The sequence below is a fragment of the Prunus mume genome, linkage group LG2, assembly GCF_029339155.1.
Source record: "Prunus mume cultivar Tortuosa linkage group LG2, ASM2933915v1, whole genome shotgun sequence".
NCBI classification, from domain to species: Eukaryota; Viridiplantae; Streptophyta; class Magnoliopsida; order Rosales; family Rosaceae; genus Prunus; species Prunus mume.
Window position 1 is genome coordinate 28,657,859 of NC_142699.1, and position 502,205 is coordinate 29,160,063.

The window sequence follows — 502,205 nt, forward strand, 5'->3', positions numbered from 1 at the left end:
AGTCTCGGACTCTTTCGAGCATAAACAAAACAACTGCCTCAGCCATGCTATGCTCTCCTTCTTAACCTCTAGATTCAATTTTCAGATTGAACAATGAAATCTTCTCTGCACTCTTTCATCTATGTATGAATTCCATCCAAACTCCTAGGTGCCATCAGTCCAACTTGTTTACACTATAATCTACCGAGCATATCCAGCCTCAAAAAGACTAGTACCAAGGCAAACACGCCTTCTTCCATGCCGAAGGAACACACTCTTCCAAGGTGCCAGACACCTGCCGAAGCTATCAAACTGCCAAACCTAATATCCAAGACATGTGTCATCACCGCAACGACTTGCACAAAGTCCCACATCGGAATTCTACACAAACCTCCTACTTTCACTTCCCTATAAATAGATAACAGTACCCTAATAAAAAAGGTAACTACTTTCTGACCTTTTGTTGTTACTCTACTAAAGTTACTGGTCTTAGCTGACTTAAGCATCGAGAGCCTTCACCGGCACTACACCGGTGTCCGAAGCTTAACGATTGCTTCTCCTACTTTGTCTTCTGCAGGCTCAACCCTTACATGAAGGTCCTCACCTTCTCCACTGCTGAAGACAAACCCCTTTTTCTCTAAGTTGACCCTCTCCGAAAAAGAGCATCAACAGTTTGGCGCCGTCTGTGGGAATCGATACTTGAATCCCATTTTTCTCTACCAGCCCAGCTGGCTCCTTTTCCTATCCGGCCTCGTTGCCTCTTCTTCACTCCACATTCTGCTATGCCGACCGAGGATAGCCATGATACTCAGCACCATACCCCTCGCGAGGGTACCTCTCGAAGGAAACCTTCAAGATGCTAATCTCAGCAGAGTGGAGAGCCTCTCCGTCGCTGTCACCAAGATAAAAAGTACAACGATTCAGTAGCTATTCCTTTTCTTAAAAAAAAAAAAGAAAAAAAAGTCAAATTTCAAGTTTCAACCCAACAATAACTTAGCTTTGTCGTTTCCTAACCACCTCAAGTATTGTACGTTTAATGACTAAGTCAGTTGTCTCCAATAATTTCCCCGAAGAATGCAACTTATCATCCAACAATTAATGGAAGCTTAACTTCTTTGTTAAATAATTATTTCATCCTAACACAGCTGTGACATGGCCTGTCGCTTATTCTATGTAGAATGAATACTTAGATTTAACCTATCGCTTATTCTTATAAAAAATAAAATAAAAAGTGTAAACAGGTACAAAATAATAATAAAAACCCAGATATAAAAATTGTCTATGTTTAGAATATTAAAAAAAAAAGTCTTTTTCCATCTTCTAACTAACATATATGAAAATTCCTCTCCAATATTCAAACAGAAAGTTTCTAGTCTATATTGGTGTTTGCTCTTTTTGGCAATTGAATATTCAACTATGGAAACAAAGAGATTTTTGGAGACTAGAAGCAATAAATAGCCAACATCTTATTTATTTATTTTTAACATTGGCAGGAAAGAAACCCCAGGCCGGGGGAAGGGGAGGGCCACAACCACTGTGGTAATCCCGCATTAACAAAGCCAACATCTTATTGCCGTCATGGGCAGAGCTACTCCTAGGGCTATCTTAGGCTGTAGCCCAGGGAGATTTTGGGGATAAAAAAATCAAACATATATATATATATATATAGTCCCCTTCTATTGAAGAATTCCTCAAAGATGTAGATGCAAGAATTATATATAGTCCCCTTTTATTTGAGGGACTCCCTTTAGGGTCCCCTAAGAATTTTTTTTCAACGATTCAAACCATCCATCTGTGAAGTTTATATTCATAGAAAATCCTTGCAAAAAATAAGACAAATCGGAAACCGTTTCGACATCCAATTGTGTCCTACAAAATCAATGAACACGGTGCTTCAAGAAAGTACTAAAATTTCAATAACTCAATTGAGTGGTCAAATAATATCGGATGCAAGTGATTTTTGTAGGGATGATCTTTGAATGACTATCTAAAAAATAAACCGTTTGAATTAGTGAAATACAATACGGAGTGGACTCTACACAACGGTGTCCCTCAAATAAGCTTATTTGAGGGATCCCTCAATGGAAGTGTGTGTGTGTGTGTGTGTGTGTGTGTGTGTGTGTGTTTATATATATATATATACTTGTTTTATATATGATCCAATATGTACTAACCTATTAAAGTCCAAAAAAATCAAAGTTTCTACGAATTTAGTTGAAGAGCATCATAAGCATACGCATTAAAATAGGTACACTTTCAATTATGTTGTTGAAAATATTTTCATTTTGATAATATGAGTTTTTTGGTTGTATTTAATATGTATTTGTTTTAAGTTAAAGCTTATTGGAAATTAACATTAAGCTTTGCACTCAAGGTCCTAAGTTTGATTTCCCCCTCATCCAATATCGCTTATATAAGAATGAAAAACCTGAAAATTAGTCAATTGAACTATGAACTAGTTTGTCTTTTTTAACAAAAAAATAATAGCAATAGTCTAAACTACAAGGGGGATGGAGGTTTTACACACACACACACACACACACACAAAAACCTATGATATCTCTCCTTCTTGGTTGGAACATGATCAGGATTAATTATTGGTGATGATACAAGTAGGAGAGCGAGTTACTTCGACTCCCAAAAAATACTTCAAAGCCCCCAAGTCCTTCATCTCAAACTCTGAGGCTAAGCACTTCTGTAATTTATCTATTTCAACAATATCATCACCAGACACTACCATATCATTTGTATAGATTATCAGCAAAGTAATCTTACCATCTCGAAAATTCTTGTGAAAATACATGACCTCTATATGACAGTTCCCATTACAGTAAGTGAAATGCATGTTTTCTTTTTGCTTAGGGGTTGGTCGGGGAGAAGAAAAACTAGCAGCAGGGGCTTTGGAAATCATGACAGCAGAGGATTAAGTCTTTCCATCCTTCTTGGGCATCGTCTCCCGGCGTGGGCCTCTTCATGAACAAAAGCAAACGACTCCTCTAATTTTGGCAATGAACTCAACCTCAACAAATCTCCTTTAATTTTATCAAACTCATCATCTAGTGTTTGTGCCTAATAAATCACGGTCATAAACTGACTGAAGGGACTTCCTCTCAGCCCTAGCACCTACTCATGAATTGAAACGGCCACGTTTCGTTAGGCATTTCGCCTTCCTAAAAACAAAAGAAAAGCTGCAAAGGCAGAATCCTCTCGGCCTCGCAACCGCGGTATTATAGGCCTAAGCCGATGGCCGTAAAAGACACGGCCGAAGATACTATGGTCAAATTGCCACATGGCCTCAGGGTCTCACGCCCTATTTAATGAAGTAATACCTCTGACTATCGCAGCAAACCCACTAATCGCAAGAAGCATTGAATGCACAAGGGAAGAGGGGAAGTGACTGAAGTCGGGATTTGGTACGATCAGGCGGTGGCCGAGATTTACCAGGATTTATGGGGGTCACACCACCATGCTTCACGATCCTAAATGCCGATTTGACTACCCACTTGCCCCGATTAGGCTCCACCAAGCAGATCTTTTCAGCCTCAATTGTCCCTCCAGGACTTCCCCTATAAATACTAAGCTCAAGACTACATTGAAGGGGTTCAAACACCAAACCAAAATTCTCCCACGGAGTAAATTATATTTTCCTGTAATGCACTTTCAATACCTTTATTTGCTTTCCTAGGAGTAGTGGTAGATTGTAAGGAAAATCCATTCATCAATATATCATACGACCCTTGATTTTTAAGACGCCGAAGCACCATCTCTGTTATCATCTCATTCACGCCATATATCATACGATCGTCGCTCTCTGAGCAACGCGCCGGAGCACCGCCTAAAACCCGCCACCAACACCACTACTAAACGGCCTTGTAGCTCAGGCCGTGAACCTGACGGCCGAGATCAGTTTCTCTCTCGGCCACAATCGTTTGATTAGGAGTCAAACTCAAAACAGGCGCATCATTTAACCATCTTCTACCCAAATCCCATCACCATCTCGACGCATGGTAGACCATGCTGGCTCGCCCGCGCACAACCGCACCGCATCCAAAAGAAGGACGTCATGTGTTAACGTACATCCCCTCGGCCCGGAGCACCAAGTCGTGAGATTGGCGCAGCCAACATCTAGACCAGTAAGAAAATCATAAATACGGTCTTTTTGTATCACGGCATGTCAAATCTTCACATCATCAAGGCACTTTGTGTTGATTGGAGGACGACGGTCTAGTTCCAACCAAATGCTCTTGAGCTCAGCAAAGTAAGATGCAATATCGTGACCTCCTTGAGTAATACGGGTTTGTTTACACTGTAATTCATAAATCTGCGACTCATCAGTTGCGTCATAATACATATGGGCTGTACTCTCCCAGACATCTTTAACTGTTGGTAGATCTAAAAACAAATATACTAAATCAGGTTCCATGGTTTTTATCAACCATCTTTTAAACAATGGAGTCCTTAATACACCATGAATCAAAGCCACTTCCCTGTCAGATAACCTCTTTTTCCCTGGCTTGACACATGAAGCAACATCATCTTCGACCAAGTACTATAGTTCTTTCCATTCAACCGTATAGTAAATGAGGCAGCGAAAGTATTATTGAGAACTGTAATGATTGGTTGCGTCAAGGCCAGATTTTTTAGGGTTTCAAGCAGCTGCGGTGGGGTTGTCTAGGTAACTTCGAAAGCCATGCAGGAGAGAGAACAAGTTTGGATGGATTGGTGTTGTAGGAATCTTTTGCCGCACTAGGTTTGTGACGACAAAGGCTTAGCCGTTGTTTTGCAACAACTAAGGTTTTTTTTTTTTTTTTTTTTAAGAGACCGGGGTTAACCGGCTCTAATACCAACTCAAACTAAATGCATGATTGAATAATTGTAATTGATATTATATTTCTCCAAGAGAAAGATATATAAACAAGTACAAGTTGACTTTTCTTACAAGAAAAAGTAATTAGCTAATTATAAGGAATTCTAACTAGGTAATGATTCTAATTGGGTAACATGAATTACCTCAAAAAATTAAGAATCACTAGATCCCTGAATTATGGCTCATGCCAACGTAAACCTCTAGATTGATGAGTGAAATCTTCTCCTTCGTTTATGTATGAATTCCAACCAATCAAGTCAATTTCAAGTGACATGTCAGCTTTGTCGTTTTATGACCACCTCAATTACTTGTTCAATGCAATAATTGCATATAAGTCAGTCGTCCCCAATAATTTTACCGAAGAAGACAAGAGAGCTATGCGAATGCAATGCATGTTGTATTTAGAATTATAAAGAAAATGTGTTATTCCATCTTCTAATAGAGCTGAAAATTCCTCCAGTGTGCAAAAGAAAAGTTTCTATTCTATGGTGATCCTTGTTTCTGGCCCCTGATCTGAATAATTCTTTAACTGAAAAGATTATATTCTAGGGTGATCCTTGTTCTCACGAAATTTAATTAAATCAATTTTTATAAAAGCTCTCTCAAAAACCCCAACCTTGATTCCAAAGCATATCTCCAAATTAGTAAAACACAAGCAAAGATCTCTATTTCCTTCCATCTCTCTCACTTTGTCTTTCCCACATTTATTTTCTTCTCTCTCTCTCTCTTAGAGCCCTTCCACCGGTTGCCCCCAGCCAGGTAGGACTCGGGCCACCACAGCAAAACTAGCTTGAGCTCGAGCTCAAGGCGGTGACGCCGTGCCTAGGTTAATTTTTTTTTTTATTGTTGGTGCGTGCTAACGTGAAAAAAACTGAATTTACATGTGCCGATGTCACCTTGACGCCCACCAACAGAATAATGGCGAAGCTAGGATTTCGTGTGCGTGTGGATCTCTTACAAATTATAAAGAATTAAAAGTTTGAACTCGCAATACATACGAAAAATAGTATATATATATACACATGTAAAGAATTATATTGCTTATTGATTGCAATCATAATTGTCCTCGACAAAGGGATAGACAAATACATTTTAAGCAAGAAAAATTGTAAATAATAGACAAAGAGTAGCGATTATTTTTAAAGTTTTTTCCCCCATTAAACCCGATAGAAAGAAAAAATCAAAATTTCACAAAAGAAAAAAAAAATTTAGGTCCCTTCATGCATTCATATTATATATGAAAAAATGTTTTATGTAAAAATATTGACTAAGTATGAAAAATGGTTTTTCAAAATAATCATTTTCTCAAGATAATTTTTGGCGGCTTTTACTCCTTACACATCAAATAAGAAAACTTGATTGTATGAGATTTTAGTATAAAGTATATATTGACTTAATGAGCCGTCAATTTTAGCATAAATCATATTTTGCATTAAAACTGATTTTTCATATTTTGATTATGTGAGAATTTGATTTTCTGGTATTTTTATTTGAATCGAAATAAGGGGTACTTCCTTATGTACATTGTAAACTTAAATAAATGGAGCAATATAAAAAGTAAATGGCAGTAAAAGGACAAAGACATTTACTTAAATGCTGAAAATTGAAAGAAGATAATCTGTACACCTGGAGTGCACCACCACCAACTGAGCAAAATGGCAATTTAAAGCACCTCATTGTGCCTTAATAGATCCGCCACAACACATGTAGGTACATATTAAAATGAAAAGTATTTGAAATAATATACATATAAAAATATATAACAGTATATTACTTTTAAAATATAAAAAAACTTGAGTGGGGACTAAAATTAATCTCAGTGTGGCTCCGCCCTTGACAGTAGCACACCACATATGGCGCATTATCGTCGCCCCGATCGTCTTAAAGAACTATCATAGAATTTGAACGTAAGGCTGCTAGCTATAAGCAGGAGATGACAAGGAGATGACAACTCACTAGGTGATACTCTTAAACTTGCATTTAGTTTTGCATGCAGGAGGTGATAAGAGAGATAGATATCAAACAAGAAAGTATTATTACAAAAGGCAAATATATTTACATGCTACGGACAAAGATAATTATTATTAAATATATATAATCAATTAAAATACATAACTAAATATATAGTAAAATATTTAATTCCCCTAATATATTTTTAAAAATATAGGGCTTCACACTTCCATCATTATATTAAAATTTTTAGAGTCATTATACAAATGTTCATTATCACCAAACAATTGTATATACTTCCAATCCCATGTGGATCGAGCTTTTGCTTTTGTACACCTCGACCATATAAATGTATTGGTTTTTATTTAACAATTATTACCCTTGTCAGTGTCTTTTCTTGGAGGGTTCTCTCGCATAAATTTTGAGTATATTTCATTTAAAAAAAAAATAAAACAATTTGACAACGTACTTTGCACGTTATAGAACTTTTTACTTTTTATTTTATTTTATTAAGGAGGGGGGCAAAGCCCCAAGCAACAGACTGCACGAACTGGTCTAAACACGTTGTAGAACTTAAAGATATCACAACATGCATGTTTGCCCAGCGAAATAAGGACCGCCTATAATATTGCGTTCCAGCTGTAAGTGGATAAGGATAATCTTTGTCCTCTAGGGTTTCGTCTAGTCTAGGTTCTTACCCAGTATACACTCCTTAGCCTAGGGTCTTACCCGGCATACGCGCATTCTTTGTAAGTGGACATAAACCATTTGTATTGATGCTTTGTAAGTCTATATAAATCATTGAACTGATTCATTGTCAAGCAAGGCACTTGCACATTTTTCGAGAACATTTCGTTCTCCGACAGTCTCTCTTTCCCTCTTACATCTAATCTTACATTACTGAAACTTTTCCATTTCCAGCAATCTTTTTTTCTTGTCGAATTTTGATCTCATAAAAGAAAACCATGAACGTTGATCATGGTCATCGACCTCAGCAGTGGTCGCATGGTCTTTTTAGCTGTGTAGGACATAAATCTACATGTAAGATATAAATTCACTGTCTATTATAGTTACATGACAAGTTAAATTTATACCAAGTAACATTTTTTAGCACTTCTTTTATAAATATATATCTACTCAACCCACCCATTTGGTGAAATTGATCTTGTGATGTAGGTTTCATCACATGGTGTTTCCCATGCATCACCTTTGGCCAAATCGCAGAAATTGTCGACGAAGGACAACATTGTAAGTGTCACAAGACCAAAAAGATTTCCAAAATCTACAAACATGGCGAATTTATTATTTTTCCCTTAAAGTAGTTGTATATATAACTAGTCTCTCACATTTAGTTCTCTAATAATAATCACGTGATCATTTAGTGTAAGAGAATGGTTGCGATGCATAGACTATTGTATATAGAAAAGTTAACTTCTCCTTGCACCGAGTATGCCTGACTTTAATTATTAAGATGATTAGGTCAATGGTGTGTTACTAATGGTTGGATTTTGTAATTTTAGCTTGCCTTTACCATGGCATAGTGTACGGGTTCTTGATGACGATTTCGTGCCAGTGGGTCTACTCATGCATGTATAGAAAGAAATTGCGCAAAAAATTTGGTCTGCTGGAGAAGCCTTGCACTGATTGTGGTGTTCATTTCTGCTGTGAACCGTTTGCCCTCTGCCAAGAACATGCTGAGCTCAAATCTAGAGGCTTCGACCCCTCCAAAGGTTTTAAACTAATCCTACACCACACATATATGTCGTCATCGTATAGTTATGACCTTAAATTTAACATTATTTACATCATTCGGCGGTACTTCAATTTATATTTTGTATTTGTTTTTATGATGTAGGTTGGAATGGGTCACCAACTGCTGCTCCACAGGTGCCTCCTTCCATGACCAAATGATCGCCAATATACTTGGCAGACAATTATGTCGTGTTTGTCTTCTCTATGTCTTTTTTGTTTTTGTTTGATGGAATTTGCTTTGTGTTGTATGAATATATATTGATGTTGATAAAGTGCGTGAATAAGCGAGGATGTTCCAGATCCAACGTATTGTAATGAATGTGCCGTTGTTTGTTTTGTGTTCGCATACATTTCACATCAACTGGATTAAGGAGTAAAAAAGTATTATTATTGTTCACCCGTTTTAGATTTGTTTCCGTGATTGTAGGGTAAAGTTCTCATTGTCTTGAAAACCATTGACTGGTCAACAAGTGAACTTTCTTTTGTGTGCGAGCGTGCCACTGCTAGCAATGAAAATCCTAGAAGATTTCTTAAAAATAAATAAAATGCGCCCCAAGTTACTGATTTCTAAACAAGCGATTGTTAATTTGGGTGAGGAATATCTCCTAAGTATGTTCTTTTCTTGCCTCAAACTGGTGAAGACTTCACAATTTTTCACAGTACAAAACTGATAGTTTTGGCCAGAATAAATGATAAAAAGTGATTTTCAGACAGAATCGCTTTTACAAAACTCAAAAGGAAAGACCAACTCTAAAAAGACGAAAAGAGCGCTGGACTTCAATTTCTGCCTGGATAGATGCTTCTGATTCGGGGTGGATTGGGTATGTCTGTGCTAGATTGAACTATCAACACCTTCAACTATCAAGTTCCAACTATAAATCGATATCAATGTTCGAGTGTGGCAGGCCTTTAATCTATTTCAAGCCTTGGAAGGCTTTTTGAACGGGCAGAATTGGGACCTCTTCACCTAGAAGGGGCGTAGTGGCTGGATTTGATGATTACTGAAAAATGGAAGTTATCTGCTGGCAGAGAAGAACCATCAACAATCAGTTCTTTATGGTGATCACCTCTCTGCTTTTTGAAAGAAAACCTAATCCCTTTTTGACCTTTAACTCCTTTTTGTAAGTGTTCAATCGACCATGATGGTTAATTCGATTTTCCAAATGAACAACTCCCTGCACCGTACTTATCTCTTTAGAAAATATAGTCTGCTTATCCCTTGGAAATCATGCATGTCATGATGCAAAATTTATATAGAAATGGACTTTGATCTTTTTTTGACTGAAAAGGCTGGAGACTTTTGCCTGTCTAAGACCTGCCTTCATTAACTCCCTATCAATCCAGTTGAAATTGCTGACTTTTCAAAGTCAGGTAGTCACATGGGTTTGCTTCTATCTTGGGTTTTTCTCTTTTCATTTGATCATGCTAAGCCCAAGTTGAGTTTTGGAATTGTGGGCTGATTTCTTTTCTCTGTTTTTCCAAAGCCCAAGTTTATTCTCGTGGGTTGACAGGTCCTCGGCTAGGTTTTCCCAATTTTGGGCTCTTGATTCCAATTTAAACAAAAAAAGGTCCAAACTAATTGGATTTTGATATTGCTTCGTCTTTCTGGGCCTCCAGGTTGGGCTTGGTGTGTAGAATTTTGGCCCAAACAATTATAACTTGTTAACATGATCAACTACAAAGAAAATCCTATAGCTTATGGAATTGTTGTCCACATGGCAAGGGAAAGATTTGACATACTAGTATCTTTGTATCCTCCTAAAAAACTTCACTTATAAGGAGCAGAGTTGTTAGGTTTGGCAGATTCTCTAGTATTCCCATTTGGTAGTCTCAAAACGACGACAACTTGATCTCCTCTGGATACGATTAGCGTGCTGCCTATGGATTTCAAAATTTACTCCAGATTTTCCAAGGGAAGTGACAATCTTATCTACAGTTTTAGGAGATTGGTTAATCCAGCAACATCATTCAAATCACAATACTCACTTGAAAGAAAATCAAAGGTCTGTAAATGGCGAAGAGTAGATCGCTTCAAGTTACTGCTTGCAAGTAGATTGCAAGACTTTGAATTTGCCCCACTGGTGTTGCCTTGGCTACCATAGAAGAAGTAACAGGATTAGTTGCCTTATTTTCCTGCAAAGAATAGCCAATCTGGAGAAAGCTTTCCTCTTATGCCTTTAACGAACACAAGTCTCTTATAAGGTCATGGATCTGACACGTTTTAATTGTCCCAGTTGAACCGCTTCTTCCCACTTGAAACGCACACCTTTCCACCAACTCAGTTAAGCAATTGTGCGCTATATTCTCCATTGTTTCCCCTAGACTATGTCTTTGTTGTCTCAATGAGATATAGATGTTTTATTATGCACATGAATAAATTCAAAGTTCCACATCAAACTTCAAATATTCAACATCTATATCTAGTTATTATCCAATGAGATGACAACACGTGCATAATAAAATATAAATAAATAAATATACAAGTAGATGGTTTGGTTTGATTTAGGCCGAATTGCAAAAGCTATATACCAAACCGAACTATTTACGGTCCGAGATCAGGCCTTCCAAATATTGCTATCTTCTCTAATAGTGCCAAACTCTCATTCTCATTTAGTGGCTGGAGTTTGTGGAGGAAACAATTTCTATTTGGGGGTAAAGCGACTGCTTCATAGCGTGTTGTACGTAATATTGTGCCCTCTGTTTTCTCATTTGGAAATGCAACATTCAAAAAATTCTATGTCTCGATACTCCAAATGTCATCAAGTATCATCAAACATCTCATTTCTTGCATGACACAAAAAAGCTTCTTTGCTATTTCATCATATGTCATTTCCTTAATATCTTGTCTTTGTTCCTTGGTAGCAGAAATGAGTTTAATGAAAATTCCTTCCCAAACATTTCTTATTTCACACCGTTGAGATACACACACCCAAGAAAAACTATGAAAATGTTGCCTAACAAGTTTATGATGATAAACCTGTCTTGCAAGGGTGGTCTTCCCTAAACCATCCATCCCCAAAATAGATACCACTCAATGACGATTTTCATCTTTTACTAAATGCATAACCAATTCTTCAAGGTTGTACTCTAATCCAACAACATCACGTTCAATAACATGAGAATAAGTTCGCCTCAGTAGTTGTTGCCTCTCATGCAATTGTAAGAAAGATTCACCTTCAATCTCTGTTGGTACCCTTGCAATATTATAACTTTGCAAACTTAATCTCAAATTAGAAATTTTGGCAATAATGTTCTCAATTTTTAACCCAATCTTTAGAACATCAACCCCTTCCTTGAAGATGCAGGCAAATCTTCTGAGAATACTCTTGATGCCCCTTTTCTTCTTGGAAGCCACTTTCAAGCCATAGGTTTCAATAACATCTTCCAAATCATAACCAACATCTCTAGTTTTGGCAACCCAAACTTGTACTGTTGCATCTTGTCCTTGTCTTGCATCTGCATCTTTGAGGAAGCCCTGCATCAATTGTAGCTCAGTTTGTGCAACCTCAACTTGGTGGCTCACTCCAGACAAGAACTTGGCTTCCTGAGTGGCGAAGTCTCAGACCTTTTCGAGCACAAAAGAAACAACTGCCTCAACCATGCTATGTGTGGAAGCAAAATATCTCACCCTAGGACAAATAATTAGGCAAATCAATTTGGGATTATTTGACCTAATTGGGAATTACCTAACTTAATTGGGAGTTACTCGAATTAATTAGGAGGTCACATAATTCAAATTGGATGCATTTGAGCATCACCTTAATTAGGGATTTGGTTAAATCCCTAATCCTTAAAGACACCAACCTCGCCGAGGCTCCCTATAAATACTTGGCTACGCACAAGGATTGAGATTCGTTTGAATTCCTACTGAAATTCCACATAAGTTATCCTTCACAAACCCTTCTCCGCCATTTTCTTTCTCTCTCTCTCTCACACAAGGCTCCGACCTCCACACTTGGCTCCGGCCACCCGGTTTCCTTGAAACACCTTACCTAACTTAGGCATCGGAGAACCTTTGGCCAATACTCCCCGGGTGTGGTCCTTTTACTTCAATCTGTTTTGCAGGAAGAAAGAGAAACGGAGAAGACGAAGGAATCTTAGGCGAATATTCTAGTGGGACGAAAATTGCTCCCACAAATTGGTGCTTTCATTAAGCGCAAGAAATAATACTCAAAACGTGCTCCAAATCCATTTTCAACACATTTTTTCAAACAACCATGGTTGATACAAGACATACGAAGAGTCACACCACCACGGCGGGCCCGTCTCAGGGTTTCGTGGTGGAAACCTCAACGTAACCTCATGAAATCGTGGCTGCCAACGCCTTGCAGTCGTCTCCTAGTGCCTTGCAACCACCTTCAGCTACTGGAATTGAAGAACAACCGCCACATGACCCCGTGACCTCCATATCCTTGCAGCCGCAAGCGCAGATTGCCGAAGCTGCTCTGCCGCACCATCATACCATCGAAGCATAGCAGCAGGTGTACCACTCGATTGCGAATTGTTGCATAGCCCCACAGCTACTTTGACTCCTCTACAATTACGCTTGACATATGCATCTGTGTACGCGTCCAATGGAGCCCTAGCTCATATTCCGTTGGGCCCGATGCACACCACTTTACTTGACCCACGCAGTCAAGTGGACCTTAACTCACGAGTTGATCAACTCACTCAGAAAGTCAACGATCCAAAACAACCTGATTGGCCAGCTACTCGGGCAGATCAACTTGAATCAAGGCCCTAACCTTAGACCCCGTGACAAGGAGAGGAGGATGCACGAGCAAGCCGACGAGCAGTTTGAGAGGTCCTAGGCTGGTCAGACGGGAGAAAACGGGCAGGGAAGAGGATGATATGCAAACATCTGCAATATGTACTCTGAGCCGTTCGGGGCTAGGTAGAAGGACCAATGTGCTCGAGAGGCTAGGCCCACACCCAATGTCCACACCTGCTTTGGCCCCCAAGGAGCCTCAAGTTCGTGAGCGATCGCGTGACAAGCGAAACAATCAACGCCCACCAGCCCGCTTGAGGACCAACACGCTGCATCAAGCTGTAGAGGGATCCTCCCAAGCTCAACCTTCTCATTTGCCCCTGCAGGCAGATCAACCAAGGGGATCGACCCTTGGGAGCTGAGGAAGAAGTTAGCCAGCAGCGATTGAGGCACCGGAGAGGTCAACCCGAGCAACCTTCTTCGTAGGCAGAAGATGTCGATCAACGCTTACCAGCCCGCTCGAGGACCAACACGTGACGGCAAGCTTTAGAGGAATCCTCACAAGTCCAATCTCTTAATCTGCCCCACGGGCAAGGCACCCAAGGGGATCGACCTTTGGGAACCGAGGAAGAAGTTAGCCAGTCACGCTCGAGGCCCTGAAGACGTCAACTTGAGACTCCAGCCTTACGGGTAGAAGATGTTGAGAATCTAGTAAATGACCGACTCCAAAGTCTCCAACTTCAAGGAAGCACAGAGGAGGCCATGCGCAAGGAAATTGATCGAATCTACTGTTCGCCATTTACCGACAAGGTGGAATGAGCTCTGTTGCCGAAGCGATTCACAACACCATCCATCACTCCATTCAAGGAGGACTCTGACCCTGAGAGCTAAGGCACTTCAAGAGCGCCATGATCCTGTACAAGGCAGATGACGCCCTGATGTGCAAAGTGTTTGCAATGACTCTGCGATGAGCAGCTTAAGACTGGTTCCACACTCTTCCTCACATTGGTTTATTTGCACTTCCTTTTCCTCATTTATTTGTTTTTTTCACTTCCTTGCCCTCTCTTTTTTTTCTTTTCACTTCTTTTCCCTTACTACTCTTTCTTTGCGCTTCCTCTCCCTTGCTGCTCTTTATTTTCCCTTACTCTCCCTCACTTATTTTCCTTTGCGCTTCATCTACCTCACTTGGTTTTCTTTGCACTTCACCCCCTTCAATCCCCTAATCTTCCTTTTCCTTTCCCTCATTTCTATTACTTGGCCCTTCATCCCATTGAATGTCATCCACTTCCTCACATCCCTTAAATAGATGTGAGATGGCACCTAAACAGTAAAGCTAGGTCCCTCCTTACTTCCTGCTTATACTGAGGACCTAAACAGTGGTCCAAAAGTTTTTCCATCCGAATGACCTTTAACTCAAGGACGTCCTTTTCTCGCTTTACTCGAAACAACTCGGACCTCAATAAGCTTACCACCTTGTTCAACTCATCAAGGTTAGCAGATGAAGAAGGAATTGACTCTACCGAGACAACAGTAGGGAGATCCTGTGGCCAACTCCAATATGGTTGTCTCATTTCCTCTTCACTCGGACGTAGTGCTTGTAACTGAACTGACTATTTCAGAATACAGACAAGATTCATATTTAATCATTCTACTTAATAATTTCATTGAATCTTATAAACAGTTTCAAGGGCTGCAAACCAAACCTCTTTGTTGTGGAAAAAATAATTGTTCAACTTTCTCATCTCGGGAACAGACGTAGTAGTTCTCCATTGCAAAATACGCGGGACAGCTATTGGATGAACAACCTTGCAGTAATTAAGGTCCGTCATTCTAAGAATTAATTCATATACCCAAATCTACAGAATTCACAGGACAAAAGTCATTATTTAAGTTTTAAAGTCCACAAAGCATAATTGACATGAATATTATTACCATGTACTTGGAAAGCATACATGAAACCTTTAAAACTCCAGCCACCCTTTTGCACTTCACCATGCTTATCCTTCTTGCCCTTCTCATTTCTCCGGCTTGTTCCTGTTACCTTACTTTTCCCCTTCCCTCTTCCCTCTTCATTTTCAGAGGTTTTCATATACTTTGTTGGTGCAGAAAATAGACTGTCTTAGGTTTTGTCAAAGGACACCGAACCCCACGGATACTTGTTGAATGCATCCAAGTCCTCTACAAAGGTCAGGTAATTTAGATTGATGTTCAAATACTTGTCCCTTCCCAAAACCACTAATTCAACAAAGTAAACAAGAGCTAGCTTGTAGATGTCATCTTCCTTTGTGCACCTCAGAAATGCTTCTTCTAAAACATTACATGTAATTCCTTTGTCTATAAAATATCTTTTCTGAAGTCTAATTTCATCAATTTCTCCACTGGAAACTTTAGGCACTTCCCCAAAATGAAGCCCTATGATCAAACAAAAATCCTGACGAGTGAACTGAGCAACGTCACACCCTATTAAGAAACTCCGTCCATCTTCACACTCTGCCCTGCTACTCTACGCAACACAACCCCATGCACAATCTGCCCGCTAAACTGAATCTTATATATATTCAGAAGATGGCCAAAGCATGATGTCTTGAATTGTTCTAATTGTTCGGCAGTCAACTTCGCTCGAATTGCAGCTAGGGATGAATTTGCATGTGAGCAGTTGTTCACCCGTGATTTAATATGCCTCGACTTTGGCCATACCAACTCCACGTTGGATCCCATTTCCTGAAATACAAAATGAAATAACGTGAACACATATACTACCACGTATTTGCACAATCATATTGGTATTTACACAACTAGTCAACCATGCACATTACAAATTTTACAAAGTTCATGCGCATAGGGATTACTGATCACAGGCTTTAACATCATCAAAGCAATATGACAAATTTTGTGCGAATACCTATTAATGCAATAATTTTGTGAATTACAAGCAATAACATGTGTTTTATTTATGGATCCAAACTCCAATCAATAGTTGATGCATGAGTGAGTATGAGTGCAATTTATGCAAGTTTTGCACTTCACACACATGACAATTATTGTCATCTCGTACACAACACAAAATAAATAAATAAATAAGAAATATGGTGGAAGGAAGCAAAGCAAAGCATCTGCTCTGCTATCTGTTTGCTAAGCCATTGCCACATCCTTATTTCTTTCTAGCTTTTTCTTCAATCAGCCACAATCGTTATAGATCAATCTTTATTTCAAATGCTTTGCACTTTTATTCATGAGTTTATTATTATCTGTTCTCATTTTTCACAGGCAAATTTAGTAACAAAGGAAATAATATTTATTTCAAAAAATATATAAATTCTAGCGCTAGAGAGGTAATCGGCACTGCTTCAAATGTATAAGGTTTTGAGGGCCTTCTCCAATTCAAAACCATTATCTTATTCCTATCATTATTGACATGTTATTGGCATGTTATTAACATGTTATTGACTTGATTCTCATTCGATTTTTAACATATACCCAAGCAAAAATTAATATGCAAGTGAAACACAAAGAAGAGATGCCAAATCCAACAACATTGATGGTGCAAATTGGGGAAAACCATTACTCTAACCCCCAATTCAACACCATTATCTTATTCCTATCATTATTGACATGTTATTGACTTGATTTTCATTCAATTTTTAACATATACTCAAGCAAAAATTAACATACAAGTGAAGCACAAAGAAGAGATGCCAAATCCAACAACATTGATGATACAAATTAGAGAAAACCGTTACACTAACCCTAAACAAAAATTCCATAAATTACTCACCAAATGTTGGTTATTGAACAATCGCAAGGTGTCTGTGCGGGGTCTTTGTGCGGCTTTGCTCCACAAATGGAACCTATCACTTCCAACGAATATGGCTTCTCTCCTTCCCCTTCCACTGCTTCGCCCTTTCACTGTTTTGGAATCCAAGCCTTTGCCCCTTCCACTCAAAATAAATATTTTTTCACGGTTTAGAGAACGGAGCTGCGTTCAACTGTTGCCTTCAACCGTTTCTCAGAGCTTAACGGTTTCTCAGAGCCATGGGTTTTAGAGTGATGAGTTTTTTCTATTCAAACTTCGAACTTGCCTCTTTTTCTTTTTCTTTTTCTTTTTAGGACCAACTTCAATGCTGGATATTAAATTCGGGTTTGGGTTCCTCACTTACCCGATTGCACAACTTTACCTCAATTCTTCCTAGCCCTTGGATTGATCTGATGGCTATAAAGTGAACCTCTTATAACTTACCCCTTATAACTTTCCACTCATTATAGTCTGAGCGCAGGGGGATAGGTCATAGGCCACCCAATTTAGAATGTCTAGCCCATAAATACATATCGGTTGAGTCATCCTAGGGTTTTGGATGCTTACCGTGTTGCCTTGATTAAAGGGAGAAGTTAACCATGCTGCCTTGATTTTTGTAAATTATGAGTGATTATAGGTGATTTGATTTTGTATCTTCCTATATATATACAGAGAGCTTTCATTAAGGGATCCCTCAAATAAGCTTATTTGAGGGACAACCCTTGTAGGCCCCACTCCGGATTGTATTTCACTAATCCAAACCGTCTATTTTGTAGATACTCATTCAAAGATCATCTCTACAAAAAATCACTTGAATCCGATATCATTTGACCACTCAATTGAGTTATTGAAATTTTAATACTTTCTTGAAGTACCGTGTTCATTGATTTTGTAAAATACAATTGGATGTCGAAACAATTTCTGATTTGTCTAATTTTTTGTAAGGATGATCTATGAATGAATACCTAAAAAATGGATTGTTTGGATCATTGGGAAAAAAATTGTAGAGTACCCTAATGGGCGTCCTTCAAATAAAATTATTTGAGGGATCCCTCAATAGAAGGGGACTGTATATATATGTCTTAACCCTATATTTATTTAAGACCTATAAGTTCTCATGAGCGAATATCCCTATTGTGAAACAAAGTCATAATTTTTATTTTTATTTTGTTATTGTGAAAATATGAATGCTAAAGCTATCAGCCCCAGCAGACCAATTGGTCCGCCGATCCTTTTGGCTGTAGAGAATCGTACATGTTAGATATGGGAGTGGATCCGCTGTCCTCATTTTTCATGTCCCTTCATGTCTTCTTTCTAATTTTTCAACAAGTGTCCACCTACTACCCATGTGGATCTAGCTTTTGCTTTTGTACATCTCGACCAAACAACCCTACCATATTTATTGGTTTTTATTTAACAATTATTTCCATGAAATTTGAACGAGTGGTTCAAGGCGTAGCATTGGAACTGCAATGTAGACTTTTGTTTACCGAGGATACTCATGGAAGAAAAAGTACAATGTCAATGGCACAACCCAGTCTTAGGAACCAAATGGCGAAGCCATGAAAAGAACTAGTTGTAAATTATATGCGTCGAATCATATAGATATGTGTCAATTCAAACTCTGCCTCAATACGCGTGACCAATAATGTAATCTGTTTACACCATAATCAACCGAGTATATCCAGCATCAAAGCAACTAACACCAAGAGTATCAACACCATGACACGTGTCACCACTGCAACGACTTGTGCAAAGTCCCACATCGGAAATCTACACAAACCTCCCACTTTCACCTCCCTATAAATAGAGAATAGTATCCATGTGAAAAGGGGACTTCCTCTCTCCACTTAGAAGAGGATCCGAGTCTCATAGCTAGACCCTAGGGCCGTGGACTCTCTTCTAGATCCCTAGTCTGGGCATCTCACTTGTCATCTTTATATTCGGGTCCAACCCCATGTACAAATGTAATCATACACTATTATAATGAGAACATACTTCTCCGTGGACGTAGCCCATTCATTAAGGGTGAACCATGTATATCTTGTCTTCTTCACATTTATCGCTTGCCCAAGTCTTTACACACATGCTTAAGGTCCTCACTTTCATTCATCATCCATCACGCCTCATCACTAAGTTGGACTCAATCTTGGCCAAACCATTTTGAGCATTAACAGTTTGGTGCCGTCTGTGGGAATTGATACAAAAGGCTTATGTCATTCTCCCCTTCCTCAGTGCCCTTCGACACCCATACAATCATCATCATATAGCTTGTGCGATGCCTTCGGCACCCCGTCATCATTTAGCGCGAGCAATGCCTTTAGCACCTAGCCATCAATCGGCGAGAGCGATGCCTTTAGCACCCCGCCATCATTCGGCACCCAGCCATCAACCGGCGCAAGAGATGCCTTCGGCACCCTCGTGCCTAGTCACATTGCCTTGCGACACGCAAGCTTTGTGTTTCCTTCGACACCCTCATGCCTAGCCACATTGCCTTACGACATGCGAGCTTTGTGTTGCCTCCGGCACCCTCGTGCCCAATCACATTGTCTTGCGACACGCAAGCTTTGTGTTTCTTTCGGCACCTCCGTGCCTAACCACATCGCTCTGCGACACGCAAGCTTTGTGTTGCCTTCGACACCTTCGTGCCCAGCCACATTGCCTTGCGACATGCAAGCTTTGTGTTGCCTTCGACACCTTCATGCCTAAGCACATCGCCTTGCAAACATGCAAGCTTTGTGTCGCCTTTGGCACCCCCGTGCCTAGCCACATCTTGTGTTGCCTTCGACACCCTCGTGCCCAACCACTTCACCCTGCGACATGCAACTTTTTGCCGTCGGCAACGCACAAAGGCTGAAAATCCCACAACCTTTTTTCCAAAGTCAATTGCCTGCGCCCAAGGCCCAGCAGCTTCACCACTACCAATACGGAAAAGCCCAGCCCGTGCGCACAAGGCTCAACAAAATCATGGCTCCAAGTCCTTCTAACCTGAGGTCTAGCTCCAAGACCACTCGAGCTACAACACCAAGTTGCTAACTCGTGAAGCCCAGCTCCAAAACAGGCTTGACTCCAGGCTTCTTGAGACTCAACAAGCCTTAGAGGCTCGAAGAAAATCACCATATATTCTACAAGGAAGGTCCCGTGAAAAAGCAAAATAGGGGACTCACTAACTTCTCTAAAAAATTGCCTAAGTACGCCGAACTCCAAGAAGCCCAAGAATGGGGGACTTATGCCCAGGCTCGTGCCAAACCCCATACTCAAGGCCAAGGATCCCAGCTCCAAGCCACGAGCACAACTCCAAATTCGAAGTCCAGCTTCAATTCACACACAAAAAGGACCAATCCCAAGGATTTCAAATCTGCCTTCACAGCTCAGGCTTCACACCAGCCCAGGGGTTCGCAAATTTCTAGGCCTGCAAATTTCTGCTTGCCAGGACCCAGCTCGAAAGGCCCACGAAACTTCAAAGAGATAAGTGAACCATACCACATCTCTTTTGAATATATTTTATTTGGAATGTTGCATGTCAAGTTTCATTAAAATATTAGTATCGAATATTAGTATATACCATGTGTGGTAGATGACGTTGGGCAACATTGTACGTGCACCACCATGCACTACAGCACAAAGCAAGGAATATGCCAAGGACCCGCGGCTGCTGTTCAGCAATTTCTTTCTCTCAAACTCATGGGACTTGTTCCACTCTCTGTTAAAGCCACAAATACTGATATGGCACCAAGTGCATCACCCTTGTACCAAAGCTTCTCAAACAAACTTGACAAACCAACACTACTTTGCATGGCTTGCATGGCCAAGGAAGCCCACATGCCAATCCAAGGGGCAACCCATATGGTCCATTTCCATGAGTTTGTGGCTTAGGTGTTGTTCAACACCTGTCAATTGCTATTCAACAATTCAATAGAATATCCATACTGAAGCCACCATAAACTCTTTTATTTGAATACAAAATACAAGGACCAGATTGGCACCCAATGCTTTGAGCTCATCTCTAATAATCTAGCTTCAGCCAATGGCTTTCAGAAGCCATATCCACCTCCAAAATACTACCCAGTACCATTTGGCAGCCCCAAAATTGAAGAATTATCTCATGCTTGAAGCCAGATACCACTCTCACCAATCTGTCATATAGTTGGGAAATTTCTCAAGGCACCCAAGGATACCGAATGGCAGCCGTAGAGAACTCCACATGCTTCGCACCACGGCTGGTTGACTGTGTTCGGCAGCAGCCACACTTTGCCTTCTTTGGAAGCTTCAGATTAGCAACTCCCAGCTCCAAATAACACCTGCCAGAGGTACATACAACAAGGACAAAAATCATCAATTCAAATTTCCGAAGCTGGCCTTGCCGAACGGCAAGGCCCATAAAATATTTTTGGGCTCTCAAGGGTACGGCACCCTACCAGCACGTTATTGCAGAAGCCTTGCCAAATTGGCCCAGCTTCAATGGCCTGGCTCCAAGACACCTGCCGAAGGACTAGCACTTTTCTCCCAAAGCTGCAAATGCCCAAGTCTCGTGCCTAGCTCCAACAGCCCGGCTCCTTGGATGGCAAAATTTATCTAGACACCCTTGCCGAACGGCAAGGGTCGTGCAGCAAATTCAAGAGTCCCACAAAAGCCAGAACCAGCTTCAACAAACCACCATGCCGAACACACTGAACCTGCAGAAGGTTTCGGACCACCGCTGCGAAGGCCCCTCTCCTCCTTGCGACAGTCACAACCCCAGCCCTGCTACCCAGACCACCCGACTCAAGTGGCCCCAACAGGTCCAAAACTCACAAGGTACTTGATCTCACCGAAGGAAACTGATGTAGAACAGCCCGTAGGTTTAGAGTAAACACTTGAGCATTAGAACAAAGAAGAAATAAGGGATCGAAGAGAAGAATTAGAGATCGAAGAGACGAAGGGAAGGGGAAGGAATCAGAGAGTTCAAAGTAAGGAAATTTATCATTAATCAAGTCTGCCTTAAAAGATTACAAACAACTCTATTTATAGAGGCAAAACCCTTTTTAGTCTAGGAAAAGGGAAAGTAAACTTCAAGAAATAGGAAAGCAAATTAACTAATAAGAGATCCTTTAACAAGAAGGAATCTTTAAGAATTAGGAAAACAAATTAACTAATAAGAGATCCTTTAACAAGAAGGAATCTTAAGAATTAGGAAAACTAAAAATAGGAAAACTAATCCAAGTAGAATTAGGAAAACTAATAATATGCATTCTGCATCATTCTCCCTCACCAAAAAGAACTCGACACCGGCGAGTATACCAAGATGAAGGATGACGACGATGTTTGTAAGTATGGATGATGGGAGGACGGGAGGCAGCCAAATCGAGATCATGAAGAGCATCTGATAACTGTGCAGAAGAGTGGAATCCAAGCGAAATTCAGCTTCAGAATCCAAGTATCCTCGAGTAGCAGGCCTTCCAACCCAATGAACCAGAAAACAGGTAGAATCTCCAGGAGACGAGGCCACAACTTCATGATCTAAGACGTCCTCAATCTGATCTGTAGGGGTAGAACTAGGAGAAGGACTACGCGGCACCGGAGGAGGAATGAAACCGGTAATATTATTTACGGTGCGGCCATCAACACACCTTTGCCAGGAACCATCCTTTTTAGGGGTAAGGAGAACTAGAACAACACAAGGGTTTTAACTATGACGAATAAAGCAATTATCCAGCAACACCTGAATTTTTAGATTCAATTCCGCTCGCATGGACAGATTCAGACGATAATAGGGAAGATTAGGAATTTGCGAACCAGGAATAAGGTCAATGGCATGCTGAATCTCTCTCGCCGGAGGTAGTGCATCCGTAAGTCATCAGGTATGATATTAGAGAATTTAGGGAGGAACTGATGTATGGGTTCAGCAAGTGGTGTGGGGTTGCTGTCAGATTTCGGTTTAAGCAATAGAGCAAAGGACACACCAGTGTCTTGCAGTTCGTGTGCAAAGTTTACAGATGATAAACTACTCAATCGATGCTCCGAAGCCTTCTCTTTAAGTAATAGAGTTGGTTGAACATCCTTAGTTGGTTTGATGGCCGGATTGGAAGGCGTTAGCGTTATGTTCTTTCCCTCATGTTGAAAAGTATATGTGTTCTCTCTGCCACAACTTTTCACACAGCAGTCGTAAAGCCATGGTCGGCCTAGTAGCACATGTGCTACACTCATGGGTAGGATATCACAATAAAGTCGCTTGTGACAGGGACCCAATTGAAGAGGAACAAGACATCTTTCAGTTGCAGGTAACATGGTGTTATCTACCCAGCCAACATGAAAAGGATGGGGATGTGGCTCGGCCTGAAGGTGAAGGCGGTCGACAGCAGCTTTAGAGATAACATTTAGTGTACTTCCCCCATCAATAACTAGTTGGCATCTATTAGTACCGCAAGGGACATAGGTTTGAAAAATACTTGTGCGTTTCCATGAATCAGGAGGTGGAGGCGTAGATGCTGAATAAATACAACGTATGACACTCACTTGGTGAAATGCCTCCTCACAGCAATTATCAAGTTCTGGATCATAAATAGGTTCCAGGGGCTCCACATACACGTCCACACAAGAGTCCTCATTGAGGGAGCCAATGGTTAAAGTTCGGTGCGGACAACGGGAGGCAATGTGACCCTTAGCATGGCAGCGATAGCATTCGATGTGAGCAGCCGAGGATGGGGCTGGTCCTTTTTCTGTTGTGGGTATCGTAGGAGCAAGTGGACCGGCAACGCCATATGTGGAGCTAGGAGTACTACGATTTGGAGTAGGAGCGGAAGAGAGCCCGGAATACCCGGTATATCTACGTTGTGGGCCCAAAAAAGTTTCAGCTTCCAGTGCATGGCAATATGCATCTTCCAAAATATGTGGACGGAATCGACGGACTTCACGCTTGATATCGTCACGAAGACCATGGATAAAGCGAGACATAGTGATGTCGGGTTCTTCACGAATCCCTGCACGTATCTTGTGTTCAATAAAACGAGCGTGGAATTCAGTAACAGTCAAACTTCCTTGTGAAAGGGTCCATAATTGATCATACAATTGATGGCGATAAAAGGTGGGAAGATATTGTTCGCGAAGCTTTAATTTCATCTCGTCCCATAGAGTCACAGGCGGCTGTCCAAATTGATATAGTTGCTCCTCCACCGAATTCCAATATTGTCTAGCGGCTCCCTGTAGTGTGATCTTACCAATGCGAAGTTTATGAGCATCCGTCAAGTTGTACCAGGCGAAATAATCTTCCATGGCTTGAACCCAATCAAGAAACATCGTAGGATCCCCACGACCATCAAAAGTAGGAGCGGTCAGCTTGATGTGGCGGATGACATTGTTGTCAAAACGGTGAGGGGGATGAGTGCCTTGATCATGTGGAACTGTAGAAGGGCCCGTTGTGTGTTGGCTATAATAGGGCGGTGGAAGGGACCCAAAAGAAAAGGGGGCCTCCAATTGAGTCTTGGGCTCATCAAGCGAGGGCCCAGTGGAGCTATGCGGCATGCCGTATGGCACGGCCTTGAGTTTGTGATCAACCGGTGGATTGGGCAAAAGGCCACTTGTTGGTTGTGGCGTAGATGAACTCGAGAGCACCACGGAGGTAGAAGGTTCAGCATGTCCAGCCCGAAAGTGATTGATAAGCAACTGAACGGAGTCTTGGAGTTTGGTGATGGCAAGGTCCGTCTGCGCACGATGTGTGTGAGCCTGTACCAATTTGTCTTTGAGGTCAGCACGATGTGTGTGAGCCTGTACTAACTCGTCTTTGAAGTCAACGCTGAGTTTGGAGAGTTGGGTTTTCATGCCAGCGATATCGTCAGAAACTTTGTCTCGGAACGCATGAAACTGTTCAGCAAGGTTGGCCACGGTTTGGGGTGCCATGGTAGAGAGCAAACGCAAACAAAAGTGAGGGAAGGCTCTGATTACCAATTGATGTAGAACAGCCCGTAGGTTTAGAGTAAACACTTGAGCATTAGAACAAAGAAGAAATAAGGGATCGAAGAGAAGAATTAGAGATCGAAGAGACAAAGGGAAGGGGAAGGAATCAGAGAGTTCAAAGTAAGGAAATTTATCATTAATCAAGTCTGCCTTAAAAGATTACAAACAACTCTATTTATAGAGGCAAAACCCTTTTTAGTCTAGGAAAAGGGAAAGTAAACTTCAAGAAATAGGAAAGCAAATTAACTAATAAGAGATCCTTTAACAAGAAGGAATCTTTAAGAATTAGGAAAACAAATTAACTAATAAGAGATCCTTTAACAAGAAGGAATCTTAAGAATTAGGAAAACTAAAAATAGGAAAACTAATCCAAGTAGAATTAGGAAAACTGATAATATGCATTCTGCAGGAGGTGATATCAAACAAGTATTATTGTAAAAGTATAGCAAATAAATTTATATGCTACGGACAAAGGTAATTATAATTAAAAATATATAATAAATTAAAACATATAACTAAATATATAGTAAAATATTTAATTTCCTTAAATATTAATATATTTTTTAAAATGCAGGGCTTCACACTTCTGTCATTATAATTAAGTTTTTGGAGTCATATCACCAAACAATTGTATACTTCCAATCCCATGTGGATCGAGCTTTTGCTTTTGTACACCTCGACCATATAAATGTATTGCTTTTGTACTTAGAATCCCATGATGAAATTTGAACTCGTAGAAGAAAAAGTAGCAATGTCCGTGGCACAATCCAATCCACTCGCATAAAAAGTAACAATGTCCTTGTCAGTGTCTTTTCTTAGAGGGTTCTTCCGCATAAATTTTGGATATATTTTCTTTTTTAAAAAATGAAATAATTTGACAACATGTTTTACACGTTGTAGAACTTAAAGATATCAAAACATTCATATTTGCGTTGCGAAATTTTCTCTAAATTTCATCTTGACAACGCGCATTAAAAGAACGTTAGTTCACTACAACGTGCACTTGATGTATGTTGCCAAAAGTATACTTCAACAAGTGCAGCAGACGGCGCGTTGTTAGTGGCATGTTGTCAAAAACAATTTTTCTTGTAGTGCAGGTCTTTTCTTAGAGGGTAGCTGCTGGGTTAACATCATTAACAATAACATGGCGCCTGCTCTACCAACAGAAGAAGCATATGCATATAATAGTGCGTTCTAGCTGTAAGTGGATAAGGCCCACCTTTGTCCTCCAGGGTCTTGTCTGGTACTAGTCTAGGGTCTTACACAGTATATACTGATTCTTTGTAAGTGGATATAACATGTGTTGAATCTTTGTAAGTCTATATAAACCATTGTATTGATTCTTTGTCAAGCAAGGCACTTGTACATTTTTCGAAAACATTTCATTCTCCGACAGTCTTTCTCTCTCTCTTACATCTCCCTTTACACTACTGAAGCTTTTCCATTCCAAGCAATCTTTTTTTTCTGGTCGAATTCTAATCTCATAATAGAAAACCATGAACGTTGATTATGGTGATCGCCCTCAGCAGTGGTCACGTGGTCTTTGTAACTGTGGAGAAGATATTTGTACATGTAAGATATAAATTCTCTCTCCGGCCAAAATTCACTTTGTCTATTATAGTTACCTTACCTGACAAGTTAAATTTATACCAATTAGTGAAATTGATCTTGTGGTGTAGGTTGCATCACATGGTGTTTTCCATGCATCACCTTCGGCCGAAACGCAGAAATTGTCGACGAAGGACAAAATTGTAAGTGTCGCAAGATCAAAAAGATTTCCCAAATCTATAAACATGACAAATTTATTATTTTTCCCTTAAAGTGGTTGTATATATAACTAGTCTCTCACATTTAGTTCTGTAATAATAATCACGTGATCACTTAGTGTAAGAGAACGGTTGCGATACATAGACTGTTGTATATGGAAAAGTTAATTTCTCCTCGCACCGATTGCACCTGACTTTAATTATTAAGATGATTAGGTCAATGGTGTGTTACTAACAGTTGGATTTTGTAATTTTAGCTTGCCTTTCCCATTGCATAGTGCACTGGTTGTTGTGGACGATTCACTGCCAGTGGATCTACTCATGCATGTATAGACAGAGATTGCGCAAAAAATTTGGTGTGCCGGAGGAGCCTTGTGGTGATTGTTGTGTTCATTTCTTCTGTGGACCGTGTGCCCTCTGCCAAGAACATGCTGAGCTCAAATCTAGAGGCTTCGACCCCTCCAAAGGTTTTAAACTAATCCTACACACATATATGTCGTCATTGTATAGTAATATGCTATGACCTTAAATTTATCATTAAATACATCATTCCGCGGTACTTTAATTTTTATTTTGTATTTGTTTTTGTGATGTAGGTTGGATTGGGGCACCAACTGCTGCTCCACAGGTGCCTCCTTCCATGACCAAATGATCGCCAATATACTTGGCAGACAATTAATGTCGTGTTTGTCTTCTCCATGTCTTTTCTGTTTTTGTTTGATGGAATTTGCTTTGTGTTGTATGAATGTATATTGATGTTGATATAGTGCGTGTATAAGCGAGGATGTTCCAGATCCAACGTATTGTAATGAATGTGCCGTTGTTTGTTTTGTGTTCTGATACATTTCACATCAACTGGATTAGGGAGTTAAAAAGTATTAGTATAACATGATCATCAACTACAAAGAAAATCCTATAGCTTATGGAATTGTTTTTCACATGACAAGGGAAAGAGTTGACATTTCAAAGATATTAGGTGTATGTTAACAAGCCTCCAAGAAGGACATCCAATGATCAAAAGTAATACCTTCAATATTGTTTCAAAATCCCAAGCAGTTGGCTTTTAAATTAAGCCTCTCACTCGTAACTCACGCACCTATGAGCTCTCAAACTGAACAAAGAAAACAGACCAAAACAGGGGAGGCAATTTTGTGCCCTCAGTGCTTGTGCTTCACCAGCATGGCCTTCAAGTGCCACAAAAATCTTTTACTAGTGAACGAAATTTCACTACGACATGCAAATCAAACGAGACCAAAAAAAAAGAGAAAAAAAAAATGAAAGAAGAAAAAATGAAAAAAAGAAGAGAGAAATTAAGAAATTACCTTTTCACTGCATTGGTGGGTCGTAGGGTTCTGCAATTACAACTGAACGTTCATGTTGAATTTTACAGAAATCCTCTCCATCTTCCTGAATCCTACTATGGAGTTCTATAGGCATCCTGAAAATGGTTAATTCCTTGAGATTAGTAAGATATGTCAGCCCATCTGGAAGACTACGCATGACTCCTTCCTCTACACTCCACTCTGTTATTTCGTCCACACAAAAAACTGACAGAAATTGAAGAGAAGGAAAGCCTTCTTTGGAGAAAACCAGTATCTTTGTATTCTCCTCAAAAACTTCACTTATAAGGAGCAGAGTTGTTAGGTTTGGCAGCTTATCTAGCATTCCCATTTGGTCGTCCTTGAGACTACAGCTACAAAATTCTAACTTGGTGAGGTGGTTATTCTAAATACATCGGATAATATAGGACAAGTGAAGTGGTTACTCTACGAGGGCATCGCAACAATAAAGACATGAAGTTATGATACAAATCAACTACAACATTTATGAAAATACCGATGCTAAACTAATTATAGACATCGGAAAATAAGAAGTGAAGTGGTTCTTGTGAAAAGGCATCAGTGGTATATAAAGAACTGATGTTGTCATCAAAGACATCGGAAGTCAACATAATTTGGACTTAAGTCAACAATTGAAGCTCATTAAGGCATCACTTTGGTTGAAGAAACCGATATTGTTTCTGTAAAAGGCATCGGGTTTTCCCCGATGCCTTTTATACCCCCCCTTTAGCATCACCTTACGAGGCATCGGTATGTGATAGGAAAAGCCATCGGTGAACCAATACCCATTAGCCTTTTCGTAGTAGTGTATGTCAAGAACATTCTCTGCTCAAATCTAGAGCGGCTTCAACCCCTCAAGAGGTTCTAATCTAAACCCTATATTAGTACAATCATCAAGTTATTATGAACCTTAATTATATATTTTATATCATTATCATCCACATCATTTGGTCCTAATCACGGTTAATGCTTTTATTTTGTTTTTGTATGTAAAATTTTTGTTACATATTTAGTTTATAACATATGCCGTTAAATCCATATATATATATACGTGTTATATTTTCAGAAATTTTTCTTATTAGTTATTAAAAATAGTAATATTATAATAAATATATGTTTTGATTTAGACAGCTTTATCTCGTTGTTACTGTACTTGAATGGCTAAGTTCAACAGTCTAGTTGTTATCTAAATCTTTTTACAAACACACTTTAGATTCACAAGTGTCATTATATCTAGGTGACTAATTAAGCTCTATTTTAGCATGAGGTGTTGGGAATCTAGTAAGAGTTATCCTAATCTTGGAGCCCAAAATTCTCACATGATCATGACCTCCCCACCAATTAGAACTAATTGGTTCTTCCCTAAGTATTACTATAAATAGGACCTTTTTCCTTTGTTTTTTAAAGTACCTAACCTTGCATGAAAGTTCATGCAAAGAGAAAGAAAAACGTAGAGAGAGAGAGAGAGAGAGAGAGAGAGAGAGAGTAGTGATAAAATTCTCATGAGGAGTTAGGGCCCGTATGTAGCTTGTGGTTGTTTTTCTTAATTTAGAATTAGCCTTGAAAAAGAGGTAGGGGTTTCTTGGGAGCCTTTTACATAGATTAATTTAATTAATTTTCGTGTGCATTATATTATGCATGGTATTATAGTTTGGTTGATGTTCCTTGTATTAGGTATTTACATATTCTTAACTATTTGAACAATGTTGGCATAATTATATATACATTGGTGATGTTTTAAATGGTTACATTGTTGTGAAGGATATGTGAAAGGCATGATTGTATCATGTCATGGAAATTGGCTAGAATTGTTGGGTTGAGAAAATAATGATGGAAAAGAGGGTAATAGAAATGATCTTTTGTGTAGTTGAGTCTAACTCTTGGCATGTGCCAGATCTCAAAGATCCCACAGTGCACATGGTTTTTATAAGCATTTGGGACCAAGTGGTATAAGCATGGTATGGGACATGCAAGTCTGCTTGTCCAGTTATATGAATTAACGGGAGTAGATGAAGAGCATTCATGCATTATTATTAATAATGTGATATTTGGCTATATGATTGTATGTCACTTAATTTAGTTATATCAATTTACTGTGAAAAAAGTTTATGTGCATACTGAGCTGTGGTTTCGCTCACCCCCTAACATATTTTGTAGGTACTAAACCTGAAATCTAGGACTTGTGATGATTATGGCTTGTTTATAGAGTGTATTGCATACATAACTTGTTGTTGAATAATGAGCTACTCTTTTAGTGAACTCTTGAGTAGTTCTAACTAGTAAAATAAAAGTAAAAATGTAAGATTTCAGATGTTGTTTCCGTTGAATATTCTATGTGAAATATTTATTTATTTATTTATTATAGCTTTTATTAAATTCTATAATTAAAATGTGAATCACGTCTTAATCCAAGATTACGTAAATCCATTGATTGGGGTGTGACAACTTTAGCAGACAAAGGCCTATTAACAATTTTTTTATTTGTTTAATTACTCAGTTTCAGGAATAAATGGTTAATTTGTATTCTTTATGTTTGAAGATTAATAATGTTGATAAGTGTGTGCTTAAGAGACGGTGTCTTCCTGTCACGCCCCGAATTCAGGGTATGGTGGGAAAAAAAAAACCCCCCGTGCCTGTGTATGAGGAAATTTGAAAAAGGCCAAAATAGGGTTTAAAATAAACTTCTCTTATAAAAATAGCTTCAAAATCATACAGGAGTACAATAAATAAATGAAGTACTATCACTCTTATCTAATTCAACTTCGGCTCACTTACCACCCGTCGTTTGGGTTTTACAACTGCAGGTCTATAAAGGGGTGAGCAAAACCACAGCTCAATAGGGACGTAAACCTTTCCATAGTAAATTGATATAACTAAATTAAGTGACATGCAATCACATAACAAATGAAAGATAGTAATGCATGAATGAGCTTTGATTCTACCCAACCCATTAATCTATATAATAGGGCAAGCAAATTTGCATGTCTCATACCATGCATTTTACCACTGTAACTCTGAATGCTTCATTATATAAACTAGCACCCCATCTCAATCATCCCATAATTCCTCTTTTGCTAGTCGTTTTGTCTAAGTCATGGATCTCCAAGCCCAAATCACCCAATTGACAATTATACCGCCAATATCCTAATCTACTATGCACACGAGCTTGCTTGAACTTGGTCCATACAATGGTTAGACTCAACAACACAAAAGATCCTTCCCATTACCCTCTTTTCCATAATTTCTTTATTAATCTAAGAATTTCAACCATCACCGATAATATATGAACATGTTAATATTAATAAAATAATATAATGATAATTAACAACATGTAAACACCAGTATCAAGAACATTAATCAATTTATAATATCAAGTATAATATAATTCTCACGAAATTTAATCAAATCAATTTTTATAAAAGCTCCACCAAAACCCCCAACCTCGATTCCAAAGCATAACTCCAAATTAGTAAAACACAAACAAAGCTCTCTATCTCTTCCAATATCATATTTCCTTGCATCTCTCTTTCACTTTTGTCTTTCCACTTTGTCTTAAAGAACTATCAAAGAATATGAACGTAAGGCTGCGAGCTATAAGCAGGAAATGACAATTGACAACCCACTACGTGATAGTGCTTGTAGGTTGACTATAGTAAAGTGACGTGTCCAACAATAGCATGATCAAAGTTGATCACTACCACTCTTAAACTTCGCATTTAGTTTTGCATGCAGGAGGTGATACGAGAAAGACGTATCTAAATAGTTTTGCATGGTACGTACTATTATAAAAGTATAACAAACAAGTAAGTATTATTATAAAAGTATAAGAAAAATGAAATAATTTGACAATACATGCTTTGCACAACATGCATGTTTGCGTTGCGAAATAAGGACCGCCTATAATATTGCGTTACAGCTGCAAGTGGATAAGGATAGCACAACATGCATGTTTGTCCTCTAGGGTTTCGTCTAGTACTAGTAGGGTCTTACCCAGTATATACTGATTCTTTGTAAGTGGATATAAACCATTTGTATTGATTCTTTGTAAGTCTATATAAACCATTGTATTGATTCTTTGTCAAGCAAGACACTTCTACATTTTTCGAAAGCATTTCATTCTCCGACAGTCTCTCTCTCTCTCTCTCTCTCTCTCTCTCTCTCTCTCTCTCTCTCTCTCTCTCTTACATCTCCTCTTACATTACTGAAACTTTTCCATTTCCAGCAATCTTTTTTTTTTGGTCGACTTCTAATCTCATAAAAGAAAACCATGAACGTTGATTATGGTCATCAGCCTCAGCAGTGGTCGGGTGGTCTTTGTAACTGTGGAGAAAATTTTTGTACATGTAAGATATAAATTCTCTCTGGGGCCAAAATTCACTTTGTCTATTATAGTTGCCTGACAAGTTAAATTTATACCAAGTAACATTTTTTAGCACTTCTTTTATAAATATATATATACTCAATCCATCCAATTGGTGAAATTGATCTTGTGGTGTAGGTTGCCTCACATGCTGTCTCCCATGCATCACCTTCGGCCGAATCGCAGAAATCGTCGACGAAGGACGAAGTTGTAAGTGTCACAAGACCAAAAAGATTTCCCAAATTTATAAACATGGCGAATTTATTATTTTTCCCTTAAAGTGGTTGTATATATAACTGGTCTCTCACATTTAGTTCTCCAGTAATAATAACGTGATCGCTTAGAGTGGAAGAACGGTTGCGATGCATAGACTATTGTATATAGAAAAGTTAATTTCTCATTACACCGACTGCGCTTGACTTTAATTATTAATTAAAATGATTAGGTCAATGGTGTGTTACTAACGGTTGGATTTTGTAATTTTAGCTTGCCTTTCCCAAGGCCTAGTGTATGGGTTGTTGTTCACGATTAATTTCCAGTGGGTCTACTCATGCTTGTATAGAAAGAGATTGCGCCAAAATTTTGGCCTGCCGGAGGAGCCTTGTGGTGATTGTTGTGTTCATTTCTTCTGTGAACCGTGTGCCCTCTGCCAAGAACATGCTGAGCTCAAATCTAGAGGCTTCGACCCCTCCAAAGGTTTTAAACTAATCCTACACCACACATATATGTCGTCATCATATAATTATGACCTTAAATTTATCATTATTTACATCATTTGGGCGGTACATCAATTTTTATTTTTTATTTGTTTTTATGATGTAGGTTGGATTGGGACACCAACTGCTGCTCCACAGGTGCCTTCTTCCATGATCAAATGATCGCCAATATACTTGGCAGACAATTAATGTTGTGTTTGTCTTCTCCATGTCTTTTTTGTTTTTGTTTGATGGAATTTGCTTTGTGTTGTATGAATATATATTGATGTTGATTAAGTGTGTGTATAAGCGAGGATGTTCCAGATCCAACGTATTGTAATGAATGTGCCGTTGTTTGGTTTGTGTTCTGATACATTTCACATCAACTGGATTAATAAGGAGTAAAAAAGTATTAGTATAACTTGTTAACATGACCAACTACAAAGAAAATCCTATAGCTTATGGAATTGTTGTTCACATGACAAGGGAAAGATTTGACATTTCACTATGCCCAAAAAGGCCTTTAGCAACGGATTTTATCCGTTGCCTATTACTCATAAATACCGTGGTATTCAAGCCTGTTGCCTATTACTATGTAACTTGTTAACACAAATCTTTTACTAGTGAATGAAATTAAACATTTGATACCCAGAACCCATTCACTACGACATGCGAATCAAACGAGACAAAAATAAGAAAGAAGAAAAAAAATAGAGAAATTAATAAATTACCTTTTCATTGCATTGGTGGGTTGTAGGGTTCTCCAATTACAACGGAAGTTACATGTTGAATTTTACAGAAATCCTCTCCATCTTCCTGAATCCTACTATGGAGTTCTCAAGGCATCCCGAAAATGGTTAATTCCTTGAGATTAGTAAGATATGTCAGCCCATCTGGAACCGTTGTCAATCCACTGCAAAACCCTATTCGCAATCGCCACAGACTAGGCATGGCTACTCCCTCTACCGTCCACTCTGTTATTTCGTCCATACGAAAATCTGAAAGAAATTGAAGGGAAGGAAAGCCTCCTTTGGAGAGAACTAGTATCTTTTTATTCTCCTCGAAAACCTCACTTATGAGGAGCAGAGTTGTTAGGTTTGGCAGCTTCTCTAGTATTCCCATTTGGTCGTCCTTGAGACTACAGCTACACAATTCTAATTGGTGAGGTTTGGATAGTTGTGGAGCTCTTTTGGTAATTCTGCTGTTGGCCAATCCAGCTTCAGTTTGTATATACGATGACAACTTGATACTATTTGATTACCTTGCTCCTCATAACTTGTATTCCTTACAGAATAATAACCGTTGTATGCAAGTAAAGACCGAATACGATTAAGCGTGCTGTCTATAGATTTCAAGATTTCCTCCATATTTTCTAAGGGAATTCGCAATCTTATCTGCAGTTTTAGGAGATTGGTTAATTCATGTGTAGTCATGGATAGAAAATAAAAAATGTGTACCTCCACTTCCTCAAGTTTAAGGTGCTAGTGGACTGATTTCTTGAGGAGTAATTTTTACTCCCACACATGTCCTCTTTTCTCTCTCTAGACACGTGTCTCGGGTGTGGAGAGATAAAATATTCTTTCTGGGAGTTCATTGTGTGTAACATTTTGTGAGGTGACTTGTAAGATCTTGGATCACAAGCATGTGAGTATGGTTTTCAACCATAAGTATAATCTTTGATCATGCATTCGGCTTTCAACAACGAGTATGGTCTTCAACCATGATTTTGAATTATGCCTTCAACCAAGTTTTGTCTTCGACATGAGTCTTGCCTTCGGCCAAGTAATTTTATCTTCGACATGAATTTTGCATTCAGCCATGTTTTGTCTTCGACATGAGTTTCGCCTTAGCCAAGAGCAGTCTTCAACCATAAGTTGAGCATTGGCATGCCCCCATCAGTTTCGAGTGCATCTTTGCTAACTTCATAATTTTCCATATAGAGAAATAGGCAATAGAGAAAACTCTTTAAGTTTTCTTTTTTATCCTGAGTGGTGCAATGATTGCCGCAAAGTTATTCAGCATATGTAGTCAAGAGGTGCATGCTGGCTTTCATGTGGTCATTTTTAACAAGCTGTCAACCAATTCTAACCATGCAAGAATATAATGTTAATTTCAACAACAAAAATCAAGCGTTTTATAGAACCATACATGAAACTGTTCTCATCTCCCAAATGTAAGAGGAATAAGTAAAATACCTTGGCTTGTCAGATATATATAATCAATTTAAAAGCTTCTGATCATACGCCTTTCAGGCCATGGCTTCACCAACAATAAAAAATTAGCTGTTGTAAAATCGCATTAGACATACCATAAGCTCATGATATCATCATTCTTTATCACTCAAATGCTAATAGCTTCACTATTTGCTTGTTGCAAATCATGCAATTCGCTGCAAAGGAAAAGGTTGGACCTGACAACATTTGCAGATTAGTGTGGTGCTCATAGTTATCGTGTCCGAGACGCGCACCCGCTGAATTCCGATGGCAGCAATGTTGGGGCCCAAGGGGCATTGCACCAGTCACCTTCCCCTGGCCTTGGTAAATCTGCCTTTCTGTACAGTGTAGACATCACACGTGGTTCTCTTGGCTCTCTACACATTGTAACAATTATAAACCATTTGAGTTACATCTACGGAGAGGCATACATGCTCCCAGCACTTCATTGCGTGCCTTCACTTGCTATGAATACGTGAGGTGGTATTGGATAATGAATTATCGAATGTGGTTAAATTGTTAATACTCCCAGCTATGATTGTTATGAAAATAACAATAAAAGTTTCATGTTGCTGCAATGTGAACATTCTTTTAATCAAATAAATATGAACATCAAACCATTGATCAAGTATCATGTCTTCCAGGAATTCTTGAATAGAAGGGCATCACCAATACTTTGATCGACATTTGTTACTTTCAAATGAAAGCTGTAACTTTTGTATTTGCCTTCTCAGAGCATTTCAGCATATATGCCTCTACTCCATTCTCAGCCCCTACAAGATTTTTCTGGTGTCGTTCAATCACGTGCGAGGCTTGGCTTTGTAGGATTTAACCCCTGCCACCAATTCAGAGATTCATTGCACGAAGTTATGGCTTTTGCACAAGTGGAATATGACTGCATATGTTCTAGTTAAAATTTGAATACCAATTATCTCTATCAAACTTGAGAATTTTTTGCAGAAAAGTTATTTTGTAAATTCAATTCAACCCATTCTCATCTACATATCACAAGATATATAGGCTATGATAAACTTTAGAAAGGCATGAAGATATGCATTGATAAAAGATGTAAGCATGTTCCAATGCCACAATTAGCCTTTCTGTAGAAGTGTCTGTCAAGACCATTCTCAGCTCAAATCTAGAGGGGCTTCGACCCCTCGAGAGGTTCTAATCTAAACCCTATATTATCACAATTATCAAGTTATTATGAGCTTTAATTATCAATTTTATATCATTATCATCAACATCATTTGGTCCTAACCACAGTTAACGCTTTTATTTTGTTTTTGCTGTATGTAAAATTTAGGTTGGATTGGGCCACCAACTTCTGCTCCACAGGTGCCTCCATCCATGCACAAGTGATCTTGAATATACTTTGGCAGACAAAGGCCTGTTAACAATTTGTTTTTTTTTTTTGGGTTTAATTACTCAGTTTCAGGAATAAATGGTTAATTTTTATTCTTTATATATGTTTGAAGATTAATAATGTTGACAAGTGTGTGCTTAAGAGACAGTGTCTTCCTGTCACACCCCGGACCCAGGGTACGGTGGAAAAACCATGCCCTGTGCATGAGAAAATAAAAAAAGGCCAAACAAAGGTTTAAAATAAACTTCTCTTATATAAATAGCTCCAAAATCATACAAGAGTACAAGAAATAAATAAAGTTATATCACTCTTATCTAATTCAACCTCGGCTCACCTATCACCCATCTTTTGGGTTTTACAACTACAAGGTCTATAAAGGGGGGATCAAAATCACATCTCAGTAGGGACATAAATCTTTCCATAGTAAATTGATATATATATATATATATATCTAAATTAAGTGATATAATCACATAACAAATAAAAGATAATAATACATTAATGAGCTTCCATTCTACCCAACCCGTTAATCTATATAATAGGGCAAGCAAATCTGCATGTCCCATACCATGAATTTTACCATTGTAATTTTCAATGCCCCATTATATAAACTAACACCTCATCTCAATCATCTCATAATTCCCCTTTTGATAGTCGTCTTGTCTAAGTCATTGATCTCCAAGCCCAAATCAGCCAATCGACAATTATAACGCCAATATCCTAATCTACTATGCACACGGGCTCACCTGAACTTGGTCCCTACAATGATCAGACTCAACTACACAAAAGATCATTTCCATTACCATCTTTTCCATGATTTCTTTATTAATCCCAAAAATTCCAACCATCATATGAACATCTCAATATTAATAAAATAATATAATAATAATTAACAACATGTAAACACCCAATATCAAAAACATTAATCAAATTATAATATTAAGCATAAAATAGTTCTCACGAAATTTAATTAAATCAATTTCTATAAAGGCTACTCAAGAAACTCTCTACCTCGATTCCAAAGCATAACTCCAAATTAGTAAAACGCAAGCAAAGTTCTCTGTCTCCTCCAGTATCATATTTCCTTGCATCTCTCTTTCACTTTATCTTTCCCATATTTCTTTTCTGCTTTCTTTTCTGCTCTCTCTCTCTCTCCCTGAAAGAACTATCACCTTGTAGTATTAAACAAATAGTGAAGGAGGCTCCTATTTATAGTACAAATAAGATTCGGTTAAAGATGAGATAGAAAGAGAATGTCAGCATATCAATTAGGTGGTGTCAATTGGCATGTGAATATATGAATGTGAATTCATAAAGATATAAAGATGACAACTCACTAGGTGATAGTGCTTTTAGGTTGACTGTAGTAAAGTGACGTGTTCAACAACAGTATGATCAAAGTTGATCACTACAACTCTTAAACTTAGCATTTAGTTTTGCATGCAGGAGTTGATGAGAGAAAGACATATCTAAACAAACAAGTAAGTATTATTATAAAATGCCATGTGGATCGAGCTTTTGTATCGAGCTTTTGTATACTTCCAATCCCATGTGGATCGAGCTTTTGCTTTTGTACACCTCGACCATATAAATATTTAACAATTATTACCCTGAAATTTGAACTCGTAGAAGAAAAAGTAACAATGTCCTGCTCTACCAAGAGAAGAAGCATATGCCTATAATAGCGCGTTCCAGCTGTAGGTGGGTTTAGTCTTGTCTAGGGTCTTACTCAGTATATATTGATTCTTTGTAAGTGGATATAAACCATTTGTATTGATTCTTTGTAAGTGTATATAAACCATTTGTATTGATTTTTTTTAGTCAAGCAAGGCACTTGTACATTCTTTGTTAGCAACTCTCTCTTTCCCTCTTACATTTCCTTCAAAAGAAAACCATGGACGTTGATTATGGTCATCGCCCTCAGCAGTGGTCACGTGGTCTTTGTAACTGTGGAGAAGACATTTGTACATGTAAGATATAAATTCTCTCTCCGGCCAAATTTCACTTTGTCTATTATAGTTACCTGACATGTTAAATTTATACCAATTAGTGAAATTGATCTTGTGGTGTAGGTTGCATCACATGGTGTTTCCCGTGCATCACCTTCGGCCGAAACGCAGAAATTGTCGACGAAGGACGAAATTGTAAGTGTCACAAGACCAAAAAGATTTCCAAAATCTATAAACATGGCAAATTTATTATTTTTCCCTTAAAATGGTTGCATATATAACTGGTCTCTCACATTTAGTTCTGTAATAATAATCACGTGATCACTTAGTGTGAGAGAACGGTTGCGATACATAGACTGTTGTATATGGAAAAGTTAATTTCTCCTCGCACCGACTGCGCTTGACTTTAATTATTAAGATGATTAGGTCAATGGTGTGTTACTAACAGTTGGATTTTGTAATTTTAGCTTGCCTTTCCCATTGCATAGTGTACGGGTTGTTGTGGACGATTCACTGCCAGTGGATCTACTCATGCACGTATAGACAGAGATTGCGCGAAAAATTTGGTCTGCCGGAGGAGCCTTGCGGTGATTGTTGTGTTCATTTCTTCTGTGGACCGTTTGCCCTCTGCCAAGAACATGCTGAGCTCAAAGCTAGAGGCTTCGACCCCTCCAAAGGTTTTAAACTAATCCTACACCACACATATATGTCGTCATCGTATAGTTATGATCTTAAATTTATCATTATTTACATCATTCGGCGGTACATCAATTTTTATTTTGTATTTGTTTTTATGATGTAGGTTGGATTGGGGCACCAACTGCTGCTCCACAGGTGCCTCCTTCCATGACCAAATGATCGCCAATATACTTGGCAGACAATTAATGTCGTGTTTGTCTTCTCCTTGTCTTTTTTGTTTTTGTTTGATGGAATTTGCTTTGTGTTGTATGAATATATATTGATGTTGATAAAGTGTGTGTATAAGCGAGCATGTTCCAGATCCAACGTATTGTAATGAATGTGACGTCGTTTGTTTTGTGTTCGGATACATTTCACATCAACTGGATTAAGGAGTTAAAAAAACAAGCTTTAACTTCAAATCTTACCAAGGATGTTCACTCCAATAAAAGCACTCGAAATTTGAGTAGGTATTGTCACTCATAAATATGTAAGAGGAATCAAAGTAATAGGATGTACTCACATAATCAAAATGAAGGCACAAGACTTGAATAAAAAAGATCTCATGGAAAGATATCGCATACTTGAAAACATTTAAATTATCCGACCATAGTCCTTCCATGTCTATTCTCCACATGAGGAACCACACTTCTCCTTGGATCAAATAGGACTTTCACTAAGATTGTAATGGGGCTTAAGGTGATAGGTGAAACAAGAAAAATGTATGGAAAACAACAAGGTCTAGATAAAGCATCCTTTGATAATGAGAGATTGTTAAACTTTGTATCATGCAAGAGTAGACTCGAAATTTTTAGCTTTTCTTGTTCTCGCCATTTTTCTCTTCTTTACTTTTCTTGAATTGGCCAATTCTTTTGATGAGTTACCATGCCCCAAACTTATGCTTTTGAAACACTTAGGATATGACATTTTCTTTCTTTTTCTTTTCTTTTGTAAGCTCTTTGAAGTCTTTGCATTCTTGAGAATCTCTTTAAAATATAATATGGTACAGGTGATGTGGTTTAAACATAGAAATAGGCTCAATTTAGAAGGCTCAAAGGGTTAATTAAGGATAATTAATGAACGGGTTGGCTAGAAAGACTCAAACAAAAGAAACAAGGTCTATATCATTTCCTCGAATCCACGTGGTTTATAAAATATGCCTCAAATAGATAGTGAAAGTAGTTCTAGCAAACAATTTAAATATCCTCAAGTACTTGACCAAAAGAAGGAATAATGAGATCACAACGACTTGTAGACAAGAAAATTAAAGAATAATATAACACTCAAGAAATAAAGGCATAGGCTCAACAAAATCTCACATGATGAGGTTATATAAGTTTACACTAACTCTTATTTACCAATTTAAATCATGTTAAATTCCCAATCAAAAATCATATTACATGGCATGCATAGAGTTTTGCCAAGATCATAAGATTATGGGTAACACAAAGATAATGTAAAGAATTATTATCATGCTCACATTTTCTTGAAAGTTAATTGAAAATAAAGACCAAATCTCGTCATAGAATTGGGAAGTAGCTACCAAAAATAAATAATAAAAAACTCAAACTAAAAAGAAAATATTTTTGAGTTTTCTTGAATTTTTCTGTTTTTTATTTTTTATTTTAAATAAAGAAAAAATGGACAAAACGAAGCCAACGAAATAAAATTAAAGAAAATTAAATGCATAAAAACACAAACTAGTTAAATAAAAGCAAAAGTTGAAAAAGAAACTCAACAACTAACAACGCAACGCACCATGCAAAGGTGTTAATCGCGACTCTTTTGCAAAAAGTGGGCGGGTACAGTGATTCACTTTTGTTCTCTTTTTTAAAGTGCTGTTTTTGACTCAGGTACGAAGAATTTGAGGTATTTCAAAAACTACTTTGGGCTAAATTTGACGTTCTTTATACGGTTGAATTCAGAACGAAAAAGCGAAGACTGTTTCGCAGGCCAAAATAAAAAAGGGGAAAATAGCAGATGGTGCAGCCACAATGAAACGAAGACAGCAGATGTTGATTAATTAAATATTATTAATCAAGCCAACCATGTATAGCCCTCACTACCAAGCCCATCAGCCCACCAATTTAATCGGTGTCAAAGTATCATGCTTATAAAGCATGTAAACCATTGTTTCCTCCGATGTGGGATAATTTTGCTTTCAAACTTTCGACACTCTTACTATGCAATAATCCCTTGAAAATATAATTTGGAATGCATTTGAACTTTTTGCTTTCAAAACTGATAGTTGTACTAATACAAAAACAGAAGTCTAAATGACAATAAAAAGAACACTATCAACCAAAGAATCACAGCTAAACCAAGCAAAATCCATTACAAAGTATTTCAATTACTGAAAAGCACAACAAAAAGTAAATTCCTACTTCCTAAATCCTAGTAGGTACAATAAAACCTGATGAAAAGACTGCTTCACCCTGCCAGCCTTCTCTAAGGCAAGAAAACTGTGCACACTACAGCTAGGTGCTTGGATCATCTTTTCACAGAGAATCACACAAATTGTGGCATTTCTTTCCTGTCTTGGTAAGTTCAGTTTCACACATGCGCTCACTCTGCTGCAGAGCTTCGGCATACTTTATCAATGTCAAGTCCCAGCTGCAGCTACCATAACACAAATTCAGCATGCTTGAACCTTAGCATTTTTACTATAAGAACAAGAGATAACTTGTTAACATGCCCAACTACGAAGAAAATCCAATTGCTGATGGACTCTGGCTTTCTAAATTGTTGTTAACATGAAAAAAATAATAAACAAGAAGGGAAAAGAAAAATAAATAAATGAAGGAACAGGTAATAGAGTGATGTAAAATGAAGAAGAACGAGAATTAATCTACAGTTTGAAATTAAGCAATTACCTATTCGTTGCATCAGTACGCTTCTCCAATTAGAAGGGAAGGTACATGTTGAATTTTACAGAAATCCTCTCCATCTTCCTGAATCCTTCTGTGGAGTTCATTAGGCATCCCTGTAATGGTTAATTCCCTGAGATTAGTAAGATATCTTAGCTCATCTGGAAGTGTCGTCAATCCCTTGCAATATTCAATGTGCAATCGACAGAGACTAGGCATGGCTCCTTCCTCTACCCTCCACTCTGTTATTTCGCGCATGCCATAACAAAATGAAATTCAAGAGAAGGAAAGCCTCCTTTGGAGAAAACCAGTATCTTTGTGTTGTCCTCGAAAGCTTCATTTATGAGGCGCAGAGTTGTCAGGTTTGGTATCTTCTCTAGTATTCCCATTTGGTCCTCCTTGAGACCATACCTACGCAGTTGTAATTTGGCGAGGTTTGGATAGTTGTGGAGCTCTTTCGGTAATTCTGCGGTTGGCCCAAACAGCTTCAATTTGTATATATGCCAACAACTTGATACTATTTGCCTACTCTTCCTTTCAGCATTCTTTTCATTCATAGTAACTTGTATTTATATCATTTTTCCTAATTTTCTTGGTCAATATATGAATATCTTCAGTCTCCATCGCCCCAATCCCGAATGGTCTCTTGGCCTTTTCAGTTGTGCTGAGAAATGATATGTCTAATTATAATTTCTTGCTAATAACTAAAAATAACAATGGAACTGAAAAGGTTTTAGATGTATCCACTAATTTGTCACAGAAGTAGATATAAGAATATCCTGCTAGACCATTATGTAAAAATTCACATACAAGCTAACAAAAAAAGCCGAAGGCCTCTGCTTTTACAGCTTCATGATTACAATCAAATTTGCATCAACACATTCCCTCCAAAATACAGGGGAAACACTTTGACCCAAAACAAACAAGGGAAACTCTTTGCTGCAGTATATTTCTTGTTTTCAAAATTTATAATTGCATTAGCTCAAAGAAACAACTCTAAATTGCCACAAAAAGAGTGCTGTATATATACACCAAACAATCGAATCATTCCAGACAAACATTGACCCAAAAAATTTCAATTTTCGCCAAACATTGAAATACGCCATAAAACGAAGATTTCCATTTTAACTCCAAGTAACCATCAGATAAACTCAGCTGATTCCATTTCACATCACACAATTCAACCTGTCAACCTTTTCTTTCTTCTCCTGAACAATTTGCTTGATCATCAGCTTGATCTGCAAATATATATTTTCCCCATGTCATGCAAGTCCCAGCTGCTAGTACAGTAGGATAATGCAAACTCAGTACTCATTCCATTTAGAAGATCAACACCAACACACAGAGCATCTACAGCCCTGGATCATTTCATTCAACATATTAAAGCCCATATATGTAACATTGACAAAATGCTAAACAAAAAACAACAGATTTAACCTTTCCATGGAAGATGCGGTGGATGGGCCATGGGGTTACCCAAATACAAGAGAAGTCACATGTTGAATTTTATGGAAATCCGCTCCTCCCGCCTTAAGCTTACTCTGGAATGTACTTGACATCCCTTCAATGCTTAATTCCCTGAGGGTAGTAAGATATCTCAGCCCATCTACAATTGTCATCAATCCGTTGCAATATTTAATGCTCAGTCGGCGGAGACTAGGCATGGCTCCTTCCTCCACCCTCCACTCTTTTACTTCAGACATGTGAAAAAGTGAAAGAAATTGAAGATGAGGAAAGCCTCCTCTGGAAAAAACCAATATCTTTGCATCCTCCTTGAAAGTGTTTTGTTCAAGCCTCAGAGTTGTTAGGTTTGGCAGCTTCTCTATAATTCCCATTTGGTCGTCCTTGAGAAAGAAGCGACGCAGTGTTAACTTGGTGAGGTTGGGAAAGCAAAGGAGCTCTCTCGGTAATTCTGCGGTCGGGCCTTCCAGCTTCAGTTTGTATATACGACGACAACTTGATACTATTTGCGTAACTTGCTCTGTAGAACCAGTGACTGCCAAATCTGTGTACACAAATAGAGACCGTATATGGTTAAGCGTATTGCCAGTAGATTTCAAGATTTCCTCCAGATTTTCTAAGGGGCTTGACAGCGTTATACTCAGTTTTCTAAGATTTGTTAGACCAGTAAGATCATTCAAATCACAATTGGAGCTTGAAACAGGATATAAAGTCTGTAAATTGTGAAGCGTAGAAATTTTCAGTTTACCGCTTAGTCGAAGCCGGTGAAAAAAGGGCAAATATAAATGTCTTATGTGTTTCATCTTCCATATGACATTTGGGATGAACAGCCAACTATCTTCAACTCGAAGATCTAGAGTTTGCAAGCATATCAAGTTACCCAGAGATGCAGGAATCCGTTTTATATTACTTCCCCTCAGGCTTAAAAACCTTAAGTGGACCATATTTCCAATTTCACTTGGCAACTCTGCTTCTCTGTTCATGCCTTCAACCTTCAAAACTCTAAGTAATTTGAAATCCTTGAACATGGTAAGTATCAATCTTTTACATTGTCTCCTCCATTCTTTTAAGCCAAAGTATAATAGAGATCTAAGGTGGTCATCTTTCTCATATCTTGATGGAACCAACGTATCAGCATTCTCATTCAAGTAGATGGCAAGTCTTCGAACTTTCCCCAATGGTGCTGCCTTGGTTACCATAGAAGAAGAAAAAGGACTGATTGCCTCGTTTCTCTGTGAAGAATTCACAACTTGGAGAAAGTTCTCCTCTTCTGCCTTTGACAAACACAAGTCTCTTACAAGATCATGGATTCGACAAGTTTTAATCGTACCAATTGAACCCGTTTCTCCAACTTGAACCACACACCTTATCATCAACTCACTTAAGCAATGGTACGCTATATCCTCCATTGCTTCCCCTAAACCTTGTCCTTGTGTTAGTGAGACAAGACCTTCTGCCATCCATAATTGGGTCAATCTTTTCACCGGAATCTCAAAATCTTCAGGAAAATGGCCTAAATACAATAGGCATGGTTTTAAGTGATAAGGTAAGTCATCATAACTCAATGCCAATACCCATGAAGCACCTGCATATTCTTCTTCAGGACCTATGCCTCTCCTTATGTATACATAAACATTTGCATGCACTGTAATCCACTCGTTAACAGTGTTTTTTCTTGCTAGAACTCCGGCAAGCACAGTGATGGCTAATGGCAAACCTGCACAATGTCGAAGCATCTCCATTCCGAGTTCTTTCATCTTTATGTAAACTCCAGAATCTGAAAAGGTAATGAAAACCCAAATTAATACTTCTAATAGCAGTAGTGGTATAAAAGAAAGACACAATGTCCTATATATATGTATTGTAGCTATTAGATGTATTGCATATGATAAGTCACTATCTTGGTAGCTAACAAAATGTTAAACAGGGCAGTTCTTCTCCCTTCTTTATTGTGCGGTCAGCGTTTTTGTTTTGTATTCAATAACACTGGGAGCTTCAATTTTCATTCACGATTGGTCCAAAATATATAAGTTCAATTAAATCGACTATTTCAATTACTGGAATCTTGATTCCTTTCAACCAAAAGAAAAAAGTTCTGTACTCAAAAACATGAATATAGAGATAAGAATATATCGATATTCCTAAAAATTATTTTGTTAGAAAAGAATATCTATGCATCGCGAATGACAGTACTGAGAATTCCACAAGGTAGTTTCTATGAGGCTCTATTAATATAAATAAAGAAGTTGAGATAAAAGAGTGATAAAGTACCTTTATCAACCCTTCCAGACAATGCTATCTTCTCAAATAGTTCCCAACTTTTGATTTCATTTAGTGCCTGGGGTTGGTGAAGAAAACCATTTCTATCAGCATGCAAAGCCACTGCTTCATTGCGTGTTGTAAGTAAAATTCTGCTTTGTGTTTCCTCACATGTTAATGGAAATGCAGCTTTCAAAGAGTTAAATGTCTCAATGCTCCAAATGTCATCAAGTATAACCAAGCATCTCTTTCCCTGCTGGACGCGAAAAAGCTTCTTGGCTATTTCATAGTCCCTCATTTTTGCAATTTCTTCTCTTTGTTCCTTGGTGGCAGAAATGAGTTTAATTAAAATGCCTTCCCAAACATCTCTTACTTGATACTGTTGAGATATACACACCCAAGCAAAACTATTGAAATGACACCTAACTTCTTTGTGATGATAAATCTGTTTTGCAAGTGTGGTTTTCCCTGCACCACCCATACCCCAAATAGAAACAACTCGGAGGCAACTTTCTTCCTTCACCAAATGTGTGACTATTTCCTTTACATTGTCTTCTATCCCAACAACATCACGTTCAATAACATGAGAATAAGTTCGCCTTAATTGTTGTTGTCTCTCAAATGATTGCAAAGAAGATGCACCTCCAATCTCTCTTGTTTCCCTTACAATGTTATAGCTTTGCAAACTCATCCTCAAATTAGAAATTTTGGCAGTAATGTTCTCAATTTCTGCCCCAATCTTGCCAAGATCAACCCGTTCCTTGAAGATGCAGGCAAATCTTTTAAGAACATTCTTCATACCTCTTTTCTTCTTGGAAGCCACTTTCAAGCCATAAGTTTCAATAACATCTTCCAAATCATAGGCAGCATCTCTAATCTTGGCAACCCAAATCTGGACTCTTGCATCTTCTCCTTGTCTTGCATCTGCATCTTTCAAGAATCTCTGCATCAATTGTAGCTCAGTTTGTGAAACCTCAACTTGATGGCTGACTCCAGACAAGAACTTTGCTTCCTGAGTGGTGAAGTCTCCGACCCTTTGAAGCACAAAGGAAACAATTGCCTCAGCCATTCTCTACAACTTACTCTCTCTTCACCAAAAGAAAATCAACTCCACCGCCAGATATAGTTTTTAGATTGATTGATGAGAATATCTCCTTAGCAGTAGAGCAATTTCTTTCCGTGGATCTATGAAGCCCAGCAACTAATCAACTCATCCCAACAAAAAGTAGTCAACTTTGGCGTTTTCCACCTACCTCAATAATAACGTATATAAAACAACAACAAAAGAGAAGTTTATTAATTTATGCTACATATTACATTATTTCAGTTAAGTATACAATATAGTTAGTGAGTGCACTTAGACATGAGTTGGATTATACAAATTTTTAGACAACATTGAAAAAGTTAACTTAATTCATAACATATATAAACAAAATAAAAAGTTTATTAAATTATTCTATATCTTATATTATTTTGATTAAGTCTAAAATGAGATTAAAGAGTGCATCAATTAAGTCTAAACAAAGGATCTAGACGGGCCTAGGCGGGCCGAGAGTTTCAAATTCTAAGTCCAAGCCCTACCCAATTTAAGAGTGGGTTAGGCCTAACGGCCCTAAAAAACTAGTCAAACCGGGCTTTGGCCCATCTCAAAGGCTACCCACTTCAGCACATGGACTTAAGGCCAAATGATAATCTATGTGTGATGATACTCAAGCCAAACACATGGACAACAGATTTTGACGTGGAAGCATGTAAGGCTTTAAGTCGAACACGTAAATAGTCTCCCTTAATACCATATTGGTTAGTGAGTATTTAACCCAAAATCAATTAAAAAATCAATTCTTCCACTCTCTAAAATAAAACCCTTAGGAACTTAGCTCCAACCGCCAACTCCCTCTCGGGGTGGTGGCCTCCTTCCCCAACCCTCTCCTCTCCTACCTTTCCCTCCCCTCTTCTCTCCTCTCCTTCTCTATCCTTCCCTCCCCACCCATTTCTCCCTTCCTCTCCTCCTAGCTTTCTTGTGGTTGTTTACCACTTTTTTGGCTAGATTTTCCGCTTGCCTGCATTGGTGATTTCGTTGGTGGTTTTGCTATGCTTGAAATCTTTGGTGAGTTTGGGTGTTCACAGTTTATTGAGTTGTAATAATTGCATCAACTCTTTGTGAGTTTGATGTCTGTTTGTTGTCCAGCCTCTACTTGTAGTTTCTACTTGTGAGAGTTTAAAAGTTGTAGTTGTATTGGTAGTTTTAGGCATTGTGGTTCACATCTCGCTTGTTCCGGCTTGTAGTTTTTATGCTGAAATTTCTTTGGCTTTATGAGAGTATTAATGGAGATACACCTTATGTGTTTGATGTTGCCGGTGTGTTTCTATGTATCTGGATTAACCCTGCATGTTTGCTATGCTTTCATCTTTGCATTCTTGGTGGTTATTTGTACTAACCCTTGTGGTTTATAAATACAATTATCGTTTTTCTCTATAAAATAAAAATAAAAAACCAAAATCAATTTTCAATTTGGGGAGGGGGGAAACCTATGATCATTTAAATTATTAAAGTAAAACTTCCATCTCAGATGTGAGATAACACTTAAAACATTTACTACCTCTCACATGAAGGTAACTTCCGCCGTTAAAAAGGTAGCCTCTCTAACATTCCTACATTGCTTAATAATAAGGACAACAATGGAATTAAGTTAACTTATTAGATATAAGTCACACACAGCGACCAAGTCTTCTTTCGAATGCTAACAATGACATGGCCGGCTTCATTATATAGCAGGCCTGCTTTACAATGTAAACGGATCCAAAAATAATAATCAAATTCAACAGCGATCTTCCCCAAGACATGAACTGTGGAGTATAAATGCCAAATTCTTAAGATCCATTCCCATCAGCCCTTAAGCATTATTTTCATTAACATTAAGTTGTATATGTCTTCATCATTTTCTTGGTGAAAAATATGAATATTTTCAACCGCAACCGCCCGAAGCCCGAATGGTCTCTTGGCCTTTTCAGTTGTGGAAACGAGATCTCTACATGTAAAATTATATATAGCTCTCTGTCTCTCCCTTTATTTCCTGCTAAAATTTGGCACCTCTAATTCTAAGCTACTATTGAATTACAAGCACTATTTCAAACTATTTGGTGAATTAATTCATGTAACTGTGGTGTAGGTTGCATAACATACCTTCTCCCATGTGTTACCTTCGGCCGGATTGCAGAAGTTGTAGATGAAGGACGAAGTTGTAAGTATAAATAATTAGCCAACTGGGTGCACAGATCAAAGGCTGAGAGGTGCATCTTTAATCCCCTGGGCTTATTGATATCAAAGCATGACCTAAAATTTGGAAGCATTTCTTCATTAGAGTTAGACCATGGAATCCTCGGCCCATGTAACTTAATATTTAGTGACTTTTTTTGCCCAAATAATTAGTTGAATATATAGTTGCAACCGGGATAGCATAAATAATGCTATTCCCGGCCAATAATGTTATGACATGTGGAAGTGTTATCACGAGTGTCACAACGTTATTGGCCGGGGATAGCTTCATGGATGTCTTTCTCCAAGTGCAAAGGTAAAAATGCTCATAACCACTCGAGCTACAAGCTCTTTGCGAGTTGAACACACTTTTGCTGGTTACTACATTGTCAGATTATTAATTTGAACTATAATTTTGATAAAAGCAATCAACACATAAATTATACTTCTAATAACCTGCAAGTGATGAGCTGAGTTTAATTGTTGCTTTACTGATTGGAGCTTTTGTATATGGTGGGCTTGGTTTGCGTTTAGCATGCTGTGCACAGGGTTGTGCATACTGCTGCTTGATGATGGTCCAATTCCACTGGATCTACTCATGCATCTACAGAGAGAAATTGCGTACGAAATTTGGCTTACCAGACAAACCTTGTTGTGATTGTGGTGTTCATTTCTTCTGTGACTCATGCGCCCTTTGCCAAGAGCATGCCGAGCTCAAAATTAGAGGCTTGGATCCATCCAAAGGTTCTAAATTTAATCCGCACAATTATGATAAATAATATGTGTTTATTATTAATTATGGTTCTCCTAATACACGCATTTTATTTTTGTGAATATTATTGTAGGTTGGACTGGGCCACCAAATGCTGCTCCAAAGGCTTTCTCCATGTTTAGATAGTTAATCTCTCCAGTATTTTCTTCCTGAGTGGATTGTGCATTTGCCTTCTTTCTTGGCATGGTTTTCTTTTTGTTTCATGAAAGAAATGTCATGAATAAATGGATGAATGGTGTAATTTATCTTTGGAGAATCTAGTTGGTGAAAGCGTGCCTAATAGCCAGTGGGGTTTGTTTAGCCATATCAAAAAGGGCAGTAAAAATTCAAAAAATATATATCTATATCAAATGTTTCAGAGGAATTTTTTCAATTGGTATGAAGTTCTTTATGCACCACTTTGTTATTACAACTTACAGGTAGTTTGTGTGGTGGGAAGCCCCCCTTTTTTTTCTCTTCTTCGTTTTTCTTCAGAGTCTTGTAGCTCTCCCAACGACTTCCTCAGTTTTTGTCAAATAATTACTTTAATAAAAAGAAAGGTTTTGTGAACTTTTTCAATGACTACTTTTTACAATCTTGAAACAAAAAAGTTTCTTAGTGACTCGCTTTTAGAAATAAGAAAGCAATCCAAGAAAAGCTCAATTGCATTTTCCCATACAATTCCTTGCCTCCTTGGCACAAAGAAAAAATTGTTGCTAATCTGAAAAGGTCTTTTCTTAGAGCATCTCCAATCAATATGTTAAAAGTGCCATATAGACATTTAACAACTACAAATAACATCTCACATCACTTCAACCGATGTGTCAAAGCTGATGTGGAATGATGGCTGGAGGTTGAGATGTTATTTTTGACATCCCAAAAGCAAGATGTCAAATGAATATTTTATTATTTTTTAAAGACAACTAGTTGTTACTTCCATTTCTTTTTTTCTTTTTTTCTTTTTTCTTCTTCTTTGTCTTAAATGATTTGACTATTACAATAATTATTTATTTGACATATCGGGTGGAGTGTAAAACTGTATAAATGTCAAAATGCCACATCAGCCATCAGCCATCAAATTTAAATTTGATGTTTGGTATTTGACATCTCCCTTGGAGATGCTCTTAGAGCATTTCTAACCGATGTGTCAAAAGTGCCACATAGACGTTTAACAGCTAAAAATAACATCTCACATCACTCCAATCGATGTGTCAAAGCTGAAGTGGAATGAAGGCTGTAGGTTGAGATGTTATTTTTGACATCCCAAAAGCAAGATGTCAAATGAATATTTTATTATTTTTTTCTTTTCTTTTTAATTAAAAATAAATCAACACTAAAATGTAATAAAATAGTAATTTAATTTGACATATCGGGTGGAGTGTAAAGCCGTGTAAGATGTCAAATTGCCACATCGACCATCAAATTTAAATTTGATGTTTGATATTTGACATATCCATTGGAAATGCTCCTAGTAATTTCCTTGTTGTTTAATAATTAAAAGGTATTTTAGGAATGATGGTGGATGGAAAGATAAAATTGTGTTTTTTTCAAATTTACATGATGGGTTAAAAGATAAGATTGTGACAGCCCTATCAATTAAAAAGTGTTAATAAATCATAAAAAAAAAGAAAATGTTAAATTAATTTTAATGAGTAATGCTACACTTACCACATTATTATCTCATATTTCTATACCACATGATGTGGTATGTCCATATCATATGACATATCAATTAAATGAATGAAGTGTATTTTAATAAATAAAATTAGAAAAACAGAAACTAGTATTTTACATGATGTGGTATGTACACATCAGCCACCACATCATGTGGTATAAAATTGTGGTATAAAAAATGTGGTAAGACTAGTATTATTCAATTGAATAATGCTACTTTTACCACATTTGTATACCACATTTTTATACCATATTATGTGGCAGCTGAGGTGGACAGTCACATCAATTAAAATTATTTAATATTTTCTTTTATTTTATGATTTATTCCAATATTTGTTTTTCTAATTGTCTTAATTAAAATACACTTAATTGATTTAATTGATGTAGCATATAATATGGACATGTCACATCATATGGTATAGAAATGTGGGATAAAAATGTGGTAAGTGTAGCATTACTCTATTCAATTTTAATTGATGTGGTTGTCTACCTCATTTGCCACATAAGGTGGTATGGGAATGTGGTATACAAATGTGATAAGAGTAACATTACTCATATTTGTTATTTATTTCTTAATTTAAAATCTATTACCAACTAACTCTCTCTTTCTTAGTGATACTTCTACTTCTCATTCCAATAGAAAGAAAAATATATATATCCAATTCATTGTATAGTTTTATTGCTCATTTGAATTAATTTTTTATTTTTGTGTCAATTAATTTCTAAATAATTACATATACAATTTTTATTGACATTTAATATGTCTCATTTACGTTCATTTAGATAGAATCTGATGGTTTCTATCTTGATTGAATTCTTATCCAATTCTAGAGCTTTAATAACTTATACCATATAGGTCATTTGGCTACGTTTAGTTCATGGGAAATGAGGTTTTGGGGTGAGAAATCAATTGTTTTTCCATGTTTGGTAAGTCCAAACATAAGAAATGATTGCCTATCACATGGAAAATATGGGAAAATGTAACTATCCTCCCCCCTTAGGTATCATTTTTTTTATTCCCATGGGAAACTTTGAGAAAATAGGCCGGCATTAAATGCATATTTTTCATGACCATTTGTCCCAATTAACAATTTAGAGTTACAATATAGTAGTAAATGCATTCTTTTTTTAATATTTAATTTCATATGGGTATAATTTAAAATTGGGTTTTTAATTCACAAGGTCCTCAAACTTATACCTGAATTTCATTTTGGTCTCTCAACTAAAATATTCATTCAAATTGTCCCCCAACTCTTTATTAATCATTGCATTGCTCTTACCATTACATTTTGTGTTAAATTTAGTCATGTGAGCAACACATGCTATATTTGTGAGGGTGAATAAGACTTTCGACAACTAAAAAACTAAAAAAATATGGTTAAAAATTAATTCAAAATTGTCTTTATTTTTTAAATTAATTAAAAACTATAAAAGAATAAAACAACGACAAAAAGCAACCTAAAGAAAAAAACTAGCCCACCCAACCTCATCCCGGTCTCATCGTCCCCCACTCCAATCCTAACCCCCATCCCCTAGCCACGTCCACCTTAACAGACCCCATAAGTAAACCTACCACCCCCTTCACACAAACCCACCTTATCCTTGTCTCTCTCTCTCTCTCTCTCTCTCTCTCTCTCTCTCTCTCCCTTCAGCCTTCAATTTCCTAAATAGAGAATTTCCAATCACCATCTCCATCAAAACCATCACATGAAAAACCACCATGGCTGCCGACCCGACGAGATCAAAGAAATAGGGGGATGCGGATGCTCTTTAATTGCTCTTTAATTTAATCCAATTAGCTTTCCACTTTGTGAACTTCATGGATTCCTTCAAAGCACAAGACTTTCTAGGTGCTTCTCTGGGCCCACCGTTCCATGTTAGGACTCAATATCCTACATTGGAAAAATAACATATCCTAGAGTGTTTTAAGATCTCATGGGCACCCTTCCTTTACAAGCCGGTTTTTAGGGGCAAGTTCTATTATGGGCTCTTAACATTTGGTAGTATGGCTTCACCACGTAACTAGGCCCAAATTCACTGAAAGGGCAACATGTAGGCTAGATTAAAAATGATCGATGTCATGTATGGCATGATTTCGAGTCATTGAATATGATAGGTGAGTAAAGCCGCCTCAAACGAAGGAAAGGGTTACCATCAGGTCAGTGTCGACAGAGTGGGCCAACGAGGACGTTGGCTATGGAAGCGTGGAATGTTAGGACTCAAGATCCCACATTAGAAAAATAGGATATCCTAGAATGGCTCAAGAGCTCATGGGCACCCTTCACTTACAAGCCGATTTTTAGGGGCATGTTCTACCCATGGGCTCTTAACATTCTAATACCGATTTCGAGCTTACTCGAGTTGGATAACTTGGATTCACATATTATAATGGTGGCCTCCTTCTACATGTTAGCTTATTTTACCGATCATGCTCGTTTGTTACAAAGCCCTAGGGTATGGGTTTGTTTGAAGAGAGAAAGAGGGAAGAGAGATAAAGGGAGAGAGGATGAGAGGACATAAGGAGGGAGGGGAAGAGAGGGTGGGGTGCGGGGATGAGAAGATGAGGCGATGGTTATTGCGCTGGGGACTGGGAGGTGGGAAATGGAGAGAGGATTTTTTTCTTTTGATTTTAGTTTTTAATTTATTTAGTATTTTATTTAACTAGACTATTTCAACTCTATATTTGACGACAACAGACAGAATATAACGGTAAGATCAATGCACCGATTAATAAAGAGTTGGTGGATCATTTGAATGAATAATTTAGTTGATGGACCAAAATACAACTTGGGTTTAAGTTTGAGAACCATTTGAGTTAAAAACCCATTGGAAAATTAAACAAATTTTGGTTTACATTCCCACGCAATCTAAATATGAGAAATGAAATAAAGTGGTATTTCCTATTTTCCCAGCATTATCAAACATGGGAAAAGAATCTTTCATTTTCTATCCCTTAGAAAAACATATGAAAAATTATTTCTCATTAAATCTTTTCCGCGAAGCAAACAGGACCTTAAGATGAGATGAGATGAGAAACAAACCTAACAAAAAATTTGACATATAGAGACCATGAAGATAACGATGATGATGCGGCAAAATATTTTTTTTGCTGGTCATATACCATAGAGAGCATATATATATTTGCCAAGTAGAGATCATATACATTACCACACATCAAAATTTAACCATATAAACTTATATCTTCTATCTCTGAATTTTTCCATGTTAAGGATGTTCTTATGGTAAGAAAAGTGCTCACATTCTTCTTAGGGAAATGTATATTTCAACGATCGGAACCATCTTTATTTTAAATTATTCTTACAAAAAATCATCTAGATCCAAAGTTGTTTGAGTCATCTAAAACTGAAACGGAAATGGCTAAATAATTTTTTATTTAATTATTCTTCCGTATAGATAATCCTGATAGATAACCTAAAACCTAAACAATTTCGATCAATGGTTTACAATCTAGAATAGAAAATTTCTTATTTTAAGTAAAAACCTCCTTATACCAAAGAAAACATCTACCATCTATATCACCTAATCTAAATACTTTGCACCCGATGTGATTGTGAGGAAAACAAATCTGTATTAATTACAGGGTAGAGAAAATGACAACAATAATAAATAGAAGCAATATGATCTTTTTGCTATAAAAGCACAAGGAATGCAAATGCCCCAGTCCATCCACATCAGACTCTCCCAGTAATCAAGATTGAAAAACAATGAAGGGATCAAAAGGAATATGGCAGTTGTACTGTGTTGTGTTGTTCCTTGCCTTATCATTTGGTCTAAGTACTCCATGGCGATGGCCGTCGACACCTTTCACAAAGAACTTCGTGCGCATCGTCAACAACCTCAGCAATAACCAAACATTCACATCTCATTGTAAATCCAAGGACAACGATATTGGTCTCCATACCCTCGCTCCTAACGAGCAGTACGAATGGAAATTTCGTGTCAACATGTTCAGTTCAACACTGTACTTTTGCAACTTCTGGTATAAGGACTACCATAACGTTTTTGATGCCTTCAAAGCCAAGTATGAGTTTATTTACGATTGTGGTGGAGCTCATTGCGTATGGAAAGCCAAAGATGATGGGATATACTTGACTCAAGGCCAGACGATGGAAGATAAGAAATGGTATGATTGGAAAAAAGAATGAAATGTCAAAGGGTTTTATATGATATGAGGCTTGCTTTAATTGCTTGTACTCAAAATAATAAAACTAGTTTATTTTCTACTTTGATTTCTTCTTGTTTGTTTGTTTTTTTAATTTTGTATGTGCAAAAATCATGTTTGGTCGGAAACAACAATTTAGACAGTGATCAAACACTGATTGTATGGTGCTATTTCTTTTATCATTTGACTGGGTTATGTCAAACTTAGGTTTGGTCAACACTCATGTAATATTAATGCTGCTGTTGATGGTATCAGTATTGGCTTTCTTTTGGTTATTGGCTTAATCGCAATTCGTTTGTCATTTTACAATTTAATCAAAACCGAATGAGTTGACCAAATTTAAGACTCTTAAATGATACTGTAAAGTTTTTTTTGTTTTTTTTGTTTAACAATTCAGGAGAGAGAAAGTGTGACATGATTATAGGTGGCAATTTTTATTTTTATTTTTGGAACTGCGGCAATAAATTGCATTCATAATTCAGATTGAAATGTTGTCATTTACCAACAACAAACGAACGAGGTGCACCTCCATTTGTAGCCACACATGGCCTAAGAAATTCAAGCAAAAGAGTCACAAGTCTAGAACAACCAAACGAATACCTCAACTCAACACTCCTAACTACAACTGCAAATACAACTTTATAGTTTGGCTTTCCATAAAGTATATGGAGTCACCTTTTTGACCAACAATATATGGAGTCCTTAAATGACAAAAACAAATTCATTAAACTTTGGCCACATTACAATGTATATCCTTGTAATCCAAGTCAATTTCCATTTTAGTATTTGTAAAATTGTAATTTCAATTATATCAATCATAAAGGCTATAGCTTAAACAATTGCAATTAAGACAAAAACAATATTTTTGATCAATTGAGTGGCAAAGTGTTGACACTGGACAAACTTTCATCACACTGACATGTGTTGTTATTAATTCTCTCGTGTTATAAGACATCTATCCTTTTATTTATATTATATCATAAGTTTATAAAATATCAATTATATTGTCCACTCACTCATGTTATAATTATTGGAGCTTAAGGTAAAATTTCATTCTATCTTTGTCTCACGTTGTAAAATTACAAGTTTGTCATAGTCTTTATAAGAGTTGCCCTCCTAATTAGTAAGTTGAGTTGGGCCAAGTTGTGGACATGACCTTGGCCCTAACTTTGTATTTGGGCTTAGGCTTATATTAAATAATATTAATAGGCAATTACAATTTTCAAGTTTTATTTTTTGATTAAAAAAAATTAGGTCTTGTTTGATTGATTAAATTCAGGCTATTTACTTTCACATTAGCTTGAAAATTGAACTAACATAAATAACAACTTTATATATTCTCTTGTGTATTGAGAGGAACACAACAAGATTAGGAATTTAAATAGATGATCGTCGGAAACTGAATAATGGCATGGAATTTTGTCTTTAGGACAATTTAGTAATTTGCAGGCCTTCATCGATTGATCAAGTCTGTTTTGTTTATCTCGTTTATATTAAATCTATGTCTCTATTGACTTATTATTCATATTTGTTTGAATTATTATTCGGTTTAATAATTATTATATTATCTATAATTTTTTTTAACAATAACTTGTGATTAGTAACACTATGTAAATGAATGTGTAACTGTCACACCTAAAAAGGACATGTATAGGCTATTTTCATCTTTTCACGCAAGCGCCATATATTTTAAGGGGATTGTTTCTCTATGAAGTACTTATGTTCATAAGTGCTTTTAATAAAAGCATTTTTATTATAAAAATCTTGAATTTTCATAAATAAATAAAATTCAAGATTCAAGTGCTTCTTGGAAAAACATTTGCGAGTGCTTCTTGAAGAAGCACGTAGCAAGTGCTTCTCCATAAAGTGCTTCTATAACTCAAAAACGTTTCTAAATTTTTTAACCAAATACTGTCAAAATCGCTTTTAATTATTCTACAAGCACCTCTAAACATGCCCTAAAATGTTAAAAGCACTGGTTGCTATATATTTCATTCGTTCCAATATAGCTTATGTGGAATGAAATAAAATAAAACGCTAACCGAAATAAACTTGCACGTGAGCACCAAATAAATAGTTTGATAGAATCTATATATATATAAAGCAAAAGGCTGAGAATGGTGAAACATTCAAAATACCATAAAATGTCATTGGTTAATTCAAACATTAAGAATTGAAATTATTAATTAAATGAGGATAATATGGTAAATTCACGTTTTTTATATTAAAAAAATTAAAATTAAAAACAAAATTAAATAAGAGGTCCTACTTTTATGGAACATAACTACTCATTTCTTAATTCTAAAAAAATAAAAATAAAAAATAAAAAATAAAAAATAAAACTAATTGGCACATGCGTGAGTATGTGCCAAGGGCTAGTTAAAATTAAGGGACAAAATTGTTTTTTTTTAAAAAAAAAATTATTCCAAACTTGAATTGTAACTTTAGCTTGAACTTTTCCTGACAAATGTTATTATAAGACTATAAACCGGTAGTCGTCTTCCTTATTTTCCTGGAGGCTACCGGTCTTCTTTGATCATACACGCTACTTTCTCACACCACCTAACCCAACTTGTCGTTAATGATTAAAATAAATGAATACCATTATAAAAATCGAGTGCTATAAAACCCCATTTCAATTTTTCAGCTCTTCTGAATCTTTATAAGACTCAAAACGCCACCCTCTCCTCTACTGAGAAAAACAGAGGGAAAAAACGTTGGAGTCGCCATGTCTGAAATAGTCAACGAGGCTTGGAGAAAATATCTCATACAGCTTCAGTCCCACCCTCTCAGAACTAAGGTTTGTTTCAGTTTTTGAATCATACCCAGTTTTTCTTTTCGTTTTGTTTTTCTTACTCTGTCTTTGTAAAGATTTCAATTCAAAGATGAATACTTGGGCCTGTTTTTGAATATTTTGTTGCTTTTTGGTGTAGAAGTCATTAAATTTTTTGGTTTGTTTGCTTTGAATTGATGGGTTACTAGGCAATTACATCTGGAGTTTTAGCTGGGTGTAGTGATGCAATAGCCCAGAAGATTTCTGGGATCAAAAAGCTTCAATTGAGAAGACTGCTTCTGATAATGGTATGCCTATTTTGATCATGGTGTTTAAAATTATTGTTTCTTTAACAAATTGCTAAATGGGTTGGATTATATTCTCAATATTGGTCTGAACTCTATAAGAGATTATCAAAATTGGTGTGGCTGCAGAGAAAATGGTGGACAGAACAAGGAACTATATGTGTTGCCTTGTTTCTTATGCAGTTTTGGTTTCCTAGAATATATTCATCTTAGCAACCATGTAATGAATTGAAATTCAAAAAATTTACATTGGCCTTTTCTCAGATAGACTGGTATGCTTATCAGGTTATATATAATTGTGTTATGTCATGATCATGTATATCATGTTGGAATCTGAAGCTTAAATTCGTTTTCAGCTCTATGGGTTCGGATATGGGGGACCATTTGGGCACTTCCTCCATAAATTGATGGATATAATATTCAAGGGAAAGAAGGACAACAAAACTATTGCAAAGAAGGTAATCGTTCTTTGTGAAGTCGATTTTTGTGCTTTCCAACATATAATTCTCATGCTTTGTTCATGCTAATTTTTGAGTCAACTATTGATGAATGAAAATTTCAAATATCAGGTTTTGCTGGAACAATTAACTTCTTCCCCTTGGAACAACATGCTTTTCATGATGTACTATGGCTTGGTGGTTGAAGGTATGCACGTATCTTTGGTATACTCTTAACTGATCTGTCTCTTATTCGATATCTGGTATCCATTAATTTTTGGTCTTTAGTTATAGTAGTATGATGGCTTGGTGGGACTTGATTGCTCTCTTGTCTTTTTTCTTTTATGTTTGTTATTTCTTTGGTTCACCAACTGGGGCAAGAGGATGTCTACTGTGTATACTATTCTTTGAGTCAGTTAGTAGGATATATCAATTCACATTTTTATGGTTTTAGAGCATTTTAAGCTGCAGGGTGTAGACCTCTGTCCTTTTAATTGGATGTTTTTAAGCTGTTATTGTGGTGGGCTTGGGTTTAAAAGGGGGGAAGTCTAAAGTTATAGTTATTGCATAGTTTAGTTTATCATTTAGACAAAAAATTTGTTTTGTTTCTAAAGGTTATTAAACCACCAAACTATTTACTTTAGAGAATCCTGCCTTGAAACCAAGCTCCAGTTTATCCATGTTTACGAGTTGTTTTCGTTCCCTTCCACACAGGATGGTGTGAACATTTCAAACGTCAGTTTCGTTCTTAAGAGCAGAGCTGTGCAGCTTGCTTGAAACATCTAGAAGGCATTCCAGTTCTGTAATATGTGTTATCTTGATAGAGTATGTTTGGAATCTGTGTTCAGGCCAAATAGATACTGAAGAAATGATAATGAAATTTTGGTGCTGAAGCTGAATTCATCTTATTCTGCATATTCTTTCTTGGTCTTTATGATTTTTATCCATTATCATATTAAATTCATGCCTTAATATGTTTTGATCTATCATCCAACAAATTACCTCTCTCCTGTCACTTGTTCCTTTGGCAATTTAATACTCTCAAGCATGATGTAAATTACATCTTCGGAAGCTTGACGATTTTGTTGCAATGCTCATGCGGTAGAACTCTGAATCAAGAATCATGATAGTGGACTTGTAACTGATGCATTGCTTTTTTAACTTTGGCATTGCAGGAAGACCATGGAATTTAGTCAAGAGTAAAGTTCGAAAGGACTACCCTTCTATTCAATTGACAGCATGGAAGGTATAAAATATTAGCCATCTTTCATTGTTTTATACTCAAGGCTATCCTTGAAACAAAGATTTGGAAATACTGACTTGATGATGGTTGCAGTTTTGGCCTATTGTTGGTTGGGTGAATTACCAGTATATGCCCCTGCAATTCCGGGTCTTGTTTCACAGCTTCGTTGCCTCGTGCTGGTACGATGCTATATTTTTTCTCCTTTGTTGCCTCTTTAAAATAAGAAAAAAGGATACTTGTTCAACGTTGCCGTATCCACATTGTATTACTGCTTCTCAGATACTCTCCTGTACATATCTAATACGGTATTAGTATTACCTCGTATAGACTGTTAAGTAATGATTATAGCTAATGAATGATCATAGAGTTAATACTAACATGAAACCCTATATTATTTTTAAAAGAAAAAGAATATATATATATATATATCGTTTTGTGGCATATTTTTTACTTGTGTCATAAATATCTAATGCAATTCAGATCATTGTGCAACTAAACCTACTCACTCTTAACTTGCTTATTTCAGGGCAATCTTTCTCAATCTGAAGGCTAGATCGGGGGTAATCAAGCAGGCCTAGAACACCTAATTTTGTTCTTCCCTTTTTCTATGTTTTATTGGAGCTCTTACACACATTTTGTGAAAATGGTTTCCTGATTAGTATCCTTTGTATAAGTTTCTAGCTGAATTAGTACTATGAAGCGGTCGATTTTCTTTCCTACTGCCAGTTCTATCATACGGTTGAATTATTGTAGGATATACTTAAATCTAGTTCAATTTGCAGAAGATCAACAGTGTTTCAGTTGATTTTGTGACATCTTATTTTCCGACTGTTAGATTCCAAAATCTGCAACGCCATCTGATCAAATTTAGATTTACCTTGGAATGGTCAGAGGAAAAAAAAAATTGTGACAATGATTTTTAGAAGCTGGATTGAGCATCTTTCTTCAAATAACTAACAATTTTATTGTAAAGAAAGAAATTGCTAATGTATGTGGGGGCCGAAAGAGCGTGCTGAGAGACTAGAACACATGAGTTCAAGCAAGCACACAACACGCTTCCGCGTCATCCATGATTTGAACTGTTCAAACATCCATATCTTGACTACTAAACCATGGATTTACACTCCCCTGCCTCCACAGTTGAGGGAGGCTCAACTTTTCTTTGTCTGGTTATGACTTTGTACACCACTTCAACAAAAAACTTCATAGTTACTGCGAAGAAAAATATGACCAAAATATGACGAACAACAATGAAGTAAACGACCAAGGTTAATGATAGTTTATGGTCTTCATGGTTCTTCATAATCTTAATCAAACAAAATGATCCCCATATAGCACCTGTGAAGCAAAAATACATGCAAATTCCCAAAGCTTGAGGCATAGTCAAACATTCCTTCTCCTTGTCCATTTCCATAATATATCAGAGCCCACCTGATGTTCTTTTCACTTTTCCAGTTCTTTGTGGTTACCTGAGAATATATGTGACATGAATTTTAAGCAGGGGAAAACAAATTAGGATTTTATAAATTACAATTTTTAATATGCACATATTTTTCTGGATTTTTCATTCAATTGTGGATTTTTTGTAATTACCTTGTTAGCATTCATGACAAAATCCAAAACCCACAATCAGAAATGTGGTCCAGTTAAAATGTTATATAACAAGATCATGAAAGTTATTAGATTCAAGTTAATAAATAACCAAAATTAAGATGTGTGCGCTTATATGATTATTGTGGTGAGTTTAAAGCTCTAGTGATAGAGCTCACCATAAGAGTTCAACTCTCGTCCTCCCACTCCTCGAATTTCAAAAAATTGAACAAAGAAATTAAGCGTATATCTTTGGAACAAAACGTCAAATAGTCTTAACAAGTAGCACCTTATGGTAAATTAAAGAACTATAAGGAGGAGAAAAATATATTAAAACCCTCATAGACATGTATCTTACAAGTCAAAATAGTTACAAACTCAAACAAAAAAGAGAATAAACAAATAAGACTCAGCTTTCAAAGTTTTGTTCAATCTTAAATCCAAGGACATCCAAGTCCAAGAAGGTTGAGAAACTTACTTGTATACAGGTAGCTCCTAGTCAAAAGCAAAAAGACCCCCTCTGTCAATTACTCTTTCAAACTGCGAATATATAGAATTCCAAACTAAACTTGAATTGCAATTATATAAGATCGATGAGAGCCAAGATATGGAATTTTGGTGGGAAGTTTGGTTTGATAAATAAATTACTCAAAACGCATTTGATTTGTACATGGGCTCCCACCTCAAATCATGGCCGTTAAAATTTATATATATATATATATTTTTCTTATTGGGGTTTCCATATGGGCTTTGAGCAAAGATCTAAGGCCAGAATGTGGCTTTGTCAATGTTACTTCACCTTTTTTCTTTGAAAAAATACATTCCATGTGATAATAGCAGTCATTTTGTGTACATTCCATGTGAGAATACTTCTGCGGGGTGTGACGTTTTGCATATTGTAATCAAAAACTTTGACTCATTTAATACCAAATTTTAAGGCCTACCCACTTTTATAATTTTAATTCCATCAGTTCTTCTTCACAACCCTCAACAAAAAGAAAATTCTTAACAATTATTTTCATAGTTTTTATGCTAATATATCAAGAATTAGTTGTGTCTTCGAATAGTTATGACTTTTTTTTTTAAGACCTTTCCTATTGAGAGCGGCGTTAATATACTAAACTCACACACACTATACAAATATTAGGACTAAAACCCATAACCTGTCCTGGATGAGCAATTACTTCAAACCACTATACTAATAGGTCCTTTGCTCAAATAATTAGGATTAGAATACACTATTCATTCTCAAGGAAAACATGACATAAATTAAGTTTATTTTAATTAGGGATAAAAATTAAAAATTGCAATTAATTATGAAGCAATACTTAATAACTCTGTGTTGTTTGATGAGTTCAATGTTAATTATGAATGGTTGACCCCATGAATAATTTTTGGCTATACATTACATCGTTTATTCCTTTTTGTTCTTTTTGAATGAAAGGGTTACGTGCCTCAGTGTTTATCGTTTAGCCTAAAGACAATTCAAAACAAAGAACTAGAGGGGGGACACGCATGAATTGTTGACTGCTGGTTTTGGAAGTTTGTATAGCCACTGAGATAATGGAGCTTTTCAGAAATTAAATCCAAGTGCAAACTCATTCATCCCTTCGTCGCTGACTCTCAATGAAGTACTCCAAATCACTTTAGTTTACGGAAAATAAAATTAAACTCGAGTGCAAATGGGGTGAGTATTTTAGTGAACTAAATTATAAATTAACTAGGACATTTTGTTTTTGGTGAGAGTTTGAAAGGGAAAGGAGACGAGAAAAATGGCCTTGAGATTCAAATCTGAGAAAATTGATCTGTAAATGAATCATCTTACCATTGAAATATAGACCTGTTGGCATTAACTTAAGACCTTCTTTTGATAAGACAAGTTGATTTTATCAGGTACTATTCTTTTATCTTTTTTAAGTCTAAGTATGTGTGAGTGGCTGATATCTAAAGTGTTGTAGTACTCTCACATATAGTAAGGTACGAACTTTAGAAAAAGAGAGTAGAATAACTCTACAACGTCCAAAATACAAATCATGAGCTGCGGTCGACATGATTGACGTGGCGGTGTTAATTCATAATGAAAAGAGTAAGGAGTTGGAGAGAGCTGGTAGAAATTGATGACCGATGGTGGTGATCCTTTATTTGGAACTTCGATCAAAATCAAATGTAAAATCACCTAACTCGTTTGAAATGCAATCTAACCAAAGCACCAAGCTTCAAGCCAGATCATGAGTGTAATGTATAGGAAATAAACGAGTACTAATATCTTAATCGGTATGTAAAATCAATGTTTATATTGTCAAATTCACAATATGATAAAAAGCATCTTGCACGTTTTCAAACTATCTTGATCAGAACGAAAATACGTACTCTATATATACCACTCATTATACTAGTATGTCAAAATGGAGAAAATTATTGCATAGAGTTGTTGTATACAACTTTCTTCTCAAAAAAATTAGGAACATCATTAACAAGGGGGGCTGAATATGAGAGAAGTGTTGTATACGGTACCGGCAAGATGTTTTGTGGATGTAGGGTTCATTTATAGAAGTTGTGTCACAAATGACTTACTGTATTAACACAGCTTAATGGGGAAACTTCCTCGAAACTTACACGCAAAAAAAAGAGGTTGTGTGTTGATGGAAGAAAGAAAGCACATGAATTTTCGACAGGAAAACGTCAGCACAAGGCTTGTTCAGACAAGAATTGCTCTAAAATTTTGGCACAACTCTCTCATTTAACTTCAAGAAGTGGGTTTCCAGACAAGACATTTTCCTTTTAGAGGAAGGTTTTGGTAACAATTCATCCCAATGTTTTTTTTTTTTTTTTAAATTTCATTTTTGAGGTTTTTGGGGGCTTGTTTATGACAATACATGTAAAATCTAGGGTTGGGCATTTGCACGAAAAACTGGCCACACTGACTGAACAGAAACGACCACGCCAACTTATCTTCTTTTTCCTTCTTCTCTCTCTCTCTCTCTCTCTTCCCCCAGATCTGCTCGGGCTTATCATCTTGTTGAATCTTGTCGTTCGGTCCATTCTGCTCTTTTTTCTCCTTATCTCCGCCACTAGTTTCATCTATCTCTATCTCGACTCGAATCTCATTTAAGTCGACTGAATCGAGCTTTCTCGATGAACCAATCACAGTTGATAGAAACTTTGGACGGTTTGGTATTAGATCCCAGAAATGACTCACCTATGAGAGCAGTTCCATTATCGATTCCAGCCAAAAAAGGAACCAAACCGCATCGAGCCCAGACCTAGTAAAATCACCTCACCCTTTTTTTTTTTTTTTTTTTTTTTTTGGGGCTAATTTGACCATTTATACTATAAATTATATTTAATGGGGACCTCGAGGCCATGATTTGTGTGCTTTGATTAGCTTCTGTTGAGCATTGCATTTGGTACGTACACACATGACAACCCACAGCTCATGGATCACGTTGTTGATTAGGAAAACTTAGTTTTAAAATTGTGGATTACTAGACTAATCAGAAAATTGGATACGAACACTTAATTCATACCATAAAAGACTGAATATAATAAGGAACTAGATTCATAGACAACCTGGTACAAAATAATCCGTCCAATGCTTTAATTATATACCACCTTTATTAGAGAGATTGTACACAAAATATACAAAAATGTGGTATGTCTAGCATTGTTCATTATACGATTACGATGACTATTAGTCGCATAATTCGAGTTACGGGTGTTACTGATATTTCCTTCTACGCAAGTCCAACCCAGGACCTGAAAACCTTAAGTTATACCAGAAAGCCTAGAAGCTTAATGGCAGGAGCAACTGTAATAAATCTGAATAATCTGCCACCACAACAACCTAACAACTTACCCGATGCCCAAGTGTATTTGTATACATTATACATACGTACCCACATCAAGCAAGCATGCATGCAACGATATATGCAAAACAAAGAACTCACAAACACAGATATATAATTGTCGAAAATCGACTTTAAATATATAGATTAAATAAGCTAATCAACAAGAACAACAGATTAAGCACCGGAATTTCAAATGGCTCCGATCTTCACACAGCAGACATGCATTCTGTCATCTCTCTCTTAACTTCTTCTTCGTCTTCTTCTTCTTCGTCATACTCCTACAAATAAATACAACAAAACACAGAACGCAGACATTATCGTCATCACAAACAGAAGAGAGAGAGAGAGGGAGAGAGAGAGAGAAATGGTTTTGATCTCACTCGCCGCCTTCACACTCTCTCACACTCGCTTACTCTCTCACTGTTTACGAAATCCTGCGCTTCGTTTTGAATCAGAAACTCAGCCGCTTCTATTTACTATCAACTACTACGCCAACTAGCTGACGTGGACCAAAACCATCCAGCCAATCACCAAGCGCCACGTCCCCAACTTACGCAACAATACAAGTCCCGTTATATATGTCCTTGTTGTCACATCTGAATCCACTTCGCCAGTTGCGTCGGGTTCACAATCCCCGGAATGTGGGCCCCATCCGTCTTCAACATGCTCGCCACCTCAGCGTAACTCTCCTGCGCCGCACCCACACCCGAACCTGAGCCCGCCCCGACTTTCCCGGCTTCGACCGGCTTCCCCCTCCTCGGCTCGGCTGACGAGCTCATCAGCGGCACCGCCTCGGCTCGAGCCGGGTCGAACTTCTGACCGAACAGCGTGCCCTTCGTTAAATACTCGTACGCCATGTAGCCCGCCAGCAGCCGATTCGACGACAAAGTCGGAGCTGTCGTTTGGCTTAGGGTTGGAGCCTTTGGAGCCGGCTGTTTAAAGCCGTTGGACGAGGCATTGGCTTGTCTCTCCTTTCGCTTTCTGGATGGGCCAGGTGGCACGATCCTACGGCTATGGCTTTGTTGGAAACTCATCTGTAAGTTTTGAAAGATGTGAATTTAAAACTCCATGCCACGTCAGCGAACGAACCTCGAAATAGAAAAAAGCCAGAGTGGGCAAAACCGTCAAGTGGGGATTCGTTGCCGGGGGACAAATGCGTCAAATCAGGTACCGGAGGACTCTTTTTTTAAAACGCCAGAGTGAGGATTTGTAGAGTTAGAAATGTAATTTCACAAAGAAAACAAAGAAGAAGAAAAATGCCTTTTTAGAGAAACAAAAGGAAATTTGAAAAAGAAAAATAATTATTTGTGAATTGGAAGAAGATGGGGTGGGGATTGGGGGTTAGGTTAGAGGCTTAGATTCGATAGATGAAATCGGATCCAGGTAGCTGTGGCCCGAACCGATTGGGATGGTGATGTATCGGAGTGTACACACGGCGAAGAGAGAAGTGGGGCCACCGGAATCTGGCGGAGTATGGGGAGATACAGAGGTTGAGATTGTAGAGAGAGAGAGAGAGAGAGAGAGAGAGAGAGAGGAGGAAGAAAGAAGATTGGGGATTAAATAGAGAGAGGGAGACTGACTGAAGCGGCGTGGTTCATGAATTTATATGTGGTTTGGTTTTACATATGCCCCGCAGTTTTTACGGAATGACATAAATGCCATTGCTATTGTCAAATGACTCAACTGCCCTTTTGTTGTGAAATACTATCAGCCATGTTTGTTTTAATGAAAAAAAGTTAGGGAGTTTCACTAAAACATCCAAAATGGGGGTTGAAATTATAAAAAAACCCAAACACTATTTAAACATATAAACACACCCAAAACCCATCATTACACACACTCAAAACTCATTTATAAACACACCCAAAAAGTTGACTTTGGGGTTAATTTTAAGTGTGTTTCTATGTTTAAATAGTGCTTGGAGTTTTTTTATAAATACATGTTCTAGGAATTGGGTTTATTTATAAATTTGTAAAACAGTTAAGGGGGAGGGGAGGCTACCCATTTCCGGGATCAAGGTGTATCAAGGTCTTTTTGATGACTTACAAAGGGAGTCTTAACCTCTTTTTGAGTTTTTACTAATTACCCACTAAGAGAGATTGTCGGCAGCAAGACTCGAACTTATATCTAAATACGAAGATAATGATCATTACCAACTCAACCAATCGTCGTTTTTTACCAACTATATTTTTAATTATCAAAAGATTAAGTGATATCGCATAGAAAGCCATGAAACGCAGCCATATAGACCATCGGGTTTGGTCATGGCGGCTGCACAATCGCAGCGGCAGGCGTAGATAAAATACTTTATTTTTCCATGCCAAAAGAAATGGTGTCAAAGTTATTTTAAAATCTAGAGAGATGTATTGAATAACTTCTTACCATGATTTTCCACACGAAGATTTGATTATGTGGATCGATGTTTTTATAGTGTTGTACATTTGATCTATAGAATGATAATGAGAAATGTTTAGGAGAGTTGTCTAATAATGTAGAAACGGCTAACAAAAAAAAAATACACAACCAAATGAACATACGGGTGACTATGGTTAGCACTACTTAGAACTAATTAATTCGTAACTAATGTATTCAACATAATAAAGTAAAATATGTCAAACAAAATACTCATAACTCTACACCAAAGTATTTCATAGAAAAAATATATATATATATACATTGTAACCGAAAGAAAAGATTTCGAAGAAAAAACAAAAATTAGTATAAAAATTCCAAAAAAATATAACGATATAAATGATACTCTAGTCTTCGTCATCTTCATCATTATTATCGTCTTCTCCGAAAAATGCCACAATTTTCTCAAGTTTATTAAGTGAGAAACTCAAAATGCATCTCCTCCAATATCTCACTTCTAACATTCAAGTCATTGTTTGACCCAAAAAAATATATCAAGTCATTATTAGAAATTGCATGGACCAAAAATAGTTTTTCAACATCAGGGATTTTTTTTACTCTACATCGCATCGAGATCTTTTAGGATAAAATCAATCACAAGACTTTAGATGATAGAACTAACACCGCATCACATAAAGTTGTTAAATTAGAGACAATTAATTGAGCACACATAGGGTGATTAAGGCGGTGTCAACTCAAGTATACAAAAGCAATGAGTTGCCAACAAGTGATATGAGAGTCAATAATTTGGAAAATATCCCACATCGGAAAATAATCCACAATGGAAAATGTTAGGGGGCATTTGGTATCCTATTTAAACAGGGAACTCAAAAACTTTGATCTTTCTTAAAAACAAGGAGTTCTTAAATCTATTTTTAAGATTCAAAAACTTGTTTGATATGCAACTTGAAAATTTCTTTCAAATTTTTAAAATTTGAGAACTTGTGGGTTATTAGAAAATAAAAAATAAAAAAACATATGCTTTTTGTTTTTAATAATTATGGTGTTTTTTTTAGTTGTTCTTGAGTTTGAGTTTTTAAAAATAGGACTACCAAATAGGTTTTCTTTGTTTTGGACTTAAATTCTGTTTTTGAGTGTAAAAGTCGGATTCAAGTTGAATACCAAACAGGGCCTTATCTTTTCCAAACAATTTGGCATGCCATCTTAACAGCAAGATAATTTGAACATTTGATTTGATGAATTCAAGTTCAAATATATGATTTAGATTATAATTAGCAACTTTAAGTACCTTGAAGCTTACCATCTCAAACATATAACAAAAGAAAATTTGTCGAATGGAATTTCGATTTTTTTTTTTTTTGGGGTTAAGTTTTTGTCTTTTTTTCTCTTGCCAGAATCTTTTAAAGTAATGTTATTTTTGGGTCGGTAAGTAAGTTCTTTAAAATAAATAAATAAAAGAAGTGTAAAGCTATAAAGAATAGCCAAAACTTTTTTTTTTCCTGAGAAAAAAATAGCTCCTAAAAAAAATCTTTTTTTAAAAAAAAACTATTGGGCAAAGGGCCTTGAGCTTATCTATGTTGGAGGTTGCCCGACAAGGACGTTAAGGGTCGATCGGGGGTCCATATTTCTGTGTCTCTTTCATTAGTATTTGCATCAACTAAATTGGTGGTATTGACAAATAAATGATGATGATGATATATATATTTATGATGAGTGTGATATTTAATTGTGATTAACGCTATTATGTTATTATGTAATTTTGTTGTGATTGTATTACCCGGTCGTAAAAGTACTTTGCAAATATCATATCATTTATAAAATAATAATAAAATCCAATATACCCTTCAACACACATATTTTGAGAAATTAATTATAAGACATGTTTCGCTAACAGAGTCTAACCCAGTCAATAGAAGAGCCTTATAGACCAGAATATTAGTCATGATACAACTGGAAAAAAAAAATGAGATTAATATCCCGCAGAAAGAACTGATATGTATTGCGACCTTTTCATACCTACTCCGATAAAGGAAAAATAATGGCATATATGGTGGGCAACACCAAATTTGCATGATTCACCAACCAAACTAACATGGCAGTAGTAGGAGTCTCAGTTCTCTTGGTCTTCATAGACTAAAGATTTTGTAGGTCATCTATTGTTATATATATATAGTCAAACGAGTGTGCTATTGTTGAGTCAGAATGCGATAAATGATTTAAGTTTGGTTCATACCTCAATATATCACTTTATATTTTGGAATGAATGTCAAATTATCACTAGACTTTGACCCAACAATTAGTCACCCATAGAGCAGAGCTATTGTAGATATAAAATAATTGTGATTTTTGTAGAAATGTCACATGAATTTATATATTATTTTTAATTTGTCACTTTAAAAAATAAAATAAAAATAAAAATAAAAAATAAAAAGAGAGAAATATCACCTGAATTTTTCAAAATCCATGATTTGTCATCTAACTTTAATACCATCCAATTTTCCATCAAATTTTAAGGATATTTTTGTCTTTCCATTTTCAATGGTATTCTAAAAATAGAAAAAATCATTATATAAATTTTTTATATCTTTTAAACAATTAAAATTGTATAAACAAAATCTCAGTCCAATGATTCCTCACGACATTAAATGAGAAACATGATTGTAAATAAATCAAAACCACGATTTTTGTTTATGTAAACGAAAGTCTAAATTATAAGGGGAGGGATGAGGGTTTCTCTCTCTCACACGCACATACACACTACTAATATGTGATGGGGGTTTGAACTTGAGAATATTGATCAGCAAGTCAAGACCCTTTTTCACTAAATTAGAACCCATTGGCATCAAAAACACAATTTGAAGGAAGCAAACAAACGTATTATCTAGGGACAGATCCAGGATTTTAAAATCGATTGGGATGAATTTACCTTACAAAGAAACTCGACGCCACAGGTGAATTTCATTGATAACAAAAAATGATACACATACACTTTTCATTATCAATATTATCGAAAAATTCCCTTAGATGAAAGTGCACATAGAATAAGAAGAGTCAACACCAAACTCTTATTCATGATTTTTTTAAAATAAAAAAATTCAAAATCTTAACAAAATCCCTAATAATTGAGTGAAGAAAATTATCACGACAAAAAAGAGAGAGGAAAGTTTTGCTATGTTTCTCACATGCTTGCTTACTCAAGTGTGCTTTTGAGTTGTATAATAGGTATCGGGTGAGTTGGTTTCAAATATGGGATGGCCTACGGCTATTTGAATACATGTTTTTTAGTATGGACTTATAATTAAGCAGGACATTAAAGTGATTGGTTGTTATAAAAACCTTCTTAGGTGGGGCATGGTGATCTTGGGCTCTTCACCTTAACATTGGTGGTTGAAGTCACACAAAGCACACCCCCTACAGTCGGGGTTAGTCGGGTCTCCCAACCCAAAGGTTGGGCAGCAACCACACCAGGAATACATGTTTTTTCCTTTTTTTTTGGGTGTGAAAAGACTACATGATATTTAATAATGAAAAAAAAATTTCGTATGGGCTGTAGCAAATATAGCCTTCTACATGCATCTGTCCTTGTCTAGGACCAAACATTCCGACGCAAAAAAAGAAAGCAAAAAACACGGACTAAACATGTGAAATGTTAAATTACATGTTACACGTTAAACATGTTATTGAATTGGTTCAGTGTTAGTTGAAGTTTTAGGAGAAAGAAACAATGATAGCGTTATTTTGTTATTTTCGATCAATACCGTTATGACACGCGTGATAACATTTTCACATGACATAACATTATCGGCTAGAAATAGCAAAATAATTTTATTCTCGTTGCAATTAAGTTTTTATCGAGTTGTAGTCCTAAAAATAGCCATTTCACATCAAATCAAATCAATTACAGCTAAGATAAAACAATTAAAATTGGTGGAATTAGGTTGAATCAGTCAACTTGATCGATTGATTTTGGTAAGAATTTTGAGCGCTCTTGGTACAAAGCAGTATTCCATGTGATTATAACTTTGAAATCACATAACAAAAAAGGGCAGCCTCTTAAAAAATAAAAATTAAAGCAAATAAGGGGAGAAAACATACCAAGAGAAAGTACTGAAAGGTATGAAACAAATCATTGTTATTAGTCTTTGCTATTTTAGTTTTGGAATAATCAATTCCTTGCGTTGCGGTGGATTTGGCTACTATACTTTGTTTTATTATTGTAATTTCCGGGGGGGACCTTCCCCTAAAGTGTCATTAGGGGACAAGACCCGATGTTACTTGGTTGAATGTTCTTCAATTACCACATAAAGGAAGCCGTTGTGTTACATTGTGACTTTGAAAAAAGTTTCGGTCTAATAAGGTTTCTATCAGCATTCGTCATCACTGGCGACTACAGTCTAATACATATCCTTTTCAGACATCTATATCACATTGTATATTCGACACATCACATGCTTGTGTAATATTTTTAAAATTTATATAAGATATATACAATTGAGGATTTAAATTCAAAATCTCTTCTAACATACAATGAGAATTATGACTAGATCACAGCATATATGCTATGAGTATATATAAGAAGAAAACTACCAATAGATGAATACATGCACAACACAATGACTTCTTGTTAAATTCTTAATAATTTTGAGGAGGAGGCTACGGCCTACAGCTGATTACAGTCACTGTCACGTTTGGCGTGCGTGTTGTGGCAAATATGGAAAGAGAGAGCATTCATCATGCTGCCAAATCAAAGGAGACTTGCCAAATTTTTAACAAACTTTGTCTCTCAACTCAACACGTGTTATGTTCTTAGCTTATGAGAACATTTGACCAGAAAAACAAAGGGGTGAGCAAGGACGAGCCCAAACAAGCAATTTCAAGACAAAGCCCAAAGGATTGCAAGGCTTACCAAAAAGAAGCTCAACAACGAGTATAAGCCCAGAGCCGACTCCAAGGAAACCGACAAAAAATGATTCCGATAATGTTTGACAGAAAAACTTAAAATGTTTCTGAGTTAAAACATTCCTTTTGTCTGGAGATGCAAATGTTTCTTGAGGAAGCACTTTCAAGTGCCTTTCTATGGAGCATTTGGATTTTAAATGAAAATTTATGCGTTTTCAATAAAAGCGCTTATGAAGTGCTTAATCTTTTTGCTAATCATCTGGGTTATTCTTTCAACCATTTCTTTTTCAGCTACGTTTGGTAGTTTTGACAAAGGAAGAACTGAATCCTTTTGCTTTCTTGCGTTGGGGATTTATGGGATGACTGGATTTACCAAATGTCATCAATGGAGTACGACTTATGTTTTACTTTTGTGGATTGAGCATGGGCCTTCTTGGCAATGATGTATCAGATTCAGTTCCAAGCTATCAAAAAAGAAAACCCTAATCTTGATCACTGGCTACACCTACATTCATAGTAGTAGTACCATAACCACCAATTTCATACTGTGGTACCAACTCTATTTTCTAATACTATCCTCTACATTTTATCAGGAAGATATTCAATATTCAAAATTTTCCGTTTAAAAAAAAAACAAATTAAAAACGATAGTAATTTTATTGATAACACAAAAAAAAGTACAAAGTATGCGCAATGCCAAATATGAGTACAACATCTCCAATGACCAAATACAAAAATAAATTTGTTTGATCTTGAGAGAATTATGTATGTCAGAAAAACCTAAAAACTCGAATTTGGCAGACAAGAAGCCTCTGTACTCAGACCTACGAAATTTTTTCCAATTCTAAATTAATTATAAGAGAAGAAAAAGAGCAAAGTTTGGCTCCTTAAAACCAATGAGGTTTTGACACTTGTTAATGTTGCTATCCCCCGATTTTAAATCAATTATAAGAAAAGAAAAAGTATATATATATACTAGTTAATCATTAGTGCCTCACTTGTTTGATCAATGTGTTGATGTACACATTGATTTAACTTAGAAATGATTTATATTATATGCAAGTCTTAAAGTTGCATATAACCCTATACACAAATTAATGGGCTAGAAAGTGATCCACCAAACCAAAGGGAGGCTGGATCGAAAAAACTGGAGGCGTGATTAATTTCCCCCTAAAAACTGTCGGTTTGCTTGACCTCTCTCCTCTTCACTATTCCCAGCACTAGCACTACTTGAAGGACGTCCAATCCAAGGTCCTCAATAATATATATAGTAACCTACCTCATTAATAAACCATCCTTAAATGCATGACAATTATTGGACCAAATTATTCATGTGGTACTAGTTTTACAACTGGATTTTACAACAAAATTTAATATTGGTTCGGTTTAGCTGCATGATGCTGTCCACGACGATGGTTTCATCCTAGGAAGTTGAAATCATCACAAATTAATATTGGTTTGGTTTAATTTGCTTGAATTAAAGTGAGACCAGCTGTGCCAAATAAACATCAATTAATGGATTGGGGATCTGACACATCCATGCCGGAAAAAATCCATTTGATGCTTAAGTTAGTTGAGTGTTTAGAAGTAAAGTATACGAGAGAATTGTGATATTTGGCGATAATACCCTAACGCTTAGGTTTTACCTTAGCCCGGTCCATAGGATATTTTACCTCAACAACACATATACACAGTAGTAGGACATGAACATTTCCTTCTCAAATGTTATCCATTTGTATTATAGATCAAGACTCCCTCGTCACCAAAAGAATCAAAGACGTGTGCTACCAGATCACCTGCTTCATAAAATTACTCTACAATCAGTTATTAGAACAGCTGGAAGTTTCAAAACGATAGTCATATGGTTATGGTCATTGTTATTAGGGCTTGTTTAATATAGGTCCCTACATTTTCTATTTCCTAGACATATGCCCTATCATTCTATAAATCTATATGTAAAACTCAATTTCAAATTTAAATGACCAGTAGGATATAAGAGGTCATAGTATTCCTACATTTCTACATCATTGCCACTAAACTTCATATTTTATTTATAATTTATTTCAAGCATTTTATTAACTACCATAATTGTAATTAATACTCCCTATTAATAGCATATCAATCACCACATTTCTTTTGTTACTATTCTCTCTAACATATCACCCATTGCAAACCAAAAATATATATATGTAAATTACATATCCAATAATGTACCTATGAAAAATATAAATATAAATATATACGTACAAAAATATAGGTATATTATTTACCAAAAAAAATTTACAGAAAAATAAGTACATGATAATTTATAGAAAATATAGATACACAATAATTTATTGAAAATAATAGGTAGATTATTACAGAAAAATAGGTACATAATAATTTATAGAAAACATAGATACACAATAATTTGTAATAAAAAAATAATAGGTAGATTATTATCCATGAAAAAACTAAATTATAGAAAAATAGGTGCACAATAATTTATATATATAAAAAAATAGGTAGATTATTACAGAAAAATAGGTACACAATAATTTATAATTAAAAAATAGGTAGATTATTATCCATGAAAAAAGTTGGTACAATAAATGAAATCCAAGTTCAAAAATAGGTAATTATTATTAGGGAAAGATGGAACAAAATTTCAAAAAGGCAATAAGGAAAACATACTTTTTTGGCCAACAAATTGTTGACTATATTAATGAATTTTAATAATAAAACGGATAATTAATTGCAGACAAAATTTTTAGAGGGAATCACCACAATAAATTGGGGAACCAAAAATTAAAACATCACCCCATTACACATTGAAAAATAAATAGGGTATTTTGGCAATCAAAAAATTATAATAAATCAGATATTGAGTTTAATAAGATAACTTGATGAGTTGGATCCTAATCATGGGTTTTTACTTGTAAAAATTGGGTATTATTTATATAAACAAAAAGTGAAGGGTTACAGGTAAAGTAAGTTGAATTTAAAGGGTGTAAGCCAAATTTACTATTGTTATTAAGAAAAGAAGAATATCTCAACAAGACATGACATTCATATTTTTGAAGTGTGCCCACCTCACTTCACACCGTCGACAGAGAAGATATAACGAGTCATCAGAATAGTTTCGAAGGGACCAAAACACATTAATTCACGATCCAGCTTCTTTTTTCAGCTTTCTTTCATGAGGCGAGAATTTAGATTGTATGACATTTTTCAATGCATACTTTGTTTGATGAGAATTTAAATGCGAGCAAGACAGGAAGAGCAAGTTTTCTACAGGCAATAAATTCTTCATCTACATAGCACATGGCACAGTTAGCAAAGAACCATTGAGACAACTAGTTAGTTGGATCTCCAAAATAACAATTTTTTTTTCTTCGTTTAATTTCTACAGAAATGCATTTTTATGTACATCTTAAAATTATAGCTAAAGATCCAAAAATCTTGAAAGGTTTCTTTTCTCGTAAGTCATTGACGAAGCATAAATGAACATAATATAAATCGCTTCATCATCAAATGGAATAAATAGATGAACATAATATTTAAACCTAGTTACTGTCATTGACAGAGCATATTTTCATTAAGTCTTCATCACTATGCCTGAAACTAAAAACTATATGCACCAAATTAATGTTTGCAATGTAGATAATAGAAAATCACTTATCTTTTTGTTCTCATTACGTGATATAAGCCAAATTTTTTAAATTGATCTGAGGCAGATGAAAGTACTGTAGCATACATTCTACTATGGGATGTACGCGCCTGGAGCCGTTTCGAGTGACCTTGATTTGCATTGAATGGTTCATACAAAATGTTCTCATATATCACCTTGGTGGTCCTTGCAGTAGCAAAAACCTGCTGTAACTGGTAAATTTCCCCAGTGAATGTCCAATTTTTAATCTTTTTGTTATGTCCAAACCAATCTTGCTAATTAGCCGAAAGTAACATAGTCATGAAATCAATATCTTCTTCCAGTTTGTAATGTGACAGGACGGAAGAACTTCCTGTCAAGCAAACATAAGTAGCCATGTGGGAGCAAGTGGGTGCATTTAGATCTGCCCTAGCTACTATTTTCCTGTTTAGTGTTTTCGTCAGCTGAAACCACAGGTATAAGTTACAACCGTACCCGAGCTGATAATTGTGGGGTGCATTTGTAATTAAATGTAGCGACCAGTTAGTTGTTGAGACCGATTTAATGCAAAAGCAAAATGGACATATGCATGCTCCAGAATCCAGTATAAAAAACCCTCTATCATCTCTTGTAGCTCTCAGAATTTAGGGCAGCCTTGTAAAAGAATATTTTGAACATGGGAAGCGCTGGGAGGCTTGCTTTGTTTTCTTTGTTTTGCATTCAAATCCTTGCAGTGAGTGTGCTTGCAAGGAATGTAGTGAGTGTGGAGCATGATGAGGAGGAAAAGAACTTAGCTGTTGGGCAGGGAGGGGGATTTGGTGGAGGAGGTGGGTTTGGCAGTGGAGGTGGAGGTGGAGCAGGTGGAGGTGGTGGTTTTGGAGGCGGCGCTGGTGGAGGTGCTGGCGGTGGGTTTGGTGCTGGTGCTGGTGGCGGAGCTGGAGGTGGCGGCGGCTTTGGAGGTGGCGGCGGCTTTGGAGGTGGCAGTGGTGGAGGTGGAGGATTAGGTGGGGGCATGGGATTGGTGGTGGTGCTGGTGGTGGATTTGGTAAAGGTGGTGGTGTTGGCGGTGGGATTGGTAAAGGTGGCGGAGTGGGCGGTGGTGCTGGGGGTGGTTTTGGCAAGGGTGGTGGCATTGGGGCGGAATTGGAAAGGGTGGTGGAGTTGGAGGAGGAGCTGGTGGTGGATTTGGTAAAGGTGGTGGTGTTGGCGGTGGGATTGGTAAGGTGGCGGAGTGGGCGGTGGTGCTGGGGTGGTTTTGGCAAGGGTGGTGGCATTGGGGGTGGAATTGGAAAGGGTGGTGGAGTTGGAGGAGGAGCTGGTGGTGGATTTGGTAAAGGTGGTGGTGTTGGCGGTGGGATTGGTAAGGTGGCGGAGTGGGCGGTGGTGCTGGGGTGGTTTTGGCAAGGGTGGTGGCATTGGGGGTGGAATTGGAAAGGGTGGTGGAGTTGGAGGAGGAGCTGGTGGTGGATTTGGTAAAGGTGGTGGTGTTGGCGGTGGGATTGGTAAAGGTGGCGGAGTAGGCGGTGGTGCTGGGGGTGGTTTTGGCAAGGGTGGTGGCATTGGGGGTGGAATTGGAAAGGGTGGTGGAGTTGGAGGAGGAGCTGGTGGTGGTGTTGGTGGAGGAATAGGAAAAGGTGGAGGTGTCGGTGGGGAGCTGGTGGTGGCTTGGAAAAGGTGGTGGAGTAGGTGGTGGGATTGGCAAAGGTGGTGGTATTGGTGGAGGTGGAGGCATTGGGAAGGGTGGTGGTGGTGGTGGGGTGGTGGCGGATTTGGAAAGGTGGTGGTGTTGGAGGAGGAATAGGAGCAGGTTCCAGTGGTGGATTCGGTGGAGGTGCAGGATTTGGTGGTGGTGGCGGCTTCGGTGGAGGTATTGGGCACCACTGAACTTCGCGTTCTGTGTGTTACATGTGCATGTGTATGAAGGAGGGATATTGTACTATTTCTTTTACTGCTGCCTTTCATTTATTTTGTTAAACAATAATATTTAGAAGTAATTCTATCTGGGGTGATCGATGATGGCTCTAGTCTGCTTCTTGTACTATGCTAGGGGTAGGGGGCAACAACATATCAGTGTACATTTTCTTTTAAAAAAAACTAGAGTCACCTTTGCATTCGCATTTGTCTGCAGCACTTACTGGTGAGCCAAACCTGCACACAGTAGAATTTAAGATGCCACCAACCAATTGGAATTTGGTCCCTTATATGCATGCCACCAAATCAATTGAAATTTGGTCCAAGTTTCCTTGATGCTGAGAGAAAAATTAAATAGCGAGAGAGTTTCTCACATTGCTAAAGTATTATGGGTTTCGAGTATGAGACCATTGTCTAGTAAATTAAAACATTTTTATTAAGTTATACTCCATTAACAGATAACAACAAAAGTTAGTCCCTTATGATGTTGATAATGTGAGACGCATTTATAAATAAATTAAAAAATTAGATTAAAACTCAAAAGTATTAGACTTTGTTAGGAATAAACCACGTTATTTTTATTTTCAATATAATCTCATTAACTATATATCTACGTCATCAAACTTACCATAGTGAGTGAACCAATATTTATTGGTCGCATTATTTAATTTTCTGAGTGTGTGCGCCTAATTTACCCTCCTACAACGTTTGGTTTTGTTTATTTATTTTTTTTGGGTCAACCCGTGCTTGTCTGAATTAATAATATTTATAATAGTTGCCGTGGGAAGAATTGTGAACATTATTAGCTAGTAATTTTGATGCCAGTGTTAGACGGATTGTAATTAATGGGTTTGCCAAAGAGGTATTAAGATAATTAAGAGATTGACGTTAGCATGTATAGGTACAACTTTACCAGCTCCATATAAGCTAAAATTGTGAATCAATGGGAAGCGCTAGGAGGCTTGCTTTGTTTTATTTGTTTTGCATTCAAATCCTTGGCAAAGGAGGCGGTGGTCTCGGCAAGGGTGTTGGCATTGGGGCTGGAGTCAGAGGAGGAGCTGCGGGTGTAGGTGCAGGAATTGGAAAAGGTGGGGGAGCTGTCGGGGGCTTTGGAAAAGGAGGAGGAGGCATTGGCAAGGGAGCTGGTGTTGGAGGAGGAGCTGGTGTTGGGTTCGAAAAAGGCGGTAGTGCTGATGCTGGTGGAAAAGGCGGCGGAGGGGGCTTTGGAAAAGGTGTTGTAGGCGGAGGAGCTGGTGGTGGATTTGGACATATGGGTTCAAGAAATGGAAGTGGTGCTGGCGGTGGCTTCGGAAAGGGTGGTGGAGTTGGTGGCGGTCCTGATAATGTACTATTTCTGGTACTACCGCCTTTCATTAATTTTGTGTTAAACAATTAATATTTAGAAGTAATCTTATGTATCAGTGTACATTATTATTTCTGAATTTGAAGGAGTGTTATTTTGTTCAATTTATCCTGTGGCTGGACAAACTTTTAGCGCAGGATTATAGTGGATCATCTTTGGACAAGGTAAAAGATTTGAAAGGTTGAATATATATTACTCGGCTGTCTTTGCGGCGCCTGTTTTTACCTTCTCCTCCAGTTTTTTTTTGTGTTTTTTTTTTTCATAGGTTGGTGAGCATTGAGCTGATTTGTGATGGTATTTTGTTGTTTCGGTTGCTTACTTCTGTTTGTGTTCTGATGCCTTTTCTGGCCTTTTAATGAAAATCTCACTTGATAAATAATAAAAAATTAAATCGTTTTGAGTTTCTTTAGAGCATCCACAATGGTTGTTCAATAGTTCAATGAAATAATTCAATAAATTGAACTATTTTGACATATATTGAATTGAATTGCAGTTTTACTTACAATGGTACAGTTCAATAGCTTTATATCAATAGTTATATTTACTTACATGTTTTTTTTACATACTTAAATAAAATAAAAAGGATAAATTTAATAACACTAAAAAATTGTACCATTGAAATATTCTCAAGGAGATCTTTAAAAAAAGACCAATATTGAATATATATAATATATATATATATATGAAAAAAAATTAATTAATGTAATTTTTCTATTACATTGAACTATTGGACAACCATTGCAGATGCTCTTAACAATATAATGCATTAATTGCTGTATTTTTCTATTCTTTTATTGGCATGTGGGTCCCAAAATTAGTTTATAGAGAATTTATCATATAGCACCCTCTTTTGCAATTACATCTATTGCAGTGAACTAAATCACACAATTGATAGTTCAATTTTATGCAATTTGCATTGATCCTAACCATTGCATATGCTCTTATAGTAGTAGGAGTCTAAACTGGTATGGTTATAAATTTCTATCTTTTTTTATGTTAAGTTTCATTATTAGTTTTATTTTTCTTTGAAATAATTAGATAGGAAATGGAATTTGGTCCATAGTTTCCCCTTACGCTTAGGGTTTAGAAGATTTACTTCCTAGTTGTGTCGTCAACAATTCCTTCTACAATTAGGACTTTCGTACTTTCCTTTTTTCTTACACATGTAAACGCTATATAAACCTCATTACAGAGAAGAATGCAATACAGAAAATTCTCCAAATATACCACCAAACCAATTGAAATTGTGTTTTAGCTCAGCCATCTAAAAGAATATTTTATTTTGATAATGGGAAGCGCTTGGAGGCTTTTGTTTTCTTTGCTTTGCATTCAAATCCTTGTAGCGAGTGTGGTTGCAAGGAATATAGTGAGTGTGCGGCATGACGAGGAGGGAAAGAACTTAGCTTTTGGGAAGGGAGGGGGATTTGGCGGTGAAGGTAGTGGTTTTGGAGGCGTCGTTGGTAGTGGTGTTGGGAGTGGTCTTGGTGGTGGCATTGGTAAAAGTGGCGGGGTAAGCGGTGGTGGAGCTGGTGGTGGCTTTGGAAAAGGACGACGCATTCTCAAGGGGGGTGGGGGTGGGGGTAGTGGTGGAGGAAGAGCTGGTGGTGGCAAGCAAGGTGGAGGAAGAGCTGGTGGTGGCAAGCAAGGTGGAGGAAGAGCTGGTGGTGGCAAGCATGGTGGATTCCATGGTGGTGTACATGGTGGAGCTGGGGGTAGAGTTCACAGCGGTGCTGGTGGTGGATTTGGAAAAGGTGCACTACAACAGACAGTGTTATTAATGGCATTATACTGCACTTTTACCGTATTCCTATAAAAGATAAGCAGCGGTTCAGCACAGGCTGACCAAAACAATTGCTATAAGAAGAAACAAAAGCACTGTGCGCGGGCGTTACAAATTGGAGCGGGAGTCTGAATCGCTCATTTGATTATTATTATTAGTTTTTTTTTATCAACCTCAATTGATTCTTTATGCAACAATACTCATAGTAAGATCTTTTTTATTTTTTAGGGTGCAATTGTAACCATGTTCGAACATACGAGAATTCTCGTTTCAATTTTAATACCAAAATCACCAAAAGAAATACAAATTTGAAAACTGATCAAAAGGATAATATTTCTGCTAGATTTCCTTCATTAATTTTGAGTGTTTAGAGGAGAAAGAAAAAACTAGAGTGAGTGAGTGAGACCTTTTGCATATGTATTTGTCTGCTGCACACAGTAGAATTTAAGATGACACCAAACCAATTGAAATTTGGTCCAAGTTTCCTTTATGCTGAGAGAAAATTTGCCTTCCAATGTTTTATCTTACTAGTACTTGGCTTATGCTTTAGTCATATTTAGCTGCCTAAGCTAGAATCTGTGTATTATTGTTATTGTTATATTATGCCCTCATTCAAGTGTAATTTGTCTCAAATGTACATATTTTTATAAGAGACAAGTGTACAATTTTTTTTTTTATTGAGAAAAAACGATAATAATTATTGATAAGATAGAACAAAGTACAAAACAACCATAATGTCGAATATGTGTACAATATCTTCTCCTAGTTGAAAAAGGACTTGGGGGTATCACAGAGAGCTTTTTTGGGTTTCGACTACCTACTGGTTTATAGAATAACTATTTTGCAAGTGTCAATAAAACGGGGTAAATTTTCCAACCCGCTATAATTTTTTTATGTTATAAATATCTTGTTTATGCATACCATATTGAAGTCACGTTCTAATCTGGTTGGGTGTTTGGCAGACATAATGAGGCCAATAACCACTCCAATGAAACTCCATTGAGGCCAATTCAAGTAGGAAGATATACATACGAAAAACAAAAGAAACTAATCATGTCTGGCTCATTCTAGGGTTTAGGGCTTTCAAGTGATGTGTCCATGGTGGCAGAGATTAGTGCATTAGGGTTAGACGAGCTGGGAAAAATGGGGTATTATTAGAATAATAGTGGATGGGAAGAGTAGTTTGATATTTTCAGTTTCCCTTTTTCCCCTACATAATTGTTCATAATTTTCCAGTAACAATTCAAAAGTTTTACCTACTTAATTTATGATCTTCGTCTTACCCCTTTTCTTATAATGTTGTAGGGATAAACCATAGCACAAAACCTATCTATTTTTGTATGAGCTTGCTTGGGAGTGATTCTAGATAGGCCTAAAAGCATTTCTATGGGGAATCACTTCTCCAAATAATTACTTTAAGTGGTTTTAAGTGATTTTATGGAGAAGCACTTGGGAGGTGCTTCTGTACAAAATCACTTAAAATCATTTAAAGTGATTATATGGAGAAGCAAACGAGCCCTATATATCATATAATGATCATTAAGTGTACGCCATGGAAGATGTTTTCTGAACTTTTCCAACATATATGCTTCCCTTCTAGATTATAAGTATTTTAGAAAGACTTATTTACTATAGTGCCCCCTGAAACTATAATCAAATCTCATTTTACCCCTTGAAAGTTAAAGTGACCCAAAGTGCCATCTTGACCAAGGTTTGGTGTTTCAATTTGTCCCCCACCGTTGACTATATTAAAAATTATGTTAAAAATAATGAGGTGGCATGAATGAGACCTATTCTCTTGCTGAAATCTATGCCATGTAAGTGCCACGTGTGAGAAAGAAAATTACTTCTCTCTCCCTATTTCTTTCTCTATATTGGACCCCTTCCCCCACTAACCCACTTGGGACAACCACCACTCCCCCACCCCACCCCACCCAAACAACCGCCCACCCACAACAAAGCCCAACCCTCTCTCTCTCTCTCTCTCTCTCTCTCTCTCTCTCTCTACCTTTGTCTATCTATCTCTCTGTGTGTCTCTTTGGGTCTAGTGAGAAAAAAAAAAATTCATATGATGCAGAACATTCTTTTGTGGATATAATGATATTCATTACAAAACACGATAATATAATGATATTCATTGCTTTTATGGTGAGAATTGAGAAATAACAAAGTAGAGGCTGAGAAATTTTGGGAGGGGATGACGGGTATTCTGATTTGGGGGTATTGAAGGAGAGGGTGTGTGGGAGAGAGGTGTTAGGACAGGGGTGTGTGTGTTGAGAATTTTTAGGAGGGAGCAGAACGGAAGGGGTGGTGAGGAGAAGGGTGAGTGGGGCAAGGGGCCGATGGGTTGAGAAGAATGGAGCGAGATATATATATATATATATATATACAGAGAGCTTCCATTGAGGATCCTCAAATAAGCTTATTTGAGGACACCCCTTGTAGGGCCCACTCGGATTGTATTTCACTAATCCAAACCGTCTATTTTGTAGATACACATTCAAAGATCATCTCTACAAAAAATCACTTGAATCCGATATCTTTTGACCATGCAATTGAGTTATTGAAATTTTAGTATTTTCTTGAAGCACCGTGTTCATTGATTTTGTAGGACACAATTGGATGTCGAAACGGTTTCCGATTTGTCTAATTTTTTGTAAGGATGATCTATGAATGAAGACCTAAAAAATAGATGGTTTTGATCATTGGAAAAAAAATTGTAGGGTACCCTTAAAGGGCATCCCTCAAATAAAATTATTTGAGGGATCCCTCAATAGAAGGGGACTGTATATATATATATATATATATATGTTTTAAAAATATTTTATTTTCAATTATAAAAATTATTGTTTATTATTATTTTACAGATATGGAGTTTTTGTGGTACATATTTCAGCAAGGGACATTTTGGAAAAAGCAAAAGGAGAGAGAAAAATTTTAAAAGAAGCAAAAATGGACAAAAATGCCCTTATTTATTTTTACATTTCCTAAAGAATCCAATACATTTGCATGTCTTTGATTTGAAAGTTGAGTGGTTTTTTTGTCTTTTCCAAAAGTGAAATTTTTTTTATGTCTAAAACCTAAAAAACCTTTTCAGCAAAAGGGAGGGTCCCTTTTGTGCCATGTCAATACTTTTAACAAAATATTTAACAGAGGTAATGGTTGGGGGCAAAGTGAACCACCAAACCTTGGTCAAGGGGGTACTTTGTATCACTTTAGCTTTTAAGGGGTAAAGTGAGATTTGACCATAGTTTCAGAGGCACTACAGTAAATAAGTCGTTTAGAAATGAAATATGCTTTGGAAATGACATTTTCTCCACATTCCTCACATAAAATGAGAGCCTAATTGTGCAAGTGGTGGCTATTGGGGGACTCATAAGAAATTTAGAGAAAAACTTGGGTAGTGACTTCCCTTACCACATGACAATAATTGGCAGATCCATTGAGGGACGAGAGTGCAGACACTTGCCCTCGGGATCAACAGATAAAATTGCCTAGTTGGTTTGTTATTTTCTTGGAGCATAAACGGAGGCAAAGCCTGCAAGATGTTCGACAAAATGCCCCAAATAAGAGGCTGAGACAAAGAAAAACCTAACATATACATCCATTGATTTTTTTTTTATAAAGATAATGGGGGTTTTTTTTTTAGTACAAGAAATAGTCTAAATTACAAGGAATAATGATTTTTCTCACACACACACACACACACAATTATGATGTCATGGGAGTTTGAACATAAGACTTCTAGTTTGCAAGTCAAGGCTCATTTTCATTAGGCTAGACCCTATTGGCATGAATTCACCATTGATGATAAATATGAATATTGAATCATAACATAACATGTTTTAATTTTTTTTTTATTTATGATTCAAATTGTGTAACACCTATTATGTTTTGCTATGTAATATGAACACTCCATCAGGCTAAAGTGTTAGGGTGTCGGACACACAGACACGCGAACATGCCTCAGACACGACTTCGACACGGGTCAACAGTCAAGACACGTTTTGGACACAGTCAACTGAAGTCATGACAAGACATGGACCATTTTGAAAATTATAAAACAAAAACTAGGATCAAAACATAATTATTGAAACTATGTGGACATATTTAAAATATTTTTAAAAAGTGGGCTAAAAATGTAAACAATATATATTTTTAATTTTTTCTTTGTTCCTTCATAGCAGAGCTGGTATTTTTGGTTGACTTCTATTGATAGCAATTTGTTCGTGAGAGAAGCATCTTTTTGAGTGAGTAATTCATTCACTTTGTTTCTTTATTTATTTATTTATGCAAACTCGATTCTTATTTTATGAAGTGGGAAATCGTTTTTCTTATTTTGAAGATGATAGATCATATATGAAAAATGTGTGAAATTTGGTTTATGATGAATCATGAATATGTTTATCATTATTTATTTTATTTAGAGAAAGATGATTAATGCTAAGTTAACTCAAACGAGTATGAATCTGTTTTATGGTATTATGACATTGAAGTATTGAGTATGAAATTTCTTTAAAAATATATATAAATATATAATTTTATAATTTTATTAAAATTTATTATTATTTTAATTACCGTGTTCTACCCGTGTCCGTGTCCTAATTTTTTGAAATTTTTCGTATCGCCATGTCTTGTTTCTGTGTTCCCATAACTGTGTCTGTGCAACATAAATGTTTTGAATGAACAATACATGTCACTCGTACCTACACAAGTTTTTTTCATTAATTATGTGAGAGAGTTCAAAAAATTGTTTGGAATAAAGTTGGGTTCTATAGGGGGTGGTTGACAGAGAGGAGGGAAGATATAAGGCCATATGGATTGCTTAAAAATCACCTAAGTTGAATTAGTTAAAAACAAAAACAATAGAAAACAACTTCAATCTAAAGTACAAGAAATTCTTACCAAAAAAAAAAAAATAGAGTCATCGTTTCAATCATCTAAAGGCTCTGACCCAACCCAAAAAAAATGAAAAAAAAAGAAGAAAGAAGAAGAAAATCACCTAAAAGGGTTAAACATAGGGAAAAATGGAAGCTACCCAATACATGCAAGTGGGCAAAATGCTTGACAGACAGAGAGGGAAATTACCCTGCTGGGGCCGGCAGTTGACCAAATATAAAGTGGAATGGGGTTCATTTTCAAAGTGGGCCTGGGGGCATTTCCTTTCGAGTAGGCTGGCATTTCTTAAATTTAATTTAATAATGAATTATATTATTATTTTAAATTAGCAGGATGTAATTCTACGTTTTGAAGTGATTAACAGGTGCCCAAAATCTTCCCTCTGTTCACACCTTTGAATGAAGACTCAGGGGGTTAGATTTCATAATTTAATGCAACAAACTCTGAGCTCCAGAACTGTTAGGAATACATCAAGCAACACATACAAAGCAATATACAAGACTTTCCTGAGAAAAAGAATAAAAAAGGGGGGAAAAAGGGTTATTTTTGCTTTGGATTCTTGGGTAACAGGAGAAGTCCAACTGACCTTTCCTTGGATGAATTGGAGAGAGATGGATGGGGAAGTTGATGGCTTGTGGGCTCAGTCAATGCTTTTTGCCAACCAAAAGGTACTTTCTTGGAAGGTGTTTTGATCTCAGCGGTTTTTATGCTTTGATGGGGTTTTCTCTTACTTCAACTTTATGTTCCAAAATCATTGTGTTTTCTCTGACTGTGGTGTTGGGCGTGCTGAATTGAAACTGGGTTTTAAGTATTTCTGCATTTTAAATCTTCCTTTGTTTTTTCATCTTTAATGAGCTGGTGGGGTGATTAGTGTTTGCAATTGGTGATTGTTGGAGTCTATGAAGTGGGTTTCCAGAATACTTTGTGAATTTTCCATTTGAGTGGAAAGCTTGGAATTTTGTTTTCTGGTAATCAGAATTTTTGAGTAAACCATGTGTTTATTTATAGTGTCAATGGTTGTGTTTCTGATCATGATCTAAGAATGTATGACCTACTAGGGCTGCTCTGTCATGTATGTTCTTTGAAGAGCTCGGCTTTTCTCATTTCTTTCAATTTTTGTTGTTGGTGCTAATTTGGAAACAGCTCAATTGGAATGATCCGGTATGAGAACTAAAAAGTGGATGAATAAGAGAAGATTCAGTATTAAAGGGAGGTTGCATAAGATGCTCAAGTGTATGCGTTCAGGGGAGCAATTAAGGGTAGATGAAATTGCTCATTCATCTGACTCCCTGGCAACTCGGGACTATTCAGCTAGTGGTGGCTACTCCGGTCGAGCAGGTGAGATTGAAACAAAGGTGGATAATAGCAATATTGAAGAAGCTGAGTCTTCTTTGCGTGAGAGTGGTTATCTCAACTATGAGGTTGGTTGCAAATAAGTTTTGCATAGCTCTTACTTTCTTGTTGGCTTTTGTTTTACTCCCTTGTATGTAAACCATTATTGAATAAGTTGAACAACTTTAAGTCTTGAAAGAATCTGAATATCTTCATCACATGCTCGGAGCGGGTAGCAATTCATATTGTGGGACTGTTTCTTTGAGTTTATCCTTCTAATGGTTAATTTACGGTTATTAGCTGTTTTACTATATACTATATAACTCAAATGAGTTCCTTATTTAGAATCATCTTCAGCGAAATTAGATATCCGGAAATACAGTAAATAATTCAAGTACATAATTCCAATTTTGACAAAATCCTGAGTGCCATTGCTTGACATTTAGATGAAATTGGAAGTTTGCTTAAAAAAATTCCAAAGACGGTATGATAGATTTGTTATAGTCCATGAATATGCACTGCAAGCTCCACCTGTGATGAAATGTTTTTGAAGGGATTACACAGATGACATCAATTGTGAAGGCATGGTTGATGTTTGTGATAAATCAATGGCTTTAGTGATGCAGTGGTTTACTAGTTATTTTGTAATTTCCTTTTTTCTCTTCTGAGAACCAGGACCTTGAATGGTAGGACTTTTTGAAGCAGTGACTTATTGACTTTCACTGATTTCAAAAAATCACTAGTTTTGGATGATTATTATCATGGGGCACTCCACAGTGACACTGATCAAGGTTAAATAATTAGGCCAATTTTTCTCTTGATAGGAGTCTCTAACACTTTTCTATAATAGGAGATTCTTAGGATTACCCAAAATTACTTCATATCTGATCATCTGCATTGTTACAGTTATATGCTACTGTGGTTTGCTTGAATCTTCCATATTCAGATAATTATTAAAGCTGAGAGATTTGTATATTTTATAGGAAGCAAGAGCTCTATTAGGAAGGCTTGAGTATCAAAAAGGTAACACAGAAGCTGCTCTTCATGTATTTGAAGGAATAGACATTGCTGCTGTGATTCCCAAGATGAAAGTCTCCATTTCTAGAAGATGCGAGCCCAACAGACGTCGTTCTCAAAGTGATGCTGTCCCACCTATGTCTATGCATGCTGTTAGTTTACTCCTTGAAGCTATTTTTCTTAAAGCAAAGTCATTACAGGGTCTTGGACGGTTTGGAGGTATTCCTTCCATCTCCTGTTCAGTTTCCAATTCCTGGCTGTCTTATATATATTCATACTTTTGTGACTTTCTCCCGTCTTGTCTGGGATGTATTCATCTCATGAGCTTTGAATGAACCAGGGAACATCTTTTTGCTTCTAGAATTATAGGTAGTTTATAAAGGATATAACTATAGTCAATCACACAATTAGATTTCGAACCAAAACTGAAATTCTTACTTGTGTTTTGATACATTAACTTGCATAATTTGGTTGCTTCTGCTGAGCTTTATACATACAAGTTTAAGAACTTTGAAGATTATTGAGAAAGTACATTTTCATAATAATTTCTGCAGGGCTAATTTTACTTGCTGACCCATTTTGCAGAAGCTGCTCAATCATGCAAACTTATTTTGGATACTGTGGAATCTGCATTACCAGAAGGCTTGCCTGAAAACTTTGCTTCTGACTGTAAATTGCAAGAGACTGTAGGCAAAGCGGTTGAGTTACTTTCAGAGTTGTGGATACTTGCTGGGGCTCCCCAGGAGGCTATCTTATCATACCGGCAGGCTCTCCTCTATCATTGGAATCTTGACATTGAAGTTACTTCAAAGATAGAAAAAGAATTTGCAGTTTTTCTTCTGTACAGTGGTTGTGATGCAAACCCTCCAAATCTACGTTCACAGATGGAAAGCTCCTTTGTGCCAAGAAACAATATAGAAGAGGCTGTTCTGCTGTTGTTGATTCTTCTAAGGAAATTTGTTGCTGGAAGGATTGAATGGGACCCATCAATCCTTGATCATCTTTCTTTTGCCTTGTCCATTTCAGGGAAAATAAGGGCCCTAGCCCATCAGATTGAAGAATTGATTCCTGGAATTATGGGAAGACAAGAAAGATATTGCACCCTAGCACTCTGTTACTATGGGGAAGGTGATGACTTGGTTGCTTTGAATCTTTTAAGGAATGTTTTAAATAATCGAGAGAACACGGACTGCATTCTGGAATTATTACTGGCTTCTAAGATTTGCAGTGAGAATTTGGTTTGCATTGATGATGGGACCAAATATGCATACAAAGCACTTGGACGGTTGGATGGAAAATGTAGTCAAATGTTAAGTATTGCAAATTGCTTACTGGGTGTTTCCCTGTCGGTTAAATCCAGATCAGTCGCTTCTGATTCTGAAAGGATTTTGAAGCAGTCTGAAGCGTTACAAGCACTACAAACTGCTGAGAAAATTATGAGAGAAAGGAGTCCATATGTTGTATTTCATCTTTGTCTAGAACACGCTGACCAAAGGAAGTTAGATTTTGCACTTTATTATGCAAAGCAGCTATTAAAGCTTGAAGCTGGGTCCAGTACAAAAGCATATACTCTTTTGGCACGAATATTGTCAGCTCAAAAACGGTTCATTGATGCTGAGACTGTAATCAATGCTGCTCTAGATCAGACAGGGAAGTGGGATCAAGGAGAACTTCTGCGAACTAAAGCAAAACTCCATATTGCACAAGGCCAGCTGAAGAATGCCATAGAAACATATACCCATCTTCTGGCTGTTCTTCAAGTTCGGACTAAGAACTTAGGTGCTGAAAAGAGGCTTCTAAAGGTAATAGTAATTAATGGTGATACATTTATTTTGAACCCCTGCATGTTTGATATCTTTGAAAATCTGCTTTGCTGGCAAATCTTTTATTACTGTTAGCCAAAATCTGCATTCTTCCAGTACTTTAGCTGACTATAAAATTCATGGTTAGGTTTACTATAAAATTTGGGTTTCACAATATCTTACGCATTATTTCTTATTTGAGATGCATAAAATATGCTATTAAAAATAAACATTGAAGTGGAGGAGAGGGGTTTAGAGCTTAGCTTTGAGTCAGTACCCAATTAATGTTTACAGAAGACTGTTCCGAGGTAACAAATTGTTGAATATTTACATTTTTATTTTTACATGGTACAGAGTAGGAGCAAGATTAATAGAAGCTTGGAAATGGAGACGTGGCATGATTTAGCCAATTTATACACAAGCTTGTCACAATGGCGTGATGCTGAGGTCTGTCTTTCAAAATCCCAGGCTATCAATCCTCATTCTGCTTCTAGATGGCATTCTACAGGTATATTGCTACTAATATATTTATGTAATACTGGTACTCTTTCCATCTTGGATGCTTATATTGATGCCTTTATTACTTCCTGATACTCATTGTCTCTGGTAGCAGAGAATCTCAGTTCTTGAAATATAATTTTAAAGTACAAAGTGAAATCGCCATAGGGTGTAACTTTCGGACCAAATTATTCAAATTTGCAGTGCTATCTCTCTTTCATCAGCCTTCACTTCTGGCTTCCAGTAATTGAGTGGCAACTGCTTCTTTCAGTACTTATACAAAACAGTTGCTTCAAATAATGAACTTGTATTTTGATCTTGATCCTAAAAAGCCTTGCATTCAAGTTTTCAAAGTCATTTATCTTGAAGTCAGTTTGAATAAAAACTTTTTGCCATTTTTCTGATCCTCCCCACATTGAAAGGAAACCGTAGTACATTAGATGTTGAAAGACCAAAAATTTGTTCAAAACTAGGTAAGGACCTCTTGTTATGGGATTTAAAACTTGGTTATTTTGCTAGGTTTACTCTATGAAGCTAAGGGTCTCCACCAAGAAGCTTTAGAATCATTCAGGAAGGCATTAGATGTTGAACCCACTCATGTCCCAAGCTTGATATCCACTGCCTGTATTCTCAGACAGTTTGGTGGGCAATCATTGCCAGTAGTCAGAAGCTTTCTCATGGATGCACTACGAGTTGACAGAGGAAATCCTTCTGCTTGGTACAATCTCGGGCTGCTCTACAAAGCCGATGCAGGGGCATCAGCACTGGAAACTGCTGAGTGCTTTGAGGCGGCAGCTTTCCTTGAAGAACATGCACCAATTGAACCCTTCCGATGACCACCTATACTTCTGAACCTTCTAAACTATGTATGATTCTACTGCACCTTCTAAACTATGTATGATTCTTCTCCACCTTCGAAACCATGTATAATTCTTCTGCACCTTCTAAACTATGTATGATAGTCAATCAACCAGTGGTTTGTCAATTATACAAAAAGGTGAAAACATAGAATATGAAAAATTGTTGTACCCTCGTCTATGTTGAATTTGCTTCACCTGAAATTATATTGAGTTCTAATATTGCTCTATCTTGCGACCTCCTATGTACAAGCTGTTTGTTTGGTGTTTTTGATTTCTTTTCCTAAACAAGATGGTATGATTCTGGATTATCTAAAGCGCTTTTGTGATAATATTTCTTTGATGGACGCTATTTTCACCCTTGCCAAAGCTAGTAGGCAATAGGCATCATTTTTATTATTGAAACTTTTCAGCTCTATGCGGGTGGGGTGGCTAATTATTTCTCCAATACAGAGAGTATAACCAGTAACCTCAACACACACAGAACCACGAAACCTCGAGAATGTGAAGCCTAACCATGATTTTTCTAAAACCATAGTCCTGAATTAGAAGCTTAACCATGATTTTCCTAAACGTTAATTAGAAGCTTAAGCGTGACATGTATTTGCTAACATCTTAATGAACAATCAAAAGTTGAAATGATATCATTTCGTGGCATGAAAAGCAGAAACATCTAATACGAAATTCATGTGTTACTACCTTCACCTTGCTAGCAAGTTGTAATAAATGCATCCCCTTATTTCAACGTTAATGCAGAAGCTGCCGTATCTTGCAAATAGATCTGCAATAATGGACCAGAAGTAATAGCCATTAGATCATTAGAAAGTTTCAGATCTGATAGCTTTCATACCACTTTTGTGAGAAGTACAAGGCATGCTCTGCATGAATTTATGTGCACATATATCTTACATGTCAATGAGCAACCATGACAAATGTTCAGCTTTTGATCATTTAAAGGGCTGTATCAATTATGTAAATGACAGCATTGTTTTTCAGACTTAGATTCATTTTCTTGATTTAAAGGGCTGGATCAATGATGTAAAGTCAGCTTTAGATTCATGTTCATTATAACATTAAAGTAAATATCTTATGAAATATTCGAGGAAAGAATGACAGGAAAAACACCATACCAATCTTGGCTGGGTAGAATTTGATTTTAAAATTTTACTGAACTAGAGGCTCCTACAAGCCCATGATCCAACCCGAACCTGCCAATTGAAAAGAAAAGAAGCCACAAAGCTTGGCATGAAAAGCACAAATTTTATTTGTGCTCTTTGTTTCAAACAGCACAGATAACTGGGCTCTATGTAGATGGCCACGGTGTAGCCATTTTAAAGTGATCAGTCTCTTCTATAGCAGTTTCCATTGATTATAGAGCACAAATGTGTTGCTTTGTAGCAGGTATTTAGAGCACGAATGAAGTATTTGTGCTTTAATTTTGACAAATGATTAAAGTGTTAGATGGACTGATTTGACACTTGTGAGCTGATCATCTATACTTGTTAAATATTCTATTTAAAGAGTTTAGCCGCGAGGATATATTTGTAAGGTTTGGAGGCTTGAGAAAGGTTTGATACTTGGATTTTAGGGTTTGGTGGCTCAAATTCATTTTTGGAATACTAAAATAATTTTTGAAAAATTGAAACTATTTTTAAAATATATTCATAAATTGAAAATAAATTTAAGGTCCACAAAATTATCTTTAATAAGTAAATATAATTAATTCGTATTTATGAACTAATTTATGAAATTAATTAAAATAATAAAATAATAATAATTCATTAAATAAAGAATAATTAATATAATTAAAATAAGGCTAATATATTACTTAATTACAAATATTAAACTAAACAAACTAATTTTGAAAAAGCAGGTGTCAATAGAAGACATAAGCTTAGTGCACACGAACTGTACAAGCAGAGCCGTCCCAAGAACGTCAGGCTTGTATTCCAAGAAACAACATTACAGCTCGAACCGAAGGTTTTAACCATTTAGGGTTATTTAATTAATATAATTAGTAATTAGCTTTTAGTAATTATTTGTTTAGTGAATACTTAGTATTGAAATATTTTAATTATTTTTATAAATTACTTAATAAATAGTAATTAATTATTTTGAATTATTTTGTGCACTTATAATTTATTTTGAATTAGAATGGAAATATTTTAATTAGTTTCAGAAAAGGCCAAAAGAAGAACTCAATTGTTAGTTTATTCAATTCGGCCATATTTGTATGTTCTTTTCGGTTATTTTTTTTCTTCCGATTTTTAATGTTAAAGGAAATTATGGATTTTATCTCGCGTTTTAGAAATTAAAGACTAATTTGAAGCAATGGTACTTTAACTTATTAAAAAGTTACATTTTAGTCCTTAGACTTATCATTTAGTTTATATAGTCCTTATTAACCGGTCTAGCTCAGAAGAAAAGGACTTTGATTTGCAGACTTGTAATCTCATGTTCAAATTCTCATGGTATCATAGTAGTGTATGAGGAATCCCTCTCCTCTTAGTTTAGACTATAGTTTGTACTCAAAAGTTTCTATATAGTCCTTCAAAATAGTAATTATTAAATACTTGAAATAAAATTCCTAATGTATCCCTAGTTACGATAAAATTGATAGAAATAAAGGACTAAATGTGCGAATATAATCAAGTTGAAGGACTTCGAGAATAATTGCTCTAAATAATTTCTAATTTACCGTAACAAAAACCCTAAATCCCCAACCTTTGCTTCATTTGCTTTTCTACGCTCCGCCTCCCTCCTTGCTCAAAGTTCTCACAGTGGCACACTTGACCAGAACAAAAAATGGTGAGCTCTCTCTAGTCCTCCTCCCTCGTCCATACGAAGTCGTTTGCCTTCTGTTAACTCGCTTTGTTTGTACGATCTCGTGCCGTTCTTCTTTAATCTCATTCTGCTTTGTTTCTTCTTGTTTTTGTTTGGATAGCCTTTCAAGAGATACGTCGAGATCGGGAGGGTGGCTCTCGTTAACTACGGCGAGGACTATGGGAAACTCGTCGTCATTGTCGACGTCCTTGACCAGAACCGAGTACCTTCTCTTTCCTTTTTTCTCTTATCAAGTTTTCAATTTTTGTTAATTTTGTATTGCGTTCTGTTTGGCAACTGAGGGAATTGTAGGAAATAAATTTTGGGATTCATGCTTTACTGTTAACTTAGCACGTTGGCTAGTATTTTCTGAGCTACCAAGCTGAGATTTTTTCTTCATGAGCTGGGTTATTTTTTTGTATTTTGTATTTTTGAAACTCCTACCAGCGGATAGATTTACATCAAACTAAACGATTCCTTAAACATTAATGGTTTTCTTGTATTTGATTATGTGAATGTTGCAATTCAACTGAAAGCTTGATTTGATATTAAATAAAGGGGTTTAGTGTGAAATATGAATACTTGAGAGTTTGTTTTTCTTCCTTGTGTTGTATATGCCCACTTCTCTGATGTATCCTGCGATTTCTTTTGGTTTTCCGAAGCTGGTAATAACTATTTTGCTCATTAGAAGTATAATATGACTACCAGGGGCTTTTCTTGGTTCTCTATTTGCTGGGAAGTGGTTATTCTTGTCAGAATTTCTTTTGCATTGATTAGAAGGGTTAAATCTTTTAGCAGCACATAACCCTCTTTACTAGGGCTTTTCTTGGTTTGTAAGTGGGGAAATTTGGAGATATGAACTTTTCATTTAAGTCCAAATGTTAACATGATTTCCAATCCAACCTAAATCGATTGGGTTTGTCTAGTTTATTAATGATTTGGTTGGTGTTGGTCTGGTAAATCACGACTGCAGAATTTTGGGTTGGTATTGTATTGGGCTTCAATCTGTTCCAACCCGACCTCTGCCCATCCCTAGTTGTATGTTCGGTTAACATGCTTCACATCTCCTTCAACATATTTATAATGTTTCTTCTATTGTTAATTGTCCTCTGTAGGCTCTTGTTGATGCCCCTGATATGGTGAGATCCCAAATGAATTTCAAGAGACTTTCCCTAACTGACATCAAAATTGACATCAAAAGGGTCCCCAAGAAGAAGGAACTGCTTGCTGCCATGGAGGCTGCTGGTAAGCTCAATAACTCTTAAACATTGATGGTCTTGTTTTCATGTCATACTTTCCTATTCGATAATTGTATATATGTTGGTAGATGTGAAGAAGAAGTGGGAGAATAGCTCTTGGGGTAGGAAGCTGATTGTTCAGAAGAGAAGGGCGGCTCTTAATGACTTTGATCGATTCAAGCTCATGCTCGCTAAGATTAAGGTTGGTTATGCCATAAACAAATACTTATGTTTTAACTATGAGTTCCTTTATGCAAAAGTGTCCTATATTTCCTTTATTAGCCACTGTTTCGTATGAGTCTTATGGATGGATGTTTGCTATTAGTTTCTTTGTCTTTGTCATGTTGAACCCTCCGGAGCTAATCGGTTTTCCTTATTTGCAGAGAGCTGGGCTGGTGAGAACCGAGCTTGCAAAACTGAAGAAGGAGAGTGCATCTTAGGAAATATCATGATATTTAGTTTACAATTTTGTCATGGATTTTCTTTTGAAAGCTTTATGTTTGAATGTAATCCCTTTGTTTTTCTTCAATCAATTTTAGTTTTCAGATCATTGTTGTTTCTAGTATTGTTGACAAATGTTGGCGCATCTCTTGATTAATTCTGCCAGTCTGTTTTCACATATAGAATACCAGTTTCTTGTATGGATTTTTATGCTCTATTTTGGTGCACGCTTTGTATTATTCGTCATTCTGCACCCAGGAGGTGGCATAACACAAAAGAGTTGGTATATCAACAAATTGTGAACTGAGCTGAAATTAGATTGATTGTCTGTGGTGCGGTTCACTACATAACAGTTGTGGTGCTGAGTTTAATTAGTTCCTATACAATTTGGGAGCAAGATTAGTGATTTCAACTGTTCAATTTTCTGCAATAGTCTGCGCAAAACAGATTTGGCTTGAATTCTTTACCTTTGTTCTTGGCAAGGCAAATCGAATTCTGAAGACCAATATCTGCTTTCCACTAATCCTCTCTCACACCACTAAAGCCAACTCTAATTGCAAGGGGTTTGTAATTCAAGTGTTTAAAGCGTTTCAATGTTTGTGCGTAAAATACAAAATAATTATAAAAAAATTGTGTTTTACAAACTCATAATAATGGCATAATTTCACTCTTTCCCAACCAAAATAGGAATGAAGTGGTTAATAACTTAATAATATCTCATCTCAATCTTTCCCAATTAAAATTGGAATGAAGTGGTTATATCTCACTCAATCTTTCCCAATCAAATTAACTTCATATATTATTCTTCTCTCCATAAACCCTCACAAGATTTTGAGTTCGTTATCACAGTCCGTACGAGAAGAAGCCTCTTCAGGTGACTGAAACGATCTCATCCTCTTTCTTTCAAAGTCCGTTTCTCAAAACATCCTTTGGGTTCAGGTTAATTATGGCCGACGTCCAAGGTCTCATCAATGACTTTGCCACCAAGCTCAGCAAACGGTGCGTTTTGAACTGTTTCTGCTACGTGTATCTTTCTATACATGCATGTGCCGGCTCTGTATTGTGTTATGTGTTTTTTGTTTGGTTAGAGTTGTTTAATGTGGTGGCAGGAAGGTGGAGGGTTCGAGGGAGACTGCTCGGATGACGGCGGAGTTGCTTCGGACGTTAATATCGCAACAGAAGATGACATCATCCACAAACCATGCCGCCGTTCTTATTGACGCCGTCAGAGGTGTTGGCCGGCGGCTTATTGATGCAAATCCTGTTGGTATGTTCTTTTAGAATTAGAAGTTTTACTTAGGAAAATTGATTAAATTACAATTTCTATTTTTAATTAATTAAGTTAAGAAAATACCCGAGGAACTGATAACGTTTGGGATGTGATTAGAACAGAAACTGTTCGTGTAATTGTTATAGTAGTAAATGTTACCAAACTTACAATTGCCAAGGTGTCTGTCTTGTTATCTACTTTGGCTGAAAAATTTGCAACTCATACTGAAAACCTAGGTTGCGGATATTTGTAATCTGTCAAAATATTCTCTTGTCGAATAGTCTGGCATATTATGTTGTCAGATTGAACCATGGCCATAGAATAGGTGGATACATGTCCCAATGTGCGGTTCTGATTTATAATATAGTAACATAACACACCTGATATAGCTATAGCAAAAACATTACCCTTTTAATTGAAATTAAATATATTACATAAGCACATGTCAGATTAGCTTTTAGAGTATCATCATCACAAGTTTTTAACTTTCAAGATCATAATCAAACATCATATGTAAATCTGCATACACAATGTATGACTAGTAATGACAGGACGTTCCGCACGTCCCAAGATGGCCCTAAGTCTTGTTCAAGTACATGAGAGCTATGAATTTGTTATGTGATTATAATGACTACGTTTTGGCATGGTGGAATTGCAGAACTTGCTGTTGGGAACATTGTGAGGCGTGTTTTGTATATTATTAGAGAGGAGGAGCTTTCACTTCAAGCTGGAGAATTGACTTTATCCCCCAAGGCAGTGATAAAGAAATTGATGAGGAAGATGATAAACTTTTCCTGTCGTCTGCTGCTACTTATCAAAGAATTCTGCACCCACCTTCATTGTCTACGCTGCTTGGGAGCAAACCCGACATGCCACCAGCTTACCATCCTTCAGCTTCAAGGAATCATGATATTGAGGGAAAAGGCAAGTTTGAGGTATCCTTGTCGTTCATATCTAAGATCCCGTAACACTTTGTTATCAAAGAATATATCATTGCTTTTGTTATTATTTACCTGAGAGTACAATAAGCGTCCAATAAAAACAAATTTAGGCATTTAAGAAAAGTATTTTAAAACTAAATTGCAGTTGTCCTTTACAGCTGATAAAAGTCCAGGCAGCTTGACATTGAAGCGCCATATCATGGAGGCAGTAAATGATCTCATTGAAGATATAAAAACTTGCCATGAGCAGATTGCAGATCAGGCAGCGGAGCTAATCCATCAGAAGTAATTTTTCTTTCACACTATGAACATATTTCTGCTACGGATTTTCTTCACATATTTAAACAATCTCCTGAAATTTTGTTTTCTCCTCATATCCATTTGATTTATGATATGTGCATTCTAGCTTCAAAAAAAATTTGATGTCATATTTTGTGAATACTCTGTTCTGATCCTCTGATCCATATCATTCCTTCTTGATTGAATCCATCCTTTGCAGTCATATGTATATGGTTATGGTCCCTCTGATTGTGAAGGATGATATTCAGGTGGATTATATCCCTATAAATTCAGTTGAAAAGACTTTACATGCAAAAAATAAACAAGGTTGTTATATACTGTCGGTTTTACATCCATATTGAATTGGTTTGGGTGGAACATCATTATTAGTTTATTCCTGCCTTAAATATCTTAGCTCTGCTGCTCGGTAGCTCATATAACTTATGCATCTTAGTTGGCATGCAACCTCCCTTAGTTAAGAAGAAATAATTAGCCAACTGAAGCTTGTAGACAGCCCAATGAACAAATATTATGAAGTGGAGATTTTTGTTCCTCTTGATTAAATGCCTACTTGCACAGTGATCTATTGATAGACATGTTTCCTCAGATAGACAGTTGAACTTGTCGTATATGTGTTGCTTATGAATATTTACTGGCTTCATTACAACTGCAACTGTTTTTCAGCGAGGTGGTACTAACCTTAGGCCACTCAAGAACTGTGAAGAAGTTCCTATGTGCTGCGAAGGAGAAGAAACGATCGTTCCAGGTGGTCGTTGCTGAGGGTGCTCCAAAGTATGTACATGATTAGAACCTACTTGTTGATTAATTGATCTTTCACTCTTTTTTTGTGGCTTGTTGCTTACTTGGTTTTTGCGTAGGTATCTTGGACATGTTCTTGCAAAAGGGCTGGCTGCAAAAGGTTTACAAACTACAATGATTGCCGACTCTTCAGTGTTTGCCATGATTTCACGAGTAAACATGGTAATTTTTAACTTTGCTTACTCTTTTACTTCTGTGCTAATGCTATGTAGAATCTAGCTGTACTTATCAAAAACTTCGCGTACAGGTTGTAGTTGGGGTTCATGCTGTGATGGCCAATGGTGGAGTCATAGCTCCTGTTGGCATGAACATGGTTGCACTTGCTGCAAGAAAGCATGCTGTTCCATTTGTCGTGGTTGCTGGCACTTATAAGGTATTGGCATGAAAAAACTTGTACACGTTTACTGAACTTTTGCAAAAAAATTGAAGAATTTCAATACTAAAAGGGAAATAGCCTTTCAGTATATATGTCAGACCAATCAATTAAGTATACGGATGCATTATTGCAGTAATGCTCTTCGTCTTTGTTCACTTAACATTTAGCTGTTCATCATTTTTTTTTAAAATTGTAGAAGATCTCAAAACTCAATGTATATAAAGAACAAATTTAATCTTCTATGGATGTTCTGATGCTTACCAAGAAACTAAATAAAAAAAGAATGAATGTTGATTTAGATGCCACAGTCTATATCAACAATACTATTAACTACCGATCTCATTAGAACTCCTTAGAACTTTACATTTTTATGGTAAGGAGTTTCTATCCTGTCATGCTGAAACTTTTAGACATGTATTGCTGATTTCTGGGCAGCAATTTATGGATGAAGACTGGAGATCAGTGCAAAGCTTCTGTTTTGCAATTTTAGGATTATAAATTTGCTGCTTAATAACACATTCTACTGATATTTTGTGTTTTCTTCCCCTATTAATTTATATTGTCTTGTCATTTCCTTGTTTTTTTACAGTTGTGTCCTTTGTATCCAAATAATCCGGAGGTTTTGCTGAATGATATGAGATGCCCATCGGAACTCTTATCTTTTGGGGAATTCTCAGATTGCATGGATTTTAGTATCGGCAGCGGAGCTCCTCTTCTTCATGTTCTTAATCCTGCATTTGATTATGTGCCACCAGAACTAGTCAGTCTTTTTGTCACTGATACGTAAGACCATTCTTTTTCCTATCCTTTTGTGCAGAATTAATTTGAAGTTCCATTCGTATTCTACTATAGTGCAATTGCTATTTCATTCAAAACGTTCAATCTTAGCTTTCTGTTCAATATACAACTGCAGTTACTTTGCTTTAGGTAGTTGTCTTGCACGACTATGATGGGATGCCAAGCAAAAACAACTTGCACGACATCCCAAGCAATCATTCCCCTTTCGCTATAAACTGAAAATTATACTACTAAATTCAACTTTAAGTGCTTGCAAATCTTTCCTTTCATTTCTTTAACTCATGATTTTTTTTTCATTTTCCTGAACTTCCTCTGCAGTGGGGGGCATACTCCATCATTCATCTATAGGCTTATTTCTGAATTTTATTCTGCTGATGATTTGGCTTTGCAACAAAAACTGCTTCCTGAAAGTGTACATTCTAATTCCATATAGAGGAGCTATTTTTTCTCTTTATAATGTAAGTCCTAGATACTATAGCTTCATTTTACTTTTTCCGGCATACTGATTATGTCTATCAGTGTGCCTCTAGAGACATTCAGATATCTCATGATTTTGGTATATTTATACGTATTACATTTAAAATCATGGTTATTAAATATCAAGACTAGGCACTATTTGCCCCAAAGATGAAAAGTTTAGTTTGGATTAGTCAAACTTGCTTAGAAGACATTGATGCATGATTTCCCCTAAAGATGAACAGTGTATTTTAGATTAGTCAAACTTACGCTGATAAATTTGTTTCATTTTTCAAAGTCAAGATAAAGGGTCCAAATACCAACTTCCAATTAATTTGCTCTCCAGACCGCATTTGGAACCCCCTAAATTTTGTCCAAAGAAGCAGATAAGTTGCATCAGAAAAGCAGAACATAAAGACACAGAATGCTAGCAGGAAAATAAAAAGAAAAAACCAACACAGCAAAGATATAAGAAAATAATTTGCTTTGCTTACCGAGTTATAGGATAGCTCTCTACTACAGAAGTGATAATTATTGTCTCAGTTTTTATCAGTGTTCCATGAACCAACCCTCTTGAAGAAATTTTTTACAGATATTATGCAACGATAAGTTTGGTCTTACAAGCCTCTACCTGCCTGCTTTAGTTTGATGTTTAATAATATCCGACTGCTTCCTCGTTTTGTTATGATTATTCTGGGAAGCGAGCTAGGTCAGAAAGTGATACAGTAGAAGGAAAAGGTAATTCAGAAACTTGGAATTTTTATTTTCTTTGATTTTCATCAAAATTAATACAGTGGAAGGATCAAAATCAAGCTGGCATGCTAATCCCAGCTTCAATTGGCCAAGCTTGGGGAGAATGAATGCCCTCTTGTTGGCTTTGGACTGGTTGTAGGCCAAGAAAAGCATTAGAGTAGAAACTGATGCATTTTCTGGACAACGATGAATTAGTGAACGCATGTTTTAACACAAGCAATTTATTTGCAAAGATTAAATATATTAGTATTTGATAGCTCATCAGAACATGTGAAGGTATCTGACCGAAGAAAAAAGACCGGTACACGCACCACAAAATAAAAAAATAAAAATCAAAGAACACAACAATTATCTTTAGTACTTTCCACTTCTTTAACACAGCAGAGGTGGCATAGGCAAGAGCTTTCGTCACGCGAGTAATGGTCTTACAAGCCTCTACCTGCCTGCTAGTGTGTTTGACGTGACGAGTGCAACATACGGTGCAAAGCCTGGCTCTGATGTCAGTAATGCCTTGGCCAAGGCTTGGAGTGATGCATGTGCATTGCCATCGGCGAGTAAAGTTGTTGTTCCGAGTGGGACATACAAGTTAAAAGAAGCAACTTTCAGAGGCCCCTATAAGGCTCCTATTGAGATGCAAGTTCAAGGCACATTGCAGGCTCCAGCAGACGCTAGCCAACTCACAAGACCGGATACTTGGGTTGGTTTTAGTACATTGACATGCTCACCTTATTAGGTGGTGGGATTTTAATGGCCAAGGAGCACTTGCTTGGAGTCAAAATGACTGCCACAAAAACAAAAATTGCAAACCTATTCCCGTTAATCTGCGGTTCGAATTCATCACCAATTCCAAAGTTTAGGACATAACTTCACTTAACAGCAAAAATTTCCACATGCTTATTTTCCGGTGCAACCATACTATGTTTCAACATCTTACCATCACAGCACCTAGCGAGAGCAGAAACACAGATGGAATCCATATCGGGGCTTCGACTAGTGTTTCTATTGGTGATGACTCCCACCAAATTACAGTGACTGATGTTACTTGTGGGCCAGGCCATGGAACAAGCATTGGAAGCCTTGGAAGATATAAGGAAGAAAAGGATGTGACCGGGATCATAGTTAAGAACTGCACCCTGACTAATACGCGGAACGGTGTGAGAATCAAAACATGGATTCTCCTTCGCCTAGCACTGCCTTAGATATGCACTTTGAGGATATTATCATGGTTAATGTCAATAACCCTATCCTCATAGACCGATTTTGCTGCCCATATACTCGGTGTGACCAAAAGCCTCCGTCAAAAGTTAAGATCAGCATTAATGTCAGCTTCAAGAACATTAAGGGCTCATCTTTCACTCCACTTGCAGTCAAGCTTGTATGTACCAGGGGCATACCGTGTGAGAATGTGGAGTTGACTAACATTGATCTCACCTACGGTGGAAACCAAGGCGCTCTTACCTCTCTGTGTTCTAATGTCAAGCCCAGAATTACTGGCGTGATAAAGGCTCTTGCTTGTGCTACATCATCCTTGGCACCTCTTCCTTTATCCAAGAAGTAGACAGCACTAATTAACGTTCTCTATGCAAAAATTACTGTGTTCTACGTTGCTTTTGTGCTACATGTTCTCTCCTTTGTATCAAGATAAATAAATACACAACACACTTTTCATCAATGCCAACAGGATTTAGAGCCCTCTTATAGCATTGTTGACTTGTTTGATCCCAATTTTCATCACTGAAAACTTCCCTTGTGAATTTGCCAGTAACACCACATGATATTTCTGTGTCTTATATGAAAAACGACCGGATAAATTCAGAGTTTTTTTTTTCTCATAATCTTTTTGGCATGCTGTTGATGGAAAAAAAAAAAAAAAAAAAAAGGAAGAAGAAGCCATTCTTACATTTTTACTGTGGTCTGAAAATAAAATCGTGATTTTCTTCGCTGACACTATGATTTTTGGTGTAAATCAACCTCAACCAACATTCGACAGCAAAAAAATATGCAAGCCACTTTTTCAAGTTAGAAAATTTGAAAGGATGTTATATTTGTAGAAATATGCATGTCAATTTTGTCCCTACTCTTTATACAATATTTTAATATGGTTGAAGTTTAATTACTATTTTAATACTTATAAAAAGTTTCCATTTCGATCAACTCTAAAGCATAGGCAGACGGTTTCTATTTCTATTATCATCAATAATACTAATGACAACAAAATGAGGTCCACACAATACAAGCATGCAATAAAGCTTTACACTGCGACAGGAGCACCAACCACAAACAAAGGGATGTGAGGACTTCCACTGACTATGCATGAACTGAACCACTAACGCAGAGTCACTCTCAAAGGGATGTCTCCTAACGCATAGTCATTCAACGCTTTCTCTATCAGCTTTCTGTTCACATCACATATACAAGTACAATATTACTTTATACCAAGCAATATATTTAGTTTTCTGTTAGGTAGTTTTATTGCTTCTGCACAAATGGTACGACTGTACACGTTACATATATCGACATACACTTGCACTTTCACTCTGGGATTTTTTCAGTTGCCCCATTACAGTCCTTCTCGTTAAGGAAGTGTCCCACTATGATGTGTGGGATGTCCAGTAAAAAGAAATTTGCATGACGTCCCAAGCAATCATTCCCCCCTTCACTATTAAACTTAGGTGCTTCGCAAATTGTTCCATTCACTTTGGCATCCTCTTAGTTCTTCTTGTGTCAAGTTGAATTTTGATGGGGTTGTTAGGGGTTTCTCGGGGGATGGAGTGATTTTTCGTGATTCTACTGGTTCGGTTTTGAGCTGTGCTAGGGGCTTCTCTTGGATAGGGATCTTCTCTTGAGGCTGAACTTTTGGCAGTTATGGCTGCTTCTTATTCTTAGGGTAATAGGTGGCATAGACTTTGGATAGAGTGTGATGGAGGAATCGACTTGATCAGTTGCGTACAATACACTTTCAGGTTTCTCATATTTTCTTGAAGGTAACCATGTCTCAGATTTTTCATAATGACTTTCCTTGTTCTATCGAGTATCTATTAAAAACAAGTTCATTCTACTTTGTGATATCTTCAAGATTCTATAATATATTAGTTCTCATTGTTCTTGACTTCTTCTCAATAGGGAGACTTCATCATACATCTATAGGCACATTTCTGATTATAACTCTGCTGAATATTTGGCTCAACAAAAACCTGCTCCCTAAAAACATCAAACATAATAGTTTCAGTGAAGGAATGCACTATTCCATTTTCAGATCACAGAAAAAAAACAAAAAAAAACAGGAATGGCTTTTCCTTCAACAGTTTGCCGAATACTATGAAAAAAAAAACAACTTCACTTTGCTTTATTTCTTAATTTAGCTGGTCAGTAATTATTTTGGGGTTGATTTTGGGTGTGTTTCTATGTTTAAATAGTGTTTGGGTTTTTTTTTATAAATACATGTCTAGGATTGGGTTTACTTATAAATTTGTATTATTTTTACCGAATTCAGGTACCCTGTTCTTGTTAATTGACTACAAGGAAATGACTGCAATGTCTAATACTATTTCATGCAACATTCATGCAATTTCTAAGTATTTAGCAAATAACCAAAAAGGCAGTCAGAAATTATTAGATATTAGACAACAAGTCTCGGATGAGTAAATGTAAAATGAAAAGAAGTCTGAGGTGTGCATGAAGATGATTGCAAAAGTAAAATTACAAAATTTCAATGGATATTCAACAAGATAAAAATGGAGTCACTAGTTTGAGCCGACTCTTATTGGCTTTCCCCAACAAGGTCACTGTCTTTTCATGCTGATCTTCTATCCTAACTCTATCAACGTCTTGCAGGTCATAGGTTTGGTCCTCTACTCTGCCGAAACTCAAGAAATATTGAGTGATCTTGCTGCTAAATTCTCAGTGGACACTTTCAGTGATGAAAAACGTGATGGAAGAGGTAAAAAATGCTATAAGATAACTGGTGTGCTCTAAATCCTGTTGGCATTGATGCTTTTCAAGGAAATATTTGCAGCATAGTGCTGTTTTCCGGTGAACACCTGTGTTTTCTTGGGGACCCTTTTTTTTAGGCTAAACAGCTTACTAATTATAGTATAGAAGTTGAACTACAATGTATCTTCTTAAAACCTATAAAAAGAGCTAGTGGTTGGTTGGATTTTTTGATGGTTTTGACCCTAGTCAGACTAAAAATTGGCCTCGAAGCAAAATGGAGCTTCATCATCCTTCCCAACAAAAAGAAAATAATCAAGTGAAAAATCAAGATGCTCATAAATTGAATAGCATGGCAATGATTTTGTTCTTATTGTTAGCATCTACAGCTAAAGCTGAGCCAGGTGTCTTTGATGTTACAACTGCAACATATGGTGCAAAACCCGGGCCTGATATTACTCAGGCTTTGGCCAAGGCTTGGAATGATGCATGTGCATCGCCATCGGCGAGTATAGTTGTTGTTCCGAGTGGGACATACAAGTTAAGAGAAGCAAGTTTCAAAGGCCCTTGCAAGGCTCCCATTGAGATTCAAGTTCAAGGCATATTGCAAGCTCCCACAGATGGCAGCAAACTGACCAAAAAGGATACATGGGTTGGTTTTGAGCACATTAACATGCTAAGGTTATCAGGTGGTGGAACTTTTGACGGCCAAGGAGCACTTTCTTGGAGTAAAAATGACTGCAACAAAAACAAAAATTGCAAATCTAATGCTATTAATCTCAGGTTCAAATTCATCACCAATTCCACAGTTCAAGACATAACTTCACTTAACAGCAAAAATTTCCACATGAATGTTTTCGGGTGCAAAAATGTTACATTCCAACATGTTAACATCACAGCACCCGGGGAAAGTGTAAACACAGACGGAATCCATATCGGGCGTTCAACAGCGATCAACATTACTGATGCAAATATTGGAACTGGGGATGACTGTGTTTCTATTGGTCATGGCAGCAAGGAAATCACGGTGACCAAAGTTACTTGTGGACCAGGCCATGGCATAAGCATAGGAAGCCTTGGAAAGTATCTGAATGAAGAACCTGTTGTTGGGATCAGAGTTAACAACTGCACCCTGAGAAATACACAGAATGGCGTGAGAATCAAGACATGGCCTGCTTCTCCTTCAGCTAGCACCGCCTCGGATATACACTTTGAGGATATTATCATGGTTAATGTTGGTAACCCTGTCCTCATAGACCAAAACTACTGCCCGTGGAATCAGTGTAAAAAAAACGTTCCATCGAGAGTTAGGATCACCAATGTCAGCTTCATGAACATTAAGGGCTCATCTGCCACTCCGCTTGCAGTCAAGATTGTATGTAGCAGTTGCATACCATGTGAGAATGTGGAATTGGCTGACATTGATCTCACCTACAGTGGGAAAAAAGGCCCTCTTACCTCTCGATGTTCTAATGTCAAGCCCACCATTACTCGCGTGACAAAAGCTCTCGCTTGTGCTACCTCTGCTGGATTAAAGAAGTAGAAAGTACACTACAGACAAATTGTATTGTGTTCTTTGACTTTTTCTGCTACATGTACCGGATTTTTTTCGGTCAGATTTCTGTACTTTATCTAAGAACTAGAAATACTAGTGTATTTTTTCTTTGCAAATAAATTTCTTGTACTTCCAAGATTAAAGCTAGTGAGTCCAAAACTGATAGAAGACCTAATTTGCCAGAGGGTTGCTTCATGGAAATTTTAAATGATATATGTTATACATACACACACACACACATATGTGCTGAGGAGGACAGCATTACTACAAACACGTACGTTCTAGAGAGTGATTTGGTGATGAATATTCTTAAGGCTAAACTGTTAGTCAAATAAAGAAAATTTATTACTATATTTACAGAATTTCGAGAATAAAACTTCATTATAAATTCGAAATAAATACAAGAAAATAATGACAATGAAAATTAAGAATACTTTACAGATGATTGAGTTTAGAACTTGCTTCTATCTCCTTAAGACGAAATTGCCTCATAACAGGTGCTTTTAGAATTTGCTTGGCAAACATCTCCTAAGATACAACAATCGACTTCTTGTTTAAGTAGCACTTCAATCCCCAAGAAAAGTTAACTCAAACTTGTGTATGAACTCTCTCTTACTGTTCAGGAAAGATGCGACTGAAAATTTACACATTGTAGTGTGTTTTCAGGCGAGAACCAGTGTAACTTTTTCATGTTTGGGCAGACACTACTTTTGGCTGTCAGTCTTGATGCACGCGGATACACCAGATACATTAGCACGTTGACCAGACCACAGTAATGGCAACGTTTAGCACTTCTTTGCAATTTTGAATTGCAACCTTTCATAAAACATTATTTTATTAGTGACTTTTCATAGAAAGTCTCATCCCATCAACCGTAAATGTTGATAATAAAATATTAATTTTATTTTGTGTAACTTAAATAGTCACACATAGGGCTAATGGTCATATACCAAAAATCCGATGATCATGTACCATATCGAAAAGTCACTGGTCCCACAACTTAATATAATTTTCATTCACATTGTTATAATATTAAATATTTACAATTTAATTTTTTAATAATTCCCCACGCTATGAGGATATTATATGGTTATTGTCAGTAACCCTATCCTCATAGACCAAAAGCACTGCCGGTATACTCAGTGTGACCAAAAGCCTCCGTTGAAAGTTGAGATCAGCAAGGTCAGCTTCAAGAACATTAAGGGCTCAACTTTCACTCCAATTGCAGTGAGGCTTGTATGTTGCAGTGGTGTACCATGTGAGAATGTGGAGTTGGCTGACATTGGTCTCACCTATGAAGGAGACAAAGACCCTCCTAGCTCCCTGTGTTCTAATGTCAAGCCCACAATTATTGGCGTGATATAAGTTCCGTTTCTTGTGATACATCGTCATTGATCTCACCTATATTGGAGAAAGTAGTAATTATTGTTGTACTAGCGGAAGGACAAGTAGACCATGTCTTCATTCTTACGCCATAAAGATGTATTTGAGAGACGAGCACATAATAATATTATTTCAGAATTTATTATGTGTATTTGAGCATGTGGCCAGCTGTTAAAGAATACACAAGTCCTACATCGAATACTTAACAAAATACACGAGTTCTACATCAGTTAAGTATCCGATGTGGGCCATGTATTGATCTCAGTCTTTTTGTTACAGATATGTAAGGCCTTTCCTTTCATTTCATTCAACTCTGAAGACGGACTGTTTCTGTCTCCATTATCATCAATAATACTAAAGACGTCAAAATGAAGCTAATACAAGTACGCAGTAAAGCTTTACACTGCGACGGGAGCACAAACAATAAACAAGGGACGTGAGGACTTCCACTGACTATGCATGAACTGAACCACTAACGCAGAGTCACTCTCAATGCCTGTATACAAACCACTTACGCAGTTTCACTAACGCATGCAGATTCATTCTACGCTTTCGCTATCAGCTTTCTGTTCGCATATATACAAGCACAATATTACTTTCTACCAAGCAAGATATTTATTGGTTTTGCAGAAATAGTACGACTGTATGCGTTTCTGTTGGTATTTTAGGGTGTTTCACTCTGATACCATTGTTGGGTTTAAGGGTGAAGGGGTTTTAGGATAGAACATAGCTTTGTGTACATATGGCTAGATTGCTAGCTTATTATTAGCTTAGTTTCCTAGCTTTCTAGCTTGATCATTACATTGAGCTCTCAGCACTTATTTGTATATAGAGAGAGTTTGTCGACATTGCCTATCCACCAACTTTAAAGGGTTCTTTTCACTCCAGCCACATATTTTATTTCTCTAGACTTTTCTAGTAGATAGGATATTTTAGTCCTTTATAATAATTATGCCATGCAGCCTTGAGCTTGCCGACTTTGCATAGTCGGTGAAGTCTTCTTGAATCTCTAGATTTTTCTTGAATTATCAAGCACAAGAGCATTATATTCAACAGTTCCATATATATATATATATATATATATATCAACATACACTTGTACATCCACTCTGGGATTTTTTTCAGTTGCCCCAGTACAGTCCTTCACACAAAGGAAGTGTCCCACTATGATGTGCCGGATATCCAGTAAAAAGAAATTTGCATGATATATAATCCCAAGAAATCATTTCCCCTTTCACACTATTAAATTTAGGTGCTTTGGAAATTATTCCCTTCACTTTGGCATCCTCCTAGTTCTTCTTGGGTCAAGTTGAATCCTAGGTTTCTCGGGGTGTGCTGGTTATTATGAGGGATTTTTCAAGATTCTACTATAGTTCGGTTTTGAGCTGTCCTGCGGCTTCTCTTGGATAGGGATCTGCTCTTGAGGCTGAACTTTTGGATAGATATCCACTAGAACAAAATATGTTGTCGTATAAGTGAGCGCCGTCTCTCGCAAGGCATCATACGACAATTTTTCAACGTCATATGTTAACAATTCAGACGATGGTTCTAGTGTAAAAACTGTCTTCTATGTGAGTTTAAATGGACCGAAACATGCTATTTTTGTTGTCTGGATAAACATGAGAAGACAAATTCAGTTATTTTCTGTCGATGACAGTTTTGAGTCTTATTAATAGAGGTGGACCTCATTGTGATGGTAAGATGTTGAAATGTAGTATGGTTGCACCGGAAAACATGCATGTGGAAATATTTGCTGTTTAAGTGAAGTTATGTCCTGAACTTTGGAATTGGTGAGGAATTCAAACCGCAGATTAATGGGAATAGGTTTGCAATTTTTGTTTTTGTGGCAGTCATTTTGACTCCAAGCAAGTGCTCCTTGGCCATCAAAAGTCCCACCACCAGATAAGGTGAGCATGTCAATGTACTGAAAGTCAACCCAAGTATCCGGTCTTGTGAGTTGGCTAACATCTGCTGGAGCCTGCAATGTGCCTTGAACTTGCATCTCAATAGGAGCCTTACAGGGGCCTCTGAAAGTTGCTTCTTTTAACTTGTATGTCCCGCTCGGAACAACAACTTTACTCACCGATGGCGACGCACGTGCATCACTCCAAGCCTTGGCCAAGGCCTTACTGACATTAGAGCCAGGCTTTGCACCGTATGTTGCACTCGTCATGTCAAACACACTAGCATGAGCTTTAGATGTAGATGCTAACAATAAGAACAAAAGCATTGCCAATAAACTTAATTTCAGAGCCATCTTGATTTTCCTTCCACTTTGTTATTTTGTTCTATGTATTTTTTTTTATTTGGAAGGATGATGCAACTCAATTTTGAGTTGAGGCCAATTTATAGTCCGATTGGGAAGGCTCAACACCATCAAACTATCCAATCAATCACTAACTATTTTTATACGAAGTTGCATTCTAGTTCAGCTTGCTGTTTAGCCTTAAGAATATTCATCACCAAATCTCTATCTAGAACGTGCTAAGCTGTTTGTGTCCTCCTCTACACCCCGCAGTACATGTATATTCCAGAAAAGGAGGACCAAATTGTATATGACTTGTTAAACACTTCTATTATTTACTTCTACGTGTTTAATTATATTATAAAAAACAACATGCCCGAATATATATTTTCCAAATTGAATATGACTTATTAGTAATGATGTCCTCAAAATACCCGAATATATATTCACTCATAATTTTGCAGAAAAAGAGGACCAAAATCAACAGGAAAAGAGCATGCCTAAATTGGCCCATTTGTTCAGTTTCACCATTATCACTAACCATATGACACATTTTCACTAACCATTTGATTAATTTTTTTTTCCAGAACTAATCATTTCGTTATTGGCCAACCATTATATTTAGTTCTGCCGAAATAGTTAGAAATTTGATGAAGGTTGAATGAAAAACATTGCTAATAGACATTCTCTTGTAATCAACTAACAAATTTAGGCTGCCTAAACTCATGGAAAGAAATGGACCAGCCAAATTGAGTAATAAAACAAAGTAAACCGACTTCAACTTCTTTTCATAATATTTTAGGAAATCTGGGTTGAAACGAAAAGACATTCCTGCATTTTGCTGTGATCTGAAAATGGAAATGGAGAAGTGCACTCTTTCGCTAGACCATGATGTTTGATGTAAAACAACCTCTACCGTATTTTGACAAAATATGCACACCAGTATACATGTTAAGTAAATAAAAAGGGCCTGCACAAAAGATGTCTTTGTCACCCAAGGAAAAGAACAAACCAACTGTGTTTGCATTGAAAAAAATACCACATTTTCATGCTCTGTTATGCAAATTGAGTATGCACAAAAAAATGTAATCTAGGGGAATAACTTACCTATTCCGGGCACGTCAGAGAGAGAGAGAGAGAGAGAGAGAGAGAGAGGTATTGCACCCACGAGAGGGGAGTTCCTCTCCTAATCTAGAGACTAGAGCAAAACAATGCCCTTGACACCAAGAAAAATGGCAAAGTGATCGTTTGCAGAACTTTGGTTCTCTCTTATAATTTCCATATCTCAGGCCCTGGTTTATCATTGAAAGCAAGGTACAAATGTAAGAGGGCATTGCCAGTAGAAAAACATTCCTCGTGCTTTAAGCAATAAAAGTCATAGACGCAATCTACAAAACATACAAAGAGAGCAACAAGGACTTGTAGACTGCAGTAAGGAAAACTAAAACTGAATATTGAACAAGATATTGGGGTAAAATAACACAACCCAGAGTATCATAGCTTGCGAAGATCTATCCCAGCCTTCTTGGCAACAGCATCAATTCCGTTTTTCTCTATGGTTTTCAATGCTTTAGTTGACAAACGCAGTTTCAGAAAGCGCTTCCCAGCTTCCCACCAAACCCTCTTGTATTGTAGGTTCACAAACTGCAACTTTTTGGTCTTGTGAGCCGAGAAGGAAATCTTGTTTGCCCTATTTGATTTCTTCCCAGTGAAAGGACAAATTCTACCTGAAGAAATTAACCAATTCACAAGGTAAATCAATTTCCACCATTCTAACAATTAGTTGTAATGACCATTTGACCATGAGAACAATCAAGAAACTTCTCAACTAAATTATCAATCAAGAAACCCCATTTATGGGACAATCCATTCAACTTGATTCCACTACCAGACTAAAATTACTGTCCCCCACTACTATATAGAGGAAATGCAATTGAACCCATATTCCCACTCCCCAAAACAAAGAAAGGAAACAATTGTTTCAGCTTCTTCTTTTTTGTGTGGAGAAGATTGAGGTTCATTTTTACTAGCATATCACATTGTCAACATGTAAAACAATTTTCTACAATTTTCTATGAAGCTTCTACCTTTAACTATAAACAGCAAGCTTCCAATTCTAAAAATTCATTTTGAAGTCTCTCAGCACTCAAAAAAAATCAAAGTGGACAACCTTAAGTTATCTAATTAAGAACATGAAAAATGACTACCAAAATTCCTAAAGAAAAAGTGTTCCTTGAAGAAAAATAAAAACAGAGAAAATATGGGAAATTGAAGGTTAGAGAAATTACGGGCAACAATGGGCTGAAGGGTAGGTGGGGAAGAGGTGGAGATGGACTTGGGCAGCTGAGACGACATGTCGTAGGAGATTTTGATGCCACCCAGCTGACTGGTAACGAACCCGATATCCGAAACTGCTTCGGCCCTAAAAGGCTGCAGCAATCTCTTGGAAGACTCCGCTTTGCGAAAGCATAGACTTCGGGTGTTGGCGAAAAACACTCCAGCTGTTGCCGATGCTGCCATTGATGCTCCTCAGTCTTCACCCTTCTTGATTATCTTTCTTCTTATCTTCTTTTTCTGAAAAAAGGATTGTATCGGAGTGAAGCCTCTGGTTTTGAAAGGCCATTGCCTATGGATTGCGCCGTGTGTGTGATGGGCTTAACGCTGGCACTGGGCCTTGAATCTCTTTTGAGTGGGCTCAACCCTGAGACTTTAAAAAATATATTCAGATAACCTTGACGATGGGAAAGAAATTTATTAAATATGAAAAATATACCATAACATTACTTAATACATAAAAAGTTTCATATTTAATAAGGGACTTATAGTTCAAGTGATTAAGTGTATTTACTCATGTATCCTATATTCTAGATTCGATTCCCCCTCTTCATTATCGCTTTGTATAATATATAAAATTATATATATATATATGTCACATATAGATGTGAGCAATCAACAGTTTAGAAGTCATAAATTTGAGGGTTTAAGAGACTGAGCGAGAGCGAGACTGCGAACGAGTGTAGGTGTAAGGGGATGAGGGGAAAAGATGATGCAAACCTGTATCTTAGAATAATTAAAATGGTTATTTGAGTAAAACAAATAGTATGAGTGAGGATAGTCTATATGTCTATATGTGTCATTGGACTAATCTAAGGGTCTTTATTAAAAAGGTCCTCCCATGTACTCATTTTTAGGGTGAGCCAGCGGGACTGCAGTGTCACAGTTACATGATATTTTGAGGAGAGATTTTTGATACTATTGATTTCACATCAATAAAATCTAAAATTGATATGAAGTCCTTTATTTCTTTGTTGTTTTGGCATAAATCCTTGAGGCCTTTGCTTTCTACTTGTGTCAATACCGATTGTTATAAATTTGGCCATGGAAGTTGGAAACCCCAATTTTGGTTTTCACATTTCTCGAAGGTAGGGTTAAGTGAAAAGGAATGAAATATAGACTTAGGATTATTAGCAGATAGGAAGGTAAGTTGTATAGTTAGCCAAATCCTCTCCATAATCATCCTCATTACTGTAAGGCTTTAACAAAGGGCATCGTACCCGTTTCACATTTCACTTCATACTCTGGAACGAAGCACCGGTTAGATTAAACATCAAACTGAATCTTTTTAATAAGATTTCAGCATCCTCAACCTGGTCAAACTCTAATAAAATGCCCATACATGTCATGGCCAAAGCTCAAAGATAACATGTTAACAGGGCTGGAAAATGTTGACTACGGAGACACCAGCATAGTTCGATCATGAAGCCTGCCTAAATGGGTAACATGTCATTACAACACGAGCATTGTCAATAGCAATCAAACATACTCAATTTTGAAATGAGCCCTGTAATGATCAAGTGAAATGTATTCCACTGTCACAATCCGATCCTCAAAAACCCGTCCATGTAAACAATGTGCTGCCATTAAAGAGGCTTCTATTCTTCCAAACTCCACAAAAACACACCCTGGCTCAAATATGCTTCCAAGATCATAATCATGCTCCTTCCCATGATTCTGTTCCTTAATTTCAATCTTCTCATTACCATCCGACTCTGTTCCCAAACTAAAGTCCTTTCCAGCAAAACTTCTTAGTTTCTCACCATCAGCTTCCTCTTGAGTTGATCCCTCTTCTTCAGCCATTAATTTGTTTTCCAAACTTAAGTCATTTATTTCAATAGCTTCAGTAGCTTTATCATCATAGTATTCGGAAGCATCTTTCGTGCTGTTCAGTTGGTTGTGGAGTTGCTCAGGAACCCTGTTAGATGGGTTCTCGCTTCCTTTGATTTCGATATCTTCACCAAATTGACCCATTTTACATGATTTTTCCTCCATAAAATCATCTGTAGGCTCATCATCTAAAGAAGTTACACTAAAGCAGTTACCTTTGGTAACTTCATCTTCTTTAACTTCTTCTTCTTTAACTTCTTTGGCATTGCTAGGAAACTCCACGAACTTGTTATCAATATGTTCTTCCAAAGTATCTGTTTTTGCTCCCTTTTGTTCGGACTCTAAGATGTTCTGGTACCCCCCAGATTCTGCATCATTGAAGGCTTCAAATACCCCCGTGGTGACATAATTGTTGCAATGCTTGACAACTTTTACAGATTTGACAGCTCCAAACCTGCATAATTGAAGGGCTTTAAGATTTACTCAAGTATAATTTATAAAGAAAACAAAAACAAAAACTGAAAATGAAATTCTCTGGGACCTGGCACACTCTAATCGCACATCTTCCAGAACTTCTTCTACCTCTGGTTCAGATAGTAGTGAAATGTGCTCCAGATTTAACTAGTTCACATTAAGGAAAAAAAGATTAGGAAAAATAATAATAAACTGATCCATATAAACTGTACTTCTTACTAACTGTCGATTTTCCTAAATAAATTAAACATAAAATCAAGCATGACAGCATACCACGTTTCTGAGCTTTAGGACCTGCGAAGGTTGTTTGAGAAGTGGCTTTGCATATTCTGGGATCTCATGTAATGACACATTTCCATTTTCCTACAATATGTCGATTCTTCCATCAGTACACATCTCCAAGTAAAATAACAAACGGGGTCAAGCAATCAAATATCGAAAGTTGTTTGAAAAGGGAAGAGGGTGGTCTTTGTACCAAGGATGGTGCATCATGAATTGCTTGAACTGCAGTTAGCACTCTTCCACCCAATTTCATACCATTCAGACCTGCACACGCTTTGAGAGTAACCGACTGGTCTACATACTGATGCAGCATCCAGATGTCATTAGGAAAACAATGGTGAGGGGGAATTGATTTATGAATAGGAAAAAGAGTGCAATATACAGCTCTGAATCAACAGTGGTAAACACTAAAACGCATGCTTCTCTTCCAAATAAATGTATAAGAACAACAGTATTTCAAACAAAGGCAGATAAAACTGATGCTGTTACCAAAAATTAACACATAACGTTTACAAAGAATATACTAGAAACAAAAACTAACTTGAGCCATAAATGTGCTTTATTACCTCCAGAAAAGCACATGATTCATTAAGTTCCTCATTGACCTCAAAATGGTATGCCTTCAAAGGTCCAAAGACACTAATGATCTCCATAAGCTGGAAAAGCAGCATAAAAGGCCTAGTCACTAAAGTTGATGGATGAACATAGGAAAAGAAAATGAAAAGAGGAGATGAATTTTTGGTGGGAAAAGAGAACTATTTGCATCATAAACATCGTGTCATATTACCATTTTTGATGAAAGAGACTTTGAAATTCCACCAATGAAAATCTGCATAAAAAAGGGGAAAATGAAAAAAGAAAAATTAATGAATTTCCGGATAACAACAAAGGCAAGTAGCATATCACAACATTGAGATGTAGTGTGGAATCAAAGAACAAGATAATATCAATCTTCATAAACTAAGAAGCTTGCATATATTAGTAGAACCTAGATGCTAGACATCACAAGAAAAAGGGTCTATGATGTCTCTGGAGCAAAATTGATGCAACAATACGAGTCTACACATAGGTCTTTTCATGGATACTTAAATAGCCTCTGGGTACGCACTAGAGACTCTTCAGCCTCTGAGAGAAAGAGAGGTAGAAAAACGTTGTCTTGATGCCATATTGTGTTATTATCTTCACAAATATATTTGATTTCACTAATAAGGAGTTATATCCAAATATATTTATAAGTGCCGTAGATTATTTCCAAGGCATGGCATAAGATGGTTACCAAAAGTAGGGACAGAAAAAAGATTTCTGTCATTCGTTAGGTATTTACAAGTACCTATCAGGTTCCCCATGCAGTTATAAACTTATGATAATCTCCCTGTATTAGAAAACAGAAGTTTGCAATTTTGCAGTCATCTTTAAGGATAAAAAGCAACTTTGCAATATTGCAAGATTAATCAACAAGAATATAAGGATCATGAACCATAAAGGTGATGCACAAGGATTGAGTCCTTTTCGCTACCTTAAAATTTTATGTTTACTAAAACATTACAGGAAGCAAAAAGCTTTCACTATTGAGAAAATCAGGTGGAGGATAAATAACATCAAAAGACCCTGATCTCTTAAAAGTAGCATGCAACAGATGAACTACTTAAGCTTAGTTAGAATCCCAGTCTATCAATGATGTAGAGAATAAAGCAAGGACAAATCTATAAGAACAAAGCCTGGATGATGATGTGACCAACTAACAAAACTAGTTCTCCACTACCCTGAATTCGTGAGGAAGTGCATGCACAGTGGTCTTAAACTAATTGTAGCAGAAATTACATGTACAATTACTATATGTTGCATCACCAGCTTACCTTGTTGGGTGAATCCTTCACAACATCACTAATTGTCTCAACCACAGCCATTGATTCATCTGGGTCACCAGTCTGCATGAAAATAGCAACTGTCTGAAAACCTGCTCCATGGATAGTAAGCACAACATACCTCAGAATTTGCAAAGCAGTAATAGAAAGTAGTTTAACCAAATAAAGTTAAGCTTGCAGCATAGAAGAGTATAACCAGATTGTACTAAAAGTAAGAATTAATGAAATCAAAGCTTTTTCACTTATGTCTTTTTATTTAAAGCACTTATTATCCAAAAGAAAACATACATAAATAAGTTTCATTGTAATTAATTTGTTTATCATATTTGGATTTTAATTGGATTGGATCCACCCAAATCCAGAAAATATCATTTATGACAATCTCAATTCAGATTCAAATTCGAAAAAGTGGAATGATAAGCAAAACTCAATGCAGTCTTTTATCTTTGACCCATTAATTCATTCCGAGTAGGAAACCATGTAATTAAAATTGAAAGAAGGAAACTGTGCTAGGTCCGATTCTGAAATCTGTCCTCAATCCTAGGCTCTCAGCTTTCTTGACAGAGTCAATACAAAGAGATCATCAATTTTTTTTCCAAGAATACCAATAAGCATTAACAGATAGCATATGTCATCAAGGTTAATAATTTAAAGTGAAGCTAATTTCAATAAATTGTTAATGTAAAAATAAAATAAAATAATTAAACTATAGAACCTTCTGACTTTCAAGGAAATTGCTACAAGTGTTATATCTCTAACAATAGAATACAGCGCATCCATGAGAAGCTAAAGAGCCAATAGACCAGAGAGAAAGCACATAAAGACTGTGGGAGAACTTTTGGCCAGATAAGTTTTTTCTCATGCAGGCATGCAACAAAGAGGCAACATGGAAAGGACGAATGCTTATATTCAACATGAAAGAGAGACACATGAAAATCACCACAGAACTTGATTTTATCTCTAACTGTTTAGTATCTCTCTCTGTCCCACTTCCTAACGTTAAAATAGGGCGTCTCTAGATTGGCTAGAAAACTGGATGGCTTCCATCTATTCATCTTGAGCCCATAATGGTATTTGTACTAACTAAACAATCAAGCAAAGAACTACCCATGGTGACAGCATGAAGCTCATACTCGTCTAGCGTGTTCCTTGTTTCTATCATGTCTGGTGATGCTAAGATTTCAAAAAAGTTTCAAAAACACTACACAAGAAGCATATTACAACATGCTAATTGCAAAAAGGATGAAAGCATATCATGACTGATGCTTAAATTGACTTAAGTCAAGCACATCCATCAGAAAATTCAAGTTGCAGATAATACCACTGGGAATGAGACCCAGTGTCCTAAAAGACTATATTACATGCAAATTATATGTTAAATGCCAAATAAAGCAAACACTGTACTCCATGTCATTAAATATTACTGTTTAAGCCTAGATCAGTAACCCAAATCCAAATCGAGAGAAGAAGCTGCAAGCACATCAAACTTGTCACTACACCTGGAAATCTTCTTATTTAGGAGTCAGCTTCATCATCGCCCTGAATGTGAATTACGACACACCCAACATAAACATCCTATTTAAGAGATTCCAACATGACAGTCAGAAAAATTCTTGTGTAACAGGACAAAGACATTATTCCATGTACAATAGAGAGCTTGTGAACCTACAGTAACATATCCCAATGTTAAATTTAACAAACAACCTTGATTCTGCTTTCGAAGTACAACAATAATACAACCATATAAAATTTTACAGCTAAGAACCAATCCTAGTCCTAAGAATGGGTGTCTACGGCCAACTCCATCATCTAGCGAACGTGCAAAGACCAGGGACTCAAGAACATGATAGATTCAATCAGATATTCAATGCTACGCATTTTCTTGCATTGGAATACCTCCATCCCTCCCATTTCATAAAGAAATGAAGGATGAGGGAAGTTTGTATTAAAACAATAAAAGGTCAAACAAGAATTAAAATTATCACTTTGTTAGATCGTGTAATTTGCAAAGCCATTCATATAAAAAATAATTTTACACATGCTAAATTGTGTGCTTATGAAGTAGTCAACATATTCAAAATTTGTACTACACATGCTTTTGTGACCACATATTATCCTGAATCAGTGCCTATTCATAGAACATGGAATTGCCGACAGAAAACTCATATGGTGAACAAAGTAAAGAACATAAAATTGGAAAGCTATTTGGAAAAATTTGTTTCTTTAACTCGGAAAGCAGGGAAAGAGGGAGTTTTGTCACTTACAGACTAGCCATTTATCCTGCCTAACTATTGTCCAATAAATGGCAAAAGGCATGTCACTCTACAATCATGCCATCTGTTCTGTTTTTTTTTTTATAAAGAATTCTCCTGGGAAGAAACCATTGGTCAGGAACTTAGGATTTGACACGGCATGCTGACTTATGGGGCTGTAGGCTTTCTATAGACCTTTGACCCCTCTCTATAACCACCTAGTCAATTAGGGCTCGAGGTCCAAATTTTACTGCAGAAAAAAGTTCGTTTTTGCTGAATTTTTGGGCAACCTGGGAAACACCTTTTTCAATCAAGGTAAGCGAGAATTGAAAAGGCTTCTGCTCTGTTGTGTGGCAGCAGATGGATAACAGTTGGACCATGATTCAGTTGGACTTGGACTTTGATTGAACAAATTTGATAAGTAAGAAGACAATTAGACCAAATCATAGTGTAGATTAATAGTCGCCCCTAAGACATGTAATAAATAATTAAAAAATTACAACAAATCAGCAAGTTAAGACAAGGATTCCACAGTAGGTGAATGCATTATTCAACAAATAAACAGAGAAAAATACGTTGACCATCTAAAAGAAGAATATCAACTTCGAGCAACATAACTTAGTAGGTCATATATCAAAAGGAAAAGATCATACAACCAACAAGCAACAGAAAATGGTATAAAGCAACAATGAGATAAGAAAAGAAAAGGTGAGATGAGAAATAAAAGGTGAGAATTATCATTCTTACAGCCACTTCAACAAAGTCTTTAGGGCGCCTTATTTTAAGAATGGAACCAGAGAAGTCACTGCCGTCAAATGATAGAGCAGCCAAAGCATCTTCAGGCGTAAGAAACTCCACAACAGCTTGACCCTTTTCTTTGTTAATCTGCAGTTAAAATAGTTAAAGCACGCCTCATCCCTAAGTCATACTTGCATGTATCACAAGGATAAACATTACATGCTCAAAATTATTACGCTTACCGAACAACTAATGCATGGTCGTGTTCCTTGGATATGGTTGACACCCGAAGACAACAAAAAATTATTAAGAGATTCCACTAAAGTGTTCTCAGAGGTTGAAGATGGAACATTTTCTACACAAAGCCTCCTCATAGGCCGAGTAGCTTGTGTTAGTTGTACAGAGTCAATGGAAGCATTCTTCTTAGACAATAAAGAATTAGGAGAAGCCCCAGAAATAGATTTCCTAGTAGCCGAAGCAACAGCAACAGCAATGGCCATCTCATGTACATTTGAGGACATATTACTGTTTGATGAATTAAAAAGAGAAGCAACTGAACCAGATAATACCTTGTCAGTCGCTGTAGGGGGATGATCCCACCTGGCTCTTTTCTTTTCAGGTGAACGATCAGGTGGGGATGGAGTCTTAATAGCAGACTCAGTTCTTCTCTTCCTCGGTGAATAGCCACCAAGCCTATTCACAGGCACACCATGTCGCCGATAGTGGCTACTTGAGCCATTACTAGATACTCTGCTCCTGTCAATATCGGAATGCTGTCTTTCAGATCTATCTTTGAGCACATGTATCTCGCTGCGCATCCCTAAATTATGAGATGTATACTTTTGTGCCCTTGGTGAGACAGATCTAAATCCATGTCCATCCTCACGGTCTCTACTTCTTGACCGTCCCCTTTTTAGCCTTGATTTTTCCAAACGTGATTTTGACGGTTCTTTCCTCTCCTTTCTCTCTGAAACTTCTACAAGATGATGTTTCCCTGGATCGTGTTTCTTTGGAGCATTTCTGTCTCTAATTTTGTCCTCATTTCCATTCTGGTATTTTCTCTTGCTTTCTCGTTCAGAGTTTCCTCTACTTAGGTCCCCATGTCTCTCCTTTCCTTTTGAGTCCCTTGAATGCTTCTTCACAGATTCACTTGGAAAGTTATCAATTGAGTGTTCGTCAACTTTTTTTCTGCTGTGTACTTGTTTTTCAGTTTTTCCTCCTTTCGCTTCAGTTCTTGTATCTTTCTTCGGTTTATCCTTCAAGCTTTCGGACTCATGGCCTCCTCTATCTTTCCCTTTAGCAAAATCAACTTCTGTTTTAGCACTCTTGGAATTATATGTTTCTTTCTTTCTGGAACTTGCCTTCACAGCTTCGTCTGAGACAGATTTTTCAACAAAAGGGGGTAAATCTTTATGGTGTCCGTAATCCCTTTCAGATTCAAAACGATCTGAAACATTTTCAACAATAGATTCCCTTGGTATATTCCTTAGATCAATGGCATTATCACATAACTTTTTGTTGTTCCTCCTAAGCATAATCTCTTCACAGCTGAAAGGCCTTGTCCTAGCAGCACTTTCTTCATCATGATGCAGGGAAATCCCACTACTTTTTCTGTTCTTTTCTTGTAGCCGACTAGATGTGCTCATCTTGCCCAATATAAATTCAGTGAAACAATTCTGAGGTTCTAATAGAGCATGGGGAACAGTTAACCAGTACTGTGATGGATATGTCAAAGTGAATATTGCTGCACCAAGAAAAAGAAAAACGCATGTGATATTAGTCAAACACCATGTGGATCAACAAATTTTAGTCCCTCTGACTACAATGCAGAATAGCATGGTAAAATAGTTGCAACCAAATTGTAGACTACAAAGAAGACTGGAATAGGTTAAGAAATTATAACATCATGCAAACAAGTGAAGCACATGTGCTTCTTCTTTTTTTCCTCATTATGTGTTATCTAATTGTGTATCAGTATCATGTGACAAATTGGTAAGCTAAATGCAGGATAACAAGCACGATCTGCACTCCATTGTGACTACTATGTAATCAAAGACAACAACTCCAATTGGAAACTACCTGTGGGCCTTTCTGTATGTTACTGTAAATCGCATTATACTAGCACTTTCACTTCTTTTACATTCAATAAGACAACTTCCTTTCAACATTTCTGCAACATCTCTAATCCATTTACAAAAATTCAGTTCACAACTTTGTAATGAAAATTAAATTAGTACCCCATAACAACTGAAAGAGCCATTTTAACTTAATACTATTAACTAGAGAAATGGTCACCCTTACAACAGGGTAATAAATTTAAAGCGTTCAGTGTTTCCATTACATCTAGAATTCAGTATAAGGAGACAAAGATGGCAAGATAGTCAACAAGCAATCTGTTATACATACGAAAAACTTAGTAATCTAATCTAGGTCTGTCCATCTGTCTGAGAAAACCAACCTGCCCGACCAGATATGGTCAAATTTGCTTGGTTTCCCTTTATTTTTGCTCAGCAGTAGATGCGATTATCAGGATCCTAATAATTTTGGTTTGGTTGTCAGGTTTGAGTGCTGGAAACCCAATCAAATCTGGATGGATATACATTTTACATAAAACTTATGAAAAGAAAAACCTCACCAAACATATATTCTATATTATAACACTAGAGGCTTCTTTTCACTACAGTGGGCATGCACCCACAGGATCCTTAGTGAACCTCAAAACCCTAACCCTTCATTCAGCTCTCTAAAACCTACAACGGCTCAATCAACCACACCCTCTCTATTCTCAATCTTCTCATCACTAATTTTGACAGCTCAAGTCTAGATTTGCATGATGTATTCTTCGCAATCTTTTCTACCACTGTGAGTCATCATCAATGCCACCTCTGTCAAGCACTTGAGGCTCCATTGAGGCCTCTCACTTCCTGTTCCAATCCAAGCTAGCCAAATCTTGGATCAGATGGGATATTGTTTTGGAAGCTGAGGATGACATCAAGCCACCCCCAGCAGAAGTGCTTAGTTCAGATGGAATTTGGGCCCTAAAACAATCCAACTGACCCTAAACATTTGTATTCTTATCTTTACTTTGGAAAATTCTTCTATATGCTAATATTTACATCTTTATAAACATTTGAAGAAAACATGTGAGGCCTATTGAAACTTACAATGAGACATCTGAAACAATTTAAAATACAAAATTACTCTTTCCCTAAGTAAATTCAGTCTCCTTGTTAACATATATGATAGAATTAGGTGCATTATAGCAATTCATTGTCAATTACATCCGCCTATCTCAAGAAACCTATTTATCATGTAGGAATTAAATCAAGATATGTCATCCAATCAACTCGTATACAAAAACAATCTAAAATAGAATTTTCTCATACACACATGTCACATTTGCAATACATATTATGAGTCGTTTCCTGCATTACCACACAAAACCTACCTAAATTCAGAGCTCTCGTTAAACTGAATACAACTTTAGGATATGAAAAAAGAAAAGAACAAAAAAAATCCGTGTATATTGTATCTTAGAAAAGATGGGTACGAACATAATGCTATCTAATTTATCATTTACCACTAAGCGAAAAAAACATATTACATTTCAAAATGAAAATGTAACTGAAGAAAGCTAAAATCTCCACACTCCACTCACTAACCAAGAAACAATTAACTCAGCCAATACGTTTTGCATTGCCTACGTTTTCCCAGAAAAAAGATTTCCATTTTTACTTCTCCTTCCCTTTCCTCTGTTTTCCCAGAAACCAAACGGAGTGGGGTAGGCAAAAGAAACCAATTAAACCCAAGTTTAAATTACAGACGAACATTCTATTAGCAACCTCCATTACTAAATAAAGAGAAAACAAGTTTCTTATATAAGAAACGTTTCTCTTTGTAGAAAAGGAGAAGATGGTGCAAGTAAAGATTGTACCTTTGGGACGAAGATCTGGCAGCGAGTTCAGTGCGCCGAGAGAGGCGTGCGTTTATGAAGGGCTTAGCAGCAAGAAGCGGAAGTGGCCAAAGAAATTGAGTAAATGAGGAAAACCTAAAGAAAAGCAGAGAGGCAGGCAGTTATCCTCAGACACAAAGAAAGCTGCGAGCCTGCGAGTTTGGCTTGCCCTTCGGCCAGTTGACATTTCCTGGATATATATTTTTGGTTGGAAATTTTCCCTTTTTTTTCTTTTTTTTTATTGGAAGAATTTCCTGGATTTTAACACTTGTTATTTTGTTTATTATTAATAGGAATAATCTAATCATCAAAGGATTTCATAATATTGGTTACCAAATCATCAGGTATCATGAATTCACGGTATATCTTATCCATTAGAGCTGGAAGGTTATATAATGAGGTATATGTTAAATATACATCATTTGTGATTGGAATCACCTGCAATGAGGAGGTGTAAACGATTGTAAATTTGCATTACAACCGTGAGATGCACATGTGCATTCTTTTTTACATCTTTACAAGTGGGGGGCCTACAAGAGAAAAAGTGTGAAATTGTGGACAAAAGTGAGCAAAATCAATTATACATCTTACCCATTGAAGTAAAAACCACATTTGCAACCCCTGGATGTTTAAAGAGGATGTAAAAGTGGCTTTACTCCCGAAAATACACATAAATAAAGAGATTTTCTATTTAAACCCCACATTTCTCTTAGTTCACCCCATGTTCTAAGTTCACCCCAACTTTTAATTTAAAATTTCACAATTTCTAAGAAAAACCCACTATCTTTCCAAATTACCCTTAAATACATCCCAAGCTAAAAAAAATAATAATAAATAAAAAAGATTTTCTATTTAAACCCCACAATTTTCTTTGTTCATCTCAATATTTAAATCATTAAACAATATTTATAGTATACATAAGATTTTGTTTGGGGTGAAAGTTTGAAGCAAAAGTAGGTGCTAGGCATTAGTTTAAGGACGGTTTGAAGGCATCAGTTTGAAGCAAAAATACATGAGATTTTCTTCTTGTGCTAGGCATCAGTTTGAAGCAAAAGTATTTGTAGTATACATGAGATTTTGTCACGACTGATCTTTCTCTTCAAGCCTTGGAAAGAATCTTCTATAGTTGTGGAACATAATCGTCTAGCCACACACGGTGCTTCAATGCATCGAATCTCAAGGATATCAAGAGTGGTGAGGAATTTGTATTTTTCTAAAACTTAATATGTAGAGTGATGGGGTGTGTGTGAATAGATGTACTAGTATTAAGTATTAAGTTGGATGACTTTTTTGTCTTTTTACACTGTAATAAAACTTACAGCTTAATGATTTAAGTATTGAGGTGAACAAAGAGAAGTGTAGGGTTTAAATAGAAAATCTCTAAATAAATGAGTCTAAAAAGTAAATAGTTAATTAATTGACAAGATAATAGGATTTAACTTGACATCTAAAGTCAATGGGGTCTAGTCCAATAGCCTTAACTTGCAGATAAGAGGTTTTAGGTTCGAACCCTATAGCATCTTAGTTGTGTATGTGTGAGAGAAATCCCCCTCCCTTTTAGTTTAGACTATCGCTTATACTAAAAAAACTTGACATCTAAAATACTGAGATTTTATTATTTTGGTAACACATCAATTGGGAACAAACTCTATTTGTATTATTGCTCATTTGTTTCTTGTTTTCTTAGGCAACACTTAACCACAAAGGAATCAAATTGAGTTACCTTGATGATGAAACCTCGAGAGTTAAAACTTAAAGATTGTAGGAATAGATTGATTTGTTTTAATCAACTCAAGGGGAAAATTCGAATTTGTGACATTTTCAAACATAGAGGAGATATACTATAATTAACTTGATTTTCTTTCAAGCGAGAGAGAACGTTAAAGGAATACAAAATGCGTTGTTGGTTGGTAAGAGCTTAGCGATTAAAGAGAAAATTGGGAGGTTCTAAAGTAGGAAATGCTAGCAAATATAGACATAGAGATATAACTAAAATTTCTTATGTCTATCTATGCAATGTTTTCTGCGTATAGACCGAGTATATTTAAAATCCTTTTTTTAAGCGTATTTCAAACAAAACAATATAAACTTTTTTTGCAACAAATAATTGAGTTCCATGCTCGGCCAAAACAAATTATGAATAACAAATGCTTTTGTGTAAAGAAAATGTTCATCCCCAATCACGAGAATTTCAAATTCATTCCGTTTTGCAAATGCTTTTGTGAATAACAAATATCGATTGCAAAGAAAACTGTAAAACTGGGCATGGGAGCAAAATAATAATTTATATGGGGCCAAAAGGTCTCTAGAGCACTAATATAGTGTCAAATTGCATACATAAAACTTGTTCAAGTTTTGGCATTGCTCAAAGCCTTGAAGATCCATAACAACTGAAGGGTTTGAGAACAGCAAATAATAATCATCCAATTTCGTAGTTACAACTCACAAGTTCAACTACCAAGGCAAACAACCTTTTTCTTCACCATACGTATATGTACATAGCTGGCCTTGCATTCATTTTACCGCACATTTTCCCTTCGGCGCACGTATCGGGTTCTGTCATTGTATCTTGGTCTGTCCTGAGCTCTCGAGGGCTGTGGCTCCACCCTCCTCTGCCTTTCAGGTGACCTTTGAACAATTTCTCCATTCACAAATAACTCAGCTGCATTAAAGAAAGTAAACAATATTTAGTTACAAGAACAAGAAGCCTTTAGAAAATCCAAGGATAATTGAGACTAATAATAAATTTAAGAATAGACATCATTTTAAAATAGGGGTGAACATGCAATGAAGCCACACTGTTTAGTAGTAAAAGGAAACAATGCAACAATGCATATGGCACCAAATCAAACAATAATATATACTCATGACAACAATGCTTGTTGATGAACCATTAAGAGTATATGGCACCAAATCGAACAAGATTTACAACTCTGAGATGATCATACTATCAAAATCACAAATTGTCACCATATGTATCCACTCCAATGATTCTGAAACTCCACAACACCCAAGAAGCAACAGAACAGGATGGAGGGAATTATTATGAGTCCATTAGCATTCAAAGCTAGACATCACCGAAGGCTACTAGCATTGCCAAGATGGACTGGGAGTTAAAAGAAAGAAAAATTCTTGTTAAATCCAGCAAACTGTCAGCAAAGATGTCTTTCTAATGATAAAGGTCACCAAATGTATCAACTCCAATGATTCCGACACTCCACAACATACAAGAAGCAACAGAACAGGATGGAGGGAATTATTATGAGTCCATTAGCATTCAAAGCTAGACATCGCCAAAGGCTATTAGCATTGCCAAGATGGACTGGGAGTTAAGGAAAGAAAACTTCTTGTTAAATCCAGAAAACTGTCACTGTCAGCAAAAATATCTTTATATTGATAAAGGTCACCAAATGTATCAACTCCAATGATTCCGAAACTCCAATATATACAAGAAGCAACAGAACAGGATGGAGGGAGTTGCTATGAGTCCATTAGCATTCAAAGCTAGACATTGCCAATTGAAGGCTATTAGCTTCGCCAAGATGGACTGGGAAGAAAGAAATATGTAAGTTAAACCGAACAAACTGTTTGGTATGGATGTCTTCTAATGTACGTTAAACCAAACAAACTGTAGGCAAGAGTAAAAATTCCTAAAATATGTTTCATCTCCCCTGATCTGCATCTCCATGAAGTATACGAAGCACAGAACAGTTAAGAGAGACATTTAATGTAAGTAAATTAGCATTCAAAGCTAAATAATGCCTCAAAGGCCTATTTAACTTCTCCAAGATGGACTGAGAATTATAAAAATAACTTTGAGGGAGCCAGAATCAATCCCTTCGCACTCTGGTTAACCCATTCTCACTGTGATGTTAAGTATCACACTGAGACAGATAAACAATGAATAAAATCTTCTAAAGCATAATACGTATGCCATTTTATCAAATGGATGGGTGAACAAAGGTGTAAAAAAACTCAAATTACTAAAACCTCAATAAGGAAATCAAATTACTTCAAGAAACTTCTTTATTCAATTGTGAGTACAAGAGGTTTTAAATAAGAGAACATGATATCTGAAGACGCATAAGTGGTTAACCATTAAATCCTTAAAAAAGACTTACCCCCGTAGTCTTTATATTCGGGATCAACATATGAATCCGGAAGCACAAAAAGAACACCAGGCATGCCTGAAAAGAATGAAAACAAAGAGATGTACACTCATGATCACATAAACACATATAAATAGTTTGTATAATCACTCAGAAACAGGTAGCTAAAACATCAATGCAATTTAAAAACACTGACCTTCAAGCTTATTCGAGGTCTCCTCGTCAATCTCACAACCAAAACCAAAATACCTCTCGCAGGACACATTGTAAATTTTCTTCTTCGCCTCTTCCTCGCTGTCAGATCACAAGAAGCAACAAAACAACAAAAGATTAACGCATACAAACACCCACGATGCAAAAACATTAAAATTTGCTTATTCAATTACAATTGCAAACACATTTAATTACAGCTACGAACAAATAAAATTTCTTTTTTTAAACTAAGAAATTCAAACAAGTACACTACAAAAACATTTCAGATATATACGAAAATCTTTTTTTTTCCTGATTACATTTCCATCATTTTCCTACTAATCAAACTCGAAATCAAAGAATCATTACCTCCCAAGGATTTTAGCCAGGGTCTGAACATAGCAATCGATCATCTGCTGCTTTGTAGCACCCTCACCTCCGGGCTTGTCCATGACTATGAGCCAGTGCTCGTAGTCGCATCCCGGGAAAAGCGGGGCCATTTCAGTGGGTGGACGGTCACTGAAGTTTGAACCGGAGTTGAGAGGCGAGTAAGAACCGCCGGAGCGGTTCACCCGGCAGCGGATGGGAGTGTACCGGGTGGTGGCGGTGGGGAATCGGACGGCATGCGAGAGAGGGGCGAGAGAGCGACGGCCGAGTATAAGAGATGGGACGGAGGGAGGTTGGGTGAGTTTGGATGTGGAGAAGAGACGTTTGGGTACGAGGAGAGAGATTGTGGAGTGGCGAGAGGCGGTGGTGGTGGTTGCGGCGGCGGCCATGGCAATGGCTCGGACTAGGGTTTGAACCATTTTTGGGTAAATGGGACTGAGGGAGAGCGAGAGTGAGGAAATCAGATGAGGTTTTAGGGTGCCAGGGCATAAGGGTATGAGGAAGTATTTATCTCTGTTTTTAGGAATTTTGGGTTGGGCCAAACTTTCTGGGCATTGGATGATGAAGATCAAAATAAGCCCATCTTCTGCTTCTCACTAGCCCATATATGAAAGGGTTTGATTCTCACTAGCCCATATATTTTCCTGAGTAAAAAGTTAAGAGTAAGATTAACAGTCAGATCTTTCTAGTGGTATAAAGAGTGAAATTATCTTGAAGATGGTATGCGTTTAATTTAGTAACAACGTGATTTTGTATTGCATATATAGGTTAGGTCAGTTGGTTAAAGCAGTACTGAGTTCGTCCTCTTACATTCAAGTTCGAATCTCATTTTGCACTAAATTAGATTAATTTAAAGTAATATAGGCTATCGCTTATACAAAAGAAGAAAAAAAAAACCGCGGTTTTGAAGTATTTAATCGGCATGATACTCAATAGAGACATTGTGCTCTTAATTAGTATAACTCCTTTTGTGTGAATAATCTTCCATGAGGAAATCATTCCTCCACCTAATAACTAAAGAGTAATTTTACATGATGACATAAATTTATACACAATAAATAATAGTGAGCACGCATTTGGTATTAAGCAACGATATTGAACAATCACCGCATTTGGTAACAAGAAATAAGCAATGATGTATTTGCCTAGTAATTTTTATTTTACGCTACTGTCGGCACATTTAATTCTATCAAGGACAAAAAGTGATCGCATAGTTAGGTCCACCAGTACATGTGAAAGTGCTAGTTTTATCATCAAAAGCATAACTATAAGCTTGAGGGCACTGGCTCTTGAATATCTTTGAATAATCGGTAGGAGGGCATGTATCAGGGCTCCCGAATGTGCCGGTGCAACAATAATCCGGCCGGTTGAAAGCCAAACATGCACTTTTGCATGCAATCACACCGCCATCTGACCCTTTTACGGCCAACTCTGCCGGGCAAACACTATTGACATTAGCTGGGCAGCTTGTGGCGCTACATCCACCAGACCCTCCTTGTGGGGCTAATTCGAGAGGCACGTTGAAGCCGTCAACGAGACTAACATCGTAGAAATCTTGCCCTCCGCCCGGGGCCAGAGTTAATTCTATCAACGATGCTGGTGGGATTGCACCAGCACCATTGCATGCGACTTGACCAGAGCCGCAGTCTGCGGTGCCACAAATAAATTTTCCTGAGGCATCTGTGGAGCACTGGGTCCGGCCCCAGAAGCGGCCGGACCATGAAGAAGGGACATCCAAAGATGAGGAAGCGCCTGATGCTAACTCGAATCCAGTTGAAGATAATTGTGCACCACTCCCAGTTAGGGCTCCTGGCCAAACTGTGTAGGGGCAACGGTTTGTGAATGTGAATGTAGCTGAATTAGCCCCTGCATGTCATGGAAAATGAATAGGTTCAATGATTTTATGGTAAACATGAAAAAAGGAAAAAAGAAATCCAAATCAGTACAAAAAAAATGTTATTAAAATAGTTAATCATATATCAAAACGTGTTCGAATCCTCAACTTGATCATCAAAATCGTACTGTTGGTTTCAAGTCTAAACTTAATCATTTTCCTAACATAAACCATAAACGCTAAAAAACAGGAAAATTTTATTTTTCTTGTGCTAATACCAACACAAATGAAATCCAAACTCAAATATCCAAACATGGGCTTAGCCAAGTTAGCCGGAACGGATGTGCTTTCCGTTCTACACCCAAGTTCGAATCCCTCTCCCCTGAGTTTAGATTAGGGTTGTATCCAATAAAAAAATAAAAAAAATCCAAACACTTGGTTATAAGCACAACATTAACACAAAAAATATTAATAGAGGATTCTAATTTCATACACAATAACATAAACAAAAACCCAACAAAAAAAAACCTAATGCTTTCTTACCTGATAGGAAGACAGTGACCAAAAGAAGAGAGAGCGAAGTTTGAGATGCCATGGTTGAGTGGTCTGAAATATTTGCTGCTTTGGATCTAATTTGCCGATGCTTTGGGTGATTGAGAACCCAAGAGGTGGTGGGGTTTAAATAAGGCTATAAGCCCTGAGAATTGGCTTTAATTAAAAGGAGAAAAAAAAAATGGAAAAAAAGGAAGGAAAATAGTGCATGCATCAAAGCTGGCATGCTTGCCCAGAAATTGGTTCATTGTATTTTATATTTCTAATGGATATCATCTCCAGAAAAGGAAAATTAAGTGGGCTGCGTTGAATTTATAAAGAAATGCGTGAATTTCTTGATTTGTTTTGCTGATTAAATCCCTTACTTTGTGCTAATTACTGCCAAGTGTTATAGGACCCCAATCTTATCTAAACTAAAAATAAAAAACAAACGAAAGAAAAATAAACCATTAATTAATTTTGATCATTTTTCGTGATTGAACTAATACGACGGGTTTTGATTTGATTTTAAAACTAAAAAAGTGTAATTTTAAGCTAAATCATAGTCAGTTTAGTTTGATTCGATTTGGTCTATATGAAAACCGCATAAATCGAACCAAATCACCTATACTAATTTATTTATTTTGGCACTTAACGTTTTCTCATTGGTTATTTATTAGGGAGTTTCACTAAAACACCAAAAATTGGGGGTTGAAATTATAAAAAAACCCAAGCACTATTTAAACATATAAACACACCCAAAACCCATCATTACACACACTCAAAACTCATTTATAAACACACCCAAAAAGTTGACTTTGGGGTTAATTTTGGGTGTGTTTCTATGTTTAAATAGTGCTTGGGTTTTTTTATAAATACATGTCTAAGATTGGGTTTATTTATAAATTTGTATATTTATTATTATGTTTTATCCCACACATCGGCATCAATTTGTAATATATGTTAGTTTGCTATTTTGGTGAAATATTTGATGTGATTGTTTCAACATTCAAGTATAAAGTTGTGGATGACAAAAAAAAAAAAAAAAGTAAAAAAAGTAATGTTTCATTTCACTTTACTAGATTTGGAAAGTGTATAAATACAAGTTCTGCGCAATTTCATCCAAATCAGAGATCGTTTAGCCACTTGAATATATTGTGAACATTTCCTTCGTTATCGAAAACATCGTGTTCCTATAAGTTTAATTGCTTATTCAATGTCAAAGCACTAGGAACTATCAACTATAGGGAAATGCTAAAAATTTATTAACCGAGGGGACAAAGTTTATTATCTTCCATGCAGAGTATGCGCTTCCGACTTTCTTACAACACCATACTATAAACTAAGATTTCATTTAACAAAGCCAGGAAGCACTAGCAGCTACAGAGCAATACAAGAAGTGTATTGATAAAGGGGACATAAGTTTACAACACCTGCCTGAGAATGAGGTAAATTATTTCCATCGCAGCCTTGAATATGTGCTCCAATTTCTGTCCATAAACATTGAAGATTTTGAGCAGACTTAAATAAAGGATCATACATCATGTCAACTGAATAAGATTTTGTTTAGAAAACAGCCAGGAAGCACCAACAACTATATGGAAATGCAAGGAGTTTACTGATAAAAGTTTACATCACCTGCTTAAGCATGAGGCTGTACATTATCATTCCAAATGCAGCCTTGAAACCATGTGCTCTGACTTCTGTCAATGAAATGAAACATTGTAAGCATAATTAAAGAAAAATATAGTAAAGGGTGTTAACTGAATATATGTCGGGCTCAGACCGATTGACATAAAGTATGCAGTATTTCTAAGGGCCAGGAGATATATAGGCAAATAATTTTCAGGTTCTTCAACTGTCAGCCTAGAATCTCAGTGACTCGGCCTAGAAAGTATACGTGCATTTCACAAGCAAAAATATAATAAACAATTTAAACAGGCCCAGCCTTATCAGCAGGCCTTGAATTTTCCCAAATTGAACAAATGAAGAAGGTTAGTATTAGGGTGGTGATTTTCCCACTCCTTTTTATCCACTTAAACTCCGTTTTGTTTTTTAATAGTTTTTACTATAACCAAAAAGGGAGAGTAAGTGGACAAAAAGAAGTGGGAACATACAATTTCTAACAAAGGGAGTGTAAGTGGATAAAAGAGGAGTGAGAAAATCAGCTCCCTAGTATTATCATCTAATCATAGTCCTAGTTCTAAGGTTAATGCTTTACCATTTCTAACTTCTCTGTCACCATATGGAAAAAAGAACAAGAAAAGAAAAAGCAATATGTCACATGAGCAGTATATTTTGCCAACTGAGATGTGTCAAACTTGCACGCATTAGTTTGATGTTGCTCATTGTTGCATCTCAAGATTAGAGCTGAGTATTTTCAACTAGGAAAAACTATAACAAAATTGAAGTTCTAAGTCTGCTGCTGCAATAAATTACTAATTCACTACAATTTTTCGCTTAACTTTTTATTTTTCAATTTTAATTTTCTGCAAGTTACTATCAGAATAAGGCAGCAGTAGCAACTGACCTGCTCAGAATGAGGCAAATATTTCCCATCAAATACTATGGCTACCCGGTCCTTGCCATCCACACCTTTAACTTTGTCGACTGAACAGTAGAAATCTATAGCTGACATACTATACGTAAAACAAGAATGATCAGTTAAAGAAATAAAAAACCAAAATAGATTTTTAAAGCCAGGTATATTGGTTAAAACATGTCATATACAAATTTCACAACAGTTTTTGCAACAACCAACTCAGCAAAGTTCATCAAGAACCAGTATGTCAAAAACTTTATTGTAATTCTATAGCATTTTAAATCAAGACACAAAGACACAAAATGAAACTTACATGCCATCACCAAATTCCTCGTTGATAATCTCCTTGATGCTTTCACCAAAATGCATAGCTGCTTCATTCAACCTACAGAATTGAAAATCAGCAAATGGAAGGCATACCAGCTAGAAGGATAATTCATAACTCTGAGGAAAGAGTAAGCTCCTTCGACCTATTCTTAACATCAAGATCTTTGTAAAATATGAAGGTAATGAATGTGGCTATCATGGCGGGTGTTGCATATTACACCTTCCAAGGAACAATATCAGCTTTGCACTGAATTTCAATATCATCATTGTTTCATATATTTTATCAATATTTTCATTATTACACATCTCTTACATTCCAATTGGATTCATGATACTGTGGGACTCAAACCGTTTGAGACAGTCAGGAAAAGAAATGCTGGAAAAAAGTTGGGTTCAATAGTATCTTCTTTTAGCCTCAATCACATCCATTTTAACACAAGAAAACAAGATCCACTTCACCATCAATATACCAATATCAATATGATAACCCATATAATCCACAGAGACCTTCATCATAGTCTTTAAGTCTTAAATCAATGCTTACAAACAATTAACAATATGGTTTATATATTACATATGTATAAGCCATCCAAACTGCTTTTCATCACTCCCAAACAAAAACCCATTTGATTATCAGAAGTTAGAACCTAAACTCAAGACAAATTAAAGGACACAAATTCAGATGACCCACCTGTAAATAGTGGGATCTTGGATCAAATTAGGGTCATAGGACCTCAAGGGTGGAATCATCATCTCCTTAATGAGCTCTTGGGGCAGGCCAGGCAGGGCAGCCTGCAACTTAGGGGCAGTTTCAGGCTTGAGCTGAGCTTGGCGCCTCAGAAGCTGAGCAACATACACGTTGGTGAGGCCTGTCTCCTTCGCTAGCTGACTATAGGACTTGCCAGACTCGCGCTTCACAGACTGAAGCTGATGGGTTATGATTGCTTTGTTCTCAGCCATTTCAGTTTTCTTTATCACTCTAAGTCCCTGTGTGCTTTTATAGACACATACGCACGGTCACTGTTGGAGCTTTACAGATTTCTAAGAGGGAAGCCCGATGATGTTGGGTTGGATTGGGTTTCTTTGGATAAGTTTTGCTTCACATGATTTATGTGGATAAGTTTTCGCGGCTAATCTTTATATAATTTCTTCACTAACTCTTGAAAGAAATTTTAAGTTTGAATTCTCTTTTTCTTTGATACTTTTTTTTATATACTTTTATATAATTTTTTTGGTTGCAATTCTACCAATTTTAATAGTGTTAAGCGAGTTTAAGTGAGAATAGTTTTAAGTAAGCAATCCTTGAGACGAAAAAAAAATTTGTTAAACTTCGCTTTAATGATGAAAAAGTGGAATTATGTTCATCTCAAGTGAATTCCATTCTTTATCTTAGGACATTTCCTATTGAGATGAGCGATAATATATTAAACACACATACACTACACGGATGCTAGGACTCGAACCTAGAATTGATCCAAACCACATAGTGGGCCCTTTGCAAGTGAATTCCATTCATTGAAAATGCATCATGTAACCAACATCCAGAAAAATAAAAAATGAAGAATTCAACAAATTGAATAAAATTCTAATGTCCTTAAAAGAAAAAAAAAAGGCTAAGAAAAGAAAAAAAAAAGGCTAAGAAAAGAAAAAAAAGGCTAAGTTTTTTTGTTTTAAAACATTCCTAACTTTTTGTTCAAAAAGTCATTGTAAGTGAAACATATTAGCAAATTAGCAAGAAGATTATTCAAGATTCAAGCAATAACATACTAGGAATGGCCACACATATTTTAATTGCCTCTTTTAGCCAGGTCACTTTCTCTAGGATTACCTTGCAAAAGAAGGAACAAATTTACTTCCTTCATAACGGGAACCTAGAGAATCAAAATATCAAATCATATGCGCACCTTCTTAACACCAAAAAAGCTACGTTCTTAATCACTCTCTCGTTGTGTCTTTGGGTGGTTGGAACTTGGCTGGGCTATATCCATGGCTGTCATTAAGGCCACAATGGTTCTTTTCTTCTTGATTGGACTTGTTATTTCTCAAGATTGTGTACTTACAGAGTCGTCTGCAAAGAATCTCCCTACTTCTGTCGTTGACATGCCTCGTGGTAAGTTCTTTTTCTGAACCTCGTTGTACAAAAGATTTTCTTTTTGTTACTTCAATGCTTTTGAGAGATTGAGAATTAACGGATATAATGTATACATATATATTGTTCCAGGAACTTAACCCTATAGCCTCATTTGATGGCTTGGCCTAAACTCGATTGGGATCGAGTATGAGTCATCTCGCCCCTTTAGATGAAAATTCTAAACTCGATTGGATTGTTGTCCAATTAATACATTCAGTCTCGGCATTTATAAGTTCACCAAACATCAACCATGACATTAATTCAACTAAATTGAAATAGTCGAGCCACCGAACGAGGTCTATATATATGCATAAACTACTGTACTTCCTAGCTACATGATTACTATGTGCTTTATTTTTGGCTAGCTTCTAATTGATCCTTAAAAAATACCCGGCACAATGATTTATTAAGTTCAACTGATTTCTATATACTTTCTTTCATATGATGTCAAATTATATGAACTCTGAATATTCCTAACTTCAAAGTGACTAATTATATTATATTAACGTACGGTTTAAACATGTGCAGATCTACATCCATGCAGCCCCACAGATCATCGCATAATGCAAGAAACTGAGCAAGATTTTATGTCAAGCATCAATGAAAACCACTCTGGGTCGGATGATGAGATCAAGGTCACAACCAAACTATCAAAATCAAAATCAAAATCAAAATCAAAATCAAAATCCAGGCCGAGGCCAGTCAAAGCTTCCCCTTCCCCTGACGCTTCTGGTGCTCCAAAAATAGGATCTATGGAAAAAAATGTTCTTCTCATCGTTGCCATTTTTCTTCTTCTAACAGTTGCTGGTCCTTTGATAGCTTTGTTCATGCTTGGCATTATTCCATTCTTGTTATATATGGCGACACGATGACCATGACGGGTGAGGAAATAGCGAGCTGAAGGCCTAAGATGATCTGCTTTGTATATCATCCTGTTTTCTTCCTTTGTTAATTAACCATATCTTATTGAAATTGTTTAGTTCAAAATTATTATTTTTTCCTTATTCAGAGAGAGGGTGATTCGAACTTGATAAACTTCTTTCAATACAAGTGATATATTTAGTGAAGTTGATATGTCACTAGATCAAGAGCTAGTTGGTATGATTGCAAAGTCGCTTAAAGTTATTAGCAAACTAACAAAAGCTATTAAAATTGTTATATTATGAATATCGCATCTAATTTTTTCTCCATATATAATTAATCGATTACCAAAGGCTCAAACATCACTTATGCACATCTAATTAATACTAGAGGGATAAAAATAAGGATCCGGATCCTCTAGTATGATTTTCTCTGCTATGATTTGCTTGATTTTCATTCTGCACATATCACCTCATTAAAATTTAATATAAGGGACTTGACACATCATTCCTTAAAATAAAAACTCAATTTACTGCTAAATGATAATGTGTCAAGTTTAAATCCTTGAAATTAAATTTTAATGAGACAGCATGTGGAGAACGAAAATCAAGCAGATCATGTCTAAAAATAAATCCCAAACTACAATATCAGTTATCCAATTTATTGGATTATATAGATATATACTGATCCTCTGCACTCGTTGAAGATTCTGTTGAGTTTTTAGTAATTAAAATATCACTATATATAATATTATCTGTCGCATTATTTGATTATATCTTGAATTTATATTTTTAAGTCTCTATTTGAATGATTATACACGCAAACCATTCATCTAGATCGTGGCCCAAGTTACGTACTTGGATATTTTGGCATTGTATATTGTTGGCCCTACTGGACAAACTAATACTGCCAAACAGCGTTTATTTACAATGTAGATGGACTAGGAAACTTCTGATCAACTATCGTTTAATTTAATCCCATGGTTGGGTGTAATCTAAGATAGATTCCTTATTCATAACCCAAAAAAGAGGAAGATAGATTCCTTATTTAAGAAAAGAAATAACCATATATTACTCTTGGTGCTTTTTCACAATTCAACTTAAACCGTCTATTATGTATGTCTTTTTCAACGATCATCTCATCGCAGAGTATCGTAATGTTTGAAGATATGTATTTACATATTTTAGGGAAAAAAAATGTTATATTTCTATTTAGATCGGTGCACTAGATGCTAGGTTATATTTCATGAGTTATTGACTTATGAGGTTTGATAAGAATTTAAATTAGGTTATACCTTGCGGCTCAAAATCTTGTGAATTAAGAAATTTTTTGAAGCCAATTAAAGTCTATTTATTTCCTTTTGCGTGAATCGTTGCTTGATAGTCAAGTCGAACCTTGGTGATGAGTAGAGACGACCCTATATAAGTGCTTTTATCAGACACATTCTCTAACCTAATCTCATCATAAAGAGAGAACTGAAACATTTTCTAAGAGAGAGAGCAGAAACCTTAAGTCGTTCGTGTCTTGTTGATTGTGTTGCTGTCGCTGATGCTACCGTTAAACGAGTTCAGAGGCTGTGTATTCCAGAAAATGGTGTCAGGTATGTTTATATGCATTTTAGTTTTGTGTGAAAGATTATGGACTCAAATAGAATCTAACCAAAAAACAAAAAAAAAGCCTGCTGAGAGCTAAGATTTTTGGGGTAGACATTACAGAAAAAAGAAGAAGAAGAAGAAAAAAAAGAATAAATTGCTAGAGGACGTTAAGTTTCTTGTTAATCCAATTAGGGCATTTTATTTCTTTTTAAGATAATTTATCAACTTCAAATTCTTAAGATTAAATTTTAATGGGATAACGTGTGAATAACAAAGGTCAAATAGGCAGAAAAATCAAAGCATATGGTCAAAAAAGTAAGAAGGGTATGATAAGATTTTTATATATATAACAATTGACAGACATATTGTCTTTTTAGTAATATAACAATAAAAAAGTCAATCATAACTTTTAACTCTTGTATGGATAACGACAATTGAAGTCCCCATTATTGAAGCAACATGTCATAATATAAAGCAAACTTGTGTATTGGCATTTTAAAAAAGAAAAAATACGTTGGTATATGTTTGTACAGATACGTTTTCCGAATGAAAAAGCATTCAATCGAGGTCTATAAAAAGGCTACTGGCTTTGGCAAGTGAAGTGGGAAGACCAAGTTCAATAAATTACAGAGAGCTAACTAGAGCTGCACAAACAAAGGCATGGCAGCTGAAGAAGGTCAAAGGGTCGATCAGTACACACAAGATGGGACTGTGGATCTTAAAGGAAACCCTGTCCTTCGATCCAAGAGAGGTGGATGGACTGCTTGCTCCTTTGTTGTTGGTACGTATCTCTCTCTCTCTCTCTCTCTCTCTCTCTCTCAGTTTATTGCTCTGGGAAGTTGTTAATTTGGCTAGAGTATAAATGGTCTGATTTCTGAGCCAAGCAACTCTTTTTTGTGATGAGAAGTTTTATTGGTTCTATGTCTGAAAATTTGCATGAAGAAGATATTAAGAAGTCAGTGGATGATGAAATTGCATGAACTTTCACTGATTTGCTTAATTAATTACCAGCTTATATATTATCGTGCGTTAATTGTGATTGGTTGACTGATCTGGCTCATGAATGAATGAGGGTGTATATACCCACTCTCCCAACCCACACCACACCAGCTATCTCATTACCTACTCAGAGAATCCACAATTTATTTCCCCATTGCTCCCACACCACACCTATATCACTACCTAACCCAACACATATAGTTAGTTGGCTGGCTAACATTGCTTGCATTTACACTGCTGTACTCTCTCTCTCTTTCTCTCTCTCCCCCCTAAGCACACAAAAACAAACAAATAGCATTGCACCAGCTTCCATACAAGTCATAGGTCAGCCACATGATGAAACAGATTCCCATTTCTATATTTGCACTTCTTCTTTTTGTCCCCTTGGGGGTCTTGAAAAAGTGTAGACTAACCTTACTACAAGTTAAACCTACAACTGTTTAAAATGAAATGTGTAAGTAATCAATCTTAGCCACCCAATGAAACTGATAAATATCTTTAATATTGCTTTCATTATTTTAAGAAAATAATATATTTCAAAAAACAATTGTTGCTTTAGATATTTATTTTGTCTCTGGCTTTCTACAACATCCATGCACACATATCGATCAATTCAAAGTAACACAGAAGAAATCAACCCTTTGTAGATAACTTTAAAAGTAGTACATCGAAAACTTCAGGAGATGTTAGTGTAAATAATTCTAATATATATCCATATGGCCAACTTGGACTTTAAATGCATGCAATTTCTTCCTCCCAGTTGATTTTCTTTGACTTGTATTGCAGTGTATGAGGTGTTTGAACGAATGGCATATTATGGAATATCGTCGAATTTGATCTTGTATTTGACCAAAAAGCTTCACCAAGGGACTGTGACTTCTGCGAATAATGTGACCAATTGGGTTGGCACCATTTGGATCACTCCTATTTTGGGAGCATATGTGGCCGATGCTCATCTGGGTCGGTATTGGACATTTCTCATTGCTTCCATTGTCTATCTATCGGTAAGTCGTTCAAACCACTCATGCACTTGTGACTGGTCTAAGTCAACATATTTGTTTGCACCGTCCATTTCTACCAATGAGTTCAAACGTACATGTGTCGTTATTAACACGAATAAAGAATTGAACTCGAGTACGAAAAAACAAGCACGTAGTCTAATTGGACTAATTGCCTGCTACACGATTATCTAATAAGAGAGTATTTTCGGATTAATGAAATACAATTCGAAGTGGATCCTACAAATGTGTCATTTAAATAAGCTAATTTGAGGGATCTCACGATAAAAGCTCCATATATAATTATTGAAACTTCAATAATATTGCTTTGATTGGATTGGTGCACGAAAGTTCATTGGCTTGGAAAATCTGTGTTTGTAAGACAGTGGTAGGAAGACATCGCTGTCATCTAGACTCTGTCTGATGTCACAACTGGGCGACTAGTTTGAATTTTTCAGGCCGGCGCCGGTCATATGTATATTTTAGGTGTACGTCTTTTTCTACATAGTTGTCTACGTCTATACATTTTCGTCTTAGCCTTACAGAGTATACAGAGCTGGATTTCTTGTATTTTACTCTTGAGTCAACTATACAGGTCCACATTAATCAACCCATGCATGTGGATATGGTCCAAAACATTTTAGTCTAAGCTAGGAGACATACGTACGAGGGGCATGATGATGTCAAGATTGGGTTGAGAAAAATACAAGAATGACAAATTAATTAATTATTTATTTGATGGGGCTTAATTAATTATCTAATCTCATCATTTGTTTTTGTTTTTGTTTTTTTATAATTAATTTGCAGGGAATGTCTGTATTAACCCTAGCAGTTTCACTTCCTTCTTTGAAACCACCTCCCTGCCGAGATCCCCATGTCGAAAACTGCAAGAAGGCCTCCCCATTACATCTAGCTGTGTTCTATGGTGCCCTCTACACTCTAGCCATTGGAACAGGTGGAACGAAACCCAACATATCAACCATTGGAGCAGACCAGTTTGATGATTTTGATCCCAAAGAGAAGAACCAGAAGCTCTCCTTTTTCAACTGGTGGATGTTCAGCATCTTCTTTGGCACACTCTTTGCCAACACAGTTCTTGTCTACATACAAGACAATGTGGGCTGGACCTTGGGATATGGCCTTCCAACTCTTGGCCTTCTTATATCTGTTATAATCTTCTTGGCTGGCACACCATTTTACAGGCACAAGGTGCCTACTGGCAGCCCCTTCACAAGGATGGCTAAGGTCATAGTTGCTGCAGTGAAGAAATGGACTGTGACTCTGCCTAGTGACACTAAGGAGCTCCATGAGCTTAACTTGGAGGATTATACAAAAAAAGGAAAATTCAGAATTGATTCCACACCAACCTTAAGGTTTGTAAATATACGTTCATTGACTTAGGCTTTTTTTTTTTTTAAGATAACTCTGTTCTGAAGATTTGGTGATGTGGTATATTCATGCAGGTTCCTCAACAAAGCTGCTGTGAAAACAGGCTCAAACAGTCCATGGAAGCTATGCTCAGTAACCCAAGTAGAGGAGACCAAGCAAATGATACGAATGGTCCCAATCTTGGTAGCCACATTTGTACCAAGCATTATGATTGCACAAGTAAATACCTTGTTTGTAAAGCAAGGCACCACCCTTGATCGAGCGGTCGGGAGCTTCAAAATCCCCCCTGCAAGTTTATCTGGATTTGTGACCCTCTCCATGCTTGTCAGTGTCGTGCTCTATGACCGGTTCTTCGTCAAGATCATGCAAAAGTTGACAAAAAATCCTAGAGGAATCACTCTCCTTCAAAGAATGACAATTGGAATGCTTCTCCACATTATAATTATGGTCATTGCATCTCTAACTGAGAGGTATAGGCTTAATCTTGCAAAGGAACATGGCGTAGTAGAAAATGGAGGACAAGTTCCCATAACCATATTGATTTTACTTCCCCAATTTGTGCTCATGGGAACAGCTGATGCTTTTCTAGAGGTTGCCAAAATTGAGTTCTTCTATGACCAGGCACCCGAAAGTATGAAGAGTCTTGGGACTTCTTATTCCATGACCACTTTGGGGATGGGAAACTTTCTTAGCAGCTTCCTTCTTTCAACAGTTTCTCACATCACCAAGAAGCATGGTCACAATGGATGGATTCTGAACAACCTAAATGCTTCTCATCTTGACTACTACTATGCATTTTTCGCCGTACTAAACGCCTTGAACTTCATTTTCTTCTTGGTTATGACTAAGATGTATGTGTACAAGGCTGAAATTTCGGATTCGATAGAAGTACTCACAGAAGAATTGAGGGAGACAACCTACAAGCCATCTAACAAGAATCCTAGACATAGCTAAAATATAAACAACCTACGCTGCAGAAATTGAAGATGAAACTGAAATTGTTGACAGTCCCCAGCTCAGTTTGTTAAAAAGGCCTTTAACAGAGCTTCTAGATAGGAATGGTGGATCATGGTAGTGTGTGTAAGGGAGAGGGGGAAATATAAAGCTGTGAATGCTTGCTAGTATTTGCCTGTAAGTACATCCTTAGAAGTTAAAATATATAGTACTTCCAGTTCTCAAATGAAGGATGTGTTCATGAATATCTTAGAATATCTGAATAGAAACAATTTCTTGAAACTCTTGTCAATAACTTTAATAATGGTGGTAGGACAAATATATTCAGAGTTCAATTTGTTCGGTAAACTTGGATGAAGGATAAGAAAAATGACCTTCACAAACTCCATTTGCCCAATGCCTACAAATAATAATAACGAATTTGTACAATCATCTCTCTATCCCCAGCAATATATTGGTTTAACATTAAAAGTTCAGGAAATTTGGATACAATGTGCCCCCTCACATTTCCCTCAAATTTTCTTTTTGGTCACGCTGCTGGAAGTTAGTACTAGAATGCACCGAGGATACAAACACACTGATTTCAAAATGTACATGAAAATTCATCCTCATCACCTCCTCTTTGCTAGCTGGAATGTCCTCTTTAAGAATTGGTTTGCTGCTTTGTCATTCCTGTGGCACAAAACCCTCAATATTGTGTTTGGATCTGACCTGTTCCATCTTCCTGTTGTTGGAGGCATGGGCAGCCTTTGCCCTGAACCCGCAACTCCAATCCCACTCGTTTCGCAAGTCACAATGCTGAAATCTTCCATTAGTTGTTCAGTACATTGCCCCATCAATTCTGTCACCCCTTCCGTTGTCTCCCCTTCGTGTTCCACCACATCCTTGGCTATCAACCCTTCTCCACAAGTGCAAAAAACCCGTTTTAAGCTGTCGAAGTCTTCCTCAATCATCTCATGGTCAGTTCGGTAAAACACCCGGGAGCTTCCTCCAGCAACCAAGACCATAAGGAACGCTTCAAAAGAAGCCCTCATTACTTCTTTTATCGCCAAGGGCTGAGCCCTGTCAGTGAGGATTGCACCCAAGAGAGTCAGGTTCTGCTTGAGAATCCGCAATGCAGGTTTAATTCGTGCATTGGCTACATCACCAAGGTAGAGGCTATCATAGAAGACAGAGTTTGAGTCAAGGAAGATCAAGCGGTAGGCAGCTACTTCTGAGACATGTTGGCATGCTGCTTGGATGGCTAAGTGGGCAAGTTCAAAGTAGGAAGAGGCATTGCCGTGATTCCTGCGGCTGTTGGAACAACGGCTACGGGGTGTTGAAGGAACGATTTTAGGGGAGAGGGAGAGGTTTTTGTCAAGAGAATGAAGGTGGGAAAGAAGATAGTGCAAGGTGTTGAGGCGGATGTAGAGGCGTTGCGTTCCTCTGCTTGTTGATGGGCGAGGATTGTTACCGTCATTTATTCCATTTGGGTGACAATCTTCTGCTCCAATACTACATGGGCTAGCTTTTTTCCACAGTTTGAGGAACTTCGAGTCCCGGTTACATCTTGTTAGAGGAGGAAGCGTGGGGATATAACTTTGTTTCGAACCTGAGATAGAAAGACTTTGATTAACTCAAAACCCTCCAAGAATCTTTAACTGCTACCAAAATATACTTTGACATAAAAAATATGGATATTAAGAAACATGTAATGTATCTCCATGATCTTACCGCATGAAGCAACAAATGTAGTATAGTCCTTGAAAAGATGCTCCAACCCATTAGCAAGATCATGAACTATATTTTCGGTAATTCCTATTGGAATTTCAAAGAAGTCCTCCACTGTTTCCTTGGCCAATTTCATTAGCTCCTCAGCTGATTGTGCATATGGCTCCGATTTGGACTTCGGATTCCATGTCTGCAACACAGATAACTTGTTCAAGTAAGTCAATTTTAATAAGATTTGATTGTAAAGCAAAGCTTAAAACTTACCTCGCTTTCTTTTGCTCTGTTAACACACTCTTTCCCCGCTTTCAATCTCTCATTAATCCATCTTTTCAAGAGGTTCATAATGATTGATTCCACTTCATATGGAACCATCTCTCTCACAATTGCTTTGCCACCATCTTCACATTCAGCAGAGTCCTCAACCACCATTTGGAGCAGAACCTTTTCTAGCTTTCCTGCCCTCTGCAATATCTCAACTGTCTCAGATGTAAGCGTGGAGACCCCATTTAAGTATTGCTTTAGTACAGCTCCATAGCAATTGTGCAGTGTCACGGCTGCGACCCCAGCTGCAGTTGTGTGCCACCTCTTCAGTATGGGACTGAAGCTCTCCCTCTCTTTCAAGGCTAAATCCTCTGTCTCTTTGGCCAGTTTAAGCAATGCTTCAGTCACGGCGTCCTCTGCCACTTCAGTGACATTCCCAGCTTCCATAATCTGTTGTAAGGCACAAAAAAAAGGGAAGATTAGAAGCAAATCAGACTTATTCAACACTATGTATAATGGGAAATGTCTCTTGTATGCTATCTCACCAAATTGTAAATCACAACTGTTGATTAAGTGAAGTCACGTTAGAATATGAAATTTTAATTAACAGTCTGACAACATAACGTATCAAAAACTAATTAACATTACTCAAATATAGTAGTAATTAAGGAGCACATAAATACCTTTTCAAAAGCGCTTTTCATGGAAGATCGAATGTAGTAATCCACACGATCACCGGAGTTGTCCACCACCTTAATATCACCTTTCACTCCTCCTCCCCTTTCTGTGATTGTAACATCTTCACCCAAGATCTTGGAAGAAGACAAGGCCAAAGGGAGAAGGTTCTCAATTTGGCCAACTGTTCCCCTCTGGAAATAATCATGGTAGCTCAACAATTTCTTTTCTGCCCACCCCTGCATAGAGCTCAACACCGAAGACAAGATCTTCACATACAAAGCCTCCCTATCCGGCCTCTTGGCATTGTTCGCAACTTCAGCCAACATGGCATGTGCAGCACACAAAAGGTCAGGCTCAATCTGCGCGGTTGAGACGTATTGCTGAAACAAAACCCATGTAAAGCACACGTTGTGTATTGGCCTAGTGATCCCCAATGTCGACCATGTCTTCTTCATGAGCTCGAGGAGCTCATCGACTTCGTCGAGTACTAATGTCTCGTCTCTGATATCGAAGATTGAATAGAGAAGAGAAATATAGATGTGGATGTTGAGGGGGTAGCCATCAGCCCAATGACAAACATCTGTTGGAGTTCCGTTGGAGCTGCGCCATGATAAGGAGACAACAGAGTTGCAAAGGGTTCTCATGGTGTCTGAGTTCTTTCCAGTGTCTATGGCTTTGGTGTCAACCGATCTTATGATATCTCTAAGACGCATGGCGAATGTGTTGGACTTGTCTAGTGGGATTGAAGGGTGGAGAAGGAGGCCGGCTTCGAGGATCTTGAGTTGCCGCTTTTGCCAGAAATGGTACTCGTGGGGGTCGTTAAATTCGGAGGGTTTTAGGTGCCGAAGGAGCTCGAGTGGGAGGATTATGGTCTCTGCTCGCCTACCCATCTGCTCATTAAGAAGATGAGTAAAATTATTTGTACCATATTTACACAGAGGGAAGTAAAGAATCACAATTGTAACGAAAGTGAGATTCACCATCTCCAGTGTGCAATCAAGGCATTCTAAATTCCTACGATACATTTTATATCACTTTGTGTCTAAATTTTATATTTTATATTCATTAATTATCATGCAAACAAACACACCTGACTCACACAATGTTGCATGTGTTTATATACATATAGAAAATAGAAATGTATACGTACTTGGCCTACGAGGGTCCTCATGAGCGTCTTCCGGAGCCGATTATCGCTCCCTTCCGTGACCCTCATCTGCTGCCTCATGATCTCGGCCGACGTCATCGGCCGCCTCGGCCTCGATGGTGGCACGGTGAACGATATCCCGGGGGACCCACTACTATTCGATCCATTCGGAGAGGAGGGACTCGACCATCCACCATTTCCGGCGCCCGACACCATCCTCCTCGACGGCGACCGCTTGAGCATCTTCAGCCCAAGTGCCCGCTTCACACGGCTCGTCGGGGTCGTCACCACCCCATTGGGCTTCGACCCCGATCCGGACCCACCCCCATCCCCACCACCATTGTTGTTGCTAGTGCTATTATTGTTCTCGTGGTTAGAGTAGAAGACGAGGGCGTTTCGTCCCCCGAAGCCAGGGGCGGAACGACACGCGGTGAAGAAGATCTCGTACGCGGTCTCGCGTACGTCATCGCGGTCTATGCCCTCGAGCTTGCCAAAGGGCCAGATGAGGTCGGGGTCGGAGTCGTGGTAGTCGGGGCGGGGGGCGAGGAAGGAGCTGCATAGGGAGTCACGACGAGCGTGGTACTGGTGGCCTGGGCCCATTGCAGCTGCGGCGGCAGGCGACGAAAGGAGAGATGTAGCGGTCGGAGTCAGATATCCGGCGGGGGAGACAAAGCGGGCATTTCTCTCTTAAAAGAGGAGGAAAAAAAAAGAAAAGGAGAGAGGATTTGAGAGGCGTGCGTATGTGTGAGATGATTTGGTTGGTTTTGTGTTCGATTGGTTATGATTTATGACAGCGGTTTTGTGCGAGGAAAGAGAGGCGAGAGCCAAATACAGGAGAGAACCAAAACGCTGTTGTGCGAAGAAAACGAGATGCAATGCGACATAGATAGCAAAGTCGCTTCCGAATATTTCTGCTCCTTCTTAATTATTATTATTATTACTCTCTTAATTATTTCTTTAATTGTTTTTGTTTTTGCTAATCTTGGATTAGATTAATATTCGTCTTCATCAAACAAACAGATTGATCTTTTAAAGCTAGTTAGATTCTACTTACACTCCAGCTCATCTGGAGAATGATTTGATTTAGCTTCACACGTACTTGCCTTGGTGTACCATAAATTTGTTGGTTTCCCTACATTATTATCCACTAATCTCTTTTTGGTAATTGAGAGCATTATTTAACTGTAACTTGTCTGTCTTTTCTGTTTATGTTTATGCGCTCTACTTGCCACGACGGCTTGACGTACTGGCTCTATCTACACCTCATGTTTACTATTTCTCTGTTTGGGGAATTTTGCACTACATGATTGTAACACTGCACACAGCAGTGTTACGCATCCATCCACTTGTGTTATAAAATCAATAGGTACCCTAAAGTAAAATTTCGTCATCCACTCATATTATAATATGTCGATGACTAAAATTACGTGGGTAGTTCTAACACAATGAGATAGAGCTTGCATATGGGGTAGAGAAAAAAATAAAAATAAAGCATCAATAGGTATGGACATTGGTGTCCACAAAAGGGGTTTGTATTGACAATTTTCGTACCCAATATACTGAAGTGCTAATGCAAATTTTTTTTTTTGTACAAGCAATCTATACTACTCTAAGCGGGGACGGCCGCACTCCCTAACAGTTGTGGTACATAATGGTGAAGATGAATGTGATTGATTGAGTAAAATCAAAAAGACAATCAAAATAGAAAGATAAAATCGAAGTGTAAAATCGTACCTATATATTTTCGGTTGAAACAGGGTTCATGGCCCAAAAGACGACTTGCCAATTACCATTGATCTGAGGCAAGAGAAGCCCAACCCAACTAGGTCCTACAGTAAAAGATGCTCCCAACAAGGGGGAGGCCCATCAACAACCGTTAAGGCCGCCTAAAGATATAGCCACGATAGCTTCTCTATAAACATGCTTGATAGTCTGTCTAGTCATGAAACTGAAATTCCTAATTAGTCTCCAAATATCTTTTGCAAGTAATCGTAAGCTTAATGGCGGAGCCAGCTAAGGTCTAGGAGGGTTAGTTGACCCTTCTACGGTATTAAGTTTCTGGTTAGTGATGATTTGTATAAGTGTCGACTGAAAACAATTATATTGAAGAAGCTTCCGAAGACAAAAATTGAAAATAAAAAACAACCATATCCGCGAGTTCTATGGCAAGATTACTAGTACACCACGTTTCTTTTATCCGAGAAACCCATGCCCACCGCAAACAATTAGTCATTAAATGATTGCCACACAGTATCAAAACTGATGATCAATGAAAACAAACTGCCTTGTTAAAAAGAAATAAGAGATTCAATTTTTTCTTTTCTATGCAAGAGATAGTTTAAACTACTTTGTAATATGCGAAAGGGAAATCGAACTCGGGTGTAAGGGGTGGAATAGAATCCGGATCCTCAGATTGATTTAAGAACTCGAAAAGAATATGAAAACGTAGTTCTTGACCAAAAAAAACAAAAAAAAGAATATGAACACGTAGTATAACTAATCTACGTGTTATAATATGAGTTTATAATTATTGATATTATGTTGTAAAAGTAAAAAATATCAACTATATTGTCCACATATATTATAAAATATGGACTGATTATTCAACATGACTATATTTCAATGTCACACAATAATGACTTAAGCTCATGACATATCAATCACGTCGTCACACCAAGATTGTTGGATACCTAAATCAACAATATCATGTATATGGATTACCTAATAGTTACTAATAAATTGAGTTTATATCCATGTATGCTATATTACTATTGGAATAACTCTCTTTATAGTGTTTTTATATATTTTTTCTTATTGATCTAATAAAATTCCATCACTTTTTTATATAAAAAAAATAAAATTGAGTTTATATTTTCTTCATTTCAAATTCAAACACATGCACGTATTTCACGGTGGCGGAAAATTAAACATCAAACTGTTTGACTGGGAAGGCCGATTTGGATTGGAGATATGGTGTCTAATTGATGACCAAGTTTTGATGAAACTTGGCAACAACCAGGCAACCAAAAATGAGTGGATGGTAATACATAACTTAGAATCTTTATTGGCTCGTCACAATCCGACAGAAGACAACTACCACTGTCCATGATCCATGTTTTTGAAAATCATATAAAAAGCAAACTTTTGTGTTCCAGTAATTACTAAATTTAGAAACGAATTAATCAAGTAATTAATAAAATAGTCTCTTATACCTAACTAATTAATTATGTCACAATAATGTGATGAGTTCATTTTTCTCACAATTTGCTTGTCTTTTTTCATGTTTTTGCTTGGAAAATATTTTCAGTAATATAAATGGGCCATGTTCCTGGACCTTACTTGGCTTATCTATTTATGCAGAGAGAGAGAGAGAGAGAGAGAGAGAGAGAGAGGGTTTTAGTGGCCTTTTGGTTCCTTTTTCAGTGCTGCATTAGTTTCTCCTCCGCCAATCGAAGAGAAGAGAGAAGAAGGAAGAGGGTTTAGGGGAATGCCTGTTATGTTTCGAGGGTTTTAGGCTTTTGGATCTGCAAATTAAACCCCAACAACTTGGAAGTGCTTCAAACTTTGTGGTAAGTCTTAGAGCTTTAAATTTATCTGCATATAAAGTATAACATGAAGTCTGCGTTTGAGGAAAAACAGTGAAGTTTTTGTGTGTTTGAGTAAGGTTAATGTGCCTGAATTTAGGCCTTCCATTCAACTTACTTTCCTTCATTTTCTTTTGCAGTTTTGATTCATTTGTTCTTGTTAAAAAATTACAAATGCAGAGAGAAAAGATGAGAGTGGCAGTGATTGGTGCTGGGATTAGTGGTTTGGTTTCAGCTTATGTTCTTGCAAAAGAAGGGGCGGAGGTGGTGTTGTTTGAGAAGGATGACTACTTGGGCGGCCATGCCAGGACTGTCACATTTGATGGTGTTGATTTGGACCTTGGCTTTATGGTCTTCAATCGTGTAAGTAATTATTATCTCAATGTACCTTTGCTTATTTTTGCTAATAAAATATCATTTTTCTTTATTCGTACGTGTGTTGTGTTTGAGTTTCAATTTTCTCCTTCCTTCAATATCGTTTGTATGAGAGGAAACAAAAAAAAGAAGCATATTTTAAGCATAGTTTAAATCATTATAAAAATAAATTTAAAAAAACTAAAAATCTAAAACTTAACTTTTATCATTCTAAAAAAAAAAACACTTAACTTTTATCAGGTTTAAGTTAGTTTGATTTGGTTAGTTTATATATATATATATTCTGTTTGGTTTATGTTTTACTATTTAAACTTGTTTTCTTTTTACAAATGATATTGGGGGGTGGAATCGAACTAAGACCTCATGTTCATAGATAAACGCTCTTAACCACTTGAACTATAAACTCCCTGCAATTTTACTATTCAAATTTTAAACCTTGAAACTTTATTTTTTATTTTAATAAACACCTGAATTTTTTTCAAATATTATTTTAAACTTTAATTTCTTTACTAAAAGTTTATTTTTAAAAAAAAATATATATAACTCAAGCCTAATTAAATAGGAGCTGAAGTGACCATGCTTTAGTTTTTTTTTTTTTTTTTTTGGGGTCAGAGAAAATGACCCTGCCTTAGCTAAAAACTTCATAAAAAGCAAAAATGGAGCTGATAGAATTTTGTTTTTATTTTTCTAAATGGAGAAAAAAGTGGGACTAGTGATGGGTTGCCATGCAAACGAAGGGTCCCCTATGTTGGGGGTAAAAATTGATATTTTGTTTTTTCCAAAATTTCTTTTTATGGATATTAGCTCTTATTTTCTTGTTTTAATTATTTTGTATTTTATTACACTATTGTTTTATTTATTTGTCTCTTTAAAATAAAATTGTTGTGATTTAAATAACAGTAATTTTGAGTAATATTGCAAACTTAATGGTCTTTACTATTAATATGTAAAGATTTTTTTGGGACAGAATAAATATGTAAAGATTATGTATATATCCATATATTTTAGCCCCTTGGCACATGCATGAGCATGTGCCAATTGGTTTTTTATTATAATTTTTTTTAAATTAAGAAAATATAATATAGGTAGTTATGTTCTATAAAAATAAAACCTATTATCTGATTTTGTTTTAATTTTTAATTTTTTTAATATGAAAAAATATGAATTTATTATATTATCCTCATTTAATTAATAATTTCAAGGGCATTTTATGGTATTTTGAATGTTTTATATAAAGCAAAAGGTAGAGAATGATAAAACATTCAAAATACCAGAAAATGTCATTGGTATTAGCAAACATTAAGAATTGAAATTATTAATTAAATGAGGATAATAAGAAAAATTCACACTTTTTCATATTAAAAAAATTAAAATTAAAAAAAAAATCAGATAATAAATTTTATTTTTATAGAACACAATCACCTTTTATCTTTTTTAATTCTAAAATTAAATTAAATTTATAAAAATAAAAAAAGGGCTTTTTGTAGACGAAAATGCATGCGTAGAGGCCAGTAATAATTACGGCACAAGGTTTGATGAGAGAGAGAGTGAGAGAGAGGGGGATGGTGTATGAAAACGTGTACGTCGTGAAAACGTGTAAGGACTTACATATATTTATTGGACCCAACCATGGCAACATCCAATCTTAAATAAAGGTGTCAGGTTTTCATGATATTTTTTTGATAAAATGCCTTAGAGAAGGATAAAGTAGGGCAAGGGGGCAAAGGAATGGCTGAGACTTGGGCTGCATTAGGCCAGCCTTTACAGATGGTTGTTAGGCTCCAGTAGCCAGTGCATGGTAGGCCAAATTTTACAGGTTCTTGCCTCCAGGAAGGAAAATTTCTGGATTCACCAATTGGTAAATAAATAAATGGATATGAGACCGACTATTCCCCTTAATCAAATATTGAAATAATATGAAACCCACTTAATTTTTTGATTCCTTATATGTCAATAAATATGGAAAAAAAAAATATAAATTTATAAATAAACTCAATCATAGACATGTATTTATAAAAAAATCCAAACACTATTTAAACATAGAAACACACCCAAAATTAACTCCAAAGTCAACAATTGTATATTTTTTAAGTGTATTTATAAATGGGTTTTGAGTGTGTGTAATGATGAGTTTTGGGTGTGTTTATAAAGCGTTTTGAGTGTTGGATTTTTTTATAATTTCAACTCCCATTTTGGGTGTTTTAGTGAAACTTCCAAAAAAAATAAGAGATTAGAATAATTGAATAATTACAATACTCATTTTACTCGTGAACATTCTAATTATGAATTAATGGGGCCTTTTTTTTTGCATTTTATGTCCTTTCGGTTGACTAAGGACTACCATTAGTGAGTTAGGTAAGGGGTTCACTCCTTAGTCACCTAACTCACGTATGCAGTGTAGGTTTTTCTCAACAGATATGAACGTAAATGAATGAATTTTTACATCTAAACAATAGTCACACAAAGCTGTACTAACAAAATAAATGTGGTCTCTACTTTTAATTTGATGCTGACAAATAGAGGTGTACAATGATGACACCCGTTTCATTTATATTAAGTTTTAAAAAAAATTGTATTTAGCTAAAAAAATATATTTTGGTTAGTTAATCTTAGGATTTAATCATATAATTTTTTTTAATTAAGTTTTATAAATAAATAAAGAACCTCTCTCTCTCACTTATTTAAGTTCTGATTTAGATGTTGAGGTTTGATCAATCCAAAACTAATTGATAATGGTAGGGAGTTCCAAGAGTTTATGTTTTGTAATGCAAGACTTGGAATTTTTGATGTCGAATTTGTATACTTTAGCAAGAAAAAATAAATAAATTGATTGTTTGAAAATTGGACAGGTAACCTATCCAAATATGATGGAGTTGTTTGAGAGACTTGGAGTTGATATGGAGACATCTGATATGTCCTTCTCAGCGAGCTTAGACAAAGGGCGAGGCTGTGAATGGGGCAGTCGAAATGGCTTGTCAAGCTTGTTTGCACAAAAGAGGAACTTGTTCAATCCATACTTTTGGCAAATGCTTCGAGAAATCACCAAGTTTAAACATGATGCAATCAAGTAAGTAACTTAAGTGATCATCCTGCGCATTGTGTATTAAATTTGCAGAAATAAATCTGTACTTTTTATGGTATCGTGAATTTAGACCACACATTCAGACGAGTTAATCTCATTAATGATCTAGATTCACGTAGAGTTGGATATAAACTTTTTGGAAAAATTCTTTGATATGCACTCATATTATAACACGTGTATTTATTATTAATGTTATTATTACATACTAAGTCCATGACATATCAACTATGTCATAACAAAATGAAATGGTACTAGAGTCGGGCATCTAAAAATGTTGGGTTTATTGTAGTTATATATCTTAGTGATGCAATATATGTGTATGTTTCTATTTTATTTCCTGTTCCAGTTACCTTGAGGAGCTCGAGAACAACCCGGACATTGATCGCAATGAAACCTTGGGGCAGTTTATCAAGTCACGAGGCTACTCTGAATTATTTCAGAAGGCTTATCTTGTGAGATCACCGAACCATTAATTTCTGTAACATCTTTAGTTGGAGCTTTTCAAGTCACCTGTTTCCAGTTAAGTTAATCCGTTCCTTGGTGGAAAATATTCTGCAGGTTCCAGTATGTGGTTCAATCTGGTCTTGCCCTTCAGAAGGGGTTATGAGCTTCTCAGCCTTCTCTGTTCTCTCATTTTGTCGAAACCATCATCTACTTCAGGTACATTGTTTTTGTTCTCCTTTTAGCTGACCTTAAAAGCCTTTGTATGTCAACGGGTCTAGTCCAGTGGAAAAAGGCATTGACTTGCAGAATAGTGATCTCAGGTTCGAACCCCTATGACACCTTGGTTGGTAGTATGCACGTGCGAAACCCCCTCTCCTTGTAGTTTAGACTATCGCGTGTATTAAAAAAAGAAACCTTTATATTAAATTATGCTTTCCCAATTTGTATGCCTTGAGAGTTTTCATGCCTATAGGTACTTACATTCTTGCCTTGGCCTGGTTTGGTTTTGCAGCTATTTGGCCGCCCACAGTGGCTTACTGTCAGATGGCGTTCACATTGTTATGTCAAGAAGGTCTTAATTTTGTTGCTGAATCACCCAATATTGCTTGCCTCATTTTTGAAGTAAATGTTCCCTGTGGCTGATGTTTGGTTAACATTTCAGGTCAGAGAAGTGCTGGAAAGTAAAGGGTGTCAGATAAGAACTAGCTCTGAGGTACATAGGGTTTCCACAACTGATGAGGGTGAGTAATTAATTTTCTTTCCATTTCTTGATTTGCTATTGTATGAATTCCTGTAGGATTATAATAAAACATTCTTGGTTCAGTTTGCTATTATAGTGAGTGGATTTTATGAGCTATGCCTGATAAGTTTGGTTTTATATGAAACTAACCTTGCATTATATCTACCAGAACTATAACCTCATTGTATTAACAGAGTTTATATGAGAGAGAGCAGGTTGCAGTATACTCTCTGGTGATGGTTTGGAGGAAATATATGATGGCTGCATAATGGCCGTCCACGCCCCAGACGCCGTGAGAATACTAGGAGACCAGGCAACATCAGATGAGTTGAGAGTACTTGGTGCTTTCCAATATGTATACAGGTACACTTTCCTTTTCCTCATTGAATTATCATTTGCATTGACAATTAAGTTCAATTTTCATTTCAGTTTTTTCCCAAAGTGACCATTTTCTTTCTTCATATTTATTCAGTAAGTGTCATTTTGATTGGAAGATGGTAATTGTTGCTCCTCAGAGCTTAGGACTAGGACACTTGAAGTGTACTCAGAATATGATCAATTGTAATAGTGTACTTGTTCATGTGCTTTCTCTGCCTTTTTTTGGTTTGGGAAAAATGGGTTATATGCTGAAGTTGATTTGGCTTTGGCCTGTGATCTCCTATAGCTAATTCATTCAACGCACAATCATTGTTCAACTCTCTATTGGCAGTGATATTTTCCTGCATCGTGACAAAACTTTAATGCCCCAAAACCCAGCAGCGTGGAGTGCATGGAATTTTCTCGGAAGTAATGGCAACAAAGTATGCTTGACATACTGGCTCAATGTGCTTCAGGTAAATAGTGTGTTCAACTTATGAGAAATAAAGTTCATATTAGTTCTCAACATCAAATGAAAGATTAAAAACATGGACTTTGATCCAATAGGTTTGATGTTTGGCCTCATTTTGTTAAGAGAAGTAGAAAGTTGAGGAACTCCTAGAATTTTTTCCCTTTGCTGTTAAATGATTTAACCATTCCCTGGAATTTCTGAATGTGCAGAACATTGATGAAAAAGGTCTACCATTTCTTGTGACTCTAAACCCAGATCATACACCAGAACATACCTTGCTTAAGTGGTCAACAAGCCATCCAGTCCCATCTGTTGCTGCATCGAAAGCTTCTGTTGAGCTTCATCGCATTCAAGGAAAGAGAGGAATTTGGTTTTGTGGAGCATACCAGGGTGAGGTTTACTCTCTGGTGGCCAGAATTATGTTTAGCTCTATCTTGCATTAAAGAGATGATTACGACATTTTCATCGCTCAGAGCTGATCTTTTTGTGTGTTGTAAAATCAGCTGAGTGTATGTTATATTTTTCTTTTTCAGGTTATGGCTTCCATGAGGATGGACTAAAGGTATGACATGATGGAATAAGTAATTAAAGATCATTTTGTTGTATAACGAATTCAAATATGTTACATGGTAAGATATGAAAGAATGATTGACATCCTAGGTCATTTATTCATTTTCGGCTGAGCGATACAATGCTGACTATATAAAAGCCCCAGCCATTTGGAAGAAGGGCTGCCAAACCTATGTTTTCTGCAAGGTCACTTCGAGATTATATCAAATTAGTGGAATTCAGCTTAACAGTGAAGTGTTCTACTTTGCAGGCTGGAATGGCTGCAGCACGCGGTATTCTTGGAAAAGGATGTTCCCTCTTGAGCAACCCAAAACACATGGTTCCGTCACTGACAGAAACAGGGGCACGCCTTTTTGTTACTAGGTTTCTTAGACATTATATATCTACTGGATGTTTAATGTGAGTAATACTAAAGGGCTAATATTCTAGACTTTCTTCACTATAAAGCTCAAGCTAAATCATATAAATCACAAGCTTGTAGTTACTGATCTGCATTCCATGTGCCAATTATCTCATTCAACTCTTCTTAACATAAGAATGAGATATATATGCATCCCCACTACATACTCCTTTAATTTTCTTTCATCATGTGGAATAATTTTTTTTTCTTTTATGGAGATTATTAATACATTGTGCCTTCTCCTCCTATAGTTTATTAGAGGAAGGAGGTACAATTTTCAACTTTGAGGGAACCAGAAAAGGGTGTTCTCTAAAATGCGTTCTTAGAGTTCATACTCCTCAGTTTTACTGGAAGGTATGCATTCTTATTTTGATTATAACACTTTTTTTTAATGGGAATTATAAACTACATGGTGTTGAAGTTAAAAGGAAAAGTTCTAAATCACTTCCACTCAAAAGTAATAGAATGCATTTGTCAGGTAATGACACAGGCTGATTTAGGCCTTGCAGATGCATATATCAACGGGGATTTTTCTTTCATTGATAAAGACAAAGGCCTTCTAAATCTTTTTATGGTAAGATAATTGATCGGTGTCCAGTGCAAAATCATTTGGTTACTTTGCCGATTCACATAAGTTATTGTCTTACTGATTCATTTTCCAGATTCTCATTGCCAACAGAGATTCAAATTCTTCTGACTCAAAATTGAACAAGAAAAGGTTTGATGACACTTGGTTACCAGCTTAAACTTGAATTATGATATAGCTAGTAGTCATCAGAATCTCACTGAGCTCAGGACTCAAATTTGTTTGCTATAGGGGATGGTGGACGCCATTGTTATTCACAGCTAGTATAGCCTCAGCAAAGTACTTCTTTCAGCATGTTTCAAGGAAAAATACTCTCACACAGGCGCGCAGGAACATCTCTCGTCATTATGATCTGGTATACAATTTATGACCTGGATTTAGTTTTCACAGAGATTTAGTTTGTTTTCATTTAAGGTACTGAATTCAATTAGCATCAGGCATGCACAAGCTGATTATTACCTTTTTGTGTGTTGCAGAGTAATGATCTATTTTCGCAGTTCTTGGATGAAACAATGACATATTCCAGTGCTGTATTTAAGGTCAGAATCATCAGTTTCCATCAAGTTTACAGTAAACCTAGCATGAAAAAAGGTGTATTGTTTAATTTATATTTTTGTTTCTGTATTGAATTATTTTATAGACTGAAGATGAAGATTTAAAGACTGCACAGCTAAGGAAAATCTCTCTTCTCATTGAAAAGGTGAGTCTTTTATGTAAGAATTGTGAGCTTTTGATATCCTTTTCTGTGCACTATTCCAATCTGTTTTTCCTTTGAATTAATCTAGTCTAGAATTGAGAAGAACCATGAAGTTCTAGAGATCGGATGCGGTTGGGGAAGCTTAGCTATTGAAGTTGTCAAACAAACTGGTTGTAAATACACTGGCATCACTCTGTCTGAGGAACAACTCAAATATGCACAACAGAAAGTGAAAGATGCTGGCCTTCAGGTATCAAATTTTGCAAATTCCATGCTTATATATAAGCACATGCACATGCTGCTAGATGCATGTCAAGGCTTGAGGCTTACTTAGAAAAGCCTTTCATGCATAATTTCAACTAAATTTCTTCCAGGACCGCATCAGATTTCTTCTGTGCGACTATAGGCAACTTTCTAACTACAAATATGACAGAATTATATCTTGGTGAGTACTGATCCCACCAAATTTAATTCATTAATAATATTCCTCGAAAATACCTTGACCTGCGGTGGAATTTTTCAGCGAGATGCTTGAAAGTGTGGGGCATGAATTTATGGACGAATTTTTTGCTTGCTGTGAATCTGTGCTAACAGATAATGGCCTTCTTGTTTTACAGGTAACATCCCATATAATGTTGTCCCAGGGTAGAACTAGAACTAGTAAATATAGTTGTTCGACTATTTTGATTAAAAAAATAAACTCCTATAAACGGTAGCATCCAACATCTTGCTAATAGTTAAGGGCTATTGATCTTGCTTCAGTTCATATCAATACCGGATGAACGTTACGATGAGTACAGACGAAGTTCAGACTTCATAAAGGAATATATTTTTCCTGGTGGATGTCTACCTTCATTAAGTAGGGTAACATCAGCAATGGCTGCTTCTTCCAGACTCTGGTATGATCTGTTATCATGACAACAATTTCATGGTTAGGTTTAACTTCCTTGTACGTATTTTTATTCGACTTTCGGGAATTCCACTACTGCAGTGTGGAGCACTTGGAAAACATTGGAATCCATTACTACCAGACACTGAGATGTTGGAGAAAAAATTTCTTGGACAGACATAGGTAAGAAGAAAATGATGCGAACTGTAATAATCCTCCCCAAAGAAACATAAACTTATCATTGCTGCTTGTTGCTCTCTGTGCTCTTATTTTGCTGCAAAATGCATTTACTGAATTTATTCTCTAATAAAAATTGTTTTTAGACATACATGTAAATGTGTACATATGTAACTGAAGTTTGGGATTTTAACGTTGGCACAATGGCTTGGATGTTTGTAGTGAAATACTGGCTCTTGGGTTCAATGAGAATTTCATCCGGACATGGGAATATTATTTTGATTACTGTGCTGCTGGTTTTAAGACATATACGCTTGGAAATTACCAGGTACACATTACATATATGTTCCTGCAATTTCAGATATTTTAAGCTCTTTGGATCCACAACTAAAGAGTTGCAAACTGTTCGTGTGTGATGTAGATTGTGTTTTCGCGTCCTGGCAACACTCCGGCCTTCACCGACCCATACAAAGGCTTCCCTTCAGCTTCAGCATATTGATTGTTCTGTTATATGATCAGGCTTCACAATTCAGCATAGTATTATTCTGTCGGATAGTATTATTTTGACTAAAATCTGCCGGATAGTATTATTTTGTTCCGGAGAGTATTGACTGTTTATCCATAATATTATAAGGCGTTTGGTGCTATTCCAAATAAATAATATGATTAAACTATATTGTGTTTGGTGCTATTCCGGATAACATCGGATCCTATTTTTTTACAAAAAATTCTTTGATAATTTAAGTGGAAATTGAAATTGAAATGACACGAATTTTATTTATTTATTTATTTTTGATAAGATTCATATGACAAGATTTTTTTATTTTTTTTTCATATAACCAGAAAACAAACCAACAAGCACCAAAAGTAGAAAAAAAAAATACAAGAAGAAAAATATAGCCGCATGTATTGTTCTAATTGTTGACTTGGGATGATAATTTGATTATTGAGTTGGATACCTGGAGAGATGAAATATATAAAGAAAACAACATAAGAAAAACTCAGCAGCATGTATTGAGTTCGATACATAGCCGCATGATGATAATTTGATTATTGAGTTGGATACACAGCCGCATGTATTGTTCCAATACATCAAGAAAAGAGTCAAAAAAGAAAAACTCATAACCTAATTTCCACAAAAATTTAATAAAAAAGGAAATATATAAAGAGAGAAGATGAAGAGAGAAGAAGCACATTAGATAGAGAGAGTGAAGAGAATAACCTTGGAGAAGAAGATGAAAATAGCATCGTCGAATTTTTCACATAAACATGTATGTTCTTTTCCCTAGCTATATAATTAAATATGTATTATCTAAACCGGGTTGTGTGGGTTGTATTAATTAGTCGGATAAAGAGCGTATTAAAAGTCCAACCCGTTTAAAATAAGCAAGTAATTAAATAATACAATTTGACCCCAAACACCTGGCATGAACTATTTACTCCTATTCAGAGTCTAATACAGTGTACCAAACGAGAGTATTGCCAGATTTCTGTTCATTTTTTTATTCTTTTATTGTTAACAGTTATTTTATCATCTGTGTTTTGGATCGAACAAGCTTCCGTGAAAAAGTGCCTGTCTTCTTCATCTACTACTTTTTTAAAAAAAATAAAAACCCAGAAGACACAAAAGTAATATTTTTTTATCATTTAGCTTTCTGTTGATGCTGAACAGCAAAATGTTGCCACTAGGTTTAGACCTTGCAACAAAGCCTACTTGACACATGAGTAAGTATAGCCTAGTAGCCCACTCCACTGAGGCAGATCATAAAATGTAACATAACACAAGGTTGGTTTATTGTCTCTCTTTCCTTGCCACAAATCGTAGCTGGCATAAAACTGTACAGAACAAAATGCCCACGTCTAGCACAATCAGTGACCGTCTAACATCGGCCATTGAAATTTAGGCATACCAAGTTTTGCAGAATGCAGAGACCATGTTTTAAACATACCGGGTTTTCCATACCAGGGTAACCCATTTTACACCATTTCATCTCTAATATGCTTTACATAATCCAAATTGCGGGAGAGGGGTAGAAGATGCAAATAAGTTATAGCCAAGGAAGGCTCAAAACAACAATGCATGTATGTATGCTTAAGTTGCTAAGCAAATGCATCACCATAGGCATTTCAAAACAGATCATCGTCTAGTGGGGGCAACATCTAAGGATTCTAAAACACCGAACAAAACGTTCAATACAGAATCAGATAAGAAAGCCCTCACACCCTAAGTATCATTGCCTTTTCTATTTGACGGATTCCTGTAGTTCAGTCAAAACACAAAACTCCACCACAAAGAATTGAGATAACAAGGTAAGAACACATGGAAGGAGACAAGAAATAGGGTAGGCTACTCTATACTATAACAGGGCAGAAGAAAACAGAGTCTGCACTATTACAACAGTCAATATTCTTATTGAAATAATGCATCATAAATCTAGCCTGTGTTCTCAAATTTGGAAAAATAAATGAATAAAAATGCAATGGGTCTTCTACTTCATTCTAAAGTTCTAGAAAAACTATTTTAACAGAAGCACCTCCTTTCTGCTTCTCTAAATTCCGGAACCATCTGCTCCTATGAATCAAAACACGGCCTTACACAATCAAATTTTAAAGCGAATCTGGCTAAGCTGCTCAAGTCAACATACCGTACGCTGTTCACCTCACAATCTGTCATGCAACCAAAACCACGGGTAAGTTTACGATATTAGTGATATGAGCTTGAGGACTCTGCGAAATTTGACAGTGTTGGCAATGGCATGGCCTGGCTGGAGAATGCCTCATTAATTTCAAGTGAACAAACTTCCAAATATTTCATTCCATGCTGAACACACCCCCAATGAACATGCCCCACCATGAAGCTCGTTTCAGCCATGATGGACACTTCACTTTACAACTTGTGCACCTCTCCTCCTGTACAACACAAGGGCAAATACAGGGGGAAAATGATTATGCCATCGTCAAAGTGTCAACTACCACTATGATTATCGCTACCCATAACGAAGTGACCAGCCCATAGCTCCATTGCTATCAGAAAAATATCCTCACTACATCTTTGTACTCCTACTTGTCATAACAAATCAAGCATAAGCACCTAATGGCTAAACTTTCTACAGCATCTAATCCTCAGCCAAATTAAATTAAATTAAAATAAAGCACTAATAAGATGTCAAACAACAGAATACTCAAATGCAATAAAACCAAAATAGGTAAGGTTATATAAGCTACTTTAGCTTTAACACTACGACCAAAAACGTAATTGCCACTAGCAGCAAGTAGACAATTATAAGCACGCCAAATTTAACACCACTCAAAAGCAAAAACTAAATATGAGGAGCATCTAGTGCGAACTAAAATACTACTTATTATAGACTACCAAAAGAGTAACTGCAAACTACTAGAATTTAAGCAATCCAACCAGTCCCAAAGCATTGCCATCCAACTTGAGCTGTTCCTGCTACTGCCGCTGGTGATGAGAAACCATTACTAGCTCATGCATAAAGAGTTACAGATCCTTAAAACAGGATGAAATTTCCATTGAAACAGTTGACCATCAAAATTACTGCTGTTGGGATTGTCGTGCCTGAGCACTGCCATACCCACCACCATAACCAACTTGTCCACCATTTGCCTGACCACCATAGTTTCCTGAAGCCTGGGATGGATCAGATCTCCAACCAGCATTTCCATAACCTGTATTTCCATTTGAATCGCCATAGCCACTCCCAACATAGCCACCACCACTACCTTGCTCCCCACCTGCGCCACCAACATTGTTGTTTGGGACACTCCCTGAACGCCCTCCAACAGCACCATAACCAGACGGATTTGCATAGGATGCATCACTTCCACCGTACCCACCATAACCATAACCTTGAGCTCCATACCCAGCCGCTGCACTAGGTGATTGACCAGCAGGTGCAGAACCAGGGCCGCCACTGCCTGCACCTGCACTGCCACCTGAAACACCCCAAGGAGCAGTATTCCCGTATCCCATAGCACCATATCCAGAGGGGGCTTGAGAACTCCATGAACTTCTAGGGGCACCTGGCGGACCACTAGCATAGCCAGCATTTGGGGCATTAGGGTTTCCATAGGCAGCAGCTGCTGGACCTCCATAGCCGGTATTAGTACCACCGTAACTTCCATAACCGCCATAACCAATTCCATTACTGGTAGGACCATAGCCATAACTGGGTGCACTATACCCAGAAGAACCATAAGGTGGAAAACCACCTCCAGTACTCTGAGATTGCATGTACCTGTTGGAGTCCATTCTACCATCATATGCATTTGGGTTGCCACCAGATGCGCCATATCCTTGATAACCGCCACCAGCTGCACCACCGCCACCTTGACCACCCCCCATGCTACGGCCACCCCCACCAGGATTGGCATCTTTGGGAAGCGCCCGCTTAACTTCCACTTGCTTACCATTTAAATCATGAAATGTTTTGTGCAAAACCCTATCAACTGCTTCTTCAGTATCAAATGAAATAAATCCAAATCCACGAGGACGTCCGGTACTTTGGTCATACATTACTACTACATCAGTTACATGGCCATAAGTTTCAAAATACTCACGGAATCCTTCTTCGCTAAGAGTGGGAGGCAACCCTCCAACAAATATCTTCTTGGTCCTAATATTTCCACCATTTCCAGCACTTCTAGTAGGGTTAGCATTTCCAACTCTGCCAGTGGTTTGCTGCTCCTCTCTCGATAGGGCCCTCTTAGCCTCAACCTGAAATATAAAACCAATGGTTATGCAACAGAAGTAAAGATAACTTATAGTGTCCTCACCGTTCTCATTTTTTCCATCTTCCTAATTTTTATGCAATTACAGCAACCCAAAATCATCTTCTCTCTAAAATTCTTCTGATTAGTAAAATCTCTGCCATCCATAACCTACTATAACCATAGACAGCACCCACCCGTTATACACGAATCCTCTCCCAGGGATCACCCTCACCCACTGAAAAGTGGTAAGAGTGACCACATACAATCAATAAAATGTCCCTGGAGGTGCAAGTCAAGCTAAAATTATTAGCAGCATCATAATTCTGGGATGTAAAACAATTGACATGCAAACCAATATAAATCTTAAACCCTAAATCCAGTCACATACGTAGCAATGAATTATTTCATAGCAATGTACCTCCAGACACATTTGCTCACAAGAATAACTCTGTTACACACTAGCAGACCAATAAAAGGGCAACGATACAATCTATTATGCCATTGGATTAGATAATGACATTTGTGAAATTGCCTTTAAGAATGTAAAAGGGGGTGGGGGTGTAAACAAATTCTTCAAAACTCTTAATAATTAACTATAACATTTATAACATACAGCGACAAAATATTTGAACCAAAATTAATCAATGACTTCGAATTCTAAAGTTTTTAAAGGGAAAAACCAAGGAAATATCATGTTCTATTCCACCCCCGCACCCCACGGCTATATCAATTGAATCAAGTTCCACCTTCCAAACTTAACAGCAACCCGCAAACCAGAAAAAATGCAAGTACATGCTTTCATATCTAATGGAATCAATCTCAACAACATAACTCAAAAAATATATAATTTAATATCTAACGGAATCAAGCTCAACATAGGAACTCGACAAAGATATATACAACCATAATCGCAGTATTACAAAAGCAAAAGGAAACTAAAAATCCAAAATCTAAAATTAATTGTTAAAAATAAAACAAACAACAAACAACTGAAACACGCACATAGAAACAGAAAACAATTAGCTTTAGACCTAATTAGCACTTAAATACGCTCAGAAAACGAGCCAAGAAATTGGAATCTGAATCTCACCGTTCTACCATCGATGGTGTGCTTATCCTGAAGAACCCTATCAAGAACAGCAGGATCTACAAAAACCACAAACCCAAAACCTCTAGGGCGTCCCGTGACTTTGTCCCTCATAACCACTGTTTGCAAAACGTCGCCGTAGTTGCTGAAGTACTCCTTCAGCTTATCCTCCGAGGTTTCCCATGAAATCCCACCAATAAAAAGCTTGCCTTGATCTGAATCCATGTGGGTTTTCACTTCCTCTCCCTCTCACTGCCTACGTGAGTGAAAGATTCGATCTTTGTTTATTTTGGAGGGGTTTTTTGGATTTTGGGGGTTTGGGATTTGGAGAGGAAGGGTTTGTGGCCGACTAGAGAGAGAGAGAGAGAGAGAGAGAGAGCGCGCGTGGGAAAGTGAAGTATGTATGGTAGGCTTTGAGACTCTGGTGGGGGGGTGGGGATTGGGACTTGGGGGATTGGGAAGTAGGCGTTTGGACGGATGAGATTTGCTGGATTGGTTGGTCGGGAATCATTTTGATGCGGGTGGTAGCTGTTGTACGGCTGAGATTTGATGTAAGTCGTCATCCGTCAGTGAGGTCCAAGTCTTTAGCCTCCCCTTGTCTTAGCTTCGGCTCTTTGTCACGTGACGTGCACACTAGATGACATATGATTTTCTTTTTTCTTTCCTTTTATTATTCGAGAATTCAAAATTTGTACTCTTGTAGCATTTGCCCGGCCCGTTTGTTCGGGTAAGGCCTGAGGCCCAGCTCTGTTTGTAATTATTGATAATTATTGAATATTTATGAAAGGATTTAAGATTTAGGCCATTTCAATAATCTAAGGATTTAAGATTTGACATTTCACTTTTAAACTTTTTACACTCATCCATTTAATGAATAAGTTTAAATAAAATCTAAAAAATTTAAAATAAAACCTAGCAGCTATCCCACCTCTTCGATAACTCTCTCCCTCTTCCATGAATGTGCCTTTTTAGCGAGAACAAGAAGATGGCAACCCAATCCTAGATGGGTGGAGATGCCTCATAATTGTTTTGAACATCAATGATTTCAAAGTGCTCGTGGTATTGTCCCAGTGAATTTATTAAAACTGAGATTCATTGCAATCTGCAAGCTTGAAGAACCCTTTTTTTTATTTATAGTTTATTTATGTATTTTACAAATAAAACACTCAAATTTGTTTTGTTTGAAGAGTACTTTTTTAACAAACGAGAGTTTGGGGTGGGGGAAGGGGGGAGGTTGGCTGTGAGGAGGGAAGATGTTGCCGTGAGTGTGGGTGGGGCAAAAGTCTTTTTTCTTTTAAATTTTTTAAAAATTATATTTAAACTTAACATTGTTAAGTTATAGTTAATTAAATGGATGAGTGTAAATTTTTTAAAATGAAGTGTCAAATCTTAACTAGTTAGATTATTGGATTTGCCTAAATGTTGAGAAATGGGGGTAAATGCACTGTATGTAAATGTAGAGGCTTGGGATCCTTTATGAAAATCATAGAGTATATTCATATGATTATAATAATTTTTTAATCAAGAATGCTTATAGTTGAAGTGGTATTACAATTTTGTAAGGATTTAACAAATCTCAAGTTTAAATCCCTTTTTAAACAAATGGCAAAGTCAAAATAACCTAATCAAATGTAAATTTAGTATAGTCAAATAAGCTCAGTTCAAAAGCCGTCCATGAGCCTAAAGAATTTTGGACCATAGGAAGGCATGAGTCTAGTATATTTATGAGACGGGTCAGTCTTCGAATTAGTTTGAGCTAACAAATAATGTGGTCAACAATTTGATTAGAACTAAAGGTATAATGTGGTCAATAATGTGATTCTCGCTAAGCATAATGTGTTCAAACAATGAGATTAGTAGATAGCCTACATTGATATTTTCTCCGTCTCCAATAAGGTGGCTTCGAATTTTGTTGCAGGCCAGCCGTTAACTTCTCTTTTTCCTTTCTTCCATATGCACTTCTTGTCAAAAGTACCAAACAAACATGGGCTGTTCTTGACTCCCCTTCATAAATTCTCACGAGACAAAAAGGCAAACGAATAAATGAGGGCACAAGTAGGAGAGCCGCATTGTACAATGTAATCACAGACAAACAAACAAAGCTTTTTCTTGTCATTTCCTCCTTTATTAAACTCGTGCACCCACCACATCATTTAACTCCTCCAACGTTACTATTTTCAAAACCCTTTGGAGCCAAATGCATTTAAAATTCCCCTAAGCCCCCCTTTCCCTTCTATCTGCCTATATGAACCACAATCCTCAGTGTTGGTGACACTAATGAGAAGCTAGGGACTTTCTAATATGGGGTGCTTCCTTGCCTGTTTTGGTTTTTCTAAGAAAAAAAAGCGGCGAAAACCAGGTAACAAAGTTGCAGCTGCTGGAGACCAGGTAAACTCTGGTTTTTGTTCCTGGATGTGTTTCATTGTGTTAATTAGTGTCATAATATTAAACCCAATTTGGGATTTTTATGATTTTGTTTGCTGCAGGGACGTGGGAGCTATGTACCATTAGATTCATCTCTGACGATTATTGGTGTCGATGGTGCAAAAGAAAGTCTCCATAGTGCCGGTTCTGAACTCAGGTTAGTTCTTGCTTATAGTCTCCTACTTTGTGATGATATGTGAAATATTAATTTCCCTTTCCTTTAATGTTTGTTGTTTTAGAGACAAGCCTAAGGAGCAGACAAGGTTCAAAATCAGAAAGAAAGTTAGCTTCAATCTTAATGTCCAGACCTATGAGCCTATTTCGACTGGTTATCATTTCTTGGAGAGTGACGAGGAGGAGGAAGTGGAAAAGAATGGCCAAGAAGTGTCAAAAGGAAGCCTTTCCACTTCAGCATCTCAAAGGGATTCAACTACATTGCGGATGGGACTTTTCCCTTCAAATTACAGGTACCAAAATGTTCGAGACAGCTACGACGAAGACGACCATATAGCAGATGAGGAAAGTGATTTAGATGACAATTATAACGACATTGATGATGATGATGACAGTGAAATTGATGATCAAAGAATAAGCCAAGAGGGGTTTTCAAGGCAATTCTGTTCTTCCTCTATAAAAAGAGAACTGGAATGTCCAAATGCTAGAGGTAATATCCAGTATGTACATTCTGTACTGAGTCCAGTAGAGAATCTGACTCAGTGGAAAGCAGCCAAAGCAAAAGCAGCAGCACCAAAGCAGCAAAAGGAGAATATAGCAGCATTATCTCAAGAACCCCGGATGCCGCCTTCTAGCAGATCAAGTTATAACCAGTCCAAACCTCTATTGCAAGAAATCCCAGTTCATGCCAGTCTTTCAAGTTGGTTAAATTCACAAAGTACAAATTAGTCCGAGACCACATTGATCACCAATATTTGCACAGCTTCTGTAACTGGGACCATCTCATTCACGAAATTAACATATTTGAAATTCAAGCTCAGTCAAATCTAAAGCGATATGAGAGAAAGAAGTAAACATAGCTAATTTGATACCAAAAAGTGAAGAGGGCAATAAACAGAAGTGTAGTTGAGGGTGCTTTTTAGCTTTGTAGCACATTTTGGACAGTGTATTTTTTGAGGGCATTGTTGTTTGTGTTGGTTTGTTTGTTTTTGGTTCTCTGGATTGTCTTGTAAATAAAGATGTTTGGTGGATTTGTACTTGTGTTGGGCAGTAACTCTGTTCAAGGAAAGTATGTAAGTCCAGAACAATGGCTTTGCAGAAAAATACATGTTGGCTTTACATTATATTTCCTTATGTCAGATGTTGAGTGGGGCAAGTTGGTCGAATGAGTTTTAAAATTCCATCTACCTAATAATGCAAGGATATAGATTCCAAATAAAGATTTCATGTAGAAGTTTTGGATAAAATTTTATGGAAGAGTCAAAATAATATCAAATTATACAAGGATTTTGAAAATTATATATTAAAAATTCCATCATTGCAAGTTTGCAAACAATTTTCAATATTTTATTGGGGTTTCCAGGAACAATGTATACAAACAAACAGCAAAAAATTGGTACCACCTGAGTGATGCTTGGCAAATGCTATTTCTTGCAGGAACATTACAAATCCACTAGGTTCAAATTATTGATTCCTTAGGCATTTAGTCCTACATAGAATACATTATTTTGGCCGAAACAGTCAATGCAAATTAGACAGAAGTATGTCTGGAACACAGCCATATTCAAACTGCAAGATGAATAGACTTTCTTCTTTCTGTCAAGTGCTGAAGGAATACAGAAGGGAAGAAATAAACAGAATTGAAGTACCTTTTATTGAACAGGATGACTATCAAAGTATTCTGTCATTCTAAATACATACAACATACAAATATGCCTTGTAAAGCATACAAAATCTCAACTGTATTTAATATATTACATATGAAACCATATTGCCGTTATCCTTATCTGCTTTCACTCCCGGAAGATGATGGTCCACTCAGTTTGCATCTGGTTGTAAGAGAGCTCACAGCAAGTTAACCAAAAAAAAAAAAAAAAAATCGTACTAGACTTAGATGCAAGACATGGGAGACTGCCTTGCCTTGGTCTCAGGACCTTTGGTCCATCCTTGACACGGTAGGTTAAAACAGAGCCAGTTTGTATAAAAAGCATCAAAATCCACTTGGAGAAATTGCCTAATTGATCCAGCAAATGTACCCTGATAATTCGTGTACTGAATGATATCTACATAATAATACATATGCAAGAATCTGCATCTTCATCATCAGAATCACTAACATCGCTGCAGATGAACAGGAGAAAGGGTGAGAGACTAGTAACTCCACAATAAATCTATAAACAATTATTCAATATTGATGTAGATAATAGTTGCTCTTTTGGTAAATCTGTTTTCCAATTTTAACTGGTATTACAAGTAGATAGGGAGATTGTTTATTTCAATCTACGGAAATGCAACCAAGCAGATTATCTTGAAAAGGATGTCTTGGTTTGAGCAATCAATAAAGATGTGGTAAACCAACAAATTTTGGAATAAATTGTATTCCCAATTCCTTTAGTGCGCCAAAAACATGTAAACACAGTAACACGCTAAGGGACAACTGAGGAAGTTACTTCATATGTAAATCAAAGAGTGCCCTTATGTGGAAGCAGACACTTCTGTGCTAGATCAAGGGATAGTTCAGGATAATGCTTCACCAGAATACAAGAGATATGAAGGTTCCAATGATCAAACAGACCAAAGATATAAAGGTTCCAACGATCAAACAGACCAAAGATATAAAGGTTCCAATGATCAAACAGACCAAAGACATGAAGGTTTAGTGTAAATCTGCATAACTTCACAAATTGGATGCATAACTTCGTCAAAGATAACTATTTTCTTTAACAAAAAGAAAAAGGAAACTATGTCTTGAAAACATGGAAATTAGACTGACCAAACCTAGATATTCAACTGACAAACCTAGACTAAACATATAATAAATAAAAAATCGTGCACTACATTAAAATGGGACCTGAATTGACCAACTCTCATAGTCTTACTAACAATCCACTGCCTCAAAAAATCAAACAGTTTTTCTAGAGTAGGAACAGTAGATAATCACTGCAACTCCCGTTTGTAACAAATAGCCAGTCAAGTAATTAGCTGAACTCAAATAAGCTAAAGGTCTCCCAGCAGATGCTAAAATTACTTCTGTATATGATGCAAACTATCTTTTTTCAGGAAATACGAAACCTATGATTGCAGGAAAATGCACTAAGAAAGACTACCACTGGATAAACAAAAAAGGTGGTTAGAGGCTTGCAAGTTGCAGCTATGTCTGAAGTCCATGGAAGTAAAAGGAAAGGCAAACCACAAAGAAGTAAAGTTGGCTGGTAATGGTCATTAGAAAAGACTAAACAAGAAGAATGGCTTATGTAAAATGGATAATGTTGGAGAGCAGAATTGAAAATTAAGTGTCACCACAGCTAAAAGGACAATTAAAAGATAAATGAAGATGGTGAATTCTGGAATTAAAGTTCGGCTGAAATAACATCTCAAATCAAAGTCGAAAAAATAGAGCAGAACACCAACAAGAAATAGGAGACAAGGATTTGCCAAGAGTTTACAGGTGTCAGATACCCTGTATCCACAATAAGGTAGAAATACATGAGGTAGGGGCTGCTCTTTATATTTTATCTTGCAGTGAATATGCTTTCACTTTTGCTTTATTGGGAGCCATGGTTATAAAGAGTTAACTGGTTAGCCCTTTGCTTTTCAGTTTTCACTCTAACATTTCCCAAGAAGGCTTGATAAATTCCTTCAATCTCCTCAGACCAAACTTCTACCCTGATGGGAGGAAAGTTACTAACCCCAAGCTGTCATCCTGATTCCTGACACTAGTCAGGTAATTCTGTTAATGGAGCAGGCAGAAGCAACAACACCTTCGTTGAGAAAACTCAAATAGGTCAAGCTCAGCTCACAACAAAATTGCCGAATCCAATTCAAAAAAAATTCTCAATGCATAATGAAAAATGCAAACATAGTCATAAAGGCATTCAGGTCAAAAAGTACCAATCAATTTGGATAAAATCTAAAACAGTTTGACATGACCAAAAAGGCAAGTGTTCTTCTTTATAGTCAGAAAACACATCAAAACATTTGCAAAGTTCACATATCGTATAAGCATCCATTATAAAGAGAACCACCACAGCTAAACCACATCAAAGCACAAGCAAAAAATCAAAGCTCAAACAGGTAAATTAAATCATAAAACTACATCATGAAACCAAAAACACCACAAACAACAAGCATAACTAAACAAAGAAATCAAAATTCCTATGATTTGATCAAGACAATGCATAAGTAAAGAAATAGAATTCAGCAAATACATTACCTTGGTTCGAATTCCAACACCTCAACAAGCTTATTCCCATTCTTATCATTCCACTGCACTTTTCGTCGGGTTTTATTCGTTTTCCTTGACATACCGCCTCTCCGAGGCGGCAACAAAGAATTAGACTCACTATCTTCATCTCCATTAACATTTTCCTCAACTCTTTGAGAGTCTGTGGTCTCCGACTTCTCAGTTTTACAGCCATTAGTAGCATCCTTAGCATCCGTATCCATTAACAAATTCGAAGCACGACCAAGAAAAACGCACACCCGATATCCAAATTCAACCAGAAACTATTTAAAATTCTGTAATTTATCAAAAACCCAATCGACCCAAATCCCTGATGTTGAAGAATTCGCAAACCCTAACCCTAAAGTTCAAATCTTGCAGGTCATCAAGGACGTGAATTGCCATTTTCCCCAAAGTCAACGCCCATTCTCGACACGACCGGGGCTTGAATAGCAATGAGATAAACTAGAAAACACGATCAAATTTCGAAAGAGAGAAAAAGGAACCTGATAATTGCTAACTAGGGAGATAACTGGGAAAAGTTTCACATTTTCCCGAGAGAGTGACGGAAAATGTACAGTTTCTTAGATCCTATACGAAATGAAAGGAACGGGTCTACTATTCTGAACCCATTTTGGTGCGAAAAAACAAATGAATACTAACAATGAGAGTTTCTGATTTTATTTTGTTGTGTTTCTTTCAAGTGAGAGGGGATCAGGATCAGACCCATAATTTGATAGTAAAAGTAAACGACTCACAACAATTTTCAGCGTTTACTTTTTATTTATTTTCTCGGTTTTTAGAGGCTCACACGTGGCATAATATGGGGCTATGTGTGTGTTAGTTAATATCGTTGTAACAGTGAGGACTTGGCGGTATGTTCACTGTCAATATACACCAAAACGTACAACAAACATATTTATATTTTCCTTTTATTAAAGCACCGAGTACATTCTAGTACCTAAAAATAAAACACAGTACATTTTTGTCAATTATGGTGCAACTTATAATGCTAGAGTCAGCCGCTTACTCGATGAGCCAGCCAACTATGTTTATGCATGCACTATTTTTTTTCCTTCTAATATTTAAAAGAAGAATTCAACAAACGTCGAACTCTAGTATTGTCGTCACGTGAATATTAAATTTACAATTTGTGAGTTGTCATGTCATTTCATAAAATTGACGTTATGAGATGAATTTGTTCGAAATTATATTTTTATTATCAACGGGAAATGAATAGTCGAAAACTCTTTCATCATTGAAAAGAGAAGTGACATCGCACTAACAGCTAAGCAGTTATCTTATTATACTTGAACTTAGCCAAAAACAAAAGTGGGGTAAAATTTTGTAAGTGGTGACTCATGATTGCTACTAATATCACTATTTACATGTGGGTGGTCATTTTTAATTCCCATACATGTCATTTCAACACAAGTCATTTTTAAGTTGCAAGTCATATTAACGTAGCAATAATGAGGTTACCTGATTTGTCCTACATGAGTTTCTTTCCTATTAGTATAAGCCATACATCTTGTGCCACTATTTGCAACTTTGACTTCTTTATTTTTAGGGGAATTTTGATGGGGCCATCCTACATGTTCTTAGAAGAGATAATCCGGCGGCATGTATCTTTCTCACAACAACACATCTCATGCAAAATATCTTAATTTTATTTGGCCATTAAAATAATTATAATGTAACTCTTGTAAGAGTCTAGATTAGTGGTAATCCCATAATTTATATTGTAATTAGACCCATCCTCATCCAAGAGATCTCAATGCTTGAGAATTTTTTATTTTTTATTTTTTACTTTTTGGAGGCTGTCAACAATGAAAATTGATTTGTCGAACGGGTAAATTACCTAATTCGATTTGTGGGTAAAATATAATGCGATTGATAAATGTTACATTTATATAAATAAAAAAAGCAAAAGGAGAGAGAAAAATTTTAAAAGAAGCAAAAATGGACAAAAATGCCCTTATTTATTTTTAGATTTATTTATCATAGAGTCTTTTAAATGAAAATTTTTTTTGTCTAAAACCTAAAAAACCTTATATAATAATAAAAACTAGCCAAGAGATTCTCTTAATAAGAAAATGAAAGCAAATTTGTAATTTTGTAATTTGAAGCAATGTCTCTCCCAAAGAATGGTGGGGCCAAACACTCGACATCCCATCATATTGCAAACCTAACCAACTGATGGCATGGTTTGAAGTCTTCCTTAAATGATAGTTGGATCTCTAATCAAGAGTCAGTACTCAATAGTTCACCACGATAAATATACTCAATGCTCCACTGTATATAAATTTTTTTTTTATCCTACGCCAATAAAATTGTCGTTCATGATATTTGAACTCATAATCTTCTCCGATGATGTGATTGGATTGAGGGTTTAACCAATTCAGATATATTAAAATGGAAGATATTACTTTAATGTCTTCTTTACTCTATTTTTTTTCTCAATAACTTGGATTGCATGCAAAGGCATAAAGAAAACAAAACCTACCAAGATGAGGATGCTGACAGAAAATCACTTTAGTATGTTCTTTTTTTCTGACAAGTTAGCATTAGCAGCAGAGAAAGAGACAGTTTGCTTCAGAGGTTGCTAAACTTGAGTGCAAGGTTGAACTTAAATTTTACTCCAAGTTCATAGCCTCCAAAAGTAGTTTGGGTGAGAAACTGTATATCACACTATACATCCCTCCACATAAGTTCCATTTGAGATGAGAACAAGATATCAGAGGCAGAAAGATAACTTTCTGGAGGCAGGATGGCATGCTTAGAGAGGGCATCCCCAGCTTTGAAGAGAATCCTGCTCAAATTGTACCGGTAAGTATATTTTCAGTATTCGTGCTTCGATTGCCTAATTCGAGTTACGCATTGTAACAAAACAATAATGTTAAGATTTTGCAGAGCTTATTAGCAGCTGTTTTGCTATAAGCATATTGCATTTTTGGTTGAAAATCTACATTACAACAATGTCTCATGTCTGCATGCATGAAAAGAGTTAACTAGCATATTGCATTTTGCTATAGTCATTGATGAAACAGCTTATTTGCTGAACTAGCAGAAAAAGCAGCATCTCCATCCACTTCATAATTTAACAAGTTACAAGGTAGTGTTTTGCGAGCCATCGATAGTGAGTTACAGAAATGGCGACCTTCTATAAGTGTAGGAAGAGTGAAAATTAAATTGATATCAAGAAATATTGGAAGGAAAATTCCACATCCTAAAATTTCTTTTGTAAAAAGTAGAGCCGAAGTGACAGATTTAACGAATCTTGACAATATACATAGTAGGAATTTGGTGACAGGAAGATGTGGAATCCAGGTGGATAAGCATTATGTGTCCAGCAATAAGTTGCAGGGAGGATAGACCTGTATGGTTCTACCACTAAAATCAGCAACTGCAAAAAACTTCACCACATGGAAAAGAAAAGTCATGTTCAGCATCATTGTCCAAACTCAAAAACAGCCCTTGTGGGATGTTTTTGTGGTGTTTAACTAATAATGGAAGCAACATGATAAAGTACTAAAAACTTTTCCCAGCGGCTGGGAAAAAAACAATAACAGAATAGCATAGAGGAGATTACCATATCATCAAAACAAGGAAATAACAAGAACTAATATGGTCCCCATCACATAAACAGAACTGTTATAATGATACATGAGCAAATGAATAAAATTTGGATCTTGGATTCTTCCAAAGTTCAAAAACTTGTTAATGGATTGGAAGCAGACTATGGAAGGATAACTTTGCTAAAAAATATACTAAATTTAAATCATAAATCATATACATCAGAACTTTTGGAATCAATGTCGTGCGTGTATGCGATGCTTCTGGTTTTCAGTGTGAATCACTTATCAAGTTATCAACAAATTCATTAGGCCTAGTATAACAAATTCAATGTTGTACTCAGATACTAATGGTCAATATGGCAGGGCTTTTAGACACTGAAATTAAAGTAAATACAATTTCTAAAGCTTATACAATCTACTGTTTTCTTCAATATATTTAGTAACCCAATCTGTGAAACAATGAAGCTGTCAATGTTTTTCTAAGTAATACTCATTCTGACGATTAGTATTGTTGCTTTCCTAACAGTGAAAACAAGTCCATAGAGATTGATCATCACTTGTATGAATTTGGGTCTGTGGAATACCATATCCAGGTAAGCCTTGGTCATCAGAAATCGAATTTGAAAGATTCTAGTCAATCTGTTCAGTGTTCATTTTCTGCCTTTCTACCTAAAATCAGTCAAAGCCTTCAGTGGAAAAGCATCAAGAAAATGGTTTTATCATGCATCCTCAAGATTCAAAATCAACTCACATAAAAGACTAAAATGGAAAAACATGATTAGCATTTTAGGATTTAGGAATTTCACTGGTTCTTTTAAAGAAATCAATTTTAGAGGAACGACACCTTCATGTTTAGATAAAATAATGTGTGAGAATTAGTGTGAGTGGTCAACACCTAATCATATGGGTTTTCCAGCAAGCATTTTAGTAACTTTTATGATGATTTTCTTGAAATGAAACAGTCTTCAACATCAGATGCACATTATACCTACTTGTCAGTATCAACCCCGCTCCTTTCCCAAGGAGTCATACTACCAAACGGGATTTCGCATTATACTAAACAGATGGTAAAGGGAATTTGTCCGGATGTTGTGGAGATCATGGAACCTGCAAAAGAAGGATACCAGATTACTTTGAGACTTGATTTGTCTAAAATTCCAAATGGAAAAGGTTTGACAATCTTTCACATTACCTATAACGTATAGAAAAATTTAATCATATTATTTGTCTTAAACGTCGATATTTCTTAATGCATGACCATCTGCTTTGATAAGTCAGTACACATGGAGCTTCTTGCTGTTACATTGACTATCTCATTTTGAGTAAATCAATGGTCAGTTTGATACCCAAAAGAACAAAAAGAATGAAACTTTGTAACTACATACACTAAGCAATGTTTTCTTGGATTCCAAGCTCCTTTTTCCTCCGCTCCCTAAACCAGAAATTATAAGAAGATGACATAAGTTGTCCATATTGTTACACACCACTACATTGGTGAAAGTCCGAAAACAAGTCTGAATAGTAAATTTGGAGACAGCTGTGTCCTGTGCACTAGTACTTAATTAGGTCCAGAGTACTGTATAACCTAGTTTTCTGACTGTACTGTTGAGGCAGACTTCTTGTCCACAGTTTTGTAGTTTTTGTGTTGGTCACAAAATTCTGCTTCTTTAGAAAAATTGACGGTATGAAAAATGCTTAAGCCAACATGGTAAAAATTTACAGCGAAATTCTGCTAAGATTTTCTTGAATCATATTCATAATTCTATTCATGAAATTCTTTTTTCTTTCTCCAGATTCTATAAAGGTAATTGCAGACATTTCTGCTGTGCAAGCAGTAACCTTAAGTTCTCAGCTGAAAGAAATGTTGATGAATGTCAGCTCCCAAGATACATTTCAAGGAATGTATAAGACAATCAAGCTTGTATATCACCCAAGAGAGCCTTTCTTTATTGTTAGACAGGTAAACTTCCTTCCTAAGGGGAACATCAGACTACCATATAATGCAGAACAATACTTGTCACTTCAGAAATAAACACATAAGACCACCATATAATGCATGGGTTTTAATGAAGGTATTCATGTTTTGACAGCCACAGAAAATCTTAGCAGTATTCCCGATACGTTTTAAAGACAAAACAGACGTCATTATTGCAACAGCCTTCTTTCAGGTTTGTGGCTGATGCAGTGAAGTAAATATTTTCTCATTAATACTAGTAATGAAATCAAACTCTTCTTTCTATTCCTAACAAAAATTGGTTAAAATTTTCTTTTCCTCGATTTTCTATTTTGATCCCCTTCTGGGGAATGGAAACAGGAACTTATGGATGTTGGAAGTTCTGAAAAATGGGCCAAAGCACCTCCTTGTTGCTGGTCACCCATTCCACCTCCAGAGTTAAGAGGAGAACCTTTTGAAGATTTGAGTACCAACGGAGGATTTGTCTCTTTTGGTATCTTCTTAGATTACAGTCTTTAAGTGCAAAGTCATGACTTGAGTGGTTACAAACCAAATTCTATTCACCATTAGTCCAAATAAATTGAACTAAAAGTACTCCAAATATAAACTTTCCTCTTAAGCGCCATGGATTATGTAACAATAAGTTAGAGAAAGATGGAACACTTTTTTTATAAATCCTATAATAATGTTTCTTACTTAAATAATAGCATCAGCTATTGTTTTATCTTTTTTAATTTATGGTTGTATACCAGATAAAGATTTGGTATACTCAGTCTAATACATGTGGTATTAACTTATATGCAGATATTTCTTCACGCCATGTCAAAGGTAAAAGACTAGACAAGACTGTATGGAGTTTGTTGAATTTCTATGCCTATGTTAAATACCATGTAAAGGTAATAATTCTACATTGTTTTTTGGTTTTTTTTTTTTCCTTGTGAAAATTCATCCTTAGTATTCTAGAAATTTTTAAGCATAGCAATGGTTACATTTTTAGCTAACAAGTTTGTTCAACCAGAGCACCAGAAGTTTTATTCAGAGAAGGATGAGAAACCGTTTGCAGAGATTAGTTGAGGTACAGAACTGAAACCCTTTCATACCCAATAAACTCAAGACCAATGTTTACGAGTATACAATTTCTTTTCCTTCTCTCATATTCCCCAAAAAAGATGAGAGAACTAATATTCCTTACATGCTTGTAGGTCCTGCATAAGAGAAGCACGCAGGAAGAAGAAAAAGAAGAAGAAGAAGAGGGAAACCATAAGGTTCAAGGTACGGTTTCAGTCTGTATACTTTCACAAACTCATAATAAGTAATAAAAAGATGCTGTAAAGCAAAGGAATAAGCTAAAAAGTTCCCTCAGAAGGAGGCAGCGGCTGGTGCCTTCAGTTTCTGATGGACACAAAGTTGGAAATGAGCTTAGCTAAACTCATTACCACTTAATTCTTATTAGACCAAAAAAAAAAGTATTACCACTGATTCCGCGCCATATATGAAATAAAGTATTTAAAAAAGTTATCAAAAACAGAATCTTCACAATGATATAATGACTGGTAAGTCCATTATTCTTAGTAACTTCTGTAAGAGAGATATGGTAGACCAACAAGAATTCATATTTTCTTAAAATCTGGTTATAACTCTCTCATTGTTTGCTTTCAAGCAAATGCAGGATGCATGTTCATGAGAAAAAGGATCAATGTATCAAAACCTAAAGTTCTAAAACGAAGATATAATGACTTGAGCGGGAAGATCAAGAGAATCCGTTCGCGAATTAAAATCCAGGGATTTGGGCGTTTTCGTCGACGATGGTTGAAAATGCCAAAGTTTTCTTCTTCAATGAGATATACCAAATTAGATTAAGTTCTTTCCATATCAGGACATAAGTTAGGATAAAGAATCATTGTCCTATACTGCTTCTTATTCAGAAACATACCATGACATTGTTTCATCACATTTAAATAGCAACTGAGTGCTGTTTTAAAGCCTTCATATTTATCAAACTATAGTGACATAACTGCTTAATTTGTATGTCTTAATATGTCATTCAGTGAACGTCAGATAAACAAAGCAGACAACATGTTGCTTAAAATATTCAAAGGATTCAATTTGCTTTAGAATTGAAAATATAAATAAAAATAACCTCGCAACCATTTGGTGCTTATAAAGTTGTGGCAACATCAATGAAAGAACAAAGTAAAGAGCACTAAGACAGCAGATATGTATAAACTCAAAACTTGAAAAATTAATATAGACATAGATTTGGAAATTACATTTTAGCCAAATAGAGGATAGCAAGATAAGTTTTGGGGGAGCTAGTTTAGTTGCTGACGAAATAAGCAACAGTTTGCGATCCGAACATTCAAACAGAAAGATCTGAACATAAATAGCATCAAATAGTATTTTACCTTTTTTTTCCTGGATTATATTAAAAGGTCTAGGATTGACTTACCAGGAAATTTTTCAGCTGCCACAGTGAATCATAATCATAGGACACCTTAAAATTTTCAGTTGTTACTAGTATCTCCAACTTCTCAGGACCCTTTCAAATTTCAACTCTCATTCTCCTTCCTTCAAATGGATGCGGTTCATTGGACGCTTGATTTTTGAAGAGTGACAACTTTGAATGCAGATGGTAAATTATTGATAAACATCTGAAAGTAAATGATTTCTGTACCAAAGTATGTATGTAGCCACGAATTTGCATCAGATGCAATGGCCCTGATTGTAAAAGTTCGCGTTAGGCTACCAATGCACCAGATGCATTGCCATTACTTATTTTGAACTCACAAAAGTCTTAATAACATGCCTTATAAGGAGCGCCAAAATTGAAGGTAGATATGCGGTATCGACAAAGACAGATTACAGGTGCTTATGTTTTTATATTCTTTATTTTTTGAAATGTAAGTACTAGTATTACTGATCATATATATCGAAAAGTCTGCTCTTTTAGATCATAAACTCTTTATAAGGATTACAAACACATTGAAAGAAAAAGAAAAACAAGAGGCCAAAGAGTGTGAAAAAGGTCATGTATGTATTGACCAACAATTTGCAGCCATTCGCATTTAAGTCATGAATGTTGCAGTGATTTTATAAGCATGAACTCTAATACTTCCGCAACATTCAGAACACAACGAAAGTTATCCATTTACTACAACTATAATACAAAGTAAGCATCTAATACTTAATTTAAATTCATGATCTGAGACAATCCAATATCAAATAACCGCATGCCATAAATTTAAATTTTATAAAAAAGAAAAGAAAAAAAGTAAACACTAGCGACCTGAGAATGAACAAATGAGTAAAATCTCCATTATCTCTGAAAGTTTCTACCAAAATTGACGGTAAACAAAAACAGAACATACATTTCATTCCATATCGAGGTCGAGGCTAGAAGGCATCAACACATGCCCCGAATCAAGCTGCGCTAGCAACGGGCCACTGGCCTCACTACACCTCAAATTCCAGTTACTTGCCACCAAAGCAAACAACATCAAACTCAATAGCAAGACTGCAATTGCATGCCCAATGAACAGCAGCGTCATCAAAGAAACACCCCTCAAACCATCCTCCTCAAGATCACATTTCCACTCAGCATTCTCCTGGTTTGGCCAAACTGACATTTTCTTGCACCCTTTTAATCCAAATGCATCAGTGTACAAGGACAATCCAAGTTGCAAAATCCAAGTGCCCTTTAAGACCAATCCAGAGGACAAGAAAAACTCGGCGCAAAACGAACAGGGCCTAATTGATAAATACAAGGAACAAACAGCACAAACAAGGGTCAATGTACCTAATATATCATACATAGCTCCACCAAGACCCGAAATTCCCTTGCCGATCACCGAATACTCGACCAGGAACGAAATGGCTGCGATAACGAAGACGAACCCTTCATCGATATGCAAAGTGTCAAAATTTTCACGGCAGATGATCAAAATGATGAGTGCCCAGAACATGAAAATGGCTGCTGATTGCTGGAAAAACGCGAAACGATACGTGGGGTGGCCCGAAAAGGCCAAAAAGATAAAAATTTCGGAGAAGGAAGCAATGGGGAGGGCTATGGTGAGAGTGTACAAATCAAAGTTTTTCCATTTGGGTTCTGAGAAATACCAGATTTTGGATCGGTAGAGAGATGGGTTCTTGAGGTAGAGAGAGGAGGAGCAGAGTAGGCGACGTAGGCCTATGGGAAAGAGCAACACGAACGCTGAGAAATGGGTTGCTAGTGATGCCATGTGAATTGTGATGCAGCTGTGAAATTTGTTGCGTTTCTCTCTGCTTCTGTATGCGTTTCTGATTTTCCTGCGTTTTTTCGTTTTCGTTCCCTCGTCGACGTTGTGAGGAGAGCTGTGAAATTCAGAAACGGTTTTTTGTTTTTGTTTTTCTGGTTTTGGTTTTGGGATCAAATTTTCAGAAAGAGAATGTTAAAAGTTAAAACCATTGGCCAAATGACAACTTTTCACCTTTTTTTTTTATCTTTTCTACTATGGTATGTTTTTTGTTGTTACATTGAACGCGATCCTAACTTTAACTTATATTAATTATTACATTTCAAAGATTTTTTTTTTTTTTAGAAGACATTTCAAAGACTTATGTTTTCACTTTTCTTCTATTATTTACGCACCATAATGTTGTCTCCTCATATTATAATATATGATATTATATGTAATAATGTGACATTCATATCTAAGTAAGTATTTTCCCTAACCTACTACTGTGAGCAAGTTCATATCATCATCTTGCCAACATGAGCCTTCACATTTTTTATTCCCCTTTATTCAACCTAGGAATACCGCTGCACATGATAGGGCACGTGCCTAATTTTAACGTTGCAACACACAAGATTTGATTATTTGGATGAATGTTGTAAACACTTAGTAACTACGAGGATAAAATCAAAAAAATTGAAACTACAAGAACGAAACTAGATAAACTATGTGGACCAAATGTATTTTTCACCTTAAAAAAAACATTGATACTCATTGGATGAGTCATTCTATAATAACGGCCTGACATATAGCCCTTGGGTAAAGCCATATTTCTTAACTGTTGGATTAAATTGGTTAGCCGTTTGATCAAATTGATTAGTATAATCCAACGATTTAGAGATAGGATCTCACTTAAGGGCTATATATAAGATCCCCACAATAGAATTATTGCTCATTGGACACCCCTTAGTTGGGCTTTTGGGCTCAGATGAAGCCATGAGTAAGATAGAGCCCATGTGAGGCCCACTTACTCCTTTTTTATTTTTCTTTTTTGTGTCAATGCAGTGACTCAGCCGAACCGAAGCCAGTGTGCGGTTTCATTCCAGCTCACCCTTTTTCTGATGAAGAAGAAACCACTTAAAATTTGCTTAAACCCTAAATTTTGTTGTCTTTCATTCAAATAATTGTAAAAACCCACCGGCCACCCTTTTCTTCTTTGTCACTCTTCAAAGTTCGGCTTGGAGCTGGGTCAATAGAAACTACAAATAACAATGCTTTCTTCAATTACCTCTCAACGGCTGAGACCCTTTCTTCTTCTTCATCTCCGTCACACTCAAATCCTCGTATATTCCTCTCTTCCTCACTCTGTTTCCACCAAACCCATTTCGATTCACAACCCTTCTAAACCAGAACCGCAATCAAGTTTAACAATTTATGCCCACACCACGGTGCGTGAAACGCTTTCTTCTTACTGCAATGATTGGAAGAAAGCCTTGGACTTCTTTAACTGGCTGGAAACTGAATGTCACTTCCTACACACCACTGTAACCTACAATCGCATGCTTGACATTCTTGGTAAGTTCTTTGAGTTTGAGCTCTGTTGGAACTTAATTCAAAAAATGAAGCAGAACCCAGTTTCTGTTCCTGATCATACTACATTTCGTATACTGTTTAAGAGGTATGTATCTGCACACCTTGTAAAGGAAGCTATAGATACTTATAATAGATTGGAAGAGTTTGGTTTGAAGGATGAGACCTCCTATTGTAATCTTATTGATTCTCTTTGTGAGTATAAGCATGTGATTGAAGCCCAAGAATTGTGTTTTTGGAAGAACAAAGATTTGGGCTTTGATAAGAGTACTAAGCTCTATAATTTACTTCTTCGTGGGTGGTTGAAAATGGGGTGGTGGGGTAAGTGTAGGGACTTTTGGGAAGAGATGGATAGGAGAGGTGTTCGTAAAGATTTGCATTCGTATTCCATATATATGGATATATTATGCAAGAGTGGAAAGCCGTGGAAGGCTGTGAAGTTGTACAAGGAGATGAAGAACAAAGGGATCAAACTGGATGTGGTGGCATATAATACAGTTATTCGTGCCATTGGTCTTTCTGATGGTGTTGATTTTTCAATGAGGTTGCTAAGGGAGATGAAGGAATTGGGTTGTCAACCAAATGTCGGGACGTATAATACAATTATAAAGCTTTTGTGCGAGAATGGGAGATGTAAGGAGGCATTTTCGTTGCTTCATCAAATGCCTAGGATGGGATTACTACCAGATGTGATAACGTATCATTGCATTTTTAAGCATCTAGAGAAGCCAAATGAGATTCTTAGACTGTTTGATAGGATGACTGAAAGTGGGGTTCAACCGAAGATGGACACTTTTGTGATGCTTATGAGGAAGTTTGGAAGATGGGGATTCCTCAGACCAATGTTTCTTGTGTGGAATAGGATGGAAAAACTTGGGTGTAGTCCTGATGAGTCTGCTTACAATGCTTTAATCGATGCACTGGTGGAAAAAGGTATGTTAGACATGGCTAGGCAGTATGATGAAGAGATGCTAGCAAAGGGGCTTTCAGCTAAACCAAGGGAGGAGTTGGGGACGAAACTAGTGAGCAGTGAATCTGATGATGGGTAATTGCAATATGATTTTGATGCTTCGAAAGTACCTACACATGCATCTGGAATACACAGGCATTTCCACCTGCATTTTTCTGTTGAAAAGAAAATGGGAGCTAAGGAATACCATCTGAATAATGCAAACAGTGCTGAAGGATATGGTATTTATGGCTCCCAGATACATATTATTATGAAGGTGTGCAGCTGAGAACATTGGTTACACTGAGTAAAGAGTTTGGGGTGGTAACCACAGATCATTCGACGACCTTTTGTGCTGAGCTTGTCATAACACGGACACCTATTTCCTGCTCATAATAAAACTAAATGTTAAAGACCTTTTTGATCTAGGACATGGATGTGTGGGTAAATTTGCCTGCAAAGCTGATATTTGGAGCCCAGAAGCATGGCTTCCATTGGTTCAGAAGTAGGCAAAATGTGGGGAGAGGATATTCTTGTCAGTGCCCTTGTTCTTGCCGATGCATTGGAATTGTTTCCAAATTTAGATTCCAAGGACATAGTTGTTCATCCATTTTGTCTTCCACTCTAACAGTCATGGAAACCTATGATGATATTAAGCAAGTTACTAGTGGTGACAGTATGCAAGTTGCTGTATTGGTGTCTAGCTGCACACTGATATGGGTAACTTTATCGTCTCTTTCGGGACATCTTATAACAATTTTTCTTCTTGTTTCCTTTTTTAGTTGCTGGGGAGGGGTGTTCTCAGTTTGTAACAATTCCTTATTGGGAAAACTTCTCAATCGATTGCTAATGAGCAATTAAATTTAGAGTGAGAAACATTTTTGTTTGTGTCTGGAAAATTGAATATGAAATTGGATGCACTGTATTGGGCACTTAAAATAGTTATCGGAGTCTCTGTAATGTTTTCTTAGGGCCTTTTCTCCCTTCCATAATTATTTTATGCAGTTGCTAGCTTAAATATTACTCATTTTAATATATGTTAGTACAGTTGGTTTTGTACATTAGCAGCCTGGGTGACTTGATGTCTTCTTTTATTTTCTCTCCTTTCATTGCATGTATCCAATGGACCTGCGACCACTGCTTTGGATTAAAACTGTTTATTATATTGGTTGTCCAGAGTCCAGACTATGCTTCTGTTGCCCAAAATTTGTTATTTTACTTAGGATCATATAGAGAAGCCAGTACCCAAGTTAGAAGAAAGAGTTGGACTCCTGGAAGAAGGATCTTGCATGGATGCCACAATCCTTTCCTTCGTGGTTCTTTGCAGCTTGAAATGCAGGAAAGCAAAGACTTTTGTACTTGAGATGTAATTTTGGGGACTTGTGTGGTTGAAATGCTTCATCTTTGGCATACAGGCATGTGTAAGGAAACTTGTATACAAACTAATGCCTTGATGTTATGTACATTCTTTCTTTTCCCCTTCATTGTTGGTTTATATTTCTGTTTATAGAATGGGAGATTTGCTTTCTTCTCTCTTTGTTCTTAAACTTTACTTTACTGACATTATTTGCGTTCTTGGGTGATTCAGTCATTGCAATTGTAAATGAACAGTTTGAATACTGATCTGTTTGAATCCTATGTGAAAAATACTTGAAACTGAAGTTCACTAAGGTTTTTCACTTGTTTGACAGAGTAAACAGCCAACCAAGTCTTCAGCAGAATTATATATAGTGCAATTCCAATCTAGAAACAATGTTTAGTTTTCACCCAAGGAAGCACTATAGTGATCACATCCTGGGAAGTGCCATTAATTATACCCTTCCATGGTTTACCAAGTTCCTGGATGTAGCAGCACCTGAAATTCAGTGTTATTCTCTTGTCGGTATTGTTCTTTTTTTGAAAATCTTTGGACCTCCCTGATTTTTATATTCTCAGGTTTGATTTTCTTGATTCTCTTTCCTGTAAGATCGATTTCCTTTTTTCCCTGTCTTTTTCTTCCCTTCCAGGCTTTCAGGATACAATTGCAGTTCCTTGCTTATATTGTATTGTTTAAGTCTACTTGGCTTGTCTGTGGTCTTAAAAGAAATAATGAACACACGTCATTATCAATCTCAGAGAAGTAGATTTTGGAACATCAATTTAGTAGTTTCTAAATTTAGTTTTTTTTAACATTTTAAAAAGAAAAATTCCGTGGAAATGTTTGTTCAGCATTTTTTTTTGGGGGCAAAGTTAGGAAGGGGTAGAAGAGTTTTTTCACAGACACCATCAAAATGTCATGGACTCATGGACGTCTGTTTTGTCAAGGGTTTCGAAATTCCAATTTTCTTGGAAAGCTTGCACTTTTTTCCTACAATGACACTTGCGATGTGCATCAAACACCGCCCTTAGGAAGCAAATTTAAAACCATTCTCTGAGTCCTCGTATGACTTCAAACATTCAGAGTTGAAAATTCATATTGTTCACATGCAGCTGCGTGGTAGGAACGACGCTACAAGGACTTGTAAAATATGCAAATCTCGCCATTTCAACGGTCCCAATGAAGTCCTTTGGCTGTTATGCACCATACAATTTCATTCATAGTTTGCTTTGTAAAATGCCCCTATATGAAAATTTCAATAAAGGGTTCTAGAATGAACGGCCAGGATCATCCCATCCATGACTCAGGGGCTTCTAAGAAGGAGACAAGTGGACCAAACCAAAGACACAGTAGCTAGAAATTCAGATTCAGATCCTCCTAACAAATGGAGACCGTCAGTGCCAACAAGACTCTGCAAATAATACAACATATGTTGTGGAAAACTAAAAACTAAAATCCAAGGCCATCAGTTTATGTGGCTCCTAATAGCTCTTGAACTCTCTCTCACACTGCTATCCAATAAACAAACCAAAGGCTCTCAAAATTACACCAAAAATATCCCCTCCCTTTTCCACAATAAAAGGCCATTAACAACAACTCTCACAACTTCTTACAAGCAAAACATTAAAGCCCACAAATTTTCACAGAGATTAGAGCATAGTTTCTGGTTCTTTCTTTTTCAATGGCAACTTCAATTTCTGCAACTGGGCTTAAAGGAAACTTGTGTTCCTCATTCCATGGAACTTGGGCAACTTCAATGGTGGGGGAAGATTATGCCATGCTGGTGAAATCAGTGCCAAGCCATGTGAGAGTTGGGAAGCCAATCAGAGCACAACCCATGATGAAGAACGTCAATGAAGGCAAAGGTATCTTTGCACCTGCTGTTGTTGTTGCACGTAACATCATTGGCAAGAAGAGGTTCAACCAAATTAGGGGCAAAGCTATTGCTTTGCACTCGCAGGTAATTAATATGGTCTTAATTCCCTTTCTCACTAGCTTTGAGTTAGTCTACACTAAGCTTAGCAGTAAATTAATTCTCTCTTTGGAAACTTGGCTAAACTGAACATGTTTGGGAGGTGCCAAAAGTGCTTCTAGATAATTAAAAGCGGTTTTCACAATGTTTTGCCAAAGATTAGACGAAATAGATTTTTGCAGTTACAGAAGTAGAGCCTCGTAGGTGAGAAGTAGAGTCTAGTAGGTTCTTCTTCATAAAACACTTCCAGATAAACTAATGGAAACACTGAAGTTTTTAACAAAAAAAGATTGTGTGGTTCTAAACAAAAGCGCTATCCATATACACTCCCAAACATGGAATGAAATGAAATGGTATTTAGAATTGCGGGGCATATAATTAAAGCTGCAAAATCTTATTGTGTAATCATAGTAAGAGTTCGACTCTCGTCCTTTGTCAAACCACAAAAATAAATAAATAAATTTCATAATAAATAATTATAATAAAAGATTTGGTATTTATATAATTTGTTAACAAGTTTGACACACATATTTCTCTGCAGGTAATTACTGAGTTCTGCAAATCCATAGGAGCTGACGCGAAACAAAGGCAAGGATTGATTCGGCTGGCGAAGAAGAATGGAGAAAGGCTAGGGTTCCTGGCATGAGAAAGAAATCAGTAGAGCATGCATGCCTCCATTTTGTTGTCTCCACTAGAAATTTATTGTTATAGTTAATTTCATACTTCATTCTCAAGGACTTCCAGATGCATATACTCGTCCAGCTGGGATTTCCTGAACATCTTTCAGAATGTAAAATTTGTTGTCTGCTCCTCCATATTCATCTCCATCTCCCTCTCCATCTCCATATATTATATAATGCAGTTGTCATGATCATTCTCCAGTTTAGTTGCAATTAAAACTGAGGAATTCGCTTAAAATTCACTTTAAAAGTGATTACATGGAGAATCTCCCTATATTATATGGAGAAGCGTGTGGCCACAATAAAGTCATCATGCACTACTCCCCTATAAAAACATAAATTTGTAAGGAAAAAATTGCACGTTTCCTTTATAAAAACATAGAGGAGTGCAAGCATGAATTCAGACCCCGAGTGCATGCAAATCTTTAATGGCTCATTGGCTACGCAACGTCTATCTATAAGAGGCTTAAGTAGACAGACATGGAGTTAGCCAAGTTGACAAGAGCACATGCAGACTTGAACCATTCAATTATCAATTCAAATAAATCACAAGTGTATTACAAACTAAACATACTTTTTAAGTATACTATAGAAATATTCAATATTACAAACAAAACTTAATCAGTACTTGATAAAATTTTCAAAAACCGGAACATAAAGAACAAGATCATAGTACACTAGAGAAAAATAAGTTGACAAATGTTTCCTCCAGCTTTTCTCAACAAAAAATTTGTGACGGTGTTCACAACTTTGGTAATGGAGAGCGAAGACCAGTGCAACAAAACAATTGAGGAATAATCAAACATTGTATCGAGGCTTTGCTGATCTTTCCCTTTTAGAATCGTCCTGCAATAAGAGAAGAAGTGAGAAATAGAACAACAAAATCAAATAACACTTTCAACCAAACATTGAAAATTAAAATCAAATAGCACCGAATAAAATTTACATGGAAGCTGTAGGTGATCTTATCAGTGACATCGATTATCTCCTTCCACTTCCTCCCAATGCCCATCTACATGACAAGATAACAAATTCAGCCACTTGTCCAGATTTCAAATTTGCAACAAAACATGGGACTACAAAACTGTAATGGTTACGCTCTAACCAAAAAAGTGGAATATCAGTTGTGAGACTGTACAAGTAAAAATCAGAGTAGTATAATAAGAGAACTGGTATAAATACTACAAACTGATCTATGCTCTGTTGAACGTATATGCCTGACTCCTAGGGGGAAGGTTCTATACATCAGCCTGGCCAGGTGTCATTTATCACTCTTTTCTTTTTTCATTAAGTCTACAGCTTATGGTCTCAATTTCAACCTCCCTCTCATTGCTGGAGATCCATTTCTTTTACAAACAAGTCTTGGAGAGCCTTTGTAAAGATAATAATATGACATTGATGAAGATTTTAGCAGATTTGATTTCTCCTTTTCAACTTATCTTTTTCTGTTTAAAAAATCACAGCCACTATAAGTGTTTGTTGCACCCAGCAACAAACACCTCATATCAATATAACAAAGACTGGTGAAGATTCGAATATGTTGGGGCTTTAACCCTAGTGCTGTTTAACAGCAGAGCAGATGAAGAATCATCAAAAGAATAAAATAGATCAACCAAACCCACTAACTTAAAGTGTAATTTGAATCACACACACCTGGGCAGCCTCATTTGCAGCATTCCTAGTCCATAATGCAAGTTTGTCCTGCCTCTGGCGCACACTTGCTACCACCCCGCAAATCTCATCAGCCTCATCAAATTGCTCTCCAATCAGTGCCATCAACTATCCAATGAAATAAGAGCCCATATTATCAGAATTCAAATAAACCCTAATGTAACATGAATCAACCTAGTGCTTAGTCCAATACACACAAAGTCATCTTCAGCCCACAGTGACCAAGATACATCAACTGTTCTCACTGATGGGCAGATGATGAGAGTAATACTCAATGTCCATATAGTTTGGCATGGTATCTTGCACTGTCAATCAAGACAGTTAAGTAGGTGAAATCAAATCTCAATGTATGCCTTCATTCAATATCTGGCAACATAGCATGCCAGATTCTCATTCCTCTACATATGTGTGCATTAATATAATGAAAAATGATGAGGAAAGCAACAACTCACGGTCTCTAGCCACATGGTATCAAGGCTGGCCTTACTCCTGCTGGTGACAGTCCACTTCCCTCCATTAGCACACTCAGGATCCTCCCATTTTGGTTCAACCCCAGCCCTGAACAAGTGGAAATCTGCATTTGGTGGAAACTTGCTCGGCTTGAATACCTGATCATACAGACTGCAAATACATTTCGCATCTCAAATTCAAATTGAGGGATTGGAATCAGATTAAAGTCCTGAACTTGAATCATACAATCAAGGTTTGTGGGTCCAAAATTACAAATTTAGAACAATCTGCTAGCATTTTTGTTTTGCCAAATTAACGGGAGAAAGGGAAAAGAGAGAGGAGAGAGAGAAGGAGATCAGTTAACTGAGAGGTGAGAGATGAATAAAAAGTATAGAATGGTTTTAAAACTTAAAACATAAAGCTTTAAATAGTTTTATATCTTTAATTTTAATTCAATACATTCCTAATCATTCCTTCCTCACCTCTATCATATGTTTTCTCTCTTCCCTTTCCTCTCAGTCTCTCCCCTCAAACTTTAATTTAAATTAATAGAATGAAACTATAACAGGATGGAAAAAAAAAGAAACTAAAAACTAAAAGAGGCTAGAAAATCGAAAGACTAACTGGGTATCGTATTTGACCGGATCAACTAGAATTGTAAGCTAGACATTAAAGCAGGAAAAGATTAACCACAGGGAACAAGGTTAAGAACGTTGGAGCTAGCACTTTTTGTATCAAAGGGAACAAAAGCCCCATCAAGCAATGCATAAATTAAAAAATTCAACCATTTATTTTCCTCTAGATATTCTGGCAAGTTTTCTAATTTTTGGAAACAAATTGACCTATATTCCAATACATTACTTGGCTTAACAGAAAGTTTCACCAAAATTTCCCCAACCAAACAGAAGATAAGGGCATATCAGTTACCAATCAACAAACATGAAAGATCAGCACAAACCCACATCACTAAAAAAAGTAAACAATCTGAAAACACAAAGCAAAAAACAATACAGGGAAGCATAAGAAAACCAAAAAACAAAAGGGGCGGAGATGGGGATTAGGTTTAGATTATGTTATGCATACCACCAGAATTCTTGAACGGTTTCGAAGGTGTAGGCCTTGCGAAGAGAGGAACCCCAAGCAGCACCTTGCTTGGGCTTGGATTGGTTATCGAACCAAAAGGTCCACTTCCTCTCCAGCTTGTGGGGCCCACTGCTCGGCTGTATCTTTGCCTCGGCTCCCGCCGCCTGTAACCCACTATTTTCCTCAGCGTCTAATTGTGGTGGCGGCGCTGCTGCTGCTACCTCTGTCGCCATTGTTGTCTTGTGGAAACCTTTTTGATTCGTCTGTATGTCCCTCGGGGTTGTGTTGTTTGGAAGAAGAAGAAGAAGAGGAAAAGAGAGGCTTGCTTTTTTCGCAGTCGGGCGTTTATATTGTGGAGAATCCGCGGGCCTGCGATTTTGCCCTGACTTGATACGGTGGGTCGGCCCGAATGTAGAATCCTGTAGTGAGGACTTGTCTAAGCCCTGATATGAGGCTATATCTTTTAATCATTATATCAAATTAATTAGTTGTTGAATTAAATTAATTATTTTAATATAATAATTAAGAGATAAGATCCTATTTAAGGATCTTAGATAACACTCTCACTATAAAATGACTCCAGCCCAAATGTACCTAACTAAATGGGCCGAACACCAATCTCTCAAACTTGAAAGATCTCTACACGTTATTTTTCCTAATTAGTCACTTTAGTATCACTTCAAAAATCGAAAATATATATTAATGTGCCACTAATATCAAAGTAAAAGGGGAAAAAAGGACAAGCATATGAATTGTGCAAAATTCCCATGTGGATTCTCTTATGTGAGGCGTGTATACTACTCATAAATGGTTAGACTGATGCTGGTTGGTTTATGACAACTTAGGCTTTTAGAAGCAGCGTCTCTTTCTTTTTAATATGTATCCACAAGCTATGTTCGCTTTTGATGTTTCATCCGCCTTTAGTCCCCTGTCATTGGACTCATGCTTGTTTGTATTTGGTGCTTTGTATGCACCCTGGTTTTATTCAAGTACCAGTTTGTCCACACAAAAAAATGTTAGATTGAGGAGAATTAGATTTCGAATTCCTATTGAAGTTGTATATGAAACCATATGGATTGAGGGGAGTTAGATTCCAGATTTCTATTGAAAATGTTTACTAAACCATATGGAATTTGAATAGAAGTGGTACTAATTAGTAAAATGTCGTCGTTGTTAGGTTAAAGTAGATGACAAATTTGGAATTTTTAAAATTGTGTGATGATATAACGGGTAAAAAAAAAAAAAAGAATTCCTAATAGGTTACTTCTCAGGAATTAGAATATCACATCCCACCCAAGAATTCAATTCCTAATTTTGTGTGAGCCCCACTTACTTTCAATTCCTTGATGTGAAGTAAACGTAGGAATCCTCCATATGTGAATTCAATCCATGATGAGAATTCCAATTCCTGATTAGTAAACAATCATGGCATGTTTACTAATCCGTAATTGGATTAGAATGAATTGAATTGAGGAGGAGTTGGATTGAGGAGATTTAGATTCCGGATTCCTATTGAAGTTGTTTACTAAACCATATGGATTGAGGGGAGTTAGATTCCGGATTCTTATTGAAGTTGTTTACTAAACCATATGGATTGAAGGGAGTTAGATTTCAGATTCTTATTGACGTTGTTTACTAAACCATATGGAATTGGGATATGAGTGGTACTAATTACTCAAATGTTCTCATTGTTGGGTTAAAGTAGATAGCAAATTTGAAATTTTGAATATTGTGTGAGGATATAATGGGTAAACAAGATGAATTCCTAATGGGTTAGTTCTCTAGGAATTATAATATCACCTCTCACCCAAGAATAATTCTTCCAAAATCAAGAATTCAATTTCTAATTTCGTGTGGGCCCCATTTACTTTTCAATTCCTTGATGTGAAGTAAACGTAGGAATTCTCCATATACGGAATTCAATTTATCATGAGAATTCCAATTCCTAATTACTAAACACACCATCAGCGTAATTCATTCAAGTAAGACACTCGATTTCGCGTAGAGCTTGGTTTTCTAGTTCTAGTGTGTCGTCCTTGGCTTGGAAGTGTTATCTCTGATCCTTTCCTTTCCTTCGGAGAGTTCTCATCCTTGGACTTTATGGTTTTTGTAGAATTGTCAGTAATATGGCATGAAACACATTGTTTGTGTATGTCTGTTCTTAACGAAGTTATGATTTTTCAGAGCTGATGCTCGTTCTGCTTTGATCCTATTTTTATTTCCGAGTACCGCTCATTTTCTGAAACAAAATGACCAAACACAAGCAAATAGATTGCACAAGATGTTGATCATATTTTCAAATAGATACACTAATGCTGCTGAAACGTCCATACAACCTAGGATTTGGAACATGCTGCTGTTTCAAGTACTACATATGGTAATTTCTTCAATCTACAAGAAAGAAACATCTTAATTATTTGGGATTTAGGTGTTCCTTGGAGATCAATGGTAACAAATTCTTGGTAATGAAGACTATCATGTCCCAGAACCAAAAAGTAGGACCCAGTATTATCATCAAGTACAATATCTGTTCATCATAAGAGTATTATTCTTAGAAGGGTCCATGCCAAGTTCTTGAGAATCCATATCACGGGATCAGCTATAGATAAGTCTAAAGCACAAAGCCTGATTGCAAGAAATACCATACAGAACGAACGAGAAATTAACAGGACTTGATAAGAAAGCACATGGCATAGGGATTTACCTGGCTCTAATATTTTGTTTACCTTCTGTTTGAGCCAAAAATTGACACACCCAGTGAAAAGATGGAAGCCCAAAAACCGAAGAGTCATTAAGGCTCATGAGCAAACAAAGTGATTTGGGCCTCACAGCCCAAAAATAGGAAGAGGAGTCCAGAAATAGGAACAATCCCACGTGACATCTCGGGATAAAGAAAGTCAGCAATGGCAACCTCTGGGATAAAGAAAGTCAGCAATGACAACCTCTGAGATAAAGAAAAGTCGAGCAATGGCGTGTCATAGAAGAAGTGATTGAAGGGTTCATGACATCAAGTTGATTCTGAAAAAACTGAAGATCAAATCCCTCTTATATATGTATATTCAGAGATTTTTCTTCTGTCTTTACAGAGAAGGTAATTCTCCCAAGGAGATAAGCAAGTTACAATCTCAGAGAGGATAAGCGAAAGCGAGCTGTCGGAAAAGGAATCAAACTAACCATCACGGGTAAAATATCACAAGGGGCAGTTGAAATTGGGAAAGAGATTAGGTTCTTTTTCAAGAAAATCAGGGAAGTGATTGCCTATTTTGAGAGCCTATCTTTGCCGCCCAATAAATAAACACAATCACCCTACTCCAGAGAAGAAACAGTTTACTATAAATACAAGAAGGAGTGAACAGGGTAAGGGACAACCAAAACATCAATCAAAAACAAAAACTCAAAATGATCACTTGATCTCAAAAAACCTTCAAAACACTGAAGCAACCAAAGCTCATTGAGCCACAAACAAACAACTCTAAATCAACCAGAAGGTCACTTGAATTCCAAGTGAAAACCAGCTTTAGATTAGAATTCCCAAGGTTCAGACTTAAAAATAAGTCATTCAAAACGAGATTTCTCTTTACAAATTTGGTTTAGCAAAAAACCAAGACAGGTAGAGCTTGAGCTTTTCCCAAACATGAAAACCTCAACAAATTTTACGGTCTGATCTCTAGCCCATCAAGTCCTCGAAAGCGACCATACGCCCTTACAGTGAAGAAGCGCGATTCACCTCGAAGCTTCACAAAAGCTTAAGGTACATTGAAGCTCTGCCAGAATCAACCTTTGGTATCGATTTATAGTTGAAGCTTAGCAATCGAGTTGTCAACGGTCCGGTCCGGCCAGACATTCCCGACCCAAGCGTCTATAGTCCAGCCGGGCATTTGCAGTCCGAGCAGCGTAACCTTCCATCTCGATGAAATGGAGTTCCAATCAGATCTTCATCTCTAGCATGAGTATTTATTGTTATAGTTTTGTAAAAGCGATTACGCTAAAAAGCGATTTAAATCCCATCAACCATCTGGCAGAACAACCTCTTTATCTTGAGATAAATTGTTAAAGTCCTCACCATCGAGGCAAGAAAAGAACTTACTTGGGAGATATTCCTCACCCAAATTCACAATCGTTTGTTTAGAAATCAGTAACTTAGGCGCAAGTTATCCATTCCAAACTAAAGTCTGCTAGAATTTTTATTACTAGCGATGGCACGCTCGCACACCAAAGAAAGCGACTTGTTGACCAGTCTATGGTTCTCAAGGCGTTAGGGAACTTTGCCCTTCCATCACAGAGTAAACGCAAAGCGGGCAAACAATTTGGCACGCCATGGGACTTCTCAAGTATACATTTTCTCATTGAGTTCTTTACAGTCCATGAATACTGGAAGCTCTAGCCAGAACCCACACCACGACATGAAAATAAACCAAGTGGCCCTCGGGAAGGTGGAATCGGAAGAAAGTGATGCCGGCATTCAAGACATGGCAAGCACATGGGCAGAGGTCCGGGGCGGCTCGAAGGATGAACTCGACATCTGAGGAATCGTATTACGACAAGAGGTCACAACACAAAGGAGCCAAGATACCCTAAATAATATGACATCCATGATGCAATGGCAGGTCAACAGCAATTCAGGAAGGATCGGGAGGCGCCATGGCCGTAATTCCCAATCCCGGCGAGGTGGTCAAAGAACTAGACCTTCCCTATGGTCCCCACCGTGATTGGCATGGCCATATCAAGAGAATCCTCTCGGTGCACGGTGGCCGGATACGTAACGGGAGAAATCCGGGCCGGACATAGGAAGTGGTTTTCTGTCCAGAAGAACGTGTGGCCCGATGCGGCCGAGCTCTGTGCAGACAAGTCCGCGAAATCGGAGAACCTCGGCTTGTTGCCAGCGGCCTCACAGATCTCCCTATGGAAATTCTGCAGACAAGCAATATTACTCCTACAGGCCCGGAAGGATGGACCTAATCCATTCCCTCCACCTGCAAGAGGAAGGAGAGGCAGAGGGGAGAAACTATCCTTATGCTAATAACGCAGAAGCAGTGGGGCAAAGAGGAACCACCAGCTGGAAGAGCGGGAGGACAGGGAAGAAGTTTTGCCTAGACCATATAGGCAGAACCACGATTTGCTCGTAATGCCGAGCGATTTGCTCAGCAGCAGGACAAAACCTCCTCCCGTTAATGCTCTAAATGACGTGGGGGCATTGCAGAGGATGATCAGGGAAATGATGGAGCACGAAGCGGGGAGGGAAAGGCCCACCTATAGAAGCCATATCCACCTTACATCGATCAGATACCCTTGTCCCAGGTTTTAAAGTACCAAACTTCACTTTATTCAACGGAGAGGATCCTCATGCTTCATCAGTTGAGCACGTAGGCAGATTTTCCACCCAATGCATAGCCATAGAGAATAACCCACTGTTAAAGCTAAGACTTTTTGGGAACTCTCTCTCTGGACAAGCTTTCACTTGGTACACTAACCTGCCAGCAAATTCTATTCAGACTTGGGAGCAAATGGAGAGCGTCTTCCATGACTACTATTACAGGATTCAGCCAGAAGTCACCATCAGTGACCTTGCCGCTCTCAAACAGAGTGAAGATGAACCTGCCCAAGACTTTATAAACAGGTTCAGGAAGCTCAAAATGAAGTGCCGAATCCCCATCGAAGAAAGACACTTCATCCAAATGGCTCAGGCTGCCCTCAAAATTTCTTTGAGGAAAAGATTTGATGGGATGTTGTTTGGAGATCGCGAACGCGAGATAAGCGGCCAAGTGCAGGAATTGCTCGAGAGGCGAGAAACTCTTCCAAAGGCACGTATTACAAATCCCCTTCTTCCTCAATACATATGATTGAAGTGGAGTCAGAAGAAGATGCAGAGGAATCGGAAGAGAGAGGTTGCGATTGCGGAAATGGCAAAATTAAAGCATCCCATCAGTTGTAAAACCCTTACAAAGCCTCAAAGGGATCAAAAGCCGCCACCATTCACAGGAGGGTTCGTTCCAAACAAACCCATGCAGAACAAAGTATATTCTTTCGATCTGACCAAAGTAGATGCTTTGTTTGATGAAATGTTGCTACAGAAGCAATAGAGACGCCTCACAGAATGCCCAAACCGAAGAACTCAAGGGCACACAGTATTGCAGATGGCACAATTCTTGGAATCATTCTACCAATAGTTGTGTTGTTTTCAGAGATGTTATACAGGAAGGGATAACAGCAGGAAGGCAGCTAGCAGAAAAACCTTCATCCGTCACCACAGATCCTTTTCCCCCGCCACAAGTTAATATGGTCAACCTAAATTGGCAGCGAAAGAAGGACAAAATATAGATGCCGACTCAGAGAAGCGGAATAGTTTCAAAGGAGACTATGGAAAGACCAAAAGCAACCATTTCAGCTGGAATAGTGCTCTGCAACAGTGCAAGTGTGAGGTCGTGGAGGTAATCCCTGGAAAAGCAGATCGCCCACTCAAGTGTTTTTGATGGATTGGAACCATGCACCGTGATAAGGCCGGAGAAACTACCCTAGGCCTGTCAATCCAAAGAAGAATGACTAAGCACCAAGGAAGAAAAATCAATAAGAGTGCCCGGTGATAAACCTTTGGCGGCCATCATTGAAGCGAGTGGTATTCATCGGAAAAGTGGCGAGACCAACAATGGAGCCGACAAGAACCCAAAGGAGGAGGTTCGAGACGATCTGCACATTCCTCAATAACGAAAAACGCATGTGTGCTTCCATAGGCCAAAAAAAAGGAAAGGGCAGAAATATTTCCCAGACAGAACAAGCAATCTCTCAACCACAGAAGTTGAAAAAAGCAGAATCCTCAAAGAAACCTTCTATCCATTCTACCTCCGCCTCAGAAAATCTACTTAAAACTCCCGACCAGGAGAAAAAACCGATCCTATTCGGAGAAGGCAAGGAGACTGGTTGAGAATATGAAGAGGAGCGCTGGATTATGAACCATCTATAGATGACCAGAATGCGCTCCTCGGAGCAGAAGAACTAGGAGAATGGACGAAGGAGTATGATGGAGAACAGATGGATTATGACGGAGGTGGATGCGGAGGCCTTGGTGCAGTGGAGGACTTGTTACGTGGCCTAGGCATCAATATGGTGTTCATTCGCCGGAAAAGTTCAGGCGTAGAAGGACAAGAGCACTCGGGCGAGACGTATTTTCCCAAGAAAGTTTTGAATGCAGGTTGGCGAAGCGGAAGAAATGCCGAGCAGCAAACGAGCAGTCCCAGGATGAAGGAACAACCCACAAGTTGGCTACAGATCAGCTTTGCTTCTCCAAACCAACCAAAGAAATGGCAAACCACCTCAGACCCTTGTTTATAACAGCAAACTTTGGGGGTGTTCCTATTCCCAAAACTATGGTAGATGGAGGTGCAGCCATCAACCTTCTACCTCACAGAATCTGAGCAAAATGGGCGAACAGTAAAAGGATTTAATTCCAACCCGCCTGACCGTCACCAATTTCGCAGGAGGCATCACCAAAACCCTTGGGATCCTAGATGTGGATGTCTTAGTAGGAAGCAAGAAGCTGAAGGTTGCATTCTTTGTGGTAGATACTACCTCTACCACTTACAATGCATTGCTTGGCAGAGACTGGATTCACCAGAGTCTATGTGTTCCTTCCACTCTTCATCAACAGTTAGCTTTATGGAATGAAGAAGCTACATGGAGATAATAGAGGCGATCCACGGCCATTTCTACCTTCGCCATGTGTTGTGAGGCAAGGTATTATCATGATGACCTTGGTCCTTTCACCTTCTTTGGAGTCAACCAGAACGGCCGCCCCCATGGTGTCACGGCCCGAGGCTCATTGAAGAAGGTCTAACCAATTCCTTGGAGGATTGGAACAGACCTTTTGTTCTAAATTTCCATAGCACTAATGTCTAGTCCCAATCAACAAGAAAAGGATCGAGCTGCAACAATCCGGTCCATTACAAAAAGATTGTTGATATCTGGGAGGAAAGAAAGTTTTTTGCGCAGAATTCAGCCATCAATATGGCGAGAATTCACTCATGAAAGCACGGAAAGCCGAGGAGGAAGAGGAACTACGGGAGGAAGTGCTAGATTTTGCACCACCCTGGATGACTCTCTGCCGGTAGAAGATCCTTTGCAGGAAATAAACTTAGGAATAGGGGAGGATCCAAGGCCTACCTTTATCAGCGCACTATTGAAAGAGCCACTTAAGAATGAACTCGTTGCACTTCTACAAGAGTTCAAAGATTGTTTTGCTTGGCATTATCATGAGATGCCGAGTTAGACAGGGTGGTAGAACACAAGCTGCCAATCAAAGAGATACCTTCGGTCAAGCGAGGCGGAAGAAGGATGTCCATGGACACATGAACTAAAGTCAAAGAAGAAATAGAAAGGCTGCTCAAGCGGGATTCATCGAACTGCCATCTATGCTGATTGGCTAGCTAATATTGTACAGTTCTAAAAGGAAAAGCTGGCGATCGAGAATCTGCGTGGATTACGAAACCTGAATGAAGCCTCTCCCAAGGATGAGTACCTATGTCAATGGCGGACATGCTAGTAGATGGAGCTGCCCACAACGGATGCTATCTTTTATGGATGGCAACGCAGGTTACAATCAGATCACGATGGCGAAGAAGATATCCACAAGACTGACCTTCATGTGTCCAGGGCATATAGGTGCTTTTGAATACACTGTAATGCCTTTTGGCTTGAAATCGGGGCTACCTATCAAAGGGCAATGAATTACATTTTCCACGATATGATTGGACATTCCCTGGAAGTTTATATTGATGATGTTGTGATTAAATCACAGAGGAGGGAAACCACATGACAGATCTAAGAAGAGCATTCCTAAGAATGAGGCAACATAAGCGAAAATGAACCCAAAGAAGTGCGTTTTTGGAGTTCAAGCGGGAAATTTCCTAGGATTCTTGGTCCACCAAAGAGGCATAGAGATCGACAAAAACAAAGCAAGATCCATCATAGAAGCTTTGCCACCTAGGAACAAGAAGGAATTGCAAAGTCTCTTAGGAAAAATTAATTTTTTGAGGAGATTTATATCCAATTCTGCAGGAAAGATCCAGCCTTTCTCTTCTTTGTTAAGATTAAAACAGGAACAAACCTTTAAGTGGGAAGAACAGCACCAACAAGCTTTTGAGGAAATCAAGCATTACCTCTCAAATCCACCAGTTCTGTCCCCACCAAGGAGAGGCAGACCACTCAAGCTCTATATATCTGCATCAGAAGTATCCATTGGAAGTTTATTGGTTCAGGATAACAAGGAAGGAAAGGAACAGGCGGTTTATTACCTAAGCGAGAACTCTGACAGAAGTGGAAAGAAAATATTCTGCAATTGAAAGACTTTGCCTAGCCTTGTACTTCACCGCTGTAAAGCTCAGACATTACATGCTGCCATACACCATCTATATCATTGCCAAAACAGATCTGATCAAATACATGCTAACAAGACCAATGCTAAGAGGCAGAATTGGAAAATGGACCTTGGCCTTGACAGAATTTGCCTTCAGATATGTTCCTCGAAAGCCGTCAAAGGACAAGCTGTGGCAGACTTCCTAGCAGATCATCCCGGAGAGGAGATTGAAAATATGGACTCCTTAGACATAGCAAATGCAGATCTATTAACCAGAGCTCACACCTGCCTCAACAATCCTATCTACTCAGTTCATCTTGCACCTTGGAAGTTATACTTTGATGGATCAAAACGATATAACTTCGTAAGGTGGAATTGTATTGGAAGAACCACTTGGAATCGGACACGCTACTCTTTCCAATTGGATTTCCAATGCACCAACAAAGGAATATGAGGCCTTAATCATTGGCTTAGAAATACTGGTAGAACTAGGAATCAATCTGTGGAAATTCTGGGAGATTCCATGCTGGTTTTAAAACAAATTCGGGAATACAAGTGCCTAAGCCCTTCTTTGGCTGTCTACTTGGTGGCAGCTAGGAATCTTCTGCGAATTCAGAGAAGCCACTTGGAACATATCCCAAGGGAAGAAAATTTTGCAGCCAATGAATTGGCCCAGGTGGCAACAGCGTACAAATGCCCGAAGACTGTGTACAAAGAATCATTAGGATAGGAAAGAAAAGCCTACCATCTGTTCTGGCCAGGGGGATGGAGATAGATGTCAACTCTGCCACAATCACTGAAGATGATTGGAGAAATCCTATCATGACCTATCTACGATATCCAACTTTGCCCTCCGAGAAGAGAGTCAGAATCATGGCTTTAAACTACCTTATGTGGAATGAAGATTTGGTCCGAAAGAGCAAGGATGAGGTGCTTTTAAGGTGCCTCGGAAAGAAAGAATACATGAAAGTTATGGGGGAAACCCATGAAGGAATCTGTGGAGCGCATCAAGGTGGGAGAAAAATGTGCTGGTTAATTAGGAGATATGGCTACTTCTGGCCAACCATGATGAAAGATTGCATTAACTATTCCAAGGGGTGTGAATCTTGTCAAAGACACGGCCCATCCAGTGGCTCCATCAGTTCCCATGAATCCAGTGGTAAAACCATGACCCTTTAGAGGATGGGCAATGGATCTCATTGGTAAGATCTATCCACCAGAGACTGCTTTATCATTGTTGCCACAGACTATTTCACTAAGTGGGTGGAAGCCAAGGTTGTTAAATCTACTACATCTCAAGAGATCATCATTTTCATAGAAGAGCAGATTATCCAAAGATTTGGCATCCCAGAATCAATCACAGCGATAGAGGATCCTCCTTCATATCCGGAGAAATCTTTGGACATGGCAGAGGCATTCAAATCGACTGCTCCAATCCACTCCTTATTATGCCCAAGCCAATGGACAGGCGGAATCAAGCAACAAAGTGATCATCAACATTATCAGGAAAATGCTTGAGAAGAATCCGAAACAATGGCATGAGAAGGTCGAAACTCTGTGGGCATATAGAACTTCAAAAGAGAAGCGTGGCATGACTCCTATCGTTAACCTACGGTCATGATGCAATTCTACCTATGGAGATAGCTGTTCAGTCCCTCAGAATTGCTCACCAACATGACTTAGTAGGAGAAAACTACTCCCGAGCCATGCCTTTTAGGCTGGAGGGATTGGATGCAGCGGTGGCACTCTCAACAAACTCTGGCGGGAAAACAGTGTATCAATGGCCTACAACAAGAGAGTCAGGAACAAGAGTTTTGAAGAAGGGAGATAGCGGAAAGCGATTACCCCTCGGAACCCATGTGGTGGTTATGGAAAATGGTCGCCTACATGGGAAGGCCCTTTCATAATCAATCAGATCCTCGGAATGGGGGCATACAGGTTGCGAGGATAGGGATGGAGAAATTCATACGGCCCCAATCAATGGCAAATGGTTAAAAAGTTTTATCCAAGGATATGGGATTCGCAGGTGTACAAAGCAGACCACAGGATAGACACAAGATTACACTAAAAATCTTTTGATTCCTTTCAAAATTACCCTTGTTTTAGATTTACTTTGAGTTTGTCCCTTTGTTGTACTTCTATTTTCCGTTAACGGGGGAATTTACCAGCGCCAATTTAATGGCCATGTCATTTAAGTGCAAACCGTTCCAAAAGCGATTCAGACTTAAGAAACGCATTATTTGGGCCAAAAATTGACACACCAGTAAAAGATGGAAGCCCAAAAAACCGAAGAGTCGGCCAAGGCTCATCGAGCAAACAAAGCTGATTTGGGCCTCACAGGCCCAAAATAGGAAGAGGGAGTCAGAAATAGGAACAATCCCACGTGACATCTACTGGGATAAAGAAAGTCAGCAATGGCAACCTCTGGGACAAAGAAAGTCAGCAATGGCAACCTCTGGGATAAAGAAAAGTCAGCAATGGCATTGTCATAGAAGAAGTGATTGAAGGGTTCATGACATCAAGTTGATTACAGAAAGAAGATCAAATCCCTCTTATATATGTATATTCAGAGATTTTTCTTGTCTTTACAGAGAAGGTAATTCTCCCAAGGAGATAAGCAAGTTACAATCTCAGAGAGGGATAAGCAGGAAAGCAGGGAGCTGTCCAGAAAAGGAATCAAACTAACCATCACGGGTAAAATATCACAAGGGGCAGTTGAAATTGGGAAAGAGATTAGGTTCCTTTTCAAGAAAATCAGGGAAGTGATTGCCTATTTTGAGAGCCTATCTTTGCCGCCCAATAAATAAACACAATCACCCTACTCCAGAGAAGAAACAGTTTACTATAAATACAAGAAGGAGTGAACAGGGTAAGGGACAACCAAAACATCAATCAAAAACAAAAACTCAAAATGATCACTTGATCTCAAAAAACCTTCAAAACACTGAAGCAACCAAAGCTCATTGAGCCATAAACAAACAACTCTAAATCAACCAGAAGGTCACTTGAATTCCAATTGAAAACCAGCTTTAGATTAGAATTCCCAAGGTTCAGACTTAGAAAATAAGTCATTCAAAACGAGATTTCTCTCGTTACAAATTTGGTTTAGCAAAAAACCAAGACAGGTAGAGCTTGAGCTTTTCCCAAACATGAAAACCTCAACAAATTTTACAGTCTCTAGCTGAAGTCCTCGAAACGACCATACGCCCTACAGACTAAAGAAGCGCAGATTACGCCCACTCGTAAGCTTCACAAAAGCTTAAGGTACATTGAAGCTCTGCCGAATCAACCTTTGGTATCGATTTATAGTTGAAGCTTAGCAATCGAGTTGTCAGCGGTCGATCCCCGGACATTCCCAGTCCGGCCAGCGTCTCGGTCCGGCCGGGCATTTCCAGTCCGGCCAGAGCAGAACCTTCCATCTCAGAAATGGAGTTTCAACTGTATCTTCATCTCTCTAGCATGAGTATTTATTGTTATAGTTTTGTAAAAGCGATTACGCTAAAAACAATTTAAATCCCATCAACCATCTTGCTTGAACAACCTCTTTATCTTGAGATAAATTGTTAAAGTCCTCACCGATGCGAGGCAAGAAAAGAACTTACTTGGAGATATTCCTCACCCAAATTCACAATCGTTTGTTTGCAGAAATCGATAACCCAGGGCAAGTTATCCATTCCAAACTAAGTCTGCTAGAATTTTTATTACTAGCGGTGTACGCTTCGCACACCAAAGAAAGCTGACTTGTTGACCAGTCTATGGTTCTCAAGCGGTGGGAACTTTGTCCTTCCATCACAGGAGTAAGCGCAAAGCGGGCAAACACCTTCTCTTCCATTTCGTCCTTCGTTTCTCCTGCCAAAAGAGATTCAAATGTCAAAACTGGAAGCTAAACCATACTGAAGGACATATTTTTCTCCCTAATATGATAGATAGAAATGAGATTTGTATTGTCACTAAGCATATGATTATGTAACTAAACCTTCAGCTACAGATATTGATGGCATCAATACACTTGTGACACAAGATTTTGGAATTCTTGCAACAAGGGGTGGAGAAACATCTTGGTGTTCCTCTGTAGATAAAATCCAATGTCAAATCACCCAATGACCACTAAATGCTCCAGAAAAATAAAAGGATGAACATACATTCTTTCCTAACATTAAGGAATTGCATCATTCTTTTGGAGTAAGGATTGATCATAGGAGTAAATCAATCAAACAAGCTCCAAAAACTCAATCGGAAATCAGACATTTAAACTGAGACTTCTTTTGTCTGAGGAAAACATATCACAAACTTTTATATCCCGAGTTCACACTAATTGGAATGAACAGATACTTGTAGTTACATATAACGAGGGATAACACCAATGGCCTGAGCTTTATCTACAAAGGTCAAGCCACAGAGAGAGAATTAGTCTGGAAAACCAATCCTAACTGATAAACTGATCGCCTAAATAAATAAGAAACAGAAGTGTAATTATAATAAAGTACATTGTTCTTCATTTCAAATGTATGGAATTTGGCATGACACACTTTCATGACCCTACCATGTATGCCTAATTGCAGAGTTAAAGAGTACAGACCATTTGTATATTTTTGCGAGAGAGAGTCTTGAGATCGACAGAGAACGTGAATTTCCATTTTCATTTATCTGGAGTAGTAAGGATTGGTCATAGGGGTAAATCAACAATACAGGCTCTGATAACTCAAACTGAAATCAAACATTTAAATTGAGACTTCTTTTGTCTGAGCAAAAACATATACTGAACCAATGACCTGAGCTTCATCAACAATACAAACTTTGACCACGAATGACACAAAAAGATGCAATCTAATAGTTTCGTAAACATTAGGGACGTTTTGTGATATTAAGCATTTTTCAAAAAATGAAATAGTATAGCCGATCGGTTATACACGGTTTTTTCCTTTTAAAAAAAATAAATAAATAAATAGTATGGCCGCACGGCTATACTCTATTTTTAATTTTTAAGAAGAAATAGTACAGCCGGGCGGCTACACTAGGTTTTAAAATTTTTTTAAACGATATCGTATAGCCGGACGGCTATACATTGTTTTTTAATTTTTTAAAAGAGAAATAGTATAGCCGATCGGCTGAACTTGGTTTTTTAAATTTTTTTTTACAAAAACGTGTAGCCTTCCTAATTTTCTAAAAGAAATAGTATAGCGGACGGCTATCGTGCTTATTATTTATTTTTTTAAAATAAGACAACCGATCGACTATACTCGGTGTTTTCCTAAAAAATAGTATAGCCGAGACGGCTATACCCCGTCTTCCTCATTCCAAATGCAGGGAATATCGCATGACACACTTTTCTGATCCTCCATGTAGGTTTAATCACAGTTCTAAAGAGTAGACCATTTGTATATTTTTGCAAGAGAGAGGCTTGATATCAACAAAGATAATGAACATCCATTTTAGTTGTCTTTTGTCTGTTCTTAACAAAGTTATGATTCTTTAGAGCTGATGCTCGTTCTTCTTTGATCCTGTTTTTATTTCCGATCACCGCTCATTTTCTGAAACAAAATGACCAAACACAAGCAAATAGATTGCACAAGATGTTGATCATATTTTCAAATAGATACACTAATGCTTGGCGCCAAAAAAAATTAACCCGGGTTTTTCTTCCTCACTTTGCGCGACGAATCGTTTGTTTGTCGTACTAAGTATCTTTGCGCAACCAAATATTTCATCACGCAAGATTTTGTAGTTTTGCTCTGAATTTGTTTTTCCGTCGCATGAGTGAATTTTGCGCGACGATTCATTTGTTTGTCGTGCTAAGTATCTTTGAGCGACCAAATATTTCGTCACGCAAGATTTTGTAGTTTTGCGCTACGAATTTGTTTTTCCGTCGCATGAGTGAATTTTGAGCGACGAATTTATCTTCGTCGCGCAAATAGTAAAATGTAGTAGTGATATTGGGTAGTCAAGTATATGATGTTAGTTGTGTAAACGATAATGTAAATATTTGTTAGTTGCTTACACAACTTTGTAAATATTTGTTTGCTGACACAACTTTTTTATTGACTGTATTGTGGAGGACATTATCGCATTGCTTAAAAGATTTGCAGCGCACCAGTTCATGCTACTTTTAGATATGCAGATGGGGCTGCTCGTGGAGTATCACAATTATGCCCTACATAGAGGTGGCCCTGCGTTTGTTGAAGATTTTTTTTTTTTTTGGGGGTACTGTGGAGGTTATCTTTAAAATAAAAAATATAAAAAATGGGGCATCCAGCTACAACGATCCAGGTCATCACATCAGCTTAAGATAAGGTTTTCATTTTCTTTTTCTTCAATTATACAACTTGCATTCAATTTACTACTTTTTGTTGGGTGGAATTGGACTTCAGACATGGACAGAAAGAAATTGCTCTGCCGACAAAGAGATATTCTCATCAATCAATCTAAAAACTAGATCTGGTTTACTTGTTTTCGTTTTGGCAAAGAGAGAGTAAACAGTGGAGAGAATGGCTGAGGCAGTTGTTTCCGTTGTGCTCGAAAGTGTCAGAGACTTCACCATTCAGGAAGCCAAGTTCTTGTCTGGAGTCAGCCGTCAAGTTGAAGCTGCACAAACTGAGCTACAATTGATGCAGGGCTTCCTCAAAGATGCAGATGCAAGACAAGGACAAGATGAAACAGTCCGTATTTGGGTTGCCAAGATTAGAGATGCTGCTTATGATTTGGAGGATGTCATCCAAACTTACGGCTTGAAAGTGGTTTCCGAGAAGAAAAGAGGCCTCAAGAATGTTCTCAAAAGATTTGCCTGCATATTCAAGGAAGGGGTTGATGTTCACAGGATTGGGACCGAAATTGAGAATATCACCACCAGAATTTCTGATTTGAGGTCAAGTTTGCAGAAGTATAACATAAAGGAGCTAACAACGGACAGAGACGGTAGTGGTGGTGAATCTTCCTTGCAATTGCATGAGAGGCAAGGACTACTCAGGCGAAGTTATTCTCATGCTGTTGAACGTGATGTTGTTGGGCTAGAGAACAACGTAGAAGGATTGGTAACGAATTTAGTGAAAGATGAAAATCGTCATCAAGTTATATCTATTTGTGGGATGGGCGGTTTAGGGAAGACCACCCTTGCAAGACAGCTTTATCATCACAAAAAAGTAAGGCAGCATTTTCATAGTTTTGCTTGGGTCTGTGTATCTCAACGGTGTCAAGTAAGAAATGTTTGGGAAGGAATTCTGTTTAAACTGATTTCTGCTACCAAGGAACAGAAACAAGAAATTAAGGAAATGACTTATGATGAAATAGCAAAGAAGCTTTTTCTTGTCATGAAAGAAATGAGATGTTTGGTGATTCTTGATGACATTTGGAGTATCGAGACATGGAATCTTTTGAAGGTTGCATTTCCAAACGTGGAAACAGAGAGCACAATACTGCTTACTACACGGAATCAAGCAGTAGCTTCGCTCCCAAATATAAATGTTTTTCTCTACAAACTCCAGCCACTCAATGAGAATGAGAGTTGGGAACTACTAGTGAAGAAAGCAATATCTGCAAGGGCTGAAATCGGTATTTTCTCACCCTTGATATTTTCTTTTAGCAATACCTGAAATCGGCAATTTCATAACTTGGTCACACATTTGTTAGGTAGTTTATCTTATGCAATTGCAAATAATAATCAGGATAATTTTAGCTAATTCAAAATTTTCTCCCAGCCTCCTCTTCAATCCAACAATATCCCATACGTTTTATGAGTTGGTGCAGATTTAATTTTTAAATGTTTTCCATTTGGCATGTATTATAAAATCCAAACTTATAATAAGATAAAGAATATTAGTAAATTTCAGGATTTCACAATTTTAATTTTAAATCATTCGAGCAAGGAATATCCACTACGATTGCTCACACTACAAGTTCATATTTATTTTTTTTTTCTTTCCTATTTTTTCAGACTTGGGAATGTATAGAGACTTAGGAAGGAAGATGCTTCAATATTGTAAAGGTTTGCCATTAGCCATCACTGTGCTTGCCGGAGTTTTAGCCAGAAAAAACTCCATTAGAGAATGGGAGAGAGTGTTAGAGAATGTTCATGAATACATAAGCAGAGGCATCAGACAAGAAGAAGAATATGAAGGTGTATCAAGAGTGTTGGCATTGAGTTATGATGACCTACCGTATTACTTAAAACCATGTTTTTTATATTTAGGTCATTATCCTGAAGACTCTGAGTTTTTGGTGAGCGAATTGACTAAGTTATGGGTGGCAGAAGGTCTTATCTCCTTGAGACAACAAAGACATGGTTCGAGGGAAACAATGGAGGATATAGCACGTGATTGCTTAAGTGAGTTGGTGGAAAGGTGTTTGGTTCAAGTGGGAACAAGTGGTTCAACAGGAACAATTAAAGGTTGTCGAATCCATGATCTTGTACGAGACATGTGTTTGTTTAAGGCAAATGAGGAAAGCTTCCTCCAAATGCAAGAAAATACTTCTTCTGTGGCAGCCGAGGCAGAACAATTGGGGAAAATTCGAAGACTTGCAATTTACGTGGATGAGAAGGCAGATAGGTTGGTTTCTTCAAGAGATGAAACAAATGGGCACGTAAGGTCTCTATTATTCTTTGGCCTAGAAGAATGGATTCCAAAAAGTGAAAAAGGATTACTTTGTCCATTGATGGATTTCAAAGTGCTTAGAGTTTTGAAGGTGGAAGATCTTTATGAAGTAGAAGTTGAGTTGCCAAGTGAAATTGGAAATATGGTACACTTAAGGTTTCTAAGTGTGAAGTGGACTGATATAAAAAATTTTCCGCCATCCCTAGGTAATTTAGTATGCTTGCAAACTCTTGATTGTCGTGTTTGGAATGACAATGTGGTCATCCCAAATGTGATAAAGAAGATGAAACAATTAAGACATTTATATTTACCTCAGGTGTACAGAGCAAAGGCTAAGCTGGAGCTGTCTACTCTTGGCCATCTACAGACCTTATATAACTTTTCAAGTGAGTATTGTGATTTGAAAGATGTTGGTAGATTAACCAATCTTAGAAAACTGAGAATAAGACTGTCAAGCTCTTTGCAAAATCTGGAGGAAATCTTAAAATCTACAGGCAGTACGCTTAACCGTATCCGGTCTCTAAATTTTAGGAACAATTCTGGAACGAATAGCAGTGCAGAGCAAGCTATGCAAATAGTATCAAGCTGTCGGGGTATATACAAATTGATGCTGAAAGGGCCAATTGCAGAATTACCGAAAGAGCTCCACAACTATCCAAACCTCACCAAGTTAGTATTGTGGAGTTGTGGTCTCAAGGAGGACCAAATGGGAATACTAGGGAAGCTGCCAAACCTAACAATTTTGAAGCTTTTTCAAGAAGCTTTCGAGGAGAATACAAAGATACTGGTTTTCTCTAAAGGAGGCTTTCCTTCTCTTGAATTTCTTGATGTTTGGGGTGTGTACGGAATAACAGAGTGGAGAATAGAGGAAGGATCCATGCCTCGTCTCTGTCGATTGAAAATTAAATATTGCTGGAAATTGACGACACTTCCAGATGGGCTGAGATATCTTACTAATCTCAGGGAATTAACCATAAGAGGGATGCGTAGAGAACTCCACCGTCGGATTGAGGAAGATGGAGAGGATTTCTATAAAATTCAACATGTACCTTCCCTTGTAATTGGAGAACCATCACTGATGCAATGATGGCAAGGTAATTTCTTTCCTTTAATTGTTTAATTTTAAAGCGAAATGGGTGGTTTGGTTTGTGTTGATTAGTTATAAAATGAAGCAGAGAGAGAATATTAAAGTAGAAAAGCCAACAGAATATGGGCTCCCTTGTTTTCTTTGTCCATTTTTATTGCTTTTTGCTTGTGCTTGTGACTTGTGTTGTGAGTGAGAAGCTTAAAATTCCTGACTTTGAGGCCAAATATCTTATAATAATATTTGATTTGTTTTCTTTGTCCATTTTGATTGCTTTTTTGATTGTGCTTGTGAGTTGTGAGTGAGAAACTTTAATGTAAAAGCCAACAGGTTAAATTTCCTTATTTTATTACTTATAAACTTTAATATGATAATTCTATCGCATTCCAAAATCTTAAAATACATGACCGTTAGATTTAGATGTTCCTTTTGAAGTCAATCAAGTAAGAGTACGTTGAATATTTATGTGCATTTCAGAATCTTTGAAATGGAGAATCTTTCCATTGCTACGCGAACAACAATTAGAAAGCTCCAGTCTATATATACTCTCTTTTTTGGCATACTGGATAAACTATTACGTACAAGAGTACTAGATTGAAATGAGTGTTTTTATTTTCAAAATGTGGTACGATATTACTACTATATATATTCATTTTGGAATGCACGTTTTGACAAGTAAACTGCTGAATTTGTGTTATGGTAGCTAGCTGCAGGTTGGAACTGATATTGAGAATGTATGTCGAAGCTCTGCAGCAGAGGGAGCATGTTCCTGGAGATGTGGTCAAGAAATGCTCTGTGAAATCAAGAGGAGCAAAGATGTTGTCCAACAGTACATTTATATTACACAACTGAAATGATCGTATTATACTAAAATTTCCTTGATGAAACCTTGTATTTGTATTCCTCTTTCGTGTCTGCTTTCAATTATGAATTTTCAGTAATATGGCATGGAACACAAGGGTGAATTTCCATTTTCATTTATCTGGAGTAGTAGGGATTGGTCATAGGGGTAAATTAACAATACAAGCTCTGATTACTCAAACTGAAATCAAACATTTAAACTGAGACTTCTTTTGTCTGAGCAAAAACATATACTGAACCAACGGCCTGAGCAAAAACATATACTGAACCTTTCTATTTTCCGCTTCTTCTCTCTTCTGAGAGCTTCTTCAGTCGTTGGTGTTTAGGACCATGAAGTGAATGGCTCTGAATTTTGGGATTGTTCAAAGAGATGGGACTAAATTGCTTTCTGGGTCTCCCTCTTGTTCTATAATCTAACGATGATGGAAAGTAGGAACGTGCAAGGAATCATTCCTCTGGTGTTTGTGCAATTTCACCACCCCATAAACTTAAAGGGCAAGACCCTTTGTGAATGTATTTTAATAATTTTAAAAGAAATAGTATGTCCGCGCGGCTATACTCCGATTTTTCCTTTTATTGAAAACCGAAATAGTATGGCCACCAGATACTGCACAACTTAGCAACGATTAATATGGTCTTCGAATAAATATAAGGGAGTTTCACTAAAACACCCAAAATGAGGGTTGAAATTATAAAAAAACCCAAGCACTATTTAAACATATAAACACACCCAAAACTCATCATTACACACACTCAAAACTCATTTATAAACACACTCAAAAAGTTGACTTTGGGGTTGATTTTGGGTGTGTTTCTATGTTTAAATAGTGCTTGGGTTTTTTTATAAATACATGTCTAGGATTGGGTTTATTTATAAATTTGTATAAATATAAGTACTCGAAAATTAAGTAACACCCAGAAAACTACGACCAGCAATTTGAAACATCAACAGAGCCGAAAAGAAGATGAAAATGATGTCAGGAGGGTGTTTGGGAACCAAGAATTTTGAGAAATTTGAAAAAATTAGGGTTTCAGAAATCAAAATCAGGTAGCAAAAATGCAAAGACGATGAGATCGATGAATAAGATGATATCACGACATCAGAAAAACTGTAATCGACAATGCAATTGTAAACAGAAAAAAACCCAAACTTTCAACAGTATATGAGATGAAAGTAAAAAAAACCCAAAAATCAAAAGGGATTAGAACATTGATGGGAAGTTGAAAGCATACCTAAAGAAATCAAATACAAGCTCTGAAGCTCAGGCGTTGTTGCACGGTTTTGATTCTTTTGCTTTCCTGATCTCAACTGGAATATTTATAATCGAGTTGGGAAAATCCTGTGGGTTCAGAAAATAAAAGATAGAGATGAGAAATCAAACCACCACCGCTATCATCCGATGGAGATTAACTTGGAGAAAAAAAGAAGGAGAAAATAATAAGGCAGAACCCACCACCAGGAACTGCCATTGATGAACCTCAACTAGTGATGACAAAAATCCCCGTCATACCGGGTTCCGATTTCGGGTTAAAATTGGGGACAAGTAAGGAGGTCCCCGAATATTAGTGTTTTATTATTTTAAGGAATTTTTATTGTTTTTATTGACTCATCAACACAAAGGTGGGTCCCTCACTTTCCACATCATCAACTTAAGATAATACCATACAGTTAAATTGACCGAATGTGTAAATTGAACAAATCTTAAAACGTTGAGGTGCAAATTTATGAAATTGAAATCCTGTTGCCCATTTTGATAATGCCCCCAAACCTATAGGGGCAAAATTTAGTCCTAATTATTTTTGTAGAAATGTCACCTAAACTTATACCTCAATTTCAATTTGTCACCTTAAAGAAAAATTTAATAGAAATGTCACCTTAATTTTTCAAATTCCATGATTTGTCATCTGACTTACACCGTCCAATTTTCCATCCATTTTAGAAGGTATTTTAGTCTTTTCATTTTCAAGAGTATTTTAAATATGGAAAATTCATTATTAAAAAATTGTATTTTTTTTTAAAAAAATCTCACTTTCCCCCCATCCCATGTGCGCCATCAGCGGTTCCAACCAACCTCGCCCACCTTGAAATCCATTCCCTTTTCACATCCCCTTTCTCCATTCCCCCTTCCCTCTTCCCTCTTCCCCTTCCTGCTCTCTCTACCATGGAACGCTTACCCTCCACACACAAATTCCCTCGGCCCACCCAGACCGAGTTCACCTTTTTCTTCTTTTTTACCTTTTTGGTATTTTTTTCATTTGCATATTGAAAATTTGTGGATGGAGAGAGAGAGAGAGAGAGAGAGAGAGAGAGAGAAGTGGGGGGAGAGGGGTCCTATGCGATGTGTTTTGGGGGCGGGTGGGAGAGAAAGGGAGAGAGATCTTTTTCCTCCTTGAAAATGGAAAACTAAAATACTTTAAAATAGATGGAAAATTGAATGATGTTAAAGTCAAATGACAAATTATGAATTTTGAAAAATTAAGATGACATTTCTCTTAAATTTTTTTTTAAGGTGACAAATTAAAATCGAGGTATAAACTGAGGTGATATTTCTTTAAAAAAATACCTATTATTTGTGTGAGTTTGGTAGCTGAAAGTCAAGCAGACCATAAAATAATCGCAGACAATACAGCACAAGGAGGGTGGCCAAGTGTAAGATACCTATCAAACAAGATCTGCATGGCCTTCTCACATTTAGCCACAACTTGCCCTTCAAAATCAGGTGTTGTTTGCATCACTTGCCACGCAAGATACTCAAGACTTTCTCATTTGCCTTTGCTCTCTCTCTCTCTCTCTCTCTCTCACGCAAGATACTCAAGACTTTCTCATTTTCCTTTGCTTCTCTCTCTCTCTCTCTCTCTCCCCTTCCTCCACCAGCTCTTTATAAAAGCAAAGTTGAGCTAGCCAGTCTCCTCTGTGCCTCCATATGCCATAGAGACAGAAGAAGAAAAAAATTCAATATTCATATATCATGGCTGCTGTGATGGAGGGTGAAGCATTGGCAACAGAAGCTCCATATGCCCCTGTCACTATTGAGAGGAAGGTCAGGGGTGACTTGGAAACCAAACTTCCTAAGCCATGTGAGTTCATTCATTTCTCTCTCTCTCTCTCTCTCTCTCTCTCTCTGTATAAACATTAGGGTTGTTTCTTCTTCTTCCACTATTCTCTAACATGATCTTCAAGAAAATTCCAAGTGATATCTATTTGGCAAGTTTGTTTTTAACGGAAGGATTAATTTATCATGGGGCACTATAATAATTTGACACATAGTCTAGAATTATATGAATCAAATCATGTGGTCTATGACACTGTTTTTCTTTTCCCCTTAGTGAACCTCATCCATTCCGTGAGATAAATCTACATAATGAAAATTTCTTTAAACTAAAATTCAAAGTAACAAGATTGATTTTAGTTTCTACCTCTAGATTGAGCAACTCCCCAATGGAAGCCGAGCTACCTAATTGAAGTTGAAACATTCCTTGACAAATTAATGGCAACTATAACATGTTCAAGTGCACTAATATATTTTGTATTTTGTTTGAAAATATCCCAATTTCAGACATGCCAAGAGCATTGGTTGCTCCGGACACAAACCATCCAACAGGAACACTGGGCCATCAGCACCGCAACATGAGTGTTCTTCAGCAGCATGTAGCTTTTTTCGACCAGGACGACAATGGGATCGTCTACCCTTGGGAAACTTTTACTGGTAAATCTTCATGGCTTCAACTTATTTGTTCAACCTCAACAAGCACCCTTTGTACTGAATTTATTAGGTTCTCATGTACTTTGTTCTTTTCCCTGTAATCAGGATTGCGAGCCGTTGGTTTCAATCTCATCGCTGCCGTTGTTATGTCTGTTTTTATCAATGGGGCTCTGAGTTATGCTACTCTGCCCGTAAGTTGTATATTGTTTGCTACACTTTATACCACTGTGGTTGAATTTAAATGGTAGTTAATTAATTAGTAATAAGCATCCTAAGAAAATTTCGGTTTCACGGTATATGTCACTAATTCACCAGTAAATTACTATTACATTTGGATTATTAACACCACTTGGCGATTAGTAACAAACAGTAATTTCTCTCAATCCTTTAGATACTAAGCAGAGTGTTGTTAGAGATATCACATTCTGGACTACATGCTACATGATGTTCATGTTAATTAAAGTTGGCTATAACTGATGGAAGAAGTACATATTAACTGCTATATCATGTGCTTAGTTAATGCGGTTTCTTGTGTGCTTAGTTAGCTAATGCGATTTCTCGTTTAGCTGACCACGTTATGTGGAAGTTGGTGTGTGTTAAAGTCTGATAAATGTGAGTGTAAATGTAGGACATAATGAAGTTGCATTTGTAATTCTCGAATTTCCAATTTTTCACAGGGGTGGATTCCTTCTCCTTTCTTTCCCATATACATTTACAACATTCACAAATCAAAGCACGGTAGTGATTCTGGAACATATGACACAGAAGGAAGGTATGTAAATATAAATTAAACAATAAACCGTAACAATCTTTGATGTTGTGATGGGTCGAAATGAATCATTAGGACTCATCTGAAATCATTTTGCAGGTTTAGCCCAGTCAGCATTGAGAACATGTTTAGCAAGTATGCCAATACTTTGCCAGACAAGTTCACCCTGGGAGAGCTTTGGGACATGACCGAGGGGAACAGAGTTGCATTCGACTTCTTTGGATGGTAACCTTTTTCAGGTCCCTAATGCATTTCACTTAAAATTTCCATGTCAACTAGCTTTGGTTCTTCACTTTGCCATCGCTTTGAGCGTGATTTTTGCAGGATCGCTAGTAAACTGGAATGGGGACTTCTGTATGTTCTTGCCAGAGATGAGGATGGTCTTCTGTCTAAAGAAGCTGTTAGGCGCTGCTTTGACGGAAGCTTATTCGAGTATTGTGCTAAGATTAATGCAGCTGGTATGGCTAAGATGGGCTAGAGCCTAGAACAAAATGTACTACTTGCAGTGGAAGCTATATGCACCAAAAGATATGATGTATATGTATGTATCTTAGTTTATGTTGAGACGTTAGGAACGTTAATAAATTGAAGGATGGCCCTTCAATGTGTTCGTTGGATTTGCTCAGGTCTTTGGTGTGTTTATTAAGTGGTCCTGAGTTCAAACTCCATGGTATCCGTGTGTGTGAGTTTCACTCCAACCCCTTCCTAATTTTGGCCCAAAAAAAAAAAAAGGATGGGCCTTCACACAGTTCTCACATAAGGTTGACCAATGATGATCATAATTTCGGCTGGTTAACAACATTTCCCATCAAATGGTTTTTTTTTTTTTCCATATAAAATGCTTCATTTCAAGGCAATTGAATTGGATGAACAATTTCAAATAAGGGAATGAAAAGTACAATATTGGGTTTTGTTCAAGAAACGTAGTACAATGGGTTTGGAAGTTTGAATGTTCTTTTGGCCCTTGGAAGCCCCTCAATACTGCTATATTGATCTCCTACAATGCCCCAAATGCGGTAGCCTTCACCAATCAACTGTTTTCTCACTTCAGTCTTGTAATTTTGCACCCCCATCAATTCATCATCAGGACCCCTGCAACCCCAAATGGAATTTTCCAAATATTCAAGTGAAACAAATTAATTAATTAATGAGAGAGAGGGAGACAGAGAGAGAGAGACAGAGACCTCAATATGAGACTTGTCCATCCATAGTAGCCAACATTGACAAGGTTGTCAATTGTGGCTGATCTGAGATGCTCCCTCCTTGAAGAAACCAAAATGATCTGCAGCCCTCTGGCTTTCATCTCATTGAAGAGTTTGAGTGAGTTTTCCAGAGCAGGTGCCTTGCCCTGGCTCATCCATTCCTCCAGAGAAGTCAGGTTCAACTTCTCACCCCTATTTCCAATTTTGTTCAAAAAACAATTGCAACAATTTTGTTCAATCCTCCAATGGGTTACGTAAATCTCCACCATAAATATTTTATACGTGATCAGATTGCTTGTTTTGAATAACATATCAAAAGGCTTACCCGAAATGTTGCTTCTTGTAGTAAGGCACGGTGGAAAGGAGCGTATCGTCAATGTCGAAAATCCATGCATCTTTACCATCTTTCTCCAAATTGCGGCTGGTGCTCAGATACACAATAGCTTCCTCAATCGCCCTCTCCGAGTCCACCTTGTACTGAGTTGAAGTAACATATTTTCCAATGTAGCCAACACATTCTTCGGGCACGACTTGGAACTCTCTGATGTTGTGCAGCTCGACATTCATCCTCCAACTCTCGCAGTAGTTTCTCAAGCTGATGCTCAGTCCATCTTTGGTTCTGTGACTCAAAATGTTCCATTCTGGCCCTGCTACTGCTACAGAAATAATAAGACTCAGACAACCTAACAACACGCTTAGATTTCTGCTCATTGTTCTCGCAAACATTGACTTTGGTGTAAGACACAAAGAAGAGAGGGAGGTGGATTTCAAGTAGGTCTTGTTAGAGAAATGGTGGATTTCAAGTAGGTCTTGTTAGATAAATGGAGCAATGGAACTAAGTTTTACGATCAATTCGCATACCGGCCAGGGTGGCCAATGCCTGATGATCTATTTCGCTAGGACATTACTACTTCGTCGCCACATGAATTATTGCGATTTTGTCGCCACATACTGACCAGGGTGGCAAAACTAGATGCACCGACTTGCTTTTGGCCTTTCGTTAATGCTTTCTTTGGCAGGATTTGTGTACGTTATAACAAACGACTTGTAAATTATTCGAAAATGCCTCACCAAATCAGGACAGTAAAAGTAGGAACGCATCATTTATAGGGAAGAGATTTTGATTGACAAGTGAAATTTTAAGGGAAGAAATTTTGATTGCCAAGTGAAATTGGAGGGCAAAAAGAACGATTAGAAACTGAAGCTTATTGAATCAACATGGATATCTTCGGGGGGCACATAGCAATTTCTAAATTCTGAAAATAAACATGATAGTAATATCTAGATCCAAACAAAATCCGCTGCAGTTTGCACAACACCACAATAACAAGAAACAAAAATTTAGTCAAATTCCAGGAGCGACCTGCTTCTAATATCAAAAACACGGATAACACATATAAGTTCAGTCCTATGCATAGAGCTCAAAGAAAGTAACACTCAGACGATGGCGTTAGCAGCACTTGCAATCCTTGGCCAAAGATCAGCACACTCCTTCCCGATTGGACCAGTAATGGCAGAACCTAAACAAACAGAGAGCAGCCAATTAGTTCAGCTGACCCAAAAACTTATTATAACGAAAAGAATGATGAAAATGTTGCATGACCCTCAACTAAGGAAATAAAAGCTGTACCTTTCATTTCACCCTTTGGATTGACAATAACACCAGCATTATCTGCAAATTTTAAAAAATAGGATAGGTAAGATACTGTGACAAACAGTGAAATGCATGCAATAAAGAATATGGAGTGCCAGTCCAAAAACATGCTCAGCCACCAACCAATTACAAAGAAACCAACTCATCTGGAACTTTTCCCAGGATAAACAAAACCAAGAGAGTGTTACAAAAATCAAATTGTAAATCGAATAAACAAGATGCACGTTCACTTTAATATGTAGGGACCAGATGTAATTTGTAGGGACCAGATGTAACAGATGTGAGCATGTAAAGCTAAGGTACACCTGTAACGATGGGCACTATCGATTTTCCAGACTTGTAACAGCATCAACCACAAGAAAAAGAGGACACTTGACTTCTGTCTGGTTACGATATAGCTAGTTTTATCTTACTATGGGAACCAAAAAAAAACAGTAGAAGCAACACACATTACACAATGTAGAGATGAATCAATACAAGTCAAATAATACAAACATGATCCCAATTCAATGCCAAAACAAATATGTAGTGCCCAAATGGAGCAGATGTGAGCATAAATGCAAGCACGCCTGTAACGATGGGCACTATTGATTTTCCAGACGTGTAACAGCATCAACTACCAGATAAAGAGGACACTTGACTTCTGTCTGGTTATCGGACACATTTTCTGACAGGATGACTATAGGAGATCTAGATAGAGGGGTACAGCAGTTCAGGTAAGAAAGGCAATCAAACATTGCACGGTATGAAAGGTGTAGAGAAACTGAGTGAGAATAACTCTAGACTACACATGCAACACAAAGAATATGCAAATTATTGGACAATACTGGGGAAACATATCAACAGTAGGAGAAAATGACACAGGAAAAGAACATGTATCGAATGGCGAAAGAGAAGATTCCATACAGAAGAGAACCCACTCGAATATTATTCGACAGGTTGGTTCCATTAATGTAGCTGGTTTCAGAAAGCATCAAATCATAATACACACATAAATCCACCAATGGAGTTATGTGCACATCATGACCCTGCTTAACCAGCATCCTTTTTTTCTCATGCTGTTTAAATCAGCAAAATACAATCAACAAGCAAAGACTTCAGATTAAAAAAAAATAAAGAAAGCATTAACAATTAACAAATAAAACTTATAAATAAATAAAATATTTAGCCAAACCCATTTCCATTTTTTAAGGAACTTAATAGGAAACCAAAGAGACCTACAATTTATGAACACATAATAAACTCAAAATCACAGCAGATTTTTGTGTATAATGCGAACTTAATAGTGTAGTGCATACCAAAGAGACCTATCCTATCATTTAATCCAAGAAGCAGAACATACAGTACAATTACACTGCACTACCAATTAGTAATAATCAGAGAAATTCAACAAAAATGATATTGACCTTCAAAGTACATGAAGACGCCATCCTTTCGGCGCCATGGCTTGCGCTGCCTCACAATGACTGCAGGCAGGACCTTCTTCCTGAGGTCAGGCTTCCCCTTCTTGACAGTGGCCATAACCATGTCACCAACACAAGCAGATGGCAATCTGTTCAGACGACCCTTGATACCCTTGACGGATATGATGTAAAGGTTCTTAGCACCGGTGTTATCGGCACAGTTCACTGTGGCTGCCACTGGAAGACCCAGTGACATCCTAAACTTGTTACCAGCGGATCCTCCACGCCCTAAACAAGAAGATCAACATCAGAATCATATGATACTACATGCCAAAAATAGGGTCAATTTAATTTCTTTTGGAAAAATGAAACAGCATAGATCGATACATCTGCGGAGTATCAAAGATTGAAAAAACATAATTTCTAGGGTTCTACAAAGGTTTCTTATCAACCAAACAAACCCACATCGCAATCCTTAGAAATACATGATTCACTGAAATATTATTAAGATTTTCGTAACAGATTTCTGATTGGTAAAAACGAAGGTAAACATAGAAACTGCTGAATCAAATCAATGTAACACCAAAACCCCTTTCATTTTTTGTTCCCTGCGACAGCTCAGTGGGCAAAGAACTCAAAAACTCCAAAGCAGATTTAACACATGATAAACAATAGTGGTAATCTACGGTGTTGATTAGCATGCTTGGGCTACATTTTCATGAGAGACAAGCAGAAAATTAAGCAGAAACATAGGCAAAGAAGAAACAAAGGAAGAGAGCTAAGGAGGCGAGCTAACCTCGCTTCGACATTTCGGCTGCTGCTGAAACGAGACTGAGAGAGCGATTAGGGTTTTGGACTTGTATATATAGAGGGCCGCGTAGGGTTTTCAGCCAGGTTACAATTCCAAAAATTACAATTCACTCCAAATTCTTTGATTAAAATACCGAGTAAGTCCTGAGCCTTTTAAAAGAGTGTGACCTCGCCTAGTAATGGGCCTTGGGTTTGTCCTTGATTGTAGTCTCTAGAGTGGGGGCCCAGCATTCTTTTTTATTTTTGGTTTGGCAGAGGCCTATTCTAATTTTTACCAGGATAAGCAGTAAAACCAAACAAATTATTACTGATGCTTCACTATTAATTCGACCACTGTACAGACGTGAACTAAGCCCCCTTTTTTTTTGTTTTTTTTTTCAGATGAGGGAAGTGAGCCCCACCATTGGCGTCCAAGTTTCATCTCCATGTAAAGTAGATTAATTCAGTATAAGTTAGACTATCGCTTGTATCATAAAAAATAAAAAAATAAATTGAAAGAAACATATATGAAGAGAATGCAGGATAATCAAAAAAAAAATTATTTTTAACATACTTATTTATGGAAGACGCACAAATTTTTGTGAAGATAAGTGACAAAACTAGCTTCCATTTCCTCGTGTGGTCAACAACACATTGATAACATAACAAAGAAATCACAAAGACAGAGAAAAAAACTACATAGAGAAAGAGGAAGAAGATGAATATTCTAATTTATGTATATTAAGAATGAATTACATCATAATACAATAGTATATTTATATAATACTTGCTTAGAGATTAAGCCATCTAACAAACTAACAATCGCCCCTAACAGTTTTCTAACAAGTTTAACAGCTATCACATGACAACCATGTGAAACTGTTGTGCTGACTATACATACACAGTCATTAGAGCACTTTCACCCATTTGCCATGACAAAGGGCAAGTGCAAGGCAAGGGCTATTACTATTTATGTGAATAGTGACATTGCAAAAGGCTTGTGGTGTTTCAACCATTTTCATGGCAACTCAAGGGCAACCACTATTCACATGAGATATAAGAAGAGGAATTTGTATAGAGTTTTGGCGTGGTAAGTGAAGAATATGACTAAGTATTTATTTTAAAAAATTTGAAATTTTTAGTTTTTTTTTTTTTTTTTTAATTTCGTTGCCGACATCAGCAAACCAGGCAATAGCCCGGGCTATTATTGCCTTTGGGCCAACCCACCAATTGCCCTAGCTGCATTTGCCCGCTGGAAACACTTTTTGGGCCCAGGCCCCCCTTGCCCGGACAAGGGGTTGCCTGCTAGAACTGCTCTTATTCTCCTTATTCCCCCTCAAACCTAGCCAGGGTGTGACAAAGAATGAACCATGTAGCCCTTTAGTGAAGACATCTGCCATTTGGTCTTCAGTTGGTATATAATGAACCAGTAAATCTCCTTTTTGAACTCTCTAACAAAATGATAGTTGACATCCAAGTGTTTTATTCTTGAATGGTACACACGATTAGAGCTCAATGCAAGAGCTGATAAATTGTCACAATGAAGTATTGGCTACTGAGGTAAAAACACCTTTAAATCTTGTAGCACATGTTGTATCCATGATATATCAGCTGAAGTATGAGCTAATGCTCGATATTCAGCTTTTGTGGAACTTTGCTTCGTTGACTGCCATGAAATTGCATTAGGACCTAGAAACACCACAAATCCTGTAATTGATCTTATTGTATTAACATATCCAGCCTGGATAAAATATATTTCCTTGTATTTAACAAATTACACAAAGTCCCTATTTATACTAGTACAGGATATCTACTTAAGGTAGGAAATAATATAGACATGAATACAATCCGATTTACACAGGAAAGGCTAATTGCTATGAGGAGATTGTGAAGTTGACTTCCGTGTAGGCTAGGAAAGAAAAGCTGCGTTAACACAGCCCAGTCTGCATCACTGTAAGCAATTAACTGCCAAGGACCATTAGCAAACTTAAGTCCATAATCCAATGTACCCTGAATGTATCTAAGAATTCTCTTCACCAATAACCAATGCAAGTCTGAAGGAGTAGGTCATGCACTGACATACACTATTAACAACATATGATAAATTTGGTCGACTAAAAGTCAGATATTGTAACACTCCAACGATACTTCTGTATAGAGAAGGATCTGATAAAGGAACACCTTCATATTTCAATACTTGACTGTGTGGCTTACAAGGAGTAGAGCAAGATCTGTAAGTAGCCATTCCTGCTTTTTGAAGAAGATCTTGAGCATACTTCTGTTGACTAACAAATATACAGCCATTTGTATTATAAGCAATTTGTAAAAACCAGAGGCATAAAAAAGGAAAAAAGCAGATCTTGACCTGATAGGAATAATTCGATCGCTGAAAACAATTTAAAGCTCCAGGGCCTTCTTTGGCATTCAATCACAGTAGAAGAAGCCGAATTAGATGTGGAGTGTCGATGATAGCAATTGGCTGTCGTATGGCCTCACTTGCTGCAAATTTGACATTCCAGCACCACATTAGACTTGAAAGAAGTAATCGACCCACCAAGAAATTCAGAGAATGGACGAAACTGAGAATTGTCATTACGACCTCCATTGAACTTGCCACGACCATAAGACACATGAGAAAAATGACGTGAATCAGAAGCTGGAGGAGTAGATACAGAAGGTGTAGGCAGAATAGCACAAAGTAGTATGACGAACCATACACGCTTCAGCAGTGGTTTCAATAACAAGAAGATGTGGGCGAAAATCTTTAAGAGACAAAGATGATTCCCGAGCAATCAAGACAGTGCGAATCATATCACATTTCGACGGTAAACCATTCAACGCAGCAATGGTAAAATCATCATCAGATATCTTCACACGAGCGGCATGCAACTGATCGTGAATATGTTTGAGACGAAGAATGAAGCATTCAATCGAATCACTACCTTTCTGTGCGGTTTGCAGAGCACGAGAAACCGAAGCATAGCGATCACAGAGATTAGCCAAGCCTCTCGAGCGGTCTTGCTTCCAATAACATACTCGATGGCTTCATCGGATAAAGAAGCAATAAGCAAACTCAAGAGAGCCTTGTCAATGCGAATTCACTCTTTATATGCATCAGTAAGCTCAGAGGTGTTCTCTTCTTCATCAACAATGGCGAATTTGGGAAGAGGAACGACAGAGCCATCAAAGTGCCCGAAAAGGTCTTAACCTTGAAGTACAAATTCAATCTGATAACTCCACTTCAAGAAGTTAAAATCAGCAAGGGAAGGGTAAGCATGTCGACAAGGCTTTCAATTTTGAGAGAGGAAACCATAAAAGTAGAAGTGGTGAAAAAATTTCAAGAAATTGAGAAAATTAGAATTTTCAGAAAAGACCGATGTGAGGAAGAATATGCATAAATCAGAGGCACAAAGAAGAAGAAGCGAGGTAGAGAAGCACACAATGAGATAAGAAAGACGTAGGAAGAGAAAGAAGAAGAAGATGAATATTCTAATTTCTGTTGAGAATGAATTACATCATACATGCAGTAGTATATTTATATAATAACAAACTAACAATCGCCTATCAATTTTCTAACAAGCTTAACAACTATCACGTGACAACCATGTGAAACTGCTGACTGTACATACACAGTCATCACACATATTTATTACTTGAGGGCCAATAAAATAGATTTTTTTAATATTTTCCCAACAATTACAAATGCATAATATTAAATTTTTATGAAATGTTGGGGTTAGGGGCCAGCCGAAGTGTGGCTCCATCCTTGGTGAACACTGTAAGGCCCCATTTGGTTCGTGGAAAAGATTTGATAGGAAATACTTTTCCATGTCTTTCTCAATGAATAGGAAATGGAAGATTCTTTATTTGGTTGAAAGAAATGAAAAATTCAGGCCATCTCTAGCCATGGGTTATATCCCAAATATAGTCCTAAATTAATGCAAAACTCATCTCATAAATAAAATTTTGGCCAAATTTGGAGGTCACATTTACTTTAGCCCTCCAAAGCCAAATATAGCTTTGGCTTAGTCATCCATGCTTTTCAACAACCAATCATTAAAGACTCTCCACTTCCCATTCAAAATAATAAAATATGAACTCTAAAATATAGCCTACATGGTGGAGATAGAAAAATTTAGTCATGCACTATTCTTTAAAAAATTAATATTTTGGGGGGCTAAATTTTTAGTCCTGAACTACATTTAGCCCTATGGCTGAAGATGGCATCACTTCTCATGTTTGGTAATTCTGGGAAAGTAACCAAGACATACAATTTTATTTTCATTCACATGTTTAGTTTGTGTAGGAATGTAAAACAAAGTTTGTTTAGTTTTCCAATTATACCCATATGAAATCAAATATAAAAAAATGCATTTAATGCTATATTGTAATTCTAAATTGTTAACGAAGACAAAATGGTCATGAAAAATGTACATTTAATGTTAGCTTATTTTCCCAAACTTTCCCATGAGGAGGAAAATAAAACTCAATAGGAGAGGACTTCACTTTTCTCCTATTTTCCCACGTGCTAGGCAACCATTTCTCATGCCTACACTTACCAAAAATGAGAAATCAATTGATTTCTCATTCCCAAGCCTTCTTTCCCATGAACCAAATATGGCCTAAAAGCCATCAATTGTATTTGTTCGAAAGCTTGAGTTGATGAGAGTATTGAAAGAAACTACATTAGACATTTTCATCCTCCAATGAATTTGCATTATTATTTTATATGTTAGGATTAAATGTGAAATTTCATTCCATATCGAACGTAAATGTGAAATTTCTCAAGAGAGATAGAGAGGAAGGTGTATGCGGGACTTCACATACATTTTTCTCTAGAGGGAGCAAAGAAAATAAACATTTTGGGAAAGCTTTTCCAGCAGATGTTATTTCAAAACATTCTATTATAGGCATTAACATTCTCACTGGATTCCTTTCACAATCAAATTGATACTTATATGAAAGGAATCCAGTGAGATTACAAAACATAAGATGACATGGTTTCCATTTCATTGTAGTATTTTAACCATGCTAGAACTATAAGATGAAATTATGCTTGAAGTACTTTAAAGGTTGCCGCCACGACAAAATGGGCTTCCACAGAGACACTGGAAAGCCTTCACAGGATGATGATGGTCGTCAAAGTCAATGCCATAGTCCTGCAACAGTACAGACATTAAAAAGTAGGATAGCAATGTCAAGTAAATAGTAATACCAAAATTATCAGATTTTGGTGAATCTTTCTTACCCAAGTGAGCTCCTCCATAGCAGCAACGTTCCTTGTTGTGAAAAGGGCAACCTGCACAATAAAAGACATAAAAACATATAAATAAATGCTTCCATTACCTGCTTGTATGAAGAAATGCTTCAATTAAATGCTCAGAAATCATACATGATAATAGTGATGATCTGGGGTCTCCACTTCAACAGGGATCTCAACCAAGGTAGCATCAAAACATCTAGCCAAAGAAATTCACAATTGATGTGTGAGGAGAAAAGTTTAGCACGAACCATAATTAAGGGGCGAAGAGTAAATTAAATCTATCCCATGAATCAAAATATTGAAGAAAATAAACCATTCAGGTCCCATATGACGTTGACACAGCTTGAATAAGTAGTGCTAATAAAGAAGAATTTTACGTACAGAAATTGAACAAGACATATCTACAACTGGTCTCTAAGTGCATTGCACATGAAAGACTCCCCAAATAGTACAATTATTTATTATTGCTTGTGAAAATTTGAATTTGCAGATAAACTGCAGATGTAAAGTTACTGGACAGTAATTTAGTAACTACACTTGCAAGTAATCTAAGGAAAACTTAAATACTAAACAAAGAAATTAGAGTTTGGGTAGACCGAGTGGCTGAGATGAGTTCATGCTGACACCCTAAGCAATTTGAAGTTGGACTTGTGTAACCGAATCAATTAACTTTGGTAGAAAAGAATAGTGAATTAAGATTAGTACAAAACAAATTGGAAATCAAATAAAGGAGTAGAGTCAATGATTAGATAATCAACAAGATGTTACTTCATGATAAAATTCAAAATCTCTAAACTGAGAATTCATGTAATCTTAAAACTTCTAGTCTGAGGAGAAGATAAATGGTTTAATCAAGCAATAGAGCTTCCTAATCAACAATAAGATATATTTGTATCCACTAATATTGTATATAGATATCTCATACAAGATGAAACTAGCATCTCTTTTTCGAGCAACAAAATATGTCACATTTTCTTCCTATCATCTGTTCAGATGCAAGTTTATATCCAACTACACTTATATATGGCCATGGCATGATAATACTGCACCAATATTATGCCAAAGTTAACTCTTATAATAGGGTAAGTAGATATATATATCCTGCAAGAGGTAGATATCTTTAACGGTAGCAGGAAAAGAACTTAGTTTCATAAGGGCTTTCCGTAGTGCTCGAAATTCAGAGACTAGAGACTAGACGACAAGTCCCAGGGTCATGGCTGGTTGTGATGGACATAATACCCTGAGATTCATTTGGAGAGGATGTTTTGAATAGCAACACAAACAACACCAGAGAAAACAATTACTTGAAATTTATATAAAAGAGAACATATAACTCTTCTGCAAATTATAAAATTTACTATCAAAAAAATATTTATGTGGGTCGAAGGGAGAAGTGAAAGGTGACTTTTATATGTTTGTGTGCTTGTGTGGCATCTACACCTGTGATTGATACATATGTATAAGAGTATGGAATTTACACCTGTGATTGATAAATCTTGCAACATTTCCATAAAGTGTAGCATCTAAGCAAAGTGCCTCTTCATCTTTTAAGACACCCTCTGAACCCCAGTCTGCATCTAGTAGCACCGGGCATGTATGCTTCCTACCAACACTATGCATATTTCGCTCATATAGTTCTGTATTGGTAACTATCTCTCCAACATATTCACAGACAAAAGCCCCTCTTGGCAAGTCCTCCAGTGTTCGAAGGCCCCACCCTTTTCCTTCGGGCGTCAAAAACACCTGAAACATATAATAGACCAGCATTATATCAAGCTATTACATAACTAAGGGGCACAACTGACATTCACAGAGAAAAAACTAACCTGCAACTTCACAGTAATGCCTTGCTGAACAATCCGGTTTCCACAGTTCATGTTACATCCGCATTTAGACCAGCATTCCTTCATAAATTTCCGAAATAAATGGCCCTTGCATGCCACAGGACTCTTCTTGTTCTTAGAGCTTTCAAGTGGGCACTTTTTACAATATACGTAGTGGTGTTCTTTAGGTTCTTGTTTCATAGATATACAGTCTTCCAGAAACTTGTCCTTGACCAATCCCCCGGGTGTGTAAGCAAACCCACCCCTAGTTTCAATAGCACAGATACATGGTATCGGTGATGCCAGACAATCCCCATAACAATGCGGACAGCAACCCTTATCAGATATACGATCAAGTGAAAATTTCACATAGGCATTCTTATAAATTAAATTCTGAGGGATGTAAAAGAAGGTTGGCAGATCTTCAACATTTCTTCCATCTTCCAGGGAAATTTTCACTCTTTCTTCACCTCTAGTTATGTCATCAATATAAACACAGGACTTTACAACTCCAAGTGAAGAATGGTGGTTCTGAGCAGCCTCCACCTTGCATAATTTTGAAGATTGTAGCCCTTGGAGAACCTTTAATCTCTTTCCACTTTCACCACAAATTTTCTCAATGTCCTCAGTTGTAAAACCAATTAAGTGGTTGAGACATTCAAATCCACTGAAAACTATATGTTTTGGTATATGGGGTACAATCTTGATAAGATTCTGAAATACAAATACTTCACTAGGAAAACTTGGAGCACCACAATTATCGCGTTGGTAATCATCTTTTCTGGCAAGAACATCTTGTGCATTGGAAATTTTTAAATCCGGTGAACCTCTGAGTCTTGTTTTTTTATCAACAGTGGAATTAGTTTCTATTGCCAAATGGGATTCCCCATTCCTATATGATTTTATGCATCTCCCTTCCGCCACTTCTACCGCTGCATCACAATTTGGCAGATGGAAATCATGCTGTGGAGAAGAGGTACCAATCAAAGGAATTTTCACCTCTCCTGTTGGAGGAGATGATGAAACATCCATCTGTGATAAATCAGAAACACTATCTCTATTGTCCACTTTCAATGGTTCCACTTCCAGTAACCCTGAGCTGTCTTCACCATCATCAGCATTACAACCATCATAATATGAAGAATCATGTAACAATATCACATTGAGATTTTCTGCCACCCCTGGATTGCAGCTATGCACAGGATCTAAGTTATTCCAAATGACTAAAGCGCCTTCTTCATGGTTTCTCCGGTTAGTTCTCAATAGTGGAACACATTCCTCAGATTCTTCAGAATCTGAAAACATATCTTCATCATTCTGATGTGCCTTTCTTGATGGAGCTGTTTCCATGCAAGATTTAGAGAAGGGACGTGACTTTTTTTCCTGTTGTATTGTGTATAATTTCTTGGTTGAAAAAGCATCAACTTCAGTTTTGTCATACGATGGCACTTCCTTGTTCTCAGATTTCACTCCCTGGTACAAAAATACATTTAATGTTACATCACTGAAAACTAGGCATGCAAATGCAATTGAAACAAGAATTATATGTCCTGTAGATCTCCTCTGCATGGTAGGTGAGAGGCAGCATTATGGCACATGAAACACCACAACCATAATTTGAAATGATAGTAAGAAAAAATATAAGCAAAAAATCAATAAGATGAACCAAAACGTACTCACCTTTGATTCATGAATCAAAACTTCTTCTTCCTGACGTCTTAGGACAGTCCTTCTGGATAGGGTTTGAAGTTCTTCAGATGAAGAATCTGAAAACAGATCGTCATTCGAATGTGCACTTCTTGATGGAGTTTTTTCCAAGGAAGATTTGGAGAGAGACACTGTCTGTTTTTTCCGCTGAGTTGTGCATAATCTCTTGGTTGGAAGTTCAACATCTTCAGTTTTATCATATGATAGAGCTTTTTTGTTCTTGGATTTCACTCCCTGGTACAGAAATTCATGAAATTTTAAAACATTTAAATTAAGCATGCAAATCAAATGGAAAAAAAGTGATTATTCCCATAGATCAGCCCTGCATGGTAACAGAGCAGGACATGAAACACCACGCTAATAATTTCAAATATTTGTAACAGAAATATAAGGAGTAAAATCTAGATAAAGAAAAAGATGCCCACCACTGATTCACGTATCCTAGCTTCTTCTTCCTGGTGTTTCAGGGAATATTTGCTCAATGGTGGCTGAGGGTCTTCACATGAAGAATCTGATAACAGCTCAACATCATTTGGATATGCACTTCTTGATGGAGTTGTTTCCAAGGAAGATTTAGACTGAGACAATGCCTGTTTTCTCTGTTGTCTTGTGCATAATCTCTTTGTTGGATGTTCAGCATCTTCAGTTTGAGCTTCTTTGTTCTTAGATTTCACTCCCTGGTACGAAAATACATGAAATCTTAAAACATTTAAATTAAGCATGCAAATCAAAAGTTATCTTTCCCACAGATCTCCCCTGCATGGTAGACAGAGCAGGACATGAAACACCACAATAATAATTCCAAATGATTGTAACACAAAAATAAGGAGTAAATTCTATAAGATAAAGCAAAAGATCCTCACCTCTGATTCAAGTATCGAAGAAGCTTCCTGTTGTTTCATTGAATATCTTCTCAATGGTGGTTGATTATTTTCAAATGGAGAATCTGACAACAGATCATCATCACTTGGATGTGCCTGTCTTGATGGAGTTGCGTCTGAGCAAGACTTGGAGAGGTACAACGCCTGTCTCTTCTGTTGTCTTGTGCATACTCTCTGGGTTGGAAGTTCAACAGCTTCAGTTTTATCATATGATGGAGCTTCTTTCTTCTTGGATTTCACTCCCTGGTATGAAAAGACACATATATTAAAACATTAAATTAAGAATTCAAATGAAATTGAAAAAAGCAATATATCCCATAGCTCTCTGCATGGTAGATAAGGAATAGAATCTATACAATAAAGCAGAAAATAAAAAGGTCACCTTTGATTCATGAATTAAAGTTTCTTTTTCCTTGCTTTCCACTCTCTGTTTGAAAAAAGCCATTGTAAGCAGACAAAACAGGATAAGGTATGAGAATACAAAGTATAACCTCATATACAGAGGAAACCAATAAGCATTGAACAAACCAAACACCAGATATTAACACATATGTAATATGCACCTCCTCCTTGGAATTCTTGTCCAGTATAACGTCAAGCAGTACTCTGTAATCATCATCTACAATAAGCTCCCAGTTATTTTCATATAATTTTATAAGTTCCTTAAGCGCTGCCTTTGTTTTGGCTCCCGAAATGCCATAACGCTTCATTACACGACAGGCATCTGCAATTGTGTGCTTTTTTGGTGGCATCACTGAGTTAAAGTTTTCCGATGGGTCAATCTGCTGGTGTGTCCCTTCCCTTTCCTTCATATGCAGAATAGTGGAATAAGTGACAGGTATGAATCAACAAAACGGATCCAAAATTGGAAAATTATTTATTAATATTCCACTCATGGTGGACTGAATTATTATGCAAGCAATGAATAACACCACTGTCAACAAAATGAAGCAGGGAACTAGGAAGCCAAGAAAACCCAAAAAATTTAACCAAGGTGTGATCACCATGGATGCCATCAGAACAAAAATGAATCATCTTATATAACTGTAGTAATGCTATCACTGGTTGTCCATATCCAGCATAAGTAGATGCTATTAAAAGAAAAATAATTAATTTTGAAATTCAGATCAGCTAGTAAACCCACATAACTGACAGGACAGCCACTACCCAAATTTCCTCACATGGGTTAATTATATTAAAAATTGAAAGACTAAGGCTTAATACTACCACCCATGTTTAACTCAGTCAAAGGAAAAGGATTCAATGTCTTCTTGAAAACTTAAAAAAATTTCTTTATTTTAGACATCAGCTTGCGTTCTACATTGACAGCAGAATATTATTTAAGGAAACCTGAATTTTGTAAATCTTACTCAAATAAATAATCAAAACAACAACAATAACAAAAGCACACGACTAATGGACTCATAAACATCCCCCCGATCAATATGTACAGTAAACAAATAAAGCAGCAACATTTGAAACAGTGAGAAATTAAGACAAACAGGAAACTGGCAAAAGGCCTCTTCTTTCAATAGTACACAGGACAAGTCCTATATATGCATAAGTGATGGAGGTAAATTCGAGGCTACAACAGTCCATCATCATCAGCAAACAAGAACACATCCAAAACATGATGCACAACCCAAATGCAAAGACCACAGATAACGTCAAAAACTTACAGTCACAGAGAGAGAGAGAGAGAGAAAGCGGGGGAAATGAAAGGAAAGTTGAGTGTGCATTTCTCATTCTCTTTGCAGCAGAGAAAACAAACAAAAAAACAGTCTTGGGTTTTTTGTTTCAAAAGAGAAAAAATTGAAGCTGAATAAGAAAAGCAATAGGTTGAAGCTAAAGAAAAAACTGATGAAATACAGAGCAAAATACCCGAAAAGAGAGAAAGTAAGATCTTTTATATTAAAGCATCAGAAATGAACAGGAAAAATGATTACTTGACTCGCAAGCTAGTTAGAGAAATCGAAAAACAAAATAAGAAAATAGAAATTTCCCATACAGCATTCACCCAAAAGAAATAGCTAAATACAAGCATATGAAAGATACCGCAGGACATGTCACACTAAACCAAAATTTTCAAAACACCTTCTTTTTCTGCTTTCAAAAGCATATCTAAAATCATCTCCCCTAAAAACAAAAAAAATCTCAAAGACTCGTAAAAATCTCAAACCTGATCATATAAAAAAGTCACCTTTCACCCAGGTGAGAGTTGCTAAACAGATAAGATGAAATGGGAAAATGTTCTTAAGGCCTTCAGATCTATGCCACTCAAAAACCCATTTTGTTTTCTTGATCCTTTTTGGAATTTTCTTTACCTTCTCTTCTTCTTTGATAGTGAAAAAAACAGAGAGAGTGATAAAAAATGTAGCTACATTTCGTGGTATGTAAATATATACCTCTAAGACTACAAGACAGAGCTGCTGTGCTGGTTTGAAGACCAAAGGTCCAAGAAGCTGTAGGGAGCTCTAGGGTTTTTCCATCTCGTACGGTCGAGTGAAAAAGTTGGAGGTGAAAAAGCTCCCTGGCCTCTTCGCCTTCTTTTGTACCCCAAAATCAAATGCAGACAAAAAAGTAAAAAAAAAATATCTTGAGCAAAGCAAAAATGATAACCTCGTGCTAATATCAAAATAACCTCCTGCTAAATAATTAATTAGGGAGCTTCTAGATTCTCGGGATGATGTTATTTAGACATATTTAATTGTCAACCTCGTCCCAAACCTGGAGTGTGGGACCAAAATGGTCAAGCCTTGCCACGTGTCACATAATCAATTTGAAAAGAGTAAAAGGTCAAGATACGCCTCCATCCTGGAGTGCCATATGGCGGAGAACAATTGTGCCACGTGGACGTACAATTGGTCAGCCAACAAGAGGCGAAGGGATCATGGGCTTGGAAGTTTGCCTCTTAAATATGGGTCATAAGGCCCATTTGTGTGACTAAAGCCCAATCCAGGTATAAAAGAAGTCCAATCCAACACAGATAAAGGGACTGATTTATGAGGCTAATTTTAGTCACAACCATCCGTCAGCTTGGTACTGCTTTTATATGTAATTGGTTTATAATTTTTTTTTAGTGATATTCTACTTTAATTTAATCTAAATTATAGGGAGGGAATTCGAACTCGGGTGCAAAGTGGAGAGCATATCCACTCTACCCAACTTAACTAAGCTCATATATGTTGTTTATAAACTTTTGATTAGAAAAAACTTTATTAGAACACGGTGAAATTCTTTATACAAAAAATACGTGTGCTTCTCGAAGAAACACGTTTATGACTCGAACTTTTAGCCCTTCTAAAACATAAAAGGAAAATGAGGATGGAATGATGAAAGAATAGTATGGTAATTTCACAAAAAAAGAATAGGAGTCATTTGAGTAAATATTTATCAGAAAAATGAAAATTAGAGGAAAGTAAGAAGCAAGATGGTAAAGGGGCAGAAAAATGGTCGGATATATCTATTTATTTTCTTATCCTTTTCTATAAACAATTTGTTTCTCATTTCTTCATTTACTTCTAAGGACAATGCTTTCCATCTTTCTTTTTTCGTTTTCAACTTGTCGTTGTAACAGCGTTGTAGGTGGGCAACCATTTCTCTTTTCTCTAGTCTATTCAAAACAACCATGTCAGAAAGAATGAAACAAGAAACGCAAACGTTATCAGACAGACTAAAATGAGTCTCAATTTGCATTTACAGTGGGTTTTTTTTATAAGGATTGAATGACTCAGGTACTGGGACAAATATCAACCGCTTAGAAATAAAGTAAAGGCATAACATGCCAAGAACAACTTCTGTCAGGATTCAAAACAAACACAAATTGAAACTGACATAGAAGCAACCAATGATGCACCAAAACTTCACCAAAAGAGCTCCTCACAAGTTTAAACAAAAATGGAAAAGCAGCCTGCAGACAAAATCAAATTCCATCTCTTTCCTGAAACACCTTGCTTGCCTGGTTTAACCAAATACTTGCAGTTCAATCATCGATCTCTTTCAACCCCATATCAATATGGAGGCAAATAACCCCGCATCTGTTAAGCCTTCCATTCGGTTTGACCACAATTTTACCAGCCCTGTGATCAAGATACTCAAACACTTGTACTTATGCATCTGTATCACCACAAGAAACGTGACAGTCATCATTACAATACCAGCGAGGGGAAATTTTCTCAAGGAAACTGTCAGCCATGAAATATGCCAATATACAAGTTTAATGTTCAGATTATTAGTTAAAGTAGATCAGCAATTGAGACATTTTACAGTAATCCAGAATTCTTGACCTGCTTCTACGTAGAACTATACGGAATGAATTATATGAAAGACCTTTCCACTAACCTTAAAGTAATCACACGCAGGGTAGGAGTGAAACGCCTGCTGGAGAATGGTTACCTGAAATTTACTCCCATATACTTCCAGTACAAGGTCCTGCATACATGCTTGACCCCAAAAAAAAAAAAAAAAAAAAAAAAAGAAGGTCCGGCATACATGATGATTTGATAATACTTTTACAAAGTTAAATATTTTTCTTGTTCTTTTTCCCTTTATAGAATGGCTATGTGGATTTATTGTACTGTCCACTATGGTTAGTTTGCTTTGCTCATCCTTTTTTTCTTTTTTTTCTCTATCTAGGCTAGGAAATTTGAAGTTAAACAAACGTGCTTCAGGCATGTTTGACGCATCTAATTAAATTGCCACCATCATTTATAACTGGTCAGGTCCATGGTTTGATATAACATGGTTTAGGAGGCTATAGGTAAGTTTCTAACTTTATCTTCTGATTATGAAGAGGACTACTACGATTATTTAGTCTCAATCTCTTCTCTATCACTTTTTATAGCTAAGCTAGACAACTATGTTTGAGTATATGATGAACACCTAGTGGGTGAACAAAATATAAAACAATCTAATATGTCAAATGTAATCCCTGTAATTAAAACATGAAAACAAAAGATAAGATCCAGGAAACTTACTTTGTGAGCACTAGAATGATGTATTCCACGCATGAACATGGTCATGAACGAACTAGCGGCGACCACAGCAAGCATGTTAACAAGCTGCAAATCAAACGCTCTAAAGCTGGAGTGGAGGTATGCAGAAGACGAAAATTTTAAATTATGATAGCAGGGTTTGGTCTAAGAATTAAATTCCAGTTCGGATTGATCTCAGCAAAATTATTAAAATGCCAATTTCAGCGTTGCTAATTGCCCTCAAGATGATTTGCTATCAATTTAATTATATCAAAATCTCGTACATTCAATACTAATGAGCAGATTACAAGCGTTTCTGGCCTAAGAATCAAGGGACTAAATCCCAACCAATACAAACTAACCTAGAATCAGAAAACTGTCTGATATCACTGTATCAGGGTAACTGAAGTAAACCATAAAACACAACAGAAAACATCTGGATTCCAATGTATTCATACATATATAATTTAAGTTGCCCACTGCTGTATACAGTATGAGAGTTACAACTACTACACAAATTTCAACCCTGGATTTTGGTACTTAAAACTCCTGTACATTTTGGTCGGAGAGTGGGACTCTGTGTATGGATAATTGCTACTGCAATTGAGAAGGACTGCAGAATGGACATAGTTGGTTGAAAATGAACAAAATATAAACCATCGTGGACATTCAACATCCTGAATGTGGGAGGGCCATGTTCTGAACCCTGAAGAATTGAAATGGGAGAAAAGCATCTCAATACATATTCAAATAATTGCATAAATGCTCAAAAGTTAAGTACGAATAGATGTAAGTATGTGACAAATTGTTCCTGGATAATTTTTAACATCAACTAACATTCTGTAGCCTTGCAAAGAACCATATAGCTTTAGCATCACACAAAAATATGCTCGAAGTATAAAATACCATGTTTCAGTTCCCATCAGGTAAGTCATAAAAAACACTTCATCCTTCGTTTTCAAGCAAAAACAATATTATTTTCCAGATTCCGAGATCTTATGTCCAAAAACATTAACTCATCAGACCAAGCACCGGATACACAAATTTTGTAAACATGTATGGATGTGGTCAATTTTAATACTTGCTCAACAACATTTTGTATTTCAATTTGTAAGAAACTAAAGGGGGAAGGGAGTGAGGTAGGAGATTGGCATACCTTTCGATTTAAATCAAATGACTTGCACTCGCCCTGAGTGTCCGATTGAGGGAAAATGTCTTCTTTGCTTGGTTTGGTTTGAAGTACTGTGAGTGGGCACCCCAGATCCCAACCTCCACAGTCACAATGTCCACCAGATCTCCATCTTTCAGTTAGACTTGAAACACCACCATTTCTGGTTCTTGGCCCACCATGAAGACCTGCTGGGATTAGAACATCCATACTGGTAGAGCAATCACCATTATTTCGACAACATTCGATAGGGACTGAGGCTTCCACAGTAGCAGTTTTCTTGACTCCAACTTTCTTTAAAAATTTCAAACCCCAACCTCCAGCCTCCTCCTTACGATCATCAGGGAGATGGTCTTTGACAACAATGGCAGCCAATTCAAAATTTGGAGGGAGATTATCTTCTAATAAATTGGGCAGACCTAGAGCATCTTGATTGTTGCCTGTATCTAGGCACGACTCCCGAGAAGAACTTTCAAGTTTCGAAATTGGTCCACTCAATTTGGAGGAGGTTTTTTGTTTGGACGAGTGACCTGACCTGAATACTTCTGCCACCTTCTTTGATAACCCCTTACTCTTCCTGAGATTATGGCTAGAAGTATGCATCTCAATACCACCACCAAACAAAACAAACTCAGTCTCCATGATCTTTGAATTGTTTGAGCAGAGCGAGACCAAATTATTCACTTTCATCTTACCAACGAGCTGTGACTCACCATCTTGAATTTCATGGTCCTTTTGCCCACCCTTTCCTGAATGGAACAAGTATACATAGTCCAGAGTCTTATCTTCTTCAGACTCAACCTTCCACAAGTTGGCTACATAGACCTCCCTTTTTTGATCTGTGGAGAAAACAAAATGAGGATTCCCTCCCTTCCATGTGCATTGAAGCATTCCTTGAGAAACAGTGGCGAGAGCAGAAGCAGAAGATTGATCAGAACACGCAGAGTTTGTACTACACAGAGAAACAAACCTTTTGTGGCCAGTATCAGATCCATTTTTATGGCTTCCCTTATTTGGTGTTTCCTTTTCTAGCACCGGTGAAGAAGAGAAACTTAATCCACCAGGAGATTCTGTAAAATCATAGCATATTGAGCCTTTCACATCATTTGTATTAATTCTTGTCAAGTCTGTATTGCTACCGAGGGGACCGAATTGGTGGAACAAAGGGCTCTTTAATATATTCACCATGCTCTTGCTCCCCATAACTGTACCTACAATCCACTGTCCTGCAGGGCCTATCACTACACTCCCACCTCCAGCTGCCAATGGACATTCTAAAACAAACCTAGTAGAATTACATGTATCTCCACTTCTAACTTTAGCCACATTCAAGCTCTCAGGCAAAGCACCAATCTTTGTCGAGCTCAAATTCACAACTGCACTGCATCGGGTAGCTTTGGATGCACTAATATGAATCAATTCCATGCAACGACGACGAAATTTTTCATCTAAGCTCAGTATATGTTTTGGAATCCTTCTGTCCAAGCCCAGAGCACTTGGAAACAATGAACTTTTTGTGCAACATTTACTAATTTGTGAACACTTAACATTTGAAATTAGGGCATGCTGTGGATTTGACCATGTGACTAACCTTTTCAATTTTGACCCAGAGGATTTTAAAGTACCATTTCTTGACAATTCCCGCTCCTTGCTCAATCTATGCAATGAATCGTCTTGTCCCTGGTGATCTTTCTGAGCATCTACTAACTTATCATCCATCTGCTGACCCCAATTAAATACCACACATTAATGGCAGCTAAGTTTTTCCCTATATTTTGCTTCAAACCGAATTATATAGACTTGGTGGTAGACAGCCTTATATAACTGTCCAACTCTTATCTTGCAAGAAACCTGAACACAAACACAAGCGGTAAGCATAAGCTATCAATTTGCAAATTTAAGATGACATCAATTGGAAACTTTGAAGTTTGTCCAACCCAGAAGCTACGGAGATAAGTCCAGAAATTGATCGAAGCTGTCAAAATCAAGCTTGGGAGATTGTTTTCAAAATCTGAAGCGTGAAGCATTAGGCTCCAGGCACAATCATAAAAAATAAGCTTGGAGGTTTTTATTTATTTGTTGTGCTATCAAAACCAACTGCAATTATATCTTCCACAGTTTTCTAACTTTCCCTTGGTGACTTAGATACAGTTTCTCCCTAACCCAAAACAGGAACAACAAAAAATCTCCCACCAACCCAACATAGCTCCTAATTCAGTAAAAAGAAAGAACTTAATTCCTAATTTCCATCTGTTTATGGTACAATTTCTCTAAGAACTGAGAAAGAAGAAGACAGACAAAAAGATTTGATCTTTATACATCTTAACTCCATATAAATAAAACCCAGAAAGGAAAATCCAACACAACATTAGAAAATCACAATTAAACCAACAAAGTGGCCTATGATAAAGATGAATAAAATATTTTAAAAAGAGGCAGAAAGTGGCCATAAAACATAATAAACAGACACCCAGAAGAAAAGTTCAAACAATGTAAAATATACATAATAAAAAAACTAAAAAGACCAATTTTTTCTTTTTCTCTTACCTTAGGAATTGGATCCAAGAAGAAGCAAGCAGCTTATTTGCAATGCATTTAACACTGTTCTTACTCCTCAAACTTTGAGCTTGTTGTCCCAACCGCACACTTTAAACACAAAGAAGACTGAAAGGTCAAATGGGGAACCACCAAAAAGAAAGTAAAGGAAAAAAGGTGGCCAAGTGAAGAAGAATAAACAACCAGCTAAGCACATGGAAAAGCAAAGATAAGCAAGAGCCACCACCACCACTACTAATGAGATCACACGTCTCACAATTCTAGGTTCCAAGCCATCTGTTTCTTTTCATTTTCAAGAAAAAATTACAACTGTTTTTAGGCAACATTGAAGAAAGAACGAAAGAAATTATGAGAAATGCCTGAAAAAAAAAAACTGAACTTTATTTGTTTTGGGTCTGAAAAACTGAAACAAAAAACCCTCTGAACTGAACCAAGAGGCGTGGTGGGGGATGAAGTGGGTTTAATTCGTAAGCCACGTTTTCTGGGTTGAATTTGGGTACTTGTTTAGTTCTACCGAAGCCCCGGGTTCAACTGTGGCGGGCCCCACCTCATATTCTTGCATTTTCTGAGCCACTACATTGACAAAGAAATTTACACAAAAGTAGATGCTTAACAAAAAGTTTATAAATTGCGTGCCTTGTTGATTTTATGTTAGAAGAAAACTTACCCAATATATTCACGGTTGAGGAAGAACATGTCGCATTGTTAACCCTATCTTTTGATCATTGATAATGTGAATTTTTATCCCAACGTGTAATCCGCAATCATGACAATATGAAATGTAATGAGTGCTAGTGGCCTTACTAGTTTTTGTTTTTTTATCTATTGAGTTCGATGATTAAAACATAGACATCTTTCAACATTGAGAATATGCCTATTTGGAATTACATTTATAGAAAACATTTTTGCTCCTAAGCGTTTTTATTAAAATTGCTTTTATTAGAAGAGCATTGAAATTTTTGTTATAAATCCAATTGTAAATGTTTCATGAAGAAGCACCTTCTCACTCTTATGCACAGGTAGATCGGTAGAAATCATATTTTCTTCATATCTGTTATGAATGCGATGGTGGGTGTGGTCGTGAGGGCACTTCTTTAGGTAGTAGTGATAGGGTTCGTTTAGACTCATAGGTTGATTTAAGGTTTTGGTTATGTTGAGTTTGTGGGCTTTATTTGGATTTATGATTAATTGTGATTATGTGAGCTGGTGCGGTTTTTGTCTGCGTTAGTTTTGTTTTTAGCATTTTAGTTTGTTGCCTTCTTGAAATTGGTATTTTAGATATCTTGTTGATGTCTTTGATTATACCGTTGAAATTTATCTAATGAAGTTTCTATTTAATTTTAAAAAATGAAGCACCACCTCCAAAAAGTGGTTTTATGAACCCAAAAGTACTTTTAAATTGTTATATCAAACATAGTCAGTAACATTTTCCATTCCAAAAGCACTTCCAAATTAATTAGTGATATTGGTCATTATACTAACAAAGAAATTTATCATATAAGATAAGACTTGGTATTGGATATAAAATTTTAAACACACACACCTTGCAATTAGCCAAAAGTCACAAGTAAAAAGTAATGTAATATTTTTACTTGAGAATTTGAATTGAAGATATAATATAATATACACTTTGAGTGTATAATGCGTACGAACTTATCTCTTTACTATTGGTATATGGTTCAAAAATAAAGAGGGAAAAGGTTTAGAGGGTGAGCTGGTGCGCATGATACTGAGAGCCAGAGAACTCCACTAGTAGGTCAGGGTGGCCCCCACTACAAGTAGCCGAATAGGAGAAGGCCACATCAGCTAAATTGTTCACATTTTATTATTATTATTATTATTTAATAATTATTATTGGGCAATTCGGTTCAAGTTCAGACAAATTTGGTTTGTTTTCATTGCTTTGAATTTTGATTGCCACAAGGCTACGACTTGGTCTCTTGGACTTGGACATGTGAAGAGAGAGAGAGAGAGCCATATAGCGTAGGAAATGATCAAATACAAACATACCTACACCTACATACATTACATTCTCTTATTTGTTTCTAATTTTTATAGTATTTATATTTATTATTATATTATTAATCAAGTTAGTTTCTTTAATGTGCTCATATTCTCCTCCCCTACTTATTTATTATGTAGGCGGCGGGTAAATTAAATCTCATCTTTCAACTCACTCAGAAAATCAGATCGGCCATCACCTCAAAAGATTTATTTCCAGCATTGAATGGTTGCAAGGTTGCAATCATAAAATTCATCATGGCTACTAAAAACCAAAACCAACCAAATTAATTATGGTTACCCTTGTCTAGATCTCTCCTAAATAATAATCTAATGTAAAACAGAGTGTGTTGTCTAAAGAACTTATTTGAGGATCAACTAGTCTTTTGTGTAGCGGTAGTTATCTCCGCTTAGTTAGAGAAGGTCTCAAATTTGTTTTACATGGATGCAAAAATGATATCTAGTTGTGATTGTTCCATTATGGTAGTGTAGTTCTGTTGTTTATCTCAGTGTAAAAAATATTTTTTTTTGTCAAACAAAAAGAACTAATTTGATGAGTAAAACTTCTCTATTACAACATATGATAGAGAAGTGTTTCCCTAGCTTTGTTTTCTTATCACCGACAGACAAATATTTGATGTTTGAACAATTTTTAATATTAGAAAAAGAAATACCATTAGACTAAAGAGAATAGCTAACTTGAATTGTTTGGTTAGATACATGTCTCGATAGCATATTTTCACCTAAAAGTGGTTTTTAAAAAAAAAAAAAATTGGGATAATAAAAGCACAAATTTTTTTCCAAACCACAAAATGCATTTTTGTGAAGTTCAACTACTTACTACGAAAGTCGGATACAAAAGGTAAAAAAGAAAAGTGTTTTTGGGGAAGGAAAAAAACCCTTTCACTGTCGAAAAACGTGCTTTTTTGTTGTTAAAGGCAATTTAGTCACGAGCAAGATTGATATAGTTAGTTGGTGGGAAGTTTTTCTTGTAATAGCAATAGATGGTGGTTGGTGGTCTCTAGACTAGGCTAAATTTTCTGCAGTGGAATTATGGGTAGTGAGTTATATGACAAATGAAATTGCTAACGGCATCCCCACTACCACTAGTAGAATTGGGTGTTTGTGATTATAGACTAGCATTTTTCTATGGCATCTATCCTCCATTATCATTTGTGCATGGAAAAGCTTTTACATTTGCTCAATTAATCAATATATGATCGCAACCCTAAGGCACCATTATATGAAACTTGGTTAACAATTTCCCTGCAATATGATGATAATAACTATTTTTGTTTCCATTTGATTAAATCTAATACGGTTGTTAGAATCAAAACAAATAGAAGAGTTGTTTTTGTTGAAATATTTGATTCGTTTAGAACCATATTAAAATCTCATATTCAGATTTGTAACGAGTGATCAGTTGATATATAAAGAATTAGACCACGCACACTAATATCGAGACATATTGATTCAACCCCATATCCATTGAAAACTCGAATGATCATATCGACATATTTAGTGTGAGCTTGCGTAAGAATCCATACAAGTCTATGGACTCATCCACCGGCTTTCACACAATATTTCTTCCATCCAACAATATTCCCTGCAATGTGAATATTCAAATATTCAAATTTGGTAGCCGGCCTGGGGGATCAGTGGGACCAAACTGAATCTTAAATTGGGCATGGGCATGTGCGGGCTAAAAATCTTGGGCAAATGCAGACTGAAATGAGTGAACCTGATTTTGAGACATTGGTTGACAAATATGACATTGACAACAAAGTTAGTGTCTATTTAGGAGCCGTATAACCAACAAACCAGTTGAAAAATGAAGGCATTTTGTCTGCGCTCTGTAAATTTTCACACCTAACAATTAACCGAACACCCGCTTTTTCGAGGTTTGTTTTTCATATGACTATTACACTTTCGTCGAAGTCATAGCATTTGGGCTTGATTTTTTTGAACTCCAAAAGTATGCAGAAGAACCTAGGACAAACAAACAAGGCCCTGTTCTCACCTCAGTTCATTTGAGCAGCTTCTGAAAACCTGCATAACTGTCATTAAAACGTTTTGACTTTGTGTCAATTAATCTGTGAAGGATAATTTTTCTGGCATAACAAAAATAATGAAGAGAGAAGTCTTTTTTCTTTTCAATAGAAAGGCCCAATAAAATTAAGTTACTTGGAAATGGACCACCAATGTCCACACCAAATCCTCAACTCTCGGGCCAGTACAAACATACCCAAATCCTCAACTCCATGCCTGACATGTGACTTTTTTAACGGAGATTTAGATGGAAATTACTAAAAACTAATGATGGGGGATAAATTGGCGATAGAATTTAGTACGAGTGCTAAATTGGCTGAAAAATTAATTCATGGTGTAGATTTCAACTAGAGTGATAGTTTAGGGGGGGTATTCGGCAGTTTACCCACATAAAATTGTTCCACTGGTATTCAAGTAAAGATGCCATGAAAATGTACACCTTACAAGTTTGAAATTTGTACAAGAAATAGCATCACAAGAACTTAACATTGTTATGCACTTTTCTATACAGTCCTGACTCACTTATTTATTGGATAATATTAATGACCCAATTTATTGAATTTTTTTTTATTAAACCAAGGACAGACAAATCCTGGTGGAAACAGGGTCCTGCAAAATTGGTAGATTAATTAGTCTATGGCTAGTATACTACTCAAATCCACGATTGGATGGGATAGCTGCATTTGAAAGAGTTCACTCCACTGATATGAGCAAAGATATCTGAGGAATCAACCAAATCCTCTTCCTCTTTCACAACTACCTGTGAGATAACAGAATAAAAAGGACAACAAAACTTTGTAAGGCGACAAGACAATCAGAATAAGGAAAATGTAACAGCTTGAAAGAAAATAAAAATTCTTGGTAGATATAAGATGAGGCATATGTTTTAATAGTGTAAGAAGTATTACTTCATCGTCTTCGTCGTCTTCATGGTTGCTACAAGCAGGTCTATGAGTCTCTCCGAAGTCATCGTTCTTCGCAAATCTTCCTCTGACTCGAGGTCTGCTGTCTGCAAGTGTTTTGCGGCAGGCGTACTGCATATTTGCTTGCACAATTAGTGAGAGTTTAAATCTTAATCCCCTAGTATGAAGCACACATAGTGACATACATGCACATATGAGTAGAGGCAAATGCTTTTCACAAATGTTTTCCTCTTATAACTATATGTAAGAAGATATAATAGGATGTTGAAAAAAAGAAGGGAACCCTAGTGTGTGTGTGTGTGTGTTTGTGTTGGAGAGAGAGAGAGAGAGAGAGAGAGAGAGAACCTTGATTTTCTTGGTGAAATTCCTTTCATTCCTTTTCTTCATGTACCTATGGATTTTCTCTTTCCTTTCTTCAACAGAGAGCTTTCCTACTTTAAAATTTGGGTCTTCTGCTATTGGAATCTCTGTTGGTAAAGAAGTAGAATTCCCAGCTCCATTCACCAGTTGTTGACTCTCAGCACTAAGTGCCTTTCAAGTAGGAAAAAGATGAAAAATACACCAAAAAGAAAAAAGGTTGCAGAGAAAATAACATTAGTCCCTTTCAGTGCACAAGAAAGAAAGTGCTTATATTCTTATTTTGATGCTAAGCCTGCTGATATTATTTGGCAAAGTTGAATGTGATACCACTTTTCCAGTCTCCATGCAGGTGATAAGAGTTTAAAGAGAGCAGATAAACAAGATTATACTTCTATAGATGTGGCCCCTAAGAGGATTTATAGAAGATGATCATACGCCCCATCGATGCCTCCTACATATGGAATTCTAAGTCTTTTGAAATTGACTCTAATGACCAATTAAAGCTCATGTGAGAGACAGGACTAAAATGAATTTTTAAGAGGGCAGGTGTTGAAATGTTGTGTTACTTCAAGTTCGTTTTTCAATTCACACAGATTGAATTAAACCGTTTATATGTGTTTCTTGCCAGAAAGAAAATAGCTATTCCATAAGATCTCTCTAAGCACTTATAAAGTACTAAAAGTTTCTAGCAGCGATTAGTACCTGAAGATCTTCGGGGTTAAAAACCCTCGGTAATGATTCTGGACAGAAAATTCCACCATTGTCTCCCTGATATTCCAAATCTTGCGGTTGAAGTTCAGAAGCCATAAGGATGCTGCTGGTGAAAATTCCAGAACTGTCAGCAGATAATGCAGCAGGATTTATAGTCCCAGCAGTCATGTATGGTGGTCCCATACCAGGACCAAGAAAAGAACAAGAAGGAGAAGAGGGTTCAAAGGAACATAAGAAGGCACTGAAGACAAGCAATCCTCTTCAAAAACCGATGATAATGGAGCCGGCATAAGAGGCACTACAGGTTCAGCAGAGTACTGAGAAAATCCCTCAACAACAGAATCTGCTAAGGAGATTTGAGGTGGCACTGAAGAGAAATCAAACTGTTCTTGTTGGGGTACAAGAAACGGAGGCACGGAAAAAGGAGGGGATTGAGAAAAATCGATGGAAGCTGATATGTCATTATCAATTTCTTCTTGGGAATCAAAGATTATGGAAAGATTGCCACTATTGTTGGTGGTGGTGTTGGTGACGGTGTTAGTGCTAGCGGCAGTGGTGGTGGTGTTGGTGCTTGTGGTTGTGGTAGTGGTGCTAGTTGTTGTGGGGGTTTGTGCAATGGTTGTGTCAGTATTGCCATTGTTATCCTGGTAGGTACTGAACTTAGTTTCTATGTCTGGGGGAAGTGAAAGATTTGTAGCAAAGGAGGAATTTTCTTCATAGCAGCAATTTGGAGAAGAAGTAACCTCTGAATTCTGTAGGGTCTCTTGGAATAGTTCAGGATCACAAAAATCAAAAATTTGAGCACTAATCTGGCTGGAAATTTCATCCTGCAAAACATCAGAGAGCAATGTTAACAATATGATTATTTGACAAGATTACATGTAAACCTTATCATCAACAATAAGACTGTAATAATAAAACCTTTTTCTTTAGCCAACTAGGAGCATCATTCTTCATATTTTTGCAACCAATAAAATTTTATTATTGTTGCACAAGATTTTGACAGAGGCATGCTACATCTTATGACAGTAAATTTATATAACAACCTGTGTCACAGTAGAGCTTTCCCTCCCTCCATCCCTCTGTTTTTCTCTTTCTATATGCATGAAGCAAGCATATGAAAAGTATAAAATACAATGAGATAGTTTTCCCAGGTTTTTTTTATGCGGTTTCCGTGGACCAATCTTCCATGTATATGTACATATATGATTCATGAACACAATGAGTTCTTTAAAGAAGGATGGTCGGGTGGTCGATTTTTTGTGCAAAGTAGGAAAAAGATGTGCATTTGTGCTGCATGTGACATGTAGGAAAAAATTTACCCAATTTCAGCTAGAAATCAATGGAGTTAACTAAGATGGAAGCTCATGGAATGTTAGTTTTGTTCAATTTATAGAAACGACTCAGTCCGAGCGAACAGTGAGAATTTAAAGGGCACTTGAAAGAACCAATTTATGTTATCCATGTGAAATGCTTGTTTGTCACTAGGCTCCTTTAACCTTGTAAACTCAAAAAGAATCAAAGATAGAAAAGCTTATGGGAGAAGCATAAAAAGATAAATATTCCCATTCTAATCAAAAGAAAAGTGGAAATTTACTAGTAAGGAAATTCAGGATTAGAATGCTAAGGTGATGGCACCCTAAGACAATGACAATGACAATGACAACTTTGTGGGTATTATTGGAAACAAGTTTGAAATATCTGCCAGGAGTGTGCATATGAAATAGCCTATATAAATGGCTCAATGAATGGTGGTACAAATTTGATGGGATTTGCTTGTGGATCATTCTATTTTGAGTAAAATGCCTTAACCCCCACAAATTCTTTGGGAGTTTGAGAGTTGAATCAAGTCCGAAACAATAAGCTCGTCGGATCAAATTTGTTCTTTTGTTCCAACCAGTGGCTCTCAAACTCAGAACATTCTGAATTGTACAAGAGCCAAGTATAAAGATGATGATGATTTATTATTATTTAAATTTGGAAATGTCAAAATCAAACAAGACATTCAACAAGAAATTTACACGCAGCTAGAAAGGAAGAGATGCGAAAGGGATTGAGCAGATGATGATGGTTACAGAAAGAGGCGAAAAAGAAAGGGAGAGCATATGAAATTCCTGCTGCTTTGACCAAGAAATTTTACCCAACCAAAGCACAAATGAAAAAGGCAAAAAAAAAAGAAAAAAGAAAAGAATGCATGCATGATTTTGAATGTTCCATTGAATAATTTTGATTAGCTTGCAACCATCTTTCATCTCAAGACTTATTCTGAAGAACCCCATTTGCAGAAACACAAACTAATTTGCAAACAAAACACAACATAAATTATTCTGCTCAATGAATTTGATTCTATTTCATCTCCAGACTAATTCTGAAGAACCTCATTTGCAGAAAAACACTAATTAACAGATTAATCTCAACAAACATGCACAAAAACACAATCTTGGTCCAGGAAATTAACAAACATGAATCCATGCATGCATCATGCATGAACAGAGAGCTAAACACAACAATGGAGATTGAGATTTAAAAAAAATGGGGCGGGGAGGGGGGAGGGGATTAATAATAACCTGCTCCTGCTGCTGCTGCTGCTGAATCACATGCTGCAACATGGTTCCAATTCTCTCTCTGTTGCGTGGCTTGAGCTTTAATCAATGGTTTCGCTTGCTTAATTGAAAAAAGAAAAAAGAAAAAAATCAAAGAGAGAATGTATTTAAAATGCAACCAATATGTACATGCACATCGCTCCTCCTCACGGGCCTTGTTGTTGTGATCTGGATGGAAACTATACAAAGGAGGAGCCAAATGCAACAGAATCTCAAAGAGCTAGCAGAGCCTATAACGATCCAAAAAACCAAACGACCATGGCAAAAAAAGAAAAACAATTTACAGAGAGAAAAACAGAGGAAGGTTAAAAGAAGGGTGAGCTAAGAAAATGGAGGGGTGTGGGGTGGCAAAAGTGAGTTAATAGCCTAAACTTCATATATATATATAGTGGTAGGGGTCTGTCCGTACTTAGCCGTCAAGCCTGGCACTGGTCAACCCGAGGCCCGCGGGGGATCGCTAGCTTGGGGTCCGTACATGGCGTGGCACTCTGGATGAACACAAGTGAAAGAAGACTGGACACGTGGCGAACTGGGTCTCGAGTCTCGACCAATGAAGGGGTGACCTGGCAGTGGCCTCTAATGGATTTTGTTTTGTTTTGTTAAGAGGCAAAGCTGGTTTGGTTTGGTTGGATTTTCTTAATCTCTAACCTTCCTTAACTCACAACAGTTAGAGCAGAAATTGGTTGACCAAGCCTTGCCTGTTGCCCGATTCTTTTCTAAGTTTTATTTTGGTAACCCCCGATTCTTTCAATGTGGGTAAATATATAATCGAAGAACGTCCTCAATGTGTCCTTGTTTGGCATACAATATTGGATTGAATTATTATTATTCAGGATTTGGTGTTAACATGTGACTAAGGAGCTTAATTAGCTAAATAGTGCGATCATGCATATGGTATATACTATCTACACAACATTGGATTAGATCATACCTTAAACCCCGAATGTGTACACCCGACTTTAGGTTTCGATTCTCGAACTTTGAATTCTAGATCATAAATCAAACTAAACGATGTCTGATTTAATTTTTGTAGTTTAAAAAAATATGATTACCTTCCTTGAGCCATTGAGCTATGTATTTAACTCCATACAACGCAAAGCTGTCGATATCTTCCCCTTTTACTGTAAAGGGAATTTATTTTTGAGATCAGTCAACTAAGGGAAGAAGAATGATGATTTTGCTGCAGTTACATAAAAGATATGGAATGGTACACATGCTAATAATTTGGGGAATTATACGCAGTGGATAACGATAAAGTTATTCCACTCTGGACAATATCCAAAATAATTTTGATAAAAATTCATGACTAAATTAACTTAACACGAAAATAATGAAACCCAAAATTTTAAAAAATAAATTAAAAGTGACTCTCCCTTTCAAGAACCTTAACCGCAGTCTTAGTCATTGACTGATGCTGAAATAATTATGCTTCTCGATCACTGGAGAATATATATATTGTGTACTTTCTTATAATTCAGCCTTTTATTTGTATAGATCCTTATGGCATAGAATTGATATGATATTGATGAGGATATGAGGTGGACGTGCAGGACATCTTATGCTTGATAATGCAGAGGTGCTCAACTACTCTTGATCAATCATGGGAGTCAATTTCTGGCTATGAGCTACACCATTCAAATTGAGAGTGAGAGAAGATTAGTGGGAGTCCTCCGATCTCCGTATTTACGTCTAAAATTACGCATTTTCATCTTTTATTTTAGAGTCTGTTATATTTTATTTTAGGGATCGTGACATGAAAGTCCCTAACAACTTTCTTATTTATTATAAATCAAATGACTAAATTGTAAACCCAAAACAGTTAAGTATGGATACTCAAAAGTACGTAGTTTCGGGTATGAAAACAAAACAAACATGGAAAGATAAATTTATTTGAAATCTCCTAATTTCCATTGATGGAGATGCTACACCTTCATGATAAATCACATGGAATTTTATACAATGAATATTTGTTCTATGAGGACAAAAGATCATAGATTTGGTTTCATACATGCTGGATCGGTTTATGTTAGGGAATCATAGATTTGGTTATATGAATGAATACCTTAAGAAGGTTGCATGGTCCTTTTTTTTTTTTTTCCTTTTCTCTTTTTGATTCAACAATACAAAAATGAAAAAAAAAAAAAACTATCGTTTATAAGATTTGAATTCAGGAACGTATTCAACAAGACAAAGACTAAATTACTATTAAACCGAAGGGTAATTGACAAATTTTGTTTTGGATTCGACTTAAGATGTAGAGTCATGATCCATAATGGCAAACTAAAGTTATAGATGACAGGTCCTAAAGCATGCCCTTGACGATGCATACATGTCTTATTTCCTTCTAATGCTTGAATTTGGATATAGAATCATTTTCATTTTGACCATCATATACATATCATCACCAAACCTACATAAAAAAATGCTCCACCTCCTCCTTTTTATTCCAAACCCCATGCAAAAAGGCAAGCCCAACTCCATGAGCACCCAAAAAAATACACTAGGGTTAATTTGCTTTGCATCAATAATTTTCTCTTTCTAAAAATTTAGGCAAAAAAACATGACTCGTGCACATGTTTTAAAAAAGTGGGATCAATCCCCTTCCTCAATTTAGCTTATACCTCTTTCCAATCAATGTGGGTCGACAATGCTCAATTATATGTTGTTCTGGAAACTTAAGCTAACCTTTTGGTTTGTGCATCCTTTTAGAGAGCTTTCCATTTTCTGGTTTTGGCAAAAGTTCTGGAGCATGAAGTGATTCGCATGTCTCATATGTTTTGTGTTTTAGATTTTACAGAAGGGAAATATACCCTTTCTCGGAATCTAAGATTGTGTTTGATGAGTTACGTACCATACCAAACTCTCACTGGAAACATGAAACAAGCAAATTCTGTGTTGAAGGGACGGGAAGGTTGTGCACATGGTTTTGCAAATTATATATGCTAAGATTCTACAGAACATGTCCATTAGCATTAGCTCCATCCATCCGTCCCCATGACTTGGGATGAAATGATTAACATCATGTGATCTGTTGGGATATTGGGTGGCTCGATACTAACCATGAGTGTCAATGGAGTTAATCCCATGTCAACAGTGGCAGAGCAAAGAATTTTGTCATTGTCTGAGGCGTGATAAAGAAAGTTATCAAATGGCATATAAATAGGTGTGTTCAAACATTTCGTCAAACACCTTAGTCATTTGCTTAAAAAGAAAAACTCAAGAAAATTGAGGTCATGCGACCAACATGTACACTATAAGATGACGTATATATATATGTGTCCTCAGACACATCTTTCTTAGATAATTTTTAGCAAACGCTTTTATCACAATGTGACTACATGTAAGAGGAGCGTTGTATACATCCAGTTATACACAAGAATTTCTCAATTCCACTTTTCGGACTAACTGAAACTGCTACCTCTTTAACAACTTCATTAATCATGCATTAATTGAACAGAAGAAAGAAGAAAAAAGATGTAATGTCTCATCGTCTTCACTCAAGGTTCTGCTGTAGCATCAATCTAATCTTTGCTACAACATAACCATGATGGATGCCCATTTCGTCTGTATGGCTCTCATTAAATTCTTAGGCTCAATATTCAACAGACATGTTTTTTTTAAAGAATTTTACAAAACTGGAAAGAGGGCATCAATTTTTACACTTTGGAATGCCTCTGTTTTTCTTTCTTAGATAAATGGTATTTCAAATTTGACAGAAATAATGCCATATACAATTTTATTCTCAGGAGAGCAATATACTATACTGGGATATTTTTTATTTTTTATTTTTTGGGAATCAAATTATTGTGGGAATTTTTTTATCTGGCTTGTACCATTTTAGCCATACAATCTGCTTTGGAGCTTTGTAGCAATATTTATTTGATATCAACCTTCAGACCACATGTCTGGTTATGTGTCTCACTTTTTGATGCAGAAGATGAATAATTTTGGGTACATTTACATATTCTTGTCTGTGTCCCTATAATATTTTCTGAGTTATAACGCTGATTAATCATCAACATTTGGGACAAGAAGAGATTAGTGAATGTAACATTTGGGATTTAATATGGGTATTTTTCTAAAGTTGCATGTAGCTCTTTTGATGTAAAATCCACGTACATCTAAATAGGCCTAAAGTGAAAAACAATATCGGTACAATATAAAGAGAACATGACCCATATTTTATTTTTCCTTTCTATTTCTCTTATTTTGCTTAGTCAGCTTCTGTTCTTAGGTTACACAACTTGATTACAATTCATAAGGCCATTTCTCTCAACAAGGAGTTTTCTCCTTCTAAAGGTTTTTATAAGTGTGCGTTGTGGATTGATATGAAATTTTTAACGGGTTGATCCGGATAAGTTTCGTGTGAGATTCGAGTTCTATACCAAGACGTGCCGTAAATTTTCACCCCTAAATTTGAACAATTTGAGCTTAATCAGCATTCATAATGAGTTGGACTGGAGTTGAGTTTATTCAAATCAAAAGGAGTTGAACCTGAGCCCGAAAACCAAATCGAGTATATCGGGTTGGATCTGGGTCGCCCTCCCAACTTGCTCAACCCGCCCAATTTGCTACACCAGTCCATTTTACTTTGGGCCAGCAGCTTAATAGAAGCCCAACCGGAGCCGGTCCGATTTTCATTTTAAGTTTGATAGAATCCCTAAATCATAAAATCCAAAGACCATCGACCTGATTTTCTTTCTTTCACAAAGTTGGATTGTATCCCTTTGTGTCCTTGCGAGACAGCGCTGCCCTCTTCTCTTGACTTCACTGAGTCGCAAGCAGCACAAAGGCTGACACAAACCCTAGCTCTCTCTGCCATAATGAACTGCTCGAGTAAAGCTCTCTCTTCCTCTCTATCGCGTTCGTTGTTTTACTTTTATCTTTTTTGGCTGATCTCTCTTTTTCTAACTATTACTCTTCTTATTTGCCCGTATAGTCTCCGGCGAGGTGCCGGAAGAGCCTGTGGTCTCCAAGAAGTCTGGTTTGCTCTTCGAGAAGCGTTTAATCGAGAGGCATATCTCGGTGTGTTTATTTCTCTCGCTATCTTCATTCTAGGGTTTCCATTGGTTTTACCATTATTGTTTGGTTACTGAGAAAATTCCGGAAAATTAAAGAATAACTAGCATGTGAAAACTTCGGAGTGCATTTTGTTTATGCCATTTATTGCTGCTAGAAGAACTCACATTTTTTATATCTTAGTTTTGTTTAATAAATTTCAGTTTCAATGCTACATATGATAGAAGACTAAGTGTTTGTAGTTGTCCTGTTATCTTACTAGGAATATGGAAAATGCCCGATAACTGGAGAACCACTTACCGCTGATGATATTGTTCCAGTTAGAACGGGCAAGGTATACTGAATTTCGATATATTTACTTCATTTCATTCTTAGTACAACTTTTGGTTGATCTTTTTATATATTTAAAAACGTATATACTTGTTTATATATGTGTGTATGTGTATGTATATATATATATATATATATATATATATGTAATTATGGGGTAAAATGGCCTCTTGAGCTGTGCACTACATGATAGAGGGTAGCCTTCGCTTACCCTTAGAAAAGGTGGAACTTAATCATGGGTCTCTGATAAGATGCCCAAGAAACTTTATCTGATAAGCGAGTTGGCATTTTGTAATTAATATAGCTCCTTATGTGGTGGATTTACTATGATGGCTTCCCGTGCAGATTGTAAGGCCCAGACCTGCACAAGCTGCTAGTATCCCTGGCATGCTCGGAATGTTCCAGCTTGTATGTCTTCTTATTATACTATTACTGTTTTCATTCATCACCTTTCGGCATTTACGTTTATCTTGTATCTTTGACTGTTGTAGATCCTAAATTTTAATCTGTGTTTTATGCTATACTACAATTATCTCATTCAAATATGCAACTTGATTATCATGAATATGTCATGGTCTTGGAATTGTCCAAGAATAAATCATGATTTGCTGTCCAGAAATAGAGATTTGTTTCTTACCCAAAATATAAAATCTTGGGAACTCCTGGCAAAGACATGTAAATATAGCTAAATAATGTCCAAAGTTAAGTGAAATAAACAAAATTACGAAATGTCATGGCTATGCTACTTCTTAATTTGATGCAAAAAGAGTAAATTTTAGATTATTACTGAAAAACTTTAAATATAAGATATAATTTTTCCTGATATAGCCGTCTCCATTATTCTGATGACTATAACCAACCAAAAGCATCCACATGATAAGTGGGACTCATTAGCAATCCCAGCATTTGCTTTCAGAGCTTGACGAGTTCATTAGCATTACCCCATTCACGGACTGCCTAACTTGAAAATTATGGATAAAATTTATGGGTTATTGGATGGTCCTTGTGCATCATGTGGAATATGTTATAAGCACTATAATGAGTTACCAACAAACTGTCCATTGTTCATTCTGTTTATTGTAGCAGTTGAGCCTCTATTTTTAGTGGGTTATGAATCTTAAGAACTGGTTTTGGACAGTGCTTAATGTAATGATATGATTTTACCTTTTTCTTTTAATAATATTATTATTGTGTTGTCTAGTGTTATTGCTTTGTTTTCATCTCACATTGTAGTTCCAATTTTTGAAGTTTATTTTATATGTATTCTTTGTATAGTGAAGGAGTTTTTTTTTCCTTCGTACCAATAGGAATGGGATAGTTTGATGCTAGCTAATTTTGCGATGGAGCAACAATTGCATACAGCAAGGCAAGAGTTGAGTCATGCTTTGTATCAGGTACTGCAACTAGGTGATATTTCTCCCAATTACATATTTTGCTTAGTCAAGGTACCTAGGTGCCTTCTTTTCTTTCCTTTATTCTTTTATTTTTTTTCTTTTGAGAACTACATATTTAGCTTATACTTATTTTGCATTTTGTTAGTCTTTTTTTTTTGGGGTTAACTGCAACTGGAATATGACTTCATGTGGTCGAATGATCTAATTTTAGTAATCCATATTTTGGCAGCATGATGCTGCATGCCGTGTTATTGCGAGACTCAAAAAAGAAAGGGATGAAGCAAGATCATTACTTGCTCTGGCTGAGAGACAAATTCCCATGTCAGCACCATCAACAGTTGCAGCAAATGCCTCTGTCCATAGCAATGGGAAACCAGGTTTTTTCTCTATATGCTTCTCAGAACATTTGATATATTTTCATAAGTTTACATGTTAACTCATTGGAGGTCTATTTTCTTCTATAGCTGCTGATGACCAGCTGGGACCTGGTGTGAGGAATGTACGCCCTGGAATATCTCCCAATATCCTAGATGATATGACTGAATGTAATTCGGTTCTTTCACAGCAGAGGAAGAGGCGACAGGTACTGTTATGCAACTGTTGTCACTTGCTAGATTTTTAGTAGTATACCTTCCATCCCATGCATAGTTTTTATTGAGAAAAGATGCTGGTGAAGGTCAGCCATTTTTACAGCATTTATCTAATAAGTTATATCTTTAATTTGTATATGGGTTTTGTGCTCAGATATCCCCAATGTTGGCTCCAGTTGATGCTTTGGAGAGGTATACTCAGATATCTAGCCATCCCCTTCATAAAACAAGCAAACCGGGAATTTTATCGATTGATATTCATTCTAACAAGGTATGCGTTTGTTCTTGTTTTATTATTATTTGGTTTTGTTCAAGCATCACTTCTGTATGGGTATGGCTGCTGTGTGCCTTGCTATTCAGTACTTACTGTCATATGCGTTTGTGGTGTTGTAATGTCTCTATTGATCTTTAGGTCTGCTATAGCCCTGTAGAACTTATCAAAAGAAAAAAAAAAGGTGGTGAAAATGAGTTTAGAAGGAACAATTTAAAATTCAATGAATCTGGAAGCTCTTATGTTTTAGGGTTCAATTGCATGGTTCAGTTTTGCCATATGGATAGCACATGCTGCTATTAGATGAGAATTTGGATCTTTTGCATGCTTTTTCTACCTTGATCTACTCTCTGCTCCAAAAGTTTTTTCCACTTTTTTCTCTTAAAGGTAGACACCTATTAAGGAAAAAGTAATTTCATCCTTCTGTGCCCACCTGTGTGTTTTATGTCTTTCTGATATCCTGTGCTAAAATGTCAAAAACAATACCCTAGAAGGATAAAAAGTTATGTTCAGTACGCATATCAAATTTAGCTTTATGCAATTATTGTTAATTATGTGCGCCTTAGTTATGTTTCCATCTTGCTGATCAAAACTATTTTTTTTTTCCTTTTCCTTACAGAACATAATTGCAACTGGAGGGGTTGATACAAATGCAGTAATCTTTGATCAACCATCAGGACAAATCATATCCACTCTTAGTGGTCATTCAAAGAAGGTATCATCTATTAACCCTATCAAACAATTACTTGATGTCTTTTCATTAATGCATATTGAATGGTTATGTATCTTTTCCTTGGTAGGTTAACAGTGTCAAAATTGTACCTCGGGATGATCTGTTAATAACTGGGTCAGCAGACAAGGTAAGCCACATTTAATTTATTTCTTCTCGTTCATGGACATCCTTTATTGATTTGTTCATTGCTTCGTTGCTATTTCATCTTCAATATTTTCTGGACTTCTGTTGCTAGCTTTGCATATTATTCGGTACCAATGTGTAACCCTGGCCACTACTGAACTTTGAATACCTCAAAATTGCAAGTTTTGAGTTGGGATTTTTGAAGTTTTACTATGTGGACCTACACGAATTCAAATTGAGATGCTAGATTTCTTTATATTGCTTTACATGTTGTAACTGGGTAACCTCCCCTGACCTGAACACAAAGGTAACAACAGAAAAGAAAAATAAAAAATTGGAGTAAACACTGAAGTGTGCATGCATGCAATTTAGAGGTTATGCATAGGTTTTACTTGTGTAACTTATCAGATATTCAATCTAGTGAAGTCTATATTGTGATGTTTTGATATCATTTTTTTCCATCAATGTTGCAGACAGTTCGCATATGGCAAGGGTCTGATGATGGGAACTATAACTGTAACCACGTTTTGAAGGACCATACTGCAGAGGTAAATAGTTTTGATTCAATCTTTTCCCCAACAAGTTCACCAAAAAAAATGCTCCAAGTCCCTTTAAGTGGAAAAATGAGCAGTAAATCAGGGAAAAAAAAAAGTGAACTTACTCTGCTTCAATAACCATTTCTACTTTTTGTCTTTCTGTGTCCAAGTCGTGATGTTTCTGTATTTCCTGTGTTCAGGAATTTTTGGTTTATGTTATAAGATGTTTGATAACTAATGAATAATGTCTGATAAAATAAACTGCTACCTGGCAATTTTCTTTTTATTTGATATTTTTTGAGGGGCACTGCCCAGCAACCGAGTTTTATTATGTATTGCATTCTATATACTGGTTATGTGCTACGTATATTACTTTATTTAACATCTCAAAAAAAATTCAGGTGCAAGCTGTTACTGTGCATGCCACGAATAACTACTTTGTGACTGCTTCTCTTGATGGTACATGGTGCTTTTACGATCTTTCCTCAGGGTTATGTCTGACACAGGTTATAATCCTTCACTCTGTGTGTGTGTGTGTGTGTGTGTGTGTGTGTGCATGCATGCAGGATGCCATGTTTTCAATATCATGCACTTTGTCAAGTATCATTCTTTTTGAACATCAGCTTCTATCATGAGGCAGTACAATACAAATGCATAAACTTGAGGACATGTTTATGCAGGTCGTTAAATATGTTTAGTATGCAGCTCTTTGCATTTCATTGGTTGATGAAGTGGGGAAAATATTTATGGTTGACGAAGTGTCGAAACTTCTGTAAAATGTTATTGTATGTTTAAACTGATGCACGTGTATAGCTGCTTCTATACTAGTTGAGTTTGCTAAAATAATGAAAAAAGAGAATGGAAACTTTTTCATTTGAAACAGAGTTCATATTTTTTTTTCTCCACCTATGTTCTCCTGTGATATCATTATCTGTACCTTAATTTGCCTTGTCCTTGATTACGCAATGAAAATTTCTTTGGCTCTTTAGGTTGAAGACCCTTCCGCATCTGAGGGCTATACATCTTTGGCGTTCCATCCTGATGGTCTTATCCTTGGAACAGGCACCACTGGGGGCCTTGTGAAAATTTGGGATGTTAAAAGTCAGGTGTGCAGGCATTACTTTTTCTTCTGCTTTCAACCTTTATTTTTCAGTTCTGATTTTACTTTCATTACTTGTGCTAATTGACAGACAAATGTTGCGAAGTTTGAGGGACATGTTGGTGCAGTAACTTCCATCTCCTTCTCTGAGAATGGTTACTTTCTTGCGGTAGGTGCTCCACTAAGAAAAAAAATGAAGTAGATAGAGAATTATATGATATCATGCTCATATATTTTACATTTAAATTGGACAGACTGCAGCAAGTGATGGCATTAAGTTGTGGGATCTACGCAAATTGAAAAACTTCAGGACATTCACTCCATATGGTCCTGACACACCAACAAACTGTGGTATGTATATTCTCATAGTTTCTTTCCCGGCAAAAAAATGAGAAATATTTCATTGCAATGCTTTCACTGTGCAAAATTCTGTTGAATCACTTGAAAGCAACTCTACTTCTTTGGGATTCTTGGTTGACATGGTGAATTTTTGGTTTACATTTACATGTATCTAATTCTTCTTGCTAGATGAGAAAATTTCCTGAGGTCATATATCTATACGCTTCCCTTTTTGTTATAGTCTTCCTATTGTCCTATGTAATCTCTCATTACTTTAGTAACAATGAATTGGATAAGATTTCTTATTTAGACTTGTAATATCATACAAGTCTTGCCAAATATGGAGTATGATGAAAGCTCTGTTTCTGATCCATGCAGTTGAATTCGACTACAGTGGAAGTTACCTTGCTGCTGCAGGCTCCGATATAAGGTCAGTGTTTGAAAAACATACATTTTTGGATTGAACACCTGAATTTTTTTTTAAAAAATGCCTTTTCATTTGTGTTAATAATATCAAGAAGCTTAACGCATGATGGGGGTAGTTTAAAAATTGTAATATTCTACTGAAAATTATAGCATCCCATAATTGTATATGGATATGCGATGAACTGTAACCTTCTAAGTACAATTATGGCACACCCAAGGACAGAAGATTACAGTTTATGTCATATCCAAGGAACTACCCATTCTGTTCCTCCTACCTGCCTTCTCCCTCCCTGATTTCTCTTTTGAAGAAGATTATGAAATGAAATGATTGGCTTAGATTTACTGGACATTAGTGTAGTGGCCTGTGAAAAACTGGAATTTGGTATAATAGTGGTTAATTACTTAAGTTGTCTGAAAGTTGCCATATTTCTCTCTGAGTGAATGTGAGAAAGCTGACATTTGCATTTTACGTCAGTCCAACAGAAGCTGGATATTCTTTGAAATGCATGACAGTTTAGCAATAAATTTTGAATTTAAAGTATAGTTTCTTCTCTATTTGTAAATTCTCATCTCCAAATGCCAAATATTCTGCTACCGTCTTGCTTTCCAGAAACTTTTGAACACTGATTTTGGTATTTTGCTTTTGCAGAGTCATCCAAGCTACTAGCGTCAAATTAGATTGGAACACTATAAAGACTTTTCCTGATATGTCTGGCACAGGTTATTTCTCTTCCACTCGCCTGTCAATTGTTGGTTGTGGGCCTTTGTGGCCTTTACTTTACATTAGTCCCTGAGGTTCTTTACATTAGTCCCTGATGTTCTTTACCTTCTTGTCTTGTTTTAGGTAAAGCAACAAGTGTCAAATTTGGTCCAGATGCAAAATATATTGCAGTAGGATCGATGGACCGTAACCTACGCATTTTTGGCCTGCCTGGCGATGATAGTGCAATGGAGCCCTGAAGTCTTATCAAAGTTGCCCCGTCTGCAGTTGCTGTTACCTTCACTGCGGGTTAATTTGGATTCATCTTGTTGGCCTTTGAACAGGGTTTTGAAGCAATTGTGCCTTGTAGAACATTTATGTAGTTTTGTATTTCCATGTGCAGTGTTAGCTGAGCGGTAGACGTTATTCCAGGGAAAAAAAAGGAAAGAAAAAAAAAAGGGGATAGAAATAGTTGAATGCTTAAGAGATTTCAATTTTCGTGGCATATTGGCGGCTGAGGTTGTACTATTATTTTTTCATGTTCTTAATTCCCCCAAATACCATCATGACATTATGGTTGATCATGACTTGAAACCAAAATTGGTTATTAATGTTCCGTTAGGGTTTTTTGGTTATTAGCACGAATCTAACAATTCTTAACCCAGATATACAGTTTTAACCATTCGAACATTTTTAAGAAAAAAATTAGTTCTGCAAATTTCCCTACCATTTAGGCACGATAAATTGTGCAGCACTAAGAGAGACGAATGCACGATCAAAGGGATATTCCCAAAATCGAATTTAGAAATTACAGATAGAAAATACTCCAATTCTGCTAATGACAATATGACTTGTGCATGTAAGCTATTTTTTTGGTGTTTTTGATGTATTATTTTTTCACATGTGAAACTGTAATTTGCAGGAAGGAGATCTCCTAGGCAATGAGGCAAGTAGTATCCATTACAAATATGTATGATAGAATCACATAATTCATGGAAAATTAGATTTTCTATTTTCTTCTGCAAAGGATGTGCAAATATGCATACATAATACAACTACATAAATTTCGGAAAATTAGAATTTTAAGACAGTCCTTGTTGCATAGCAAAATAATCCCACGAGCTACAGCTTCAAATCTAATAGCTTTCCAAAAGTATTGTTCATCCCATGTTAATCAAAGCCCTCCTATGCTGAATGGTGGAGCAAACTAGAAATAGAAGAATAAAGAATGTAATCACCAACATGATACACAGATACAAATGTATATCATCATCTTGGGCTTGTATCAAGGAAGGTACCGCGATGCATGTGTAAAACCCCAAAGCTGCATACAGAAAGGAATGCATAAGTACATGATCAAGTATCGACATGTTATATTTGTTTGTTTACGCACTCAAGTGTTACACCTGAATGGAGATTGAGCATGCGTACACATAAAGGCGAAGAGGTTGCTCAAACACATTACCTCAACATTCTTCAACTCAAACTCTGAGTTATGAGCCAAGCACAAGTTCCCGAATGTTTCACATGGTCCGCTTGTTCCACTTAACCTTTTTCAAGCAATAGTTTACAATTGTAACAAAAGGATCTGTAAGTATTTCTCCATCTGACAACAGGATACAGGTGGGAATTCAAAGGAAAGCATTGGAAAAGAAAAACTTACAGATCTCCATCCAAGCATAAAGCATAGTTACCACCACCCCCAAGAGCTAGCATGTCATTCAAACACATGTAGTAATACCTGTTGGCTCCTATGTACACAAATTAGACACGGCATCAGCAGTGCCTTTTTCTTTCTAAATGAAAAAAGGAAAAAAATAAAATAAAAGGAAAAGCCTAGCTATGGCTCTTCATCATCATAAAGTCCAAATATTTAGTTACACATTGCTTTACATTTCATCTACTATCATGAAGCATTTTGAAACAAGAACCAGCCAATCCATACGAAGGACAAATTGACATGTTAATGCGGCGGAGTAACTTGTAACCTTCTGTCAGAGACTGAGGTATCAATTAGCATCTCTATCTTAAGCTCCACAACCCACCCATGTTATACATATCATACATATTACGCAAACCCATAATTTGAATCCCAAATACTCCAAAAGGAAACATGCCTCGCAAAGACATAGGACAAAATGCTTACCAGTTGGTCTAAATAGCCTTGGTTCACCATATATGGTTGTAAAGACAAATGTCTGGTTTGTTCCCTATAACCAAAAGGAAAGCATAAGAAGACGCTTATATTGGAAAGAAAAAGAAAGAGAAATTTCAGACATCCAAGTATATAGTTAAGAAAATAATTTTCAAATATTAGTATTCATCCTATAAAAAGAAAGGGACATATATTCATTAAGGTAAGAGCATCTTTACTTGATATTTTCTTTTTGCCGTAGGTTTCAAGGGGCCCTCTAGAAGTCCACCAAACACAGCACCTTGCCTATCTCCAACAATCTAGAAAGTGTAAATACAGTCCACATTATCCTCACAATACTACAAATGATTTGATGTTATCAATTTCAGATCTCCTTGGCAGAGACATTAACATACCAGCAAACAAGGACCAGAGAGGTCAGAACTCTTGCGGATAAGAGTACGGAGTGATATACCATGTTTCAACGTACTGCCCTTCAATCAAAAGAATTGATACTGAATCGAAATCCAAATGCAACAATAGTATACTACTTTTAAGGCAGGGCGCAAACTCCTCAAGAAGCTTACCTATACAGCAAAACCCATTGGCACCCTTTCACTATATTAGGAAGAGATGACAGCAAGAATTCTTGCAGGTCTGAGGAGATAAATACAGAGTCATCCATGAGATAGGATAGATGCTTCTGTGGACTATGCTGGTCAGTTGCTTCTTCAAACACCTCAGAACCACTGGTGCTCCCACCAGAAACATGGTCATAATCGCTTTCTCGATTATTTTTTGTTTCCTTGTTCTCACCTGGTGAACGACATTCTACATATCTATGTAGGGATTCATCTTGGGATTCAAAGTCTACATTACTAACAGAGAGTGATCGTTGATGCTTGCCTGATCTGGATTCACCAAAGCCAACTGATGGGATAACGTAGGAAAAGTATGAAGACATTGATTTACCCCCTTTAGAATCAGGCCCGGCCTACACATTCAAAGACCTATTGTAAACAATCATGATACATAAGACAAATTAAATTAAAGAAGCTACCTTCTGATTGGAAATTGTAAAAACAGGGCACTGACTATTCCCAGAAAAAAGAGGAAAAAATAAATAAATCAACCGAGCTAAATCATAACTCTGGGCATGCATGGTTGAGATGAACTTTTGGAACTGAACAAGGACACAAATAATTTGAAACAAATTACAAATGGAGCTAAACTTCTCCCCTTAGAAACCGCAAATATATAACTTTAGGGCTAAAACAATGCAAGAAATTGTCATAAAACTCAGTTCCTAAGTTTCCTGGCAGATTACTATCATAATAACAGCAATAAGTGAATGGCCCAACTATGTTGTTCCGACAGTAATTAGCTTCAGATCACTCAGACAATGGCATTCCCTTGTTGCCCATGAGATCTCAAGTTCTCAGTTAGACAAAATCCAAACTGAAAACCTACGTTGTCTATGACACCCAGATCTCAAAATTCTTGAATAAGAAGGATCACATCAACATTGCCAGCAAAACCCATCAAGCTCAAACATTCAAGCTAATGAAAAACACAGAGAAAAAGAACAAAAAACAGAGAAATAATTGGATCAGGGATGGTACAAAAATTACCTCAGGATGATGATGGTCCAGTGAGGGAGGAAGAGAAGAAGAGGATGATGAGTCGGGTGAATCAGCAAAGAGACGTGAGAGCCTCTCTGTAACCTTCTCTTTCAAAGTGAACATTGTGATCAGCTGACGTTAAGGAAGAAGGAGAGATGCAGACAGGTCTATGAATCTCAGGCCTTTCTTTCTCTCAATGTTTTTTTTTTGGGTTTTGGTTTTTAACGTTTTTTATTTCCAAACGATTTTAGCTTTTGATTTTTTGTGTGGAGGAGGAACAAAAGGACCGCACGTCAGTGGCAAAGAAAGCAATCAAATCAAACGGATAAAAGGAAAGGTTTAGGTCATTGGGGCAACTTCAATGTGATTTGGATTCTACTATTCTACACATAACGCATCCTATGTGATTGCTATCTATGTTTGGAATATACATTTATTGTCTATGCTTGCTTCCCAACTTTCTTGGTCTCAAAAACTATTGGTGCTATGTACAATAAAATTAAAAGACAAACTTTGTTGCCAAGAGTGCAAGTTTCACAACATTTGTTGCTAATACTTATTCAGTTTTCATGCTATAAAACTTTACAAATCATGCATATCATATGTGAGTTAGGCCAGTTGTTCCCTTTTTTATAAATAAAAAATACAAGCTAATCTAAATTACAAGGAAGTGGAAAATTTCTTACACAACACTACCAATTAGATCCTTTTTATATTGGGTTGATGATACTACCATTTAGTTATATAATGTAAATATTTGTTAGTTGCTTACACAACTTTGTAAATATTTGTTTGCTTACACAACTCTCTTATTGACTGTATTGTGGAGGACATTATCGCATTGCTTAAAAGATTTGCAGCGCACCAGTTCATGCTACTTTTAGATATGCAGATGGGGCTGCTCGTAGAGTATCACAATTATGCCCTACATAGAGGTGGCCCTGCGTTTGTTGGAAGATTTTTTTTTGGGTGCTGTGGAGGTTGTCTTTAAAATAAAAAATATAAAAAATGGGTCATCACATCAGCTTAAGATAAGGTTTTCTTTTTCTTCAATTATACAACTTGCATTGGACGCTGTGGTAGTGTGGTGTGTGCTGTCGAAAAAGTTGGAACAAAATATTTAAGCGAAGGTGGTCAGAAAGAACGAAAACGCCGAAGTTGGACAAAGAGATATTCTCATCAATCAATCTAAAAACTAGATCTGGTTTACTTGTTTTCGTTTTGGCCAAGAGAGAGTAAGCAGTAGAGAGAATGGCTGAGGCAGTTGTTTCCGTCGTGCTCGAAAGTGTCAGAGACTTCACCATTCAGGAAGCCAAGTTCTTGTCTGGAGTCAGCCGTCAAGTTGAAGCTGCACAAACTGAGCTAGAATTCATGCAGGGATTCCTCAAAGATGCAGATGCAAGACAAGGACAAGATACAAGAGTCCAGATTTGTGTTGCCAAAATCAGAGATGCGGCTTATGATTTGGAAGATATTATTGAAACTTATGGCTTGAAAGTGGATTCCAAGAAGAAGAAAAGAGGCCTCAAGAATGTTCTCAAAAGATTTGCCTGCATCTTCAAGGAAGGGGTTGATGTTCACAGGATTGGGGCAGAAATTGAGAATATCACCACCAAAATTTCTGCGTTGAGATCGAATTTGCAGAGTTATAACATAAAGGAAATAAGGGACAGGGACAGCGGTGGTGGTGAACCTTCCTTGCAATTGCTTGAGAGGCTAAGGAGAACCTATTCTCATGTTGTTGAACGTGATGTTGTTGGGTTAGAGTCCAACGTTGAAGAATTGGTTATGCATTTGGTGAAGGATAAAAATCGTCATCGAGTTGTATCTATTTGGGGTATGGGCGGTTTAGGGAAGACCACCCTTGCAAGACAGCTTTATCATCACAAAAAAGTAAGGCAGCATTTTCATAGTTTTGCTTGGGTCTGTGTATCTCAACGTTTTCAAGTCAGAAATGTTTGGGAAAGAATTTTAATTGAACTCACTTCTGCTACCAAGGAACCAAAACAAGAAATTAAGGACATGACAGATGATGAAATAGCAAAGAAGCTTTTCCTTTTTCTGCAAGAAATGCGATGTTTGGTGATACTTGATGACATATGGAGAACCGAGGCATGGAATCTTTTGGAAATTGCATTTCCAAATGTGGAAACAGAGAGCACAATATTGCTTACTACACGCAATCAAGCAGTAGCTTCGCTCCCAAATAGAAATACTTATCGCCACCAACTCCAGCCACTCAATGAGAATGAGAGTTGGGAACTACTTGAGAAGAAAACAATATCTGAAAATGCTGATATCGGTATTTTCTCACCCTTACTCTTCTTTTCTAAGTTCTTAGTTATATAGCAAGCGACATAGAAATTACCCTTTACAATTTTTTAATATTGTCAAACATGTAGCAATTGCAATTTATGAACTGCCTTACTTGGTCACACATTTGTTAGGTAGCAGATGATTTATCTTATGCAATTGTAAATAATAATCAGGACAATGCTAGACAATTCAAAATTTTCTCCCAACCTTCTCTTCAATCCAAACATATCCCAAACTTTTTTGTGTTGGTCCAGATTTAATTTTTGAATGTTCTCCATTTGGCATGTGTCCAAATTTATAATAAGACAAAGGATATTAGTAAATTTCGGGATTTCACAATATAAATGTCTTAATTGGCATCCTTTGCTATTTCATCATATGTCATATTCTTAATTTCTTGCTTTTGTTCCTTGGCATGCTCATACTTCAAGAATTAATGTATTTGATTTTTTTTTCTTTCTTATTTTTAGATTTGGGAATGTACACAAAGAAGAGAGAATTAGGAATGAATATGCTTCAACATTGTAAAGGTTTGCCATTAGCCATTATTGTGCTTGCCGGAATTCTAGCAAGAAAAAACACTGTTAGAGAGTGGGAGAAAGTGCATGAGAATGTTCGTGAATACATAAGGAAAGGGACAGGTCATGAAGAGGAATATCAAGGTGCATCATGGGTTTTGGCATTGAGTTATGATGACCTACCGTATTACTTAAAACCATGTTTTTTATATTTAGGTCATTATCCTGAAGATTGTATTATTTCGGTAAGCACATTGACTAAGTTATGGGTGGCAGAAGGTCTTATCTTCTCGAGACAACAAAGACATAGTTTGGGGGAAACAATGGAGGATATAGCACGTGATTGGTTAAGTGAGTTAGTAGAAAGGTGTTTGGTTCAAGTGGGAACAAGTGGTTCAACCGGGACAATTAAAGGTTGTCGAATCCATGATCTTGTACGAGACATGTGTTTGTTAAGGGCAAAAGAGGAAAGTTTTCTCCAGATTAAATATTCTTTGCAAGAAAATACTTCTTCTATGGCAGCCGAGGCAACACAATTGGGGAAAATTCGAAGACTTGGAATTTACTTGGATAAGAACGCAGATATGTTGGTTTCTTCAAGAGATGAAACAAATGGTCACGTGAGGTCTCTATTATTCTTTGGCCTAAGAGAATGGATTCCAAAAAGTGAAAAAGGATTACTATCTTCGTTGAAGGATTTCAAAGTGCTTAGAGTTTTGAAGGTTGAAGGTCTTCGGGCAAGAAGAGTAGAGTTGCCAAGTGAAATTGGAAATATGGTACACTTAAGGTTTCTAAGTGTGAGGAGGAGCGAAATAAAAACGTTTCCGCCATCCCTAGGTAATTTAGTATGCATGCAAACTCTTGATTTTCGTGTTTCAAGTTATATTGACATGGTCATCCCAAATGTGATAAAGAAGATGAAACAATTAGGACATTTATATTTACCTTGGAATTACAGAGTAAAGGGTAAGCTGGAGCTGTCTACTCTTGGCCATCTACAAACCTTACATAACCTTTCAAGTGAGTATTGTGATTTGAAAGATGTTGGTAGATTAACCAATCTTAGAAAACTGAAAATAAGAGTGTTAGGCTCTTTGCAAAATCTGGAGGAAATCTTAAAATCTACAGGCAATACGCCTAACCGTATCCGGTCTCTAATTGTGAAAAATGACACGAATAGCGGTGAAGAGCAAGCTATGCAAATAGTATCAAGCTGTCGGGGTATATACAAATTGACTTTGGATGGGCCAATCGCAGAATTACCGAAAGAGCTACACAACTATCCAAACCTCACCAAGTTAGTATTATGGAGTTGTGGTCTCAAGGAGGACCAAATGGGAATACTAGAGAAGCTGCCAAACCTAACAAATTTGAAGCTTTTTGAAAAACCTTTCGAGGAGCATACAAAGATACTGGTTTTCTCCGGAGGAGGATTTCCTTCTCTTGAATTTCTTCTTGTTTCTAGAATGGACCAAATAACAGAGCTAAGGGTAGAGAAAGGAGCCATGCCTCGTCTCTGTCAATTGTGCATCCAATTTTGCTCGGGATTGACTACACTTCCAGATGGGCTGAGATATCTTATTTATCTCAAGGAATTAACCATCAGATGGATGTGTAGAGAACTCCACCGTCGGATTGAGGAAGATGGAGAGGATTTCTATAAAATTCAACATGTACCTTCCCTTGTAATTGGAGAACCACTCGATTAACCATCGATGCAATGATAGCAAGGTAATTTCTTTTTTTTATTAATTTTTTAGTTTTAAAAAAAAGGGTGCATTTTAAAGTGAAATGGGTGGTTTGGTTTGTGTTTATTATTATAAATGAAGCAGCGAGAGAATATTAAAGTAGAAAAGCCAACAAAATATGGGCTCCCTTGTTTAGCTATGTTTTCTTTCTCCATTTTTATTGTTTTTTGCTTCTGCTTGTGACATGTGAGTGAGGAGCTTAAAAGCCAACAGGTTAAATTTCCTTATTTTGAGACCATTGATAATTCTATCGCATTCCGAATTCCAAATATCTTATAATAATGTTTCAAGTTCTGAGTGAGAAGCTTAATCTCAAAGTATTTGAATCCAGAAATTTTGTTAATGATAGATTTCTTTTTCAAGGCTTGTTAAGAGATTGGATGTTTTTTGGAAGTTAACATTTGAATATATGTTTATGGCATTTTGAGACATTTTTAATATATGTTCATGTGAAGACACTCTTGACTAGCTTGAAATGAGTGTTTTCCTTTTCGAAATGGAGTACGATTTTACTACTATGTTCATATTGGAATGCAATTTTCACAAGAAAATTGCTGAATTTGTGTTATGGTAATTGCAGGTAGGACCTGACATTGAGAAAGTATCTCGAAGCTCTGCGACAGAGGGAGCATGTGCGAAGCTGAACTTACAGGGAGAAGAAAGATATGCTCTGTGAAAATCAAGAGTAGCAAAGATGTGGTCAAATAGTTCAAAGTTGGTTACAAGCTTTTGGATCTAGTTATTACACAACTGAAATGATTGTATTATATTAAAATTTCCTTGATGAAACCTTGTATTTGTATTCCTCTTTCGTGTGTGTCTTCAATTATGAATATTTTATCTTTGTGAGACGTACATTTACGAAATCGATACTGTAACGGATAATTTTGTCTTCGTTTATAAGTTTTTAAAGTGCCATTGGCAACAAGATAGGACATGTAAAAGAAGTCAGATATTTCCCAAGGCAGTGTCTTTAATGCTGCCCTCCCTGCACTCTGAAACATATGCACCCCAAGGAATTAGCAACAAACTCAGACCTCGAGTGTAAATATTTGTTAGTTGCTTACACAACTTTGTAAATATTTGTTTGCTTACACAACTCTCTTATCGACTGTATTGCGGAGGACATTATCGCTTTGCTTAAAAGATTTGCAACGCGCCAGTTCATGCTACTTTTAGGCCATTTCCAGCAGCCCCCTAGGGCTCGGGCAAAGGCTGGCCCGGCAGGGTGGGGTCCACGTGCTGGCCTGGGCGGAGGAGCTCGAGGCGCGGTGGACGTCATCGATGTTGCCGCGTGATGTCGCATGCGGTTTTAAATTTTTTACCATTGGGCGTGCAGCGCATGCGCCAACGTTAAAAAATTCAAACGCATGCGTCGCCTTTTCCCAACGGCTTTGTGCGACGTGGCGTCTGTGGTCCTTCCAATTTCGCCTTGTCATCCAATCCAACGGCCTGACATTTTCAAGGCAAAAAATTATGAAAAAGAATCGTAAAAAAATACTGTATTTTTTTTTTCTATAAATACCAATACCTACTCTTCAGTTTTAACAACAAATTCTCATACATCTTCTTATTCTCCAACTATTATTCACTTTCTATTCAATATTTTCTTCACTTTTTACTCTAAATTGTTTTCATTTTCAAGTTTAATTTTTCTCTATCATTATGGCTTTTTCTCAAGAAATCGGAGGGGCATGGAGCATCATGGAAGATGCCTTATTGTGTGAGTGTTGGATTCAAATTAGTCATGATCCCATATCGGGTAATGAGATGAAATTCAGTCAAATGTGGAAAAAAATTATTCACGAATTTGTTGAAAGATCGGGTTCCACCCGTACGGAAAGCGCATTGTCAAGTCGGTGGAAACTTCTCAATAAAGAGTTGGGGAAATGGAGAGATGCCCTCACAAAAGCGATGAATAACCATGCAAGCGGGGAAAATCTCAGCGATGAGGTAAATTATTTGTAATTTTCATTTTATTAATTTTAATGTCATATTAATTTTAATTTTAATATTTCTTGCAATTCATATATTTTGTTAATATTTCTTGTATTTCCATATTTATTTAAATGTTTCTTGCAATTTTTATATTTTGTTATTATTTCTTGTATTTTTTATATTTTGTTATTATTTCTTGTATTTCTAATATTTATTTAAATGGTTGTTGCATTCTCTATATTTTGTTAATATTTCTTGTATTTCCATATTTATCTGAATGTTTCTTGTAATTTTTATATATTTTTTATTGTTTCTTGTATTTCTAATATTTATTTGAATGTTTCTTGCATTCTCTATATTTTGTTAATATTTCTTTGATTTTCATTCATATGTTTATCTTTTTTGCATTACCAACATTTTTTTTAAGTTCCTTGCTTATTCAATTTTTTTTTTAATATAGATTGTGCAAGCTCAAATGTGGTATGGTGCTACTGGACAAGGGAAAAAAAATTTCAACCATACCCAATGTTGGGAGGTGGTGAAGCATTGTAAGAGATTTAGCATTATTCTAATGGCTCCAACTTTGGTGTTAAACGAGACGCCACTCCATGATTCACAAGCTTCGGATTCGCCTATGGAATCCCCTATGAGTGAAGACTCACCCATTGAAAAGGAGCTGAGGCCTATTGGGAGGAAGGCGGCGAAGGCAAAGAGAGGATGCAATTCTACGAGTAATACCTCTAAATTTTTGGAGGAAATTACAAGGCAAAGCGCCTTGAGAATTGAAATAGACAAGAAAGTCCAAGAAGATGATAGGGCAATGGCAATAGAATTTGCTAAAGAAAAGGAGTATGTACGCAAAGAAATGGATCAACGCAAAGAAAACGAAGAAAAGAAGGATCGGGAAAACATGGCCATGGATACAAGTCACATGTCTCCTGAAACAAAACAATATTGGAAGCTAGAACGAAAGGCTATTATGAGACGAAGACTTTTTCGTGATGATGGACCTAGCCAAACAGATTGGTTAAATGATGAAAACCCTTAAGTTAGTTTGCTTGCCTTTTCATTTCAATGTATTTTAATGTTTTGTTTTAAAAATTAGTTGGAATTCATGTATTTTATTTTATTAGTAGTACTGGTTTTCTTTGAGTTACCAAAGAAACTATTAAATAAAATTCCTTTTTATTCAAAACATTCAATACATAAAAAAACTAACCACAACCAAAGCATTAAAAATAAAAAAACAAACAAACCACAACCAAAGCATAAAAAAACCAAACATAACTAAACATAAAACATATACATTAAAATCTTAAAAATGTTCTTCACGTCACTTCATTCACCGTCATTTCCTTTCACCGCCCATAAATGCTCCATTAAGTCAACTTGACGGCGTTCATGAATATACGAAGATTGCATCTCCGTATATCGATCAATCATACGGTTCATGAAAAGACCATCTCTAATCAACGGTTACTGGTCCTCCATTTGGCCCTATTGGTTTTTCATAAATTCGGGTCAAGGCCGTGCTCATGGGATCGGGTTCGTACACCTCTTCAACTTCGTAATCATACTCATCCTCCACAATCATGTTATGAAGGATGATGCATGACATCATTATGCTCCTCAACACCTCCTCATCAAACATACGCGCCGCACCCCTAATAATTGCCCATCGAGCTTGGAGGATACCAAATCACCTCTCCACATCCTTTCTGTAACCCTCTTGATATGTAGCAAATAATTTTTGCTTCTTAGTTCGGGGATGCGGAAGTGATTTCACAAATGTTGTCCACCTCGGGTAGATCTTATCAGCTAGATAATACCCAGTTTGGTAGACGGTATTATTGACTTCATATGTGATTTTTAGGGCTTCTCCTCTCAAAACATCATTGAACACCGGTGATTGACCTAGGACGTTCAAGTCATTTTGAGATCCAGCAACTCCGAAAAAGGCGTGCCAAACCCATGTATCAAAACCTGCAACGGCTTCAAGGATGATGCTTTTTTGGCCTTTTCGATTTCCGTAATCACCCTGCTAAGTAGTTGGGCAATTCTTCCATTGCCAATGCATGCAGTCGATGTTACCAATCATTCCTGGAAATCTTCTCCGCTCGGCTTTCTGCAGAAGTCGTTGCAGTCCTCTGGCGTGGGTCGGCGTAGGTAGTCCCTAGTGTACAGAGTTTCAACTGCATCACAAAATCTAACCAAACTCTCCAAGGCAGTGGACTTCCCCATCTGCGCAATCTCATCCACCTGATCAGCAAATGCATCATACGCCAACATTCGTATAATGACTATGAACTTTTGTTCGAGAAGCAGTCCCAAAACACCAGCACAATTTCTCTTTTGAACAAAGTATTCATCATAATTGCAAATATCATGCATGATTTTATTGAACAAATGTTGTTGCATTCTATACCTCCCTCGAAAATGAACATTAGAGTACAGAGATGTTGGGATAAAATAATCTTCCATAAGATTCTTACCCCAAGAATGCCTATGTCCGTCAACATTTGGGGCACGACCTTCATGTGAACCACGACTGTTCTGGTTTTCTTCATCAAGCATGGCCACAACCATGACAAGTTGCTGATCTAGATCTCTCTGCGCTCTTTTGCTTGCAGCTCGTCTACGCCTTCTTTCTCTTATTTCTCTCTATTGCCTCTCCAAGACCTCCTCCACGTCTGACATTGTGAATGGAATATGAAATATGAAATCTAAAATCTGAGAAATGAAATTTTTGAGAAGATGTAGTGTGAGAGGTTTGTGAGCTGAGCCTTAGTTTTATAGAAAAATTTAGGTTGATAGACATGACACGTGGCACAATTTGATAGGGTGAAAATCTTATCTGAAATTTGAAATTCAAATGAAATGTATCTGAAATGTGAAATTCAAATGAAAAGTTGAAATTCATATGAAATTTATCTGAAATTTGAAATTCAAATGACACGTGGCGCAATTTTATAGGGTGAAAATATTATCCAAAATTTGAAACTCGGATGAAATTTATCTGAAATTGAAATTCAAATGAAATTTATCTGAAATTTGAAATTTAGATGAAATTTGAAAAAAAAAAATTATCTGAAATTTGAAACCGAAAATCTTATCTGAATATTTTATCAGAAAATCTTATCCGAAAATATTGTCTAAATTAATTGTTTAGGTAAACAAATTTGTGAAAAAAACAAAAAATTGAATAGTACCCCCCTTGCCATGACAATTGCTGGAAGTGTAACTTACTTTTTGCAATGGTAGACACTATTCTTGTAAATAGTGTCACCTACTTACAATGGCAAGATTCCCACTGCTGGAAGTGCCCGTAGATGTAAAGATGGGGCTGCTCGTACAGTATGTTGCATAGAGGTGGCTCTTCATTTGTTGGAAGATTTTTTATTTTTATTTTTTTGTACAATGGAGGTTATCTTTAAAATAAAAAATATAAAAAATGGGGCATCCAGTACAATGAGCCAGGTCCTCACATCCACATCAGCTTAAGATAAGGTTTTCTTTTTCTTCAATTATACAACTTGCATTGGATGCTGTGGTAGTGTGTTGTCGAAAAAGTTAGAACAAATATATAAGGGCAATGATTTCACTCCTATGTTATCCACTTACATTCATTTTTTAGTTATAAAAAAAGAGTGTAAGTGGATAAAATAGGAGAAAAGGAACGGGGAAATCACCACTCATATATAGTTAAGGGAACGTGGTCAGAAAGAACGAAAACGCCAAAGTTTACTACTTTTTGTTGGGTGGAATTGGACTTCATACATAGACAGAAAGAAATTGCTCAACTCATAAAGAGATATTCTCATCAATCAATCTAAAAACTAGATCTGGATTACTTGTTTTCGTTTTGGCGAAGAGAGAGTAAGCAGTAGAGAGAATGGCCGAGGCAGTTGTTTCCGTTGTGCTCGAAAGTGTCGAGACTTCACCATTCAGGAAGCCAAGTTCTTGTCTGGAGTCAGCCGTCAAGTTGAAGCTGCACAAACTGAGCTAGAATTCATGCAGGGATTCCTCAAAGATGCAGATGCAAGACAAGGACAAGATACAAGAGTCCAGATTTGTGTTGCCAAAATTAGAGATGCGGCTTATGATTTGGAAGATATTATTGAAACTTATGGCTTGAAAGTGGATTCCAAGAAGAAGAAAAGAGGCCTCAAGAATGTAATCAAAAGATTTGCCTGCTTCTTCAAGGAAGGGCTTGATGTTCACAGGATTGGGGCAGAAATTGAGAGTATCACTACTAAAATTTCTGCGTTGAGATCGAATTTGCAGAGTTATAACATAAAGGAAATAGGGGACAGGGACAGCGGTGGTGGTGAATCTTCCTTGCAATTGCATGAGAGGCTAAGGAGAAGTTATTCTCATGTTGTTGAACGTGATGTTGTTGGGTTAGAGTCCAACGTTGAAGAATTGGTTATGCATTTGGTGAAAGATGAAAATGGTCATCAAGTTGTATCTATTTGGGGGATGGGCGGTTTAGGGAAGACCACCCTTGCAAGAAAGGTTTATCATCACAAAAAAGTAAGGCAGCATTTTCATAGTTTTGCTTGGGTCTGTGTATCTCAACGTTTTCAAGTCAGAAATGTTTGGGAAGGAATTTTAATTGAACTCATTTCTGCTACCTGGGAACAAAAACAAGAAATTAAGGACATGACAGATGATGAAATAGCAAAGAAGCTTTTCCTTGTTCTGCAAAAAATGAGATGTTTGGTGATACTTGATGACATTTGGAGAATCAACACATGGAATCTTTTGGAATTTGCATTTCCAAATGTGGAAACAGAGAGCACAATACTGCTTACTACACGGAATCAAGCAGTAGCTTCGCTCCAAAATAGAAATGTTTTTCTCCACAAACTCCAGCCACTCAATGAGAATGAGAGTTGGGAACTACTTGAGAAGAAAGCAATACCTGCAAGGGCTGAAATCGGTATTTTCTCACCCTTCATGTTTTCTTTTCTAGGTCCTTGGTTATATAGCAAGCCACATAGAAACCATTACATTGCTTACGACACAACTTATGTATTGTTTTTTCTTTTTTCAGTCATTGTTTGGATTACCCTTTAATTTCTTTTTTCAATTTTATTGACTGCCTTACTTGGTTACACAATTTTTTTTTTGGGGTCACTCATTTGTCAGGTAGCAAGATGGATGGTAATTTATCTTATGCAATTGCAAATAATAATCAGGACAATGCTAGCTAATTCAAAATTTTCTCCCAACCTTCTCTTCCATCCAACGATATCCCATACGTTTTCTGTGTTGGTGCAGATTTAATTTTTAAATGTTCTCCATTTGGCATGTATTAGCAAATCCAAACTTATATTAGATAAAGGATATCAATAAATTTCGGGATTTCACAATTTTAATTTTAAATCATTCGAGCAAGGAATATCCACTAAGACTGCTCATACTACAAGTTCGCATTTGATTTTTTTTTTTCTTTCCTATTTTTCAGACTTGGGAATGTACACAAAGAAGAAAGACTTAGGAACGAAGATGCTTCAATATTGTAAAGGTTTGCCATTAGCCATCATTGTGCTTGCCGGAGTTCTAGCCAGAAAAAACTCCATTAGAGAATGGGTGAGAGTGTATGAGAATGTTCGTGAATACATAAACAGAGGCATCGGACATGAAGAAGAATATGAAGGTGTATCACGAGTGTTGGCATTAAGTTATGATGATCTACCGTATTACTTAAAACCATGTTTTTTATATTTAAGTCATTATCCTGAAGACTCTGAGTTTTTGGTGAGTGAATTGACTAAGTTATGGGTGGCAGAAGGTCTTATCTTCTCGAGACAACAAAGACATAGTTTGTGGGAAACAATGGAGGATATAGCACGTGATTGCGTAAGTGAGTTGGTAGAAAGGTGTTTGGTTCAAGTGGGAACAAGTGGTTCAACTGGGACAATTAAAGGTTGTCGAATTCATGATCTTGTACGAGACATGTGTTTGTTAAAGGCAAAAGATGAAAGCTTTCTCCAAATTAACTATTCTTTGCAAGAAAATACTTCTTCTATGGCAGCCCAGGCATCACAATTGGGGAAAATTCGAAGACTTGCAATTTACGTGGATGAGAAGGCAGATAATTTGGTTTCTTCAAGAGATGAAACAAATGGGCACGTAAGGTCTTTATTATTCTTTGTCCCAAGAGAATGGAGGCCAAAAAGTGAAAAAGGATTACTATCTCCGTTGGAGGATTTCAAAGTGCTTAGAGTTTTGAAGGTTGAAGGTCTTAGGGCAAGAAGAGTAGAGTTGCCAAGTGAAATTGGAAATATGGTACACTTAAGGTTTCTAAGTCTGAGGGTTAGCGAAATAAAAACGTTTCCGCCATCCCTAGGTAATTTAGTATGCTTGCAAACTCTTGATTTTCGTGTTTCAAGTTATATTGACATGGTCATCCCAAATGTGATAAAGAAGATGAAACAATTAAGACATTTATATTTACCTTGGAATTACAGAGTAAAGGGTAAGCTGGAGCTGTCTACTCTTGGCCATCTACAGACCTTACATAACCTTTCAAGTGAGTATTGTGATTTGAAAGATGTTGGTAGATTAACCAATCTTAGAAAATTGAGAATAACACTGTCAAGCTCTTTGCAAAACCTGGAGGAAATCTTAAAATCTACAGGCAGCACGCTTAACCGTATTCGGTCTCTAATGGTGAAAAATAACATGAATAGCGGTGAAGAGCAAGCTATGCAAATAGTATTAAGCTGTGGGGGTATATACAAATTGATGCTGGAAGGGCCAATCGCAGAATTGTCGAAAGAGCTCCACAACTATCCAAACCTCACCAAGTTAGTATTGTGGAGGTGTGGTCTCAAGGAGGACCAAATGGGAATACTAGAGAAGCTGCCAAACCTAACAATTTTGGAGCTTATAGGAGAAGCTTTCGAGAAGAATACAAAGATACTGGTTTTCTCCAAAGGAGGCTTTTCTTCTCTTCAATGTCTTAATGTTTCTGTTACAGACCAAATAACAGAGCTGAGGGTAGAGGAAGGAGCCATGTCTCGTCTCTGTCGATTGGGAATTAAATATTACAGGGGATTGACGACATTTCCAGATGGGCTGAGATATCTTACTAATCTCAAGGAATTAACCATCAGAGGGATGCGTAGAGAACTCCACCGTCGGATTGAGAAAGATGGAGAGGATTTCTATAAAATTCAACATGTACCTTCCCTTGTAATTGGAGAACCACTCGACTAACCACCGATGTAATGATAGCAAGGTAATTTCTTTATTTTAATTTTTTAATTTAAAAAAAAGGGTGCATTTTAAAGCGAAATGGGTGGTTTGGTTTGTGTTGATTAGTTATAAAATGAAGCAGAGAGAGAATATTAAGTAGAAAAGCCAACAGAATATGAGCTCCCTTGTTTAGCTATGTTTTCTTTCTCCATTTTTATTGCTTTTTGCTTGTGAGTCCTGACTCCTGAGCCTTATCATTTCCCAATTTCCAAATATTTTTGCCTCTTTTTTGTTGCACCATTACCTCTTTACATCTAGTTTTCCTTGTTTATCGACCATTTATAATTCCATTGCATTCTGAATTCAAGTTTTCGTAGTTCCATATGGGAATCTTATAAGTATTTGTCTCCATTGGATTTTTTTTTTGCAAGTCAAGTAACAGTTGAATATATATTTGTGGCATTTGAGACTCTTCGAAATGTCAAATCTTTCCTTGTCATGTGAAAAACAATTAGAAAGCTCCAGTGGATAAGCAATAGGATTTTCTTTATATTTGATCATGTTAACAACTTATCTCTCGTTGTTTTAGTAAAAAGGCTAACACATACCCAAAACGTATGTAAAACACAAAGCTTAAATACATACTCTCTTTTTTGGCATATTGGATAAACTATTACGTACAAGAGTACTAGCTTGAAATGAGTGTTTTTCTTTTCAAAATGTAGTACAATTTTACTACTATGTTCATATTGGACTGCAATTTTCACAAGTAAACTTCTGAATTTGTGTTTTTTTGGGTAACTGCAAGTAGGACCTGACATTGAGAAAGTATGTCGAAGCTCTGCAGTAGAGGGAGCATGTGCGAAGCTAAACTTACAGGGAGAAGAAAGAAATGCTATGTGAAAATCAAGACGAGCAAAGATGTGGTCAAATAGTTTAAAGTTTGTTACAAGCTTGTATTTGTATTCCTCATTCGTGTGTGTTTTCAATTATGAATATTTTATCTTTGTGAGACATTCATTTACGAGATTGATATAAAGTAAATTTTTGAAGTGCCATTGGCCCTCAAGATAGGACATGTACCCCAAGGCGAGTCGTTTTGAAACACATGCACCCCAAGGAATTAGCAACAAACTCAGACCTAAAGTTTAACATACCTGCCCCTTGACTGAACCACTCTAATAAGCAAATTTAAACCTCTATTAGTTTTCACAACTCTCTAATTTATTATGCTGACCAAATATTCAAAGAAAAAAAAACACAAGTTCCATAACGTAAATTACTAATTTTTTTACTAATTTTGGGCCGTCGTGGGCCCATTATAGTTAACAAACTCTACTACGTCGGTTCAAGGCCCGTACAAATTGATTGGTGGTCCAACACCAATTCCACCACACGCTTCCAAAACCCTAAAGTCCAGAACCTAAACCCCTCCTCTCTCCATTCTCTCTCTCTCTCACAGTAACACAAAGACACGGAAGAAAGAAAAGGAGAGATCAGAATGGCGGCACAGGGCAGACAGCGACAGTCATTGCGAAACGGCAGCGAGGAGCAGAGCCTGCTTTCCAGGGTATCGCAATCGGGGGTGGTGCAGCAGACGAAGCGAGCGGCGAACGACGCGTCGTTGGTGACGAAGAAGCTGATGAAGAGCACGGGCAAGGCGGCGTGGATCTTGGGAACGACATTCCTAATCCTGGGGGTCCCACTGATCATCGCCATGGATCGCGAGCAGCAGTTCAACGAACTCGAGTTGCAGCAGGCCAACATCCTCGGTTCCCCTTCCTCTCTCAAGTAAAAACAAAAACCTAACAACAAGGAGCCCTCTTCGTCTTCTCCATTCCTCGCCTCGCCCTTTCCCCTCCTTCAATTTTCGTTTCTTTTTTGTTTTAGTGATGTTAATTTTTGTAACTGCAGAATTTGGGCGATTATGCAATTATGGCTAAAATATTATATATTTGGGTATTGTTTATTGAAGTTTATTAAGGCAATTGGTTTCTGGTTCAATGGCAAAATTGCTTTCTGGGTCTTTCTTCCAAGAAAAAAAAAATTTGCTTTCTGGGTTTTCTTTCTCAAGGAGGAATGTGCAAGGAATCATTCCTCAGGTATTTGTGCAATTTTACCTCTCCTTCAACTTAAGAACCCTTTGTGAAGGTATTTGTGCTATGTTTTGTAGTGCTTCAAAACAAAACAAAGCACATCATGTTCTGTTGCAAAAAAGAAAAGGAAAAGGAAGATCAATCTATATCTGTATAATTCACTAAAGTACAAGCACTGATCTAGAGGCTAGTACAAAAAAATGCAGAGATTAACCATAGAATCATTGGAAGTTGATCCAGCAATGTTGGTGGGGAGATTTTGGAATTCTGGCAACAGTGGGTGGAGATGCATCTTGGTGCTCCTCTGTAGATGAAATCCAATGTCAAATCACCCAATGACCAATAAATCCTCAGGAAAAAAAATGAGATGTTTCACTCAACAAAAATTTGACCCAATTGGAAATAAGACATTTAAACTGAGACTTCTTTTGTCCGATGAAAACATATCCGTAGAAAAGTTAGAGCTGAAAATTTTATATCATGAGTTGCATATGGCGAGGGTTAAAATGCCTAAATGACCACTGGCCACTGGCCAGAGCTTCATATGCCACAGAGAGAGAATTAGTCTGGAAAACCAATCCCAAACTGATAAACTGATCGCCTAAATAAATAAGAAACAGGAGTCTAATTATAACAAAGTACTTTCTTCCTCATTTCAAATGTAAGGAATTTGGCATGACACACTTTCATGACCCGACCATGTATGCTTAATCGCAGTTTTAAAGAGGACATACCATTTTTATATTTTTGCGAAAGAGATAGAGAGAGTCTTGATATTGACCGAGAACATGAATTTCCATTTTTCTTTTATTTGGAGTAAGGATCGGTCATAGGTGTAAATCAACCATACAAGCTCTGATAACTCAAACATGTTCGAATCCTCTTATAAGCTCGGTCATAGGTCTGGACCAGACCTCGTTGTGTACGCTGCTTCTTTGCACACATTCAATCCTCTTTCTCGTAAATTAGAATAGCTAGAGGTTATTGCTCATGTTTTTTTAAAAAAATGACTGTACACAATATGAATAATAAAAACAAAACAAAACAAGTTGGGCCTTATGCAAACAAGTTGTTGTATTAGCATATCCGGAGTATGGCTACCCTAATTCCATGGGCCAAACACTAAAACCCTGACTTGTCAAAAGGACCATCAGAGAGGGTCCAGGTTTAGGGTTTTACTTCCCGGGGTTGATGTGGCCCCGAGCTAGATCGAGCGCGGGTGTCAACGTCCGGAAGCTCTCTACCGCAGTACGACGTCGTATCGAGGACGAGGGCGACTGGTCCTACGCCTCGGAATGGTGGGGCACAGAATCCGAAGGCCACACCGTCCTCCGATCCACATCCGACAAAGGCAACGGCGTCGTTTCAGTCGTCGCCTACCCTTCGTCGAAACCCAGTGAACTCCACTGGGCATCAACGGAGAGATGGCTACAGAAAAGGTACGAAGAGATACATGGATGCATTGAACAGAACGACAGATTCAGAGTGCTCGGATATCAATGGCGCGCTCTTCGCTTCAACGATGACACTCGCCAAAGCACCGTCAAGGTTTTGGCTGCGTATCGGCAATCGGAACCTGGCGTTTTCGCCGTTATGCAGCAGCCGCATCGCTTAGCTGTTCCATGTAAGCAAACCCTTTTGGCCTCTGATGATTTGGTTTGGGTTTCTGTCTCAATTTAATACCCAATTCAATTTCTGTCTAACATTTGGTTACAATTGCATCAAATTTGATTTGGGGTTTTCCTTAATGTAATACCCAATTCAATTTCTATTTAGCTTTTGGTTACAATTGAATCACATTTGCATCACATCGCTTGGTGATTGATTGAACTTTATCTAGTATTTCAGTGTGTTTCAGTAATGATTGCATTACATTTGGTTACTTTCACTTTCAAATTGAATAATGTTTGGGTATGTTGTTGGGTTCTGTTTTTTCAGATCTGAAGAGTATGATATCAGCTGGGTTGGCTGCTATAGCATCTTGTGATTACAATCTCATGGAGGCGGTGACTTGGAACGAAAGTATGCGTATTTTGTGCATTGGCCATGGTGGGGGAAGCTTGCCATTGTTTTTGGCTAGTAAGATTCAAGATCGGTTGCATTTCAAGTTGGGTTTTAATGGAGTTGGAAGTTGAAGGAATGAAGAATGTGCCATTTTTGTCTTTTATTTCTTTACCGCTGTTTCTTGGTTATTTCCAAATCCAATGTGTTGTCACACATCCTATCAAAAGTTTTGAACTGAATAGTTGGGTGTTGAACCTAACCTAGAATGATTTGCTCCTTTTCAGGTGCTGTTGTTGACAGACATAGTTGAAATCGACCCTCTTGTTATCTCGGCCTCAGTTAAAGCTATGGGGTTTCCAGTTTTCTCAGTTGTTACTCCGTCGGGCAAGCGGACTGTCTCAAAACCCGATACCATGGATGAGGTTCTGTGGAAATGCATCCACGAGAGGCTGTTCCTCTATGAGTCCGATGCTGAGGAGTTCATTCTCAACAACACCAGCTTGTACGATATGATCTTCATTGATGCTTATGATGGCGAAGATATCTTCCCTCACAAGTTATGGGATCCACATTCCCCATTTTTAAAAGCTCTCAGCAATTGGCTTCGCCCTGAACATGGCATGGTTGTGGTGAACCTTCATTCGGACACTGAGACTTTGAACCCTGATGGCTCTGCTCCATCCGTTCTGCAGCAAACCTTGCCAATGGGAAAGTACGTCTCGGGGTTTGCCGGGCATACAAGGACGTGGCAGTAGGTAATGGAAGTAGTTGTGGAGGAAAAGATTCTGGTTTGGGGTTTACTGTTTCAGTTCCTTGGGTGGCCAATACGTCTCTGGTTGTCTGCAGAGGCTTTGGGGTTAAGGGCGGGCCTGGCAACAGAGATGTAATCATGAACACTCTCATATCCAAATCCTTTGAACTGAAAAATGTTCTCAACTTGCCATTCTCTTGTTTGCAATATATAAAGAGAGGTTCTTTGTTTGTCTTATTGTCTTGGTTCAATTGCCATTTTTCCATTAAGATTTACTTGTGGATCAAATTGATGATGTTTTATTTTGGGGTTAACCAATTTTAGCAGAATTGATGACAAGCTAATATCACAACACGTGAGATCATTAAGTTGATCGAGTCCCATGTAGACAACTCTAAATCGTTGATGGATGTGAGGTTCACAGTTATTAATAGTTGTCTTTCTGCACTAGTATAAGATAGTGCTGGGTTCAGTTTGGGTTGGTTTGGTTTTGGGCCCAACTGGACACCGAACTGTAGGTCGTGGTGTGGCTGTTATGGAAACCAAAACCAAACCATAGCCGTGTAAACCGGTCACTCAGTTAACTGAACTTATTGTTTTGGTTTGGTTCAGTTTGAGTTTTTAGGCTTTCTTAGCCCAAATTTCACATAAAATATATTTATGAGCCCAATTCAAAGCATATGAACCTATACATGAATTCAAAGCATATAAAGTTGTACATATTCAAAGCATTTTTTAGCCCAAAATCATATGTTAAAAACTGTATATCATCATCATCATCATCATCATTTATTCAATATCCATCATCACACATGAATTTAACACATTACAATCCATCATCACACACAAATGACAAACATCAAACATCAATTTAACAAATTCAACACAACATGAAAGTGAGATATTAGTATATTACAAGTTTCAACAACAACAAAGCAACAACATCAGAAATTACAAAGCATCAAAGCAACATAAATTAAAAAAGATGGAAAAAAAATTTAAAAAGCTTGTTGCAGCAGCAGCAGCCATCTTGTTTCCTCAATCAATCCGTGGGAATGAGAGTGTCACTAGGAGGTTGTCCATTTAATTGAAACGATTCAACTTCTGCAAGAACATGAAACATAAGATAAATTAATGTTTACAAAGTTAAAACACACAAATTAAAACGAAAAACAATAACACTACCAAACCCTTACCTTTTTCCAGTTTCTCCAAAGTTAGGTACAACTCCAATTCATCTTCAGTGGGCTCCCTGTTGAAGTCAAAACCCTCACTTCTCAACCAATCTTTTGTGCATCAAAGCCGGTCCTGGGTTTTCTAAGGCCGAGGGAAAATTTTCTCAAGTGTGCCCCTTTATACAAATTAAACAAAAAAATAAATAAATGATCAACTATTTAATTTTATTAAAATTATAAGAATTTACATAAGATAAGGAAGAACACTTTGGGGCCTCATTAAAACCTTGTTTGGGGAAAACCCAATGGGATAAAACCCCAAACGAAGGAAAAAGAGTACCCCGGATTGTAAACATTGCATTAAAAAACGAAAACTACATATTTGAGTCTACATGCTTCCTCCCGAATCTCCATAAGCATTTTTTGATTTGATCAATCTTCTTTTCATCCTCCACAATTAATCGAAGCGAAGAATCATCACATGTACCTACAAAATAAAAATAGCAATGAAATCTGAACCACAAAACATAATTTAAAATGTCTTCTTGTTGCACTTTTAGGTGCAAAATCATCAATTATACTATCATATTTAATGTTTTCTAACATATCATTTTCAATGCATAATATCGCTAATCCATTTAGCCTATTTTGAGTCATGGTGGTCCGCAAGTAAGATTTCAATAATTTTAATTTAGAAAAACTTCTTTCAGCAGATGCCACAGTCACATGTATAGTCAATAATACCCTATAAACAACCACTACATTAGGAAACATATCCACACTCTTTACAAACTCAAGAATTTTAATGGATGTCCATGGTTTATCTGTTTCATATGCTTCTTTTGGTAACATCACTTGCAACACCTGTAATTCTGAAAATAAGTCTCTTGCATCAACATCAGAAACATCACCATGTTTTAAAGCATTTTCAAGATTCACACAAGAACTTTTCAATTCATTATCATCAAATGAAGCCAACTTTGCAGCATCAAATAAGAACCCAAAAATAGATTCAAAACAATGCAATTGTTCAAACCTACTCTTCAATTCACTAAGAGCAATATCCACTATAACAAGAAAATAATCAGTTCTAAATGATTCTTCAGCTGATTGTTGTTCCCTATCACTATTGGAAACCTTATCAAAATGCCTTTTTCTACAAACTTGACACTTTTTTGGAAATACAGATTCCCATATTAAGGGAAATTTATTTAGCATCAATCATGGTAGAAACAAACCCATTTATTCTATAGTTTTCAAAAAATAAAACAAGTCCTTCTAATTGTCTTACAGCAACATCAAGACGCATGTCTTCAGATTGTAACTTTTTACTAACTAAGTTAATCTTATGCAAAATGTCATGCCAAATAACCAAACTTAATATAAATTCAAAACTTGAAAGCTCTCCTGATGCTAAACTTTGAGCATCCCTACTCAATTTGGCATCTTCACTAATTTCTGTTAATTTAAATAAAGCTTCTCTGATTTGGGAAGCTTGAGATTTTATTGCTTTGACACTTTCAATGTGACTTTCCCAACGTGTAGTGGACAATGATTTCAAAGTCAAACCATCTATGTAATCAAGTAACACATTCCATCGCTTTGTTGAATTAGAGAATACCGTATATATGCATTGACATGCTCCAAAAAAAGATTTTGCTTTAACACATGAGTTGACCATATTACAAACTATTAAGTTGAGACAATGAGAACCACATGGTATGTAAAATGCTCTAGGATTTATATCAAGTAATCTTTTTGGTACACCTAGATTTTTTCCTTTCATATTAGAGCCATTATCATAACCTTGTCCCCTCACATCATCAATACTAAGTGTAATGGACTCAATTACATTTTGCAATTCATTAAAAATTCCTAATCCAGATGTATCTTCCACATTCAGAAACTCTAAAAAGTACTCTTTTATATTTATTGGAGTACTTGAAACATCTACACACCTCAATATTAAAGTCATTTGTTCTTTGTGACTTGCATCAGGAGTACAATCAAGAATGACTGAAAAATGTTTAGCTGTTTTTATTTCAATGATTGCATATTTAACATTTGATGCTAAAATAGCTATCAACTCATTTTGAATTTTATGGCTAAAATAATGATAATGAATCTTCTTATCTTGAATGAGTCGAAAATGGTGTTGCATTACTGTATCAAACTCTACAATCATTTCAAGTAGGCCTAAAAAGTTACCGTTACCATCTTCATAAATTTTTTTCATTTGTTCCACGAAAAGCCAAATTATGTATAGCAAGACATTTCACAACAGCGATGATTCTGACAATAACATTTTTCCAGTGTAGTGTATCTTTCTTGATTAGCTCTTGTAATTCTGTATCAATTGTTTGATTTGTTGATTTGCAATTCAACACAAGACCTCAAGTTAGTGAGGTGTTCAATACTGTTTTCATGTTGTTTAAGCTTCTCACCAAGATGTTTCCAATCTCTAATTCCTTCACTAGTTAACTGACTTCTAGAATTCATTGTTTTAAACAACTTACAACATAAACAAAACACTTTATCCAACTCCTTTGAGTACACTAGCCATTTTTGATCCTTAGTTTCCCCATTTGGCAACGTACGAAGATAATAATTCGAAGAAAAATGTATATTGTGTTCGTCCATGGGGAATTTGAGATTAGTTTCTCTTAGGGGACCTTTTTCTGCAAGTAAATCTCTCATTTTTGCATCAAGATTATCCCGAACTCATGGATCATAAATGTTCAAATCAAATCTTGTTTTGGGACATTCATTTTCATGGCAAAGTTCATCAATATTTTCATTTTCATCAAGGAAAGGGTCATCACTATTTTCATTTTCATCTAGATCACCAATTTCTTCATTCACATCATTATCATTTTCTACTACTCCTTCCAATTGAATTGGTTGTTCATATTCATTTGGTAAATCTTCATCTAAATTTTCAAGTGAAGCATTGGTTTGTTTAACAAAAAATTTATTCAAAGATCCTCTTAAACTTTGAGCAATTTCTTCTTCTTTTTTCTTTCTTTGTCTCTTGAGATTTCTGGAAAGTTGTTTCTTAGGAAACATTTTTTAATTTTATTAATAAACACAACACAATAAAAAACAATAAAACTAATTAACAAAGAACAATAAAACATGGATTTTGAGCATATTTTCTTCCACTTGAAACTTCCAATTATAAAGAACAAGAATCCCAGCCAAGTTTTCTGTTGAATCAAATAATAAATAAGAAAAAGTTAACAAAGATATGTATTACAATTTACAAAATTTATACATCTATATTCTATATGTATCTTAAAATATTACCTTCAAAGAAATGCATTGGTCTAGCTGGTGGATGATTTATTTTCCAACTCTGTTGGAGAAGAGGAGAATCACTGGAAAAAAAAAATTGTTTGCACTGCGTTATGAACTGAGATGGTCGAAAGGTTTTTCCTTCTTTTTGTGGCTAAGAGTCTGTTTTGATTCCCCATATTTATTGATTTGTTTTATATTATATTTTATAATTAATAAGGGACTTCCTTACTCAGTACTTTTCTTCTTGAGATTGAGTATATAAAGATCTGAAGATTGATTGGCTTCCCTTTTCATTGTACAGTGGCAACTTCTCTTGTTTTAATTTTTTTATACACATATATACATAAGCTTATAAAAAATTTGGGCCCTCCAAATTGTGGGCCCCTGTTGTAACACTTCTCAACCAAGGCCGGCTCTATTGTGCATATAAGGGCTTCAACTGTTTTGGAAGTCAAACAAGCCCGAAAAGGATCCACGACCATTTTTCCAGCACTAAAGGAGGATTCTAAAGGCACACTTGAAATGGGAACAGCAAATATGTCCTTTGCAACCTTTGACATGATTGGAAACTTTGGAGAATGTTCTTTCCACCAAACCAACAAATTGAACCCTACATTTTTTGGATTCTTAGCAGGCTCCAATAAGTATTTATCAATTTTGTGGGGGAAGGTGTTGCAGTGCGTGAACCATGAGGGTTTGCAGGTGAGTAGGAAGGTGTCGAAGATGGTAATCAATGAGAGGTTTAAGTGCTTCAACATGTTGTTCAACGAGATACACAAGACGTAGAGCACGTGGGTGGTGAGCGACGAGCAGCTGCAATCGAGCTTAGGGTTTGGATTTTGGCGGTGGTGATCCCGCGCCCTTCCGGGAAGGTTGTAGTACTTGGAGGGGACGAAGCAGGCGGAGAAGTATATAAAGTACCAACCGGAGGATATTGAGAATTTGATTGATGACTTGTTTGATGGGAACAATACTTCAATGATGAGGAGGAGAACGTGATAATTTTGAAAACGAATTCCTAATGTTTTGATCGATTAATTCATGCCAGATGGTGGAAATTTTTCTAGAGATGGATTAATTTTGAGCAAATTTTCTATTTACTCCTTGTGTTCCTTTATGTTCAGTTTCGGCAGATCGGGATTTATGTATCTTGTAAACTATATGTTGGACTTATTTGGGTTTTGATCATATAGAAATCTCACACCATGTTTTGAAATTCCTCTCTCCCCTTAACAAACTCTCTTGAAATTCCTTCTCCCATTACTTTGAACCCCTATTTCTCATAGGAAATCCAAGTCTTCTCTCTCTTTGACGGTAAACTCATGAATGCTTAGCTTCCATGCCACAAGCTTCTCAAGCCAAACTATATATTTATCTGTGAGAAACTGTTGGTTTTGTTGGTGAAGGAGACCAAGATGCTTCCTAAGGCTCCACAACCCTTTCAAAGCACTCTTGGGGCCTAATCCTTGAACTCAGGCACAGGGGCAACTCTACCATTTTTGCTCTTTACAGCCTATGCCCATCTGTAGATGCCGGAACGAAAAAGCCCCACATAGTGCAAGTTTCACAACATTTGTTGCTAAACTTAATCAGTTTTCAAATAAAATAAATCTCCTAGGAAAACCGATTCACTTTTATTGTTTAGGCTTAAAATAATTCAAATAACGTCAGCATCATCGTTATGTAGGTTGCAATCTCCTAATTTGATTATCGACACACATAATGCCTCAATCTCGGCTAGTTCTTTAGAAAATGTGTTATTTTGTTGACATGTGCAATTTGATTATTTTATAAAGGAAAACAATCTACTTCTGAGAACATTTTACCCAAATTATTAAAAAATAATGGGCTTGTCCAGTATAGATCCCTACATTTTCTATTTCCTAGACATATACCCATCACTTTATAAATCTATGTGTAAAACCCAATTTCAAATTTAAATGACCAGTAGGATATAAGAGGTCGTAGTATTTCTATGTTTTTACATTGTTGCCACTAAACTTCATATTTTATTTATAATTTATTTCAAGCATTTCATTAACTTCCACAATTATAATTAATACACTCCCTATTAATAGCATATCAATCACCCCATTTCTTTTAGTTGTCATTCCCTCTCACATCTCACCCCCTAAAATTGCAAACAAAAAAAAAATATGTAAATTACATATCCAATAATGTACCTATGAAAAATATAATATAAATATATACATATAAAATATAGGTATATTATTTACCCAAAAAAAAATTCAGTTACTTTGTAATTGCGTATATTTTTCATAATTAAAAATAGGTACACAATAATTTATATAAAATATAGGTACATTATTTACCCACAAGTAAATTATTTTACAATATACCTGTAAATGTGTATAGGTACATTATTTGGAGAGGAAAGATAGGTACATTATTAGAGGAAAAAAATAGGTAAGTTATTTGGAGAGAGAAAATAGGTTCATTTATAAAAAAAAATTACTTTTAATAAAACAAATAATAGGTACTTTATTCAAAGAAAAAAGGCTATATTAGTTATAGAAAAAAATAGGTACATTATTTAGATAAATAATAGGTACTTTATTCGTAGTAGGTATATTATTCAAATGCTAGGTACATTGGATGACATATAATACCTAAATCCTAATTGTAAGTACATTAAAATTAATGTAGGTATATTGGATGTGGTATAATGTAGGTATATTGGAATAGATAATTATGTGCACTTTTCATACTAGGTAAATTATATTTTTCATAAAACAAACAAGTAATAGGTACATTATTTTTTCAACATAATTAGTATGTACAATTTTATTCAGAAACAATTATAAAGTGGATTATTAGTCATGTATAATTCATAAAAAGAAAATAACATAAACATTTTATTAAACAAAGACCCAAATTTGAATTTATTGTTAAATTTTTTAAAATTGTTTCAAAATTAATTCCTACATCCATTACAACCATTTGAGATCTTTCCAAATTCAACATCTGTCATTATATACAATCCAATTCATATTGATTCCTACATTAATATACAAAATGCAATAATGGCTTAGTTGGGGGTATTTTTGGAATCTGAAAAGTACAATAAATCAGATTTTATGCTTAATTAGGTAACTTCCTGAGTTGGATCCTAGTCATGTGTTTTTACTTATACAAATTGGGTATTATTTATAGGAACAAAAAATGAAGGGTTTTAGGTACGGCAAATTGAATTTGAAGGGTATAAGCTAAATTTACTAAAAAATAATCATCATGATGAATTGGTTAAAATTCGAAATCTCATTAAGCATAATCCTTTAGCTTATAATTTCTATTAAAGAAATTTTATTGAACTCAAAAGTTAGGGCATTTGGTTATGTTTCATGCCATATTGTAGCATTTTGAACTTTACAAATCATGCGTATGTGAGTTAGGCCAGTTGTGCCCATTTTTTATATATAAAAAATATAAGCTATAATCTAAACTACAAGGGAGTGGAAAACTTCTTACACAAACACTACCAATTGCCCAAATAGAGATGCTGCTTATGATTTGGAAGATGTTATTGAAACTTATGGCTTGAAAGTGGTTTCCACGAAGAAAAGAGGTGTGAAGAACGTTCTCAAAAGATTTGCTTGCATCTTCAAGGAAGGGGTCAATCTTCACAGGATTGGGAAAGAAACTGAGAATATCACTACCAAAATTTCTGAGTTGAGGTCGTGTTTGCAGAAGTATAACATAAAGGAAATTAATCCTTGTAATTGGAGAACCACTCGACTATCAACCACCACCGACAATGCCAAGGTAATTTCTTTCTTTTTATTTTTTATTTAAAAAAATGAGTGCATTTTAAAGCGAAATTGGTGGTTTGGTTTGTGTTGTTTATGACTTATAAAATGAAGCACCAAGAGCAGAGCACAATATGTGCTCCCCTGTTTAGCTGTGTTTTCTTTGTCCATTTTTATTGTTTTTTGCTTGTGCTTGCGGCAGGTCAGGACTGGTAAACGAAGGCCTTTCCATTTATAGCTCTTTATCAACTGATTTTGAAATTAAACCAGCAGTGGAGATATGTGCTTGTGTGGTGGATCTGTTAGGCCGATCAGGTGAGACCTCAATCGAGCATTAAATTTCATCAAAACGATGCCTGTAGAACCTGGTCCAAGTGTTTGGGGGTCTTTAGTTACTGCTTCTGTGTTGCATGGGAATCATGACATGCAAGATCTAGCTTACAGGTTCCTTATTCAACTAGAACCCCAAAACCCTTCGAATTATATTTCGCTATCGAACTTCTATGCTTCTTCTAGAAGGTGGGACGTTGTAGCTGAAATGAGAAGAATGATGAAAGAAAGAGGTTTGAAGAAGGCACCTGGGTGCAGCTGAATAAGCATTAATTCCCAGACTCATTGTTTCTATGTTGCTGATAAAGCACAACCTTGTTCTAATTCGATCTATCAGATGCTTGACTACCTTATCTTAGTGATGAAGGGAGCCTGCTATTCTGATGATTTTGAACATCCAGCGTAGATCCTTTTTATATTGGGCTGGTACTACCATTTAGTGATATAATGATTGTTGTTAGTTGCTTACACAACTTTGTAAAATTTTTTTTCTTTATCAGATTCAGGTCTGCCTAATGTAAGTGATCTAATAGCCTCATCGGGCTTCCATGCAACTGGTGTATACTACGTCCCTTTCACAATAGTTGATTATGTGATCTGCTTGTGAGTGGCGATTGTGACAAGCGTGTATAGTCAAACCTAGATAAGGTGGTTGAGCTTGCCATTTCCTATAGGCAAGGGGAACCAAGAATTTTTCAAAATGCTAAAGTTGTTAGCTTAAAATTTAATGATTATTTTTTTAGTACCTATAATTTCTATAGTCTTTCTAAAAATAAAAGTAAACGCCAAAATTGAGGGAAGGTGGTCTTGCATTGGATGCTGTGGTCCAATGATAATTGAGGGAAGGTGGTCAGAAAGAAAACGCCAAAATTTGCTACTTCTTGTTGGGTGGAATTGGACCACACACATAGAAATTGCTCTACCGACAAAGAGATGTTCTCATCAATCAATCCAAAAACTGGATCTGGTTTACTTGTTTTCGTTTTGGCGAAAAGAGAGTAAGCAGTAGAGAGAATGGCTGAGGCAGTTGTTTCCGTCGTGCTCGAAAGTGTCAGAGACTTCACCATTCAGGAAGCCAAGTTCTTGTCTGGAGTCAGCCGTCAAGTTGAAGCTGCACAAACTGAGCTAGAATTCATGCAGGGATTCCTCAAAGATGCAGATGCAAGACAAGGACAAGATACAAGAGTCCAGATTTGTGTTGCCAAAATTAGAGATGCGGCTTATGATTTGGAAGATATTATTGAAACTTATGGCTTGAAAGTGGATTCCAAGAAGAAGAAAAGAGGCCTCAAGAATGTTCTCAAAAGATTTGCCTGCATCTTCAAGGAAGGGGTTGATGTTCACATGATTGCGGCAGAAATTGAGAATATCACTACCAAAATTTCGGTGTTGAGATCGAATTTGCAGAGTTATAACATAAAGGAAATAAGGGACAGGGACAGCGGTGGTGGTGAATCTTCCTTGCAATTGCATGAGAGGCTAAGGAGAAGTTATTCTCATGTTGTTGAACGTGATGTTGTTGGGTTAGAGTCCAACGTTGAAGAATTGGTAATGCATGTATTGAAGGATAAAAATCGTCATCAAGTTGTATCTATTTGGGGGATGGGCGGTTTAGGGAAGACCACCCTTGCAAGACAGCTTTATCATCACAAAAAAGTAAGGCAGCGTTTTCATAGTTTTGCTTGGGTCTGTGTATCTCAATGGTGTCAAGTCAGAAATGTTTGGGAAAGAATTTTAATTGAACTCACTTCTGCTACCAAGGAACCAAAACAAGAAATTAAGGACATGACAGATGATGAAATAGCAAAGAAGCTTTTTTGTGTCATGGAAGAAATGAGATGTTTGGTGATTCTTGATGACATTTGGAGTATCGAGACATGGAATCTTTTGAAGGTTGCATTTCCAAACGTGGAAACAGAGAGCACAATACTGCTTACTACACGGAATCAAGCAGTAGCTTCGCTCCCAAATATAAATGTTTTTCTCCACAAACTCCAGCCACTCAATGAGAATGAGAGTTGGGAACTACTTGTGAAGAAAGCAATACCTGCAAGGGCTGAAATCGGTATTTTCTCACCCTTGATATTTTCTTTTCCAGGTCCTTGGTTATATAGCAAGCCACATAGAAACCATTACATTGCATATGACACAATTTATGTAGTGTTTTTTCTTTTTTCAATCGTTGGGATTTTACAATTTTTTAATATTGTCGAACATGTAACAATTTTATTGACTGCCTTACACATTTGTTTTTTTTTGGGGTCACTCATTTGTTAGGTAACAAGATGGATGGTAATTTATCTTATGCAATTGCAAATAATAATTAGGACAATGCTAGCTATTTCAAAATTTTGACCCCTTCTCTTCAATCCAACGATATCCCATTTGTTTTCTGTGTTGGTGCATGTATTATAAAATCTAAGCTTATAATAAGATAAGGATATCAGTAAATTTTGGGATTTCACAATTTTAATTTTAAATCATTCAGGCAATGGAATATCCACTAAGACTGCTCATACTACAAGTACGTATTTGATTTTTTTTTTCTTTCCTATTTTTCAGACTTAGGAATGTACTCAAAGAAGAAAGACTTAGGAATGAAGATGCTTCAACATTGTAAAGGTTTGCCATTAGCCATCATTGTGCTTGCTGGAGTTCTATCCAGAAAAAACTCCATTAGAGAATGGGTGAGAGTGTATGAGAATGTTCGTGAATACATAAATAGAGGCATTGGACATGAAGAAGAATACGAAGGTGTATCACGAGTGTTGGCATTGAGTTATGATGACCTACCGTATTACTTAAAACCATGTTTTTTATATTTAAGTTATTATCCTGAAGATTGTATTATTTCGGTAAGCACATTGACTAAGTTATGGGTGGCAGAAGGTCTTATCTTCTTAAGACAACAAGGTCATGGTTCGGAGAAAAAATGGAGGATATAGCACGTGATTGCTTAAGTGAGTTAGTGGAAAGGTGTTTGGTTCAAGTGGGAACAAGTGGTTCAACTGGGACAATTAAAGATTGTCGAATCCATGATCTTATACGAGACATGTGTTTGTTAAAGGCAAAAGATGAAAGCTTTCTCCAAATTAACTATTCTTTGCAAGAAAATACTTCTTCTGTGACAGCCCAGGCATCACAATTGGGAAAAATTCGAAGACTTGCAATTTATGTGGATGAGAAGGCAGATAGGTTGGTTTCTTCAAGAGATGAAACAAATGGGCATGTAAGGTCTCTATTATTCTTTGGCCTAAGAGAATGGAGGCCAAAAAGTGAAAAAGGATTACTATCTCCGTTGAAGGATTTCAAAGTGCTTAGAGTTTTGAAGGTTGAAGGTCTTCGGGCAAGAAGAGTAGAGTTGCCAAGTGAAATTGGAAATATGGTACACTTAAGGTTTCTAAGTGTGAGAAGGAGCGAAATAAAAACATGTCCACCATCCCTAGGTAATTTAGTATGCTTGCAAACTCTTGATTTTCGTGTTTCAAGTTATATTGACATGGTCATCCCAAATGTGATAAAGAAGATGAAACAATTAAGACATTTATATTTACCTTGGAATTACAGAGCAAAGGGTAAGCTGGAGCTGTCTACGCTTGGCCATCTACAGACCTTACATAACCTTTCAAGTGAGTATTGTGATTTGAAAGAAGTTGGTAGATTAACCAATCTTAGAAAACTGAAACTAAGAGTGTTAGGCTCTTTGCAAAATCTAGAGGAAATCTTAAAATCTACAGGCAGCACGCTTAACCGTATCCGGTCTCTCATTATGAAAAATGACACGAATAGCGGTGAAGAGCAAGCTATGCAAATAGTATCAAGCTGTCAGGGTATATACAAATTGACGTTGGATGGGCCAATCTCAGAATTACCGAAAGAGCTACACAACTATCCAAACCTCACCAAGTTAGTATTATGGAGTTGTGGTCTCAAAGAGGACCAAATGGGAATACTAGAGAAGCTGCCAAACCTAACAAATTTGAAGCTTTTTGAAAAACCTTTCGAGGAGAATACCAAGATACTAGTTTTCTCCAGAGGAGGATTTCCTTCTCTTGAATTTCTTCATGTTTCTAGAATGGACCAAATAACAGAGCTGAGGGTAGAGAAAGGAGCCATGCCTCGTCTCTGTCAATTGTGCATCCAATTTTGCTCGGGATTGACTACACTTCCAGATGGGCTGAGATATCTTATTTATCTCAAGGAATTAACCATCAGATGGATGTGTAGAGAACTCCACCGTCGGATTGAGGAAGATGGAGAGGATTTCTATAAAATTCAACATGTACCTTCCCTTGTAATTGGAGAACCACTCGATTAACCATCGATGCAATGATAGCAAGGTAATTTCTTTATTTTAATGAATGATTTTATAAGTTTGCCATTGGCCCCCAAGATAGGACATGTAAAAGTACTCAGATATTTCCCCAGGCAGTGTTTTTAATGCTGCCCTCCCTGCACTACGAAACGTCTGCACCCCACCCAAGGAATTAGCAACAAACTCAGACCTAAAGTTTAAAATACCTGTCCCTTGACTGAACCACTCTAATCAGCAAATTTAAATCTCTATTAGTTTTTTACCCTGAATAATCTTCAAATTCAGAGTCCACTTTTTTTTTTCACAACTCTCTAATATGAGGTAATTTAATTACACAAACACTAACAAGGTGCAATAAGAATTCGAATATGAGACCACAAGTCCATATCCTTTTTTCACTTGACCATACCTCATTGTGTGCTCGCTTCTTTGCAGACACTCAATCCTCATTCTCGTAAACTAGAATAACCTCGCTTGTGTTTTTAAAAAAGACTATTCACAATATGAATAATAAAAACAAAACAAGTTGGGCCTTATGCAAACAAGTTGTGTTAGCATATCCGGAATGATATGGCGCCGAGCTAGATCAGAGAGGGTCCAGGTTTAGGGTTTTACTTCCTGGGGATGATGTGGGTCCGAGCTAGATCGAGCGCGGGTGTCAACATCCGGAAGCTCTCTACCGCAGTACAACGTTCGTATCGAGGACGAGGGCGACTGGTCCTACGCCTCGGAATGGTGGGGCACAGAATCTGAAGGCCACACCGTCCTCCGATCCACATCCGACAAAGGCAACGGCGTCGTTTCAGTCGTCGCCTACCCTTCGTCGAAACCCAGTGAACTCCACTGGGCATCAACGGAGAGATGGCTACAGAAAAGGTACGAAGAGATACATGGATGCCATGAACAGAACGACAGATTCAGAGTGCTCGGATATCAATGGCGCGCTCTTCGCTTCAACGATGACACTCGCCAAAGCACCGTCAAGGTTTTGGCTGCGTATCGGCAATCTGAACCTGGCGTTTTCGCCGTTATGCAGCAGCCGCATTGCTTGGCTGTTCCATGTAAGCAAACCCTTTTGGCCTCTGATGATTTGGTTTGGGTTTCTGTCTCAATTTAGTACCCAATTCAATTTCTATTTAGCTTTTGGTTACAATTGAATCACATTTGCATCACATCGCTTGGTGATTGATTGAACTTTATGTAGTATTTCAGTGTGTTTCAGTAATGATTGCATTACATTTGGTTACTTTCACTTTCAAATTGAATAATGTTTGGGCATGTTGTCGGGTTCTGTTTTTTTCAGATCTTAAGAGTATGATATCAGCTGGGTTGGCTGCTATAGCATCTTGTGATTACAATCTCATTGATGCGGTGACTGGGAACGAAAGCATGCGTATTTTGTGCATTGGCCATGGTGGGGGAAGCTTGCCATTGTTTTTGGCTAGTAAGATTCAAGGTAGGTTGCGTTTCAAGTTGGGTTTTAATGGAGTTGGAAGTTGAAGGAATGAAGGATGTGCCATTTTTGTCTTTTATTTCTTTACCGCTGTTTCTTGGTTATTTCCAAATCCAATGTGTTGTCACACATCCTATCAGAAGTTTTGAACTGAATAGTTAGGTATTGAACCTAACCTAGAATTATCTGCTCCTTTTTAGGTGCTGTTGTTGACATAGTTGAAATCGACCCTCTTGTTATCTCGGCCTCAGTTAAAGCTATGGGGTTTCCAGCTTTCTCAGTTGTTACTCCATCGGGCAAGCGTGCTGTCTCAATACCCGATACCATGGATGAGGTTCTGTGGAAAGGCATCCACGAGAGGCTGTTCCTCTATGAGTCTGATGCTGAGGAGTTCATTCTCAATAACACAGCTTGTACGATATGATCTTCATTGATGCTTATGATGGCGAAGATATCTTCCCTCACAAATTATGGGATCCACATTCCCCATTTTTAAAAGCTCTCAGCAATCGGCTTTGCCCTGAACATGGCACGGTTGTGGTGAACCTTCATTCGGACACTGAGATCTTGAACCCTGATGGCTCTGCTCCATCCGTTCTGCAGCAAACCTTGCCAATGGGAAAGTACGTCTCGGGGTTTGCCGGGCATACAAGGACGTGGTAGTGGGTAATGGAAGTAGTTGTGGGGGAAAAGATTCTGGTTTGGGGTTTACTGTTTCAGTTCCTTGGGTGTGCAATACGTCACTGGTTGTCTGCAGAGGCTTTAGGGTTAAGGGTGGGCATAGCAACAGAGATGTGATCATGAACACTCTCATATCCAAATCCTTTGAACTGGAAAATGTTCTCAACTTGCCATTCTCTTGTTTGCAATATATAAAGAGAGGTTTTATAGTTGTTGATTAATTTCATAACAAGTTTATATATCTGGCCAAGTTTCTTCAGAGTTTGACTGAGGTTCTTTGTTTGTCTTAGTCTCTTGGCTCAATGGCCATTTCCCATTAAGATTTACCTGTGGATCAAATTGATGATGTTTTATTTTGGGGTTAACCAATTTTAGCACAATTGATGACAAAAGCTAATATCACAACACGTGCGATCATTGACTTAAGTTGATCGAGTCCCATGTAGACATCGGGTGGAGAAACATCTTGGTGCTCCTTTTCTGTAGATAAAATCCTCAATGACCAATAAATCCTCAGGAAAAAAAATGAGGTGAACAAAAACTCAATTGGAAATAAGACATTTAAATGGAGACTTCTTTTGTCTAAGGAAAACATCAGTAGAAAATTAGAGCTGAAAATTTTGTATCATGAGATCACACTGATTGGAATGAACGGATCCTTGTAGTTACACATAACTAGGGATAACACCAAAGGCCTGAGCTTCATCTACAAAGATCAAGCCACAGAGAGAGAATTAGTCTGGAAAACCAAATCCTAAACTGATAAACTGATCGCCTAAATAAATAAGAAACAGTCTAATTATAATAAAGTACATTCTTCTTCATTTCAAATGTAAGGAATTTGGCATGACACACTTTCATGACCCTACCATGTATGCATAATTGCAGAGTTAAAGAGTACAGACCATTTGTATATTTTTGCGAGAGAGAGAGACCGACAGAGAACGTGAATTTCCATTTTCATTTATCTGGAGTAGTAAGGATTGGTCATAGGTGTAAATCAACAATACAAGATGTGATAACTCAAACTGAAATTAAACATTTAAACTAAGACTTCTTTTGTCTAAACGAAAACATATACTGAACTAATTGGCCTGAGCTTTATCAACAATACAAACTTTGACCACGAATTACACAAAAAGATGCGATCTAATAGTTTTGTAAACATTAGGGACGTTTTGTGATATTAAGCATTTTTCAAAAAAGGAAATAGTATAGCCGATCGGTTATACACGGTTTTTTCCTTTTAAAAAAAATAAATTAATAAATAGTATCGCCGCACGGCTATACTCCATTTTTTAATTTTTTTCGAGCAGAAATAGTACAGACGGGCGGCTATACTAGGTTTTTAATTTTTATTTTAAACGATATCGTACAGCCGCATGGCTATACGTTGTTTTTTTAATTTTTTAAGAGAGAAATAGTATAGCCGATCGGCTAAACTTGGTTTTTAAAATTTTTTTTTTAAATAAAAAACGTGTAGCCTTCCTAATTTTCAAAAAAGAAATAGTATAGCCGCAGTGCTTATTTATTTATTTATTTTAAATAGTACCGCCGGTAGGCTATACTCGGTTTTGTAAATAAATTAAAAAGAAATAGTATAGCCGCGCGGCGATATGGTGTTTTTTTCTCTCTAAGAAATAGTATAGCCGGACGGCTATACCCTGTCTTCCTCATTCCAAATGCAGGGAATATCGCATGACACACTTTTCCTGATCCTCCATGTAGGTTTAATCACAGTTCTAAAGAGTACAGACCATTTGTATATTTTTGCAAGAGAGAGGCTTGATATCAACAGAGATAATGAATATCCATTTTAGTTGTCTTTTGTCTGTTCTTAACGAAGTTATGATTCTTCAGAGCTGATGCTCGTCCTGCTTTGATCCTGTTTTTATTTCCGATCACCGCTCATTTTCTGAAACAAAATGACCAAACACAAGCAAATAGATTGCACAAGATGTTGATCATATTTTCAAATAGATACACTAATGCTGCTGAAACGTCCATACAACCTAGGATTTGGAACATGCTGCTGTTTCAAGTACTACATATGGTAATTTCTTCAATCTATCAGAAAGAAACATCTTAATTATTTAGGATTTAGGTGTTCCTTGGAGATCAATGGTAACAAATTCTTGGTAATGAAGACTATCATGTCCCAGAACCAAAAAGTAGGATCCAGTATTATCATCAAGTACAATATCTGTTCATCATAAGAGTATTATTCTTAGAAGGGTCCATGCCAAGTTCTTGAGAATCCATATCACGGGATCAGCTATAGATAAGTCTAAAGCACAAAGCCTTGATTGCAAGAAATACCATACGGGACGAACGAGAAATTACCAGGATTTGATAAGAAAGCACATGGCATAGGGATTGAGCTGGCTCTAATATTTTGTTTACCTTCTCTTCCATTTTACTGTCCTTCGTTTCTCCTGCCAAAAAGAGAGATTCAAATGTCAAAACTGGAAGCTAAACCATACAGAAGAGACATATTTTTCTCCCTAATATGATAGATAGAAATGAGATTTGTATTGTCACTAAGCATATGATTATGTAACTAAACCTTCAGCTACAGATATTGATGGCATCAATACACTTGTGACACAAGATTTTGGAATTCTTGCAACAATGGGTGGAGAAACATCTTGGTGTTCCTCTGTAGATAAAATCCAATGTCAAATCACCCAATGACCACTAAATACTCCAGAAAAATAAAAGGATGAACATACATTCTTTCCTAACATTAAGGAATTGCATCATTCTTTTGGAGTAAGGATTGATCATAGGAGTAAATCAATCAAACAAGCTCCAAAAACTCAATCGGAAATCAGACATTTAAACTGAGACTTCTTTTGTCTTAGGAAAACATATCACAAACTTTTATATCCCGTTCACAGTGGAATGAACAGATACTTGTAGTTACATATAACGAGGGATAACACCAATGGCCTGAGCTTCATCTACAAAGATCAAGCCACATTGGAATCAACTGATAAACTGATCGCCTAAATAAATAAGAAACAGAAGTCTAATTATAATAAAGTACATTGTTCTTCATTTCCAAATGTATGGAATTTGGCATGACACACTTTCATGACCCTACCATGTATGCATAATTGCAGAGTTAAAGAGTAAAGACCATTTGTATATTTTTGCGAGAGAGAGTGAGACCGACAGAGAACGTGAATTTCCTTTTTCATTTATCTGGAGTAGTAAGGATTGGTCATAGGTGTAAATCAACAATACAAGATGTGATAACTCAAACTGAAATTAAACATTTAAATTGAGACTTCTTTTGTCTGAACGAAAACATATACTGAACTAATGACTTGAGCTTCATTAACGATACAAACTTTGACCATGAATGACACAAAAAGATGCAATTTGATAGTTTCATAAACCTTAGGGACGTTTTGTGATATTAAGCTTTTTCTTTAAAAGGAAATAGTATAGCCGATCGGCTATATACGGTTTTTTTCCTTTCTTTATCCAAAAAAAATAAATAGTATAGCCAGTAGGCTATACGCGTTTTTTAATTTTTATAGTGAGCGGCTATTCTTGGTTTCTAATTTTTTAAATATTATAGCCGTACGGCTATACCTGGTTTTTAATTTTTTAAGAGAGAAGATCGTATAGCCGAACGGCTAAACTTGGATTTTAAATTTTTTTTTATAAAAAACGTATAGCCGCCCGGCTACACGCGGTTTTTTCTAATTTTTTTTTTAAAAAAAATAAATAGTATAGCCGAACGGCTATACGCGGTTATTTATTTATTTTTTTAAAAAGTACAGCCATTCGGCTATACACAGTGTTTTTAAAATTTTTTTTAAAATAGTAGAGCCTGTCGGCTATACTCGGTTTTTAAATAATTTTAAAAGAAACAGTATAGCCGCCTGGCTATAGTTGTTTTTTTTTTTTTGAAAGAGAGCTATACGTGGTTTTTTGAAAAAGAAATAGTATAGCCGGCACTACTCGGTTGTTTTATTTATTTTTTAAAACAGTATAGCCGATCGGCTATACGTGTTTTTTTTATTTTTGAAAAACAGCATAAGGTTCTTGCTATGAAAGGCAATTAGTAATTACAAACAAACCACATGATGTGGCAATAAAAGAAGGCAGGCCTAATTTGGAAACAGTAGTTCACTCAATTATGAGAACTGATCTAATGGTTACATCGCTGGTTACAAAAAAGCTCATGCTGTTTCATGAACAAACAGGAAGATCTATTATGTATCAGAGTAATTCATTCAAGTAAGAGTGCCAAACTAATGGCAACTAAAAGACACTCGATTTCCCGTAGAGCTTGGTTTTCCATTTCTAGGGGGACGTCTCTGGCTTGGAATTGTTATCTCTGACCCTTTCGTTTCTTTAAGAGAGTTCTCATCCTTGGACTTTTTGGTTTTTGTAGAATTTTCAGTAATATGGCATGGAACAAATTGTGTAGGTTTTCCTAATCAAGTTATGATTCTTCAGAGCTGATGGTCGTTCTGCTTTGCTCCTGTGTTCATTTCCTATCACCGTATCATTTTCTGAAACAAAATAACCAAACACAAAGGTCAAGCCACAGAGAGAGAATTAGTCTGGAAAACCAATAATGACTCATGAGGACTAATAAACATTTTCCTACGGCATTAATGTAGGGATACAATCTACCACTTCCCTTAATACGTGTGCCAATCCTAAACTGATAGACTGATCACCTAAACAAATATCAAACTGGATTATAATGATGCATATTCTTCCTCATTCCAGTGCACAGAATATTGCATGAAACACTTTTCTGGACCCTACCATGTAAGTTTAATCACAGTTCTAGAGAGTACAGACCATTTGTATATTTTTGTAAGAAAGAGTTTTGTCAATACAGATATGAATGTTCATTTTCTGTCCTTTTCTTTTGTGTGCAATTTTCATGCTCAGTATTAGGAAAAAAAGGAATGAAATAAAACAAAAAGATTTCTTTACACTTTCTTCAACTTGACAACTACAACTTTCAGAACAATCCTAAATATAAAAGGTATTATTACAAATGAATTCAAAGATACATATGAGACTGAGCAAGCAAACTTTTAGAGCTCAATTCTGTGATACAAATGCAAAACCCCATTAGTAGAACAAACACAATTTATCAAAACACGTAGCAAAATAAAAGTTGCATGTGTCAATTGGCAAAACAGGCAGGTTCAAAAGTCCTATTACTCAATACTCCATGAATAACAATAAACCAGGACTGAAATAGATTAAACTTTCAAACTAGGAAATTCAGGATTTAAGGAAAACCTGGAAAAACAAAAATTAATGATGGCATGACGATCATCTTGGTCTTCTTGGTGCCTGACCTTCACCTTCGGGTACACAGTACACTTCAAGATTCCAAAGAGAAACAAGAAAATCCAATTTCAGAATCATTTTATTTTCTACTTTCTATTAACATAATCCAAAAGAATAACCCAAACGACAAAGCAAGCTAAATAAAACGAACACAAACCCATTTCTTTTTTCCTCTTCTTCTCCTCTTCTGTTCAACTATATTAAACAATCTACCATATATCTCCACAAGTACAACTACCATTAACAAATCTATGGTATCTGTTTACATCTCTCACAATGATCTCCCTCTCCAATACTCTACAGATATACTTGAATGCCTCATGGCAATCCCGGCATATCCTCAAATTCTTCACAATCCTTATTGACTTGCCTGGTGGTGCCGCGCCACTCACCACTGCAAATGCTACTGCCAACTTCTCACTGTGATACCAAAGGGCTTCCTTTTTCTCCCATTCCCCTACTTCATGCAATATCTCATCCCAAACCGGCACATATCCTAATTTTCCTATCTCCTCCATCAACTCTACCAATTTAGCATAGATCTCATTCATTCTTTCATGCCTTCTGTCCCGGGCGAAAAAGACATGAACTTTCCCCCTTACCTCGATCCAACTCCTTCCACCTTCCTTTTGTACCCTCCTATCTTTCATCATCTTCCTCACTTCTGCAACTTCATCCCACCTTCCAGCGTTTGATAACACATTTGCAGCAATTACATAAGCAGAGTCATCATGTGGGTCAATTTCCAATAACCGTTTAGCCATGGACCTAGCGAAATCAGGTGCTTTATGATATGCTGAACTTGATAGCAATGATCGCCACACTGCAGCGTCTGGTATCAACGGCATTGTCAGTGCAGCCGTTTCAGCCTCTTCCAATTGACCAGCTCTTCCCATTGCACCAACCAAACACGTATAATGCTCGATCGCTGGTTCCAACCCATAATCTACCTTCATCCGGGTCAGCCACCAATCAGTCTCAGAAACCAAACCTGCATTGCAAAATGACGTTAAAATTGCCAAAAAACTATATTCATCCGGCACAAGACCCCGAGCTTCCATTGCATTGAAAATCTCAAGCATCGATTTTGTATCCCCCTGTTGTGCATATCCAGCCAGCATCACATTCCACCCCACAATGTTCATGCTTGACAAGTTCTCATTAAAAACCTGTCTAGCATCAGACACAAGCCCAGCTTTCCCATACGAATCAATCAAAGCCGTCCCCACAATAACATTTCCATCAAGTCCCGTAACTATAGCATGAGAATGTATGATCCTACATTGCTCCAACACAGCAAGCTCCCTTGCAGCACGAAGTGCGCCGGAAACACTATACATAGTAGACCCAATATCAGAACATTTCATGTCAGCAAAAGTGGACAACGCCTCAACGGGTCTCGAGTTCTGCGCCAACCCAACAATAACCGCTGCATAACAAACCTCGTCTTTGTGGGGAATTTCATCGAGCATCTTGCGGGCTTCAATGGGTAAGCGACATTTGGAGTAGAAATGAATGAGGGCAGACCCAGAAAAGGGCTGCGCCGAGACGCCAAGCTTGAGAGAGAGGGAGTGGAGGGCAAGGCCGAAGGAGAGAGAAGGGAGAGAAGCGCAGGTTTTGAAGAGGGAAGCGAAGGTGCGCTGGTTGGGGAAAGTGGGGTGGCGGAGCATGGAAACAAAGTGTTGGAGGGCGAAGAGGGTGTTGCAGTGGGCCGAGATCACGGCCGTCCATGAGACGACATTGGGAGAAGAGATTTGGTGAAAGAGGCGGAGAGAGTAGGAGAGGAGATTGGACTTGGAGTAGAGAGTGATGAGGTTGTTGCGGACGGAACGGTCGATGTTGGCGGTGGTGATGGCTCGGGCGTGGAGGATGCGAGGGTCTGCGTTGGGTGGTTGCGGTGGAGGAGGGGGTGGTTGTATTGAGACTCGGTTCATTTTGGAGAGGAGGAGCTTGTTTGGACACTCGAAGACTTGCAGTTTGGGGTTTTTGGAGGGGTTTAGCTGTGCATGCTGAATGCACGTGAGTTCTCTTATATTTTCATGTATTTATTTAAGAAAAAAAGTCACTTGCGAACGCTATTGAAAGAAACTCTCATGCAAAGTTGCAAATTATCCCGCCAATAACACAATGACACGTAAAAAAATTTAGCCCACGCTTCGTTGTGTTATTGGCTAAGAATAGCAAAATTATAAGAAAAGTTTTTTTTTTTTTTTATAGACTCAGGTTGGAATCCCTATGACACCAGTGTGTGAGAAATTTTTTATCTCCCTCATATAACTTGTATTTTAAAAAGAAGTCACTTTTGGTTCCGTTAATTAGTTGATTTTTTTACTTTAGTTCTTGTAGTTTAGTTTTGATAACTTAACCCTTGTAATTTAATTCTATCACAATTCAAGGACATATAATTTCCATCTAATTCTATCTAAAATTTCGTCTAAAATACCTTCCACGACTTAAGGATGAACCATAAAATTATGAAAATTAAAACTACAGGAATGAAAGTGGAAAAAAAAAATCAGGTAAACGTGACTTTTTGACTTTATATGATTTATTTTTTATGAGCGAATTTTGTTGTAAATTATGTGGCTGCCCACAAAATCTCCAAAACTCGGAGACCTGCGACAAGACTTCACATATGCACTGGTAGTCGACTGCATTGTTTTATTTTTTCAGTACAACTTGCAGGCCGGCTTGGTCAACATTTTTGCATCTTCCCCAAAATTGCAGAGGGGAATGCTAGATGGGTTAGTAAATTTCCAAAGCTGCCACAACCAGAGCTGCTTAGTCTTCAATGGCTGCTTCTACCTCCTCCTCCAAAGAAATATGACGTCTTCCTGAGCTTCAGAGGTGAGAACACCCGCACAAATTTTACAGAAGATTTTATACACAGCTTTGGACCAAAAAAGGATCTTCTTTTTTTTCGTCTTTTTTGCTGAATTTTTTTGTATTCAAAACTTCCCATTTGACATTCTAAGATTCTTGCAAGTTACAAAATTGTCATAATGATCTTGAAGAAGAGCATTATAGAGTGAAAGGAAAACTATAAACTGGACAACTAATAACTAGTGTGAAGGCTAGCTAGCCACCAAGGGGGCAAAGATGAGAGAAGATGCATGCATGGAAGTGGAAGATATGTATGTGGGACCCATCACCCATGTCTGACCTGTCATTGCACACCAAAATGACCTGTTGACAGCATGGAATGAGACTTTTCAGTTGTCCACTGGTTATTGGCTTTTTCCCCTTTTTTATTCTTTTATTTTCTACTGAATATTTTTGTTTGAGCAGCTGCAAATCAATAATGAGTTTGAATGAAATTCAAAGCCCATTCAAGATTAATCCCATTCTAATCTGGACCAAAGTTAAACAATATGCATGCCAATATATCAGAATATTAGGGCATCTCAAATCTAAGAATTTACATGATCTTATAGGATCACTTTGTACTTGAGAATATTATAATTCATGTATGCTACGATATGGACATATGAAGAAAACAAATGAGTTTCAAATAATTCTTTACATATAGACATTTCAAATCCATACGTACCACATCTAATTATTTCAATATTTTCAACCAAATGTTTTCTAAGTTCCGTAGCAAATTTAACCTTGTTGTCATATCCAAGTATTTTTTTTCTTTTCAAACTCCTCTATTCCAAAGTTATAGGAGCTATGGCTTCACTTTAAATTTATATGGACAGAATCCTGCAAATATGGAACTTTGAATTTTATTTATTTATTTATTTTTCCTTCTTCTTTTTCTCATGAATCTCCTTTTTTCTTGTTGCTGAAGTTAGAAGTTGAAGATTTGCTGTGACATCATAGAAACTTTTTATCTTTTTCCCTCTTGAGTTGTTGGTGAAGTAAAAAAGATGGAAACAAATCTTAAACTACAAGCCAGCTTTTACCACAAAATTATTAGGTTAGCAATTTCATCAGCATCCAAAATCTAAAACAACTCATCCAAGATTTTCCACTGAATAAGAGAGTACGAAATTGTAGGGCCTAATCCTCATTGGGGCCCTTTTTTTATTTATTTATAAATTTAACTCACTACTGAAAATGAGAGTATCTTCTAATGTAACATCATTCTTGATTCAACTTTTCTTTAGTATCCTTCGGGTCTTGGCTTTTTTCTTTTTTTTGCCCTCCTTCATTGCCAAACTCAAATGTATATATAGGATAGCTTTATAATTTCCTCACTAATGAATGTCTATCAAACTAAAATGGCAGACAACAAGGACAATGATACTTTGATAGTTTCATCTAAAAAGAAAGGTCGGTGGCTTGGGGTACTTTTAAGTTTCAACTCGAATTATGAGGACTTATGGCTCAAGTGACAAAATATCAGGGTGTACAACGGACTTATAGCTAAAGCCACCAACGCCATCCTGTATGAACCATTTGAAGTCGGCAGTTTCACCAAACTTTTACTGAGCCAGGCCAAACACAACACATACCACATTGTATACCATCTCTCTAATAAAGGTCCCACAAAGATGCGAAACCCATTATACAAGTACATCTTAGAGATGTGGTATAAAAAGATAGCCTACCTAACATATTACTCTATTGGATAAGGGTAAAGCTATGCCATGTACTTTAACCCTGTAAATATTGGAATTTCAACTCTTGCCTCTCCTACAAATAAGAAAAATTCTGAACTACAAACAAATTTCTCTGGTTTCGAAAATTTGGCATTTCAAAAAGCATTAGAGCATCTCCAAGGGAGATGTCAAATACCAAACATCAAATTTAAATTTGATGGTTGATGTGGCAATTTGACATTTACACATTTTTACACTCCACCTGATATGTCAAATAAATAATTATTGTAACAATCTAGTCATTTAAGATAAAGAAGAAAAAAAGAAAATAATAAATGAAAATAACTATCTTTTAAAAATAATAAAATATTCATTTGGCATCTACTTTTGGGATGTCAAAAATAACATCACAACCTCCAGGCTTTATTCCACATCGGCTTTGATACATCTGTTGGAATAATGTAAGATGTTATTTTTAATGTTAAACGCCTATGTGGCACTTTTGACACATCAGTGAAGATGCTCTTATGGTTTTTTGTTCTTTTGGGCCATGACTTTCAAACAAACCTACTTCTAACCTAGAAATTTTTTAGCAATGTCGCCAATAAATAAATTACAAAAGAACAAAAAAAAACCCAGAAAAATAAATAAATTAAAAAGTATGCGCTCTGTGTTATGTGTGCTCATGAGAAAGAAAGAAAGAGAAGTTGTTTGCAACTTGCAGCTTTCTAGAAAGCATAAAAGTTGTGAAGAAATCGGGGAAGTGAGAAAAAAGAGACAAACACACACCCACATGACTCGTCAGGGACAAGGAAGGTAAAACAATAAACAAAGAAAAGAGGCCAAAATCTGTTCGTCCTTGCCCGATTCTTTTTTCTTTTTTTCTTTTTCTTTTCCATCCATTTCAAAATGACAAACATTCATTCCTACATCAATTTTTCACGGAGGTGAAATTTTTTCTGAATTTCATGCTCTAAATGCTTCTTTTCCTCCTTCCCTAATTTGCCTTTGCCAATTCTATCCACCACAAAAACCTCATTTTCTTCTCTCTAGAAGAAGAAAAAAAAAGAGAGAGAGAAAATTAACAAAACAAAAAATTGTTGCAAGTATCCACCACTTTAAAAGAAGCTTGCTTCTTGAGAAACCCATGTCCTCCTATCAATAATCTGCACAGAATAACATGATCCAACCATGGCAGATTAGAATTTAGAATCAGAACAATTAAAAGCAGAAATAAGATGCATCTCATATTCTTATATGTATATAATTTACATACCATCATGCTTCTTCATCAAATTTCTGGCAAACAACAAAAATATGACTAGAAACCCTACTCCAGCTGCTCCTCCCAAAATGATAGCCACTGTCTTCCCTGTATTTCCTGACCCTATTTCAATCAAGCACATTCAAAACTCAGATCAATATAATGGAACCATTCTTAGAGAGAGAAACACTAATCTAAGTTACCCAACTTAACAAAAAGCCCTCTTTGACAACCTACCAGAAATTGGACAAATTGTAAAAACAAAAAGTCATGGCCCCAAATCCAAAAGAACAAAATCTGACTTCCATTTTACCTGATGAAGATGAAGAAGATGATGATGAAGATGAGGAGGATCTCCTGGGAACCCCATTTGGGTAATAACTATAGCTAAGAAAGCACTTGTGGAGATAGATTTGGCCTGAAATGGCACTCCCACATTCAACCTGAGCTCTCTGCACAGCATTCTTCACACACTCACCACAATCTGAGTCTCCCACATCTCCTTGGCACTGCCCCAAGACATAAACTTGTTGGTAATTTGTTGTATAGAAGCCATGGCCACTCACAACACCGTTCTCCAACACTGTATAGGCAGTGTCCCTTCTCTCTTCAAACCCACTTCCAGCAATATTTGTTCCCCCACAAGTCTTGAACAACATTTCCATGCCTGAAATTTGGGCAAAACCAGAGATTTCATAGAGCATGTAGCACCCAATCAGCTGAACCCTAGCAGCAATGGTTTTGCCACAGAGATTATCAGACATTTGTGGCAATTTGCTCACACAGTTGTAACAGTCAGAATTGCTGAGGTCCCCTCTGCATTGAAAGAGACCAGAGATGGTGGTTTGGCCACTGCCAGAGTTGGTTTTGAAAAACTTGGCCTTGGTGGACTGTTGAACCAAAGACCCAAAAAGGGCTGAGAGGGATTGAGAGTAAACCCCAGTTGGATCTGAAAAGGTCTGCTTTGCACAGCCCTTGTAGACCAAGGAGGTGATATCAGTAGCAGATTCAGCAAGTGGGATGATGAGCTGAAGACTGAAGAAGAACAAAAGCAAATACAGGAAGAAATTGGGAACAGGTTTTGAGAGAAAACCCATTTGCTGTGTTCCTTTTTGTATCAAATCATGTCAGTTTTTGGAAGGTCTGGGAGGTGTTTTTGGGGGTTTTGAGAGAAACCCAGCTGCGAGCTGAGTAAAGGTTGAAGCTTTGTGCTTAAACTGTGATTTTTGTGCTTCTTTTTGCTGAAAAAGTTCGGGTTTTTGGCTTCGGCTTTGGTTTTGGTTTTGGTTTCTGGTTTTGTATGGTGCAGAGCAGTGGTGCCTGGGATTTTCCCCTTCTCTTTGGCTTTGGATGGCCTACCTCTCTGTACATGGCAGGGGCAAGGGGTATCTCTTTTCACACCGGGGTCCAGAAAATGTACATTGTATAATTGATGGTAGAGTAGTAAATAAATTATTATTATGGGGAGAATGGACAATTAGCTTTATTTTAAGCAGTATTTAAATGTTTGAAGAGAATGAGAACAAAATGGTATATATAAAATAATAATCTCGAAAGGAGAATAAATATTCCCTGTTTAAAGAAGGTTTTGGGTTGGGAAGCAGAAGCAGTATGAAAGAAAAGGATTCTGATTTTGGGGGAGAAGAAAGTAATGAACTTTGACTGAAGTACATCATATTTTGAGTAATTGAAGGGTAGATCGTGGGGTCCAGGAGATCAGTGGTCCTTATTATAAGTTTGGATGTAGGCCCATCGGCCTAAAATCTGCAAAAGACTAGGTTAACTTGGAGGCAAAGCCTCTTTACAAAATTTTGATTCATTTGTAATTGGTATGCTCGTACCATTCTTGCCTTACATGTTGCATTGTGATGATGATTTGTTCACCTTTCTCAAATATCACTAGTTCACAATCACAAGTACCAAAACATATAATTGTATTTTTTTCCATAATTCATGAGATATGATACATGGACCTTGGTACGCTCATTTAATAACTTTATGTGGCATTTTACTTATTCAGAATGAGTATTATAATTATTCTGATTCATGACTTCATCTAAGTTTACTAACCCATAGATATTTGAATTCTTATGCTTCTTGATTTTCTTTGTGTTTACCAACACGTAATGAGTCAAAACTCAAAACTATGTGGGTTACACATTAGAATCCGTAATCCAATACCTGAAAAAACAGAAATTAAATTGATTATGAGGGAGTAGTTTATCATACCCATTTGAACTCACATCTCCACTTATCTCAAGCCATGTAAAAGAGTTAATATGCAAAAGTAAAACGCTAGCTCCAATACTTCTCATCTACTTTATTTTTGATAATGTTATTTACACTTCAAAAGTTATTGCACGCACTCCTCATGTATGAAAGGAGTGTGAGAAAGGTAGATGTGGCGTGCATATATCACTTACTTCCCTTTTTTCTCATGCTTTCTTTAAATGGGAAGTTAGATTCTTTTTTTATTATAATCCTGTATTTGTTTACTTTCCACTGTTTACATCATGTGGCTTGTAGGAGATTTTATGACATATATATATATATATATATATAATTTATGCAAGGAGGAGCCTTTAGCTGTACAAGTTGGGCTTTTTGAAAGCGAAAAGAATTAAGTAAATAAATAAGAAAGCTTTTGATGCATATAGATATAGCTGCCAAATTAAAAGAATTAGGCCCTTTTAGTTTTAGAGCACATGTTGCAGGATGGAAGAAGATTGCATTGCCTGTTTTTATGTTGGATCCATCCATGTTTAATTAACTAAACTACAAGCCCTAAGTACATAATTTTCTTTTAAATACATCATAAACATGGGAAACTATAATTTGCTTGACCTACAATTAAGGTGGAGTAAACTCTAGGCAAAGTATTTTTTTTTTCCCCTCTAATTGAGTATATAATAATGCTTTATAAGACAATCATGCCTCCAATGTCAAATTGGATACAACTGGCTATATGAAAAAGGAAATTGGAATACCAAAAGCCAATTTTGGTGTATCTCGATTGGTGTAAGTATTATGACTCTAGTTAATAAATCTGTGTATTATATCCGTATGTACGTATTTTTTAAAAATATTTGTGTTTCCATATACTATAAGGGCAGACCCACAGCCAAGGCTGTGGTCCACCAACAACAATGCATTAGGGATTTTTTCTTTCTCTCTCAAGTCTGTTTGCATTCCCTTTTGGCGGTGTTTAATGAAATATCCTTTTTTGACCAAAGAAAAAGGGAAAGCTCTTTAACATGGACTCAATAAAAACCCTCGCAAGTTCTTCAACCCACAATTGCAGACGGAGTAAGTAATTGAAACTCACAGGTGGGAAGAGGCTTTCAAAGACAGAACAGTATGTTAACTTAATTCTATTGTTCTTGTGTTTACAACGATTATATATGTGAAGCTTAATTATTTATATTTTTTGCACTTTGTATTTGTGAAGCTTATTCGGTTGATGCGAAGAGATTCAAATGGATTCAAACTGCAAAGGTATGATTTGAAGTTTATTGAAAGTTAGTCAATGGAGTTAGACTACATAAATAAATGCTGGCAGAAAACACCACCACTTTCGACTTGGATAGCTTGATGGGAATTAAACACTGGCGTTGCTATATTTAATGTGTTGCATTCAAGTCTACATATTAATTATGTGCGTGATTTAAGCTTGAGGGAGCGCTTCAAGGTCTCTTCTATTTCGTGAGTATTGATAGAGATAGAGACCACAAAGATTTATGATGCAAGGGATAGGTATCCTCCTATTGCTTGGTTTGGAACCCAATTTGCAAAGCTTAAATGATTACGAGTTGTAGCTCAAGTAATTAAGAGTATTTACCCTGCACCTAAGGTTTTAGATTCGATTTCCTCATCTTTTATATGATTGTATAGAAATTTTGAAGACTTTAATTTGACTTCTTTAATAAAATTAAATTGAAAAATCTTAACTCAACCTCAGACTCAATGAATTTAGTTGGTCAATCGAAAGTATCCAAATTCTAACTCATATTGTTCCACATTACTTTTGTAGACAACTGAAGATAAATTTATTTGGAGTCTTAATCCTAGTGGAAGCTTTTGTGTTAATTCTCCAACTTTGAATTGAAATGGAATTCCCCCTTAACGAATAGGAAGCCGTTGGCTAAAAACGACATGCCGTTCATAACAAAGAAGCCGTTGGTTGCGCGTTGACATCTGACTTGGCAAAACGTCACAATTTGCTAAGTGGCGTGATCAACTGTGACTGCCTTCAAGAAATCATCAGTCTAAAACTTGAGCCTCTTTGACCTGACGAATGATTCCTTCCACGTTCCTCCTTTCCACCATCATATTGGATTATAGAATAAGAGAGAACCCAGAGAGCAATTATTTTTTTGTTGAAAAATCCAGAAAGCAAAGTCCCAACTTTTTGAATATTCCCAAAATTCAGAGCCATTGACTTCATGGTCCAACCCCATTTGGGCATTTGGACCCTCCTCTCTATACTTCTCTCAACACCTGAAGAAGCTCTCAGAAGTGAGAGAAGAAGAGGAAAAAAGAAATGGGTTTGTGTTCGTTTTTCATTTTATTTAGCTTTCTCTGTCTTTTGGGTTCTTTGTTTGGATTATGTTGTTAGAAAGTAGAATTTCTGAAATGGGTTTGTGTTCATTTTTCATTTTATTTAGCTTGCTTTGTCTTTTGGGTTCTTTGTTTGGATGGATTATGTTGTTAGAAAGTAGAATTTCTGAAATGGGTTTTCTTGTTTCTCTCTGGAATCTTGAAGTGTACCCGAAGGTGAAGGTCAGGCAACAAGAAGACCAAGATGATCGTCGTGCCGTCATTGATTTTTGTTTCCCAGGTTTTCCTTCAATCCTGTATTTCCAAGTTTGGAAACTTTAATCAATTTACAAAATTTTGCTTTCTGAGTTCTATTTCAGTCCTGGTTTATTGTTATCCATGGAGTATTGAGTAAGAGGACTTTTGAAGCTTCCTGCTTTATAAATTGCGGTTGTTTTACTCATGGATTTTGTCATTTCTACCACAGAATTGAGCTCTGAAACTTTGATTGCTCAGTCTCATTTGTATCTTTGAATTCATTTGTAATAATAACTTTTATATTTACAATTGTTCTTAAATTTGCAGTTGTCAAGTTGAAGAAAGTGTAAAGAAACCTTTTTGTTTCATTTCATTTCATTCGTGTTTCATTGTAATACTGAGCATGAGAATTGCACAAAAAAATGTGAGAAGAAAATGGAAATTCATGATCTCTATTGATAACAAAACTCTCTCTTATAAAAATATACAAATGGTCTATACTCTTTAGAACTATGATTAAACATACATGCTAGGGTCCAGAAAAGTGTGACATGCGATATTCTGTGTATTGGAATGAGGAAGAATGTACTTTATTATAATCCAGTTTGCTATTTGTTTAGGTGATCGGTTTATCAGTTTAGGATTGGCATGCGTATCACTTCCAAGTTAAGGAAAGTGGTAGATTGAATACCTACATTAAAGCCCTAGGAAAATGTTTATTAGTCCTCATGATTCATTATTGGTTTTCCAGACAAATTTCGTCCATGTGGCTTGACCTTTGTAGATGAAGCTCAGGCCGTTGGTTCAGTATATGTTTTTTCTCAGAAAAAGTCTCAGTTTAAATGTCTGATTTCAGCTTGAGTTATCAGAGCTTGTATTGTTGATTTACTCCTTTGACCAATCCTTACTCTGGAGCAATGATGCCATTCTTTTAAAATACTACCTCACTATAGAAGCATTACTTCCCTTCCTCTTTCGCTTTACCTATTTTAATGTTAGGATAAAATGTTTGTTCATATCATTTTTTATTTTTCCTGAGGATTTATTGGTCATTGGGTAATTTGACATTTGATTTTTTCTACAGAGAAGGAGCACCAAGATGTTTCTCCCCCCACTATTGCAAGAATTCCAAAATCTTATGTCCCAAGTGTAGTGATGCCATCAATATCTGTAGCTGAAGGTTTAGTTACAAAATCATATGCTTCGTGACAATACAGATTCTATCATATTTATTAGGGGGAAAAAGATTTTCTTTCTGTATGGTATGTCTTCCAGTTTTGACATTTGAATGTGTCTTTTGACAGGAGAAATGAAGGACAGTAAAATGGAAGAGCTGAGTAAACAAAATATTAGAGCCAGCTCAATCCCAAGGCCTCGTGCTGTCTTATCAAGTCCTGGTAATTTATCATCCTTTTTAATCTATATCAAGGTATTTCTTGCAATCAGGCGTTGTGATTTACACTTATCTAACTGCTATCATGATATGGACTCTCAACTCTTAATGAGCAGATATTGTACAGTAAGTGTAAAATTGAAAAGCTGAGGATGGGGTCATTGATAATTATACTGGATCCTACTTTTTGGTTCTGGGAGACAGTTTGTTGGCTATATTATGCTGACCGTCCATTGCACAACAGAACATGGCAGATGCTTAATAATTAGCCATTGTCTGATATCCAATGAACGCCTCAAAGTGCTGGGGGCGATGTAATCATATTTGGCTAATCTCTAAATAATTAAGATGTTTCTTTCTGATAGATTGAAGAAATTAGCATACTGATAAACACTGAGTCTGATATGTAGTACTTGAAACGGCAGCACGTTCCTAATCCTAGGCTGTGTGGGCGTTTCAGCAGCATTAGTAATCTATTTAAAAATATGATCAACATCTTGTACAATTGCTTACCTTTCTGTGTGGTTATTTTGTTTCAGAAAATGATACAGTGATCGGAAATAAAAACAGGATCAAAGCAGAACGACCATCAGCTTTGAAGAATCATAACTTGGTTAAGAAACCTACACAATGTGTTCCACGCCATATTACTGAAAATTCTACAAAAACCAAAAAGTCCAAGGATGAGAACTCTCTTAAAGAAAGGAAAGGGTCAGAGATAACACTTCCAAGCCAGAGACGACCCCCTAGAAATGGAAAACCAAGCTCTGCGGGAAATCGAGTGTCTTTTAGTTGCCATTAGTTTGGCACTCTTACTTGAATGAATTACTCTGATACATAATAGATCTTCCTGTTTGTTCATGAAACAGCATGAGATTTTTTGTAACCAGGGATGTAACTATTAGATCAGTGCTCATAATCGAGTGAACTACTGTTTCTAAATTGGGTCTGCCTTCTTTTATTGCAATATCATGTGGTTTGTTTGTAATTACAAATTGCCTTTCATAGCAAGAACCTTATACTGTGTTTAAAAAATTAAAAACCAAGTATAGCCGCACGGCCGTACTATTTCTCAGAAAAAATGTAACAAGCCGAGTATCGCCGTCCGGCTATACTATTTATCTTTTTTAAAAATTTAGGAACAAACCGAGTATAGCCGATTTCTTTTAAAAGTATTAAAAACCGAGTATAGCCGAGCGGCTGTACGATTCTAAAAAAATAAATAAATAACCGCGTATAGCCGCTCGGCTATACTACTACTATTTATTTTTTACAAAAAGAACAAAACCAAGTATAGCCGGTCGGCTATACTATTTCTTTTCGAGAAATTAGGAAAAAGCCGAGTATAGCCGCCCACCTTTGTGTTGATGTGTCAATAAAAACAACAAAAATTCCTTAAAATAATTCAGGGACCTCCTTACTTGTCCCCAATTTTAACCCGAAATCGGAACCCGGTACGACGGGGATTTTTGTCATCACTAGTTGAGGTTCATCAATGGCAGTTCCTGGTGGTGCGTTCTGCCTTATTATTTTCTCCAAGTTAATCTCCATCGGATGATAGCGGTGGTGGTTTGATTTCTCATCTCTATCTTTTTATTTTCTGAACCCACAGGATTTTCCCAACTCGATTATAAATATTCCAGTTGAGATCAGGAAAGCAAAAGAATCAAAACCCTGCAACAACGCCTGAGCTTCAGAGCTTGTATTTGATTTCTTTAGGTATGCTTTCAACTTCCCATCAATGTTCTAATCCCTTTTGATTTTTGGGTTTTTTTTACTTTCATCTCATATACTGTTGAAAGTTTGGGTTTTTTTCTGTTTACAATTGCATTGTCGATTACAGTTTTTCTGATGTCGTGATATCATCTTATTCATCGATCTCATCGTCTTTGCATTTTTGCTACCTGATTTTGATTTCTGAAACCCTAATTTTTTCAAATTTCTCAAAATTCTTGGTTCCCAAACACCCTCCTGACATCATTTTCATCTTCTTTTTGGCTCTGTTGATGTTTCAAATTGCTGGTCGTAGTTTTCTGGGTGTTACTTAATTTTCGAGTACTTATATTTATTCGAAGACCATATTAATCGTTGCTAAGTTGTGCAGTATCTGGTGGCTATACTATTTCGTTTTCCAATAAAAGGAAAAATCCTAGTATAGCCGCGCGGCCATACTATTTATTTTAAAATTATTAAAATACATTCACAAAGGGTCTTGCCCTTTAAGTTTATGGGGTGGTAAAATTGCACAAACACCAGAGGAATGATTCCTTGCACGTTCCTACTTTCCATCATCGTTAGATTATAGAACAAGAGGGAGACCCAGAAAGCAATTTAGTCCCATCTCTTTGAACAATCCCAAAATTCAGAGCCATTCACTTCATGGTCCTAAACACCAATGACTGAAGAAGCTCAGGCCATTAGTTCAGTATATGTTTTCGTTCAGACAAAAGAAGTCTCAGTTTAAATGTTTGATTTCAGTTTGAGTAATCAGAGCTTGTATTGTTAATTTACCCCTATGACCAATCATATCATATGCAATGTAATGGTTTCTATGTGGCTTGCTATATAACCAAGGACCTGGAAAAGAAAATATCAAGGGTGAGAAAATACCGATTTCAGCCCTTGCAGGTATTGCTTTCTTCTCAAGTAGTTCCCAACTCTCATTCTCATTGAGTGGCTGGGGTTGGTGGATATAAGCATTTCTATTTGGGAGTGAAGCTACTGCTTGATTCCGTGTAGTAAGCAATATTGTGCTCTCTGTTTCCACATTTGGAAATGCAATTTCCAAAAGATTCCATGCCTCGGTTCTCCATATGTCATCAAGTATCACCAAACATCTCATTTCTTGCAGAACATGGAAAAGCTTCTTTGCTATTTCATCATCTGTCATGTCCTTAATTTCTTGTTTTTGTTCCCAGGTAGCAGAAATGAGTTCAATTAAAATTCCTTCCCAAACATTTCTGACTTGAAAACGTTGAGATACACAGACCCAAGCAAAACTATGAAAATGCTGCCTTACTTTTTTGTGATGATAAACCTTTCTTGCAAGGGTGGTCTTCCCTAAACCTCCCATACCCCAAACAGATACAACTCGATGACGGTTTTCATCTTTCACTAAATGCATAACCAATTCTTCAACGTTGGACTCTAACCCAACAACATCACGTTCAACAACATGAGAATAGGTTCTCCTTAGCCTCTCATGCAATTGCAAGGAAGATTCACCACCACGGCTGTCCCTGTCCCTTATTTCCTTTATGTTATAACTCTGCAAATTCGATCTCAACGCAGAAATTTTAGTAGTGATATTCTCAATTTCTGCCCCAATCCTGTGAACATCAACCCATTCCTTGAAGATGCAGGCAAATCTTTTGAGAACATTCTTGAGGCCTCTTTTCTTCTTCTTGGAATCCACTTTCAAGCCATAAGTTTCAATAATATCTTCCAAATCATAAGCCGCATCTCTAATTTTGGCAACACAAATCTGGACTCTTGTATCTTGTCCTTGTCTTGCATCTGCATCTTTGAGGAATCCCTGCATGAATTCTAGCTCAGTTTGTGCAGCTTCAACTTGACGGCTGACTCCAGACAAGAACTTGGCTTCCTGAATGGTGAAGTCTCTGACACTTTCGAGCACAACGGAAACAACTGCCTCAGCCATTCTCTCTACTGCTTACTCTCTCTTTGCCAAAACGAAAACAACAACTAAACCTTCAGATTTAGTTTGCAGATTGATGATCGATGAAATCTTCTCTCAACTGTTTTCGTTTATATGTATGAAATGTGGCCAATAAACTAAACCAAAAGATAAATAGTTTGCCAAAACCACTTTGTCATTTTCGTATCTTTCTTTTCTTTGTCAGAAAAGAAAAGAAACTCGAATCAATTCAAGTTGTGTTCCACAGTTCTTTCTCATCCGAGAGAAATTCTTATCTTCTAATAAAATTATTCGGTGTTCTTTTCTAATATCACTTTATTCTTATCTTCTGAAATGAAGAAAACAACTGCCTCAGCCATTCTCTCTACTACTTACTCTCTCTTCGCCAAAATGAAAACAAGTAAACCAGATCGGTTTTTAGATTGATTGATGAGAATATCTCTTTATCGGTAGATCTATGCTGGATGTTCAAAATCATCAGAAATAGCAGGCTCCCTTCATCACTAAGATAAGGTAGTCAAGCATCTGATAGATCGAATTAGAACAAGGATGTGCTTTATCAGCAACATAGAAACAACGAGTCTTTGAATTAATGCTTATCCAGCTGCACCCAGGTGCCTTCTTCAAACCTCTTTCTTTCATCATTCTTCTTCTCATTTCAGCTACAACGTCCCGCCTCCTAGAAGAGACATAGAAGTTCGATAGCGAAATATAATTTGAAGGGTTTTTGGGTTCTAGTTGAATAAGGAACCTGTAAGCTAGATCTTGCATGTCACGATTCTCATGCAACACAGAAGCAGTAACTAAAGACCCCCAAACACTTGGACCAGGTTCTACAGTACAGACATCGTTCTGGGAGACAGTTTGTTGGCTATTATGCTGACTGTTCAGTATACAACAGAACATGGCAGACGCTAGCTTAATAATTAGCTATTGTCTGATATCCAATGAACCCCTCAAACTGATGGGGTGATGTAGTCATATTTGTCTAATCCCCAAATATTTAAGATGTTTCTTTAGGGTATCAGACAATAGATTGGAGAAATTACCATAAAATAAACTGATAAACGTTCTGAGTCCGATATTGAAACAGCAGCATGTTCCTATGTCTATCACAGAACTGAGCTCTGAAAGTTTGCTTGTTTGTCTCATTTGTTTTATGCTTAGAATTGTTCTTAGATTTGCAGTTGTTAAGTTGAAGAAACTGTAAAGGAACTTTTTGGTTTCACTTCATTCCTTTTTTGTAATACTGAGCATGAAAATTGCATACACACAAAAAGACAAAAGACAACTAAAATGGATGTTCATTATCTCTGTTGATATCAAGCCTCTCTCTTGCAAAAATATACAAATGGTCTGTACTCTTTAGAACTGTGATTAAACCTACATGGAGGATCAGGAAAAGTGTGTCATGCGATACTCCCTGCATTTGGAATGAGGAAGACAGGGTATAGCCGTCCGGCTATACTATTTCTTAGAAAAAAACACTATATAGCCGAGCGGCTATACTATTTCTTTTTAAATTATTTAGAAAACCGAGTATAGCCTACCCGGCTGTACTATTTCCTTTTTTTTTTTAAATGCTTAATATCACAAAACGTCCTTGAGGTTTACGAAACTATCAAATTGCATCTTTTTGTGTCATTCGTGGTCAAAGTTTGTATCGTTAATGAAGCTCAGGCCATTAGTTCAGTATATGTTTTCGTTCAGACAAAAGAAGTCTCAGTTTAAATGTTTAATTTCAGTTTGAGTTATCACATCTTGTATTGTTGATTTACACCTATGACCAATCCCTACTACTCCAGATAAATGAAAATGGAAATTCACGTTCTCTGTCGGTCTCACTCTCTCTCGCAAAAATATACAAATGGTCTGTACTCTTTAACTCTGCAATTATGCATACATGGTAGGGTCATGAAAGTGTGTCATGCCAAATTCCATACATTTGAAATGAAGAAGAACGTACTTTATTATAATTAGACTTCTGTTTCTTATTTATTTAGGCGATCAGTTTATCAGTTTAGGATTTGGTTTTCCAGACTAATTCTCTCTCTGTGGCTTGATCTTTGTAGATGAAGCTCAGGCCATTGGTGTTATCCCTCGTTATATGTAACTACACGTATCTGTTCATTCCAATCAGTGTGAACAAGGGATATAAAAGTTTGTGATATGTTTTCCTCAGACAAACGAAGTCTCAGTTTAAATGTCTGATTTCCGATTGAGTTTTTGGAGCTTGTTTGATTGATTTACTCCTATGATCAATCCTTACTCCAAAAGAATGATGCAATTCCTTAATGTTAGGAAAGAATGTTTGTTCATCCTTTTATTTTTCTGGAGTATTTAGTGGTCATTGGGTGATTTGACATTGGATTTTATCTACAGAGGAACACCAAGATGTTTCTCCACCCATTGTTGCAAGAATTCCAAAATCTTGTGTCACAAGTGTATTGATGCCATCAATATCTGTAGCTGAAGGTTTAGTTACATAATCATATGCTTAGTGACAATACAAATCTCATTTCTATCTATCATATTAGAGAGAAAAATATGTCTCTTCTGTATGGTTTAGCTTCCAGTTTTGACATTTGAATCTCTCTTTTTGGCAGGAGAAACGAAGGACAGTAAAATGGAAGAGAAGGTAAACAAAATATTAGAGCCAGCTCAATCCCTATGCCATGTGCTTTCTTATCAAGTCCTGGTAATTTCTCGTTCGTCCCGTATGGTATTTCTTGCAATCAGGCTTTGTGCTTTAGACTTATCTATAGCTGATCCCGTGATATGGATTCTCAAGAACTTGGCATGGACCCTTCTAAGAATAATACTCTTATGATGAACAGATATTGTACTTGATGATAATACTGGATCCTACTTTTTGGTTCTGGGACATGATAGTCTTCATTACCAAGAATTTGTTACCATTGATCTCCAAGGAACACCTAAATCCTAAATAATTAAGATGTTTCTTTCTGATAGATTGAAGAAATTACCATATGTAGTACTTGAAACAGCAGCATGTTCCAAATCCTAGGTTGTATGGACGTTTCAGCAGCATTAGTGTATCTATTTGAAAATATGATCAACATCTTGTGCAATCTATTTGCTTGTGTTTGGTCATTTTGTTTCAGAAAATGAGCGGTGATCGGAAATAAAAACAGGATCAAAGCAGAACGAGCATCAGCTCTGAAGAATCATAACTTCGTTAAGAACAGACATACACAAACAATGTGTTTCATGCCATATTACTGAAAATTCTACAAAAACCATAAAGTCCAAGGATGAGAACTCTCCAAAGGAAAGGATCAGAGATAACACTTCCAAGCCAGGGACGACACACTAGAACTGGAAAACCAAGCTCTACGCGAAATCGAGTGTCTTACTTGAATGAATTACATTGATGGTGTGTTTAGTAATTAGGAATTGTAATTCTCATGAGAAATTGAATTCCGTATATGGAGAATTCCTACGTTTACTTCACATCAAGGAATTGAAAACTAAATGGGGCCCACACGAAATTAGAAATTGAATTCTTGATTTTGGAAGAATTATTCTTGGGTGAGAGGTGATATTATAATTCCTAGAGAACTAACCCATTATGAGTTCATCTTGTTTACCCATTATATCCTCACACAATATTCAAAATTTCAAATTTGCTATCTACTTTAACCTAACAATGAGGACATTTGAGTAATTAGTACCACTCATATCCCAATTCCATATGGTTTAGTAAACAACTTCAATAAGAATCTGGAATCTAACTTCCCTCAATTCATATGATTTAGTAAATAACTTCAATAAGAATCCAAAATCTAACTCCCCTCAATCCATATGGTTTAGTAAACAACTTCAATAGGAATCAGAATCTCCTCAATCCAACTCCTCCTCAATTCAATTCATTCTAATCCAATTACGGATTAGTAAACATGTCATGAGTGTTTACTAATCAGGAATTGGAATTCTCATCATGGATTGAATTCAACATATGGAGGATTCCTATGTTTACTTCACATCAAGGAATTGAAAGTAAGTGGGGCTCACACAAAATTAGGAATTGAATTCTTGGGTGGGATGTGATATTCTAATTCCTGGAGAAGTAACCCATTAGGAATTTTTTTTTTTTTTATACCCATTATATCATCACACAATTTTAAAAATTCAAAATTTGTCATCTACTTTAACCCAAATTCCATATGGTTTAGTAAACATTTTCAATAGAAATCTGGAATCTAACTCCCCTCAATCCATATGGTTTAATATACAACTTCAATAGGAATTCGAAATCTAATTCTCCTCAATCCAACATTTTTTTGTGTGGACAAACTGGTACTTGAATAAAACCAAGGAAATTTTAGTATAATACGATCATTTCAGTTGTGTAATATAAATGTACTGTTGGACAACATCTTTGCTCCTCTTGATTTCACAGAGCATTTCTTGACCACATCTCCAGGAACATGCTCCCTCTGCTGCAGAGCTTCGACATACTTTCTCAAAATCAGTTCCTACCTGCAGCTAGCTACCATAACACAAATTCAGCAGTTTACTTGTCAAAACGTGCATTCCAAAATGAATATATATAGTAGTAATATCGTACCACATTTTGAAAATAAAAACACTCATTTCAATCTAGTACTCTTGTACGTAATAGTTTATCCAGTATGCCAAAAAAGAGAGTATATATAGACTGGAGCTTTCTAATTGTTGTTCGCGTAGCAATGGAAAGATTCTCCATTTCAAAGATTCTGAAATGCACATAAATATTCAACGTACTCTTACTTGATTGACTTCAAAAGGAACATCTAAATCTAACGGTCATGTATTTTAAGATTTTGGAATGCGATAGAATTATCATATTAAAGTTTATAAGTAATAAAATAAGGAAATTTAACCTGTTGGCTTTTACATTAAAGTTTCTCACTCACAACTCACAAGCACAATCAAAAAAGCAATCAAAATGGACAAAGAAAACAAATCAAATATTATTATAAGATATTTGGCCTCAAAGTAAGGAATTTTAAGCTGTTGGCTTTTAAGCTTCTCACTCACAACTCACAAGTGACAAGCAGAAGCAAAAAGCAATAAAAATGGAGAAAGAAAACATAGCTAAACAAGGGAGCCCATATTCTGTTGGCTTTTCTACTTTAATATTCTCTCTCTGCTTCATTTTATAACTAATCAACACAAACCAAACCACCCATTTCGCTTTAAAATTAAACAATTAAAGGAAAGAAATTACCTTGCCATCATTGCATCAGTGATGGTTCTCCAATTACAAGGGAAGGTACATGTTGAATTGTATAGAAATCCTCTCCATCTTCCTCAATTTGACGGTGGAGTTCTCTACGCATCCCTCTGATGGCTAATTCCTTGAGATTAGTAAGATATCTCAGCCCATCTGGAAGTGTAGTCAATCCCCTGCAATATCCAATTTCCAATCGACAGAGACGAGGCATGGCTCCTTCCTCTATTCTCCACTCTGTTATTTGGTCTGTGTCAAAAACAACAAGACATTGAAGAGAAGGAAAGCCTCCTTTAGAGAAAACCAGTATCTTTGTATTCTCCTCGAAAGCTTCTCCTACAAGCTTCAAAATTGTTAGGTTTGGCAGCTTCTCTAGTATTCCCATTTGGTCCTCCTTGAGACCACAATTACACAATACTAACTTGGTGAGGTTTGGATAGTTGTGGAGCTCTTTCGGTAATTCTGCAATTGGCCCTTTCAGCGTCAATTTGTATATACCCCGACAGCTTGATACTATTTGCATAGCTTGCTCTGCACTGCTATTCGTTCCAGAAGTGTTCCAAAAAATTAGAGACCGGATACGGTTAAGCGTACTGCCTGTAGATTTTAAGATTTCCTCCAGATTTTGCAAAGAGCTTGACAGTCTTATTCTCAGTTTTCTAAGATTGGTTAATCTACCAACATCTTTCAAATCACAATACTCACTTGAAAAGTTATATAAGGTCTGTAGATGGCCAAGAGTAGACAGCTCCAGCTTACCCTTTGCTCTGTACCCCCAGGTAAATATAAATGTCTTAATTGTTTCATCTTCTTTATCACATTTGGGACGACCACATTGTCATTCCGAACACGACAATCAAGAGTTTGCAAGCATACTAAATTACCTAGGGATGGCGGAAGCGTTTTTATTTGGCTCAACCTCACACTTAGAAACCTTAAGTGTACCATATTTCCAATTTCACTTGGCAACTCAACTTCTACTTCATTAAGACCTTCCACCTTCAAAACTCTAAGCACTTTGAAATCCATCAATGGAGATAGTAATCCTTTTTCACTTTTTGGAATCCATTCTTCTAGGCCAAAGAATAATAGAGACCTTACGTGCCCATTTGTTTCATCTCTTGAAGAAACCAACCTATCTGCCTTCTCATCCACGTAAATTGCAAGTCTTCGAATTTTCCCCAATTGTTCTGCCTCGGCTGCCACAGAAGAAGTATTTTCTTGCATTTGGAGGAAGCTTTCCTCATTTGCCTTAAACAAACACATGTCTCGTACAAGATCATGGATTCGACAACCTTTAATTGTTCCTGTTGAGCCACTTGTTCCCACTTGAACCAAACACCTTTCCACCAACTCACTTAAGCAATCACGTGCTATATCCTCCATTGTTTCCCTCGAACCATGTCTTTGTTGTCTCAAGGAGATAAGACCTTCTGCCACCCATAACTTAGTCAATTCGCTCACCAAAAACTCAGAGTCTTCAGGATAATGACCTAAATATAAAAAACATGGTTTTAAGTAATACGGTAGGTCATCATAACTCAATGCCAACACTCTTGATACACCTTCATATTCTTCTTCTTGTCTGATGCCTCTACTTATGTATTCATGAACATTCTCTAACACTCTCTCCCATTCTCTAATGGAGTTTTTTCTGGCTAAAACTCCGGCAAGCACAATAATGGCTAATGGCAAACCTTTACAATGTTGAAGCATCTTCCTTCCTAAGTCTCTGTACATTCCCAAGTCTGAAAAATAGGATGAAAAAAAAATTCAAATACGGACTTGTAGTGTGAGCAGTCTTAGTGGATATTCCTTGCTCGAATGATTTAAAATTAAAATTGTGAAATCCCGAAATTTATTGATATCCTTTATCTAATATAAGTTTGGATTTGCTAATACATGCCAAATGGAGAACATTTAAAAATTAAATCTGCACCAACACAGGAAACGTATGGGATATCGTTGGATGGAAGAGAAGGTTGGGAGAAAATTTTGAATTAGCTAGCATTGTCCTGATTATTATTTGCAATTGCATAAGATAAATTACCATCCATCTTGCTACCTGACAAATGAGTGACCCCAAAAAAAAAATTGTGTAACCCAACAATGACTGGAAAAATAAAATTGAAAAAAGAAATTAAAGGGTAATCCCAACAATGACTGGAAAAATAAAAAACAAAACATAAGTTGTGTCTTAAGCAATGTACTGGTTTCTATGTGGCTTGCTATATAACTAAGAACCTGGAAAAGAAAATATCAAGGGTGAGAAAATACCGATTTCAGCCCTTGCAGGTATTGCTTTCTTCTCAAGTAGTTCCCAACTCTCATTCTCATTGAGTGGCTGGGGTTGGTGGATATAAGCATTTCTATTTGGGAGTGAAGCTACTGCTTGATTCCGTGTAGTAAGCAATATTGTGCTCTCTGTTTCCACATTTGGAAATGCAATTTCCAAAAGATTCCATGCCTCGGTTCTCCATATGTCATCAAGTATCACCAAACATCTCATTTCTTGCAGAACATGGAAAAGCTTCTTTGCTATTTCATCATCTGTCATGTCCTTAATTTCTTGTTTTTGTTCCCAGGTAGCAGAAATGAGTTCAATTAAAATTCCTTCCCAAACATTTCTGACTTGAAAACGTTGAGATACACAGACCCAAGCAAAACTATGAAAATGCTGCCTTACTTTTTTGTGATGATAAACCTTTCTTGCAAGGGTGGTCTTCCCTAAACCGCCCATACCCCAAACAGATACAACTCGATGACGGTTTTCATCTTTCACTAAATGCATAACCAATTCTTCAACGTTGGACTCTAACCCAACAACATCACGTTCAACAACATGAGAATAGGTTCTCCTTAGCCTCTCATGCAATTGCAAGGAAGATTCACCACCACTACTTTCTCTTGTTTCCTTTATGTCATACTTCTGCAAACTTGATCTCAAATCAGAAATTCTGGTGGTGATATTCTCAATTTCGTTCCCAATCCTGTGAACATCAACCCATTCCTTGAAGATGCAGGCAAATCTTTTGAGAACATTCTTGAGGCCTCTTTTCTTCTTCTTGGAATCCACTTTCAAGCCATAAGTTTCAATAATATCTTCCAAATCATAAGCCGCATCTCTAATTCTGGCAACACAAATCTGGACTCTTGTATCTTGTCCTTGTCTTGCATCTGCATCTTTGAGGAATCCCTGCATGAATTCTAGCTCAGTTTGTGCAGCTTCAACTTGACGGCTGACTCCAGACAAGAACTTGGCTTCCTGAATGGTGAAGTCTCTAACACTTTCGAGCACAACGGAAACAACTGCCTCAGCCATTCTCTCTACTACTTACTCTCTCTTGGCCAAAACGAAAACAACAACTAAACCTTCAGATTTAGTTTGCAGATTGATGATCGATGAAATCTTCTCTGAACTGTTTTCGTCTATATGTATGAAATGTGGCCAATAAACTAAACCAAAAGATAAATAGTTTGCCAAAACCACTTTGTAAAAATAAAATAAATTTTCGTATCTTTCTTTTCTTTGTCAGAAAAGAAAAGTTTAAATAAAAACTCGAATCAATGCAAGTTGTGTTCCACAGTTCTTTCTCTTCCGATAGAAATTCTTATCTTCTAATAAAATTATTCGGTGTTCTTTTCTAATATCACTTTATTCTTATCTTCTGAAATAAAGAAAACAACTGCCTCAGCCATTCTCTCTATGAGAATATCTCTTTGTCGGTAGATCTATGCTGGATGTTTAAAATCATCAGGAATAGCAGGCTCCCTTCATCACTAAGATAAGGTAGTCAAGCATCTGATAGATCGAATTAGAACAAGGATGTGCTTTATCAGCAACATAGAAACAACGAGTCTTTGAATTAATGCTTATCCAGCTGCACCCAGGTGCCTTCTTCAAACCTCTTTCTTTCATCATTCTTCTTCTCATTTCAGCTACAACGTCCCACCTCCTAGAAGAGGCATAGAAGTTCGATAGCGAAATATAATTTGAAGGGTTTTTGGGTTCTAGTTGAATAAGGAACCTGTAAGCTAGATCTTGCATGTCACGATTCTCATGCAACACTGGCCCAGAAGCAGTAACTAAAGACGCCCAAACACTTGGACCAGGTTCTACAGACATCGTTCTGGGAGACAGTTTGTTGGCTATTATGCTGGCTGTTCATTATACAACAGAACATGGCAGACGCTAGCTTAATAATTAGCTATTGTCTGATATCCAATGAAACCCTCAAAGTGATGGGGTGATGTAGTCATATTTGTCTAATCCCCAAATATTTAAGATGTTTCTTTCTGATAGATTGGAGAAATTACCATAAACTGACAAACGTTTTGAGTTCGATATGTAGTACTTGAAACAGCAGCATGTTCCTGATCCTAGGTTGCATGGAAGTTTCAGCAGCATTTGTTTATCTAGTTGAAAATATGATCAGCACCTTGTACAGTCTATTTGCTTACCTTTGTGTTTGGTCATTTTGTGTCATAAAATGACATGGTGATTGGAAATAAATATAGGATCAAAGCAGAAAGACCATCAGCTCTGAAGAATTATAACTTGGTTAAAAGCAAACATACACAATGTGTCCCCAGTCCCGGCCCTGCCCAGGGGCAGTCAGTGCGACTGCCCTAGGCCCATTATTCAAGGGGGCCTCAAATTTTATTATTATAATAAGTGTTATATTATATTATTATAAATTAATTTAATATTTTTTCATAATTTTTAGGAATAGGATATTGAGATGAATATGAAATTTTGAAACAAAAGATCCATGACGAGAGTTTTAAAAGAAATTCTTTGATATTGGCTTGACTTTCATTTTTGAAATTCTTTGACTCACTGGTATGGTATCCATAGTTGAACATTTTTTTTCATTATTTAGGAATATGGAAGACATTGCTCAGAGTCTAAAAATGTTTTCGAATAAATACTTTCTCAAAAAATCCAATGCTTAGTTGATAAAACAAGAAGTATACTAGTATTAGTGATTAATGTGTGTAGGGCACACTTCAGATTTTGGCCCTGGGCCTTTGAAAACCCAGGACCCGCCCTGTGTGTCCCATGCCATATAACTGAAATTTTTACAAAACCAGAAAGTCCAAGGATGAGAACTCTCTTCAGGAAAGGAAAAGATCAGAGATAACAGTTTTAAGCCAGAGACGACCCCCTAGAACTCGAACACCAACCTAGAATGCAAATGACACTTATATGTGGCACGCTGAAATGGCAATTTGGGACAACACTGCTAACTGAAGTGTGTTGCTCTCATCTCTGCGTTCCATCACTACGATGAAGCTTCCCTTCCCAGCAGAGGGGAAGTCAATGATGAAATGGATCTCTATTCTCAAGTCAGCTATGATTCTATGAATCCATGCACAACACCCACGAGCGTTCCACGTGATATCTTGAGCAAATTTCAATTTGGTAACCGGTAACCGACAAATGCCATTAACCATTTACTTTCTTTTATTGTACTATTCATTGAAATTTGCCTATGCTGTGTATGCACAGTGATGGGCCTATACAGTGTATGCTCAACACTTGCATGCACAGTCGTGACAGCAGTCCCACATCGACTCCAAACAAAAGCTTCAAATCTTTTTAGTTTATAAAAGTATCTTCACCCCAACTATTTTCTCAGGTCTAGTTGTATTACTTGCTAAAGTCTTAGCTGGGCCACTTGTTAAAGTCCTAGTTGGGCTTTAAGTTGTGATTTTTTTTATAAATGCTTAATTCGGCATTTAAATTTCTAAATAGTTGGGCTTCTTATGTAATTGGGCTTCTGAAGAAACCCTAAGAATTCTTTCTTATGCAATTGGGCTTCAATATGATTTGCACCGTATATTCAAAGGCCATTGGCTAAGTTGGTGCCGTACAGTTTTTCAGAGGAACGAGATGGGAAAGAAGAAGATTGCTATAGAGAAGATTGAAAACAAGCAGTCTCGCCTTGTGACTTTCTCAAGGAGAAGGAATGGGCTCTTCAAGAAAGCCAAAGATTTCTCAAATCTCTCCGGCTCATCCGTTGCAATTCTTGTAATCTCTCCAGCGGGCCGCCGTTACACTTATGCCTCTCCTTCCTTTGACTCAGTGGTCGACCAATTCCTCTCCGAAACCATTGATGGCTCTTCCACTGTGACTGACGGTTCTTCTTCATTTGACTATGTGGATGACCAATTTCTCCCCACCACCAACGCTGGATCAACTTCCGTTGATTCTATGGTGGATCAATTCCTCTCCACCGAGGCTGCCTCACCTTCCTATGACTCTGTGATTGACGAGTTTCTGTCCACCGCTATTGGCTCTCCTTCGGTTGACTCCACCGCTGATCAAATCGTGCCCATTGCAACCGTTGACTCTTCCACCACCACTACTTCTGGCTCTTTCCGAGACACATTGAAGGCTTTGTCGGACATCAACATTGAAGCTTGTAATGATTTGGAAGAGTTGATGACTTTGAAAAATAACTTGGAGCAAATCATCAGAGAGAGGACGAGGCTAATATAATAATTTCCACGGCAGTCTTTTATCTTGCTAATCTCCACTTGTTTATATATTTGGGGAGAGTTAGCCTTTTTGTTAGGTCAAATAGTATATATGTTAGTGAAACACGCTGATGCAGGATGCATCTTCCGTTCTGATGGAAGAACATGTGCTTTGTTGTAGACCAAGCTCTGAGATAATCTGTGCATTTTTTGTACTAGCCTCTAGATCAGTGCTTCTACTTTAGTGAATTATACAGATATAGGTTGATCTTCCTTCTTTTTTTAATGCAACAGAACATGATGTGCTTTGTTTGTAATTGTCTCTAACATAATGAAGAAAAATTTGCATATGTTTATCCTCTATTAATGAACCTTCTTTTCTTTTACAAATTTTATCCCAAAAATCTGCCTCAACATCCTTATATGCCTTGGGAAATTTTTCAGAACCTTGAACACAATTGACCATCGACAATCGCATCTGATACTTAACATTCATCGCATGATTATATGGACAATGATGACCATCCAACTTTCCCGAGTCCTCATTATCCGATTAGAAAATTACACCGAGATCTTCTTTCGCTTTTGTTCAACCCCTAAATACGTATATAAAAGCATGTGCAACAAAGCCTCAGCCATAATACCCTAACCTATGCAACTTTTACATGCTGAAATGATGCAGCATTTGATTTTGCAATTTCAGCCTCAATGTCTGTATGCAGTAACTCTAATACAGAATAGATCCTACAAAATTTGGGGTGGGATTTGTCCCCTGAAAGAAATACATGCCCAATGTTGTTAACCTCAATCCAACTGCACCCAGGTTGCTTCTTGACTCCTTTCTCTTTCATTCTTGTCCAAATCCTCTCCGCATCTTCTTTTCTTCCAATACTTAAATACATTTCTGCCAAAATCAAATATATACCAGAATTACCGGGCTCTATGTCCAAAACCTTCTCCCCTGCAATCTCACCCACCTCAACATTCTTGTGGATTCTACAGGCTCCGAGTAATGCTCCCCAGACACTTGCAGGAATTTCATATCCATCTGCTCTCATTTGATCTAAAAAACTCATTGCCTCATCTATAAGTCCAAATCTCCCCAACAAATCAACAACACATGTATAATGCTCAGTTGTAGGTTCAATGAAATACTTGCATCTCATCATATGAAAGTAGTATCTGCCTTGGTCCACCAACCCCGCATGGCTACAAGCAGACAGAACACCAACAAAAGTTATGTGATTGGGTTGAACATCTGTTGATCTCATTTGTTCGAACATCCCCAAAGCTACTTCACCATTCCCATGGTGAGCGAATCCGCAGATTATAGAATTCCAAGAAATGACATCATGACTTTTCATGCAATAGAATTCCAATAAAGCAAAATCCATATTCCCACATCTTGAGTACATGGTAACCATAGCATTGGACACTGCAATGAATTGATCAAATCCCGCTTTTACTATGAGTGCATGAGTTTGCCTACCAAGGTGCAAGGTTGGTAAGTCTGAACAGATTGTCAAAACACTAGTAAACGTATTTTTGTCAGGGGATGGCCCTGATTCTTTCATTCTAATGAAAAGCTTCAAACCTTCTTCACCAAGATCATTTTCACTTAATCCAAATATTGTGCGTTCCATGCAGCTGTATCTCGAGTTGGCATTGATTCAAAGAGTTCAATTGCACTGCCAACCTCTCCAATTCCCAAATACCCAACAATCATATTTGTCCATGATACAACATCTTTGTAAGGGTTTTTCTCAAGAAAAGCATGAGCTTCTCTAGTGAGCCCATTTCTTACTAATTTAAAAATAATCGAGTTCCAGGTTTTTGGACATTTCTCTGGCATCTCCATGAAAAGCTCCAAGGCATCATTAATTCTTTGAACCTTGACCAACCCATTCACCATTAGAGTCCAAGATTCCAAATCCCGCTCGGGCATTTTCTGGAACAACCCCTCAGCAATTGCAACATACCCGTTTTCTATATACCCAAGGATCATAGCATTCCAAGCCTGAACATCTCTCACAAGCATGCCATCAAAGAGTTCTCGGGCTTCAACAACACGTCCTGCAATAGAAAACCCTGAAATCATTATAGTCCAAGAGGCCAAATCTCGAATATTCATTCGCTTAAAATACTTTTCAGCCAAATCAAACTCTCCAGAATTCACAAGACCCCCAACCACCAAGTTCCATGAAATCACATCCTTCAATGGCATCCCATCAAACACTTGTATCGCTTCACCAATCATCCCATTACGAATATACCCGGAAACCATTGAATTCCAAGTGACAACATCTCTATAAATCATCCTGTCAAAGACTTGCCTTGCACCATCCACATCCCCACATTGCATCAACCCGGTAATCATGGTGTTATACGAGAAAACATCACGCTCAGTCATCCGACTAAATATATTAATCGCATCTTGGAACTGCCCATTTAGAAAGTAGCCGCGAATCATGGCATTCCACGTGACGGCGTTTCTTCGAGGCATTTTGTCGAACAGCTTCTGGGCTTCTTCCACAAAGCCATCCCTCATGAAAGTTGAGATTTTGGAGTTGAGGGGCTTTAGATTGGTGTGTGGAGTTGCAGTTTGGTTTTGTATAAATGGTTTTGCGGTCGCCGTGCAGAGTGATCTGGTGAGTCGTAGAGAGAGGTTTCGAGTGAGCATACTCCATTAGTTCAACTGTGACGAACAACGCGGGATCGGAAATAAGCAAAAATGCAATGGTGACTTGACCCGTTGTAACTTGGGCTTTGCCCTTGACCCGTTAATGAAGGATTATAATCTTATACCCAACATATGACTAGCCTGCGTAGGCCCAAACATTTTGATTTTGAACCAATCAATACGTGATCGGCGTATCAACCCCCAGAAGTACATATTTTTCTTATTTAAATTAACCCCCCCGCATCAAACGTTCTGAATTTAAATTATTACGAGCGCAAAAATATTGATTTATTTTATACCCATCATTTTTAGGTGACTAATGCATATGTATTTTTTACCTTGAAGTCTTGTACTCTATGAAGAATGTGTCAATGATTTTTCATTAAAAAAATCCTCAAAATGACGCGACAAATAATCAAATAGGAGAAAAAACCATGTAGAAATTGAAAATAGGAAATGCATTTATGAGTATGGAGTATGGGCCTGAATTTGTAATAGTTATTACTCACTATCTTGCTGGATTTATTTTTCCTAATTTATTATATGCAAGAACCTCCATTTCGGACGTGTTCTTCTTGTACATCTATTGTATATACCTATTTATTTATGAAATTATACTTGTTCTTTGAAATAATAATAATAATAATAATAAATTATGGAGTATGGACCAAACCAATCAACCACAAGCTTTCCTCATGGTCCCAAGAAAATGGTAAATTAGAGCTCCGATGTTTGATCCAAATTGAACTTTTTTCTTCTTTTAGAATTTTTATTTGGGCAGAACTAGATTGGAGATTGGGGATTTGACATGGGCATACCTTATCCCCCCAATAGATCTCTTCTACTCTTACTGGCCACAATCTGCCCACGTCAGCCAAGATATAGCCTACACCATCGGTCTCTCTTCCTCTTACCCCGTACCTCATCATCGATCACACCCCTTTTTAACTGTAAAAACTACCATAACCACCACCTCCTCTGCCTCACTCACAACCCCACAACCCCACCTCTGCCACCATGGCTGCCTCTGCAGCTGCAGCCGTGAGCTCATCTTTCTCACCCTCCATCTACACCGTCAAATGCCTACGATCATCCAATCAAATGTCCCCACTTGATCATCTCCACCTTAAAATGGCCCCTACCCGGATGCTTTCATCTTCGTCTCTATCAAACCCTTGTGCCATAGAACCCCTACTTTCGATCAATGCCGGTTCGAACAAGTTTCGCGTGCTGAGGGTAAGTACTGCCGTGGCTCAAGAAGAGGTGGCGGTGACTGATGAGATTGAGCAAGTGGCCTCATTGGCTGAGGAGGAGCAGCAGGAAGAAAAGAAAGCAGAGGAGCAGGTGGTGTCCGCAGGTGATGAAGAGTTGGCAGGAGAAGCGGCAGCTGAAGTTTCAGGTGGAGGAGATGAGGGTGAGGAGGCTGTTGCTCTGAACACAAAGCTTTACTTTGGGAACCTTCCTTATAGCGTTGACAGTGCACAGCTTGCTGGGATAATTCAGGACTATGGAAGTCCAGAGCTGATTGAGGTGAGGATTAATTTCCTTGTGATTAATTAGTTTGTTTAGTAGGTGATGTGATATTGTTATTAATTTATAGTCTGATCAAACACTTTTAGCCGTTAGATTGACGGGTTCATCATTCTCTATTAGATTATGGATTAGTCACAATTTATTAGATCGGGTTACTATAAAATAGGATTTTGCACTAAAGATGCACCCTAGCTAATACCATATTGTCATTTTAGATTAATTAAGTGAATTCTTCACATTGATAATCTAACAACATAACATGTTAAATATTTAACGAGACAACACTACCCTTAATATATAACAGGATGTATTTGCCTAGAGTTTAAGCTTTTTATGTGACATGGCATCAAAATGGGGAAAGTGCTTTTCCCAAATCCTAGTCCTAGCTTCTACTTCCCTTCATCCTCTCACATTTAATGTCAGCAATTATATGATCTAATTGAAGAACCTACTCCATAATTTTCAATTGATTTATAGTTATGTAGCAGACAACTGAAAAATTACTTAAACATATAGGTGGTGATTAGGTTTTGGGGTTATTAAAAACTGAACCACTAACTTTAGACATTTACCTCTCAATGAACTTTGTTCATCTACTACTTTCTCATCACTTAATGATGTGCCTCTGAGAACTGTAAATGGAACATATATTTGTAAAAGTTGTTGGATTAACCAGATACTGTAACCAGACAAAGTTTTTCCCTTCTTTTGGGGAAAGTTTGAATTCTGCTATTTGTTACTGATGACGCCTTTCATCAAAGGTTCTCTATCATAGGGACACTGGAAAAAGCAGAGGATTCGCATTCGTTACGATGAGCACTGTTGAAGATTGTAATGCTGTCATTGAAAATCTTGATGGACGTGTAAGACTCTCTCTCTCTCTCTCTCTCTCTCTCTCTCTCTCTCATGCTTACATAAGAGCCTTTCACTTAAAACCCTATCGATAAAACTATGTGTCACATTTACTCATTACAACTCTCGTGGCAATAGAAAATGCATCTCACTTGTAACACATGAATTATATATCTATGAGAGATGTCAGCAAATGTGGTACATGTATCGTTACTCTCGAATCTTAATGCTAAAAGCATTCTGATATTTCAGGAATTCATGGGGCGAACCTTGAGGGTGAACTTAGCGGACAAGCCAAGACCGAAATTACCTCTATATCCTGAAACTGAGTTCAAGCTTTTTGTAGGGAATTTATCCTGGTCAGTCACATCTGAAAGCTTGACGAAAGCTTTTCAAGAATATGGAAGTGTGGTTGGAGCCAGGGTGCTATATGATGGGGAGACAGGAAGGTCCCGTGGCTATGGATTTGTATGCTACTCAACGAAGTCAGAGATGGACACTGCCTTAGAATCTCTCGATGGAGCGGTACTATGAGTCCCATCCACCTCTACACATATAAGTTATTTGCACTTACGACAAATCACAATTTGACATTTGTTCCTTTATAAGGAGAGAAAACTTGTGTGAACTTGTAACACCGCGTCGTCTTACCCTCACAAACAATAATTCCTCCAGTAGAAAAAGAAAAAGAAGAATGAGCGGACATGTTTCAAATTGTAGTATGCTTGTAAGAAAGAATGGCTTGTTGAGGCCGGCATTTTCTATGTATTGGGTAGACAACTGACCATACCTTGTTTTGTTTTCTTGGCTTCTCAGGAACTAGAAGGAAGAGCACTGCGTGTAAGCTTGGCTGAAGGGAAACGTTCATAAACATTAACAGTGTAAATTTGGAAACAGGGTTAATTGGAAATGTTGGCTGAGGTATTCACACCAGTGACTTGATTGGAGCTCCCCTTTCCATCTCTTGTTGTTTTTTGTAACTCTCTGTTTTTTCATCCCACGACTCTTCCGGAAATTCCTGGAGGATATGACTGTTTTTGGCAATGATAATGGTGATTTTGCTGCCTAATCGATCTGCTAAATTAATACAAAGAAGTATTTGTGTACATCAAGTCAATGGCATTTGTTAAACTACATTGCAAAAACTATCAAATTTTATCATTTATAAAAGTGTATAGCTATTTGATCATTTTGGTTGCCCATGTACTTTCGGTAGTCAAAATAGAGCATTGCTTGGCTCCTTAAAATCAAGAAACACTTAAAACCCAAAAATATCATTTATTAAAGAAAATGTTAAAAATAAAAATAATATAATATAAAGGTGTGGAAACCTGTATCGTGGCTAGGTTATCTATTTGGATCACAAATTTAAACAACCACCTAGATTATAAATCATCCGAATTGACAATAATATAACACTCCGTGGAATGAACTTCTTGATAGTTTAGTACTAAGGGCTCGTTTGGTCCGCAGAATTAACTTCTTGTGAATGAAACTCTCATGTCTAATCCAACGAGATGGTAATGGAGCATGTTCATTCCCATGTTTGGAAACACTACGAAATGATGACCAAGAAATGCCACTTTCTGTCATTCCTATGTTTGATTTGATTTGTGCAATATTAGGAATGGAAAGTTGAATTTTCCAATTAGTGCCCTTTATTATTATTTTATTTCAATTTTAATAAAAACTGATATTTTATTTAAAAATTAGAATATGGGTAATTTAGTTCCCAAAAAAAAGTGGATTAAATGCTTTTCCAAGTGGGGAGAAAATTATTGCCAAGGAGAGCCAATGGTATGAAATTCTCCTTTGCATGGGAAGTTTACAACCATGAGCTAGGTATTACATTCCTACGAGTGCACTTACCAAACATGAAGATGCAATCTCATACCAATTCCTAAACTTCTAAATCTTCAACCAGAACAACCCTAAGTATCTGATTAAAGAATATATTTCAGAGTAACGTCATACCATGTCATAATAAACTTCTCTTACTTGCTATATGGCATACCATGTCACACTAAACTGTCCAACTTGATTGATACATACAATTAATAATCCACCTGATTAATGATTACGACTAACAATGTGGCATCATAGCATGGAAGATTGTCGGATAATGGCCGTATCGAGTGTGTCTGTGGCAATAGAATATATTAACATGAGTATTGGCAGCTTAACAACATAACAAATATAGAATGATGGTATATATTAATATAAGAGTAACATACAAGTTTATGACCATAGCATCTACACATGGTCTTACTTAGATATATGAAATATAATGTCGCTAAATTGCCAATATAATTAATTCATTGAAATAAGAATTCACTTTATTAGTGATTTGAATTGACAATGTAATATTATAATATGTCAAACTGTCTTGTCATATAAAACAACAATCCAAGCCGTTATATGATTTAGATTGTCAATAGGGCACCATAACATATTAGACTATTAGTAGACAAACATTTCCATGATGTGTGTTATATTGCTATAATAGCAGTTAGGACGAATATTTGTGAGATTGCTTGCTAATTGTCTCTTACCTTTTTGCATGATCTTACTAATTATGTTGGTTCCTATCTTCACCATGCTTTTGGATAATCATGGGAACAATTGGTAAACACGTATTATTTCACCCAATTCAACTAAATCATACAATTCAATTCAAACTCTTTAGTTTTTGTAGCACCTTCGCAAAGAATATTTTCCTTTTCAAAAAAGGAAAGAAAAAGATTGCAACCCAATATCACAAGCGTAAGTTAGCAAGGAGTGACGAAGGGGAAAGGGTCCTTTTGTGATGCAATTCCATGTTAAAGTGCGCCGCGTGGAGTGAGTGTCACCAATTTCTGTGGTGGCGGCTACCAACAAAAGCCGCAAGCAGCAACAACTAAACCCACTGAGTGAAGAGATCGATCCTCTCCCCCAAATCTATCTCAAGGTCTCCTCTCTCTCTCTGTCTCCGTATACATTTTCTCTCTCTAAGACTAAAGCCTCCACCATTTCTCAGATCCCCCCCTTCTCTCTCTTTGTCTACATGTGTAAATGTCTGTATGTATTTGGCATTTGTGCTTAATCTTATCTTTTGGGTTTTGGTGCAGATTTGAGGGGGCGTTTGCAGATCTAGGGTTTTTGATTTTGCTGTTTTAGGGTTTTAGAGGTTTCGAATATGGCCACGCCCTTTGCCATTCCCGTCACTGCTGCTCAGGTTCTCTCTCTCTCTCTCTCTCTCTCTCTCTCTCTCTCTCTCTCTCTCTGTGTTTCTCTAGCGCTGAGAGTGAAATCTTCGTTGTGTTTGTATGGTTTAGGTTGGGACGTACTTTGTGGGGCAGTACTACCAAGTGCTTCAGCAACAGCCAGACCTTGTTCATCAATTCTACTCCGACGCCAGCACTATGCTTCGTATTGACGGCAACACCAGAGAGACCGCCACTGCAATGCTGGTATTATTCGTCTTTTTTTCTTCATTAGTTTTATGATTAAGTTCCTTTAAACGTTTTCAACTATTTCTGACAAATAAATATGAGTTGATATGGGTGAATAAAGCTGTATGGATGTGTATTTCAACTTTCAAGTAACCTGCTTGATGGGTTTATGGGTTTTTGTTTATTTATTTTTTTAGGTTCCTATATGTACTGGGTCGGTGAATAATTTATTTAGTTTCCCTGCGTATATACACTTGTTATCAGTGTATATTAGCTGATTGTACTGGTTGCGAAGAGGGTTCTTTGTGCATCTAGCTGTGAGAAGTGTTTGTATTTTTTTTTCATGCTTGAAATATTTACCTCATTGAATTACGTGTTGGAGGCCTCATTTTCTTTTATTTTCTTTGTTACCTCTTATTTGTGGATCAGCGAAATTTAAAAAAAGATGTATGCTTATTTGGTATAGGGATATTGGCTGCATTACTCTTCACATTTTTGTTTTCTTTTTCCGACATAAGGTCAAGTATGTTATTAGTTACAGGTTTAACTGATTTAAACCATTATCCGAACTTAGTAGGTTGAATATGGATTCCATCTTGTCATTCAGCCATATATAAAGGCCATAATCTCTTTTAGATCCCTGATTTTTGTACAAAACACTGTCAGTTTTCTGTTTTCATTAATTTGATCAATTCACTCTCCTCTGACTTGTAAATTCATGGACCTCTGTTGTACATGGCAACCATTTGAGGTAAGTGGTCCTTACTCTCATTAGGTGTTATCCCTAATGAGGAAAATCAGGAAGCGGTACTTCTAACAAGCAATCATATGATGGTACTGGATAATTGGAGTTAGTTGCAGTTTAAACAATGGTTCCGAGATGATTAATAATTTCATTTGTATAGCATCTCTCTGATTTTGTTACTTGTTTAGGAATCATGTCTAGTATACCACAAATATTTGTTTTAATTTGTTAATAACTCTGTGTGTGCTATTACGAATATAAGATACCTGGCTATTCTTGAAGCGGCCCTTGTTGCAGTTCATAGTATACTGCTGGGTTCTAGATTCTTTCTTTTTGGCCATGAATTTTTATGTTCAATTTTTGTAGGAAACAGACTAATAGTATCATTAAGAACAAGCCATGGAATGCTTTTATAAATCTGCGGTTTTTTGTAGTGCATGCCCATCATATATTGATGGGCAATTACTGCTAGAAAGTTATCGATAAGAATTGAATTTAAGTGATACAAAACATGAATCTCCCACATTGATTTAGTTATTAATCACAGCCTGTCCCAGTCAGTTGAACCAGTATTTGGGTTGCTTCAACCTGGATTCTCTTAGGTTCATTCAAAGGACTCAATCAGCAAGAAACCCGTCTGTGATCAGAGTCCAGCCAATATATATTTGCTGTCTTTTCTTTTTCTTCTCTTAAGAAAAACAGTATGAATTGTTCTAAATGACAAAAATATTAAATACTATTTTAACTTGTCTTGCACATTTGCAGTTTTATTGATTGACCTGCTGTGGAGCAATGACCCATGGCCTTTTTCTTAATACAACTTTTTTTGGTTTTATAACTATGAATATATTTATTTTAACCTGATGTACATTGTCATGTTTCGCACACTCTTAGCACTCACAGTCACATTGTCCCAATTATTGCTTGGAATGTTCAGTCATTTTTGCCTTAGTTAGAAACAATTAATTTGATGCCACATGCATAGTTTATATATGCTGTTGTATGCTACTTGTTCTTTCTGTATAAGGTGTATCCCATTTGGTGTACCCCTCTGTTGAATACTCAAGTTAATCCTTTCTTTGTGTGTATGCAACAGCAAATCCATGCACTTGTTATGTCGCTCAATTATACTGGATATGAAATCAACACAGCACATTCCTTGGAATCTTGGAATGGAGGTGTTCTTGTGATGGTTTCAGGCTCCCTGCAAACACAAAATTTCACTGGAAGGAAGAAATTTGTTCAAACTTTTTTCCTTGCACCTCAGGAAAAAGGTTATTTTGTACTTAACGATATATTTCACTTCATTGATGAGGAACTAATGCACCACCATCCATCGGTCATATTAGCCCAGAGCAATCTTGACGCCAAGCTAAGTGTTCCTACTACGATCCCTGAGCCAGGTATTGTAATGCATCATAATTTACGTTGATTTGAAGATTTCCATTTTCAGTAGGCATTATCAAGTCTGTTATTTTAGTGGTGGATAAAAGATATGATTATTTAGAAGAAAAGTGTAGAAAGGATATATATTTGCATTTATGTACAAGAATCTATTCCTTGAAAAGAAAGAATTTTATGTATGACGACAAAACAAATTCCATAATTAGCAATGGCAATTGTGTTGTTTATTGGTTTCTACTTTTTGTGCAATTGTTGAATAGTGATGTTAACTTGTTTTGAAACCATGTTTATGCACGATTACAATCTGATAAGAAAATGCCTTCAATGTCATTTTTAATAGTATGTTTAAATTGTTGTGGCTAAAAATGCCTTTTGTGAAGTTCTTGGTAACTTGATTTGATTTGGTAGTTAGTCAAGTTTCATGACAACATATAAAAAAAGTTTTTTTGTTTAGTAGTTTAATTGATGAAACTGGTGATTTGCAGTGGCTAGCTATTTGCTGGGTGGAGAAATTCAGACAAGAGACTTCGCGGCTCCTGCTGTCAAAGAAAATGGTCCAGTTGAAAGTTATGGTTTTGCAGAGCAACGGTTGCAGCAAGTTGTTGAAACTGAGAATTTGTTGGATGATAGTGTTGTAGAACAGTCAAATGGTTCACTTCATAGTACAGTGAATACTGTACAAGATCACCTGTCTGCATCTGTGGAGGAACCTATTGGAGAGCCCCAAAAGCAGACCTATGCTTCTATAGTACGCACTGAACCTGTGACTAACTAATTATGTTCACAGAAACACATACTTATGGATATATAAAATCTTATGCTCATTATATGTGACCAATTTTGTCTGCTTGGTTCTTTTTGGAAGTTACGGGTTGCTAAAGGACAACCTGCGCCTTCTGTAGCTCCCCAGCATTCAGCTAACAGGAGTGCACTATCGGCTTCAGAGTGGAATCACCATCCTCAGTCCTCTGCTCAGCAGCCCATTTCATCATCAAATACATACGAAAGGCCTGTTGCAGAGACAACAGATGAGGCAGCAACTCTAGAGGATGAAGGTGAGCTTTTGGGCTTTCATTTGTAACCCATTAAGTTTTGCTCATAAGTTTGTTTTTTTTTTTTTTTTTTTTTGAAAACTCAGTTTTGTTCACTTTTTTCCTCTAAATCAACATATGGGCTGTTTGATATGCACTTCAACAGTTTTATTTAATAATCTTCATATTATTTTTGGTGAATGCTTTTAGGCGAAATAAAGTCTGTTTATGTAAGAAACTTGCCGCCTACTGTATCTCCATCTGAAGTTGAGGAGGAATTTGTGAATTTTGGAAAACTCAAGCAGCCTGAAGGAGTGGTCATTAGGAGTCGCAAGGTTCATGCTCTTCTTTCTTATTCTTTTGTTCCCTCGGGTCCCACTCCAGATGTGTCATTTTATATCAGTCTGAAATTATTAAGCTAAAATATTTCATTGTTGTGCAGGATGTTGGTGTTTGCTATGCGTTTGTTGAATTTGAAGATATTACTGGTGTTCAGAATGCCGTCAAGGTCCACTCTTAAAAAATCAATGCTTGAGTGCTGTTTGTAAAATTTGAATTCTGATTACTTTCCTTACAATACCAATTGAATTTAAATTGGAGATGGAGGCAAATTCGGAGTTCCTTTCCTCCTACAAATCTGCTTACTGAATCTTTTATTGATTTTTTCTTGTCCTATTTTCTATAGGCTGGTAGTGTTGAGATTGCTGGACGACAAGTGTACATTGAAGAGCGGAGACCAAACAGCAACATCCCATCTCGAGTGGGAAGTATGTTTCCTTTATTAATGTTCTGTGATCTTATTAACATGTAAAATAAGTGTCTTAAATTCTCTAGTGAAAAAGTTACTACATTTAACAATGCCTGGCCATTTACATAGTGGTAATATAATGGCTTCCTACGTGTGCTCACTGTGATTGGTTGGAAGATCAAGCCGCCCCTAGCTATATTTGGCGACAGCGGTTGGATCTGTTATTGTTTTGTCGTACTAGTGTCATGATAATTGTCCACTCCCATATTCTAATAGTTCTTGCATGTGATATTGTGATTATTTTGTGTAGCAATTTTAGAATTACTTCATAACTGTTTCATCCTACAATCTATGCTGCTGTATTTAGTATGCGGCCACTATCAACATTCTTAGTTTCATCCACTTTCTTGTGCTAGTTATCTAATGAAAGAAACCCTCGTCAATATGACTGCTTAGTATGATAGATTGTAACTGCAACTGGCATTAGACATGTTGGAGCTTTGTTTCTGATTGAATTGTTATGGTAGCCAAATCTTGCTATGCTTCTCTCTATGTTCCAGGCTTTACATAAAGATATGCTCTTGTTGTAATTTTATTTGATGAATTGTTGTGAACAGGAAGGGGTAGAGGAAGGGGCAGCTACCAAGCAGAGGCACCGAGGGGTCGTTTTGTCTCTCGGGGTTTTGGGAGGGGAGGTGGCTATGACGGAGGTGACCAGGACTACAGCCGACCAAGGGGAAATGGCTACTATCGTCCAAGTCCCCGACAAGAAAGAGCAAACCCGGGTTATCAATCATCAAGAGGCGGGCAAAATTCATCAGAGTTCACTAATTAGGATTATTTTACAATGAGGAAAGGAAATTTTTGGGTCAGCAGATAACCTTTATTGGTTGCATAAACTACATACTGGTATTTCGTAGAGGCAGTTTAGCTTTAGATATGTTGGGCATGTGAATCATATTTTTCTAAGAAGGGTTTGCTTGACACTGGAATTCTTAATTCAAGAGGTGATGGGTTTGCAATTTTGACCTCAGTTGTTCTTTGCGAAATCTTTGCATGGTCTTTCCTAACCTGTCTAATCTGTTAAATAACCCGGGAATCCCCCTTTTGTGATTGTTCCAAAGCGTGCTTCCGTTTCTTGTACTTTTGCTTTCATCATCTTCCAATTTGTGGAGCAAACAATTTAAATGTGAAATGAACATGGTTATCTGCTTTATTTTCATTACTTAACAGGGGAAATTTTTTGTCATAAGAACATGAAACGAAAAGGGCAAAAAGAAGAAGGTAAAATTAACAAAGTCACTCACAATGTCGTCTCTAGAAGACTGAATTGTTGAAAATTGAGATCATCAATATTTACTAGTTTACTTTTAAGTTGGTTTTGTTCTTTTGTTTTTCCTCTCATTTCATATGGCTTGCATCAATGCAAGCTCTTATTCGATACCGGAAGTTTTAACAAGGATGTATTAAATATTTTCTGCCAATCATTTTCTTTTTTAGTTTTAACAGTGATGAAAGCATGTAGAAGTGGCACAAGGTCTCATTGCAGTCTTTGCAGATGAGGATAAATGAAATAAATACAATAAAACCACTTTAATAAATTATATAAAATTTTCCCCTTTGAGACAAATCATACAAAAATAAATAAAAAATCTTAGCCCATTTCAGCATTTCTTATAATGAATCTGTATGGTATGGCAGTTCTTCTGCCAAAAAGGAAACAAAATGGCATGGCAGTTTTATTTTGATAGTTGGTACCATCGATAAATCAGCAAGACAAATTACAGACATAAATTATGAAGCTGAGGAAATGAGCAACTGATCATATTACAATCCATTCAGAACTATCGAGCGACAATTATTTATTACAAGTTTGCCGTTTCTATTAGAAACATTGTAGCAGAAACATATAGAACATAAACCTGGTGGCATGGCATCTATAACAGATTAAAAGTACAACCATTTTCTCTAGAAAATGCTCACTTAACTAACTTCTAAGGCCACCAAGTTTCTCAGTTTAAAACTTTGATAGTGATGGTGTATCTCTATGTACAGCTTCAGACCCTATGCAGCATTAGAACCTGATTCAGTAATTCTGCAATCTGCTGTGTTAGGAATTCAGGCATTCACAGCGGTCATGGTTCCTCCTTGTATGAGAGGCACTTGAATGTGGCCTTGCATTACCATATCTTCCTCGTCTTCAGCTTCCCAGAGGAAATGAGCATATGCCGCAAGAACATAGCTAAACACAAAGGAACAAAATGTTTAAGAGGTCATTTTAATCAGTTATATTATCTTTTTTATGATTAGATCTTTACTACTAGTCAAATATTTTGAAACATCTCCAATCATTCGGACCAACAAATGGTGATCTAGAGGATTGGGAAACAGGATTTGTTCAAAGTTAGAAAGTTCAATAACCAATTCAAGATCCTGCATATCATTGTCTATGTTCCAGATTGACGATAATATAGAAAATATTCATGAACATGTTCAAGTAGAAATTCTGAGATCATGTAAGAGTATGTACCTGTCCTCAGGATTTGCTTGAACGGCTCTCTCAAAGTAAGACAATGCCTTCTCGCTGTCATGATGAAGTTCCCAAACCAGTTTAGCATATTGCGTCATGATCTCACTGTCCCCAGGATCAGCTTGCATGGCCCGCAAATAGTATTGTTCTGCTCCTTGAAGGTCTCCCTTGGACTGTAGGCAATCATGATAAGTTACACAAGTGTGACTAGAAATCCAACTTAATATATTTATATAAAATTATAATAAATTAAAAAAAAAAAAGGTGTTCTATAATAAAAAGAGTCAGATGTATAGAGAAAATAGAGATCAAAATGTGCATCTCTCACCTGACACAAGAACTGAGCATAATTTCTTAGCAACAAAGCATTGTTGGGATTCTCTTCAATCATCATCTTGTAATTCTCCTCAGCATTATCACCTCTTCTGGAGCCAGCTTCGGCAGTATCGAGCATGTCAATCCCATTTGCTGCTGCAATGTGCGAGGATGGACTAACTTTTTTAGTTTCTTCTTTGGAATTGGTGTTTTCAAGTTCATTCATACTATCTCCCTTGTCACCTTCTTCCTGGTCATCCTTTATTTCCCATAGAAAACTAGCATATGCCCCAAGAACAAGGCTGCAACAAGAAGACAAATAATTAACTTCCAAATGCTAAATGCAATCTGTCATGTTTTTTGTACTGAGCATCAACTTTGAGACTACTTGATTTTTTGTATACAAACCAACCTGGAACTTAACCCAACTTAATATGTACGATAATCTAGATTTTCTGCTGTGAAATTAGATTTCAAATTTTCTTTGGAGATGGATTTATACAGGAAATTAATCACCTGTCTTCAGGAGCAGCTTGAGCTGCACGTTCAAAGTAACTCAAGGCTCTATCCTGGTCATGATGGAGCTGCCAAACCAGCTTAGCATACTCAAGTAAAGACTCACCATCTTGAGGATTCGCTAGTGTAGCACGCAAATAGTAATCTTCAGCTCCATGGAAATCTCCCTTGGACTGCCATGAAAGGATTGAAGTACATTGCACAAAAATTAGAAATCAAGATTTATTCTGTATAGGAGGTATGAATTTAGCTTCTTCCCAAGTCACTTAATCGGGAAGAAGTTTAGTCAGATCAATCAGGCTATTCAGTAGTTTTAACTCAAGTCACATATAACTAAGGTTAAAAGGCAACATTTCGTCCTCCCTGATAGAGACGAGAAGAAGACTTGTTCAACGTGAATAACAACCTTCACGATAATTAAGCCTAATAGCAGGACCGGAACAAAAGCTGTAGCCGAAGCAACAAGAGCTACAAGTCTACAAAAATGAAAAGAACAATAGCAGCAACAGTTGCAAGCATACTCTTTGAGTCTTAGGCAGGGTATTTGTCTGCAGCCCAGCCAATGGTCAACAAAAAGATTGGATTGCAGAAACAGAAACTAGAAAAGGCTTAGACCTTGCCTTACACAACCACTATTGTGATTCAGAGTTGAACTCACAGTTTAGCTCTGGAATAATGGAGATCGGAAAATCAGGCACAAAAAATTGTTGGGATTGCTCATTCATTGGACACAAAACATAAGCTCTTTATATTCCAGAATCAAGAATTGAAAATTGGATATCTGCATCAGTTTCTTAACCATATAGCTCTTTCAGTTTTATTGTGATAATCATTATAAATTGAACACAACCAAAATGGGGGAAAAAAGAAAATACTAGCAAAAAAACACATGCTTCAACAAAAAATCTTACTTGTAAAGCTTGAGCATAATTCCTAAGGAACAAAGGGTGGCAGGGATATTCATCAACCATCCTCTTATAATACTCCTCTCCATTGCCGCTCTCATCGATATTTGCCATAGATAATTCATCATCCCAAGCATCCCAACCAAAACCAGCAGCCTGAACCCCAAGCCCCGCTGCAAGATACATGGGAGGACTTGCAGGACGTACTTGTTCTTCAACACGCAAACTCTGGATCCCACCCAAATCTTCTTCTTCCTCTTCACCCTTCTCCTCAATCAATCCCATACTCTTCTTCCCAAAACAGAAGTCCCCACCTCCCATCACCGATTCTATGTTCTCTCCTATCGTAATGGTCCTCTCCAGTGGTTCTTGATCTGAACCTTGAAAGTCAAGAATGCCTGAGTGAAATATCGAAAAAGACGGAGCTGTTTCCAGCATTGAATTGTTATCTTGATAGGAAGAAGACGTTCTTGGTGCAACCGAATTTCGAAACTCTTCCATGTCACAAGAACTATCAACTAGCCCTTCCAAGTTTCCGTCAGACCAAGCTCGCCGAATCGCTTTGAGGCCTAAACTCTTGGATTCTGGATTGAACTCTATGAACCCAGACGCAGAATGGGAGTTTGGAGAAGAAGAGTTGCATGAAAAAGATGTCAAGTTGAAATGGTGATGATGAGCACTATTGGGACTGTCTGAGAAGGATGAGAGGAGCGTTCCAGTGACTGGGGTTGATGAGCTTCTGAGCAACATTTTAATAAAGCTTTTTATACAATTACTAGTCTTTAGCTTGCCTGTAAATGGAAACAATATTGAAAAAAAATTTATGTCTAAAACCTAAAAAACCTTATATATATATATATATATATCAGATTGAATCAGAACCTCTCATTTCAGTACCAGATCATGTTCATGTTGCCAAACCAAAGGAATATGTAGGCTCAAGTTGCATCACAGAGTGTAGGTAAGTTGGAAATTTAGCTAAAAACTTATCAATTATGCACATGGCTTTAAATGTACAACACATGGAAGAACTGCCATTCATTCATTCATTCATCCAAAGAAAGAAAGAAGAACATGTATCTTTAGGTATATAGAAAGCGATAACATGTTGGTTTGGTTGCAATATTAATCAAAGCCAAATAAGTAACAAGATGCACGAAATTCCATGAATAAAGAAAAATAAGACATGAAAATCACAAGAAAGAATGTGAGGAAGCTTGTGACCAAATTAATCTTTTCTGGTAAAAATAATTTGTGGGTTATGAGCATTGGGATCTAATTAATTCATACAAGGTTTAGTTTAGGTGAGTGTTTATGTATTCATCAAGAACCACGAATAGTATAAGAGTAGCGTTCGAAGGCATACCTCTCTCCTTTCACTTTTGCTGTATGCAGCAAACCCTTCTTCCCTTTCTCATTGTAAGGAAAGCAGGTTTGTGCTAATTGTATTGTAAAGAAGAAATGAGAAGGCGAAAGGAACTTGATGTGGTTTAAGGCATCTATTCTATTGCAGTGGCAGAGTACTTTCTTGTTTTTTTATTTATTTATACAAAGTTGAATTTGTCAGTAATGTGAGAGACATGTAAGCTTGGCCATAAAGTAGTATTTTTTATTGTGAATTTCTTTATTGGCTGCTCGGATAGACAGCAACCTCTGGCACGTGTAACTTTCATTGAAAGGTGTCATGCATTCTTTCTTGATCTTTTGGGTACAGTTTTTTTAAGAAACATTCCAAAACAACACCACTTGATTTTGATTTTTCCTAATTTTATATAAGCGATATTAGGAATGAGGAATCCGACTTAGGAACTCGGAGTGCAGGGATAAGTTAACACTTGAGTTACACCACTTCATTTTGATAGGTCAAGAAAAGCGGCATGGGCTTGCACAAATTTTGCCCATTTCAAAAGGCCTATGAGTCATGACTAAAGGGCCTGCATGTCTTTCAGTGGAATAACAGTTTTGGACTGATGGACTACTTGGTTAGAATTTGAACAAAGACCCTTTTTTAATTGGGTTACATAATATGCGTCATTCTATAGTGAGCGTCTTATATATGGCATTTAGATGAAGTTTTATCCTTTAATTATTGGATCAGGTTAACCAATTTGATATAACGATCAAAATATATGGCATCACCTAAGGGCCATATATAATGCCCTTACTATAAAATTCTAGTACATAGCAAGGCACTTAAGATAGAGTAATGACTTGATTTACATTATTGATGAATAGGTCACACTTTTCTGTGTCATGTCATTGTCATATAAGTTTGATTGTGTTCACCTAACTAATCGATAGATACTGTTATACTTTAAAAAAAATAAAAATAAACCAACATGACTCTTTGCCACATTAAAATAGGTGGTTGTTTTAATGCAGTGATGTAGTGTACACGTCAAATACCATGTAAATTAATACACGAAAATTAAAACAAAAACAGTTTGCTATTAAGCATTCTCCTTAATTGTTTGTATTGTTTAAAAAGTTTCAGATGTGATATCAATCAACCATAACAAGTTAGTTTTATTTAGGATCTTCTTCAGTTCTATATCTATGACTAGGCTACATCAAATTGTTGTTAGCCAGGCTTGTTTTTACTAAATACAAGATAGGTAGAACCACTTTTGATTTTGCAAGTGAAAATGGTACTTGGAATACACACTGTGCCAGCCAAAGCCAAAGCCAAAGCCAAGCATCAGAATTTCCCAGTTTGATGCTAGCCAAATATAGTTATTAGTTAAGGAGTTAAGGTGATACTGTAAACCCCTCTGGCTCACCAAATTAGAAATTACTGTTATGTTAGCTGCTTAAGACAATGACATGATTGAAAATTTGAAAGGACCATAAATCTCACCCTGAAATTACCCTAATTTTAGCTCAGGGACTGTGCATGTAATTAAGCCAAATCAACAACCTCCTCCTTCACCTCCCCCACACCTTCCAAAATTAAACCTCAGTGTAACCAAAAACCGTGGGGTCAAACTCTCCCACATTGACAATTGTCTTCCTCACATAACCAACCCTCCATTATTCTACGCTGTTTTCGCACAATTCCACCTTGCAGGTGCCCTCATTCTCTCTCTCCCTCCTCCCTTTTTTCAACCATACCTCCCTTCCCCCATGATGCATGCCCTTGCCTCTCGTCGTCCAAGAAGAGGACGACGAGCGGAACCATCTCCATCTTCGCCACTACTACCATCACTTTTTTAAAACACATTTACGTCCATCTCTTTGATCCTTAGCTAGCCTCTATTGAATATCCATCCATCGGAAAACCTTAAAGAAGGCGCGATTTGAATTTATAATTCAATCGCGGCGACAATGTCTCAATCAATCTTAGCTCCGTTCCAACTCCTGGAACTCAACGTCATATCGGCCCAGGACCTTGCGCCGATATCACGCTCCATGCGCACGTACGCCATTGCATGGGTGCACCCAGATCGAAAGCTATCGACGCGGGTGGACACTCAGGGCCACAGCAATCCGACATGGAACGACAAGTTTGTGTTCCGGGTGGACGAGGATTTTTTACACGAGGACACCTCCGCCGTGATGATTGAGATCTACGCTCTCCATTGGTTCAAGGACGTCCATGTGGGCACGGTTCGTGTCCTGGTGGGTAATCTTATCCCCACCCCGGCAAAGCCCCACCACCACAACCCTCAGCTAGGCATGCGGTTCGTAGCGCTCCAGGTGCGCCGCCCCTCGGGCCGGCCGCAGGGGATTCTAAACATCGGCGTGGCGCTGCTTCACAGCTCCATGAGGAGCATGCCCTTGTATTCCCAACTCAGCACATCAGCCGTCGGATACAAAACCTTGATGGGCGAGGAAGACCCACATCGCAGTAGTCAAAACCATCATGCAGGCAGTCAAATGACGACGTATTCGAAGCCGGAGCTACGGCGCAGCAAGAGCGACTCCAGCTCCATGTTCGGGTCGGACCTGAGAGCCACAGAATTTAAAAACAAGGGCAAAAATGGAAAGGCGGGCTCAATGCTCAACGGGTCAGAAGTCAGCATAAAAAAGAACAAAAAAGGTCGTCTGTCCAAAGCCAGCTCGATCATTGGTGGTTCAGAAATAATTATCAGGAAGAGCAAGGACAAAAAAGGAAAATCAAGCTCCCTGCTTAGCGCCTCAGATATAAGCTACAAAAAAGGGAAGCCGAGCTCCATACTCGCCGCCTCAGACGTGAACAGCTCGGTGGCCCCACCAAAGTACGGAAAAGACAAAAAAGGGAAGCCGAGCTCCGTTCTCAGCGCCTCCGAAGCCACCGTGCGGGACCCACAGAAAAAAGGTGATAGTAGTAACGGTAAACCCGCAAGCTCCATGCCCAGCGCATCCGAACCGGAAGACCCGCCCAGAAGGAAACCCGCCAGTCACAAACCATCGCCAAAATTCAACCTGGCAGAAAATTACGGTTCTACCCCCGGACGGAAGTCGGCGCCTCGAGCTGGCAAATCGCCGTTCTACAAGCTACAGTCGCCGTACGAGCAGTACGCGACGCCGAGGAAATCGAACATCATGCCTGTGCCGTTCATAACGGAGTCGGAGCTGGGGCCGTCGCCGTCGGAGGTGGCGGCGGCGATCGCGAAGGAGCGCTTGGATCAGGACACGGAGAGCTCGGTGGTAGTGGGCGCGTGGAACGAGGAAGACAGCGTGGAGGGCTTGCAGTCCAAGCTCGAGAGGTGGCGCACGGAGCTGCCGCCGGTTTACGATCGCGGAGAGTTCGCGAGCTTTCCTTCCAGCGACGAGCGCCACGAGCGGCGGCACAGCGATGGCGGAAGCGGGCTCTTCTCGTGCTTTAGTAATATTTGTGGAATCGAGTGCTCCATTGTATGCGGGTCGGGCGATTCGGATAGTAAGACCCGGAAGAAGAATGGTAGCAAGAGTGGCGGAAAGGTCCCACGGAGCCCCTCAGCCGGAAATCTAAGCTACATGTGAAAGGACCCGGATGGAGATGGGTAAATGGGCAGGGTTTTTTTGTTTTCCATAATTTGGCGGGCAACGATAGTGAAAGAAGATGGAAGTTGAAATCAACCGCTTAGTTCGTGCTAACTTGCGCCAAGGGTGATACTATTAACGAAGAAAGAACAAGCGAAACGTAAGGGCAGGGCCTGGGCGCAGGATAAGCAAGTGCACACCAGGGGGTTGATGATAGTGAATTGCACTTGGTTAGGCCATTCTCTTCCTCTTCCCAATTTTAATTTTGTATTTATCGAATTTCTGCTGTGTAATTTATTGTTTCCCCAAAAAACAGAAAAACAAAATACAAAGGACCGTCCAAATTCAAATTTGTGTTTATTTATATTATTGTTGATGTAGAATATAAATCTTATATGAACAATTTTTTCATTTATCTAATTATCAGTAAGAGCAACTCCACCATTTGCCCTTAGCCATGGCAAGGGGGGAGTTAGAGCAGCCACTATTCACGTGAATAGTGGTTGCCCTGCAAAATCAATTTTGTGTTTCACCCGTTGCCCTTGCTAAGGGCGCATTATTCATTTTTTGTTTTATTCACAACTTTTTTTACCTCAATAATTAATTTGGATAATATTTTCGGATAAGATTTTCGGGTTCCTACGTGTCAATACTATTCATATCTCATAATCGGATAAAATTTTCAATTTCAAATTTCAGATAAATTTTTTTAAAAAAGGCTGGTATTTATAGAAAAAAATTCATTAATTTTTGGGTATTTTTTAAAAAAATTTCTAATTTTTTCCAGTATTTTATTGCAAAAAAATTGGCTGCCGTTGGATTGGAGGAAAAAATCAGATCGGAGAGCCAGACGACGCCACGTGCAACAGGAAAAAAATTAAATCGAGGATCGAGGATATCAGAGCGGGAAGTCAGAGCGATGTGAGTGATATCAGAGGTATACTATAGCGCCCCTCGCTTTGGACCTCGTGGTTGCCTTGGGCGGCCCGGTGGTGGGTCCTACACCCGGGCTGCTCCATTGAACACAATTTTTTTTTCCCTAGCCTCGGGCTGAGCTCATCCGATGGAAAGGCTCTAATGTGGCGTGGGATATTATATCTTTATTTATTTATTTATTTATAATTTGTTTTGGTCGAATAAAATATTGGTTCCTCATATCTCTCTTTAATTGAAAAAGCATCCAAATATATATATATATATGTATATATATAAGAAGAAGAAAAAAGCGTCGAATATAATGGGATTTGAGAGTGAAAAAGTGAGGGAAGGAGTTTGATGGTTCTAAGAGTGAAGGTGATTGGAGTTTGACATCTGTGTTTCAAGGCTAATGTGTTCAGTATAAATTTTTGCATGTTCCGGATACACCATCCAATATACATAAGACATATGGTAATATTTTATTTTTATTTTAAAAAAACAGTGCAGTAAATTGGCGAGTCCAAACTACATGTCATATGTATATTGGTGTACCAGAAACATGCAAAAGTAATGTTTAGAGAGATTATATTTTAGAACCATATCAATTAAATTAAGGGATTATATTTATACATACATAAATTGATTACATGATCCAGTTGGTGTGTTAATTAATAGCATCAAAATATCTCATGTTGGGTATTTATTAATCCTTGTTGTCGATCCTTTTAAAGATGTTTTAGATATATACAATTTGGTATTTAGTGACCAGTATAATGATCGTTACAATTTAGTTATGTTTATTCTCTTATCGAATGGTTAATTTGAACTTACATATTTTTATTTTTATTTTTAATTTTACTTTTAATCAATAGTTCAGATGAACACTTATCAAACAGATCTTTTACTCTCATCCAACTCCTATATCAATGCGCATACACCTAGGAGGTAGAAAAGGGGAAGATCATAGAAGAAGTATACTTGACCGAGAAAAGAGGAAGAAATGAAGAGGGAAAAGTTTGGCGGCCAAAAGGGTGTGTGGAGACACAAAATGATACCAAACCGTATCCTAAAAGCCACATTTCAGCTGTCTAAGATCTAAATCTGATTATGGAGGAATATACACCCAATCTTTTGCGGGCCACACCAAAATACACTTCTGTACTATACTTTCACCAGACAACCAAGAAGTTTCCTCCACTATACGCGCCAAATTTCCAACAATAAATTGGGCGAAAATTATTTACAATGCTTAATTTCTTAAAAACTGAGTGGAAATACATATTACTCATCCTTTTATTTACTCCGTGATTCAAGTTTTTCTCCATCAAGACAGCTAGCAATAGGTTTTGTAATTTGTTCTCATCGCGATCAACTTATTGCATCAAGCATGCATGTTGCACGAACATATATTATTACAACTAGAGTTAGATTCAACACTTTAAAATTTTGAAACTATTTTACACGCTATTGGTATTCTACTTTTAAAAAAATTAATGTTTGGATTATGCATATTTTTAAAGAAGTTAACTGTATATATATTTGTCTAGAAGAAAAGAGGCTGTAGCGCGTGGGCAAGAAAGTAAAGTACAGAAAGTGTGGAGCTGTCTCAGACTAAAAATGTATGTTTATTGTCTAGTGGTCCCCACAAGTCCTCCGGTCAGCCGCGGACTCTGTCGGCTTACGTGGCGGTGAGCCAAAATGCCCTAGGGTAGCCGAGGCACGTGACTTGGCTCCCACTTTGTCGACTTGTCCCTTCAACCCACAACCTCTTTCTTACCTTTGGATAGTCCCACTTCTTTTCTTTTCTTTTCTTTTTTTTTTTTACGCCACAGGCTTTAAAACTTGCTATTTGTCTGTTTTATATTTTCTTTTTCTTTTTATACCCTATTATTTCTGCTTTCTCCTCTCTCATTAGAACATATATATATATATATATATATATATATATAGTACAAGACAGTTTGGCATTCGGCATGGAGAATATATTTTAAAATATAATATTTGAGTAGAGCTATAAAACTCAATCCAAGATGTAAGATGAATGAAGTTCACAATTTTCTCAAGGGAAAATGAAGATATATGTGTGTAAAGCGATCCATGGGTGAGTTGTTAGTCTAGAAGAAATAGTCTTCCCTCCCTAACATTTTTTTTTTCCAGTTAAATTTCTAAGTTGATGTATATATTAAAATAAGTGTATGTGCACTTTTATAGGTGAAAAATCATTTTTTGTCTCTGTAATTTGGCGGTTTTACCATTTTAGTTTGCGTAGTTTAATTTGTTAATTTTATCTATGTAGTTTTGAATCCGAGCAATTTAAGAACAAGTTACAAATTCTGTCAAAATTATTCCAATTTCGTCATAAATTATGTCAAATCCTATACTCAAAACATAATGGAATTGGAAGGATTTTGACATAATTTATAACGTGTCATTGAATTGCTCGAATTTGAAACTATTGAGATAAAATTGAAACTACGAATATCAAAGTAGTGAAACCAGCCAACTACAGGAACTAAATGTGGCTTCTTTGTTAATTTGATCAATATGAACCCCATAATCAGTTAAGTTGTGATTTATGGTACTGATCAAGAATATATGCTATTACTAATTCATCACCCAAAAAAAAAAAAAAACTACACCACCAATTAATGAGATAACCATAATCATGTGTCGAAGCCATTACAAAATTGCATTGTCTTTGCATTCACGAGTCGAAATGAGAGACTTATTCCAACCAAATGAAAACAGCTCCAGTAAACCTTGTTGCGGGTTAATTGAATTCATTGAGAGAGAAACCTAAGAGAGAACCCCTAGCCACCACCCCCATGCTTTTTGTCCTATTTTCTTCTATTTTTCCTTCCCTTTCCACATCCTCCCCTTCCCATCCTCTTTGCTTTCCTCTCCTGCATCGTCTCCTCTTTGTTTCGTTAGCTTGTTTATGGTTTAATTCTATAATATATATATATATATGCAAATCTATCATTTTTCGGTGTATCTTCTCTATTTGGCTAGGAGAAAAGTTGATTGGTGCAGATCTTTTCTCTCTGGGTGCTTTCAGACATTGGGTTGGCTTTGTGACAATGGGAGTAGCAATCCGGCTGATTTAGTTTCTTTATTTTTGAAATAAGTCCCATAAACTATCTTTGGATTTTGTGTGTGTCTAGTTTTCACCTCTTCTTTTTGAGAATTTTTCACCTCTCTTATTATGGCTTGGTTTTTCCAAGCTTTTTAATTTTTTTAATTTTTTATTTATTGTTATGAGTTTGCAATCTTAGTTAAGATGCTTATGCAAAAGTTTATTCAATCATGCGTGATCGTTAGTGGAGGTGCATCGGATTATCTTAATGTTGATGTTAAATTTCTTTGTAATTATAATGGCCATTTGTAATTAGTGTTTTTTTTAATGAATACAATTTCTAAATTTCTATAAATAAATAAATTTTTTTTAAAAAAAAACCTTCTTGTGAGTTACAATGACTCTACGTTTTCCCTTTGATGAGCAGTGTGACCTTTTCTTGTAGTAAGTGAAGTATTCTTTTGTTAGTAAAAAACAAAAAATGTTTAATCCTTCTATAATAGAATGCTACAAGTATAGGAGAATTTTTGTCATGCATGGAATAAATAATTCCTCCATTTTCACATAAGACAAACATTTTTTCTTGGAAAATCTCATAGAAATATTGATTTCTCACAAGTGTTGGAGTTTTAAATCCACAAGCGCATGTGTGTTTAATTGTCTTGTGCACACCTCTCTAAATCTAAGAGCATATTCTTTTCATTTTTCCTCCTTGAAGTGTTTACTATGAACTCCATAAGAAATTGAAACCAATTTCAGATATCACTTTTCTTTAAAAAAAATAAGAAAAAGACAATGCAATTCAACGGCCAATATTGAAAGTATGTAACCAATATTTAACATAAAATACTTATTTAAAAATAAAATAATAAATAATGAATAAGCCAGAAAGGTTATTTTTATGGAAAATAAACTTGGTTTTTAACTTTTTACAGTGCAAAGTAAGTAACCCAACAATTGTTAGTTAATTGTAAGAAAATTACACATAGGGGCAAACTATATATTGCAACATTGACTTACTTGTTTGTACCTTTCTTTCCTAAACAATCAATTGATTAGACCATCTCTACCAAAAAACAAATTCTTGAGAAGTGGTCCCCTTAATTCCATAATTTTTAATGATAATTAAGTTGTTCTAATTATAATAATCAATATGCTTTCCCTTTCTTGTTATTTTTCTCAGCTTTACTGGGAAGGCCCACCATCCACTGTCAGTGCATCTCTCTTTAGGTCTCACCTTTCTAAAACAAGGTTTTGTGCCCTTTGTCTTCCCAATAGTAGACAGCACATAAGGAGAAATAAGAACAGAATAATGCTTTTTGCTTGTAAAAAGACTCAACCTTTAGTTTTTAGCCTTTGCTTTTTATACTTTAAGCAAAGCTAAGAGACACCTAAGCTCAAATTAATAGTGATACCTACTCCTTAGTTTGAGCAGAATAATTGTAATTTAGGTCTAGGATTATGCAGCAATTTCAATTAAAAAGAAGTGGTATTTGTTAACCACAGACTTGAATCTTTGCCCATTACCTAAACAGACACTCTAAGAATGGTATTTCTCAATCTTACTTTCTTACTCAAACTGCATTTTCTTAACGAAAAAAAGAAATGTTACGTTAACAACCATACAACCTAAAATTAACGAAAAGAGATTAGGAAAGTGTTATTCTCATTTCTAATCTGTCATCTTATGCTATATCTGCATTATTTAAAATTACAAGTTATTAAACTTAGATTGCAGAATGAAAAACTAGGACTGTGAATAACAGCTCAAAAACAAAACAAAAAAATGAGTAAATAATTTGTTTGATTAGATTAAAAAAAAGGGGGTACCTACTTATGAGCCCTATGCTGCCTATAATAATACTTAATCAGTAAAAGCAATTGACATCCCAAGACCTAGCACTGTTACCTGCATAATTTTTCTGTATATGCAACTAGAATCCCAATTTTCCTCATTGTCCAAATTAAAAGGTCCGACAAGCCGAAGTTTAATATTATCATTAACCATCATACCAAGACCAAAAAGTTAAAAATACCATCATACTAGCTAGGAACTTGTATCATTTCCAACCTCTCATCATACCACCACACTATTATTTTAATTATTCCCATTAATTCTTTCTTCTAAACCTTATCATGCCCACACAAATTACCATCAAAGCAAAAGATAATCTTTGTAATTAGAGGAACACAGCAATCTAACAGCTCCAATTTGTATATGCTTCAACATAGAATTTTATAATATGATTCTCTCTATCTATACCTTTTGTATTATAAACAAGGTAGTCTTTATAATTTTTTTTTATACTATTTGCCTCTTTATATCCCTCATTTATACGAATTACAGTTTGACATATAAACAAAAATAATTTATCAAAAACATAAAAAGAAATTTTTTTGCACACATGTCACATTGAGCTTGTACTTACCTGGTAAGGAGGGAATGTTTTTTTTTTTTTTCTTTGCTCCAAAGTTAGGCAGGAGAAAAAAAAATTTCTCACATATACTATTAAAGTGTCATAAAATTTAAATATAAGATTACTGATTTGTAGGTCAAAGTCTTTTTTTTAAAGGACTAGACTGGTTGGCTCTTTATAAAATATAAATAAAAAAGCCAAATTAGAAAACAATCAATTTTGTTTCTTTTAGTACAACACCAAGACCCAACAGAGAGAAAACAGATTCTTGAAAGATATGAATCATGTCAAGGAAAAATGAGGGTGGGTGGTGAGAGTGCAAGGCGCACTAGCAGACATATGGGCCCCATCATCATCACTCTCTCCACCACCTCTTCAACCTACTCCTCCTTCCCCTACCTCTTTGCTCTGCTTTTGCCTTTGCATTCTTCCCCTTCTTCCTTTGTGGTCCATCTATTATACACAACTCTCAAACAAACAAACAAACAAATTCCCACAACTCTCAGACTCCCAGTCTTCTCTCTCAAACCCACAATTTCTTCAACCTTAATTTCTTTGACCTCTTCAAAATCTTCAACCTTTTCTCCTGTCTCTCTCGATCAATTCATGGAAGGCACACTTGGGTTACTTGGTGGTGGTGGTGGGTCTTCCGGGGGCTCATCAAATGAGTCAGCAATGTCAAAGGTGGAGGTGGTGGAGCAAGACTACGTGGGGATGTCATCTGAGGCAACCTCATACCCAGCTGAGGCAGAGCTTGAGCTGGGCCTGGGCCTTGGCCTGAGCCTTGGTGGTGGTGGAGGTGGTGGTGCAGGGAAGCAGCCAAAGCCATGTGCATGGGGTGAGCGTGGTAGAATCTTGACTGCTAAAGACTTCCCTTCCATGGTGGGCTCTGCAGTTCCTTCTTCTAGGTTCTCTCACAGACCCAATGCTTCTTCTGCTGTTGCTGTTTCTGGGACTAAGAGAGCTGCTGACTCTGTTTCTCAAGAGGGTGGCTCTCCCACTGCTGTGAGGTGAGGCTATTCATGGAAAGCAAGCTCTTTATATATATATATATATATATATATATATATTCATAAAAAAAGTATAAATTTTTGCTCTTATATTCTTGTGTTTGACTGCTGAGAAAACTGAGAAATTGCACGTTCTCTTCTTGTTTTTGTGTCCAGTCCAGGAAAATAGAAAATTTAAGAAAAACCAAGTAGCTGTGTTCGCTTGGCTTATTTTATGCCCTCTTAAGAAAAATTTAAAAGAATTTTTTTAATAACAATTTTCTTTTCATTTATTTATTTTCTTTTTTCTTGATTAATATTGGTCTATTATTATCAGTCTGTAATCTTTTTCATATTGCATCTAGTTCTTAATCTGTTTTTGACTATTGAATTATAGAAAAAAGAACTATAATCTTTCACTCTCTTTATCTAGTCCTAAATATTTTATTTAAATTTATTGTGTTTTATATGCCATTAAGTTGTAGTATTATACTCTGTTGAATGCCCACAATGTATTTTATCAAAAAGTTCTGGAAAAAAAAAACAGAGAATGTGTTGTTTATTCTGACAATTAAGGTTATGAATGCTCTGTATCTCTGGTTTTGTATTTTGGATCATTGATGGTTGTATTTTGTGTTATGAAAGCAGTCAAGTTGTGGGATGGCCACCTATTAGTGCTGCAAGGTTGAATAGCTTGGTTAACCAAGCAAAGACTGCAAGGGCTGAAGATGACAAGGAAGACGAGGAAAAATCTAAGGACACTTCTAAGAAGAAGATTAACATGGGTAATAAGACTACTGCTAAAGAGAAAGGGCGTCTCGGATTTGTGAAGGTGAACATGGATGGAATTCCTATAGGGAGGAAAGTGGATATGAATGCTCACTCTTGCTATGAGACTTTAGCTCAAACACTGGAGGACATGTTTTTCAGCCCCACTACAGCTATTGGTTAGTTCTCTTTCTTTGCTTTTGGTACCTTTGGCACATTCGAAATGAGGACTTTAACTCAGAAGAATGGAGGCTCTTTGTTTTGGTTCATGTTATGATCATCAATTGGTCAGTTTTGATGCACTGTGTGTGTGATGTTACTACTATTGTATGACAATGGTTTTGTGCTCATGTCAGGTGGAGACAAGGAACAAGCAACAAAACCCTCTAAACTTCTTGATGGATCCTCTGAGTTTGTACTCACTTATGAAGATAAAGAAGGAGATTGGATGCTTGTAGGAGATGTTCCTTGGGGGTATGCTTCTACCTCTAATTATTAGTTTTGTTAAAAAAACAAAACGGGATGGTGAACCTAAAAAAATAAAGAGAGCAATGTACTTTGTAACATCAAATTTGACATTCCCGGAGTTTCCTTCTGTTACTTTCTAGTAAATAATGCTGACAGTATGTTTGCTATTTTTATGGTATATAGGATGTTCATCAGCTCAGTGAAAAGGCTTCGTATCATGAGGACCTCTGAGGCTAATGGACTTGGTATGCATTTAAAATCTTCAAGCCTATAATAGCTTTTCGATTTCAGTTTGTTAGTTTATCGCATTTGTACGAGATTATGAGGACCTCTGTCTAATCCCGATTAATCATTTATTTACAGCTCCAAGATTTCAAGAAAGCAGTGAGAGACAAAGAAACAAACCTATCTAGAATAGGTGCTGCTGCCCGATTATTTTTAAGTCTGGTAAGATGAAGGAAACCTACAGTTTGACAACAGAAGGAAGTAGAAATTTGATGAGACAGAGTGTGAGGATCGGCTTCCACTGGGCTTTGCTTGCTTTTCTTTCAAAACCATTCTCTGGTTCTTGCTGGTTTTTTTTCTTCTTTTTTTCTTCTGGTAGGCCATATTGTTTTTTAGGTTTTACAGCCTCTTACATAGTGCTAGCATACAGGCCTGCATACTCGGCTACATATGCTGCTTTCTCATACTGTAAATATGGGAGCACTTCATATCTAGAGTGTTGAGTTTGCTTCAATCTAGTGGACTCGTTTTTCTTGGTGATAGAAGAAAAGCTTGTATGGTTTTTGTTATTTATTAATTATTTTGGTTGTGTTGATTAGCAATTTATTTATTTATACTTCAGCCTCAAGTTTTAACTTGACTTTTGAATCATGGTACAACAATTATACTGAATTGGTTGCATAATAACTCAATTCTGAAAATATGTATGCATTTTCTATTGGTGGTGGCTGTGGTTTTGTATTCACAACAATTGCCTGCTCTTGCTAACTGGTACAACTGACAACAATGGAGGGGACCCCAATCTTCTGCGTGTTCATAATAATTTTTTCTTTGGGGTCCGTACTGTCATAATTCTAAGAGCTCTAGGCTGTAGAAGAAATTACCTTAGTCAATTGGATTAAAGCTTGTGTCTCCATACCTTGTTGTGACTCTGCTATGAAATTTTTATCTAACGTCATGATGGTAAAATCAGATATTACTTCAGAAACTCTCAAGACTTGTACAACTGATAATAAGTTTATAACTAAACAATTCTCCTGAGTCCCAAGTGGTGAAGATGCACTAAACTTGTTATAATGGGTGTACACTGTCATGTCTTGTTGTAATTGGTGTACACTGTGATGTCATCTGGTGTTATCGTCGGAAACAAAATCTCTCTAGATAAACCTCCAAACTTTTATTGATCGGCATCAGAGCCTTTTGTTTTGTTCTGTATTTTTCTCAACAAAGTTGTTCTTTGTAGAGGGTAAAAATTATGTAATCATTTAGTTTTTGACCTCAGATTACTACCCAATGAGTTGATGGATACTGGACAGTGGTGGTCCTACTCTACCATAATTACCTTCTTTTAATTAATTTGTGGGACAACTGTATCTTATTAATGCTCACAGTCATGCTAGTCTCTGTTCAACTTTCTGATCTGACTTGGATGCTTTTTCTTGCTGGTTTGCATTCCATATCTTTGATGAAGGAAAAACTCAAAGACTTCATTGGCAGAAAGTTACAACTGAGAATGGCTAATTGACTCTGCCAGTTTCAACCTTTTCTCAATTTGAACAGTAATTGAATGACTGAGCCATCATTAAAGCTCTTCTTGAATTTTTATTTTTTGTTTGGGTCTGAATTTAAAGCTCTTCTTCACTTTCACCAAAACTTGCTGAGCATGCAGCCTCAAGAAGAACACTTATAATTGCTTTGGAACCCAACAGCTGGAAAGCTTTAAGTTATTACCATTTCCCCTTTCTGGGTTGCACTGTAAAGTGATCCTAGGAAGCCCTTAATGGGTGGAGAAAAAAGACAGTCACAAGTGATGAGCTTTAATGCCATACAGGGCACACAGTGGCCAATTTTAGATCAAGACTATGACCCAGCAAGAGTTTGTGGTGGGGTTTGGTATATTGATTATGGCTGAGAGACTTCTGTTTGATTGTGACAATTGTTTGGTTCTTGGATTCATTTGTGCAGACATTTTGGCATGTGTTCTGCTAATTGATTACTGTGTAAATTAAAAAAAACTTTTAACTTTTATAAAATGTTCTTCATTTTTTTCAATTATATTTGAGAGAGATGTTTTAAACTTGGTATTTCCTCAGGACCCTCCCCCAAGTATTGTACATTTATTATGCAGGAAGTGATCCTCACCATGATGCATAAAAGTTACTGAAAATAGAAATAGCAACAATAGTGTTTGTTTGGTGCATTTCAAAATTCAATGAGAGAATAAATGCTTTGGTCTAGTAAAAACAAGTTCAAGATAAATAGTTTTAATAAAAGAAAACAGAACAAAGCCAATGGGGTCTCGCTCAGTGAAAGCCTTGCCTTGACTTGCATACCACAGGTCTCAAGTTCGAATCCCCACAACATCATAGTTGTGTGTGTGTGTGTGTGTGAGAAATCTCCCTCCTCTCTAGTTTAGATTATGAAGAAAACAAAATAACTTTGAGAAATGAAAAGCATATGCAACCAAAGTTCAGATTTATGATGCTTTCCAAGTCCTCTGAAGTATATGGAGAAGCAAGATTCGACCTGGGAATTGAAGTTGCTGTCTGTTGTTGAGACACAGACCTGCAACGACAATCCCTTCCAAGAGTAACATAAGAAGAACAAAGGAACAGACAAAAGTTTGGTCTACCAAGTTATAAGCAATATATATGTCAAAAGTGATGGGGGTTACCCAAGTTGCAGTTCTATTTTTCAGGTTTCTTTTTGTTTTGCTGGAGAAAATTGTGGACATTGTCATACCAATTTGTCTGAAAACTCTTAAACCAGTGTAAATCCAATGCAGACCACAAAAATTAAAGTGTAGCATTCTCTTATGACAGCTGAGACACCAACTTCTATGCTCAACAGCAAAATGCACAAAAGAGTTTTTAAACCAAAATTTCTATCCTCTGAATTTGAATGAAAACATTTAATGTTGAAACAAATAGATTAAATGCTGCAATAAGCTTTTAACATTTAATGTTGAAACAAATAGATTAAATGCGGCAATAAGCTTTTAAGTTTTTTTTTTTGGGTGCAACAATATGCTTTTAAGTAAAGTGTTATTTCTCCTAATTTAGAAAACAGAGGTCCATGGTTCAAGCTCAACCTGTATTATCGGGGCAGTGCAAAGAGAGTTGCTAGCATTCCCCTAATCTTTTAAGCCAAGCCTCATAATCATTGATTTTAGCTGAAAAATTAGGATTTTCCAGCTGAACCATGCAATCGGAAATCCCCACGGGCAGAAGCCCCCCACATTGGATCTGGTTTTGCAATTTTTATGTTACAGGACGAGGAAATAGCAAATTGCTTATTAAGACGGGTTGAACCCGCAATCACACTCAACCTGTTAAGCACCCCTCTTTTGCTGAAAGTTAAGAACTTGAACGAAGAAAAAAAAAACCCACATGATTTCGGTCTTCGAATGGAGAAACTTTCACTATTATGGTGTATCTTGCATTTCTATGTAACATACAATAAATTCTTGAATACAACAGATATACAATGCCTCTCTTACAATAACTGGTCCAACCAGCACACGAGGGATGGATTTGAGATGGATGTTGTATACATTCGATGTATGTGAGCATTTTCCGTACAACTTAAAGATGACTTCTAAAATTAGGATAAAGTCAAATTAGAACAAATTTCATGCAAGCAGAGGTCACCAAAAGTTGTCCAGTGATGTTCACTTGGACACCCCCTTTATTTTCTGGTCATAAAACATTCTAGCATTCGTACTAACAATTACACACATAAATACATATGGCACTGACCTGTTAATCACACAGCATACAAAACCTTTGGGAATGGTTTCCCATTATTCCTTAATCTCCGCTACCTAATAACTTATAGTGGCAAGAATACAAAGCAAACACACTGATCAAATTTATGATGATATCAATTGCCTACTGCAAAAACTCTCTCGGGTCGGTGACATAACCGGTCAAAGCAGATGCAGCAGCCGTGTAGGGGGAAGCAAGATATATCTCGCCTTCCTTGTGGCCCATTCGGCCAGGGAAGTTCCTGTTTGTTGTTGAGACACATACCTGCAAAGACAAAATGGTATAATGTACCACGGAAATAGAGAAAAAAAATAGTTATCAAAACGAAGATATTTTCCTTGTTCATATAAAGTGGCACCCAATAATAGTAGGCTAGTAGCACTGAGAAGTGGATGTTCCAATATCCAAAAACATATTTTTTAGAGTTGCTTAATCCAAATTCATTTTTCCTTAAACATGAGGGCATGACCATTGCGAATGTGTTGCAGGTTAAAGAATAGACTTACCTTAGGTTCATTCAAGCGAGCATAGGTGTCTTTAGGACCACCTAAGCAAGCACCGCAACTGGGACTCGCAGGCGTGTCACATCCAGCTTCCTCAAATATCTGTGAGCAAGTCTTGCCACCAGATCCTGGTACTGGAAGACTATACACGTCCATCCAAACCTACAGATTTTAGCATATGCAAAATATAAGATTTTATCATCATGTATTTCATAGATTCCTTCATAAATTTATACTACAGACGTTGTCGCCTAAGCACTTAATTCTGTAGCATGACAAACCTTTTGGGTAGCAGGCACAAGAAATGTTGGCACTTTGACCTTTTTGCCCTGCAGTAAAGCAATTAGATCTTTAAAGCTAAAACCAAGAAACGAGAAAATTTCCCAGAAAATCAAATATAAACCTGGATGTGAAACAGTAGAAGGATCTACAATACAAACATGCACTCACTACCAAAAGCAAGTGCTAGAAACGACAAATAAAAACATCGAATAAAAAAATCCAAACTGTACCAGCAGACCATAACCCACATAATGGTGAAATTTAATAATGATAAAGAAAATACAGGTTGACTGCTTTAATTTTGATTAGCAAAACGCATGTGATTTACAAATTGCAAATCATCAAAAATACATAACTACACTTATATGCATGCATTTGATAACAAAACAATCGGATGCTTATCAAAGTCAGCACATGCTAACAATATTAAAATTCTTGAGCTATAGAGATTTGACTCCTTACTGATGCTAGAAAAACTTTAGCTGCAGCCATAAAATCCTCTGTTTTTCCACCAGTACAAGAACCAATATATACTCTGTCAATTTTCACATCTTTGCATTCTCTTGCCAAAGCACGATTATCAGGAGAATGAGGCTGCAAAATAATTAAAAAACATTAGTAGGACAAGTGAGGAAAAATTAGCAACCTTTGAAGATCTAAAACAGAGACTAAACATTATGAGATTAATCTATGTGCTACTCACCTTTGCCACCAATGGCTCTAGTTTTGAGATATCAAATCTGTACTCAGACAGAAATCTAGATGCAAACAAAACAAACTTATTAATACAAATGAATTTCCAAATATCATGATTATTAAGGACCAAAATAAAGTATTCATTTTAACATTAATACAAGGGATACAAAAGGCCAGCATGAATTATTCATTTTAACATTCAATTTTCTTAAATCTGACAAAAATTTACAAATGATAAGGTTACTAGCCAGTGATACAATCTGAACTAAGCTACAATGGTAAATGACCACATAGTACTTAAATATGGCATTTAAATATGTATATTTTCAAAAAGAAGACTGCAGAATGATATCTGGTTATTCTAGCATAGAATTAGAACCTCAAAATCCCAGTAAAATCATATTCTGAAAAGCTGACTTCATAATACTGGTAAATCTTGAAGGTACTTAAAAATGCATCAACCATAAAACTAAACAGAAAATTTTAGAGTGCATGTCTACATTGAATGCAAATACATGCTTCAGATTTCAAAGTTATTACACAACAGAAGTATCACATTATAAGCTGGATCATGAAACGGAATAATAAAATGTGGGTATTTAATAGCATAAACTACCTTGCTTTGTCATCACTGTATACAGGTTCATAGGGTACAGAAGTCTTATCCTGCAATTCAACATATAATATTATACAGGTTGTGCTAGACAACACAAATGTATGTGACAGGAAAAAAAAGAACAAGATCTGTTGCAAAACCACCACGAAAAAGTAACGTCTGTAACAAGATAAAAGCAAAACCCTATGCATGGCTCTAATGTAAGGCTTGCTCCCAACCCCATTCTACTGATTCTAAACTCAGCCTTGGGCCTGCTGCCATAAGGCATTCCATTGTGTGCATGAGAGAGAGAGAGAGAGAGAGAGAGAGAGAGAGAGAGAGAGAGCTATCATAGCATTTGATGATTTGTAGCACTAACCTCAAGGTACTTATATGTGGTGCTATCAGCAGGAACAATACCATTTTTACCCCCAGCCTCAACAACCATGTTGCATAATGTCATCCTTTCTTCCATCTGTCGAGCACAGGTTCATTAAAGAGTAATTAACAACTGCAACCAGATGAATCATGTCATCATACATGCATTCAGTGAGACCTTTAAATTTCACTTACAGATAAGCTTTCAACAGTGCTGCCAACAAACTCCATAGCTTTATATGTTGCACCAGAAACAGATATTTCACCAATAATCTGCCAGATGAAAATCATTTATCAGGGCAACAACAGGAAGACTGGTTGTGTTCATCAAGTTATAGATCAAACAACTGAAAATCATAAGCTCTATCGAACTGATATATTATAACTTTTCAGTATGTCATGAAGAATGAACGGAAACAAATGCCTTTAGACTTGGTTAAACTTACTTGCAGAATCAAATCTTTGGCAAGCAAATAGTCAGGCATTTCACCATCCATCACAAATCTCAATGTTGGAGGTACCTGCAATTTAAAGAAGGCAATCAGAAAAGTAAAAAAACACAACACAATTTATTGACCACAACAGAAATTATGAGTTTAAAGATTTAACTACCTAGATCACACACAGCTCATACAGGAATGACATACACATTTAGCTTTTAGAAAAGCACCATTTCCTTTTTGCTCTCCATAGTTTGTGGATTCCTAACCTGTTTTTTACGTGTCTAACAACTTCTACTGTGTGCTTTTGACTTTTTGAAAATTGAGAAACCCAAGCGAGGAGCATACCTCATTCTCAAATATTAGAAACTGAACATGCCTACGATAACAGAAATAATATTCTAAGAAGTCCACCTAGACTATTTAATCTAGGGTTTATGGCACAAGTGAGGTAATAGTGCTTACTTGACATGAATTTAGCATAACAAACACATGCTACTAGAGTCAGTTCTTTGATACTGCATGTATGTACCTGGCTCAGGCAATTTTAGTTACTTCTAGCCAAACACAACCATCCAAAAATGTCTAAATCAAATCCTTTCAAGTGCCCTATCATCACCTTCATGGCCACAAATAAAAAAAAGCAGAATGATGGCATAATAGTTCTGAAAACTTATAGATACACACCTTTGGATGTCAGCCTACACACCATTCATTTAAATAACATGCAGCTTATTTAATCCTATTGTTTGTCACCACCTACTATCCGAAGCACATTTTGTATTGCTTTCTTATCACTTATTATGACATAATTTAGTAAAATTACGAATTTGTACAACTACATACATAGTTTCTGATGTTTCAAGTCAAATACTAGTTGTCAAAAATTGATGTTTCTATCAATACATGTAACATTAACACATGGGGCATCACCTAGATGACATGTTCATATCCAGAACAGAAATATTTATGCACATACCAATGTCGATCATTAACTGAATCACTACCCCCTCAAACAATTTGTACATGTCATTATTCATACCAAAACCAAAGACATAATCCAACATACAAGCCGAAATATCTGTACCATTATAACAATGTTGATGATTCATTAGCCCTTCATTTCTTACACAAACTCAGACACTAATTATAAATTATTCTAAAATCATCACCAATTGCACATAAGGTAAGAAATAACTCCCAAACCATTAGTGTCACAAGATCAGCAAATAATATCAATGCCTCAGAAAATTTTGATAGGTGTGAAACACAATATGAAAGCTAAACAGGGAGAATGGGAGCCATATTAACCAATATTATATTAATGGAAGTCAAAATATCCGTGGAATTACACCATTTGCATGATATCTTCTGGTCAGTGATAATTATATGTGATTGGGAAAGTAGAAATGAAAACAAATCTGAAACATCTGCAAACCTTGAGCAGGAGCTTCCCAGTGCCCAACACAAAACCTGCATCAGTGTTCCCGATTCCAGTAGCAAATTGTCCAAAAGCTCCCGCAGTACAGGTGTGAGAATCTGTACCCAGTAGGACCTGAAGGCAATATAAAGTGTTTGATTGCTGTTTTTTGGATTCTAAAGCCATAAAATAGTAGTGAACTCTGCAAAATGAAAGTACCTCTCCAGGCCTGCAATGGCCTTCTTGAGCAAGAGCAACATGGCACACACCCTTATAATCAGGGTTAGCCTGCAAAAATGTGAGTTAAACTCAATATCTGAAAATAAAAGCAAATAAACCATAAGAAACAATACGACTTCAGAGCCAAACCTTAAAATTACTCAGATCCTTGATATCATAGAAGTACTTGATGTTTTGTTCTGTGCAGAAATCCCTCAAAATATCCACATTACGATTCGCACGTTCATCACTTGTAAATATATAATGGTCAGGTATAATTACAATCTTTTCACGGTCCCAAACCTGTAATGTCAAAACGATGATGCAATATTTATCCCCCAAGAAAACATAAATAATGCAGCGATTACAAATTTCAGATATGTAAAATAGACATTATTAACAGTAAAAATACACACAGCAAGACAAGAGCTGAAGATGTAAGCTTAAAAAAAACCAAATATACGCCATCAAGCTATGAGTCAGGCAAATAAAATCCATCAACCAATTATCGGGGCATTTGGATCCCTAACACTCAATTCTGCTCCTGAGGGAAGCACCACAAGGATTTAGCCAACTCTACTCTATCTCTTAGTATATAGTTTCCGATAGTTCACCCTCCCCTTTCTTTTGGTGTTTGAATAATATCTGAACTTATTAATCATCAATTTTTTTTCCCTCCACGCCTCCCACAGGAAACTCCTTAATTTATCAACTTTCCTAGCCACCTATTGGACAATCTTAAAAGGGACATGCAATACTTAGGGAGACTACTCAGTATGGGTTGAGTCAAGATAAGTCTCCACATCTAGCAACACAGCCTTCTTCCACTACCTATGTCACATGCCACTCCCTTTGCTAGAGACCTCTGGATCTATCCTTCACATTGATTGCGACCAGCACAACCTTGGGTGTGTTAATCTTTCGGCCTGACATAACTTAAAAGAGTGATATCTGAACAAAATTGGCAAATTTCTCCACCCTCACTGTCAAGAAAAGAAATGTCATTCGCAAATTGAAGGTGAGATACTTGTTTTCACTCCTTCCCCACTGTGAAACCTTCTATGAAATAACAATTTCTAGCTCTCAACAACAACCTCCTAAAGATCTCAACAAATAATGTAAATAAAACAGGGTAGAGCAACTCCCACCTGTTGTAGCCCCTAAGAAGTTCTAAATCTTCCTCTCGACCTCCCATCTATAATCATTGAAAAGCTAAAGAAGCTAAAGCAATGAATAATTCACAGCACCCACTTCCTGCCAAAACCTATTCTATGTATCTCTGAATGTGATCATTACCATTGCTAGATAAAGAGAGTCACCCTGACTTGATCAATGAACCTATTACGTCTCACTTAAAATTTATGCCAACTCCTTTTCGTTTTTGGTTTGTAAAGCATGTTTAGGAATATGGCTTCTGATTGTGCTGCTTCAAGGGCCATCCCGATTTCCTCTCCCTAGTTCAGCTCTTAAAGTTTAAGAGGGAGTTGGGCTGGTGGGTGTTTAATACACTGATGTTTTTGGCAAAAAATGAAGTACCTTGGCGTTCTGGCCGAACTCTTTCTTGAAGATCCCAAAGGAACCAGGGCCACAAACATCATGTGTCATCAAAACATCGACGTTAACCCAAACATTCTCACCAGGGCTCAACTGGGTTTTCTCAGAAGCTCTAGCAAATATCTTCTCAGTCATCGTCATTCCCGTCTTGACCTGAGAATGAATCAAAACCCAATGTAAAAAACAATGAGCTGGAGATTCCCATTAATTCTAACCGCACAAAACAATGAAGAAAAAGGGAAATAAAGATCCTAACCGAGCCAGTAGTGGCAGGTTTGCGCTCTGATTGTTTTGGTGCAGTGACTGAACAGATTGTCTTGGATGTTCTCTTGCATTTCTGACTGGAAAGCGGCGATGCGGAAGAGAAAGCAGAGAGACCCAAATCTTTCTGCGGTTCAAATCAAATTTCAGAAGACATGGTTTAGTGAATCAGGAAAACAAAAGGAAAAAAAAGAGTTCAGACTTAAATGTGAGAACTTTATACGGGTATTGAAATAAAAGAGAATACCTTGTTGCTGATGAAAGAGGTGGATGGTGGAGCAACAGTGGAGCAAGCTGCCATGGATGTGAAATGTGTGGCTACTCGGCAAAACACAGTTTCTGAAAGGAAGAAAATGAAAAGCAAGTTGGGGTTTTGGTTTTGTGTTTGTTTGTGTTATTGAATCTGAGAGGCGGCGGCTGAGGGCGAGAATGGTGCACAGTACAGATGACAAGTGGAGGCGTGTGTGCTTTTTTTTTAAAATTGGCTACTAATTTTAGAGTAATGTTACACTTACCACATTATTATCCGTTTTATACCACATGATGTACATATGCCACATCAATTAAATGAATAAGTGTATTTTAATAAATAAAATTAGAAAACAAAAACTAGTTTTTTACATGATGCAGTATATACACATAAATCATGTGGTATAAAATTGTGGTATAATAAATGTGTAAGACTAGTATTATTCCTAATTTTAACCCGTTAAAAGTGAATATGTGGAAAAAGCAGGCTACATTCCCGGATTTTTCTTTCTTTTATTTATCTATTTTATTTCAATTAGTTTTTTTGTTCTTTTTAATCTTATTCAAGGGGTAAAATTAAGTTTTGCGTTGTAAAAAAATTCATTCTGTCTATCTATCCGAATTATCACTTTTGTTCGTTCTATTTTGAAAATGCTTAATATTACAAAACGTCCTTAAGGTTTACAAAACTATCAGATTACGTGTTTAATTTTTTTTTTTTTTTTTTTTTGTCATTCGTGGTCCTCAAGGTTAGTATGTGTGATTACAAATAGTCTCTGCCGTTAGGTTCTATCAAAAACTCCGTTAGTTTGCTGACGTGGCATATATATATTACAAAACATCCATGAGATTCACGCACCTATCACAAATAGTCCCTGCGAAATTTCTTAATTTTTTCATTTAAAATTCATAAAATTTTGGTTTTCTTTTTTAAATCTTATGAATTTTGAATTATTTTTAAAAATTATTTTTTCATCTCCAATAATACAGTGTCATGTGTATTTAAAAAACAACATATATTTTTAAATAATTTAAAATTCATAAAATTTAAAAATGAAAAAACCAAGGGTTTAGGATTCATAAATAGTCTTCAAGGTTAAAATCTTTCTATAAATGGTTTTTTTTCATTTTTTAAATTTTATGAATTTTAAATTAATTTTTAAAAACTTCATTAGTTTGTTGATGTGACATATATGCGGAACTCACATCTTCAAAAATATAGTGTCACATGTATTTAAAATACAATATATATTTGTAAATAATTTATAAAAAAACCAAAATTTTATAAATTTTAAATGAAAAAAATAAAAATTTTGCAAGGACCATTTATGATAGGTGAGTGAACCTCAGAGATGTTTTGTAATAACTAACGGAGTTTTTAACGAAACTTAACGGCATAGACCATTTGTGATCACACATACTAACCTTGAGGACTACGAATGACACAAAAACCTTAGAGATGCAATCTGACAGTTTCATAAACCTTAGAGATGTTTTGTGATATTAAGCTATTTTGGAAAAATGGGTTTCAAACTTGAGACTTCTTTTAACACTAAAAAATAAATATCATTAAATCTTAATTACTCATAAATGAATTTAAGCAAAGACATTCTTGAAATACAATAAACCTAAAAAATAAAACTCAATAAATGGCTTAGGATTCAAGATCTCATATCAGAAAAAATAGCATATCCTAGAGTGGTTTAAGAGCTCTTGAGTACCATCAACATGTCTAGTCCAGTAGAAAAGGTCATTGACTTGCAAATCAGAGGTCTCAGATTTGAACCCTCATGACATCATAGTTGTGCGTGTATGTGTGTGATAAATTATTCTCCCCTCTAATTTAGACTATCGCTTATACTCCACCAAAAAAAAAGCCTAAAACTAATCAAGTAATAACCACTTAACATTTTCTGTAATTTGTGTTTTGGACTTTGGAGAGGATTTTACCAGTGGGAATTGGGTGTGGCACGGACTAGGCTAGAGCCTGGCCTGAGAAAAAAAGTATGGGGCTGCTCTCACAAATGGACCATTAGAATCGTATAATATATATATATATATTTATAAATAAATAAAAAATTTGGACCATTAGAATCTGCCGGGTATGATATGAGAATGACAACCCAAAAACATCCTATTTTATTAGCTTGTTTTCTTCTTCCAAAGCAAAACATTTTATAGAACGAGTCATGTTGATAGTCCTTGTATTTGGTTTTGTAATTTACCTTCGTCAAGTTTTTTAAAAGGTATTTATAATGTTCGGAAGCTTGGGTTCCTCAGAGTCAAGAGTCAGGGTAACCTCGTTCTCGTTGCAATTCTTATGTTGTGTTTTTTTTTTAAGAACAAGTCAGACAAAAAAAAAGTGCCTCTTTCTTTGTGATTACAATTATAATTCAGTCAAAAAAATTACAGTGGGGTCTTATTATTATTATTTTAGAAATTTTGTGATTACAATTATAATTCAGTCAAAAAAATCATTATCCACAAAGTGTCAATATAAACTGACAACAAAATGCGAATATGGATTATTTCATAGATTTCATACCACGATGTCACAAGTTACAACTTTAATTCCAACTGCATGCACACATCCTTTGTGAATTTTGATTTAGAAAAATAAACAACTATGGTTGGGAAAAATAAACAACTATAGTTTAGGAAAAATACCAAGCAGTTGCTATAATTCTCCAAGGAGTTGGTATTTTTCCTAAACTATAGTTGGTATAAACAACTATGGTTGATTCAGAATGTCGTTGATATTTTTCCTAAACTAAGCAGTACCTTTATATAGATAGATACATTTTTTTAATATATAATAGTATAGCTATACGGCTATACTGTTTTAGACACGTGACGAGTGGTGCTAAGCGCAAGGCATGCCCTCATTTTGTATCGCCGACGGCTATATTTTTAATAAAAAGGTATAGCCGCGAGGCTATCGACACGGGAAGCGGGTGGTCCTTCTTTATTATAAATAGTACAGCCGGTAGGCTGTACTCGAGATATTTTTAAATAAAAAATGTATAGCCGCGCGGCTATACTACGGTATTTTATTATAAAAAATAGTATTTTACACGTGGCGAAATGAGCGCTAGATGCCAGGCGGGTCTTTTTTTTATTTTTATAAATAGTATAGACGTGCGGCTATAGACGGATCTTTTATGTATGATAAAGCTAGTATAGCCGGGCGGCCATACTCGCGTTTTAAAATTAGTATAGCCGCACGGCTATACTTAGGTTTTTAAACTTTTTATTATAAAAAAGGTATATCAGCTATACGATATTTGACACGTGGCCACGAAGACCGCTAGCCACAGACAGTCCTCTTTATTTATTTATTATTATTGTAAATAGTATAGCCGTTCGGCTATACGCGGATTTTTTTATAATACATTTCTGCGCTAGGCACTATATTTCACTTGTTTTGACTGCTTCCATTATAATAAAACTACAACTTTCGACCTATGCTCCTCCTGCTATAGCGGTCGAAGCTACACTCACATCCATGCCAACCTTGTAGACAACTATGCCTGACTGCGCAGCAAGGCTGCTGTATCCACCATGACACAAAATCAGGTAATTAACACTAATTATTCATTTGAAAAATATGCTTCTATAAATGGAAAAAATTACTTATAACACGTGTACAAGACGTACGTGACCATACTAACGTAGTTTTATAATTTCTTGTTATTTTCAGACATGGCATTTGTGGGCCAAATTTTTCCATAAACAAAGTATAATAATCAAAACGATCCCTCTTAATAAATAAAGTTACATACGTGTGTACATATATGATCTCACAGTACGATATAGTTTGAGAACATAAATTTTTTGTTTCCATCAAATAATTATCTTGTCAACACACTGACGCTATTTGTTGATAAGCATGCAGCCAAGCTGGTCCCAAGATCAAGATTCTGATGTAAGTTTTCTTATTTCTTTTTACAAATGCAATCTTTTTTGCCTTCATAATCACTTAGCAGTAACACCATGATGCCACAAGTTTGGCTTGAACTCAAGGTATCGTTGGAGGATTTTGTTCTGGATCAACAATGAGTTGTGAAATTCTCAAAGAACTAATGTAGACTCATTCTGGTAGCCACACAGAATGTGGTTAGTACTACACTTAAGAGTAGATACTGTATGTAGATATAAAATTAGGCTATTTGTTGATCTAGAATTTAGATATAAAAAGCAAAGGCACTTATAAGGTAGTCATTTACTATATCCAAATGAGAGTAAAATAGTAAAATTCAGATAATTAAGAAAATAAGATGAGAAACTTAATTCAATTTATTCATCGGCAAAGGCTACCATGGAATTTATAAGGGTTTCGATAGTAGAATTAGGTTAAAAGAGAAATTCAAATATTAAGCAAACAATAACTGAAATAAACTTTAATAGTGAGAGCATCTCCAAAGGGAAATGTCACATATCAAACGTTAAAATTGAATTTCATGACTTATTTGGCAGTTTGACATATAATAGAGTTTTACATTCCACCTTATATGTCAAATTAAAATATTAAAATGTTATGTATTATTTATTGGTTTACTACAATCTAGACACATTAATCCATGTAGGATATTTAACATTTCGGTTGGAGTGAGTCTCAACTATTTTTTCTACGGGGCGCATTTTTGCTCACAATTTTAACCATATGTGCACCTTCACCACCCAACTCATGACTTGACATTAGGCCTGGGCACGGATCAGTTTTGAATGGTAGAAGGCTCTTCCGTTAATCAAACCAAAGACTTTGGTAGACTTCGGATCGGTTAACCTAATATTTGATTCGGATTGGTCGGTACACCGATAATACCGTAATATAAAACATACTAATAAAAATACAATTTATAATACTTTCATATAACATAAGTTCTTGAACAAATATACCAAATTATCCTTGTAAAATATAAAAGCCCAATAGTCTAATTCATCCAAGTATGAAATCAAATAACTTAGTCACTATATCATTCAATATGTACTCAAGATGTACTAGGAGTCACTTGTTTTTGTTGTTTGAACCTTTGAGTGTTCTTTTTCATGCTGAATCCAACCATATAAAGAACATAAAATTTGGATCAACAGTTGGAAAGTTACAGTGTACAAAACAGGACAAAGGTCGAAATTGAAAAACATATGAAGTACATAAATTCCTCTATGACCAAAAAGTGCTACAGTACCCGGGTAAGTGATACAATGGTGATAAGGAAGTGATACAGTGGTAATAAAGCAGTGATAAAATGGTGATAAAGCAATGATACAATGGTGAGAAAGAAGTGATACAGTAGTGATAAAGGAGTGATACAAAATGCTGATTGTATTACCTTTGGTTTCTTGTTTTGTATTTAAATAATAAAATAAGTATAAATATTGGATCGGTACGGGTTTCCGTTGGGTTAGGAATTTTGTTTCCGTTAACCAAACCAAACATTTCGGTATGGATCGAATCAGAATAATTAAAATTAAAAAATAATTATTTAACCAAACCAAACCAAACCGTCGGTACGGTATGATTGGTACACGGATAATTCAGATGAGATGACCACCCCTACTTGACATCTATCCATTCCTATAACTATAGTTAACTATTTGTTTTAAAATCTTTTAAAGTATTTAAAACCAATAAAATTAAACCAAATAATATTTAAAAAGAAAGAAAAAAAGTACATGTCTCTTTCTCTCCCTCCCCCCTTCCCGACCTCCAATGAGAAATGAGAAAAGGGAAGCATGGTTTCAAGATGCAAGAATCTACAAATTTCAAGCACTTGAATGGCTCAAATCTAAAGGATATTCTAGATCCGAAGCTGGAAAGGCGACAACGATGACGAACAAGAAGCCACCATGTCTGGTGACGGCAGTGCTAGAGTTACGGTTTCTTGGCTTGTTGCAGAAAATAGACGACTACAACGAAACCACCTGAGAATTAGAAACTGTGACGGACATGTCTCTTTACCTTTTCCATTTAATCTTTCTGATTGATGAGGATGAATGAGGTGAGGGAGGAAATGGTGGCTGGGGTTGTTGAGGGAAGTGGCTATAGAAAATAGGGCCTCTTGGTTGGGTTGGTTCGGAATAGAGGGATATAGAAGGAGAGAGTTTTTTTATTTTATTTTATTTATTTATATATTTTATTTTATTTTTGAGTTTTAAATGCTTTAAAATATTTAAAAACAAATAGTTAACTAGGGTTATAGGTTTGGACAAATGTCAAGTCATGAGTTGGGTGGTGAGGGTGCACATATGGTAGCAAAAATGCTCCCTTTTTTTACTTGCTAAAAGTGACACGTTAGATTTAACATCTTTCTTGGAGATGGTCTGAAAAAATGTGACTGTCATCTAGTGAGATTTGTGGTCCCAAGATAACTATGACCACTAACTTGGTACATGCCCTAAAAAATCCTAATACTATTTTGTATTTTGGATTAACTACATTTTACTCCCTTCCTCGAGGCCAATTTCGACAATGACCCTAACCTGCATGGAGTAATATGTAGTTAATTAATTTTAATAGATATATTTTTACTAAAAGCATCTACAATGGGAATGGGCTCTCACCTTCTAGAGACAAATTGGAAAAATACAACTCCAACCATGCTCTTCATCCACCTCTTAAAATAGGGAGACATCTAGGATCTCATAAATTTGAAAAAAGAGAAAAAAAACCTCCAAGTGGGTCCCTATAATATTTTAATGCTGCTTTATTTTATGAATATTTTAAACTTTTAATTAATGCTGACTATTTTTTGTTATATATATATATATATTTTTTTGAGAGAGACCATTTATGCTAAATTAAAAAAGAATTATAGCATTTCAGACGCCCAAAACTATGGAGTATAATTGAAGTTGATATTTTATAGAAATAGTTTTTGTGTGTTTTTAGCTAAAATTTTCAACTAAAAAAATAGGGGGCATTGTAGATGACTAAAACTGAACTTACTCAAGAAATTATTGCCACATGTGCATTGTAGGCATTATACAATGTGTGTAATCTACTACCACTCTAATCATTTGCATTGAGAAATTATTATATGATATTGGGATATAGTTATGTGGTATGACTCGTCCACATGTTATAATATGGATGGACGGTATAGTTAATATTTTCCACTTTTATGATATAATATCAATAAATATCCACTTATATATATTCTAATAAATGAGTTATACCACATGACATGCTCTCATACTACGTACACTATTGCACTTAAAGCATCCACAATTGGGTTCTTAAACCACCATTTAAGATAAATTTTTAGGGAGGAATTGGAAAAATACAACTTCAACTATGTTCCCTATTCATTTCCTAAAATATAGAGACCTCTGGGCCTCGTTTGGTTTACGGAATGAATTTGAGGGGAAATCATTTCCCATGTCATTTTCTAAGGGATGGGAAATGGAAGATTCATTTTCCACGTTTGATAATGTTGGGAAAGTAACCGGGAGATAGAACTTTATTTCCTTTCCCATGTTTGTTTTGAGTAGGAATGAAAAACAAAGTTTGTATAAATTTTTGATTATACCCATATTAAATTAAATAAAAAAGAATGCATTTAATGATATATTGTAATTCTAAATTGTTAATGGGGACAAAATGGTCATGAAAAATGTATATTTAATGTTGGTTCATTTCCCCAAACTTTCCCATGAGGAGGAAAAACAAAACCCAAGTTGGGATGATGGCTTTACTTTCCCCTTACTTTCCCATGGGCCATGCAACGATTTCCCATGCTTGGACTTACCAAATATGGGAAAGTAATTGATTTCTCATCCCCAAGTCTCATTTCCCATGAACCAAACGGGGCCCAAGAGCTCCTAAATATGAGGAAAGATAAAGGACTCTTAGTGGCTCCCTATAATTTAATGTTGTTTTGTTTTATGCATAGTTTAAAGTTTTAACTAATATATATATATATATATTTTATAGAGATGGACCAATCATATTAAATTAAAAAATAACTATAGTATTTATGATTCCCTAAACTAGAGAGTATGATTGGAGTTCAAATTTTATAAAGAGCTCATAAAATAAATTTTGTGTATTTTTAGCTAAATTTTAAGAGACAGGCCTACATAATTATTGACTAATTCCTTATGATCGTGTATTTATTATTTCAGGATGTGGTTGTGAAAGTAGCTTGGATATTGAAGGTTGGTGTCGATGTCGGACAAACTACTTTAAACGGTGGTTGCAGCATTATGTGATTGACAGACAACATAGCAGTTTTCATCTTTCAACGAAAACAATAAGTTTTTTTATAAAATTTTTTTAAACAAAACCAAAATTTTAATTTGACCTTATTGTCATTATGGTGATTTTGCTGCTAGCTAAGTCGTTTTTGCATGTGACTTTTTTCTTTTCGGGTGAAGCTAGCAGAACTCTTTTCATGGTCCTGTATGTAATAAATTTTACTTGGTTATGATGTCTATATATATATATATATATATATATTGATTTGAATGCCTGCTAAGATTTATTACCTTCTTTAAATAACATTTCTGCTTATCTCTTTTGCTGATAGTTTGATAATCCAAATATGTTTTCCAGTCTTAACAGAAGATTAATCTGGTACTTACTAATATCTTGTCTTAATAGAGTATCTCTCACGCTTATCATTCAAAGATAGAGATCAAATTGTTACAAGCTCTGAACCTATGACGAATCCAAGAATCTTGTCTCTTGGGGTTATAGTGTAAAACAATATAATCAAGTCATAAATTCAATTTCATTTTAAGGGGGGGCACACACACAATAAGTGGACACGGCGGTAGGCTTGCATGCAATGAAGGAGATGAGATGGGGTGGGGTTTTTTTGGGGAGATGGGGCAAGGGCTAGCCTGCGAAATAGGGCCACGAACCCAGCTAGCCCTCGAGCAAGATCTGCCTTAGTTTCAAACCCGGTTCTTGATGTCGCAATAAAAAAATTTAAAAAAATCTAAAAAAATACAAAAATTTCAGATTTTTTTAAAATAAATACTTAGTTGTAGTTTTCACTTCCCACACCAAAACTCTATACAAATTTTTCTCCTCATATCTCAAGTGAATAATTGTTGCCATGGCAATTGGTGGAAACACCATAACCTTTTGCAAGGGCAGAACTATTCAAGTGAATAGTGGCTGCCCTAGCCCTCCCTTGCCATAGAAAAGGGCAAATGGGTGGAGTTGCTCTCAGGGTTTGGAGGGTTTCCCATGAGGTCACACAATCGGCTCAGGTGGACCTTCAAGCCTATTTCCATGACTTCCATAGGATCGTTTGACCCTAGTGACCCCATTGTGGTTGTCTCTGCTCTAGACCATAAAATATGCAACATGTAAATACCCTTTTGTGTTGGCATGATTTTAATGGAACATAACACTAAACCAGTATTATATTGCACCTCTGAATACATGTGTTTCATGGCAAAAGGGTGGTTTTGCAAAATGGAATAGGGGGAGGGGAAAATTAGGTGAAAATTTTCAGATTTTTGTAATTATAAAACTTTTAAAAATGATGTGGAATATTGGTAAAGTTTGAGGGAGGTATGTGACAATATGAATAAATTTCAAGGGATGTATGCACAATTTAATTTTTATTGTTAAATTCATTTTGGGAGAAATTTTTACAAAAACACAAAATATGAGAGGGGTGTCAATCTAATTAATCCTTAATTATGAGAAGAATTTGCATATAACGGGGATGCTATCATAGTGGTATCTTAAGCCTATCACTCATTGTCATGTTGGAAAGTTAAAACCCAATAATAGGTGATCGGCTTGAAATAAAACCACAGTGGTATAGATAGGCCCACCCATTATTATGTTTTACATTGTGTTTCATTCCTAATATGCCACTCATTATTTTTAAGGATATGAGTGGCATTCTAGGAATGAAACTTTGCATTTTACATTGGGCCTGAATGGCACAATTGGCCCACTGAAATTAAAAATGCTTCAGCCTCGTCCTTCAATCTCTCTCATTCGCTCTGATTCTCAAGCAACAATGGCAGCCATGGAAGGCGTGGTACAGAACCAACCTCCTCAGCCCCAACAGCAACAACTACCGCAACCCATGGCGGTAGAGAGGCTAAACGACGCCGTGCAGCAACAGCTGAACCTAGAGTCCGTCAAGACCCGAGCCATCAGCCTCTTCAAAGCTATCTCTCGCATTCTCGACGACCTCAACGCCTACGCTTACGCCAACACAACTCCCAAATGGCAAGACATCTTGAGCCAATACTCCATGGTCAATCTCGAGCTCTTCAATATCGTCGATGAAATCAAGAAGGTCTCCAAGGCCTTCGTGGTTCATCCCAAGAATGTGAACGCTGAAAACTCTACAGTGTTACCCGTGATGCTGTCCTCGAAGCTATTGCCTGAGATGGAGGTTGAAGACAATGCCAAGAGAGAGCAATTGCTTCATGGTTTGCAGAGCCTCCCCATAGGTTCTCAAATTGAGAAGCTGAAGGTGATTTAGGGTTCATTTTAGCATCTGGGTTTTGTTCCAATTTTGTATGTCTATTCAATTTCAGAAGCTTCAGATTATTGTATGCAGGCAAGGATTGATATGATTGGAGGAGCTTGTGAAAGTGCTGAGAAAGTATTGGCTGATACTCGTAAAGCTTACTGCTTTGGAACTCGTCAAGGCATACCTATTGTTCCTACTCTGGACAAGGCTCAGGCTGCCAAAATTCAAGAGCAAGAAAATCTTCTCCGTGCTGCTGTTAATTTTGGCGAAGGTAACCACTATTCATTGTCTTTCTGAAACACTTTCTGCTTCTCAATGTTGCAGTTTTTGTTAACGACTTGCTTGATTGATTTTGGTGATCGTTTCATTCATAAGCTCTACTTTTTAGGTCCTTGCTCAGCTTTAGGTTCTTTTTTCTTAATATTGCAATCGGGTTATTGCTTTAACTTTCAAATGTAGTGTCTCTATTTGTTTATGATTTAGTACTTGTCATTCAAACCGAGTATGGATATATGTGAATGGTTTCATATGGGTTTGTAAATGCATGCATGCAGGATTAAGGTTACCTGTAGACCAAAGACAGAATACAACTGCACTTCCAATGCATCTGGTAGATGTGCTCACTGTTGGTGATGGAGCTCAGCCTTTTGCCGAAACCTCTGGTAATAATCAGTTACTTGTTGTTCAACCATGATTTAACCATGAGTTGATGTACTAGGTTGTACCCCATTGCTTTTCAGGTGACTTTAACTAAAGTTTTTTCAGGTATGTACTTAAAGAATACCCCTGTATCATCAAGTAACTTGACTGCTCAGAGCCCCTTGATGCAGGTTAGATGATAGGCTTCTTAAAGGGCCACTTTGTGAGTTTGAATTCTTAATTGAGGGGAATTGCTAATCAAGTTATGATGATAAAGTTATTTCATTTTGTTGTCGATTGAATTTACCTTAGAAAGTATTGTTTTCATCATCATCTCTCCCTATACATAATCACATTTTTCATAATATAAGCACACGGATCTCTGAATCTTTCCTCATATTTTCTCTGCCATCACTCATTTTGGCCGCTTTTTTGTTGTTGTTGTTGTTGCATTTATTCCCATCTTCTTTGATCACATCACCCGAAGTTGCAAGACCTACATCCTCAAAGTTTACACAGCTTAGATACTCTCTCCACAAAAGGACTGTTTCGTTTTCCATCTTGTTGAAACCCTCTGCTTCATTCTCTGCATTTGTGAGGTCAATTATACAGTTTTAAAATTTCTTATTTCTGTAGCTTTATTGTTTTGACTTTGGTTTTTGGTTCTGGGCCTAACCAAAATGAGTGTTTGAGTAATGAGGGATCCCTTCCAGTTGTCTTGAGCTATTGTTTGGTAAGTAGTGAGGGATCCCTTCCAGTTGTCTTGCGCTATTGTTTGCTAATCATGTTGGCAAGGCTACGTTCTTGGCATCCTTACCATTACCCCTTATCGGTTCCTTCATCTAAACTTCTACTTTTATTATTCATAAGTTTATTTTGTAATCATGTTGAGTTGGATCCACCTCAAACCCATTTAGTGGACTGATTTGGCCCTGTAATTTGGATTTGAACTTTTTCTTTGAAAGAGAATAGGGTTTGGTCAGGGTCTCACATAACCTTGGTCAACCTTAGCCAACAACATAATGTTGTTTTTCAAGTTTCGTTACTTTGATGAATGTTTAAATGATATAGATGTACTGTGCATCTTCTGGCCCTCTTACTTGACAATGTCAAAAGCAGGTTTCTGGATCACAACTAATGGGAAGACCGGCTGCATCTCCTGGTGGTACCAGTGTTTCAAACTTTGATAACACAACGACATCTCCACTGCCGTATGCCAACTCACCAAGGTCTAGCACAAACATGATGAATACGCCATCCCCTCAACAACAAAGCCAACAACAGAAGCAACAACAACAGCAGCAACAGCAGCAAAAATTGATGCAATTACCTCAGCATCAGCAGCAGCAACTCCTTGCTCAGCAACAATTTAGGCAATCTGCAATGCAAGGACTAGGGCAAGTAAGGTTTTATGCCAACATCCTATATGCTATTTTATGGCTTAGGAATTGTTGCCACATCATCCATTTCATTAAAGACTCAATGCGAGTTTCCAAATATTTGTTTTCTAGATTAAGTCCATGGCCAGTCATCTAGAGAATGTAACTTTTGACTCTCTCATTCATCATGCAGAACCAACTGCAACAGCTGCATGATTTGCAGGGCCAGCCGCAGAAGTTTCAGTCGGTAACTTTGTTGCTAACTCCTTTTTTACCTTTTTTCCTTTTTTCTTGTCTCTTTTTCTGGTTATCATCTCTTAGTAGTTCTCTTATGTTTTTCTAAGGATCTAGATGCTGCTTTCGTTGAATCTTTCACACTTTCGGGAATTAGATATGTACTTTAAGATATTAGTGAAAAATCTATTTACTTGCGTTGCCCTTTTGTTTAATAAGGTGGAAGTATTTGCATCCGCATATCCCCACAAATTACAAGCCTTGTGCATCTGCGCCTATAATCTGGGTGTTGGTTCTTAATGCTTGGATAAGAGTTTGGGCTTCTGAACGGATGACTGTAGAGTCATGGGGAATGAATGTGTGCTTTTCCCTTGTGCTATGTTTGGTGGTTTGTAGCCTTGAGGAGTTCATCTTCATATTAGAGAATTTTGCAAAACTGTAGTATTTTAGGTGTTACTCTTTCTTTCTTTCCCTCTCACATGTTATTGGCAAAACTACATGAGCTTTTGCATCAACAATGCAAAATAGCATTTATTTGTCTTGCCGCATTTCCCCATTTATGGGGTTACTTAACTAGTAATTATTATTCTCTCTAGTTACACGGACAACATCAAATGCAATTTTCTCAGCCTCTGGGGCACCAGCAATTTCAGGGTAGGCAGTTGCCTTCTGGACACGTTCAACATGGCATTGGTCAAAACCAACTTAATCCAGGAAATCAAATGAATCGTCATCTTGGCCAGTTTTCTGGCACTGCAAATAGTGCACTATTTAATGCTGCTCAGACGACACCGAGTCAAATGGTTAGATTTTGTGCCTATTCATTATCACTTTATTATTTGCATGAAAAAGAGTGGGAAGATTCTATTCATTGCATGGTTCAGAACATCAACTTGTATTGTTTGTGATATGCTTGTATTTTTATATTGTGTAAGTTTTGCATAACTCCACCTTTATGCCCTTCTATTTCATCTAATTCAAAGTGCTGCATTTTTTTTTTTTTTTTAACTTCTTGATGATATTTATGCCATTACATCTTCATTTCTTTTCCTGTTTCAGATACCAAACATTTCGGCCACTATGCCCTCACAATCACTTATGCCTCGAATGCAGGTACATTTCCTATGTGATTTGGTTTGTTGTGTTTCCCATGTTTATATTAGTTTCTTCATTTTATTAGTTTGTGCCTTTTCCTTTTTGCTTGTGGAGTTCTTTATTCTCAAAGGGTAACTTATCTAAGGTGGATGCTGTATTTTGATGATATGAATTGTTTTGATATCATGTGACTGATAATGTGATGACTTAATCCCTTTTGCTCTTTTTGCTCCACAGTTTGAATTGTCTGGTAACAATCCCCAGAGGAGCCATGCTTCCCAAATGTTGAGTGATCAGAGTACGACATACGCCCTTTCTTGGTCTAATATTAACCTCATATATGAGTATTGCAATCTGGTTCTTCTTGTTCCTGGTTTGATTTAGTAGTTGGGGTCTTTGCATGCAGTGTTTAACATGGGAGCAGCAAATACTGGTGGTATGATGCCTCTACAGCAGCAGCAGCAGCAGCAGCAGCAGCAGCAACAGCAGCATGGTTCGCAAGGTGCATTCGGAAACATTCCACCAAATGCTCAGAATCTTCAGCCTAATATGGTAGCACTTCAGGGTACACCACAGAATCATCCGAATTTTGGCCAACAGAGACAGCAAAATCAGCAATAAGACTAATGTTTCTAGTTTGTCAACAGAAACTTCTAAACTTTTAAATTTTTGTTCTTTGAAAAACAGAGTTAGTGTCTCTCTGTTTGGGTAAAATAGCTAAGAATTTGCAATTGACACTAACCTGGTGTATGTAATTGTTGTTATTGACCTATATAAAAACTTGTACATGCTGTTTATATAGTTTGTAAAAACACTTTCCAGTTCAGTGATAAATCAATTACCAAATCAATAACTTTGCAGTCATCCATTCAGAAGCCCATATTCTTATCCAAGTATTAAGAACAGACACCCAGATTGTAGGCACAGATGCACAAGGTTTGTAATTTGTGGGGATACAGAAGCTAAACCAGTAACTTTCCAGTTCTGTAAAGGAGCTTCTGAATGGCTCTTAACATATTTTGTTTTGATAAAAGTTATATCAATAGAAATGAATTACTCTTATTATCTCTTCAAAATATAAATTAATTCATGCGGATCGAGTTCATTTTCATTCATAATTCACATAACAACCAAACCAAACAAAAAACTAACTTAATAATGGACTTCCTTTACGACCACTTATAGCAAATGTCATATTGTTGGTTGTCCCAGTTAAACACGCAAGGGCCACCATCACGTATAACCCAATAACATTCACTGCAATCTCTACCATCTCTCCAGTGATTATACACGTCGAACCAGTGAATTGATGCATCCGGCAACTGAAAACTGCAGTAGAATCGTGTTATTCCGATAAACGTCGGTTTAAAATGGAATTCAAATGAGTCTTGAGGTTGGAGCACTTGGATACCAATGTCATCGTCCTCGGATCGGCAGTTAACGGTGAGGGTCGAGCCTCCCTCCAATGCATTTGTGACCCTGACATGTCTTGTCTTCCGACCAAGCCCTGCCCACGTGAAGAAGAAAATGAACATGGTGAGCAGAGCTACACTTCCATAATTGAACCGAGCCATGCCAGCTATGGCTTGTGAAGAAATTAATTTTACGACACTGGATGGAACATGCTTTTATAGTTGCTATAGTGCAATAAGATTATGGTAACCGATGTGGTTGATAAAACCTAGTAACAATTTGATGGGAATAATAATGTGGAAAGATAAGTAAGAAAAAAGAACAGTTGAAATTGGAATGGCTCAATGTGAATTAATTTGACAAAAAACCGTAAAAGAGTTCATAATTGTCACATAACCGATATTAAAGATTTGTAAAAGGAATATTATAACTGACATTGAAGATTTCTTCAACTGAAAATCTTGCATTTGACCATCCTTGAGGAGGAGCTCATCTCCTCAAAACAAAGGGATTTTGAAACTCTGTCAATTTCATTGAAATTTTTATTTTATTTTTTGAAATTCTTTTAACTTTCTTTGTTTTGGAACAAGTGTCAAAATCTCAGTTTTGAAGAGGAGATCCTCTTTAGTTTTAAGGAGCCAAACTTTGATCTCTTGAATATAATGGACATAGAGCAATATGACCATGTTCCATTTGGAGTACTTTTATTTTTAAGAGACATAAATGAACATTAAATACATAACATGAGCCACCAAGGCTATAGCTTTCACAAGTTATCAATTATTCATTTTTTATTAGGCTTTTGTAGTAATAATAATATTAATAAGATCAATTAGCTTTTAGTCTAGTGGTATTTGTCTCAATTTAGTTTGATGAAGTTTTAGGTTCGACTCACATGGATAACAAGAATGATATATATATTTATTATGAGTTCTGATCAAAACGATTGCGGCCAGGAAAGAACAAATCTTAGCTGTAGGTTTCTCTTCCTCACGACATGAGGCTTTCTCCTTGTTAATCAACCAAAGAAGTTCGGTGATTAAGCTAGGAGGCTCTCTCCCAGAGTTATGATTGTCAAGATGGTGCTCCAAGAAAAAAAAAAAAACTTAGCTGATATATTTATGTGGAATCCTACATAAAAGAAAAGATAAAGGCGTTGTGTGACTTTGGATTTTGATTGTTGGTTTTTTTTTTTCTTTTTGTGTCCTTTGATTCTGAATAGTTCCTTCCTATTTATAGGAAGAAAACCACAGCCTTAATAAGAGCCTTGAGTAGAAACAAAATATATAAGCACTGCGTTTGGTTGATATGAAATGAGGCTGGGGGTAAGAAATCAATTGTTTTTCCATGTTTGGTAAGTCCAAATATGGGAAATAGTTGCCTAATACATGAGAAAATAGAGGGAAAAATGTAATCATTCCCTCCCCTCTTGGGTTTCATTTTCCCTTCTCATGAGAAACTTTGGGAAAATGAGCCAATGCACGTTTGATCATTTTGTCTCCATTTAGAATTACAATATAGCATTAAATGCATATTTTTAAATTTGATTTCATATGATATAATTGAAAAATTAAACAAACTTTGTTTTACATTCCTACTCAAACTAAACATGGGAAATGAAATAAAGTGGTATTTCCGGGTTACTTGCCCAACATTACCAAACATGAGAAATAAATCTTCCATTTCCCATCATTGAAAAAGACATGGGAAATTATTACCTATCAAATCTTTTCTGCGAACCAAACGGGGCCTAATAGGCTTTATGATGTAGTCAATACCAACCTTGATATGACATGACTTGTGTAAGAAGAAAACTCTTGCTTGCGCGGGAAGGAAGTCTTCTATGTTATATGGCTCCATCTCTCTATCTCTAAATGGGGTGAGAATACTTATGTGAGTGTGTTTTTGGGCGGTAGCATGTGGACCTCCTTTTATAGACTTCACTCAAGAGTCTTGCCCATCAAGGAACTCTTGAATTCTCCTTAAGCCAATCTAATTAGATGTTGTAATCCACTTGAGCTTTAAAGTTTGGCACAACTTGTTAAGAGATTATCTATGATTAAACTCTTCGCAACTTATTAATGGATATAATCCTTTTAGTATGAATAGTTTATCTGTCTGGGCGTGGATGAAATAAATTCCTAATCAACACAAGACTAGGAAACCTCGAATGATTAGAAAGTGTTCCAATAGAATTTGAACTCTTACACATAGAAGAGGTTAAAGTAGAAAAAGCCAAAAAGAAATGGACGGTGGATTTGCATGCTCAAGATCCTAGGGAAGTGGGAAGGGCCGATGGAAGTGGAGAGACATAAAGGGCACCAATTGATGAGTCGAAAAGAGAAGGGAAGAAAAAGGGACATTCAAAATAATGCCAAGAATGAAGTGAAGGCCATTGGCCACACATATGTGCCTTCGTGAAGAAGGCTCGCTTTGAACTCGGAAGAATCCAGGCAAATGCAATCAAGCAGATACGTGTACTAACCAAGCTTCAATCATAACCATGCGATCATATACCAAAAAAGGAAAAGAAAAATTCCTAACCCTTAGATGATAGACAGAAGAAGACAACAAGTCTCAAAAGGCCGAATAATACAAAAAAGGAAAAGAAAAATTCCTAACCCTTAGATGATGGACAGAAGAAGACAACAAGTCTCAAAAGGCCGAATAATACAAAGCAGTGGATCTTGACCCTGCGATATGGTCGTTGGATTGTATTTTTCCTTCGTTGCCTTTCTAACCTATCAGTCCACTACAGTGGTGGCATGTTCTTTTTGGGGACTGCAACTTGAAGCCTGGCTTTTTGTTCAAAGTATTATTTATTTTGGGAATATTTTTGTTCACTACTTTAATTTAAGGTACTATTATTCTCAATAATTGATACGTGTTTATAAGTATAACCATAGTTATATAAATTAAAATAAAATATTAACTATAGTTATGCCTATAGACACGTGTTAAGTATTAAGAAGAGTGATAAGTTTACACCTTGGGTTAAAATAGTGAGCAAAAATATTTCCAATTCATCTACCCAAAAAGTTGGTGGTGTGAGTAATCTGAGCCCCATAATTAGACTTGTAAACGGGTAAGATTCGGATCAAATATACCTCAATCCAAATCTAAATCTATTTATAATCGGATTATCGGATTCATATCGTATTTAGACTATCAGATTGCACCTATCAATCCATATCTGTTACACATCGGATTCAGATCGGATTTATTTTGTGATGTACAAAAGAAATCAAAATTTCATTAGTAGCCTCGTTCTTTTATTGTATTTATCTACTTTTTATATCAATTTTTTGATATTTTATCATAATAATTAGTATTAAGTGTATTCTTAGTGCATAAAAAGCTAAAATTACTCATTTACACATATAAAATATTAATATAAAGCACAAAACTATATACTTCATACTAAGTCAGATTGGATCAACTATAATTCATATTCGGATTCATTTATAATTGAATTATTGGATTTGGATTGTAGTCGGATTATCTGATTGAGAAGTCTAATCCATCTTTTATTAATCACACCAGATTTGGATTAAAATCCGATCCATTGACAGGTCTACCTATAATCCTCGAGTGTTCTTTGGCATCTTTCTTCCTCATCTATTATTTACTGTGTGTTCTTCCCTTTTCAGATTGATTGATATACAAAAATAACAACAGTGCACAGGTGGAGAAAGGTGAAATGCGAAAACCACATCATTTTGTCCTTAGAAATTTAAATGATGGGACCTTGGAGATGTCCTACACATTAAGTCTTCGTCTCCTACAAGCCAAGGGTAGGTTGCCGCCCTATTGCCAAAAAGGGCTCCACCTGTTGAGAAGGAATAGTGGAAATTGATCATAAGCCTTCCTTAAGAAGGTCAGAGAGAGAGAGAGAGAGCTTTCCTGGGAGGTTCCTACCTCATCAAGTAAATATGTCTATATAAGTAGGCCTCTAGTAATTAACTTCCATAGTTTCAATTTTCCACACAGAAAAAAGTTCTGTTTATGTAGAATAGATCATCACCAGAGAAATGGAGGAGTTGCGTCAAATTGCATTTGCATATTACAAGGATGTACCGGAGCACATGAAGATGTGGGTGCAAGAGTTCTTGTCGGAAATCGACAAGGATGGGAACGAAAAAGTGAGCCTGCAAGAGTTCTTGGCATACATGGGCATGCATGAAGATTCGAAGCATCTCTGTACCCCAAGTTTCTTCGATGAGCTAAAGCAGGAAGGCAGGGAAGAGTTAGAGTTCATGGACTTGCTGGCTCTCTTCTACATTGTTTCCACTGGAAGGCCATTCTGCAATGGCCACTGCAAAAACTTCATAAAGGGAGGGTATTTCACTTGCGTCCAATGCTTTTACCATTCCCCCAAAACCTTCGATCTTTGCCCCGTTTGTTACCTTGACGGCAAGTATGTCCATGGCCACAAAAACTTCCTTGATAACTTCCTAGTGCTAAAAACCAAGAGGACAGTGGGAGATAATTTGAACCAGGACCAGCATGGAGAAGCATCAAGCATAACTAGTAAGGTATGCTCCTTAAATTAAGTTCATACATATAGTAAGTGCTGGAATGAGCTACCTATGGCCCATTTTTGTTACTGATTATATATACGTAAGCTAATTTTAATGTTCTTTTATCAAAATTATATTGTCAGACTGTGAATTCTAATCTCATCTAAAATTCACAGTCTAGACTCTAAACATACGCATTTATTTTATTTTATGGAACATGGGGAAAATACAAAACGGTGTGGTAGCATAAAATTTTGCTGTGTTCCTATATATTCAGCTCATTAATTAATTTTCACTATATATATAATGCAGGCAAAGGCACCAGAGTCTGGCACTGGCAGTCCACCAGCAGAGACAATCAATGCACTGGTTCCCGTGAATCCAAGGCCTAATGATGTAAGTTCCTCTTTCCCCCCAACTGATAGGTTGATCTGTCCCAACGAGGAATTTCATCTATGGAAATTCGAACTTAGGATATCAGATATATTGGAGACTAAAATGCTCTTTAACCACTAAAACTACAAGCTCAATCATATGCAAAACTTTTGTCATCCCCATTAGGACACAATTATTCTCTAATTAATTGTGATTATTTAGTTGTTAACGACTTTCAGTCATTCATATGGATGAGGATTGTGTGGACTCTATTATGTGGAGTAATGTGGGACTCACAACCTAGTCCAAAAGGACCCCCTGTCCTAGCATTGATAATTAATTCTCATTTTATTATTGTTATTGCTAATTATATTACATATGCCTAAAACTTTTGTGATTGTGTATGTAGTAAATTACACGCTTATTTTTATTTTTATTTTATTTTTCTGGGGTCTGAGAGTAAATGGCATGTTAGTCCTCTGAACCAAGTCATATTTCATTAGCAGACTTACATATTTAACCAAAATGAAACGTGATCACCTGTACATAGTTATTAAAAGGAAAAATATACATGTAACAAATTGAAATTATGAGATTGATCGGGAGGTCATGTTATTTGTTCCTCTCGTTGTATTTCTGTTAATTTTGAATAAATTTCTCTCATACTGTCGAGATTCCTGTGAAAAATCCGTTGTATTTTGGGATAATCTCTAAGAGAATATTTAATACTATATTTTCAGACAAGAGCAAGGAGGAAAGCGTTGAAAGCGATAGAGATTCTGCTCGCACTGGGAAATATCTTTGTTGCTTCCAGTCAGTGTACCATTATGTGATGAAGACTGATTCAGCAAATACAAACTTGAGTCAAGCAGTCAAACTTGTGAATGGAGAGTGGGGCCAACTATATATCACGCCGACGGATTTTTTTTTTTTTTTTTTTTTTTTTAATTTTTAAGTCTTTGGTTTTTAGAAAGTTAAATTCAAGAAATTTCTTGTATATTACCTTTTCTCCATGGAATCTTCTCACTCAGAAGTTGCAGATAAATTTACATAATTAATTGATTTAGATATCTAAACTAAACTATGAAATTAATTAATTACCCTCCTTTGTCTTTTGTACTTGGTAGTTTCTAAATTAAATCAAATTGAAGTGGTTTCATATTTTATTCGGTGTCAATTACCCTCCATATGGAAAGGTTCTCTTTCCCGGAAGCCTCCTCCACATCGATGGCACACACAATGTGATTATGTGAGAATGGCCAAGTATTTGATTGTTACATCCACGAACAATTTCCTAGACTTTTCTTATATTATTCCAAGTCCTGATGATCTTCATAAAAAGTTGCTTTTGTATGTTCTCCTCGACAACTATAATTTAACTTCACGACCTAATTAGCCCAATAAATAACATAGATACTTTTTACATGATTATCGTTAAACAAACTTATTATTCGAGGACATACATAAAAACTTACTGTATCCCTCACATTTTCATCTCACGACCCTGAATCATATATTTGACAACTTGACTTCTTATATTGATTCACTTCACATAACTTTGATGTATAATGTTCAACTTACCATGCCACTCCTCCTAGTTACGCGAATTTATATTTTATTTTAAAAGGCCTCCATGTTATTTAGAGAGATCTAGTAGTTAATATACCTCTTTTATGGACAATCACTTCTCCGATGAGAGACATTAGTATTTGATTTTCGATTATTGAACTTATGACAGCTTAGGTAATTAATTAAATAATATAAAGCTAGTAGAAAAGACTAAGTAAACATGTTGATTACTTGTCATGCAAGGCTCCGAAGGCAACCAAACTTTATACTAATAATTTGTTACATTAGATCAGAGATTACGTATCATTACCTGAAAGTAACACGTAATTACCTCTTCATTATTAGCGAGGAAGCTTCAAGTGTAAACCCCCACCACTGACTAATGGTGCCGCCCTTAGTCACTTTGGAAATTTCCTTGAAATTAACCATATGATAATACACATACATATAAATAAATACCTCCTGTGACTTCCCTAGCTTGTGCCAATCAATCAAATCCAAGAAGTTCGCATAAATTTTTTTAAATGGAGGAGTTGCGCCAAACAGCATTTGCATATTACCAGGATTCCCCGGAGCAAATCCGGCGGTGGGTGGATGAGTTTTTCTTGGAAATGGATCATGATGAGGACGACCGAGTGAGCTTGCATGAGTTCTTGACATACATGGAGATGCATGAAGATTGTACGCATCTGAGTAACCATAGATTCTTCGATGACCTGAAGAAGGAAGGGAGTGAAGAGCTTGATTTCTTGGACGTGGTGACTCTCTTCTACATCGTTTATAGTGGAAAACCCTTCTGTAATGGGGATTGCAAAAAATTCGTAAAGGGTGTTTATTTTACTTGTGTAAAATGCTTTGATCATGCCAGTGATGCCGCCAACACATTCAATGTTTGTACTGCTTGTTATGTCGATGGCAAGTATGTCCATGGCCACAAGAAATTCCTTGATAACTTCCTACTGCTTCAAACCAAGAGGATGGAAGCTTTGAACCAGCTGCCAGCATCAAGCATTCATGAGGTAGGTCAAGGAATACTGGCTTGTTTTTTCAATTCCTCATCAACAAAAAAGTAATTTTATTAGGGCATTGGCAAGGGAAATCCAATCATATCCAATAGTGTAAGCTGAAATTCCTGGACTTCTTGTTATGTGACAATCTGATTAGCATGTCGTCGCTTTTTGGTTAGAACATAACACCTTTTTTTATTAGTTTTATTTATAGTTTAGATTCTATATAACATGTTATGTTTCAAATAGACGACACAGAGGGTACGGTGCTTTGCATTCAAATTTTCCTCCTTCGACACCGATTTCCTCTTTTGTTTTGGGACAAATTTCCTCTTTTGTTTTTCATGGAGATAATAATTATTTATGCTGAGTGATCATTAATTAGTAGAGTTAAACATTTTTCATATTATAAATTAATCTTTGTCCGTTGGTTGAAATCTTGAATGGGGCTGACGTTAAAGTTAAACCAAACACCATCCCATTGTTGATTATATTTTGTGAATTAATTATATATATATATATATAATTAATTAGCAGGTCATGCCAATTTTAATTTATTTGCAGCTTTATAAAATTGTTGAAGAACAGCTGGCCTTGGCGGCCTATGCCAATTAGGCAATTAATTAACTTTATAAACCATCGACTTTATGTAATGCTAGTCGAAGTCACCTGAGTCTGGTAGGACATCAGAGACGAGCAATAATTCTTCTTCCCGTAGGCTCACCAACGAGCCAAGCAGTTCTGGTGCATCCACTGAAGTGGTTCCCGTCAATTCAAGGCCTAAAAATGTAAGTAATTCTCATCTCTTCTCTCTTTCTGACTAATAATTAGTGGACAAACCCTAGCATATTTGTTCTATTTATTTGTCTTTAATTAATTAGTACTTCATCGTCGACGATTCGTGCTCATTCGGAGACCTTGCTTGCTTGGCTGAATATGTTAATTTTCAGAGGGCAGGGAGGAAAGCGTTGAAAACGATAGAAGTGCTTCTCGCCCTGGGGAATATCTTTGCTTCCACTCAGTGTACCATTATGTGATCAAGACTGAGGCGCGCTAGCTAGAGCAATCATGTGTGTGTGTATAATTTCAAGGTTCTTGTTTCCAATTAAGCATTTGCATCAAACTTGTGAAATAATTTGTAGTCTTCACCTGCTGAAGCTGAACAAGGCTCTTTAACTCTCAAATAAAATGGAGAGAGAGAGAGAGAGAGAGAGTCTAATCACAGCGGCAGAGCTGGGAAATGATGGAGTGGGGATACAAAATTTGGAAACTACTTGTCTCTTTCTTAGGATAAATCACAGTCTGACATGTATACAAAAAAATTTCTTTATGTAATTTCTACACTAGCTAGCTAGGCAATAAGATCGATCAAAATTAAAGGAAACATGCATCGCACTGCACTAAGATTTCCACACTATTTTGTATTCTAGCAAGTAGATAGGACGAACTGCAGTAAATATGTAAGTATATCATGCAAGTCATGAAAAATTTAATGAAAAGCCTCTTCATCTATCCACACACAATTCTTGTGTTCATATTGTCTTTACCATGTTGATGGTGGCGGCAGTAGTGACATAGATTAGATTACGCACGCAATATATAAACCCGGCCTTAATCTCCATGTGTGAAATGTGTTCAGAATTTTAGAATAATTTCTAGCCCACCTCATCATCCCCCCGAGCTCTCTTCCTAATTTAAGAAAATCTTATTATTATTTTTTCATGATTACATAAGATGAATTATAGGACAAGTGTAGTGTGACTTTTTTCTGGAAAAGCTTCCAAAACATATTATCCATAGATGACATGTTAACTACCCCTTAAAGAAAAAGAGAGGAGAGTGCTTTTCTATTTTTCTCCCTTTTCTGAACACTTTGGACGTCCTAAAATAATAATATTGACCCAACCACTCCCACAATCATCCTAATCTTCATTATTAGACTAATTGGGAACGGTTAAGCATCAAAGTAACACTAATGTACTGCTTTCCAAGGCCGTGGTTGGCAAGGACCATATCCTTATTCTAGAGAATCTTTTCAGGTCCTTGTTGATCCTTTCAAGTCCTTCCAGAGAAAGTTTAAAGAAAACAAATCAAAATGTACAAATATTCAGTCACCCCACTTGCTACATATATAACCATGCATACCGACCTAATTAAATTATTAACAAAAAAAATATACATATATATAGACAGTTTGGATAATTGAAAATGGAGGAGCTGTGGCAGACGGTGCTTGCTTATTGCAAGGATGCTCCACAACACATAAAGCGGTCAGTGGATGAGTGTTTCGTAGAGATGGACGTGGATGGGAATGACCGAGTGAACCGGCAAGAGTTCTTGGCATACATGGAGATTCATGAAGACTGCAAGCATATGAGTACTTGCAGCTTCTTCAATGAGTTCAAGAAGGAAGAAAAGGAAGGGTTAGATTTCATGGACATGGTGATTCTCGTCTACATAATTTACAGTGGAAAACCATTCTGCAATGGGCACTGTGGAAGCTTAATAAAGGGAACGTATTTCACTTGTGTCAAGTGCTTTGATGGCCATGAGCATGGACAATGTAGCGTCCCAAACAATACCTTCAACGTTTGCACTGCTTGTTACGTTTGATGGCAAAATTTGTCCATGGCCTCAAATTGTTTCTTGATAACTGCTTCAAACCAAGAGCATGGAAGCTTTCAAACAGCGCGCATATATATACATAAACAATACCATACGTGCTTCTCATTTCGGGTTTTTTAAATTTTTTAAAACATATTTTATTAAAATCATTTGCTGCAACAATTCTTGAGAGCACCAACAATTCTTGAGAATATTTTAAATGTTTCAAATTAAAGGGTTTTTGCTTCATGTGAAACAGTCAAAGTACATCTAAATCTACACTCACACCGGAACCAATGGGTTTTGCCAATGCACCATAGTCGACTGCATGTACCACAGTGGTGGCCTCCCCCTTTACACCTGCTTGACACCTAAGTTCGAAGTCCAAGGAATTTTTTTCCACCCAATGTAACAAAAAAAAAAAGCAATGCACCATAGAACGATTCTTTTAAATTCTTCCACCAGCAGTTGGCAAGGACGATTTTGTAAATGTATGTCACACAAAGATAAAATCATATCATATGGCACATGGGACCAAGTTGTGAACAAAGGCATGATGTCCACAGGCTCAAATATTCATAATTGAAAACAGACACGAAATAGGAATATAATACAATAATATAAATGTACTGTTAGACAACCATTAGATCCAAAAGCTTGTAACGAACTTTAAACTAGTTGACCACATCTTTGCTCCTCTTGATTTTCACATAGCATTTCTTGCTTCCCCCTATAAGTTCAGCTTCGCACATGCAGTTACCATAACACAAATTCAGCAGTTTACTTGTGAAAATTGCATTCCAATATGAACATAGTAGTAAAATCGTAAGAAAAGAAAAACACTCATTTCAACCTAGTACTCTTGTACGTAAACGTTTTAGCCTTTTCACTAAAACAACTGAGAGATAAGTTGTTAACATGATCTAGTATAAAAAAAATCCTATTGCTTATCGACTGGAGCCTTCTAATTGTTTTTCACATGACAAGGGAAAGATTTGACATTTCAAAGAGTCTCAAATGCCAGAAATATATATATCCAACTGTTACTTGACTTGTGAAAAAAATCCAATGGTGGTGTATCTTAACAAGCCTTGAAGAAGGAGACAAATACTTCTTATAAGATTCTCATGGAACTACGAAAACTTGAATTCAGAATGAGATGGAATTATAAATGGTGGATAAACAAGGAAACAAGATGTAAGGAGGTAATGGTGCCCAAAAAAAAAGCAAAAATATTTAGAAATTGGGAAATGATAAGGCTCAGGAGTTAGACTCACAAGCAAAAAAGCAATAAAAATGGACAAAGAAAACAAATAAAAAATTATAAGATGTTTTTCAATGGTCTCAAAATAATTAAGGAAATTTAACCCGTTGGATTTTAAGCTTCTCACTCACAACTCACAAGCACAAGCAAAAAGCAATAAAAATGGACAAAGAAAACATAACTGAAAAAGGGAGCCCATATTCTGTTGGCTTTTGTACTTTGATATTCTCTCGGTGCTTCATTTTATAACTAATAAACACAAACCAAACCACCCATTTTGCTTTAAAATGCACCTTTTTTTAATTTAAAAATTAAAATAAAGAAATTACCTTGCCATCATTGCATCGGTGCTAGGTTAACCATGGTTCTCCAATTACAAGGGAAGGTACATGCTGAATTTTATAGAAATCCTCTCCATCTTCCTCAATCCGACGGTGGAGTTCTCTATGCATCCCTCTGATGGTTAATTCCCTGAGATTAGTAAGATATCTCAGCCCATCTGGAAGTGTAGTCAATCTCGAGCAAAATTTGATTTCCAATCGACAGAGACGAGGCATGGCTCCTTCCTCTACCCTCAGCTCTGTTATTTCACTCATGTCATTAGCATAAAGAAATTGAAGAGAAGGAAAGCCTCCTTTGGAGAAAACCAGCATCTTTGCATTCTCATGGAAAACTTTATATCCAAGGCGCAGAGTTGTTAGGTTTGGCAGCTTCTCTAGTATTCCCATTTGGTCCTCCTTGAGACCACAATCATACAATTTTAACTTGGTGAGGTTTGGATAGTTGTGGAGCTCTTTCGATAATTCTGCGATTGGCCCTACCAACACCAATTTGTATATACCCCGACAACTTGATACTATTTGCATAGCTTGCTCTTCACAGTTATTCATGTCATTGTACATAATTAGAGACCGGATACGATTAAGCGTGCTGTCTGTAAATTTTAAGATTTCCTCTAGATTTTGCAAAGAGCTTGACATTTTTATTCTCAGTTTTCTAAGATTGGTTAATCTACCAACATCTTTCAAATCACTATACTCAGTTGAAAGGCTATCTAAGGTCTGTAGATGGCTAAGAGTAGACAACTCCAGGGTACCTTTTGCTCTGTACCCCCAGGGTAAATATAAATGTCTTAATTGTTTCATCTTCATTATCACATTTGGGATGACCACGATGGCACCCCAAACACGAAAATCAAGAGTTTGCAAGCACACTAAATTACCTAGGGATGGCTGAAACGTTTTTATTTCGCTATTGCTCACACTTAGAAACCTTAAGTGTACCATATTTCCAATTTCACTTGGCAACTCAACTTCTACTTGAATAAGACCTTCAACCTTCAAAACCCTAAGCACTTTGAAATCCTTCAACGGAGATAGTAATCCTTTTTCACTTTTTAGCCTCCATTCTTTTAGGCCAAAGAATAATAGAGACCTTACGTGCCCATTTGTTTCATCTCTTGAAGAAAACAACCTATCTGCATTCTCATCCAAGTAAATTGCAAGTCTTCGAATTTTCCCCAATTGTGCTGCCTCGACTGCCACAGAAGAAGTATTTTCTTGCAACGAATTGTTAAATTGTAACGAAACAAGAAACCAAAGGTAAACACAATTAGCATTTTGTATCACTCCTGTATCACCACTTTATCACTTCTTTATCGTAAATTGTAACGCTTCTTTATCACCTGGGTACTATAACACTTCTTGGTCAAAGAAGAATTTATGAACTTTCTGTGTTTTCTAAGTTTCGACCTCTATCCGGTTTTTGACTTGTAACTTTCAAATTGTTAATCCAAATTATACGTTCTTTACATGGTTGGATTCAGCACGGAAAAATGAAGAACTAAACTCGGACCAAATGTCAAAACCAGTTACGAAAGTGTACATAATGCAATAAAAATAACATTCAAAGTTTCAAACAACAAACACAAACAAAAAGGGGAAGGGGGTGTTTTTGATTCAAGTGACCTAATTCTAATGCTTAAATGTAACCGAATTCTAATTTTTAACAAGATCAACACATGTGATTATCAAAGTGTAACTTAATATGGTGACAACCACTAGGGTTTTAGGAATCCACCCTAAACAATCCTACTCATGTTTATGGATACTCAAGTTATGAATTCTAGATACACTGATGAAAATGTTCACAATCAAGACCAAGTTTAGTGGCTCAAGACGTATTAATTTTCTCTAAGATAAGTAAAATGTGTGTTTAGTGCTACAATACTTGTGTTTCCTACACAATCAATGCAGGTGTGTTTAGTACTTCGATTTAATCATATAAAGAAACCCATTAAGTTTGAAGAGAATATGAACATCACAAATTAGGCATTCAAGAAACCAATTTACATGAATGATTCTCACTCCATCCATTAGTTCCTTAGGAAAATATGAAGATACATATAATCCTAACAATCTCAATAAGTATGCTTTCAAGGGTGATCAATCAAAGAAAACATACATCGAAGATAAATTAATTTAGTGAAGAGGAATTCATCAACAACATATAGAAATCCATAAACTCAAGCATCAAAACAATAGAGTATTCATATTTAGGGCTTCAACCTAAGCCCTAGCTATGGGGTTTAGTTCTTCATGCTTATTACAAACACAAATATAACTAGAAAGAGTTTACAAATTTTGTGAAGGTGAAAGCACAAAAGCCTTGAATGGTGGAATGACTTCTTCATCTTCTCTTGGGTATTGCTTTCTTTGCTTTTCAGAAAATCCTCAGTGAGTCTAGAATGATCAGCTGATTTCGTCCCTCTAGCTGCCCTCTCTCCCTTGCCAACTCACCAATCCATAGGGTACTCCCCTTTTTCCTAAAGCTTGGTGGGCTAATGTCCCTATTTCATCATTTCTTTTAATTTTAATACCTTAAGTGGGATCCAACTAGCTAGAATGAGATCCCAGCTTACCGAGGTAAAATACTGTTACCAAGTGGTGTGGTCATAAGTAGAAAAGGAAGGGTGACATCCAGTGGAGACAAAGGTGGTCCAAACCATAATTCCAGAGTTAGGATCAATGCTGGATTTGATGACTAGGCTATACTGATTCAATGGAGCTCAAATTCGGATATGTTGTAGTTAACATCCATTGGAACAAGTTTGATGTAGAGCTTCACCTCATCCGAGCACCGGAGCATGGTGATCCATGGTCAATAAGTTGACCTACGAAAATGAGCAAAAGCAGAATTTATGTTCAATAATGCACTTTTAGCTCACACTAGCAAAGGTGCCCGCACGATGTTGCGGGTTTAAGTTACGAAATAAAGACTAATAACATGTTCTATATGTTGCTTGTCATCTTAAAATATTGATCAAATTTTGGGAAAACTGAAAATGCACAATAACAAATTAAATCAGGGATATAATTAACTGCAATCATTAAGTTTTACTAAAGGTTTGGCATTTGGGAATTAAGAGATTCCAGTCAACAAAAGTCTCTCTTCCGACAGTATAAGCAAATATCATTACAAAATCATTTATCCTTCAAAAAGGATGGAAACAGTTTCATAATATTAGAAAAATCAAAAGGGGAATTTAATAATTTGTCGATTGTTACAGTGGTTTTCTGGTCACAGGTTGCACTTCTAGTAGAGTGTCAAATTGGGACAAAAAACTTTGAAAAATTAGGCAGAATCTTTAAGAAATTGTAACACAACATGGTATACAAACTTTATAGATGCAGAAATCATTTTGTTGCAAAATTACCTCACTCAACACCTAAAAAACATAGAATGAAGACAAAAAGCAAGAAAAAAATTGAAAAATTGCAATTTCTGATTTTCTATTCCCAAAACTGTCCAAATATGTTTTTCTTTGCAGTGTTTTTATATGAGATGCCTGAACTTCATTAGTCCACTTCTAAAACAAAAGAAAAATCTTGGAAAACAAAAACAAATAGAGATAGAAGAAAACAAAATATCAGCCATCATCAAAACCCAAAGCCAAAAATCAGAGTCAAAGTTTGACCAATAGATCAATAGTTGGGAAGGGAAAAAAACATTCAAGAATTAAACTGTTATTTCTTAATTACATCTATAGCCTAATAAAGCAAAATGGACACAACACCGACAATAGCACAACTATATAGAAGTACATTCTATGAGCAGAAAATATAGATCAAACTCTGTTAGATGACTTACAGAGATATATATACTCATTCACCAAATAGCTGTTGTGCAATATGAAACAATGGTAGTACACACAGAGAAAGAGATCATCTTTTTCCCTTAAATCAATTACACATTGTCACTCTCTCCCCACGTTGGGAGTTGTCAAGTACCTAATTACCAAAATACTTAAAAAGGATTCACTAACATGCTCAAATATTGTAATCATCTAAACCTATCATTACAACAACAAATTAACAACCTGTTATAGCAGCAAAATCATTACAGAATCAATTTGGGCAAAGAATGAAAGGATTCAACAGTATGTTCAGAAATCCATCAGCAAGTCATTAATCTATTAAAAAGTTTAGTGGATGCAAACAGTGCTATCATGAGTTTAGGCTATTTATATATACATTGAGATGCAAACAGTGCTATCATGAGTTTGGACTATTTATATATACATTGAGATGTAAACAGTGTGATCATGAGTTTGGCAAGCTTATGTTGCAAAACATAAACTAACATCATGTTTAATATGCTGCTTATTATGTTAAAATATTGTGCATATTTTAATATATCAAGCAGCTATTAAAACATCAAAATATGAGCAGCCTTAAGTTGCATATTGTTGAAAAAACTTGTACATGCGTTTATCTATATTTTAATGAGTAATGCACATGGATTTTTCTTCTTTGATGCTTTTGGTACAGGGCTTTTGTTGTTGCTGCATTTGTTGTTTGGTTGACTAATGCCATTTTTTCTCCTTTTTAGAGGTTTTAGCTCTGTTGGCATAAAGTCAAAAATTGGCAAGTATTAATTATTACGATAGAATTAAGTTTAATAAGTAAACATAAAAAATAACAATGAAATACTTTGTGTGTAATGTGTGTATCAGTGAGATGAATGAATTGAAAAGGAAAGAGCACAAACTCTGATGTGGCAGTAGGAGAGGTGGTTTTGGAACTGCCTTGGACTGTTTTCTTCTTCAAACCGATAATTGGTAAATTGTCGAAGTGACACATTTTCTTCTATAGTTTGCACAACAGTTTTCTCAGATTTGTTTTCAGCTTCAACATCACTTAGAAAGATGTAAAACAGAGTGAAAAGAAAAGTATTAGTAAATGTTTATATAAAAATATCAATACAAATGAGTTAATTGTTATGTAAACTCTAACCTTTTCAGTTTTTACTTGTTAAAGAGGTGAGAAGAGCTCTTTTCACTGCAAGTTTACGTTTCTTTTTGAATTTGAAATGGGCTCCACTGAAGAAGGATTGGATGAGACAAGAGATACAGGCGGTGTTTGCTTTGAAAGAAGTGGGGGAGTAGGCGGAAGCATTTGGGCAGCAATATTTTTTTTCTGATGCTCAACAAAGTTGGCTTATGATCCTGATTCAAGAAGTTGTACCTTCTCATCAAACACAGCTTGAATAAGCAAATCATTTCTGTTTGAATCAGTTTTTATGCTCCCAAACCGAAGTTGAAAATTTTTAAATTGGCCTCTTGTCTGTAGAACTGCATGTGGAAACTCTTGCTGGTCAGTATAACCTTGTTGAATAACCAATTCATTGCAAGAAATTCCAAACAATTGCTCTGGTGCTTTTCCAATGATCATAGCATTTGTTTCATCAGTTGAATCCTCAAGAACTAAACCAACTTTAAACCTGTATGTAAAATTCATGTAATGTTTTAATAATCTAAGATATTTGTGTTCGAAGTTTATGAAAAAATAAGATGAAACTAATTGCTAATATTTGTATTACCAAGGGAGAGGAATTTGATTATTGTGTTTAGGACACAGAAGTTCATCACTGTGGGCAATGGATCTAAGCTGTTTGAAGCAGGAAGGACATGCCTTATACCACCATCCACTACGCGTATCAAAACGTGTAATGGCTGCTCTACATAAAATGAAAGCATCCTAGAACATGTTTAAACAGACTTGTTAATAAAATGATAATAATTATAAAACATACAACAATAAGAGAAAATCGAAATAAATTCTAGTTTAAAGAATTTATAATGTAGTATGTTAAATTAAGAATAATAGGGAGATAAAGGGAGGAAATTGGCTTTTTACCTTGCATAAATCCGGATCAAGAACATTCAACTCTTGTACAGATAGCTTTTTAGCAGTTTCTAATTCCTCAGGCTTGATCGGTTGAATCGAAGAAGGAGGGACCATTTTAATAGCATCTACAAAAGTGCCAAAGCTGTGTTTGTTTTTGTTGTTGTTTTTTTATATATAAAAATGAGGTGATTAGTTTCGGATAAAGGAGGAAGAAAGATGTATGTTAGCATAAAGAGGATAAAAAATCATACGTCATTTTGTATGTATCTAATTCTTGTATATCCGGATCGATGAAAATCATTGTTGACACGCTACTGTTCAGAACGGTTTTTCCTACACATTTGTAAACTATAAATCAGATTTTTTTTATTTGAGATGAAGTTTGAATAATGGAAAGAAAGGAAAATTAAGCTGAATACCTTGGAATTGTTTGACTTTAAGACTTTGTGAAAACAGTGATTATTGGTGGTGCCAACTCTTACAAAGCTTGGAAATCAAACGCTCGTGCAGTGTCTCCCCATAGCGTTATTCTAACATCTTCTTTCCTGGATTATCAAACATGAAACAATAAATTAGCAAGAGATATAATGGTTTGAAAATGTGCACACATTTTGTTAACACATGTACCTGATATTTTGAATGTAAATTTCACATTTGGTTTCCAACCGTCCATTGCCCACCATTTTTTCTTCTAAAGGTTGTACAGCAGTAATGTGTCCCAAAACATCTGCAATTTGACAAAGTAGTATGATAAGTTTATAGAAATGCATAAAAATTGTTGATAAATATATATTATACATAAATGCATATTTTTGGAGAATATGTAGAGTATTACCTGTCAGGATTTCATTTTTGTCTATGCGAGTGCACAACTGACCATAATCAAGAAAATAAAATCGATGTCATGGAATTTGGGGATAAACACTTGACAGTTCGGTGAAAACGGTTCTTGTATTGAAGAACAAATGGGCAGCATGCGGAACAACTTTGTGTGATGTTTTGCTACGGCCGGAGTGAAAATGTGTGATCTCATAAATACAACCAGCTTTTATCTTTGCACCAATTAAATCATAGTCAATCTCTTTCACAATGGCTTGAATCGCATCTGCCTACATGTTTGAAAAAAGAAGGAAAAAAAATTTAGTATGAAACAAATTATATTTGTAAACAACCTAGTTGAAAACCAAATATTAGAAGTAGCATCGATCTTTAAGCATTTAGACGAAGCAACTTTGAAACAACAGTGAATTTAAAAATGAAATATTAGAAGCATGATTGATTTCCATGCATTACAGTCATTAAATAAGAAAACTTAATGAACCAAGTTAATATCATCAAGAAAAAAGTGTTAAAAGAAGACAAATATAGTCTTGAGACTCGCATGCACAGGAAGAGGGCTGTTTAAATGATCGTAGATGCATTTGAAAGAAAGAGTATACGATCAAAATTTACCTATGCAAAAGTTCCCTTAAACAATCAAGATTTTTTTATATTTTTAAATTTCATTTTTAACCTTTCTTAGCCTTGTAGATTTTGCTCACTACCTTCCTCTTTTATTTTCCCACTTCTACTTTTTTGTCTTCTTTTCGTAGACCTTGGATTCCACTACTCAAAAAGAACTTTATACATTCTTGAAATATTAGACAAAAGGCAATGTTAATCTAGAGTGACTTCTACCACTACAACACTAATAACATGATATTCACATGATATTCACCTTTTTAATCACAAACAGAGAAGAAAAATCATGGAAAACAAATCCAAAGAGCTATGAACCCCTAAAGTATAGCCATCCAAAAAAATTCAAGGCGGAAATATTTACTTCTTGTCAATCAAGCTCATGAAAAATCAATTCCTTGTTTGGACCCCAAAATTTTTAATCACAAAGTACATTTTCTACAACAGATTTTGTTTACCCAACAAAAAAATAGAAGGAAACTATATAACTATTTGCATAATTACAAATAAATAAATCATACGCTATTATTTTCAGTAACATAGAGGAATAGAACATAGAATTGAAAACAAAACAAAAACATTTATTAAAACTGTATTGCAATACATAACACAACAATTTCTTTTGTTTCTATATAATATCCTAATCTCCTTTGTTTCCATGGAAAATTGGCATTTTTGAGATAAGGAAAAGCCAAAGAACAATTTCATTAACACACACTGAAAAGCATTATCCTGAATTGAAAACTTTCAATTCCCATATCAATATCAAATTTCAAAAAGTCCAACTTCTAAAAACAAAATACATAAAAACCAACCCATGAATGAAAACAGCATAAAAAATAACCCAAAAAAAACATAGAGAATTGCACCAAGATCCATGATCCATCTATTTATACCATCACTCTATATATTAGCTTGCTTTCAGAGCCTTCAACTGTCGAATGAACATCAAACCACTAAAAGAAAGAAAGTCTCTTGACAAAAAATCTCCCAGCCAACAAATTCTTCATATGGAAGAAATACTTGGGAATGGAAGGTATAGTGCTACCACCCTTCTCTTTCTTTTTCTCTTTGTCACTCACACAAACACATATATTCTAGTGTTCCAAACAACCAATACTCTAATAATAAGAATGAAACAGGGAGCACGGAAGGCTGTATGAGTGAGACTATAAGTAAAGAAAGAGCTGAAGCTGTGAAGAATGATGCAGAACTACCACTCTTCAATTTAAAAAGAGTTTTAGCTGCAACAAACAACTTCAATGTAGCGAATAAACTGGGAGAGGGAGGATTTGGCCCTGTTTATAAGGTGACACTTTCTAAACTGCTTGATAAATAAACTATGAGAACCAATTTGGAACGGAAGAAAATTAAAAACGATTTAGGTTTTTGGAATGGATAAGGGTGTTTAACAAAAGCTATTACGTAATCAAGTGATACATACACATATATACAGGTCTAAATTATTGACATTGGCAGGTGCTAGATTATAAAATTTATAGAAAAAATGAATGAAAAAGACCTATATTAAGATGTAAATATTAATGCTAAGATTATATAAGAATTGTTCAACTGAAATAAACTATTAGGTAATTTTGAAACATAATTTAATCTAGTTTTATCAAATATATTAAGCGACTCTAATATCATAGTAGTAAATGCTTGAGGAAAATTTAATCCAGTTGGATTTAATTCTTTGCAAATGAAGTTTTCATAATTAATTAAAACTGAATGCAGTTTTAGGAAATATATCAGTTAACTTTAAAATCATAGTAGAAAATACATTAGTAAAATTTAATCTAGTTGAATCTAATTGTTTGCAAGGGAAGAAGCTGTGATAACTAAACTGAAATAACATGAATAATAAGGAGATTTTCTCACCATTTGATCAACCAATATACACTACACTGTAAACCACCGAATTGATCATCATATCCAATAAGTTTTGGTCTCCAAATTCTACATACACGGACTTTAATCTTCTTGTTAAATTGAAACGGCTGTAAACCACGGATGTGAACGAAACTCATTGTATCATAAACCTGAAAATAAAAAATATATTTTGTTAGTATAAAAATGTATACAGCAATGTATGAAAATTGATATAAAAAAATATAGAAATATTTAACCACAGATGGATAAAAGTTGAAACCTGATTGTAAATTTTGAAGAACATCTTTGTACACTATGTTTTTAGTGTATTTGTTAGGCGCTTCTTTATTATTGTGTATTATGATTTTAAGACCTTGCCTTGATGTAACTCTAGATAATGCAACATAAAGTTGCCCATGGGTGAACACAGGTTGAGAAAGATACAGTCCAACTTGTTTTAAAGATTGGCCTTGACTTTTGTTTATCGTCATTGCATAGCATGGCCGAATTGGGAATTGGCGCCTTTTAAAAATGAAAGGCCATTTGTTTTCAGTTGCTGTAAGGCTGATTCTAGGTATGAAAACTCTATGGTCAATGTTGTTGCCAGCAAGTATTTTTGCTTCAATAATTTTATCGTACAGTTGGGTGATAACTAATCGTGTTCCATTGCATAAACCCGAAGATTGATTTAAGTTTCTCAACAACATGATAGGCATTCCTATTTTTAAAGCCAAACTATGTGAAGGCAGACCATTGAATTCAAGTTTATTTAGAAATTCTGTAGGGTACATAATGCTAAGGTTTTCAAAATTTCCAGACGATGAACATAAAGAATCTGAACTCAAATAAGTTCGTTCTTGTCCGGGTAATAAATGAATTGCATAATTATTTATCTCTGTTACAGTTGTGTTTCTAGGTGTCACAACAGCTCGTTCCCTTAAATAGGCAAAATTGTCAAAATTTTTGTCAAAATCTGGGTATGTTGCTGCAAAAATTGAATGAATAGGATGTGTGTATGAATGAATGAGTAAATCTTCAGGAATTTCAATCCAAGATGCATCTTTATCGTTTGGATCATCTATATCAACAATTTGACCATCACCGATGCGCAAAATCCAATCTGCAAAATCACTTATTTTCTGTTTTTCTTCAGACACTTAATCCATTTTTTGACAGCCTCATATTTTCTTTTAAATGGAATATTTTGAAAAAAGGCCATAAATAGGAACTGTTAAGAGAGGCATTTATTATTTCTTCTCTTGTTCCTCCTGGAATAACTGGTAATATTTGTCTAAAATCACCGCCTAACAAAAAAAGCTTGCCACCAAATGGAGCATTTTCATCTGAATTGTTCAAATGCGATAAAATATCAGAAAGTGATTTGTCCAATGCTTCAAAACAATGTTTATGATTCATTGGAGCTTCATCCCAAACAATTAGATCGGCTTTTTGAATTAGTTGGGCAAGGTGAGTTCCCTTTTTTATCTGACATGTTGAGCAATTGTTAACAGTTAAGGGGATCTTAAATCTAGAGTGAGCTGTTCTACCACCTGGTAATAATAATGATGCTATTCCTGATGAAGCAACAGCCAAAACAATTTTTCCTTGAGATCTAATTTTACTTATTATTGTATGCCACAAAAAAGTTTTTCCTATTCCTCCATGGCCATAAACAAAAAAGAGGCCTGACCTTTTTTCATTCACAGCGTTGATGACACAATCATATACATCTTTCTGACCTTTGTTGAGTTGTGGCAGTAAAGCTGAATGTTCTTTTTCCAAATTATGATAATCATAATTCAATTCTTCTCTCAACAACTTGTTTCTAAGTTCTAACATTTTATGTTCATCAGGCATAGGGAGATGATGATCTTTTAAAGAGCTGGATGATACATTGAAAAGCTGCTCTAATTCAAACAAAAGATAATTTTTTAATTCAAATTCTGGCAAAATTAGATTCGGCATTGAAAAAGTTTTTCGTAGTTTGTACAAAATGTCATCACACATATTTTGCCAAGAAGTGTCAAAAAGGAGTTGAGGATTCCCTACATCACAAAATAAAATGATTGTAACAAACAATTGCCTTAATTCAGAACATGAGGCAAGTATTCACTGCATCTGTTAAAGCTTCAATCCACTCTTTATCATCTCCTAACAAACCTAGGGACTTGCATGCAGCTTGGTATGATGGTTGTATAATGCCGTTAACAGTTTTTATGTCATCAAAATGAAAGGCTCCTTTTTGCAAATTTAAAAGCATCCTTAAATAATATAATTCGCCAGATGCAGGATGTACATGAGCTATTCTACCTATGGATCCCTTTTTTTTTCTAGGTTTCCACATCTTACTGCGAGAATCCCACACAAATTTTGACGGCAATTCTGCATAAGTTAGAGTTCGCGCTTCTTGAAAAGTTTTATTGGCTTCAAACCAACTTGTTAACATTGTATATTCAATACCTTTTTGATTAACAATTGATTGAAGCGATCGATCACCATTGAAAACAACATTTTGTTCTAAAGGTAGATGTATTGGCAATCGTTCAACAGCAGGTTTTCTAGAATGGATAGGATATTGAAACAGCCTCCAAACAGCTTCATATGGAGAGATGTATCTACAATTAAGGTAGGCTAGTATTTCATCTTGTTGGTTCTCTTGAAAAACTACTCTAGCTCTGTCTGAACCTTTGTTTATATATTTGAATAGATATTTTATGAGCATCGATTGACAACAGGATTCAACATTTATATGAGCGTTATATCTCAATAATAATTCAGAATTGTAAGGCACTACAAAGCTGTTATCAATATGTATTCCATTTTTAAGCACAAATTTTGTTGCATCATCACGACGCTTATACACAGGAAAACCATTTGTTTCAAAAATTGTTTCGCTTTTGAATTGTTTGGGGAAAAATTTTGAACATTTACCCTCTCGCATGCACGGAGAATTAGGATTTATTTCTCCGCAGGGACCGTGGATCATGAATTGATTAACAATATCATGAAGGACAGGATCCACAATCTTGTCTGGTAATTCAGCAGAGATGATAGAATCTATATCAGCCGCTGAGAAACATTTATAGCTTTGTTTCAACCAGACTAATATGTGAGAATGCGGCAATCCTCTTTTTTGAAATTCAATTGTACAAACTTCTGTTGTTGATCAAGCAAGAAAACCAAAAAAATACTTGGTCAGCTTGATCATGTTCAAAAATGATAGAAATTGAGTACAACAGAAATTCTAAGTTTTTAAAATTTACCTGCCTCAGTTTCTCCAAAAGGTTTTCCTGATCTGATATAATTGATCATATCATCAAGTTTCATTTTGAACACTCTTGAAACTACATCAGGTCTATCTTCTGGTTTGTATCCAGGTTTTTTATCAAACTCTCTTACAATTTCAGGCCACTTGATATTGCAGGTAAAAGTTATAAATAAATCAGGATGTCCATACTGCCTGCAAATTGCCATAGCATCTTGATAATTATTAACCATATATCTAGCACTTCCAGTATAGGAGCTAGGCAATATGACTCTTTGGCCTATGTTATTGGCATCATTATCACCCTTTGAAATTGCATCATAAATGCCTTTATAAACCTCACTTCTCAAATTTTTTTGATTTTTCCTAATGTAATCCAATCGATCTTCTTCAAGTGTTGCATAAGCGTCCACTAAAAATTGTTGGAACAACCTTCCGCCTTTTAATAGTGTGTCCAATTGAGGCGCTCTCTCTTGAATCTGATAAGTTATAAAGGCTCTCATAGGAATTCTTCCTCTTTTAGATTCACGACCTTTATAACCATTGTTCCATTTTAAATCAGGTGTGTACCCATCTTCACCATAAGGAAAAAGAATAGGATATTGTAAAGACATGAATTTCGGATTTAATTTTGTGATGCGTTTTAACCCTCCATCTTTAAACTCTATAACAATATCTCTATTTGAATCAAAAAGCCCTATATCTCCCACAATCAAACCACCAATTTCATCACATGTTGGTTGTTCATATTGTTTATTACCATTTGGCTGCCTACCCAACAATGTGATTTTCAAAGGAGTGAACAAACCTTGTTCAAATTTATCTCTGACTGTTCTAAAAAGTTTAACCAGTTCATTTGATTCATCAAACATTTTAATCAAACCCTGCACAATGTTTTGATCAAGCTTTTCATTCTTTCGGTTACAATTAACTGCGTGAAGGCGATTCATTACCTCATTATGGGTGTCATATATGTAAAGCTGGGCAAATTTTGGACATTCACCCTCAGGAGGCAGCAAAGAGCCCATTAAATGATGAACTTGACCACTAATTTTAAAAATGTAAGGGCTTGATCCATTGTTAATTGACTGATCAACTTTGGCTCCCATTGAAGTAAATGCAAACATAGAATTATATACCCGAATGTTCTCTCTGAACAACACACTTTTTTGGCCTTGATTTGGATCAAGTAAACTTTCTAAAAATAGAGGAGTTGGTTTTGGAATTGGAAGTTTGATCCTTCCTTGTTGGCAACAAAGAGTGAAAAGAGGCTCATTGTTTTTCGATTTTTGTTTAATGGATTCTTTTAACCAAAAAAATGCACCACAATGAATGCACTTATAATTCATCTCTCCCAAATCCACATATCCTTCAATAGTTCCTATAGAAAAAAGAAATGTGGAATGAAGAGAATAGAAGACAGAAACGGAGGTTATCAGCAATAGAACAATACGGTTTGAATTTAGGTGAAAAAATTCAAGTAAAAAAGAGAACCTACTTTGCTTGTTTCTCTGAAAGAAGGCCTGACCGCCACTGATTTGATCAGAATGGGCAAATTCAATCTCATACGCAGTTGTTTGAACTGCGTTGATATTGCCATACAATATATTTTCAACGCATTGTTGTCTTTTGTTCTGGGCTTCTGGAATTTTTTTATGGCTGGTCATAGAATTTTTTTCGTGTTGATGATTATTTTCATTGTTTGTGTGACAAACATTTTGGGTAGGAAATTCTATACCAGCTGAAGTGCTAGCACCAGAGTCTTGTTGTATGGCCAAACCTTGTTGGCTAAATCTAAGGCTTTCAGATAGCATATGAGTTTGACCATTGTTTTTATAATTTGGGCTACAAAATTTTTTCGCTTGATGGCCATGCTTATGATCAGCACAACAAACATTTTCATCAGAGATTTCTGTACCATTTAAAATGGCGAAACTATGAGCTTCGCGCATGATCGAATTTCGTTTGCTATTTCTAGTCCTTTTGTGCATCGTGCACAAAAATTTAAAAACCCAAGCAATAGACTGAAAACAGGAAAGGAAATAAAACATGCATAAATAAACTTTCAAATTATCAATTACACTTAAATTATAATTAAGCAAAGCAAATGCACAGTGATATTGACAGAACCACAGAAATAAGAATTTTTAAATGCCATAATATTTGATAATCAATAAGCTACAACCACTATGCATAGTCTTTTAAAAAATGAATGAAATACTAACCTGTAGTCAGAGAAGCTATCAAGCACTTCCAAAAACAGCAACACAAAAGTAGGATTACAACAGCTATCTAAAATACGAAGACAGAAAAACAAAATTAGATCAAATCAACACAGAACAACAAAAAATCTGAATATTGAACAAATTAAAACATGAAAATATGATGATGTGAAGTGAAAACTGGTTTTTTTTCAAATTGCTTAAGAGGAGAAACACATCTTAATTGGTTGAAAAGTAACCGATACCACAAAGAGAAAACTGAATAAACACATCACAACTTGTTTCAAAATCCATATGCATGCAAGGCAATGTAGAGCAATGTTAAATGTTCAGTAAAAAACAAATTTCATAAAACAAAACATCGACCAAACCCTATATAATTAGTTAAGCCAATATGATTAATTCGTTTTTGTAAATTAGTTTAATGAGCCAAAGACATTCTAGATTTTGGACAACCTGGTGATCCCTAATTAGAGCATTAGAGCCACATGTGCTACATCTTTGATAGTATTTTGATATGTATGGCCACCTTTTTAACAAAAATTCCATCCTCATTGCTAAAAATTGGTGATCTTTTCCAAGTTTAAAGTTATTTCCACCATGAATTTAAAAAATTATTTTTATTAAAAAAAGTTCTTTCACTAACTGTATTGGAATGGAAATGTTACACTGTGTACTTAAAAACAGTTAGATGCGGCATTTGAAATAAAGAGTATACAATTATTGATTATAATATCATGTTTTTTAATAATGTGTTGTTTAATTTGAATAACTTTGATGCATAATAATGAAGCATCATCTAGCTGATTTGCATGGGTTCCTACTAAAACGTTAATGCATATATTATGTGATCTACAGGGGATGCTTTGATATTAAACTTGTATACCAATAATTCATTATTAAGAAATTAAAATATATATATATATATATATATATGGCTTAATGATCAACACAAATGGAGAATTGATGCCATTGGCTAAGACAAAACGGAAAACAATTAATTTCTGCTAATTTATTATAACCAAGAAACTCACCTCTTGCTTAACAGAACCAAAAGCAAGACCCTAACAACTTGATTTGAACCAGCAAAATACCACCTACAAAACATCAAAAGAAGACATGGTTAAGAAAGAAAAAGGAGAAAAAGGATGAGAAAACTGAAAAAAGAAGAAGCGCTTCTTCATATATCTATCTAAAGCGAAAACATCAAATGCATCTAAAGCCAAAACATCAGTTTAAATGTGTGACCATCGCAAAGCAAATTTGGAAAAAAGGCATTAGGCACAAAAGTAGTTTTCATATTTTTGATTGATTGAAAACAAATGCTCAGTTACACTCAAATCATTCATATTGATAAGTTCTTTCGTAAATACTCCATATTGATAAGTTCTTTCGTAAATAAGGATTTTCTTGACATGACTGTTCTTCTCAAATAAGCACTCAAGCTTGGTTGATGGCAGAGGAGTCAGCTAAGAAGATTATAAACAAACAAACAACTCTAATATCTCTAACATAAAATTATCAAATCAATATATAAATACTAATGTCAAGCCTAGTTAAACCGATATACACAGTTAGCACATTCGACTCAAAACTGATAATCAATCAAGCCCACCAAGTCAAGAAATCAAGTGAAATGTTTACTGAGAACCTCAGGGGAAAAACATTCAAAAGGGCCAAAAAAAAAAAAAAGGCAGAGGAAGCATTTTATGCTCCACTTACAGAACTTTTTGGGTGGCAAGATAATGAATTTTCTAAGCTAAATGTAACATAATATTTATCCAATTTCGTGCACTCAACATAGCATCTTATTCCCAATGCATATAAGTTGATTATATATCAATTCCTGAGTTGGCAACAAAACAAAATCACTCAACATAGCACTCAACATAGCATCTCAGGGATTATATGTCAATTTCTAATGTATATAAGTTGATTATATATCAATTCAGGGATTATATATCAACATAGCACTCAACATAGCATCTCATTGCTACATTATTGATTCTACTGGAGGCAATTCTTTTGAACATAAATCAAACACAACAAAACAATAATTGTAAAAATTAAAAATTAACAAACTATCACTATATCAATCGAAGGGAGTATTCTGAGTTCCCTTGATTAATTAGTGGCTCTGTTTTATGTGGGGTTCAAAATAGAAAAATAAGCATAGGAAGCTGGATATTATTTACTTTGGCTTGCTTATGAAGTATACGATTTAGTATGCGGTCCCGGCCATTTTTGAGGTGAGAAAACAAATGGACCAACCAATCATTCTTTAAAAAACCCAACAGGTGATATGTTGATTCTTTTGTCCCTGTTTTCCTTATCTATCAGTTTCTTGATTACTTCAACCACATAATTACATAGCCTCAAAATACAACCAACCAACCAACTTTAAGCAAAAACTTAAATTTCAGGATTCTAACAAGTGTAACTGCAAAAGAATTCTAACATTACAAATCACAAAGCATGAAACTTAAATTGAATCCATACAACCAAAAACCAATATGAAATGCACAGTGAAATCCAAGTACAAAGGAAAACATGATTAGACATTCATGAAACACAGAACTGAAATCAGAGCGTTACCTAAGAAAGAAAAAAAAGGAAGTGCAGGGTTTCTTGCAAGTCATGTTCATCATGTTCATGCTTTTCAAAATCATAAACTAAAGTGAAACAATATGCGGATGCCATAAAAACAAATGCAATTTAGGTAAGCGAAAACTGAGATGGAGAGAAAAGGAAATTTATTAATTTGTTTTGCTTTGCTAACAATATCCAGAAGACACACAACTAAATTAATAAAATTTCATATGGCAGTTCAACTATTTTGAGCTTAAATATTCAAGGAGAATAAGCACGTAAAATAATAATGGAAAAAAACTCGAGGAACATGCCACTGATTTGTGACATGAATATAAGAAAGAATCAACATCTTCATAAAGACAGTTAGAAATCCAAAATGGTTGAAACTGCAAAACAAAGATATAGTTCTTTTTCTTCAAAAATCCCAACTTCAGTGGTATAAAAATAAAAAATTTACTGCACCCTTAATCTTCGTATCAGAACAATCAATTGACAGGCATGATTAGAAAAAAGGGAAATGCCAAGCTAACAAAAATTGCAAACACAGCCGTATGAATAAACACATGGCTGGCACATCAGCACTTTGAAAGAGGCTGTTGCATCTTAACTTTTCCCACTCGAATATTCAATCGGTATTTGAAAAGGCAAGTCCCCAATTTTTAGATGATCATTAAATAGATTGAAAAGAATACTTCTAGCCATCAAAATTCTGCATCCTTAACCGAATAATTGACTATAACTTGTCATCCTCACTTATATTACAATATACCAGAAGCAATGGCAGTAATAATTGAACCAACTGTAGTCAATGTTTTCCCTAAGAACAAATCATTAGCAACGCATTCAATGAGTGAAATATGAGACCCTCATAGTGTAGCCAGAACTGGCTGCAGAGAGATTGTGAAATCAAAGCAACAGACGCAAAAGCCCCTTTTCTAAAGGTGGCTAATAATCAAAAGGTATTAAAAGCTTAAAACGAAGGTTTGGTTTGAACATTTCATATCAACTATGGTATTTCATCAAGCAAGATATATAAAAGAATTGCCAGCAAAACCATCACTATATCAATCAACAAAACTATTAAAAAGGAAGATCAAAAGAGAAACCAAAGAATTTCAATACTGTGCTAAACTCAAAAAATTCCATTCTCAACATATGTCTGTTAATTGATAAAATCAAGACCAAAAAATAGGCTAAAAAGATGAGGAGATACATACCCGAAGACAAAGGACGCAAGAACTCGTAGAAAGGTGCCTGAGATGAAGGTTGCAGAAACAATGGAAAATATCACAACGAACAGACACAATTTCATAAACCGAAAGGGCCGCTGGATTCGCATCTCGACTCCCCAAACGAAAATCAACGGCCGCCAAAGCATCTCCAAGAGGGAACGAAAATCTTCCATCGCTGCCCCCCAACCAGCTAGTTCGAAATCAACAATGAACTCTCTCTCTCGAGCGAACGATACGTTTGGGAACAATTTATTGAAGGAGAAGGGGCAAAAGGGAAGAGCAGAAAAGGTATAGTGGAGGGCATTTTCGAAAATTTACTGTGCTGAAGAGAAAATAGAACGTATTTCAATAGTTAAATGAGGGGCATTTCCGTCATTTCACTGTGCTTAGGAACAGTGTTTAGTTGGATTGCGCTTTAGTATATATATAATTTATTCAAACCAAGATAAAATCTATAAAAACGCGAAAATGAAAGCAAAATGCTATAAAATATCAAGAACTAACTCAAAACATTGGGTGAATGACATGATAAATCATGTATAAAAATGACCCCAACATGAGACTCCGGTGAGTTCTAGCCTCCTACTTCCTTTTCCATTAAACCAAGAGTCTCTTCTTTTGTTAGAGAACAGGAGAAAATGACATGATACATATCACCATCCACATAAATTGTCACATCATTTTGTACAACTTTTTTAATCTCTAACATCCTTGCTAATAACAATTTGACTTAGTGACACGCAATTTTTACTTTGTTGGAGTCCTCGAACCTCAAATTTCACGGATGACAATTGTTTCTGAATAGAAAGAAAAAGATCTCTAAAATCTCTTGTGCAGGAATTAAATGTCGAACGAATCTACCTATCATTTTTTTTTTAAAATTCTCCCACCATAAGCTGGCAAGGATTTTGTAAAATCATACCATATGGCATATGGGACCAAGTTGGGAATGCTAACCGTGAAATAAACAAAGGCATGTGCTCACGGGCTCAACTATTCATGATTAAAACAGACACGAAAGAGGAATACAAATACAAGGTTTCATCAAGGAAATTTTAATTAATACAATAATTTCAGTTGTGTAATATAAATGTACTTTTGGACAATCACTAGACCCAAAAACTTGTAACGAACTTTAAACTACTTGACCGCATCTTTGATCCTCTTGATTTTCACAGAGCATTTCTTTCTTCTTTCTGTAAGTTTAGCTTCCCACATGCTCCCTCTGCTGCAGAGCTTCGACATACTTTCTCAATATCAGTTCCTACCTGCAGCTAGCTACCATAACACAAATTTAGCAGTTTAGTTGTGAAAATTGCATTCCAATATGAACATTGTAGTAATATCGTTCTACATTTTTTAAAGAAAAACACTCGTTTCAATCTAATATATTCTTGTACGTGACAGTTTATCTAGTATGCCAAAAAAGAAAGTACATATATTTAAGCTTTGTGTTTTATGTTTTTACTAAAACAAGAAGGGATAACTTCTTGTTAACATGATCAACTAGAAAAAAAAAATCATATTGCTTATGGAGTAGAGCTTTCTAATTGTTGTTCGCGTAGCAATGGAAAGATTCTCCATTTCAAAGATTCTGAAATGCACATAAACATTCAACTCTTATTTGGTTGACTTCAAAAGGAACATCTAAATCTAACGGTAATGTATTTTAACATGCACAAATTCAGCAGTTTACTTGTCAAAACGTGCATTCCAAAATGAATATATATAGTAGTAATTTGAAAATAAGAAACACTCATTTCAATCTGGTACTCTTGTACGTAATAGTTTATCCAGTATGTCAAAAAAGAGAGTAATATAGACTGGAGCTTTCTAATTGTTGTTCGCGTAGCAATGGAAAGATTCTGAAATGCGCATAAATATTCAACTCTTAATTGATTGACTTCAAAAGGAACAGCTAAATCTAACGGTGATGTATTTTAACCTGTTGGCCTTGAAATATTATTATAAGATTTTGGAATGCGATACAATTATCATATTGTGCTCTCAGTGTCAGTGTCGGTGCTTCATTTTATAAGTAATAAAATAACCTGTTGGCTTTTACATTAAAGTTTCTCACTCACAACTCACAAGCACAATCAAAAAAGCAATCAAAATGGACAAAGAAAACAAATCAAATATTATTATAAGATATTTGGCCTCAAAGTAAGGAATTTTAAGCTTCTCACTCACAACTCACAAGTGACAAGCAGAAGCAAAAAGCAATAAAAATGGACAAAGAAAACAAGGGAGCCCATATTCTGTTGGCTTTTCTACTTTAATATTCTCTCGATGCTTCATTTTATAACCAATAGACACAAACCAACCACCCATTTCACTTTAAAATGCACCCATTTCGCTTTAAAATTAAACAATTAAAAGAAAGAAATTACCTTGCCATCATTGCATCAGTGATGGTTCTTCAATTACAAGGGAAGGTACATGTTGAATTTTATAGAAATCCTCTCCATCTTCCTCAATCCGACGGTGGAGTTCTCTACGCATCCCTCTTATGGTTAATTCCCTGAGATTAGTAAGATATCTCAGCCCATCTGGAAGTGTAGTCAATCCCGAGCAATACGTGATGTTCAATCGACAGAGACGAGGCATGGCTCCTTCCTCTACTCTCCACTCTGTTATTCCGAACATACCATTAACGAAAAGATATTGAAGAGAAGGAAAGCCCTCTTTGGAGAAAACCAGTATCTTTGTATTCTCCTTGAAAGCTTGACTCTTAAGGTTCAGAGTTGTTAGGTTTGGCAGCTTCTCTAGTATTCCCATTTGGTCCTCCTTGAGACCACACCTAGCCAACTCTAACTTGGTGAGGTTTGGATAGTTGTGGAGCTCTTTCGGTAATTCTGCGGTTGGGCCTTGCAACTTCAATTTGTATATACCCCGACAGCTTGATACTATTTGCATAGCTTGCTCTTCACAGCTATTGTTGTCCACAAACACAAGTAGAGACCGGATACGGTTAAGCGTGTTGCCGGTAGATTTTAAGATTTCCTCCATATTTTGCAAAGAGCTTGACACTATTATCACCAGTTTTCTAAGATTGGTTAATCTGCCAACATCTTTCAAATCACAATACTCACTTGAAAGGTTATATAAGGTTTGTAGATGGCCAAGAGTAGACAGCTCCAGCTTACCCTTTGCTCTGTAATTCCTGGGTAAATTTAAATGTCTTAATTGTTTCATCTTCATTATCACATTTGGGATGACCACGGCGACATAATTTGAAACACGAAAATCAAGAGTTTGCAAGCATACTAAATTACCTAGTGATGGCGGAAACTTTTTTATATCACTCCACTTCACACTTAGAAACCTTAAGTGTACCATATTTCCAATTTCACTTGGCAACTCAACTTCGACTTGATTAAGACATTCAACCTTCAAAACTCTAAGCACTTTGAAATCCTTCAAATGAGATAGTAATCCTTCTATATTTCTTGGCATCCATCTTTGTGGAAAAAAGTATAATAGAGACCTTACGTGCCCATTTGTTTCATCTCTTGAAGAAACCAACCTATCTGCCTTCTCATCCAAGTAAATTGCAAGTCTTCGAATTTTCCCCAATTGTGCTGCCTCGACTGCCACAGTAGAATTACTTTCTTGCAAAGAATTGTTAATTTGGAGAAAGCTTTCCTCTTTTGCCTTTAACAAACACATGTCTCGTACAAGATCATGGATTCGACAACCTTTAATTGTTCCAGTTGAACCACTTGTTCCCACTTGAACCAAACACCTTTCCACCAACTCACTTAAGCAATTATGTGCTATATCCTCCATTGTTTCCCTCGAACCATGTCTTTGTTGTCTTATGGAGATAAGACCTTCTGCCACCCATAACTTAGTCAATTCGCTCACCAAAAACTCAGAGTCTTCAGGATAATGACCTAAATATAAAAAACATGGTTTTAAGTAATACGGTAGGTCATCATAACTCAATGCCAAAACCCATGATGCACCTTCATATTCTTCTTCATGACCTATCCCTCTCCTTATGTATTCATGAACATTCTCATGCACTCTCTCCCACTCTCTAACAGTGTTTTTTCTTGCTAGAACTCCGGCAAGCACAATAATGGCTAATGGCAATCCTGCACAATGTCGAAGCATCTTCATTCCTAATTCTCTCTTCTTTGTGAAAATTCCCAAATCTGAAAAATAAGAAAGAAATAAAAATCAAATACATTCCTGTAGTATGAGCAATTGTGGTGCGTATCCCTTTGCTCGAATGATTAAAAATTAAAATTGTGAAATTCCAAAATTTACTAATATCCTTTGTCTTATATTATAGGTTTGGATTTTATAACACATGCGAAATGGAAAACATTCAAGATTAAATCTGGACAATAAATTTTTGCAATTGCATAAGATAAATCATCTGCTACCTAACAAATGTGTGACCAAGTAAGGCGGTTTGACAATATTAAAAAATTGTAAAGGGTAATCCCAACAATGAATGAAAAATAGAAGAAGAAAAAAACACTACATAAGTTGTGTCATATGCAATGTAATGGTTTCTATTTGGCTTGCGATATAACCAAGAACCTGGAAAAGAAAAGAGTAAGGGTGAGAATTACCGATATCAGCCCTTCCAGATATTGCTATCTTCTCAAATAGTTCCCAGCTCTTTTTCTCATTTAGTGCCTGGAGTTCGTGGAGAAAAGCATTTCTATTCGGGGGCAAAGCTACTGCTTGATTGCGTGTTGTAAGCAATATTGTGCTCTCTGTTTTCACATTTGGAAATGCATCCTTCAAAAGATTCCATGTCTCGATTCTCCATATGTCATCAAGTATCACCAAACATCTCATTTCTTGCAGAACAAGGAAAAGCTTCTTTGCTATTTCATCATCTGTCATGTCCTTAATTTCTTGTTTTTGTTCCTTGGTAGCAGAAATGAGTTCAATTAAAATTCCTTCCCAAACATTTCTTACTTGAAAACGTTGAGATACACAGACCCAAGCAAAACTATGAAAATGTTGCCTTACTTTTTTGTCATGATAAAGCTGTCTTGCAAGGGTGGTCTTCCCTAAACCGCCCATACCCCAAATGGATACAACTCGATGACGATTTTCATCTTTTACTAAATGCATAACCAATTCTTCAACGTTGGACTCTAACCCAACAACATCACATTCAACAACATGAGAACGAGTTCTCCTTAGCCTCTCTTGCAATTGCAAGGAAGATTCACCACCACTACCGTCTCTGTCCGTTGTTAGTTCCTTTATGTTATACTTCTGCAAATTCGACCTCAACTCAGAAATTCTGATGGTGATATTCTCAATTTCTTTCCCAATCCTGTGAACATCAACCCCTTCCTTGAAGATGCAGGCAAATCTTCTCAAAACATTCTTCACACCTCTTTTCTTCTTGGAATCCACTTTCAAGCCATAAGTTTGGATGACATCCTCCAAATCATAAGCAGCATCTCTAATCTTGGCAACCCAAATACGGACTGTTTCATCTTGTCCTTGTCTTGCATCTGCATCTTTGAGGAAGCCCCATCAAATGTAGCTCGGTTTATACGACCTCAACTTGTTGGTGACTCGAAAAGAACTTGGCTTCCTGAATGGTGAAGTCTCGACACTTTCGAGCACAAAGGAGACAAGCTGCCTCAGCCATTCTCTCTACTACTTACTCTCTCTTCGCCAAAACGAAAACAACTAAACCTCCAGATCTAATTTGCAGATTGATCTAATTTGCAGCCAATTGGTCAAATTGGTTCAATTTGAACCCAACAAGAACTCATCAACTTTGTCGTTTTCTGACCATCTTGTTCTAAAACATAATGTAATGCAAGCTGTAGCAGGTGACACCTTGTTCTAAAATATAATGTAATGCAAGCTGTAGTAGGTGACACCTTGTTCTAAAATAGAATATACTTTTTATTTTTTTCGAACTTAATTTTATTTCTGCTTTCGTCTTCTTGCAAGAAAGTAGAGAAGAAAAGCTTAAATCCAAAACTCCTCTGCTATCGTGTAGCAGAGAGAACATTCTCATTTCTCTTTCAGTAAGAAATCTGTACAGTACAAACACACACACTTGGTGTGAGGATATATCCGTTAGGCACAATGACAGTTGGATGCATTACATCACAATGCAATCTCAGCCATTCACAAACTATCCAATCAAACTATTACACTTGGATTACCAATAAAACAAACAATAAGAAAACTAAACGTATCTAATTTATGAAATCAGCTTGAGCACTTATAATTCAACACTCCCCTTTAAGTCTTGAGCTGATTTCACTCCAAGCATGCCTCTGAGATAATTGAACCGATCTTTGGCCAATGGTTTGGTGAAAATGTCAGCTAGTTGTTCATTGGTAGGACAGTATTCCAGATCAATGACTCCTTCTTGCAAAGCATCCTTGATAAAATGGTATCTTCTATCAATGTGCTTAGTCTTACAGTGGAACACAGGTTTTTAGTGATTGCAATTCTGAGATATTGTCACAATGCAATGAAGTAGCTTCAGTTTGTAGCTCTCCAAAGTCCTCTAGCACAAAAGCGCAACCAAATAGCTTTGTGTAGTTGCTTCACTGCACTGATGTACTCGGCTGCAGTGGACAATGCTACATTACATTTGATCAAGCCTAAGAAAACACTCCACTCCCAAAGGAAAAGCGTACGATGTGCTTTTGCTATCACCAACTGATCCTCCCCAATCACTGTCACAAGAGCTAATCGTAACTAATTTCCTGCCTTTCACATACTCTAAGTCGTAGTCTAGAGTTCCCTTGACATATCTCAAAACACGTTTAGCTGTTCCATAATGCCTATTTGTAGGACAGTGCATGAATCTGGCTAGCAGACTTGAAGCATACATGATGTCGGGTCTTGTAGCAGTTAAGTACAGCAAACTACCAACAATGCTTCTGTAGTGTTCTTCATTTGCAGCTCCACTCCCATCATCCTTAGCTAGTTTCTCAGTGACAACAAGAGGTGTGGTTACAAATTTGCATTCAGTCAAGCCAAATTTGTTCAACAAGGTGCTAGCATACTTCTTTTGATGTAGAAATATACTAGACTTGGTTTGAATCACCCCCATACCAAACCACCCATTTCGCTTTAAAATTAAAAAATTAAAGAAAAGAAATTACCTTGCCATCATTGCATCGGTTCTCCAATTACAAGGGAAGGTACATGTTGAATTTTATAGAAATCCTCTCCATCTTCCTCAATCCGACGGTGGAGTTCTCTATGCATCCTTCTTATGGTTAATTCCCTGAGATTAGTAAGATATCTCAGCCCATCTGGAAGTGTCGTCAATCCACTGCAATATCCAATTTCCAATCGACAGAGACTAGGCATTGCTCCTTCCTCTACTCTCCACTCTGTTATTTCGAACATACCATTAACGAAAAGATATTGAAGAGAAGGAAAGCCCTCTTTGGAGAAAACCAGTATCTTTGTATTCTCATGGAACGTGTTATATCCAAGGAACAAAGTTGTTAGGTTTGGCAGCTTCTCTAGTATTCCCATTTGGTCCTCCTTGAGACCACAATTGCACAATTGTAACTTGGTGAGGTTTGGATAGTTGTGGAGCTCTTTCGGTAATTCTGCGATTGGCCCATACAACCTCAATTTGTATATACCCCGACAACTTGATATTATTTGCATAGCCTCTTCACCGCTATTCGTGTCATTTATCACAATTAGAGACCGGATACGGTTAAGCGTGCTACCTGTAGATTTTAAGATTTCCTCCAGATTTTGCAAAGAGCTTGACAGTATTATTCTCAATTTTCTAAGATTGGTTAATCTACCAACATCTTTCAAATCACAATACTTGCTTGAAAGCCCATCTAAGGTCTGTAGATGGCCAAGAGTAGACAGCTCCAGCTTACCTTTTGCTCTGTACTTCCAAGGTAAATATAAATGTCTTAATTGTTTCATCTTCATTATCACATTTGGGATGACTATGGTGTAATTGGAAACACGAAAATCAAGAGTTTGCAAGCATACTAAATTACCTAGGGATGGCGGAAACTTTTTTATAACGCTCCGTTTCACACCTAGAAACCTTAAGTGTACCATATTTCCAATTTCACTTGGAAACTCAACTTTGACTTGATTAAGACATTCAACCTTCAAAACTCTAAGCACTTTGAAATCCTTCAAATGAGATAGTAATCCTTCTATATTTCTTGGCATCCATCTTTGTGGAAAAAAGTATAATAGAGACCTTACGTGCCCATTTGTTTCATCTCTTGAAGAAACCAACCTATCTGCCTTCTCATCCACGTAAATTGCAAGTCTTCGAATTTTCCCCAATTGTTCTACCTCGGGTGCCACAGAAGAAGTATTTTCTTGCAACAAATTGTTAATCTGGAGAAAGCTTTCATCTTTTGCCTTTAACAAACACATATCTCGTACAAGATCATGGATTCGACAACATTTAATTGTCCCAGTTGAACCACTTGTTCCCACTTGAACCAAACACCTTTCCACCAACTCGCTTAAGCAATCACGTGCTATATCCTCCATTGTTTTCTCTGAACCATGTCTTTGTCTCAAGGAGATAAGACCTTCTGCCACCCATAACTTAGTCAATTCGCTCACCAAAAACTCAGAGTCTTCAGGATAATGACTTAAATATAAAAAACATGGTTTTAAGTAATACGGTAGGTCATCATAACTCAATGCCAAAACCCATGATGCACCTTCATATTCTTCTTCATGACCTATCCCTCTCCTTATGTATTCATGAACATTCTCATGCACTATCTCCCACTCTCTAACAGTGTTTTTTCTTGCTAGAACTCCGGCAAGCACAATAATGGCTAATGGCAAACCTTTACAATGTTGAAGCATATTCGTTCCTAATTCTCTCTTTTTTGTGTCCATTCCCAAATCTAAAAATAAGAAAGAGAAAAAAAAAATCAAATACATTCTTGTAGTATGAGAATGCCAAGGAACAAAAACAAGAAAGTAAGAGATGATGAAATAGCAAAGGATGCCAATTAAGACATTTATATTGTGAAATCCCAAAATTTACTAATATCCTTTGTCTTATTATAAGTTTGGATTTTATAACACATGCCAAATGGAGAACATTCAAAGATTAAATCTGGACCAACACAAATAAGTTTGGGATATGTTTGGATTGAAGAGAAGGTATTGGGAGAAAATTTTGAATTGTCTAGCATTGTCCTGATTATTATTTACAATTGCATAAGATAAATTATCTGCTACCTAACAAATATGTGACCAAGTAAGGCAGTTTATAAAATTGCAATTACTACTTGTTCTTTTTTCTTTTTCTTTTTGTCAAAAATTGCTACATGTTTGACAATATTAAAAAAATTGTAAAGTGTAATCCCAACAATGAATGAAAAAAAGAAAAAAAACACTACGTAAGTTGTGTCTTGCTATATAACTAAGAATCTGGAAAAGAAAAGAGTAAGGGTGAGAAAATACCGATATCAGCCCTTTCAGATATTGCTCTCTTCTCAAGTAGGTTCCAACTCTCGTTCTCATTGAGTGGCTGGAGTTTGTGGAGATAAGCATTTCTATTTGGGAGGGTGGCTACTTTTTGATTGCGTGTAGTAAGCAATATTGTGCTCTCTGTTTTCACATTTGGAAATGCAGCCTCCAAAAGATTCCATGTCTCGATTCTCCATATGTCATCAAGGATCACCAAACATTTCATTTCTTGTAAAACACGGAAAAGCTTCGTTGCTATTTCATCATCTCTCATGCCCTTAACTTCTTGTCTTTGTTCCTTGGTAGCGGAAATGAGTTCAATTAAAATTACCTCCCAAACATTTCTTACTTGATACCATTGAGATACACAGAACCAAGCAAAACTATGAAAATGCTGCCTTACTTTTTTGTCATGATAAACCTTTCTTGCAAGGGTGGTCTTTCCTAAACCGCCCATACCCCAAATAGATACAACTCGATGACGATTTTCATCTTTCACTAAATGCATAACCAATTCTTCAACGTTGGACTCTAACCCAACAACATCACGTTCAACAGCATGAGGATAACTTTGCCTTAACCTCTGATGCAATTGCGAGGAAGATTCACCGTCACTACTGTCCCTTATTTCCTTTATGTTATAACTCTGCAAGCTCGATCTCAACGCCGAAATTTTGGTAGTGATATTCTCAATTTCTGCCCCAATCTGGTGAAGATGAACCCCTTCCTTGAAGATGCAGGCAAATCTTTTGAGAACATTCTTGAGGCCTCTTTTCTTCTTGGAAACCACTTTCAAGCCATAAGTTTGGATGACATCCTCCAAATCATAAGCAGCGTCTCTAATCTTGGCAACCCAAATACGGACTGTTTCATCTTGTCCTTGTCTTGCATCTGCATCTTTGAGGAAGCCTTGCATCAATTGCAGCTCATTTTGTGCAACCTCAACTTGATGGCCGACTCCAGACAAGAACTTGGCTTCCTGAGTGGTGAAGTCTCTGACACTTTCGAGCACAAAGGAAACAACTGCCTCAGCCATTCTCTCTACTGCTTACTTTCTCTTTCGTTAAAACGAAAACAACAACTAAACCTTCAGATTTAGTTTGCAGATTGATCGATGAAATCTTCTCTCAACTCTTTTCGTCTATATGTATGGAATGTGGCCAATAAACTAAACCAAACGATAAATAGTTGGCCAAAACCACTTTGTCATTTTCGTATATCTTTCTTTTCTTTGCCAGAAAGAAAAGAAACTCGAATGAATGCAAGTTGTGTTCCACAGTTCTTTCTCATCCGAGAGAAATTCTTGGGTAGTAAGATCACTCAAATAAAATTATTCGGTGTTCTTTCTAATCATCACTTTATTCTTATCTTCTGAAATGAACTTTGTTTGTGCTTTTTCTTCAGGTTGCTATTGTTTATCTTGTTTTTATTCTATCCTTTGCTTGGTTCTGCTTTCTTGCTCTTTTATTCGCATTTTGATTATGCTAGAGATTCTATTTGTCTACTTCCATGTGCACAATTGCTTTTATATTCATAATGGAAACGAAAATTTATTGGATTCCCAAATATAAGAAAACTTCTCTCCATAAATTTGACAACCATTTGACAACTTCTCTCTACAATTACTGCAATAATCTTGAAGTAATATGAACCATTTGGAAAGGCAGTAAAAAAAAAAAGTACATTTAAAAATTAAAAAATTAAAAAAATAAATAAATAACTATGTGCTCCTATGGGTAATTCTTACCATTATGTGAAGATATATGATACAAGAATCATTTCATGTGGTTTTTGTTAGGAGATTCCAGTTAAGGACTTTATGAAATATCCTTCACCAGCTGAAGCTGAAGTGAATGCTGAAATTTTTACGCTACAAATTTACTCAAGAATTCCTTCTTTTCTTTTCTTTCGGCTAACCCGAACTGAAACCCAAGTTAGCAACCATTGTGAAATGTCTGTGTGATGAATGTATTATTATCTTGCCAAAAAATGCTAACCGTAAAATATTTACGTGTATCATCTCTCTAATAGAGGTGGCATCCACTATTAGAGAGGTAATCTGTATACATGGATCCCGAGCCTCTGTATTTAGATCTGTGCATTTACCGGCATTTCGGTAAATCTAAGCTACTCAAACACTCTAACTACTTAACACACGACATGTCATCAAACTTTTGAGTTAAATTTGTTTATTTAATTTTATTTTCAAAACTGATGTTAACACTAACCTTAACGTCGTTAAGGGTTAGTTTTAACTTAGCGTGTTATTTTTGTTCGCTCTCACGAGCGTACTGCCTTTTTTATTTTATTTTATTTATTTATTTTCCTTCTGCTTCTTCATCTCGTACTTCATAAATTTCAACACCCATCTATCTACTACTCCATGTAATGCGTAGATTTGTGGGTTTAATATACATAAGTTTAGCATGCAAGTAGTAACCAATCCCCCTCGGACTATATTTGAGGAATTAGATGCCTGTAAGGAATTGCGTTGCTTAACAAAGCTGATGGAGCCTAATTTTAACAATGATGATAACTTTCTTTCTCAAATGGGGATGTTACAGATCTAAAACCTCAAAGAGCGATATGCAAAAGAAAGCTTTTCAAAGATAGAACTTCCTTTACTTGACTCTGTTTCTTCAGGTTGGAACTTAAGCTGTTAATTGTGTTAAATTGCAATTACTTTATTGTTTTACTCTTCTCCCATTCGGTCGTCCTCTCTCGGATTGAATAGGATAAAGACGAGATCGGGCTGTTGCCGCATGAGAGCTTTTTTGTGTTTTAGGGGCGAGAAAATATCGTCTATGGGTTCGAGTAATTTGTTAAGACCGGGCGCTGTCAGCGATTGGAGTTTGGGGTCTGGAAGTGAGGGGAAGTAGGAGTTGGGTGATAATGGCAGTAATTCGGATGCTATGTCAACTGGTAGTGTACCTTCGGATCCTATGTCAACATGCTGCCGCCGTCGCGGCTACAGAACTGTGAATCCTCTGCTGAAGCTTTCAACTTCTTTCTTCCTGGTAATTGGAGCATGCTCTCTTCCTGGTTGGGAAGTTCTGTGTGGTTAAATCAAGTTTGGCAAACCATATAGCAATATAATTAATGTCAATGCTCTTGTGCTTGGTTTGATTATTTTTAATCAAATTGGGACAAATAAGATTTGATAGAAATCAGTTTCATGTTCCCAAACAATCGATTTGTTTGTGGACAGAAAACGTACTTCCATACATACAAATATGGCTGAAACTAAATCCAAACCAGAGGCATGTAACTGGGCCGTTGAATAACATGTGCTCCTCTTCCAATGTGATCCTATCACCGACAACTGAAAACCAACTTTCAACAATATTATCTATTGCTTCTTCGTCCAAGATCTCCAGTAAACCTTAACGCCGTTAAAGTTAGAGTTACATGAGGTTCGGAAATTTTTTGACAAAAGAAAAATTGATTTAAAAGTTTGATGACGTGTCGTGTGTTAAATGGTTAGGTTGTTTGAATGGCTTATATTTATCGAAATGCGGATAAATGTACGAAGCCTAAATAGAGTGGCTCGGGATCCCCATATATATATATAGTCCTCCTCTATGAGGACGCCTTTAGGATACCCTACAATTTTTTTTTTCTAATGATCCAAACTATCTATTTTTTAGGTCTTTCATTCATAGATCATCCTTACAAAAAATTAGACAAATCGGAAACCATTTCGACATCCAATTGTGTCTTACAAAATCAATGAACACGGTGCTTCAAGAAAGTACTAAAATTTTAATAACTCAATTGAATAATCAAATGATATCGCATTCAAGTGATTTTTTTGTAGAAATGATCATTAAATGAGTATCTACAAAATAGACATTTGGATTAGTGAAATATAATCCGGAATGGACCTTACAAGGTGTCCTCAATGAAAACTATATATATATATAGAGAGAGAGAGAAGAGGGGAAGGGGGGATCGTTGACACTACAAATTTGACACAAGTTTTCTACTATTAAATTAGGCTGCAATCAATGGCTTTAGATTTAACAAACAAATTATTTCCTTTTTAAATAATTATATACTGAAATTAATCCCTCAACTTTGTTTTCTCTCTCTTCATTTATAATTTCACATCTCCCTATAAGGCATTAACACAATTTCTCTCCTATTATATCATAAACAAATGAAATGAAATTGCAACAGAGAGATTATTTCCTTAAATAACACAATTACTTAAATAAATAAAAATAAACAATTCGTGTATTTCTCCTTGAGGCTTTTTGGTAAAATTATTTCCTTCCTAAAGCATATCTCTCTTGCTCCTTTGGTTCATGAGAAAAGAGACTTGGGGATGAGAAATCAATTGCCTTCCCATGTTTAGTAACTCCAAGCATGAGAAATAATTGCCTGATACATGAGAAAGTATGGAGGAAAGTGAAGTCCTTCTTTCAACTTGAGTTTTGTTTTCCTTCCTCATGAGAAAGTTTGGGAAAATGAACCAATATTAAATACACATTTTTCATGATCATTTTGTTCCCATTAACAATTTAGAATTAAAATATATCATCAAATGCATTTTTTTTTAATTTGATTTAATATGGGTATAATTGGATATTATACAAACTTTGTTTTCCATTCCTATACAAAACGAACACGGGAAATAAAATAAAGTGATATTTCTTAGTTACTTTCCTTGTATTATCAAATGTAGGAAATGAATCTTCCATTTTCCATTCTTTGGGAAATAACATGGGAAGTAATTTCCCCTCAAATCCGTTCCATAAACCAAACTGACCTCTGCATTCTGCTCTTCCTCCTCATCTGCAAACCAGACTCAAACAATCTACCAAAAAAATTCAAACAGGAAATAGAAGGAAAGTCAACAAACTTTTTATTAGGAGTGTGCATGAAGCTTTTTTTATGGGTCCTTTCGTTTTCCTTCGAGCCTAAAGACATAGAACATAAATAAATTGTAGCTTTTATATGGCACGTGCCGGTTTACCTTTTTACATTCTAATTAAATTGCAGAGGGGTTGAGTGTGGAAATAAGATCATAATTTCATCAAAGAGACAAGGGAGTGGGAGAACGTCTGGGTAGGTTGAGGGAAGGCAGTGAGAAGTGTTAATTCCTTTAAAGCCATAACACGTTTAACACTAACCTGAAGTCGACATGGTGCCGGGCGCAAGGACTGGATGATGCTTTGGAACAGATTGGCGAGTGCAAGGAATAGAAGTTCTTCTCCCGAGAATCCGATCCTTATAGCTATAACTGATGGGTGAATTTCTGTTTAGCTGTGTTGTGTTATTCGGATCTAGGAGGGAGCCTTCTATTTATATGCATCTCTCTAAGTGTCTTGCCCATCAAGAAACACTTAGAGATATCCTTCATGCTATAGGATTAATCCATTTCAATCCTTGTAGAACTAGGAACCCTTAAGCCTTCATTATCCTTATTGAACACTGTTTGAGGCTTGCCTAATCGAGATAGGTTTTGAGTTCCTAATAAACAATAAGTCTTTGTAATCCTAATTTGATTAGAAGATCACTTTAGTAGGTTTAATGTAATAAACCTTCTTACATTCTCCCACTTGATCAAATAATCAATTTAGACTTATTGTTCATTACTTAATGGCCATGTGGAACTCAAAATTCTCTTGTTCCTTTTATCAAGCCACTGTCATTTTGAAAAATTCATAAAGGACTATCGAAGTACATGGATATATAACATCCAAGACTTTTATAATCACATACATGAATCTGCAAAACACATAAGGCTTCCAACTGGATTGAAAAACAAGAACTGTTTTGGTTTTACTGTATGTGTGACAAAACTGAACAGTTCTTTGCCCACCCTTAAACTACCAAGGTTTCAACAATCTTTAATGACTCATTCATAGATTCAAATCTGTAAAAATAATGTTGACATGATTACAGTTTGGCCTTTGTTCTATTTGTCATCCATAAATAGCAAATGCAGAACATTGTATAAAAGTAATTCAATTAAATCTGCAAAATAAAACTGTCTAGAAAAACTAGTTAACAAAATCAGAATTAAAACATAACTGTAAGAACTCTAGCTCCCACTGACTCCCACGACTTTAGGCATCAAAACTGAATTGCAATCCCATGCTTGCCACATGCTCGTGAAAATATGATTAGGCAACCTTTATTCAAAGGATCTGCAATCATAAAATCTGTACAATGTGACTTAGAGCAGTCTCTCCATCTCGAATCTTTTCCTTCGCAGATAAGAACTTTAAATGCAAATGCCTCATTCCATTTGATCTCTTATTTCCTTGTGCAAAATATACTGCCGCAGTATTGTCATTCCATAATCAATCGGTTTCTGTATTGAATCCACAATTCTTAGCATAGACATGAAATTTTTAAGCCACATTGCCATTGAAGTAGCTTCATAAACTGCTAAGAATTCTGCTTGCATAGTGGAGGTTGACACATACTGCTGTTTCATGCTCTTCCATGCCATGCATAAAGACTGCAAAAAGAAAAACAACTCTGATGTGCATTTCTTAGTATCTTGGCATCCGCAAAATCTGCGTCTGCATATCCTTCCACTGCAAATTTTCAACCTTTCTATAGACCAATTTGTACTCTTTAGTTCTCTGCAAATATCTTAATACTTTCTTGCCTGCAATCCAATGTGCTTGACCTGGATTAGACTGAAATCTGCCAAGAACACTTATGCAGAATGCCAAGTCTGGTCTAGTGCAGACTTGTGCATACATCAAGCTTCCTACTAGTGATGCATAGGGCTTGTCCTTCATCTCCAATCTCTCTTGCTCAGTTTTAGGAGATTGTTCACTGCTCAATTTATCCCCTTTTGAGAAGGGAACAGCACATCCTGTACAGTTTCCCATGTTAAACCTTCTAAGCACTTTCTCAATATATGCCTTCGACATAAGCCGATCATTTTCCTTTCTCTGTCCCTGCTGATTTCTATTCCAAGAACATAGTTTGCCTCTCCCAAATCACTCATATCAAAGTGATCGGACAACATCCTTTTAGTGTCATGTAACATGGACTGATTGCTACTTGCTAGCAGAATGTCATCCACATATAGCAGCATGAGGATGAAATTCCTTCCATTGAATTTCATATAGATGCATTCATCCAATGGATTATCAATGAAGCCTTGGGACTTAACAACTTCATCAAACTTGAGATACCATTGTCTTGATGCCTGTTTTAGACCATATATTGATTTCTGCAGCTTGCACACTAAATTCTCTTCCCCTTTTGAGCCAAAACCATCCGGCTGTTTCATATATATTTCTTCAATCAGTTCTCCATTTAGGAAAGCTGTCTTAACGTCCATCTGATGAAGATGTAGATCAAAATGAGCAACCAAAGCCATTATGACTCTAAATGAATCTTTAGTTGATACAGGGGAGAAAGTTTCATTGTAATCAACTCCCTCTTCTTGTGTGTAACCTTTTGCCACTAATCTGGCTTTGTACCTGTCTATTTGTCCTTGTGCATTCCTTTTGGTTTTATAAACCCACTTGCATCCTATAGGTTTGCATCCTAATGGCAAATTAACTAGTTTCCATACTCCATTTTTGCTCATTGATTCTAGTTCAGATTCCATGGCTGCAGACCACTGTGAACTTTTGTCACTTTCCATGGCCTGCTTGAAAGTTGCAGGGTCTTCCTCGTATTGATGTCATGCTCGATTCTTGCAGGTAACAAAGTAGTCATTTGACAAGGCTGGCCTTTAGGTCTCTGTGATCTCCTGAGTAGAAATCGAGCCGATTCGCTGATCTGGAGCTAGTTCTGGCTGATCTATCGCATTTCTTCCAGTTCTGTTGATCTGGAGCCGCCTGGCTGATCTGGAGCTGGCTGGTTTTCTTCCAAAACTTCATCAAAAACAAAATCTGTTTCATCTAATCCTTCCTCCTCTTCTTCAATAAAAATTGCTCTCTGTGTTTCCACAAATCTAAGTGTTATTTTTAGGACAATAAAACCTATAACCTTTTGTCCTATCCGGATATCCTATGAAGAAACACTCACTGTTTTGGAATCAAGTTTCTTCTGATAGGATTGTACAGCTTTTCGCATTGCATCCCTGTGTCCTTAGATGAGCCAAGCTAGGCTTTCTTTTACACCAGATTTCGTAGGGTATGTTGTTTGTAGCTTTGGTGGGAATTTGTTGGCAAGGTAGTTTGCAGTTTTTAAAGCTTCTCCCCATAGAAAAGTAGGAAGCTTTGCACAACACATCATGCTTCTCACCATCTCTATTAAGGTTCTATTTCTTCTTTCTGAAACACCATTCTGCTGTGGTGTTCCAGGATTTGTATATTGTGCAACAATGCCCTCTTGCTGTAGGAAGTTTGCAAAAGGTCCTGGATTTCTTCCTTTTTCTGTGAACTTGCCATAGAACTCTCCACCCCTATCTGATCTTACAACTTTTATCTTAGAATCCAGCTGGTTTTCCACTTCTGCCTTGTAGATTTTAAACATTTCCAATGCTTTGGATTTTTCTGTTATCAGATACACATATCCATATCTTGAAAAATCATCTGTAAAAGTAATAAAATAACTGAAACCATCATGTGTATTAACTGGAAAAGGTCCGCAGATATCTGTGTGTATTATCTCAAGTAGTTTCTCACTTCTTATTGCCCCTTTCTTTCTGAGATTTGTTAGCTTTCCTTTTGCACATTCAATGCATGTTTTATCTTGTTCATGGTGATTAAGTGGTGGGAGAATTGATTCTTTGCATAGGAGATTCATTCTTTCTTTCGAGACATGTCCAAGTCTCTTATGCCATAGTGTGAAAGATTCTGCATTACAAGGCTGTTTTGAACTTAACACATTTATCATCTCTGTACTTTGATTTGGTAATTTGCAGTTCAAACGAAACATTCCATCGATCAATAATCCATTACCAATAAAACTTTTACTTCTGAAAATGGAGAAACCAGACTCATCAAACTCAAACTGTAAGTTTGATTTTACAAGCTTGCTAACTGATAACAAATTCCTTGTCATAGAAGGAACATAAACGACATCAACTAATTCCAAAATAAAACCTGAATCCAACTCAAGACTAGCTAAACCAACAAAATCTACTCTAACTCTTTCTCCATTTCCCACGAACACCTTCAAGTCATCCTTGTTTGGCACCCTCTTTGTTTTGAATCCCTGCAAAGAGTTAGTCACATGAACTGTTGCACCACTGTCTAACCACCATGAATTAGATAAAACTTCAACTGTATTAGATTCATAAATCACAGAGACATTTTCATGCTTACCTTTTCCCTTTTGTTTGTCCAACCAGCGCTTGTATCTTCTGCAATCTCTCTTTAAATGTCCAAATTTCTTGCAGAAGAAACACTTCAAACCTACTGGACCTGTGCCCTTTGCAGACTCATCTTTCCTTTGCTGCTTATTTTTGGTCCATTCCTTTGGTTTAAACTTAGTATCCTGCACCAAATACACTTGTTCTTTTCCTTTGTCCTTTCTGATACTTTGTTCTTCCTGCACACATATACCTATCAAATCAGCAACTGACCATATCTCCTTCTGAGCAATATAAGTAGTTTTCAGTTGTCTAAAAATGCTAGGTAGAGAATTAATAGCAAAGTGCACCATCATGGTTTCATCCACATGGACTTTTAGAGCCTTCAGCTTGTTTCCTATCTCAACCATGTTCAGAATATGAGTTCTTATGCAGCCTTCTCCATTGTATTTCATATCTGTCAGCTGGCTCATGAGTGTACCAATTTCAGCTTTCTTGGATCCTTGGAAGTTTTCTGCAATAGCTTCCATGAATAGCTTAGCACTCTCAGTTTCAATAATACGCCTCTGACCTCTTCTGAAATAGACCTCCTCATGATCAGAATTGCCATTTTGTTGGCCTTAATCCACTTTGCATATTTAGTCTTAGTCTCAGCAGATGCATCAATCGCAGGTACTGATAGAGCTTCATCAGTAAGAACCATCTCATAATCCAGAAGTCCAAGAGCAATTTCCACATCTTCTCTCCATTTCTTATAATTTGAGCCAGTGAGAGTTCGAATCGAGTTATGATTGACTGTACATGTTTAAAACAAGATAAGCACTTTATATATAAATTTCCCCAGAACTTTAATCAAACATACTTAATCACATCTTTGGACAATGATTCAAGCATGCTTATTGACACTGGAAAACGAGTAGATGTGGATTTCCTGAGCAAAAGATCTTCTACGTCTTTAGACAGAAGAAAACCTTTCACTAATCCATATCTATCCATGTCCCATGTCGATCCACCATGATGCAAGACATATCAAACTGCTGACATCTTTGGACAGAAAGCCTTTCAACATGTTTTGCATCATGGTGCAAATTCTGATCATAAACCTTGAATATAGTGATCATGCAATGGTTGAGTCGCTTTGGCTTACTCAAGGCTTACTCAATCACGGCACAAGAACTGTAAGCAATGATCTGTAGAAAACTTTAAGAACATGATAAAGTTCATACTTTATACTGTTATCATGTTCATACTTTATAACTTAAAACTGTCAGTTATTTATTCTTAATTTTCCTGCACGAGTTTGTTAGGTATAACATGATATAACTTAAGCTCTGATACCACATGTTAATTCCTTTAAAGCCATAACACGTTTAACACTAACCTGAGTCGACATGGTGCTGGCGTAAGGACTGGATGATGCTGGAACAGATTGGCAGTGCAAGGAATAAAGTTCTTCTCCTGAGAATCCGATCCTTATAGCTATAACTCTGATGGGTGAATTTCTGTTTAGCTGTGTTGTGTTATTCGGATCTAGGAGGGAGCCTTCTATTTATATGCATCTCTCTAAGTGTCTTGCCCATCAAGAAACACTTAGAGATATCCTTCATGCTATAGGATTAATCCATTTCAATCCTTGTAGAACTAGGAACCCTTAAGCCTTCATTATCCTTATTGAACACTGTTTGAGGCTTGCCTAATCGAGATAGGTTTTGAGTTCCTAATAAACAATAAGTCTTTGTAATCCTAATTTGATTAGAAGATCACTTTAGTAGGTTTAATGTAATAAACCTTCTTACAAGAAGTTCTTCGCAAAGAGAGAAGACCATTGTAAACAAGATGCTTCCAGATTAAAATGACGATTAGAATCAAATACTGAGAAATGATTAAGAGAAGGCCACGTTATACAAACCCAAATGCTAATAGATATCCGATTAGTGATCTCTGTGATTGCTGATGGGATTTTCGCGAGCAGAACAAATGGATTCCATAACTTACGAGCAGCAAGAAGGAAAACAACAGTGAAGTAGTTGTTTCAGTGCAGACCTGTTTATGAAATTTCATATTGATTTGTTCATTTTACTGAAATTTCAATATGGCTGCCTTGTAGAAGTATACATGCTCTGTAGGTGGGAATTATGTGCTTCTGCTTCTCAAGCACTCTGTGTTTGGATATCTAGATTGGTTTGGGTTTCCGTGGATTTGAAATCCAGTGGTGACGAAGCAAAAAATTCTCTTATGTGCAAAGACTGAAAAAAGGCGACTGACTTAACTTATATGGAGTGATATAATTTTACGTAAAAACGACGACGACCTTAGCTGGCGATTTGGAGAAATCGTGGCTTGATTTACGACATGCAGCTTTCATTGTCACTGTCAATTATTTAACCAGATCCATAGGGAACTTATATAGACACTTGGACTGTTTGTTTGGTCTCTCTCTCTCTCTCTCTGCGTGTACTCGGACCGTCTTGCTCTGTTAGTCTTTGAGGTTAATTTTGATTCATTCTAAACCAGGAAATTGAAAGAGTATAGCAGTTGATGTACTTGGACTCCATCTTATGTATGACTTGGTCTTCCTGCCTTGGATGCCTTAGACTGTGTCTTGGTCTGCTTTTGTGTATATGTATGCATCCAATCCAAAATCAATTGACAATTAATGGCTGAAGAAGTTCTAGATATTTTAGAGACTGACACAACTTTCATACTTCAACGTTAAATGCTCTTCATTTTGTGACAAACTTTGAAAATTTAATTGTATAATTAACATCATCACGTAGTATAACAAATCAACTCAAATTACTATGTGACGGTGTTCTTGTCACAACCAAAAAATAATTCATAAGATCACAGAAGTCAAAAAGAAAGTGTTGGATGATGTGCATATTTACTATATATTACACCTTTGGGAGCCATGCTCTTCTTGTAAAGAAACAATAAATTAAGTCATGATGCTACTTTTGGTAGCATAAACTAAAAGTTCACTTTTGATTTCCATGACTCATGTTCAAGATGTTGATATTATAGTATATAAAAAAATTATAAATAATTCACAACTGTCATTACTGAGATTTGATTATGTTAATTTTTTTCTTCAAGTTTTTTTGTTTACATTTAAAATAAAATATGACGTAAATTTTAATTAATTAGACGTGACATATAATTTAACATATGAAAAAGACGACGGCCTAGTTGGCTGCGACTTTGAATAAACGCGGCTTTGATTAACGAGATGCAGCTTGTATACTAGTCTAGTATGGGACCAAATTGATGCAAGGAGTTAACTTGGATCATCAGCGCAAGTTAGCAACTCACCAAATTGTAGGGTTGTTGTGTCGTTTTACTTCCTTTCTCTGCTTTCATTGTCACTGCCAATTTTTAACCAAATCGATCGGGAATTTGGACACTTTGAGTACTGTGTTTTAGTCTCTCCGCGTGTTCTTTGACTATCTCAAAATGTAGAGGTGCACAAACTTTACGCAACGTCCCAAACATGAAGACTTGGAGTTGACCCAAAAAAAAAACACAGACACACAAAGACTTGGAAATTAATTAATGTTGGAGAGTTTGAATATGTATATATATAGAAAGCTAAATCCTCTCTCAAAACCAAAGCCAATATAAAGCACAGGCTATAGCAAGCTATAACACTTTTCCTGTATCACTAGCTATATATCTGGCGATGGAAGAACTGCATGCAGCAGCTAATGCATACTACAGCCATGGCAATGAAGATATTCGTCGTGTAGCATATGATTTCTTTCAATCCATGGATACAGACTGTGATGGCAAAATCAGCAAAGCCGAGTTCAACGACTTCGTCCAACAAAGTGGATACAACAGGATCATCCCTTATGACCCCACCTTGTTCGATAGACTTGACCGCAATCGCGATGGTGGCCTAGATTTTCAGGAAGTACTTACGTTCTACTATATCATCAAAACAAGGTACATCACCTGCCAAAGTTGCGGAGCACACCTTTGTGGCTTGTATTTTACGTGCGTTATGTGCTTTGATGGAGCAGCTAATTATCACTCAACGTATGACCTGTGTGCTGTTTGCTATGGTAATAATGCCAACCACACTCACCAGCACTCATACTTCTTGGACAACCACGTTTTGCTACACTCCAAAAGAGGCACTCCTCATGCTCCGCCAAATCTTGCCATGGTAACTGAATTACTAATTCTAACATCATATAACATGTTTATTTATTTTGGAATGAAGTATGGAATTGGAATTAGATCAATTCCCAAGGTTTTTAGGTATTCGATTATTAATTCTGAGGCGAGACACTTTTTTAGGGTTTAGATCATGTTGGCTGAGATTAAAAATCTTTAACCAATCCTAAACGTAGAATTCTTAACATTAATTAAATCAGATGTGATATTAATTTATTTAATAAATTGATTAAGGCATTAATGGGAACATCGTGAAAATTTAATTAGTAATTATTGCAAATAAATTTGTTGTTTTGGGTTGATTTCTCGAAGCTCTTGCTTTGGGTTAATTAATTAATTTATTTATTTATTTAACAGAGGTTAATTTTGTTCTTTGGTATCATATATTTATTTCCCCGGTTGTTAGATGGTTTGATTTTCTGATTCGAATTGCTATATGACTCATGTAGGCAGTCGCACCGAATCCTCTAGTGATTACTAATAATTATTACGTCAATCAAGCTGCGCCTCAAATTCGATGGGTGAGTTGAGCTTCCGATGCTTATTTGAATCTCGTAAAAATGCATTAATTCTTCCACTGAATATGCTTTTGCTTATATATGTTTTCGACTTTTCAGAATAGATGGTTCCAAGCATTTGAAGCATTAGAGCTGGCTCTTTCTATTCCAGCTTTGCTTTCCAACTGCACAATTATGTGATGTTACAAAAAAGGCCTTTCAGAGTTGTCCTATTTTCTTTCCATGTTAGTAAAGTTTTGTTGTTGATTGTATTAAATACAATAAGGAGTTGACTTGGGATGCAACTAGCCAACTAGCCAGGAAAGAGCTTTTAATTGTTAACTCCATCGTGAGCCAACCTGTGGTCTCCTTGGACTCTGTCTTTGCCCTTTTCTTTTCCCCCGCTGTAATATTATTCTCACCAGTGAGTTAATCATTATTTAAGAATATTTCTATGTGACTATTGTTTGTACTAAGAAATAAAATAAAGAGACTATCGAATTGTTTTTCACTAAATGATGTCGTAAATTTACGTTTTCTCAAATCTAAAGATATCGACATGTGAAGCAACGCATCATTTGATGAACATATTTAAAGACTCTAGCATTATCGTATACAATATTGATCGAGTATATATTAAGCTGTTAATTAGAACGTCAACCCAACAACAATTTGATTTTATTTAAACATAAGACTCGGTCAGTACTAATATAGTACTTATATAATCCAAAATTACAAAAATGAAAACCAAAGAGCAGAAAAGCTGCCTACAGGCTATAGCTGTACTGTTCTAACTTCTATATGGAAATGGAAGAACTACATGCAGCAGCCTTTGTCTACTATTCCAATGGTTCTACGGAACTGCAGCGTCTGGCATGGTCTTTCTTCCAATCCGTGGACACAGACAACGATGGCCGAATCAGCTCCACAGAGTTTTATGAATTTTTGCAGCAAAGCGGTTACAGCTGGATCGTCAACTGCCCCAGTTTCTTCACGAAACTAGATCGAAACCACGAAGGTGGCCTGGATTTTTATGAAGTGCTCACCTTCTACTACATTCTCAAAACGAGGAACATCTTGTGCCAAGGGTGTAGATTGTACCTTTGTGGCTTGTATTTCACCAGCGTTGCTTGCTTTGATGTAGGAGCTGACCATTATCAGGGCACCTATGATCTCTGTGCTGCCTGCTACAGCATAAGGAATTTTTATCACCACCATACGTATTTCTTGGATAACCATGTCTTGCTGCGATCCAAACGAGGCCTTCCTCCTTGTGCTAGCCCCGATCTCAATAAGGCTAAAGTGCTTGTTTCGTTATTTGGATCATCGTTTGCTAATCACTTTTTACGAGGGTGCTTAGCAAGATAATTGAGATGTGGTATATGTTAATGGATCTTATCTAGAGTAATTGAGATGCGGTATACAATGTGCTTTTACGGAAGTAGCTAATTTGAGTTCCTATATAGTTGATTGATGTGGGCAATGACTCCAGTTCCACAGCCTCTGGTGATTTATAACAATTACTACTTTCAAGCACCTGGAAGGGTGAGTGTCTACTTTTTCTTTGATTTCATGCTCATGTATCCCTTTCAATTTTAAAGGATTGAAAGGTGTACATTTTCACATTTCTTATTTAATTTTCTTTTGTTTTGTAAATTTTTTCAGAATAAATGGTTTCAAGCATATCGTCTATTTGAGATTGCTGTTGCTGCTGCAAGTGCTGCTGCCAATTGTACAATTATGTAATGTTTAATGGATGCCTATATTGGATCCCCAGAAAGTGGGAAGATATAGGAACAATCACCGATCATAGTTGGAGAATTGCGCGAGATCACTTCATGTTTTTCGTCACAAGTTCGTACTTTAGATTTTTTCTTTTTATTCAACAATACAAAAAACTCTCGGGCATAAGATTTGAACTGAAAAATGAGGTCACTGCCCTCAATCCCCTCTCCTTCCCTTTCCTTCTCCCTTTTACTCTTTGCCTTGTTCTTCTCCGTGGTGGTTTGTTTGGGCTGTTGCCCCTGTATTGTGGATGTTTCTTCCTCTGTTTGTGGGGTTTTGTTTGCTGCAAAAGGCTTGTCTTTTTGCTTCCCCACTCATGTGGGTGTTTGCTTAGCTGGGTCCGCGGTTGTTCTTTTGCTTTTGGTTGCCTATTTTGCAAATTGGAGTTGTAGATATAGCAGTCCCCTTCTATTTGAGGGATTTATTTGAGGGACGCCCTTTAAGGTATTCTACAATTTTTTTCTCAACGATCCAAACCATCTATTTTTTAGATCTTCATTCATAGATTATTTTTACAAAAAATTAGACAAATCGGAAACCGTTTCGATATCCAATTGTGTCTTACAAAATCAATGAACACGATGCTTCAAGAAAGCACTAAAATTTCAATAACTCAATTGAGTGGTCAAATGATATCGGATTCAAGTGATTTTTTGTAGAAATGATCTTTAAATGAGTATATACAAAATAGACGGTTTGGATTAGTGAAATACAATCCGAGTGGGGCCTGAGGATATCCCTTAAATAAGCTTATTTAATGGATCCCTCAATGGAAGCTCTTTGATAAATATATAACTTATCATAAATATATATCGATCTCATTATTCATATGAGTTCGAATTTGAGATCCCCTCCAATTAAATGAAGACAAATAGCACTAGATCTTTTTTTTTTTTTTTTTTGGTAATTGGATATTTCATAAAACAAAGCCCAAAGGCAGAAACAAGCAAAACAAGCCGAGACCACAAAGGTCAAAGACAAAAACACAGAGGATATGCTTTCACTTCCCAAAACAAACCCCACTCGCTGTCCTTTCCCTAAACCCTAAACCCACTCGTTGTCCTTTCACTTCCCAAAACAAAACTAAATTAAGAGCCAGTTTGACATTGTTGTACTATAAAAATAATTCTATCAGATTTCTTGTAAGAGAAATCACCATGAGATAAGACAATTTGGCGTTTGGTAAACTTTTTGTTAAAAATGTTGTTGGTACTGATTCCTCGTATAATCGAAAATGATTGCCACATAATCATTAAACATAGCGCCTCTTCAAAACGATTCCTACATAATCAGAAAATGAAAGTACATCATTAATTGCTTTCCCTTATAGCTTTCTCACCATAAGTGATTTTTTCATAGTTTACCAAAAGAGCTAGGCTTCCCAAATTTTTTAAAATTCACTTATTACCACAAATAAGCAATGTCAAACTGACATTAAAACTAAAAATATCATCCAGGCTTCTAGACTTCAAGAAACCTTTTTCTCTGACGGGTTGTGCGTTGCTTATCAGATCTCGGGTTATGCACTTCGCCCACGAGTTGAGGGCCAAATAATGATCCTTAATGGGTAGGAAAATGAGATGAGTAGAAATAGGACATGGAGTGAAAATAGCAGTGCTAAATGTGGCAGTCACCTCACCCTTGAACCATTTTTTTTCCCATTTATTTTAATAATTAAAGTTAAAATTAAAAACATATTTTCATAAACGTAAGTAAAAAGCCAAGAGGCTGCCTAGTAAGAAAGAATAAAAAGAAAAGACCAAACACCCGTCCTTTCACTGCCAAAACAAACAAAAATAATCCCATCAGGCTTCCAGTCCAGTCTCCAGTCTCCAAGTAGTAGCCTTTTATCTCATCCCTGTTGCCTTTCTGGCGGGAAGTTGAGAACAGAGCTTCGCATTTGGCGAAGGGGAAAAACTCTAAAACCCTAGAAATTCAAAAGTCCCTTCACAACCAAAAAGTTGGATACACTGTCACCACCACTCGCCATGTACTGGCTCGCTACTCGTAACGGCGTTGTCTCTCTCCCTCGCTGCTGTCATCTTGCTCTTCTTCTTCGCTCCCGTCCTCGTAAATGCAGCAGCTCTTTCATTCCCTCTCCGCCGCTCCTGTACTCTCTCTCTCTCTCTCTCTCTGTATTTATGTTGTATATGGTCTTGGGTGGTTGAAATTTCTCTAAAAGGAAAATCCTTTGAAGCCTGAGAGAACGTGCTTTATTCACTTGTGCGGAATGTGTGTTATTTATATATGTATGAGAATTAAATTTCCATGGAATAATAGTTCTAAAATTTTCTTTTAGAAGTATTTTGTATTAAAAAAAATCATAACTTCATTAAAAGCAGGATAACCCAGAAGCAAAGAAATATGAAACCCTCCATAACTGTATTGGTTTGTTTGGTGATGCCACCGTAAACCAAAGTTATTACTCAACAATGTAGTTCGTTTTAATGTATTTTCAAACATCGTTATGATAAATTTGGTATAAATTCCAAATGTTGTCTGATGACGATTTCCTTTTGTTTTATTTAAAAAAAAAAAATGGAAGCAGAAGAATAAGTCAAGGTCTGATTAATTACTTGTTTAAAGAGTGCCGTACTCACTGGCAAAGTCGGTAGTACTTTGTTTGTGTGTATTATTTCTTATTCAAGATTCAGATTTTAGTACTGTTGGTTATGCAACCTTTATTTTCATTTTTACATTTGATTCTTGCAATTTACCATTGTGATTTAAATAATGCTATTGAGGATTCTTTTTGTACATTACTAGTGGACAGTTTCGAAGGATTCGTTGTTTCAAAGATCAAAAAGTTTTAAGAGGAAGCAGAAAGGCGACCAATAAACTTAATGCTTTGAATAATTTCCTGGATGAAAGAGTTCTTTCTAACATACTGTGGTGGAAGGAGGTTTGCTATTACATTTTATTGTTGGGAATAGACATACTGTGGTGGAAGGAGGTTTGCTTGTTTCGAAGGATTCGTTGATATCTTTCATTGTCATGGGTTTTTCATTTGCAGAGGATGGAGATGTGCAGGAAGCCGTCAACTGTCCAGCTGGTTAAAAGGCTTGACTATTCCAATTTGCTAGGCTTGAATGTTAATTTAAAAAATGGGAGGTGAGATCCCCTTGTGATACTAAAGTTGTCTTCTTGCTATTTTAACTGTATGCTTATGGAAGAGACAATGAGAAGAAAAAGATATGAGTTATGCATTATTCTTTTCTGCTCTTATTAGTTTCTCTTGTGAGCTTTTTCTTGCATATTTTATTGTAATTATTCTTCTGAGCTCTTTTTTGCATGCTTAAATGACATGAAGGACCAAACTGTAGTTTCCTCAAATTTAATTCCCGAATTGTGGTTATAGGCATTGCATCTCTGCATTGGAAAAAAAAAAAGTTCCTTTTCATGGCTAGTCGGCATATTAACATAATTTCATAAATCTCAAGGAATTGAATTCCTATATGAATAATTATTTGATCTAACCTGAAAGGTCTCTAAGAGTGTTTTCCATAGTGCAAGGGTATCCTTTCAAAAATTTACATGTTCATAGTTTTTGTATGAATAGAAAACTAAAAATGGCCCGCTTTCTTAGAAGCTTCATAAAGATTACTTCTTTATCTGTAAAGCTCATTAAGTAAAACTTGTTTGTTTTAGTCTTAAAGAGGGAACACTCAACTGGGAGATCTTGCAGTTCAAGTCAAAGTTTCCACGTGAAGTTTTGCTCTGCAGAGTATGTAACATATTTCTTTATCAGCCCTCTTGGTTTAAGAAACTTTTTCTACTAAATTGCATTGTGTTGCCTTACGAAAATGTCTTTGTATTCATTAAATGTTTATATAGTGCCCATTAATGATAGATGCAACAAGTGTTTTATTTCACTTATATTTCAGGTTGGTGACTTTTATGAAGCCCTTGGAATAGATGCTTGTATTTTGGTTGAATATGCAGGTTTGAATCCTTTTGGTGGCCTGCGTTCAGATAGCATTCCGAGAGCTGGATGCCCGGTTGTGGTATTGATCATACTTTATTATCATATGCATGTTATATTTCCATTCCTTGATCTTTAAATATTCTTTTGCCTTTAAATTTCATTCTGCCTCACATTCAGAATTAATAATTTCTTTCCTAATTTTGAGAAACTTGTATATTCAAATAGTAAAACCATACTGTGCCATTTGCATGAGAATTACTTGATTTAATGAAGTTTTGAATGGATTTCCAATGGTTGAGTTAAGAAGATGAGTTCAGATTTGTGATAGTAAGGAAGGTGGTTTTAACTCATAAGTGCGGTGCCAAACCTGAGGGCTTGTTTGCAAGCCCATATTGGGGCATCTGTGTGAATTAAAGTATGAATTCTTTGTTCCTTTTTTCTTCTCTGGGAAATATACCATGTGTGGCAAATTGGAGATGCTGAAGAGGTCCTTCAGATTTGGTGTTATTTTGCATAGTTCTGGGATGATATCTTGGGAATCATGTTAAATAATTGGTACAGCATAATTTCTTCCTGTTTCTTTTGTATTTTTCTTCCAAGTTTTTATTTTTCTGTTGCTGTCCCTGTTTGCTTGCATAATTTTTTTTATTTTTTCCCCATTCAATCTAATCTAAGGACATGCTTCTTCGACTTTTTGTCAGTCAATTCCTTCTCTATGCATTTAATCATGTGTTTATTCCCTTGGGGACTCAATGCATAATTGCATATGATTTGCAGAATCTTCGTCAAACTTTGGATGATCTGACACGGAATGGGTTTTCGGTGGTAAGTATAGCATTTCTGATAACTCATCTTATGTATTCATGAAATTTAAGACCAGAGTTCTAACATGCTTTTCTAAGTGTTCACTTTACTGTTGTGCGGAATATGCAATTAAGCCTTTGAGTCTTCATTATTTTCTTCTCCACTCATGGACTGGGCACTTGGTGCCTAAATGGTATAGTTCCACCTTTGAACCACTGATGCATGCTTCATTGGGTGTTTGTCCTGTACTTATCTTTATATTTGTTGCCTATAGAGGTGTATTATGCATCAATTGCCTTATTAGTAATGTGAGCATATGTCAAAGAATTTATGGTCATCATCTGACTAGTTTGTTCAACGTTCATCATCCAACTAGTTTGCTCAATGTTCATGGTTTGGTTCTTGTAGTGCATAGTGGAAGAAGTTCAGGGTCCAACACAAGCTCGTTCCCGTAAAGGCCGTTTTATATCGGGGTAATTACATGTGGATAACTCATTCTTTCAATTTAATCTGTGATTCTTTTCATATAGCATATCCTTTAAATTGATTTGTTTGTTCTTTTTGAAGTGATTGATAGTATTTTTTATTTATTGCTTATTCCGAGGAAAGGGATACAAAGATTTCCAATCCTGAAGCATGTTATGGTGTTTCTGATACAACACTTAGTACAGTGGTCATAAAATGTTGAAACATTCTTAATGGCCAGTTTTCCTTTCAAGAGTCATCCGCGACACAAACTCGTGTTGCTTCTTGGAAAATTAAATAGCGTGGTCTTTTTATTTTATTTTTATATAAACTACTAGAATTTATTGAAAATGGAAATTAAATGCTCTTATGAGTGCCCATATTTTTATGTTATAATGAAGATTTCATGTATCTTTATATTTTCTGGGCAAAAGTTTTGTTTTTGAATTTGATATTCAAAATGCTTGAAATGCAGATGTTGCTTCTGACTTGTTTTGTTAAGTATTTCAGGCATGCACATCCTGGTAGTCCATATGTGTTTGGACTTGTTGGGGTTGATCACGATCTTGACTTTCCAGAACCAATGCCTGTAGTTGGTAAGAATACGTTAGTTTTCTTCTATCAAAAGTTATTCCAAAAGATTTTGTTTTGGATTCTCTATTTGGGTTTTGTTTCATTTTGTTGCCCTTGATTATCTAAATTTTAAAGGCATAAGTTAATTGCCTTTGATTGTTTCATCAAAAAGTTAGTTTCTATTGCTCATAGTAGTCAAAGGCAATAAAGCTTTCTTAGATTGACTGTTTAAGGATTAATAATAGTTGTAAAATATATGTGGCAGGAATATCTCGCTCGGCCAGAGGGTATTGCATAAACTTTGTCCTGGAGACTATGAAAACTTATTCATCGGAGGATGGTTTGACTGAAGAGGCCCTAGTTACTAAGCTTCGTACTTGTCGGTACCATCATTTATTTCTGCATATGTCTTTGAGGAGCAATTTTTCAGGTAGATATAACTTCTTAATTAATGGGGAAATTTTTTGGTGCCATTTGTTGCCTGTGGTGTGCTCCTATTAAGATGAAGTGTAAAATTGTGAACTGTATTGGGTTGAAGCTTGTAATTTTCTCTGCTAAGTGTGATGTTAGACTGTTGGATTGGAAGTTGGAACTAGCGCCTTTTAGATTACTTTTATTTTTTTTCTTATAAAGATACAGTTATATTACTGAGAAGACATGAAGGAGCAACCAGCAAGAACAGGTGGTCAAGAAGACCACACCAAACAAGTGGAACCAAAAAGAGAAAAAAAATAAAACCAAGGGCTCATCTGAGCCAGAACACTCCCGAACACAAAACTAATATCTATGCGTCTGTTATTGTACGCCTTGAAGCTTTTTTTGCCTAAATGTGCCTTACAAATTCTCTGTGAAACCTCAGTATAACCTAAAATTTGTTTTGAGTGATTAGTATTTTTATTGCTTTACAACCTGTAAAATAAACCTTTTGTTTTGATTGTATCATTGACATATCTTTCTGCTATTCTTCTTTAAATAATTTATTTGAATCTTAATTATATCAAGAGGCTCCTTTACAGGCACTTGTCGTTGGGGAGAATTTGGTGAGGGAGGCCTACTGTGGGGAGAATGTAGTGGTAGACATTTTGAATGGTTTGAAGGCAATCCTGTCGTTGATCTTTTGTCTAAGGTTAACATGTCTAATGATTTTATTGCGTATTTTACTTTTTGTTCACTAGCATATCATATGAAATAATTGCACTATTGAATACGTGTTTCATATTTTTATGATTTTAGCTATTGTTGAAATAAAAATTACACTTTTTATCTAACAGCTATCTATCTATTGCACTTCTCAGGTTAAAGATCTTTATGGTCTTGATGAGGATGTTACATTTAGGAATGTCAGTGTGTCTTCAGAAAACAGACCCCACCCTTTGACCCTTGGAACAGCAACTCAAATTGGTTTGTCTAATTGCATTGGACACTTCAATTTTACTTTCATCGTATGAAGTCATTGTCAAGACAAAGTGGTATTGATCAGTGTTTTGCATACTTCCAGGTGCCATACCAACTGAGGGAATACCTTGTTTGTTGAAGGTGTTGCTTCCTTCAAACTGCACAGGACTACCTTTATTGTGAGTATTTATTGTATGCCTTTTTTCTGTTTAAATTTACTCAGAATAGTATCTAGCTTCTTGGAGATGCATGCACGTGCAATTTTGTTTTTTATTTTTGGTGTGAGTGCACAAATACATCACTGCTTTTTGACATTTTATATCACTGCTGAGGCTTTCTTTAATACAAATGACAAAGTCCTTCCGTTTTCCTTTTTACTCTTTTAATTCTGTCCAATGTACGTTCTCATAATATGCTAAAGTACACTTACACCTGTGTGTCTGTGTTTTGTACTTCTATGTTCCTTAGATTTGTTAGTTTCTGATTTCTCAGGTATGTTAGAGATCTACTTCTTAATCCTCCTGCTTATGATATATCATCCACAATTCAAGGTGAGCTGTGTTATACTTTTTGTATTGGTCCAGCATTAGATTATAGAATACAAAATGATTTTTTCCATAATGCCAGCTTTTTGACCTTGGTTGTTAATAAAATGGCAAACTTTTCCCCTGATTGTTCATACTGTTTCTTGTCCATATCTTTTTTAGTGTTTTATACCAAGTCAAACCTGGTGCAGTGCTGCATGGGTTAATGTGGTTTCTGCTCAAACAGGTGTCACCACATTCATGTCCACTCGTGCACCAAATACGAGACAGATCAATTAATTTGTATGATATATTTTAAAAGGAGGGTGGGGGTGAACTTAGAAATTTAACATAGTTTTAATTAATAAGGGTGCACTTTTCAATGTGGTAGAGAGATGTTGAGGTCCATGTAGAAGGGCTTCAAAGTGAAAAGAAAAGAGTCAGAAAATAAGAGCCACTAACCTGGGTGATTCACATAGAATGTGTCTGTAAGATTGGAGATTTTCTAAATTATTATAATGTATTAATCACAGTATTTTGTTCCCCTAAGAGACTGCACAATTAACATGTTATGCTGGCATGCCATCTCATTTTTTTTATTGTTTTTTCAAAATCTTCTGACAAGTTTTCTTTTTCTCAAAATCAGCAACGTGCAGACTTATGAGTGACATAACGTGCTCAATTCCTGAGTTTACTTGTGTTTCACCTGCAAAGGTTGTATCCTAACCTTGTTAATTAGTTAGATCTGAAAATAACTTGCTCTTTTTTTTCTAATCTTTTCATTTTTATAAAATATCAATCATGGCTTCTTGTTTTTTTTATTTCTTATTATTTTGTTTTTATGAAATATCAGTTCTGGTTAGATTTCATGAATCTATTTGTGGTGCAAATTCTTGCAATGATATTGTCCCAGGTGACTTGGTGTCATGGATTCAAGTCACGGATACAGTCTCTCTAAGAATAGGGGGTATGGCTGCATTTGTCTCGCCCTTACCAAACTCTGCTTTGGCTAGAGCCTTGTTTTTTCGGGCTGCCCTTTTTAGTAAATCTATTTCCTCATTGCTTGTGGAGTCTTTGTCAGGGGGGCAGTATGAGTTTTATTTATGCCTCAGGGTTGTTCACACTCCTATTCTAATCCCAATAATTGAGTATCACATTATAACCCTGATGATATAATCTCTACTACCTACGTAGTAATGTTACCACTTGATATCTCTCTCTCTCTCTCTCTTTTCTTTTGGTGTTTCAGATTTGATTGTTCATGTGTCGAAGTGCTAATTAAGTATCTTCTTACCCTCTGTGTAGCCTAAAAGGCAAAATGAGTAGCTGAGGATAGGGATTATAAAGAACAGTGCGGTCTGTGTACCAACAATTTTGGGGACAATTGGATAAAATGTATGCAAGCTTGCGGAGCGCTAAAATTAATACTAAAATCAAGATAAAAAGCAATTGAAAGTGGAGTTAACTTTGAGCTTCACTTTGATAATGATGGGTGAGAGTACCCATAGATCACTTGATCAAAATTATCCCATTCTAAAATTACAGATTGAATTTAAATGAACTAGATGGAGTTTGTATAATTAGTTACCATTTTTTCTTTTATTGACAGCTTATGGGTTCTTCTCTTTCATCAGTGCTGATACTAATACCTTCCTTGATACTAATATTTAGGGTTGGCATTGACAGCTTATTGTTCCCCATGGTTGGCATTTTTCCTTTCTCTTGACTCAAGTATGAATAGTATCTAAGTTAGCTGAATAATTACTTCTCTGATTTCAGACTTTTACTGTTTACGGGTTAGATCTTCCCTGAGATATTATGAGATCGAAAGGCAATAGTTTAAAAGAGAATTCATTTGCTCTACTTCTATCTATGTTCTGCTGGTTGTAACACTCCCTTTTAAGTACTTTTGTCTCGTGTAACCTTAACTGTTTTTTTAACTGTAGAATTTAAATTTAGTGAATACATGGTTTTTCCCCATATGTTTGGTCATTTTAGTATGTTTCATTTGATTCATGTGTACATGGATGTTTTAGCGAAGATACATACATGTATAGACACAAAAACACATCTATGTATTTATACAGGGGTCTCTGGCTGTGTGTGTGCCAACTCAACACATGCCTTTCTATGTTGTAGTATATAATTCCTGAGTTATTGTATGTTCCACAGCTGGTGAAGCTTCTTGAACTGAGGGAGGCCAATCACATTGAGTTCTGCAGAATAAAAAATGTTCTTGATGAAATACTGCAGATGCGTAAAACTCCTGAGTTGTGTGAAATCCTGCAGTTGTTGATGGATCCCACGTGGGTGGCAACTGGGTTGAAAATTGACTTTGAGACATTAGTAAGTACAGCCATTCGGAGTTTACTGATTTATTTATTTATTTTTTTTAAAACGTCCACTTGTTTACAAAAGGAAAAGTATAATAATAATTGTATAGGTTAATGAATAAGCAACCTGCTACTTTTGATTTGTGAGAAGTAGATCCTTTTGTTTATGAAAATTGACATGTTTGTGTTCAAGGCTCTACCTTCAGAAAAGAAACATTAATTGTTCGAGCTTCAATATGTAGTTCCCTATCTATGATTTTTCTGTATTCTTTATGAAGGGCATTAATACTTAGCTTGGCATAAATCACAGAAGTCATCGTTCTATTTGATCCTAATACACTCAAATCTTAGTTCTCAAAGACTTGGTGTAAATAGTCATACCATCTCTTTTCAAATCCATGAAACATCCTGTATCCAACATTAACTTATTCATGCACTCTGGTGTTCTTGGTTTCTTGTTTATCATGAGTTATAGTCATAAGTTTTTTTTAATTACTCATAAGTTTCTAAGTTTTCTTTTAATAAAGCATGAAATTTTTGAAGGCGTTGGTATATCTTTTATTTTTCACAATTTCAAAGCACTCTAGATACCATATTGACGGTTGGAGGATCGGTTTAATTTCATAGGCTTTCAAATAGTTTCTCTCCATGTCTTTTCTGTTTCTTTTCCATGCATATAATGCTAGTCCTTTTTTGGCCAGGTTAATGAATGTGAGTCCACGTCAGGTAGAATCGGAGAAATGATCTCCCTCGGTTATGAACATGATCAAAAGCTTAGTTCTTTTCCTATTGTTCCTAGTGAATTTTTTGAAGATATGGAGTCTTCATGGAAGGGTCGTATAAAGAGAATCCATATCGAGGAAGCATTCACAGAAGTGGAAAAGGCTGCTGAGGCTTTATCTTTAGCAGTAGGTCTCCATCACTCAACTTTGGCTGACATTGTTGCATGTCTCAACAAAATTATATAATGTCCTAGAAGAGGACACTGCATTACGATTTCAACATTTCTTTCCTATTTATAAGCATTTAAAATTTTGCAGGTTACTGAAGATTTCGTGCCCATTCTTTCTAGAATAAAAGCAACCACAGCTCCACTTGGAGGCCCAAAAGGAGAAATATTATATGCGCGGGAGCATGAAGCTGTTTGGTTTAAGGGAAAACGGTTTGCGCCTGCTGTTTGGGCTGGTACCCCTGGTGAAAAACAAATTAAACAGCTTAAACCTGCTTTAGATTCAAAAGGTAGAAAAGTTGGAGAAGAGTGGTTTACCACAATGAAAGTGGAGGATGCTTTAACAAGGTGTGCCATTTTCCCTAATGCTATGGAAGTAGCTTTCGTGCTTCTTCAATTTAACACACCTACTTGTTATTATCTTCCGTTAGTCTAAATATGTTTTGACTTCTGATGTTTAGTAAAGTTACCTTTTTTTCTTTTTTGTTTCCTGTTGTAGGTATCATGAGGCAGGTGCCAAGGCAAAAACAAGGGTATTGGAATTGTTGAGGGGACTTTCTTCTGATCTACAAGCAAAGATCAATATCCTTGTATTTTCCTCAATGCTTCTAGTTATTGCAAGGGCATTATTTGCTCATGTGAGGTTGGATATTTAAAACTTTAGTAAGCTTTTCAACATTACTCATATCTGTAATAATAATCAATGGTGTCCTTCAATAGTTAGATGGTTGTATCGAAAAATTTATAGTGATATCTCTGAATCAGTGGTGTCTAACTATTATTGTATTTTCATTTTCTGTGGTCAGTATTTTCATGCAGAGATATAATAATTGTTCTTTTTTCAGCTTGTAAGAGCATACTGAGAGTCTGTTACTATCGGAGTCTCACCCATACCAGTTCTCAATTTATAAACTGAGCAGATAGGTGGCTTTCTGAAATATAAGAATTTTTTTTTAATTTTTTTTTAATTTTATGGTTTATTAAACATTAATATACAATTTGATTCAGTTCTCTTTAGTTGTCTTAAGCATAAGTTACACAGATCTCCCATGTGGTTTCTTGAAAGTACAAATTGCTTCTCCCTATTTTCAGATATTACTTTTACATTTATGTAATTCACTAAATCTCAGGAAGTTGGTGTTCTTTGCTAAAAGGAACATATGTTGGAAAGTTGTCGTGGAATTTATTTGATGGGATAGGCTGGTTAACCAAAATTCTGCCTAAATTAATTGAAGCTGTTGGCTGAGAACCGACCAACAAGAAGAACATCATCATGCTATGTTTTATGATACTTTAGTACCTATTTTTTGAATGACACATTTTGTATCTTTCCATGTTTCTATATTCACATCTTTAGGACAGGAAATACTGTCTTGTTCAAATTTACCCCAGTCCCATAATGGTGTTTATTGTATCTTAATTTTGTGTAACTGATACATTGCAGTGAAGGGAGAAGAAGGAAATGGGTTTTTCCTACTCTTGGAGAGTCGTATAGGTCGAAGGTAGTATTCAATAAATCAATGTGCCCCCGAATCTACTAGGCTGGCAGCTCACCTATATTGATATATCCGTACCATGCCTTTTTTATTTGCAGTGGCTTATATATTAATGTGTTGGATGCAGGATGTAAAACCAGTAAATGGAGAAAATGGGATGAAGATAGTTGGTCTATCACCATACTGGTTGGATGTAGCAGAGGGAAGTGCTGTGAATAACACCGTTGATATGCAGTCATTGTTCCTTTTGACTGGACCGAATGGTGGTGGTAAATCAAGTTTGCTACGATCAATTTGTGCTGCTGTGTTACTTGGAATATGTGGATTTATGGTGCCTGCAGAGTCAGCCTTGATCCCTCATTTTGATTCTATTATGCTTCACATGAAATCTTATGACAGCCCTTCTGACGGGAAAAGTTCTTTTCAGGTATGGTATTATTATGTGCTGTCTTAGTAATCAGTAAGTAATGTAGTAACTTTATGCTGGGTTCAGTTGCTCCTAATTAGCTAAGCTCTTCAAGCTTCATATTAATGCAGCAATTGGACATATGTCTTTTTGACAAAGGATAACCTACATGCCCTTTAACCTTTCCACTTCAAGCAGAGAGGACTCGAGCCCCTTAATTTTCTTTACGTATTCTTGTGAAATTTTATTATTAAGACTGCCTATGTAAATATACCTTCTGTAATTCGTTTTCATTTATGGCTTTGTTTGGTAATTAAGACCTAAGTTCACCCTGTCTGTCTGTCTGTCTGTCTGTCTGTCTGTCTGTCTGTCTCTCTCTCTCTCTCTCTCTCTCTCTCTCTCTCGTGAGTGAATTAATCAAAAAGCAAAAGTCACCTTAGCATTTTGTTTGAGTTGAGTCTTGTCAATTCCCTATACGTATATAGTCATTTGATTCCCATCTAGGCTGGCATCAGAACATTAGCTTAATGGCTGCATCGCTACGCACTGTTCATCTTACTCAATTTCATTGTTTCAGGTAGAGATGTCAGAAATTCGGTCCATTGTTTCTGGAGCCACTAAAAGAAGTCTCGTACTTGTAGATGAAATTTGCCGAGGAACAGAAACAGCAAAGGGTACATGTATTGCTGGTAGTATTGTTGAAACTCTTGATACAATAGGTTGTCTGGGTATCATATCTACTCACCTGCATGGGATTTTTAGTTTGCCTCTTAATACAAAGAACACTGTATACAAAGCAATGGGAACTGTATATGTGGATGGCCAAACAAAACCAACCTGGAAGTTGATGGATGGGATTTGTAGGGAAAGCCTTGCATTTGAAACAGCTAAGAAGGAAGGGATTCCTGAAATAATAATTGAAAGAGCTGAAGACCTGTATCATTCAGCTTACGCAAATGAGGTGCTTCTAGGAAAGAATGGCACAAAACTAGAACAGTTCTGTTCTACAGGTTTTAGCAGTTCTGATAAATCCCATCCTCAGTCGAGTAGTGGTAAAGTTGAAGCTGTCCATAAGACGGGATCAACAAACAGAATGGAAGTCTTGCAGAAGGAGGTTGAGAGTGCAGTCATTGTGATTTGCCGAAAGATGCTGATTGAGCACTACGAGGAAAAAACATCAGAAGTTACTGATATACACTGTGTTCCAATTGGTGCCAGGGAACAGCCACCTCCATCAACCATAGGTGTTTCATGTGTATATGTGATTCTCAGACCTGATAGGAGACTGTATGTCGGACAGGTAATTTTCTGTTGACATGAATTATTTTCAGTTATTTGTGGTTTAACACTCAAAAAGTAGTCATGAAATCGAGGTTGGTCTATTAGGCCGTGCTGATAATGGTTTGTTTTCGTCATTGGCTGAAAAATTATGGCATTACACCTGTTTATTATACGATTTTTGCTTATGCTAAATATGCCAATCTAATGCATCTGTGATTGTTCTCATAGACTGATGATCTGGAGGGCCGAGTCCGTGCACATCGTTCAAAGGAAGGAATGCAGAATGCCAATTTCCTTTATTTCACTGTCCCAGGGAAGAGCTTGGCTTGCCAATTGGAGACTCTTCTCATCAACCAGCTCCCTTATCAAGGATTCCATCTGACCAATGTGGCTGATGGTAAACATAGGAATTTTGGCACATCCAATCTTGCCTTGGATGGTGTGGTAGTTTGTAGATAATTCTGCCGTTTCTTTTTATTCTAGGCGCTGTGGTAAGGGAAAGGGAGAGATGGTTGGCATTCCATGTAGCCTGTATATGTATGTAGTAGTAGTGGCAGTGGCAGCAACAATTTTTGTTTTTGTTTATGTTGCTCCACTTGTCATGTTTGTCAGCCGAGTAGATGGTGGTGAAATTTTTCGGTACTTGTAAAATATTACATTTGTTATTTATCCGATTTTCTCCTTTTTACCAAAATCCGATGCTTCATATTTCGGGTTTGCTATATTAGTTTTTTTGGCACTGGGTTGCAATAACAACTTTTGGTGGTGACCATCTGCATAATAAATGCTAGGGTTGCGGTGGTGGAAATTGAATGGAGTTTGCTTATGATGAGGGTTTCTTGTGAGGAAAAAGTATATGTCCTTTGATTGTTAGTTCCTTCCAAATTTCCAGAAAGGTTGAGAAATAAATTGTAAGTGTTTACGTGGGTGCTGCATTCAAAAACCAAAACCAGACTTCCTTCTCAAGAGAAATCCTCGTCGTAAGAAACCCCGTTCAGTTTCTCATAGCATGTTTTCTATCAATAGCACAAATACACAATTTCCCATGTGTGCATCTAATGGAGACGAACCTCACTTTGAAATATTGATGCATGATGAGCTCTAAAACTCTCTAGTTTTGTTAAAGTTGCAGGTTGCCTATATTCTGGCTCTATGGCCTTCTTGTGCACATACTTTTCCCATGGGCTGTGCTTCATATTAACAGGGAGCTATTTCAGACAGTTGGCTCTAACCTTCGCTCTAAAACGTATAAATGGTTCCATTTTTGTCAACGCAATGGATTTTGTTTGAGAAAGAAAAGATACACTGCTGTCTCATTACTTTGGTTCTACTATAAACATTTTCATGTTGGTTTCCAGGAGCCACCATTGTTACATATATACAACCTACGACAAAAGTAGGCTCATCATCAAGCTCACTATATCTAGCAGTCAACCGATTCGGTGAACTAAAGTTGTTGATTTGATCTGTTTCTGCCTTCCCAACAAAAAGAAAACATGTTTAATGTTAACCCAATGCAGCAGACTGACGGCAAAAGAAGCATCTACGCCAGAAGCCAGAAGTTCTTGTGGGTCTTTGTGTTGAGAAGGTAGCCTCCATTTTGTCCCTTTTTCTGAACCCCAACACATGTGCAGCTGCTTTTATCAATCAAATACTCTGCTGTGTCTATTGGTTTTGTCCCTCGCGTGGACCCTCCAGGCCTCCTGTATCTGTCAGAGTACACAATACAAGAAAGAATAAGCAAATCATTCAAGCTGAAATCTGTTTTCCCACAATAAATCTCAGTAACATTATCAAGAACATCTTTGCTTAATTGGTGGTGAGCATTACCACCATATTAATAGCCTTTGAATGCGTTTAATTGTTGAGATTCATGTAGCATGTAGATTAACTCACATTCGTCCAAAGACAATTCACGTGACGGTAATGCTCAACACTACTTGAACCTAAAACAAAAAATTCCGATGGCACTTCAAACTCACCCTAAGATTATAGTAGAAAGACTCCGTCGTTGCCCTATAATTAGGACATCGACCCCAAGAGCCTTGCTATGATCTAGAATAATGCTTGCTTTCTCTTTGCCTTCTATCAACGCCACCTTCTCTACGCGCACGCGTACTTTTGGTTTTGCAAGTTTGCATGCATTCTTCATTTCTTCAAGAAAGTCGGCGTGCCCTAAGCTGCCTTCTATGCACGCGGCGGCTGACCCTGAACTGCGGCTAGGTCTTCTAAGGAAAGTCGTTAGTGTGTTTCGCCACGAGTTAGGGTTTTCGACATTGAAGAGGATCAACTCGTCGTTCTCAAGAATTGCTTTAGAAAGTGCATATTGTAGGGCACCTGCTGACTCTTGGGTTGGATCTGCTACCACCATTACTCTCCGTCTACATCCACCTTCCATGGCCCACCGCTATCGCCACCACCATCAACCCCAACGACCAGCAAACCCCTTAGGGTTTTGCAATTAAGGGTAGGAAGTTTCTTGTTTATGCTTCTTATTAGGGGAGGCTGTTAGAACCATACCCGGGACCAGGTCAGTTGCCAGCAAAGATGTTTGAGGGAAACAGTTTCAAGTTGAGATTTCAGCTAAAAGTCTAACTCATAACCTTTTCTTCTTCCTTCCTTCCTTCCTTATTTTGTTTCAACAGAATCATATACATTTGATAATCCTCGTTGTTCTTTTACTGTTCTTGGCAGACTTTTAGATTTAATTAACAACTGAAAAAACGATTTTTTTTCATAATCAATTTGAACAAATCCATTGTTTAGTGTTACAACTTGGAATATATGTCACTTACTAAAAAAGAAAACTTGAAATATCTTTCACTTACTAAAAAAAGCCTTCAAACATCTCTCACTACTAACTCAAACAACCACCACCAAACCGCCTAAAAAATGAAGGGAAAAAATATATTTATGGCCCGTTGATATATATATATATATATATATATATATATAATTTATTCTTTTATTTTCTTCAATTAATTCAAATGGGGAGAAGAAATAGGAAGGTAAAAGAAAAAACAGAATGCATAAAATTTAAATATAATATGTACTTTTAAAAAAAAAAAAAAAATTAGATTTTATAGTCTGTTCATTCTACATATCTTACCTCCTCTCTCTCCCTCACCTTTACATTTCTTTTCTAACATTTTCCCCCATTTTCCTTCAGGATTGTTATTTATAACTAAGAAAAGGGAAAAAAGAACCTTATGGCCCGTTTGATAATGATAACCATTTCAATTTTAGTTTTAAGTTTTTAGTTTTCATTTTTTGTGTTATAGTATAGAGGAAAAAGAAGGAGAATGGAAAGTGAGATGGGAGGGAGGAGTAACAAAAGTGAAAACAAAATTTAAAATCTAAAATCTATTTGAAATTGTTTTCACTTTCGAGTTTTTGTTTTCACTTTTGTTATTCATCCCTCCCATCCTCCTCTCTCATCCTCTCTCTCAATCTCACCCTCATTTTCATTCTCCCTCTCATTTTCCTATATATTATAGCACACAAAAAAAAAAACTAAAAACTAAAATTGAAATGGTTATCAAATGAGCCCTTAATTTTATACCTTGTTGTAAGAAGAATATTCATATGAGTGTGACCAATGAATAATTCTAAGTTAAACTTTCTGATAATGAAGAGTAGAAAGAACCTGCTTTACTACATCATCAGCCGCGCAGAGTTGTGGTGGACTCTAATTAATGTTATTAGGGAGAAAATAACGAGCTTTAGGGTCGTCAAAGTGGGCGTGCCGGAGTGGTTATCGGGCATGACTAGAAATCATGTGGGCTCTGCCCGCGCAGGTTCGAATCCTGCCGCTCACGTTTTTAACCTTTTTGTTTTTAAAACCTTACAAATATTCACATTAAACTACTAAAAAGACTAAAGTTTACTTTCACTTGAATCTATTAAGACTAATTGAGTTTACAAAAATATTCATTGGGTGTGTCTAGAGTTTTCGAACCTCAGTCCACATGAGTGGAGGTGGAAGAACTCAACCGACTAAACTATACCCTGCTACTAGCGATAACTCTAGTCAATTAAGCACTCAAGATTTTTCAGAATATCTCAACTTCAAAAAAATTAAATAAATAAATAAATAAATTTACTACACGAATGGAGGGTGCTTTGGTTTGTCCTAATTTATGTAGGATATCTGACTGAAACAATCTTGAGTAGTTTTCCTAACTCAACCCGGATTGCTCAACTTTCAAAGTCCATTATATATACAAACTCTGCTTGCCTTCACTCTCTACAAAGCAAAACCCTTCTCTCTCCATCATCAAAACATTCATTCATAATTCTTTGATCAACACACAACGATGGCAAAACTGAAAGTATACCACCGTCGCCACAAAAAGAAAAGAAGATCACCAAACTGGTCTGAGCTCCAACCCGAACTCTTACGGCTGATCACGAACAATCTCTCTTTCGTCAACGTCCTTCAATTCAAAGCCGTTTGTTCTTCGTGGAAACACGCTGACTCTTCGTCTCATACTCCATGGCTCATGCTCCCTAGTAGTAGCAGTCGAGAAAACGACCAAAACAACCCTGACAGTGCAGCTCGTTGCTTCTACAGTCTTGAAGAACAAAAAGTTTACACCATCAAGAACGCGTTTCAGGGCTTTGATCATGAGGCTCGGTGCGTGGGTTCATCACATGGGTGGCTGGTCATTATGGACAGCAATGGAAACCCACATCTTTTAAACCCGTTTTCGCGACGTCAAATTCAGCTCCCGCTGATTTGGCCCTTTCCTCGCTTGACCGGTGATCTCTCCTTGGAAAGTTTACGGATGTGTGTTAGTATTGCCAAGGCTGTCCTCTCCTCCGACCCATCTCGGGACAACAACTTCGCTGTTGTGGTGATTTATGATTCTTTACCGTCAAAACTTTCATTTTGTAAGCATGGGGAGGAGGACAGCAGATGGACAGTCTTAAATGTGCGTAGAGAATATTGTGATATTATTTTTCACAATGAGCGGCTGTTTGCATTGGCTGGGGATGGCTCGGTTGAAGTCTGGGACTTCAACAACTCCTTTCCCATCAAAACCATCGACCTTCGTCAACCATTTGCAGAAATTGGAAACGTGGATATAGTGAAAGACTTTTCAAGGGGCATACATTCTACTCAGACTTATTTGGTGGAGTCTTTGGGTGAGATTTTGTTTGTGGGGAGAATCATTGAGAACTTTGTTAAGCATGAGGATATTGGTAAGGGGGATCTTCCTCGGGAGAGTGATTATATCTGTCCCTATAGAACTCTGCACTTTTACATTCTCAAATTGAACATCACTGCCAAAAAGTGGGAGAAAGTAGAATCATCGTTGCGCAATCGAGCTTTATTTTTGGGTGGAAATCAATCGATGTCAGTATTCACTCGGGATTTTCCAGAATTAGAAGAAAACTCAATTTACTTCACAGATGATCGTTGGGAGGAGATAAATTATGTGGAAGATTATGGTGGTCATGATGTTGGAGTTTACAACCTAGGAAATAAAATTGTGAAGACACTAGTACTTGATCAGTTTAATAAGTGGAGAGTTGATCCACCACCCTTTTGGATTGTTCCTAATCCATGGTGAAAAGTAGATAGTTTTCACGTATGTATGGGCATATGATGTTTTCATGTACTAGTTTATAGTTAAATGCACATCAAGCTTTTTTTAGCTGCCTTTTATGGTTGAAATCTTTGGGTTTCAACCCACTTTCGGTTTAATTTGGAAGTTCGTTGAAAAAGTTCATGAGGGCATAGTCATTGGTCAGGGGAATCTTCCTGAGGGGTTTGCTGTTATTTGTCCCTATAGAACTCTGCGGTTTTACGTCCTAAAGTTGAACATCACTGCCAAAAGGTGGGAAAAAGTAGAATCATCCCAGCGCAATTGAGCTTTGTTTTTGGGCGGAAATCAATCGTTGTCAGTGTCCCCTAGGGATTTTCCAGAAATGGAGTTTACAACATAGGAAATAAAGTTGTGAAGCCATTTGATCAGCTTGATAAGTGGAAAATTGATCCACCACCCTTTTGGATTGTTCCTAATCAATGATGAGAGGCAGATAGGAGGACAGAATATGATCGTGTTATATTTTCATGTACCATATAGTGGTTGGATTTGTTCCATCTAAAGGTGAAACACTTCTTTCTTTTATGTAACTGATCTCATTTCACAAATTAAGTCAGAAAAGCCCAAGTTTTTTAATAGAATGTGGCAATTGGATACACAATAAGGTAAACCAACTTTCAGATTAAGACCAATGCTTTTACATGAAGACATTCTTTGAGAGACTACTTGGTATAGTATCCAATCCACATGGAAGGCCACACATAATATTCATACCTAAAATAGAAATAAACTATGCAACATCACCATGTAAATTTCATTATTGTTTGCCAATCCTATCCAAATCCAAACTTCCTATGACTTTTTAGACCACAATAATTGGATGCCTAGCATAAAAAGCATTAGCCTGCAAGCTCAGCCAAAAAGCTCAACTAGCTAGAAAGTGGCAAATTTGTCAATTAGTTACCCTTATGCCACCAATCAAGAATCTTATTACAAAATGTATAAATGAATAGTTGAAGCATTAAAATTACTGGAAAATAGGCACGGTGACTAACAGAATATGGTATGCTTGCCCACCAAGCATAACCATAGAGAGAAAATGAACTCCAAAACAAGAGCTTGAATTCTGGAAAATAATCTATATGTGGGAAGGTGAGCTTACAAGTCAATATTTATTCATCCAATCCAACTTTCTAGCTTGTAGCGCAATCAAACAGCAACAGGATATATAAAACTAGAAGCCAATCATTTCTACGCTCTCCAGAAACCCTGATTCCATAATTCAGATAGGGCAAGCAAAATCTCAAGCAGCTGCTGACTATTGGTTCAGAAGTAGCTGGCAAACTAGACATCAAACTCAAGAGACGCTTCTACCGTAGGCAAGATTAATTCATGCAACAAAATGTCACATCCCTTCCATTGTGAGTGATTTCATCTGACTAGAATAATGGAGGTTGGCCATTGGTGACCAGTCATCTTGTTACAAACAATATTTACATATTATATTTCCTTCAGATTTTATAATGGAATGCGCAAGAGACGCAACAGCATTAGCAGTTGTGTGCGACAGTGAAATACACAAACTGTTTGCAGATACCAACCTGCAGCTTTATCAGCCTTTGGCGTTCAATTTCTCTAAAAGAATCTTGTTTAGGAGCCCTGGATTTGCTTTTCCTTTTGATAGTTTCATTACCTGCATGAGGTTAAAATGCAAAACCATTTCACTGAAGTTTAAAAGACGTTATGTTATTAATAGCATAATCATGAATGGAAAAGGAAGCATAGGGGGGATAAAAAAAATATACCAGTTAAAGTTCGAAAGATTTTACCTGGCCAGCAAAATAACCTTGCAGCTTAGTTTTTCCCCCACGATATTGTTCCAGCTGCTTGGGATTCTCGGACAACACCTTTTCTACCCATTTTTCAATCTCAGCAGGATCTACTATCTGTTATAACCAAAGAAATTAGAGAACCCTTAATTTATTGGTAAATTCTGTATTCTTATCATCATAAGATGATGTTGTTTCATTTTGATTGGCGGCTAAAGTAAATTCTGTATAATATCATCTAGCAAAACTACTATCTAATTGGACATTTATTAAGTAAAGAATTTAACAAAGTCAATCATCTATTTAAGGGGGGCAGGAAGTATTGTATTGTCTTTTTGAACAAAAGGTTAGATTTCCATTATTACCATTGTAATAATTCTGTACACTCACTTTTAACACAAACAAAGTATTGGGCATACTCAGAAATAAAAAGTTCTCTCTTGACGTCTCAAACTATACATCTTGGGACATCTCAAATAAGATACAAAACCATCAATTTTTAAAAGAGGAAATAATCTAGCATGTTACTTTAGGAACAGTCAATCAGATCAAGTTAGTGACCATCGCATATCTTGTTGAAATAATTGCCATAAAAGTTTAAATGCGCAGACAGAAAAACTATTTGAAAGAATCACATCTACACATCTGAAAATTTGAAAATAATTATATCTTATTAGAGTCTGGCAACAAACTGAACAACTTGCCTGAACTAAATCTTTTGCTTCTATCAGTCCCTTCACAGTACCACCCTTGGCTAGAAGCTCAAACAATATCTGCAAATTCTATTGATCTTAGAAACAAATAAAATTGTAAAACTAGTCCAGAAAAAGAAAAAAAAGAAGTACCTCTTTTCCTATCTTCCCACTAATGGTCCCATCTTTTATGGAAGCTATTAATTCAGCCAACTCTTGAGGAGTAAGCTTAATCTCATTGATGTTCAACTTTTCATTTTTCATATAGGCAGCAATATCGCCCATTATCCAGTTGGTAGCTAGCTTCACATCAGCACCTTTTGTAATAGTAGTATCAAAAAACTCTGCAACCTAAGATAGACAGTAAACAATGAGCCACTTTCAGGTCATTCAACATTATACTATCTAGGAAAACATCAACTAGTTGTACTTGAATATCAACACTAAGAACTTCAAGGAAACCTTTATAGACACTAAAAACTTCTGGATTACATCTCACAGTAAGAGACTGAGTGACACTGAAAAGACAGATGCCCATCCCATGAACGCCATATACAATATTCGTCTTGCAAGTAGACAAACACACACTTTTCTTTCGTCCTTTCATTCTTTATTTCTTTGTGTGAAATGCAGTTTCAGTTGCATGACCTTGGGAAGTTTATTTTACATTGAATATTTCTGTAACAAATATCTCTTGAGATAGGGAACTATCCGACAATGTTGTCTTATCCATATTTCTTAGCCACTATGTCAAATCTACAAACAACAGTTGAAGTCAGTCATAAATTTCAACTTATGTTTCATTCCTTTTCTTCCAAATTCCAGAACAATTGAGCAATTCCCAAACAGAGGTTTAGGAAGAGGACAATAAGACAGGCAGAGGACTTACATTCATGTCATTTGCAAGGAAAAGAACATCCTGCATGCTCAGGCCCATCTTTTCATACCTCCGACGCTTCGTTTCTGGAAGTTCAGGCAAAGAATTACGAATACCATCAACATAGTCTGTAGTGAGGAAAACTCCTGGAAGGTCTGGTTCTGGGAAATATCGGTAATCGGCAAGTCCTTCTTTCTTCCTCATTGTAACTGTTTTCTGGTATTAAAAAAGTAAACAGAACATGTAAATAGACACCAAGGGACCATGTAAGCCATATATATCCAGTTGTTCGACTAGACGATTAAGGTACAATCACCTGAGCTCCTTCTTCCCATAGACGAGTTTCCTGTACAATTTCTTTATCCTGGCCTTGACTATGAAGAAGCACCTGCCTTGAGATTTCATAATCAATTGCCCTACTAACCGATGAAAATGAGTTCAAATTTTTTATCTCCACCTGCCAATATGTAATATAGGAAGCATTAAATCAGTCTCAAAAAGTGATATATAATTGTATTCTAGATACAATCATTACAGTTGACTGGTGAGAGAGTGCATATGTGCTATAACAAATGGATTTCTTATTCCAATATATACAGAGGCTTAATATAACCAATTTTATAGTGCATTTCTTTGAATACAAGAATACATGTTTCTATATCTAATTATGTCATTCAGGCGAGATCTTGGTCAAGTACAAAATGCTTTCTTTCTGAGAAAACGCCACCAAAAGCCAACAATAAAAATAACATTGTCTGAAAATTAACAATCTAATTTAACATGATCTTGCAGTGGTTGTAACAAACATAATATTGCAATGATCATCCCAAACATCAACAACTCCAACAACTAATAAATGACAAGTTCACATGTAAAGGATCATAGATTTATGTCATCCTTAGTTTTCTTTTTATTGCTTTCTATACTCTGTTTTAAAAGAATTTCTCTTTATACTCGATTTCTAGTTGCTAACAACACAACAAATGTGTAAGTAAACAAAAGTTACTTACCTTCGTCCCAAACTGTAATTGCCCAATTGGTCGAACTGAAATATTAACATCACAACGAAGTGAACCTTCTTGCATATTGCCATTACTCACTCCCAGATACCGAACCAACCTCTGTAACTCTGCAGCATATTCTGCAGCTTCAATACCATTTCTCATATCAGGTTCAGAAACAATCTCAAGCAAGGGCACCCCTGCTCTATTTAAATCAACCTGCAGAACAGAAACAAACAGTATCTAGGAGTCTAAGAAAGGTGATAGAGAATTAACCTCAGCCGCTGATAATCTTTTATAACTTATGAGAAGTAAAATTTACTCACTCCACTCCATTGTAAATTCAATGTACTTACAAAACTGAATTTACACACAAATCATAATACCATACTAAATCTGATTGAGCCTTTAAATAGTAAAACCAAAAATAGAAGAAACCATAAAACGGCAAAGAGAACCAGAATGTAGTTCACTCTTTTATAACTTATAAGAAGTAGAACAATGTTGATGGTAAGCACAAAGAGGAAGGTACTTTCCTGCGAGTAACTTCCACCTTCTGAATGAAGCAGCTTCCCTGCATCCTCTTCCATGTGAACTCTTGTAATGCCAAACTTCCTATGCCCACCACCAAACTCTAGCGGAAGATCCAAGTCAATGTAACCACTGGTTGCAATTGGAACGTCAAACTGAGATATTTGGTATCCCTTCGGAAGGTCTGGGTAAAAGTATTGTTTCCTATCAAACTTTGAGTTCAATGATAATTTGCAATTGAGTGCAAGTCCCACTTTCACTGCAGACTCAATGACCTTCAAGTTCAAAACTGGTAAAGCTCCAGGCAGACCCATACAAATGGGGCAGACGCTGGTGTTTGGAGGAGAGCCATAATTATAAGGACAACTACAGAAGGCCTTGGTAAGAGTGTTGAGCTGGACATGGGTTTCGATACCTATGACTGCTTCATAGTCCTTTGAGGCTTTCTCAAGTGCTTTGCTCTGGGTACTATGTGGCGAAACTTTCACTTGTGGCTTGACCTTTTCTTGTGTTGCTGTCTGGGTTTGTGCGCTTCTCATTGTGCAATACAAAATGACATCTTTTCTTCTAATTAATGCAGTTGGATGAAATAAAAAAGGGTGGGAATGAAGGCTTCTAAAAATTGTGGAAGCCATCTTCTTAATCCAATAATGCAGGGCTTGTCTACGAAAGCATTAAGCAATGCACCGGTTAGTTGGAAAAAAAGAAATAGATTTTGAATCCAAATTGATTAAAACAGCTACAATTGAATATAAGGTGACATTTTCAGGCATAAATCCTAACTATATCATTCAACTGTTAAATTAAAACAGTATAATACTATCAAAGCACATCATAATCGAATTTAATCTCTCAATATACAAACAGAAGCACAAAACCCATTTCCTATTTCACCCAAAAGGCACCATTGCCAACTGAAACAAGTCGTCGAACAACAGATGGGCATCATCACAATTCTCCCACCCAAAAACACAACAAAAATGCAAAACGGTATTCATTGGAATACATTACATTACAAAAAGCACTGAACAAAATAAGATAATCGAAAAAACTCACCTGTGTGTGCTTCCAGAAGTTAAGGTTCGCTGTTTCGGCTATGGAGGCAAAGCTGAAAAGAAGGTTGATGTTGCTCTCTTACACTCTGCTTAAGCCGGCGAGCAGGAGACTAGAGAAGAGAACCAAAGATAGGCTTAGCCTACCATGAGACACCCATGCAAAGCTTAAGCTATGGCAGTTAATCAAAAACAAAACTTTGGCTCTAAATCCAATAGCCGATAGATTTTCTATCCCAGGCAATCACTGGACTTCAGAACCCCACAGATTTTCTATCTTGCGCGTATGGGTTGTGTGCGCATATTAAATCTGCTCACTCAAACAAAAATTGAAAACTGAGACCCTGGCCATCAGAAAAGTGAGCGTGCCGGAGTGGTTATCGGGCATGACTAGAAATCATGTGGGCTCTGCCCGCGCAGGTTCGAATCCTGCCGCTCACGTTTTTTTCTTTAGTTTAAATTTTTTTGTTTGTTTTGTTTTTTCATGTCCAATTCCAATTATTAAGTGTAAAATTCCCATTTTTGTGGCTTTTTGTAAAATTCCCATTATCAACTTTTTCTTCATAGTATGCAGAAAAGTGTATACATACATAACGGACTTGCTGCCAAGTATGATGTTGCAACTCACCTTAAATTAGTCATGCTCAAAAGTCAATTATGGTCCATCCAATTTTTTACTTTTTAAAATTTTGGCCTTTACCAAACTTTATATGTGTTTTAATCTAAATGAAAGTTTTAGGCCAAACTCGGTTCATATTAGGGAAATTTTGTATTTAAGTTGGAAAAAAGATAGTTAGTTCTAAGTTTATTGGTATTTCTCCTCTTCACGTTTTAAGAGCTCCCAAATTCAAATCTCCTTTCTTTGTTGACAAAGACAAAAAAAAAAAGGACAATTTTATTTTTTGTACAAGCCATTGCGGGGAAAATCTCAACCAATTGAGTTATACTTCACTACTGACAGTAAAAAAAAAATATATTAGGAGAAGAAGTTGAATTAAAATTTAGATAAGTTTAAGAAACTCAACTTGCATTAAATGTTTTGAACTTACGTTAGGATTAAAAAATTAATTAATTAAAAGTAACCCTTCAAAAAAAAAAAAAAAAAAAGCTCAACTTGCATTAAAAATATTGGACCTAGATTAGGATGACTTAAATCTTTGGTTAGGATGTATAAGTCCGTTGTGTCATAAGTTGGAACTATATTAACTTGTCAACTTATAAATAATAAATAATAAATTTGTCTACATTTTAATGAAGAGTAATGCTACACTTACCACATTACTATCCCACATTTCTATACCACATGATATGGCATGTCCATATCATATGCCATATCAATTAAATGAATGGAGTGTATTTTAATAAATAAAATTAGAAAAACATAAACTAGTATTTTACATGATGTAGTATGTACATATCAGCCGCCACATCATGTGGTATAAAATTGTGGTAAAACTAGTATTATTTTTTAATGAAATTACTTCTGAAAAAAAATATAATATTAAGAAAATTATATAAAACTCTTGATTTTGTTTACATTTTTTATTTTTTAATGGCAGTAGCACCTAACCTGTAAATTGGACCATTAAAATTTAGGGAGTTTCACTAAAACACCCAAAATGGAGGTTAAAATTATAAAAAAACCCAACACCCAAAATACTTTATAAACACACTCAAAACCCATCATTACACACACTTAAAACCCATTTATAAACACACCCAAAAGTTGACTTTGGAGTTGATTTTGGGTGTGTTTCTATGTTTAAATAGTACTTGGGTTTTTTTATAAATACATGTCTAAGATTGGGTTTATTTATAAATTTGTATAAAATTTAGAGCATGTTGACTTGAGAGCAGAACTCAAGTGAAAGTGAAAGTGAAAGTGAAAGGTGTAAAAGACACATTTGGAGTCGTAATTATGCCGGGGACGACGGGGTTGGGATCAGTTCTTCTTTGCTGCTAATTTATACCAAGCTCACGGCTACGATAGCAAAATTATTACCGGAACAACCGCAAGAAGAAGAAGAAAGCATGGAGGGACAGCAATCATGGAGGCCAAGATTATCGTTCAGGAGCGCGACCATAATGATGTGTTTGCTGAACGTGATCACTGCTCTTCTATTGCTTCAGGGCTTTCTCTCCTCTGCTTCTTCTCGCTCCAAATTGTCCACCTCTCACCTCAATTCAGGTCTCTTTCTCTCTTTCTCTCGGTCTTATTTTTCGTTTGTCGTGAAGGAGCTCTGATGTTTCTGCAAATGAAGAACAAGTTGTCACATGGGTATTCCGTATCTTTGCAAAGCATGCTGACCCATCATATAAATTTCCTGACTTTTTTAAAAATTTTGGGGGATTAGATTAATGAAGAGTTGTGGGTTTTTCTTGCTGACCCATTATTTTCTTCTTGTTGTTGATTGGATTGGAGACCCATTTCGATTGGGGTTGGGGAATTTGGATGGTTAATGTGGGGTTTAATGGTATTATGATCCTGTTGTACAGCTTTATGGTAGATAAGTGACTGGAACAAAAACTAGACATATGAGGATGCTGATGTTGGAAGGTTTAAGCATATGCTTTTAAGTTAGGATTTTTAGGCTTAAAAGTTTTGTGATTGAGGGCTTCTATTTAATTCAAAATCAGAATTTATTATCTTTTCTAAATTAACTAGGAAGTCCTCCTTAGAATTGGGTTTTGGGATTTGAATATATTTGATTGAACCCTTAAATGTTAACTTTATAAGGTTTTCTTCCTAGTTTGGACTTGGACCAGCTTCAATTTCAAAAGTTAAATCAATAAGTAAAATATGATATTTGCTAGCTGATATTTCAAACCCATTAATTCTGTGACTTTAGTTCCATGCACTTAATTTTCCAAACCCCAAATGGGGATTATTGAACAGCCGTGAAGTTTTATTGTTGAAATGAAATTCAGAACCACATGATCTCATTCCATTTTTAAGTTTTTCTTGGAGAAGAGTTAATACCCTGTTTAGATTAGTGAAACCTTGGATTTGTTTGCTATCTCTTGTTTGGTTACCCTGAGATTCACTTTTGGTTAGAGAAATTTTGTAAATTACTCAAAATATTTTTCATATGAGTTACCTTGAGTAATCTAAAGATGAAAGGTAGTTGAGTTGTGTGTCCCTGCTCCTCGATCTCCCATGATCTCCGATCCGATCTAGAACTATTTAAACGCATGGGATTTACCTTGATGGAAATAATGAGTTTATTCTAAGGGAAAAATGGTCCAACATGGGGATTGTTAAGACATTTCTTCCATGAGGCATTACAATACCAGGACTGCATTTTTCATTTAAGAAAACATGGTGATTGTTAAACTTTGATGCATTCATTATAATAAGTTAAATGTACTCGAATCATGAAACTGTGAAAGGTTTCTGTTCTTCTTGTGGGATGCTTCATATGCTTTATTATGATATATTCTTGACTTTAATTGGGTTCTTTAATCTTCCTTGTATATATGCATTACTTTATGAGTATTGAACATTCAGATTGACTGGAACAGACTGTTTATACTTCCAACTGCAGCCACACTTAGGTATGTTCGAGAATCTGAAGAAATTCGTCTTGCTATGAGACCCTTGGAACTGATAAAAAGAGTAAGTATGGCATCAGTGTTATAATTGCTATTCACTAATTATAATTCTAGTCAAAAATTCCTTCTATTGCTAGTTTAAATAAAGTGGCGAGTGCCCCATGTAAAAGCCGAACCCATATCGTTTTAAACTGCTTGCTTCTCTGATTTGAATGTGCACTTTTCATTTTGAGTTATTTGTAACTTTTTACTTTTGGAATTTGGTTGGGGTACAATTTGATTTTCATTAAATTTTCTTCCCTCTTCAGGTGAAGGAAATCCAACAAGAAGCAAATGCAAAACCAGAAACAGTTCAAGAGAAAGACACAAAGCAAACCGTTGCAGGTGACCTTTCTAAAAGATTGAAAGATCTGCGTTCTGTTAATGATGCTACCAGCTTCAAAGGTGAAAATCTGTCACCTTTCCTCTACATATCTGCTTTTTTTGTCAAACAGCTGTTTTTCCCGTTTGGGATCATATAATGACTCTTCCTGCTGGAAGCTGTATTCTAGTAATGGCCTTTAGAGCATTTGTGTTTCCAGCTCATGCTTTAAATTGGATATGTGCGATCTCTATCCCTGTGTCTGCATTGTAAGCATCTCAGTCTCTCTGGGAACCCAAAACAGAAATGTTTTTGGATGAATTATATCTTTATCAGGAGATTTATGAAATGGAACTCTCTGGTTACGGAATCCCTCATAATAATCACCTTTCCATGGTGGTTTTTTTATTTATGTGATATTGCATGTTCCTCTCTACGTAAAAACAATTGATGATATTGTGAACTGTTTTGAATCTGACCTTAGATGTTTCTATCATGTGTTTGTATAGAAGCGTGCTGCCTGCTACCTGTGCGACTGTGTCAGTTACTTGTTCTTCATGAAATCAGATAATTGCTCGCATTTTAAGTTAGATGTTAACCATAATCTTTCAGAGAACTCATCAAACATTCTTCACTCAATTGATGCTCTAGCAGATGGATTCATCATTTCTTGTTTCTTGTGTGAATTAAGTAGCCTACAAAATGAATGTGGAGTATCATGAAAATTTTCGTCAAATTATTTTTCCAACTTCTAGTATTAGTACGTGCAAGAAAGATACATTTAGCCTTTTTATGCATTTGCTTCCCATATTTTCACTAGCTGTGACCTCTATTTGAGGTCCGGAAATAGCAAGGTTTTGAGTTCCTATTACTTGTTTAGATGCTGTTTTTTTATATTTATTATGAACTAGATTTTAGCAATTTGCATAATGTCCTGCAGCCTTGGAAGAGTGGCGTAAAAGGAAGATGGAGAGAGCGAGACTACGAGAACTAGAAAAAAATGGAACACACGCATCTCAAGCATGAGCCATGTCCTTCACAAATTATTGCTCACATTATACCGGAATTCGGAGACCGAGTTGTCTGCAAATGTGTATATTACAACTTTGATTATATAACAAAAAAAGGTTTATATATGACCACACAAAATCTTACCGAAAGAAAAATTGTACTTGGCAATCATAGCCATTCTTATGCAGAGGCAGTACTCAAAATCTCTCTGCATAATATACGAATATGTAATATGTTCCTTGGCCTGTCTCAGTTGGAGTAATGTTAAAGTTAATGCTTTGTTTATTTGCTGTTGGGTAACTTGCATTCCTCACCCTTTTAGTTTATCGTTTTGCTTAAATCATCGTTTTCTTTTAGGTAGGAAACAATCAAAGTTAGTTTCAGCACCTCCCTCTAGCCTGGTCGCTTTGTCTAGCATCAATATTCATCAGGTCTTAGGTTTAACTCACATTGCTATTACTTTTCTATTGAAATGTAAAATTGGATTATTAATTCAAGGCCTTTTATCACAAATGGTCCTTGAGATGTGCAAAATTATTGATTTTCGTCCATAAGGTTTTTTTATGACACTAATGGTTTCTTAAGGTTACCCTCCACGCATCAAATTGGTCACTGCCGTTCTGAGAGGTTTATCTTTTATGACATGGGGCAAACCAACTTCAACTTCATAGTCGACAAGCTTTGCCGGAAAGTGTAAGATGAGATGAGACTCCAAATGAAACGTATGTCTTGTTCATGGAAGCAGCAAGTTCCATAGTCATAAAAGTTCTTTAAACAAATTATCCCTGAGCATGGAAGTTTTAGGCACCACAATGGCCCAGAATTTGCTCACGCATGCCAGTTATATTCAAGTAGAGATCATTCAGGAGTGCAGTAGTTTATCCTCGATTTTAAGTTACCTGAAACCCTTACTCAATCATCATCATCCACTACAAATGAATTATCCGTGGCACCAAACAAATGGACTCTATTCAAACATATGTGGAAGCACTAATTATACAATTCCTGTACAAACTTTAGCCATTTGGATCATTATATATACAAAGCTACAAGTACAGAAGATTACTACAGTTGTGCTTACAAGCTTAACAAACCTAATGGCAACTACCATCAGTTGCAGACTGCAACTTGCGGTGGAATTGCATGTATGAAGACTTAGTCCAGGAAACAGAAAAATGCCTAAAATGTCAGCGCAAATCATCACAGCAGCATTTGTGGCTCGGTCAGCGAGTTCTCAATTCCAGTTCATTTTCCCATTTCTTTTTCTTTTTTTTTCTAACCTCGTGACTTCAATTTGACATGTACATGAGCCAAGTCAATGCTTTTGGATAATCTGATAGCAAAATTTACATTTTCAGCATCTACTTTTGAGGAAAAATTCATGGACCACAGAATTCAGAAGCCATCTAAGAAAACTACAGAGCTTTGTAGTCCGAATGCCATCTGCAAAATAAGATAACAAAATTAGTGCGCTAGAATGATTATTGGTTATCTAATATTATAAATGCAATTGCAACAATAACCAAATATATCCAATCATAGTCTGATAACCACAGTTTTACAATCTTTTTCCATGTACACACCTACATACAATGAAACAGAAAATAATATTGACCAGATGACCTACTAATGGCTTCAGATCACAACAGTGAAAGGCTGATTAAGCTTTCAAGTCTGCACTATGTATCATATACAGAAATCTAATGAACTGAATTACGATTATAAAGAACAGGGAACTAATAATTGGATGATAGAATATTTAGTGCATCATACTTTTGGCCAGTGAGAATTGCCCTTCCATTTGCAAAGTTTTGGTCGAAATTATATAAAGCAAATAATATACAACTGCAGAAATAAACAATAGAGAAGGCTCATACTCCCCCCGGGGAAGCAAGCTGCTTCTTTTATTCAATTAACTTTAAAACTTCCCTTTCCTAAATGCAAAGATTTTCATGACTCGCTGGCTTTAGCTATAGTTAATGAACCAACTTAAAATTTTAACAGAAATATAACCTGGAACAAGTTATGTGTGTGCGCACTCACGTGTGGCGTGTGTGTGTTCACATGTGCAGGCCAGTGCATGAAACAGGTTTGTGGTAATACAGCCTGGCAGAGCTTGAATACGTTGGGCACTTTCTGCAAAGTGGCCAACTGAATGTTATCTTAAAATGCATTTTGAATCTTCACTTGCAGAAGTAAAATGAATTTCTAGCTTTACAAACCTAAAAAATGAATTGGTTTTAAAGAAAATAAAGGAAAGAAATACACCTTTAATAAACAACATGAATTTAAAATTGAAAATAAATTATTGCTTATTCTAGTCAATTTGCAATAACTTTTACAGAATTTAATTTTAATAGTAGCGACTTTGTCACACAGAAACATGATTCCAACATGGATTCCTTATTTTCTACCATACCTGAAAGATAAAAAAACAATTTTAAAAATGGTTTTAATATTTTGGTTAAGCAATTAAGATGACAAGATGTTGTCTGAAGCCAGAGAGTCAGTGCAGAGAACAAATGTGTTTTTTTATCTAGTTGATATGGTAAGGGCAAGAAATAGAGAACAAATGTGTTTTCACTTTAATGTACAGAGAAGCTACCAAGAATTTCAATGAGGAAAGAATTATATGTTCAACTAGTATATGACAAAAGAAAACCTACCAATTTGTCTCTGCAAAATATTACACAAATCAGAAATCGTCAGTCATTTGATTATCATAGTCATCATTTCAATCTTATTGGAAACATTGTGCTCGTTAACTTATTTGATCATACTTTGATGACTAAAATGGTTTCCTATTGCCAAACTTTTTCCAAGGATGATCCATTGAACAAATATTGTAAGAAATGGACAGTTTGAATCATTAAACATTAATTGCAGGGTCACCCAAACAAGGGAAGTCTACACGTTTCTTAAAATGTGGACGCCTTTTTAAAGAAGTTCCTTTTATATACAAACACATAGATTAAATTAGCATACAGCATTCATGAAAGAAACTGAATACTAATTGGTCCATCTGTAGCTGCCAAAAATATTTGCCAAAGATTCTCACAAGTCCTTTCCCAAATCAACATACATGATTGTAAGTTGTAGCCCTAGCATTTATTTTGAACAACTTAAGTAAATAACCTCCACAGACCCCATACACACAACAACTATGCTGTATACCATAGGTATAAAACAGGTCCTGCATAAAACTTTGCGTATTTGCCTTGCAGGTTTTTTCTTTAAAACACAAGAACTAGTTCCATAGGTAAAAGTTACTTTGTTATCTACTTATAATCTAATGCTTCTAATACTTTTAATCTATTTACTTTGGTGATTAATGAATGCATCAGTTGAAGTGAAATCAGGGTACTACTTTATGTGTTTACATTACTTTCCCATCAATCAATTCCAGGAATTTTTCCTAGGGAAAAAATATATAATTGGGGTGTCTCATGTTTACTGTAGTAACGCAAATTATTACCCTTTATTAGAGTCAACCACACTCCATAGGTAGACCACTACATTTTTGCTTCATTTGACTTTCACGTATCTGTTCCACACAAATCTCTTTAACGTTCCCTGTACTAAGTCCCCTTCAAGAAATACTAGAAACACTAAACAAATCAAATAGCGTCTTCATAGTCGCTGGATAATAGATTAAAAGTATGTGCGACGAGGCTAGACATTAGGCCTCACTTTGGGCTTCAGTTTCATCTGCATTTAGAGACTACCCGTTCTTTCTCCTTTCAAGGGATTGTGAACTGCAGTGTCTTATTTTGGTTGAAGTTTGGTAGGACCCGTTATCTTTGTTGGGTAGGGTGGGTTGGCGGTTATTGTGCTATAAGTTTCTCTTTATGGTAGGTAAAGGGTCATATATTTTGTGAACTTTGATTGTACTTCCCTTTCATCAGTAGTAAGTAATAATTTTTCTATAAATTTTTTTAAAAATAAAATAAAATAAAGAGATCACAATTACGTAGTTGTAGCTTTTGCCAACAAAAGCATCGTCTATAAAGGTTACTCCTATAACTGCTTCAAATAACAACTATTCCTATAACTGGCACATCTCAAATACAAACACGTAGACTCTTTCAGAACCCAAAGGTGCAATTACGACGCATGCTCTATATTGTTCTAGCCACGCTCATTAGTAATATAATGGCATGCAGACTAAAAGGATGACTCCAATTTTCGTACTGAAAAAATATATATAAAATAGGGGGTTAGATTTTTGTTTTAATGTGTTTGAACATACAACAGGGAGTATCATTTTTCAGGACTGAAAAGCAAATACTTTCGTTGTAGAATGAGAAATCATGTAGGAAGTTCAAATTTAAAATTGTATAAGTGTAACCAAAAAAAGTCATTGATAAGATTTTATTTATTGGGAACTGGCTACTATGCTCCACTATAAAAAAATCTTTCAATCTTCCCCTGCTCACGTAAACATACAACCCAGAATAGCTAAAAATAACACAGGCCCACCCCTGCTCAATGTTAAGAAATCATTATATGTAAATTCAACAAAAGTTCTAGCTGACACTTGTTGACATAGAGCAATATTGGGAGAGAGGGTTGGGAGATGGGTTAGGATTAGGCTAGGTCAAAGGGTCAAATCCCTTTCCATTGCAAGAGGTATTGATTTTTTTTCTCTTAGGGGTCATGAACAGAAATGGAAAATTTCTGGATACTCGGTGTCAGATTGCAGGAGTCAAACTAATAGTGAGGTGACAAACTATTCTAATTGCTGATTTTAAACAGCATTCATGTCCCGCTTTACTCCTTATTACTTTTATTTTCTTGCTGCAGGTGACTATGATATCCTCTCTATCTCATAGAAAATAACTAGATTAACAACAGCAATCCAAACACCTATTTCTAATGCAACAAATTTACAAGTACTACTACAGACACATACAAGACACAACCATGAAACAGATAAAGAGATTAAGCAACTTTTATCCCTCAATCATTTATCTTTAGATGAACATACGATCTTAGAAAATTATAAAACTTAACAATAAAATTCCATGATTATAATTTATAGGCAGTATCATGCCCCATGATAGTACCTACAATGGAAATGAATGAAAAAGTCTTGATCCAAAGAGGCACAAATGGAAAAGGTGTATCCTAAGTACATAGATTAGAATGACTAGCTACTATCTGTAACAAGACAAATCACCTCCATCACAGAGAATCTTAAAGGCCCCTTCCTCCGGATATGCTTCACCATATGATTACTAGAGTACATCATTGCACAAGGAATCACACACCTAGCAGGCTATAAATAGGTGCTAAGGTGGCATTGAAGTTTGAACTAGAGCTACAGCAAATCACAGGAAAAGAGAAACTCACTGCTTAAGATTCTCAGCAATTAGAAGGGAAACAAGGCAAGCTGATCTGATGCAACACAAAACCAAAAAAAGTAAATACTTTGCCTGAGAAAGAATTTGGATTTACCTCAGTATCTCATATTCCGGTAACTGTCTGCATGATCCAAAAAGCATCACGCCATCAAAATTATTTAGTTACAGATAGCAAGTTTCCCCGTCCATTCATCAGCCACCCCATAGTCAAGGCTCAGCTCTCTCATGGGAGGGATGTTCTCCATTGCGAATAGCATAATATGAGGAAACATTAGATTATTGTGATCATACAGTACAAATTGCACCAGCACATTTGGAGTGGAACTGTGGCTCATGTAACAAGCAACATTTCTCATTTTCGATACATCCATTGCAAAATCCAATGGTGGGATTGAAGGATAAGATGGACGCACATAATCAGGATATATCTGAGATAAATCTCCCCACTCTGTCCATCTATCAGAAAACCGATGTGGATAAACCAAGCTATCACCATTCATTGCAAAAACTTGAGCCATTTCTCTAGTGAGAATAACCCCTGTATACTCACATATAAAGGCACCAGCATGTATCAAGTCCAAGGACCTAACTCCCCAACCTGTTTCCCTTGATCTAAACACTTCCAGTCTATTTCTCAACCCTTTTTGTGTGACACGATTCTGACAGTGTGGGGGGCAACGGCAGAAGGTCCCACATTCAAAAACCACAGGCTTGCCTCTTAATAGAAACCCATTCTGATCATAAGCAAACTCGCCTCCATTTTTCATAGCACAAAAGCAATTACCAGAACAACCATCAACACAATCGCACCCAGTCCCCTGCCCAGACTGATGAAATACTTGCGTTGGAAACACAGTTGTCACAAGATAATCATAGTACAAGGGATCCTGGTCAGAATCAATGTCATTGAAAAGGAAAACTGGAACATTCTCCTTCTTATTAGAAATATCCAAACTAAGATAACCCGACTGCCTCACAGACAAGGGCCTAGTCCTAAGACTCTCGGCAAACTTAAGGACGGCGCTACCCATCTCCCCTTGCCCTTCCATTCTCAAAATCTTATACTTATAAACACCAAAGCCAGACTTGCCCACATCAAACCAACAATCAAAAATTCTGTACAAGCCATCATAGACATAAAGCTTACTTGAAACACTGCCTTGACATTTGATCCCTCTGATAACTCTCACTTCAATCCCATAATGCATGCTTCTCTCCAATGCCAAATTCCCACCTTCCAGCTTCTGATGAGCACATTGCCTATTAAACTTGTCCTGCCCTCCATGACCAGTGTAGATAATCACATCACCCGCATCCTCATCATCTTCATAGCCACCCGAAACGATAATGCTGGTTGCAATTGGCTCATGGTTCGAGCTCTGGCTCGCCGGAAGATAGTCAATCCCAGCTTGGACTTGGCCATGTAATCCAACCACACACAACTCCATCCGAAAAAAGAAGATATCGCCAACATAGACCCCAGGAATCGAACCAACGATCCTTTTGTCGCGATTGAGCCACAACCCACGATCCCTGAGCACCGAAGCGGCTCGCAAATCACCTCGGGCTCGTCTCCCGAGCCCCGGGGCCCTCTTCTCCTCTTCCGCCACTGACAGAATGCGAATCGAATCGTATAGCATTCGGGTTTTTCGCACTACGTCTCGGAAGTAGCGCTGGTCCTCAACGTTGAGATCGGTGACCCGGACGAGCTCAGAGGACCGCTGGGGGTATTTTCTTCGCGCAACGACGACCTCTTGGAGCTGTTGTTCTTGAGAAACTGGGACAATTGCTCGCGAATCCGGGTCCAAAACGTCGACGTCACCGAAACGCTGGAGCCCTTTTGCAAAAGCTGTTCGGAAAAGCTCGGAAATCCGATGGAACTCCGAGTACACATTGTCTTGGTCTGAGGGTACGGTGGAGGATTCAGATAGAGGGGTGTGGTTGGGGTCGGAGAAAGGGGTCAATTGGGAATTAGCGAAAGAGTTGGGGGTAGGAGTGGGAACGAAGGGTTCTTGGGGTAGTTGGGGCAGTTGGGGCAGTTGGGTATCGAGTGGCTCGTCGAAAGGTTCGAGCTTGGGTTCGATTTTCGGGACTTTCATGGCGATGGTGGTGGTGTTGGTTGGGGTTGAGCCTACGGTAGATTCTGGGAGGTTATTGAGGTCTAGAATTGGGATGAGAGAGCCCATTTTTTCAAGAGAAATGAAATGGGTTTGAGTGGGAAGACAGTGTGGTTGTGGAGGTTGAGCATGGAAGGTTGCGGTTGTGGTTGTGGGTGGGCTGTTGTTAGGGTTCTGCAGAGAAATTTGAAGGAGGTACTTTCATGGCGGATTTTGAAATGTAAAAATGACAAAGGGCGTCAATTTTTGGCGTCCAAATTTCCCAGCAAATTAGATTAAAATTGAATGAAACTGACTTTTTTGGACAGAATTGCCCCTGTGTCCCCAAAAGAGTATAAAATATACGTGAGCATTGGATGCTTAGGACAGCAAACATCAGTTGACGATTGATGTATTACAACACCCATTTGGGTCCCACTTTAATTTTTCATCTAGAACCATCTACGCATGTTATGCTTGTGAGAAGAGTTATCGCACTCAAAAATTACCATATTTGAGTGGCATGTTTGGAAGTGTTTCTAGAATGGCTAAAAGAGATTTCTAACAATTAAAAGCATTTTTGGCAGCATTTGATAAAAAAAATTTGAAAGTGCTTATGAATCATAGAAGCATTTTCTGAAGAAGCACATGTATGTGCTTTTCCAAGAAGCAAGCACTCCTTTTCTTACCTTAATTTCAAGGTTTTTATAATAAAAGGGCATATCTTAAAAGTACTTACAAACATAAGTGCTTTTTAGATAAGCACTCCAAATGAGCCAGCGTATTGGAATAATGGTGGTTGTAGGAAATAGAAAATTTGTTGCAAAAACGTATTGATAAGCGTCTTTATGATAAAAATCTTGAATTTTCATATAATAAAATATCCAAATGCTTTATAGAAAATTTGGTGCAAAAATGTATTGATAAACAAAAGTACTTTTATGATAAAAAGCTTGAATTTTCATTAAAAAAAATCCAACTACTTCCTGAAAAGCACTTGGGAGTGCTTCTTGAAGAAGCATATAACATCATAAAGCACTTCTAAACTTTCATTCCAAACGCTATCAGAAACTTTTTTAGTTGTCAGAAAGTGCATTTAGCCCTTTTAGAAGCACTCCAAAACAAGTCATTATTATCATGAACTTTAAATTTTATTACTAAAGGCAGAGGAATGATGAAACATTCAAAATACCACAAAATAGCATTAGTGTATGAAATTATTAACAAATGAAATTATTCATTAAATAAGGATAATATAGTGAATTATCAATATTTCATTTAATGAAATCATTCATTAAATTAGGATAATATAGTAAATTAACCATTTTTATATTAAAAGAAATTAATGAGATCTTGGATCCTATTTTCATGCAATACAACTAGACTCATTTTCTTTTCCCTAATGTTTAAATGGAAAAAAAAAATTATATATATAAAGCAAAAGGTAGAGAATGGTAAAACATTCAAAATACCAGAAAATGTCATCGATTAATGCAAACATTAAAAATTGAAATTATTAATTAAATGAGGATAATATGGTAAATTCACTTTTTTCATATTAAAAAATTAAAATTAAAAGAAAAATCAGATAATTGATCCTCTTTTTATGGAACACAACTATCCATTATCTTTTTTAATTCTAAAATAAATTTAAAATTTTAAAAAAAAGCCTCTCGCATGTGCGAAAGCACGTGCGAAAAGGCTAGTATATATATATAAGAAACAACAACAACAAAACTAATGGTAACCAATTATAATGAGGTTTAGCCCAATGAAAAAGGGTCTTGACTACATATCAATGGTCTCAAGTTTGAACCCCTATAGTATATTGTCATTGTGTGTGTCTTAGAGAAATTCCCATCCCTTTTTCCACTATATGGATGTAGTTTAGCCTCAATTTTAACAAACTCACTTTCTTTCTCCCCCCATTCTATAATAACATGAAGATAAAATATAAGTACCAAATTGTTTAAAAAAATGAAATTTAGATCAATAAATAACTAGAATGATGCATGCACGTATCATAAGTTAAAGTGCTTTAAAAAAAAAAAGTGAGATATGTGAAATGAGTGGATTGGTTGAAAAAGTAAAATGAGAGTAAAAATTGGAACCAATAAAGTGAGATTCTACCTCTATCAAACAAAAAAGTGAGATTCTACACAATTACTATTCTACCCATAATTATTATGCTTAGTTTGGTGGCTCGATTTGGGCTGGATAGTAATTGAACCCAAGCCAGCTCTTATGAATCACACCACTCTAGATGAGATTTCCAAAACACAATATGTGGAGTATTTTCCAGTTTAATAAATTTAATCCGAATATTTATAAATTCAACATACATTAGCCATGACATTAATCCAATTTAATTGCCACAGAAGAATAAATGGCATATTTGACTTCTTCTTTTTATACAAGTAATATTAGGGGATAGGGGAATCAAACATAGAAACTCATATGCATGGGTAAATATTCTTAACCACTTTAGCTACAAACTCCTTACGCATATGTGAATTTTATTTATTTATTAGGATAGATAAGAGAATTATCGTTAATATAATATATATTAAAAAAACAACGTACCCAATTTGAATTTAGCTTGTATTTTATTTATAAATTAAATTAGATTCACTCTAATTATGTTTATACAATTAAACTTAGCTACACCGAAAAAGAAAATACAATAACTAATTAACTCTTTGTCTAATTATATGTCGCATGTCAATGTTGGAAAATGTCTCAAGTTTGAAGACCTCATTTTTCATGGATCAAAAAAATAAAATAGAAAGTATGGCGTCTCTAAGTTTTGCAGAGGAGAGGCAGAGAGAGAAAATAAAACATATAAAGATTTTTTCTTTTCGTTAATTCTTTAATGAGTAAGGACATCTACAATAGGCTCCTTAAACCAACTCATTAGACAAATTTTAGGAAGGAATTGAAAAAAATACAAATGCAATCATGCTCCCAATCCACCTTCTAAAATAAGGAGACCTCTAGGAGCTCTAAAATATGAGGAGAGAGAAAGGACTTCTAGTAACTCCTTAAAATTTCATATCGATTATTTTAAGGAAGTTTCACTAAAACACCCAAAATGGGGGCTGAAATTATAAAAAAAACCCAACATCCAAAACACTTTATAAACACACCCAAAACCCATCATTACACACACTCAAAACCCATTTATAAACACACCCAAAAAATATAACATTGTTGATTTTGGGTGTGTTTCTATGTTTAAATAGTGTTTGGATTTTTTTATAAATACATGTCTATGATTGGATTTATTTATAAATTTGTATTATTTTAATACTATTTCAAACATTTATTTAATGCTGAGTACTTTTTGTTATTATATTTTTTTTTGTCTACACTCAATTCCAAAAATAAATTAAAAAAGAATTAAAGCATTTATGACTACCTAAACTAAGGGGGGTGTATTTAATTAAGATTTTAAAAGATTTTAAAGAAGTTTAAAAGTTTAGGTGTATCCAATCACGATTTTATAAAAGTTTGTTTTCCTCTAGAGATTTTGATAGATATATTATTTTTATTCTCAATATATGATTTCACCACTTCTACTACCACCATCTTATCATGACTATCACTATAGCCACCACCACAATCATCATCGTCACTGGCGCCACCAACACTATTGCCACCACCCCCAACACCACTACCACTCATCGCCACCCCAACTACCAGCCCCATCATCACCCCCACCATCACCACCACTACCACAAGCACCATCATCATTACGCCACCACCACCACCTTACCTCCACCTCCACCACCACTACCACCCCACTATTAGCCCCATCGTCACCACCACCACCACTGCCATCATCATTACCGTCAATGCCACAGCCACCACCTCCACCACCACCACCACCTCCCCCACAAACCACCATCGCCACTGCCACTGCCATTGCCATCACCACCACCACCATCACTATAAACTCCATTAAAATCTATAATAAAATTCTGACAAACTCAGTTAAAATCTATATACGAATTCAGTCAAAATCTATGTGGAGTTTGTAGAATTCAGTCAAACTCAATTAAACTCCATCAACTTTATAACTCTTTTAAAATCATTTAAAATCTAAATTGAATACACCCTCTTAAGGAGTATTGTTGGAATTTATATTTTATATAGAGCTCATAAAATAGCTTTCTAGTGTTTTTAGCTAAATTTCAACTAAAAATAAGGAGCATGATTATGGATGCTCTAATATCAGTTTATCAACTTCATAGAAAAAGTAGACTAACCAAATGCTATCCATGTGAGAATGCTTTACTGCAAAAGAATAAGAAGACAATGTGGTGAGAGAAATGTGGAGCAAATTGTTTATTTTTTATAATTATTTTAAATGTTATATAACTAAGGGAATTTGTAGAGAGAAATAAGGAATAGAGGAAGACAATATAAATTAGTCCCTTAAAACTTGTCCTCTTCTTCTTTGATAATCACCTATTTATAGGCTTATAATGATAGGAAGCTAACCCACAAATTATGAGTTAAAGGCTACTAATTACATATGTTACAATATATCAAAAGGTCATCCACATTCTATGTATTTATAACATTAAATTATTCGTATACCCTTATTATATTAGTTTTAAATTATAAGGGGACTATGAGTTCTCACACACACACACTAACAAGATGTCATGGGAATTCATGCCATTTTCCATTGAGTTAGACCACTATTACTTTTTCTTTTCTCTATTGGATTTAGCATAAATAAGAGCATAAGTGGAAGTTTATGAAAGTGATTCATAACATTAATTTCTCTTAAGTAATTATATAGATATTGAGTGAACAAAGAGGTATTAAAAATGTTCTCACTCTTTTCTTCTTCTTCTTCTTTTATTTATTTATTATTTTTATATTTTAACATAATCGATTTTTGTGATACTTTGAGTTTTTTAAAATATCACTTCCTGCCAATGAGGTCTAGCTCAGTGGAAAACGACCTTAACTTGTAGAAAGAGGTCTCAGGTTCAAACCCCTATGGCATTTTAGTTGTGTTTGTGTGAAAAAATCTCATCATTTGTAGTTTAGACTATCACTTATACTCAACAACAACAAAAAATATCACTTCCTAAGTCATCTTTTAAAAAAATAATTTTTCTAATCTATCACATTAATAATTATAAGCTTCTATATTTATATCATCTATATATGGAGTGAGATTTTTTATTTAAACTCCACACTTCTCTTAGTTCACCTCATGTTCTAAGTTCACCCCAACTTTTAATTTAAAATTTCACAATTTCTAAGAAAACCCCATTATCTTCCCAAACTACCCTTAAATACACCCCAAGCTGAAAAAATAAGAAATAAAAGAAATTTTCTCCCCCACAAGCTACCCTTAGAGGAGGAAGTACGTTCTGCAAGCTCTAATGCTAATTGCTAGACATTTTATCATTTTCTCTCTTGAGTATTTAATAATGATAATGAGGTATTCAATTTTCATTGGCATTCGAAATCAACAACTCTTTTGAATCTCAGTGATGAAAATATTGACCATATGTATGGAGAATACATTGAAGCTTTTATCAGAGTGGAAAAGGAACAAGAAAAATAACCCAACTATTGAAGCAACAACAGCAGGATTATGATTTTAGATGCATACTGGAATTCCAGAAGTGACAATAATATTACTGTTCCCAGCAGAAAAAAAAAACACAAACAAATGGAACCCCAAATCAGAAATTTAATACTTTCTCGGGAAAGAGAACAGCTTTACCAAAACATCAGGTATTAAAAAAAAAACAAAAAAAACAAAAGCAAGCAACAAAGGGAAGAAAATAAGATCCTTACAATCAAACAATCAACAAGTCTTTCCATCAGCTCTCATGCAGATTTTAAAGAGGCATACTTGTCAATTTTCTACGTCTCTGGCAATACGATGTAGAAGAGTTTTTTTTTCTTTTCTAAAACTTAATATGAAGAGTGGTGGGGTGTGTGAGGTGTGTGTATAGATGTACTAGGGTTAAGTATTAAGTTGGATGACTTTTTTGTCTTTTTACACAATAATAAAACTTGCAACTTAATAATTTAAGTATTGGGGTGAACTAAGAGAAGTGTGGGGTTTAAATAGAAAATCTCTATGGAGTAATGTTCTCTTATCATATATTTGGCATGTTATGATACATACGAGGACAACATAATTAAAAATTACTTAACCTAATCAATGAATTTTATTAATAGTAAGCATCATAAAATTGCCAAACTAAAGACAACAGTAACATATTTAAACATTACGTAACCTACTCATCAGATTAGATTAACATGTTGGCCACATAATATATTAGACTATCTGGTAGGATTTATCATTTGACCCGCGGTTCGTGAGCTGAATATAGCATGAATATAGGACAATAATGTTCTTTTCTTAGATATTTGTCGTGCTACAGTATCATACATACAAAAGGACAATACATTTATACATTATTTCACCTAACATATGATATTAGATTAACAGTTTGACAATATAATATGTAATAGCCCGAAAATTTCAAGCTGGATTTTCATATTTCAATGTAAAATAATATTGTGATAGAGAATGATTATGGGTATTTTATCAAGTGATTTTTGATTGAGATTATTAAATTAAGTGTGTTTAATTTGAAGTTGGACAAACATGACCAAAATACCCTTATGTGTGGATAATTACCAAAATATCCTTGTAGGCCCAAAAAAAAAGGGAGTTTCACTAAAACACCCAAAATGGGGGTTGAAATTATAAAAAAACCCAAGCACTATTTAAATATATAAACACACCCAAAACCCATCATTACACACACTCAAAACTCATTTATAAACACACCCAAAAAGTTGACTTTGGGGTTAATTTTGGGTGTGTTTCTATGTTTAAATAGTGCTTGGGTTTTTTTATAAATACATGTCTAGGATTGGGTTTATTTATAAATTTGTAAAAAAAAAATGGAGGAATCTGAAACGTTGAGGGAATCAAACCATCCTCCTCTCATTCTTCCCCCATTGCCTCATTTCAAAACTTCCATTATGAAGGGATGAGGATGAGTCACATAGTCTAAGTAGTGAGTCACCAAGCCTAAGGGATTTTTCTTGATGAAGCTAGGAGAGGTGAATTGCTGGCAAGAGGGAGATGATAATGAGAGAGAGAGAGAGAGAGAGAGAGAGGAGAAGAAGAAGAAGAAAACTAAGAACAAGGAGAAAAAGAATAGGAGGAAGAGAAGAAAAATTCTATAAGGAATTGGATCAAAAGTGTAGATTCAACAACTCCGAGAATCTCCGAATGGTAAATTTGGTACTTTAGCTAACTGGACATGAGGTAAGATTTCCTGATTTCCCGATGATAGGGCTATGTCACTTTTAATCTTGGTGCTTATATATGATATTATAAATATGAATATTATTGTTGTTTTGCTCGATGAATATTATTTGATGTTATGTGAATATTATTATTGATGTTTCTCCATGGATATTATTTTTGACGTTGGGTGAATATTATTATTCATGTGATGAAACTTAAAATATTATTGTTATTATCTGTATTATTATTCAGCATAGATAAATGATGTTTGCACTGCATTACATATGCATCATAAATACAGTGGTGTTAAGGGTGTGTGTGTCGTTTGACATATATCTAAGGGGTGTGAGAATGCCTTAGATATATCTGAGTAAGAAAAAAAGTAAAATATATTCAAGTGACGGGAGCAGGGTCTGAATATAATGAGGTGATGGGAGCAGGGTCTCTAATGAAAAGTGAAAGTTGAGAAATTCGTAAACAAAATAAAACTGGGTTAAGGGACGGATGGGCGCTAGTTCATATTTTAGGACATTCGAAGTCACAGTGGTAAAACGCATGATATGGGACATGCAGGCTTGTTGCTCTAATGTATGAATTAGTAGGATTAGAAGGGAGTGAGTTCATGGCATCACCGCATATGCAAATTTATTCATTTGGTTTGATTGCATAACTTATATATATTGTGTTGTTTGATGCATGACACTTTGATTAACTGTGATAGCTGATCTTGTGGGGTTTGACGGTACTCTACTGGGCATTAGTATGCTCATACCCTAATAGATTGTGCAGGATTCAAGGCAATGTTTGAGGAAGCGGGTTTCAACCAAGCTACTAGGCTTTTGTTGTTGATTTGTGTAATTTACTTTTGTAAGTAGTCAACTATTGGATAAAGATCTTAGTGTGTAATTAACTACGAGCTACTGCTACTCTGATTCTGTGTTGTTAGGTAAATTTGTAATCATTTATGGCTTTTTTTATCATAATATCATGGTTGTATGATTTTATTCTTATGACTATGGTATGACTCGCACCCTGATTCGGGAATATTCCTTATTTTCGAATAAGGTCATGACATAATATGACATGTTGTAGGTAAGCACAAGGTACTACACCTAATCAACATATCGAAACAACAGGATGACAAAATAACATGCTAAGTTGCTAAGGGTAAAATATTCCAAGCATACTATATTATTTTTTCACATAGAAAAGTAGGGGTAAAGTAAAGCCCTCATCCTCTCTTGGGTTTTATTTTCCCTCATCATGGGAAAGTTTGGGAAAATGAACCAACATTAAATGCACATTTTCATGACTATTTTGTCCCCATTAACAATTTATAATTGTAATATATATCATTCAATGCATTCTTTTTTTATTCGATTTAATATCGGTATAATTGGAAATTATACAAACTTTGTTTTCCATTTCTACTCAAAACAAACATGAGAAAGGAAATAAACATGGGAAAGGAACCTTCCCGGTTACTTTCCCAACATTACCAAACATGGTGAAATTCATTTCCCATCTATTGGGAAATGACATGGGAAGTGATTTCCCCTCAAATCCGTTTCGTGAACCAAACGAGGCCTAAAAGTTTTAATGCTTCAATATGACTAAGTTAAATACTAGTATATTCGGAGCAAAATAAACGATTACCATTGTAAAGTAAATAAGCATAACTAACTTCCATAAAAACGCGCCTAATCTAGTGGTTTGGTAAGTGCATAAGTGGGAATCAAACTCCAGCCTCCAACGAGAATAGGAGCGCCATAAACCAACTCTGATAGGCGCATAATCATGCAAGTATGTTGCTCATTCACATATATTGATAACTACACACACACACACACACACACACACACACACACACACACACAAAAGAGCCTCTAAAAATCGAGGCCACCTGCGGTGGCACCACCCTAAGGTCGGCCTAATCTATTGTGTTACCTAACTATGAACCAAAACCACATATTCGAACTCAACTAATTAATGGTTGAGATTGACTATCTTTCCACAAATACATTAGATTATCTACAGAGTGTTTGACAAGAAAACCTTATATGGCAAAGAAAATATTTACCTTGTATGTTCTCTTGCTGGACAATTGCTAGCACGTTACAATACTAGACCATGAATAAGCACCAAACATTCATAAATGATTCTAATTAAAATAATAATTTAGATAGACAATCTAATAACATAATATGTCAAATTAAGTAATAAAAAATTTCTAATTTAGGGTTACCACATATGTTATTCTTTTGGGTTGCATCAACACAACACATTCGATATTGGAAACTGTCAAAAGTATTTAACCCATCATTGTTCCCAACCTGAATTGAAAAACATTACAAATGGGATGGACTAAAAGACAAAGGTTGGTCTATTTGGTTCGCGGAAAAAATTTGATGAGAAATAATTTCTCACGTTTTTCTAAGGAATGAAAAATAGAAGATTCTTTTCCCATGTTTGGTAATGCTAGGAAAGTAACTAGGAAATACCACTTTATTTCCTTTCACATGTTTGGTTTGCATAGGAATGTAAAAATTTTATTTTTATTATTATTTATTTTTTTTATTAAAAAAAAAAAGGCATACTATATTGTAATTCTAAATTGTTAATGGGGTCAAAATAGTTATGAAAAATGTGCATTTAATGTTGACTCATTTTCCCAAACTTTCCTACTACGATGAGGGAAAACAAAACACTAGGGCGGAGAAGGGCTTCACTTTCCTCCTACTGTGCCCTAGGCAACCATTTATCATGATTTCTCATCCCCAATCCTCCTTTCCCGTAAACCAAACGGGGTAAGGGTATTGGGTTAGAGCATCTCCACCCACAAGGGCTAAGTCTAAGGCAAGGGCAAGCAAGGGCTGCAACTATTCACGTGAATAGTGTCAGCCTTTGCATTTGTGGTTCCACCCATGAGGGCAAAGTCTAAGGCAAGTCAAGGGCAAGAAAAAAAAAATATATGCAACAAAATATAAAATTGTTATGTATTTATAAGGAAAGTAAATAAAATTGTTATGTATTTATAGGGAAAATATCCATAATTTTTTGGTTTTTTTAAAAAATTGAATTTTTTATATTTTTTTGCTCACGTCAAGATAACACCAAGATCGACGTCAGCGCCCTCGGGCTGAAGCCCAGCGAAAGTTGCCCTTGGGCCTGCCGGGCTGGTGGGACCCAGCCATTGCCCGAGCTCTTTTCTGTACTGGAGGAGTTGGGCTGCTAGGGGCCTTTGCCCAGGTTTTGGGTGAGCGCTGGAGATGCTCTTAGGGGATGGGCCTCGAGGGTGGAAGGAAGGTATGGGTTGTTGGTTTTTAGGCTTAAAAACATACCAAGGGAAAAACAATAATAATTCTGAGTTCTGGGTTATTCTAGTCTTCTGTAAATCACGATATATCTAATATCTTGAGTTTTTTTTTTTTTTGGTGCTGTGGTAATATGTTGAGTCTAGAGAGTGGTTTTAGAAACTTTCTGGATTCTGCTACTTATATTTGGGAGTCTAATGGATGTGGGCTACATGGCTTAGTTATGTGTTTGTGTATTTAGGAATGTTGAAGATTAATCTCAGATTTTTTGCAATTATTGGCCCATTTTCGACTTATGTGGATTCGATTCCTTTGTTAAGTCTAAAAGTGGGATGGAGATTGATCACACATGTAGTTTACGCTTACTAACAGAATGAAAAACAAAGTGACTGATATCATACGAAAATGATGCAAAAAATTTGAATAGATATTTGTATAGCTCATGATTAAAATAATTCCAGACCTTGGTTTTGTAATAACAACAAAAAGAACTAGACATAAATTAATTTGGTCCAAGCCAAATTATTGGCATCAACAACTATAGGGAAGGCAACCGGCCGATTAGGGACCGCATATGACAATATCATCCTTATCTATGTGTCCCATCCCTGCGCTCGTCCCCATCTCCATCTCCGGTAAGAATTTTGAGGTAATACTCGTCCACGTCCCTGTTGGGGGATATCTCAAAAATTAGCCTTGAATCCTTGAATTTAAATATATAAAAAGATATTTATCCTACATTATAACACTTAAATTTCACCAAAAAATATCATTCAACTCAAGTACCACTCAATCAAACTATAAAATTTAACTAAACTACTCAAAATCATCTCAATTCAATTTGAGACAACTAAATATATATTATATTATTATAACCATACATAGTTATATTATATTCTATATTATTTTAAAGTAAATATATCATTTATCGGACCTAGTTTGGAGACATGAATAACAATACCATCTTCGGCCATCCTTACTTTTAAATTCAAGAAATTCTCATATTTGTCCCCAATTTTCTCCCAAAATCTCCCCCGTTAGGCCACGACCATAGGGGAATTTCTGCCATCCCTAACAACCTAGAACATCAGAGATAGAAGGAGGCTCCACATCAAATATATGCAGAGCAGGAGAAAGCGCATATAGCCATAGAGAATAGCACAATTATGCTCACTATAAACATGCTTGGTTGAAGGATTCCAAGACTCCTGAAACTTCATTTTGCAGCGATTCACAAGACTAAAGAGAATGAGTAAGGACAAAAAAGTTTGGCTAAAAGAGTAGCAACATATATTTCCCAGCACTTGTATTTATATTACATTTTATTATGACGATTGTGTCCTTTTTAAAGTTTGGATAAAACAAGAATCAAGCAAGGACAAGATCATTCCAGAAAGAAACCCCTTTTCATTGCTACTGTATATTAATTGACAGATATATATATTACAGGAAGAATATCAAAACCATAAATATCAAACTTTAACATGATCATCAGAAACACATGAAGCTCATAGAGGCAACCCCACATCAAAGATGCTTTAACTTTGGAACATTCTTCATCATCACCCTCCAATACATGGAGATTTTGATATCCACCGTTGATGGGGTGGGCCCACTGGGGTGCTGGACCAGTCTAGGCAGTGCAGCTGAGCAGTATGCTAGACATTTCTCTGGTGTATGGATAATGCACCGTCTGTTTAAAGTTTGAAACTCGGAGAGGCCAAGAGACAGAAATAGGGTTTCATGGGGAGCAGAGTGACCAAATGTTGACAAGTGTCCTACCACCTGTAAGGCTGTAACCAATAATCCACATGCAAATCTGATTGCTTTACACGTATCTCATTTCTAACATCATTACATCGGTTGCCTCTTCTATATAGAGCCTCACTTGCAACCTCTTTGCTCTTATCAAAGGCCTTCAACAAAAAACGAAGTGATCAGCAGTAAGCTTGTGCTTGAAAGGAAGAGAGCTTGCTTGGTGTTGGTTTTGTTGCTTTTATCTGTGAGATTTTGTAAGGAGATATGGCTCAGACAGTGGGAAGGAACGTGGCAGCTCCATTGCTGTTTCTCAACTTGATCATGTATTTTATTGTAGTTGGTTTTGCTAGTTGGTGTCTTAACAAGTTCATCAATGGCCAGACCAACCACCCTAGTAAGTTCATATTATATTACCTCTCTCTTTTCTTCGTGGGTTTTCTTGTTTAATTATGAGCTCGTTCAGAATCTCTCACGGGGAGAAATACCTTTATGTGCTTATTCATATAATCACTTTGAGCGATTCAGTGTGAGTTTCAAAAAAATCACTTAAAACTACTTAAAGTGATTATATAGAGAAGATTCTGCATAAAAAAGATGGAATATCGGCCTATCTAGAATCACTCCTAAACGAGCCCTGTGACTTTCAAGTCCTAGTGATTTTTCTTGGGTTTTTGATATCACAGTGTGTAAAAATTTTGGGCAGGTTTTGGAGGAAATGGAGCAACAATGTTCTTTCTGATATTCGCCATATTGGCTGGGGTGATGGGCATAGCATCAAAGTTGGCTGGAGCAAACCATATCAGAGCTTGGAGGAGTGACAGCCTAGCTGCAGCAGGATCATCATCAGTTGTGGCATGGGCTCTCACTGCACTAGCCTTTGGGTAAACAAATCTAAGAAATCTTTTCAATTCACATAAATAGTTACGACACACAATTAGTCAATTAGATCAACCAATTGACTAATTGAGATAATTGTTGTGTGTGTTCACAGGTTGGCATGCAAGCAAATAAGCATTGGAGGACACAGAGGATGGAGGCTGAAGATCTTGGAGGCTTTCATAATAATCTTGGCATTCACTCAGCTTTTGTACATCCTGCTACTTCATGCCGGAGTCTTCAGCAGCAAGTATGGCCCGGGTTACCGCGACACCGACTACCCGGCTACTGGTGTGGATCCAATACACAAGGGCACAGCTGGAGCAGTCCCTGCCACTAGGGTTGTTTGAGGATCTCATATAGCAGTAGTGACTTCCACATTTAGATGAGAATTGACTCTCTTTTGTTTTCCTCTCCTTTTGTGGGAGTCATAATTTGATATGGGGTTCCAAGTTTTAGTTTGTGAGTTTTGTGGTTGTAGATAGATGTAATCAGTGACCAAGTGGTGTGTTGTGCATGTTTGTACCACATATGTGGGAACTAGCTTGTTTTCAGCATTATGTGTGCATCATGTGTATAATGTATGGTTTTTAATTAAAGCTTGGTTAACATCCTCTTTGATTTAATTTATATTAGTTTCTTGATATTTTTATATGATATCAATCTCTCAAGTAGCCTGATACCAATCAGGAGAACAGTTCTGCATCATTTTGAATTCTGTATTTTCCCTTCAATATTCAGATTGATTACAATTGGAATGCATCTAATTTTGTTGTAAGATTATCAGCATTATGGTCTAGGAAAGATTTCACTGAGCCTAGAAACAGAGCAACCATTAAGCTCAAAATACTGATTGTGGTAAATTCAGATTAATCCTTCATAGCAGCAAAGAGCAAGAAAATGCTTGAATCACATTCATCTACTGAATATCAGCTCCTAAGCATTAAACAGTTATAAAGTACAAAAGGCAAACGGAAGGAAATCAAAATTTAAGGAGAAGGGCAGGGCTGTGCTCTATAAGAACCAAAAAAAACCCTCAAATTAACCTCCCCTGAGCTGATTGGACTTGATTCTTGTGAGAACTTAATGCCTAACCTTGAGTGATAAAACCTTCTTTGCGACCTTCAAAACCTGGCCGCATGAGTTTTTTCTCTCTTTTCGCAATCTTCCGCATTTTCTTCTCTTGCTTCTTCTGTGATATGTTATCTGATCTCTTCTTCTGTTTGTCTGCTTTCATCTTCTCTGTGGTTTCAACCCTTCCCTTCCACTTCTCGGCATTCTTCTGGTGCTTCTTCTTCTCCTTGTGAAGGCTTTGCTTCAACAACTTTGGATCATCATGAACCTTGATCCCAGCAGCTCTACTTGTTGCTGCTTTCCAAGAATGCTTCTTTGCGATTATCTCACCTTTCTCGGGATCTTTCTTGGCTTCTTCCAACTGTTTTGCCCTCTCAAGCTCCTGCAACTTTGACAATTTTCTCTTCTTATTCTTCTTCCCCAGCTCATCTTCATTCCCAAGTTTGACATGACCGAATGTGAGCTCCTTCGAAGCCTCTGCAGCATCTTCCCTCACTGAATCATCACTAGTAGATTTCTTTCCATCAGATGCAGTTTCTCTCTTCCGTTTCTTCGGGTCAGCTCCTTTCTTCTCATATCTCTCATGTCTCTCGATCCTCTTCCTTGCTCTCTCTGAACCTTCACAGTGCCGACCAGCCCGAAACTCCTCGATCTTACAACGAAGACGATGCTGGAGTTCTTCATATGTCACTGACCGGTCATCATCTTCTAGACCAGCCACCACAGGTTTAACCTCTATTTCATCACTGTCACTCTCATCGCTTGACTTCTTTTCCAAACTTTGTTTTAGCAAATCAAGGGTTGTCGTAGAAGACTTCTCTGGATCCAATCGTTGTCTTCGAGCTTTCTTAATGTTTTCCTTTGATTCCTTCTTTGCTGAAGCTTTGGCAGACTTGCTGAGACCCTGAAACCACGGCTTCTCATCATCGTCGATGGGTAGATAGAACCTGGCAGGGATGAGCTCAACTAACTTGTCGAAGAACTGAGAATTCTGATGAATAATAGACTTCAGATCCAGAACTGGTTTCGAATGGATGGCATGACTTGCCCTCTTCTTCTTCATCTTCAAACTGATTAAAATTATGGTAAATTCCAAGTGTCAGATAACATAAAAAAACAACGCACCACTGTTCAATTGAAAGAATCAAACCAAACCACCACAAAGAATTAATTCTAAGGATTTCTCTCTCACACACACGCACAAGAATGCCACCTCTTATTTAATCTCATGCGGATGAAGTTGTAAGAAAAATCAAAAAAGCCTATTCCATTGTTGGTTTATACAACCCATTACTTAAAACTTTTACCATGATTAACTAAATTGAGCAAAGTTTCAACTGAGAGCAAGACATAGCTCAACAATGAGAAAGGACAAAGCTCTGTTGCACAATCTCATCCAATTTCAGCACCTCAAACACATTTACGGTCCATGACTCGAAATCGTAGACAAAATTGTTAGAAACCCTCAGCATATATAACCCCTCTCGTCAACAACACCCATGTTTGAGGGAGAAATACCAATAAATAATCAAATAAATAAAAGCCCTACACCCATGATTGAGGAAGAAGATACCATTAAATAACAAAACATATAAAAAAAAACTTATAATTAATGGACAACTCCATTTGAATGGGGGTGTTAATTTTATTACAAAACTCAAAGATTAAAGCTTACAAGATTCACGAAAGTTTCCAAAAAAAAAAGAAAAAAAAAGGGGGAAATCTGGAGGTATGAAAGTTTCAATATATGGTGGTTCATATCAGCATCCCGAAGCTTGAATTAAAACTGAAGTCTAAAAATTCAACATAAGCATTCTTACAGACACCGATATTTTCAGTTCTTAGGAACCCAGAAAATAATAACATTCTTACAAATGAAAGACGAAACAATAGGCGAAAAAGAACAATTAGATTATTCGCGAACTCAAGAAATTATGGAAAGTAAAATACTTACTGAGGAAGATGATGCTGATAAGACACAAAAGTGAGCGGGTTTCCGAGAGGGATTGGGGTTGAAGACAGAGACTTCGATACAGGGAGCGTGATTCTATTGAGGTATGAAGCTGAAACCCTAGGAAGAAGAGTACGACGACGTTTTAATAACAAGATGGGACTGTCCAATTAAGCTTGGGCTGGAGAATAAACATTGGCAAACAAGAAACAAAGCAAGAGAGCTAAGGAGGCGAGCGACCTCGCTTCGACATTTCGGCTGCTGCTGGGCCTTGGCCATATAGAGGGCCGCGTAGCGTTTTCAGCTAGGTTACAATTCACTCCAAATTCTTTGATGAAAATACCGAGTAAGTCCTGGGCCTTTTAAAAGAGTGTGGCCTCGCTTAGTACTGGGCCCTGGCTTTGTCCTTGCTCTGTAGTCTCTAGAGGGGCGCCCCAGCATTCTTTCTTATTTTTGGTTTGGCAGAGGCCTATTCTAATTTTTACCAGGATAAGCAGTAAAACCAAACAAATTATTACTGGTGCTTCACTATTAATTCGAGAACCGTATTAGGGATGGCAATGGGTCGAAATGGGGGTGGGTATACTATTTTCATCCCCACCACATTAAACTTTTTTCCCCCATCCCCCGCCTTCATACCCACAATATTCATATCGGGGATTTCCCATTCCCACCTTTGTTGGGGAATGGGGAACCCGCCCCATTATGGAAGAAAAAACCATTATAAAACTACTTTGTTGAAAGGAAAAAAATTGGATTAAGACAGGATCATGAATATATATATATATATATATAATATACATATAAGACAATATAAGAATAGTTACATAATGACTAGAATTTAACTAAATATATAAGCAGCTTAAGATTCGTATAAGTTATATAAATATATAATATAATAATAGGAAATATAAAGTTTAGTTGGCACAATCACTTTAATTGTGCGTTTGGATGAGAGAAATAAACTTGAGATTTTGACAAAAGTTCGAATTTCTAAATTGACATGAACCAATTCCCATGTTTGGATAAAAAAAATATAGAAATTTAGAAATTTCGCATGGGAAAAAACATGAAATTTGGAGATCATAAATCCCAACTTTAAATTCTATCTAAAGGTCGTCATTTCTAAAATCTCAAGAGATATTGAGTTTTAAAAAAAAGATAACTTTACAAATACAAGTTAAATTCCGTGTTTTAAATTCATCACCCAAACAAGAAACTTTACAAATTCTAGAACATTAATTTCCGTCATTTTAAATTTCGTTATTTATGAAATCCTTTGTACTTTTAAATTCCCCCATCCAAACACACTAATATCATATTTATATATACTATAATATATCTATATATATTCTAAATGGGGAGGGGTCGGGGTTTAAAATACCATCACCGCCTCTCCCCGAACACCATACCCAAAAAATTCCCCGTACCCATCCCCATACCCCTTTTTTTATCCTTCATACCTGACCCATTAGGGTTGAATCTCCGCGAAGACCCTTACCCGCGGGGAAAATTGTCATCCCTAAACTGTATAAGCCTTTTTTTTTTTGTCAGATGACAGAAGTGAGCCCCACCATTTGCATCCAAGTACGAGTTCATCTCCCCATAAAGTAGATTAATTTAGTGTGGATTAGAATATTGGTTGTATTAAAAAATAATAATTAGAAGAAACATATATGAGTAGAATGCGGGATAATTACTCGACTTCAAGCGGTTATCTTTCTTGAAAGAAAAAAAAATTATGTTTAACATACTATTTATGGAAGACGCACAGATTTTTGTGAAGAAGAGTGGCAGGACTAGCTTCCATTTCCTCTTGTGGTCAACAACACATATTTATTACTTGATGACCAATAAAATAGATTTTTCAATATTAATTACAAATGCATAATATAAATTTTTTTATGAAATTTTGGAGTTTGGGGGGATGGGCACTTCCAGCCGAAGTGTGGCTCCATCTCAGGTGAGGACTGTAAAAACTATCAGCCTTATTTGCCAAAAGCTTGAGTTGATGAGAGTACTGAAAGAAACTACATTAGACATTTTCATCCTCCAATGAATTTGAATTATAATTTGTATGTTATGCATATCATAACATAAGATAAACTTAAATGTGAAATTTCATTTCATATTGAATGTAAATGTGAAATTTCTCAAGAGAGATAGAGAGGAAGGTATATGACAGACTTCACATACGTTTTTCTCTAAAGAAAGCAAAGAAAATAAACATCTCAGGAAAGCTTTTCCAGCAGATGTTATGTCAACATTCTATTATCTCAAAAACGAATGGAGCCTTGAAGGCATTAACATTCTCAAGTCAAGAGACTAACTGGATTCTTTGAAGGCATTAACATTCTCACTGGATTGCTTTCATAATCAAACTGATACTGATATAAAAGGAATCCAGTGAGATTACAAAACTATAAGATGACATGATTTCCATTTTATTGTAGTATTTTAAGCATGCTAGAACTATAAGAAGAAATTAAGCTTGAAGTACTTTAAAGGTTGCGGCCACAAGAGAGTGGGCTTCCAAAGAGACACTGGAAAGCCTTCACAGGATGATCATGGTCATCAAAGTCAATGCCATAGTCCTGCAACACTACAGACATTAAAAAGTTGGATAACAATGCCCAGTAAATAGTAATATCAAAATTATCAGATTTTGGTGAATCTTTCTTACCCCAGTGAGCTCCTCCATAGCAGCATGTGAAAAGGGCAACCTGCACAATAATGGAAAAATCTAATTAAAACAATTTAGTATGCCTCTACTAATGATCATGCAGGACGGAATAAATTTTGGCATAGGCATCCCAACTAAGATTGCAAACTCAACAATCAAAAAGAGATATAGCTTAAAAAAAACCAGCCAGAACAATACAAATAAAACTCTTAAAAAAAGGAGGTGGAAAGCTCTCACAAAAGGATATGTAAAAATCTTTCACAAATGAGAGGTAAAAACTATACATAAAGCTCAAAGAGTCTCTGTGACTTATTCTAAAAATAAAGAAACTACAAAAAAGATGATGGTGGAGATTTGACGCCCGCCTATGATGGGTGGAGGAAAAGCAGAACCAAACCAAGACAAACAGGGGAAACCTTCTGTCACTGAAAATGGGGGAAGAGAGAAGGGGAGAGGGGAGGAAGAATATTGGTCTCCTCTCTCTTCAAAGTGAAAATGACATTAGGAGTGTTTTTTGTTGGAAAAAGGGCTAGAACAACAGTTTATTCTTAAAATAATATTCTTTGTTATGTATATAGTGTATTTTGTGATTAATTATTATATTGGATACACTTCAACGAAAGAAAATGTGGCAATAGAAAGCCTCAAGTTGGAATAACATAGGATGAGAGACACTCCTATTAATAGCAGTAGGAAAATTTGATTCCTTTGTATTTGGGTTGCAAAGATGAGTGGGATTGTATTACAATTCCGCACTGGCTGGCATTGTGTTACAAACGTAGAACCGCAGTAACATTAGGCGCAAAGGGTTTCTTTCTTTTATGTAAGGTACCTAAAATCTCTTTAATTTCCACAAAAATAAAACAATGCCAGGAAGAATTGGGGTTTACTGTTTCAAAAGCAAGCAAAATGATCAAGTCCATTGCTTCCCATGTATGCTTAAAAAGTGATGAAAACGAAATGTGCCAAACCATTTTTTTGTTGGAACACTGAGGTAGTATGCACATTGCACAGTAAACATATTTCTTTGAGAGCCTTCTTTCTCACACCTTTTTTTTTTAAATGAAACTAGAGCGAGGACTAATGCATTTCTAAGTCTTCATCAAATTATAACACATACATATGTGTCTAGATTATCATTTTGAGTGAGCTCGTACTCACCATATTACGTGGTGTTACAAACACAAAGAATATGCACAAATGCATTTTAAAGTCTTCATCTCTCGTTACTCGATAATATTTACAACCCTAAAAATCACGTCATTTGAACTAATCGGAAATATAAGAATATGATTCTATTACTTTTAATGTAATAGAAAGATGGAAATGTATTATAGTGCATTAGCATGTCTAACTTTCGTTACTCAACTCTGATATTGGCACTTTGAAATAGTATATTCTCTCAACTCTGATATTGGCACTTTGAAATAGTATATTCATAGATAATGAACTACAAGTGGTGAAATATACAATATGGATGACAGCTTGAGAACAATTGTATGCATACAAGACTTATCCTATTTGGGAAAGAAACAACAAAACACAGAGAAACCAAAGGGATACAGATGACGCTTGATATTGCATTATCAAGTAAATAATGGTGACGAGATGATGGCAACGTGTGCCTACCCAAGCGTGCGGGGGGGAAGTGAGGTAAAGACAAACCAAAGGGCTGACTGGTTGACCAAAACTGGAGCATAATTGGTGTCTTGATTTTCAAAAGGTCAAAAAGTTTGCTTGGGAAAGGTGTATGTTGGGGGGTGGTCAAAGTAGAAGCTAGCTTGAACTTGAACCAGCTGCACCCAAATTGGGTTTAGTGCTTAATGAGAGATTTGGATAAAGAAAGAGGAATTAATTAATCTAATCTTGATGAGTCAAATACTTTTTGTTGATATCATTTATTGGGTTGAAAGTAAATCCGACATGAACTAGAGTAGTCGGCAATGAAATTGATAGTTTTGTGATTGATCTACGACAACAAGTTTGGTTAGCCTTTTTTCTTCCTAAAGTTTCTGATGTCGATGCATTCAGATAAGGGTTGGCTCCAAAGAGAGAGAAGTAAAACATCTAATGATGCTATATATTTTTTATTTTATAAAATAATCATTGATTATTGATGTAGAAAAAAGTACAAAACAACTATAGTGCATCTTCTTTAGTTACCAAATGCCGAAATGATATTTTACCTTAATAAAAAGCTAGTAAATGTAGTTTGGGATTAATTCGACAGCAACATTATAAACTGAATTTATGTATAATTTTTTTAGTTATACAAATTCCCAAAATTTTGTACTTTAAATAATGAACAATTATGCAATTGCAACGACTTCCGATCCGTATATATTTCTGGAATAAGAGTCTTCATATTGCGTTTTTCACGTAGATATATATATATGCCGTCCATGAATTTGTTTAAGTGCCTTACTTTCATTTAATTGCTCACCTATTTTGATCACATGATGAACTTTTGAGAGTAAAAGGTATATTTATATGTTATATTTAAACTCGCTTAATTCCCGACAACATAATTTGGTTTTTTTTACTAGTTACATTTCCTATCAATAAAATTCTATTGTTATTCTCTCAAAAAAAAAAAAAAAGAAGAAATTAAACAAAAGTGATAGCAAGGATGAAAGTCACACATTTGAAAGAAAAAAAAAATCATGGACAATAGCCTAAAGTGAGAATCGAGTAATCATTTTTGTATTATTGTTACAATTAACTCTAAATTTTACTGAGTACAATATCAAATATCAATAAATCGAGTATAAAATAGAATTTGGCATATTTTATTTATGTGTAGAGAATCTAAATCAAACCTAGTTAATTACCAACTAGTCTCAATTTAGCGATATTTGTCTTTAGTTGGTTGGAGGAAGTCTCATGTTTAACTCACATAGTTGACGAGGACGATAGTTAGAGATACCTAATTGTGATGTAGCTTTGTTGTAGGTGATTTATTGGTCCTTATAAAAATATGTTATAGATATATTCCAATGGTTTGAAAAAAAGAAGAAGCTAATTAGTTAATTTCTATAGTAGAGATAGCCATAATCCAATCTAAGTTGAAGTATCATAATTAATAATACTTTCCCATTATTAACTGTGAGGTGTTGAACCAAGTAAAACCTTGGATTCTGTTTAATGTGTGGTCCTTATGAGTTTGTTGCCTACCTTGATTAAATGTCAAAGAATTTAGCCCCTATCCGCCCCCT

At 36.5% G+C, this 502,205-nt stretch overlaps 69 protein-coding genes, 8 long non-coding RNA genes, 2 other non-coding genes and 12 pseudogenes across 133 annotated transcripts; 46 read left to right on the plus strand and 45 right to left on the minus strand.

Annotated features, from left to right (window-relative positions):
* Positions 1 to 7,634: 7,634 nt before the first annotated feature.
* LOC103323892 (cell number regulator 10-like) lies at positions 7,635 to 8,896 on the plus strand. The gene is made up of 4 exons (XM_008225912.3): positions 7,635 to 7,837; positions 7,973 to 8,044; positions 8,317 to 8,526; positions 8,652 to 8,896. Exons 1-4 carry the CDS (start codon positions 7,762 to 7,764, stop codon positions 8,705 to 8,707), a joined length of 414 nt encoding a protein of 137 aa, XP_008224134.2. The 5' UTR covers positions 7,635 to 7,761; the 3' UTR covers positions 8,708 to 8,896.
* A 1,683-nt stretch (positions 8,897 to 10,579) lies between these two features.
* On the minus strand, positions 10,580 to 12,149 carry LOC148919979 (putative disease resistance protein At1g50180; annotated as a pseudogene).
* Positions 12,150 to 20,979: 8,830 nt separating this feature from the next.
* Positions 20,980 to 22,447, minus strand: LOC148919980 (uncharacterized). The gene is made up of 2 exons (XR_016124320.1): positions 21,468 to 22,447; positions 20,980 to 21,350 (listed from the first exon to the last, which is right to left on the minus strand). It is a non-coding gene; the product is annotated as an uncharacterized LOC148919980 (long non-coding RNA).
* A 33-nt stretch (positions 22,448 to 22,480) lies between these two features.
* On the minus strand, positions 22,481 to 25,364 carry LOC148919981 (uncharacterized). The gene has a single exon (XM_089047351.1). It carries the CDS (start codon positions 24,922 to 24,924, stop codon positions 22,789 to 22,791), a length of 2,136 nt encoding a protein of 711 aa, XP_088903477.1. The 5' UTR covers positions 24,925 to 25,364; the 3' UTR covers positions 22,481 to 22,788.
* Positions 25,365 to 26,272: 908 nt separating this feature from the next.
* On the plus strand, positions 26,273 to 27,584 carry LOC103323891 (cell number regulator 11-like). The gene is made up of 4 exons (XM_008225910.3): positions 26,273 to 26,553; positions 26,661 to 26,732; positions 27,005 to 27,214; positions 27,344 to 27,584. Exons 1-4 carry the CDS (start codon positions 26,478 to 26,480, stop codon positions 27,397 to 27,399), a joined length of 414 nt encoding a protein of 137 aa, XP_008224132.2. The 5' UTR covers positions 26,273 to 26,477; the 3' UTR covers positions 27,400 to 27,584.
* A 174-nt stretch (positions 27,585 to 27,758) lies between these two features.
* On the minus strand, positions 27,759 to 28,598 carry LOC148919982 (uncharacterized). Its single transcript, XR_016124701.1, has 2 exons — positions 28,070 to 28,598; positions 27,759 to 27,931 (listed from the first exon to the last, which is right to left on the minus strand). It is a non-coding gene; the product is annotated as an uncharacterized LOC148919982 (long non-coding RNA).
* Positions 28,599 to 32,200: 3,602 nt separating this feature from the next.
* LOC148919983 (protein PLANT CADMIUM RESISTANCE 7-like) lies at positions 32,201 to 33,511 on the plus strand. The gene is made up of 4 exons (XM_089047352.1): positions 32,201 to 32,430; positions 32,586 to 32,657; positions 32,934 to 33,143; positions 33,270 to 33,511. The coding sequence occupies exons 1-4, from the start codon at positions 32,355 to 32,357 to the stop codon at positions 33,323 to 33,325; spliced, it is 414 nt and encodes a 137-aa protein (XP_088903478.1). The 5' UTR covers positions 32,201 to 32,354; the 3' UTR covers positions 33,326 to 33,511.
* Positions 33,512 to 38,534: 5,023 nt separating this feature from the next.
* On the plus strand, positions 38,535 to 39,713 carry LOC103323902 (cell number regulator 10-like). The gene is made up of 4 exons (XM_008225923.3): positions 38,535 to 38,691; positions 38,794 to 38,865; positions 39,138 to 39,347; positions 39,473 to 39,713. The coding sequence occupies exons 1-4, from the start codon at positions 38,616 to 38,618 to the stop codon at positions 39,526 to 39,528; spliced, it is 414 nt and encodes a 137-aa protein (XP_008224145.1). The 5' UTR covers positions 38,535 to 38,615; the 3' UTR covers positions 39,529 to 39,713.
* Positions 39,714 to 43,029: 3,316 nt separating this feature from the next.
* Positions 43,030 to 47,165, minus strand: LOC103323893 (putative disease resistance protein At1g50180). Of its 6 annotated transcripts, none has more exons than XM_089046876.1 (3): positions 45,948 to 47,165; positions 44,425 to 45,453; positions 43,030 to 44,220 (listed from the first exon to the last, which is right to left on the minus strand). In XM_089046876.1, exons 1-3 carry the CDS (start codon positions 47,002 to 47,004, stop codon positions 43,688 to 43,690), a joined length of 2,619 nt encoding a protein of 872 aa, XP_088903002.1. In that variant the 5' UTR covers positions 47,005 to 47,165; the 3' UTR covers positions 43,030 to 43,687. The 6 variants fall into 6 exon arrangements, with proteins under 6 accessions (XP_088903002.1, XP_016648108.2, XP_016648107.2 ...); XM_016792622.2 differs by having other exon boundaries at positions 43,030 to 43,453; positions 43,653 to 45,453; positions 45,948 to 47,163; XM_016792621.2 differs by having other exon boundaries at positions 43,030 to 43,492; positions 43,653 to 45,453; positions 45,948 to 47,163.
* Positions 47,166 to 48,891: 1,726 nt separating this feature from the next.
* Positions 48,892 to 50,089, plus strand: LOC148919984 (protein PLANT CADMIUM RESISTANCE 7-like). The gene is made up of 4 exons (XM_089044504.1): positions 48,892 to 48,970; positions 49,106 to 49,177; positions 49,726 to 49,935; positions 50,037 to 50,089. The coding sequence occupies exons 1-4, from the start codon at positions 48,892 to 48,894 to the stop codon at positions 50,087 to 50,089; spliced, it is 414 nt and encodes a 137-aa protein (XP_088900630.1).
* An 8,192-nt stretch (positions 50,090 to 58,281) lies between these two features.
* LOC103323895 (Peroxisomal membrane 22 kDa (Mpv17/PMP22) family protein) lies at positions 58,282 to 61,370 on the plus strand. The gene is made up of 7 exons (XM_008225916.3): positions 58,282 to 58,599; positions 58,782 to 58,880; positions 59,234 to 59,335; positions 59,447 to 59,522; positions 60,490 to 60,560; positions 60,651 to 60,736; positions 61,084 to 61,370. The coding sequence occupies exons 1-7, from the start codon at positions 58,528 to 58,530 to the stop codon at positions 61,133 to 61,135; spliced, it is 558 nt and encodes a 185-aa protein (XP_008224138.1). The 5' UTR covers positions 58,282 to 58,527; the 3' UTR covers positions 61,136 to 61,370.
* A 77-nt stretch (positions 61,371 to 61,447) lies between these two features.
* LOC103323896 (uncharacterized) lies at positions 61,448 to 63,039 on the minus strand. The gene is made up of 2 exons (XR_513558.2): positions 62,626 to 63,039; positions 61,448 to 62,026 (listed from the first exon to the last, which is right to left on the minus strand). It is a non-coding gene; the product is annotated as an uncharacterized LOC103323896 (long non-coding RNA).
* A 3,064-nt stretch (positions 63,040 to 66,103) lies between these two features.
* Positions 66,104 to 67,566, minus strand: EDA6 (embryo sac development arrest 6). Its single transcript, XM_089047011.1, has one exon. It carries the CDS (start codon positions 67,027 to 67,029, stop codon positions 66,586 to 66,588), a length of 444 nt encoding a protein of 147 aa, XP_088903137.1. The 5' UTR covers positions 67,030 to 67,566; the 3' UTR covers positions 66,104 to 66,585.
* Positions 67,567 to 77,427: 9,861 nt separating this feature from the next.
* On the plus strand, positions 77,428 to 79,008 carry LOC107880380 (uncharacterized). Its single transcript, XM_089047364.1, has 2 exons — positions 77,428 to 78,599; positions 78,673 to 79,008. The coding sequence occupies exon 1, from the start codon at positions 77,572 to 77,574 to the stop codon at positions 78,085 to 78,087; it is 516 nt and encodes a 171-aa protein (XP_088903490.1). The 5' UTR covers positions 77,428 to 77,571; the 3' UTR covers positions 78,088 to 78,599; positions 78,673 to 79,008.
* Positions 79,009 to 87,344: 8,336 nt separating this feature from the next.
* Positions 87,345 to 92,584, plus strand: LOC103323897 (protein NPGR2-like). 2 transcript variants are annotated; one of them, XM_008225917.2, is made up of 6 exons: positions 87,345 to 87,516; positions 87,992 to 88,269; positions 89,164 to 89,416; positions 89,783 to 90,999; positions 91,354 to 91,507; positions 92,017 to 92,584. In XM_008225917.2, the coding sequence occupies exons 2-6, from the start codon at positions 88,012 to 88,014 to the stop codon at positions 92,331 to 92,333; spliced, it is 2,199 nt and encodes a 732-aa protein (XP_008224139.2). In that variant the 5' UTR covers positions 87,345 to 87,516; positions 87,992 to 88,011; the 3' UTR covers positions 92,334 to 92,584. The 2 variants fall into 2 exon arrangements, with proteins under 2 accessions (XP_008224139.2, XP_008224140.2); XM_008225918.3 differs by lacking the exon at positions 87,345 to 87,516 and adding an exon at positions 87,676 to 87,816.
* Positions 92,585 to 95,041: 2,457 nt separating this feature from the next.
* Positions 95,042 to 97,073, plus strand: LOC103323899 (large ribosomal subunit protein eL14z-like). The gene is made up of 5 exons (XM_008225919.3): positions 95,042 to 95,162; positions 95,299 to 95,400; positions 96,293 to 96,422; positions 96,505 to 96,617; positions 96,799 to 97,073. The coding sequence occupies exons 1-5, from the start codon at positions 95,160 to 95,162 to the stop codon at positions 96,853 to 96,855; spliced, it is 405 nt and encodes a 134-aa protein (XP_008224141.1). The 5' UTR covers positions 95,042 to 95,159; the 3' UTR covers positions 96,856 to 97,073.
* Positions 97,074 to 97,730: 657 nt separating this feature from the next.
* LOC148919985 (uncharacterized) lies at positions 97,731 to 99,094 on the plus strand (annotated as a pseudogene). The gene is made up of 3 exons (XR_016123559.1): positions 97,731 to 97,855; positions 97,966 to 98,123; positions 98,785 to 99,094. The product of XR_016123559.1 is annotated as an uncharacterized LOC148919985 (transcript).
* Positions 99,095 to 99,212: 118 nt separating this feature from the next.
* On the plus strand, positions 99,213 to 101,951 carry LOC103323906 (uncharacterized). The gene is made up of 6 exons (XM_089046614.1): positions 99,213 to 99,352; positions 100,031 to 100,138; positions 100,225 to 100,327; positions 100,413 to 100,538; positions 101,131 to 101,324; positions 101,658 to 101,951. The coding sequence occupies exons 1-6, from the start codon at positions 99,267 to 99,269 to the stop codon at positions 101,770 to 101,772; spliced, it is 732 nt and encodes a 243-aa protein (XP_088902740.1). The 5' UTR covers positions 99,213 to 99,266; the 3' UTR covers positions 101,773 to 101,951.
* Positions 101,952 to 103,005: 1,054 nt separating this feature from the next.
* LOC103323907 (exopolygalacturonase pseudogene) lies at positions 103,006 to 104,106 on the plus strand (annotated as a pseudogene).
* Positions 104,107 to 106,622: 2,516 nt separating this feature from the next.
* On the plus strand, positions 106,623 to 108,059 carry LOC148919986 (exopolygalacturonase pseudogene; annotated as a pseudogene).
* Positions 108,060 to 111,085: 3,026 nt separating this feature from the next.
* LOC103323930 (polygalacturonase pseudogene) lies at positions 111,086 to 111,673 on the minus strand (annotated as a pseudogene).
* A 1,311-nt stretch (positions 111,674 to 112,984) lies between these two features.
* Positions 112,985 to 114,255, minus strand: PRPL28 (Ribosomal L28 family). The gene is made up of 2 exons (XM_008225928.2): positions 113,950 to 114,255; positions 112,985 to 113,388 (listed from the first exon to the last, which is right to left on the minus strand). The coding sequence occupies exons 1-2, from the start codon at positions 114,179 to 114,181 to the stop codon at positions 113,156 to 113,158; spliced, it is 465 nt and encodes a 154-aa protein (XP_008224150.1). The 5' UTR covers positions 114,182 to 114,255; the 3' UTR covers positions 112,985 to 113,155.
* Positions 114,256 to 115,195: 940 nt separating this feature from the next.
* On the minus strand, positions 115,196 to 125,562 carry LOC103323909 (RNA-binding (RRM/RBD/RNP motifs) family protein). 2 transcript variants are annotated; one of them, XM_008225929.2, is made up of 10 exons: positions 125,371 to 125,562; positions 121,679 to 123,180; positions 121,446 to 121,583; positions 118,438 to 118,509; positions 117,369 to 117,410; positions 117,148 to 117,237; positions 116,775 to 116,882; positions 116,573 to 116,662; positions 116,367 to 116,446; positions 115,196 to 116,279 (listed from the first exon to the last, which is right to left on the minus strand). In XM_008225929.2, exons 2-10 carry the CDS (start codon positions 123,080 to 123,082, stop codon positions 115,475 to 115,477), a joined length of 2,829 nt encoding a protein of 942 aa, XP_008224151.2. In that variant the 5' UTR covers positions 123,083 to 123,180; positions 125,371 to 125,562; the 3' UTR covers positions 115,196 to 115,474. The 2 variants fall into 2 exon arrangements, with proteins under 2 accessions (XP_008224151.2, XP_008224152.2); XM_008225930.2 differs by having other exon boundaries at positions 122,006 to 123,180; positions 125,371 to 125,560.
* A 2,092-nt stretch (positions 125,563 to 127,654) lies between these two features.
* Positions 127,655 to 130,564, minus strand: LOC103323931 (multiple organellar RNA editing factor 2, chloroplastic). Its single transcript, XM_008225955.3, has 4 exons — positions 130,059 to 130,564; positions 129,694 to 129,791; positions 129,510 to 129,575; positions 127,655 to 128,050 (listed from the first exon to the last, which is right to left on the minus strand). The coding sequence occupies exons 1-4, from the start codon at positions 130,493 to 130,495 to the stop codon at positions 127,908 to 127,910; spliced, it is 744 nt and encodes a 247-aa protein (XP_008224177.3). The 5' UTR covers positions 130,496 to 130,564; the 3' UTR covers positions 127,655 to 127,907.
* A 623-nt stretch (positions 130,565 to 131,187) lies between these two features.
* LOC103323910 (thaumatin-like protein 1) lies at positions 131,188 to 132,639 on the minus strand. The gene is made up of 2 exons (XM_008225931.3): positions 132,454 to 132,639; positions 131,188 to 131,942 (listed from the first exon to the last, which is right to left on the minus strand). Exons 1-2 carry the CDS (start codon positions 132,503 to 132,505, stop codon positions 131,266 to 131,268), a joined length of 729 nt encoding a protein of 242 aa, XP_008224153.2. The 5' UTR covers positions 132,506 to 132,639; the 3' UTR covers positions 131,188 to 131,265.
* Positions 132,640 to 133,683: 1,044 nt separating this feature from the next.
* On the minus strand, positions 133,684 to 136,366 carry CYN (cyanase). Its single transcript, XM_008225932.2, has 5 exons — positions 136,002 to 136,366; positions 135,297 to 135,368; positions 134,972 to 135,080; positions 134,080 to 134,144; positions 133,684 to 133,931 (listed from the first exon to the last, which is right to left on the minus strand). Exons 1-4 carry the CDS (start codon positions 136,268 to 136,270, stop codon positions 134,106 to 134,108), a joined length of 489 nt encoding a protein of 162 aa, XP_008224154.1. The 5' UTR covers positions 136,271 to 136,366; the 3' UTR covers positions 133,684 to 133,931; positions 134,080 to 134,105.
* Positions 136,367 to 140,452: 4,086 nt separating this feature from the next.
* On the plus strand, positions 140,453 to 144,519 carry LOC103323912 (protein NRT1/ PTR FAMILY 5.2-like). Its single transcript, XM_008225933.3, has 4 exons — positions 140,453 to 140,678; positions 141,683 to 141,900; positions 142,702 to 143,267; positions 143,358 to 144,519. Exons 1-4 carry the CDS (start codon positions 140,558 to 140,560, stop codon positions 144,235 to 144,237), a joined length of 1,785 nt encoding a protein of 594 aa, XP_008224155.2. The 5' UTR covers positions 140,453 to 140,557; the 3' UTR covers positions 144,238 to 144,519.
* Positions 144,510 to 148,781, minus strand: LOC103323913 (protein unc-13 homolog). The gene is made up of 5 exons (XM_008225934.3): positions 148,037 to 148,781; positions 146,892 to 147,776; positions 146,212 to 146,658; positions 145,951 to 146,137; positions 144,510 to 145,828 (listed from the first exon to the last, which is right to left on the minus strand). Exons 1-5 carry the CDS (start codon positions 148,631 to 148,633, stop codon positions 144,849 to 144,851), a joined length of 3,096 nt encoding a protein of 1,031 aa, XP_008224156.2. The 5' UTR covers positions 148,634 to 148,781; the 3' UTR covers positions 144,510 to 144,848.
* Positions 148,782 to 151,294: 2,513 nt separating this feature from the next.
* LOC103323914 (uncharacterized) lies at positions 151,295 to 161,079 on the plus strand. Of its 5 annotated transcripts, none has more exons than XM_089047141.1 (26): positions 151,295 to 151,602; positions 151,798 to 151,980; positions 154,842 to 155,059; positions 155,421 to 155,526; positions 155,633 to 155,734; positions 156,030 to 156,089; positions 156,180 to 156,258; positions 156,473 to 156,620; positions 156,730 to 156,818; positions 157,014 to 157,090; positions 157,296 to 157,476; positions 157,620 to 157,648; positions 157,907 to 158,055; positions 158,308 to 158,410; positions 158,535 to 158,630; positions 158,719 to 158,774; positions 158,874 to 158,997; positions 159,119 to 159,181; positions 159,283 to 159,342; positions 159,428 to 159,589; positions 159,714 to 159,784; positions 159,863 to 159,956; positions 160,102 to 160,238; positions 160,331 to 160,411; positions 160,628 to 160,733; positions 160,827 to 161,079. In XM_089047141.1, the coding sequence occupies exons 2-26, from the start codon at positions 151,807 to 151,809 to the stop codon at positions 160,902 to 160,904; spliced, it is 2,643 nt and encodes an 880-aa protein (XP_088903267.1). In that variant the 5' UTR covers positions 151,295 to 151,602; positions 151,798 to 151,806; the 3' UTR covers positions 160,905 to 161,079. The 5 variants fall into 5 exon arrangements, with proteins under 5 accessions (XP_088903267.1, XP_008224158.2, XP_088903266.1 ...); XM_089047140.1 differs by having other exon boundaries at positions 151,375 to 151,602; positions 151,758 to 151,980; XM_008225936.3 differs by lacking the exon at positions 156,730 to 156,818 and having other exon boundaries at positions 156,967 to 157,090.
* Positions 161,080 to 162,732: 1,653 nt separating this feature from the next.
* LOC103323915 (RNA-binding (RRM/RBD/RNP motifs) family protein) lies at positions 162,733 to 166,606 on the minus strand. Of its 2 annotated transcripts, XR_513559.3 has the most exons (3): positions 166,230 to 166,606; positions 163,821 to 165,143; positions 162,733 to 163,315 (listed from the first exon to the last, which is right to left on the minus strand). XR_513559.3 is itself a non-coding variant. In XM_008225938.3 (2 exons), the coding sequence occupies exons 1-2, from the start codon at positions 166,449 to 166,451 to the stop codon at positions 163,962 to 163,964; spliced, it is 1,404 nt and encodes a 467-aa protein (XP_008224160.2). In that variant the 5' UTR covers positions 166,452 to 166,606; the 3' UTR covers positions 163,570 to 163,961. The 2 variants fall into 2 exon arrangements, 1 of the variants encoding a protein (XP_008224160.2); XM_008225938.3 differs by lacking the exon at positions 162,733 to 163,315 and having other exon boundaries at positions 163,570 to 165,143.
* A 1,812-nt stretch (positions 166,607 to 168,418) lies between these two features.
* Positions 168,419 to 169,560, plus strand: LOC103323917 (FK506-binding nuclear-like protein). The gene is made up of 3 exons (XM_008225939.2): positions 168,419 to 168,614; positions 168,713 to 168,807; positions 168,890 to 169,560. Exons 1-3 carry the CDS (start codon positions 168,528 to 168,530, stop codon positions 169,551 to 169,553), a joined length of 846 nt encoding a protein of 281 aa, XP_008224161.2. The 5' UTR covers positions 168,419 to 168,527; the 3' UTR covers positions 169,554 to 169,560.
* An 895-nt stretch (positions 169,561 to 170,455) lies between these two features.
* On the minus strand, positions 170,456 to 173,773 carry LOC103323918 (uncharacterized). Its single transcript, XM_008225940.3, has 2 exons — positions 173,038 to 173,773; positions 170,456 to 170,945 (listed from the first exon to the last, which is right to left on the minus strand). Exons 1-2 carry the CDS (start codon positions 173,268 to 173,270, stop codon positions 170,888 to 170,890), a joined length of 291 nt encoding a protein of 96 aa, XP_008224162.1. The 5' UTR covers positions 173,271 to 173,773; the 3' UTR covers positions 170,456 to 170,887.
* A 1,950-nt stretch (positions 173,774 to 175,723) lies between these two features.
* On the plus strand, positions 175,724 to 180,592 carry ARPC2B (actin-related protein C2B). The gene is made up of 10 exons (XM_008225941.2): positions 175,724 to 175,875; positions 177,151 to 177,217; positions 177,587 to 177,794; positions 178,418 to 178,584; positions 178,715 to 178,792; positions 178,939 to 179,071; positions 179,383 to 179,474; positions 179,597 to 179,653; positions 179,781 to 179,850; positions 180,248 to 180,592. The coding sequence occupies exons 1-10, from the start codon at positions 175,817 to 175,819 to the stop codon at positions 180,436 to 180,438; spliced, it is 1,122 nt and encodes a 373-aa protein (XP_008224163.2). The 5' UTR covers positions 175,724 to 175,816; the 3' UTR covers positions 180,439 to 180,592.
* LOC103323920 (uncharacterized) lies at positions 176,224 to 182,995 on the minus strand. Of its 9 annotated transcripts, none has more exons than XR_016124620.1 (4): positions 181,947 to 182,995; positions 181,028 to 181,296; positions 177,617 to 177,731; positions 176,224 to 176,462 (listed from the first exon to the last, which is right to left on the minus strand). XR_016124620.1 is itself a non-coding variant. In XM_089047143.1 (2 exons), exon 1 carries the CDS (start codon positions 182,814 to 182,816, stop codon positions 181,950 to 181,952), a length of 867 nt encoding a protein of 288 aa, XP_088903269.1. In that variant the 5' UTR covers positions 182,817 to 182,995; the 3' UTR covers positions 176,660 to 177,731; positions 181,947 to 181,949. The 9 variants fall into 9 exon arrangements, 1 of the variants encoding a protein (XP_088903269.1); XR_016124619.1 differs by having other exon boundaries at positions 177,613 to 177,731; XR_016124622.1 differs by lacking the exon at positions 181,028 to 181,296.
* An 871-nt stretch (positions 182,996 to 183,866) lies between these two features.
* LOC103323932 (Pentatricopeptide repeat (PPR) superfamily protein) lies at positions 183,867 to 187,281 on the plus strand. Of its 2 annotated transcripts, none has more exons than XM_089047370.1 (2): positions 183,867 to 186,743; positions 187,020 to 187,281. In XM_089047370.1, the coding sequence occupies exon 1, from the start codon at positions 184,061 to 184,063 to the stop codon at positions 185,426 to 185,428; it is 1,368 nt and encodes a 455-aa protein (XP_088903496.1). In that variant the 5' UTR covers positions 183,867 to 184,060; the 3' UTR covers positions 185,429 to 186,743; positions 187,020 to 187,281. The 2 variants fall into 2 exon arrangements, with proteins under 2 accessions (XP_088903496.1, XP_008224178.2); XM_008225956.3 differs by lacking the exon at positions 187,020 to 187,281 and having other exon boundaries at positions 183,867 to 186,048; positions 186,506 to 186,859.
* A 954-nt stretch (positions 187,282 to 188,235) lies between these two features.
* Positions 188,236 to 189,472, plus strand: PGR5 (proton gradient regulation 5). The gene is made up of 2 exons (XM_008225944.3): positions 188,236 to 188,645; positions 189,199 to 189,472. Exons 1-2 carry the CDS (start codon positions 188,367 to 188,369, stop codon positions 189,301 to 189,303), a joined length of 384 nt encoding a protein of 127 aa, XP_008224166.2. The 5' UTR covers positions 188,236 to 188,366; the 3' UTR covers positions 189,304 to 189,472.
* Positions 189,473 to 189,849: 377 nt separating this feature from the next.
* LSP1 (Eukaryotic initiation factor 4E protein) lies at positions 189,850 to 192,955 on the minus strand. The gene is made up of 5 exons (XM_008225945.2): positions 192,542 to 192,955; positions 191,461 to 191,629; positions 190,991 to 191,116; positions 190,284 to 190,349; positions 189,850 to 190,183 (listed from the first exon to the last, which is right to left on the minus strand). The coding sequence occupies exons 1-5, from the start codon at positions 192,772 to 192,774 to the stop codon at positions 190,136 to 190,138; spliced, it is 642 nt and encodes a 213-aa protein (XP_008224167.2). The 5' UTR covers positions 192,775 to 192,955; the 3' UTR covers positions 189,850 to 190,135.
* Positions 192,956 to 208,197: 15,242 nt separating this feature from the next.
* LOC103323923 (putative disease resistance protein At1g50180) lies at positions 208,198 to 212,537 on the plus strand. 3 transcript variants are annotated; one of them, XM_089045314.1, is made up of 3 exons: positions 208,198 to 209,432; positions 209,815 to 211,566; positions 212,260 to 212,537. In XM_089045314.1, the coding sequence occupies exons 1-2, from the start codon at positions 208,373 to 208,375 to the stop codon at positions 211,557 to 211,559; spliced, it is 2,805 nt and encodes a 934-aa protein (XP_088901440.1). In that variant the 5' UTR covers positions 208,198 to 208,372; the 3' UTR covers positions 211,560 to 211,566; positions 212,260 to 212,537. The 3 variants fall into 3 exon arrangements, with proteins under 3 accessions (XP_088901440.1, XP_088901441.1, XP_088901442.1); XM_089045315.1 differs by having other exon boundaries at positions 212,264 to 212,537; XM_089045316.1 differs by having other exon boundaries at positions 212,270 to 212,537.
* On the minus strand, positions 212,500 to 214,249 carry LOC103323924 (uncharacterized). Of its 2 annotated transcripts, XR_016123876.1 has the most exons (3): positions 213,872 to 213,998; positions 213,651 to 213,757; positions 212,500 to 213,024 (listed from the first exon to the last, which is right to left on the minus strand). It is a non-coding gene; the product is annotated as an uncharacterized LOC103323924 (long non-coding RNA). The 2 variants fall into 2 exon arrangements; XR_016123875.1 differs by having other exon boundaries at positions 212,500 to 213,757; positions 213,872 to 214,249.
* A 1,015-nt stretch (positions 214,250 to 215,264) lies between these two features.
* Positions 215,265 to 217,507, plus strand: LOC103323925 (peroxygenase). Its single transcript, XM_008225948.2, has 6 exons — positions 215,265 to 215,495; positions 215,975 to 216,124; positions 216,227 to 216,312; positions 216,799 to 216,893; positions 216,990 to 217,115; positions 217,215 to 217,507. Exons 1-6 carry the CDS (start codon positions 215,387 to 215,389, stop codon positions 217,366 to 217,368), a joined length of 720 nt encoding a protein of 239 aa, XP_008224170.2. The 5' UTR covers positions 215,265 to 215,386; the 3' UTR covers positions 217,369 to 217,507.
* A 184-nt stretch (positions 217,508 to 217,691) lies between these two features.
* Positions 217,692 to 218,818, minus strand: LOC103323933 (acid phosphatase 1-like). The gene is made up of 3 exons (XM_016792161.2): positions 218,418 to 218,818; positions 218,075 to 218,284; positions 217,692 to 217,982 (listed from the first exon to the last, which is right to left on the minus strand). Exons 1-3 carry the CDS (start codon positions 218,816 to 218,818, stop codon positions 217,805 to 217,807), a joined length of 789 nt encoding a protein of 262 aa, XP_016647647.2. The 3' UTR covers positions 217,692 to 217,804.
* Positions 218,819 to 219,338: 520 nt separating this feature from the next.
* LOC103323927 (Ribosomal protein L14p/L23e family protein) lies at positions 219,339 to 222,090 on the minus strand. Its single transcript, XM_008225949.2, has 4 exons — positions 221,946 to 222,090; positions 221,153 to 221,437; positions 219,723 to 219,764; positions 219,339 to 219,612 (listed from the first exon to the last, which is right to left on the minus strand). The coding sequence occupies exons 1-4, from the start codon at positions 221,956 to 221,958 to the stop codon at positions 219,530 to 219,532; spliced, it is 423 nt and encodes a 140-aa protein (XP_008224171.1). The 5' UTR covers positions 221,959 to 222,090; the 3' UTR covers positions 219,339 to 219,529.
* Positions 222,091 to 226,805: 4,715 nt separating this feature from the next.
* On the minus strand, positions 226,806 to 234,142 carry LOC148919987 (putative inactive histone-lysine N-methyltransferase SUVR1). The gene is made up of 11 exons (XM_089045363.1): positions 234,018 to 234,142; positions 232,176 to 232,418; positions 231,995 to 232,039; positions 231,595 to 231,855; positions 231,157 to 231,408; positions 230,705 to 230,965; positions 229,028 to 230,497; positions 228,682 to 228,944; positions 227,331 to 227,397; positions 227,187 to 227,237; positions 226,806 to 227,097 (listed from the first exon to the last, which is right to left on the minus strand). The coding sequence occupies exons 2-11, from the start codon at positions 232,362 to 232,364 to the stop codon at positions 227,005 to 227,007; spliced, it is 2,952 nt and encodes a 983-aa protein (XP_088901489.1). The 5' UTR covers positions 232,365 to 232,418; positions 234,018 to 234,142; the 3' UTR covers positions 226,806 to 227,004.
* A 1,111-nt stretch (positions 234,143 to 235,253) lies between these two features.
* On the minus strand, positions 235,254 to 240,852 carry LOC103343379 (cadherin EGF LAG seven-pass G-type receptor, putative (DUF3527)). Of its 8 annotated transcripts, XM_089046155.1 has the most exons (6): positions 240,493 to 240,852; positions 240,301 to 240,399; positions 237,742 to 239,604; positions 236,589 to 236,672; positions 235,954 to 236,043; positions 235,254 to 235,728 (listed from the first exon to the last, which is right to left on the minus strand). In XM_089046155.1, exons 3-6 carry the CDS (start codon positions 239,470 to 239,472, stop codon positions 235,612 to 235,614), a joined length of 2,022 nt encoding a protein of 673 aa, XP_088902281.1. In that variant the 5' UTR covers positions 239,473 to 239,604; positions 240,301 to 240,399; positions 240,493 to 240,852; the 3' UTR covers positions 235,254 to 235,611. The 8 variants fall into 8 exon arrangements, 6 of the variants coding, with proteins under 6 accessions (XP_088902281.1, XP_088902280.1, XP_088902283.1 ...); XR_016124192.1 differs by having other exon boundaries at positions 235,954 to 236,054; positions 240,301 to 240,848; XM_089046154.1 differs by having other exon boundaries at positions 240,301 to 240,852.
* Positions 240,853 to 244,718: 3,866 nt separating this feature from the next.
* LOC103343380 (uncharacterized) lies at positions 244,719 to 249,309 on the minus strand (annotated as a pseudogene). The gene is made up of 5 exons (XR_016124776.1): positions 248,921 to 249,309; positions 246,345 to 247,180; positions 245,628 to 245,813; positions 245,268 to 245,393; positions 244,719 to 245,119 (listed from the first exon to the last, which is right to left on the minus strand). The product of XR_016124776.1 is annotated as an uncharacterized LOC103343380 (transcript).
* A 4,321-nt stretch (positions 249,310 to 253,630) lies between these two features.
* Positions 253,631 to 261,095, plus strand: LOC103343381 (pre-mRNA-processing factor 19-like). Its single transcript, XM_008247044.2, has 18 exons — positions 253,631 to 253,792; positions 253,896 to 253,981; positions 254,238 to 254,309; positions 254,651 to 254,713; positions 255,613 to 255,699; positions 255,929 to 256,076; positions 256,164 to 256,282; positions 256,444 to 256,560; positions 257,180 to 257,275; positions 257,361 to 257,420; positions 257,890 to 257,964; positions 258,354 to 258,458; positions 258,942 to 259,058; positions 259,143 to 259,220; positions 259,306 to 259,402; positions 259,769 to 259,820; positions 260,466 to 260,536; positions 260,661 to 261,095. The coding sequence occupies exons 1-18, from the start codon at positions 253,780 to 253,782 to the stop codon at positions 260,774 to 260,776; spliced, it is 1,572 nt and encodes a 523-aa protein (XP_008245266.1). The 5' UTR covers positions 253,631 to 253,779; the 3' UTR covers positions 260,777 to 261,095.
* A 410-nt stretch (positions 261,096 to 261,505) lies between these two features.
* On the minus strand, positions 261,506 to 264,668 carry LOC103343382 (TLD-domain containing nucleolar protein). 2 transcript variants are annotated; one of them, XM_008247045.2, is made up of 8 exons: positions 264,282 to 264,668; positions 263,238 to 263,644; positions 263,067 to 263,139; positions 262,890 to 262,970; positions 262,663 to 262,726; positions 262,180 to 262,267; positions 261,982 to 262,066; positions 261,506 to 261,840 (listed from the first exon to the last, which is right to left on the minus strand). In XM_008247045.2, exons 1-8 carry the CDS (start codon positions 264,393 to 264,395, stop codon positions 261,802 to 261,804), a joined length of 951 nt encoding a protein of 316 aa, XP_008245267.1. In that variant the 5' UTR covers positions 264,396 to 264,668; the 3' UTR covers positions 261,506 to 261,801. The 2 variants fall into 2 exon arrangements, with proteins under 2 accessions (XP_008245267.1, XP_088901445.1); XM_089045319.1 differs by having other exon boundaries at positions 263,238 to 263,660; positions 264,282 to 264,553.
* A 669-nt stretch (positions 264,669 to 265,337) lies between these two features.
* LOC103343383 (putative disease resistance protein At1g50180) lies at positions 265,338 to 269,782 on the plus strand. The gene is made up of 3 exons (XM_008247046.2): positions 265,338 to 266,574; positions 267,059 to 268,837; positions 269,435 to 269,782. The coding sequence occupies exons 1-2, from the start codon at positions 265,524 to 265,526 to the stop codon at positions 268,813 to 268,815; spliced, it is 2,808 nt and encodes a 935-aa protein (XP_008245268.2). The 5' UTR covers positions 265,338 to 265,523; the 3' UTR covers positions 268,816 to 268,837; positions 269,435 to 269,782.
* Positions 269,783 to 274,496: 4,714 nt separating this feature from the next.
* On the plus strand, positions 274,497 to 279,952 carry LOC103343385 (putative disease resistance protein At1g50180). Its single transcript, XM_089045312.1, is given in 4 exon segments — positions 274,497 to 274,721; positions 274,724 to 275,734; positions 276,263 to 278,041; positions 278,807 to 279,952. Coding segments are annotated over 3 exon segments (2,805 nt in total). The 5' UTR covers positions 274,497 to 274,684; the 3' UTR covers positions 278,020 to 278,041; positions 278,807 to 279,952.
* Positions 279,392 to 279,952, plus strand: LOC148919988 (mitochondrial import receptor subunit TOM9-2-like). The gene has a single exon (XM_089045321.1). It carries the CDS (start codon positions 279,500 to 279,502, stop codon positions 279,791 to 279,793), a length of 294 nt encoding a protein of 97 aa, XP_088901447.1. The 5' UTR covers positions 279,392 to 279,499; the 3' UTR covers positions 279,794 to 279,952.
* A 1,272-nt stretch (positions 279,953 to 281,224) lies between these two features.
* Positions 281,225 to 283,188, plus strand: LOC103343388 (uncharacterized; annotated as a pseudogene). Its single transcript, XR_016123873.1, has 3 exons — positions 281,225 to 281,718; positions 282,033 to 282,206; positions 282,399 to 283,188. The product of XR_016123873.1 is annotated as an uncharacterized LOC103343388 (transcript).
* Positions 283,189 to 292,277: 9,089 nt separating this feature from the next.
* On the plus strand, positions 292,278 to 295,773 carry LOC103323848 (putative disease resistance protein At1g50180). The gene is given in 3 exon segments (XM_089045313.1): positions 292,278 to 293,483; positions 293,981 to 294,334; positions 294,337 to 295,773. Coding segments are annotated over 3 exon segments (2,805 nt in total). The 5' UTR covers positions 292,278 to 292,432; the 3' UTR covers positions 295,737 to 295,773.
* Positions 295,774 to 295,908: 135 nt separating this feature from the next.
* On the plus strand, positions 295,909 to 298,126 carry LOC103323771 (uncharacterized). The gene is given in 6 exon segments (XM_089045318.1): positions 295,909 to 296,426; positions 296,428 to 296,794; positions 297,037 to 297,189; positions 297,387 to 297,596; positions 297,599 to 297,817; positions 297,820 to 298,126. Coding segments are annotated over 6 exon segments (1,287 nt in total). The 5' UTR covers positions 295,909 to 296,357; the 3' UTR covers positions 298,089 to 298,126.
* Positions 298,127 to 299,827: 1,701 nt separating this feature from the next.
* Positions 299,828 to 300,575, minus strand: LOC148919989 (uncharacterized). The gene is made up of 2 exons (XR_016123877.1): positions 300,434 to 300,575; positions 299,828 to 300,302 (listed from the first exon to the last, which is right to left on the minus strand). It is a non-coding gene; the product is annotated as an uncharacterized LOC148919989 (long non-coding RNA).
* A 1,443-nt stretch (positions 300,576 to 302,018) lies between these two features.
* Positions 302,019 to 305,202, minus strand: LOC103323772 (putative pentatricopeptide repeat-containing protein At5g52630 pseudogene; annotated as a pseudogene). Of its 2 annotated transcripts, XR_016123872.1 has the most exons (3): positions 303,359 to 305,202; positions 303,151 to 303,233; positions 302,019 to 302,399 (listed from the first exon to the last, which is right to left on the minus strand). The product of XR_016123872.1 is annotated as a putative pentatricopeptide repeat-containing protein At5g52630 pseudogene, transcript variant X2 (transcript). The 2 variants fall into 2 exon arrangements; XR_016123871.1 differs by having other exon boundaries at positions 303,151 to 305,202.
* A 3,366-nt stretch (positions 305,203 to 308,568) lies between these two features.
* On the minus strand, positions 308,569 to 310,523 carry PDLP2 (plasmodesmata-located protein 2). Its single transcript, XM_008225784.2, has 3 exons — positions 309,329 to 310,523; positions 309,028 to 309,138; positions 308,569 to 308,917 (listed from the first exon to the last, which is right to left on the minus strand). Exons 1-3 carry the CDS (start codon positions 310,110 to 310,112, stop codon positions 308,910 to 308,912), a joined length of 903 nt encoding a protein of 300 aa, XP_008224006.1. The 5' UTR covers positions 310,113 to 310,523; the 3' UTR covers positions 308,569 to 308,909.
* A 1,829-nt stretch (positions 310,524 to 312,352) lies between these two features.
* LOC103323774 (uncharacterized) lies at positions 312,353 to 316,144 on the plus strand. 2 transcript variants are annotated; one of them, XM_089045320.1, is made up of 6 exons: positions 312,353 to 312,370; positions 312,464 to 312,510; positions 313,778 to 313,852; positions 314,894 to 314,989; positions 315,114 to 315,206; positions 315,742 to 316,144. In XM_089045320.1, exons 2-6 carry the CDS (start codon positions 312,492 to 312,494, stop codon positions 316,002 to 316,004), a joined length of 546 nt encoding a protein of 181 aa, XP_088901446.1. In that variant the 5' UTR covers positions 312,353 to 312,370; positions 312,464 to 312,491; the 3' UTR covers positions 316,005 to 316,144. The 2 variants fall into 2 exon arrangements, with proteins under 2 accessions (XP_088901446.1, XP_008224008.1); XM_008225786.3 differs by lacking the exons at positions 312,353 to 312,370; positions 312,464 to 312,510 and adding an exon at positions 313,270 to 313,559.
* A 428-nt stretch (positions 316,145 to 316,572) lies between these two features.
* On the plus strand, positions 316,573 to 321,940 carry LOC103323776 (uncharacterized). The gene is made up of 3 exons (XR_016123874.1): positions 316,573 to 316,713; positions 316,815 to 316,921; positions 321,467 to 321,940. It is a non-coding gene; the product is annotated as an uncharacterized LOC103323776 (long non-coding RNA).
* Positions 317,305 to 318,899, minus strand: LOC103323849 (putative disease resistance protein At1g50180 pseudogene; annotated as a pseudogene).
* A 1,108-nt stretch (positions 321,941 to 323,048) lies between the features above and the next one.
* Positions 323,049 to 327,510, minus strand: LOC103323850 (putative disease resistance protein At1g50180). Its single transcript, XM_089045317.1, has 3 exons — positions 326,374 to 327,510; positions 324,094 to 325,844; positions 323,049 to 323,373 (listed from the first exon to the last, which is right to left on the minus strand). The coding sequence occupies exons 1-2, from the start codon at positions 327,416 to 327,418 to the stop codon at positions 324,784 to 324,786; spliced, it is 2,106 nt and encodes a 701-aa protein (XP_088901443.1). The 5' UTR covers positions 327,419 to 327,510; the 3' UTR covers positions 323,049 to 323,373; positions 324,094 to 324,783.
* Positions 327,511 to 329,897: 2,387 nt separating this feature from the next.
* Positions 329,898 to 333,351, minus strand: LOC103323852 (uncharacterized). Its single transcript, XM_008225873.2, is given in 2 exon segments — positions 329,898 to 332,215; positions 332,218 to 333,351. Coding segments are annotated over 2 exon segments (2,028 nt in total). The 5' UTR covers positions 333,260 to 333,351; the 3' UTR covers positions 329,898 to 331,229.
* On the plus strand, positions 329,993 to 330,929 carry LOC103323802 (uncharacterized). Its single transcript, XM_008225819.3, has one exon. It carries the CDS (start codon positions 329,993 to 329,995, stop codon positions 330,599 to 330,601), a length of 609 nt encoding a protein of 202 aa, XP_008224041.1. The 3' UTR covers positions 330,602 to 330,929.
* A 731-nt stretch (positions 333,352 to 334,082) lies between the features above and the next one.
* On the plus strand, positions 334,083 to 336,750 carry LOC103323801 (28 kDa ribonucleoprotein, chloroplastic-like). Of its 2 annotated transcripts, none has more exons than XM_008225818.3 (4): positions 334,083 to 334,789; positions 335,554 to 335,655; positions 335,897 to 336,203; positions 336,461 to 336,750. In XM_008225818.3, the coding sequence occupies exons 1-3, from the start codon at positions 334,277 to 334,279 to the stop codon at positions 336,176 to 336,178; spliced, it is 897 nt and encodes a 298-aa protein (XP_008224040.2). In that variant the 5' UTR covers positions 334,083 to 334,276; the 3' UTR covers positions 336,179 to 336,203; positions 336,461 to 336,750. The 2 variants fall into 2 exon arrangements, with proteins under 2 accessions (XP_008224040.2, XP_008224039.2); XM_008225817.3 differs by having other exon boundaries at positions 334,095 to 334,789; positions 335,897 to 336,169.
* A 1,659-nt stretch (positions 336,751 to 338,409) lies between these two features.
* Positions 338,410 to 344,031, plus strand: LOC103323800 (nuclear transport factor 2-like). The gene is made up of 10 exons (XM_008225816.3): positions 338,410 to 338,591; positions 338,752 to 338,858; positions 338,959 to 339,093; positions 340,917 to 341,223; positions 341,710 to 341,972; positions 342,090 to 342,279; positions 342,466 to 342,590; positions 342,698 to 342,763; positions 342,941 to 343,022; positions 343,621 to 344,031. Exons 2-10 carry the CDS (start codon positions 338,820 to 338,822, stop codon positions 343,836 to 343,838), a joined length of 1,425 nt encoding a protein of 474 aa, XP_008224038.2. The 5' UTR covers positions 338,410 to 338,591; positions 338,752 to 338,819; the 3' UTR covers positions 343,839 to 344,031.
* Positions 344,032 to 344,797: 766 nt separating this feature from the next.
* Positions 344,798 to 348,788, minus strand: TPR4 (Tetratricopeptide repeat (TPR)-like superfamily protein). The gene is made up of 6 exons (XM_008225874.2): positions 348,636 to 348,788; positions 347,276 to 348,060; positions 346,365 to 346,537; positions 345,862 to 346,150; positions 345,534 to 345,706; positions 344,798 to 345,245 (listed from the first exon to the last, which is right to left on the minus strand). The coding sequence occupies exons 2-6, from the start codon at positions 348,017 to 348,019 to the stop codon at positions 345,122 to 345,124; spliced, it is 1,503 nt and encodes a 500-aa protein (XP_008224096.2). The 5' UTR covers positions 348,020 to 348,060; positions 348,636 to 348,788; the 3' UTR covers positions 344,798 to 345,121.
* Positions 348,789 to 350,283: 1,495 nt separating this feature from the next.
* Positions 350,284 to 352,563, plus strand: LOC103323799 (uncharacterized). Its single transcript, XM_008225815.3, has one exon. The coding sequence runs from the start codon at positions 350,594 to 350,596 to the stop codon at positions 352,211 to 352,213; it is 1,620 nt and encodes a 539-aa protein (XP_008224037.3). The 5' UTR covers positions 350,284 to 350,593; the 3' UTR covers positions 352,214 to 352,563.
* Positions 352,564 to 358,904: 6,341 nt separating this feature from the next.
* LOC103323798 (uncharacterized) lies at positions 358,905 to 361,676 on the plus strand. The gene is made up of 5 exons (XM_008225814.2): positions 358,905 to 359,634; positions 360,262 to 360,560; positions 360,738 to 360,855; positions 361,033 to 361,094; positions 361,213 to 361,676. Exons 1-5 carry the CDS (start codon positions 358,922 to 358,924, stop codon positions 361,260 to 361,262), a joined length of 1,242 nt encoding a protein of 413 aa, XP_008224036.2. The 5' UTR covers positions 358,905 to 358,921; the 3' UTR covers positions 361,263 to 361,676.
* Positions 361,677 to 364,720: 3,044 nt separating this feature from the next.
* Positions 364,721 to 371,639, minus strand: IIL1 (isopropyl malate isomerase large subunit 1). The gene is made up of 15 exons (XM_089046812.1): positions 371,437 to 371,639; positions 371,185 to 371,316; positions 370,911 to 371,081; positions 369,525 to 369,677; positions 369,375 to 369,443; positions 369,174 to 369,290; positions 367,742 to 367,816; positions 367,491 to 367,568; positions 367,297 to 367,392; positions 366,939 to 366,988; positions 366,330 to 366,384; positions 366,089 to 366,220; positions 365,626 to 365,673; positions 365,348 to 365,506; positions 364,721 to 365,105 (listed from the first exon to the last, which is right to left on the minus strand). The coding sequence occupies exons 1-15, from the start codon at positions 371,488 to 371,490 to the stop codon at positions 364,965 to 364,967; spliced, it is 1,530 nt and encodes a 509-aa protein (XP_088902938.1). The 5' UTR covers positions 371,491 to 371,639; the 3' UTR covers positions 364,721 to 364,964.
* A 9,733-nt stretch (positions 371,640 to 381,372) lies between these two features.
* On the plus strand, positions 381,373 to 386,103 carry MED8 (mediator subunit 8). 4 transcript variants are annotated; one of them, XM_089046814.1, is made up of 10 exons: positions 381,373 to 381,892; positions 381,980 to 382,163; positions 382,447 to 382,554; positions 382,658 to 382,722; positions 383,648 to 383,932; positions 384,104 to 384,157; positions 384,789 to 384,947; positions 385,204 to 385,257; positions 385,477 to 385,537; positions 385,646 to 386,103. In XM_089046814.1, the coding sequence occupies exons 1-10, from the start codon at positions 381,374 to 381,376 to the stop codon at positions 385,858 to 385,860; spliced, it is 1,704 nt and encodes a 567-aa protein (XP_088902940.1). In that variant the 5' UTR covers position 381,373; the 3' UTR covers positions 385,861 to 386,103. The 4 variants fall into 4 exon arrangements, with proteins under 4 accessions (XP_088902940.1, XP_088902939.1, XP_088902941.1 ...); XM_089046813.1 differs by having other exon boundaries at positions 381,374 to 381,892; positions 384,741 to 384,947; XM_089046815.1 differs by having other exon boundaries at positions 381,374 to 381,892; positions 383,651 to 383,932.
* A 4,452-nt stretch (positions 386,104 to 390,555) lies between these two features.
* On the plus strand, positions 390,556 to 392,666 carry LOC103323795 (uncharacterized). 3 transcript variants are annotated; one of them, XM_089045287.1, is made up of 3 exons: positions 390,556 to 391,182; positions 391,485 to 391,568; positions 392,288 to 392,666. In XM_089045287.1, exons 1-2 carry the CDS (start codon positions 390,684 to 390,686, stop codon positions 391,562 to 391,564), a joined length of 579 nt encoding a protein of 192 aa, XP_088901413.1. In that variant the 5' UTR covers positions 390,556 to 390,683; the 3' UTR covers positions 391,565 to 391,568; positions 392,288 to 392,666. The 3 variants fall into 3 exon arrangements, with proteins under 3 accessions (XP_088901413.1, XP_088901412.1, XP_008224031.2); XM_008225809.2 differs by having other exon boundaries at positions 390,559 to 391,187; XM_089045286.1 differs by lacking the exon at positions 392,288 to 392,666 and having other exon boundaries at positions 390,556 to 391,187; positions 391,485 to 391,827.
* Positions 392,667 to 393,614: 948 nt separating this feature from the next.
* LOC103323855 (uncharacterized) lies at positions 393,615 to 395,207 on the plus strand. The gene is made up of 3 exons (XM_008225876.2): positions 393,615 to 394,135; positions 394,783 to 394,911; positions 395,074 to 395,207. The coding sequence occupies exons 1-3, from the start codon at positions 393,641 to 393,643 to the stop codon at positions 395,158 to 395,160; spliced, it is 711 nt and encodes a 236-aa protein (XP_008224098.2). The 5' UTR covers positions 393,615 to 393,640; the 3' UTR covers positions 395,161 to 395,207.
* Positions 395,208 to 396,331: 1,124 nt separating this feature from the next.
* On the plus strand, positions 396,332 to 397,047 carry LOC103323856 (uncharacterized; annotated as a pseudogene).
* A 1,294-nt stretch (positions 397,048 to 398,341) lies between these two features.
* Positions 398,342 to 399,277, minus strand: LOC148919990 (disease resistance protein RPP8-like). The gene has a single exon (XM_089044505.1). The coding sequence runs from the start codon at positions 399,275 to 399,277 to the stop codon at positions 398,342 to 398,344; it is 936 nt and encodes a 311-aa protein (XP_088900631.1).
* A 3,267-nt stretch (positions 399,278 to 402,544) lies between these two features.
* LOC103328072 (uncharacterized) lies at positions 402,545 to 403,101 on the minus strand. Its single transcript, XR_016124720.1, has 2 exons — positions 403,041 to 403,101; positions 402,545 to 402,892 (listed from the first exon to the last, which is right to left on the minus strand). It is a non-coding gene; the product is annotated as an uncharacterized LOC103328072 (long non-coding RNA).
* Positions 403,102 to 403,405: 304 nt separating this feature from the next.
* LOC148919991 (replication protein A 70 kDa DNA-binding subunit E-like) lies at positions 403,406 to 407,674 on the minus strand (annotated as a pseudogene). Its single transcript, XR_016123560.1, has 9 exons — positions 407,519 to 407,674; positions 406,354 to 406,369; positions 405,015 to 405,288; positions 404,807 to 404,906; positions 404,599 to 404,724; positions 404,431 to 404,512; positions 404,189 to 404,321; positions 403,872 to 404,029; positions 403,406 to 403,772 (listed from the first exon to the last, which is right to left on the minus strand). The product of XR_016123560.1 is annotated as a replication protein A 70 kDa DNA-binding subunit E-like (transcript).
* An 89-nt stretch (positions 407,675 to 407,763) lies between these two features.
* LOC148919992 (uncharacterized) lies at positions 407,764 to 408,303 on the minus strand (the record flags this gene model as incomplete). Its single annotated transcript, XM_089044506.1, has 1 exon — positions 407,764 to 408,303. A coding segment is annotated over exon 1 (537 nt), but the record flags the coding sequence as incomplete, so codon positions are not given.
* Positions 408,304 to 409,134: 831 nt separating this feature from the next.
* Positions 409,135 to 412,441, minus strand: LOC103332554 (uncharacterized; annotated as a pseudogene).
* Positions 412,442 to 412,937: 496 nt separating this feature from the next.
* On the minus strand, positions 412,938 to 417,035 carry LOC148919993 (uncharacterized). Its single transcript, XR_016124695.1, has 3 exons — positions 416,806 to 417,035; positions 414,031 to 414,093; positions 412,938 to 413,066 (listed from the first exon to the last, which is right to left on the minus strand). It is a non-coding gene; the product is annotated as an uncharacterized LOC148919993 (long non-coding RNA).
* A 744-nt stretch (positions 417,036 to 417,779) lies between these two features.
* Positions 417,780 to 422,337, minus strand: LOC103323780 (putative disease resistance protein At1g50180; the record flags this gene model as incomplete). Its single annotated transcript, XM_089044507.1, is given in 5 exon segments — positions 417,780 to 418,098; positions 419,214 to 420,606; positions 420,608 to 420,664; positions 420,667 to 420,983; positions 421,410 to 422,337. Coding segments are annotated over 4 exon segments (2,688 nt in total), but the record flags the coding sequence as incomplete, so codon positions are not given.
* LOC103323857 (putative disease resistance protein At1g50180) lies at positions 417,780 to 427,596 on the minus strand. 3 transcript variants are annotated; one of them, XM_089047008.1, is made up of 3 exons: positions 426,259 to 427,596; positions 423,939 to 425,693; positions 417,780 to 418,088 (listed from the first exon to the last, which is right to left on the minus strand). In XM_089047008.1, the coding sequence occupies exons 1-2, from the start codon at positions 427,298 to 427,300 to the stop codon at positions 423,946 to 423,948; spliced, it is 2,790 nt and encodes a 929-aa protein (XP_088903134.1). In that variant the 5' UTR covers positions 427,301 to 427,596; the 3' UTR covers positions 417,780 to 418,088; positions 423,939 to 423,945. The 3 variants fall into 3 exon arrangements, with proteins under 3 accessions (XP_088903134.1, XP_088903133.1, XP_088903132.1); XM_089047007.1 differs by having other exon boundaries at positions 417,780 to 418,094; positions 426,259 to 427,594; XM_089047006.1 differs by having other exon boundaries at positions 417,780 to 418,098; positions 426,259 to 427,592.
* An 11,533-nt stretch (positions 427,597 to 439,129) lies between these two features.
* LOC148919994 (uncharacterized) lies at positions 439,130 to 441,546 on the plus strand. The gene is made up of 5 exons (XM_089044508.1): positions 439,130 to 439,670; positions 440,131 to 440,202; positions 440,299 to 440,375; positions 440,488 to 440,584; positions 440,959 to 441,546. Exons 1-5 carry the CDS (start codon positions 439,182 to 439,184, stop codon positions 441,544 to 441,546), a joined length of 1,323 nt encoding a protein of 440 aa, XP_088900634.1. The 5' UTR covers positions 439,130 to 439,181.
* A 2,187-nt stretch (positions 441,547 to 443,733) lies between these two features.
* Positions 443,734 to 456,808, plus strand: MSH1 (MUTL protein homolog 1). Its single transcript, XM_016791804.2, has 22 exons — positions 443,734 to 444,073; positions 444,730 to 444,865; positions 444,977 to 445,074; positions 445,612 to 445,687; positions 445,848 to 445,967; positions 446,666 to 446,713; positions 447,101 to 447,165; positions 447,668 to 447,753; positions 447,996 to 448,160; positions 448,747 to 448,856; positions 449,026 to 449,131; positions 449,229 to 449,304; positions 449,618 to 449,676; positions 450,296 to 450,363; positions 451,822 to 451,995; positions 452,684 to 452,890; positions 453,023 to 453,279; positions 453,431 to 453,574; positions 454,376 to 454,433; positions 454,555 to 454,854; positions 455,411 to 456,133; positions 456,343 to 456,808. Exons 1-22 carry the CDS (start codon positions 443,952 to 443,954, stop codon positions 456,571 to 456,573), a joined length of 3,429 nt encoding a protein of 1,142 aa, XP_016647290.2. The 5' UTR covers positions 443,734 to 443,951; the 3' UTR covers positions 456,574 to 456,808.
* A 646-nt stretch (positions 456,809 to 457,454) lies between these two features.
* Positions 457,455 to 458,512, minus strand: LOC103323858 (Adenine nucleotide alpha hydrolases-like superfamily protein). Its single transcript, XM_008225879.2, has 2 exons — positions 458,097 to 458,512; positions 457,455 to 457,823 (listed from the first exon to the last, which is right to left on the minus strand). The coding sequence occupies exons 1-2, from the start codon at positions 458,510 to 458,512 to the stop codon at positions 457,658 to 457,660; spliced, it is 582 nt and encodes a 193-aa protein (XP_008224101.2). The 3' UTR covers positions 457,455 to 457,657.
* Positions 458,513 to 459,850: 1,338 nt separating this feature from the next.
* On the plus strand, positions 459,851 to 459,932 carry TRNAS-AGA (transfer RNA serine (anticodon AGA)). The gene has a single exon. It is a non-coding gene; the product is annotated as a tRNA-Ser (tRNA).
* Positions 459,933 to 460,427: 495 nt separating this feature from the next.
* On the plus strand, positions 460,428 to 462,135 carry LOC103323859 (putative F-box protein At4g17565). Its single transcript, XM_008225880.2, has one exon. The coding sequence runs from the start codon at positions 460,431 to 460,433 to the stop codon at positions 461,688 to 461,690; it is 1,260 nt and encodes a 419-aa protein (XP_008224102.2). The 5' UTR covers positions 460,428 to 460,430; the 3' UTR covers positions 461,691 to 462,135.
* Positions 462,136 to 462,668: 533 nt separating this feature from the next.
* GATB (GLU-ADT subunit B) lies at positions 462,669 to 468,009 on the minus strand. Of its 4 annotated transcripts, none has more exons than XM_089045886.1 (10): positions 467,653 to 468,009; positions 466,601 to 467,259; positions 466,075 to 466,283; positions 465,381 to 465,521; positions 465,077 to 465,280; positions 464,341 to 464,538; positions 464,200 to 464,268; positions 463,496 to 463,612; positions 463,268 to 463,359; positions 462,669 to 463,105 (listed from the first exon to the last, which is right to left on the minus strand). In XM_089045886.1, exons 2-9 carry the CDS (start codon positions 467,229 to 467,231, stop codon positions 463,279 to 463,281), a joined length of 1,650 nt encoding a protein of 549 aa, XP_088902012.1. In that variant the 5' UTR covers positions 467,232 to 467,259; positions 467,653 to 468,009; the 3' UTR covers positions 462,669 to 463,105; positions 463,268 to 463,278. The 4 variants fall into 4 exon arrangements, with proteins under 4 accessions (XP_088902012.1, XP_088902011.1, XP_088902010.1 ...); XM_089045885.1 differs by having other exon boundaries at positions 462,669 to 463,142; XM_089045884.1 differs by having other exon boundaries at positions 462,669 to 463,359.
* TRNAS-AGA (transfer RNA serine (anticodon AGA)) lies at positions 468,008 to 468,089 on the plus strand. The gene has a single exon. It is a non-coding gene; the product is annotated as a tRNA-Ser (tRNA).
* Positions 468,090 to 469,545: 1,456 nt separating this feature from the next.
* On the plus strand, positions 469,546 to 472,857 carry LOC103323791 (uncharacterized). Its single transcript, XM_008225804.2, has 4 exons — positions 469,546 to 469,836; positions 471,194 to 471,264; positions 471,509 to 471,644; positions 472,502 to 472,857. The coding sequence occupies exons 1-4, from the start codon at positions 469,680 to 469,682 to the stop codon at positions 472,585 to 472,587; spliced, it is 450 nt and encodes a 149-aa protein (XP_008224026.1). The 5' UTR covers positions 469,546 to 469,679; the 3' UTR covers positions 472,588 to 472,857.
* Positions 472,858 to 473,512: 655 nt separating this feature from the next.
* Positions 473,513 to 480,293, minus strand: LOC103323790 (histone-lysine N-methyltransferase family member SUVH9-like). 4 transcript variants are annotated; one of them, XM_089045997.1, is made up of 4 exons: positions 478,030 to 480,293; positions 477,752 to 477,892; positions 474,616 to 474,708; positions 473,513 to 474,015 (listed from the first exon to the last, which is right to left on the minus strand). In XM_089045997.1, the coding sequence occupies exon 1, from the start codon at positions 480,119 to 480,121 to the stop codon at positions 478,094 to 478,096; it is 2,028 nt and encodes a 675-aa protein (XP_088902123.1). In that variant the 5' UTR covers positions 480,122 to 480,293; the 3' UTR covers positions 473,513 to 474,015; positions 474,616 to 474,708; positions 477,752 to 477,892; positions 478,030 to 478,093. The 4 variants fall into 4 exon arrangements, with proteins under 4 accessions (XP_088902123.1, XP_088902124.1, XP_088902122.1 ...); XM_089045998.1 differs by lacking the exon at positions 477,752 to 477,892; XM_089045996.1 differs by lacking the exon at positions 474,616 to 474,708.
* Positions 480,294 to 492,534: 12,241 nt separating this feature from the next.
* On the plus strand, positions 492,535 to 493,912 carry LOC103323789 (AWPM-19-like family protein). The gene is made up of 3 exons (XM_008225802.2): positions 492,535 to 492,800; positions 493,110 to 493,287; positions 493,398 to 493,912. Exons 1-3 carry the CDS (start codon positions 492,671 to 492,673, stop codon positions 493,630 to 493,632), a joined length of 543 nt encoding a protein of 180 aa, XP_008224024.1. The 5' UTR covers positions 492,535 to 492,670; the 3' UTR covers positions 493,633 to 493,912.
* A 205-nt stretch (positions 493,913 to 494,117) lies between these two features.
* Positions 494,118 to 496,550, minus strand: LOC103323862 (Surfeit locus protein 6). Of its 2 annotated transcripts, none has more exons than XM_089046460.1 (2): positions 496,307 to 496,550; positions 494,118 to 495,426 (listed from the first exon to the last, which is right to left on the minus strand). In XM_089046460.1, exon 2 carries the CDS (start codon positions 495,417 to 495,419, stop codon positions 494,373 to 494,375), a length of 1,047 nt encoding a protein of 348 aa, XP_088902586.1. In that variant the 5' UTR covers positions 495,420 to 495,426; positions 496,307 to 496,550; the 3' UTR covers positions 494,118 to 494,372. The 2 variants fall into 2 exon arrangements, with proteins under 2 accessions (XP_088902586.1, XP_088902587.1); XM_089046461.1 differs by having other exon boundaries at positions 496,311 to 496,468.
* Positions 496,551 to 502,205: the final 5,655 nt, after the last annotated feature.

What these genes read in the sequence shown, in the direction of transcription:
- LOC103323892 (XM_008225912.3), top strand. Translation starts at nt 7,762, where the DNA reads ATGAACGTTGATCATGGTCATCGACCTCAGCAGTGGTCGCATGGTCTT. An exon ending in TGTAGGACATAAATCTACAT is followed by an intron (nt 7,838 to 7,972) that starts GTAAGATATAAA and finishes CTTGTGATGTAG; the next exon opens with GTTTCATCACATGGTGTTTC. An exon ending in AGGCTTCGACCCCTCCAAAG is followed by an intron (nt 8,527 to 8,651) that starts GTTTTAAACTAA and finishes TTTATGATGTAG; the next exon opens with GTTGGAATGGGTCACCAACT.
- LOC148919981 (XM_089047351.1), bottom strand. Translation starts at nt 24,924, where the DNA reads ATGGCACCCCAAACCGTGGCCAACCTTGCTGAACAGTTTCATGCGTTC.
- LOC103323891 (XM_008225910.3), top strand. Translation starts at nt 26,478, where the DNA reads ATGAACGTTGATTATGGTGATCGCCCTCAGCAGTGGTCACGTGGTCTT. An exon ending in TGTCGACGAAGGACAAAATT is followed by an intron (nt 26,733 to 27,004) that starts GTAAGTGTCGCA and finishes TTGTAATTTTAG; the next exon opens with CTTGCCTTTCCCATTGCATA. An exon ending in AGGCTTCGACCCCTCCAAAG is followed by an intron (nt 27,215 to 27,343) that starts GTTTTAAACTAA and finishes TTTGTGATGTAG; the next exon opens with GTTGGATTGGGGCACCAACT.
- LOC148919983 (XM_089047352.1), top strand. Translation starts at nt 32,355, where the DNA reads ATGAACGTTGATTATGGTCATCAGCCTCAGCAGTGGTCGGGTGGTCTT. An exon ending in TGGAGAAAATTTTTGTACAT is followed by an intron (nt 32,431 to 32,585) that starts GTAAGATATAAA and finishes CTTGTGGTGTAG; the next exon opens with GTTGCCTCACATGCTGTCTC. An exon ending in CGTCGACGAAGGACGAAGTT is followed by an intron (nt 32,658 to 32,933) that starts GTAAGTGTCACA and finishes TTGTAATTTTAG; the next exon opens with CTTGCCTTTCCCAAGGCCTA.
- LOC103323902 (XM_008225923.3), top strand. Translation starts at nt 38,616, where the DNA reads ATGGACGTTGATTATGGTCATCGCCCTCAGCAGTGGTCACGTGGTCTT. An exon ending in TGTCGACGAAGGACGAAATT is followed by an intron (nt 38,866 to 39,137) that starts GTAAGTGTCACA and finishes TTGTAATTTTAG; the next exon opens with CTTGCCTTTCCCATTGCATA. An exon ending in AGGCTTCGACCCCTCCAAAG is followed by an intron (nt 39,348 to 39,472) that starts GTTTTAAACTAA and finishes TTTATGATGTAG; the next exon opens with GTTGGATTGGGGCACCAACT.
- LOC103323893 (XM_016792622.2), bottom strand. Translation starts at nt 47,004, where the DNA reads ATGGCTGAGGCAATTGTTTCCTTTGTGCTTCAAAGGGTCGGAGACTTC. An exon ending in GTCTGGAAGGGTTGATAAAG is followed by an intron (nt 45,454 to 45,947) that starts GTACTTTATCAC and finishes TTACCTTTTCAG; the next exon opens with ATTCTGGAGTTTACATAAAG.
- LOC148919984 (XM_089044504.1), top strand. Translation starts at nt 48,892, where the DNA reads ATGAATATTTTCAACCGCAACCGCCCGAAGCCCGAATGGTCTCTTGGC. An exon ending in TGGAAACGAGATCTCTACAT is followed by an intron (nt 48,971 to 49,105) that starts GTAAAATTATAT and finishes ACTGTGGTGTAG; the next exon opens with GTTGCATAACATACCTTCTC. An exon ending in AGGCTTGGATCCATCCAAAG is followed by an intron (nt 49,936 to 50,036) that starts GTTCTAAATTTA and finishes ATATTATTGTAG; the next exon opens with GTTGGACTGGGCCACCAAAT.
- LOC103323895 (XM_008225916.3), top strand. Translation starts at nt 58,528, where the DNA reads ATGTCTGAAATAGTCAACGAGGCTTGGAGAAAATATCTCATACAGCTT. An exon ending in CTATGGCTTGGTGGTTGAAG is followed by an intron (nt 59,523 to 60,489) that starts GTATGCACGTAT and finishes TTGGCATTGCAG; the next exon opens with GAAGACCATGGAATTTAGTC. An exon ending in AGCTTCGTTGCCTCGTGCTG is followed by an intron (nt 60,737 to 61,083) that starts GTACGATGCTAT and finishes TGCTTATTTCAG; the next exon opens with GGCAATCTTTCTCAATCTGA.
- EDA6 (XM_089047011.1), bottom strand. Translation starts at nt 67,029, where the DNA reads ATGAGTTTCCAACAAAGCCATAGCCGTAGGATCGTGCCACCTGGCCCA.
- LOC107880380 (XM_089047364.1), top strand. Translation starts at nt 77,572, where the DNA reads ATGGGAAGCGCTGGGAGGCTTGCTTTGTTTTCTTTGTTTTGCATTCAA.
- LOC103323897 (XM_008225917.2), top strand. Translation starts at nt 88,012, where the DNA reads ATGAGAACTAAAAAGTGGATGAATAAGAGAAGATTCAGTATTAAAGGG. An exon ending in GGGTCTTGGACGGTTTGGAG is followed by an intron (nt 89,417 to 89,782) that starts GTATTCCTTCCA and finishes CCCATTTTGCAG; the next exon opens with AAGCTGCTCAATCATGCAAA. An exon ending in CTGAAAAGAGGCTTCTAAAG is followed by an intron (nt 91,000 to 91,353) that starts GTAATAGTAATT and finishes TACATGGTACAG; the next exon opens with AGTAGGAGCAAGATTAATAG.
- LOC103323899 (XM_008225919.3), top strand. An exon ending in ACGTCCTTGACCAGAACCGA is followed by an intron (nt 95,401 to 96,292) that starts GTACCTTCTCTT and finishes TGTCCTCTGTAG; the next exon opens with GCTCTTGTTGATGCCCCTGA. An exon ending in TCATGCTCGCTAAGATTAAG is followed by an intron (nt 96,618 to 96,798) that starts GTTGGTTATGCC and finishes CCTTATTTGCAG; the next exon opens with AGAGCTGGGCTGGTGAGAAC.
- LOC103323906 (XM_089046614.1), top strand. Translation starts at nt 99,267, where the DNA reads ATGGAGGCAGTAAATGATCTCATTGAAGATATAAAAACTTGCCATGAG. An exon ending in TGGTTGCTGGCACTTATAAG is followed by an intron (nt 100,539 to 101,130) that starts GTATTGGCATGA and finishes GTTTTTTTACAG; the next exon opens with TTGTGTCCTTTGTATCCAAA. An exon ending in AGTCTTTTTGTCACTGATAC is followed by an intron (nt 101,325 to 101,657) that starts GTAAGACCATTC and finishes CTTCCTCTGCAG; the next exon opens with TGGGGGGCATACTCCATCAT.
- PRPL28 (XM_008225928.2), bottom strand. Translation starts at nt 114,181, where the DNA reads ATGGCAGCATCGGCAACAGCTGGAGTGTTTTTCGCCAACACCCGAAGT. An exon ending in CCTTCAGCCCATTGTTGCCC is followed by an intron (nt 113,389 to 113,949) that starts GTAATTTCTCTA and finishes TAATTTCTTCAG; the next exon opens with GTAGAATTTGTCCTTTCACT.
- LOC103323909 (XM_008225929.2), bottom strand. Translation starts at nt 123,082, where the DNA reads ATGAGCACATCTAGTCGGCTACAAGAAAAGAACAGAAAAAGTAGTGGG. An exon ending in AAGACTTTGTTGAAGTGGCT is followed by an intron (nt 118,510 to 121,445) that starts GTAAGAATGATA and finishes ATTTTCATGCAG; the next exon opens with ACTGGTGACCCAGATGAATC. An exon ending in TCCTAAAGCTCAGAAACGTG is followed by an intron (nt 116,447 to 116,572) that starts GTATGCTGTCAT and finishes AATGTGAACTAG; the next exon opens with TTAAATCTGGAGCACATTTC.
- LOC103323931 (XM_008225955.3), bottom strand. Translation starts at nt 130,495, where the DNA reads ATGGTTCAAACCCTAGTCCGAGCCATTGCCATGGCCGCCGCCGCAACC. An exon ending in GACCTCGAATAAGCTTGAAG is followed by an intron (nt 129,576 to 129,693) that starts GTCAGTGTTTTT and finishes CATTCTTTTCAG; the next exon opens with GCATGCCTGGTGTTCTTTTT. An exon ending in CGAATATAAAGACTACGGGG is followed by an intron (nt 128,051 to 129,509) that starts GTAAGTCTTTTT and finishes TCTTTAATGCAG; the next exon opens with CTGAGTTATTTGTGAATGGA.
- LOC103323910 (XM_008225931.3), bottom strand. Translation starts at nt 132,505, where the DNA reads ATGGCATCTCAAACTTCGCTCTCTCTTCTTTTGGTCACTGTCTTCCTA. An exon ending in GGTCACTGTCTTCCTATCAG is followed by an intron (nt 131,943 to 132,453) that starts GTAAGAAAGCAT and finishes CATGACATGCAG; the next exon opens with GGGCTAATTCAGCTACATTC.
- CYN (XM_008225932.2), bottom strand. Translation starts at nt 136,270, where the DNA reads ATGGCTGAGAACAAAGCAATCATAACCCATCAGCTTCAGTCTGTGAAG. An exon ending in CAAGATCCCACTATTTACAG is followed by an intron (nt 135,369 to 136,001) that starts GTGGGTCATCTG and finishes TCAATTCTGTAG; the next exon opens with GTTGAATGAAGCAGCTATGC. An exon ending in GAGGAATTTGGTGATGGCAT is followed by an intron (nt 135,081 to 135,296) that starts GTAAGTTTCATT and finishes TTTTACGTATAG; the next exon opens with TATGTCAGCTATAGATTTCT.
- LOC103323912 (XM_008225933.3), top strand. Translation starts at nt 140,558, where the DNA reads ATGGCAGCTGAAGAAGGTCAAAGGGTCGATCAGTACACACAAGATGGG. An exon ending in TGCTTGCTCCTTTGTTGTTG is followed by an intron (nt 140,679 to 141,682) that starts GTACGTATCTCT and finishes CTTGTATTGCAG; the next exon opens with TGTATGAGGTGTTTGAACGA. An exon ending in CTTCCATTGTCTATCTATCG is followed by an intron (nt 141,901 to 142,701) that starts GTAAGTCGTTCA and finishes ATTAATTTGCAG; the next exon opens with GGAATGTCTGTATTAACCCT.
- LOC103323913 (XM_008225934.3), bottom strand. Translation starts at nt 148,633, where the DNA reads ATGGGCCCAGGCCACCAGTACCACGCTCGTCGTGACTCCCTATGCAGC. An exon ending in TGAGGACCCTCGTAGGCCAA is followed by an intron (nt 147,777 to 148,036) that starts GTACGTATACAT and finishes CTTAATGAGCAG; the next exon opens with ATGGGTAGGCGAGCAGAGAC. An exon ending in ACAGAGCAAAAGAAAGCGAG is followed by an intron (nt 146,138 to 146,211) that starts GTAAGTTTTAAG and finishes TCTGTGTTGCAG; the next exon opens with ACATGGAATCCGAAGTCCAA.
- LOC103323914 (XM_089047140.1), top strand. Translation starts at nt 151,792, where the DNA reads ATGCAGAGAGAAAAGATGAGAGTGGCAGTGATTGGTGCTGGGATTAGT. An exon ending in GCCTTCTAAATCTTTTTATG is followed by an intron (nt 158,631 to 158,718) that starts GTAAGATAATTG and finishes TTCATTTTCCAG; the next exon opens with ATTCTCATTGCCAACAGAGA. An exon ending in AATTTCTTGGACAGACATAG is followed by an intron (nt 160,412 to 160,627) that starts GTAAGAAGAAAA and finishes GGATGTTTGTAG; the next exon opens with TGAAATACTGGCTCTTGGGT.
- LOC103323915 (XM_008225938.3), bottom strand. Translation starts at nt 166,451, where the DNA reads ATGGATTCAGATCAAGGCAAGCTTTTTATTGGTGGGATTTCATGGGAA. An exon ending in ACACCATCGATGGTAGAACG is followed by an intron (nt 165,144 to 166,229) that starts GTGAGATTCAGA and finishes TTTATATTTCAG; the next exon opens with GTTGAGGCTAAGAGGGCCCT.
- LOC103323917 (XM_008225939.2), top strand. Translation starts at nt 168,528, where the DNA reads ATGGGGTGCTTCCTTGCCTGTTTTGGTTTTTCTAAGAAAAAAAAGCGG. An exon ending in TTGCAGCTGCTGGAGACCAG is followed by an intron (nt 168,615 to 168,712) that starts GTAAACTCTGGT and finishes TGTTTGCTGCAG; the next exon opens with GGACGTGGGAGCTATGTACC. An exon ending in AGTGCCGGTTCTGAACTCAG is followed by an intron (nt 168,808 to 168,889) that starts GTTAGTTCTTGC and finishes TTGTTGTTTTAG; the next exon opens with AGACAAGCCTAAGGAGCAGA.
- LOC103323918 (XM_008225940.3), bottom strand. Translation starts at nt 173,270, where the DNA reads ATGGATACGGATGCTAAGGATGCTACTAATGGCTGTAAAACTGAGAAG. An exon ending in GTGTTGGAATTCGAACCAAG is followed by an intron (nt 170,946 to 173,037) that starts GTAATGTATTTG and finishes GTTCATCTGCAG; the next exon opens with CGATGTTAGTGATTCTGATG.
- ARPC2B (XM_008225941.2), top strand. Translation starts at nt 175,817, where the DNA reads ATGGCATGCTTAGAGAGGGCATCCCCAGCTTTGAAGAGAATCCTGCTC. An exon ending in CTGTGGAATACCATATCCAG is followed by an intron (nt 177,218 to 177,586) that starts GTAAGCCTTGGT and finishes GAAATGAAACAG; the next exon opens with TCTTCAACATCAGATGCACA. An exon ending in CGGAGGATTTGTCTCTTTTG is followed by an intron (nt 179,072 to 179,382) that starts GTATCTTCTTAG and finishes ACTTATATGCAG; the next exon opens with ATATTTCTTCACGCCATGTC.
- LOC103323920 (XM_089047143.1), bottom strand. Translation starts at nt 182,816, where the DNA reads ATGGCATCACTAGCAACCCATTTCTCAGCGTTCGTGTTGCTCTTTCCC.
- LOC103323932 (XM_089047370.1), top strand. Translation starts at nt 184,061, where the DNA reads ATGCTTTCTTCAATTACCTCTCAACGGCTGAGACCCTTTCTTCTTCTT.
- PGR5 (XM_008225944.3), top strand. Translation starts at nt 188,367, where the DNA reads ATGGCAACTTCAATTTCTGCAACTGGGCTTAAAGGAAACTTGTGTTCC. An exon ending in CTATTGCTTTGCACTCGCAG is followed by an intron (nt 188,646 to 189,198) that starts GTAATTAATATG and finishes ATTTCTCTGCAG; the next exon opens with GTAATTACTGAGTTCTGCAA.
- LSP1 (XM_008225945.2), bottom strand. Translation starts at nt 192,774, where the DNA reads ATGGCGACAGAGGTAGCAGCAGCAGCGCCGCCACCACAATTAGACGCT. An exon ending in ATACCATGTGGCTAGAGACC is followed by an intron (nt 191,117 to 191,460) that starts GTGAGTTGTTGC and finishes TTCATTGGATAG; the next exon opens with TTGATGGCACTGATTGGAGA. An exon ending in CTGCAAATGAGGCTGCCCAG is followed by an intron (nt 190,350 to 190,990) that starts GTGTGTGTGATT and finishes CTTGTCATGTAG; the next exon opens with ATGGGCATTGGGAGGAAGTG.
- LOC103323923 (XM_089045314.1), top strand. Translation starts at nt 208,373, where the DNA reads ATGGCTGAGGCAGTTGTTTCCGTTGTGCTCGAAAGTGTCAGAGACTTC. An exon ending in ATCTGCAAGGGCTGAAATCG is followed by an intron (nt 209,433 to 209,814) that starts GTATTTTCTCAC and finishes CTATTTTTTCAG; the next exon opens with ACTTGGGAATGTATAGAGAC.
- LOC103323925 (XM_008225948.2), top strand. Translation starts at nt 215,387, where the DNA reads ATGGCTGCTGTGATGGAGGGTGAAGCATTGGCAACAGAAGCTCCATAT. An exon ending in CCCTTGGGAAACTTTTACTG is followed by an intron (nt 216,125 to 216,226) that starts GTAAATCTTCAT and finishes CCCTGTAATCAG; the next exon opens with GATTGCGAGCCGTTGGTTTC. An exon ending in TGAGTTATGCTACTCTGCCC is followed by an intron (nt 216,313 to 216,798) that starts GTAAGTTGTATA and finishes AATTTTTCACAG; the next exon opens with GGGTGGATTCCTTCTCCTTT.
- LOC103323933 (XM_016792161.2), bottom strand. Translation starts at nt 218,818, where the DNA reads ATGTTTGCGAGAACAATGAGCAGAAATCTAAGCGTGTTGTTAGGTTGT. An exon ending in TACAAGAAGCAACATTTCGG is followed by an intron (nt 218,285 to 218,417) that starts GTAAGCCTTTTG and finishes AATTGGAAATAG; the next exon opens with GGGTGAGAAGTTGAACCTGA. An exon ending in TGGACAAGTCTCATATTGAG is followed by an intron (nt 217,983 to 218,074) that starts GTCTCTGTCTCT and finishes TTGGGGTTGCAG; the next exon opens with GGGTCCTGATGATGAATTGA.
- LOC103323927 (XM_008225949.2), bottom strand. An exon ending in CGTCTTCATGTACTTTGAAG is followed by an intron (nt 219,765 to 221,152) that starts GTCAATATCATT and finishes TAAAATTTGCAG; the next exon opens with ATAATGCTGGTGTTATTGTC. An exon ending in TCCAAAGGGTGAAATGAAAG is followed by an intron (nt 219,613 to 219,722) that starts GTACAGCTTTTA and finishes CTGTTTGTTTAG; the next exon opens with GTTCTGCCATTACTGGTCCA.
- LOC148919987 (XM_089045363.1), bottom strand. Translation starts at nt 232,364, where the DNA reads ATGCCACCAAAAAAGCACACAATTGCAGATGCCTGTCGTGTAATGAAG. An exon ending in CTAGGATACGTGAATCAGTG is followed by an intron (nt 230,966 to 231,156) that starts GTGGGCATCTTT and finishes TTTCTGTACCAG; the next exon opens with GGAGTGAAATCCAAGAACAA. An exon ending in GCAAGATTTATCAATCACAG is followed by an intron (nt 227,398 to 228,681) that starts GTGTAAATTCCA and finishes TTCTTTGGCTAG; the next exon opens with ATGTTTTGATGCTACCTTGG.
- LOC103343379 (XM_089046155.1), bottom strand. Translation starts at nt 239,472, where the DNA reads ATGGATGATAAGTTAGTAGATGCTCAGAAAGATCACCAGGGACAAGAC. An exon ending in ATCATTCTAGTGCTCACAAA is followed by an intron (nt 236,044 to 236,588) that starts GTAAGTTTCCTG and finishes GCATGTATGCAG; the next exon opens with GACCTTGTACTGGAAGTATA. An exon ending in CTGCGTGTGATTACTTTAAG is followed by an intron (nt 235,729 to 235,953) that starts GTTAGTGGAAAG and finishes GTGGTGATACAG; the next exon opens with ATGCATAAGTACAAGTGTTT.
- LOC103343381 (XM_008247044.2), top strand. An exon ending in GCTGCAGGCTCCGATATAAG is followed by an intron (nt 259,821 to 260,465) that starts GTCAGTGTTTGA and finishes TTGCTTTTGCAG; the next exon opens with AGTCATCCAAGCTACTAGCG. An exon ending in TCCTGATATGTCTGGCACAG is followed by an intron (nt 260,537 to 260,660) that starts GTTATTTCTCTT and finishes GTCTTGTTTTAG; the next exon opens with GTAAAGCAACAAGTGTCAAA.
- LOC103343382 (XM_008247045.2), bottom strand. Translation starts at nt 264,395, where the DNA reads ATGTTCACTTTGAAAGAGAAGGTTACAGAGAGGCTCTCACGTCTCTTT. An exon ending in CAATGGGTTTTGCTGTATAG is followed by an intron (nt 263,140 to 263,237) that starts GTAAGCTTCTTG and finishes ATTGAAGGGCAG; the next exon opens with TACGTTGAAACATGGTATAT. An exon ending in TCTCTGGTCCTTGTTTGCTG is followed by an intron (nt 262,971 to 263,066) that starts GTATGTTAATGT and finishes TACACTTTCTAG; the next exon opens with ATTGTTGGAGATAGGCAAGG.
- LOC103343383 (XM_008247046.2), top strand. Translation starts at nt 265,524, where the DNA reads ATGGCTGAGGCAGTTGTTTCCGTCGTGCTCGAAAGTGTCAGAGACTTC. An exon ending in ATCTGAAAATGCTGATATCG is followed by an intron (nt 266,575 to 267,058) that starts GTATTTTCTCAC and finishes TCTTATTTTTAG; the next exon opens with ATTTGGGAATGTACACAAAG.
- LOC148919988 (XM_089045321.1), top strand. Translation starts at nt 279,500, where the DNA reads ATGGCGGCACAGGGCAGACAGCGACAGTCATTGCGAAACGGCAGCGAG.
- PDLP2 (XM_008225784.2), bottom strand. Translation starts at nt 310,112, where the DNA reads ATGGGTTTTCTCTCAAAACCTGTTCCCAATTTCTTCCTGTATTTGCTT. An exon ending in ATCTTCTTCATCTTCATCAG is followed by an intron (nt 309,139 to 309,328) that starts GTAAAATGGAAG and finishes TGATTGAAATAG; the next exon opens with GGTCAGGAAATACAGGGAAG.
- LOC103323774 (XM_089045320.1), top strand. An exon ending in CATTGATTTTTGTTTCCCAG is followed by an intron (nt 313,853 to 314,893) that starts GTTTTCCTTCAA and finishes TTTTTTCTACAG; the next exon opens with AGAAGGAGCACCAAGATGTT. An exon ending in TGCTGTCTTATCAAGTCCTG is followed by an intron (nt 315,207 to 315,741) that starts GTAATTTATCAT and finishes ATTTTGTTTCAG; the next exon opens with AAAATGATACAGTGATCGGA.
- LOC103323850 (XM_089045317.1), bottom strand. Translation starts at nt 327,418, where the DNA reads ATGGCTGAGGCAGTTGTTTCCGTTGTGCTCGAAAGTGTTAGAGACTTC. An exon ending in ACCTGCAAGGGCTGAAATCG is followed by an intron (nt 325,845 to 326,373) that starts GTATTTTCTCAC and finishes CCTATTTTTCAG; the next exon opens with ACTTGGGAATGTACAGAGAC.
- LOC103323802 (XM_008225819.3), top strand. Translation starts at nt 329,993, where the DNA reads ATGGGAAAGAAGAAGATTGCTATAGAGAAGATTGAAAACAAGCAGTCT.
- LOC103323801 (XM_008225817.3), top strand. Translation starts at nt 334,277, where the DNA reads ATGGCTGCCTCTGCAGCTGCAGCCGTGAGCTCATCTTTCTCACCCTCC. An exon ending in GAAGTCCAGAGCTGATTGAG is followed by an intron (nt 334,790 to 335,553) that starts GTGAGGATTAAT and finishes CTTTCATCAAAG; the next exon opens with GTTCTCTATCATAGGGACAC. An exon ending in TAGAATCTCTCGATGGAGCG is followed by an intron (nt 336,170 to 336,460) that starts GTACTATGAGTC and finishes TTGGCTTCTCAG; the next exon opens with GAACTAGAAGGAAGAGCACT.
- LOC103323800 (XM_008225816.3), top strand. Translation starts at nt 338,820, where the DNA reads ATGGCCACGCCCTTTGCCATTCCCGTCACTGCTGCTCAG. An exon ending in AGACCGCCACTGCAATGCTG is followed by an intron (nt 339,094 to 340,916) that starts GTATTATTCGTC and finishes TGTATGCAACAG; the next exon opens with CAAATCCATGCACTTGTTAT. An exon ending in AGCAACTCTAGAGGATGAAG is followed by an intron (nt 342,280 to 342,465) that starts GTGAGCTTTTGG and finishes GAATGCTTTTAG; the next exon opens with GCGAAATAAAGTCTGTTTAT.
- TPR4 (XM_008225874.2), bottom strand. Translation starts at nt 348,019, where the DNA reads ATGTTGCTCAGAAGCTCATCAACCCCAGTCACTGGAACGCTCCTCTCA. An exon ending in ATTATGCTCAAGCTTTACAA is followed by an intron (nt 346,538 to 347,275) that starts GTAAGATTTTTT and finishes CTTTCATGGCAG; the next exon opens with TCCAAGGGAGATTTCCATGG. An exon ending in CAAGCTGCTCCTGAAGACAG is followed by an intron (nt 346,151 to 346,364) that starts GTGATTAATTTC and finishes TTCTTGTTGCAG; the next exon opens with CCTTGTTCTTGGGGCATATG.
- LOC103323799 (XM_008225815.3), top strand. Translation starts at nt 350,594, where the DNA reads ATGTCTCAATCAATCTTAGCTCCGTTCCAACTCCTGGAACTCAACGTC.
- LOC103323798 (XM_008225814.2), top strand. Translation starts at nt 358,922, where the DNA reads ATGAGGGTGGGTGGTGAGAGTGCAAGGCGCACTAGCAGACATATGGGC. An exon ending in GTAGGAGATGTTCCTTGGGG is followed by an intron (nt 360,856 to 361,032) that starts GTATGCTTCTAC and finishes TATGGTATATAG; the next exon opens with GATGTTCATCAGCTCAGTGA. An exon ending in CTCTGAGGCTAATGGACTTG is followed by an intron (nt 361,095 to 361,212) that starts GTATGCATTTAA and finishes ATTTATTTACAG; the next exon opens with CTCCAAGATTTCAAGAAAGC.
- IIL1 (XM_089046812.1), bottom strand. Translation starts at nt 371,490, where the DNA reads ATGGCAGCTTGCTCCACTGTTGCTCCACCATCCACCTCTTTCATCAGC. An exon ending in AGTTCGGCCAGAACGCCAAG is followed by an intron (nt 369,678 to 370,910) that starts GTACTTCATTTT and finishes TTGACATTACAG; the next exon opens with GTTTGGGACCGTGAAAAGAT. An exon ending in TTGTGCCTGCTACCCAAAAG is followed by an intron (nt 365,507 to 365,625) that starts GTTTGTCATGCT and finishes TAAAATCTGTAG; the next exon opens with GTTTGGATGGACGTGTATAG.
- MED8 (XM_089046813.1), top strand. Translation starts at nt 381,374, where the DNA reads ATGCTTCAGCCTCGTCCTTCAATCTCTCTCATTCGCTCTGATTCTCAA. An exon ending in CAATGCAAGGACTAGGGCAA is followed by an intron (nt 383,933 to 384,103) that starts GTAAGGTTTTAT and finishes TTCATCATGCAG; the next exon opens with AACCAACTGCAACAGCTGCA. An exon ending in CCAAATGTTGAGTGATCAGA is followed by an intron (nt 385,538 to 385,645) that starts GTACGACATACG and finishes CTTTGCATGCAG; the next exon opens with TGTTTAACATGGGAGCAGCA.
- LOC103323795 (XM_089045286.1), top strand. Translation starts at nt 390,684, where the DNA reads ATGGAGGAGTTGCGTCAAATTGCATTTGCATATTACAAGGATGTACCG. An exon ending in CATCAAGCATAACTAGTAAG is followed by an intron (nt 391,188 to 391,484) that starts GTATGCTCCTTA and finishes TATATAATGCAG; the next exon opens with GCAAAGGCACCAGAGTCTGG.
- LOC103323855 (XM_008225876.2), top strand. Translation starts at nt 393,641, where the DNA reads ATGGAGGAGTTGCGCCAAACAGCATTTGCATATTACCAGGATTCCCCG. An exon ending in CAGCATCAAGCATTCATGAG is followed by an intron (nt 394,136 to 394,782) that starts GTAGGTCAAGGA and finishes ATGTAATGCTAG; the next exon opens with TCGAAGTCACCTGAGTCTGG. An exon ending in TCAATTCAAGGCCTAAAAAT is followed by an intron (nt 394,912 to 395,073) that starts GTAAGTAATTCT and finishes GTTAATTTTCAG; the next exon opens with AGGGCAGGGAGGAAAGCGTT.
- LOC148919990 (XM_089044505.1), bottom strand. Translation starts at nt 399,277, where the DNA reads ATGGTACACTTAAGGTTTCTAAGTGTGAGCAATAGCGAAATAAAAACG.
- LOC103323857 (XM_089047008.1), bottom strand. Translation starts at nt 427,300, where the DNA reads ATGGCTGAGGCAGTTGTTTCCTTTGTGCTCGAAAGTGTCAGAGACTTC. An exon ending in ATCTGAAAGGGCTGATATCG is followed by an intron (nt 425,694 to 426,258) that starts GTATTTTCTCAC and finishes TCTTATTTTTAG; the next exon opens with ATTTGGGAATGGACACAAAA.
- LOC148919994 (XM_089044508.1), top strand. Translation starts at nt 439,182, where the DNA reads ATGGAAGAACTGCATGCAGCAGCTAATGCATACTACAGCCATGGCAAT. An exon ending in CTCCGCCAAATCTTGCCATG is followed by an intron (nt 439,671 to 440,130) that starts GTAACTGAATTA and finishes TGACTCATGTAG; the next exon opens with GCAGTCGCACCGAATCCTCT. An exon ending in CTTTCCAACTGCACAATTAT is followed by an intron (nt 440,376 to 440,487) that starts GTGATGTTACAA and finishes GGATGCAACTAG; the next exon opens with CCAACTAGCCAGGAAAGAGC.
- MSH1 (XM_016791804.2), top strand. Translation starts at nt 443,952, where the DNA reads ATGTACTGGCTCGCTACTCGTAACGGCGTTGTCTCTCTCCCTCGCTGC. An exon ending in CACGGAATGGGTTTTCGGTG is followed by an intron (nt 446,714 to 447,100) that starts GTAAGTATAGCA and finishes TGGTTCTTGTAG; the next exon opens with TGCATAGTGGAAGAAGTTCA. An exon ending in CTTGTGTTTCACCTGCAAAG is followed by an intron (nt 450,364 to 451,821) that starts GTTGTATCCTAA and finishes TATGTTCCACAG; the next exon opens with CTGGTGAAGCTTCTTGAACT.
- LOC103323858 (XM_008225879.2), bottom strand. Translation starts at nt 458,512, where the DNA reads ATGGAAGGTGGATGTAGACGGAGAGTAATGGTGGTAGCAGATCCAACC. An exon ending in CTTTCTACTATAATCTTAGG is followed by an intron (nt 457,824 to 458,096) that starts GTGAGTTTGAAG and finishes GTACTCTGACAG; the next exon opens with ATACAGGAGGCCTGGAGGGT.
- LOC103323859 (XM_008225880.2), top strand. Translation starts at nt 460,431, where the DNA reads ATGGCAAAACTGAAAGTATACCACCGTCGCCACAAAAAGAAAAGAAGA.
- GATB (XM_089045886.1), bottom strand. Translation starts at nt 467,231, where the DNA reads ATGGCTTCCACAATTTTTAGAAGCCTTCATTCCCACCCTTTTTTATTT. An exon ending in TATGGGAAGAAGGAGCTCAG is followed by an intron (nt 465,281 to 465,380) that starts GTGATTGTACCT and finishes TTTTAATACCAG; the next exon opens with AAAACAGTTACAATGAGGAA. An exon ending in TCCTTGCAAATGACATGAAT is followed by an intron (nt 464,539 to 465,076) that starts GTAAGTCCTCTG and finishes TGTCTATCTTAG; the next exon opens with GTTGCAGAGTTTTTTGATAC.
- LOC103323791 (XM_008225804.2), top strand. Translation starts at nt 469,680, where the DNA reads ATGGAGGGACAGCAATCATGGAGGCCAAGATTATCGTTCAGGAGCGCG. An exon ending in CACCTCTCACCTCAATTCAG is followed by an intron (nt 469,837 to 471,193) that starts GTCTCTTTCTCT and finishes TTCCAACTGCAG; the next exon opens with CCACACTTAGGTATGTTCGA. An exon ending in CCTTGGAACTGATAAAAAGA is followed by an intron (nt 471,265 to 471,508) that starts GTAAGTATGGCA and finishes TTCCCTCTTCAG; the next exon opens with GTGAAGGAAATCCAACAAGA.
- LOC103323790 (XM_008225803.2), bottom strand. Translation starts at nt 480,121, where the DNA reads ATGGGCTCTCTCATCCCAATTCTAGACCTCAATAACCTCCCAGAATCT.
- LOC103323789 (XM_008225802.2), top strand. Translation starts at nt 492,671, where the DNA reads ATGGCTCAGACAGTGGGAAGGAACGTGGCAGCTCCATTGCTGTTTCTC. An exon ending in TGGCCAGACCAACCACCCTA is followed by an intron (nt 492,801 to 493,109) that starts GTAAGTTCATAT and finishes AATTTTGGGCAG; the next exon opens with GTTTTGGAGGAAATGGAGCA. An exon ending in CTCACTGCACTAGCCTTTGG is followed by an intron (nt 493,288 to 493,397) that starts GTAAACAAATCT and finishes GTGTGTTCACAG; the next exon opens with GTTGGCATGCAAGCAAATAA.
- LOC103323862 (XM_089046460.1), bottom strand. Translation starts at nt 495,419, where the DNA reads ATGAAGAAGAAGAGGGCAAGTCATGCCATCCATTCGAAACCAGTTCTG.